Source organism: Trachypithecus francoisi, unplaced genomic scaffold (assembly GCF_009764315.1).
Source record: "Trachypithecus francoisi isolate TF-2019V2 unplaced genomic scaffold, Tfra_2.0 Lachesis_group15, whole genome shotgun sequence".
In the NCBI taxonomy this organism is placed as follows: Eukaryota; Metazoa; Chordata; class Mammalia; order Primates; family Cercopithecidae; genus Trachypithecus; species Trachypithecus francoisi.
Window position 1 is genome coordinate 4749363 of NW_022681460.1, and position 568342 is coordinate 5317704.

At 39.8% G+C, this 568342-nt stretch overlaps 2 protein-coding genes across 3 annotated transcripts; both read left to right on the forward strand.

The window, feature by feature from the left end:
* Positions 1 to 51488: 51488 nt before the first annotated feature.
* PDE10A (phosphodiesterase 10A) lies at positions 51489 to 398495 on the forward strand. 2 transcript variants are annotated; one of them, XM_033234261.1, is made up of 22 exons: positions 51489 to 51953; positions 177753 to 177881; positions 252557 to 252585; positions 278871 to 278991; positions 280388 to 280437; positions 295382 to 295522; positions 297296 to 297451; positions 298882 to 298932; positions 299987 to 300045; positions 301597 to 301648; positions 311609 to 311751; positions 314091 to 314183; positions 316660 to 316846; positions 331959 to 332101; positions 333148 to 333231; positions 335600 to 335750; positions 339902 to 340057; positions 348514 to 348686; positions 376351 to 376462; positions 386675 to 386755; positions 389711 to 389799; positions 392664 to 398495. In XM_033234261.1, the coding sequence occupies exons 1-22, from the start codon at positions 51887 to 51889 to the stop codon at positions 392764 to 392766; spliced, it is 2370 nt and encodes a 789-aa protein (XP_033090152.1). In that variant the 5' UTR covers positions 51489 to 51886; the 3' UTR covers positions 392767 to 398495. The 2 variants fall into 2 exon arrangements, with proteins under 2 accessions (XP_033090152.1, XP_033090153.1); XM_033234262.1 differs by lacking the exon at positions 51489 to 51953 and adding an exon at positions 141533 to 141742 and having other exon boundaries at positions 392664 to 398295.
* Positions 398496 to 415843: 17348 nt separating this feature from the next.
* CUNH6orf118 (chromosome unknown C6orf118 homolog) lies at positions 415844 to 443719 on the forward strand. The gene is made up of 10 exons (XM_033234264.1): positions 415844 to 415922; positions 417931 to 418616; positions 419810 to 419932; positions 421090 to 421149; positions 422470 to 422594; positions 427012 to 427070; positions 430432 to 430613; positions 441689 to 441742; positions 441847 to 441902; positions 443272 to 443719. Exons 1-10 carry the CDS (start codon positions 415898 to 415900, stop codon positions 443363 to 443365), a joined length of 1464 nt encoding a protein of 487 aa, XP_033090155.1. The 5' UTR covers positions 415844 to 415897; the 3' UTR covers positions 443366 to 443719.
* The last annotated feature ends 124623 nt before the right edge of the window (positions 443720 to 568342 follow it).

Sequence of the window (568342 nt, forward strand, 5' to 3'; positions counted from 1 at the left end):
ACATCGCTGAAATATTCCCGTTGCCCCATTGAGAACATTTTTCTGGTGACTTGCTTTTGCCTCTCAGACCATCTTTTTCCTGCACTGCAAAGCCAAGCACTCCTAGAATGTGCATTTCTGGAACCGGCTTCCCCATCAGCACTCCCTCTGCATGTTCCTGGGATGTGCTACTGTCACTGGTGCTGTGAGAGCTGCGCACTAGGAGTGTGGCCGCCCTTCTCAGAGAAAATTCACTGTGTTTTCCCCCAAGTTGTTGGACATACGTGTCACTGTCCCCACTGACTACTCACAACGGGAACTATGGCAGCTTAGAATTTGGGCAAATCCATTTTTCCTTCTCTCTTACACTTCTGTTATTATTATAAGCAATCTTAGCTCTTTTTGGAGGGGAGAGAAAGTTACATTTTGAATGCAAATTTAAAAATTCCCAATGCTTGCTTTATTTAATAGCACATGGATGATTGTAATATTTTTAAAGTCATGGTATCTTTTTTGAAAAATAGACTCATATTATGCCTTTTATCAAAATTATCTTTTATCTAATTATCATAGCCATAAAAATCAAAAGAATTATAACCAAAAGCTATGTAGTATGAATAATTTTCCAGCTGAAGCTCGATTTATCAGTTATATTTGACATAGCACAATTCTGTTACCACATATTATTTGAATGATGTTTTGAATTCGTGAAATTTGCCTTCCCACTGCAGTATTTTGTGAAGACCTGCTCTACATCAAGCACCGAGCTAGGGCTAGGTGCTATGGGGAGCTTACTGAAGTCTAAAACGCTATTGCTGACTTCGAAGGCTGTATCTTAGAAAGCTGTACAAGAACTCCTGAGCCCCACATCCCCTGGGCACTGTCTCAGAAGTCACCAGTGGGACCTTGGTATCTGGGTGGCATTTGTAGGCAGCTGGAGCACTCTGCAGGGGCATGAAGGCCACGCTGGAAGGTTGTGCTCCTTTCGGAGGGACTTAAACAATCTAGCTAGCTGTTCCAACTAAGATGATCTCCACCTGGTCTTAACCTCACCCGTCTCAGGAGTAGAGAGAACCTGGATTCAAACCCTAGAAAACGGGTTCACTGAAGCCTGCCCCCACCAGGCTTTACCTGTTCCATGTTGGTCTCCGGGTGTCCCCTGGGTGCATGTGCCGTGCTGGGGGTGGTTCCCCTGTGCGGGAACAGGGCACATGCTTTGAGACATGGCAAACAGGGACAGCAGGGTCTGCAGTGAAGAGTGGATGACCCCTGGGAGGACACCACAGGGGAAGATATGGAGGGCAGTATGGTACGAATTCTCTTGTGAATGAGGGGAGCCCTGGTAGACACTGTAATGGTCCATCATGGACTGACGATGGAGTGAGTTTGCTCTTTAAGTACGCCTTTTCTCCACCTCGATCAAAAAGCACAAAATGATCAAGTCTAAAACAGGAAAGATGGTTTTGTTTGTCTGTTTTCGTGTCTCTTCTTGTGATTATTTTAATTTCTCACTCTTCTCATACATCCACAAAAAGAGATAGTTCCTGTGCAGTGAAACCTGTTCACAAAACTTAACCAACAGATTTTATTTATTTATTGTTTGCTGTTGTTGAATCTGATGTTTCTTTTCATTTTAATGGTCAACACATTGGTGTATTTGCAAGTGTGATGAGAAGAACTGAAACATCTCTACAGAGTTTCAGTTGTGACAGATGGGATCATGTGTGTGAACTTTGCGTAAACTCTTCTTGGAAGAGATTCCATACCAAAAAAATAAAAATAAAAACAAGGCTGCAGCAATATCTAGGTCCCTATTATTCCTGCTGCGCATTTTTGTTGAAGTTATCTCAGCTGTGTATATCCTACCGTACTGGGTTGGGCACCAGTGTTGCCTGTTGGATTTGTAATTTGCATGGGTGTCCCGCGTGCTCCTCCTTCGTTTCCTTCCTGATCCCCAGGCTCCTCTCTCTTTGAAGGAGTACCAGCGGATCCCTCCAGAGCTGCTGCCATTGTGTGAGTCTGATCATCTGGCTGTGGGTATTGTTCAAGGACCGCAGCCAACAACACCCACAGTTTTTGCTGGCCCGGAGCCCGAGAACTTGAGCCAGTTCCCAAACGTATACAGAGTTTCTCTGTTAGGATACAACATACTGTTGTACGTGGCACGGCTGCAGCTGAGTTTACTCCCTCCTTGGTGAACGAGTGTGAATATGTTTGGGCGTGTGTACGGCAGCCTTGAAAAACATGTGGGAAAAGAAAATGCTAGAAGCTGCACTTTCCATGACTTGGCTACTCCGGCAGCTCATCCTTCCGTCCATTCATCTTTGTGACCTGAGAAGTTGCACCCTCTCTACTGTGGTACCAGCCCGCGGTGGAGACTCTTGAAGGATTTGAGAACAAGGGGAGGTGGCTGCTGGCCCTGGCTGTCCCATAGCTGATTACTGGGGGGACAGACAGGATGGAGGTAGGGAGATGGGGGGGACCCATGGAGGGTCAGGTCATGGCTTAGTGCTTTTGGCCTGAGGCCAAGATTTCCATAGCAAAGAGCAAGACACAGTGCAATCTTTGGAGTAAATCTGCAAATTGGACAGTTTCTGAACATTCAAATGTGTAGGTTCTTACCTGTGTTCTTAAAAGGAGGCATCAGATCACTCTCCATGTTCCTTTAGCTACACTTCTGAAACAATTTTTTGAACTCAGTTATGAGGCTTTGAGCTGATATACCGTCTCTACTGTGCATAACCTTTCTTGAGAATGAATGAAGGAGGAAAATACATTAGCAGCAAGTGTGAGTGACAAAAGGAGCCCAGTGGTGTCTTATCTCCACGTTCTTTTAATGGCTTTACTCACAAAACCCTCTTACACTTCTGAAATGTGGTGAAATTACATGCACGTTTTTTCCCACTCCCTATGTGAAAGGGACAGGCAGAATCTAAAGCTATGATTGCAGGGCCCTGCGATGGTCCTTCTCGAGAAGGAAACAGGACCACTGTCTTGGACCCCACTCCAGGTGTAGCACAGGTGACTGCAAAGTCTGAGGTACACTAATAGACAAAGTTCCCACTTTGTGTTATTAAAATAATTATTTACAAGGTTGCAAACAAACCTGAGAACCTGGCCTTTGCAACACAACACAGTCTCCACATATCCAAAGGCAGTTGGTTCTTTGAGTGAAATGTGCGTACTTTACCTCTAAGAGATGCCGAATCGTTTTTACGAAAATGGACTTCGAATTGCACAGGCAAGTGGAAGAGCAGGGGACTCCCACCACATCTGGGTCACTGGAGCTCCCTGTAGTGGGTCACTGCCCATCTGCTCCGGGGCAGTATTCAACCCTTCCCACAGCAGGTCCTGGCTCCCAGAGTCATCTCATGTGTTAGGAACATCAGAGCCTCAGGTTCACATGGTTCTAGTGCAGATTAGATCGTGAGAGAGCATCCTTGCAGTGCACCAGGGGAACCGCAGGATCTCTTCTTCAGAGGAGGTGAAGACTCCAGCTACCTGGAGGAGCAACAGATGGGCTGGAAGCCGGGCACGCGGAGTGAGTGGGGTCTTCGTCTTTTCTGTTCCTTCCTCCTCTGAATCTCCTGGTGCATCGCAGTTTAGTACATTCACATGGGCCACCCGCTGCCACTGTTCCTGGTGAATTAGTTGATCTTAATTGTACACTTCTTGTCACTCAAATAGACTTCTGAAATGCTGCTGAACCATTCCTTCTTCTTTGCGGGGCTTGGCAGCCCACATGTCCTCGGAAGGATGAGATTGTCACAGTTGAGGCTGTTCCTCCTCCAGGTTATGAGGGACGATGCCCAGCTCATGTGTGGGAGATTAGAATTAAGCCCTTAGAATCAGCTGTGAGGGCCTCTCTCAGGCGAGAAGCCCATTGATGTCAGCACCTGGGGAACAAGGTCTGGCTCCGTTGTAAGTTACAGCGGTCAGTATCAGAAGGAAATGGAGAAGAGGCAGGGCGTTTTCAGAAAATTAATGTTTTACAAATGTACTTGTTCTCTGCTTTCTGTGGTTTTCTTTTGTAGTTCTTTGCAGCTGGAGCTGGTCCTTCTTGAGGCAGACCCGCTGCCGTTCCAGGGCATGTTCTGAATTCCCCCCACGATGAGGTGGCACCACCCTTGAGAGGTTCAAACACGGCTTTGCCACTTACGGGAAAATGTAATTATAGTGTAACACAGCTGACCTAGCTCTGCCTGCCTCCTGGCCACATCTTCCTGCCCTCCCCACTTGTCCTGTAGCTCCAGGGTCCAGGACCAGACTGCGTGTTGTTCCCCAACCCATCATCTCCTCTGTATCACTAGAGTGGTCCTTTGCCTGTTGACCATCTCTTCCCTTTGCTTCAGTAGCCATCATTCTTCAAGACTCGTCTAAAGTCTATGAAGCCTTCCCTAATCCCCACTCCAGACACACTCACCACATGCACACACGCAAACATACATACACACACACACACACACGAACACACACACACAAACACATACATGCACACACGCAAACACACACCCATGCACACACGCACACACATGCAAACATACACGCACGCATGCAAACACACACACACATACACACATACACAGACATACACACACATATACACATGCACACACATGAAGAGTAGACCATCCCCCACTTTATGACACCAAGCTCTCTGGTTTTCACTTCTCTTGCTGTTCTGCAACTATTTGTCTCCTTCCTCTTCCAGACTGTGGCTTTTTTGATGGTAGAAACCATATTATTCACTTCTGTATCCTTAGCACCTAGTGCAATGTCAGAACATATTAGAAATTCAATAAAACAGTTGTTAAATCAAAGAAAATGGCCCAGTCCAAGCATGTGCTACTGAGTGGCTAGCATGTGCAGCATTCTCTTGAAAAATTATAAAGAACAGTGACAGTGGCAAATTGCGTCATTGGTTTTTTGTCCTGCACACAGTCAGAAGACAAAGGTATATGCTTATGTAATGCCTGTAGCCACCCAAGACTGTCAGATGGTTTCTATCAATTGTCGCCTGGACAGGTCAGTCTTCTGCAGGCTTTCCTATTTACCCAGGAATTTGCTGCCAGGCATCTGAAGTCAGAGTTTTGTTTTAACAAAATAACTTTTGCCTATCTATTGAACAGTCAGACACCTTACAGCTGGTCTGCTTGTTCTATATATGTCAGGCATTTAACTAAGTTACTATAACCTACTAGGCACAAGAAAGTTCAACATTATAAATAGGATCTCTGTCTTTTTCCTTTTATTGCAGCACTGATGAGATCCAGGTATCACAGGTATGCAGGTATCAGACATAGTTGAATATCCAGCAATTTCCCAACCACTGCTGCCAACCAATCTGCATCAATAAACACTTCAGATGGCTTACTTTTGCTCTTTAGTACCTATAAAATCACCAGCATGATAACTTCATCCCAGATCTGAGACAAAAAGTCACATAAATGTTAAGTATCAACTTCTTCTCTGGAGGACCGCCGAGTGATACGAAGAATCTAGTAAATTGCATAAATGCTATTCAGAAATGGAAGGTAGCCTGGTGATGCAATACTTCTGTAGCAAATCTTTAGTTCAAACGTGATTACCTCTCTCCAATCCCCAAATTACACCATGTATTGGGTGATAAATGGCATTTCAATTTTCTTTCCCCCAAACTTTCTTATTTTATGTAACGTTACCGGCAAAACGGTAAAAAGAAATACGTGCACGACATAGGTGCTACTGTCAGAAGCCTCCAAGTGACAAGATCATTTTTGGAGAAAAGATTTATTGAGATATCATTCACATACCATGTAATTCGCCTATGTGAAATGTGCAATTTAATAGTTTTGACATATTCATGGATGTATGCAACCATCACCACAGTCAATTTAGAACTGTTTCATTACTTTGAAAAGAAACCCCACACCCTTCACCTCTCATTCCGTGTATCCCTACCCTGCCCCCTGCCCCATCCCCTTCCTCTCATCCCTACACAACCATCTTCTGTCTTTATAGATTTTCCTCTTCTGAACTTTCATATGAATGGGCTCATTCAGTATGTGGTCTCTTGTGACTGGTTTCTTTCACTGAGGATAATGTTTTCAAGGTTCATCCACATTGTAGAGTGTATCAGTACTTCATTTTGTCTATCCATATTCATCAGTTGATGGACATCTGGGTTACTTCTACCTTTAGCTATTATAAATATACTGCTATAAATATTTGTGTACCAGTGTTTGGTTTCATTATTTTTTCTCTGATTTTTAATTTTCTCTATTTCATTAATTTCCACTCAAACCTATAATTTCTTCTTTTTGCTTGATTTAGGTTTTGTTTGCTCTTCTTCTTCCTGTGTCTTTTTTTTATTTATTTTTATTTTTTTAGATTATACTTTAAGTTCGAGGGTACATGTGCGTAATGTGCAGGTTTGTTACATATGTATACGTGTGCCATGTTGGTGTGCTGCACCCATCAACTCGTCAGCACCCATCAACTCGTCATTTACATCAGGCATAACTCCCAATGCAATCCCTCCCCCTCCCCGCTCCCCGTGATAGGCCCCAGTGTGTGATGTTCCCCTTCCCAAGTCCAAGTGATCTCATTGTTCAGTTCCCACCTATGAGTGAGAACATGTGGTGTTTGGTTTTCTGTTCTTGCGATAGTGTGCTGAGAATGATGGTTTCCAGCTGCATCCATGTCCCTACAAAGGACATAAACTCATCCTTTCTTATGGCTGCATAGTATTCCATGGTGTATATGTGCCACATTTTCTTAATCCAGTCTGTCACTGATAGACATTTGGGTTGATTCCAAGTCTTTGCTATTGTGAATAGTGCTGCAATAAACATATGTGTGCATGTGTCTTTATAGCAGCATGATTTGTAATCCTTTGGGTATATACCCAGTAATGGGATGGCTGGGTCATATGGAACTTCTAGTTCTAGATCCTTGAGGAATCGCCGTACTGTTTTCCATGATGGTTGAACTAGTTTACAATCCCACCAACAGTGTAAAAGTGTTCCTATTTCTCCACATCCTCTCCAGCATCTGTTGTTTCCTGTCTTTTTAATGATTGCCATTCTAACTGGTGTGAGATGGTATCTCATTGTGGTTTTAATTTGCATTTCTCTGATGGCCAGTGATGATGAGCATTTTTTCATATGTCTGTTGGCTGTACGACTGTCTTCTTTTGAGAAATGTCTGTTCATATCCTTTGCCCACTTTTTGATGGGGTTGTTTTTTTCTTGTAAATTTGTTTGAGTTCTTTGTAGGTTCTGGATATTAGCCCTTTGTCAGATGAGTAGATTGCAAACATTTTCTCCTATTCTGTAGGTTGCCTGTTCACTCTGATGGTAGTTTCTTTTGCTGTGTAGAAGCTCTTTAATTAGATCCCATTTGTCAATTTTGGCTTTTGTTGCCATTGCTTTTGGTGTTTTAGACATGAAGTCCTTGCCCATGCCTATGTCCTGAATGTTATTACCTAGGTTTACTTCTAGGGTTTTTATGGTATTAGGTCTAACATTTAAGTCTCTAATCCATCTTGAGTTAATTTTCTTATAAGGAGTAAGGAAAGGATCCAGTTTCAGCTTTCTACTTATGGCTAGCCAATTTTCCCAGCACCATTTATTAAATAGGGAATCCTTTCCCCATTTCTTGTTTTTCTCAGGTTTATCAAAGATCAGATGGCTGTAGATGTGTGGTATTATTTCTGAGGACTCTGTTCTGTTCCATTGGTCTATATCTCTGTTTTGGTACCAGTACCATGCTGTTTTGGTTACTGTAGCCTTGTAGTATAGTTTGAAGTCAGGTAGCGTGATGCCTCCAGCTTTGTTCTTTTGACTTAGGATTGTCTTGGCAATGCGGGCTCTTTTTTGATTCCATATGAACTTTAAAGCAGTTTTTTTCCAATTCTGTGAAGAAAGTCATTGGTAGCTTGATGGGGATGGCATTGAATCTATAAATAACCTTGGGCAGTATGGCCATTTTAACGATATTGATTCTTCCTATCCATGAGCATGGTGTGTTCTTCCATTTGTTTGTGTCCTCTTTGATTTCATTGAGCAGTGGTTTGTAGTTCTCCTTGAAGAGGTCCTTTACATCCCTTGTAAGTTGGATTCCTAGGTATTTGATTCTCTTTGAAGCAATTGTGAATGGAAGTTCATTCATGATTTGGCTCTCTGTTTGTCTGTTACTGGTGTATAAGAATGCTTGTGATTTTTGCACATTAATTTTGTATCCTGAGCCTTTGCTGAAGTTGCTTATCAGCTTAAGGAGATTTTGGGCTGAGACAACGGGGTTTTCTAAATATACAATCATGTCATCTGCAAACAGGGACAATTTGACTTCTTCTCTTCCTAACTGAATACCCTTGATTTCTTTCTCTTACCTGATTGTCCTAGCCAGAACTTCCAACATTATGTTGAATAGGAGTGGTGAGAGAGGACATCCCTGTCTTGTGCCAGTTTTCAAAGGGAATTTTTCCAGTTTTTGCCCATTCAGTATGATATTGGCTGTGGGTTTGTCATAAATAGCTCTTATTATTTTGAGATACGTTCCATCAATACCGAATTTATTGAGCGTTTTTAGCATGAAGGGCTGTTGAATTTTGTCAAAGGCCTTTTCTGCATCTATTGAGATAATCATGTGGTTTTTGTCTTTGGTTCTGTTTATATGCTGGATTACATTTATTGATTTGCGTGTGTTGAACCAGCCTTGCATCCCAGGGATGAAGCCCACTTGATCATGGTGGATAAGCTTTTTGATGTGCTGCTGGATCCGTTTTGCCAGTATTTTATTGAGGATTTTTGCATCGATGTTCATCAGGGATATTGGTCTAAAATTTTCTTTTTTTGTTGTGTCTCTGCCAGGCTTTGGTATCAGGATGATATTGGCCTCATAAAATGAGTTCGGGAGGATTCCCTCTTTTTCTATTGATTGGAATAGTTTCAGAAGGAATGGTACCAGCTCCTTCTTGTACCTCTGGTAGAATTCAGCTGTGAATCCAACTGGTCCTGGACTTTTTTTGGTTGGTAGGCTATTAATTATTGCCTCAATTTCAGAGCCTGCTATTGGTCTATTCAGGGATTCAGCTTCTTCCTGGTTTAGTCTTGGGAGAGTGTAAGTGTCCAGGAAATTATCCTTTTCTTCTAGATTTTCTAGTTCATTTGCATAGAGGTGTTTATAGTATTCTCTGATGGTAGTTTGTATTTCTGTGGGGTCAGTGGTAATATCCCCTTTATCATTTTTTATTGCGTCTATTTGATTCTTCTCTCTTTTCTTCTTTATTAGTCTTGCTAGCAGTCTATCAATTTTGTTGATCTTTTCAAAAAACCAACTCCTGGATTCATTGATTTTTTGGAGGGTTTTTTGTGTCTCTATCTCCTTCAGTTCTGCTCTGATCTTGGTTATTTCTTGCCTTCTGCTAGCTTTTGAATGTGTTTGCTCTTGCCTCTCTAGTTCTTTTAATTGTGATGTTAGAGTATCAATTTTAGATCTTTCCAGCTTTCTCTTGTGGGCATTTAGTGCTATAAATTTCCCCCTACACACTGCCTTAAATGTGTCCCAGAGATTCTGGTATGTTGTATCTTTGTTCTCATTGGTTTCAAAGAACATCTTTATTTCTGCCTTCATTTCGTTAAGTACCCAGTAGTCATTCAGGAGCATGTTATTCAGTTTCCATGTAGTTGAGCAATTTTGATTGAGTTTCTTAGTCCTGAGTTCTAGTTTGATTGCACTGTGGTCTGAGAGACAGTTTGTTATAATTTCTGTTCTTGTACATTTGCTGAGGAGTGCTTTACTTCCAATTATGTGGTCAATTTTGGAATAAGTTTGATGTGGTGCTGAGAAGAATGTATATTCTGTTGATTTGGGGTGGAGAGTTCTGTAGATGTCTATTAGGTCTGCTTGGTGCAGAGATGAGTTCAATTCCTGGATATCCTTGTTAACTTTCTGTCTCATTGATCTGTCTAATGTTGACAGTGGGGTGTTGAAGTCTCCCATTATTATTGTATGGAAGTCTAAGTCTCTTTGTAAGTCTCTAAGGACTCGCTTTATGAATCTGGGTGCTCCTGTATTGGGTGCATATATATTGAGGATAGTTAGCTCTTCCTGTTGAATTGATCCCTTTACCATTATAATGGCCTTCTTTGTCTCTTTTGATTTTGATGGTTTAAAGTCTGTTTTATCAGAGACTAGTATTGCAACCTCTGCTTTTTTTGTTCTTCATTTGCTTGGTAGATCTTCCTCCATCCCTTTATTTTGAGCCTATGTATGTCTCTGCATGTGAGATGGGTCTCCTGAATACAGCAGACTGATGGGTCTTGACTCTTTATCCAGTTTGCCAGTCTGTGTCTTTTAATTGGAGCATTTAGTCCATTTACATTTAAGGTTAATATTGTTATGTGTGAACTTGATCCTGCCATTATGATAGTAACTGGTTATTTTGCTCGTTAGTTAATTCAGTTTCTTCCTAGGCTCGATGGTCTTTACATTTTGGCATGTTTTTGCAATGGCTGGTACCAGTTGTTCCTTTCCATGTTTAGGGCTTCCTTCAGGGTCTCTTGTAAGGCAGGCCTGGTGGTGACAAAATCTCTAAGCATTTGCTTATCTGTAAAGGATTTTATTTCTCTTTCACTTATGAAACTTAGTTTGGCTGGATATGAAGTTCTGGGTTGAAAATTTTTTTCTTTAAGAACGTTGAATATTGGCCCCCACTCTCTTCGGGCTTGGAGAGTTTCTGAGTTTCTGCCGAGAGATCTGCTGTTAGTCTGATAGGCTTCCCTTTGTGGGTAACCCGACCTTTCTCTCTGGCAGCCATTAAGATTTTTTCCTTCATTTCAACTTTGGTGAATCTGGCAATTATGTGTCTTGGAGTTGCTCTTCTGGAGGAGTATCTTTGTGGTGTTCTCTGTATTTCCTGAATTTGAATGTTGGCCTGCCCTACTAGGTTGGGGAAGTTCTCCTGGATGATATCCTGAAGAGTGTTTTCCAACTTGGTTCCATTTTCTCCCTCACTTTCAGGCACCCCAATCAGATGTAGATTTGGTCTTTTTACATAATCCCATACTTCTTGCCGGGTTTGTTCATTTTTTTTTTCTTCTTTTTTCTTTAGACTTCTCTTCTCGCTTCATTTCATTCATTTGATCCTCAATCACTGATATTCTTTCTTCCAGTTGATCGAGTCGGTTACTGAAGCTTGTGCATTTGTCACGTATTTCTCGTGTCATGGTTTTCATCTCTGTCAGTTCGTTTATGGCCTTCTCTGCATTAATTATTCTGGTTATCAATTCTTCCACTCTTTTTTCAAGATTTTTAGTTTCTTTGCACTGGGTACATAATTCCTCCTTTAGCTCTGAGAAGTTTGATGGTCTGAAGCCTTCTTCTCTCATCTCGTCAAAGTCATTCTCCGTCCAGCTTTGATCCGTTGCTGGCAATGAGCTGCGTTCCTTTGGAGGGGGAGATGTGCTCTTATTTTTTGAATTTCCAGCTTTTCTGCCCTGCTTTTTCCCCATCTTCGTGGTTTTATCTGCCTCTGGTCGTTGATGATGGTGACGTACTGATAGGGTTTTGGTGTGGGTGTTTTTCCTGTTTGTTAGTTTTCCTTCTAATAGTCAGGACCCTCAGTTGTAGGTCTGTTGGAGATTGCTTGAGGTCCACTCCAGACCCTGTTTGCCTGTGTGTCAGCAGCAGAGGCTGCAGAAGATAGAATATTGCTGAACAGCGAGTGTACCTGTCTGATTCTTGCTTTGGAAGCTTCCTCTCAGGGGTATACTCCACCGTGTGAGGTGTGGGGTGTCGGTCTGCCCCTAGTGGAGGATGTCTCCCAGTTAGGCTACTCAGGAGTCACGGACCCACTTGAGCAGGCAGTCTGTCCGTTCTCAGATCTCAACCTCCGTGTTTGGAGATCCACTGCTCTCTTCAAAGCTGTCAGACAGAGTCGTTTGTGTCTGCAGAGGTTTCTGCTGCTTTTTGTTGTTGCTGTTGTTGTTGTTGTTGTTTAGCTGTGCCCTGTCCCCAGAGGTGGAGTCTACAGAGACTGGCAGGCCTCCTTGAGCTGCTGTGAGCTTCACCCAGTTCTGTCTTCCCAGGGCTTTGTTTACCTACTTAAGCCTCAGCAATGGCAGGCGCCCCTCCCCCAGCCTCGCTGCTGCCTTGCAGTTAGATCGCAGACTGCCGTGCTAGCAATGAGGAAGGCTCTGTGGGCGTGGGACCCTCCCGGCCAGGTGTGGGATATAATCTCCTGGTGTGCCCGTTTGCTTAAAGCGCAGTATTGTGGTGGGAGTTACCCAATTTTCCAGGTGTTGTGTGTCTCACTTCCCCTGGCTAGGAAAAGGGATTCCCTTCCCCCTTTCACTTCCCAGGTGAGGCGATGCCTCACCCTGCTTCAGCTCTGGCTGGTCAGGCTGCAACAGCTGACCAGCACCGATTGTCCAGCACTCCCTATCTCACCTCCCTAGTGAGATGACCCCAGTACCTCAGTTGAAAATGCAGAAATCACCTGTCTTCTGTGTCGCTCGCGCTGGCAGCTGGAGACTGGAGCTGTTCCTATTCGGCCATCTTGCTCCGCCTCTCCTTCCTGTGTCTTAAGGTGAAAAGTTAGGTTATTGATTTGAGATCTTTCTTATTTATGAATATAGGTATTTATAGCTGGAAATTTCCCTTTAAGCACTGTTTAACTGCAGCCCATAAATTTTGGTATGCTATGTCTTCATTTTTATTTATCTCAAAGTATTTTCTGATTTTCTTTTTGATTTTTGACCCATTGGTTGTAAAAGAATGTGTTGTTTAATTTCCACATATTTATGGATTTCCCAAATTTCTCCATTAGTAATTTCTGATTTTATTCCATTGTTGCTGGAGAAAATATTTTGTACATTTTAATCCTTTTAAATTTATTGGGATTATTTTTATGGCCCAGCGTATAGTCTATCCTGGAGAAGTTCTCGGTGCTCTTGAGGATGTATACTGTTATTAGTTGCAGTGTTCTATAGTGATCCATTAGGCCTAGTTTGTTTACAGTGTTATTCAAGTCTTCTATTTCCCTGTTGGTCTGATCTTCTGTCTCATTTTTCTACATATTATTAAAATTGGGATATTGAAGACTGCATGTTTTTGTTGAATTTTCTATTTCTCCTTTTATTTTCATTAGGTTTTGTTTCATATATTTTGGTGCTCTGTTGTTAAATGCATATCTTTATAAATGTCAAATATTCCTGCTGGATTCATGATTTTCCCCCTCTTTATCCCTACTAACTTTTTTTGTATTAAAGTTTATTTTGTCTGATATTAATCCAGCCACTTCAACTTTCCTGGGGTTAATATTTATTATGATATATCTTTTCCATTCTTTTACTTTAAATCTATTTGTATCTTTAAATCTAAAGTGTATCTCTTGTATGCAACACATAGTTAGAACATGCTTTATATTCAGTCTGACAATCTCTGCCTTTTGATGAATTGTTAACCCATTTACTTTTAATGTTATTATTAACATAGTTGAATTTATGTTTGCCATTTTACATTTTGCTTTCTGTATATCTCATGTCTCTTTTATCCTTCTACTTCTCCTTTACTACTTTCTTTAGAATTGAGTGAATATTTTATTTATTTATTTATTTATGTTTGGTTGTTTTTTTTTGTTTTTGTTTTTTTTTTGAGACAAAGTCTCACTCTGTCACCCCTGCTGGAGTGCAGTGGTGTGATCTCAGTTCACTGAAACTTCTGCCTCCTGGGTTCAAGCAATTCAGCCTCTTGAGTAGCTGGGACTACAGGCAGATGCCACCATGTCTGGCTAATTTTTGTATTTTTAGTAGAGATGGAGTTTCAATTTTGTTGGCCAGGCTGGTCTCGAACTCCTGACCTCAGGTGATCCACCCACCTCAGCCTCCCAAAGTCCTGGGATTACAGGTGTGATCCACCACACCTGGCCAAGAATTCAGTGGATAATTTCTAATGTAGCATTTTAATTTCATTAATGGTTCTTTCACTCTATTTTTTTATTTGTCTGATTTCAAACCCTTGCTGTTTCCACTACACTAGGCCACATCTCCCATTTATGATTATAAGTAGTGCTCCCTATGTAAGACTCCAGCTTGGGTTGCCTGTTCTCTTCTTATGTGTTAGCCTTTATTAGGGTTATTTATTCCAATTTTCATATTTTATAACTAGGAAAAGGATTAGAACATAAGGCTTGCCATAGTATTTCTGTAGAGACCAAGGAGATTGCTAACCTGAGTCAAGGAGGTCCTGCTTTTCCTGTAACTGCCTCAACTGAAGCAGCCTTGAGCAAATAGTATTATTACTGAATAATCTCCCTAGGGTTTATGGGAGATATTTATAGCATTTATTTGTTTTAATAATAGGAAGATGAGAAGTTGAAGAGAAAGGAGGGATTTACTTCATGGTACTGATTTCATAAATCCAAAGCCTGAGGAATAAAATAATATTCTGAGGTGCTCATTCTAGGGGTTGGCAGGAATCAGTACTCACTACTGTCAGAGGGACAGTGACTGCATAACATGAATAAACCAGGGATGCTCTTTCTTCTTTTCTCCTGTAGTTGCAATTAATATTTAAAATTGTAGTTATATATACGTAGTATAAAATTTACCATTTTACCTATATTTAACTGCACAGTTCTGTGGCGTTAAGTACTTCATATTGTTGTGCAATCATCACCGTCATCCATCTGCAGAGCTTTTTCATTTTCCCAAACTGAAGCTCACCCATTAAGTACTTCCAATCGCCCCATCCCCCTAGCCCCTGAAAACCTCCATTCTACTTTGTGTCTTAATGAATGTGTCTACTCTAGGAACCTCATATAAATGAACTTGTATAGTATTTTTCTGTTTATAACTGGCTTATTTCACTTAACACAAGGTCTTCAAGTTTCATGTACATTGTGGTCTGTGTTTGTTTGCATGAACTCAAATTGCAGTCTTGCCTTTCCTTTCAGCTTGAAAAACTTCCTTTAGTATTTCTCATAAGACAGGTCAACTAGCACCAAATGGAATGTTTTTCTTTGTCTGAAAAGGTATTTATTTTGTGTTTAGTTTTTCATTACAGCTCTGCTAGATGTTAACAGCTTTCCTTTTCTTTCAGCACTTTGAATATGTCATCCCACCTTTCTGGCCTCCATTGTTTCTTCTGGGAAGTCAGCTGTTCCTTTTCTTGATGCATCACTTTTCTCTGCTCTTTTAAAATGTTCCCTCGTCTTTAACTTTAAGCATTTTTCTATGGCGTGTCTTTTTCTGATTCTCTTTGAGTTTATTCTACTTGGGGTTCATTAAGCTTCCTGGATGGTTACCATTTTTCAGTAAATTTGGGAAGTTTCAGCCATTATTTACTTGAATACTTTTTCCCCTAATTTCTGGTACTTCCATGATATGTATTCGGGTATGTTTCATGGGACCTCTCTTTTCTCTGAGGCTCTATTTATTTTCCTTTCTTCTATTCTCTCCGTTCTTCAGCTTGTATCATCTCTATCAGTCAGGTTTGAGCATTTTTTCCTCTGCCAGTTCATATTTACTGATGAGTCCTTCTACTGAATTTTTTATTTTAGTTATTGTACTTTGTACTTGCATAATTTCCTCTTGGCTCTTTTTCATAGTTTATCTTTCTTTATTGATATTCTCTATGTGATGCAGCATTACCTTTTTTACTTCTTTAATCATGGTTTCGTTTAGTTGTGTGAACATATTTACAATAACTAGTTTGAAATATGTTAAATCTGACATTTGGTCATTCTCACATGCAATTTTCTGTTGCCATTTTGTTTTATGCCTTTTTCTCCCTAGTATATGGGTCACACTTTCCTGTTTCCTTACATATCTTGTAGTTGTTCACTTGAAACTGAACATTTCAGATAGAGTAGTTCCTCATTTATTGTGGGGGACACATTCCAAGACCCCCCATTAGATCCCTAAAACTACAGATTGTACCAAACCCTACATATACTATGTTTTGTTGTTGTTGTTTGTTTGTTTTTGAGATGGAGTTTCGCTCCGTTGCCCAGGCTGGAGTGCAGTGGCATGATCTCGGCTCACTGCAAGCTCTGCCTCTGGGGTTCACCCCATTCTCCTGCCTCAGCCTCGCTAGTAGCCTGGATTACAGGTGCCCATCACCATGCCTGGCTCATTTTTTGTATTTTTAGTAGAGACAGGGTTTCACCACATTAGCCAGGATGGTCTTGATCTCCTGACCTTGTGATCAGCCCACCTCGGCCTCCCAAAATGCTGGGATCACAGAGTGAGCCACCGCGCCCGGCCTTACTCTGTTTTCTATATCTGATAACAGAGAGAGGCTACTAAGAGACTAATGGGCAGGTAGTGTCCATCTATATGCTGGACAAAAGGGTGATTCATATCACCCCTTTGGTCAGGATGGAGCAAGATGGTTCAAGTTTTCATCACACTACTCAGAATGGTTTGAGATTTAAAATTTACAAATCATTTACTCTAGAATTTTTCATTCAGTATTTTCAGAATGAGGTTGACCATAAGTAAACGAAACTGTGAAAAGTAAAACCTGGGATAAAAAAAGGACCACTGTGCTATATTGTAGTGGCTCTAGCTACTGGTCTTCTTCTCCCCAGGGCTTATTATTTCTTTGTTTATTCACTTAGTTACTGGCTGGATTATTTTAGTGACATCCATCTCCCTTTCCCCCCACCACACACAGTGTTATGCCTTTGATGTTGCTGCTTGAGAGGCATAGCTTTGGGTGTGGCCAGTCACCCGGGGGTGACGTAGTGCTGGTGGGATTGTCTTCCTCTCTTTCCTTGACTTCACACAGAGGTTCAACCCCACCAACCGCCTTTCCTTGACCTCACACAGAGGTTCAACCCCACCAACCGCCTTTCCTTGACCTCACACAGAGGTTCAACCCCACCAACCTCCTTTCCTTGACCTCACACAGAGGTTCAACCCCACCAACCGCCTTTCCTTGACCTCACACAGAGGTTCAACCCCACCAACCGCCTTTCCTTGACCTCACACAGAGGTTCAACCCCACCGACCGCCTTTCCTTGACCTCACACAGAGGTTCAACCCCACCGACCGCCTTTCCTTGACTTCACACAGAGGTTCAACCCCACCGACCGCCTTTCCTTGACTTCACACAGAGGTTCAACCTCACCAACTGCCTTGCTGGCTGATTGCTCCGGGTGTTTTCAACAATGCCCTGGAGCATACATTGCTTTACAAACATCAAATTCTGGCTCCTTAGAAGGAATAGTTTCTAAAGTCATTGTTCAATATTTTTCCTGACCTCAGCAGGACCCCTGCCAGCTGTCTTATTCCCCGATTCTCCCTTGCAGACTAGCGAGCCTACCATCTAGGCTGTCTTTACAGTAGATGCACAAATCTCTGCCCAGTTGCCTTTCACCACAACTCCACTGTTCTTGAGAGTGCCCTCAGGTTTAACCTTCTCCAGGCTGTGTTGCACATGAAGTCAGTTCCTCTGCAAAGATACAGGAGCTATCTGTTTTACAGCCTGCATCTCTCCCCGACTCCCAACTTTTTCACCACACTCATCTGGTACTTACCCTCAGCAACAGCTGGCAGAGCATGAGGGGTCAGGGGACAAGATGAGAAGCCCTGAAGTCTGCCCCTCTCAAGGAGGAAAGTCCTCCAGCTGGGTGTGGGGAGGGCCCTGTGTTCTTGGCTACAGTCTTTGGCATGGACTCACCACCTCCCTGAGCTGGGAGGAGGGAACAGAGGTACATTCTTAGCTCAAATACCACAGACTCTCACCATTCCTACCAGATTTTGATAGATTGTCTTGAAAAGAGATTTTGTCATTTGCTGTTTGCTCCTTCTACCATTTCCAGATGATGTGTTTATTTTTTTATTTTTCTTTTTTTTGGTATTTTTCACCAGGCTCACTGGGGAGCAACTTCAAGGAGCTCCTTACACTGCCGTGCCGGAAGTTGGTCTCTAAATTACTCACTATTAATATTATGAATATTGTTTGTCTTAGGCAAAGTAAGTCTTATGTCTCCATATTGAAAATTGTTTACTTCAGGTGGAAATGTGTTAGGTAAATGTGGCTATAAAATAAATGTAATTTTCCAAAGACTTCATTTTCACGTAAGAGATTTGTTCCTGGGGTGGGGGAAAGGGGAAATTCCACAGTGGCCTGAATTGAAGGCAATGGCAGACACGTGGAAGCTGACAACTTGTTACTAGCCTGCTTTTAGGGAGTTAACACTCTTGGTGAGTTGGTTTTGTGTTTTGTTTTTGTTTCGTTTGGGAACCTGTTTTGTTCTAATTTTGCATTTTCTCTTTACCATCCACATTCCCTTCCCATCTATCCTCTGTCTTAGATAATTTAAAAATAAAACAAAAGCTACTGGGTGAATTTTTTGACACGTAGGAGCTTACAGCTGGACAGGAATTTAAGGGTGCATGGCGTGTGATCTCTGCCTTCTTTATAAACGAGGGAGCAGAGTCCACTGTGGTAAGCAGCTCAGCTCAGGTAGCAGAGAGATGGAGAGAGTCCTGGTCTCCCGACCCCGCCCGCTGCTCTCCTGCCCCACCTCTGGCTGTGATAAGACACTTTGGGACCCAGAGTTGAGGAGCAGTGAATGCTAAACGCTAGCCCTGCAGGATTCCATGCCATGTTTGTGCATCTGACCGCTGCTCTGCCCCATGCCAAATGGTTCCTCCTCGTCTCACTGTTGCTGGCTGTGCCCACGCCCCACTTCAGTTACAGCGGTGCTAATTGAGGCAGGCTGCCCTCTCTCACGGTCTGTGCCTGTGGCCACTGCAGTTAAACGTGGTGCATAATGGCCTGAGAATTGTTTAATTGTAAGGCTGAGGGTGATGTTAAACAAAATAAAAGAATTCTCTGTCTTTGATTTTGTAAATTTGTCTCTGCATCTAATTAACTTATGATGAGATATACGTGTGCACTGCCCCCAAAGAAAGGAAGCTTGGTATAGAACCAATGCCAAATTATGTTATACTTACAGTCCCTTGAATTATGTATTAGCCAACATTTTTGCGCATTTGTGTCGAGTGGTTTTGTGAGACGTTTCAACTTGTACCCATTAACAGTAAAATATTTACTTCAAAGTAGACGTGATGAAATCCAGAATAAATGTTATAAAAAGAAAATAAGTTGATTTCCTATCATTGCATATTAACTGGAAAAAAATGTCTAAAACTGTGTATGAGCATTTATGGGAACACCAGGTACTAGTTGAAGCCTGAGAACTGTTTCAGGAAGGCCCTGTGACTGAGATAGCTTTTTACCTTTTTGCCTGAAGTGAATTGGCCCCAGAAAACAAATGAACCCCAAGATGAATGTAATTGGTGCGAAGATATGGGAAGCACAGTGCTGTCCTTTCAGATTGGGGACCATCGTCCAAGCAAGTCAGGTTCTCAACACCAATTACTGAACAGCTCTTGAACAATGGTTGTAGGTTTTAAAATAATAGTATAGAAAGCATCATGATGATAACATGGAGAATTATGCTTGTCTGCTATTCATATTTTTTAAAATTCAGTGCACTTGTTTTTTTTTTGAGATGGAGTCTCCCTTTGCCACCCAAGCTGGAGTACAGTGGTGCCATCTCGGCTCACCGCAACCTCCACCTCCTGGGTTCAAGCCATTCTCCTGCCTCAGCCTCCCAAGTAGCTGGGATTACAGGCATCTGCCACTGCGCCCAACAAATTTTTGTGTTTTTAGTAAAGACAAGGTTTCGCCATGTTGGCCAGGCTGGTCTTGAACTCCTGACCTCAGGTGATCCACCCACCTAGGCCTCCCAAAATGCTGGGATTACAGGCGTGAGCCACCTCGCCCAGCCTCAGTGCACTTTTAAATGTTTCATTCAACTAATGATTTCACATCCTATTCATCTGAAACAATGCAGATGAGCATCTGATATAAACATTGTACAGCATCCGGAGTGAAACCCAAGTCACTAAATCCAGTAAATGGATTCATAGATTCGATGTTTCGAACAAATTGGAGGACATCATGATTTTTTAAAATTAAAATGTGACACTTAGCACTGATATATCTTTTAAGCTGTTAATGCTTATCTAGACTGATTCTATCCTCTCTTTGATGTTAAAAAATAAGGGAGAGACAGTGTCCTGCAAAATCTAAAAATGATGTAGGATTGTCTCTGCAGTACAGCCACTGCGGATTTAGTTTGCATTTGGAAATAAAGCACAGTATTCTGCTTCTCCTGGTTGTATTAGGCAATACTTTCCCTCTGTGTAAGAATGTTTATTCCATTAGGAAAGAAGAGAAAGGTGAATACAATATGATTTAAAATGCATAAGTAATTTCTAAATACACATTTTCTCCCTACACACAAAACCTGCTGTCTAGCATTAGCAGGGCATGTCTGTGTACAGTGTGTGTTACTGCCAAGAAAATGCTTTCTGACTGAGGGTTTGAGGAGAAACTCTTCTCCTGATATATTTAACCAGTAGGCTTTAGTCACCGGACAGGCACGAAGACCAGCAGGAGAGAGGGGGTCTGGAATTCTGTGACTGTGGGAGTAAAACGAGCCCAATGTAGACAGACAGGCTTCCTGGGCCAGAGTCTCAGAGACTGAGAGCTCAGTGCTGCCAGAGCAAGCAAGTCCCGGTAATGACCAAATGATGATGATGCTAGAGCAGGCTGGAGGGCCCGATGTGTGATGCTGAAGACGTGGGAAAGCCTGCAGCTCCTCCTGTTCACCCACCCCTCTCAGCAGATCTGCTGATCTGAACACGGTGAGGATTTAGTGTGCAGGTCCCAGCCTCAGGCTCCTTTATAATCTCACCACGGAGGATAGGACTTATCAGTGCTCCCCTTAGGGGCGGATAGAGCAGAGAGGCTGAGCGAGGTATAAGCCCACGCCTTCCCGTGGAGTCCCCACCCTCCCTGTCACGCTGCATGGCCTCCCTATACTCACTGGCCCAGGAACCAGGTCTATATTTGAGGGTGAACCCTGTGACTAATTAGGTACTTTAAAAAATCAAACCTTTTAACTTAAAATGACAAAGAGATAGGGGGCCTATTCAAGAGATGATTCATTGCGAGGACTTCAAGGGATGACATAAGCTGCCTGTTTATCAGTTCATTCACTGCACATCCAGAAAGTGTCAAGGGTCTAATACAGTTCATCAGTTCCACAAGGATGTACTCAGTGCTTGGGTTAAAAGCATAAGATGGAATGGTTAACAGGACCAGCAGTTCCACCCACTCAGAGTTTATTATCCGATGGGGACGCAGGACATGCGGCCAGGCTGCCTCAGGGCTGAGTGGTGCGTGCTGAGGTAGAAGCAGAGGCATGGCCACCTGGGAGGAACAGGCTTGGAGGCTCCAAGAAGGTCTCCTGAGGACATCTGCACTGAGGCACCAGCAGGAGTTGGCCAGTGAATTAGTCAGGACTCTCCAGAGAAAGAGAACCGATGGTGTGTGTGTGTGTGTGTGTGTGCGCGCGCATGGGCGCATGTGTAGTCACGCATCACTTAATGATGAAGACGTATTCTGAGAAATGTGTTGTCAGGAGATTTTGTCTAAGAACATCACAGAGTGTGCTTACACACAGCTAGATGGTACAGCCCACTACCCACATCGGCTCTATGGTATGGCCTATTGCTGTTAGGTTACAAACTTGTGCGGCACGTGACTTTACTGAATCTGTAGGCAACTAGGATATGGAAATATAGAGAAGGTACAGTAAAAATACGGTATTATAAACTTAAGAGATCACTGTTGTGTATGTGGCTCATCAGTGATTAAAATGTGGTTATGTGATGCATGACTCTGTGTGTGTGAGTGTGTGTGGAGAGAGAGAGAGTATTGTTGTAAGGAACTGGCTTATGTGACCATAGGTACTGATAAGTCCCAAGATCTGCAGTCAGTGAGCTGGAGAGTCAGGAAAGCTGGTGGTGTAGGTCCAGTCCAAGTCTGGAGGCTTGAGAAGCAGGAGAGCAGCGGCCCCCACCAGGGAGGCCAACCACTTGACTCAGTCTACAGAGTCAAATGTTAGTCTCTCCAGAAGCACCCACATGTGCATACCCAGAATAAAGTTCGACAAAATATCTGAGCATCCCATGGCCCAGTCAAGTCAACACATGAAATTAACCTTCAGGCCAGGTAGAAATGTGGTGTGGGCGGAATAGAAGCACCTGGTAAGAGCTTGTGTGAATGCCTTGGAAGCAAGAAGTACCAGCACATTGAAGGGACTGAGAGCATTCTGTGCACTGGGGAGTCTGCAGGTGTGGGAGGGGAGGCTGGAAGCCCCATGAACATCCTGTCACCATCCTACCAACGCATCATCAAGTTTGGACCTGCCTCCAAGAGAGAGAGGGTCATTGCAGGGTTTTGAGCAAGGGAGGGGCATGACCAGAGTTGCCATTTCCAGAGGTCAGTCTGCTTTACAAAGGAAAGGAAATTGGAGGAGAGCCAGACTGAAGGCAGGGAGACCAGATGTCAGGCAGGGCAAGTAATGGAATCCGTGAAAACATTTGCCGTAAGAATTTGAGAGAAATGTACCAGAAGAAAGGTGATGAGCAGCCCACAGCTGAAGGCTATTTCTTTTTCATTGAAAGAAAGCCATGGAGAGGATTGGAGGCCACGGAATGAGTTCAAAACTTACTGGGAAATTAATAACAGTCCCTGCAGAGTTGACTGAGTGGAGCTTGGGCTGAAACTATTTCACGCTGAAGTGGATGGAGGTGGCACATGGAAGAAGAACCATAAGCTATGGCACAAGATGGCCCTGGATTCAAATCCTACTTCTCCCTATTCTCTGTGTGACCAAAGAGAATGACAGAGCCTTACCAGATGAGACACTTGATGTTCTATAGTTAACTAGTCCAGCAAGTAAATCATAAATTGCATTAAAAATGTCTGGTTAAAAAAATGGCAAAATTAAAGTATCTTACGTATTTGGGAAAGTTATGAGTGACTCACGGATACATGCTGAGTGCTCATATTGCACTCACACCATGGCCGAACTGGACATTGCACCAGGGCATGAACGTTCTCTGAGTCTGTATCTTCATGTATTCAGTACGTACCATGCGCTGGACACTTTAGAGATTGTCTTAGTCCATTTTGTGTTGCTATGAAAGGAATACCCAAGGCTGGGTAAGAGGTTTATTTGGCTCATGGTTCTGGAGGCTGTATAAAAAGCATGGCACCAGCGTCTGCTTCTGGTGAGGCCTCAGGAAGCTTCCACTCACGGCGGAAGAGGAAGGGGAATTGGTGTGTCACATAGTGAGAGAGGGAGAAAGAGGGAAGGCGAGGAAGGTGCCAGGCTCCTTTTAACAATCAGATCTCACATGAACTAACAGAATGAGAACTCACTTATCACCACAGGGACAGCACCAAGCTGTTCATGCGGGATCTGCACCCATGACCCAAACACTTCCCATTAGGCCCCACCTTCAACACTGGGGATCACATTTCCTCATGAGATGTGGGGGAACAAGCATCCAAACTATATCAGGGACATTTCTCCATTTAACCTCATTTAACCCTGGGAACCGAATGGCTGACATATTTTGCCATCTCTAGGGGATTCATAAAAAGCACTCACACAAAAATGTTGGAAACAAAAGAACATTTAACCCTCGAAACAACACTAGGAGTTAGTGTTGTTTTATCCATTTTAAAGATACTGAAGCTGAGCTATCACTTAACCCCACAAGGGTTATGTGGCTGGACCAAAGTCACACAGCAAACAAGAGGCAAAGCCTATATTGTAACTGGACTTATACTGAGCTTCAGGAAAGCCTAGGTCTAAGACATTTTAATGCCAAGGTTGTTCTACATGAATTCCATTTATAGCCTACCTAAGCCATGCCAATGGAGGGTGGTGCTTTCCTTTTTGCTTCTGTTTTTCACTTAACGCATCACTTAAAATATTTAAAGAAAAATTTTAATTTATATGATTTGAAATACAAACAATATAACACGGCATACTTTGAGAAGACTCATTCCTACCCTGCCACCTTTCACCACAGTTCCATCTGTACACACTCACACACACACAGATACACACACTCATACCATCACACACAGTCACATACACACTCACACACTCACACACACACAGATACACACACTCATACCATCACACACAGTCACATACACACTCACACTCACACACACACATACACACACTCATACCATCACACACAGTCACATACACACTCACACACTCACACACACACAGATACACACACTCATACCATCACACACACAGTCACATACACACTCACACTCACACACACACAGATACACACACTCATACCATCACACACAGTCATACCCTCACACACCACACACCACACAGATACACACACTCATACCATCACACACACAGTCACATACACACTCACACACACACACATACAGATACACACACTCATACCATCACACACAGTCACATACACACACACACTCACACACAGATACACACACTCATACCATCACACACACAGTCACATACACACTCACACAGGGAGGAGGAGGAGAGAGGGCCACTTTTTGGATGGTTTTTTAGAGTTTCTTTAGACAATGCCTATAAATGTTGGCTATATATTGTTCTTCTCTTTGCTTACCTGAAAGGTAGCATAACATAGTCACTGCTCTTCCCCTTGCTTTCTTCCACTGATAATGTGTCCTGGAGATCTTTCTAGACCAGTACGTGTCCGTTCCACTGCCCACCACACCAACAGCTATGAATCAGAACACAATCCCTGAGCGCCATGTCACGAAGCCCCACTGGGCCGATGGAAATCGCTCTTAGCTGGAACTAACTGCTCCCACTTCAAGTACAGGGAAATCCCCTGAGTTGCCCACTACATACCCTGAGGCCTCGTCAATTATACCACAAAACCATTCCAGTACCGGTCTGATATTAGAAGGGGTGGAGATGAACCTTCAGATTTGAAATAGGTTCAAGTGAATTCCTCAGTTTGATTTTTGGTCTCTTGACTTGGTTTCAAAGGCATGTAAACCAATTCTCTTTAGATTTGTTAAAGTGCATCACTTTAACACGTTTCCACGTCTCAGGTGAGAAAACACTACATGGTCCCTCCATTTGGGGTGTGTGCATGCTGACCTCAGGTAGGGGGTCGGGGCATGAGCTGTGGAGTCACACAGTTCAGCCGACCTGGTTCACATCTAACTTTGCCACTGACCACTGTGACCAGAGCACGTCGCTAGCCTCTGTGTGCTCAAGCTTCCAGGCCCCACCTTACCAGGCTGTTTGATGATTAAATGTGTGCAAGTTTAGGAAGTACTTAAAATAATGTCTGACAAAAAGTGAACACCATGTAGCGTTTGTTTAAAAAGTAAAGGCCTCTCTAGGAGCCTCTGCATCTACGGCTGTGCACCAGGATGTGCAGCCAGTAGCAATATTCCATAGGATTGGGTGAGAGGAAGTGCATAAAAACAGCGTAGAGCAGGTAAGGTTTGACACGTTATACAAATGTTAGTTGGTCTTCGTATTGTATGCTTGTAGAAAGAATCGTTTTTCAGTTGCTCCCTTGGTAATACTAACCAAATACCGAGAGTCAGCATTGAAAGTCACCTTGCTAATGGAACTAGTGGAAGAGTCCAGTTGGGGAAACAATAGCTAAAGTCTGTCTCTCTAGATGGGGTAATAGTTCAGAGCTGAAACTTGTTTTTCTCATGGTGTTCTCAAGGCTGTGATTCTGCAGTTCTTACCCGACTGGCATACGGTGTAGTGACCCTTTACCTTCAGGTTAAGGAACGTCTGTAGCTTCCTTCCCTTTGATAACATTGATTCCCCAGTTAGGAAACCTTCCCAAGTAAAGTGGATATGAAACTTTCTCACGTGGATATGAAACTGCCAGTGCCTCTGGGCGCTGTGATGGTGACGTGGCTGGCATGACGCAGGCAGAGGGGCCCTTCCTGCCAGAGCGCAGTGGGGGTGTAGGCGGCCGCGTGGGCGGATGGAAACCAAGGCGAGGGAGATGGGAAGCAGCCATACTCTCCGTTGTTTTCCATGTGCTGAAACTTATCACACTTTACCAGGTCTCTCCCCAGCTCTTCTGCAGAGCAATCTGAACAGAACACATTTGAAAAGTAATTTAAAAGAAGTATTGTTTTAGCTAGTATAATTCATGTCACTCTCCTGAACATCAAACTATTGTACATCTTCCCAAACATTACTGAAGCATACATAATAGCATTTAATGGAGAAGGTGGCTCTGCAGCTCACACGTTTAGGTAAGAGCCAGGGTCCCAAATGAGCCGCGGAGGAGCTGGCATGTGATGCGGCTCATGCCCATGAGGACCGACCGGCTAATGAGGCGGTCACGCAGCTGCTCGTGTTTCTGCTGTCAACCAAATGGCTCATGGCTGTTGCACTCTCTGAGGGTTTTATAGAATGCACTTACCAAAAAATGTCGGAAACAAAAGAATCCATACAAACATAATTCATGATTTGATTGAGAACACTGCTATTTTTTCTTCCTACAAATGCATATGACCTTGTGGTTCTTTGTTTTAGAAAGTGTGCTCTGCTTTCCTTCTATGTGATTTTAAATATTGCCTCTGCAAGACTTCTGTGCCTACTGCAGTGTTCAAGTCAAAACCCATCAACTAGTCTCTGGGGGTTCTGTGCTCACCCCAGTGTTCAAATCAAAACCCGTAATCTAGTCTCTGGGAGTGCGGCCACAGCTCCTACCACAGCGACAGCAACAGCAACAGGATGTTACACCTGAAGGTGGAAAGTAAAAGAGACATCCAGCAACAAGCGCTGCAAAGAGGAGAACGGGGAAGCCGAAGCAGAAGGTGTGTAGGGAGAGTCTGATGCGCAGGGAAATCCAATCAGGAAAGACTTCCTGGGCACCCACAATTCCCTGGCACAAAAGACCCAAGAGTCTAAAGGTTGAGACCCTGACTGCATCACATCTCAGCACCCACACTTTGGAGTGTAGCAGGCACTGTCACGGATGCATCTCATTGCACGCTAAAGGCACAGCCCGTGTGTGTGTCTGTGTGTGTGTGTGTGTCCATGCACATTTAAGATTGGGAAGAATGGTTAAAAGGCAGCTAGCTCTGAATTCTACTGCAGTGATTTTCAACCCGTCCCCCAGTGAGCCAATATTCACATTGAAGAGTGGCCATCTCTTTCCCCATTCACAAACACAATTAGGTTCCTGGATGTCAATTCTTTATATTATTAATTTTTTTCTTAATGGCTTCTGTTACCCCTTGTCCATACAAATCTGGTATAACGCTGAATCAGTCATGTCATGTTATAAATTCTACTTTTAAATTTTGTATATCAAAATGTAAGAGTGTTCACAGAGACCATTGTGACCTTCAGTGCTTTGCCCATATAATGCATCTGAAAACAGTCCTCCCTCCGGCATCCTCCAAGGACATGGGTATATTTTGCCAGCATCTGGCTGGGCTCACCCCCAGGTCAGGCATTGTGCATGATCCTCTGTGGAGCTTCTTTTCTCATAGTGAGGAAGTGCACCTCCAGTGGTTGGGTACACAGGTAAAAGAGGAGTGTGGGCTGTGATGGTGAAGCTGCCAGGAACATACACAATACATTTCCTCCAAAGGAAAGGCAGGGATTCCTGGCTCTGAGCCAATGCAGAAGAACAGGCAGACTTTCCTTATTTAATTTCAGTCACAGTTAACAGTGTGTCCGGTTTTCTCTTGGTTTGCTTTGGAATCATCATCTGAAACATACAGAAGAAGCTGGACCACCAAACACACACACACAGAATGAAGCCCCAAGCAGAAGGATGCATTTAGTAGCCTTTGTATTTGACTCATTCATCTGCACAAGCCACCATTTTGATCTGTTTTATGGTGCTGATGAAATGGTTCTCTTTCGGTGAATTTTCCAAAGTCTATGTTAATAGGCACCCATGAGTCAGTTGCTGTAAGATTTAAACAGAAGCAGGATTGTTTACTACATTCTTACCTGTGTCGATGAGTCAGGTATTCATAAAATGAAACCCTTGGTGAAGAGGAAAATTGACTCTGCTAGAATTCACAAAGGTATCTGTGGATTCTAAAGAGTGAGATAGTTCATGTCACATAGTGATTTTTTAGTCTATTTCTTATACTAGCAGGTACATTGAATAAAAAATATTTCAGAAATGACAGATGTATTACTTGGGGCTAACAAAGGCATTCTATTTCTAGATGGCCAGACATATAACTTTAAGGAAGTCAAGCTGACATCTCACTGTCCACTTCCTGGTTTTCAGAATTATTTTATTGGTTCAGCTGATCACAGTGTTACTCAAAATCTTGAGATCATGCATGACAGAGGAGATTTTGAAAGAAGTTTAAAATTATCAAACACTATATGGAACTTGCATTGTAATTTTCATTACAAAAAATGTTCTCTTAAAAGTCAAACTGCATGCATTCATTATATGCATGTAAGCGTTGAATGTGGCCTGTGGGGAAATATCACAAAAACACAGGTTCTTGAAGTTTCTCCTTCTCACACCACTGGAAGACCGAGTACAAGTAGCACAGTAAGACGAGAGGCAGCTCAGTGCCTGGGCCACTGTGTGGTGACTCATAAATAATGGATGGTGTCGCCCATGCATCCAAGGAATTGCCAGTGCAACCCACATAGCAGTGATGGCAGCTGCCACCATGGCTCGTCAAACAGGAAAGGAGCCACCCAGGAGATGGTGGCTTCAGTGTGAGATCTGAGGCATTATTTTGGAGAAGTCAATTTGTTCACTTATTCTATGAACAAATATTTATTGATCTCCAGATGCATGGCTGGTATGGTGCCCATCCACAGTAGACGCAAACATTTTTGGGACAATTATTGATTGTGTGTCCATATGGACCAGGAAGTCCTATGTTCTGGGGTATAGCAGTGAGCAAAATACAAATATCCCTGCCCTCAGGGATGTTAGCGAGAGGAGACCCAGGAAGTAAATTACACATAAAGCATGACAGGTGCTAATAAGCATTACAGAGAAGAAGGAGGCAGGGGAGGAAATAGGAAGGATAGAGGGGAGAGAGTCTTGTACTTTTAAATAGTGTGGTCTGGGAAGGCCTTGCTCTAAACATGAATTTTGAGAAAAATCTGAAGGAGGAGAATTTGGGACTCTAGGTAGAAAGCCTTCCAGACAGAGGAAACAGCAGGTGTTCAGACCTCAAGGCTCCCATCTCAGTACCTGGCATATCTGAGGAATAGCAAGTAAGTGGTATGGCCAGAACAGAGAGGGCCAGGATGATGCCTGGGGGTTCCCAGGATACCAGTCATGGAAGTCATGGAGAGGTGTGGGAAAGAGTAAATGATAGAAACATAATAAAACGCTTGATGAGTGACATTTTCAATCAGTGACGTCCAAAGGTACCATCTTTGGTTCACTGTCCTGCACTGCCACACTCTCCAGCCCTCCTGTGTGAGGCTCAGCCTGGCAGCTCAGGGGCCTGCAGGAGACCGTGGCTTATATTGCAAGCCTACCTCACAAGGTCAGAGGGGTTTATGATATGCTTTGGAAAGCATGCTATTTAAAAAGCTGTAATAAGACGTGGCACTTAATATTCAGCTGTCTGGAACAAAAATGACCTCACCAAGATCTCAGATGCAATACATTCCAGATGAACCCCTGTCTCTCCCACACCCACAGCATATGTAGACAAACGTGACTGCAAAGCTATCCTGTTGATGTCTAGGTCGTGTGTGACTGTGTGTGTGTGCATGCACATCTGTGTATGTGTCTGCACACACACTTTTCGTTGTTGTTCAAATAAGTCCTTTCCAAGTTCTTCTTCTGGGATTCTCATTGGCTGGGCAGTTTCCTGGAAGCCCATGTCTCTGATGCCCACCTGAAGGCCTTTGCTATGTTCTGAATAGTGTTCTTTTTGCCCATACTGTTATTCAGTGCATCCTTCCACTCCTCATTGGGGAGCGCTACGCAGGCCTCTGTAAGTTAATCCCTTTCAGAGAACTCAGCTTTTGAGTTATTCTCTCCCTTTGCAGTCTTCTTTCCTTTCTGCTGTTCACATTCAACAAATAAATTTGTGAGCATGTATCATGTGCTAGGAGCTATGCTGAATGTTGAAGACTCAACAGTCTACACAGGCCTGGCCTCTGCCATACGCACTTTTACATTCCGGTGGGGCAATGACACAATGCACAGGTGATTTTAACACAAGTCGAAAGACATGATGGAGAGAGGTTGAGGTGTCTGTGGGGGCAAATGAAAGGGGTACCTAACCCAGACCTGAAGGTGCAGGTACAGTGTGCTGGAAGTGGGGATGTATGAGCCGATGACCAGTGGATTCTAGATCTTTGTTGGTGATAATCTTTCTGTTCCCTGTTGATGGTAAATATAGATGGCTCAGTCCATTCAGGCTGCTATAAAAAAGTGCCATGGAGTTGATGAGTTATAAACAACAGACATTCATTTTTCATGGTTCTGGATGCTGGGAAGCCCGAGATCAAGGGGCTGGCAGATTTGGTGTCTGGTGAGGGCTGGTTTTCTGGTTCATAGACAGCCGTCTTTTCACGGTGTCCTCACATGGCAGAGAGGCAAAGGGGGCCTTTGATGTCTCTTTATGAAGGCACTAATCCCATTCATGAGGGCTCCACCTTCACGACCTTATCACATCCCAAAAGCCCTACCTCCAAACCATCATATATAGGGTTCATATTTTAAGATATAAATTTGGGGCTGGGCACAGTGGCTCACGCTTATAATCTCAGCACTTTGGGAAGCTGAGGCGGGTGGATTGCTTGAACTCAGGAGTTTGAGACCAACCAGGGCAACATGGCAAGACCCCATTTTATATATATAAAAAATATAAAAAATTAGCTGGGTGTGGTGGTGCATGCCTGTGGTCCCAGCTACCCAGCAGGCTGAGGCAGGAGGGTCACCTGAATCCTGTGGTCGAGGCTGCAGTGAGCTGTGATCGCAGCCACTGCACTCCAGCCTGGGCGACAGAGTAAGACCGTAACTTAAAAAAAACAAGATGGCCAGGTGCGGTGGTTCATGCCTGTAATCCCAGCACTTTGGGAGGCCGAGACAGGCAGATCACGAGGTCAGGAGATTGAGACCATCCTGGCTAACACGGTGAAACTCCGTCTCTACTAAAAAACACAAAAAATTAGCCGGGCGTGGTGGCGGGTGCCTGTTGTCCCAGCTACTCAGGAGGCTGAGGCAGAAGAATGGTGTGAACCTGGGAGGTGGAGCTTGCAGTGAGCCAAGATCGTGTCACTGCACTCCAGCCTGGGTGACAGAGCAAGACTCCGCCTCAAAAAAGAAAAAAAAAAAAGATATAAATTTGGGTTTGGGGAATAAAAACCTTCAATCTATAGTAAAAGATACAGTTGGCTACTTTTATAGATTGGTGGAAATCAACATGTTAAAACCAGAACAAGGACAACTTAGAGGGAGTTCATGATACCTATACGAAATAGAGTTACAAAATTTCACCCACTGTTTTGTGAGGCATCCTACCCTCCTTTGATGATGACACATAATTTCAGAAAAATTAAACCCATGTATCATTAATACAAATGGCCCTACCATCATCAGGTTGACTTAGAATCTCAATGAGCCTCTCTAAGCTTCTCACTTCGTCTAGCAGCCAGCTCACTTACTAGAAGAACTAGTAGCAGTTTGTAAAACCGACCCATTCAGGGTACAGTGCCTGTGACCTACAGACAACAGGTATTTTGAGTAAACAGTCAGTGCATTTCAAAACACTTAATCACAAATGCAGGCTTGGTTCACAATTTGCTTTTTTTTTTAGCAAAAGGAAAAAACCATATAAAATAATTGTAGATTCCTTTTTTTTTTTTTTTTTTTTTTTTGAGGCGGAGTCTCACTCTGTCGCCCGGACTGGAGTGCAGTGGCCGGATCTCAGCTCACTGCAAGCTCCGCCTCCCGGGTTTACGCCATTCTCCTGCCTCAGCCTCCCGAGTAGCTGGGACTACAGGCGCCTGCCACCTCGCCCGGCTAGTTTTTGTATTTTTAGTAGAGACGGGGTTTCACCGTGTTCGCCAGGATGGTCTCGATCTCCTGACCTCGTGATCCGCCCGTCTCGGCCTCCCAAAGTGCTGGGATTACAGGCTTGAGCCACCGCGCCCGGCCTGTAGATTCCTTTATGGCTTCAAAGAAGTGGTAGCCTTGTGCTAGACCTGGGAGGTTGTTAGAAATACAGGTTTTCAGCACCACTCCAGATCTACTGAATCAGAAACTCGGAGGAGGGTGAGGTCTGTTTTTAAGAAGTTCTCCAGATGGTTTTGAACCATTGCTTTAAGAGAAAATGCACACAGACCCACACAGACACACACAGACACACATAAACAAAACACATTTTTTCAGACAATTATTGAGGTTAGGGCTGATGCCTAAAAAGAGTAATTTTGAAATTTTCTTTTCAGCTTGTCTGTTTTTCTATAGCCATACGAAACTAAGTATTAGGAAACTGGCTTCTTAAATTCCTTTTTGTACAGCAAGTATCTTTGTTGACCATCTGGAAAAGTGACTTAATCAGACAGATGCTGATACCTACCACACGGGCATCTTGGATGAGGTGAATTACCCCCTGCAGCACTCTGTAAACACAGGCATTGCCATCATACAGGGAGATTCAAAAGCTGGTCTATACTGTGATAAGATGGAGAGTCTCCTATACATACTTTCTAGGAGATCTTCATATGCAATTTACAAAGTAACTTGAGAGTCTTTGGAGTTATGGGCTCTTCAGCATTGTAAAGATATTAGCACATAAAAGCATTTTCTTCTAGCTGGCCACCCTAAAACATATACGGGAAGTAGATGAACGCAGGCAGAAGGTAATGAGTATTTTTTGTTTGCTTGTTTAGACGGAGTCTCACTCTGTCACCCAGGCTGGAGTGCAGTGGCACAACCTCGGCTCCCTGCAACCTTCGCCTTCAGGATTCAAGCGATAGTAGCTGGGATTACAGGCACCTGCCACCACACCTGGCTAATTTTTGTATTTTTAGTAGAGACGGGGTTTCACCATGTTGGCCAGGCTGGTCTTGAACTCTTGACCTCAAGTGATCTGCCCACCTCGGCCTCCCAAAGTGCTGGGATTACAGACATGAGCCCCCACTCCCAGCTGGTAATGAGTATTTTTAAAAGGATGCATTTTTGTGTGTATGTGTTACACAGTAGTAGAAATTGTCCAAGGTTCCTTCATCTTTACTTAAAAATTGTCTGTGGATTATGACTCAAGTTCAAGGTCAATTTATGTAAACAAGACTCCATTTCTCTTTTGTTCTCATTGCACTCGAGAGGGGCCCACCTACAGAGAAAGTACCTCCCATTGTAGCTGGAAGTTTGCCTTCGGCAGAATGGAGAACATGTCATTTCCTCCTTTGTTTCCTCCGTGGAGGTTGCTACAGCTGAATGGTGATCCTTCTTGCTTTTGTGGCAGCAACTCACTTGAATTGCAGAATGTACAACATATTGAATTCCGCCTTAAATCTCTTTTTGTGGTATTACTCCCAAAGGGAGTAATAGAGAGGAAATTTCATGGTGATTTTTTTTTTCACAACTTCCCAATTAGATGTTAAGTTCCTTAAGAGACAAACCAGAGTTCATGATCCGTGGCTGTTTTCTTTTTCCATCTCAATTGCAATGGTGTACCTAAAAATACCCAGTAGCACCCACATGGGTACCCCACAGTACCCAACAGTACCCACTACAGGTACCCAACATTTCCTACCATGGGTACCACATAGCACCCAACAGCACCTACCGTGGATGCCTCAAAATACCCAGCAACACCCGCCATAGGTACCCCAAATACTCAACAATATCCAGCATTGGAGTCCCAGAGGACTCAACAGCACCCACCCCGGGTGCCCCACAGTAGCCAGCAGCACCCACCATGGAGACCCACAGTATCCATGATGACCAGAAGATGAAGACTATTCCAGAAATGTCACTTTTCACACTTTTCTCCCCACATTCCTAAATTGGACCCAGAAGATCTTGTGGCCCTTTGTCTTAAAAGGAGAGAGAAAGACATCACAGCTATGGATGAACCGTTTCTGTAGGTAGCAAACACTTAAAAATCAGCAACTTCATAGGCCCAACTGTGTCTATTTTTCTGAAGTGTAAGAGATCAGCCTTTGACCTGAAGGGGACTGTGAAATGCTTCCCGGTGTTCCCGGTGTTCCCGTGCTGTGACAGTGTGGGGCCAGGTTCGCCTGCCCACAGCCTCTCCAGGGGGCCTGTCAGGAGGCGGGGGGTGCCACACCTCCTCAACGGCTGGAAGGTAGCGGCCGGCCGGTGAGAATCCAGACTTCCCCTTTCCAGGCAGTTTTTCCAGTCCAGAATCCTTCTCTGGGCTTGGCAGGAAGTTTGGAAGCAGGTTCTTTCCAACTTCTTGGTATCTACTTTGAGACCCTTCTGTTTTTCTGCCAGTATTTTTGGTAGCATACAGAATATGAAGGAAATGATCTGGTTATCTGGGTTTAAACCAGCATTTATCTGCTGACATTAGTTCTTAAATAGAGTGATATTTTCTCACTGTTTTCTAATCACTTTACCTGACATGCAGATGAGGCCTGTCCTACCTACCTGATGAGGTTGTCCTGAAGATAAGCTGAGATGATCCACGGGGCACCCCTTATCTTGAACACCCAATGCCACAATTACCTAAACTAACCACCTGTTGAGTACTTTAAACGTCTGTCCGGTGCGGTATGCTTTCAAAATATCCTTAGCAGAATCCAGAACCTCCACATGAATTAATTCAATGGTATGATTTTTCTAGACAACCTCCCATCTCCTTTCATCTAATAATGCATTCCTTAACATACACAAATTGGAAGAGTCTGCCTGTTTCTAGTCTCTTTCCAGAAGCAAACAGACCAGAGATCCTTGCTAGATGACAGTTGATTTGGTGCCTGTTGCTAGGATAGAATTTCCGCCACATGTTAAAAAGAATGTGCATGCTCATTTATCATTCAAAAAGTTTTTTTTTTCTTTTTTGGTAAGAGCGAATGCACAAAACCTGTTAGTACAAAGAGAGAAAGGGAGACGCTGAGTGTGGGCGGAAGCGGGTTGTGATCCAGCACGGGGAGAGGCTTGAGATGAATGCTGCCAGAGACATGGGCTGCGGACCGGGTGGCATGGGAAGTGGAAGGAGGGAAAACTGTTTCCAAGTGGCAGGCAGAATAGAAGCAGGGAGCGGGGTTAACAACTTTATTTTAAAATCCAATGAAGGGGTTATGAGGATTTGAGCCTTCACACTTCCAGTTTAAAATTTAAAAAGAAATACCAAAATGTTATCGCTTCTTAAAAGAATTTCTTTTTTCTCAAGAATACAGAAAAAAGAAGGTCTGAGTACAAAGGTGGTGGCTTCATAACAGGGGAAGAATCACAGGGGAAGTGTAGTATCCAGGGTTATCCTGAGAAACAACCAGAAGGAAAGATACACACACACACATGCACACACCTGCACATACACAGAGACATACACACATGCACAGACACACACATACACACACACATACACTCAGACACACACACATACACATACACACATACACAGACATACAGACATGCACAGACACACAGACCTACACACACATACACGGACACACACAGACATACACATACAGAGACACACACACACAGACATACACACATATACACACAGACACACATACACATACACACAGAGACACACACAGACACACAGACATACACACATGTACACAGACATCATACACACATGTACACAGACACACACAAACACACACAGACACAGGCAAACACATATACACACACGGACATATAAAAACACAGAAACACACACACAGACATACACATATACACACAGAGAGACACATACACACAGAGACACATGCAAACACACACACACGGATATACAAATACACACACATGGATATACAAATACACACACACAAAGATATACAGAGACACACACACAGGCATACACCCACTCATATACACATATGGATAATACACACACACAAAGAGAGACACACAGACACAGAAAGACACATATACACACAGAGACACACATGCATACACAGACACACATATATACACATAGAGACGCACACACGGATATACAAACACACACACAGACACACATAAACATAAACACATACACAGACACACATGGACACACACATACATACACACACAGAGACACACACATACACACATACACAAACACAAACACACCCACAGAAATACAAACACACACACAAACACATATTAACACACACACATAGATATAAAAACACACATACACAAACACACACACATATACAAACACCTACTGAAACAGCTACACATAAACACACATGAACACACACGGGTATACACACACACACACAAAACACACAGCTATACAAACACACACACGGATATACAAATATACATATACAAAAACACACATACACAAATACACACATACACACATGCATATACACTCATAAACACACACACATCACACATATATACAAACGCATGCATATACAAATATACCCAGATTTACACACACACATAAACATATTACACATATAAACACAAAGACACATATATACAGTGTCCCTCATGGGGTAGAGCTCTGTAGGACCTCTCATGGATACCAGAGTCCACCAACGTTCAAGTCCCTGATACAAAATGATGTAGTATTTGCATATAACCTATGCACATCCTCCTGTATGCTTTAAATTGTCATTATAATTACTTACAATACCTAATATGATGTAAATGCTATGTAAATACTGTGTTTTTTAGGAAATAATGACAAGACAAAGTCTTGAAGTGTTCCATACAGACATTTTATTTCTAAATATTTTAATCCAACAAGGCTGGTTGAATCCAGGGATGTGGAGTCCATGGATATGGCAGGCTGACTGTATGTGACTATATATATCTGAAGAGAGAGCTTTTAAGGAACTGGCTCACACAATTGTGCTGGCATGTGGAAAAGCTGCAGGGCAGGCAGGGCAGACTGGAGGCCCAGGGAAGAGCTGGTGTTGCAGCTTGAGTCTGAAGGCTGTTGGGAAGCAGATTTCTTCTTCCTTAGAGGACCTCAACCTTTTTCTGTTGAAGTCGTCCACTGATTGGATGAGGCCCACCCACACTGTGGAGGGTCTCTGCTTTCCTGAAAGTTGATGGATCTAACCTTAACCTCATCGACAAAATGCCTTCACAGCATCTAGACTGGCATTTGACCAAGCAACAGGCCATGTGGCCCAGCCAAGTTGACATAAAATTAACCATCACAGGAAGGAAGGAAGTGAATCATTCAAGCAAGATTTTGCACTTTTTCTTGGAAAGTCGTTATCAGTATAGTTTCATTTCTTGGGAATGAGTGAGGACCCCTGCTGCTGGAGGAGGTGGCCCTGGGGGCCCCAGCCATGCCGTGAGTCTGTGCAGTCCTTCAGTCCACGCACTCCTGGGGTTGCAAGTCCATGCTGACAGGCAGGAAGGAAGGTGCTGGCCAGTCCCATGGCACTCCGCCCTCCCAGAGCACGTCAGGGAAATAGCCGTGAAATGTGGGTGAGCTTTAAAATAAAAGTCAGATCATGTGAGCCACTGACGTTTCCCATTTTGTGAAGACTGGAAGCCAAGTCAGTAGCCTAAACAGCCCGTGAGCTGGCCGGGTCGCTCCCCACCTCCTAGTCCACTCCAGGCACACGGGCCTGGGTGCACATCCTTAGACCCCTCTCACGGCTGTCCCCTCCTCCTGGAACCTCTTCCCTCTCCACCTTCCAGCTGGGCAGGCACATCAGCTTCTCAATGAGGCTCCAGCCCATCATGCCCTTTCCAACCTGCCCAGCACCCTGACCCACCTCTTCCTCTGCAGGAGCTGTCTGTCCCGTTTCCCACATGACCGGGTTAACTGATGCATGATATTTCTCACTGTTGAAAATGTCTACTTGTATAAATTGAAGGGCTATAAGTGCGGTTACGTTACACAGAAACAGTGCTTAGTGGTGAAGTCTGGACTTGAGTGTAACCATTGCCCAAATAGTGTATATTGTACTCAATTGGCAATTTTCTCATCCCCCACCTCCCTCCCACCTTCCTACCCCTCTGTGTCTCCAGAGTCTTTGATTCCACTCTGTACCTCCATGTGTACACATTTTTTAGCTCACACTTATGAGTGAGAATATGCAGTGTTTGACTTCTTGGTTTTGAGTTGTTTCAGTTAAGATAACGACCTCCAGTTCCACCCCTACTGTTGCAAACAACATGATTTCCTTCTTTTTATGGCTGAGGAGTCTTTCCTTATCCAATCATTAGTTAACGGACACTTAGGCTGATTCCATATCTTTGCTATTGTGAATAGTCCTGCAATAAACATACAAGTTTAGGTATCTTTTTGATACAGTGATGTTCTTTGGGTGGATACCCAGTAACTAGATCAAATATTGTTCTATTTTAGTTCTTTGAGAAACCTATTACCTTTTATTTTCCATTCCACAATATCTGTTTCACAGGAGCAGGCGTTTTTGTCTTGTTTGGTTGACTTACGTATCCCAAGCAACCAGAATCCTGGTGCATAGTAGACACTAAGTATTTGTTAAATAAATGAATAATTTTCCAGTATGGCATGAGGCTTGGCATTGAGGTCACCCCTAAATCCCTCACCAACAACATTTATGTTTTCTTTCTCCAGCCCAATGTGATTTGGGAAGACCAGGGGTCCTTTTCCATTTTCAATTTTTCTCTGGAGGCCTCCACACACAAATACCATAACGGTATTTATACATCTATTTTAAATGATCTTACTTTAAATATAGAACACAAGTCTTCTATGAAAAATTTGAATTTAATATTTTAAAGGCTTTTTTCTCTTTCTCAATACTAAGAATATACTTAGAGAAAAATGTACTTCATTTTTATCAAATAAAAATAAACCCTTTTATATAGACTCATGCATGTATAAACACTGTTAGTCTTCCAGCATGCAGTCCAATGCTATTTACATTTTCCAAGGATGAAATTTTATTGTTTGGTCTTTCTGCTTAGCACATGTTCAACAAAAACAAACAAACAAAGCAGATACTTAAATCTCAGGCTGGGAAAAAGTAGATAAGATTTACCTATTTTCAGAATAACAACTTAACATTGCAAATGTAGCCAGACTTTTGGGACAGGCATAGGCATAGACAAAACTATTGATTTTCTAATATTAAATTATCTTGTTGTCTTTACCTCCTTCTCATTACTAAGATGACTTATTCTGAAAACTCAAGCTTGAAAATGTTGATGCTTTCTCCCAGAAGAAAGGGTCTTGTTTGCAGTGGGTTGGTGTGTGTTGTGGGCACCTGGATGGACCACGCAATGACTCAGAGAAAAGTGTGGAGTCTAAGAGTGAACAAGAAAGAGGCACTCTGAAAACAACAACAACAACAAAAACTTCCAGCTTGGAGAATTGGGGAAGGGATGAACCCATAAAGCAGGAAAACTTCTCTGACTGGAAGTTGATGCCGGAAGTGAGTATTACAACTTTCAGAGGCGACTATGTACACATTCTGCCTCCGTGCCCTTGTTTGGAAAAGTATACCAAATTCAGGCGTTTTGAGCTGCTAGCAGCTTCTCTTCCTCTTCTGTGATAAGCCCGTTGGCTTTCCTTTGTCCTGGCCAGTCCCTTAGGAATAGTGAGTTAGGGGAAAAGATCGATAGTTAGCCATTTTACGTTTTCTTATTTTATAGTCCTCATAAAAACAGCAGGAGCCAGTCTGTTTGTGGGCGTTTGCTCTAAGGCCAGCAGTGGTCTCACGGTTCCCACGCATGTCAATCTGAATCCCCACAACTACTTCCGCGTTCTCCCCACTGCGCATCAGCAGGAAGCTCAGAACAGAAAGTGACTTCCAAGAGCAGCTGGGATGTGGCAGATCTAGAATTTAAGGCCAGGTCTGTTCTGACTGCCAGAACCACGCCTTTTTTTTTTTTTTTTTTTTTTTTTTTTTTGAGACGGAGTCTCGCTCTGTCGCCCAGGCTGGAGTGCAGTGGCCGGATGTCAGCTCACTGCAAGCTCCGCCTCCCAGGTTTACGCCATTCTCCTGCCTCAGCCTCCTGAGTAGCTGGGACTACAGGCGCCCGCCACCTCGCCCGGCTAGTTTTTTGTATTTTTTAGTAGAGACGGGGTTTCACCGTGTTAGCCAGGATGGTCTCGATCTCCTGACCTCGTGATCCGCCCGTCTCGGCCTCCCAAAGTGCTGGGATTACAGGCTTGAGCCACCGCGCCCGGCCTTTTTTTTTTCTTTCTTTCTTTCTTTTCCTGCTGAGTACCTGCTGCACGCAAGGGACCACTGAAGGCATTTCCATACACATAATCTTAGTCATCCTCATGACAACGCTAAGAGGAGACATGGCTATTGTTTCCATGCTTCCATTTTAAAGATGGAAAATGAAGTTTGGCAAAAGTCTATATTTTGTCCAGGGGAATTGTGGAATAGGAAAGGGGTAAAGGCAAGATTTGAACCTGGGCAATGAGTCTCTAGAATAAAGGCTCTTGTCTTTGTTTCTGTGTACCTCTGACCAGCTCAGGTTTTTCTTCCCTGGGAAACATTTATAAAATAAGATCATATCTATGGACACAGTAACACTTTTTACAAATTTAAAATTGGAGATCTTTCAAGTCACATTATTCTGCTAGTTTAGTAATCTAAAACTAAACTAAATTAATAACGTGGCTGAGAATATTCTTTACTATTTGGAAATTCATAAACATGCTTCTATATAATCCATGGATCAAAGAGAATATTAAAACTGAAATTTAAAACCATTTAGAAACATATGAAAAAGGAATATTTTATTTTAAAACCTATGGAATCCCCAAAAACTCAACTCAGGAAAAAACTCTGTATTGGCAGAAATGCCTTCGCTATTAAAGAAGAAAGACTAAAAATAAAGGAGCTAAATACATATGATAAAAATTTAAAAACAAAACATGAAAGTGTGAAGAGAGAATGTATTGCTAAAACTAACATGTAAAATAAGGGAAAGTACAAATAAATATGCAGACTGATATTCTGAAACCAGAAGTGGCTGAAGAGGCCTGAATCACAGGGCTGTGAGAAGGTCACCTTGCCTGGGTACAGCGGACAGCAGCTCAGGCTCCACCCTGGAAACCCGGGTTTTAACCCTCACCTTTCCAAACCCAATAGAGAAGCTACAATAAATCCAAATCTGCTGTGATATGAAAGAAAATAATTAAAATCTTGCATGGCTATGCTTTTCTCAGTTTGGAATAGTATGCATCAGCGTGGGGCTATAGACTCCTGGAAGAACCTGTATATTGAATACCACGCTGGCTTTTGTAAATAGAATTCTATATACATGCTCTAAGGGTTAACTATTCCTGGGAATCTGTGCCATATCTAGTTCTAAAGTGCACATCCCTTTCTCCTTCTTCAATCTAGTTTATCTGTTGAAAAGTTGAAATTTTCGCTAATTTTATTTTCTTCAGCCTTATACCATACTTAGTGACTACTTTCCGGGTCAGTTCACCTAGATATGACACGTCTGAGACTTAAGTGGTTAGTTAGATTGAACTGCTAGGAGTGTTTGTGGTCCCTGCTGTTACCTTATTTAATTCATGGCAAAGGTGTGGAGGGGAGTATTCATTTACAACCAAAAAGGACTGGCAACTACAGTCAGTCACAGTGAATTGCTGGAATTACAAATGGTTCCCAACTTATGATGGTTCATCTGAAAGATTTTTTGACTTTATGATGGTGTGAAAATGATAGGTATTCAGTAGAAACCGTTCTTTAAGTACCCATCTGTATTAGTCTGTTTTCATGATGCTGATAAAGATATACCTGAGACTGGGCAATTTACAAAAGAAGAGGTTTAATGGACTCACGGTTCCACGTGGCTGGGGAGGCCTCACAATCATGGCAGAAGGTGAAAGGCACATCTCACATAGTGGCAGACAAGAGAATTGTTACAGCTAAGCAAAGGGGTTTCCCCTTATTACTACCACGAGAACAGTATGGGGGAAACTGTCTTCATGATTCAATTATCTCCCACTGGGTCGCTCCCACAACATGAGGGAATTATGGGGGCTACAATTCAAGATGAGACTTGGGTGGGGACACAGCCAAACCATATCACCATCCAACCATTGTTTTTCACTTTCAGGACACTATTCAGTAAGTTGCATGAGATATCGAACACTTTATTATAAAATAGGCTTTGCGGTTTTGCCTAACCGTAGTGTTCTGAGCACATTTAAGGCAGGCTAGGCTAAGCCCTGATGTTGGTTAGGTTAGGTGTATTAAGTGCATTTTGACTTAGGATATTTTCAGCTTATGATGTGTCTGCCCTAAATTGAGGAGCGTCTGTATTCTTAAAGGTTTTGGCCAGGCTTAAAGAGCTTAACTTATACCATTGACCAGTAAGGTATATATGAGAAACGCATGCCTTTACATAATGAATGAGTTTCTGATAAACTATGGAAATCTTTACTGTCAATGAAATCAAGTTATAAATGGAGGAATAATTTTCAGTGTTCACGGGAGTATCTTAGCAAGTCACGGATTTACCTCCATGTATTGATCTCTCTACTGAAAACTTGTTTATATGAGATTTGCCTAAATCAGATTTCAAAAACATAAGATCAGATTTCACCAGTATTTTACGGTTACTGAAGTAAAATAGTTTGACTGAAAACAGATGGGATAGAGTTTCATGGCATATATTACTAACTCCGTTATAAAATAAAGATATTTAACTTGTAAACTTGCTTTTATATGGGGAGAGCATTTTAACTGATGCCCCTACAAAATGATCTTGCTTTAAGAAATACAGAAATCTGTGAATACTGAATATAAACATCCTGCTTTAGAGAATAAAGCACACACGCTGTATATATGTATATATACACATATATATGATATAAAGCACACTATGTATATGTGTGTGTGTGTGTGACATCTAGCTGCTTTTCATCAGTTTTATAATCCATGTGTGCGAAATCTATAAAATGAGCCTAAATCCTAGCTATTAAAGCTGCCTCTGAGGGCTTCTACGAGTAGTGATGGAAGTGAATTAATTGGGTCCTTCGAGTGCAGTCACGCTGAACACAGTCATGGAGAGATATACACAGCAGTCAATGGGAAGGTGGTAGCATGGGCAGCTGGCTTCCTCTTTCTAGGTGGACCCCAATCCTAAGTGGCCATGTGAATGGGCTCATGTTCAGTTCTGGGCAGTAAATGGGCAGAGGCACCTGGGCTGAATTCGGGCTCTTCAGGGGTTTTGCTCGTTCTGTGATCACTCATGGGTCGTTGTGCTTACTATATTCCCAAAATAATAAAATTACCAAGTTTACCTGTCTCGGGGGAAGAGGGTTAGAAAAGCTTAACCAAGGTAGTTAAAAAAACAGAAGAGGGTTTCACTCCAGCCTATCACCAGATGACATTTACAGAAACAAGTGGACTTCGGGAATTTGTAGTAAGCATCGTTTGTTGTTGATTCTTAAAAAAAAAAAAAAATTAGTGAACGTTTCACCCAAAAAGGGTGATTCTAACACTGATATGTTGAAAACCTAGGAAATCAGTCTCTTCACCAGTACAATCTGATCTGAAAGATGGATCAGATAACCCTAGTCTGTAGACTTATAAAATGCCATTTGTTAGACTCCAAAAGTTAGACAGAAGGCAATGAAATGTGATCAATAGGGACATCTTACAGCTCTAAGATAATATGATCAGAACTTCCTGCACACTGTGAGACTCTACCATAGTAACCCATTTCATTCTTCATTGAAAGTATGGATAATGCTAACAGGTTGGGATATTTTAAGTCCCCAGGAATCTTAAACCCTGTTTACCACTCCTAACTTGACGAATTTCCCCATAAACAATGCCACTGCTTCTGGGTAACTCCAGAAACAAGAAAAAGATATTTAGAGGAGACAGTGATTTCAATTCAGGAGACTTGCAAGGGTTAGCTTGCATGCTGTACTCATTGGCTATAGTTGGAAACAATAAAACCCTTATCAATTACTACTTAAATGTATCTTTCACCATTAGCAAAATCATGCCGGTGCCAAGAAGCTCTGGAGCCGGGGAGGAGATCCTCCTTTGTTGACCTTGCCTTTGTTGATGATGGCAATATTAGTGCAGCATGTAAAACGCAAAGTTATTAAACCCTAGTTTCTGAGCCAAATAAAATGAATATGGCAACGAGATTGTGGAAGACATGCTGCTTTTCTGAACTTCCCCTTCCTTTAACTCCCAGGCAGAGTTATTGCCGGGGGTCTCTGGCTCACCAATCAGTCCTATAGATAACAAACACAGCTGAAAAAACAAGGTCACTCATCTTTTGGCTTCTGTGAGTTATTTTTCTCATAAGGGTTCATTCAAAAGATTTAATATACAAATTTCTACTTACATCTCCCAGTTGGCTGCTCTTGCAGATGCTAGGTAGACTGTGTGTGTGCCAGCAACCAGGCCTGACTCAGTCTAGACCAGAGCCTTCTGTAACTTACAGTCCTTGAGAAACCATGGTGCTTCTTGAAGCATCAGCAGCTGAGAAGGCCTGATCCCTGCATCAAACTTCCTGTCTCCTTTTTCCATTCTGCACTTGAATAAGAGAAGCTCAGGGCCAAAAAGCATTGTCTCCTCATTAAGAACTGTGCAAAAGTCAAGGTCTGATGTCAGAACACTTCGCTCATGTGAATGAACTCTGCCTAGCTTTGTGCCCCAAAATGCCAGTCCAATTCTGGTCTAGACCAGAACAAACTCACAGTGCTCACTTGTGCCTCAGGCCATGCCTTAGATCCTTTGCTTTTCTCCCTTCCCTTCTCCTTCTCTTCCCTTTCCTTCCTCTCCCCTCCCTTTCCTCTCCCCTCCCCTCTCCCTTCCCTTCCTCCTTCCCCCTTCCCCCTCCCCATTCCCCATTCCCTTCCCTTCCCTTCCTCCTTTTTCTCTCTCTTTCTCTTTCCTTCTTTCCTTCTTTCTCTCGTTCTCTCTTTCTTTATCTTTTCTTTCCTTTCTTTCTCTGTAAAGAGAAAGGAATCAGTTCTCCAATTCTCTGGATTAAATGAGCCATTTTAATCTTTACGTCTGAGACAAATCTGGAAGAGCCAACAACATTTCTTTCTCCTGTAACTGCATCAAACCCCTGGTATACATGTCAAGGTCTATTATAAAAATTGGGTTATCAACATTTAAAATGTTTGCAAGACAAAGATTCCAGAGTAACAGATGAAGAGCTACTTATTTCAAGCAACAGGAACAATACACAGATCAACAATCGCATAGTAATTCGTATGGGCACTGAAGTAGTATCATGGTGAGACAAACTCAGTGGCAATTTTGGCGACCCTTGAGAGACTTGTATACCCATTTGTACAAAAGCTGTCCATAGAAATCAGGGCATACCATCCTTTATAATCTCAGCCCCCAGCCAAACCTTTTTATCCCGAATGTCTCTTTATGACCACTTTCTATTTAAAAGCTTTAAACTGGACTTTAGTTCTCTTTAAGAAGTATTTTCTTTTAGGCTTATTATTCTTATTGAGATATAATTATCTCACACTGCTTTTATTTAATTCTTAAAACACAATCTCAAACACAATTTATATATTTGACTTGTAAAAGTTTGGTGAAAGCGTTGATTATTGAAGCAGAACTCATGATTGTGTCCTAACTTGTATCTGTTTTTGAGAACTGAAAACTGTTTCAGCACTCTACAAATGCCAATGGATTTCTACAGTGACTTGATATTTTTTAATGGCAACATCTTTGAAATCTACTTCTGTGTCATAACACAGCAGTGTTATATAATAGAGTTAATATTCACATGGTTATCCTAAGAACTTAGTATTGATTATATAATCTCAGCAATACTTTTTAACACTAGTATCTTCATGGCTACATACAGCCATTATGCAGAGCTTATTTTCAGGAGATAATTAACGTTTTTCTTTTGATTAGTGAAAATCTCCACTTGGGTCTTACTTTAATCACGAAACACGTTTCTCTCATTGAAAAGAAGCCTTAAAAAAAAAAAAAAAAGAAACACACACAACCTCTTTCTCCGATAGAATGGATTCTTAACACCTATTCAAAATATTGCTTTAACCATTTGCATATCATCAAAAATACTCTAATTAGAAACTAATTTTAATTAAAATTTAAAAATTAGAACTAATTCTAATTTAAAAATTAAAAACTATTCTGTTTATTAAATAATAATATAACCTATACTGGTTTTTACTTGCTTTATAATATAAAGTGATAACACAACTGCAACTTGTTTTACAATTAATTGGTTGGAATTAATACAAATAATTTAATGGAGTGAAGGATAAAAGACTACAAGTTGCTGGCCGGGCGCGGTGGCTCAAGCCTGTAATCCCAGCACTTTGGGAGGCCGAGACGGGCGGATCACAAGGTCAGGAGATCGAGACCATCCTGGCTAACACGGTGAAACCCCGTCTCTACTAAAAATATACAAAACTAGCCGGGCGAGGTGGCGGCGCCTGTAGTCCCAGCTACTTGGGAGGCTGAGGCAGGAGAATGGCGTGAACCCGGGAGGCGGAGCTTGCAGTGAGCTGAGATCCGGCCACTGCACTCCAGCCTGGGTGACAGAGCGAGACTCCGTCTCAAAAAAAAAAAAAGAAAAAAAAAGACTACAAGTTGGGTTCAGATTATACTGCTTGGGTGATGGGTGCACCAAAATCTCACAGATCACCACTATAGAACTTACTCATGTAACCCCCACCTGTTTCCCAAAATCCTATGGAAATAAAAAATAAAAAAAATAATAAAAACAATTTAATTGAAACTGAAGATCTAGGAATAGTGGTGGTAGCTAAAGGAGTTGCTTTTATCATCTTGGTCTGTTTTCAAGGCTGTCCCATATAAAGTATTGACTTTAATAATATTTTTAAAACCAGAATTATAATGGCCTTTTATTTTAGGTTTGACTATAACAACACTGTAAGAAGCTATCCCTTACTTTTGTCAAGATGTGTTAACATCAATAGTAACGGAAATTTGTAATCAGCTGGCCCTCAGGTGACAGGAAAGCCGGCAATTATTGAGTGCCTGTTGTGTGTTGGCTTTCATTAAAGGTTATGAGTAGTTGGAGAGGCAGTCTCCCTGATGTCAAGCTGTTTAAAATGGAGTAGTCAATGCAAATTACATGTGCATTAACTTTCTTAACAAGAGACTTAACCCAACATGTTGATATGTGCAGAAAAAATACATAAGTTCCAGGAGTCTAGACAACAAAGCTGTGATGAATTAGGGATGAGAAAAATTGAAGGAGGTTTCCTGGAAATACAAGCTAACAACTAGAGTGAGGGACTGAGGGGGTGGTGGGTCAGGAGGATGTGAATAAATGTCTGGAAGCTGAACTCCATTTTAATGACACCAGGTAGTAAATAAAGTATCCTATTAGAATGGAGAGAGTTTGTGTGATATGACACATCACGCCTGAATGACATTTACATTAATTTAGTAGCCATTAAATGGAAAAAGTCCAACATGTAAAACTCACATGATTTTATTGAGCTTGGGAACAACAGACACTTGCTTGTGATTTATTTTGCTATGCATTTTAAATAAGTTACAAAAATTAAAATCACGGTAAAGAGAACATGCATTTTGGAAGACATATGTGTAAGTAGATGAGTTTAACATTTAGTTTTCTTTGTTTTTATATATTCATACAGAAAGGTTATTATTTAAAAAAGGAAATAGGGTTTTCAAGAATCAATGATGTGAAATTTACAACTGTAAGCACTAACGTCCACAGTTGTAAAATAAAATCAGTTAAGACACAGACTTGCACGTTTACCAAAAAGTTCATAAAATATTAACCATGTTAGTTACAAACCTAACTCTTAGGTTATTAAAATGGGTGCATGGTTAAATTACCATGAAGAAATTTCATACTTTTTAAAGGAAAACCTCATTTAAAAATTTCTTAGGCTCTACTTAGACGCATGTTTTTAAGAACATAAAATCCAAATTAAGTAACAATCAGGCAGGTATTATTTCCTCTGTAGATAAATATTAGGCATAAATACTAAAAGTAATATAGAATTAACTTGATTTAAAAATAACAACATATACAAGAATGTTTGGAGAATTGAAATGTACTTATGGTTGTATAGCTCCACTAATTTAAAGTTTCATTAGCAATACGAAACTCTTGATCATTTTCCTTGGTAAAAGGCAGAGACAAATGTTTTATATTCTTTTAAAGTGATGGTCATCATTATTTTGGCACCTGGTGTTAACTACCCTCTTAGTATTCTTTTAGTTTTTTTTTTCTTTGCAACGTGGGCTTGGAATTTCCTCAGCTGAAAGTAAGGAAAATGGTTTATTTTACCGAGCGCACTGCAACATTGTGCATTTCTGCCATCGCTCTTCCTCTTCTCCTAATAATGACAGTATGCTTACATTGTGTTACAGTCTAATAACCTTTTGTCATGTAACTATATTGCAGCCTTTATGGGAACTGTCAGAATGCAGTGTTCCCTCAGTTATGGGCCGGTGCCTTTATTCACAAAAGGTTTGGAGTAACAAAAGTGTAGTGTCACAGCCCTCTCCTCTTTCTGATATGTCAGTAAAGAAACTCAAAGGGAAGGAAAGGAATCCGCAATCAGCGCGTTCTCCAGGCGCGCAGCACCTGAGCACGGGTGAGTGACAGAGCCTGTATGTCTGCGCCTTTGTCAGTAAAGTCTTCAACTAAGCAAAGTTCACGAAGGAAAGAAAGTGACTGAATGCCTCTGAGACTTACAGTAACAAACGTGGACACCAGTATGAAGGAGGGAGATCATGTATGAAAATCTCAGAGCGAATCAGTAAACCCCTCCTTAAGTTGTTTTCTTTTCCGTTGTTATGCTTTGTGATTTTTAATTTGTCCAGGAAAACGTCCCTTCCAGCAAGCACTTGGAGAAAAGGACGAAAGGTAAACAGGAGGTTGATTCTGGGAAAGGGTTAATGAAAATTTTAAAGGTTGCCTCCTGATTTAATAAGGAATCCCAGGACAAATACTTGGTGTTTCCCACCCTGTCTCCTGCGCCCGCAAGGGGGCTTATAGGCAAGTTAAATTTATATTTTCTTGGAACTGAAAAATAGTTTTAATAACTCCAAGATGCAAATAAAGAAACTTAAATGACAAGGAGAAACAACTTTGCGTGTAAAGAAATGAACAATAAACACTTGAGGAGAAACTCGTCTTCCCTAAACGTGTGGGCAGCCCCCAGACCCTTGCTGCCTGGGCCAGCCGCGACGGCACAAACTCCAGACTCGCAGCAAAGTAACCGGAGTGGAATCTGCACGGCCGGAGAAGCGTCAAGCCGGGAGGCTGCCGGCAGCCTGGCTCAATCATTTTACTTTTTTTCTTTGCCGAAAAAATTCAGAAACAAGGGCAGCGCCCCTAAGGTAAGAGTCACTGGAATCATTTTCTTCTTCCACAAATATAGGGATTCTGACCTAGTGAGTGCCAAGGCTGTTGCCCCTTACACGCGACGCTCAGAATGCATCCGGCAATCGCGGAGACGTCTGTGGACTTTACTGGGGGAGGGGAGCCCCAGGATGTCCCTCGCATCCCAACTGCTCAGCTTGGTGCAAATACAAAAGTGTTAGTTTCCATTGTGGGGAGTTTGGATGGGAGTCGGGGAAAGCATTGACTAGTGAGGAATCTGGATCACGCTTCAAAATAAAAATACATATGAAACTGGATAGAAAGAAGAAAACGTGGCGGGCGAGAAATGGCCCCGGGACCTGGCACACACCGGGAGCCCAGGGTCCTGGGTCAGCCCAGTTGCTGCACCGTAGCGCACGCCCGTTTGGCCCTTCGTGAAAGCTGGGCTTTGGCGCGTGTGCTCCACTCCGGGGAAGGTGACCTCGTCCAGACAGTCCGGACAGCCCGTGCCACCGTGGGACAGAAGAGCCACCGTCCCTCCTCCGATCCAGCGCGCCACGGTGGCCCCGCCGCGCGTGCCTGCCCCAACGCGGACACCTGCGCATCTGTGTGCGCTCTTGCGCTCCAACTTCCCCAAACTTCTGGCGGCTCCTAGTTCTGAGCGCCCATTGGGCGGCTCATTTCCCTTCAGTGGCAACTGCCTGGATTCATGGGTAGGGAAGGGGATGGGGGTGTCCAAGAAAGCCGCAGATGGCAAGGCTGTCTCAGGGTTTGGGACAATGATCTCTCAGTCTTGCTCATTTTGGCCACAGTTTGCCCTTTCCGTTCTCTAACCCCAACCAACGCAAACTGGGCTTGTGCACACGAAGTTGGTTTTAAAGTGAGTATCCGAAAGGGAGTCCTGGAGAAGAACCGTATTGCAAACCCTACTTTATGGGAAACACTGTGAGTTGATTTAAACTCCAAGCAAAGGTCCGAGTTGGAACTCTCTCCCGGGAGCTCTGACTAAGCACAGCTGGGTTGGAGCTGCTGACCCGCCACCAGGAGGATTCCCTGGCTCGGGCAACTGGCAGGCCGACGTGGCTCGCCCAGCAACGCACAGCTGGAGCAGCTGCAGGACTCAGGATTTAGATTCTGGAACACTGGACCCAGATGTGACAAGGCCGGGCAGAGACGCAGCGGTTACTCCATCCGCCCTCCCCGGCCCCGGGTGCAGGCGGCGCGCAGAGGCTCACTCGGGTGCGGGAGCCTGGCGCAGGGGCCGAGTCCCTCGGGGCGCGCTACGTGGGCGCGGAAGGCGGCGGCGGCAGCGGCGGCGTGGGGAGCGCCTGCTCCGCCAGTGGGCGTCTTCTGCCGCCGCCGCCACCACCGCCTCCACGGGTAGCGGCACTGCGGCGCTTTTCTCCGCTGCTTTCGAGCAGCCGCCGAGGCTCAGCCGCCGAAGCGCGCACACACCACGCCACGCCTGCAAGGAGGGTCTCCGCCGTCCCTCTCCCCGGCCCGGGAGCACGCCGATTGTGCGCGCCTGAGGGTAGCCAGGCGCCGTCGCCGGGGCCTGGCCCCCGGCCCCGGGTCCTCCCGCAGCTCAAGCCGAGCACAATGTGACGACTAGACTGGGAGGGAAGCCGAATACCAGAGAGAAGGACCAGGCAGCGGTTCGGGCGGCCGGCAAGGGTGGGCAGGTCCTGCGGGGGCGGAGCCCACCGAACCCCGGCCCGCCGCGCCCCTCCCGCCCGCGGCCTGCCCCCTCCGCGGCTCGGGGAGGAACCATGGCCAGCCCCGAGGAGCCTCTTGCTCCCCGCCCCCAGGGTCCCCCGCCAGCGGCCGGGGACGAGCCGGGCTGCGGCCCCGGCAAACTCCGCCCGGAACCCCGGCGCAGCGCGGCCGGCGGGGGGAGCGCAGCGGGCCCGGGCCTGGCCCCCGAGTGGCCTGGCCACGGCCGGGCCGAGCGCGCCGCGCCCCCGCGCCCGCCCCCCTCCTCCGCAGGCCGCGCCAGCCCAGCTGGGGGCCCCGGCGCCCTCTCTGCGCGCGGCGGCGGCTGCGGCTGGGTCGCGGCCCGCGCTCCCTTGGCGCTCGCCTTCTCCTCCCGGGTCCCCTCCTCCTCTCCATCTTCCTTTTACTTCTGGCCGCCGCCCCCCCCGCCCCCTCCCTCTTTTCTCCCCTCCTCATCTGCCTTTCACCTCCCCGTGCGTCTCCCAGGAAGGGAGGGCGCAGCGGCGGCGGCGGCGGGAGGAGGCGGCGATGCTGGCGGAGGAGGAGGAGGACGACAAGAGGCAGCTCCCTTGAGCGTCCCCACCAGCAGTAGTCACCGCGGCGGCGGTGGCAGCGGCGGCGGGCGGCGGCGGCTCTTCCTCTCGCCTGCGCTCCAGGGCTTGCTGCTCCCAGCCCGTGCAGGGCCCCGGCCGCCGCCGCCGCCCCGGCTCCCACTCGGCCAGGCCGCCTGCCGCGCGGGCTCCCCCGGCTTCCCAGGCGTCGGCCCAGGCGGCGGCGGCCGAACTCCGCGGCGTCCCCAGGGCGCCGGCTTCGCCTTCGCCGCCGCGGCCGCGCTGCTTTTCGGCTCCGACATGGAAGATGGACCTTCTAATAATGCGAGCTGCTTCCGAAGGCTGACTGAGTGCTTCCTGAGCCCCAGTAAGTGGCCTGCTCCCCGTTCCCCGTTGGTGGGGCGGCTCCTCATCCCCTAGGGGGCAGGTGGGGGGCTTGGACTACTGGGTGGGAAGCGGGTGTCGAGCGAGGTGCCCGTGCCTGGGCGTGGAGCACCCAGCGGGCTTCTCTGGAGGGGAGGAGTCGGTGCCCCTGGTGAAGCGCGGGAGCGTTCGGCCGCGCAGGGACGCCGGGGTTTCTCAGGCTCCGCGTGCGCTCGGGGAAAGGGCGGCCCAGGAGGGAGCCGGCGGGAGCTGGGCGTTTCGAGCGGGACCTGCCGCCTGCTTCTCCGCCCCTTGTGCCATTTCTGGCCACACTCGTCCGGCGCGTATTTATACTCTAAACTTTGTGACCACTTAGGTTCCTCCCTGTTGAGCCTGTGGCCACTTGGCTGGAGCAGATGCGCTTCCTTCTACTTGGGGGTCCAGCCCACCGGGTCCCTGTGGCCGCGGTGAGGGAGGCCAGGGCCTCGGAACCCCGCGCTTCCAACCGTGAAGGCACCGCCGTTCTCCGGGACTCGGAGTGGGCGCCCGGCCTCCCACTCCTCGCAGTGACCGGCAACCAGAGTGTGGACTGGCGGGGTGGAAACGGGTGCACCTCCACCCAGGGGACGCATCCCCACCCTGGGCCGCATCCTGTGGGTCCCGGGCTTCTCTGGGGTCCGGGCTGGTAGAGACAAGGGAAGAACAATAGGTCGCTAGGGTGGAAGAGAAAGGCGCCGCCGCCTCCGACTCGCGGGATGCGCCCCCGGGCCCACTGTGGCGTGGCCACTCCTCCTCGCCACCCGCGGGAGCGGGGCTGAGAGCGCCCTGGGGCAGAGGTGGTAGAAGGCGTGTCATGGGGGTGGGGGACAAGACTGAGCAGAAAAGTCAAGGTAGGGGTTCGCCAGAAGGAACCAGGCAGGCGGGAGACGGTGAGAAAAGAGGAAGCGCCCGGTGCGCAGAGGAGGGGGGCGTCGCGGTCGCGGATGGAGGGCGAGCAGGGTGAGGACGGGAAGACCGCGGCGGGGCCGGGTGGGAGCACCTCCTGCTCCAGGAGGTCGCGCCCATGGGTCTCCGGGCGACTCCGGCGCCAGTCGGGGCGGGCGCGGTTTCCCGCGGCCCAGAGCGCGGCTCCGGAGCCACCGTCCACCGCGTGCGCACCCGAGCCTTTGTCTGAGTCTCGCTTAGGAGCCGCGTTTCCGCGGCGCCTTCTCCGGGCCGACACTCTTCCAGGATTGCTGTTTTGGTTTCCCGCTCCCAGCTGCGGCTCACTCCCAGGCTTTGGCCGATCCGAGTCTCCAGGGCACCCGAGGTCGAGCCCCTCCCTGCGGCCAGAGCTAACCGCCCGCCCAGGCACCATTGGGGTACACTCCCCCGGCTGGCGAGCGCATTCGCGCCAGGATCGGCCGCTCCTTGCAATCCCGCTTCCCGGGCATGGGCCAGTCCACGGCGGCCGCGTGGTCAGCAGCCTCTCGTACACCCTTGCGGGCTCGCTGCTCTCACTTGATTGGCTGGCGGGGCGTGGGTGAGGTGCTCCCAGCTGACCCCCAAGTCCTCCCCCAGGTGTCTGCCTCCCACCCCCGTTGCAGTCTAGGTGAGGAAGGGTTGTGGAGATGGGTGTGCATGGACAGAGTATGTGGCCTTCTCTGTTGGCCAGAGATGTGGTCAGTAGAAGCACTTTTCCTTACTGAAGTGCCCCTTGGCCACCCGTTGAAGGTGGTAGAGGCTGAGGCCCCACCACCTCTCCGGGGGTTTTGGGATCAGCCTACAGGCCTGGTCTAGGACTGGGGTTCCTCCCGGTACCCTAACTGGTGGGCTTGTGAATTCTTTCTTAAAAAAAGAAACATCTACTTTTCTCAGTTGACCTTTGATTTGGGGTGGGGAGTTGAAGTCAGCTCTGCCTTGCAGTGACAAGCTGCTCTGGGGGAAAGGTGGTGCTACTGAGGCACGGGATTTTAGGCTTCTGGAAAAAGCCCCCGGGGGGTCCTGAAATGATGGGGCTTCTGTTGGTGCTGCTGGAACTGCTGTTGGCTCGTGTGTTCAGGGCCATGCTGGATGTTTTGGAGGGGAAGAGAGATCTGCAGCTCTGGATAGAGGGTGGAGTCCTCTTGGGATTCCTAGCACGCTCCCCCCCTTTAGGAAGACGATACCTGGAGAGGAGAAGCGTCTGTTCTGCAGAAGGGCCCAGCCAGGAGAAGCTGGTGCATCAGAGACACCATACTCATCAGGGAACACTCTAGAGCGGCCCCCTTGCCCCACACCCTGCCCTGAGCAGCAGCTTTGGGCTTGAACAGGAGCAAAAGGTTAGGACAGTCTTATTTGGGACATGACTAAGGTAGTAAACAAGAAGATACTTTTAAACAAAATCAATTATCAGACCCACTTCACTCAAACTTGGGAAGGGGATAGATGGATTCTTAAAGGAGAGTAGCCAGTTTCTGCTCTGACACTCTTATCTCTACTTTTTGGGTTTTTATTTCTATCTGTTGCTGCATGGCAAGCCACTGGTCTGAATTGCTAAAGTACCGATGTTTGACAGATTTTTGTGATATTTGTCGTTTTAAAAATCAGTCTTTTGAAAAAGAATTTCTAGACTCCGTAAAAATTTTAAAATGCCCAAATGCATACAAATGTGTCTAATTGTTGAGTGTTATTCCCTTTTTTTTTCTTTCAGTTTGATCTTCTGTTGGTCTGATATGCAAGTTGTCATGTAAAGGCTGTTTTGTCCAGTTACAGTTTGTATGAGTGCTGGTTTTATTTTTATTACCATCAAAAGCAAATCATGTGTAGAGGGTATGATATGCCAGCTCTGCTTCTGTCCATTTTAGCTCTGCATTTTGGCTCTTCACACTGACCAGCTGGTTCGCTCACTCATGCACCAAATAACACTTAGTAAGAGCTACTGCCAGGACCCAGGCCCCAGAGACAGAAAGAAAGAAAGAAGCCTAGTAGAAGCCACGAAGCTGCTGTGGGAGGTGTTCGCCATCCGGTAATAGAGATGGAGTACCCTAGAAGCAGGTTTGACATTAATGTCCAGAGGTCAGTGGCCACCATGCCCGGTGCCCTTACTCTGCCCTTATCAGGCCATTCCTGACTTCACCTCATCTCCTGCCATCTGCCTCTAATTGCTGACCTCTGGGCTCTTCCTCAGGCACCCAGCTTGATACTTCATTGTTAGCAAAGTTGCCATTGGGGTAGGAAATACTCTTGTGCCTGGAGAGCCCAGCGTTTGCTTGTGCAGTGGAGAGAGGAGAAGTAACATGGGACAGACCAGTGTGAGTGGCATTTGGTCTTCTAGAGAAGACAACTCAGATTGTCTGCGCTAGTGGTCAGTGTGGCTGCCCTGATGTAACACGGCTGCAGGACGTGCACAGATTAGAAACTCTGAGGCACACCTGTGGATAAGAACAGTCAGAAGCCACAAATACGCCTGCACCTCTCTCTGTTTGTGTTTCCCTGGTTAGCTACTCTGATGACATAAAGAGATATAGACAAAGGAAAACCCCGGTTGGTCAAGGAGGATACCGAGAAAGTTAGGAAAATAAAATTGTGAATGCAGACTGCAGATAGCTTCAGAGTACAATTGATTGTATATTTCCCAAATATTCAAAACAGGAGATGTGTATGTTCCCAGGAATTGTGGAGTTTAAATGTGCTCCGCACTCATCAGTAACTACTCTTACTGTTTCTTGAGACATAAGATACTGTGCGACCAACACTTGAACAAACTGAGATAAATACGATCTCTTTTAAGAGCAAATGTGTTTAACACGTACAAACTACACTAGACTTCGCCTTTAACTTCTGTTTGTGGGCTCAGGGAGATGGAGGTCGCAGAATAATGCAAGAACAACACTCAGCAGTAGAAATGGGTCTAAATCAGCCAACAGCCAACTCATAGACACTTGTTGAGTACCTACTGAGTGTAAATTGTTTGAGGGAGGTTACAATAATGATAACAGGTCCCTCAAAGGACTTGAAATATAGGTATGGACACCTACAAAGATGACTAACAAAGCAAGGTGTGACTTTTTCCTGCAGAGCCAGGATGTGGACGTGAGTGTCACAGTCCTCCGTGGAAGGGTGACCTATTTTTTGGTAGGGAAATCAGAAAGGACTTAAGGCCAAAGGGCAGAGCTGTTTAAACTGGTGGGATTCTTTAGGTTATCAATACTTACTTTCAAGAAATTGCACTTTTAATTTTGAGAAACCTACATGAGAAAATTCCAATGAGAAGCAGTAGAAACTTTAGAAGATGGTGTCATCTGCTATCCCAATCAGCATATTAGTCTTAGATAATTTCTGCACATAAAACTTTTTCCACTCCAATAGGAAAAAAAAAATTCAGTGCAATAGATAGTCAAGCAAATATTAGGATTTTGTTTACTATAAAGCAGGTTAAACATAGTGTGGTGCACATTTCACCAACGAATACATTGTTAATTTTTGTTTGTTTCAAAACAGCTGATGCAATCTGAGAGAAAAAATAATTTTCATGTAAAACGAATATTTTCCCTTAAAAGGAAAACTCTTAGTTGTAATTCAAAACATTTTAATTTCCTTTTAAAATGTAAATTAGGCTCCTCCAGCTGATCATGTCTCTAAGTCTGCCTAAAGGAAAACTCCACAGTGACAGAGGAACTCATAATCTTGCAAGGAAAGCAGAAGGTATCCAGTACTCTTGTTTTCTTTGTAGCACTCACCACTTGGCGAAATTATCTTGCTCACTTACTGGCTTATCTGTTTATTGCCTGCCTTCCCTCTCGGGAAAGGAAGCTCCGTGAGAGCCTGAGGGCAGGTGTCTTTTTTGGTTGTTTCCCTGAGACTGTTAACAGTGGCTGACACACGTAGAGAAGGTACTCAAATACTTGTGTTGGAAATTCAAAGATGAAAGCCAAAACAAATCTAAACAGAACCAAACATGTTGCCTGTCTTCAAGAAACCTAGAAATCGACGAGCACTCTTTGAAAGCTTCCTTTGTATGAGCCTCTGTTCTACGGACTCAGGATTCCAAGGTGTATGAGACAAAATCAGTTGTTTCGGGAAGCACGCAGCTTACAGGAGAGATGGACGAGAGTTCACAGACACGCTTACCCACAGACAGGCTGCAGGGCACTCTGCAGACAGTGAGAACCAGATGGCCTCTGACTGGGAGGTCCTGGAAAGGTTTCACAAGGTGGGAAGAGGCAGTGCCTTAGTTTTGCGAGAAGCCTGGGAAGGACCTTTTGAAGCCAAGGGAAAAGGATCTTCTGAGGTTGCAGGGTGGAAAACAGCCTGGACAGGTGGTAGGTTGGGGACCTGGATGATAAGACAGGACAGAGGATTATTTAGGCTAAGCTAAGGATACTTTACAATGACCCCTCAGACGACTGTATAGCAACAGCTATGGAAGACAGGTAGAAAGAATGGCCTCCGTGCCGGAGCTAGGATTCTGTGTGACTGCAGGGAGAGGGCTGATCTCGGTGGCAGAGTCCTTGGCACATGAGAAGAGGTGGGAGTTGGACCAGAGACGGGGCCATGCACATGAATGGTCAGGAGAGATACAAGCAGGAGGTAGCAGTTAATAATCAGACATCTGGGTGGCTGGTTGGATAAGGCAGGAGACATCTGACTCCTTAGTTTCTGGATTGGAAAGTTGTGTGTGTGTCTGTGTTTGTGTGTGTGTGTGTGTGTGTGTGTTGGGGTTGGAATGGGAGTAGTTACATGCCCAGAGAAAGAGATATCAGAATGGGAAGTATGAGAATTGAGCACCTGCTATGTGTTAAGCAGCCTCCTTGGTAGTAGGGATCGTCTCTGCTTGTATGGTGCCGGCACTCTGATGGTGCAGACAAGAACCAGAAACAAAAAATCCCAAGAGAGCTGCACAGCGAATGCACACTGAGAGTGGCCTGTGTGGCTGTGTGGCTTGTTGCCTTGTTCTGTGCAGGTCTCTCTTCACAGGGGCAGTAGAAATGGCCTCTGAATGACAAGGTGTCATCGGCCATTCAGTTATCAGGGGAAAAGCACCCTACGCAGAGGGGACTCACGAGGCAGAGTTGCGGGATGAGGGCCGTGCTGCTGGAGCTGAGCCCACCAGACGGTGGCACGTGAAGTGGCAAATGGGCTGGATGAAGGCTTTGCACAGAGGAAAAGACTGCAGTTTACTCTGGATGAAGGCAGAGGCTTTGGGGAGGTTTTGAGCAGGTGAGTGATCCATGGTTTATTATCTCAGAAGCTCATTCTGGCTGCAGTTTGGTGAATGAATCAAGGGAGCTGTCGTGGATACAGGGAGTCCATGGAGGCTACTGTCATAGTCAAGACAACAGCAATGGTGACTTGGATCACAGCGATGATCATAGAAGCAAAATGCCGCAGTGGTTCAGGAGGTGTTTGGAGGCGGCGTGTGTAAGACCTGCAGGTGGGTTGGATATGGGGAGTCAAGGGAGAGAGAGGAATCAAGAATCCATGCCTGGGTTTTTGACTGGAAAGATTTGGTAAATGGTGGGGCCATTCACTGGGATTGGGATGGAAAGCGTGGAGGAGGAGCACGTGGGGTGCGCAAGGAACCAGGCGTGGCGTTTGGCGGTGTTCAGTCTGAGGTGCCTATGCTAGGAAGGCAGCTGGATAAACAAAGCCTGGGAAGATTTGATCCAAAGAATCGTTCAAGACTGCAGCATAGAAACTGCAGTCACAGCATCTAAAATCATGGGATCGGATGCCCCCAAGGACAGTATATAGATGCCTCTGACATTTTGACTCTGGGGGAAATACAGACAGAGTTGGTTAATGAACCATAGCTGGGTGCAGTGTAAGTGGCTGGCTGAAGTTTGACACACGAACGGATGGCCCTCTGGAATTCCGTGTTAGGAACCGGATTAGAAAGAGAGGTTTGGACTGTGCAACACCAAGGTAGTAGTTGAAGCCACAATCGTGAATGGAGACCAGGAGTGAATAGTGGGAGTGAGCAGAAGCCAGAGGATAGGACAGAAGAAGGCAGAGCCATGGAGCACCCTGGAGAGGAGTGACCCAGGGAGATCCCGAGATGGAAGGGAGCACGTCCTGGAGTTCAGAAGCCGAGCCTCAAGAGGAAAGAAGCCAGATGCCCCAGAGAGCAGGTGAGTTCCAGCAGCAAGGAGGTCATCCGTGGCCTTGGTCGGGAGATTGCAGTGGAGTGGCATGGATAATACCTGATGCCAGTGTGGTGAGGATGGCAGACGGGGCCGTTTGAATCTCAGCCATGGACAGGTAGATGCCGGCTTTTTCTGCATGGAGAATTGACTTGGGAATGTTGATTTGCTGAAGAAAAGGAGCTTGAAGAAATAGGAAGATAGGTAGAAACAAACCTTAAAGAGAACGGGACGAGTAGAATGTGGGGGACATGAGATGGCTTTGGACACTAGAAGGAAACCTCTTCCTCAGAGAGGGAACCTTGGAAGGAACTGGTGTGGGGGCTGCTGTGGAGGTGGAAAATTCACAGTGCTTTCCCTAGCTTCTGGCCCCCATTTCTCCCAATTGCACGGGACTGTGGCCACCTGAGAATGAGCCAAGGAGAGTGGGGCCTGGGGAAGCAGGGGTGGGGTAGTGGAGAACGGGAGGCGGGCTGCCAGGGGATGGCCCAGCCTTGCTGAGACTGGAATTGCAAGGCTAGGAACAGGACAATGAGGAGGATGATGGGAGTGACTGGGAACGTTTTAGAAGGAGAGTAATGCCATTAAATTAATAGTTTAGGAAGATGTGCAGTACTGGTGTGCAGGGGGGATCGGAGTAAGGGCTGGCAGAGTAAATGTTAATACACTCTGCATTTAAAAAATATACCAAACACAAAGGTACGCACAATTTAGATATGCATCTTGATGCAAGTTGACCGGTAGAGTCCAATTGGAGTGGTGTCTTGAGGGCAGAAGAGTATTTGATATGTGGAGCTGAGTGAGGTTCCAGAGTGGCAAGGTTCCAGAGAGGAGAGAGAGCCTGGACAGAGGTGCCAGGTGCAAGATGCGCAGCCAGAAGTCAGGGCTTGTGGAGTACGACGATCTCATAGCTGGGGGGCTTTGTGCAGAGAAGGAGGGATGGATAAAGCTGACACGGTGGATCAGGTTTTCCTTACACACTGAGTCCAGCTTTGCATTGGGGGAAGGAGTGGAGAGGTGCCAGAGGGCACGGCGTGGGGAAGATACCATGACATGCAGGTATTTATCACATGTTTCCTGCTCATTGGTTTCCATCTGTATCACTGGCAATATAAACCCAAGACAGAGCTGTGCCTTGCTGTCCTGGAGTTGCTGGCTCATGAGGGATCCAGACCTGATGCGGGGTGTTCTGGAGAGCTGCTGGTAGAGACACGCATGGTGGGGAAAGCTGTGCCCCGGGATGGAGATGGAGGTCCCACTTCGCTCCTGCGGAGTTCTCAGGCCCTGCAGCTCTCTGGCCTTTCCACTGTCTCTCTCTGCTTCTGCAGTGCGATTCAGCGCATGGCTGGTGCTTCTGCCCCGTGTCATGGTGTCCTCCTGACTGCGAGTCTTTCCTCTTGGTTGCCGCCAGTGCCCTGGAACCCCTGTTCCTTGCATCTTCTCAGGCTTCGTCATGGTCCGCTCATCCGCCCTTCCGTCGTGTGCTGGTGCTTACGATGGTCTGCTTTCATGTGTGTCTCCTATTAGCCAACGTGTTCTTGCGGGTGGGAAGTGTGTTGCATTCATTTTCCTAACCTCAGTGCCTAGCACGTTGCCAAGCAAAATAAGTTGAATAAATGAGTCAATAGTGAAGGTGCTTAAGTGAGGGAATATGATTGAAATTGTCCTTTACAAGATTAATTTTCCTAAAGGGAAATAAATCATGAAATAAATAATGTGATTGTAAAGTTTTGCCGGCATGACTTGAAACTTCATCTTTGCTTCGTGTATCATATTTTCATGTGATCCAAATACACTCGTTGGCATCAGTGACCGGGGCTTCTGAGCTACTGTGAACACAGCATGTTCTTATGCCCGAGCTGCTGGGGCATGGCTTGGCATGGAGCAGCCACCCTGAGATGACAGGAAGGAGGGAGATAAGTGTTTAGAACATTCTGGATGCCTCAACTGCATTTCCTGGGGCGGTGATAAAAAGCTTTTTACTTTGATGAAAACATTTCTACATAGCAAAGCGAAAGTGTCGCATATGAAGGGCTGACGTGTTTGAATATGATGAATTATTTATAAAAATACAAGCGTATTTGGCCTTTTAAAAGTTGGTAAGTACTGTGTAAGAAGCAGTTTTGCACAAAGAGCAGTTCACTCTGTTGGAAAAACACAGACTAACAGGTAACTGCAGAGTTGCATTCTAGGGACGGGTGGAGGCTGGTGCAGAATGGGAAAAAGCAGCATGATAATATAGAATTCAAGTTGTAGTTATTTGTATAGGATGTAATTTGTGTTTCGGTGTTATATTTTAGTAGCTTCTGAAATAAACATCTAAAGTGATATCCAAACGGGCTTGAAGTCTGGGCGAGGCGGCTCTTGCCTGTAATCCTAGCACTTTGGGAGGCTGAGGTGGGAGTATTGCTCCAGGAGTTCTAGATCAGCCTGGTTAACATAGTGAGACCTTGTTTCTAAAAAGGAAAAAAAAATAGCCCGGGAGGTTGAGGCTGCAGTGAGCCATGATCACACCATTGCACTCTAGCCTGGGCAACGGAGGGAGACCTTGCCTCAAAAGACAAAAAGAAGAACGACAAAAAAGAGCTTAGTTACTATGGCTTCCTGGACGTGGTAATTACGTAGTGTATTGGTGTCTCAGGGTTATATACATTTCAGATTTTCTTAGTGTCCAGGACCAGAAGTTGTCTAATCAGTCGTCATGACTTTTTAGGACTATACTCCTCTCCTCATGATTAAATATGTCTAATTTTTAAAGACAGATTGAAGACCTACTTATAAAACCTCAGTAATGAAGAAGAGTGGTACTGGCATGTGGATAGGTAGACAAATGAATGCAACAGAACAGAAAAGGATTAAACCCAGACACATGGCGAAATCTAAAGGATGATAAAAGTGTCATTTCATACAGGAGAAGCAGAGATAGACTACTGAATAAATGATTTGGGGACACTAAGTAGTCATCTAGAAAAAAATAAAAATAGATTATTCCATGCAGTGCACCTTCAGGATAAATTCCAAATGGATATGTATATTTATGTGTATATTTAAATGTGACATTTATATATATATTTAAATGTAAAAACGGAAACCATAAAAAGAAAAAAAAATGAGGAAATTCCTTTCTAGCCTTGAAGTGGGGAGACCCTTTAAATGGGACTCAAAAAACCCAGAAGTAAAGAAAAGATTGGTAAGTTAATCCACATTCAAAAAACAAAATGAAACACCTTCGTATTGCCCCAAATCCTGTAAGCCAGGTCTTAGCATGTTCCTGTCCAGGCCCTGGTGCCGCCCCTGACTCTCCACCTATGTTTCTCCATGTCCGATAGCATGCCAGAAGCTCCAACACCATGTTAACAACTCCCTGTACTTGAATTGTGGCCCTAGAGAAAACATTTACAGTTCTTATCACAGCATAGTGGTAACCTTCTTAATATATAAAGAGTTCCTAGAAATGATTAAGAAAAGAGCTCTTAGACATGACTAAAAAGAAAGAACAGCCTGATAAAAAATAGTCAAAGGATATGAACAAGACAAATCACAGCGAAAGGGAAGTAAATGGCTCTTTAAAAACGTGAAAAGATGCTCAGCCTTATTCACGATAAGAGAAATGCAATTGAAAATAACACCTGTGAAAATGGCACCTGTAACATTTGCAAATATTCATAAACTTCATAACACACTGTTGGCAAGTCCACGAGGAGGCAGGTGCTTCTGTACTTTCCTGGTGGGAGTATCAAGTGGTGTAGCTACCGAGGAAGGCAATTTGGCAGTATCCATCAATATTAAAAATGCATGTTGGCTGGGTGCGGTGGCTCCCACCTATGATCCCAGCACTTTGGGAGGCCGAGGTGGGTGGATCACGAGGTCAAGAGATTGAGACCATCTTGGCCAACATGGTGAAAACCCCTCTTTACTAAAAATACAAAAATTAGCTGGGCACAGTGGCATGCACCTGTAGTCCCAGCTACTCAGGAGGCTGAGGCAGGAGAATCGCTTGAACCCAGGAGGCGGAGCTTGCAGTGAGCTGAGATCATGTCACTGCACTCCAACCTGGCGACAGAGAGAGACTCCATCTCAAAAAAAAAAAAAAAAAATGCATATACCCATTGAGTCAATAATTCTGCTTCTAAATATTTATCCCTCAGAGATACTCACACATAGGCAAAGTGACGTAACAAGATATGAATATGGTACAGTATTGTTTGAAATAGGACATTGGAAACCATCTGATGGCCTATCTACGAGTAGGGGCCTGGTTAAATAACATTTGCAGCAGTGAAAACCAATGTCCAGAAGATCTTCGAGATACACTGTTATGTGAAAAAAGTGAGGTGTAAGCAACATACATACACACACTCAGATACACACATTTTTGTGTTAGAAAGGACAATAAAAGCATATACTTGTATTTGTGATTGCATAAAGAAACTGGGAAGAAACCCACGAAACTGTTCATGTAACACTTGCTGGGCAGTGAAGGGAGGTGGAAGGGACAAGGGATCCTGGGGGATGGAAAACCAGAGTTGTGGGGAGACTTTTCAGTGTTACCCCGTTTTATACGTTTTGAGTTTTGAATAATATAACTTATTTCCCATTCAAAAGTTAAATTTCAGAATTAGCAAGAAGCTACCCAAGTGATATCGAATGAATGTTGAATTGCCTTACTTTGTTGTTCATGTGTTCATTAGGGGGTCATGTTTTTATGGTCTTCCTCCTGGGATCATGGTTTCATTTGTCAGCCCCTAACATTTGATTGATTTCTGTCTTCCTCTGGCCTCTCACGTATTTCTCCCACACAAGATCCCAAAATGTGAAATGATGAATATTAAAAAAACTGCACGCATCATTACCCCTTGTGGTTATCTTATCAACTCCTTTCTGACGTCATGCACAGATTTGAACATGGAAAACAACACTTCTATTTTAATATAATTTTTAACTGATGCAATTGATGGTTTCATACTTAAGATGTGAACTATTGTTTAAACCATTGGAGAGCTGCCCAGCCAGTTTCATCTGGTAGAAATCACTACTTTTTAGCAAGAAACCGGATGCCTTGTTGTAGAAACGAACGTTAGATACTAGCACTTCTCCAGTGAATGCAAATACAGCCTCAAGTGGTATTACCATTTAATGACACCATTAAATGGGGGGGCCCCAGCAGTTTATTACAAGTTATTCTATTGTGACAGTGATTTGATTATTTGACTGGACAGCTGGGGCAGTGGGCATTCCTGTACCTGTTCCTCAGCAGCTTTGCAGGGCAGAGTGGGAGCCACTCTATACCAGGGCTAGGGGTCTATGTTGACCAGAACTCTACCCTGGGAGAGCTTTCTGCCCAGGTCGAGAGGGTCAAAGCCTTCCCTCTGGCTGGGCCTTCATGGGGACACTTGAGTTATTTAGAGCCCCATGTTTGCCTTTCACCCTGGATTTCCCTGGGGTTTAGAGCTCATGCTGTTGCTGAGAGTGTCTCAGCGGGCCTCTTTGCTGTCCCCTGACTGACTCTTCCTCCTTGGGTTGGATATCATCCTGCTTATTTTCCTGTGTTCTGCTTCTAATGGTGACAGCTTTCTTTGTCTTATCACTTAATATTATTTCCTTCTAGTCCACTCCTTGGTTTTATTTTAGCTGCTACTTCCTTCCAAGTTACTGGATTTTATGAGAACCCTTTCCTGACCTTTAAACCTCTGTCTTCACTCCCCTTGCAAGCTTCTCCTTGGAGCTGCAAGCTCCTTGTGAGGTCTCTTCAGGTAACCCCTGGGGCACACCTAAGTCTCTGAAAGGCACAGGCCTGTCAGTGTGCACTCACCTAGTTCTCTTTCTGTAAGGCACTCCTTTCTCACAGGAGACTGTTCTGGGGAAACCCTGGTGGTCATTGCTCTCTTTTTCTTGGAGTGGCTCCTGGGATGGGGATGGGTGAGTAGAAGGTGGCTGCACGGTCCTTTCGCTCCGTGAAGCACTTAAATCCTTCAGAGGCTTTGCAGGCCACCTGGAATGCCTTTGTGTGAAAGGTTATTCTTTGTGAATAATATTACTGCCCTAGTTTGATTTCATTTCTCAGGCGACCTGACTGTGCGTGCAGAGCTTTGGCACTTTCTGTGTTGTGTAACTGTTCTGTTCCTTTTGTGAGGGCCATCATTAGGAAATCTGTCCATTTTTTATCCTGTGTGATTTTTGAATTTTCTTTGTTTTGTGTTGGTCCATTTTTAAATGTATTTCAGCAAAGTGTTTGTGATTCAAAATTGTTATGACTTCTTGTATCTGTGTTGCAGTCTGGTGGAAAGTACTGCATATGACTGATAGAATAAGGCATTCAGTACTAGGTTTTGGGGTGACCTAAAAGTTTTCTAAATGCCATTATTATTAGGTGGAGATCAGCTTCAGAGAGGGCTTATGTGTAGAAAGAGATGTAATTCACCCTTGCTCTTTTTTTCTTTTTTTAATTGATATCCTCCTGGCCTTTGTCAGTAGTTTTCTTGTGCTTTGTGATTTCTCAGTAAGAAACAGTGGATGGTCTGATGTGTTAAGAGATGTGTGTGCCTATCTTTGTTAAACACCATGGAGGCACCATAACCTAGAGTGCTTAATTACCGAATTCCTGCATTGCAGTTGTTTCCTTTGCTACAGTCGTTAAGATTGTGGTGAAGATTAAATGAGGTAATATATAGCAAGTGTTTGCAATAATGCCTTGAGGAGAGCAAGTGCCCAGACACTTAGCCATTGTTTCCTTGGGTTCTGAGACAGTAAAAAGGCAGCCTCTGCAAGTGACGTCCAAGGGGGTGCCGGTCGGGAAAGGAAGAGAAAGGCTGCTGAGAGCATCCATTTGGCTGGGAAAGGTGTTTCTTTGTAGTTGCAGGAAGTTCAGCTTCTGGAAACGCTGATATCAGGAAACGGCTGGAGTCCTCAAGCAATTCCACTTTCTTGGCAAGAAATTAAAGGAAAATGTGTTGCAAATAAAAGGGAAGAATTTTTAGAAAAAGAACTAAAAAAAAAAAAAAAGGATTGTCATTAGAATGCTTCTTCCATTTAGGGGAAGCTATTTTTTGAAAGGCTATTGTAGTCCCTTTCCCCATTTATGGGGCTTCTGCACCTCCAAAAGAATTCACCTCTGCCCTCTCCTCTCTCTGAGCGTTTCGCCTTCACTCGGTCCTGTCTAAAAGCGGAGTGTTGCTGTTGGATCTCCTGCTGCTGGTGTTGAGTGGGAAGGCCCTGAAGCTGGCAGCTCCGGGGGCATAGTGGCCTCAGGTGAGCCTCGAGCCTGTCCAGGATGCCGTCCCTCTCTGCCATGGACCCTGTAGCTTATATTTGCTTTGTATGGTTTGCCTCTGTAACTGGTTATTTGTTTACTCTAGACTTTTGTAGATTGTTGGTCTGTATTCTTCACTCTGTGTGTGGACTTAGTCCTATGCATGCATTACAAATTTCTTTTGTAATTTAATTTAACTTGAAGAAAGGTGAGAATGTGCCCATCACGAGCAATGATCTCCTTACAGGTAAATTGTGAGAGTGCTATGTGTGAAATGCCTTTACACAGCCTCTACGTCTTGTTCGCCTTTATCTGAAACAAAGCTATCAATACATTATCTAATTTTAATTGAAAATTCTGCAAATAATTTGAGGAATTACACTTTTATATGTTACGCTATTTCTGGAATTATTTAATACTGTCAGATGGGCATGGACTCAAAAATGACTGGTTGGCTTCTGTCTCTCAGTAGGTAATATTTCATAAACATTCAAAGACGTTCCAGGCAGGTGTCCATTGTGCAGCTGTGGCCAGGTGCTCCTTCTCCTCCCAGAACTGTGTTTGGAGCAGCAGGGTAGCAGGTGGGTGGCGATGCCGCTGTTGACTCCTGCTCGCCTGTCTTTCCTCGACGTCATTGTGCAGCTGTGGCCAGGTGCTCCTTCTCCTCCCAGAACTGTGTTTGGAGCAGCAGGGTAGCAGGTGGGTGGCGATGCCGCTGTTGACTCCTGCTCGCCTGTCTTTCCTCGACGTCATAAGCTTGAGGTTTGCTGTCCATCTCAGATGACTAGCAGTGCCCTGCAGGAATCATGAGCGTGTGCTGAATGAAGGGGTCATGAGAAGCAGTATGGGGTGCTTGGAGACGTGTATTTTGGAGCAAGAATTGGTCTCAAATCTCAGCTCTATGTAATTTCTCCGCACTCTAATTTTCTCATCTGTAAAATGGATGTTCAACAAATGTTAGTTTATTGAATAGTTTATTAAATACTTTTTCCTCCACAGAAGAAATTGCAGACTCGTTTTGGGTCATAATACTTTGGAATTTTCTTGAATTGCCCAATTTGGACATTTATAATCAGTTTTGATTTCAACTATGATAGGCTCCACCTAGTTTTTCAACATAGGAAGAGACGAGAAAATGGAAGGCCGTTTCCAGAAATCCTTCACATGTTGCTTTTGATTTTTAAAAGAGGCTGTGACTTCATGACAAGGTCTATAAATGAACGTCCTTGCGCTCCGGGGTGGGGACAGAGCTGCAGTGAGGCCTTTGCCCTCGCGTTCCTGATGCTGCCGTGCAACTGTTCCCTGGTCTGTGCCAGGCTGGCCCATTTTCCTGAGAAGGCTCAAGCATGCTCCTATTTTAGGATTTGACCTGCTGTTCATCTTGCTGGGTTATTTTGCCTCCCTTTATGCTTGTTTCCTACCTTATATAAGGGCATTGTCCTCAAGTGGAGGAATATGTGGAACTATTTGTAGTCATGTTTAGCAGTTGTTTTGGTGGATATTAGTAGTTAGCTAAAGGAAGTAAACTTTTTTTTTTTTTTGAGATTGAGTCTTGCTCTGTTGCCCAGGCTGGAGTCCAGTGGCATGATCTTAGCTCACTGCAACCTCTGCCTCCCAGGTTCAAGCAATTCTCCCGTCTCAGCCTCCCTAGTAGCTGGGATTACAGGTGCACGCCACCAAACCCAGCTAATTTTTGTATTTTTAGTAGAGATGGGGTTTCACCATATTAGTCAGGCTGGTCTCGAACTCCTCACCTCAGGTAGTCTGCCCACCTTGGCCTCCCAAAGTGCTGGGATTACAGGCATGAGACACCGCGCCCAACCAGGAAGTAAACTTTTCAGTAGATCTCAGTCAACGACTGTGTAGGTTTTGCCAGATTTAATGTGCTTGTGTGTCTGTAAACTCACCCTAAGGACCTACCTCTGATTCCGTTGGTTCTCTGAAGTACTCAAGTTCTCTGGAGTACTTCAAGTTTCCCTTGAAGAAAGATGTCTATGAATTCAAGTTTTCTATTTGGGTTTCCTTGCCCGCAGAGCCTGAGATAAGGACAGGTGGTTCATTTGAGAGGTGACTGCAGCAGGCAGGAGTGGGGAGTGAAGCAGGGGGTCGGGGCAAGAAGGGGAGAGCCAGTAAAAGTCGAGTTATTACTTGGTTCCAGCAGGTCCCTTCCCAGGAGGACAGAAGGCAGCCACACCCTCACTATGCACTCCCAGATGCTTCTTTTGGAAATCCAGTGGGCTCTCCTGGCCCTGGCAGGGGTGCTGGATGAAAGCAGCAAGGCTTGGATGTGCGCCTGAAGTAGGATCCACCACTTTAGGGGAGACTGGCCTCACTAGGCACAGGCCACCACTGTTGTGACAGAAACCAGAAGCAGGCTGAGAGGATGCGGGTACCAAGCGCCAGAGGCTTCTGCTACTAACACAATTAGGGTGACATTTATGTTCTTTATTCCACTTTCCAAGTCTGAGGTATATGATTTTTTAAAAAGCACTCATTATTTTTTAAAGTTCCCAGATTTCCTTGAGATCAACGTAAATCCAGACGATCGCACTTGCCCTGGCCTTGCTCATGACCGTCCGTGCTTCTGACCTGCAGTGGCAGAAGTGAGCAGTGTCAGGGAGACAGTAGGGCTGACGAAGTCTGAAACACATGCCATCTGGCCTTCCACAGGGGAGGCTACCCCTGTCCTAAGACAGTCATTTCATACAGGAGTTTTCATAGAATTCGCTGTTTTTAGGTGCCTATGTTTATGCAGTACACGCAGTGTGATGTTTCAGTGTACGTATATGTTGTGAGTGCCAGTTAGAAGATGGGTGATCAAGAATTGGAATTTCAAGAGATCCCACACATTTGGCATCTCCCTTCACCTTCCCTGGGTGACAGGTACTTCCACAGTGCCTGCCTTTTGTTGCCCTTACCTCTGGGCATCGTACATGTGAAGAAAGGTGCTGGTGGTTTCTCCCAGGCTGCTTCCTATGGGCACACCCACTTCCAAGAGGATGCATGGGCAAAGATGACTTTAAAGAAATCAACTTTCATATTCTCAAGCTTCACAGAGACTCTTAAAAATGAACTTTTCTGGCTGAGCGTGGTGACTCATGCCTGTAATCACAACACTTTGGGAGGCTGAGGCCAGCAGATCGCGAGGTCAGGAGATCGAGACCATCCTGGCTAACACACAGTGAAACCCCGTCTTTACTAAAAATACAAAAAAATTAGCCAGGCATGGTGGTGGGTGCCTGTAGTCCCAGCTACCTGGGAGGCTAAGGCAGGAGAATGGCATGTACCTGGGAGGTGGAGCTTGCAGTGAGCCAAAATCGCGCCACTGCACTGCAGCCTGGGGGACAGAGCGAGACTCTGTCTCAAAAAGAAAAAAAATGAATTTTTCTGAGGGTGTCTACCTGACAACAGGTCTGCCAGTTGTACTTTTCAGCTTTCCTTTAAAAATATATATTTTAATTGACCAGTAATGGCATATGTTTATGAAGTACAGTGTGATACTTTGATGTATGCATACATTGTGGAATGATTAAATCTGGTGAATTAACATATCTATCACCTAACCTACTTACTGTTTTTTGAGTGAGAACATGTAAAAATCTATTCTTCTAACAATTTCTAAATGTTTAAGATGTCATTATTAACCATGGTAACCATGCTGTGCAATAGATAGCTAAACCTCATTCCTCCTCTCTGACGGAAACTTGGTAAGCTTTGACCAAGATCTTTCTTTTCCCCATCCCTGCCTGTCCCAGCCTCTGGTGACCACCGTTCTCTTCTCTACTTCAATTAATTCTTTTAAAAGTTCCAACTATAAGCGAGGTCATTCAGTATTTGTCTTTCTGTGCCTGGCTTATTTCACTTATCTGTTTTTACAACTGACTTCCTCTCATTTCCCAAAGAAGAAAGGCATACCCCTTTCTTCTTCAGAGTCTCACTATGGCTCATTGCCCCAGCATGTAAAAGTCTCTGGGGTACTAAACGATGGGACAATCTGAGAAGGCTCCGTTCCTAGGGCAGAGTTCATGGAAAACAAAGGAAAACGAAGCAAGGAGAGTATCTGTGAATGTGGGAGACTCTGTATTTCACCAAGTCAGCAAACCCATGGCAAGGCTCCGTGTCTCCACCCATCCATCCACATACTCATCTGTCCGTCCATCCACCCACTCATTTATCCATCCATCCACCCACCCACCCACTCATCTATCCATCCATCCATCCACCCACCCACCCACCCAACTATCCATCCATCCACCCATCTATCCATCCATCCACCCACCCACCCACCCATCCATCCATCCATCTATCCATCCATCCACCCATCCACCCACCCAACTATCCATCCATCCACCCATGTGTCCATCCATCCACCCACCCACCCACCCAACTATCCATCCATCCACCCATCTGTCCATCCATCCACCCACCCACCCAACTATCCATCCATCCATCTATCCATCCATCCACCACCCACCCACCCACCCACCCAACTATCCATCCATCCACCCATCTGTCCATCCATCCACCCACCCAACTATCCATCCATCCACCCACCCACCCACCACCCACCCACCAACTATCCATCCATCCACCTACCCACCCACCCAACTATCCATCCATCCACCCACCCACCCACCCAACCATCCATCCACCCATCTATCCATCCATCCATCCATCCATCCACCCATCTATCCATCCATCATCCACCCACCCACCTATCCATCCATCCACCCACCCATCTATTCATCTGTCTCTCCACTCATCTCTCCATCCATCCATCCATCCACCCACCTATCCACCCAGCCACTCACCCACTCACCTATCTGTCCACCCACCTACCTATGCATCTACCCATACATCTACCCACCATCCATCCTTCCATCTATCTTAGAACTATAATTCAGAAATGAGAAATTGTCACAGGGATGCAAGTTCGATGATGTATTTAAATTATAAAATAACCTTTTCAGACATAAGTTAGGTCTGATTGAACTATTTGACTTGCCACTGGAGAATGGCTTTCCAGGAAGGTTGTTTGGTGGACAGAGTCCATGGACTGAGTGAACAATATATTCCTCAGCTCCAGGTTTTGACAAAAATATGTACGGGGCATATTTGCGTAAAAAATATGTGAGAACATACATCATTTGCAACATTTTAAAGTTGGGATACAAGTTTTATATGCCAGCTTAAAAACGTGTGATGGGACGCACATGCTTTGGCAGGTGTGCTGCAAGAGAGTGAGTGAATGCAAAGAGCACCTTAGAGCTGAATTAACACACTGGATGTGAGCGAATTACCTGGGCTGTGTGGTGTTCACCTACCTGAGAGTGTCTGAAAGCATAAAGGCCGGACTGGTACAGCCACCAGGCATAAGGACTACAAATGATTTTACTTGAGATTTGGCTTATAAGTCTCCTCAGCAAGATCAGAGAGGATTCCAGGGTCTAGTCTTTCAACTTCCAACCGGCTCATACCACTGTTGTAACCAGAATGATTTTGTGGGACTATATACACCTCAGGGCTTTGCAGAGCACTACCCCTCTAAAATCTCTGCAATTGATTATATGTTCTTTATTTTAATTCCACGTTAATGTGGCTGTGTCCCTCCTAAATACAGCTTGAGTCCTTTGTTGAGTGCCTCCTATGTGTCGACACGGTGGTGCACAGATGGATGTCCATGACCTTAGGGAGCCTATGCCTCGTGGCCAAGGCCGACCTGAACAAATGCATCATGCTAGACACATACGCACAGGAAGCCACATTCATCCGGGGCATCTAGGGACGTCTCCCCAAGGAAGAGACAGAGGAGAAGGAAAAGACTGTGTTAGCCCCTGTGGATGTGGGGCTGTGGGAGAGAAGGTGTTTCTGGTGGAGGGGCAGCTTGCGCAGAGACCTGAAGGGTAGGAGACATCTTTAACTCCAGGCGTGGATTTCCGGCATCATGGTGTTCCACCTTCTCAGAGTCAAAGCAGTAAGTTACACCTCCGATGAAATAAGCACATTAAACACACGCACGTTCATCATTCCACACCCTGAATGGGCGGCAAAGGAAACCAGATTCCTACCAGACACGCCTCTGCCATTCCAGCTGGCGGCCTGCAGGACAGAGGCTGTGGGGCTGCCATTGGAGGCACAGGGTGGCTGGAGAGTTGAGACGAACCACAACACTGCTTCCCAGAGACGGGACCATGTTCAGTTTCAAAGACTGCTTTCTATTCCTCATCTTCCTTGGTTGTCGTAACAGTCCAAAGAGGAATCCTAAGCAAAATTAGGCTCAGAAACATCTAGGGCATCTAGGAACAGACTTGAATCACCACATGGTGGGTGTGGCGAGGGAGGAGCCAGGCTGCTTTGCCCTAGCTGTGCTCAGGGTCTCAGTGGAGGGCCTGCCCCCAAGTCGCCCTCAGTGACATTTGCCAATATTTGCCGAGTGGCGAGCACCTGCTCTGGCTGGGGGTTATCATGGGTGAGGCACCACCTCTGCCTCTGAGAGCCAGCATTGCTGGGGAAGCATTTGCCAGATTACTGAAGTGTAACTTTTAAAGCACCTGTTTTTAGTGATTTAAGTTAGTTCAGACATCAACCTTTAAAACATGTGTGATGCCTTCTCTTCTTAGATCTAGTATTGTGCATCTGATATTTTACCTTTTATCTTTATGAGCACCAGTTATTATTGTTTTATAAGAGAGAAGTATATTTTAAAGGACTCAAGGTTTAGAGTTCTGTTTGCTGCTATAATTAGTCAACCACCTCATACTTCTAGATGTTTTTATTTATCTTTTTAAAGATAAATGAAATATTTTAAAAAATCTTTCTTAAGACTTTTAACATTTTTCCTTTTTCTTTGTTGACCTCTGGGCGTCAGTCACCCCTTACTGGCCCCCACGTGCCTGCTCAGAAAGCCTGGCCATCCTCCCCTAGTCAGTCTCTTGGGTCCATCCCTCTCCTGTGGTCAGGTGAAGCAGACAGCCACGTTGCTGTGATCAGCTTGTCTTGAAGATGGGAAGGAGCTGAAGGGCTGGCCAGGGCCGAGTGCTGAGATCACCGATTTAAGACAGCTCTTCTGACTGCATCGACAGTAGTGACATCAGACAAGTGATATTTATTTTGTGTGCAACTCTTCTGAATATTTCCTGGTAGGTGCTGGCTGAGGACAAAGTAACAGCCAATGTAAAGTTATCATACTTCTTATTAATAGATGAATTATATTATTCTTGGCCAATTATATAAATCATTTTCGTAAGTAATTTTATAAACAAATTTATAAACGACTGTTTACATAATCTGTGTTTTATTTAAATTTGTATCTTCTAGCAACAGCATAGTTTATCAGACTTCATCTTAAATCAGTTGACATCCAGATAGGAATATGTTGTGGTTTCCACATTTCTGAACCGGAAAGTTTAGAAGGGGGAAAGTATAGGAACACTACAGCAGTTATAAATGGCTAATAGTCTGTAACAGTGTGTAAGAACAGATTATTACATAAGAGCTCTTAATTTTTATTTAATTTTTATGTTCAGTTTCTTTGAGCTAAAATGTTAACTGTTTTCTTTCCCATTTTGGAGTTACCTGAGTAAGCTTATTTAAATTTCGTAATCTTGCTGACAAAGTAACATGAAGTTTTTACTTTTAAACCTTACACACCAAGAATATCTGTTTGCTGAATAAATACTGTATTGTGATAGGTGATTTGAAAATGGTAAAAAAAATTTTAATATGTATCTAATAATTAAACTGAAACAAAAAGGCAGGCAATTTTTAAATAATTTTTTAAAAACTGGTAAATAGAAACCGTTAGAATCTTTATGTTTTGAAAGCCTTTCAGCAGTTAAAAACTTCACATTAATTAAGCCTGCATTTCCTGTACCTTAATGGGAAAGAGTTACATGCATGCAACTTAAAGAACTTTAGTCAGTTCAAGGTTATATAGGTTTTTGTTGTTGTTGTTGTTGAGACGGAGTCTCGCTCTGTCGCCCAGGCTGGAGTGCAGTGGCCGGATCTCAGCTCACTGCAAGCTCCGCCTCCCGGGTTTATGCCATTCTACTGCCTGAGCCTCCCGAGTAGCTGGGACTATAGGCGCCCGCCACCTCGCCTGGCTAGTTTTTTTTTTTTTGTATTTTTAGTAGAGACTGGGTTTCACTGTGTTAGCCAGGATGGTCTCCATCTCCTGACCTCGTGATCCGCCCGTCTCGGCCTCCCAAAGTGCTGGGATTACAGGCTTGAGCCACCGCGCCCGGCCATTTTTAAAATTCTTTATAGAGCACAGAGTCTTCCTGTGTTGCCCAGACTGGTCAAGAACTCCTGGGCTCAAGCAATCCTCCCTCCTTGGCCTCCCAAAATGCTGGGATTACAGGTGTGAACCACTCCACCTGGCCATAGATTGATTTTTATGTCTCTTTTTTTTTTTTTTTTTGAGACAGAGTCTTGCTCTGTTGCCCAGGCTGGAGTGCAATGGTGCGACCTCGACTCATTGCAGCCTCTACCACCCGTGTTGAAGCAATTCTCTTGCCTCAACCTCCCAGGTAGCTGGGATTACAGGCATCTATCACCATGCCTGGCTGATTTTTTGTATTTTTAGTAGAGACGGGATTTTGCCATGTTGGCCGGCTGGTCTTGAGCTCTTGACCTCAGGTGATCCACACGCCTTAGCCTCCCAGAGTGCTAGTATTACTGACATGAACTGCCACACCCTGCCGTCTTCATTTTTTATCTTGATGAGGTTGAGAGTTATAATAGGTATGGCTTTCTTTAAAAATAAAACTAGTTGCTGAGTTTTAAATTGTGCAAATGAAGGTAAGGATGAAAAGTCATAATAGAAAGCTGAAAAACAAGGTTTCTGAGTGTAATGTAATGAATGTGAGGCTTGCAGTCAATTGACTGAAGTTTGAATATTGAATAGTTTGAATTTGGTTCCTCCATACATTGGTCGTGGACTCCTAGGCAAATTATTTAACTTTTGAATGTCTTCCCTAATCTGTAAAATGGTGGTAATTTTACTCTCACACAGCCAGCTAGCTTCCTTCCTTCCTGCACCTGTCTTCCTTCCTTCCTGCCTGCCTTTCTCTCCCTCCCTTCCTCCCTTCCTCCCTTCCTCCCTGCCTCACTCCCTCCCTCCCTGCCTCCCTTCCTTCCTCCCTCCTTCCCTTCCTTCCTTCTTCCCTCCCATTTGATCAGGATAAAGATGACATAATGAATGTGAAAGCACTTTGTAAACTATAAAGATCAGCATTGTTAGGACATCATTACGAAATCTGGAGGACACAGAATGTAAATGTTAATAAGGCTTATTGTTATATAATGTTTGAGTGGTAATTGTGTGTTCTAGGTTCTTAAAGACTCTAGTTTTCCCTTAGTATAGTAGTTAACTTTCTATTGTTGTTTGAATATTCTATTTTAGATTGCTAGGTAGGCAACTAAATACATACCTTATTATGCAATGTAGGTGTTGCGTGGGCGACTTAACCTTGGGATGACGAACTTAACTTTTACCAGTTTTGGTTAGTATATATTTTAATGATGAAGTTTAAGATTTCATAGTATATCCTTTTTTAGAATTTTATTTTCTTTGCATTTACCTGTGTAGTGATGTGGTAATATGAAATAAAAAGTTTAAATGTTCTAGCTCAAAAACCAGTGCAAATTAGATGGTCTGAAGACAGGAATGTGTATTACATGCATCCTTTCAGAACACAACACAATGGCAAGAGTTGGTGTAAGAAAATTAAATCATTTTTATTTTAAAGCTATATTTGGTTTGATATAAAATGACTCCTTCCACCCTGTCTCGCTGTCTCTTGCCTTCCCCCTCATCCTTCCTCTTTGTTAATTCCTTTTGTAGTTGGCTTTTATTTGCGTTTAGTTTTGACCCTTACTGTGCTTAAAAGTTATCTGAAGTATAAAGTGAAAATAAAAGGGACGGTGAATGTATTGTGTAGTAGAATCATCGCCAGACAGAAAGGGTTAAAATACTTTTTCTTTTCTTTTTTAGTCGGGGGAGGGTGGTGGGAAGTAATAGGCTTTCCGATGAGGCATTTCACAAAGGCATAATCTTTGAATCTGATTAGATACCATATTGAATTGGCCTCTTTCACCCAGCACAGAGAATTTCTGACCCATTTAAAAAGAGATGTTACTGACAGCATCTGCTAACGGCAGGCGAGGGCTGGCTGGAGGAAAGGAGGAGATGGGAAGTGGAATAAAAACCTGTGGGAGATGGGATTGTGGTGAATGAAGGCTACATAGCGTTTTCTCATTTCAAGAGATAAAGGCAAGGCACATTTTGAGAAATTATCTTTTGGCTCTAGGGAAAATCAAGCCAGATTTCGCCTTCTGCTTTGGCGTTCTGCCCTTATTGTAAATATCATTCCACAGAGAATTCCGTGATAGCTCTGTACAGTCTTGAGTACAAATCTGGGAGCACTTGCCCCACCTGTGCTGCGGAAACTTGGGTCCTGGGCCGATGACCCCCTGTCCTTGCCTTTCTTTTTCCGATCCTTGGATGAGAAGAAGCTTGCACTATTGACGCAAAGCCTTTTACCACTTAACATGATGCCTGGAAACTAAGGGTTTGTTTTTGTGACCCTGTTACGCTGCCCAACGCACAGGACGTTCTCCAAAATGTACGGAATGAATTTTGATGCGTGTATAGTCTTTCTCATTTACCATGCCAAATGTGAGAAATTTTCCACAGTCTTGTGTACGTTACCCATCCGCCATAAAACTGGATACCGTCATTCAGTCAGGTACAATCCTTGCACGTTAAGGACACCTAGGCAGGGCCTGGGGGGTACAGTCATTCTTACGGCAGGAAATATGTGTGGTGACAGAATCAGGGCCACCTTCTGGAAGCCACATCCTAGTATGGTATAGGTGGTGGTGGTGGTTTTGGCTGGTTTTTATTGCTTCAGCCTTGATCTGTGATTCTTTGCCATTCTACTGAGCAAGCTGGTTAAGTGCATGGGTCCTGGGGTCCCCCTAGCTAGCTTGAAATTCTGGTCCCACCTCTTACAGTCTGTGAGAAGTTTATTGCATAACTTCTTTTTGCCTCAGTTCATTTATAATATGAGATGAAAATAGCAGTACCTTGTTCATCAAGCTGTCTGTCCAAAGGGTTAAATTAATTAAATAGTAGGTATGTAGGACAGTGGACTGAATACATAGTAACTGCTTTCATTTCCATGATGATTTAATTTACAATCTGATAACTTTCACATGAATTGTCTCAGGTGTGATCATGTCAGTTTTGTTAGAGAGGCAGCCTATTGATATCCCTTTATTCTACAGATACTAAAACCGGCTTTGAGGTGTTAAGGCTTTAAGGTGTGCCCTTCCGAGGTGAGGGGTGGCTGGGTCTAGGCAGAAGATTTCTACAGCAGATAGAAAAATGCCTGCCACAAACAAACACAGGGCGTCAAAAGGAGGCTCATTTCTGCACCCCCAATTAGTATTTCACAAATGTGTTCACGCACATGCATAAACAGTCTATCTAGTTTTTGCAAAATAATAGCTTGCATGGCAAATGTCCTTTTGTGAACCGTAAGTATTACATTTAGGGTGGGAAGCTGGAGGGGAACAGACAGCAGCTGTTCTTGGGGATACAGTTGGGGCCTCAGCCTGTGGAACGTCTGGAATGTGAGGTTTCCTGTAAGGGCTGGTTTTGCCTGCATTCTTCCTTGTGAAGATTTTTTGAAAAGCCGTAAATTGTAATAAAATTAGAGTGCTTCTTTTAAATGATTGATTCTCAAAATCCTACATTAGTAGAAAGACTCTGCATTTCATAAATGTAACTTGGCAAGTCATATTTCTATCTTTCTACTTCAATTTTGCTCCTAGGAAAGTTGTTGTAACTTTTTTTTGAAGAGAGAGAGAGAGAGAGAGAGTGTGTGTGTGTGTGTGTGTGTGTGTGTATGGGGGGATTTCCTTTTCACATAGCCAGTGAACTAGCTGTGTGTTTGCTAATGGGATACAGTCTGTTGAGGTAAGTGCGTGAGGTCTACTTCCCAGAGTTTATCCTAATCCAAGAATAAGAAGTATGGGATTCCTTAGATAATATGCATCATATGTCCTAGGCAAATAAGAGGGGAACCATGTACATGTAAATGTCTGTCTACAGATAGAATTACGCATTTGAAATTGGTGTAAAAATAAAGAACAAGAGCTAAGGGATTTCCTAGAGGTCATGGGAATGGCTCCCATTACAGTAAAATGCTTACATAATGATAACACTTAGCTTGTGATATTTGCAGTTATTTTAAATGTTATTCTTTGAAACACTGCATACAGACAGCTTATTGTAATGGGGCAGTATATAATATTTTTCTATTAAGAGAATAGAATCTTCTGTTTCTATCAAATAAAATGTCTACCTCTTTATTTTTTATTAATAATTTTTCCTTAATTGTTATTAAAGATACTTTTATTCTTATATACCCCAAATGGTATATCTTACTAAAACCAAAGATTATGCTGTGTTCACGATGGTCTTTTGATTTGTATGGGCCTATTCATTTATTTCTATGTACATGAAACTGTCCTAAGTACTTATTTGAAATCTCTGAATAAATTTTATAAAATTCATAGCTAAGAAAATGTTTAGATTTGCCACAGATCTCTTTGGAATAAGTTAAAAGTAGATATACTCTAGTACCCACTTGTTTGCTTGGATAGCGTAATTCTAAACCCGCCGTGATGGTTGTGCACCCACACGCGCACACACACACACACACTCACACTCACACCCAACTTGACTTGCGCCATGAAGGCAAACCCCATCTCTGACATTTTGCTTGTGCCAAGACTAAACTGGTGCTGATATTCAGTCTTATAAAATGAAAAATAATAACAACTACCCCCACCAATGAAATAACAAGTAATATTCCTTTGGGAGGTATTAACCTTTTCTGATGACTTTTATCAATTCAATCTCTATGTTAGGCACATACCTTTAATGCTATTTTATTTTGGGATCATACTTGCTGGTTCATCTCTCAATTAGAGTGAATCCAAACATTTTCCATGGAGAATACTGCCCCAACCTAAAGGAAGCCCTTAGGCTGCCTCTCAGTCATAGTGAAGTGACTGCTACTAGGAGTGTGAGTTGTCCACTCAGTTTACTAAAGGAATATCCCCTCTACCTTCCATCTTAATGACTGATTAAGGCAGATGGATCTGTATTTCATTGGCAACCTGGAGGAGGAGTAATCCCAACCACTTGCGAGGCAAAATAGAGCAATGATTGCTATGTAAATGCTTAAAAGAAGACAGGCCAGGGATCCATGGAGCCACCTGGACCATGCCACATGGAACTAGCTAGTGTGAAGCATGGGTTCTGGGGACATCAGAATGAGATTGTGTCTACAGCAAGTTTGTTAGGAAGGACTGACAGTTGGGGCATGAACACTTCTTAGTACCAGGAGTACCATTCTGTTTTTCCAGGACAAGTGGTTACTTTCTTTCTGTGGGCACTGAGTTTTGTAAATTACCAGTTCAAATTTTCACCTTGTCAGTAAGTTAAGTTTACGGTCAAACTTACGGCTTCTCCCTAGCCTGTGTGTCACTTTTGTGGCATGTGTTTTGTGTTATCTACCTTCCTGCTTCTATTTTACTTCCCTACCTTTTGTTTGCTTTCTCCTTTTTCATTTCAGTTTAATGCATGCTATCTTTGTCTCACTGTACTTTATGTATATTTGAAAACTTTCTTAAGTGTTCTCTGGAAAAAGGCAAGGTAAGTAATCTTCATTTATTTGGTATTTAATACAATCCTGTGTGTGTTATCCTTGTTTTACATAAGAGGAACCAGTCACACAGCTAATAAAGTTGCAGGACTCAGGTTCAGCTTTAGGTTTATCCTAGAAAGCCCAAGCTCACTCTTCCAGCTGTGCCCTCTTCTCTCAAGAAACAAACACATACACTCCACACACTCCACAACAACCCATGACACTACACACACACACACACACACGCACACACACACGATCTTCAGTGGGCACTGCTGCAGACACATGCATTCCACAAATCCCTCAGCTCTGCTGATCGGAGACATTGGTTCTCAAAGCGCATGGCCTGAAGTTATACTAAAAATGCAAATTTCTGGGCCTGCCCCAGATGCACTGAAACAGAAGCTGTGAGGGAGGGGCCCGCAGTCCGTCAGTCATCGCGAGGTGATTCCGTTGCACTCTTGACTTTCGGAACTGCTCAGGAGATTACACACTTTGGAAAGAAAATTGTTTTCCTGATAGGACTTTCTTAAATAGCAGACCCTGTGAGTCTGTTTACATTTGAATTTAATTTATAAGAATTCAGGTTGTATATATCACTTCAAAAATATCTATTATGGAAAAATAGGAATTTTTTAAAAATAAAAGTGTTCTTGAGACCAGCTTGACCAACATGGTGAAACTTCATCTCTATAAAAATACAAAAATAAATAAATTAATAATTAGCCTGGTGTGGTAAGTGCATACCTATAGTCCCAGCTGCTCGGGAGGCTGAGGCACAATAATTGCTTGAACCTGGGAGGTAGAGGTGGCAGTGAGCTGAGATCGTGCCACTACATTCCAGCCTGGGTGACTGGAGTGAGACTCTGTCTCAAAAAAATAATAAAAATGTATTCTAGACTATTCCTGTTCTCTAATACTCCTCTAGATGTTTCCCTGTTTCCTTTGAAGACATAAATACTGGGTTTTGAAATGTTTGCTATTTGATTTCATTTTTTCCCTCAATTATTCCATCTTCTGTCTCTTCCAAGGGGGTTTTTCAGTTTTTTTCTAGTCTGTAATTTCTGTAGCTATAAAGAAAAGTTAATCTATAGGTAAAGATATTAGGATATCTTTACAAGAGATCAGTTAGAATGGCCACTTCTGAGAAACATTTTAGGGACACGAACTGAACAGGTGTGCCAACCTGTGCCCCTTTATTATTGATTCTTTCATCTCTCTTTGATGCCTTAAGTCTCTCCTTGAAGCTTTAAAATTGTAAAGTCTGCATAGTGTCTTAGTTTTGATGTAGAGAAGTGAGTCTATGCCTTACAGATGTCTACACCAAAGGCATTTGCTCTATTCTGCAGTTAAAATCAGACCAAGATCAAAAGCTGTTTCTTTTTTCCTTTTTTTTTTTTTTGACACAGTGACGTTTCTTTCTTCTCAGAAGTATGGTATGCTATTTCCAGGAGTTGTGAAGGAATCTCTTCCAGCATATTGATTTGCTGAAAAATACACAGGTGATGGTGATGCTTTAATCATGCCCCCTCCATTGTTATATTGTATATAACAATATGACAATTGTTATATACATACATATATGCATGTAATTTCAGCTGAATTTCAGCTAGAACTGGGATCCCATCTTGGCAAATCTGCATAATTCTTGGATATACAGCTCTAACAGGCAAAATGATCTCCCACAGATGTCAGGAGATGTCCTGTAGCTGGTGTTCCCTGAGAAATTCGTGTGCCCAAAGGAACACTTCTTCCCATACTTGTGATGAAGGGTATTGGATTCGACCGATCTGTTGTGATCTGGTTTCTCCATGGCCGCTTCACCCCACAGAGTTGTATCATTTGGGCAGAAATTCACTGACCAAGATTTACCAATTTGTGGATCAAAGTCATAGTCTCTTTTTTTGTTAGATTATTTTGAACTGCAGGGATTGCAGTAAGTCCTAGTCTCCCAGCTGCTTGTTGCCTGGTAAGATTCAGGACATAGCTCTGCTTTTTCAGGCATCTCATTCTCAAAACAGTGCATTTCACAAGGATTCCCTGAAGTTTAAGATGTTGGTAGAGTTTACAGCCTAAAGAAACTTCTTGGTGGAGAGAGAAGGTCTCACTGTTTGTCCTCAGGGGTTTTCTGTGTGGCTGTTATTTGACGTTTGCCGTCACAGTCTCATACCTGAGCTTTCTCAACAGCTTGAAGCTCAAACTACAGTTTCCTATGATTCAAGACCAAGAAGCCTTCTGCAGCTTCCTCCTGGTGAAGGGTGGTGTTCATTCCCTGTTTCCTGTAATCTCAGACTCAGTATCTTTTTTTTTTTTTTTTTTTTGAGATGGAGTCTCTCTGTCACTCAGGCTGGAGTGCAGTGGCACAATCTTGGCTCACTGCAACCTCCTCCACCTCCCGGGTTCAAGTAATTCTCTTGCCTCAGCCTCCCAAGTAGCTGATTTACAGGCATGTGCCACTATGCCCGGCTAATTTTTTGTATTTAGTAGAGACAGGGCTTCACCATGTTGGTCAGGCTGGTCTCAAACTCCTGACCTCAGGTGATCCACCCACCTTGGCCTCCCAAAGTGCTGGGATTACAGGCGTGAACCACCATGGCTGGCCTAGACTCGGTATCTTTAAAAAAATTTTTTTCAGTTATGTTGCTGTCACCTTGAGTAATAGGCACTATCTTTGGGTGGTCGTTTATATTCCATTTTTGTGTGTCTAAGAGTATTTCTGTTAAACTTAACGTTTTGTGTGAGATAGAATATCTGATGGGCATCTGTAGCATACTGCACAGGTTTGGCAGCCTGGTTTCTCTACCCTTTACGCTTGGTGATCACTGAGAGTTCTGGTTTATTTGTATAATGATGTTATTTATCCATTTATTCTGCAACAATAAATTTAATAATGTAATAAAAATGTAGAAACTCTTTAATTCAGACATACAAATAATGACACACTAATTTTACTAAATCTGTAGTAATGTAGATAACAGCATTTCATTTTTGGAGGAAATCACTGATTACCGTTTACTTTCGTCCAAATTGTCTCACTTAGAAAATGCTAAGGGCATAGATATTTTGATGCCCCCGTCTCTGCTCTCAGGATAGATGCTGAGGATGATGTGAATGTTTATTTGGACCTAGCAACTTTAGTTACTTTTCTTTAAAAGTGGTTTGTTTTGTATGCATGTAACAATTATGTATAACAATTGTTATATACATACATATATGCATGTAACAATTCTCACTGACATAGATTAAAATCAATATCATGTCATTTGCAGTTGTTATCAGTCCTGTTCTTTAAAGATTGTGGATTGAATCCTAGACCAAAGTGATAATCTTAATATATGAAATTGAATAAGATTAATCTATTTCTTTAAAATTGTTATGAACAGAGAGCGATGCAAAATGCCATATGGTTAAGTTGAAATTAGACTTCATTTTATCAAAAGAAAATAGTTAGCTGGCTTAATACACAACTGCACAGGAAAACAATAATTGTAGTTGTTTTTGGCACCTGACATTTAGTTTATTGTTAAAATAAAATTCACTACATTGGACTGATTTGCAGGAGAGCTAGGCAGAGCTTTGGCCTTCGAGCAAGTGAGCATTCCATCCAGCCGATTCTGGAGGAGCTGTCCCTTTTGTTCAGTCTCTCTAATATTTCCTTTATTCTCCACATTTCCTACTCAGAAGGCTCTGAGTAAGTCAAAAGGTCTTAGACCTTCGATCTTTTTCCGGGCTGCCATCATCATGTTTTTTTTGTGAGTTTACTTCACTTTTCCCCCATTTATATCTAAACAACAGGATGTCAAATATATGTATCTCCAAGAATTTACAGTACAAATATTTTTCTTTTCCAAATATGCCGTGTCCTACCAGCATAGGCCATGGTGGTCAGAATAAAGGTACTAAGTTAACCATGCTGAGTAACTCTGAGACGAGCCTTGTATCTACCCCAAAGACAAGTTTGCATGAATCCATCAGGTCTCTCTACTTTTAAATGGTTTGGGATTTCTAAAATCTTTTTTTGACATAATTAGTTTTTAAATACATTCAGATCAATGTTAAAATAACCATGCTTGAATTCTCTGCTTTTATATTGAAGTTATGAAGCTTTCAGAATATTTGAAGTGTGGATGATAAGTGTTTCTATTTACAATTTTTTTTGTTTGTTTAAATTGAGACAGGGTCTCTGTCACCCAGGCTGGAATGCAGTAGTGCAGTCTTGGCTCACTTCAATCTCTGTTTCCCTGGCTCAAGTGATTGTCCAGCCTGAACCTCCTGAGTAGCTGGGATTACAGGTGTATGCTACCATGCCTGGCTAATTTTTGTATTTTTTATAGAGACAGGGTTTCATCATACTATGTGGGCTGGTCAGTGCAGTTCACCCGCCTTGGCCTCCCAAAGTGCTGGGATTACAGGCGAGAACCACTGTGCCTGGCCCCCATATGATTTTTTTCTAATTGTGAATGAGATTTTTCTGTTGACAATGGTGTTTAATTGAAACCACAACAAAACTAGTACAGTAAAAATAATTTAATATATCAATTTATTCTTGTTTTTAATTGAAAGCAGTTGCTACTCCTCAGCTGATTAAAATTTTCTACTGTTCTTTAATTAAAAAAGCAAAGGTTCATAACTCAAACTAGGCTAATTTAAAGTAGTTTTTAAGGCTGCGTGTGGTGGCTCATGCTGTAATACCAGTACTTACTGGGAGGCTTGAGGCAGGCCGATCACCTGAACCCATGAGTTCAAGACCAGCCTGGGCAATATGGTGAAAACTTGTCTCTACAAAAAATACAAAAATTAGCCGGGTGTGGTGGTGTGCACTTGTAATCCTAGCTACTCGGGAGGCTGGGGTGGGAAGATGGCTTGAGCCTGGCAGGCGGCGGTTTCAGTGAGCTGAGATGGCACCATTGCACTCCTGCACTCCAGCCTGGGTGACAAAGTAAGACCCTGTTTAAAAAAAAAAAAGTTTTAAAATATTTCTTCATTCTCTACTTGGACAGTTTGTAAACTAATTTATATCTAATTAACAAAACAAAGGAGTTTACATTTGAAAATGTCATTCAAGCAGCTTATTTTCTGGCTGTATAAATGCAGTGTAAGGATATTAAAAAGCTGCAGGTTAGGTGAAACTGTTTTCTATAGAATCTTAGCTGTATACTGTTAAAGTCATACCTTGGATTGGTACACAATTTTCTGGAATTCTAATTCTGTTCCGCTGCGCTATATAAGAAGAACAAAGAATGTGTAGTGAATGTTAGTTGATTTGGTCCTATCCCTCTGAGCTCACTGTTGCTGAACTTTGTATACGGATTTTCTCCTCACACACGGCACAGCTAAACTTTTCCAACACTTAGGAACTCTTCAAAAGTTTTTCTTCAACTGTTAGTCATTATATCCTCCCACACCATCTACCCACTCGCACATCAAAAATCCTGAAATAGTGTGAAGTCATTTATCTTTGTATTTTAAAAAACCGTAAAAGTCATGATATTAAGGATTCTGACAACTGTGACAAAAATCTGAGCTTTTAAATGCATGGATCTGTTGCCTTCAGATAATTAAAGAGTCTTTTCAATATCTAAATTAAAAAAAACGGCATTTTTAATATTCAGGCATTATGATTTATTTTTTATATGAAAAAATGCTATAGCAAAATCTCAATTATCTATAAATCTGGAGGTTTACATTAGTGTATAGTGAATTTCACTTGAAGCACTACACTTTAGAAATTAACCATTTTGGGCTGAAATCTTTAAAATTTTGTTTAAGAATTATGTGTGCCTCTCTGACTTCCAAATCTGAGCAAGTTAATATCAGGTATTCTTTTTCTGATGGAAATAACAGGGCCATGTGCGGTGGCTCATACCTGTAATCCCAGCACTTTGGAGGCTGAGGCAAGAGGATCACTTGAGGTGAGCCTGGATATCGAGACCCTATCTCTACAAAAATATTAAAAAATAAAAATATTTGCTGGGTGTGGTGGCATGTGCCTGTAGTCTCAGGTACTTAGGAGGTTCAGGCTGGAGGGTATCTTGAGACCAGGAGTTTGAGGCTACAGTGAGCTGTGTGATCATGTCACTGTACTCTAACCTGGGCAGCAGAGCAAGACTACCTGTGGAAAAAAAAGAAAAGAAAAGAAAAGAAAAGAACTATCACATTAGTGCATACTCACTGTATTTTAGGCACTGTGCTAAGCCTTTTGCCTGGATTATTTTATTTAAGACTCAATACATCCCTGTAAGGTGGTAATAACTATTATCTCCATTGAATATTTAAGAAAATACATGTCAGAGAAATTAAGCAGATTGGCCTGAGCACACACTGAATTTCGAAACCCAGGCAAGCCGATCCTGGAGTGGTACTGTGCATTATTCTGTTAATTTCTGATGGTTTAAGTTTATGATATCTCTTAAATTCTGATGATTTAAGATTATTTTAGTTCACAGGCATTTTTGTCATACTTAGGTACCCTGGCATTGGTTTATATTCCAGGTAAGCCCCAAGGTATCACAGTTATATGTAAAGTAAGAGTAAATTGCTTTCAGGGGGCGGTTCCAAGACGGCCGAATAGGAACAGCTCCAGCCTCCAGCTCCCAGCGTGAGTGACACAGAAGATGGGTGATTTCTGCATTTCCAACTGAGGTACCAGGTTCATCTCACTGGGGTGTGTCGGATAGTGGGTGCAGGACAGGGAGTGCAGCTCACCAAGTGAGAGCCGAAGCAGGGCGAGGCATCACCTCACCCGGGAAGCATGAGGGGGAAGGGAATTCCCTTTCCTAGCCAAGGGAAACCGTGACACACAACACCTGGAAAATCAGGTCACTCCCACCCTAATACTGCACTTTACCAAGGGTCTTAGCAAATGGCACACCAGGAGATTATATCCCGCACCCCTGGCTCGGAGGGTCCCACGCCCACAGAGCCTCCCTCATTGCGAGCACAGCAGTCTGAGATCTAACTGCAAGGCGGCAGCGAGGCTGGGGGAGGGGTGCCCGCCATTGCTGAGGCTTAAGTAGGTAAACAAAACCTCTGGAACTGGGTGGCAGGAACTGGGAGGAGCCCACCGCAGCTCAAGGACGCCGGTTTGCCTCTGTCGACTCCTCTGGGGACACGGCATGGCCAAACAAAAGGCAGCAGAAACCTCTGCAGATTTAAATGTCCCTGTCTGACAGCTTTGAAGAGAGTAGTGGATCTCCCAGCATGGAGTCTGAGATCTGAGAATGGACAGACTGCCTGCTCAAGTGGGTCCCTGACCCCTGAGTAGTCTAACTGGGAGACATCCCCCACTAGGGGCAGACTGACACCTCACACCTCACATGGCTGGGTACCCCTCTGAGACGAAGCTTCCAGAGGAAGAATCAGGCAGAAACATTTGCTGTTCAGCAATATTCACTCTTCTGCAACCTCTGCTGCTGATACCCAGGTAAACAGCATCTGGAGTGGACTTTGAGCAAACTCCAACAGACCTGAAGCTGGGGATCCTGACTGTTAGAAGGAAAACTAACAAACAGAAAGGACATCCACATCAAAACCCCATCTGTACATCACCATCATCAAAGACCAAAGGTAGATAAAACCACACAGATGGGGAGAAAGCAGTGCAAAAAAGCTGAAAATTCTAAAAATCAGAGCGCCTCTGCCCCTCCAAAGGAACGCAGCTCCTCACCAGCAACAGAACAAAGCTGGACAGAGAATGACTGTGATGAGTTGAGAGAAGAAGGCTTCAGATGATCAAACTTCTCCGAGCTAAAGGAGGAAGTTTGAACCCATCTCAAAGAAGCTAAAAACCTTGAAAAAAGTTTTGATGAATGGCTAACTAGTATAACCAATGTAGAGAAGTCCTTAAATGACCTTATAGAGCTGAAAACCATGACACGAGGACTACGTGGCAAATGCACAAGCTTCAGTAACCTACTCGATCAACTGGAAGAAATGGTATCAGTGATTGAAGACCAAATGAATGAAACAAAGCAAGAAGAGAAGTTTAGAGAAAAAAAGAGTAAAAAGAAATGAACAAAGCCTCCAAGAAATATGGGACTATGTGAGAAGACCAAATCTATGGCTGATTGGTGTACCTGAAAGTGACGGGGAGAATGGAACCAAGTTGGAAAACACTCTGCAGGATATTATCCAGGATAATTTCCCCAACTTAGCAAGGCAGGCCAACATTCAAATTCAGGAAATACAGAGAACACCACTGAGATACTCCTTGAGAAGAGCAACTCCAAGACACTTAATTGTCAGATTCACCAAAGTTGAAATGAAGGAAAAAATGTTAAGGGCAGCCAGAGAGAAAGGTCGGGTTACCCACAAAGGGAAGCCCATCAGACCAACAACGGGTCTCTCAGCAGAAACTCTACAAGCCAGAAGAGAGTGGGGGCCAGTATTCAGCATTCTTAAAGAAAAGAATTTTCAACCCAAAATTTCATATCCAGCCAAACTAAGTTTCATAAGTGAAAGAGAAATAAAATCCTTTACAGACAAACAAATGCTGAAAGATATTGTCACCACCAGGCCTTCCCTACAAGAGCTCCTGAAGGAAGCACTAAACATGGAAAGGAACAACTGGTACCAGCCACTGCAAAAACATGCCAAAATGTAAAGACCGTTGATGCTAGGAAGAAACTGCATCAACTAATGAGCAAAATAACCAGCTAACATCATAACGACAGGATCAAGTTCACACATAATATTAATCTTAAAAGTAAATGGGTTAAATGCTCCAATTAAAAGATACAGACTTGCAAATGGGATAAAGAGTCAAGACCCATCAGTTTGCTGTATTCAGGAGACCCATCTCACGTGCAGAGACACACACAGGCTCAAAATAAAGGGATGGAGGAAGATCTACGAAGCAAATGGAAAACAAAAAAGGCAGGGGTTGCAATCCTAGTCTCTGATAAAACAGACTTGAAACCAACAAAGATCAAAACGGACAAGGCCATTACATAATGGTAAAGGGATCAATTCAACAAGAAGAGCTAACTATCCTAAATATACATGCACCCAATATGGGAGCACCCAGATTCATAAAGCAAGTCCTTAGAGACTTACAAAGAGACTTAAACTCCCACACAACAATAACGGGAGACTTTAACACCCCACTGTCAACATTAGACAGATCAATGAGACAGAAAGTTAACAAGGATATCCAGGAATTGAACTCAACTCTGCACCAAGTGGATCTAATAGACATCTACAGAACTCTCCACCTCAAAACAGAATATACATTCTTCTTAGCACCACATCGCACTTATTCCAAAGTTGACCACATAGTTGAAAGTAAAGCACTCCTCAGCAAATGTAGAAGAACAGAAATTATAACAAACTGTCTCTCAGACCACAGTGCAATCAAACTAGAACTCAGGATTAAGAAACTCACTCAAAACGGCTCAACTGCATGGAAACTGAACAACCTGCTCCTGAATGACTACTGGGTACGTAATGAAGTGAAGACAGAATAAAGATGTTCTTTGAAACCAATGAGAACAAAGATACAACATACCAGAATCTCTGGGACACATTTAAAGCAGTGTGTAGAGTGAAATTTTTAGCACGAAATGCCCACAAGAGAAAGCTGGAAAGATCTAAAATTGACACCCTAGCATCACAATTAAAAGAACTAGAGAAGCAAGAGCAAACACATTCAAAAGCTAGCAGAAGGCAAGAAATAACTAAGATCAGAGCAGAACTGAAGGAGATAGAGACACAAAAAACCCTTCAAAAAATCAATGAATCCAGGAGCTGTTTTTTTTTTGAAAAGATCAGCAAAATTGATAGACCACTAGCAAGACTAATAAAGAAGAAAAGAGAGAAGAATCAAATAGATGCAATAAAAAATGATAAAGGGGATATCACCACCGACCCCACAGAAATACAAACTAGCATCAGAGAATACTATAAACACTTCTATGCAAATAAACTAGAAAACCTAGAAGAAATGGATAAATTCCTGGACACATACACTCTCCCAAGACTAAACCAGGAAGAAGTTGAATCCCTGAATAGACCAATAGCAGGCTCTGAAATTGAGGCAATAATTAATAGCCTACCACCAAAAAAAGTCCAGGACCAGATGGATTCACAGCTGAATCCTACCAGAGGTACAAGGAGGAGCTGGTACCATTCCTTCTGAAACTATTCCAATCAATAGAAAAAGAGGGAATCCTCTCTAACTCATTTTATGAGGCCAACATCATCCTGATACCAAAGCGTGGCAGAGACACAACAAAAAAAAAAGAGAATTTTAAACCAATGTCCCTGATGAACATCAATGCAAAAATCCTCAATAAAATACTGGCAAACTGAATCCAGTAGCACATCAAAAAGCTTATCCCCCATGATCGAATGAGCTTCATCCCTGGAATGCAAGGCTGGTTCAATATATGCAGATCAATAAATGTAATCTCACATATACACAGAACCAAAGACAAAAACCACCTGGTTATCTCAATAGATGCAGAAAAGGCCTTTGACCAAATTCAACAGCCCTTCATGCTAGAAACTCTCAATAAATTCGGTATTGATGGAATGTATCTCAAAATAATAAGAGTTATTTATGACAAACTCACAGGCAGTATCATACTGAATGGGCAAAAACTGGAAGCATTCCCCTTGAAAACTGACACAAGACAGGGATGCCCTCTCTCACCACTCCTATTCAACATAGTGAAGTTCTGGCCAGGGCCATCAGGCAAGAGAATGAAATAAAGGGTATTTAATTAGGAAAAGAGGAAGTCAAATTGTCCCTGTTTGCAGATGACATGATTGTATATTTAGAAAACCCCATCATCTCAGCCCCAAATCTCCTTAAGCTGATGAGCAACTTCAGCATAGTCTCAGGATATAAAATCAATGTGCAAAAATCACAAACATTCTTACACACCAACAACAGACAGAGAGCCAAATCATGAGTGAACTCCCATTCACAATTGCTTCAAAGAGAATAAAATACCTAGGAATGCAACTTGCACAGGATGTGAAGGACCTCTTCAAGGAGAACTACAAACCACTGCCCAGTGAAATAAAGGAGGACACAAAGAAATGGAAGAACATTCCATGCTCATAGATAGGAAGAATCAATATCATGAAAATGGTGATACTGCCCAAGGTAATTTATAGATTCAGTGCCATCCCTATTAAGCTACCAATGACTTTCTTCACAGAATTGGAAAAAACTACTTTAAAGTTCATATGGAACCAAAAAGGAGCCCGCATTGCCAAGACAATCCTAATCCAAAAGAACAAAACTGGAGGCATCACGGTACCTGACTTCATACTATACTACAAGGCTACAGTAACCAAAACAGCATGGTACTTGTACCAAAACAGAGATATAGACCAATGGAATGGAACAGAGTCCTCAGAAACAATACCACACATCTACAATCATTTGATCTTTGACAACCCTGACAAAAACAAGAAATGGGGAAAGGATTCCCTATTTAATCAATGGTGCTGGGGAAACTGGCTAGCCATAAGTAAAAAGCTGAAACTGGATCCCTTCCTTACCCCTTATAGTCTCTATAAGACTTAAATGTTAGACTTAAAACCATAAAAACTCTAGAAGAAAACCTAGGCAATACCATTCAGGACATAGGCATGGGCAAGGACTTCATGTCTAAAACACCAAAAGCAATGGCAACAAAAGCCAAAATTAACAAATGGGATGTAATTAAGCTAAAGAGCTCCTGCACAGCAAAAGAAACTACCATCAGAGTGAACAGGCAACCTACAGAATGGGAGAAAATTTTTGCAATCTACTCATCTGACAAAGGGCTAATATTCAGAACCTACAAAGAACTCAGACAAATTAAAAAAAAAAAAACCATCAAAAAGTAGGCAAAGGATAAGAACAGACACTTCTCAAAAGAAGACATTTATGCAGCCAACAGACACATGAAAAAATGCTCATCATCACTTGCCATCAGAGAAATGCACATCAAAACCACAATGAGATGCCATCTCACACCAGTTAGGATGGTGATCATTAAAAAGTCAGGAAACAACAGGTGCTGGAGAGGATGTGGAGAAATAGGAATGCTTTGACACTGTTGGTGGGACTGTAAACTAGTTCAACCATTGTGGAAGACAGCGTGACGATTCCACAAGGATCTGAAACTAGAAATACCATTTCACCTCGCCATCCCATTACTGGGTATATACCCGAAGGATTAGAAACCATGCTGCTATAAAGACACATGCACACATATGTTTATTGTGGCACTGTTCACAGTAGCAAAGACTTGGAACCAACCCAGATGTCCATCAGTGACAGACTGGATTAAGAAAATGTGGCACATATACACCATGGAATACTATGCAGCCATAAAAAAGGATGAGTTCATATCCTTTGTAGGGACATGGATACAGCTGGAAACCATCATTCCTAGCAAACTATCACAAGAACAGAAAACCAAACACCGCATGTTCTCACTCATAGGTGGGAACTGAATAATGAGATCGCTTGGACACAGGAAGGGGAACATCACACACCAGGGCCTGTTGTGGGGTCGGGGGGTATGGAGCGATAGCATTAGGAGATACACCTAACGTAAATGACGCGTTAATGGGTGCAGCACACCAACATGGCACACATGTACATATGTAACAAACCTGCACGTTGTGCACATGCACCCTAGAACATAAAGTACAGTAAAATAAATAAATAAATAAATTGCTTTAAAATGCAAGACAGAGGCAACTTTGCCAGTAAATGGCTTCAGCTTTATGGGTTGGACTTGGTGATACGTAGCAAGGCTTCTCAGATTTCATTCAGGTGACTGCTGGGTTCAGAGTCTTGCCTGACAGGTACGGTTGCCTGTTGCAGAGTTCTGGAAACAGTGGGTTTGCTGGAAAATAAAGATACTTAGCGATATGCCATTTAACACCTTAAAGTACGGACAGGTCTCTGGCTAGAAAATGGAAATGAAAATCCTTGCTGTTTGTCAACTGGGTGTTGTGTGTGGTGTTTGATTACTCCGTTCTGTCAGCAGCTGGAGATGACACTCCCACTCCCCAGGCTGTCCCTCTTCCCCCAAGTCACGTGGCTTGGGTGCAGCAGGGCGTCCACAGAGCTTGGTCTCTGTGTCCTGCTCCATGTGATAGTGTGGAATTACATCTTCTGTGGTTTCTGTGATGGCCCTAGGCAGCTTTTGGATATTTAGGCCCATCTAGCATCATCTTTATTTAGTTCCCATTTGCTTTCTAAGAATTAATCATATGGCACGATGATTGTTGAACAGTATACTTAAGGGAAAATTATGTATTAATGGAAACAGAATAAAAACAAAATATATCATTAACAGAATATGCGTTTAAAATATACGAGGCATTGGTTTTCTGGTGGAAATACCAGGGCCACGTGTGGTGGCTCATGACTGTATGTTACATACAGATTATGTTACATTGTGAGACCTTCAACAAATAGTTAATGTTTTGTGTAAAAACAGTAGAGCATCCCTATAACTTGCATTTGAAATAAAGCCTCAAATAGAACTTCTTTGTGCACTTGAGGCGATTGGGTAGTTTTCGAACCGATGGGAAGTGACCTGGACTTCCAATCCTGCCTTCAGAAAGGACAGATTTAGAGATGTGACAGAGGTCAGTGAATATCATTTTCCCCTGCCTCTCAACTCTGGCTTTTCCAGGGGCAAGTCTGGGTTACCATCTGAAGTGTTGCTTCTTTTCTAAAGTTCTAGATATCTAAACTAAGCCTGTGTCGTAAATCTGCAGGTCCCGAAGGACCAGAAGGGCTACTGAGCACGTCCCTGATGCTCCAGATAGGACCCTCTGAATGACCCTTTGTGTTTGTTAACTGTCCCTGTCCATCCCACCCCCGGCTCCTTCAACACCCTCCCCACGCCCGACCCTGCTGTCCTTCCGGGCTTCGCTTTCTTTCCCCTTCTCACCACTGTGGATAGGAATGAAAGTGAGCCACACCAGGGAAGGAAATTGCAAAGGGCCTTTTACCTTCTCTCTTAATCCTTAGTGGTAAGAAAGCCTTCTTTCCTAACCCATTAATAGTTTCAGCCATGGTATTTTAGGTAAGCTATGAAAGACTGAAGAAGGGATTTCTGTTGAGAGGAAATAATTATCCCTTTCAAAAAATTGTGTATTCCAAACATCATCTCTCTTTGTTAGGTTATTGAAAGTCTGCTATTTAAATAGTTATTTCCTGTTACTTATTAACTCTAAACATTTTCTATATGGTTATATTTGGCAAGATTTATTTAAAAGTTTTCTTTAAGAGTTACCATCAATAATCTGCATGTTTTGTACAATGGAGGTGTTAATGTTGAAACGTAAGAGAATGAATGCATTCAATGAATGGAAATCTTAACATCTAATCCATAAAAGAAAGCATCTGGAATAAACACCTTCATGAAAACTTTCATTTTCGACTTTTGCATGGTTTCCTGAATGTGATTCCCTGATCTAAGAGACTGTCTTATGCGAGGAAGAGAACTAAGAATTTCCTGTCAGCAGCATGTGACGAAGCTGGCTGCACCCTCCTTCCTGGGTAACTGTGTCTTTGATCCCCAGGACCCTACTGGAGTTAGTTTTTTCCTTTGCTGCCCCGCTTTGTCCTCTCAATCTCTCAATGTTGGGAGACTGCAAGGCTCAGGCCTGCAACCTCTCTCTTCACCCACTTAGTCCCACAGCCTCGTCCATAAACTGATAACTCGCAAGTTGATCTGCAAACTTTACTTTCCCCCTGAACTCAAGGAATCATATTAAACTGTGTATTCAGTGTTTCCATGGAAAGTTAGTGTGTGAGTCCGTTTTCACACTGTTGATAAAGACATACCTGAGACTGCATAATTTATAAAGAAAAAGAGATTTACTGGATTCACAGTTCCACATGGCTGCAGAGGCCTTGTAATCATGGTGGAAGGCGAAAGGCACTTCTTACATGGCAGCAAGAGAGAATTTGTGCCAGAAAACTTCCCCTTATAAAACCATGAGATCTCATGAGACTTATTCACTATCAGGAGAACAGCACAGGAAAGACCCACCCTCATGATTCAGTTACCTCCCACCAGGTCCCTTCCACGCTACAATTCAAGATGAGATTTGGGTGGGGACACAGCCAAACCGTATCAGTCAGTTATCTCAGACCCTTCCACACTACAATTCAAGATGAGATTTGGGTGGGGACACAGCCAAACCGTATCAGTCAGTTATCTCAGACCCTTCCACACTACAATTCAAGATGAGATTTGGGTGGGGACACAGCCAAACCATATCAGTCAGTTATCTCAGACTTGTTCAAAACCAAACCTTAAGCTTCTACCCTCAGTGTGTTTCTTCCCTTATCTCTGAAAATTGCATCACTATTCTTCCATTTGCTCAGGTCCAAGTCTTTGAAGTCATTCTTGACTCTACTCTTAGTATCACACCCCACCAGACAGCAAATCTTGTGGACTCTTTTTGCCACCTGCACTGCTCTGCCCACGGCCCATGCCTGGACCAGTGAGACAGCCTCTCCTTGGCCTCCTGGCCTTGGCCTTGCTCCTTGCTGGTCTCCTTCCACACAGCAGCAGGAGTGAGCCTTGTGCAGGGCCAGTCAGCTGTTTCACTTCTGTGACCCTGTGGTCTCCTCACAGATTGGGTCAAATCCAGAGTCCTCCCCATTGCCCTGAAGAAGGCTGGCTTCCTCTGCCACTCGGCCATCTCTCCAGCACTCTCTCTCTTACTGGGTCAGGTGCATTGTTCTCTCTGCACTTTGATCTCACCGAACACACTCCGTCTTGGTGCCTTTGTACTAACTGAACGCTCTGCATAGCAAACTCTTCCTCCAGATACCTGAGGCTCGGGCCCTTCTGCCTTCAGGACTGCTGGATTATCTCCCTACCAACGGGTCTCCCCAGACTAACTCATGTGAAGTGTCATCTCCTGCCTGTGTCACCTGCTCTGTACCTTTATTTTAGTGACCTTTGTTTTTCTTCAAAGCACTTATGATCATGTGCTATTTATTATATTACTTTCTTGACTCCCTGTCTGTAAGCATGTTGAAGGCAAGAACTGGTTTGCTTTGTTCGCTGTTGTGCTTCCAGGGCCTGCAGCAGTGCCTGGTACAGAGTTGCTGCTCAGTGAAGTTTTTCCAATGGGTGAATGAAGAGTTTGCTGCATGCAGTGATTCATTTGTACAAGATTAGAACTTAAAACTCCTAACGTGGGAGTCAGCGTCAGTGACTTAGGGGCTGGAATTTTGAACTGGAATTAATTTGTATTAGAATGTTAAGTTTTAGGAGGGCTTAGGAGAAAGGAAAAAAAAAAAAAAACCAGAGAAATGCGGCAAGAGACAATCAGAGCTGACCAATTACGTTAAAAGTTTTGTCTCTTGAAATTTAAAGTCTTAAATGCCTAACATTGCTAGCATGATTGACAACTGAATGTTCAAATCAACCTAGAAAATAAAGAATGTACTGAGATAAAAGTGTTTTGAATCGGGGAATGACATGAAGCAAGAAGTGTTTTAGGAAGATTGATGTGCATAGTTTGGGTGGAGAGCGAGAGAGACCAGATGCTGGAGAGAGTGCCAGGGCCAGCCCAGGAGAGCCAGCCTGAGGCCACGAGGCCTGGGCCAGAGGAGGAACAGTTCTTGTGGGAACTCTTGTGAGAGGTGGATGGGTACAACTCAAAGCCTGATCTGATATGGTGGCAAGGAAGAAGGGGACATTAAGGAGGATCCAAGACCTTGAATCAGATTGAATGACTGACAGAAGCAGAGCTTGATGAGGAGGCCTTGGCCTTGTGGAGAAAGTAATATATTCACTTTCCCATTGTGGAGTTTGGGTTTGGGGAGGGAGCAGGAAATCCTCATAGAGATGTCTGGAGAGCAACCAGAGAAGCATGCGGCCGCTCAGGAGGAGAGCAGGCTAGCTGTGGAGTTAATGGGAACAGACAGGTATTTCAGAGGTGTTAAAAAATATAAATGAGAGAGAAAAACCTGGGGATGTATTCATGATTGGGGTCAGGAAGAGAGTGTGTTTCTAAAAGGATCGTATTGGTAAAGGGGTGAATGCTCACTCATGAGGGAGGAGGGGAGGGAAAGCCCACCATTGGATTCCACAGCTGAGAGGCCACTGGGGACCCCAGCCAATATGAAGTCCGCAGAGTCCAGGCTACAAGACCTGCTTTCCTGAAGCAAGTTTAAAATATAGGAATAATTTTGTATTATGTTTTAAGTTTATGTTTTAGATGTGCTTCCCTTGATAGCATTTTGAGAATGTTTAGGTTTCTCTGTTTTTTTTTTTTTCTCTCTCTTTCTCTCCCTCTGTCATCAGTTCATAGGTTAAAAGGCTGTATTAGGCTGTTCTTGAATTGCTATAAAGAAACACCTGAGGCTGGGTGCAGCAGCTCACGCCTGTAATCCCAGCACTCTGGGAGGCCAAGGTAGGCGGATCACTTGAGGCTGTGGGCTCAAGACTATCCTGGGTGACATGGTGAAACCCCGTCTCTATTAAAAATACAAAAATTAGCTGGGCATGGTGGTAGGTGCCTGTAATCCCAGCTACTTGGGAGGCTGAGGCAGGAGAATCACTTGAACCCAGGAGGTGGAGGTTGCAGTGAGCTGAGATCATGCCACTCCAGCCTGGGTGACCCTGTCTCAATAAATAAATAAACACCTGAGTCTGGGTGATTTATAAACAAAAGAGGTTTAATTGGCTCATGGGTCTGCCAACTATATAAGACGCATGATGCTGTCATCTGCTCAGCTTCTGGGTAGGCCTCAGGAAGTTTACAGTCATGGCAGAAGGTGAAGCCGGGGCAGGTGCATCACCTGCAAAAGCATGAGTAAGGGTCGGGGGAGGTGCCGCACACTTTTAAATGACCAGATCTCACGAGAACTCACTATCGTGAAGACAGCACAAAGTCCTGATGGATCTGCTCCCATGGTCCAAACACCTCCCACGGGGCCCCACCTCCAGCACTGGGGATTACAATTCAACATGAGATTTCCAAACTCTGTCAAAGGCAGAGCACAAGACAGTGTCCCTTGGCATCTAAATTGATTATAAAAGAAGTTTCTGTCTTTACAGGGCTTCTTTCTAGCAGAAACTTTTATATAGAACATATTTTCCAATGGCCCCACTTTGTGTGCATGTCTACACACACAGTCACCCACTGTATAAGGATGTTTTAGACCCACATATATGATGGTGGTCACATAAGATTATAATACCTTATTTTTACTGTACCTTTTCTATGTTTAGATATGTTTAGATACACAAATCCTTACCATTGTGTTACAGTTGTCTACAGTGTTCAGCACAGTACCATGCTGTACAGGTTTGTAGCCTGGAGGCAGTAGGCTATAGCATAAAGCCTATGTGTGTAGTAGGCTGGACCATATAGGTTTGTGTAAGTCCACTCTGTGATGTTCACACAACAATGAAACCAACTAGCAAGATATTTCTCGCATGTTTCCATTAAGTGACACACACATGCATACGCACACATGCACACTCACAAACACATATACAGAGACAGACAGAGAGAGGTTGCTTGACTGACGTTAAGGCACTGGCTCACGTGGCTGAGGAGGCCGGCAAGTCTGGAAACAGGCTAAGACTGTGCTGCAGCCATGAGTGTGAGTTTCTGCAGAGCAGCAGGCTGGAACCTCAGCCAGTGTTTCACTGTTTCAGTCTTGAGAATTTCTTCCTCTTGGGAAAATCTCAGTGTTTGCTCCAAAGGCCTGCAGCAGATTGGATGACACATTATGTAGGGTAATTTGCTTTACTCAGAGTCCACTGGTTTAAATGGTAATATCATTTAAAAAATACCTTTACAGCACCATCTAGACTGGTGTTTGACCAAACAACTGGGCCTCATGGTGTAGCCTAGCTGTCTCATAGAGTTAACCATCACAGTGAAAAAGCAGTGGCTGTGATACCACGTGAGGGAAAAACTTTTGTTCCAAGGATTTGGTCCTTTATGTCAATCCTTTTTTTTCTTTTTTTTTTTTTTTTTTTTTTTTGAGATAGAGTCTCACTCTGTCACCCAGGCTGGAGTTGGAGTTCAGTGGCACAATCTCGGCTCACTGCAACCTCTGCCTCCCAGGTTCAAGTGACTCTCGTGCCTCAGCCTCCCAAGTAGCTGGGACTACAGATGCACGCCACCACGCCTGGCTAATTTTTTTATTCTTGGTAGAGATGGGGTTTCACCATATTGGCCAGACTTGTCTCAAACTCCTGACCTTGTGATCCAACCACCTCAGCCTCCCAAAGTGCTGGGATTACAGGCGTGAGCCACTGCGCCTGGCCGATCCTGTGTTTCTTTACTGACAATTTCGATCATATGCAGCCTGTCAGGGATTCTATTTTGAAGGGGAAAGGGGCTTTTCAATTCCAGAAAGAGTAGGTTTGACTTTCTAAATTTTGTATCATAAGCATTATAGGCAATGCTTTAAATAGTTTAAGAAGCTTAGTTTTTTTTTTGAAAGCTTAAATTTGCTACGTGAGGATTCATTGAACATAATTCCGTTTTTTTTTTTAGTTCTATAAATGTTTTGAATGTATCTTTAAAATATACTGAACTTAATGTATCATTTTACAGTGTAATTTTCATCAGTAACAGATGAAATTTGATTAGGGTCATTTAACATTTTTTTTTCTCAAATATTCAGGACAATACATGTAGAATTAGAACTGGAGTAAAGACTAATAGTGTGAGCAGCTATCCCTTTCTCTACCCTTTTTCTTTTTCTTTTTTTTGAGACAGAGTCTCGCTCTGTTGCCAGGCTGGAGTGCAGTGGCAGGATCTCGGCTCACTGCAACCTCTGCCTCCCAGGTTCAAGCGATTCCCCTGTCTCAGCCTCCCGAGTAGCTGGGACTACAGGTGCGTGCTATCACGCCCAGGTAACTTTTGTATTTTTAGTAGAGACGGGGTTTCACCATGTTGGCCAGGATGGTCTTGATCTCTTGACCTCGTGATCCACCTGCCTTGGCCTCCCAAAGGGTTGGAATTAAGGGCATGACCCACCCGGCCTTCTCTACTCTTTTTGTCTGGAGAGACAGACACAACTTCTCTGCTGTTTTAATCTGCTCTAGAACCAAAGGTGGAGTCCAGAAGAGTTCTGGGCTCCTCCAGGATCCTTGCCACCATGTGAAGTAGGGACCTGCCTTCCTCATCCTCTGCCTTCAGCCACCCCACAGTGCACCCCCTCCATTCCCTTACTGACCCTTTTCTCTCTTCCCTTAGCCTCCAGTGGCTCTGCACAATGCTTCACCATTTCCTCGGCTGTTTCTAAAGAAGGGAACAGCTAGGTTTTCCACAGTGACCTGACTGCAGACCCCTGATATGCTTTGTAGCCTCCCTAAGTGCAAGGCTGGTGGGAAATTGCTCAACTTTGACATGTCTCAAGATGTTTTACTCAGATACTTATGAGAAGCATCTCTTTGACCATTTCTACTCCCATCATCTCTTTCTCATGTGCAGTGCAGATACTGCCCGGGCAGGGTAGGGGTGGGAGAGAGACACAAAAGAAAACAAAAAACGGCTTTATTTGATGTGATCCTCCTGTGAACATATAGACTGGTTCTAGGTATTATAAAATGTATCGTGGCCCAGAAGTGGAGTGGCTTGTCAAGTTTTTCTTTATTAGCTAAAGGACAGGAATTGACAGGGAAATAATACAATTAATGGAGGAGAGTGAAGCATATGAGTAGGGAAAGGCGGAATTGCAGTCTCAGCTTCTTGAAACACAGTCTTCCCTGTAGAAATCTAGACGACTGTAGGTTGAGACTTCTAAGTTTACTACAGAGTCTCTAAGAGTCAGTTATTAGAAGTTCACATTGACTGGGCACTTAAGTATCTCATCTCATCTAGGTGTTTATAGCTGCCCGATCATGTAGCCATTCTAAATGGCAGCGGGTCAAAGCAGCTTGTCCAAGGTGCTCTATGTGAGTGAGGGCCCAGGGTTGTCTGATTCCTGAGATGACACCCCGATCCCTCCACTACACTACGTTACACTACACTACACTACACTACACTACACTATACTAGACTAGACTACATTACACTACACTAGACTATATTACATTACACTACACTACATTACACTACACTAGACTACACTACATTACATTAGACTACACTACATTACACTAGACTAGACTACATTACACTGTACTAGACTACACTACATTACGTTAGACTACACTACATTACACTACACTAGACTACATTACACTACACTAGACTACACTACACTATATTACACTACACTAGACTACACTACATTACACTAGACTACACTGCATTACACTACATTACATTACGTTACACTGTACTATACTACATTACACTAGACTACACTAGACTACATTACAGTACTCTACACTACATTACACTAGACTACATTACACTACACTAGACCACACTACATTACACTACACTAGACTACATTATACTACACTAAACTACATTACACTATACTAGACTACATTACACTACACTACACTAGACTACACTACATTACACTACACTAGACTAGACTACACTAGACTACATTACACTACACTAGACTAGACTACACTAGACTACATTACACTAGACTAGACTACACTAGACTACATTACACTACACTAGACTACATTACACTAGACTACACTACACTATACTACATTACACTACACTACACTACATTACACTACAGTATACTACATTACACTAGACTACACTACATTATACTACACTACGCTACATTACGCTACACTAGACTACACTACATTACATTATGCTACACTACACTACATTACATTATGCTACACTACATTACACTAGACTACATTACAGTGCACTACACTACGCTACACTACACTACATTACACTACACTAGACTACACTACACGCTTCTCTCATGAACGGGAGACTAGCCCGCGGCCAGCCCATCCTCCTAGGGCTCTTTTAGTACCTGTGTAACATTCATTTAATGCTCTCTCTCAACACATTTCATAGCTCACATTTCATTGGTGAGTTCGCAGTTTTAGCTGCGACTGTCTTGTGAACAAGGTTTCTCACAGGAGGAGGGGATGCTGTACAAATCACCCCTCTCTGGACACAGGGAGGGGACAGGAGTGAGGACGAGAGACAGAGCTGACTGTGTTGCATGTCAGTACCAACTACCCTCTTGTTGGAGGCCTGAGACATTTTTTTCTGGGGGCCCTGACCCCTTTTTTGAGGCCCTGCATACAGGAAAGGGCTGTGTAAATCCTGCTCCTGGCCGGAGATCATTGTTTCCTTAATGTCGTGGTTTCTCCTGAAGGTGGGCGGGCCATGTCTGTGTGAACTGCAGCCTGGAGAAGAGGAAGGCTGATGGAGATAGTGGACACGTGGCCACCTCTGGAAATTCCCAAATGCCTCTTTCATGATTGTTGAATGTGCTGGTTTGGGGTGTGATACAGTGTCAGGCTGTTAGTCTTTAGACCTAGGAATTGTTATCAGAGAGTGAATTTTCCCCATTTCTTTATTACCCTTGTAGTCTGCAAGTTAAATTCTTGTTACATTAACACAGGGTAAAAAAAAAAAGAAAAAAAAAAAGAAAAAAATCCCATTACTACACAATAGTGTTGGATTGGGGGTTTCTTATGCATCAGTTTTTAGCAATGTGACAAATACACATTTAAACCACACACATAAAATGTATACATATATTAAATACATATAGTTTAGTGAGTTATTTTTGCTGTCAGAGAAGCAGTGTCACTAGATTCTTCTCTGCCTCTTTGATTGGACAATTTTTCTAACTTTTAGAGATGAAGTCTTGCTACGTTGCCCAGGCTGGTTTCGAACTCCTGGCCTTAAGCTGGGATTACAGGAGTGAGCCACTGTGCCCGACTTCTCTACCATTTAATTAATATGTATAATCTGCTTGGGGGAAAAGAAGCCTTATTTTTTGTGTGATCATTTCACTGTTGACACTTGACTTTACCACTGAGAGCTGTTAGAATAAATGTGTGTCCTCAAAGTTGAAGGTCAGTTGGGTTTACCCTGTTCTTATGATTGATTTTGTGTGTGATAACCTTTATCTTTGCTCAGTCCCAGTGCTTTAGTCACATCTGCGTGCTGGGACTGACCAACTGGGACTTTCCTAGTCTTGGCACCACAAGTCCCAAGTCCTGGGAAATTCTTTTTTTTTTTTTGAGAAGGAGTCTTGCTCTGTCGCCCAGGCTGGAGTGCAGTGGCACGATCTCGGCTCACTGCAAGCTCCGCCTCGCGGATTCACGCCATTCTCCTGCCTCAGCCTCCTGAGTAGCTGGGACTACAGGCGCCCGCCACCGCGCCTGGCTAATTTTTTGTATTTTTAGTAGAGACGGGGTTTCACCATGGTCTCGATCTCCTGACCTGTGATCCGCCCACCTCAGCCTCCCAAAGTGCTGGGATTACAGGCGTGAGCCACCGCGCCCAGCCCCTGGGAAATTCTTTAGTCCCGAGTGGGCAGACTGGGATCATGTTCACTCTAATAGCAGTCTTTCCAATAAGCACCTCCCCGACAAGGTCCCCATTACTCCTACCTCCCCCACTTTAACACTGATTGATAATTTCATATTCATAGCTGATCAGATGTAAAGGCATATTTTAGTTGTTTGTATTACCCAGCTACTTGAGAGGCTGAAGCAGGAGAACTGCTTGAACCTGGGAGGCGAGGTTGCTGTGAGCCGAGATTGTGCCACTGCACTCCAGCCTGGGTGACAGAGTGAGACTCCAACTCTTTTTTTTTTTTTTTTTAAAGTTCATATTGAACTTAAGGGTATGGCACTGTGATAGATGTAATGTGTAAAGCCGTCCTTCTTCCTGATTTTTAGGCATTGCTTACTTGGGTATGTGGCCTTTGCAAGGGTCACCTGCCTAATGGAGGTGATAGGAAGTAGCTCTTCCTTTACTAAGAATGAATGGACGCTTGGGCTTTTTTGTACTTACTGTTGTCCCAGAGCTTCTCCTGGCATTTCCATTTAAGGATGTTAAAGGTAACTACACGGGAGAAAGCACTGTGCATTTGAGGAGATGTCAGTCTTTTCTTTCATTATTGAGAATATCTCTAGTATTAAGATATATTTTCTCGAAGGTTTTCCCATAGCTTTGATTCTGGACATCCAATACAGAAATAGCATTGACTCATTTTGCATTAATTCAAGAGAAGTTTGCCAGTGTAATTATACAATATATATTTATTTTCAGTAAAATATACCAAGAAATTCTCTGTTCTCAAATTTTGGTGCAGAGTTTTAAATGTTTTGTGAAAACTGGTGGTGCACAGTGTCGTGTGCCTTCCTCTTTGTTGAATAGAGATCAGCTCAAATTTTCATCTATTTGAGTAGGAAATTGTAGTGCATTTTGAGATTTTGGGCTCAGGAAAAACTGATTATAATAAGTAGTCTATGAATACAATAATTCATTTGTGCTAGAAGAAGCTAGTCTTTGAAACTCAGTGGCTGTATAATAATTTGCTTGTAGGATATCAATTTTGCATCCAGGCCAAGGGCATTAACATGAACCTGACTTCTCCATGTGCATTACCTGTACATTGTTTCATCTGACTAACACAAACTTTAGAAACATTCACAAAAGATCACCCTTCCTTTAGGCTGTAGGCCTAAAGAAAACGTTTTTCTAAAGGAGTGACAACTACTTGAAGGAAAACATGGAATGTTTTTTAAAAAAGTGTTTTACTACTGCCTGTCAAGGGGCAGCTACTTCATGAAATCATGCAATGGCTGCTGAAGACTGCTCCTTGGGGACTTACACTGTTTCTTGGCTAAATATGGTTGGGGAAGTTTCCTCCCTTTCTCACACAGGGAGCTCTTATTTTCAGAATCGTTTTATCAGTTGGTTCCTGGGAGGATTCTGGGTACGAAAGGAGATACACAGGCAGCTACTGCTCACGTTTAATTCTGTGGCCTTGCACCCTGTGTCACGTGGATAGGGTCAAGTAGGAAATGGAAACACAACTGACTTGGAAAATGCCTTCTGTGAACTTGAAAAGGAAGACAGAGGAATTAGGTTGAAACAGCTTACTGGGAAGTCAATACTTGCAAACTGTAAACCGGGCATAAAACTGAAGGAAGAAAATTTTAATTTGTGGGTAAAAAATCAGGGCTTTAAAGTATCGAATGTGAATCAATAAAAATAGATTTAGCTTTATTTCCCTCCGTTCTGGTCTTCAGGGTGTGGATTCATGCATTCCCCTGCAATGCTGCAAACCCAATGAGAACATGAGGTTAGATCATAGGAACCAGAAAATGAAAGTGACCACAGGCAGGGCTGACATGGTGCAGTCTCACAGTGGATGCTGTGTGACAGCTGAGAGAAGCAGCGGGAGTGTGAAAACACATGCGAATTTCAGTAAAATAAACTGGGTAGTAACTGAGTAAAATTAATTTAAACTGACCAAATAACTTATTATTATGAATAAATTATTACTTTATGAAAAGGACTTTTAAAATAAAACTTTCTTTAAATATTTTGATATGTCATTTTTAAAAGGACTTCAGACTCACATATCTAATGATTTATCATTTAAAAAGTTTCTTCTTTTAAAAAACCCAGCAAAGTGCAAATATCCTATTGCTTTCATCATCAACTGATCATTTTGCTTTTTGCTTCTGTGTGTCACACATAGAAAAATTCAGACTTGTTTTCATCACTTTGGTGTTAGAAATATTTTTCAGTTTGTTGAGAGTATCTGAATAAAATGTGTTTCTAGAAAACTGACAGATTTAAATTGATAGGATGTACATAATTGTTATGGTTCAGTAAACTTACCAAATGTGATTTATCTAAAAATAATGAATGAAATTAAATGACTTATTTTACACATATTTCTTTTCTTCCCCCCGCCCCCCAAGATGGAGTCTTGCTCTGTCACCCAGGCTGGAGTGCAGTGGTGCAATCTCAGCTCACTGCAACGTCCGCCTTCCGGGTTCAAGCGATTCTCCTGCCTCAGCCTCCTGAGTAGCTGGAATTACAGGTGCACACCACTGCACCCGGCTAATTTTTTAGTAGAGACGGGGTTTCACCATGTTGGCCAGACTGGTCTCAAACTCCTGACCTTGTGATCTGCCTGCCTTGGCCTCCCAAAGTGTTGGGATTACAGGTGTGAGCCTCCGCACCTGGCTTATTTTACATGTATTTCTATAAATTCTGCTCAATGGGTTTAACACTGTGCTTGGATTCTTATTACTTTTTTTTTTTTTTTTTGTAGTGAATGACCCCTGCACTCAGCATTCCTTACTTCTATTTGATCAGGAGAGTCAGTGAGACTGAGGATTTTAAAATGTTTTCTCCATTTTGTGCCATTTAATCAGCCATTCAGATTTTTTTCTGAGTGTCTACTATGTGCCAAGAATTCTGCTAGATGCTGGAAATACAACAGTGAACAAAATAAAGATAGTCCTTGTGTCCTGATAGGATACAATGGGAACACTTAATGCAGGCTTGCTGTGTTGGGGAAAATCTTTGCTGGAATTAATCATATTAAAGTGAGGTTTAAATGACAAGTAAAGTTAACCAGGCTGAGATGGAGATGGTGTTGCAGGAGGGTAGATATTCTAGAAGAGGAAGGAAGTGGTGTGTGAGGGCAGATGTGAGAAGCACGCATGGCGTGTTCCTGGAGCTGGACATCAATACCTGCTTGCTTGGAGTTATCCTAGGAAGGTGGGTGGTTTGAGATGAAGCTGAAGAGGTGACTTGGGGGTCAGATTTTTGGAGGTTTTATGAGCCATATTAACAGCTTTGACTTTATCCAAAAATGATGAGGATTGACTAAAGTTTTTTAAGGATGAGAGTATGAGGAATTACATTAAATTCGCAGTTTACAAGGATTGCTTTGGCCGTTACAAACAGTGGTTTTGAGGAATAAAACTGAAGAAGGCAGAGAGTAGTCAGTAGAGTGGTGGACTAATCCAGCAAAGTGTTTAGGAGCTAGTAGCTGACAAAAGAGGTGAAAGTAAGTGGAAATGTTTGTGAGATGTCTGAGCCGCATAATCAGTACAACTTGGTGCTTAATGGTTGCACACGGCAGAAGTGGGAGCAGGGCCAGCGTCCCAGGCTGGCCTCCAGTTTTGAGTGTGGGCAGTTGGGTGGATGATGCGCAACTGTCTGTGAAAAGGGGAATGGAGGAGGAAGGAAGGGCTGGTTTGGGGCCGGAGATGTTGAGTTCAGTTTTGGGTCAAGAGATTTTGGAGTGCTTGTGGACAGATAAGAGACAGCAAGTTGGTATTAGCAGTTAGTGTTGGAGTCTGAAGCTGGAGAGGGAAATAAGGGCTGGAGGATTATTTGTTAAAGTATTACTCTATCTTTAACTTGATCTTTTACTCTATCTTCTGAATATTACTATTCAGAAGAGGAATTCAGTGCTACATCGTGACAATCACTTAGGTAATTTCACACTTAGTTTTGAAAAATAGTGTTTTATTTTATTATTATTATTTTTGAGACAGAGTCTTGCTCTGTCACCCGGGGTGGAATGCGGTGGTGCAATCTTGGCTCACTGCAGCCTCAACCTCCTGGCTCAAGCAATCCCCCTACCTTAGCTTCCCAAGTAGCTGGGACTATAGGTGTGTACCACCACACCTGGCTAATTTTTGTGTTTTTGTAGAGACGGAATTTTGCCATGTTGCCCAGGCTGGTCTCAAACTCCTGAGCTCAAGCAATCTGTCCACCTTGGCCTCCCAAAGTGCTGGGATTACAGGGTGAGCCACCACGCCTGTCTGAATAATAGTGTTTTATAACCTCTGAAATTCTGTGACTTCCTGGGTGTCCCCTAATAGGCAATTTCTTGATTATAATCAAGTATTTGGTCCATTGAATACTGGATTATGGAATGTGATACATTAAAAAAAAAAAACCGGAACACATGCAAAAAAATATAGACTTACTCTTTTAAAGGCAGTTTCTGTTGGAAAACTAACATAACCTTTTGTTATATAATACGAGGGATAGAATCAAAATAAGGGATTTGTTTTCCAGTTAAAAGTGTGCCTATGTGAAGCAAAATTGGTTAAAATAAAAAAGAAACTATCCTCTAAAGAGAAATTATGCTTTTCTGTTCATTTTAAATATTTGATGTATCAAATTTGAATGTATTTTCATCTATAAACATTGTTACAGACTGCAAATGTTAAAGGACTCACTAATAGTTCTTATGTTATTTATGAATCACATTTTTGAATTTATGCCCTATTAAAACACTAAGATTTGGTTTTTGGTGTGTTGATACTTAGATATGTTTATAGTTAAGAAAGACACGTGGTGAGGTGAGACATTCTTGCTGGAAAGATATGTCTTGCATTATTTTAGTACTGGTTCTTGAAGTATACTTTAATTTGTATTCATCTCAACATGAGACAAAAATATGTCCAGGCGCAGTGGCTGACGCCGGTGATCCCAGCACTTTGGGAGGCAGTGTGGGTGGATCACCTAAGGTCAGGCTTTTGAGAACAGCCTGACCAACATGGCGAAACCCCGTCTCTACTGAAAATACAAAAATTAGCCGGGCGTGGTGGCGGGCGCCTGTAATCCCAGTTACTCGGAGGCTGAGGCAGGAGAGCTTGAACCTGGGAGGCAGAGGTTGTGGTGAGCCAAGATCATGCCACTGCACTCCAGCCTTGGTGACAGAGTGAGATTGTGTCTCAAGAGAAAAAAAAAAATCCGTGTTTATTTCTCACATCATTTTCTAAAGTGAGGACTGTTGTAAAAGTGTGTGGGATTAAGGAGCAGAGCGTACCTGATGTTTGCTTACATTTCGTTGGGTTGGGGAAGGGGATGAAAGAAAAGGTCCTCCCCTAGGGTTACCATAGTTTAGAGTGATAGGAGAATAGCAAATGTTTTCCATCAAAAACATACTTTCTCTTATTCTCTGAGCAATATAAATCTCATTTGGTCTAGATACCATTTATGAAAGGCAGTTTAGCATGGATGGGCTTCTGTAGATATTAGTCGTTAATAATGATTGTTCACTATACCGTGATTTTTTTTAAACCCTAAGTGAAATTTGAGTTGTCTTTTGCATGTTGGTAACATATGTGTTTCATCACAAGGGAGATGAGGATGTGTGAAGTGTGTAAAAGAAGCAGGGAAAGGTGGTGTCCAATACTGGCAACCAGTGAAGTTGTTTGGAGTTATTACTGATGACAGTATACTTTTCAAATTGAATTTGGTTAATTGCTTCACTGGCTGGATAGGAGAGTTGTTTCTGAATGAAGGAGATCAAACCTAAACAGTACATTATCTTCATTATACTTATGGTTGTATACAATAAATATAACTTGTTTAATCCAAACATTGTGTCAGACTTTCTTACAGAAAATTGTATTTGTGTATATGAAGGATTTTCCTGTGTGTTTTCAAGGAAATGAAAATGTGTAATGGCTACAGCAGGGATGCTGATAGGCTAGCAGGTGATTGACTGTTCAGACGTTTAGTTGAGAGACAGAGAATTCTCTGGACAGTAGCCATTATTGCTTATTCACACTCCATTCAGCTTTCCCTGCTCCTTCCGGGCACAGCCTCAGATCTCGTGCCGCTTTGGAAGGCACATGGTGTGGGCCTGGTACATGATTGTATCCACTCATCGAGGTCTGGGATTCCACCACGGTAAGGCTCATCAGAGCCCTTCCTCAGGCCTGGCAGGAGGACACCCGGAGAAGCAGTTCTCACATTTCACTGTGGTTGGTAAGCAGGGGAGGATATGTTTTCAGTCCTGGAAAGAAGTCAGCTTATCAGTCAGGACAGGTGAGTTTCCCTTTCAGTAACAAGTGCTATGAAATTCTCAATGGCTTAGTACAACAATCATGTATTTCCTTTTCATACAGTTTGCTACAGGTCCAGGTGACTCCTTCGTGGGTCAATAAATTACCTTTTGGATTTTTGCTTGTTAGTATGAATTGGGCTTTTGTTTCTTGCAGTCAAAAGGATCTTTTGAAAAACAAACATATTGGAATTTTATTCAGTGGAAAGAAACACTATTTTGAGAGAGACAAGCAGAAGCAAGGGCTAGGAATAGCATTAGGATTTGCTTTAACGCTGACGTAGGCCCACAGCTCTCCCGATTGGAAGTCTCTTAAGGTAGACTAGTAGTGTTCCTTATTTTATAGAGAGGAGAGCTGAGGTGAGGTAATTTGCAGAGAACTTAGGCCGCTTGCTAAAGTTCACATGGGAATTTAAGGACAGGGACTTAAGCCAGAAAAAGATTTTCTGATTCCTTGTGCAATGTGATCTTTCTATTGTTTTATGGTTTCTCATAAATAGAGGTGGAACTTAGAAAAGTTTTGAAGGCCACTTTTTCTTAAGGCATTTAAAGGAGAGGAGAGGTGTCCATGAGGTTGGCCACCACGGTGGGCTCATTGCCTACAAGCTGGGCATTGTAGTAAAAAGTTCTGCAAGTTTTCATTTATGGGAGCAAAAGCAATACTCATTAAAATAACTGTTCATAGAATATTAATATGAGACCTGAGAGGGACATTATGGCATCATCTCATCATGCAGCACAGACTCATGTGGGTCATTCCCCTTCTGTGCTCTGCAAACTTAGCTGAGGACCAGAGACTTGGGTGTGATGGGGTGACACTGACGGGAATTTCAGGGCCCGCTTGAACATCAGATCTGGATTCTGGATGATAGCAGATACATAGGTGATGGAGAGCTGTGTAAAGTCGATGCAGTTAAAAGTGTGCTGCATTTCATCCTTAGAAACTGAATGAATCTCCAAAATGTTATCCAACTCATTTGGAGACACATTTCACATACAGGAAACTCTTTTCACGCTGCAGCTGCCCAGCGTCAGGCTCTGAAACTGTTGTCTTGATATTTAAATACAGTTATGTGTCGCTTAACAATGGGGATACCTTCTGAGACAGGCATCACTAGGTGACATCCTTATTGTGTATCACTGAGTGCACTTAGCAAACTTAGATGGTACAGCCCGCCACACGCCTAGGCTCTGTGTGTAGCCTAATGCTCCTAGGCTGCCATCCCTATGCAGCATGTGACTGTACTGAATACTGCAGGCACCTGTAACCCAGTGGTAAATATTCGTGTATGCCAAGTATATCTGAACATTAAAAAGATAACATGTTGTGCTATACCATTAGGAAGGCTACCGCATCATCAGTCAATAAATATTTTTAAGTTTCGTTATAATATTATGGGACCATCTCATATATCTTTGGTCCGTTGTTGACCAAAACATCATTATGCTGTGCACGGGTGTAATTGCAGCTAAAGCATTGCTATCCACATTAACTCAAGGCATTGGGTGTGTAATACACGCTCCTTGTGTAGAGGAGACCTGTGCATCATTAGCACCATCAGGCCCTGCAGTCAGTGGATTTCTGAAAGTTCAATACGTTGTTTTTTAAAGTGAAGTAAGTATTTTGAAAGCATTTTTAACAAAACTGCTTCCAAGTTGGGAAGCAAGAAACTAGATAATGACAAGGTAACAACAGAATAAGTATATTAGGATAAATGTATATATTATATTGGAATATGAAGAGCCCTAAGTTGTTGCCAGAGTGATCCTATTCAATAACAGATATTATCATGTTGATCCTCTGGGCTCCCACCCCTCTTATGATTAGTAATAGAGCAGAAAAGTCCTTAACAACCTGACTCAGCCTGTTCTTCCACCTAAGCTCCTGCACGCACTGCACGCACTCCATGGTCCAGTCACACCAAGCTGCAGGTGATTTTCCTCATACTTGACTTACCGTTTTATCTGTTGACATTTTTTACAATTTTTGTGGCTACCCGAAGCCTTTCTCCTACTTGCTGTACCTGGCACACTTCCCTACTCTTAAGAAATGTTTCTCTGTTCCCACTGTAGTCATTAGTGATGTGGTGTTTCTGGTTTCTCTCCTGGGTATGAGGTAAGATTGCAAGTTTATGATGTGAGTTGCTTTGATCAATAGCAGGTGGAAGGAAGTGAGGTGTATTAGTGACCTGTGGAAGTCTTTAATAGGCAATGCACACTTTCCTACGCTCCCATCCCCTGCTGCGGTGGTAGCCAGTGCTGTTGTTCCGTGTGGCGTTTGGTCTTGCATTCCTGAGTGAGTACAAGGTAGAGGAAGGAGACTCTTCCGAACTTCGTGGATGTGGACAGTGAGTGAAAAACCAATCCTGGGTGTTTTCAGTTACTAAGATCCTGGGATAGTTTATTACTTCAGCAACACTTAGCTCTGACGGACTGACACATGCCCCTCTAATGAGATTCTCTTTCCTTAGTGTTACTGTAATTGTTGGTAGTATTTTTGAGAACTTACTGTGCCCCAGACTGTGTGGCTGGTGCTTTATTTATGTTTTTTTTTTGCTTGTTCGTGATGTTAATAATTTGCTCAAGGTCAGACTGGGTGACTCCTAATGACTGCACTCTCCCCAGCTCCCTTGGCTGCATTACTCAACACACATCCCCACGCACCTGCTGTGTGGCCAGCTCTGTACTAGGTCTGAGGATCAAAAGATGAATCAGAAATAATCCCTGTCCATGAGAAAATAAGGATATTATAGGGAGAAGGAGAAATTCAAGCAAGTGAGTACAATGACACATTAATAAAGGTTGTACAACACAGTGGGTGCTAGAAAGATTTAGAATCAAAACCTGTCTCTTTCATTATGTGGTCTTGGACAAGTGTCTCTCTCCCCACTCTCCAACCTTTCTGTCTTCTATTCCAAAAATGGGGACATTTCTAACTTCTATAAGATGTCGACGGCCACCTACCTCAAAACAGTAGTAGCACTGCATGTGCCAAAGCATTTGAAGCCCTAGGCACTCAACAGCCTGCCACAAATGACAGTTTGTGTGTGGTTTCCATGTTGCTTCAGTGTAAGATTCACCGAGAGCACAAAGGAAGGAGCCAGAGACTTGCTTGAGGGAAAAGGAGCAGAAAAGTTATGTGGTGGAGGAGGTGGTGTTTGACTTGAGTTCTTAAACAGAAGTAATTCTACTCTGACTGGAAGACAAGGGCAATACATTCCAGGATAAGAGAAATAGCATGAACAAACTGTGAAACATTGGGAACTACAGGAAACTTTATTTTTAGAACAATGTGGAGCACTGTGGGAGAAATGATGGGAGATGTGCTGTGCAGGTGCCACAGGCAACCCCAGCCGCTTGAACGCGACTGCACAGGCCATTCAGAGTGAGTGGAAGGGCTCATTCCGAGCTGTGTGGCTTTGTTTGTTTGTTTGTTTTTTGAGATGGAGTCTCGCTCAGTCGCCCAGGCTGGAGTGCAGTGGCGCGATCTCGGCTCACTGCAAGCTCTGCCTCCCAGGCTCACGCCATTCTCCTGCCTCAGCCTCCCGAGTAGCTGGGACTACAGGCGCCCGCCACCTCTATTTTTAATAGAGACGGGGTTTCACTGTGTTTGCCAGGATGGTCTCGATCTCCTGACCTTGTGATCTGCCCGCCTTGGCCTCCCAAAGTGCTGGGATTACAGGTGTGAGCCACCGTGCCCAGCCTGTTTTGTTTTTTAATATGGGTTCCAGAAGCATGGAAACAATGTCAAGGATTGGCAGGAGTCACGGATGAAAGAAAGGAAGCCAGCTTGTGGACTGCAGTAGAGAGAGATGATGAAGGCTTAAATTCAGGCAGAGGAGATGGAAAGAGAACAGGGATGAGCAAAATGAAGCAATGAAATTTGATAAGACATATTCCCGTGGTGAAATGTAATGAATGAGGCAAAGAAGGGGGTTCAGGAGAGCTACCACACTTCTAATTTGGTGACTGGAGAGTTGTTTGTAATACAGTTTGAGAATAGAGAAAGTTTATTGTTTTGTTTTCTAACTGTCCAGCTTTCTGTGTAGGAATTATTCACTTTAAAAACTCAAACAATGTGGAAAATTTTCAAAGTAAGCTAAGAAATTCCACCACCCACATAAGACCCTGTTAATTGTTTTCCTCTACATTGAAAACCACATGTGTGTGTAATGATCATCTTAAACAGAACGGTACCCTTAGCAGCTTCCTTTTGTGTTTAGTAACATAGCGCAAGCAGCCCTCCAGCTTTCCACTGAAGCACCTAAGAGATCTGCTTTATACCTTAGTGTAAAAGGGTAAGTTGTATCCATTCCATGTAGGAGGTTTCTGGTTATTTCTTTATATCTATTTTTACAAGTAATGTTATCCAGGACGCTCTTGTGTAGCTGTCTCTGCAAGCTTTTGACAGTATAGTAACACCTTTTTTTTTTTTTGAGAGTAAATGGAGTCTTCTCAGGTAGCTTGTGGACACTTACGTGGGCATGTCAGCTAGTCAGCTGGACCAGAAGGGACTGATGTCAGCTACTCAGCTGGACCAGGAGGATGAACTGGAGCTGAGTATTTGTAAGGTATCAAAATGTGAATGGTGCTTGAAACTAGGGTCAATGATTCACTTATTGAAAGTATTTATGGCAGGGTGGGGGGTCTGCTGTTTGCCAGGTGCTGTATTATCCTTGGGGATACAATGGTCCCTAACCTCCCAGTGCTTTCCTGCAGACCCATGAAGACAATTAAATGAATAGTCATAAACAAATATACTGTTAAGAGTTTACTGATAAAATACATTTGCTGATAAAGATGACAAATGAGAAGAAATGCGTGCTAGGAGAGAACCTAAGTTTTAGACTTGGTGGCAGAGGAAGACCTCCCTATTTCTTTGTTATATATTTTTCTTGGTGAATCCTAAATATTTTCTTTATGTGTGTGTCTGATTGTTACACTTTCTATGTGTCCTAGAAAGAGCATGATTTGTAAGCATTGGGTTAAACAAGTGGAAATAGCTCCAGTTTGGATGATCAGTCCTGTGGTTTTCGTTCCTGTTTCAGCAGATTGAGGGCGAGTATTCAGTTGTTACATATACTACCTTTTATTCATCCATTCCCTAGTGGATAAATATTTAAGTTAGTGCCGATTTTTTGCTGTTGTAAAAAATACCAACTTCAGAAATAACACGTACGTCATTGAACTTGCCCCCTTTCTCTCCGTTTTCAATGCCATTAGGGATCATCGTGCCTATGACTACGGTGAAGTCGCTCTGTGCACGGGACACAGAGCATGGGCCCTCCCCAGAGGCCTCACTGGGACACTGCCCTCTCCTAGATTCTCAGCGGGGCCTTTCATCTGAGCCACTTAGGAGAGACTTAAAGGGTACCTCAGGAAATAACAATATACCTTAAGAACCAAATGCTTTCTGGAAGACTTTCCTCTATTACTCAGAAGCCTTTTATTATGGCTGTTTCCTATGTCTTCACTACATTGCCTTTCAACTACAAAATGAGTTGTTAGAAGTGTCATTTTTTGCTGTTAAATGTTATTTCTCTGATGCTATGTTTTCACTCTTTCCTGCTTACGAACATGTGTTACAGGGGCCTTGACCTTATGTCGCTAAAGGACAATGCTAAAATATGATAAAGCATCAGTGAGTTTGTAAAGAGTTGCTAGGGGATAGAACTGCAGACGTCTCCTGCAGGGGTTCCTCAACATGGCTGGATGGCAGAATCGTATGGAGGAGTTTCATGGCCCCTATTCTACACTTACTGATGCAGAGTCTTTGGACAATATAGTTTCTAAAAGATGCCCATAGCTTGTCAAAGTTGGTTCCAGATGTATTTGAAAGGGATGTGCATGCATCATTAGTAACTACTTTTCCTGTTGTTTTTAAAATAAAACATATTTTTACTTCTTATTTTCCCTCTTCTAAAATTTAACCTAATTTTGCTTTCATATTGTGGGGAAAAGAACTTCTGATGTTACATGAAGAAAATGTAATACAAACTAGGTTAGATTTTATATAGTCTGTCTAGCATAGACTAATAATTATTGCCAACAGGACAGAATGGGATGAAATGTTGCGGTGGTAGATGAGGCTCTTCAGTGATAGGACTCTTTGTTTTTAGGGACTTTGAGAGGAGGCTGTCTGCTTATAAACCCATCAAGTAGGTAGGCATGAGGGACCCTCCTGAGCCTCACACCTGTACAAGATATGGTTTAGGACCGCTGGATTTTTGTGGGGCTTGATCTTTTTATCATATGGGTGCCCTACTTATGGAAAAGAATACAGAAGTACCTTACGTTTTCAAATTTCCCAAAAACGTGATAATGTGAACTCATTGCCGAGGTCATTCCCAGGACCTTGGAAGGGGCCTGTCCACATGCTGGGCCCTGAAACTTAGCTTCCTGCCCAGAAATGCTGCTCCCACTCAGTTTCTACAGTGACTGAAATTGTACATGTGGAAGGGCACTCTGTTGCTACATTTCTTTCTCTGGAATCGAAGTTCCCCTGGGAGAGACTGAAAGGAGACATGTGGATTATTCCCCAGAGCCCACTCGCATGGGCTGGTAGCTGCCTCCTAGGACGCTTGGTTGAGAAAGAGGCATGAGAAAGATTGGGGTGGGCCAAGGCCCACCTCTGCCCGAGTTTGCAGCATGCCTTACTTGATTGATTTATGGCCCCACTTTCTGCTGTCAGTGTCCAAGCCCATGGAGAATGCTGAGGCTGGGGGGCTAGTGAAAAGAGAAATGGACTGTGGGACCGGGGAGAAAAGGGCTGAAGGAAAAGACTCTGACCCAAGGACGAACTTACTAACCTCCTTTGCTTAGTAGATCCTGATCTTAGTGTCTGTTTTAAATATATTGGTTACAAAAAGGATTTTTCCCATGGCTTTCTGTCATCTAGCATAGAACAATAATTGTTGCCAACAGGACAGGGTGGGATGAGATATTGCAGTGGTAGATGAGGCTCTTCTGTTATGGGACTCTTTATTTTTAGGGGCTTTGAGAGGAGGCTACATAATTATAAACTATAATTAATTAATTGGGTAGGCATGGGGGACCCTAATGATTCTTTAATGTACCTAAGAGCAAATAAATGAAAATTTCAGAAAGCAGAAGAGAACCTCCCTGACTAATCTATGTAAATTTTGAGAAACACTAAGTAGTTATCTGTTAGTAGGTTCTTAACATGAAAACTTTAGGGGGCTGTGGCATCTAAAGACTAGGAAATCTTGAAAATAATTACTCTTGTGAAAGGAATTTAAAGGACAGGGCAATTGGATCTTAAAAGTATGGGAGTCTACCAATTCTTTCATTTATCTACCTCATAGGGCTGGTATAAGTATTTCGTATTACAATGCCACTAAGTCACATAAAATACTGTGTAGTACACAGCAGGCACTCAATAAATGTTAGCAAATTATGTGTAATATAAAACTGTAAAAATGTAATTGTTATATTTGGGTAGCTAAAGAAAAAATACTTTAATCATATTATATTAGTCCATTTGCACACTGCTGATAAAGGCATACCCGAGACTGGGAAGAAAAAGAGGTTGAATTGGACTTTCAGTTCCATGTGGCTGGGGAGGCCTTAGAATCATGGCAGGAGGTGAAAGACACTTCTTACATGGTAGTAGCAAAAGAAAAACTGAAGAAGCAGCAAAAGTGGAAACCCCTGAAAAACCCATCAGATTTCATGAGACTTATTCTCTGTCATGAGAGTAGCATGGGAAAGACCAGCTCCCATGATTCAATTGTCTCCCCCTGGGTCCCACCCACAACACATGGGAATTCTGGGAGATACAGTTCAAGTTGAGATTTGGGTGGGAACATAGCCAAACCATATAACATATTTAAACCTTTGAGCACTGGACTTAGCTAATCTTGCTTCCAACATCAGATATGTTTAAAGAATTCGGTGCTTATTTGTGAGTCAGGAATGGAGGGAAGAGAGCAGGAGCAATTTTTGAAAATACCACTGTCTGACTTTACTTGATGCAATCATGTCAGAGTAGTTAAAAGGAGTTTAGCAGGTCCTTCAGGTCCTGCTGAGGGCAATTACCTTGTGTCCTTGATAAAGCAGTCTCAAGGCCATTATACAGCACATACTGTGGGAGTGAAAGGCTGCTGAGGACAGCTGCAGATGTAAGTCTGCCGGTGCGAAAGCTCAGTGAGACGCAGAGAGAAACATCAAGTGAGGGAGTTAATGCCGGAAAAGATGGCTGGATGCTGCTGGGGTGAAAGTGAGCGAGGAAGAGGCTTGGCTGTGCAACAGTGAAGAAGTATACGCCAGCCTGTACATGGAAGGACACATCAGAACATTGACGTGCCTGTGTGTATATGCGTGCACAGCCACACACACACAATTTGGTTTCTCGAACAGAAAGAAGCAAGCGTTCTCAAAAGACAACCTACTTTCTCATTGGGTTCAGTTGGACTCTGAGCTTCAAACCTGACTTTACAGAGAACTCATTCACTCCATTTTCCTGGACAATCGTCCTTCAGAGCCCTGCCCTGGCCGGCCACGCTGCCTCTCCCGGGTGGTGAGCGTCTTGGAAGGGCTGCAGCCTGTTTTGGCAGTGTGTCCCCAGCATGCAGCCCTGAAGAACGAGGGAGTCTTCTGTGGTTCGTGGGATCCTCGGTGGAGGAGTGAAGGTGATTATAATGTGTCAGATTCTCATTTGGGGTGGGAAGTGTTGATTTGACAGAGATGAAAGCCTTTGGCTGGGGAGGGGTGTGTGAGGTGCGGTGTGGTGAGGATTCCCGGGTCGGACTGTGATGTCAGTGGCGCCGGAGGGAACAGCTTGCACTCAGCCTTGAGCAGTTGGAATCTGTTGGGAGGGCAGTTGGCCAATCCTAGGCCTGAGAGTTGGGCAATGGGAGACCCCATCAGTGTGTCACCCTTGCCTCCAGGTAGAAAGAAAGTAATCTAAGGATGTGTGCAAGACTGCGTTCCTAGGCAAGTCTGTGTAACTGATGCCAAACCGGGGAGGAAGGCTGTGGAGGAGGCCGTGGAGGCCCGCTCACCAGCTCTGTTCTGTTGGCCAGACACGTACTCCTGCTCCTGCCTGTGACGCTGCAGTTGACGGTTAACTGGTATGGCAACATTATATGGTGAGGAGGGTACTTGCTTGCTCATGTGATAATAACAAAAATATTCATGAAGTTCTTACTGTTACCAGGTAATCTATTAACACTGTTTAAAGACCCCGAGGCTCTCTAAGAAGTTTTATAATACTAAAATGTAACTGAGGCATACCTTATATTTTCCTAATTGACATGGGTTAAGTGATGGAAACAGTGACTCTAGAGGTTCCTCTGACTTTTCATTACTCCAAGAAGTCAGAAGAGAGACTGGTGAGAAAGTGAAAACTAAAACTGAAATTTGCCAGAAGGAAGCTTCGGAAAGGGTAGTACTGAAGAAGAGAAAACTATGCAGGCACTCTGCATTTGTGCAACAGAGAAAGAGTCATCGCTATTGCAAGGGAGTGAGTTGAATTGAGCAAGGACTGTGCATAAAGATTTGTTTGCCTTGTAAAGGGGAAGGCTTACGTTTTGTGTCTGCTGCTTCTTGTTTGCTTGTTTCAGTATGCTTTTGTTTTCAGCAAAGCATTTACTGTCTGCCAGAAATGCTGGCAGTCACAGCAGTGGAGGAGTTGGCATACAATTCATTAGGATTACTTCCTTTACAATTCCTTCACAGCTGTCTTATGGCAACTCTGAAATTACCAGTGGGAGATAGATTAGAGTATACGAGAATGTCTAACTTAGAGTTAAGGCTGATCTGGAAGTACTAATAGTAGGAATGCTTCTCTCCTCTTCTGAAGGACCGGAGAGGCAGTCTGCATAGGATAGAAAAGAGAAAAGAGAGCATTCCATAGAGAAAACTGGACGTGTACAAGGAGCCAGAAGTCCTGACCCCATCCCCTCATCTTACAGAAGGCAGGTCCATAGCCAGCCTCCCAGCGGCTGGCAAGAGCGGGCCCTCTAGGTCCCAGTGCAGAGCTATTAGTTTTAAATTTTCCTAATTTATTTGAAAATGTATAAGAGTAATGGATTTTTTTCTTTGAAAATTAGTTTGTGATTCTACCTATTGTATGAGTTTAATAGAAGAATCCAAGGAACCGTTTATTAATTGCCATGTTCCAGATGGCATGTTAAGAATTTGATGTGCATTATCCTTATTAGTCTTCATGAAAATCCTTATAAGATTGATACTATTATTATCACCATTTTACAGATCTGAACCTTAGGATAAGTCCATTGCCCAAGGTCACACAGTAGGGGCCACACCATTTGTACCCTGATTACAAAGGAAGGTATGAACTTCCATTTTTCATGATATGGAACAACTTCTGTACAAGTGTTTTAAGTTTATAAAATTTTAAAGATAGTTTTGCTAAAAATGCCTTTCCTTTCTTCTCTTTTTGAAAAAATTGCTTATGTGTTGCATGTAACTCTTAAACATTCTGTTTTTAAGATCTCCTTGATATTGTTGGTGCTCCCTCTCTCTCTCTAAGATCTGTTAATAAGAAGAATAGAAATTAAATACTATTAGTAAAGTATACTTCCAAACTTTGTAATGATAAATTCCACCATTCTCAGATATACTTAAGTAACTGCTAAGATGTATGTTGATATTGTAAAACCTAATCGGCAAACGGACAGGTTTGGGGTTTTTTCCTCAACAAGAAAGCAAATGGAAAAAGACTCTCTTAAAATGAGAGTTGTGAGTGGTTTGTTGTCTTGCCTCGTGGCATTGAGTGCCTCAGGTGAGCAGAGACCAAAGTGTGACCTGTGCTAGTGGAGCTCTTGTTGGCGTAAGTGTTTTGTTCACAGGGAGACAAGTTCGACCTCAGTCTTACATGTGGGTCACACACAGCTGACCTCAGATTGCCATTTCTTTTCTTTTCCATTTTACCAGCCTCACAGTCTTTCTTCTGTTACTTTCTATTTACATTCCATTATATTTAAGTGGGACTTAAGGGCCTATGAAGGACACACAAAAACTGAGTAAACCTAGTATCATCCAGCTTTTCTCCTGTCTGTGACAGTTTGATGTTGCGGAGATCTTGTCCATAGCTATTAAGCTATCTGGAAAAGAATTAACTGGAACATGTAGTCATCCCGTTTCTAAAGTGGGTTTGTTTTTTTTCTGTCCTGTAAAATTCATATAAGTCTTTGTTTGTGTGCTACGTGTGGACATATTTGAGGGAGTATTTCCTTCTATTTATTGGTCACATTTAATATCATACATATGTCACTTTAGCAATCAACCCAGTTAGCCTAAAGGGAGACACCATTTTTGTGACCAAAACCTGAGTTTTACATAGGAAAATGCTTGGGTGCAAATACAGCCAAAGACTCATCGGCTTACTTTTCCACATACGATTTGAGAATTGAGATAACTTTGTGACTAGTTCTCCATTAAAACCTGATTTGGCTTTTAGTATTCTATATTAGAAGAAAGCGAGTATAAAAAAACTTAATCCACAGGATAATTTTCTTAATCCGTGGTCTGTGTGTGTGGGTTTATCATGTATTTATTTACGTAACAGATATCAGGTGTCTACTATGTGCCAAGAACTTTTTTTAGGAATTGGGAATACAGCAGTGAAGGAACAGATTAAAATAAAATCACTTTCCTCCAGGATACCTGCATTAAAGGAGAGGAGGGATAAGACAGAAATAAATCAGGAAAATATGTGGTGTGTCAGATTGCTGATAAGCGTTATGGAGAAAAAGCAGTGAAGGGCAGTTACCATTTTAATTAACATGGGCAGGGAAGGCTGCACCAAGAAGGTAAAATTTGAGCAAAAATTTAGAGCAGGTGAGCCAGACAGACAGCTGGTAACAAGTTTCAAGCAGAAGGAAGAAAGAGCAATTGCAAGAATTCGGCCTCAGCATATGGCTGGCATATTTGGAGGCACTGCAAGGAGGCCATGTCAGTAGAGGAGGAGAGCAAAGTTCTAGGATATTCAGGATCCCGTGAAGGATTTTGTCTGCTCTCTGAGTAAGACAGGAAGCAACTGAAGAGTTTGTTTATTTATTCACTTACACATTTTTTTGAGACAGGGTCTCACTCTGTTGCCCAGGCTGACAGCAGTGGTGCAATCATGGCTCCTTGCAGCCTCGACCTCCTGGGCTCAAGCAGTCCTCCCACCTCAGCCTCCCAAGTAGCTGGGACTATAGGTGTGTGCCACCACACCCAGCTAATTTTTAAAAATTTTTTATAGAGAAGGAGTCTTGCTATGTTGCCCAGCATGGTCTGGAACTGCTGGACTCAGGTGATCCTCTCACCTCAGCCACCAGAGGTGCTGGGATTACAGGTAAAACCGTGGCACCTGGTTCATTTTAAGGAGAGAAGTGACCTGATCTGACTTCCTAAGATCACTGTGACTACTGTGTTGAGAATTGACTGTAGGAGAAAAAGGGCAGACACAGGGAGACAAGTTAGGAGGCCAATGGCCAACCCAGGCAAGGGCTGGTGGATGCAGTAGACTGGATAAGAAATGAAAGGATTGTGCATACTTGTTCAGGGTACGGCCAACAGGATTTCCTGATGTATTAGCTGTAAGGTAGAGAGAAAGATGCCAATGATGGCTTCAGGGTTTCAGCCTTGATGGAAGAATGGAGGATCAGTTTTAGGAAGAAAATCAGGTGTTTGGTTTTGGCCATTTCTGTGGTCTGAATATTTGTCCTCCCTTAGCCCTGGATTCATATGTTGAACATCATCACCAAGATAGATGGTATTAGAATGTGGGGCCTTTGGGAGGTGGTCAGGCCATGAGGGCTTCACCCTGAGAATGGGATTAATTAATGCTCTGATAAGAGGCCCCAAAGACCTGCTTTCCCCTTCAGCCATGTGCGGACACGCAGAAGGGCTCATCCATGAAGAAGGGGCCTTCACCAGACGCTGAGTCTACTGGTGCTTTGATCTTGGACTTCCAGCCTTCAGAACTGTGAAAAATAAGTTTCTGTTGTTCTTAGATTACCCAATCTAAGGTGTTTTGTTACAACAGTCTGACAGGACCAAGACAGACATATTAGTTGGAGATAACGGAGTAGGTTTTTGGCTGTATAATGACAGAAGTCTGGGTGTAAGTTTATTAAAATAAGGACTGATTTTCATTTGAGGCCCTGATAATGGAACATGGGCAAGCATTTCATGGGTACGTCACATGTTCAATTTCATTCATTTAAATGGACTAGAACAATGAAATGATAATAATTTCATTTTGGTTGTTCTACAGGCCTGTCTTTTATTAACTTTGCAGATGTCCATCTGTGTGATAATTGAGCCAATTTTCTTAACTCTATAGTATAGCCAAAGGCTTCCAGCCATCTTTTCTGTAACAGTGATGTTGCCCAACTTTGGTGGGGAGGCAGGTTAGTTTGACTCCCAGGAGAGGACTAATCCAGAGACAAGGAGGCTAGCAAAGGACGGACTGAGGCTAGGGCAGGTGAGCTGCAGGGCTGGCCCCTAAAGTCGCTGGCTGGGGCTTAAGGGAGCCATTTCCATATGGCTGGACCTGGGCCTTAAACCCAGTGATGGCTGGGATTGCCAGGCTCCTGCAGTCCAAAGAATCTGAGTTTCAGAATCGACTCACTTTTTTCAAATTCCAGTTTTGCCAATCACTAGATAGATGAGTTTGACCAAGTTACCTCTCTGAACTTTAGTTTCTTCACCTCTAGATTGGGGATAATCATAATTCTTGATCTGGTCTTGTTTACCACACCAGACTTACCTCCTGCCAACCTTTTAAGTGTCCTTTTTAACATTATGCACGTGAGTATATGATTCTTTGGCTTGGCACAAATTACCATTGCGTTGTATGTCCTTTCTATTTTTGGTGATGCTAAATTTGCTCACTAGATTCAGATGAAGTCTGCCAGATGTCTCCACCAGAAAGGTATCATTTCTCTTTTGTGATGAGTAATCCATGGAATGATTCTTTGAGATCTTGTGAATATATATTTCTCAACACCCTGTCATTCAGTGGTTTTACTGTTCATTGATGATCTTTGCCTGAATTATTGCTTTGGGGCTTAGAAAATGATGATTTTTGAATGAATTCTGCTATTCCGTCTATATTTACAGCTTGAATTCTTCTGAGAGAAAAGAACTTCCCTCACTCTGCTCGCACTTTTTCATTCTGCTTCACTTTGGATATCGTTAAGGACTCATGGATTCCTTTTCTATTCAGTATTATAATACATTATCATGTCTATTCTTTTTTATATTTAATGTGTTATAATCTATTGCTGTATTTATTATTTCCAGTCCTCAGATTACCCAGATTTGGCCAGTATGCAGTCTTTCAAACATTTTCTTACTGTATTTCATATGTCTTTATTAGTCTCAGAAACAGTCGCTCTCTTCGCACAACACTTCCCTTATTTACTTTGTATGTTCCTATTTCAGACCTGGAATCAGCCACTTCTCCACGGAACTCTGGTTCTGTTCAGTGTGAAATGGTATTTAGTAGCTAAGATCTGAGTACTAGATGTGCTCATTGCAACTTGGATGTTATTCCTTCTAGGCCTTTACAGTGGATAAAGCTAGGAAATGTATACTTAAATGATGACTTATAATGCTATCTCCAGTTCAAATCCAGTACCATAGGGTTCTTCCTAATTTTTGTAAAACAATATTATACAAAGTAATTGGCATAGAAAGCAATTGTTGGAAAACTTATACATCACAAATTAGTATGATTAAGAATGTTGTCATATGGTGCAGGTTTTAATATTGGTTATTTAGCTCACCTACAATAGTTTATTTTGTGTGCTATGCCTGAACAAGGAATCTGAGCAAAATTTCCAGTCTTTGGAATTTTGACTGGATTTTGCATCCTTAACATACTCAGAATCACCCACATACCACATAATATTAGTAAGTGTCCTTACAAGGTGGATAGTTTAGAATATCATCATTTAAAAATATCTTAGCAAGTTATAATAAAATGTCTTTATTATAAAACATAAAGGTTTACTAGAAAGACTTTAAATAAATTGAAATATGACTAATGTAATGTCTCAATATTAGCGTAGATTTTGCTGATGGAATGGTCAATATATGCAATTTTCATTGATGGCTCCTTTTAAAGGTTTTTTTTGTAGTACCCCATATTTGTGCTGCTGTTGATCATATCAGAATACCAACTCATGCCATCAACTTTCTTAGCTAGGACATTTTGAACTTTTTTTTTTGCCCATTATACTTTAAGTTCTGGGATATATATGCAGAACATGCAAGTTTGTTATGTAGGTATACACTAACCATGGTGGTTTGCTGCACCCATCAACCCGTCATCTACATTAGGTATTTCTCCTAATGCTATCTTCCTTAACCCTCTTCCCCTCAACAGGCCCCAGTGTGTGATGTTCCCCTCCCTGTGTCCATGCATTCTCATTGTTCAATTCCCACCTATAAGTGAGAACACGCAGTGTTTGGTTTTCTGTTCCTGTGTTAGTTTGCTGAGAATGATGGTTTCCAGCTTCATCCGTATCCCTGCAAAGGACATGAACACATCCTTTTTTATGGCTGCATAGTATTCTATGGTGTGTACATGCCACATTTTCTTTATCCAGTCTATCATTGATGGGCATTTGGGTTGATTCCAAGTCTTTGCTATTGTGAACAGTGCTGCAGTAAACATATGTGTGCATGTGTCTTTATGGTAGAATGATTTATAATCCTTTGGGTATATACCCAGTAATGGGATTGCTGGGTCAAATGGTATTTCTGGTTCTAGATCCTTGAGGAATCATCACACTGTCTTCCACAATGGTTGAACTAATTTACACTCCCACCAACAGTGTAAAAGCATTCCTGTTTCTCCACATCCTCTCTAGCACCTGTTGTTTCTTGACTTTTTAATGATGGCCATTTTAACGCACGTGAGATGGTATCTCATTGTGGTTTTGATTTGCATTTCTCTAATGACGAGTGATGACGAGCTTTTTTTTCATATGTTTGTTGGCCGCATAAATGTCTTACTTGGAGAATTGTCTTTTCATATCCTTTGCCCACTTTTTGATGGTGTTGTTTTTTTCTTTTAAATTTGTTTAAATTCCATGTAGATTCTGGATATTAGCCCTTTGTCAGATGGATAGATTGCAGCAATTTTCTGCCATTCTGTAGGTCACGTCTTCACTCCAATGATAGTTTCTTTTGCTGAGCAGAAGCTCTTTAGTTTACTTAGATCCCATTTGTCAGTTTTGACTTTTGTTGCCATTGTTTTTGGCGTTTTAATCATGAAGTCTTAGCCCATGCCTATGTCCTGAATGGTATTGCCTAGGTTTTCTTCTAGGGTTTGTATGAGTTTAGGTCTTAGGATTAAGTCTCTAATCCATCTTGATTTAGTTTTTGTATAAAGTATAAGGAAGGGGTCCAGTTTCAGTTTTCCACATATGGCTAGCCAGTTTTCCCAACATCATTTATTAAATAAGGAATCCTCTCCCCATTGCTTGTTTTTTGTCAGGTTTGTCAAAGCTCAAATGGTTGTAGATGTGTGGTGTTATTTCTGAGGCCTCTGTTCTGTTCCACTGGTCTATATATATCTGTTTTGGTACCAGTACCATGCTGTTTTGGTTACTATAGCCTTGTAGTATAGTTTGAAGTCAGGTAGTGTGATGCCTCCAGCTTAGCACATTTTGAATTTTTAAGTTTATCATATATATGTAAGTATTTGAATTAAACCAATGCTGTAGGGAGTGTTTTTGGTGTGCTACTATAGCATTTTTGTCCATGTGTGTTTTAAAATGGATATTTGGTTTTCTGGGATGGACATATAATAGAGCCTTTTAAATAAAAAGCATTGATGAATGAATAGGTCAACTTTATTTCTTCTTGTAAACAGCATAAAAACCAATTCAAGGCAATGTCAGGTAGATTATATCCTTAATTTATATTGGGCTAAAATACATTCAGCAGCTAATTTAACTTAAAAAAAAAAAAAAAAAAAAAAACAACACAACAACACACATGTTTTGAAGAGTTGTTTAAGCTTCATTTTGGGTGTCCCAAGTAGGAGGTGAACTTGCCATTGTCTTTTTGCGAAGACTACAGAGCAGGGCAGGACCAGGGAGTAATGCTTGTGGAGGTTCCAATCTCTGGCGACCCATTCCATACAACTGTGGTTCTTTTTATTGGGAAACTTGGGTTTTGAAGGGGAGATGGCAGCCGGGACTGACAGATTTTACAATAGTAGAGCAGAGTACAGCAAAGCCAGCAGTCAACAAATAATTTCTTTATTGACACCAACTATACAATCATGCTAATTTTATTCCAAGTGCAAAACTTAAACCTCATTCCAGTTTCTGTTTTCGAAGAATAACAGAAGCACAATGAAAATACTTGTCAGAGAAAATGCTTAAAATTCATTTGGCCACTTTTTTTTTTTGCTGGGAAAGAAAAAGCCCCCTTTGTGCTGGCCATTAGGACTTACAGATATGGCTGCAACACAATTCACTTTTTTCCATGTTACCAAATTTAAAGTGAATTACACATGATCTTTTGATTTCCTGTCTTTCATGCCATCCTATGCTCCTCCTTTTTTCCCAATAAAAATACCTCTTCTTTTGCTTTGCTGTTCTTATAATCCAGATGACTAATACAGTACAATGAGAAAGTATCAGGGCAGAGCGACTCTGTCTAATTTTCTAATTTATTTTGATTTAAATACTTTTGTTAGCTGAGGGGAAATTACATACATATCTATGATGTCATCATGTCAACGTTGTTGTACTTGAGTTAAATGTCTAATTTTTTTGTTGTTGTTTTTGAGACGGAGTCTTGCTCTGTCTTCCAGGCTGGAGTGCAGTGGCGGGATCTAGGCTCACTGCAAGCTCCGCCTCCCAGGTTCACACCATTCTCCTGCCTCAGCCTCTGGAGTAGCTGGGACTACAGGCGCCCGCCACCACACCCGCCTAATTTTTTGTATTTTTAGTAGAGAGGGGGTTTCACCGTGTTAGCCAGGATGGTCTTGATCTCCTGACCTCGTGATCCGCCCACCTCGGCCTCCCAAAGTGCTGGGATTACAAGTGTGAGCCACCGCGCCCGGTCAACTTAAGTCATTTTTTAGTATCTACTCAAAACAGATTGTAAATTTAGCATTACGTGAAGTAAAAAAGGAGGCTACAGTTTTGCAGCTGGCACATAATAAACACTCAAAAGGTGTTTGTTGGGTCAAAATGAAAAGCACATACTCTTTATGTTTGCTATGAATTTACATTATGGTTCAACTTGATTCAGTATGTATTTCTACTCTTGTGTCTGCAAGTGGGACTCTGGAAGCAGACGCCTGGGTTTTAATTGAGCTTTGCCACAGACTAGCTGTGTGGCCAGCTATTTAACCTCTCTCTGCTTCAGTTTCATCCTCTAAAATGGAGGGAATAATACTAATTCTTACCTTATAGAATTTTTGTGAAAAACACATGTGAATACCCAGTGAGTATTAGTTCTTATGACTGCTTTCTTGTAAATCAGTATAACCTGCCCTCTATATTCTATCCCTGAACCTTTTCTAGTCTTCATAAACACTCCTGAAATGTTTTTTGCCAATAACTTTCCTCAACTTCAGGTGTGTACAACTGAAAATCCAATTTTTTCAAGTGACATTCAGAAGTATCTGCTGTCCTTTGTACTTTTTATCTCAGTTTGTCATAAAAAGTGAAATAATATAATATGCATATTTAAACTTAACAATTTGCCTTTTGAAGTATTTTTCTTAACTCTTTACATTTTTCTTTAAATGAAATTTATATTTAAAGGTAGAGTTTTAAATATATCTGCATTTTTTTTTTTTTAGTGGCTGGTTGGTTAGACTTGTTTAAAATCTGTTCCCTTGCTTTCTAACTTGTCACTTAACCTGCAGTTCATACCATATACAGATAAGTTATTTAGCCTGGAATATAGACAATTTCATTCTGTGATACTTTTTTCAAATTTATAATTTTCCCCATACATCCATTTGCCTTTCTTCCCTTACTCCAGGAAGGCCTCCTTTCCTTTCTTCTTTCCATCCATTCAGAAACAATCTCTATGCCAGGGACTGTTATGTGTCTGAAGATACATGTAATTAATTTAAAATGTGAATAAATGAATACCCATGCACTCACAAACCAGCCTGAGAAAATATTCACTTGATTTTCAAAGTTTAAAAAAAGGTTCTAGTGTTCATTTTCATTTTTGATTGTCTTTATTTTACTTAAAGCTAAATGAAAAATAAAGAAATAAAACATTTTTTGAAGTTTTAACCAATGCATTTTAAATATAAAGTAATAAACCTTTAAGAGAACAACTAAAATTGGGGAAATTTCATATTCTCTATTACACAAGCATGTGGAGGCCATGCATGCTGTGTGCTATATTGAACACAGCAGGCTGTACGGGACCTTATTCAGCTGATACTCATTGTCATTTAAAGTAATTTTACCCAATTAACTTTTCCCCTGTACCTTGCTTGTAAACAGAATCGGAAGCTATCTAAAGGCCTATAATATTTTGCATGCCCTGTATGTTTGCAGTTGATGAAATTTTATTTTTTGGACTTCAGCAGTTTGCACAGACATGTACAGGTGAGCTTGTATATGTCGGCAGTATATTAATCTGTGTTAACTGTGTTAGTTTTATGGCCGTGGCTGATTTGAAAAGAACTGGTTTCTTAATGCTTTCATTGGGTGGTAGAATATTTGGAAAATAAAGATACTTAAAGAGACTTTTATGAATATTTATTTTAAATATTTGTTGAGTACTTCCTGTGTATTAGGGCTATGCTAGAGTCTTAGCATTACTTACCTCATTTAACATTCACAAAACTGCATAGTGTAGGTGGGGAAATTGTCCAGAGAGAGGTTACATTAATAAGTGGTGGATTAGAGATTCAAGCTCACATTTGTCTGCTCCCAGAATCCGTGTCTTCTTCACTGTACTGGTATTTCAGATGTGGATTTCATGAACTGTAGCATCGTATTTTCTTAACATGGCAGACAAATATAGGTTTTCCCCTTTTTAATGGAATATATCTGAAAGTACTGACTTGATAGCAGGGGACAAAGTAAATTCATAAAGCTCACTTTAGGCTGGGAGCGGTGGCTCACGCCTGTAATCCCAGCACTTCGGGAGGCCAAGGCAGGCGGATCACCTGAGGTCGGGGGTTCAAGACCAGCCTGACCAACATGGTGAAACCCCATCTCCACTAAAAATACAAAAATTAGCCGGGCATGGTGGTGCATGACTGTAATTCCAACTACTTGGGAGGCTAAGGCAGGAGAATCGCTTGAACCCAGGAGGCAGAGGTTGCAGTGAGCCGAGATCATGCCATCGCTCTCCAGCCTGGGCAAAAAGAGAGCAAAACTCCGTCTCAAAAAACAAAAACAAAAAAAGCCTCACTTTATTTCCCTCGCTCTCCAACAGTTTACTACCACCCCCAGGATAATTTTTTTCTAATATTAAGATGGGGAAGGAAAGTATTTTCACCCAGTGTCAATTTTAAGAATAACTTAGTTTGAAAGGTATAGACATATAGTTATACATATCAATTTTTTAGAGCAATATTGACCAGCATTATAAATTACCTTAAGAACAGAAGATACATTTCTTATTGGTGATAAGGAAAATATAAAGGCTAACACTAGTTAAAACAGAATAGAGTCATCTAGTTTTATTGGAGTGGTAACAAAAACAAAATTTAAAGCAAGCATTGTAATGAATCTTGGTGTTGGTTGCTAGATCTCTGAGCCCTCCATACCAATGACAGTCATCTGTCAGCAGTGTTTTCTGAATGTTTCTGTGTGCAGGGACCTTTATGAGGTGTTTAACATCATTTAACCTCTATGGTTTGCAGCTTGAATTTTAAAAGGTCAAAAATAATGGTTGTTCTTTCCTGGAAGATATATGAAAATTGCGTGTTGCATTTTTTTTCTAACAGTAATTTCCCAAAGTCCTTATACCTTAGTTCTGCTATCCTATCAATCAGGTAAATAGGAAAAAAAAATCATATCTGACATTTAGAGAAATCTCCCAAATATTGGGTGAGTCTGGAATTTGCTAATTGCTAGGTTTCTTCTGCTTTAACTTAATGAAACATGCAATGATTAAATTTTCTATCAGTACTGCTAGTGTTAATAAGATGAAACAGGGAATTAAATGAGAAACTCCTTTGTTCAGGGAATACATGCTAAAAGTTTACAGCAAAAAATAACTTACCCCCATCTAGTACCCAAGAACCTAAGGAAATTGCTCATTTTATTTTCCATAAACTGCTGCTGTGCATGAGACACGTATTAAATTTCAATTTGAGAGCTGGGTTTTGGTACGTAACTTTCTCCTTGTATCGTTCTAATTGCCTTCTCCCCGTATATACTTTCAGAAAATTTATGTTCCTCCCGTGTTTACTTCTTTCTTTCGTTCCTCCACCCGCATCTTCTATGCATTGACCTGTTCCACGGATATTTACTGTCTTCTTTGTTCCACATGCAGGTGATATGATGAGAACAAACAGGACAAAAGCTCTGCCCTCCAGAAACTCACATTCCACGTGCCGTTCTACTCTCTGCTTTTCCACTTCCCCTGCTCTCATCCTTTAGAGTTGGTCACCCTCTGGAGATGGCTGGCGAGGTTGTATGGGAGTTCCATCCCCCAGAGCTTGAGTGGATGCCCCACAGTTGGCGAGGTGCTGATTCCAAAGGTGCTGCCACCTGAAGTTTTGCTTGCATGCTGATTCTCCACCCTCAGATTTTAAGACAAACTCCCCCAAGATTGTCTTTTGTCATTAGTTCAGCATTTTTTTTTCAAGGCAAATATAAAAGAGCTATATAAGAAAGACTGCTGTAGGTAACATTACCGAGTTCTAGATGTTGGCTTCCCATCAAATTTCAAATCAAGGAAGTGAGTTGGTATTTCAACCTCTGAAGCCAACTAATATTCTTATGAAAAGTCACTTAAAAGTATTAAGAATCATGGATTTTGGTGTCTTCTAGACCTTACTTGTGGTTTTCTTAGTAAATTACAATATGGTAATATGATTTAGAATATTATTTCTGTATAACTTCAGGGGTTTAAACTATCATTTGACCCTTGTGGATGTTATTAACATTTTAAATTAGAAGTTTGCTTTCCTTCTTTTAGGCCTTTTAATATATAGTATTATGTCTCTTCTGGGACATGACTATTTGCCCCACCCAGTCAGATCTCTGAGGAAATGGCAAAATGGGAAAGGAAATATTGAAGAGTCATAGGTTTCATGTTTTGTGGCATAGTGGGAGGGAGGACATCTTAACTATCGGTGTCTCAGTAAGAATTCAATTTTAAAAACTTGTTTTACTTGTGCAGTAGCTTAATGGAAGCATGTACTATCTCATTCTTTCTCTACAATATGAAGCCCAAAATATAATTTTAAAAAATACTTGAGCCAAGGTGAGAGGACAGCCGCCTGGAACACTCAGACCCAGGTCACCTTGGATATGAGTTCTGTTTGGCCTTTGTTAGAAGCAGGTTTTCCGAAGTAGAAAGGGGGACAGGGAGTGGGCTGATACAGCTGTTTGTCAGGAATTCCCATTGGTTAGACAAATAAGATTGATTAGCGATTGACTATACATTGGTGAAGTGTGGGATATGCGGTATGGTGTCCAGTGAGTGGCCTTGCTTGGTTAGTTGATAGCTGCTTCTGGCCGCAGCTGGTCTAGAGTCCACATAGCAAGCAGCTTCAAGAGCTGATTACTTAGCTCAAGGAGGGGAAGTGGGATGTGACTGCTGCCTCACCCTCCTGCCTCTGTGGGTCTGATGATTTATAGCAGGCTCGCATTCCTCAGATAAACTTTCTTTTCTTACTGTATTTTATTATTAAGTACCTATATTAGTTTTCTGTGGCTGCTCTAACAAATGCCACAAATTTTGTGGCTTAACACAACGGAAATACATTCTCTTATTCAGGAGAAGAGAAGTCTGGAATCAGGGTATTGGCAGGGCTGCACACCCTCCAGAGGCTCGAAGGGAGAGTCCTTGCCTGCCTATTCCAGCTTCTGGTGGCTCCAGGCATTCCTTGTCTTGTGGCAGCATCATTCTATTCTCTGCCTCTATTTTCACATCCCCTTCTCCTCTGTGCACTTCTCTCTCAAAACTTGCTCTGCCTCCCTCTTTTAAGGATACATTTGATTGCATGTAGGTCCCCCTCAGATTATCAAGGATAATCTCCTTAAAGTCAACGGACTGTGATTGCTAATCATACCTACAAAATACCTTCACAGCAACACCTTGATTAGTATTTGAATGAGTAACTGGGAATATTAGACTAGTCAAGTTCCCACATAAAACTGGCCATCACCCCTTGTAAACTTGGCACTCATATACTTCTCTTTAAACGATGACTAATCTCCAAATAAAGACACCCACAAAGTCATACTTCCACAGGACATGATGCAGCTCTCTTACTTACAACCAAAAATGTGTGAACCCTTCCCCAGAAAGGTATGCCAGAGTTCCTGGTTGGTGTTCATTGTTTTCCTTAACATCCTAGAACTTAAATACTGTGATGTAAAGTTCACTGTTATTCATGCATCTTATGTTAGATGATAAGGGATAAGAGCAAGAAGAATGCATAGATAATTGCTTAATTATTTATATACCCACATACTCATAACAAAATAAGAAATACTCATAAACATTGCAGCCCTTATTTCTGAAACTGACTGCCTGGTCCTAGTTGGTGTTTATAGCTACTTTCTTCCATTACTCATTCTGTATTCCCTTTGCCCTCTGGGAGCACCACAGCCTGTTGTTCAGGGTTCTTTGCCTGTAGGGTGACCCGGACCCTCATTCCTGAGGGGCCTGGGTCATTCCTGAGGGGCCTGGGTCATTAACAGTCCTGCCTGAAAGGGGTTGTTGGTTTTCCATTGACTTCAGTCACAGGGCATGGTGGCAGATGCCCTAAGGGGCATTCTACATTCCAGTCATGTTCTTCCTAACCTCCTTTCTGTAGCCGAAAAGCAACCAGGTGTCCAGGTGGTTCATTAGGACAAAGGGCCAAACCAAAAGGAATAACTAAGACTTTGTTCACTTGCTGGGACAGTGTAAGCAAGAGACACAGAATGGTGCTGGCTCCCCAGAGGTGCTGGCTGTCAATCTGCAGAATGGCACTGGGTGAGAGTCAGATGGATCAGCTCAGATGAGGGGTGCATTTCACTGCTGGGAAGTCTCAAACAAAAGGCTTTTGCCTCTTTATGGGCCTGTTGGCTGGGAGAAGGGCTAGGTATGGGAAAGTACCGAAACAAAGGGGAGAAAAGCACGTCCTCCAGTGCCCCAGTAAGAAGGCGGCTGAATACAGGTGCCTGGACAAGGAAGGAAGATATGTGAACAAGCATGGCTGGCCCAGGGGTCAGGGAAGCCTGAGCCCTCAACTGCAACTCCTTCCAGAAAACTGCAGTGCACTGACTGTGCACCAAGCATGTTGTATGGTGGGGTCAGTTTTTCTCCATGAGGGCTGCCAGGCACAACTTTGTAACTGCCTATGCTGGACCTGAAAGATCACACAGAGGATTTGGGCCTGGAGCCAGATTGCCCGATAGTAGCAGCTCCATTTCCTCTTGGCAGTCAGGATCCATCACCCCAGCCAGTACTTTGCCTATTGATTCAGAGGCCTGAGGAGCCCAAAGTGGCTGGGTGGCAGTCTCAACTTCCAGTTCATTGGAGCCATTGTGTCTTCTGATAGAAACATTCCTTTCTTTAAAGCTAAGGACCAGCAGAGCATAAGGTTGTGGGAACAGGAAGTGAACATTTTAGTAGTAAATCACCAGGAGTAATATTAAGGGGTGCCATTCCTATCCCTCCCTACCCTTGATCCCTGGACCCATGCATCCCGGCTATGGGAGAAACGGTATCATACATTAGACGCCAGTTTAGTACATATACAATCTCCCATAGAACATTGCCCCAGCCCTGCAAGATATCCCACCTACCTGCTGCTGAGACTTCAAATACCATTTTTCTTTTCTGTCAAACCAGCTGCTTCAGGATATGGGGACATGGTTTGAACAGTGAATTTCATGATCATGGATCCATTGTCATACCTCATTTACTATGAGGTAAATTCCTTGATTAGAAGGAATGCTGTGTGGAATACCTTGAAGTGGTATCATTTAGGGCCCACTTGGATAATACAGGGTAAACTCCTCCTCTCAGGATCTTTCACTATCATCTGCTCTTTTGCCATAAGGCAAATATTCTGTGGGTTCCAGGGATTTGATGTGGGTATCTTTTGGGAAGTGATTTTTGGCCTCCTAGAGTATCTGACTGTTTTACTTGCAAACTTTGGAGAAGCAGTAAGACTGAAGAGGTTGTAGAGAATATACGGTAAAGAGGATCTGTAGGCACACTGATTTGTTTTGAAACGTAGCTCAGGTACACATTGGCTATGTTAACTTTGGCAAGTGACCTAACTTCTTCCTCCCCTTTCGTCTTCTGTAAAATGAGGATAGTAAGAATCATTTATCTGGATTATTTTGAAGATTGAATGATTTAGTCAATGGAAAATGATTAGTATACTGCCCCACACATAGTAGGCATTCAACAAATTCCGACTAATGCTATCACAAGCAGCTGGCTCAGAAAAGCTTTGCATCCATCAAGCAGCTGTGGAGGCCGGGACTTGGTGGTTGACACATATGGATATGTTTTGTTTGTATTTATACAAATTTTGAGTTATTTGCCACATGAAGAAATACTGGTAAGACACACAGGAAAACGTACTTGTGTGTTTTCTTGGGGGAGAAATCTGGTGGAAATGAGACTTCTTAATATATATATTTTATATTGTTTTACTTTTTGAATGTGTAACAATTTGAAAAGGACCAGTAAATAAAGAACTTCGAGGGATAAAAATTCATAAATAGAGGGTCATCTATACTTGTCTTGATTAAAAAACAAGACAAGCTAATAAAAATCCCCAAAGAGTAAAACTGTTGTTTTTTTGTTCGTTCTCATGACCCTTGAATCCATGGCGTTTCTTTTGGTATATAGTTATATTTTTTCCTTTGAGTTGAGTGAAATTTTTATATATATATACATTTTTTTTTTCTTAGCGGTCTTCCACTTAAATTTCACTGGTTGTTTTCATTGTGCATTTAAACATAGGTAGATTTATTTTATTTAGACTTGACAATTAGATCATTTGATGTGAACAACTGTACCTTAGAAAAATGTACTTAATTTGAAATATAGTCCTGTTATTAGATTGACATAGAAATCATATGCTTGTAATGATTTTAAAACTATACGTCTGCATACTTAAGAAGCTCTCACGATACAGTTTTTATTTTTCCATTGGTTGTGACTTTCGATTTTTTGGGCCCTGTATTTCCACTTACCTCATTAAGCTCCATAGTGACTACTTGAAACAGCCTACATAGAGAAATGTGCTGTTATGGTGAATATCTGCCTTCAAATATTAGCACTTTACTTCTGTGGAGAGCTATGTCTTTTTGAAAAGAATTCAGTTTGTTGAAGCTTCATAAAAGTCCTGGGAAATAGGTGGGTCAGGCATCACTAATGTTATTTATCTTCATCTGTTCTATGTTGTCTACCAGCTTAAGTAAAAGGCAGGGACCATGCTTTTGTCATCCTTAGATTTCTAGTATCTAGCATGTTGTTAGTGCTCAAAAATAGTTACTGAATATACAAATAAGCATATAGTCAGATAAAGAGGTAAGAAAAATCACTAAAACCACATTTGGTGGCAAGTAAATGAAATAATCAAAACTAGGATCCTTATTGTTAGATGTCTAGTCCAAATGTTCCTCTCAGAACAACTGACTGATTCATAGTCTCTGCTTTAAATATGAGATCAGTTGAGGGCTACTTAAATCCTTTGTGCCAAAGAGAATATATTAATCCCCAGTCCGAAGAGGATTTAGCACTTTTGTCCACTAGAATAATCAAAATTCTCAAATTGTAAAAGCCTCAGAAACACATAATGAGAAATTGTTTTTTTTCTGTTTATCAGACTTTTAAACAAAATGCTTATGCTTACCTGTCTCAGTGAATTCGGGCTGCTCCAGTAAATACCACAGACTGGGTGACTTTTACGCATTTATTTCTCACAGTTCTGGGGGCTGGGAAGTCAGAGACCATGGTGCTGGCTGATGCAGTTCCTGGGGAGGGCCCTCTCTCTGCTTGGCAGATGGCTGCCTTCTTGCAACAGAAATGTTTTGAGAGACAAATCCTCTCTTTCTCATTTCTTATTATGGCACTAATCTCTCAGCTCTTATGAGGGCACTAATCCTGTCAGTGAGGGCTCTACCCCTCATGACCTAATTACTTCCCAAGGACCCCGCCTCCAGATACCACTGCACTGGGGGTCAAACCTTCAACGTACGAATTTTGGGGGGACACATTCTGTCCGTAGCACTGTTCTTCTGTCAAAGCATGGTGAGGTTCTAATTAGTATTAAATGGCCTAAAGTATTCTTTTGGAAAGGAAAGATTTAAATTAACACCTGAATATTTTTTATGAGTGGTAAGGTTAGAATGGAAACTTGACAGGTTTTCTTACCTCATATTTGCTCCATCATGTCACCATAATGGATCTAAAAAGGAAATTAATGTTTATTTCTATCACCATTTTTTTTCTAACTTAATGTGCTAAAATTATATAGTTTAACAAGTCAAAAACTGAACTTACCATCTTCTTTCTCACTACACCATATATACGTGAGTTTGAAAGCTGGTACTTATCTTTATTCTCATTTACCACTGTTTCCACATTCAGTCCATTCAATAAGTCCTGCTGGTTATATTTTTAAAATATCTCTCAACTACATCACCACTACCCTATTACTTTTCCTTGAAACTAATTGTTGTCACTAAAGTCTGATGGATGTTTCAGAAACTCACAGTAAACTTACTTGAACTGGAAAATGATCAGGACCTTCCACTAATTGACAAGAACCAGCCTTATTTCTACCTCTTTGCCTCTTATTTAAGCTCTGGCAACATCAGACTGTTTGTAGTCCCGTTTGCATCTCTACCGTCTCATGCTGTCATCTCTGGAAATTCTAGACCATTTACTTGCTCGCTTAGTTTCTTCTCATGAAGGCTCAGCTCAGGTCTCATTTCCAGAAGACATACCTGACCCGTTCCTCCCCATGACTCTCTCCTGACCCCAAGTATTGGGTTCATTTATTCAAACATTCATTAATTTAAATATGCATTGAGCACCTACTGTTGACCAGGCGCTGTTCTAAGTGCTTGTGATACATCAGTGAACAAAACAGAAGAGCCCTGTCCTTGTGAATTCATATATTCTAGTAAAAGAAATGGACAACAAATAAAGTAAATTATGTAGGATATTCGAAAACTTAGAGTGTCACAGGAAAAATGATGTAGAACAGAATGAGGAGGGTCAGTAGTTGGGGCAGTGGGGGCTGGGAGACAACAGTATTAAATACCATGTAGCTCTCATTTGAGACAGTGACATTTTGAACAATTGCTTGCAGGGATGTGATGTAGACACCTGAGGAAAGAACAGTATTCCAGGCAGAGGCACAAGCCAGGGAAAAGGCCAGGATGTGGATGTATGCCTAGTTTGTTCAAGGTGTGAGATGTCATGAGGAACAGGCCATGTAAGGACTTTGGCCTTTGCTGTGTGAGATCAGGGGAAGTTGGAGGGATTTTAGCAGAGCAGCACCATGATCTAGCTTATGTTTTGACTGGGTACTAGATTGAGACCAGACTATAGATGTATGCAGGTTAACCAGTTAGAAAGCTATTGCAGTAGCCAGATGAAGGATGATAGTGGCTTGAATTGATGGTGTTGAGTGTGGGGAAGGTGAAACATGATTAGGTTTTGGATGAATTTTGAAGTTTGCAACAACAGGACTGCTTAATGGTATGGATGTGAGGTATGAGAGACAGCAAAGAGTCAGGGAGGGCTTGAATCTTCCCTGTCATTCTCCCTAATCTTGTGCATGTAACTGGTCATCTAGTCTTGTCAGCCTGCCATTTAATTATCAGTTTTATTCTGCTACTGTTTCTTAACTGCACTGCTGCAGTGGCTGACTAATGGGCATTTCCTGGCTTCAATCAATTCTTTTGATGGGAGTAAAGAGCATTCTAAAATCCACATCTGCTTATATCATTCTCAGAGTGAAATCCTGCGTATTTCCATCCACCTACAAATAAAATTCTGAAGTCCTTAGCATGGCATACGTATCCTTAAACTGCCTTTGCTTACTCTGAGCACCTATCCTCCACCTCTTCCACATGCCTTTTATCATATGTAATTTTTGAATTTCTGAAAAGGTTGATCCTTCATGCCTTCTTGGGAGGGTATGTGCTGTTCCTTCTGCCTGGGATGCCCTTTCCATCTTGTCTGTTAGTGGATTACAAGGCTAAATTTGGGTGTCCATTTGTCTGTGAGAAGCTTCTCTGACCTTAGTATCTCACCTAGTCTGTTGCTTTTCTTCCTTTTCCTATAGACCTTACGTACAGTTATTACACTTTTTATCCCACTGATTTGTAGCTGTTTGTGGTCTGTCTTCCTTTAAGGGAAGCAAGCACTAGTTTTATTTTATCATTTTTTATCAAAGGCCCAATACATGCATGATTGACTTTTGGGCAGTTGGGACAGTAAGACAGAAATGGGTAGAAATAAATTGGAGAGACTGACTTTATATTATGCCATGTAAGAAAAAAAACAGAAAAAGAGTTTGGCGGCCAAAAAGGGCAAATGCATTTAGTAGGAAAGAGTTGAGGTATAGGTGTGGGTTTTATGGAAGTCTTGAGGACCATAGGAATGGGGAGAATAGTGGAAGCTGAAGGTTGTTTGGGGCCAGATGGTGGAGATGCTTCCATACTCTGTTTTTCTTCTTTGTTCTGAAACAGTGAGGAACTGATCAGATTTTTTAAAATAAAAATCTGAAACAGAGTGTTGTTCTTTTGGTTAAAGTGGACTTTGCACCTATCATGTTGTTTCATTACGTTGTAGCATTTGCAAAAGGTAATCTATAACAGTCAACAATACTTCTGGATTCTTTCAGGGAGGGTAGGGACTGTGGGGAGGAGTAAGTTTACCCTTACAGAATCTTGACTTAATTTGTCGGGGGGGGGGGGGGGGGGGGGGGGGGGGGATCAAACAAAAGCTCTTGACAGTGCAGCCATCCAAAGAAGAAGAAAAGCTGCTGTCTGTTGAACTAAAAGAGATGCTGGGCTTCCCTTAGGCTGAGGTTGGCAGCCCTGAGCATCTGGGCGATTCAGCCCACAATTGGGATCCCCGTATTTACCGGAAGTCGGTCCGGATTGAATAAAGCGGGAACTTCCTGCTTGTACTGAACTCAAGGTCATGGCTCATCCAGTGGGCGCTCCTGGTTCCTGTCTCTAGTCAGGGAGAGGAGAGGCCCGTGGAGATGCCACAGAGGTGACCCGGTGCAAGGAATGGCAGGGTCCATGTTTAGAGAGTTTCCCGGGTTTCTCTAGTTTTGTGTATTTTCTATTGCGCCCTCTAGCTGCTGGACTCGGGTCTTGGGCCCTCCCCAGCTGTAGGAAGTTTCCCGCCCGTCCAAGGAAGCCCAGGCCGGAAGCAGGTGGGCGGAGTTTCTGGGATGGGCATGATGTCATCAGAAGTGCCTGTGCCCAGCTGTCACGTGCCACTTTCACTGTGGCTGCTGATTGCCTGAGGGCTGCTCTAATCCAGTCTTGAAGTAGATGGCGGCAGGGAGGCCGGGACTCATAGCAGGGGGCCCACGTGTGGGGAGCTCCAAGAGTGAGGGGACCCGGGGTGGATGGGTGCCTCAGGTGGACTCCAGAACCGTGGGTGTAAAGCCCATTGGCAGCTCCTTGGCTTGGCACCCAGAGATGGGGGTTGCCTGTGCCCTTGGGGCCATGGGGCCTTTGCAGCCCATTCAGCAGCTGAGTGGTCCCAGCTTCCTGCTGTGCTGAAGCCCTAGAAGGCTTCTCAGAATTTCTTGAGCATGGAGTGTTGAGTGCTGCCCTGGAAGGTCTTGGAATGCCAGCTGGGCATGGGCTGGTCACAGACTTTTGGTTCCAAGGATCACTCCGCGTCCCCCAGGAGAGTACTTCTGAGAGTAGAGTAGTGTGAAGAAAGATTGATCAGGAGCCCTGAAACCAGAAAGGCAAGTTGAGGGAGAAGGCTGTGCACTGGCAAGGGTCTGCTCAGTTAGAGCACCTTTTGGCTGCAAGTAACAGAAACCGTGCTTCAGATTACTTAAACAATAGGGAAAATTTGCATCACAAAACATGAGCCTTTGAGGAAGGACAACTCCAGGATTGATGGATTCAGTTACTCACACCCGTGGATCTGCTTCTTTACCCTTCCCACTTTGCTAATGGACTTTGTTTTGATGGTGGCAAGATCAGCTCTTTGGCTGTAGGCCTGGTATGCACATTGGAAGAAGAGTGGACTTTTCTGTGTGGAGCTAAACTAACAACTTTCAGGGAAGGAGGGTATTACCATGACTGATTTAGCAAATCAGGATTTATTCTGAGCTGGAGATGGTGACCTTCCCTGAGAGGGAAAAATGATGGCTAACTGTCTGAACAAAGACAATGGCAGTGGGAATGAAGACGGTTTAAAGGAGGCAGAAACACTGAAGGTGCAGTTGACAGAAATCAGTGATTTGCATTTAGGGATTGAAGAAGAGGGCGGATTGGAGGATGACTGGGATATTTAGTTTAGGTGATTAAGAGGAGGATGATTTCACTTAAAGAGATGGGATATGAAAGAGGGAGGAGAAGGAGAAGAGGGAGAAGATTCTAGTAGGTTAAGGTGTAGCCATGCTGAGAATTATCTGTTAGTTATTTGATTTTTTTGTTTTGTTTTTGTTTAGAAGCTAATGGTATAGATATAGAAGTCATCCACAGAGATGTTACAGTTGAAGAGATGGGGGTAGAGAAGACTTTGAAGGAAAAGAATGTAGAATGAGGATAGAAGAGAGGAAATCCCAACATTTAACAGGTGAGTAGAGGACACTAAGCCAGCAAAAGAAATTTAGAAGGGACATTCAGATAGACAGGAAGCAAACTAGTACTCTGTAGCTCTGTTTTGATCTGCCAATTCATTAAAATTATCAACTGATGAAAACTTTGTTTTGTTCACACCTTGAGTCTTTTTGGTGCCAGCGTTCACTCAAGACCCCTACAGTATCATTGACAGGGTTTCACTGCACCAAAAAAGTTTACAGTGTTTCATTCTGGATGGGTTAGTTTTAATGGCTTTTGAGGATTTCTGTGATGTTCTAGTTGGGTGATTTTTCCCTTTATTTTTCATAGGGTGGTTACATATTTGCTTTAGGCAAATTGATTATTGGCTAAATGACCTGCTTTACTATGTTATGTGGAGAAATTTCCAAGAAACTAAGGGATTAGTTAACAATATCTGATACTACTGAGACCAAGGGAGATGAAGACTGCGATAATGATATTTAGCAATTTGGAAATTTGGTTTAACCAAAAAATGACTTTAGTGCAGTTATGGGGAATGAAATCATTGGGTGATGATTAATGCATGAATTAGAATTAAGGACATTAAAATAAGCACTGGACTACTCTTTTGACTTTGATGGTGAAAGAAAAATAGAAGGTGTGGTGGGTTTACCAGGTGTGAAGGACGTTTTGTTGTTGTTAATCATGTTTCAGGATTGGTGGAAGTATGAGTGTCATAGAAATCTTTACATTAAAAGGGGTAAGGAGAGTTTGAAGACATGAGACATAAAGGGGAAACAACTAAGTGAGTAATTAAAATAAGGAATCAAGAACCAAAAAAGAGAGCCAGCTGAGTTAGGAGAGAAGCTAGAAAGTGGGTAGAGGTTCAGAGAAACATTGCAGAGGAAAAATAAAGGATCCTCTGAGTAACAAAAGGCTAGGTCATGTGTGAGGGTGATCATGCCATCTCCAGATGCTTGGGAGTAATGCAACAGTCTTGGTCCGGCTGCTGTGGGATCAGTATAGGGATCCATCTAAGAGATGGAAAAGAATTGACACGACTGCATTTTTCTCTAACCAGTTAGAAATGCAGGTCACAAAAATCGAATGATTAGGTTTCCTTAGTGTAGGGTGGGACTAAGCAAAGAATTCTGTAGTGCTTGCTGAGGTGTTATTGCAGTAATTGGCAATGGTTTTTAAACTCAATAGTGAGGCAAAGTTAATTCATATGGGAGAGAAACTAGATGAACAGGGACCACAGTGTACAGTTGAAGGCAAATACCTGACTCAAAAGTAGTGAAAGGAAGAATGAGGTGTAAGGATAGGATGGTGTCACCAGAGAGGGGAATTTTGTCACAGGAGGGAGTAAATAATTTTTCTACTTATTCGTGGTTTATAACGGCATGACCTCTAACCCACATAGAGGAGTAGCAGGGAGCGAATGAATCGTATCCTGTTTTAACAGGTAAGCTTGAGGGAATAATAAACAGTTGTAATGTAATATCAGAAATCTATTGTTTTATTAGCTGTATAACCAGGATGACAGTTTATGAGGTGTATTAGTTTGAGATACTTGTAAATTATGGTATAAATGCATTCTCACTTTTAATAAAGAGCTTTTTAATGTACAGTCTGAGCCGAGACTAGTAAGTAAAACTCTTATTTTTGTCATTCAGAATGTGTTGATTACGTTGACCAGATTAGTTCTCAAATAGCAAGTGTGACATTTCTCTGAGTATTTTTAAGTTGTTTTAAAATGATTTTTAAGTCAAGGATAGGTTTTTTGAAAATTAATTTTGAGGTGAAATAGTTTTTATGAGACAGTTTCTGTCTTTAGCAGATTCTCTTTGGATCCCTCAATCCTGGATTCACTGGTGTGACTGAGCTCCACTCACCTAAGTGGCTGGAACTCTCTCCCCTGCCTTGTGTTTAGAGGTGTAAATATTGGCCAGCATTTGAAAGCAGTTATTCCCAATCCCCAAGCACCACTTTTTTTTTTTTTTTTTTTTTTGAGACAGAGTCTCGTTTTGTCACCCAGGCTGGAGTGCAGTAATGCGATCTCGGCTCACGGCAGGATCCATCTTCTGAGTTCATGCCATTCTCCTGCCTCAGCCTCCTGTGTAGCTGGGACTACATACAGGTGCCTGTCACCACACCTGGCTAATTTTTGTATATTTAGTAGAGACGGGGTTTCACTGCCCCAGCACCATTTTTAGTAGAGCTAATATAAAAGGAACATGTACATTTTCTAACAAATTGCTGTTTTTCTTTTTTTAATAAGGTCATGGAGTCAGTGTTCTGAAACTACAACTTTGACATTTATTTGCATAAGTGGGAGGGGAAGTGGTTCCCATATGCAGCTAGAACACCCCTTTAAAAAAACTCACTTTCTCTTAAGTTTGAATTTGAAGGCAGAGGCTTTTATTATTATTAATGCCATATGTTGGACAGTTTGTTTTGTTAATAAGTTGCTAAAACCTGCTTAGCTACTGACTTTAACCTACACTCTCACAATTACACTTTCCTTCCTCCAGGGCTCACAGTAATGGCCGAAGTGCCAGGCACTGTAAGCTGATAAGATAAGAAGCACATGGCACATTGTCATAAGCCAGGGGTCCCTACTGGGCCGGCTGACGCACACAGTCTTCCCCTGATGTCAAAGGGCTGAGAAGTAGCACCTTGGCTCTTTTCCCGAATTTTGTGCCAGAGCAGGGGAAAAGACTCTTTGTTTGAAAAAGCAGCCATTGAGATATTTTTTTTAATTGCTTTTCTTGACTGTAGGCCAGATTCCTGTCTGTTTAAATGGTTTGGTATGATTTCTGAGTTGTTTGGCAGGAAGCAAAAATACGTTTAATTCATTTATACATAATATTTTATGACCAGTCTTATAAGACTTTGAATTTGGCACTTTTTGGTGAAAAAGTAAGTGTGGCAAATTTGATGAAAGGCAGAGTTCAATATGTGTCATATATAAGCTCTTAAACTCTGACACCAGTATTTGGACAATGAACCCTGTCTTAATAAATCTATGAGGAGGGGGAAAGCTAAATGTAGACGAGGGTCATTTCAGTAACATTTAATGCCTGACAAGCTGTTTATCTCAATTACTTATTGGCATTTATACTGAAATATGAAAAATGTTAGATTCATGAGATGGAACTGTTCAACACTAGTAGTAGTCTACTAATGCATATGCCAAACACATTCTCTCTACTGATAAAAAAAAAAAAAAAATCCAGACATAGGTGAACATGCTCTATGGCCAAATTGTCATCATAGTGAAAAGTCTGCACAGTACATTATTCTATAAAATGTCGTTTCATTGTTTTATTGGCTCCTTATGAAGTCCTAAAGAATGAAGATAATTACAAACCTGTAATTTTATGGCTGCCTTGGGGAAAAGGGTAGACCAAGTGCCTATATCAGGATGAAAGACCTGAAAATCTAAATAGCCTAGCATATTATATATAAAATTTTTCATAATTAATTATGAGATTAGCTCAGATTAGTGAAATATAGCAAGTTTTGCATTGTCATTTAAACTTGAAATTTTAACATGAACGCTACTTGAACAAAGTTGGCAGTGAGAATTGTGGATTACAATTAGCACTCTACAGAATGGTGAGGCATACTGGAAGTAAAGCTGAGGATTACTGCTTTTTTGTTTGTTTGTTTGTTTGAGATAGGGTCTCATTCTGTTGCCCAGGCTGGAGTGCAGTGGCACGATCATGGCTCACTGCAGCCTCAACCTCCCTGAGCTCAGATGGTCCTCCCACCTCAGCCTCCAGTGTTTCACCTTGTTGCTCAGGCTGGTCTCAAACTCCTAAGGCTCAAACAAGCCTCCAGCCTTGACCTCCCGAAGTGCTGGAGTTACAGGAGTGAGCCACAGCACCCAGCCGAGTGACTATTTAATGTTTACATTTTTGTTACCAAAGAAGCAAAAGAAAGTATTTTAGGAATTTAGAAATGCCACTGAATTGTTAAAATGACATTTTTGAATTAAGGTATTTTACAGAAACCACTTTATAACAATGTCATATTGTATCTTTTGATGAATGTTTTGTTGACTAGGTATAAACTAATTTTTTTATACTTAGGTGGTAATAAGAGCTGACATTTTCTGAATTTTTTAAAGCAATTTTCATGTATGAGGTGTAGATATTATTATCTCCATTTTCCAAATGAGGAAATTGAGGCATAGAAATGTTAAGTGCCTTATTTCAATAATTCTGTAAATGGTAGAACTAAGAGTACCTTGGTAGTCATCATTGATAATTAGAATTTTCTGTTTTAAATTAAATGCTGCAGTGGAGACCAGAATAATAATGCCACCTTTCTTCAAGCACTAAACTTGATTTCATGAAAAGATTAAGTATTAGGGAAGGAAATTAGAGTTTTAGAGGTAATAGGTGACATACATACATGAAACTTTCAAGAAAGCGGAAGTGCCATGTTTAAATCTTTCTCTGATGTAAAGGTAAGCGGACACAATTCTTCCGTGCTTCACTGTTCTGTGCAATAAGTTCATGTTAGTAGGGTGCACAGCTTAGATGCCTGTGTTTCTACTCATAGTATTTCTTAGTCGCTAGGGACAATTTGGCTCCTAAATGTTAAGAAAGAATTAGCAGCTGTTAAAGTGGAGGAACAAGATGTTTGACAGCAGCATAGCAAGTTGGGGGCTGTGTAACGAATGATCTGAAGTGGAACAGCTATAGTGTGAACAAGTGAATAGAAACTTTTGAAGTATTTGCAGCACAGCTTCAAATAGTGTAGCATGACTGTGGATTATGAGAAAATAAATACAGTCAGGTCAACTGGTACTAAACACTTATGAATGGGGATTTCTTTTTAAAAACCAAATCGGTTTGCCTAAGAGGTGAAGTGTAATGCTTCCAAAGAATGTCACAATGTGTTAAAATGGCTAAGGTCACAAAGTAGAGAACTATCTCTCCAAGAACAAAATGTGGAGAGAACTGTCTTAGGAACTCTGGCCTGTCTCACTAAGATAGCATTATCCATAGCAGTGATAGTGACTCTCAAGCATAGGGATGTTTAGAGTATCTCACTGATGATGCCTAAGTGGTGTGTAATTTCTCATTCCAGTCTATTGGCAGGACTTGAATCCTTAGGTTTCCCGACAGAATTTCATGGTGTGTGCTTCTCCAGTATTTTCATATTTATCAGCAAAGATCTAGTAAAATAAATAATGAAATCAATTGTTTTGCAAAGTAAGCAAGGCAGAGAACAGATGTGGTTCCCAAAGACTCAGGTTGCTGTTCTGCTAGCAAACAGCTGGAAGATTCAGTGTCATATAAGTGTCTTAGATGCGATCAAAATAATGAAATTACTAGAAGTAATGAAAGCACCTCAGTAAGATAATGGTTTTATCCGTCTGTTCATTTGATTCTGAAACATATGTTGAATGCTTAGTGTGTGAAAGTATAGTTGATTCTCATTATTTTTGAATTTTGTATTTGCTCATTTGCTTACTCACTAAAATTGATTTGTAACCCCAATCCTTACAGTGCTTTCACTGTCATTTGTGGACATGTGCATGTGCAGAGTAAGGTTATGTACTGATTGGTTGATGAAAATGTCACTAAAGGCTTGTAGGAACCTAACCTTGTATTTCCACTAGGAGCAAGCATTGGTCAAGTATTTGCTGATTCAGTGTTTGTGTGGGCTTTATAGAACATAATGCTGCTAATAATAATAGACTGTAATTACTAGCGCTCAGGATAAGATGAATAAGACGTAGTTTCTACTTCAAAGACCAGAGAAAGACTTTATATCAATGCTTAAGAAATTGATGTATGTCTTATATAGCATTGATTTTCTGGCAGACCCTTTTGTGTTGAGATGCCAGCTTATCATTAAAGAAAATTGAGTTATTTCCTCTTTTAAAATTAAGTAGTATTTGAGAAGATTGGTTTTGATTTTGAAAATATCATACAGCTTATAAAAAACATGCTGTTTTCCTGACATTAACAAAGATTTCAAAAAATTCAAAATCATGTGAATTATAAAATTCAAGCATGTATGTTTTGAAAGTATATGAGAAAATATCACTGTTGGTCCGGTATTAATTCTTACTCAAGGACTGTCCATTTGTTATGATTGTTTCTCCTAGTGGCTTGAGCTAAATGTAAGCATTAGCAACACGGTAGTGCTACATTTGCTTGTTTTAGGTATCAGATCAGATGGATGGTTTTTGTTTTTGTATGCTTATTATTTTTGACACAATATTTGTCCAGTTATTAAAAGATTCATTCTGCCTTTTAAACAATTTTAAGTCTACATTTTTTTCAGAAAGGAGAGCATGAGTTTTGCTAGGACTGCCTGTAGGATAGTCGTCATATTGGATTAAGGACTCACCGTATGGACCTCATTTTACCTCATCATCTTCTTTAAGGTCCCTTCTCCACAGAGTCACATTCTGAGGTACTGGGGGTTAGGACTTCAACACATGAATTTTGGAGGAACATAATTTAGTCCGTAACAGAGAAGAATGTACATTGTGGTTTCTGTTCCAACTTTTCTTGGCTCTCCATTGGTTAGAACAGGTAAAAAATTTTTGTGTAGCTTACTTTCTAAAAGTTTTTCCTGCTTAATTTTTTCCTCTCCAGAAAACAAACACTTTTGGCACTTTCAATTTTTTTTCTTTTTCTCTTAGCAGCAAAGAACATATGTGGGTTTATGCAGCTTGATGCAGTTCTGCGTTTCCTTCAACATTTATTGATAATGCCTACACACAGGGAACAGTAAACCGGAATGAGAGTAGGGAGTAACATTTCCTGTGAAGCTTTCTTCCTTGGTTAAAAAACAAATTTTGGGAGGAGATTTAAGAAGAGGGTATGAGTTTAACAAGACAAGAGGAACATTTCCTATAAAGAGACATGAAGCAAGCAGTTTGAACGGAGGGAAGACTGTCACAGTCTGTGAAGGTAAACAGAAATAATTGTATTATACTACAAATTTGAACATAAGAGTTTTGGGAAGACAGAAACATTCAGACCCACAGCAGTCACTTAAACAATGGTGATATCAAGGTTAATTGTTAAGCACATTGGAAAGGTTGGAATATGTTCTTTGAATATTGACACAGTCTTAAAACAAACTCGTGCAAAAGAAGAAAGAATGATAAATTCATTTCTTGATGTGGAACCGAGGACAAATGATGGCAGTTATATGGGCTGTTTACACTGTGCATTTTAATAGTCTCAATTAGGGACAATTTGGATTATGTCCTTGAGTGAGGAGAAAAAAGGCCCCTACAACAATGCTGTTCAACAGAAATGTAACGTGAAACAAAGATGACAGATGTAAGTTAAAATATTCTGGTAGCCACTTTAAAAAGTAAGTGAAATTAACTTAATAATAAAATGGACTTAATTTATTCCAAAATATTATAATTTTAGCTTCTGATTATTAAATAATTAATGAAATATTTTACAGTCTTACATTTGTACTGTTGTTTATGAAATCCAGTATGTATTTTACACTCACAGCACGTCTCACTTAGGAGTAGCAACTTTTCAAGTCTCCAATAGCTACTTGTCAGTAATGGCTATTCTGTTGAACAAGCATAGCTGTATAAACTTTGTGACTTTCCAGAATAGTGTCTTTTTCATTTTCTCACCAATAACATTTTCAACAGCAAAACTAGCATAAATTTCTTTTTGCTTCTTCACAATTTCTTGGATAGATTTACTCTTACTGTAGATCTTAGCAAGCTCAGCATACCTTTGGTTTTTTGTTATTAAATCAAGAACTTGCACCCTTTAACTTAAAGGAACTACTTTATGGCTTCTCTGTGATGTATCTGAATTGCCGACATCACTACTCTTGCACTTTGGGGTTATTAGTAAGTAAAATAAGGGTGACTTGAACACAGACACTGGCATACCATGACAGCTGATCTGATAAGCAAGATGGCTACAAAGTGACTGAGGGATGGGGAGTGTCTATAGCATGGACAAGCTGGACAAAGGCAGAATTCATGTCCTGGTTGGGACTGAGCTGTACCATGTGAGATTTTATCATACTACTCAGAGCAGTGCACAATTTAAAATTATGAGTTGTTTACTTCTGGAATTTTCCATTTAATATTTTGGACTGTGGTTGACTGTGTGATTAACTGAAACTGAAGAAAGTGAAACCGTGGATAATGAATGGGGGCTACTATACTTAGTTCTTTTTTAAAAAATGCCTGTTGAGTACCTATTGTGTGCTGGGCACTTGGCTTAGGGCAGATGTTATAAAGGTAAGTAGAGACTCTTAGCTTCCAAAGAGATAAGAATTTTGAGGTCAAAGCAGACAAATAGATTATCAGCAATAAGATAAGCTGAAAGATGGAAACAATATAATATAATGGATTTGCATTCAGAATGTTTTGATTTTTATTCTAGTTTTAATGCTTTCTAGACATGTGACCTTGAATTATTTATATCTTGGAATCCCTTTATCCTTATTGGGAAAAGATCAATAAAATGCCTGATTTTAATAAGCACTCTATACCTTATATATATATATTTTAAAAAATGTATTGAGAGAGACAAAACACCTGGTTACTGAGTCTGTTAAGTATATGGGGAGAGATTGGGAATGGGTTTCATAGTAGAAGTAATAAGCAGGTGTTTACAGGGAAGTTATCAGTGAAGAAAAGGCACTATTAGCAGTGGAGTAAGTGTGCATAAAGGCACAGGACAATCAACATTGGTTGCAGAACACTTTGACAGTTTCTCCAGGTCATTTTTTGCCCATGGCTATGTATTTTTAAAAATCAGGCATAGATTTGAATGCCATTTCCACAACTTACTAGTTGTAAGTAATTTTACCTATGAATTTTGGCTTCCTTGACTGAAAACATAGAGATAATAGTGAAAGCCCCTCTTGTGTCCCCTTCCAGTTTCTAACCCCTTAAAGTAACCCTTTTCTGACTTCTTACAGATAGTGACATTTTTCCGACTTAAAATCAATAGAATCATGCAGTATTTATCTTTTGTGTCCGGTTTCTTTTGTTCAACATTATGTTTGTGTACTTCACTGCTATTATTCCATGCAGTTCTGAATAGTTTATTCTCATTATTGTATGATATTCCGTTGTGTGAATATACTAAGTGATTTATCTGTTCTAATGTTGATGGATATTTGGTAGTTTCCATGTTTTGGCTATCATAAATCGTGCTTCCTTGAATATTGTAATAATAGATATGGCTTTTGATGGACGTAAGTATACCATTTTAAGGGTGTAATTTCTGGGTCATGGAATATGCATGTGTTCAGATTTTTCAGTAGATTGCTGCCAAACAATTTTTCAATGTGATTATATCAATATAGACTCTTACCAATAGTGTATGACAGTAAGGATAGGGATTTGGACTTGCTCATTTTTTCATATTTTACTTACCAGAGTTGAGTTTGCTTTTTAAAATGTGATTATGATCATGTCACTGAGCTGCCTAAGTAAAGCCCTTTAGCAGCTGTTGGTTGCCTTTAGAACACAGCAACTCATGACTTATTAGGCACTTTGTGATTTGTCCTGGCTTTGGAGATTTTGGAGATTTCCTGTCCTGTGTTTTCTGGCATTCATTTCCAGACACTGACCCACACTGTGACCTTTTCTAGAGCTGCCAGACTATCTTCCAGAGTACCATTTCACATTCACACCAACAGTGAGTGAGATCCTATTGTTCCACATTCTTGCTGGCATTTGGTGTTGTCAGTGTTCTGGATTTTGGCCATTTAAATAGGTATGTAATGGTTTCTCATTGTTGTTTGAATTTGCATTTCCCTCATGACATATAATGTAGAGCATCTTTTCATTTGCTCATCTGTATATCTTTTTTGATGACATATCTGTTAATGTTTTGGACTGCTTTTAATAATCAGGTTGTTTTCTTATTAATGAGCTTTAGAGTTCTTTGTCTATTCTGGGTAAGTCTTTATCTCATATGTGTTTTGCACCTATTTTCTCCAAATCTGTGGCTTGTCTTTTTATTCTCTTGACAGTTTCTTTTGCAGAGCAGAAGATCTTAATTTTACTGAAGTACAGCTTATCAATTCTCTTTTTCATGGATCGTGTCTTTGTGTTGCTTCTAAAAAGTAAATGACATGCCCAAGGTCATCGGATTTTCTCCTATGTTATTTTCTAGGGATTTTATCATTTTGTGTTTTACATTTAAGTCTATGATCCGTTTTGATTTAATTTTGATTTAATTTCTGTGACTGATTTAAGGTGTTTATATTAATTTTTTGTCATGTGACTGTCCAGCTGTTCCTGTACTATTTGTTGAAAAGATTATCTTTTCTCTACTGTATTGCATTTGCTCCTTTGTCAAAGATCAGTTTCATATATTTATTTGGGTCTGTTTTAGGCTCTCTCTTTTATTCCATTGATCCATGTATCCATTATTTCCCTAATAACCACACTGTTTTGATTATTGTAGCTTTATTGTATGTCTTGAAGTCAGGTATTGTCAGTCCTCCAAATTCATTATTCTCTTACAATATTGTGTTTGCTATTGTGAGACTTTTGTCTCTCAATATAAACTTTAATCAGTTTTCCAGTAACCGCAAAATAACTTCCTGGCATTTCTATTTTGATTGCACTCAGTGTATAGATCAAGTTGGGAAGAACTGACATCTTGACAGTATTGAGTCTTCCTATCCATGAACATGGAATATATATCCACTTATTTAGTTGAATTTTTTTCATCAGAGTTTTGTAGTTTTTCTCCTATAGAGTTTATATTTATTTTGTTAGATTTATATGCAAGTATTTCATTTTCTGGGTGCTAGTGCAAATGATACTGTGCTTTTATTTTCAAAATCTGCTTGTTCATTCCTGGAATATAGGAAAGATACTGGTTTTTGTGCTTTAACCTCATATTCTGAAAATCTTGTATAATCGCTTATTAGTTCCTAGAAGCTTTTGTTGATTTTTTTAAAAAAATTCCATATACACAGTCATGTAATCTACGAACAGTTTTATTCCTTCCCTAACTGTAAACCTTTAGTTTTCTATTCTTGTCTCACTGCATTAGCTAAGACTTGTAGCTCTCTTTTGACTACTTTATGAATAGAATATCTTTCCCATCCTTCCACTTTCAGCCTATTACCTGTTTTTGTCTTTGTATCTAAATTGGGTCTTCTATAGAAACATATAGTTGAATTATTTTTAAAAAACCCATTCTGCCAATTTTTTGTTTTTTAATTGGAGATTTTAATCTATTTACATTTGAAATAATCAGTAAGTATGGAGTTACCCCTGCCATTTTGTTTTGTTTTACATGTTTCTGTTTTTTTGTTCCCCATTTCCTCCATATGCCTTCGTGTGTGTGTGTGTGTGTGTGTGTGTGTGTTTTAGCATATTGTTTTTGTTAGTTTCTCAATTCCTTTTAGGTTTTTATAAAATGAGTATTCTGGAGTTTACAATTGACCCATTAAACTTACAACAAATTATTTTGAATTAATATCGACTTAGCATTAATAGTACAGATAGTCCCTGAGTCGCAGTGGTTTTACTGATTATGTTTATTCTTTTATAGCAGTGCAAAAGTGATACACATTCAGAATGCTTCTTGACTTATGATGGGCCTATGTTTGGATAAACACATTGTAAATTGAACATTTTATAAATTGAAAACATACTTCCAATTTATGATATTTTCAACTTAAAATGTGTTTATTGGCATGTAACCCCATTATAAGTGCAGGAACATCTGTATACAGAAACTCTGTTTCTATACAACTTTGTTCCTCTTTTATTTTGTGGCTATAAATTATATTTTTACATCTGTGCTCAGTAACAGAGACTTTTAATTTTTGTTGTATGCATTTGGTTTGTAAATCACATAGGGATAAAAAGAGGAGTTACAAACAAAATACAGTAATACTGGCGTTTGTATTTGCCCATGTAGTTGTTTTTTAATCAGTGTTCTTTATTTCTTAATATTGCCTTGAGTTACTGTGGTCCTTTCTTTTCTACATGAGGGACTCACTTTAGCATTTCTTGTAGGACAGGTCAGTTGGTGACAAACTCCCTCACTGTTTGTTTATCTGTAAATTTCTTAATTTCTACCTATATTTTAAAGGGTAGTTTTGTTGTATAAAGAATTCTTGGTTGGCATTTATGTTTGCTTTGAACGCTTTAAAAAGGTCATTCTATTGCCTTTGGCCTGCATAATTTCTTCTGAGAAATCAGCTGTTAATAATAATTTCAGTGAGGCTCCATTTTATGTGGTGAGTTGCTTCTCTCTTGCTGCCTTCAAAGTTCTGTTTTTGTCTTTGTATTTCAGCAGTTTGATTATAACATGTTTTGTTGGTGATCTCTTTGCATTTATCCTCCTTGGAGCTCATCAAGCTTCCAGGATGTATAGATTAATGTCCTTTATCAAAGTTAGCACTCTTTGGCTATTATTTTTCAAATAATCTCTCTACCCCTTTATCTTTTTCCTCTCCTTCTAGGAACTCCTGTTATGCATATTTGGTATGCTTGATGGTATTCCACAGTTCTTTTGCACTAGCTAAGACATATACCTCTTTTTTGGTTATTATATGTCTGGAATATCTTTTTTCATCCTCTCAATTTCAACCTATTACCTGTTTTTGTCTTAGTATCTAAATTGGGTCTTCTATAGAAACATATAGTTGAGTTACATGCAATGGTTCTCTTAGGCCCTGTTAATTTTTCTTCATTCTTTTTTCTTTCTGCTTGTCCATCTGCATAGATTCACAGTATTTACTTTCTGCTTGTCCATCTGGATAGTTTCAGTATACTTACCTTCAAGATCAAAGGTGAAGGATATGTCACCAATGGACCTGTCTTATAAGAAATGCTGAAGTGAGTCTTCTGCCTGCACATATCTGCTGCTGAAACTATCTAGTGAGGTTTTTAGATAAATTATTGTTCTGTTCAGCACCAGAATTTCTGTTTGATTACTTTTATAATTTCTGTGTCTTTCTTGATATTCCCAAATTTTGAGACAATAATCTCTTGGTTTCCTTTAATTCCTTGTCCATGATTTCCTTTAACTCTGTGAGTATACTTAAGACAACCGATTGAAGTATTTAGTATGTTCCAAATGTGCTTCTTCCAGGACACTTTCTGTTCATTTTATGTGTGTGGGTGAATTGCTTATACCATCTTCTTTGCATGCTTCATAGATTTCTGTTGCAAACTTGACATTTTGAATATTATAGCTCTGTAAAACAAATTTTCTTTCTCTTTATTATTTTTGTTTCTTACTGTGGGTTGTAGTTGTTTAATCGTTTGGTGAGTTTTTCTAATCTATTTTTGTTGTCTGTTTTATAAACTACTTAATTGCATTCTTTGTTCTGTGTGGTATCAGAACTCTCTGTTATTTTAAATTTGTTTAGTTGATGTGTTGATAGAGATTTTATTGAATATTTAAAGCCATAAAAGGAAGGAATAAAAATAAAATCTGTCCATCTCTGCATATTGGCTCTGAGTTAGCCAAGTCTTTCAGTGCTTAGTTAAGCTTTTCACAGCTCTGCCTTAGCCTCCACTTCCTGCTCTCTCACTGAGGCTAAACATCAGCCAGAGGTAAGAATTTGAGGTTTTAGTATTTTCTCAGGTCTTCTTTGAGCATGTATCCTTCCCTGGGCATGCATTTGGCTTTCTAAATTCTCTTGTATATGCCAGAGCTTTCAATGCCTTACTTCCCCTCAAAGAATATCTCTTCCGAGCTTTTCTTTCCAGTGTTTCAGTATGTCTGTTGTTGGCTTTAGCTGTAGTCTTTTGCCCTCAGGAGAAGTGTTACCAGGTTCACTTTCTATGCAGCCACCTTTCTTTCTGAGAGAGTTCTGAGTTAGGTGAAGTAAAGTCATATACTTAATGTCAGACAGATCAAAATAGAAAACCAGATTCTTTGAGAACAAGATCTGCTCTGTTCCCTGTGAAATTAGAGACCAAGTTCCCATGCTGGGAATGTGGACTGCCATCTTCAAGACTTCTGCTGACCCAGGGGGTTGGAGTGGGGCAAAAGTAGATTAAATGCTGCAAAGGTCTTTTACTGTTTTTAAGTTGCCTGTTTCTGGATTCAATATTTGCCTGGTTGCTGTAAACATTGGACTGTTTTCTGGAGTTCCAACAAAGTTGATTTTGACAGTTTTAGCTTGGTTTTTGGTGTTTTTGTGGAAGGATAGGCCCTTTGAATTCTCTGCATTGTCGGTTTTTTTTTTTTTTTTTTTGGTTATTCTAAATGCTTTTTGAAAGTGACCTGAGTTGATTTCTACTTATTCTTTTAAGCTTGAATATATTGGAGTGAGAATTACTATAATCCCCCAATGCAAGCATTCCATAGATTATTCAAGAGGTGCAACATTTCTTTATTTAAAAAAAAATCTTTAGTTGTGTCCAAAGTATTTCCTCTGTGCAATCTTTTGTACCAGAGAGTTTATACCAACCTATCAGTGTATTGTAGCATTAGATTCAAGACATGTCTTGATCATCAATAACCCTATGGGACTCAGCATTTCATTTGAAAGCCACCAATGGACTTAAGAAGGGCCAGGAAGTTTTTTTTTTTTTTTTTTACAGACATAGTGTCACTCTGTTGCCCAGGCTGGAGTGCAGTGGCGTGATCTCGGTTCACTGCAACCTCTGCCTCCCGGGTTTAAGTGATTCTCCTGCCTCAGCCTCCTGAGTATCTGGGTTTACAGGTGCGTGGCACCACACCCAGCTAATTTTTGTATTTTTAGTAGAGATGGGGTTTCACCATGTTGGTCAGGCTGATCTCGAACCCCTGACCTCATGATCCACTCACTTCGGCCTCCCAAAGTGTTGGGATTACAGGCATGAGTCACTGTGCCTGGCTATATCTACCATTTTTGAGCCATGGTTTATTTCCTTTGCATATATTATGTTTAAATCTCATGAAAGCCATGAGTTATAGGTATAATTTTTATTTTATGTGTTAGATAAATAGGCGAGAAAGGCTGTATCACTTAAGAAACATTCAGCTTTTAGGGGCAGCACCAAGAAATGATGTCTATACTTAGTTTCTTTGTCAGTGCTAAACATGATACTTTCTTGTGCCTCTGTTTTCCATATAATTGGGAATTAGAAGCAAATAGCTTAAGTTTATCTACAATGCAATAGCATAATAACATCTTGATCTCATTACTAAATCAATCCTTCCTTCCTTCCTCCCTCCCTCCCTCCCTCCCTCTCTCTCTTCCTCTCTCTTTTTTCTTTTTCCCCCTCCCTCTCCCCTCCCCTCCCCTCCCCTCCCCTCCCCTCTTCTTTCTTTCTTTCCCTATATTTGATTGTGGGATATTTAATTTATGTGCCATACTTTTATAATACGTACTGAAATTATTCCGATTGCAGTATTTTATACAGTTTTGCTGTCTTCGTAAAGTCCACATTATATGAGCATACACTTATTGAAAACAGGGTTTCTCAACATGAGCACTGCTGATGCTTTCTGTGGATAATTATTTGCTGTAGGAGACTTTCCTGTGCACCATAGGATATTGGGCAGTCTCACTGGCTTCTACCCACTAGATGTCACTAGGTGTCAGTGGTACTGACATAAGAGGAAGGGTCCTCTTATGACAACCAAAACCCATGATGTCAGCAGACATTGCCAGATGTCTCTTGGGGGACTAAAGATTCTCCCAGCTGAGAACTTATAATTTAAACTTTACTACGTGCCAGGCCAGGTAGGATCTGACTGTGACAATTCTCCTGTCCTCAAGGATCTTTAGGTCTAGTAGATAAGAGAACCATCTCCCTGCTAACCTACTATAACATGGTCAGTACAGGGCAGTAGAGGAGCAAGCAGTGCAATGTCAAGGAAACTTGGAAAACAGAATTGTGACTCAGATTGTAGCATAGGTGAGAAGAAAGTGGTAAAACTAGGGACTGTAGATGCTAAACAAAAGAATCAAATATGTCTTGAAGAATTGTTAGTTGCTGTTTTTAATGGTTAGGACTTTCTTTTGATATTTTCTAGATTTTTTCATCTTTGTCTTAAGTTATAGTTTAAATATTCATCTGAAAATTATCTTGAGCTAATACTAGTGTCTGTGTTTTCATGTAAAATAGTTGGAAAATTGAGACCTTTTGTGTTGACTTAAGTCTAATTCATTACTTTTCTTCAGGTATGTAGATTTAATAACAGGCTGTATTCTATTTTATACATAATATGAATTATACCCTTTAAATATAAATTTGGCTTATATCTTTTGAACTATTTTAACATTATAATTGTCTTAATTATTAAAATAATACATAGATATAGTGTATCTAGTAAACTAATGATGGTCATGCTGGTCTAATCATTTAGTTCTGCTCCCAAGGAAGATGCTTTCGAGAGGTGATAGTTGCTTTTCCAGACAGTAGCTTTAAAGAGATAGATCATGTCTGTGCTTTTTATTTTATTTTATTTTTTTAAAATGCAGTTAGATTAAGAAATAGATTTTTTGGCAGTCTTTTTATCTGAATATAATTAAATTATGTTATAATATTTAAATCATTTAAATTTCTAACATTGGAATTTTGAAACACTATACAGAAGCATTGAAAAGTAGTGGAAGTGACTCTATACATGATTTGTGAAATCTAATCTTAATACTTCATAAAACTTTCTATGTTGGAGGAGGGATTTGGGGAGATTAAATATAGACTTGAAGTTAATATGGTGAATCTTCTGTGAGTTGATATTGACCTAATTTCATTCATCAGTTATCAGCATAATGTTTTAGAGGAATTAAGATCTTATTATTCATAAGTATTAAAAGCCCTTTCAACATTACAAGTCACAGACAGTTTAACCTTACTTCTCCTAAATGGACCTATCAGTTTCTCTTTCGATTTTCTACTGAGTTTACTTGCTCTGTTCCTGCAAACAGGGAAGGTACTAAAATGTATAGGCATCCTACAGAACAGAGGGACAGTTAGTCGTATGTATTTACAGACAGGCTCAAAGCTTTCAGTTATTTGGATGAAGACTTGTTGAGCAACAGAGAAGGTCAAACTTTGGAGAAAGAGGGCAAATAAATATTTTTTCAAAATTATAGTCTTGAATATACTGTTTTCATGTATGATAGGTTTTAGATTTTTAAAAATGATCCTTCTGGAAATCAAAAACAGGGCTTTTATTTTTCATTTAACTTACTGAAAGAAGAGTTGCACATAGTTTTTCCCTCCATGGTAATATGAATCCTTTTTCTCTCTGTTTTAAGAGACATTGTAAATATCAGTTTATATAGCAATGTGAATGCGCTGTTAGTATTTTTTCTCAAATACATTTCTCTAAGTGACTTGTCAAGGACTGATTTGGTTAACTTTTATTAGAACCCTTTTTTTTGCCCAGAAATATTAGTTGGTTTTTATTATTATTATTATTGTTATTATTATTGAGACAGGGTCTCACTGTGTCACCCAGGCTGGAGTGAAGTGGCATGATCATGGCTTACTGTAGCCTCGACCCCCCAGACTCAAGTGATCCTCCCACCTCAGCCTCCTGAGTAGCTGGAACCACAGGTGTACTTTCTTTTATTTTCATTTCTTGCTGTGTTGCACAGATGGATCTTGAACTCCTGTGCTCAAGTGATCCTCCTGCCTCGGCCTCCCTAAGTATTAGGATTATAGGCATTAGCTACCACACCTGGCCAACATTTATTTTCTGAAATTCAAATTTAATGATTTTAAAAAACTTTATCTTATTTCTCTACCAGAATTTGATAAATAATGGTTACAATTTGGCAACTATTAAAAAAATTGCTAAAATTTGATAGCTCTGTAGTTCTTTAGATTTTTTAAAAATATGAGGTAGTTTTTTTGAATAAACTAATAAGTGTATGTTGACAATCTGCAACAATTTTGGTTATTTCAGTTTACAGTTAAGACTTACATCTTAAAACACTCAAAACACATTAATTTGTTAGGCCAGAAAAAAATGTTGTGCAACCCTTCTATAGCAACAAATGTTATGTTTTTGTTATTATTTCCCTTTTCTCATGGTGTATTTGTGATTCTTTTGGCTTACATGATTTTAATCAAGTTTTGCATTGAACTGGATGCTTATTGTATTAGTCTGTTCCCACGCTGCTGTAAAGAACTATTTGAGACTGGGTCATTTATGAAGAAAAGAGGTTTAATTGACTCACAGTTCTGGAGCCTGCATAGGAAGCATGGCTTTCTGTGTCTTCACATGTCTTCACATGGCAGCAGGAGAAAGAGTGTAGGAGGTACTGCTACACACTTTGCTACACATTTATTTTTATTTATTTTTATTTTTATTTTTTGAGATAGAGTCTCGCCTTGTCACCCAGGCTGGAGTGCAGTGGTGTGATCTCAGCTAACTGAAACCTCCGCTGCGTGGGTTCAAGTGAGATTCTTCTGCCTCAGCCTCCTGAGTAGCTGGGACTACAGGTGTATGCCACCATGCCTGGCTAATTTTTTGTATTTTTAGTAGAGACAGGGTTTCACTGTGTTAGCCAGAATAGTCTTGATCTCCTGACCTCGTGATCCGCCTGCCTCGGCCTCCCAGAGTGCTGGGGTTACAGGCGTGAGCCAACGCGCCCAGCCGGCGCTACACACTTTTATTAAACAACCAGATCTCATGAGAACTCTATCACGGGACTGCACTAGGGGATGGTGCTAACCCGTTAGACACTACCCCTGTAATCCAGTCACCTCTCACCAGGCCCCACCTCTAACACTTGGGGCGACAATGCAACATGAGATTTACAAAAGCATAGCTATTCTCCCCTGGGTTTGTGCTTACACTAAACAAAGTATTGTTTACAACTTGACAACTGTCAGCAGTTATTGTTTTTGCTTAACTGGTTAAGGGTGACATAGTTTGGAAAATATGTTTCTTTTTACTTAACTGGATTAATAATAAAAGTAATTCAATTTGTAAAGGTTTATTAGTTTTCTGTTGTCTCATAACAAATTACCACGAATTTAGTGACTTAAAACACCACCCATTTATTGGCTCACAGTTCTGTAGATCCTGTGTAACTATTTTATTTGCTCAGAATATCACAAGACTGAAATAAAGGTGTTGGCCTTGCTTACTTCTCATCTGGAGGCTCTGGGGAAAGCTCCAGTCCCAAACTGATTCTTGTCATTGGCAGAATTTAGTTTCTTGTGGTTGTAGGACTGAAGGTCCCTTTTTCTTACTGGCTGTCAGCTTGAGGTCTCTTTAGCTTCTAGGTGTTGGCTGCATTTCTTAGCATATGGCTCTCCATCTTCAACCAAGCAATTAATCTTCAAATCTTCCTTGTGCTTTGAATCATGAACTTCTGCCACCAACAGGAGAAACCTATCTGCTCTTAAAGGACTCATTTGCTTAGGCCAGGCCCAGTTGGATAATCTTCCTATTTTAGGACCAACCTGCAGCATAACATGTCCTATTGTGGAAGCAAAATACATCCTCACAGTCCTGGAGATTATGCAGAGTGTGAATATCAGGGAAAAGTCTTGGGGACTGTATTAGTTTGTTTTCATGCTGCTGATAAAGACATACATGAGACTGGGAAGAAAAAGAGGCTTAATGGACTCACAGTTTCACATGTCTGGGGAGACCTCACAATCATAGCGGAAGGTGAAAGGTGCTTCTTACATGGTGGTGGCAAGAGAGAATGAACGAGAAGCGAAAGCAGAAATCCCTTATAAGTCCATCACATCTTGTAAGACATAGTCCCTATCACAAGAACAGTATTGGGGAAACTGGCCCCAAGATTCAGTTATCTCCCAACGGGTCCCTCCTGCAACATGTGGGAATTATGGGAGCTACAATTCAAGATGAGATTTGGGTGGGGACACAGAACCAATCCATATCGGGGACTGTCTTCGAATTCTGCCTACCACAAAAGGTTATCCTGTACGATACTATATTGGTGGTTTTGAATCTTGATTATTTGAATAAAGAAGGGATTTATTAATGGACTTACTGTATAATCTTGTTGAAAAAAATTCTCATACATGTTTCAAATTGTTCTAGAATGACTTAAAAATATTTCTAATGAGACAGTATATAATTTTCTTTTATGATTTAAACCAATAATATAGGACAAAGATGAGAATTCACTTTTTCTTTGCCACATAGGATACGATTCAGTATTCCTGGGAAATCTAATCTATTTGTAAATCTTCAGCTATTATCAAAATGGATGACTTCCACGTATATCCCTCTTAGCCCCTATTTTCTTCTTTTCAGCTGTGCATGTTTATTTCCTACTTCTTATTAGAAGTAACCATATAGCCATCCTATGGGAAGCTACATTTAAGCAGATCCCAAACCAAAACAATTTTCTTTTCCATGAATCCTTCACGCCCTCTATATTTTCAGTCATGTTCTAGCATCACTGCCTGGTCACCTACCTAAGCTAGAAACTTTGGAGTCACTTTTGACATATCCCACTGCTTCATTATCTATAATTTGTCACCAGTTTCTGTTGGCTAGGCTTAGCAGGTATTAAAGAGAATTTTAAAACTCCATAGGTTAGGCGTATTGTTTGTTATACATGGCATATCAAGATATGCCTGATTCGTAGTAGGCGCTCAGTAAACAATTACTGAGTAGAAAGAATCTCAGCACTTAGAATTAATCAAGTCAGCTATACTTCATGTTTCTGTTAATTGTACCCTTATCAACCTTGCAGCATGGTTATCCATCTAACTGTTCACCTTTATTTGTCTTCATTTTTTGAGTTCCCGTATTCATCCTCAAACACAATATAATGCCTGACTCATAGTCAGACTTCACAGTATTTTTAAATAAATTACATTGCATTGGGGAAATATAAATAGTAGTATCCTTTTATAGAGGAAGTCTAAAAAAAGCATTTTGGGTGAATTGATAATCAAACATTTTTAAGAAGGTACATTTGCTAGCAAAGAAAGAAAAAATATGACGGCTTATTTTGAGAAATCCTATATATTCTTTGATTTTTCTTTGTTTCAAATCTGTATATGAATATCATGATTTTCAAAAAACATATTTTGATAAGTGGAAAGGAATAGTTTATAGAATGCCTAACATATGACATTCACTTTTAGGGTATAATTTTTAAAGTCTTTAAATAAATGATAATGTTCATTTTAAACAGTATTTTACTAAATGGCCATAAAAAATTATGGTTGTTATTCTTCTTGCTTTCTTCAAATCCCAGTTGAAACTGTGATCATAAAGGTTATTAATTAAGAATCTGTATATAAGTCTCTTTCTTTGGTCTCTCTTTTCTCCATTTTTTGTTTCTTTCCCACAAGATTAAATTATACTACCAGAAACATATTTTCTTGTCTTTCTTCTTTAATGTATTTTAATCTCTCTTAAAACAGTGGGTACTGTAAGGTTTATTTCTGTGGGAGCATTTATCAGATATATATATATATTTTTTGACATGGAGTTTTGCTCTGTCACTCAGGCTGGAGTGCAGTGGCACGATCTCGACTCACTGCAACCTCTGACTCCTGGGTTGAAGCAATTCTCCTGTCTCAGCCTCCCAAGTAGCTGGAATGACAGGCCTGTGCCACTATGCCTGGCTAATTTTTGTATTTTTAGTAGAGAAAGGGTTTTGCCATGTTGGCCAGGCTGGTCTCGAACTCCTGACCTCAGGTGATCAACCCGCCTCAGCCTCCCAAAGTGCTGAGATTGCAGGCATGAGCCACTGCACCCGGCTCAGCATTTTTTTTTTTTTTCTGTAAGATTTATCAAGGCTTCACTGAAAATCTCAGTAGACAGTCATAGATTTTTAATTCTTATTTCAAATGTGGAAAGTGATTCTAGACTCCCAGGCAAGGTTCTACTTGACCTTTCGTAGCTGATACGTTTGTCCACAGGCTTATTGTGTGCATTGTGGCTGAGGGGCAGAATTTACTTAGCATTAGGCTTATTTGTATTTCATGGCTATTGTCCAGCACTTGAGAATTCACTTTCCCTTTCAGGTGACAGAGCTGGGTCTTCGTCATTTGGTTATGTTATCATATAATGTAATAACATGTCTGTTACCTTCAAAGTTAGTGACTGTTGTTCCCTTTAATCCAAATTAGCTAGCACATCTCAAGAACCATTTGAACTATGTCACAATACAAAGAAGGGAACTGTGTCCCTCCCAGCTGTCTTTAAGGCAGAAGCCCTGGACTTCCTTATATGACTTTCACCAAATCCTTGGCCCCTTATTCTTTTCCTGTTTATACCCCTGTTTTGATTCATTGACTGTTTCATGAATGCTCATCTCTCAAGCTTGAATATTTCCCTTAAGCTGGTCTTAGCCGCCAGCAGTCTGTGGAGTGTTGTTTTATGCAGTTGACCCTTGAACAATGCAGGGATTAGAGGTACTGACGCCTCAGCTCAGTCCTGCATACAACTTTTCACTCCCTAAAAACTTAACTACGAATGGCTGAATGTTGACAGAAAAGCCTTATCAGTAACATAAGTTTATTAACACATATCGTCTCCACATATATTTCATGCATTTATGACATACCTATTTTTTTATTAAAATTTTCAGTATTTCTAGGCTATGCAGTTTGTCTGCAAGTTTTTTCACATTGTTGAAAATCTCCAAAATTTTTTCCAGTATAATGACTGAAAAAATCGGCAGATAGGACCAGTGCAATTCAAAGCTCTGTTGTTCAAATGTCAACTGTACTTGTCTTTGACTTCACATTCCTCTGACTTGTTCCCTGTAGCAAAATGGCTGGATCCAGCCTTGGGCACCCATGTCTGTGGGTTCTGCCTGGAAGCTCTCACTTTAGGCTGTCTCGGTGTCTTTGAGGTTAGAGTTTGGGTACACATTCCAGTTAATATGATGGCTAGCTAGACAGTTTTTGGATTTGACTTTGAGGTTAGAGTTCGGGTACACATTCCAGTTAATATGATGGCTAGCTAGACAGTTTTTGGATTTGACTTTGAGTTAGAGTTCGGGTACACATTCAGTTAATATGATGGCTAGCTAGACAGTTTTTGGATTTGACTTTGAGGTTAGAGTTCGGGTACACATTCCAGTTAATATGATGGCTAGCTAGACAGTTTTTGGATTTGACTTTGAGGTTAGAGTTCGGGTACACATTCCAGTTAATATGATGGCTAGCTAGACAGTTTTTGGATTTGACTTTGAGGTTAGAGTTCGGGTACACGTTCCAGTTAATATGATGGCTAGCTAGACAGTTTTTGGATTTGACTTTGAGGTTAGAGTTCGGGTACACGTTCCAGTTAATATGATGGCTAGCTAGACAGTTTTTGGATTTGACTTTGAGGTTAGAGTTTGGGTACACATTCCAGTTAATATGATGGCTAGCTAGACAGTTTTTGGATTTGATACTTCTCAATATAAGCATCATGGATGTATCTAAACCATTAATTATTCTGAGACACACCTAGATGAAATATTCTTAAATATAGGTAAATAGAGATTTTATCATCACTGTATCTAAAACAGAGTAGCATGGTCTTTTCTAACAGGAAGGCATTTCTCTCACAATCTTAATCTCATATTTCTTGATATAACGGTGCTACTGTTTTGATGAAGATAGATGTTATTGAATTGACTGTCACCAGTCACTTAGTATGTGCTCAGATGTTTGCGTGGGTTATAACCCTATGGAGGAGGTACTGATATTGGGCCCATGTTTTGTTTATGAGGACAGTGAGGCTTACAGGGTTAAGTGACTTCCTTTTTTTAAAATTATTTTTTCTAATTTTTGGGTACATAGTAGGTGTATATAGGTATGAGGGACATGAGATATTTTGATACAGGCATCCAATGTGAAATAAGCACATCATGGAGAATGGGGTATCCATCCCTGCAAGCTTTTATCCTTTGAGTTACAAATACTCCAATTACATTCTTTATTTTAAAATGTACAGGTAAGTTATTATTGACTATAGTCACCCTATTGTGGTATCAAACAGTAGTTCTTATTCACTTGTTCATTTTTTTGGTGCCCATTAACCATCCCCGCCTCCTCCCACCCCCATACCACCCTTCCTAACCTCTCTGGTAATCATCCTTTTACTCACTATGTCCATGAGTTCAATTATTTAAATTTTTAGATCCCACAAATAAATGAGAACATGCGATGTTTGTCTTTCTGTGCCTGGCTTATTTTACTCAACATAATCATCTCCAGTTCCATCCATGTTGTTGCAAAAGACAGGATCTCCTTCCTTTTCATGGCTGAATAGTACTCCATTGTGTGTATGTGCCACATTTTCTTCATCCATTCATCTGTTGATGGATACTTACGTTGCTTCCAAACCTCAGCTATTATTGTAAACAATGCTGCAACAAACATAGGAGTTCAGATATCTCTTTGATATACTGATTTCCTTTCTTTTGGGTATATACCCAACAGTGGGATTGCTGGATGATATGGTGGCTCAATTTTTAGTTTTTTGAGAGACCTCCAAACTGTTCTCCATAGTGGTTGTACTAATTTACATTCACTCTACAGTGTACAAAGGTTCCCTTTTCTCCACATCCTCACCGGCATTTGCTATTGCTTGTCTTTTGAATATAAGTCTTTTTTTTTTTTTTTTTGAGATGGAATCTCACTCTGTCTCCCAGGCTAGAGTGCAGTGGCGTGATCTCGGCTCACTGCAACCTCCGCCTCCTGGGTGTAAGTGATTCCCCTGCCTCAGTTTCCTCCAGAGTAGCTGGGACTACAGGCGCACACCACCATGCCCTGGTAATTTTTTTGTAGTTTAGTAGAGACGGGTTTTCACCATGTTGGTCAGGCTAGTCTCAATCTCCTGACCTCGTGATCCAGCCTTCCAAAGTGCTGGAATTACAGGTGTGAGCCACCGCGCCTGGCCGAATATAAGTCATTTTAAACTGGGGTGAGATGATATTTTAGTTTTCATTTACATTTCATTGATGATCAGTAATTTTGAGCATCTTTTCATATGCCTGTTTGCCATTTGTATGTCTTCTTTTGAGAAATGTCTATTCAAATCTTTTGGCCATTGTTTGATTGGATTATTAGAGTTTTTTCCTATAGAGTTGTTTGAGCCCTTTATAAATTCTGGTTATTCATCCCTTCTCAGAGTGGTAGTTTGCAAATATTTTCTTCCATTCCATGGGTTGGCGCATCACTTTGTTGATTGTATCCTTTGCGGGGCAGAAGCTTGTTAACTTGATGTGATTCCCTTTGTCCATGTTTGCTTTGGTTGCCTATGCTTACAAGGTATTGCTCAAGACATTTAAGTGACTTTCTTAAGGAAAATAGCCTATAGTTGAGCATCTGGTGACTCAGAACCCCAGGCCCCCACTGAGTTACTGTAGATCTGGAACTATATTTATGCTGAAGGGATGGGAGCACTGAATCCTTTATATGGCCTGACCTGTGCCTGAATGTCTTGTCTTCATTTGAGACTTCACTGTGGAGACTGGTTTTCTGAGTCACAGAAAGGGTACATTTTGGTGGGTTTAAGCTTACTCCTAATAGTTCTATCACATCCGTATGTTATCACTTTGAGCAGCTCAAATTTGTAGTTGACTTTCTGAGTTCAAAGCAACTTTCATTTATGTCCTTAGGAGAGAAAGCAAGTAATTAATTTCACTTTGGTTTAGAAATACAGCAGTATGAAATGTATCTTCTGATAAATGCAAATTATGAATGTGGGAAACAATACCTTCTCTGCAGCTAAGGCACCCCTTAGGCTGTTAATTCACGTGAAATAGGTAATCAATTATGTAGGTCAGAATACTGGCAGTATATTAAACCAAGGTTCGTTAGAGAACTGCTTTCTAGGTCATAGGCCAATTCTCTTTCAGTGGAATGTACTTGGATAGAAAGAAATCATTTTAGGTGACATGTGGGGACAAGGATAATTATTATAAGGCATTTGCTTTTAGTTTGCTTCCTGTTTTTCCTTCTTGGTTAAAAATGGTATCAGTACTAGTCTATGGAATTAACCAGAAAGCAGCATCTCTTTGTTTCTATCAAAACTTTAAAGTTATTTTGATGATAGTGAAAACTGTTTACATCTGTCACCTGGATAACCTCCATTCATTCCATATAAATGACTTTGCCTTTAAAAAAAAGCTCCCCCCAACCATGCAAAAAAAAAAAAAAAGAAATTTAGAGCCTATCTATCCCTTAATCAGTAAGTGGTTAGAAAGAACTGCTATATAAATGGTTATGTTCATGAAATTTTATGTAAAGGGTGACATATTACATATTTAAATGATTTAGATGAAAAAAGGAAAGTGAAGATAGAAGTAAGAGAAAGAAAATCTCATCTAGGCTTGGGCAGGAATGGGAATTTAAGTAGGTACAGCAGGCTATGAGAGGAGGGGTCTTTTGCTCGGGCACTTGCTGTAGGTTTTGGGATTCCTGGTGGGTCTGTCTGTGATCTTGTGAACTGGGCAGTTTTCAGCAAACAAACCTATACCACTCCCTTCTTAGTCTTCTGTGAAATCATACAAGACAAAGAATTACTAATTAATTAATTCAATTGATGATAGTCTCTGTGTTTAGGGTCCTCAGAATTACCCCTCAGTTTGGTGATTTGCTGGAGGTACTCACAGGACTGGGCATGTAGTTGTACTCAAGGCTGTACTTGATGAGAGCCGAAGGTACAAAGGACAATCCACAAAAGGAAGGGGTGCACTGGGTGAAATCCAGGAGAGACCTGGCACAGCCTTCCGAGGACACCTTCATTCCTCCAGCAGTGACTTCTGACAATGTTTGTCTAGTGTTACCTACCAGGGAAGCATGTTAGAGACTCAATTCCCAGTTTTCTTGTTGGGGGTTGGTCATGTACACACCCTCTGCCTGGTGTGTTCTGAACTTCCAGACTCCCAGAAGGAACGCAGGTGTTCAGCATGAACCCATATTGTTTGCACAAACAGTCTAGGCATAGTGGCCTGGTCTTCAGTTAACTGTTGACTGGGAACACTCCCAGAGCCAAAGCCCTTGATGCCAGCCAAGGGCTGACCTTGCAAGCAGCCTTTCAAAGTAGGAGTGCTCTGTCCAGTCTGCTGTGTTAATCCTTTTTCTGCCCAGAGCCAGGCACTGTGCCATGTAGAGAATGAGACAGATCATGGGGTTTATAGTCTAGCTGAAGAGGCTGAAGTTTAATAAATTCCTACTAATAAGTAGGAGATTTCAGCTTGTGATGAATGTCTGGAAGTGGAAGAGGAGGAGGGTACAATGAGAGTATAGTACAGTGAGTGGAGAGTGTGTGGCTAGTGAAGGTGGCTCAGGTGAAACTGCCTTTAAATTGACTACATGTCTCACTGAGCCCTAAGAGAGGAGGGGATTGAGGGCAGGTAGCAGTGAAGACCGTGGATGAGGAGAGGAAAGGAAGGGCTTGGCAAGCTGGAGGAATGAAATGAGAGAAGCATGGGGCTAAGTGGCATCATTGCTACTGACTGCTCCCTTTCCATCCTCCAATTAGACTTATTTTCAGCACTGGTCTTGTGACTCCAGGGGGCTTCTGCTGCAGAGATTTCTTTCCTCCTCTTTATCAAAGCCTGAGATTAGGCCGGGCGCGGTGGCTCACACCTGTAATCTCAGCACTTTGGGAGGCTGAGGCAGGCGGATCCCGAGGTCAGGAGAGCAAGATCATCCTGTGAATGGTGAAACCCCGTCTCTACTAAAAATACAAAAAATTAGCCGGTCGTGGTGGCGGGCGCCTGTAGTCCCAGCTACTCTGGAGGCTGAGGCAGGAGAATGGTGTGAACCTGGGAGGCGGAGCTTACAGTGAGCCGAGATCGCACCACTGCACTCCAGGCTGAGCGACAGGGCAAGACTCTCAAAAACAAACAAACAAACAAACAAACACACAAACAAAAACAAAGCCTGAGATTAGCAGTCAGATTTTTCAGTTTATAATATGAGGTAAAATGTGTAAAATATAATTCCAAATTGGAGGTAGCCCTGACCAATACCACTCCTGTTAAAATGTAATAAGCTCAGACAGGAGAAAGTGTGAAGAAACAACACAATTTGGCCTTAAGAGCTGACATCCTGGGCTTGTATCTTCATTCCAACCCTAAATATTGCTTCTGTGGCCAATAGAGAACTACTACGATTATTTAACTTCTCTGTGCTTCATTTTCCTGTTTTATATTTTGGGGATTATCATTCATTTATTAAGTAAATATTTTGAACATTTTCTGTGAGTTGCGTGCTTAGTTCTCTGAGGCTTAACTGGGCTAGTATGTGTAATGTATATAACATAGTATCTTATATGCAGAGAGCATTGAAAGTAGGCCAACTGTTACTAACAAGTGCTATTAGCTATTTTATCTTTTTGGTGGGGAAGGAGGTGAAACAGTTGTAGTATAGATGCATGAGCGGTAAATACAGAGAAGGAGGTGTATAAAGTTGAATTTTGGGATTCTGAAAGCAAACTTAGCTGATTTTAAAGTTATACATCTGCTGACCTTCATTTGCTTTTGGACAAATAAAGGAAGGTTTTACGTAGATGCGTATGCATTCAACCTAGAACAATTGTATGCAGTTTGGGAGAACACGCACACAAGTTAACGAGAGCATTGCTGTTGAGCAGCGTGGTGGTACAACACTGCTTAGTATGACACAAGATACGTTTTGTTTTAACTTGGCAGATTTTGTTATTAAGTTGCTAAAATTATTTATACAGGAATATAAAGAAAATTTACTACTTCTGGTATATGTTTTGGAATTGTCTTTTGAAACTAATAAGATTTTTTAACGTAAATGTGTATGTACACTTATCTCTTGGTGCTTGGAAAATACAAAACCATCTCACGCTGAGAGTTACTGGATTTTCCTTTCATTGAACATTTCAGTTGTGGGAGGATGCACCGTCTGCTCATGTAGCCCATTCCAGTTACAGAAGCCTTGTTTCCTAAACATTCTGCCTGAAGTCAAATTGTTATCTGACTTCCTCAATTATTAATCCTAGTTTTGACCCCTGGGTTTATGGATGGAAAAAAACAAAACAAGAAATGAATAAACCAAAAAATATCTTAACCTGTTTTACTTAAATAACATTCAGATTAAACAGCAATGCCCATCAAGAATCTTGTGTTCTTCAAACTAAACATTTGTACTCATTCACCCACTCCTCATATGACATGCATTTCAGTCCCCTCACAGTTCAAGCTGTTCTTTGATAACTGGACTGTTATAGTTCAGTAATTAACAGCATGAGATGGTGATGTTTTCCCCCAAATTTATCTTACAGTTGGACTGACACTGTAAGAAGCTGAAAATGATTTTACTTATTGTTTGTATCTGGACTAAACACAGAAGAAATTACAAAATTGAGAGAATTATTACAATAAATAAAAGATTATTGGTTACGTATACCTTAGATTTTTTTTTAAGGTTTTCCCTAACCTAGCTGAGTTTAGTTACTGTGAGATAATGGAAATTTAATATATTTTCCCTTCTGTGATTGAGGAAGGACAGAGGGCTTGATATAAGATACTTAATGTGACAGGAAATAATTCTTTTAAGGTCAAGAAGACCTGTTTTAGGGCATGTAAAAGCACTGTGATATGGAATTGCAGGAACTAGAACTCAGGTGTCATGGGGGAGAGACATAGTGGGAGAGGAGGAATGACATACTGGATACTTGCCATATGCTTTTGACTGGTTTTTAAAATTAATACGGACACAAAATTGGGATCTTTCTCCACAATTAAAATGGTAGAATTAATACTGAAAAATGCTTTTGCCTAATTCTTACAAGAGATCCTTTAGTACCTATGATTACTAATTTAGCATTATTTCTTAGAATGAGTAAAGCAATAATTCTTTAACCTCTGATTTGAAAGTGACTTTTAAACTAAATAATTTTTATGGATATTAAGGTGACAAGACTTCAGAAATAATAAAGACTTTAGCCTATTATTAGTATAATATATTGTTATAAAGACACATTTAAAGATATATCAGAAATGAACCTAATTTGCATTCAGTTGGTGACATAGCCACAGAGAGATGAATATTTCAAGTGACTTTAAAACGTAATATTGTGGGCAGGTACGGTGGCTCACGTCTGTAATCCCAGCACATTGGGAGGCTGAGGCAGGCGGATCATGAGGTCAGGAGATCGAGACCATCCTGGTTAAGACGGTGAAACCCCATCTCTACTAAAAATACAAAAAATTAGCCGGGCTTGGTGACAGGCGCCTGTAGTCCCAGCTACTCGGGAGGCTGAGGCAAGAGAATGGCATGAACCTGAGAGGCAGAGCTTGCAGTGAGCTGAGATCGTGCCACTGCACTCCAGCCTGGGTGACACAGCGAGATTCTGTCTCAAACAAAAACAGAAAAAACCATAATAACATGTATATTTGTACTGGTATGTATCTCAAAGGATAAAGAAACCCACCTTATATGTTTGTTGTGTGATAGAACAATGAATGATTATGTAATCTAGTTCCATTTTCCTGAAATTGGAATACTTCTATTCACTGAAAGGAACTAGGGATCCTGAGAAAAAATTGTATGAATCTATAGCTGGGGCAGAAAATGAACAAGAGGAACCTAAGATAGCTCATACTAGCAGAGGATGGAAGCTGTTGAGATCTACTAGGTTCTTGTCAGAGTGACTGAACCTGCTTGAAGAGGCTCCTCCACCTAGCTGCAAGATGGGACAATTTCATCACCAGTTAAGGATACTAGTTACAATGTAAGGAACAGATCAAATTTATTCAAATATGTGGTTTCATAGTAATACTATTATTTTTTAGTTGTTTACCCATGGGGCTGTATCCACTCATTATTTTCAAAACTGGTGAACAGAGGGGAACAAATTAAGCATTTGTCTTGTTTGATCTCGATGAACTGTCCCACTGGACAACCACATAGTAGATGAAGCTAAGTTTTTCTTCATATTATTTCAGCTAACAAATGAAGAAGGCATGATAGAATGAGGAACATCACCATTGTCAAGCCCTACTGAATTTATCACTCAGGAGCCTCTAATGCTGCTGATATCACAAAAATCTTCTGACAGAAGTGTGCAGTAACACTGGCCAAATTGCCTGTACCCCCAAATGGAACCCACATCTCTTCAGGCCTTGAGGTCTAATGTCAATTTTCAAGAAATGCAGAGAGCGGAGGAACATGCTAAGCCCCACAGTGATAAAGTCAGAAAAATCCAGATTGAAGTAAACCATAGGACTAAAAACCTATTTTATTCAGAAATAAGTTATAATGGGGGAAAGTAAGAGATGGAGGGGAATATTATTGGACCAAAGAGACCTAAATATAATTTTAAAAATGAAATACCAAACTACTGCAACATGTTGAATTACTTGATTTACTTGTGTCCTAGTTCAGACCAACAAGCTGTTAAAAAAAAAAAAAAAGAGATTTAAAGCCTGGATATTTCTGATGGAATTAAAAATAATAATGTCTCTTTAGGTGTGATAGTAGCATTTATGGTTAGAATAGTTTTATCTTTTGGAGATACATATTGAAATGTATTAATATATTAAAATAATTTCTTGGATTTGCTTTGAAATTATATGAGAGGAGAGTAGGTGGTAGAGATGGAAAATATTGGCTATGAATTGGTAATTGTTGAAGCTGGCTGTTGAGTACATAGGGCCATTACATTTTTTGTGTGGTTTGATAAAAGTTTTAAATGTATATTTATACATATGTGTACATATGCAAAATCTTCATCTGAAAAAGAATTGAATTTGTGGCTTGTAGAAAGCAAAAACCAAAAGGGTAGCATAATAATGTGTTACATTATTAGAAGCTTGTAAGATTTCTGTGAAGACAGGAGAAAAGTAGCCTCAATGCTACTATATTTAACAACAAAGATACAAAAATGTATCATTGTTGACATTATTTTTTTACTGATATTTTGCATTACTATGCATGGAAACTCAAAGTTGCCAATCCTTTTCATCACTGCTCTGTGTCTCAATGTCAAAACGTTGAAGTAGAGATATTGATGTGATGTGTATCTATTTCTTTAAAAGAATTACTCAGCAAGAAAATAAAGTTAATTATTATCTACCCCTCAGATTGCTGGCTGTTAGCCACAGAAGCAATTATCTGTACTAAAATATTCATCAGTCTTTATTATGCCTTTTGTTACGTATCTTCAGGTCAGTGTTAAATCTAACTGCTACATGTACCACTCTGCTTTTCAGTGTGGTTTTGTTTAGATTGTAATTCTTCATGACATTTTCCATGGGCACTTGCAAACTGCATTGTGAAAATTAATGAAGTTCATCAGCTCTTCCTAACTTACCCTGATCATTCAGTCTATCAATCACCATGTGCTTCTCTTCTATCATTTATTACTTTTAACCAGCCCATCCTCATTAGTACTCCTGCCAGCTGTTGAAAAATGAAATGAAGATGAAAGTCAGTTTAATTAGTTTTATCTGTTTGCACTCTGGCAAAATGTTACGTAGATGAAAGGAGGTAGTTTATTAGTATGAATGATATATTTTAAAATATACTCGCTCAAATATACACAATTACTTCGGAATAGTTATCTGTATTAGTCTGTCTGTGCGATTTACTGGCAGCAAATTTTAAATCATTGGCTACTCCAAGCTTATGTATTTTCTGTTCTTACCCTAAATTTAGCTGTTTCTTCATGGAGTCTTGGTTCCTTTTGTTGTAGACTGGTACTAGCAACCAAGCTCTAGATGCTATATATATGCAATTATACCAGGATATTGTTGCTTCTAGGTCCTCTCCGCTAACATAGCAAAGTGAGACTTGTGTGTATTTACGAGATATACGTATCTACTAGTATACCTATATGTAACCGTTCTTATTTGTATTGTCATACATGAGTTCACTGATACCTCCAACTCTAATTCATTACCACATGGATCCTTCTGAACTCTTCCTTTTGTTTATCTGTAACATCCCATGCTACCATTGAGAAATCTTGTTCCCACCATCTGCCACTCATTTGTTTAACTGACCAGTGTTAAACTGTATCCTGTTGGTACAACAACTTTACCAACTAGAGTGTGGTGCATATGTACAGTTTATTTTGCATTTTATTCTCACAGACTCCACTTATTTTCAAAGTTATATAGGTTAGCACCTTATCCTCTGCCACCGGCTTCAGGGAGGTTGTTTTATATGTGTGTAATACATTTAGATTCTTTTGTTGCATTATGCTTTCCATCCTGAGACCCCCTGACCTTGTAAGTGAGTTTTTAAAAATTTGCATACATGGTTGTTTATTCTTTGTGCTATAAAGTTCTACAGATTTTTGGCAAATGCATAGTGTCATGTATTCATCATTATAGTGTCTTACAGAATAGTTTTGTCATCCTAAAAGATCCCTTGTACTTTACCATTCGTAATTTGCCCTTTCCCCTTGAACTCCTGGTAGTCACTGATCTTTTTACTACCTCTACAGCTTATGCCTTTTCTCCAGTGTTGTATAGTTGGAATTGTATAATGTGTATCCTTTTTAGACTGACTTTTCTTCTCATAGCAATATGTGTTTAAGACTCATCCATGTTACTTCATGGCTTGTTAGCCCGTTTCTTTTTAGTGGGAAATATCTAGTCGTATGGATGTATCACAGTTTGTTTATCCATTTGCGTATTGAAGAATGTCTTGATTGCTTCCAGATTTGGGTGATTATGAGTAAAGCTGCCAAAAACACTCACATGCAGGTTTTTGTGTGGACATCAGTCTTCATATCGATTGGGTAAATGCTTACTAGTGTGATTTTTGGGTCACACAGAAAGACTGTATTTAGCTTTGTAAGAAACTGCAAAACAGTCTTTCAAAGTCACTGTAGCATTTTGCAACCTTATCAAGATTAAATGATAATTTTTGTTGCTTTGCATCCATGCCAACAATTGGTACTGTCAGTTTTTTTTTTTTAATTTTAGCCATTCCAATAGATGTGTAATATAATCTCATTTTTGTTTTAACTTCAATTCACGATTAACAAATGAGCATCTTTTAAAATGTTTATTGCCATATCTATGTCTTCTTTACTGAAGTGGCCTTTGGCCCGTTTTTCAGTTGAGTTGATTGTTTTCTTATTGTTGAGTTTTAAGAGTGTTTTTCTTTTGTTGTTTATTTTGGATGCACATCTTTTATCTGACATGTAATTTGGCAAATGTGACTCATATGGTAATGCACTAAGATGAACTGAGATGACAAGGAGGAATTAGTTATTACTATGTTTTTCAGCCTCAGTTTCTGGGAAAATGTAGAGTAATAGTAACACAAAAAGGAAAACCAAGAGTTAAAATCTCTTTGGGAAGAAGTCAGAAGGAGATAACTCATGTAGTTTTGACTTAAGATGGAGCTTGAGGTGATGGGAAAAGAGCTAGACTGGAGATTAAAAATATGTTAAGATTCCTGATTTAGATTTTGGTGTCATCATTATGGATTGTTGAAGAGAAAGCAGAATTGAAGAGCAATTAGAAAGTTAGGATAAAAATTCTATAGCCTTGTGTCATGGGAGTGGCAGAAAGAAATTTTAAGAAGGAGTCAATACTGAATATGGAGGACCTAAGAGGAGAGCATGAAATTTGCATTATCTGTCCTCTCAAAGGTCAAGTATGCTATCAGCTTACTGTAGTAACCTGCACCTTTTATTTCTAGGGACTATAATTTGCTGTGTCAGGAGAGTACTTACTTTATTGAGTCAATTATATTTAGCATTTTATAGAATTTCTCACACTGAATTTTACACCACTGGGGCCCTTTTGCGGGTGAATATAGCCAGGGGTCTTATTTTCATTTGTCTTATACAGCTCTGTGTGTGTGTGTATGTGTGTGTGTGTGTGTGAGTGTTTAAATTGACTATTTAACTACCAATTTCATTGAAATAAGTCATTTTCCTTTTCAGTTATACCATTCTGTTGCAGAATCCCAACAGTTGTGACTTTAGTTCCCAGCAGAATTAATTAACACATATGAATTCTCTGTTTTGTCTGTTTGGGAAAACATACAGCCTACTCCCTGGAGTCATAAAGATATGCTTCCTTTCCTTCTTTTCTTTCTCAGAGTGCAGTTTTTCATTGCCTTTTTTTTAAACCTAACCATCCCTAAAAAGGGTAGTTTATTCAAATAATTCACAGAAAAGATACAGTAGTAAAAATAATTCCCCTCACGGAAGGATAATTATTCAAAGCCTGTTTGTGTTTGGGGTTGTTTAATGAAATGGCATACCAACCCAAAGCACCAGATTGAAAACATATACTTTATATGTGAGATGTGAAAGCATGTGGAAATACTTTATTTGAAAATCTTATATATAATGTATATGTAATATACATTATATAATATTTACATATACATTACATATGTATATGTAAATCTTATGTTTATCATTAGACTATGAAAACTATTTCAGTGAAACTGACTACATACACAGAATATTAATGAATAAATGTCAAGATTATTCTGAACTGAACATTAGTTATACCACTGGGTTTAATGCCTTTGAGAAAAAGAAAGGATTTGTGTTGTAAGGCAATAAAAGATAAAAATTTATTCATTTATGTATTAAATCATTTTTTAGCACCTATAATGTTTCAGTGCTAGATTTTCCTGTTTACTACTCTTGCTAGAGTTTCACTTGCTTTGACCACTAAATCTATGGTAACTATATACCGAAAAAATAAGTACTCTGTAAGCCTTAATGTACAGCATTGGCTCTTGGCATTGGTTCATATATAACTCTGAAATTTATTGTTAGAAACAACTGTGTAACATGATGTAATATCTGTAGTTTAAAATTGCTAGACTAACTACATTCTTTTTTATTGTGGTCATACACACACATACACACACACATATATGAAAAATGGTGTTTTAACCATTTTAAATGCTGTTTTAAGCATATAATTTAGTGGCATTACGTATATTCCCCATGTTGGGCAGTATTCACCTGTCTAGTTCCAAAAGTTTGCCGTCACTCCCAGTAGAAGCTCTGTGCCCATTAAGCAATAACTTCCCCTTCCTGCTCTTTCCAGCCCTCTCTCCATTAGAAGAGAGGTTGCTGGGTCTTAGCATAATGTGTTGTGATACTATACCGTATTTCATTTATATGGAGAAGTTGTATAGGTGAATTTTATTCTTTTCAATTCTTTTACAGGTTTGACAGATGAAAAAGTGAAGGCATATCTTTCTCTTCACCCCCAGGTATTAGATGAATTTGTGTCTGAAAGTGTTAGTGCAGAGACAGTAGAGAAATGGCTGAAGAGGAAGAACAACAAATCAGAAGGTAAGATCTCATTTTAAACCAACTTTTTCTATGTTACCGCAAAAGACCGAGCATTTAATATATTCTAGAGAGCGAAATATAACATAGGCAAAAATTACCATTTTAATTCTATCAGAGTTACTCCATTTAAAAAGATAAAATAAGTTAGAGAACAAATAAATGCAAAAGAAAGATCCTTGACTAATTAAAAATAAAAACTTGGCAAATGTTGAGAATTCAGTTGATTAAGATACAACCATATTGAAAAACGCAGAAGTCAATATTATACTTGATTTTATTTAAAGATGACTTTTAGTGATGAGATAAACATTATTCATAGTATATATTTCAAAGATATACTTATTATATTTTATAAAGAGAAGTGTTTTACAAAAAGAAATCGTTTACAGAAAGAAGCCAATATAAAACCAATTTTTATATTAGGAAAGCACTGTAGACTTGGCATTTCGTTCATACTCAGACTCTAGATTTGCCATCAGTAAACTTTCAGTAAAAGAACAGGGATATCTTTTTGATCTAAACTCTCATGAAATGAGAAAAGGAGTGGAAGACCACTGTTTTAACTTTTGAGATCCTGGCATTTTAAGCACATCGTGGTTTAAATTTTCTGCAAAGTAGCTTTCTACAGTAGGAGTCTCTTTGCATGTTGTTCTCTTAGTCTCTGAAACACATGTATTTTTAGGGCAGAGACTGCTTAAGAAGCAGTTATATTCACGAATAAACAACTAGAGACTCAAAGGGGATGTGAAGCAAAATACATTTTTCCTCAAATTGAATGTATATTAATATATTGGATTGTTTGATTTGAATGTTGTGGTATAATTTTTATTTTGTTTCAAATGGATTTATATCTGGCTAAACTTATTTCTGTGAATATTGTTTTTATTGTGACAATTTTATATGTGTTTTTGACTGTATAACTTTTTTTAAAATTTAAGTTCTGGGATACATGTACAGAATGTGCAGGTTTGTTGTATAACTTTTATATTAAAAACACAAAAATACTATTTGGGGGAAATTGTATTAATGTAAAAAGGTGTTATCTTATAGTTCTAAAATGTCTAATAACAATGAATAAAAATGTATCATTGTTATTAAAATGTTATGGTGTTACAAGTAAAGGTAATTTTCCTCACTAGTTCTTAAAGTTTCTGAAATTTCGTTATTCATTTTTTATAGTGGTGATTTTTTTTGATGAGGGCTTTTGTGCTGAAATATGAAGTAGTTTGAAAGTATGTGAATGCAAATGTGTTTGTATGTGTATGCCTGTAAGTGTGGACTGAGAGGGAGGGGAGAAGAGAAATAATAAGTCAGAAACAGGCATTGTCTTCTCAATCTTGACATTTAATAACCTTAAAAAAAGCTTGACAAAACATAATTTAGCTTTTATAAACCTCAAACATTTGAAAACAGTTGAAATGTTTGACACTTTGAAAAGTGTGGCTCAGCTTTGCTTAAGCAGTTGATAAATAAAGATGCAAATTTCAACTTGCTATATAATGAAGGATAATAGTATAGTGTAAGAATATATGGTCTTTGTGGGATATGAAATTGAATACAGGTCTTAGAAAATGAAAAATTCTGCCTATAGTAGTGCTGCCATGAAAACGAACTCCTGAATTTTTATAAACATGTCAATGTGTCATTTCCTACCTCCCAAATCTTTGTTTCCTATATTTATCAAATAATACTTTATTGAACACATGTGCAGAAGAGCTAAATAATTATTAAGACCAGCAGTGTGTAACTGAAACCCTACTCAGTTATTGTCCTCGTCACTTAACTTTTTTTTTCTTATAAGGAGATGTTTTTTATTTGACCTTGCAGAGGGCTAAGGATGGTGGAAAGAGGCTGAGTGAGATGTAACTTGGAGTTTACCATCTAGTTGTGGGAATAGGCAGAGAACCACCTAGCAGAGTGCATCAGCAGTAAACAGGGATACAAACAGTGGAAGTATATACAAAGAAACTTTACATTCTACTGTGCAGCCTAGTAAAATCCCTGTCAGCCTGTCTTCTGAGGGTGTTCATCAAAATAATGTATCTCATCATATACCACTTCATGTTCAGTGAAATTCTGTAGGATGGCCCTTGAGGCCTATATAAAAGCCGGGCTTCCTCCCTTCATCCTTTCCTCCCTTCTTTCGTTTCTTCCTGTTTCTTTAAAAAATGTCCTGTTCTCTGGGCGCTGTGGCTTATGACTATAATCCCAGCACTTTGGGAGGCCGAGGTGGGCAAATCCCTTGAGGTCAGGAGTTTGAGACCAGCCTGGCCAACATGGTAAAATGCTGTCTGTACTAAAAAATACAAAAATTAGCTAGGCGTGGTGGCGCATGCCTGTAATCCCAGCTACTTGGGAGACTAAGGCACAATAATCACTTGAACCTGGTAGCTGGAGGTTGCAGTGAGCAGAGATCACACCACTGCACTCCAGCCTGGGCAGCAGAGCGAGACTCTGTCTCAAACAAACAAACAAAAAACCAAACCAAAACAAAAAGAAAGTCCCGTTCTCAAGTATGCCTTATTCTCCTTCCATGTTGCTTCACTGAAAACTTTTTGAGGAAGAAAATTTTTGTGGAAAGGATTTTCAGGAAGTGTTTTTATTTCCATGAGTGGAACCAGAAACAGAAACTGTGACAGATGGAAGGTATTGGAGGCTAGCTTGTTGAAAATGAGACAAGCCTATCTAAATTATTTCATTTTTTGTCATTTAGAAAAAAGACAGTGAAGTAAAACCATGTAACACACTGTACCCCATAAATATGTACAATTATTATAAGTCAAAAATAATAATAAAAGGAAAAAACAACTGTAAGCAGTGTGAACACTGACCATGTTTGATTTGAGTATCGTAGCAGAATTTTTATTTTGTTTCAAATGGATTTATATTTGACTAAACTTGCAAAGGGAAGCAGAAGGATCACCAAGGGTCCAGCATCTGAATCTCAATAGAATCATGAGACACTTACTATGAGATCAATTTGAAGGCGTGAACTGCGTGTATCATAGTAATTTTTGTATTCCTCACATTTTTGAATGAATGAATGAATTAGGGAGGGTTAAATACTAAACCTCCAAGCGAAACAGCCTGGGGGTCGCGACATTTGATTCTCATAACTACAGGGACACAGAGCTATTTTTATGCTTCTCTCCCTCATATTCATCTAATAGCCTCTTGAGGGAAGATATTATAAAATTGATTGATTGATTGATTTTTCAGCAAAGTGTTGCTCTGTCGTCCAGGCTGGAGTGCAGTGGTGCGCTCTCAGCTCACTGCAGCCTCCGCCTCAAGGTTCAAGTGATTCCCCTGCCTCAGCCTCTGGAGTAGCTGGGATTACAGGTGCACACCACCACACCCGGCTACTATTTGTATTTTGTTTTTTTTTTTTGAGAAGGGAGTCTTGCTCTGTCACCCAGGCTGGAGTGCAGTGGGGCGATCTCGGCTCACTGCAAGCTCCGCCTCCCGGGTTCACGCCATTCTCCTGCCTCAGCCTCCCGAGTAGCTGGGACTACAGGCACCCGCCACCACGCCTGGCTAATTTTTTTGTATTTTTAGTAGAGATGGGGTTTCACCGTGTTAGCCAGGATGGTCTCGATCTCCTGACCTCGCGATTCGCCCGCCTCGGCCTCCCAGAGTGCTGGGATTACAGGCGTGAGCCACCGCCCCCGGCCTGTATTTTTTTGTTAGAGACAGGGTTTCAACATGTTGGCCAGGTTGGTCTCCAACTCCTGACCTTAAGTGATCCCCCCACCTTAGCCTCCCAGAGTGCTGAGATTACCGGCCACACTGCACTGCTCCTGGCCCATATGTATTTTAATTCCCACAGGTCCCTTGTGTTTTCATTCATTCAGCAAACTGTGTGTCAAGTTTTGTTTAGGTGCTGGGATTATTAAATTGTTAAAGCGTTCTCAGTCTACAAATAGAAGGAAGGAGTTGTAATTTACTGCTTTCTTCTAGTTAGTCTGGCAGTGGGTTTAAGCAAAGTCCAAACTTGTAGTTTCTTTGTCAGGGAAGAGTCTTACAGAGAAAGGGGAGATTACAGCGAGTTACTGTCTATTTTGTTTCAACAGATAGGGAGAAGGAGGTTTTGGGAAATGTGTAACATGACAAGTCCTCAAAGATTTAAATTTCAGAGTCTTTTTTTCCTAACTCTTCAGTTTAATTATATTGCTTTCATAGCATTTTCATTTCAGATACATAAAATTCTATCTACAGTTGAGAGGAAAATTGCCTTTTAAAAGTGGATCTCTGAACCTAAATTCCAAACCACCATTTTTTTCAGTGATATATGGAAATTAGAGACTGCATTTATTTATTTTATAACCTGTTGTACTCATTGAGGGAATATATAAAAACTTCCTTAGAAAGCATTAAGACCGATACATCCTCAGAATAAAATATAGCTTCGAAGCAGAGTTTTAAACAGGTTTCATCAAACAGCTATACATTCATTTTGAAAAAACTTGGGAAAAAAAAAGAAAATTATCTAGGCATATATTGCCCACTAAATGTTGTATTTTTAGGCAAAGTAAATTTGACAGTAAATTTTGTCCAGCTGGTACCCTTCAAGACTCAGATTACTAAATGATTTAACATTTACACATCTATATTTATACAAAGTATAAATATATTATTAAATAAACATTAAGATACAATGAAGGTACATTGTTTTGCGTTTCTTATAAGAATATTCTAAAATGGAAAACAATTTCCCGCCACTAATGCCATTCCAGGATTTCAGTTATATGTAGGAAGAATCATGAGTTACCTTGACAATCAGCAGTGTCTCCTTTTGGCCCCTAATGTAAAAAATTATGAGTTGACAGTGTTGGTGGTATTAGAAAGGGTGCATGAAGAAGTGGATGGTAGTATGACTATATTTGGCATCTTTTTGTACTAGAATAATATTTAAAATAAGTGGATTAATTTCTTAAAAACCTCAACTGTAATTATAACATTAATTTCTTAAAGGTAAGTTACTTAGTGTTCCAGAGGGTGATTAATGAACCCACAATCATTTAAGAATTGTAAGTAGAATGCCACCTTTTGTGGTCAGTAATTTTTATTACTATGATTGTGTCTGAAATATTCAACAACAGACCATATCACTATCATTGTACCTATGAATTCAGATAATTAGTAATGAAAATATTTGTGCTGCCTGATACCTTAAGTTTTTTTCAACAAATGAAGTTTTCTTCCTTTCTCAAATAATGTAGTTATTATATATGTTTTCCTTTCAATGATTCTAGAATTGGGATTTAATTTTCATACGAATAAAGCAGTTAGATATTTTATTCTTAGAATAAGTAGGATTTAAATTATGCCCCCTAAACCTACAATTTGATAGTCTAAAATTCAGATTAAATTGCATTTGTGTGGTTTAATATGTAACAGATGGTTTCTGTGCTAGTATATATAAGGAAGAAGGATATTAAATTAATGGGGCATAAATTACTTTGCCAAAACGTGCAGTGTTGGAAGGTTTAGTAAGTGGGATACTAATAAATAATATATTAACTCTTAGTATATTTTCATGATAAGAAAAAAAACCACATTTTTGAAATGGTTTGCATAGAACCTAATTTTGGACACTTTTCTCTTTTTCCTTCAATTTTTTTGTCTCAGATGTTGAAATTACATTCTTACATGGAATTTTCATATATTTTATTTGTATTTTTTGGTAATGGAAACCAGAAAATGTGTTGAATGCCTTGATCTGAATTATAAATAAAAATGAGTCCACCATCTGGTAACTAGAAAGAAGATAAAGTTGATACGAATTCATCTATAAAGAGTTATTTGGCATATTCCATTATTTTTGTTAATTGTGTGTTCACGTTATCGTAAAGATGGATCTTTGGTATTTACGTATTTTAAGTTTTAAAATTATGAATATATTATTATGAATACATAGTAATTATACATATTTATGAGGTACAGGTGATATTTGATACAAGCATACAATGTAATAATCAAATCTGTGTAATTGAGATATCCACTACTGCAAACATTTATCATTTCTTTGTGTTGAGAATATCCCAAACCTACTACTCAGGTTTAATAATTGGTCCCCCGATTGTGCTACCAAATACTAGATCTTATTCCTTCTATATAACTATAATTTTGTACCTGTTAACCAACCACTCTGAACAATTTCTTCTCACTGGTGTTCCCAGCCTCTGGTAACTACCAGCTTATTCTCTTCTTTCATGAGATCCCTTTTCTAGCCTCTCACATATGAGTAAGAACGTGCAATTTTTGTCTTTCTGCACTTGGCTTATTTCACTTAACGAACTCTAGTTCCATCCGTGTTGCTGCAAATGATAGGATTGTATTTTTCATGGCTGAATAATATTCATTATATATATGTGTGTATATATATATATATATATATATATATATATCTCACATTTTCTTTATCCATTCACCCATTAATGGGTGCTTAGGTTGATTACATATTTGGCTACTATGAATAGTGCTGCAATAAACATGGGAGGACAGATGTATCTTTGATATGCTGATTTCCTTTCTTTGAGATGCATACTCAGCAGTGCCACTGCATTTTATGGTAGTTCTGATTTTAGTTTTTTGAGGAACCTCCATACTGTTTTCCATAATGGCTGTAGTCATTTACATTCCTACCAATAGTATACGAGCATTCCCCTTTCTTCACTAGTATTTGTTGTTTCCTGTCTTTTTGACAATAGTCATTGTAACTGAGGTAAGAGGATATCTCACTGTGGTTTTGATTTGCATTTTCCTGATGAGTAGTGACATTGAGCATTTTTTCATATACCTGTTGGGTATTTGTATGTCTTTCTTCTCTTGAGAAATACCTATTCAGATCTTTTGCTAATTTTTTGCTCAGATTTTTTTTTTTTTTTTTTTTACTATTGATCTGTTTGAGTTCCTTATATATTCAGGTTATTAATTTTTTGTCAGTTGAATAGTTAGCAGATATTTTCTCCTGTTCTGTAGGTTGTCTCTTCACTTTGTTTGCTTTGCAGAAGTTTTTAAGCTTGAGGTGATCACATGTCAATTTTTGCTTTGGTTGCCTGTGCTTTTGAGGTCTTACCCAAAAATTCTTTGTCCAGACCAATGCCCTGTTGCATTTCCCCAATGTTTTTTATAGTAGTTTATTAGTTTTAGGTCTTACATTTAAGTATGTAATCCATTTTGATTTATGTATAAGGTGAGAGACAGGGGTGTAAGTTATCATCTTCTGCATATGGATATCCGGTTTTCCCAGCACAGGAAGAGGCTGTCCTTTCCTCATTGAATGTTCTTGGTGCCATTGTCAAAAATGAGTTGACTGAAAAATATGGATTTATTTCTGCAATCTGTGTTCTGTTCTCTTGGTCTATATGTCTGTTTATATGCCAGTACCATGCTGTTTTGGTTACTATAGATTTATAGTGTAATTTGAGGTCAGGTAATATGATGTCACCAGCTTTGTTCCTTTTGCTCAGAATTGCTTTGACTTTTATGGGTCTTTTGTTCTTTCTATATGCATTTTAAGATTGTTTTGTCTATTTCTGTGAACAATGTTATTTTGAGAGAGATTGCATTTAATCTGTAGATTGCTTTGGGTAGTATGGACATTTTAATAGTATGTGATTCTTCCAATCCATGAGCATAATTCCATGTTTTTTGTTTTCAGTTTGTTTCATCAGTGTTTTATAGTTTTAATTGTAGTATCTTTAACTTCTTTGCTTAAGTTTATTCCTAGGAAAATAAATCATTATATAAAAAAGATACCTGTACTTGTATGTTTATTGCAGCATTATTCACAATAGCGAAAATATGGAACCAACCTAAGTGCTTATCAACAGATTGGACAAAGAAAATGTGGTGTGTGTACACACACACACACGCACACACCCCATAGAATACTACTCAGCCATAGAAAATAATGAAATCATGTCTTTTGCAGCAATGTAGTTGGAACTAGAAGCCATTATCTTAAAATAACTCAGAAATGGAAATCACATATTTAGTACTATATTGAATAAGTTGCGAAAGCAGGCATCCTTGTCTTGTTAGATCTTCCAAGAAAGACTTCAGTTTTTCCCTGTTCAGTGTCATGCTAGCTATAGGTTCAGTCTTTCCCTGTTCAGTGTCATGCTAGCTAATATGGCCTTTATTGTTTTGAGGTATGTTTCTTCTATAGCCAGTTTGCTACGTGTTTTATCATAAAGGAATGTTGAATTTTATTGACTGCTTTTTCAGCATCTATTCAAATGATCATGTTTTCTGTCTGGTTCTATTCATGTGATATATCATGTTTATTGATTTGCATACGTTGAAACCATCTTTACATGTTTAATATGCATCTTGCTTAATTATGATGAATGGATTTTTAATGTATTATAGAATTTAGTTTTGTAGTATTTTGTTGAGGATTTTTGTATCTATGTTCATTAGTGATACTGGCCTGTAATTTTCTTTTTTCTGTTGTGTTTTTGTCTGGTTTTGGAATCAGGATAATGCTGGCCTCATAGAATGAGTTTGAAAGTATTTTCTCCTCCTCAATTTTTTGAAATACTTCAAATAGAATTGGGGTTGGTTATTTAAGTATTTTGTGAAATTCATCAACGAAACTGTCAGGTTCTAGATTTTTTTTTTTTTTTGATGGAAGACTTTTTATTATTACATCAATCTTGTTACTTGTTATTGGTCTCTTCAGGTTTTCTATTTCTTCCTGGTACAATCGTGTTGGGTTATGTGTGTCTAGGAATTTATCTGTTTCTCTTTGGCTTTCCAACTTATTAGCATATCTTTGCTCATAGCAGTTTCTAATGATCCTTTAAATTTCTGTGGTATCTGTTAAAATGTCTCCTTTGTCGTATCTGGTTTTGTTTGAGTCTTCTTTCGTTTTTCTTGGTTAGTCTATGAGCATATCACCATAAAATTGCCCATTCTCATCTGATGTATTCTTTCTGAGAGTATTTGGCCAGGTTAGGGAAATCACTTGTGCCTTTTGACCAAGGATTCATAGCAGTTCAACCACATTTATTTAGATTTTGATAATTTTATAGATTGTCATATTATCACAAATAATATTAGAGAATATGAAATGAATTCAAATAAATATAATAGCTTTGTTGCAGACTAGATTGATTTCTGAAGTGATTTTTCAAAATAAATTAAAAACCTGTGAAATATAAATGGCAACACCATTTCCAAATTAAAAAGAATCTGCTTCTTAAAAGCTTCCTGAAGATTTAACAATCATCTAAATTATTTGACCTAAGGTTGAATAATTATTTCTAGAAACATCCACTTGAGAGGGTTGCACCTCTCAAGTAAATGCCAGTACTATTCATTTTCTGGCTAGTCATTTAGTATGCCAATGAACAAGTATTACTGAGTACCCACTATAAGTGTGTAATTGGAGAACGAGGAATTTACTATAGTCCACCTCTATGATGGTGGTCCCATAAGACTGTAATGCCATCTCTTTCCTGTGCCTTTTCTATGTTTAGATATGTTTAGACACACAGATACTTACCATTGTATTGTAGCTACCTACAGTATTCAGTACAGTCACATGCTATACAGGTTTGGAGCCTGGAAGAGATAGGCTATACCACCTTATAGCCTAGGTGAAGTAGGCTCTACCATCTAGGTTTGTGCAGGTCACTCTATGATGTTCTTGTAACAGTGAAATCACAGCAATGCATTTCTCAGACTGTATCTCACCATTAAGTGACATATTACTGTATAAACTTGCTTCTCTCAAGAAGATCACTTTCATATAGGGGAAGTCAGATAACACATCATCAAAGAATAAGGTTATTTTAATATTTTGTGACTATATATTTGAAAAAATCCAGTCTAATGTTTAGCAAGTACGAACTTTAAAATAAATTAAATTTGCTTGAGATTGAAGAATCCACGTTGTTTATTTTTAGCCATTCTGACTGGGCTGAGATACTGAGTCCCCGCTCTCTGTCTGCTGTGTCCTGAGTAATTTGTGTCACCAGAGTAATATTTCTTGTGCTACTGACCTTGAGAAACTTCTCATTTTGTGGTGAAAGAATATATGAAACCTTTAGAGAGCAGTGACTCAGGTGTGTAATCAAGTGTTAAATGGAATGGTGTAGATTTATGAAGACAAGACTGTGAGACTTGAGGTCATGAAGAGGCATGAAAACTGGGAAGTATTTTCTTGGAGTTGTTGAACTAGGGCTACTGATTCTGAAAGTGTGATCCCCAGACCAGTAACATGAACATCACCTGCGAACTAGTTAGAAATGTCATGGGTCGGGTCTCACCCCAGACTTGCTAAATCAGAAACTCTGGTGGAGGAGCCTGGAAATCTGTGTTTGGATTAGCTCCCCGGGTAATTCTGATGCTGGCTAGTTTGGGAACTACTGCTGCAGACACTGGGGGCACATGAGAGAATAAAGCTAGTGCTGTCGTGGCTGGGGAGCAACATGAGCAAAGGCAGGAGAGCAGAGCTCCTGTGACTGACTTCTACCAGAGCCCCGAGATGGGAGGAGTTGGCACAAACAGTTACGATTAGAAGCCGGTTTCACCAAAACAGGTTAGTTTAAAGCCAGTTGGCTAGCATGACAGTTCAACTCAAACAACAGTTTGGATACAATGAATATGCTCATTATTCCTTTTCTTAAAAAAGTTTTTGGGTTTTTAAATTGTTGTTTATTTTCGTACCAGTAATTTTGATGTGCTATGCTATGAGGTAGTTTTGCTACAGATTATAAGTCTTGAAATTATTTTTCTTATTTTAAGAATGCAAGAAGATAGTTTAAAGTTTTTGTCTTTTAATTCCCATTTCATGTATGAGCCTGTTGGTGTTCTACATTGATTGTAATAGGAAAAGTAGAAACAGCATAAATATTCAAAACAGTTATTTAATTGATAGCTTAAAGGATGGTGAGTTGCAGAACTATATATAATTCTTTCCTGTGAGATAATAATCAACACATAAATGCTAATAAAATATGTGATTGTGGTTGTTTTGGATGTGGGATTTGTAGGTACATTTATGTTGTTCTTGTAAATACTGTTTTTTAATAGGAAAGAAATAGAAAAAATATTTTAAAGGCACCCGGTAATTATTTTTGTTGAAATTTTGCCCCAACTTCTGTTTCTGTTCAAAGGATAATGAATGTTTATTTAGTCTACATTTATGAATGCTCTATTATTGGTGATTTCCTTTTTTCCCCTCAATAATAAATTATCATTAGTCATTTAGATTGTCACATGGGAAGCTGATGGCTGAACTGGAATATAGAAAAGGACACAGCTCAGTTTTGGTCTCATTGAGTTTACACATTAATTTATTTTCCTCGATTTTACCAAATATCTAGTATGTGCTTAATGCTTGCTAAGCATTAGACACAGATTCAGCTCTAATGGAACTTTGAATCTAAATGGGGCAAAAATAGTAAGAGCTAATTAGACCATAATTATTGAAATCAGTTATACAAGTGCTAAAAGGAAAGGGCAATGTACAATGAATGCATGTAGTTAGAGTATGTGATCTCCTCTAGGGGTTTGGGAAGAGTTCCCTGAGACACTGGAATTTAAGCTGAGGCACAAAGAATGACTAGAGTTGGCTAAATAGAAGGGAGAGGAAGGAAGTGATGGAAAGGCTCGCATGTAGAGGAGGAGGATGGAGAAGTGATCGAGGACCTTTTGGGACATGTATATTTAGGATTTCATGCTGCAAGCAATGTCAAGTTATTGAAAGGTTTGAAGGAGATTTGATAATATATATTTTGAATGAAATTTCACAGTATTGTTCGGTTTGAACATATTAATGGAGTGAAGTTTCAGTCTCCTTGGTTGATTGATGCCTCTCCAAAACATCAGTACACTTGTTTGATGGTTTATCATGTCAGTATCAACCGATGACTTACACATATCTTAATGTAGTGACTCAACTTTTTGAAATTGAAGCAAAAACTTTTTATATCTATGTTTGTGGAGCATCAAAGAATAAAGTTTTGCTGGAAACTTGTTTTTAAATTTTAACTTTTATTTTAGATTCAGGGGGTACATGTGCTGGATTTTTACATGGGTATATTGCGTGATGCTGAAGTTTGTCACTTGATCCCATTACCCAGGTAGTAAGCATAGTACTCAATAGGAAGTTAGCGTAGTACTCAATATGTAGTTTTTCTGTTCATGTCACTCGCCCACTTTGTAATGTGGCTGTTTTGTGCTTGTTGATTTGTTTAAGTTCGTTATAGATTCTGGTTATTAGACCTTTTTTGGATGCATAGTTTGTGACTATTGTCTCCCATTTTCTTGGTGGTTGTTGCAGGGGTCTCTAGAGGGACAGGACTAATAGGGTGTGTGTGTGTATACACACACAGCATGCACACACACACACATATATACACATATATGTATATATAAAGGGGAGTTTACTTAAAGTATTAACTTACACAATCACAAGGTCCCACTGTAGGCAAGCTGAGAAGAAAGAAGAGCCAGTCCAAGTCCCAAAACTGAAGAACTTGGAGTCCTATATTCCAGGGCAGGAAGCATCCGGCATGGGAGAAAGATTTAGGCTGGGAGGCTAGGCCAGTCTCACCTTTTCACGTTTTTCTGCCTGCATTATATTTGCTGGAAGCTGATTAGATGGTGTCCACCAGATTAAGGGTGGGTCTGCCTTCCCCAGCCCACTGACTCAAATGTTAATCTCGTTTGGCAGCACCCTCACAGACACACCCAGGATTAATACTTCACATCCTCCAATCCAATCAAGTTGACACTCAGTATAAACCATCACAAATCCACCCCTTGTCAACTTGAACCCATACACAGCTCCTGAGATCATACACAATCTTCAAATAAAGACAATAATAAGGTCATAATTACACCTAACATAATACAGCTATCTTTTGTACAATAGGAGATGCACCAATCCCCAACCCAAATACTGTTCCATAAAGTGAACAATACTTAAATGCTGATATGAAGTCAGTAAATCCTATGTAACATGATAAAAGAAAAGGAAATAAATTAAGATATTAGTACAAGTGTGTACATGCACAACATGTTTTTAACAAAAGAAGGAGGAAATACTCATGACAGTTACAGTCCTCATTTCTGCTGCTGGCCATGTGGTCATAGCTGGTATTTTTTTTTTTTTTTTTTTTTTTTGAGATGGAGTCTCGCTCTGTCGCCCAGGCTGGAGTGCAGTGGCGCGATCTCGGCTCACTGCAAGCTCCGCCTCCTGGGTTCAGGCCATTCTCCTGCCTCAGCCTCCTGAGTAGCTGGGACTACAGGCGCCTGCCACCGCACCCGGCTAATTTTTTGTATTTTTAGTAGAGACGGGGTTTCACCGTGGTCTCGATCTCCTGACCTTGTGATCCGCCCGCCTCGGCCTCCCAAAGTGCTGGGATTACAGGCGTGAGCCACCGTGCCCAGCCCATAGCTGGTATTGATGACTGCCTTCTTCTACTACTCATTCTGTATTTCCTTGGTCTTCAGCATGCACCTCAGCAGGTCGTGGTTTTTTTCCTGGTGGAGTGACCCAAACCTTCATTCCTGAAGGGTCTGGACCATGTGTAGTCCTGCCTGGATTGGGCTATTGTAGTTTCCCATTGACTTTAATCATAAGGCATGGTAATACTAAGAGATACCCTAACGGATCTCCTGTATTCCATGCATACTCTTCCTTACCTTCGTTATGGAGTAGTAGACTGATTTCATCTTGATAGTCTGGGTCAGTCACCCCAGCCAACACTGTAACTCCATTCTTAGCGTGTTGACTTAAAGGTAGGAGGAGCCCACAGTGTCCATGTGGCAGTCTTCCAGTTTAATGGAATCGTTGTTGTGAGTCCTGGTGGTAGTGTTTCTTCCTCTGGAAGTAAGACCTCTAGGACAGCAGAATGTAATGTTGTAGGAACAGGAAGCCAGAGATTTTGCTAATGGATCTAGTGGGGTGATGGTGAGTGGTGCCACTTCCACTTCCACCCCTTGATTCCTGGATCCGTTAATCCTGAATATGGGAGAAAAAGTACCACATATTGGATGCTTATTCAGAGCATACACAGCCTTCTGGAGAAATTTGCCCCAGCCCTGCAAAGTATTGTCACCTAGTTGGTGTTGTAATTGTGACTTCAAAAGGCCATTCCACTGTTCTGTCAATCCAGCTGCTTAAGGATGGTGGGGAACATGGAAAGACCAGTGAATTCCATGAACATCAGCCCACTGCTGCACTTGTTTAGCCATATAGTGAGTGCCTTGGTCAGAGGCAATGCTGTGTGGAATACCATGATGGTGGATAAGGCATTCCAGGAATCCATGGACAGTAGTCTTGGCAGCAGCATTGCATGCAGGATAGGCAAACCTATATCCAGAGTAACTATTTATTCCATTGAGGACAAACCTCTGCCCTTTCCATGATGGAAGAGGCCGAATATAATCAACCTGCCACCAGGTAGCTAGCTGATCACCCTGAGAAATGGTGCCATATTGAGGGCTCAGTGTTGGTCTCTGCTGCTGGCAAATTGGACACTCAGTCCAATGTTGCTGGGCCCATGGGTAACCTCCATCCCTGCTACCATGGCCACTTTGTTCATGGGCCCATTGGGTGATGACGGGTGGCTGGGGAAAGAAGCTGAGTGGTGTCCACAGAACAGTTCATCCTAGCCACTTGATTACTAAACTCCTCCTCTGCTGAGGTCACCCACTGGTGAGCACTCACATGGCATACAAATATCTTCACAGTTTTTGACCACTCAAAGAGATCCATCCACATATCTCTTCCCCAAATTTCTTTGTCACCAATTTTCCAATCATGCTTCTTCCAAGTCCCTGACCATCTAGCCAAACCATTGGTTACAGTCCATGAATCCGTATATAATTGCACATCTGGCCATTTCTCCTTCCATTCAAAGTGCACAACCAGGTACACTGCTCGAAGTTTTACCCGCTGGGAAGATTACCCTTCACTGCTGTCCTTCAGGGATGACCTAGAAAAGGGCTATAGTGCTTCAGCTGTCCACTTTTGGGTGGTGCCTGCATATCGTCCAGAACCATCTGTGAAACAGGCCCTAGCCTTCTCTTCTTCTGTCGACTGATCATAGGGAACTCCTCATGAGGCCATCAGTGCAGACTGGGGAAGGGAAGGCAGGTGGCAGGAGTGGAGACCATGGGCATTTGAACCACTTCCTCATGTAACTTATTTATGCCTTCAGGACCTGTTGGAGTCTGGTCATGTATATACCACTTCCATTTGATAATAGAGTGCCTCTGTGCATGTCCCACTTTATGGCTAGATGGGTCAGAAAGCACCCAGTTCATGACAGGCATTTCAGGTCGCATGATGACTTGATGACCCGTAGTCAAAACACTCAGTTTCCACCAAAGCCCAGTACCAGGCCAATAGCTGTCTCTCAAAAGGAGAGTAGTTATCTGGTGGAGTTGGCAGGGCCTTGCTCCAAAATCCTAGAGGCCTCTGCTGTGATTCACCTATGGGGACCCGCCAAAGGCTCCAAACAGCATCCCTGTCTGCCACTGACACCTCAAGCACCATTGGATCTGCTGGGTTATATAGTCCAAGTGACAGAGCAGCTTGCATATGAGTCTGGACCTGTTGCAGAGCCTTTTCCTGTTCTGGACCCCACTCAGAACTGGCAGCCTTTCGGGTTACTCAATAAATGGGCTGTAGTAACACACCCAAATGAGAAATGTGTTGCCTCCAAAATCCAAATAGGCCCACCAGGCATTGTGCGTCCTTCTTGGTTGTAGGAGGGGCCAAATGCAGCAACTTACTCTTCACCTTAGAAGGAATATCTTGATAGGCCCCCCACTACTGGACCCCTAAAAATTTTACTGAGGAGCCCTTCCTCCACTTCATTCGAGGAGTTCTGGGTCTGTAAACTGGCTGAAGTCTGGAAATTAATTGAGGGGCTGTGATTCTCTGTTTTTATAATTTAAATTACTCTTTTGTCCATTTGACCTAGAAGTTTTCTCCTTAGAAAAATTAAGTAGGAATACAATTGACTTCCTATCAATTTCACTTCTAGGAACACCATGATTAATTAGCCAGTGCCAGAGCTCTACACGAGTAAGAATTTTCTGATTGCTGTTTTGTCTCTGCTGTCCATTATAGTATCTACACCCACCTTGCCTTTGACCGTTGAGTGCCACTACTTGGCCCCTGCCACCTCGGGATCCAATTATTTCCATTATATTTAAATGAAGGTCCCTGAATTTTAGTCGGATTTATTTCCCATCCTCTGGCATGCAAATGTCTCACCATTAAGTCTAGTGAGTTTGCTACTTCTTGCTCACTGGATCTAATGAGCATAATGTCATCAGTGTAGTAGAGCAGTGTGATAGCTTGCAGAAGCAAGAAGTGATCAGGGTCTCTCCAAATGAGATTATGACACAAAGCTGGAGAGGTGATATACTCCTGAGGTAAGACAGTAAAGGTGTATAGCTGGCTTTGCCAGCTGGAGTCAAATTGCTCCTGGTGGGCCTTATGGACAGGTATGGAGGAAAAGGCATTTGCTTAGTCAATGGTTGCATACCAGGTACCAGGAGACGCGTTAATTTGCTCAAGCAGTGAAACCATATCTGGTACAGTAGCTGCAATTGGAGTCACCACTTGGTTAAGCTTAAAATAATCCACTGTCATTCTCCAAGGTCCATCTGACTTCTGCACAGGCCAAATGGTAGAGTTGAATGGGGATGTGGTAGGAATCACCACCCCTGCATCTTTCAGGTCCTTGATGGCGGCACTAATCTCTGCAATCCCTCCAGGGATGTGATATTATTCTCAATTTACTATTTTTCTAGGTAGAGGCAGCTCTAATGGCTTCCATTTGGCCTTTCTCAGCATAATGGCCCTCACTGCCCAGTCAAGGAGCCAGTGTGGGGGTTCTGCCAGCTGCTGAGTACATCTATGCCAATTCTGCATTCTGACACTGGGGAAATGACCACAGGATGAGTCTGGTGACCCACCAGACCCACTGTAAGTTAGACCTGAGCTGAAACTCCATTAATTACCTGACCTCCATAAGCCCCTACTTTAACTGGAGAACCATATTGATTTTTGGGTCCCCTGGGATCAGTGTCAGCTCAGAGCCAGCATCCAGTAGTACCCAAAATGTCTGATCATTTCCTTTCCCCGATACAGTTACCTTGGTAAAAGGCCAGAGGTCTCCTTGGGGAAGGATGAGAGGAAGATTCACTACATAAACTGTCGGTAATATAGTGGGGTCCTTCTTCAAGGGAACCCTTCCTCCCCTTCGTTCGAGGAGTTCTGGGTCTGTAAACTGGCTGAAGTCTGGAAATTAATTGAGGGGCTGTGATTCTCTGTTTTTATAATTTGAATTACTCTTTTGTCCATTTGACCTAGAAGTTTTCTCCTTAGAAAAATTAAGTAGGAATACAATTGACTTCCTATCAATTTCACTTCTAGGAACACCATGATTAATTAGCCAATGCCAGAGCTCTACACGAGTAAGAATTTTCTGATTGCTGTTTTGTCTCTGCTGTCCATTATAGTATCTACACCCACCTTGCCTTTGACCGTTGAGTGCCACTACTTGGCCCCTGCCACCTTGGGATCCAATTATTTCCATTGTATTTAAATTTTGTATTTGAGTGACTGCGGTTCCCACTGTTAGATCTGAGGTACAGAGAAGAGCAATTACAGGGCTTTTCAAAGATGCAGGTGCTGCCCTCACAAATCTATTTTGCAAGGCATTGGTCAAGGGTATATCTTCTGGACCCTCCAAGGCTGGGATGAGTAGGTCTAAAGTGTCTAATCCACTCCACCATCCCAGTCTCCCTAAGCCTTTGGATCCCTTCCTCTACATTAACCCAAGGGAGATCAGGCATTTCCAGCTTTCTCGTAGTAGGCCGTCTTTTCATCCATATTTCAACCAAACGAATAAACTATTAGAACCTTTTCTAACTCCCCAAGCTGCAACATTAAAAACAGAGTCCCTACTTAGTGGGCCCAAACTGATAAATTCAGCCTGATCCAATTTTATGTTTCTTCCACCATTATCCCATACTCTTAATATCCATTCCCATGCCTGTTCTCCAGATTTATGTTTATATAAATGAGAGAACTCCACAGTTCAAGTGTAGTGCACCTCCTCATGGGTCACACGCTCAACTTTGCCTCTAGGGGCTCGCCAGAACTTTAGTCTATTATAGGTCGAGAAGCAAATGAGTATTGGGGGTGGCTACTGAGGAGAATAAACATCATTTTGCCTTGCAGCCTTGCAGCTGCCTCAGGGGAGGCCATCACTCTTGCCTCAGGCAGTGCAGGGTTTATCTCCTGAGACAAAGGTGGAAAGGCTGATGGCAGCATGGGCCAGGGAGGGGATGTTGCCACCACTGGGGATGGGGAAAGCTGTTCCGTCTGGCAAAAAAGATTCATCAGAGTTTACAAACTTGGTGTCCCCAGCTTCTCAGGATCCTCCCACATGTCCCCATTCCAAGCTACAGGGTCCCATTCTTTTCCAATCAATGCCCTCACTTTAACAGCAGACACCTGGCAAAGCTGTGCATGTATCTTTCATTGCAGGTCAGCCACACGCATGATTATTGGGGGAAACCAGCCCCTGATAATTCAACGTTATTTCACGTAGGTTCTTTTCTATTTCCCTAAGTGTCGGCCGGTCTGAGAAATAAAGGGAGAGTACAAAAGAGAGAAATTTTAAGGCTAGGCGTCTGCGGGAGACATCACATGTCAGCAGGTTCCATGATGCCCCTCAAGCTGCAAAACCAGAAAGTTTTTATTAGTGATTTTCAAAAGGGGAGGGAGTGTACGAACGGGGTGTGGGTCACAGAGATCACATGCTTAAGAAGGTAATAAAATATCATAAGGCAAATGCAGGCAGGGCGAGATCACAGGACCGGGGCGAAATTAAAATTGCTAATGAAGTTTCAGGCACGCATTGTCATTGATAACATCTTATCAGGAGACAGGGTTTGAGAGCAGACAACCGGTCTGACCAAAATGTATTAGGTGGGAATTTCCTTGTCCTAATAAGCCTGGGAGCGCCACAGGAGACCGGGGCTTATTTCATTCCGTATCTACAACCGTAAAAGATAGACATTCCCAAAGCAACCATTTTAGAGACCTCCCCTTGGGAATGCATTCCCTTTCTCAGGGATGTTCCTTCCTGAGAAAAAGAATTCAGTGATATTTCTCCTATTTGCTTTTGAAAGAAGAGAAACATGGCTCTGTTCCGCCCGGCTCTCAGGCAGCCAGACCTAATGGTTATCTGCCTTGTTCCCTAACATCTCTGTTTATACTGTTCTTTTTTCAAGGTGCCCAGATTTCATATTGTTTAAACAATTTGTGCAGTTAACGCAATCATCACAGGGTCCTGACGCAACATTCATCCTCAGCTTACGAAGATGATGGGATTAAGAGATTAAAGTGAAGACAGCCATGGGAAATCACAAGAGTATTGATTGGGGAAGTGATAAGTGTCCATGAAATCTTCACAATTTATGTTCAGAGATTGCAGTAAAGATAGGCATAAGAAATTATGAAAGTATTAATTTGGGGAACTAATAAATGTCCATGAAATCTTCACAATTGATGTTCTTCTGCCATGGATATTCAGCTGGTCCTTCTGTTCAGGGTCCCTGACTTCTTGCAACATCTCTCCCTTTCTTTTTATATGAAGTTCCATGATGATGAAGGCTTGTTCGTTGTCTCGATTTTGATGCAGGATTCTTTGACTGGTCCGGCACACTAAAGACAAGCCGATTAAACAGAGAACCATAATTCCAAAATTTACTACAGTCGAACCCTCAATAGACTTAATCCAAGTCGTGGGGTTTAGTCCATAAAGATTTTCTGCCACCTGATCTAACGCCTCAGCTCCAGGCACAATGGATAAGTGAGCTTGAGAGGCTTCAAAAATTAGTTTCTTTAATTTAGTTATGTCCAATGATAAATTACCTTCCCTACCCAGAAGGTGTCCTTTGACCATTTCCCATGAATGATCAGTCTTGTGATAGGAATACGGGGCGATACAGAAGTCAGAAGTTGCACTGCATTTGCATGCGATGTTCGAGACTCACTACCCGATCTCCAAGCCAAATAACAGGACTGTCTTAAATCATTAATTTCATTAGCCAAGTTTTGATCAGTGCCTTGTTGAGAATTCCACATTTGGGTGGAATTGGCTTGCCAATCATTAACAAAATGGGCCGTTTAAATAGATTGGTGTAACGCCATTCCGGCAGTGGTGGCCAGTGCAGTGACTGGAATTACGCCCATGATCACAGCGATTAAAGTGAAAACAAATCTCTTAGATCTTTTTAGAATTCGTTGTAACACTTCATTAATTAAATGTATCGAGGGGGAGGATTCCCAAGGTCTGAGCAAAGTTACCGGAATCCAGATTCCTTCTCAATCTTGAACCATTACGCTTTTCCTGGAGTCAAAATGGGAGTTAATACAAGTGTATAAATGACAATTAATGCATTGGACAGTTTGATTGTCTGTCCAAAGTTTGATATTTCCCACTAACAGCTTGTAAAGAGGCTTAACACAACTCTGTATGGAAACAGTCAGGTTGGAGGTAAGTAAAGCAGAATGTCTGGATCTATGCTGATACTGAGAGATGGGGGCAGTAGCGGGGACAACAGACAGAATAGTTTCCCCTTCCCATACTTGCAGTCCAGACATGGCAATAGCCAATTTCCAAAGTTCTGGGTGTTCTGGGCTCAGAATGGGGAGTATCATACGAGGCCTCGGGGGCGGGGATAATGCTTTTATCTTTCCATTTTAAGGGAAAGAATGAGCTGAACCTCCTATGCAGAGTAGAATGATGATTCTCGTTCTCCCAATAAGAAACAAAATAAGTAGCCTCCAGGCATTCTTTTCTACCAGAGGAGCAATTGTTTTTTAAATAGCCCTTTGGTGCCCAGTCTATTACTAAACCATATGAGTCATTTTTTAATATTACTGCATGTGAGTTAACACCGTCTTCCCATATTAAAATTTTAGATGGGTCCTCAAAATGTTTAGGGCATGGTTTTCCTGCAGGTTTATATTGAAAGTATGGGGTACCTCCCATGACTACCCCTATCATTTGTTTTAAAGGAGAAAGGGAGAGGCCAGAGACCAAATGTCCTGGTTCCTCTGTAACTGATCTCTCCGGAAGATAAGCAGCCCAGACTTGAGTTTCTAGATGGATACGACCAGGTGTATGTCCGAGGCACAGAGTGGGGTGTTTATAACCCATGGTAACGTTAAATGCAGTGCCTTCTTTTCCTGGTTGAGCAGGGCAACGGTCATCTGTAGCTCCAGGCATCCACACACTATTGTTAGTGTAGATTTCCACAGGAGCATCTATCCAGGTGAGAGGTTGAATAAGTGGAGGAAAAGGTACGTAAGACCAATAAGAATAATTTTGTGTAGCAAGTAAATCAGTGTGAGAGGAAACTGGTGAGACAGAAAGTATAAGGAGGAGAATCATTAAATAAGACCTATTGTAAGCAGGATTGAGTGCTGAAGGAGGAAGAGAGCAGGGGGATGTTATTTTCAGATTAATAGAAATGGTGAGATTTTTAGGTTTGTAAGGAGAAAAAGAAAGGTAATCAGGAGAAGTGGGATTAGTTAGGTGGGTCTCCACTGCCATCAGGGAGGATTGAATCAGACCCATTGTGATTTGGTGTGCTTGCTTCTGAGGAGTTGGCACAGATCTCTCCATGTCTGAGGGCGGTCTCTGACATGGACATCTTTTCCCTGTGGTTTTCGTTGTCAGCATTCACCTGAAGCTTGAGTCTCCCGGTGGGTACTCAGACAGGGGATTGATGATCTCCTGGTGAAACACAAGCATATCCTCTTGCCCACATCATAATTGTGCCAGGTTCCCAGGTATTGGTTTGGGAATTTTTCCATAACACTGGCTTGCCTTCATTTAGGGAGAATTTTTTGCCTGTATAATGGTGTGTGGCTGTAGTTAGATTATTATCTTTAGAAATATTTAAAAAATTTAAAGTAAACAATGCCAAATGTAATTGGGAGTAGAGGAGGGGGGGTAAATTATGTTTTTGTTGTTCAGACTGTTTGGACAATTGGATTTTTAAAGTGCAATTGGCCCATTCCACCACAGCCTGTCCCTGAAGATTGTAAGGGATTCCAGTAATATGGGAAATGCCTCACTGTTGCATAAATAAATCAAAAGCCTTACTAACATATCCAGGGGCATTGTCTGTCTTTATTTGATATGGAAGCCCCATAACTGCAAAGCAAGAATACAGATGTTTTTTAACATGGGCCGTGCCTTCCCCTGTTTGGCAAGTAGCCCAGATAAAACCTGAGAAGGTATCTACAGAAACATGCACATATGACAGTCTGCCAAAGGAGATAACATGGGTCACATCCATTTGCCATAAAGCATTAGGAGTTAGGCCTCTGGGATTAACACCAGATTCCTGATTTGGAAGTAGGAAGACCTGGCACTGAGGGCAGCTGTGAACAATAAACTTAGCCTGTTTCCAGGTAAGAGCAAATTTGTCTTTTAATCCAGCAGCATTGACATGAGTGAGATTATGGAACTCCTGAGCTTCTTGGGTTGCAAAAGAGACCAAACAGTCGACTTTATGGTTACTGGCAGACATGGTTCCTGGTAAAGTGGTATGAGATCTTATATGTGTTATATAGAAAGGGTGTCTACGTTGGCGAACCACCTGTTGTAACCTTGAAAATAAAGAAGCCAATTCAGAATCATCAATATGTTTGATAGTAGCAATTTCTATATTTTTAGTGGCATGTACAGCATAAGCAGAATCAGAGACAATATTTAAAGGTTTGGGGAAATCCTGTAACGCAGTAATCACAGCAATTAACTCTGCCTTTTGAGCAGAGGTATAAGGGGTAGAAATAAGCTTGTCTGGAGGACCTATATAACCAGCATTACCATTACTGGAGCCATCAGTGAACACGGTAATGGCCTCAGGAATGGGCTGATCTTTGGTTAATCAAGGGACCACCCAAGATGTCATTTTTATAAAATCGAATAATTTGTTCTTTGGCTAATGATTGTCAATAACGCCAATGAAATCAGTCAAGTGAATTTGCCAGAGTACGGAATATTGAAAGGCAGCTTGAACTTCGAGCCGATTTAAAGGCACTACAATTAAATTTGGATCAAATCCGGAAATATGAAATATTCTACACCGAGCCCGTCCAATTAAGATGGCTATATTTGGTCCAGATAGACAAAGTTTTTGACACAGAATGAGGAAGAAAACACTACTCTACTAAATCATTATGTTGGACTATTAGTCCGGTAAGGGAGTGTAATGAAGCGAAAACCAGAGGCTGAAAAGGTTGAAGAGGCTGTACTCTAGAAAACTGGGCAGTCTGGATTCTTTCCTCTACGAATTCCAGTTCTAATAAAGCCTGAGGGGTCAAAATCCTCAGACTGCAGAGATCGGAATCTCCCCGCAGCATAGAAAACAAGTTAGACAGCGCATAGGTTAGAATACCTAAAGTAGGTCTTAAATAATTAATGTTACCCAAAAGTTTTTATAAGTCATTTAAAGTTCTCAAAGAATCTCTCCTAATTTGAACTTTTTGAGGTTGAATACGTTGTTTATCTACCACCATTCCTAAATATTGAATGGGAGTAGTCTGTTGAATTTTATCCTGAGTGATGTATAATCCAGCCTCTGTAACACAGCGGCTCAAAATTTGGTAACAGTCAATTGATTCTTTATCAGTAGGGGCAGCAATTAAAATATCATCAATATAATGAATAATATAGGCCTGGAGAAATTGGGCTTGAACTGGTGAAAGCAAGTGTCCAACATAAAGTTGGTAGATTGCAGGACTATTCAGCATTCCCTGAGGAAGTACTTTCTCTTGATAATGTACTGCAGGCTCCTCATTGTTGAGAGATGGTACAGTAAAAGCAAATTTTTCTCAATCCTATTTATGTAAAGCAATATGAAAAAAACCAATCTTTAAGATCAATAACTATGAGAGGCCAATTTTTAGGTATTAGCATGCCGGGCTGGACAGCCCCCTTAGGTTTAATTACAGCGTTAATGGCCCTTAAATCGGTTACCATCCGCCACTTGCCTGATGGCTTTTTTACTAGAAACACAGGAGAATTCCAGGGGGAAAGAGAAGGTTCCACATTTCCAAGTTGTCGCTCCAGAAACAAATTGAGTTAAAGCCTCCAGTTTTTCTTTAGAAAGCAGCCACTGCTGAATCCAAACAGGTGTGTCAGATTTCCATTGTAAAGGGATAGGCTCAGGAGGCGTGGCAGTGGCCACCACTAAAAAGGATAATCTAAACCTGCCCTGTTTTATTTTATAGTAACTGGGAGGGGTTTAGTAATCCATTCATGTTTTGGACTGAGACTGAGCCCAGGAACAAACCCTATGTTTTCCATCATATGCTGACTGGAAGCAGTATAAGAGTTATGTGGAATATTCATTTCAGACCCCCATTGTGCCAGTAAATCTCTACCCCAAAGATTAATGGGAATTGGCATGATGTAGGGCTGAATTGTACCCTTTTCACCATCAGGGTCAGTGCAAGGCAAGATAAATGTGCTCTCATAAACTTCCTCGGCTTTTCTTTTTTTTTTTTAATATATTTATTTGGCTTCTTTTTTATTTATTTTTTATTTATTTATTTATTTTTATTATACTTTAAGTTCTAGGGTACATGTGTATAACGTACAGGTTTGTTACATGTGTATACTTGTGCCATGTTGGTGTGCTGCACCCATCAACTCGTCAGCACCCATCAATTCGTCATTTATATCAGGTATAACTCCCAATGCAATCCCTCCCCCCTCCCCCCCCATGATAGACCCTGATGTGTGATGTTCCCCTTCCCGAGTCCAAGTGATGTCATTGTTCAGTTCCCACCTATGAGTGAGAACATGCGGTGTTTGGTTTTCTGTTCTTGTGATAGTTTGCTAGGAATGATGGTTTCCAGCTGCATCCATGTACCTACAAAGGATGCAAACTCATCCTTTTTTATGGCGTCATAGTATTCCATGGTGTATATGTGCCACATTTTCTTAATCCAGTCTGTCACAGATGGACATTTGGGTTGATTCCAAGTCTTTGCTATTGTGAATAGTGCCGCAATAAACATACGTGTGCAGGTGTCTTTATAGCAGCATGATTTATTATCCTTTGGGTATATACCCAGTAGTGGGATGGCTGGGTCAAATGGTACATCTAGATCTAGATCTCTCCACCCCAAATCAACAGAATATACATTCTTCTCAGCACCACCTCGCACATATTCCAAAATTGACCACATAATTGGAAGTAAAGCACTCCTTAGCAAATGTAAAAGAACAGAAATTATAACAAACTGTCTCTCAGACCACAGTGCAATCAAACTAGAACTCAGGACTAAGAAACTCAATCAAAACCGCTCAACTACATGGAAACTGAACAACCTGCTCCTGAATGACTACTGGGTACATAACGAAATGAAGGCAGAAATTAAGATGTTCTTTGAAACCAATGAGAACAAAGATACAACATACCAGAATCTCTGGGACACTTTTAAAGCAGTGTGTACAGGGAAATTTGTAGCACTAAATGCCCACAAGAGAAAGCTGGAAAGATCTAAAATTGACACGCTAACATCACAATTAAAAGAACTGGAGAAGCAAGAGCAAACACATTCAAAAGCTAGCAGAAGGCAAGAAATAACTAAGATCAGAGCAGAACTGAAGGAGATAGAGACACAAAAAACCCTCCAAAAATCAATGAATCCAGGAGTTGGTTTTTTGAAAAAATCAACAAAATTGACAGACCACTAGCAAGACTAATAAAGAAGAAAAGAGAGAAGAATCAAATAGACACAATAAAAAATGATAAAGGGGATAACACCACCGACCCCACAGAAATACAAACTACCATCAGAGAATACTATAAACACCTCTATGCAAATCAACTAGAAAATCTAGAAGAAATGGATAATTTCCTGGACACTTACACTCTTCCAAGACTAAACCAGGAAGAAGTTGAATCCTGAATAGACCCATAGCAGGCTCTGAAATTGAGGCAATAATTAATAGCCTACCCACCAAAAAAAGTCCAGGACCAGATGGATTCACAGCTGAATTCTACCAGAGGTACAAAGAGGAGCTGGTACCATTCCTTCTGAAACTATTCCAATCAGTAGAAAAAGAGGGAATCCTCCCTAACTCATTTTATGAGGCCAATATCATCCTGATACCAAAGCCTGGCAGAGACACAACAAACAAACAGAATTTTAGACCAATATCCCTGATGAACATCGATGCAAAAATCCTCAATAAAATACTGGCAAACTGGATTCAGCAGCACATCAAAAAGCTTATCCACCATGATCAAGTGGGCTTCCTCCCTGGGATGCAAGGCTGCTTCAACATTCGCAAATCAATAAACGTAATCCAGCATATAAACAGAACCAAAGACAAGAACCACATGATTATCTCAATAGATACAGAAAAGGCTTTTGACAAAATTCAACAGCCCTTCATGCTAAAAACGCTCAATAAATTCGGTATTGATGGAACGTACCTCAAAATAATAAGAGCTATTTATGACAAACCCACAGCCAATATCATACTGAATGGGCAAAAACTGGAAAAATTCCCTTTGAAAACTGGCACAAGACAGGGATGCCCTCTCTCACCACTCCTATTCAACATAGTGTTGGAAGTTCTGGCTAGGGCAATCAGGCAAGAGAAAGAAATCAAGGGTATCCAGTTAGGAAAAGAAGAAGTCAAATTGTCCCTGTTTGCAGATGACATGATTGTATATTTAGAAAACCCCATCGTCTCAGCCCAAAATCTCCTTAAGCTGATAAGCAACTTCAGCAAAGTATCAGGATACAAAATTAATGTGCAAAAATCACAAGCATTCTTATACACCAGTAACAGACAAACAGAGAGCCAAATCAGAATGAACTTCCATTCACAATTGCTTCAAAGAGAATAAAATACCTAGGAATCCAACTTACAAGGGATGTAAAGGACCTCTTCAAGGAGAACTACAAACCACTGCTCAGTGAAATCAAAGAGGACACAAACAAATGGAAGAGCATACAATGCTCATGGATAGGAAGAATCAATATCATGAAAATGGCCGTACTGCCCAAGGTAATTTATAGATTCAATGCCATCCCCATCAAGCTACCAATGAGTTTCTTCACAGAATTGGAAAAAACTGCATTAAAATTCATATGGAACCAAAAAAGAGCCCACATTGCCAAGATACTCCCAAGTCAAAAGAACAAAGCTGGAGGCTTCACGCTACCTGACTTAAAAGTATACTACAAGGCTACAGTAACCAAAACAGCATGGTACTGGTACCAAAACAGAGATATAGACCAATGGAACAGAACAGAGTCCTCAGAAATAATACCACACATCTACAGCCATCTGATTTTTGACAAACCTGAGAGAAACAAGAAATGGGGAAAAGACTCCCTATTTAATAAATGGTGCTGGGAAAATTGGCTAGCCGTAAGTAAAAAGCTGAAACTGGATCCTTTCCTTACTCCTTATAAGAAAATTAATTCAAGATGGATTAGAGACTTAAATGTTAGACCTAATACCATAAAAACCCTAGAAGAAAATCTAGGTAGTACCATTCAGGACATAGGCATGGGCAAGGACTTCATGTCTAAAACACCAAAAGGAACGGCAACAAAAGCCAAAATTGACAAATGGGATATGATTAAACTAAAGAGCTTCTGCACAGCAAAAGAAACTACCATCAGAGTGAACAGGCAACCTACAGAATGGGAGAAAATTTTTGCAATCTACTCATCTGACAAAGGGCTAATATCCAGAACCTACAAAGAACTCAAACAAATTTACAAGAAAAAAGCAAACAACCCCATCAAAAAGTGGGCAAAGGATATGAACAGACATTTCTCAAAAGAAGACATTCATACAGCCAACAGACACATGAAAAAATGCTCATCATCACTGGCCATCAGAGAAATGCAAATCAAAACCACAATGAGATACCATCTCACACCAGTTAGAATGGCAATCATTAAAAAGTCAGGAAACAACAGGTGCTGGAGAGGATGTGGAGAAATAGGAACACTTTTACACTGTTGGTGGGATTGTAAACTAGTTCAACCATTATGGAAAACAGTATGGCGATTCCTTCCTCGGCTTTTCTAACACCTACTAGTCCCATGTTAGTGGGATGTTTAAGCCAGGAGGAAGGCCATAAACTAGAGGAAACAACGGAAACATCAGCACCAGTATCTACTAGGCCCTCAAACTTTGTCCCTTGAATGTGTATGGTGCAGGTGGGCCGTTGCTTAGAAATTACATTAATCCAATAAGTGGCCTTTTCACTGCCGGAGCCCATCCCAGGGCCTCATGTCTTATCTCCTTTGTTTAAAACTATATTAGTTAGAAGAAGCAATTGAACAATTGACTTACTGGCCAGGATGGAAACAGGAACCTTGGCAGTCACAATTAATTTAATCTCGTCAGAGGAATCAGAATTAATGAGACCAGTATGAATGGTGATTCCTTTAGCAGAGGTGGATGCCCTACCTAACACCAGGCCCACAGAACCTTGAGGTAAAGGGCCAGTGACCCCTGTGGGGACAATTAAAGGCAAATAGGTAGGTGGTAAATTTAGAGGAATAGTAAGTACTACAGAGTGCAACCGCCCCGCCCCCTACCCTGGAGGTGGACAAGCATTGTACTGAGACAAAAGGAGAGGCTGGGATGCATTTGGTTTGACTGTAGGTAAATTTGTTTGTGCTGAGGGTTGCGTTGGGACCACCTGAAGCAGAAACGCAATATTGGTCTGAGTCTGAAGCATCCCGTTTGATATTGGGGCCTGGGACCAGCCCTGCTCCCCATTTCCCTGGTGTTGTGGCAGAGGATTTACGTCTATATCATACTTAGAGCAGCAGTTACTTGCCCAGTGCTTACCTTTGCAACAATGTGGGCAAATACTAGCAGCAGCATTTGGCCGTGTTTGTTGAGCCGGCTTGGCCACTTTTAAGTTTTTAACAGTGCAATTTTTCGAGTGTGACTAAGTTGACTGCAATTATAGCAGGCTCCAAGAAAAGAATTAGTGGGACCAGTTTGGTTGGTGTCCTTCATGGCCTGTGCCCACAGAATAGCTTTGTGGGTGTCTGATCCAATGCCTTCACAAGCTTCAATATATGCAGGCAACACCTCATGATCAGGTAAATTTTGTTGCTGGACAGAACGCATGGCCATTTTACACTCATGGTTCGCATTTTCAAAAGCTAACATACGAAGGAGAATACCTTGAGCGTGCTCATCAGAGAGGTTTTTCAATAGCATCTTGTAATTTAGCTAAAAAATCAGGGTATAATTCAGAGTGACCTTGTTTAACCATGGTAAAAGAAACAGGAGCTTGGCCTGGGGCGCGTAATTTATCCCAAGCTCTCATTCACACCTTTGTCACTTGTTCCGAGGTAAGAGCATCAAAGTTTAATTGGGCATAAGTATCAGAGAACCTATCACAGGCTGTGAGCTGAGCCTGAGTAACTAGAATACCATTAGTCCGGTTTAGCTGAGCCTGCAAACGAGCCTCTTCTGAGCACCAGGTACGGAACTGTAAATGCTGAGATGGGGTCAGAACAGCTTTTGCCAAAAGGTCCCTGTCTAAAGGAAGTAAAGTGACCTCTGTACAAAAAGTTTGTAATAACATTTTAACATAAGGAGAAGTAGGACCATACTGAGTACAAGCATCCTTAAATTCTTTTAAAAAGGTAAGATTCAGAGGTACATAATGACGCATTTGTACCCCTTGGAAATTAGGTGGGTTTAGCACAACCAGATAAGTCCACATGTCTAATCCACTTGTTTCTTTGTTTTGGTGTAATAAGCATTGCATTGAAGTTTCAAGAGTAGGCATCTGAGATGGAGTCGGCATAGAAGTGACAGGAAAAGCATGTGTAGATAAGGGAAACTGAGGGTGAAGGGGTCGGACTGGAATGAGAGTGTGAGAAAGGGGCAGTGGGGGAGCAGAAGGAGCCGAAGTATACTGGTGATTACTGGCGTTCATGTGTGAAGAAGGGTACAGAGAAGCAGACTGAATGGATGGCAAAGTGACTGGCTGAGGAACCAAAATGACAGGAGGGTGAGGGGCTGAAGTGGACGGGGGAGGGCCTGAAGAATTATAGGTAAATTGTAGTTTAGTGCTGGAGCCATTAGGTGACTCCGGAGGTTTGAAAAGAGAAGAATTAGCATATATATGGTCCTGGGCTGTGTGAGTCGGGGCTGCGGGAGCTACAAGTACTGGCTCTTCGTGAAAAGAAATAAGATTATCAGGGGGGTGACTGTAATCCAGAGTCACTGGAGTTAGACATTGAATTCTTAACATCATCAGGTGGGGGAGGAGTAGCCGAAGGGAGAGGCTGATCCGATGACGAAGGCCATGTGGGAGAAGAAGGTTGAGGAAGAGGTGGAGGTTGTCAGATTCAGAAAACTGTGGTAACTAGGGGGTCATGGGATTGGTATATCATCAAGATGGCACATACCAAGGCCCAATCACCCCAAACAGTGACAGGAACATAATTCCCTGTGGAGACCAGTTCCCGAATGTTGCACCAACATGATCCCATAGTTCTACATCTAAGGTTCCTTTTTCAGGAAACCAAGGACAGTATTCTTCCACTGTCCTGAACAGAGCAACCATATTTTCCACAGGCACTCGAACACCACCCTGTTTTAACAAGAGTTTAATATAGCAGAGATAAGCATGATGTTTAGACTCCGCATGACCCATAGTTAACCCGGACCATACACAGACTACTCACCAGTCGTCAGGGAGTCGAACACACGTATCTGTGGACCAAACCGATTATGTTTCTCTGCACTTACCAAAGGGAATCAGGTTCCCACATGCACTTGGGAAAAAGGAAAAAACCACGTTGGTGTGCCAGGTATCGGGGGAAACCAGCCCCTGATAATTCAACGTTATTTCACATGGGTTCTTTTCTATTTCCCTAAATCTTGGCTGGTCTGAGAAATAAAGGGAAACAGTACAAAAGAGATAAATTTTAAAGCTGGGTGCCTGGGGGAGACATCATATGTCGGCAGGTTCTGTGATGCCACCCAAGCTGCAAAACCAGCAAGTTTTTATTAATGATTTTCAAATCACTAAAACCCGTGTACAAATGGGGTGTGGTTCACAGAGATCACATGCTTCACAAGGTAATAAAATATCACAAGGCCAATGGAAGCAGGGCGAGATCACAGGACTGGGGCGAAGTTAAAATTGCTAATTAAGTTTCGGACACGCATTGTTATTGATAACATCTTATCAGGAGACAGGGTTTGAGAGCAGACAACCAGTCTGACCAAAATGTATTAGGCGGGAATTTCCTCGTCCTATTAAGCCTCGGAGACTGGGGCTTATTTCATCCCTTATCTACAACCGTAAAAGACAGACGTTCCCAAAGTGGTCATTTTAGAGACCTCCCCTTGGTAATGCATTCCCTTTCTCAGGGATGTTCCTTCCTGAGAAAAAGAATTCAGCAATAGTTCTCCTATTTGCTTTTGAAAGAAGAGAAATATGGCTCTGTTCTGCCCGGCTCTCAGGCAGCCAGACCTAATGGTTATCTTCCTTGTTCCCTGAACATCGCTGTTATCCTGTTCTTTCAAGGTGCCCAGATTTCATATTGTTTAAACAATTTGTGCAGTTAACACAATCATCACAGGGTCCTGAGGCAACATTCATTCTCAGCTTACGAAGATGACGGGATTAAGAGATTAAAGTGAAGACAGGCATAGGAAATCACGAGAGTACTGATTGGGGAAGTGATAAGTGTCTATGAAATCTTCACAATTTATGTTCAGAGATTGCAGTAAAGACAGGCGTAAGAAATTATAGTAGTATTAATTTGGGGAACTAATAAACGTCCATGAAATCTTCACAATTTATGTTCTGCCGTGGCTTCAGCCAGTCCCTCCATTCGGGGTCCCCTGACTTCCCACAACACATGATAAGAGCTTGTGTCTGTTTTTCCACAATTTCAGCTCTTCTCTACAGGAGACAAGACTCTGACTCAGGGCAATCTTAGCAGATTTGAGGCTGAGTATCTGCTTCTGAAGCCAGGAGACGGAATCCCTGAGTTCATCATTTTCTTTCATCACTTTGTCCAGTGAACTTAGGAGCAACAAACCAGCTTCATTATGTCCTTGGTTCTCCACATATAGTCAAAGGTATTGTGCATAGAGTCACTAAACTCCTTGCCTCTTACGAGCACTGAATCAGGAGTGTCAAATGCATTTATTTTACATAATTCTCTAAACAGTTTATGCCAAGGACTATCGGTGTTCTCCATACTATTAGAAGTAGAATGCTTAGCATTTTTGGGTCTAATAATATTAAGCAGCCAACTCCAGAAACCCCAGAACCAATGAAAGAACTCCATTTTTAATATTCTGTTGCTCTAGAACTACTCTTGGTACTGAAATCTGTATTAGTCAGGGTTCTCTAGAGAGACAGAACTAATAGGAGATATATATCCACACTGGGGAGTTTATTAAGAATTAATTTACAGGATCACAAGGTCCCACAATAGGCCGTCTGCCAGCTGAGGAGCAAGGAGAGCCAGTCTGAGTCCCAAAACTGAAGAACTTGGAGTCTGATGTTCGAGGGCAGGAAACATCCAGCACGGGAGAAAGATGTAGGCTGGGAGGCTAGGCCAATCTCACCTTTTCATGTCTTTCTGCCTGCTTTATGTTCGCTGGAAGCTGATTACATGGTGCCCACTTTGTTAAGGGTGGGCCTGTCTTCCCCAACCCACTGACTCAAATGTCAATCTCCTTTGACAACACCCTCACAGACACACCCAGGATTAATCTTTTGCCCCCTTCAATCCAATCAAGTTGACACTCAGTATTAACCATCACAGTGGTCTGTTTGTTAATAGTTTATTTTTCTGTGCAGAGCTCTTTAGTTAGGTTTTTTGTCCATTTTTGTTTTTATTGCAATTGCTTTTAAAAACTTAGTCATAAATTATTTGCAAAGTCTGATGTTCAGAAGGGTATTTCCTGGGGTTCTTATATGATTTTTATAGTTTTAGGTCCTATATTTAAGTCTTTAATCTCTCTTGGGTTAATTTTTAAAATTTGGTGATAGGTGGGAGTCTAGGTTCTTTCTTATGTGTATAGCTTGCCAGTTAATACAGCCTCACTTATTGAATAGGGAGTCCTTTCCCCATTGCTTATTTTTGTCAACTTTGTTGAAGATCAGATTACTATAGGTTTGTGGCTTTATTTAAGGGTTCTCTATTCTATTCGTTATTCCATGTGTCTGATTTTGTACCAGTACTATGTTGTTTGGGTTACTGTAGCCTTGTTGCATAGTTTGAAATTGGGTAGTGTGATGCCTCCAGCCATATTCTTTTTGCTTAGGATTGTTTTGGCAATTTGGTCTTTTATGTGGTTCCATATGAATTTTAGAATAGTTTTTTTTCTAATTCTGTGAAAAATGATGTTGATAGTTTGATGGGAATAGCATTGAATCTATAGATTACTTTGGGTGATAAGGCCATTTTAATTATATTGATTCTTTCAATTCAGAAGCATATATATATTTTTTCCATTTCTTTGTGTTATGTAATCATTTCTTGCAGTGTTTCATAGTTCTCTTAGTAGATAACTTTCACTTCCTTAGATGTATTCCTATGTTTTTTTTTTTTTAATTTTTTGTGGCTATTGTAAATGGGATTGCATTCTTGATTTGGCTCTTGGTTTGAATACTGTTGGTATGTAGAAACACTATTGATTTTTGTACATTTATTTTGTATCTTGAAATTTTATTGATGCTGTTTATCAGCTCTAGGAGCCTTTGGTAGATTGTTTAGGGTTTTCTAGGTATATAATTATATCATCAGTGATGAGAGATAATTTGACTTCTTTTCCTATTTGGGTGCCTTTTATAATTCTTTCTCTTGCCCAATTGCTCTGGTTAGGTCATCCAGTACTATGCTAAGTAAGAGTGATAAGAGTGGACATTCTTGTCTTGTTTCAGTTACTAAACTAGAAGCAAAAGCATCTAGCTTTTGCCTGCTAGTATGATGTTGGCTGTGGATTTGTTATCAATGGCTGTTATTGCTTGGAGGTATGTTCTTCCAATGCCTAGTTGGTTGAAGGCTTTTATGATGAAGGAATGTTGGATTTTATTGAAACTTTTCTGTATGTTTACTCAGATGGACGTTTAAAAATACCTTTTTATGTGGTCTTTTGTGTGGATTTGTGTATATTGAGCCAACTTTGCATCCCAGGAATAAAGCCTACTTGATTGTGGCGAATTAACTTTGTGATGTGATGCTGGATTTGGGTTGCTAGTATTTTGTTGAGGATTTTTCCATTTATGTTTATCGGGGATGTTGGACTGTAGTTTTCTTTTTTTCATTGTGTCTTTCCCAGATTTTGCTATCAGGGAAATGTAGTCTTTGTAGAATGACCTACGGAGCAGTCCCTCCTCCTTGAATTTTTTGGAATTGTTTCACTAGAATTGGTACCAGCTCTTATTTGTACATCTGTTAGAATTTGGCTTTGTATTCACATACACAGGACCTTTTCTGTGGTTGGTAGGCTTTTTGTTATTACTGATTCAATTGCAGAACTCATTGTTGGTCTTTTCATGGCCAAATGTGGAAGCAACAGAAGCGTCCATGAACAGAAGAATGGATAAACAAAATGGGATCTAGTCATAGAATAAAATATTATTCAGCCTTACAAAGGAAGAAAGTTCTAACACATGCTACAACATGGTTGAACCTTGAGCAAATTATGCTCAGTGAAATAAGCTAGTTACAAATGGACAAATATTATATGATCCCACTTATATGAGGTACCCAGAGTAGTCAAATTTATAGAACCAGAAAGCACCAGGTGTAGCCACCTTTGTGAATCATCTTGGCTGGATCATCTGGATAACTTCCTGCAGCTTCTGTATCAGCACTCGCTGCTTCACATTGTGCTTTTATGTTGTGGAGATGGCGTCTTTCCTTAAACGTCATGAACTAACAACCTCTACTAGCTTCAGACTTCTCTTTTGCAACTTCCTCACGACCTCTCTTGGCCTTCATAGAACTGAAGAGAATTAGAGCCTTGTTCTGGATAGGCTTTGACGTGAGGGACCGACCACTGTGGCTGATTTAATCTTCTACCTTAGATCACTAAAGCTTTCTCCTATCAGCAATAAAGCTGTTTCTCTTCTGAATCACTCGTGTGTTCACTGGAGTAGAACTTTTAATTTCCTTGAAGAGCTTTTCCTTTGATTAACAATGTGGCCAACTGGTGCAAGAGGCCTAGCTTTAGTCCTGTCCCAGCTTTTGACATGCCTTCCTCACTAAGCTTAATTATTCCTTGCTTTTGATTTAAAGTTAGAGACATGTGACTCTTCCTTTTGCTTGAACAAACGGAAGGACATTGAGGCCGTTGCAGGGTTGTTAGTTGGTCTAATTTAAATTTTGTTGTGTCTCAGGGAATAGGGAGGCTCAAGGAGAGGGAGAGAGATGGCGGGGCGGGGGAACGGCCAGTTGGTGGAGGAGTCAAAATGCACACAATATTTATCAATTAAGTTCACCATCTCATGGTTTGTAACTCTCCAAACAATGACAATAATATCATCAAAGATCACTGATTATTGATCACTATGACAGATATAATGATGAAAAAGTATTTTGAACATTGTGAAAATTACCAAAATGTGACACACAGACACCAAGTTAGCACATGGTGTTGGAAAAATGGTGCTGACAGACTTGCTTGCTGCCAGGTTGCCATAAACCTTCAATTTGTAAAAAAAACAAAAAAAAACAAACTTATTATCTGTGAAGCACAATAAAGCAAAGCACAATGAAATGCAGTATGCCTGTCCTAGGGCTCTTCTGAGAGCCAGAAGGGGGCTCCTACAGTGGGAGGTTTTAGAGAAAGCTTCCTTTCCTCACTGGTCTTATTTCTGGGGATGTAATTGTCCAGTCCACCCAATGCACTCTGGCTCTTGGAGAACAAAGAATGTGTCATATTCCAATCTTGTTTCTTAATTCCTGGCCAACTAGTAACTCAGCTAATGTTGAACATATGAATTCAGTAATTGACCGACAGACTCACTTTAAGTGATAAAAGGGCCATTGAGGACTTCAAAGGAACATTCCTCTTATTTTACTATTTGGCCTGTAACTAGCTCCAGGCCTAGAGGTTAGGAAGTTCTTAGTGCTTGGTCTGAAAAATCTGTGGGCTCTACTCTCTTAGATGCTCTGCTCTGTCAAATCACTTAGGTGCCCAGGGTAGTAGCTGTCCTCATGCCCATCCCTCCCCTTCATCACCCTCCCCTTGGAATTTGTTTGAGCTGTCGAGCATGAAGTAGTTCCAAGTCTGCTCCTCAGATGTTATGCATATTACTAATGTCAAGAGCATTCTCTATAGTTTATAAAATGACTTATTTGGTAGGATTGAGATTATTTTTAAAAGTAGAGGTGGTACATGAAATTGCTGATGTTACTCACATCTTGGAAGTTAAAACAATTTTCAGATCACGTTGGGGCTGTTTATTAGGAATTTTATGATAGAACATGCTTCAAATGATTCTTCTTTTCCCATGAGAAACAAAAGGAACTCTATATAAGTCAAGAAGTACTTAATTACTTTCTAGAAGGAACTTAATGGTGTTATAATTTAGCATTGATATTGGTTCTGGGGATATCGTGATTGTTACTTCAAACAGAATTTTAAAACTTGAAAAGGCAGCGTGGTGCTCATATATTTTAGGTCTGGATTCAAGAGAAATAAAAGCAAAGTGAAGACCACTGAGTTCCTTTCCACTTACTTGATTGTCTGAAGTAGACTTTGGAAACTGTAGAGCCCCAATACAAAAAGTAGGTGAGCATTTTGAAAAAGGTAACCGTCAGATAGAACTTCGGTATTTCTTCCCTACCCTGTTCATCACCAGCCAGTGGTAAGAATATTAAAAAGAAAACCAGAAAAAGTCAAGCTACATAATTTTCTATACTTCAACTTAAAAATATATAAATATATTTATTAAACAGTCACATGTGTTATCATAGGCACCTCAGGAGTTTTAAGAAATCCCTTTCGTAGCTTGAAAGAAAGCTAAGGGATGAGTTTGTTCTGTTTTCTTCATATATCTGGGAATACTTTTAGCATGAAGCCAAACACGTGTTCTAGGAAGCAAGGCAAATAATAGTTAAACAAATTGAGCAGCAGGAAGTATTTGGCTACTAGCCACAGGTAGGAAGAGATGACGGCACACAGGAGGACCTCAATCTTTCCTCTGCTCAGCCTTCTCATTTTTCTTCTGACTTTTTTTTTTTTCCCTCTCCTCATCTCAGTCTCCATGAGATTTGTCAGTTATTACCCTGGATGAGATAGACATTTTGATATTGTTTGTTTAAACAAAGTAACGCCATTGGTTTTAGAAGTTGTAATTTCTGTAACTCTTCAGATTATAACTCTTTTAGATTTTTGTTTAATGATATCTGAATTTATTCAAAGCACATAGTCCATAGGTCTGTTTGTTCTTCCTCTTGGGGGTAGTCGATCAGTCGTATATCTTAAGTTTGAATTTTCAGTATTATATACTGAACACGTTCATTGAATTTGAGGCTCCAGTTTCTTCTTTCAAATGGAAAAATACTTGTTCCCTATTCTAGCTTGTTCTTAAATGCCACTGATGTCAATGTGAAAATGTTCTAAGTTTTTAAAAATCCAATTAAAATGATAGTTTCATGACAAATTACAGAAATGTACTAACATTGTCTCACCCTCATCTTTCTTTTTATTCAAAACCCATTCCAGCATGTAGGGTAGTTTCCCTGTATGCACTGATATGCATTTCATGAACCCCAGTGGATGCCTGAAACCACGGATAATACCAAACCCTGTTGCCATCATTTGGAACTGGTTTCGGTTCATGTCTTCTACCCTCACTTGTTAATGCCTTTCTCATCTTAGCGAAGCACTTATCTTGTGCTGTGATTGTAACTTGTACAGTTTGAGGTCAGACAGCAAAACAAGCACAGATTTATTTTTCCTTCTTTGCGGTTTCATGAACAGAAGATTGGTTCTTACTGCTGATCTTAGCAACCTCAGCAGACAATTGTTTTTTTTCTTTCCTTATTAAGTTGAGAACTTTCACCATTTCACTTAAAGGAAGTGCTTTACGGCCTCTTGGTGTATCTGAATTGCCAGCATCACTACTGTTGTGCGTTAGGGTCATTATTAAGTAAGGGCGACTTGAACACAAACACTGGGATACCAGGACAGTTGATCCGATTAGTCAGACAGCTACTGACTAAAGGATCAGGAGCATTTGCAGCGTGCAGATTCTGGACAAAGGGAAAATTCATGTCCTGGGCAGGATGGAGCTGTCCAGTGTGAGATTTCATCGTACTCCTCAGAATGGTGTGCAATTTAAAATTGCGAATTATTTGTTTCTGGAATTTTCCATTTAATATTGTGTTTGACTGTGGGTAACTACAATTGCAGAAAGTGAAACTGCAGATGAAGGGTTCTACTGTACAGATTTTTCTTCATTTGACCCTACCTACTCATTTTTTGTCATTTTAATTTGTGCCCTCTATTTAATGTCCTTAATTGATTTGTTCTGCTCTCGTAATTTATGGGTTTGAACGAAAGCTGTGATTTTTAGAAGTCGGTGTTTTCTAGCAACATCAGAGTGTTTAGCAAAATATTTTGTTCAGGCTTTGGAATCAGACAACTTTAAAATTGAATTTGGGATCTTCCACTTAATATTTAGCTGGATAACCTCATTTAATTACTTAACCTTAACCTCCTGGAGTTTGCTTCTCATATCTACAATGGGAATAAAACACACTTCATAGGACTGATGTCAGGATTAGCACTGAATGCATGGGAATCACTCACAAAATGATGGCTGCATATATTAAAAACCCGGCCTTAATCTATTAAAAATGATTGACTTTGTATTTTTCTCATGTATAGTTCTATGAATTTTAACACACGTGTAGATTCACGTAACCACCGCTGACCTCAGCCTGAGGAATGGCACTTTCTTATGCTAACCTTTATAATCCTGCCCTCCATTCACCCAGTCCTTGGCAATGGCTTCTGTGTTAGCAATCCCTGTAGTTTTGTCTTTTCCCAAATGTCATGTAAATGACATCATGCAGTGTCAAGCCTTTTCGAGATTCATCCGAGTTGCTGTCTGTACCAGTTGTGTGTTCCTTGTCATTGCTGAGTAGTATTTTGTTGTATGGATGTACCACAATTTATCTGATTACTTTCTTTCTTTTTTTTTTTTTTTTTTGAGGCGGAGTCTCGCTCTGTCACCCAGGCTGGAGTGCAGTGACCGGATCTCGGCTCACTGCAAGCTCCGCCTCCCGGGTTTACGCCATTCTCCTGCCTCAGCCTCCCGAGTAGCTGGGACTACAGGCGCCCGCCACCTCGCCCGGCTAGTTTTTGTATTTTTAGTAGAGATGGGGTTTCACCGTGTTAGCCAGGATGGTCTTGATCTCCTGACCTCGTGATCCGCCCGTCTCGGCCTCCCAAAGTGCTGGGATTACAGGTTTGAGCCACCGCGCCCGGCCTATCTGATTACTTTCTAAAGCCTCTTTGGGTTATTTCCAATTTGGGGGAAATTATCAATAATATGAATGCTATTTAAAATAATACTTTAGAATGAGAGATTCCTCTTCGTGGGAAATGCTGGGTCTGAATTACTTTAACTGGTGTTTGTGTTGGACTATCTTGTCTTGTGTTTTTGTCTCTGATGAAATTTGAATGATAAACTAAATCTTATTTTTCATAGAGACTGTAAGTCTTTTGAGTCCATTTAAGGCTTATAAGATGTATTCGTGAAAAATGTCATCTATTTCATATTTATTTTAATAGCTTCAATTTCATAGACATGTATTTTAATTACTGGTTTTCTAATTAAATTAAAAGGAAGAATCATTTGGTGGCATAACTTGCCAGGCATTTACTAAGCTTCTAATATCTTATACAATGTTTGACACAAGGGGTGTGTATTAAATACCCATTTAACAAATCAAGATAGAATGATTGAGTAATTCAGAAGCACTATAATGTGTTTAATGAGTTTTATTTTTGGTAATGTGATGAATATAAGGTTGTACATTTTAGCACATGTTAAAAATATAGTTCTTTATATTAATTGGATGCTGTATTCTTTAGAGTAACTATATATTGCTTGTCACAGTGAATCGTTTTTTGTATTTGAGGATACATCGTCTAAAGGTAGGTTTTATTTTACTCTAACATGGCCTTGTTTCCATTTGTAAGAACATGGTTAAAGGGAGTAATTATGTATGTAAAGGAAAACATGATATTTATGATTATTTGTTAAAAAGTTTTCCCTAGTGATTTTGTTTGGATAAATAATGAGGAAAAACAAGTGACCTATTCGTAAGCCTCAGAGGCTTTCATGTTAACCTTACTCTTCTATCCGTTTATGAAAATTACTTTTTCGAAATATGAAGGCTGCTTATAATTTGGCCTTGTATACTTAACATGTGAGGTGGTGTCAGATCATTAAGGGCTTTTGTTCTGTTAGGCAAAATACTGCTATCAAATAAGGTTTTATGTACAATGGTAGTAGGAAGTTCTTTGATGTGGGTCCATAAAAACAGGGGCAAGAGCACCTCTTTTTGATGTGTGTGTGTCTTTGAGAATACTATGACTCAAAATTAAGGAGGGGACTTAGAGAGGAAGCATATACATAATCTTTTAAGGTTTGTTTTGAAAGAGAGGAGATAGGGAATGGCATATGGAAGGTGACATTTTGTTAATTTTATTTTTAACATGGGAGTATTAAGAGACTGTATGCTTATGGGAAATGCTTCAGTAGAGAGGGGAACGTTGTTGGTGGGAGGTGGAGAAGAGATTGCTGGAGCTATGGCTTTGACCACGTAAGAGAACAAGATACAGCACTAAGTGAAGGGGCTGGCCTTAGATAGGAGGAAACTATTTGAAATATTATTTGAAAATGTTCTGTTGCCTAAGGCAGGATGAGATAAATTATTAAAGCCAAGGAAATTATATTTTAGCAGATTTTTATTTCTTATTTACAGTTTCACCTAGTTCCTTTGGAGTAGATTTCTTCGTTCCATAAATCAGAGAATTTTCTGATAGGTCACTTTTATCTTGTTCAGTATTTTTAAATATAAATAAAACATCAGTGGGTTAAGAAAATAAATTTACCAAGCTCCCCCGTTTAAAGCCAATGATCCAGTCTTAAATATAAGAAAATAGGCTAGGCACGGTGGCTCATGCCTGTAATCCCGGCACTTTGGGAAGCAGAGGCAGGTGGATCATGAGGTCAGGAGTTCGAGACCAGCCTGATCAACATGGTGAATCCTCATCTCTACTAAAAATACAAAAATTAGCCGGGCATGATGACGCACACCTGTAGTCCCAACTACTTGGGAGACTGAGGCAGGAGAATCGTTTGAACCCGGGAGAAGGAGGTTGCAGTGAGCCAAGATTATCCCACTGCACTTCACCCTGGGTGACAGAGCAAGACTGCATTTTAGGGAAAAAAGCATATATATGAGAAAATATACTATAAATTTTATGATAAAATAATTATAATATTAAACCAATAATTTTATATAAAATTATACATTTTATATTTTTATGTAGGTACAAGAAAATTTGGAATTTCACATAACTACTTATTGGATGTTAATGACATTGCAGAGATTACAATAGGTATAACTAAATATAGCAAATAAAAGCACTGTAGAAGTATTGAGAACATAGCCTCTGAAGACTAACATATTTATATCCTAAACTGTGAACTTACGACCTTAAAAACATTTTAGAGGCATTAGAATGCAAAGTATACATGTCATGGACTGTCAAAGCATTAAGTAGCTTCTGAAAAATACAGTGTTCACTCCTGAGAGAATATAAATAAGTCAGATAACATCTTAGTGTTATTATGAAAATAGTTTTGATTTGCATGCCCTCTCAAAGGGTGTCTAGGAGCCCAGAGGGCAGTGAACTACACATTGAGAATTGCTACTATGTAGTAAAAATGAATAGTTTGGATAAAAGGATTTCCAGGTAAAGCTAAAAGGAGACAACAGGAAATCTTCTCCCCAAAAGGCAATTATGAAGTGGAAAATATGGACAGAAACAGCCATGTTAGTGCTCTGGACAACATTCAAAGGCATACACAATCCAAGAATCATTCATACTTTAAAGACTGCTGACCTGCAGTAAAAACTGTAGGCCCTGTGGTGTTATGGCCTGGAGCTACTTCCAGTGTCCCCTGACTCTAGTACGTTGGTACAGAGGTCCTGACAGCTTCTCTTCTGCAGTTGCAGGGACTCACTCAACTTGGAGTTGTGAGCAATAACCTCATCCCTCATCAATGGCATTTTGGGGGCCAGCAACTAGCAGAGTGCCGGCCAGGCTCTACTAGCCTGAGATTTCATTCAAGATTGGGGTAAACCTGTTTCTGGCTGAAGATATGCACATGTGCAGTGGAAACTGGAGAAGGTCCCCATCTCTTCATAGCTCTCACTGGTCACTCCTTGGAAAGAGTCCTAGTGGAATGTAAAACCAAGCAGGTTTACATACTGAAACAGGCTTATAGTAATTAAACATCTTCCCACAACAAACACTGGCTTCCGGATCACGGTACTGGTGAATTTTGTTACCTATTGAAAAAGAATAATGCCAATCCATCGCATACTCTTTCAGAAAACAGAGAAGGAGGAAAAGCATTTCAACTTCTGTGAGTCTTATATGAACCTCATATCAAAGCCAACTAAGATGTCAGAAGAAAAGTACAGATAAATGTTGTTCATGAACATAAATGCAGTAATGCTTTTAAAAAATTAGCAAACCAATGTCAGTAATATGTAAAAAAGATGATACAGTGTGGCCAAGTGGGATTTGTATCAGAAATATAAAGTTGATTTAATATTACTAAATCAGTTAATGTAATAGAACCTACTAGTAAAAGTACAAAATAAAAATTCATGATAAAAATTCCCAGCAAAGTAGAAGGACACTTGTTAACTTGAGCAATAAGGCAAAAGAAAAAAGGACCCAGATTTGATAGGAGGAACTAAAACTGTCTTATATTTTTTACAAAGGGAAACATCCTTTATGGAGAACATACAAAACACTTCACCAAAAAGGACACATGGTCAGCAAAACTAAATGGTATTTCTACATAAAAATGAACAATCTGAAAGAAATTAAAATTCACAGTAATATCAAAAAATAAAATATGAAGACATTTAGCAGAAGTGCAAAATTTGTCAACTGAAAACTATGAAACATTGCTGAAAGAAATTAAAGAAAATCTAAATGAATGAAGACAGAGTTACTCTTTGTGAATTGTCTGGATAACAATTCTCCCCAAATTGATCTATAATTTCAGTGAAGTCCTTGTCAAAATCCCTGCAGGTCTTTTTATAGACATTGATTAATTGATTATAAAATGCATATGGAAATGCAAAGGATCTAGAAGAGTCATAATAATATGTTAAAATGAAGTTCAATATGGAGGAACTGCATCACATGATTAAAAAATTACCGTACAAACACTGTATGTTAGTTTGGTACTGCTGCAAAGATAGGCATACAAATCGATGAAACAGAATTGAGAATCCAGAAATAAATCTGTACACGGTCAACTCATTTTCAACAAAGATGCCAAAACAGTTGATTTTTGGAAAGGATAGTTGGTAGGGAACAATTATATATTCACACATTATATAAACACCAATAACTGTAAAGACTCTATACCCTTCTGTCATATCATAAGCTACATTAATTTAATATGAATCATATACTTTATTGTAAGAGCTAAATTCTCAAATTTCTCAGAAAACAGTATGGTCTTTGGTGGGGTCAAGTTCTTATGTGTGCCACCAAAAGCACAATTCATAAAATTTAAAAAAACAGTAAATTGCAGTTCACTATGAACTTGTATCCAGAATATATAAAGGATTCTTAAACAAAATAATAAGAATGCCCATTTTTAAAAAATAGTCAACAGATCTGAATATGAATGATCCCAAAGAGGATATATAAATGGCCAATAAAGGATGCTTAACTCATTAGTTATTATGGAAATGCAATGAGATACTACCCTGTACTCATTAAAATAAGTATAAGAAAACAGACAATAACTGGTGTTGGTGAGCATGTGGTGAAATGGTAACGGTTACACGTTACTTTTGGGAAAGTAAGATGGTACAAGTATTTCAGAAAACAGTGTCGGTTTCTTAAAAGGTATACTTAACATACAACTGATGAGTTTTCCTCTTGAGAATCTACCTAAGGGAGAGGAAAACATGCCTGCATCAAGAAATGTGTATGAATCTTCATAGCAGCATTATTCAGTATAGCTACAAATTGGAAACAATTCAAATGTCTGTCAACTGGTGAATAAATGATACATTGATACTATGGGATACTATTACAAGCCCCATCAGACTAACAATGGATTTCTCAGCAGAAGAGCAAGGTAACAGGCAAGGAGAGAGTAGGATGATATATTCAAAGTGCTGAATTTTTTTAAAAACCTGTCAACCAAAGTTACTATTATTTTATTACTATTAATAAATAATATTTTATTACTATTATTACTATTGTCAGCAAAATTATCTTTCCCAAGTGAAGGAGAAATAAAGTCTTTCGAAGACAAGCAAAAGCTGAGAGCATTCGTCATTCCTAGGCCAGTCCTACAATAAATGTTAAAGGAATTCCTAAACTGGAAGCACAGATGACATTTACTATTATAAAAACATATAAAAGGATAAAACTCACTGGTAAAGCAAATACAGAAATCAGAAAGAGAAAAGTCTCAAATGGAACCACTACAGAAAACCACCAAACCACAATGACAAACAATAAGAGAAAAGCAAGGAACAAAGAATATACAAACAACTAGAAAATAACAATATGACAATAACAAGTTCCCATAGCAATAATAACTTTGAATGTGAATAGATTAAATTATCTATTGAAAATATATAGACTGGCTGAATGGAAAAAAAAAAAGATACAACTGTATGCTGCCTGCAAGACATGTACTTCACCTGTAAAGACACACATAGACTGAAACTAAAGTGATGGAAAAAGATACTCAATTCAAGTAGAAACCAAAAGCTGGCAGGAGCAGCTATACTTACATCAGATAAAACAGACTTTAAGTAAAAAACCATAAAGACAAATAAGATCATATAAAGAGATCAGTTCATTGAGAGGATATAATAACTCTATTTATGCACGCAACACTGGAGTACCTTTATGAATGTTATATTCATAAAGCTAATATTACTAGATCTAAAGAGAGAGATACACTCCAATACAACAAGAGTGGGGAATTTCAGCATCCCCCTGTCAGCAGTCAGCATTAGACAGATCCTCTAGGAAGAAAATCACCAAATAATCATTGTATTTAAACTGGTTTTTAGATCAGCTGGAGCTAAAGTTGACAGAGCATTTTATCTGACAACTGCAGAATACATATTCTTCTCATCAGCACATGGAGCAGTCTTCAGGATATACCACATGTTAGGCCACAAAACAATTCTCAATAAATTTTAAAAATTTTGAAATCAAGTGTCTTCTCAGACTACAATAAAACTTGAAATCAATTAAAAAAAAAGAGAGAGAAACTTTAGAAACTATGCAAATGCATGAAAATTAAACAAGATACTCCCGAATAACCATTGGGGTCAATGAAGAAATTAATATGAAAATCAAAATATTTCTTGAAACAAATGAAAATGCAAACCCAACACACCAAAACCTGTGGTATACAGCAAAAGCAGTACTAACAGGGAAGACAATAGCAACAAACACCTAAACCAAAAGAGTAGAAAGAGTTCAAATAAACAATCTAATGATGCACGGCAAGGAACTAGAAAAGCAAGAATAAACTAAATCCAATATTAATAGAATGAAAGAAATAAATACCACCAGAGACCTAAGTGAAAGACTAAAAAACTGTAAGACTAAAAATAACTAAAAGGATCAATGAAACAAAATTTTCGTTTTTGGAGAAGTTTACAAAAAAATGATAGACCATTAGCTAGACTAAGAGAGAAGACCCAAAGAAACAAAATCATAAATGAAAATGGAGACATTACAGCTGATACCACAGAAATACAAAAGATCATCAGAAACTATTATGCACAACTATACACCAACAAACTGGAAAACCTAGAGGAAATGGATAAATTCCAGGCCACATGCATTCTACCAAGATTGAATCAGGAAGAAATAGAAAACTTGAACAGACCAATAACTATAGCAAGATTGAATCAGAAATAAAATGTCTCCCAATAAAGAAAAGCTCAAAACCCAGTGGATTCACTGTTGAATTCTGCCAAACATAATGAACTAATACCAGTCCTGCTCACACTATTCCAAGAAATTGAAGTGGAGAGAATTCTCCCCAACTCATTCTACAAGGCCAGCATTACCCTGATACCCAAGCCAGACAAGGACACAACAAAACAAGAAAACTACAGGCCAGTATCTCTATCTCTGATAAACATAGATGCAGAAATCCTCAACAAAATACTAGCAAACTAAACTTAACAGCACATCAGAAAGGTAATACACTACAATCAAGTGAAATTTATACTAGGGATGCAAGGATGGTTTAAGATATGCAAACCAATATACATGATACATCACATCAGCTGAATGAATAACAAAAACTGTATGATCATCTCCTTTAATAAAATTCAGCAAACTAGGCAGAGAAGGAACATATTTCAAAATCATAAAAAACATATATGCCAAACTCACAGCTAATATCATACTGAATGTGGGAAAGCTGAAAGCATTTCCTCTAAGATCTGGAACAAGACAAGGCTGCCCACTTTCACCACTCCTGTTCAACATACTACTGAACGTCTGAGCCAGAGAGCATCAAGCAAGAGAAAGAAAGAAAAGGCATCCACATTGGAAAAGAGAAAGTCAGGTTGTCCCTCTTTGGAGATGACATGCTCTTTATATTTAGAAAAACCAGAAGACACCATCAGAAAACTTGTAGAGCTAATAAGCAAATACGGTATAGTTGCAGGGTACAAAATCAACAACAAGTCAGCAGTGTTTTATTTATTTATTTATTTATTATTAATTAATTTATTTTTTTGAGATGGAGTCTCACTCTGTCGCCCAGGCTGGAGTGCAGTGGTGCGATCTCGGTTCACTGCAAACTCCACCTCCCTGGCTCACTGCAAGCTCCACCTCCCAGGTTCATGCCATTCTCCTGCCTCAGCCTCCCGAGTAGCTGGGACTACAGGCGCCCACCACCACGCCCAGCTAGTTTTTTGTATTTTTAGTAGAGACGAGGTTTCACTGTGTTAGCCAGGATGGTCTCGATTTCCTGACCTTGTGATCCACCTGCCTCGGCCTCCCAAAGTACTGGGATTACAGGCGTGAGCCACTGCACCCAGCCAAGTCAGCAGTGTTTTATACACCAATAATGAAATAGCTGAAGAAGAAATCAAGAAGCCAATCCCATTTAAAATAGCTATAAAAAATTAAATATAATATGTAAGAATAAATTTAACCAAGGAGGTAAAAGATCTCAATAAGGAAAACTACAAAACCCTGAAAGAAAGAAATTGAAGAGGATAGAGGATACAAACAAATGGAAAGATATTCCATGCTCATAGATCAAAAGAATTAATATAATTAAAATAAGAATGTTGTCCAAAGCATTATACGGATTCAATGCAATCCTTATCAAAGTACCAATGTCATTTTTCACAAAAATAAAAAGAAAAATCCTAAAATTTGTATGGAACCAAAAAATAGCCAAAGCAATCCTGAGCAAAATGAACAACACCAGAGGCATCACACTCCCTGCCTTTATATTTTATTACAAGGCAATTGTAATCCAGACAGCATGGTATTGGTATAAAAATAGACAAACTGTACAATGGAACAAAATAAAGAACTCAGAAATAATTTCACATATTTATAGCCAACTGATTTCCGACAAAGGTTCCAAGGACATATGTTGGGGAAAGGACAACCCTCTTTGATAAATGGTGCTGGGAAAATTGGATATCCATATGCAGAAGAATAAAGCAGCCAGAAGAAAGGACTCGAAATATTACAAACACATAGAAATGATAAATACTCATGGTTATGGATAGCCCAAGTACCCTGACTCGATCATGACACATTCTATGTGTGTAAAAAATGCTTACATGTACCTCATAAATATTGAAAATAATATGTATCAATAAAAGAAAGCAATAAAAATAGTGAAGTATGAGTATATGCTTTGACATGGATGAACCTGAGTGAATTTGTGCTAAGTGGAAGAAACCAGATGTAATTGACTATATATTATGTGATTCTGTTTATATGAAATGCCCAGAAAAAAATCAGTCTGTGAAGATGGGAAGCATGTCGATGACTGCTGAGCCCTCTGTGGGGGCAGGGGTTTAATGTAAATGGTTATGAGGGAATTTTCTTTGATGAGGATGGAAGTGTTTTAAAACTGGACTATTATGATAGCTTCACAATTGTATAAACATACTAACACTGAATTCTGTATACTTACAGTTGGTGAACTTTATGGTATGTAAATTAATCCTCGGTCAACCTGTTGATGACAAAAAGCAGTGAGGTATCACTGCATACCTCTCGCAGCGGCTAAAATTAAACACAGTTACTATCCCAAGAGTTGTCAAGGATGTGGAGGCCCTGGACTTTTCAAACATCGATTGAGGGAATGTAAAATGCTATCACCCGTTTGGAGAATAGCTTGGCAGTTTCTTCAAAGTTATGTAGACACTGAGCATATGAGCCCCATTCATTCCTCTTGGCGGTATTTACTGAAGATAAATGAAGGCCTGTGTTGTTGCGGAAAACTCATACAGGAATAAAACTGGAAACAACTCAGGTCCACCAAGAGATGAATGGATAAACTGTGGTATATTCATGCAATGGAATGCTACTCTTCAATAAAAAGAATAAATTATTGATACAGGCAACAGTGTGGATGAATCTCAAAACAGTTACACTGAGTGAAAGAGACCAGACAGAAAAGAGGACTGTACTATGCTACTCTATTTATACAACACTCTAGGCAATGCAGTGTAATGTACAGTGACAGAAAACAGATCGGTGGTTGCTTGGGATGGCAGTTGGCAGGGATTCTAATGGATCTGTGGAAACTTTTGGGGGTGATTTATGTGTTATTTCAGTTGTGGCAGTGGTTTCACATGTGTATGTGAACTTTGCAACCTTTTAACTTTAAATATGTGCATGTCACTTTGTCAAGTATACATTCATAAATTTTTTTTTTGAAAATACAAGTAATGGCCTTTTAAAATACTACTTTCCAGTTTCGGAACAGTCTGTTTCTTCTGGGCTTTGGATAGAAATATTCCTTGAAGCATATCCACATAGGTTGAAATTCAAGTGGTTTGTTTTAATTTATGTACTTTTGGTTTTTGAGGTGGTTTATTTGAAGTTAAACATCGTTTCATTTTAGGTGACATTTTGTATCACCTCAGAATTTGCTGATAAGACTTTAAAATATGTGTAGGATTTTCAAAGCCTCTTTCTAAGACACTAAAAAATTAAAATATTTGTATTACCGCGAAAGTCCCCAAAACAATAGGGCCCACCAGTAGAACCTGATAGTTCCCAAGACGTGTGTAGTTCAGTGTTTAGTTGAAAAATGAAGTGGAAAGGAAAAAGAAAAGGGGGAGCCAAAAATCATTCAGTTGTGATTATGTGATTTTTTGAGCCATTCAAGTTAGTGATAGGGATCTGGACAAATCCAGCAGGAGATAGGCTGAAACTCTGATGATCGGAGAACTTCTGGAAGAAACTTGCTGGACTTGGGCTTGGTGTAGTTGGACTCTGGGGTGTCTGTCTTCCAGGTGGAACATGACCGTGGGAGTCTCATGACGAGCGCATGCAAGGGGAAAAGGAGCATTAATTTACAAGTACTGTGTTAGCTTATTTAATCCTCACAACAGAACTAAGGGGTAGGAAGTCTGGCAAGTTGGTCCTTTGGTTTCTAAAGCGCTTCCTCCTTGTACTGTGTTACTGTATAGTCAGTCTGCTCCAAGCTGAACTCTAGCTAGCCTTGACTGCAGGAACAAAGTGAGTAGGACCTCTTCTTCTTGGGATAACTTCTACCCAAACCCAGAGCCTTGTAAGTGTTACTACCCAACATGGCTGAGCCCTACCCAAGCATGTTGGGATATAGGACAAAATTTCAACTCCAGCATGAAACAGAAGTACAAGGTAGGAAACAGAGATAAAAATCTAGTTGTAAGGCAGCAGGTTGGCAGGTAGTTTCAGCCAACCACACTCTTTCCAGGGATCACCAAATGATGCGTTTGAGATGCATAAATTCTAAACATCAATTGCTAAATGGGTGAAGACTGCTCAATGCCTCCTGAGCTGATGATTACTGATTAGAAGGAAAACAGGCTGAGCTTCTAGGACAAAGACATCAGAGAATGCAATGGAGAGTAGGGCTAAGAGATAAGTCTTTGATTATTATGGCAGTATTTCAAGTGTACTAGAATAAACCAGAGAAACCAATGTGTTATTTGTAGCTGGTGTGAGTAAAAATACTCTACAAATAAAAAGCTGTGAATACATGGAATCATTTTATAATTTTTTTGAATGACAGGTAAGGCACATGGCCTTACTTTAGCTTAAAATCCTTGAAACCAAGTGTGAAGGCAAAGCCTATCAGTACCAGAAGTTTTAGGGAGATTGCGCACCTTTCAATCAAAGATACATCCTCAAGAACAATTTTTCTTTTCACCATATCAGACATGGCACTGTTACTTGGAAATAGTATTTTGGATGTGCCCACAAATGCTTATTTAGCCAATATTACTGTTCATCTGTACTTATTTTCTATTAACACTGTGTAAAATCTCCTCTATAGAAAAGTAACCTCTGTTGGTAACTTTCTTCTTTTAGGAGAATATTCAACGTTTTTAAAGTAGGGAGAATATTGAATATATACGTGCCAAAATATTTATCACAACATTGCTTACAGAGATAGAATACTGAAATCAACCTAAATGTCCATCTAAAGGGAAATATTGAATACATTGTGATATATTTATTGTATGAAATGTTATACATATATTCAAAAAATTGAGTTGGAACTCTGTGGTCTAGAAAGGAATGTGAAATTCTAAGTGACAAAATTAATCTGCAATATAGCATTATAGTACAGTGCCATTTCAGTGGGGGGGGGAAAAAAAAACAACAAAAGTACTTATATAGTTATGTTAATATGGGAATGGAAAAAAGTGGGAAAAGACATTCCCCAACAGGAACACTGGCTGCCAGTGGCTACCATGAGTGGAGGCAGTGTAGACTTAGAAAATACAATTGAAAAATAAGAGAAGTAGTATTATTTTTTTCACTACATATTTGGTATTGTTTTATTGTTTATATTTTTATGTGTGTTACTTTTAGAATATTTGAAGAATTTTATGGTTTTTTTTCTTAGAATTCAGAATTTAAAATGCTTTGTGTACTGACCAGCTTTTCAGTGCAACCAATTTGTGACCTGATCATGGTGAAATCAAACTGGAGTTCGTGTGATCCTTCTGAGATTATATATAAGATTTTTTTTTTTTTTTTTTTTGAGACGGAGTCTCGCTCTGTCGCCCAGGCTGAAGTGCAGTGGCCGGATCTCAGCTCACTGTAAGCTCCGCCTCCTGGGTTCACGCCATTCTCCTGCCTCAGCCTCCCGAGTAGCTGAGACTACAGGCGCCCGCCACCTCGCCCGGCTAGTTTTTTGTATTTTTTAGTAGAGACGGGGTTTCACCGTGTTCGCCAGGATGGTCTCGATCTCCTGACCTCGTGATCCACCCATCTCGGCCTCCCAAAGTGCTGGGATTACAGGCTTGAGCGACCGCGCCCGGCCTATATATAAGATTTTAAAATGTATATTGTTTTCTCTGAGAGAAGGTCTATGGCTTTGCCTCAAAAGAATTTAGGCCCCCAAAATAGTTTTGGGCAGTTTTAACTATAATAAGACAACAGACGTATTTAATTATACCAAGTTTTAATATGTTGGAGACCACCGACCGATTAACTTTGTACTGTCAGTTCAACTCATTTGTATGCAGAACTCAGGCAAAGCTTATAGTGACCTAGCTGCATATTTATTTGAACTTCTTTTAAAAGTATCATGTTAGTAATATTTTGACTGTCATCATCATTTTATTTGAAAGTTGAATCAGTGTATATTTAATCACAAAATGGCACACAGTGGTTGGCTTATTGTATGTTTGGATGTTTCTTGTTATAAGAAATGTGAGTAGTTATATATTTATTGATTTAACTTTTAAAGAAGAAAATTTGTAAAAATATTTGAACCATTTTTTTTGAATTTGTGAGGCAATGTATTTTTTATTATTTGTTGGCTTTATCATGAGATGTTTCATAATTTATAACATTTAAAGTAAATTTTTAGTAGTAAAACACTTATCTTTGGGTTTGGTTATAGGTAATAGAAAACAATGGAAGGTAGAAAGAAACACATTAAGTGACTCACAAAAACCATCATTCTTAGCAAACTATCACAAGAAGAGAAAACCAAACACCGCATGTTCTCACTCATAGGTGGGAACTGAACAATGAGATCACTTGGACTCGGGAAGGGGAACATCACACACTGGGGCCTATCATGGGGAGGGGGGAGGAGGGAGGGATTGCATTGGGGAGTTATACATGATATAAACTTTATGCACATGTACCCTAGAACTTAAAGTATAATAATAAAAAAAAATCATTAGAAGGACTCGAGGGGTCGTCTCTAGGCAGAGCGACGAAGAGAAGCTTTCAGGCCCCAGAATTTCACATCATTGGCTGTGACTGCGGAAGTTGCTCCTTGTCTGTAGGAAGCCCAGGAATCTGGTGGCTGTGGATTGATACTCCTCAGGAAAGTGGGAACCGCAGGCCCTGCTTTCTTCCCACTTAACTCAGTTCTGAATTCAGTCTCACCTTAGTAATAGTACCTGATAAGATGCTAGGAAATCTGAAAATGTAGTTTTTAGCTTTCCAGCCTAAGCGGAACAAAAGGGAGCTCCCAGAGGAGGTTGGAATGTATGTTAAGCCAATTATGATATCTGCCACCGTATTTCTTTTAATCTATTTAATATATGAGGTTTCCACGTAAAGTCTTACTTGGAAATAAAAGCTAGTCCTATTGAGAAACATTTGAAAAATCAGTTGCAAGATTTAAATCACAGTGTTCAGTACCAAAAGCTTTAGATTTTCTGATAGTAAATGAATGACTATCTCTAAGCACATTGACTTGAACCCCAAGAAGCTGTTGTTGTGGCTACAGCTGTGCTGGAGAACCGTAGTGAGTCTTAGAGACCTCAGCATATTGGGCTGGGATCATGCTAGAGATGAAGAATGTTCAGTCATTTATCTAAGTTAATGATGCTGGAATTTATTTTTAAACAATTCTGAATATTTAATGCTATCATGGTTTTTTTATAGTTTTAATAAATCTATACTATATTTTATATCATATAGATTTATTATATACATTAAATACACATATATGTATTTAATATAGGTATTTAATAAATCTATAATATAGTTTAAATAAATCATCATAATACTAAACTCTAATGCATTTTACTTTAACCACATGACCTCTTTTCTCTCTTTAGTGGTTATCTTCTCAAATTTTCCAAAATGATATTCTAAAAAAGTTATTCCTCCTTAGGCTATAATTGTTTATATATATAAACAATTTTATATATAAATTTTATATGTATAATTTTATACGTATAAAATTTTATACGTATATATAAAATTTTATACGTATAAAAAACAATTTTATATATATAAAAAAGACATATGAAGGTTATATGTCTACTTGGTAGGATTCTAGAATTATTCCCTGTCATCAGTTTTATAGATTTTTAGAGAGCCACAAGTAGCAGTGCTTTTGAATTATATAGCCTTTTCCGCAAATAAATGCTTAATTCACTTTTGTAATTGATTATAATTAACAAATGCTAAAAAAAGAATTTTATGACAATAATTTTGGCTTTCTTTGTGGAAATACAGTAGCAAGATTGACTTGGATATGCAAAATAACATAATTTTATTACCTAATCTTATTCTGCTTTTGGGTTATATTTCCCACTGTTAGTGGAAAACCATTTTATTCATAAAGATCTTTCAGTTACTTGTTTTTTTTTTGCATTAAGTTCATTTCTTTTGGATACTTGGTCTTTTAGATACTTAGTCTTGGGTAAATATCTAAAAGTAGGATTTCAGAAAGTACCAAACTATTTTCCAGAGTTGGTTGGTCTGAGAGTTCCTGTCTTAACGGCTTCTTTCTAACTTTTCTTTGTTCCAGTGAACAGATGGATAGATTGGGAAACTTAGGGAGCATCATAGTAGTGAAGAAAAGGAGGCTTTGGCTTTTCAAGGTTGAGTCTCTGGGTTCTTATTGAATCTAGTGCCAAGTTTCCCAGGCCTGTTATTTCTTGATGGGCAGAGACCTGTGGCTGTCCTTGCCCAACAGGCCTCTGCATGAACTCTTGTTCTTCCTGCTGGCCCCTTAAGTTTTGCTGAAAACTCCTTATTGCCAGAACAACTCCATCGTTCCCTGTGCAGACTGCATTGGTTTGCTTGCCATCCAGCCCCCCGCCTTCTTCCATGTGGATGTTGATGCTGTGCAGAATAATTCGAGGTGGTTTTAAGGGGAAGGAATAATATTCGTCACGTTGAAAAGTTCTTAGTAAATGTGGAGAAATAACCTTGAGGTTGTTTGTGGCTGTGAAAAGAATTTTAGGGCATGAAGGACACGTGAACATCTCTCCTGCTGCTGCCCTCAGCTGGTGTTGAAGCGTGGGTCCAGGAGCACACCCTAGGCAAGATGGGATCTTGAATGGAAACCCAAGCCAAGAGTGGAAGAAAGAAATCATGGGGCTTGCTTCCCATCGAGTTCAAGCCTAAGGAGAAGACATACTTTTCTTGTTTCTTTGTTTAATCAGCTTTATAGAGGTATAATTTACACACAATAAATCTGATCAAGTGTGTAGTTTAATGAGTTTTGATGCATGTATACTATCCTGTAACCACCATCCCAATCAACGTTTCTGTCATCTCAGAAAGTCCCTATACACCTCTCTGCAGGTAATGTTCCCTCCTACACCCTACACCCTCCTTTAGTTCCTGGCAACCTCTGATCTGCCTTTTGTCATTATAATTTGTAGAATTTCCTGTAAAGACACTCATGTAGTGTGAAGCCATTTGCGTCTGCTTTCTCTCACTTAGCATGATGGTTGTGGGATTTGCAGAGGTGGTTGTGTGTATTGGTACATTCTTCATTTTCGTGGCTCCGTAGTATCCCATTGTTCAGATACGCCGCATGTTTAACAATGTACTGTAAAATCCCATTGCTTCACATTCTTTTAATTTTCTTTATTCTAACGGGTACTTGGTAATATCTCTTTTTATTATAATTTGGATTTTCCTAATAACTAAAAATATTAAACATTTTAATGAGTTTTTCATTCCTATATCTTCATTTGTGAAGAATCTATTCAAATCTTTTGCTGCTTTGTAAATTTGGGTCTTCATCCTCTTAGTATTGAGTTGTAAGAAAACTTTATGTATTTTAATTATAGGTCTTTTGCCAGATACATATTTTGAAAATACTTTCTCCCAGTCTGTGGCTTTTATTTTCTTAACAGTGTCTCTTGAAGAGCCAAAGTTTTTAAATTTGATAAAGTCTGTTTTATCAATTTTTTCTTTGATGATTTGTGTATTTTGTGTCTACTGTAGGAAATCATTGCCTAACTCAATATATTCTCCTGTTTTCTTATATACATTTTACAGTTTTCACCCTTATATGTTCATCTATTTATTTTACGTTAATCTTTATATATCATGTGAGGTAAGGGTTAAGGTTAATTTGTTTATGAATATCCATGTCTTCCAGCACCATTTGTTGAAAAAGCTTATCCTGTTTTCATTGAATCACTTTGGTATCTTTGCCTAAATTCACATATATGCATATGTCTATTTCTACATTCTGTTTCGGTTCATTGATTTGCATGTCTCTCGTTTTGTCAGTACCACACTGTTTTGATTAATGTAGCTGTGTAGGAAGTCTTGGAATGTAGCATAACTTCTGCAACTTATTTATTTTCAAAAAGTGAATTGCTCATCTGGGTCATTTACATTACCATATACATTTTACAGATCCCTTGTCAAGTTTGGCAGAAAGCCTGTTGAGATTTTGAAATGCCTGTATTTACTCTACAGATCAAGTTGGGGAAAATTGATAACAATTCTGATCCTTGAACAGGATATACTTAACTATTTATTTAGGATTTGAAGTTCTCTTACCATGCATTTTGTGACCTTACTAAACTCACATATTCATTCTAGTAGTTTTTTGTAGATTCCTCAGGACTTTTTTTTTTTTTTTTTGTATTTTTAGTAGAGAGAGGGTTTCACCATGTTAGCCAGGATGGTCTCAATCTCCTGACCTCGTGATCCGCCCACCTTGGCCTCCCAAAGTGCTGGGATTACAGGCGTGAGCCACCACACCTCGCCTCTTCAGGACTTTTTACCTAGGTGATCATGCCATCTCTGAATAGTTGTTGTTTTTTTTTTTCCTTTTTGATCTATGTTGGATACATAATACCTATTATATATAATGTTAAATATATGTAATTTGTATGTATGTGTGTGTGTATGTATATACAGTTTTTTAAATTTTACTGAAAAGGATAGTGGTGAGAATATTGAATAATGTTGAATATAATTTGCATATTCAGCATGGTAGAAATACAGTTGTATGTTGTCGAATAGGAGCGTGGAGAGCAGATTCTCTTGCCTTGTTCTCCATCTTGGTAGGAAAGCATTTAATCTTACACCGTTAGGTGTGATGCTACCTGTAGATTTTCTATAGATTCCTTTACCATGTAAAGGAAATCCCCTTAAATTTTAGTTTGCTATGAGCTTTTGTCCTAAGTGAACATTGACTTTTTTTTCCTATGTGTTTAAATCACTAGGATCACTGTCTTGCATTGCCTTGTGTTCAGTGTCTAAAAACTTTCATTTCACGTATTTTCTTCTGATTTTCTAAAGTTGTTTATTACTAGAAGGCAATTTCTGTAGCAGTTAATCCTTCATAAGCAAAAGTGGAACATTGTTTTTAATACTATAGTTAGTTTTCTTTCAGCGTATGGATAAAATTGCCTTTTATAAAAGTATAAAGTTTTGTCACTTATTTCAAACTATAGACAAAGGGAAATGAACCTTCATTGATCATTGCTATAAGCTGCTAATAGTTTTAAATTAGGTAAAATGTCTTAATACAGAATTGTCTATGAGCTATAATTGCCTAACTGATACAAAAGAAATATTGAAGAAGTTGGATTGTGTGTTAACACACAATTCAGCCACATTGCTGAACATCGTAGACTATTCATTTTTTTTTCTATTTCTAGTCTTTATTAGCTAATATCTGTCTCAAGGGCTCTAAGCATTTGCCTGGCTTCTTATTTCTTTGAGTGGTATTGATAATAAATAAAACATATGTCCAGTGTACATGTGTGTATTTTGTAGTATTTTGTAGTGAGGCTGCATTCCTTCTGGAGATGTAAGTGTACTTGAGGCAGGATCGTGCTTCACTGCCATGGAGTAAACAACATCCTCCTCTGCTGCTTGTCCCTTGGCTGCAGTTGACCTGATCAGACTCTTCCCCTTGGCTTTTTTTCGTATGTCTGCTTTGTCAGATGGTCTGAAGCAGAGAGAGAACCACTCATTATCTTCACCTATCTGCGGACATTAAGAATTTTTTTTTTTTTTTTTAATGAAAAGTACTCTGGTCTCGTAATTTTCAGTGTTCACAGAAACCAAGAAGAGACTTAATATTATAAATTTATTCTATCTAGTGCACATTTGATCTAATGTCAAATAAGTGGAATGAATGTGAAACTACTACCTGCAGATATAATAGAGCTGCTATTTTAATTTTTCCTTTGAACAGTTTTAGAAGAGGAGTTCTAAGATGCACAAATGAAGTTAGTAGTCATTAGAGTAATCATGGACTCTGATAATAACAAAAGCATTTTCAAAAGTAAGTTAACTGATTTTCAGACAGCTAGGAACTTTTACAGCACATGACCCAGCTTATTATTCAAAATGAGAAAATTTAGTCAACAACTTTAAACCTCATTCTGAGTTCTTAATGTTTATATTCCTTTTAGTGCCACGATCTTATACTGTGAACACTTTCCAGTTAGGATCTCTGCTGATAGAGTAATATGTGATAGCCAAATTTCATGGAATCTTGTACACCTCAGAGAATTGCTAGAATCTGGAGGTGAACAATACATTCCGGGATTTTTTTTCCAACCTCAGAAAAGTACCAGGTCACACTTTGATGCTAAACCCTTACTGTTACTGATTTTTTTTTTTTTTTTGAGACAGGGTCTTACTCTGTCACCCAGTCTGGAGTACAGTGACAGGATCGTGACTCCCTGCAGCCTTGAACTCCTAGGCTCAAGTGATCCTGCAGCCTTGAGCTCCTAGGCTCAAGTGATCCTCCTGCCGTAGCCTACTGCCTCAGCCACTTGAGTAGCCAGGACTACAGGCACATGCCACTGTGCCTGGCTATTTTTTAATTTTTGTAGACACGGGGTCTCATTATGTTGCTGCACCTGGTTTCGAACTCCTGATATCAAGCTATCCTCCTACCCTAGTTCCCAAAGTGCTAGGATTACAGGTGTGATCCACCGTGCCTGGCCTAAATTGTTATAAATACAGTAAGAAGGCTTTGGACTTCTCATTTCCCCACATCCTCAATACTAAAGCAACATAATAAAAATGCTTCTAAAGAGGCACAAAACATTGTAAGAGTTTTAGGAAGGCTTAGTAAATTTTCATTCATAATTCTAAAGTCTCTTAGCTGTTTATAAATAGCCATTTGACACTATGAATTTTGAGGTATTATTGAATATCCAAGTTAAGGCAGTGAATAATCCCTCAAATGTCATGATCATAGATATGTTTATATATTTCAGCAGCTCTTAATGTATCGGCAGATATATTCAGATAACTATAAGAAAAAATTTCGTGTCTTGGCCTCTCTGGGGTAGATTTTGCTGAGGTTTCTGATGGTGAAACCTTAAGGTTGGTTGCATTTGCTCTTGGTCCTGGTAGCATCTAGGTTCAAGTTACAGAATCAACACAGTTCTAGATCATTTAGAGATAACTAAGTTCTATGAAGTGAACTGTGGAAAAGAAGAGTAACATATATATTACATGACTGTATTATGAGGACTTTCTTGAACTTCGCTTTTATGTCCTTGATAAGTGAAATCCAATTTACACATGATCTTTTCTTTTAGATATGAGAGAAAACTATATCATCTTATGTAAATAGTAGTTATGCTAGTATATATATAGATATTTCTCATGTCTCTAAAATGAAATAAAAGGAAGGTACTTTGCAAGTTGTTACATTTTCTATAGGAGAAGAACACCTGTGGTTCACACTGTGGCTTCACTTTCCATTTATGGAATTGGAAAGCTTCATGTTAATGTCACTGATGCTGATGGTGATGGGATGGTGTCATTCTGTTTATATATAATTAAGTACAAAAGATTATACTACAACATTGTATGTCAGAAAATGTGATTACAACAAGTTATTAAAAATCATTACAATCTCTCAGAGAAGAAAATGATTGCTTCTCCTTTTTTTTTTTTTGATATGGCTTGTGAACTTATATGTGACCCCCATTTTTTATTTCTGACAAAAAAAATCACAAGTATGTAGTTCTTTATATCTTCCAACCATACAGTGATTTGTAGTTTATTTCACGTGTTGTCATCAGTAACTCTGCAAAGTAGCAGGTTTATTAGCGCAGATCAGTTAACATGGTACTCCGGTTCTTGGTTACATGACTCATGTTCTTCCACAAATGCCTAGCTTTTGATGCTTAAAACATATGTAGTAAGAATGAAGATAAAACAAACTGATTTTGGAAACCATATTTAATAGTTTGACAAAGAGATTTTAAACCTCTGGTCAAAGTAGCAATTTCTAGCATTTTAGCACTCTTTTCGTGACCAAATAAAAATGTTCTGTATGCAGAAACATTATTATCAGTGTCTTAATCATCACAGAATCATTTTGGAATGATTTTATTTTTCAGTAATATAAAAGAAATATTAGATGTGGTCTCTTATTGTCAAGAAATTTATATTTAATTAAGAAGTTAAGTCCTTCACGTGTGTCCAGCTATCAGTGGAAGGCAGAAGAGAGTTAAGTTGAATGGACAGGAACAAAACAATTTATTGAGCATTCTCTCTGTGTCAGAATTATCCATATCTCATTTAATCCTAACATCATCCTAAATCATCTCATTTTAAAAACAAGGTAGGCAAATTTGGAAAGGTAAAGAAACCCATGTATGGTTGGGAAGTGAAGCTAAGATTTGAAAACAGATCTATTAACTCCAAACCTGTCTTCCTTATTTCTGTCATATTCTGCTTTCCTAACAGGAAAAGAACATAGAAAAGTTCTGAGAGAAAGGAGATCAGTGGGCTTATTGCTCTTGAGAGTCCCTCTCAGACTAGAAGTTGAGCTGAGTCTTGAAGGACTTAGTATTTGGAAATAACGGGGTCATCTTCTGTGGCAGGAGTATGGCAGGCACACTTGCGTCTCAACGTCTTTGTGCAGGCTGAGCCCTCTGCTTGGAGTTTTTTCCTGGGTGGCTGCTTTGTTTATTTTAGCTCACCTTGTCCAGGAGACTGCTGCAACCACACTTTTTTATACCGCATCCTGCTCCCTATCCTCTTCCCTTATTGCCTCCTGATTCCCCTTATCCTGGTCTGCATTCTCCCAACCAAACGTTTCCAACTTGCTGTATGATGTAGTTATTTATCAAGTGTATTGACAGTCACCTGCGTTTAGAATGCAACTTCCTGAAGACAAGGATTATTGTCTCTTTTTTATTCTCCAAGATATTGTAAACATAAAGAACTGTGACAGGCACTTAGTAGGTACTCAGTAAATATTTGTTGGAAGATAAAAGGACTTTGAGTTAATAGTGAGTAAAACATATTTGAGAGTGTAGTGAAACCAGCCTTATTGGAGTGAAAAGAGCCTTATGTGTTGTGTATTCCAGTTGGATCAATAGAGCCAAACCAGACTAGAGCAAAGGAATTTATTATTTTGTAAGAATGAGAGTTTTCTACAAGATTTTATTTTAAGTAACAATGTATTAATTTAATGATGTAAAAGTAATATCCTCATAACATTTTGTTGCATTTTAAAAAATGCTCTTTTGAGTGTTTTTAATTTTACCTGGTAAAATTGACTTCATAGGGAAATTAGCTATCTTGCATATTTAAAAAGTCCCTAAGTAAGGCAGGCTTCAAGGTTGGCTGATTAATTTGGCTGGAAATGTCTCTGAAGACTCAATTTCTCGTGTCTTTCCCCTCCCTCTTTTTCTCCTTCCCATCCCTTTCTCTCTCCCTTTCCCCTCCACCCCCTCTCCCTCTCTTCCCCCTTCCCCTCCTGTCTCCCCTCTGTCTTCCTTGCTGTGGTGGTGTTGCTTTCAGATTGATACCCTCGTGATTATCACATGGCTGCCACCCCTGGCTAGGTCTGAAAAGCTTTCTTGTTTGTGGTTCTCTCAAAACCATGAAATTTAAGTCATTTTCTTCAGTCTGATTGGGCCAATGGAGACACTTATTCAGTGTCTGGCATGAAGTAGAACTTTTGGTAAAGACTTGTGGATGAATTGTTAAGACGGCATAATTGTTAGAGATGCTAGAAATGGGTGCGGGAGGTTGAATGTGCTGCTTCAACTCCTAAAATACAGATGTATATAAAAAATGAATGTTCATGGAAATACTTATCTCCCATAAAGAGAAGATAGGTGTGCTTCACTTAGAAATATTAAAATAACTGGCCGGGCGCGGTAGCTCACGCCTGTAATCCCAGCACTTTGGGAGGCCGAGGCGGGCGGATCACAAGGTCAGGAGATGGAGACCATCCTGGCTAATAATAACTACAGTCTGAAAGACAGGTTGAGATGGATGGTGTTGGAGGATAGAGGTGCAGTGAAGTCAGTCACAAAGGTCTCCATAGTACCACTGTGTGACGTAGATTTCTTTCCTCATCCAATGGAATGAGCGCAGAAAGCAGGCTACTTATTCATGGAAGATTTAGTAAAAATGACCCTATGTTAAACCTCAAAGAGATGATCAATTAGAGTAGAAATTGTTCAAAACCCATTCTCAGGAACTTTGTACCTAGTTCATATGAAAATCACAATTTAGAATTTGGAATGCAAAATGTGGTTTTCAATATTAATTTCTAATACAGGCATTAAATGATCAGTTTTCTTTATTCTGGATTTCTTCTTTGTTAATTATATGTGTGTGTGTGTGTATATATATATATATATATATATATACGCACACACCATGGAATACTACGTTTGTTGTGTGTATTACACACATACACACATGCACACACCCCATATTTTCTTTATCCACTCATTGATTGCTGAACATTTGGGCTGGTTCGATACTTTTGCAACTGTAAATTGTGCTGCTGTAAACATGCATGTACAAGTATCTTTTTTCTATAATGATTTCTTTTCCTCTGGGTAAATACCCAGGAATGGGATTGGTAGATCAAATGGTAGATCTACTTATTTCTTTCATGAATCCCCACACGGTTTTCCATAGAGGTCGTACTAGTTTCAATTCCCATCAACAGTGTAAGAGCATTCCGTTTTCACCACATCCACTCCAACATCAATGATTTTTTTATTTGTTTATGGCCATTCTTGCAGCAGTAAGGTGGCATCTCATTGTGGTTTTGATTTGTAGTTCCCTGGTGATTAGTGATGTTGAGTATTTTTTCATAGGTTTTTTGGCCATTTGTGTATCTTCTTTTGAGAATTGTCTATTCATGTCCTTAGCCCACTTTTTGATGGGATTGCTTTTTTTCTTGCTGATTTGAGTTTCCTTGTAGATTCTGAATATTAGTCCTTTCTCAGATGTACAGATTGCAAAGATTTTCTCTCACTCCATGTGTTGTCTTTTTACTCTGCTGATTATTTCTTTTGTGATGCAGAAGCAAGGAAGTCCCATCTATCTTTGCTTTTGTGGCATTTTTGCTTTTGGGTTTTTGGTCATGAAGTCTGCCTAAGCCAGTGTGTCTAGAAGGGTTTTTCTGATGTTATCTTCTAGAATTTTTATGATTTCAGGTCTTAGATTTAAGTCTTTGATTCCATCTTGAGTTGATTTTTGTATAACGTGAGAGATGAGGATCCAGTTTCATTCTTCTACGATTATCCCAGCACCATTGGTTGAATAGGGTGTTCTTTCCCCACTTTATGTTTTTGTTTGCTTTGTCAAAAATCAGTTGACAGTATATGGCCTTATTTATTGGTTCTCTGTTCTGTTTGCATTGGTCTATATGCCTATTTTTATACCAGTACCATGCTGTTTTGATGACTTTGGCCTTATAGTATAGTTTGAAGTTGGGTAATGTGATGCCTCTAGATTTGTTCTTTTTGCTTAGCCTTTCTTTGGCTATGTGGGCTCTTTTTTGGTTCCATATGAATTTTAGGATTTTTTTTTTTCTAGTTCTGTGAAGGATGATGGTGGTATTTTGATGGGAAGTGCATTGAATTTGTAGATTACTTTTGGCAGTCTGGTTGTTTTCACAGTTTTGATTCTACCCATCCATGAGCATGGGATGTGTTTATATTGTCTATGATTTATTTCAGCAGTGCTTTGTACTTTTCCATGTAGCAGTCTTTCACCTCCATGGTTAAGTATATTCCTAAGTATTTTACTTTTTTGCAGCTATTGTAAAAGGGGCTGAGTTCTTGATTTGATTTTCAGCTTGGTCGCTGTTGGTGTATAGCAGGGCTACTGATTTGTGTATATTATTTTTATATCCTGAAACTTTGCTGAATTCATTTACCAGTTTTAGGAGCTTTTTGGATGAGTCTTTAGGGTTTTCTAGGTATGTGATCATGTCATCATCAAACAGTGACAGTTTGACTTCTTCTTTACCAGTTTAGATGCCCTTTCTTTCTCTTGTTTGATTGCTCTGGCTAGGACTTCCAGTACTATGTTGAATAGAACTGGTGAAAGTGGGCATCCTTGTCTTGTTCCAGTTCTCAGAGGGAATGCTTTCAGTTATTCACATTCAATATAATGTTGGCTGTGGGTTTGTCATAGATGGCTTTTATTACCTTAAGTTATGTCCCTTCTATGTCAGTTTTGCTGAGGGTTTTAATCATAATGGGATGCTGTTTTGTCAAATAGTTTCTCTGCATCTATTGAGTTGATCGTGTGATTTTTGTTTTTGATTCTGTTTATGTGGTGTGTCACATTTATTGACTTGTGAATGCTAAACCATCCCTGCATCCCTGGTATGAAACCCACTTGATCATGGAGGATTATCTTTTTAACATGCTGTTGGATTTGGTTAGCTAGGACTTTTGCATCTATGTTCACCAGGGATATTTGTCTATAGTTTTATTTTTTTTGGTTGTTAAGTTTTTTCCTGGGTTTGGTGTCAGGGTGATACTGGCTTCATAGAATGATTTAGGGAGGATTCCCTCTTTCTCTATCTTGTGGAATAGTGTCAACAGGATTGGTACCAATTCTTCTTTGAATGTCTGATAGAATTCAGCTGTGAATCCATTTGGTCCTGGACTTTTTTGTTGGTAACTTTTTAATTACCATTTCAGTCTTGCTGCTTGTTATTAATCTGTTCAGAATTTCTATTTCTTCCTGGTTTAATCATGGAAGGTTATATATTTCCAGGAATTTATCCATCTCCTCTAGGTTTTCTAGTTTATGCACATAAAGATGTTCACAGTAGCCCTGAATAATCTTTTGTATTTGTGTGGTAGTGTTTGTAATAGCTCACATTTTGTTTCTTATTGAGCTTATTTGGATCTTCTCTCTTCTTTTCTTGGTTAATCTCGCTAATGGTCTCTCAATCCTATTTATCTTTTCAAATAACCACCTTTTTGTTTCATTTATCTTTGTATTTTTGTTTGTTTGTTTCAGTTCATTTAGTTCTGCTCTGATCTTGCTTATTTCTTTTCTTCTGCTGGGCTTGGGTTTGTTTTGTTCTTGTTTCTCTAGCTCCTTGAGGTGTGACCTTAGACTGCCTACCTGTGCTCTTTCAGACTTCTTGATGTAGGCACTTAATGCTGTACACTTGTCTCTTAGTACCGTTTTTTCTGTATCCTAGAGGTTTTGATAGATTGTGTCACTATTATAGTGTAGTTCAAACCCAATGATCATTCATTCACAGTTATTTAACTTCTGTGTATTTGTCTGATTTTGAGGATTCCTTTTGAAGTTGATTTCCAATTTTATTCCACTGCGGTCTGAGAGAGTCCTTGCTATAATTTTGATTTTCTTAAATTTGCTGAGATTTGTTTGGTGGCCTATCTTACAGTCTGTCTTGGAGAATGTTCCACGTGCCGATGAACAGAGTGTATATTCTGCAGTTGTTGGGTAGGATGTTCTGTAAATATCTGTTAAGTCCATTTGTTGTAGGGTATGAGGTAAGTCCATTGTTTCTTTGTTGACTTTCTGTCTTGATGACCTGTTGAGTGCTGTCAGTGGAGTATTGAAGTCCGCCACTATTATTGTGTTGCTATCTATCTCCTTTCTTAGGTCTTTTATAAATTTGGGCGCTCCAGTGTTAGGTGCATCTATATTTAGGATTGTGATATTTTTCTGTTGGACTAGTTCTTTTATCATTATATAATGTCCCTCTTTGTCTTTCTTAACTGCTATTGCTTTAAAGTTTGTCTTGTCTGATGTAAGAATATCTACTCCTGCCACTCGCTTTCAGTGTCCATTTGCACGTAATATCTTTTTCCACCCCTTTACTTTAAGTTTATGTGAGTTCTTATGAGTCAGGTGAGTCTCTTGAAAACATTAGATATTTGGTTGGTGAATGTATTTTCAAATTTTTTGGAGACTGGGTCTTGCTCTGTCCCCCAGGATGGAGTTCAGTGGTGTGATCTTGGCTCACTGCAGCCTCTACTTCCCGGGTTTAAGGAATTCTTATGCCTCGGCCTCTTGAGTAGCTGAGATTAGAGATATATGCCACCACACCCAGCTAATTTTTGTATTTTTAGTAGACATGGGGTTTCCCCATGTTGGCCAGGCTGGTCTTGAACTCCCGTCCTCAAATGATCCACCTGCCTCAGAGTCCCAGAGTAGCATGAACCACCATGTGTGGCCTTGGTTGGTGAATTCTTACCCATTCTGCCACTCTGTATCTTTTTAAGTGGAACATTTAGGCCATTTACATTCAATGTTAGTATTGAGATATGAGGTACTATTGTATTCGCCCTGCTATTTATTGAATACCTTGGGTATTTTTCATTGTGTTGTTGTTTTATAGGTCCTGTGAGGATTAGGCTTTAGAGAGGTTCTATTTTGGTGTGTTTTGAGGATTTGTTTCAAGATTTAGAGTTTCTTTTATTAACAGCAGTTCTCATAGTGCTGGCTTGGTAGTGGCGAATTCTCTTGGCATTTGTTTGTCTGGAAAAGTCGTTATCTTTCCTTCGTTTTTGAAGCTTAATTTCACTAGATACAAAATTCTTGGCTGATAATTGTTTTGATTGTTTAAGGAGGCTAAAGATAGAATCCCATGCCTTATGGCCTGTAGGGTTTCTGCTGAGAAATCTGCTGTTAGTCTGACAACTTTTTCTTTATAGGTTACCTGCTGCTTTTGCCTCACAACTCTTGTGATTGTTTCCTTCATCTTGACTCTAGATAATCTGAGGACTATGTGCCTCGGCAATGATCTTTTTGCAGTGAATGTCTCAGGTGTTCTTTGACCTTCTTGTATTTGGATGTCTAGATCTCTGGCAAGGCTGGGGAAGTTTTCTTCAATTGTTCCCTCAAATATGTTTTCCAAACTTTTAGATTTATTTTCTTCCTCAGGAACACCAGTTATTCTTAGATGTGGTTGTTTAACATAATTTTAAATTTCTTGGAAGCTTTGTTCTTTTTTTAAGTTCTTTTTTTCTTTGCCTTTGTTAGATTGGGTTAATTTGAAAGTCTTGTGTTTGAGTTCTGAAGTTCTTCTATTTGTTTGATTCTATTGCTGTGATTCTCCAGTGCATTTTGCAGTTTTCTAAGTGTCTCCTTCATTTCCAGAAGTTGTGATTTTTTTTTTTTTTTTTTTTTAGTTATGCTCTCTATTTCACTGGAGATTTTTCCTTTGATATCCTATGTCATTTTTTTAATTTCTTTAAGTTGGATTTCACCTTTCTCTGGTGCCTCCTTAATTAGCTTAATAGTCGACCTGAATTCTTTTTCTGGCAATTCAGAGATTATATCTTGCTTTAAGCTCCATTGCTGTTGAGCTGGTGTGATCTTTTTGGGGGTGTCAAAGAACCTTGTTTTGTCATATTACCAGAATTGTTTCTCTAGTTCCTTCTCATTTGGGTAGACTATGTCAGAGGGAAGGTCTGGGACTCAAGGGCTGCTGTTCAGATTATTTTGTCCCATGGGGTGCCCCCTTGATGTGATTTTCTTCCCCTTCCCCTAGGAATGGGGCCGCCTGACAGCTGAACTGCAACAATTGTTATTTCTCTTCTGGATCTAGCCACACAGCAGAACTACTGGGCTCCAGCTTGTCACTGGGGAGTGTCTGCAGAGAGTCCTGTGATGTGATCTGTCTTTAGGTCTTTCAGCCGTGGATACCAGCACCTGCTCCAGTGGAGGTAGCAGGGAGTGAAATGGACTCTGAGGGTCCTCGATTGTGTTTTTGTTTAGTGTGCTGGTTTTGTGTTGGTTCTTCTCCAGCCAGGAGGTGGCACTGTCAATAGTGCATCAGCTGAGGTTGTAGAGGGAGAAGACAAGCTTGCCCTAGGGTCACCTTTGGGTAAATATTCTTGTTTCTCCAGTGGTGGGCAGGGTGGGCTTTGACTTTGGCCACCAGGGCAGGTAGAGAAAAACCATCAGGTGGAGGCAGGGTTAGGCATGTCTGATCTCAGACTCTCCTTGGTCAGGGCTTGCTGTGACTGCTGTAGGGGACAGGGGTGTGGTTCCTAGACCAATGGAGTTATGTTCCCAGGGGACCTCTGCTATCACATATAGGTCACCAGAAAAGTGGGTAAAGCCGGCAGCCACAGGCCTCACCCAGCTCCCATGTGGCCCGCAGCCCAAAAGGCTGGTCTCACACGCACCATGCCCCCAACACACTGAGTTTATTTCCAGACAGCTAGTGAGCAGGGCTGAGAACTTACCCCAGGGTACAAGCCTCCATCTGAGAAAGCAAGTGAACCCACAGTTCCTCAGCTGTCCCACGGAGCCTGCAGCTGCAATCCACCTCCTACAAAGGGTCTGTGGATTCTCTAGGCTTGCCTGGGGTGTTCCTGTGGTAGTTCTTGGAGCAAAAGTTCACAATGTAGGTTTACACAGGCTGCTCTGTCCACCCGAATGGGAGCGGCAAGTTAGGCCTGCCTCCTATTCACCATTTTCCCAGATTTTGATTTAAAAATATTTAAAATTAGCTTCTTACCATGAAAGCTACACTATTAAGTTCTTGCTGTGAATGGTGTGCTTACTATGAAATCCCCTTAGCGCCTTTTTTTCCTGTAGACTGTTCTTGCTAAGGCTTTTAAAAAATATTAAAATGAGGTTTGGATCAAAGATGCTTTATCTTTCTCTAAAAATTAAATTTCTCTTTAACAAGCATAGATATTTATTTTCTGAAATTATTTCATCTCTTCATTTCCTAATTTATTCATCCCACTGGAATGCAAGCTTATCGAGATCAGAGATACGTTCCTGGCACGCAGTGGTCCCTCAGTAAATATTCGTTGAACAAACACCTGTTTACAAAAACCCTATGCTGCATGAAAATTAGTCTCCTCTGGACCTTCTTTCTTTTTCTTTCTTTCTTTCTTTCTTTTTTTTTGCCAATTTTTTCCTCATCAGTACCTCAAAATTTGGTATTCATGGCAATATTTTTCTTTCCCATGTTCCTCTAACCTTTTATTTCAAAGAGAGCTTCATTGCTGATCTGAGTGAAGTGCTGTTCTGGCACTTCAACTGTGAGTGTGTGCTGGAAGTGTACAGGGAAAAGGGAACATTCTACCCCGTGGGTTCTTAACCTGAAATTCCTGTACGATCTGCAAGGAGTCATGAACTGCACGAGTGGGAAGGGGCCGTATTCCCTCTCTCTTACCTTGAAATGGTCTTTGGGCTGGGGGAGGATGATCTTTTTCAGTAACAATTTATTTTGTTAACTTATTTCACTTTGAACTTGTAAGGTGGCAGAAGTTAGGTACCTTGTCCAAAGTAATGTCACTAGTGACTGCAGGTCTGGGCTTCATACCTTAGTCCATGCTCTAAACCAGCGTTTCCCAAACTTTTGGCACCAGGGACCAGTTTTGCGGAAGACAGTTGTTCCACAGACTGGTCGGAGGGGGTGGTTTCAGGATGATTCAAGCATGTTACATTTGTTGTGCGTTTTATTTATATTATTATTACGTTGTATTATGTAATGAAATAATGATACAACTCACCATGATGTAGAATTAGTGGAAGCCCTGAGCTTGTTTTCCTTCAACTAGACAGTCCCATCTGGGGGTGACAGGAGACAGTGACACCTGAAGTGTGTCACTTATGTCCAGGCTACTCTGTAATCTCTTTGTGGTTGCTGTCACTACAGAAAACCCTGCTTCACAAAGACAGGTTGTTGGACATGGAAGCAGACTCTTCAGTGCTTTTGTGGCAACCTCAGGATATTCCACCTGGACCTTCATCCAGAACATATGGAGATTTGAAGTTGTCTCAAACATATTTTTAAAGCCACTGTCATTTGCCATCTCAAGCAGCTGATCCTCTCCTAGCACAGACAGTCGATTCACCAGGCTTATTCACAAGTGGGTTGCGGATTCATTCCTTCCCAGTTCGGGGTTCTTTTGTGGTTGGGAAGTATCGCTCAAGCTCTCCTGAAAGCTGAGGTGGTGATCCTGCGTCAGCTGGAGGAAAGAAGGCCCTGGCTCTGTCTCTTTCACAGTCTCTGCTAATGTTTGAAACATGTCAGAAATCCCAGTATTCCCTCGTCACGCCTGTAATTCCAGTTTGGTTTTGAATGCAGCCGCTTTATTTGCCGACTTGAACACAGCTGTCATTCTCCCCTGAAGTGACAGATTGAGTTCGTTGAACAGGTTAAATAGGTCACACAAGTAAGCAAGTTTTGCAGCCCATTTTATGTCACTGAAATGTGCTGCCAATGGTGACTTTTTTTCTAAAAGAAATCTCTGGAGTGGTTTCAAAAACTCTGGCCAGAAATCTACCTTTAGAAAGCATTTCACTTCCGTGTATGAGAAGGTGTGTGTGTTCTGCGTCCATCTCCTCACAGAGCTGTGCGAACAGACGTGAGTTAAGGGCATGTACTTTAATGTGGTTGATAATTTTAATCACATTCTGCTAAACATTGTTAAGTCCACGTGACATTTTTCAGCTAGCCAGCATTTCCCTATGGATGACACAATGCGTAGACTAACATTCAGAAGCAACCTAAGGAACTCCAGTGGCACAGTCGGTTAGTGCGTGGTACTTATATACGGAAGTGACCTGTTTGACCTGAGTAGTGAAACCAGAAAGCCGTCCAGTCATGGCAGCTGCTCTGTCCATGTGTACACCAACACAAAATGACCAATTTAGTTTTTCTGATATGTAATCATTCACAGACTAGAATAGTTCTGCAGCTGTGGTGTTGGCTGGCAACAAAAGTGCACATAACATATCTTCATGCACATCCCCCTGAAAAATATATCACACATTAACAAGCATGGTTGCCTTGCTGTCAACATTGGTAGACTCGTCAACCTGGATTGTGTGCCACGGTGATTCATTAATCTCCTTTTACAGTTGTGTCTCAGTATCCTCTGCTATCTCACTAATTCATCTAGTTATGGTGCTAGCCGAAAGAGGAACACCTGCTACCTTTTGAACTGCAGCCTCTCTTAAAAGTTCCCAGGAGATGTCCTTAGTAGCAGGCAGGATCAACTCTTCACCAACAATAAAGGGTAATCTCTTAGCTTCAGCAACGCGGTTAGCCACTAAGAATGATGTTCTTGGCCGGGTGCAGTAGCTCATGCCTGTAATCCCTGCACTTTGGGAGGCCAAGGCGGGTGGATCATCTGAGGTCAGGAGTTCGAGACCAGCCTGGCCAACATGATGAAACCCCGTCTCTACTAAAAATACAAAACATTGGTCAGACATGGTGGTGGGCACCTGCAGTCCCAGCTACTCAGGAGGCTGAGGCAGGAGAATTGCTTGAACCTGGGAGGCAGAGGTTGCAGTGAGCTGAGATTGCATCATTGCACTCCAGCCTGGGCAACAAGAGTGAAACTCTAGCTCAAAAAGAAAAAAGCTCTCAGTGTAGACGCATTTGATGAAGTTGGTCGCCTTTAATAATTGCCTGTGTTCTTGGTGTCCACATTTAAAAATTTTTTTTTGAAAACTCCAAAGGCTTGTCTTTTTTTTTTTTTTTTTTGAGACGGAGTCTCGCTCTGTTGTCCAGGCTGGAGTGCAGTGGCGCCACCTCGGCTCACTGCAACCTCCGCCTCCTGGGTTCAAGTGATTCTCCTCCCTCAGCCTCCCAAGTAGCTGGGATTACAGGTGTGTGCCACCATGCCCAGCTAATTTTTTTATTTCTAGTGGAGATGGGGTTTCACCGTGTCAGCCAGGATGGTCTTGATCTGACCTCGTGATCTGCCCACCTTGGCCTCCCAAAGTGCTGGGATTACAGGCATGAGCCACTGCACCCAGCCAGGCTTGTCTTTTAATGCAGGGTACTTGGTCTCCATGTGGCAATGCAGTTTTGAAGGTTTCGTGGCTTCCTTGGATAGCTGGTCACCACATATACAAAGTGGACTTGGAGAATGTGCATCACCTGTTGCAGTGAACCCATAATTTAAATAGGACTTGGTATTTTCTTTTAAATACAGCTTTCTTTTCGTTGGCAGTCTTAGAGTCTTCTGTTTTCTCATGATTAGGTCTTCCCCCTTTTCAAAGAAGCTCTACAGTGTTGTCTGTCTTTTACTCATTTCAGCTAGGATTGACTTTGGGCTTACCAAAACTGTGACTGAGACAAGTGCATAGTGTGGGAAAGAGGTGCAGATGGAAGTGGTAAATAAAATAATAGGCAGGTCACACGTCGACTGAATAAGTGTCAGATTCTAGGTTAAAGCTGCCACGAGATGCAGCTGTGCAATTTGAAGCACATCAGCTCACTTGCCACTGTAAAGCCTGCCACCAACCAGATGCAGCTTGTCACTTGCCTCTCACTGATAGAGTTTTGATATGTGTCTGCCAGCAGTTAATTTTCTGTGATCTCTGTGTAGTCAGACCTCCCTGCTAATGTTAATCTGTATTTGCAGCCAGTCCCCAGCGCTAGCATCACCACCTCAGCTCCACCTCAGATCATCAGGCATTGGATCCTCATAAGGAGGGCACAGCCTAGATCCTTAGCAAGTGCAGTTCGTGATAGGGTTTGCGCTCCATGAAAATCAAATGCCACTGCTGACCTGACAGGAGGCGGCGCTCAGGCAGTAATGCCAGTGATGGAGAGCGGTTGTCAATACGGACGAAGCTTCGCTCACTTGCCACCGCCCACCTCCAGCTGTGTGGCCCGGTTCCGAACCCCTGCTCTAAACCACTGTCCATCATATGTATTCCCACAGTGCAACTCTACTGTAGAAGAGAAAGTAAAGTTTCTGTCTTCAACATGCTTAAATTTTTCTTGGGCAAGAGAATTCAACTAAATGAAAATTCCAATTATCAGAAATAGGAAGCAATGTTCCCTTACACAAGAAATCCCACTGTGTTCATTAATTTTCTCAGCTAAGTAAAATACTATAGTTTTTAAATATACTAGACTTAACATTGATTTAACTAAAATTGAGTGTTAAGTTGGAGAAAATGATTTTCTAAATCAGCTCCTAAGGTGAAAAGCCAGAAATCGGCTATAGGTAAACTTTTTTCTTTCAAATACTTTAAATTGCCCATAAAGCAAAACTTGTTGATTTTGTAAACACATGTCATAGGCTATCTTATGCACACTCAAATTTGAGAAGTACTAACTAAGCAAGACTAAGAGAAAAAGCCAAAGGAACATTTATTTACAGATGTCTGGACATTCACACTGTCCTTGAACTAATTTTCAGATCTGTAGTGGTGACTAGCAGAGGGTAGAAAATTCCACAATGTCATAGCTAGGTGACTGCATGCAGTCTTGGTGTTAAACCTGTTCACACATTGCTCCTTTTCATTATATACTTTTTAATTGTTTGACTTTTTCAAACATTCTCATTAAATGTTTTAGATCAAAACTTTAAAAAAATTAAAAGCACATATGTCTCTGTAACTTTAGAATCTGTTAATAAATTTGTTGTAATGATTAAATAGTCTCATCTTCAGAGAGGATTAGGAGTTGAAGAGTAAATGAAATATTTCTGTGGTGCCACTTCAATGTAGAAGACAAGACATTTTTCCTATGACATCATTACATGTGTTACATTCTTAGGGAAGTCAGAGGCCATACTCTAACCATTATGCAACAATGGTAAGAAAATATATGAGCAATTGTGTATTAATACAGTAATACAAAAACTAGGTACTGTCGATCTGAATACCTACTGTCCTAAAGCATTGAGCTACATTCCAGTTTTGGTACATTAAGTTCGTTCTGATGGTGACAGACAACAGGATTTGATTGCTCAAGAAGACACAGGAACCAAAATGGCAGTCCTTGCAGATCTCAAGTTTATTACAGGAAAAAGACAGCAAGGAGCCTGTCGATGCCAGACTGAGCTCCAGGAGCCTCTCCTCTTAGGGACACACACTTTCTCACAGGCCAGAATCAATGACCTGTGTGTGCAACACTCAGAACCATGGACTGAGAGTGGGTGTCTGCCAGCTTGTTCTACACCCTGTTGGTCACACAGGCATTTTCTTGCCTGTAGCCAGCCCCAGTGGGAGAGCCTTCCAGGGATTCTCACCTAGACCCTGTGCAAACCACCCCAGTCTCACTTTACCAATCAGCAATGCTGACAAGCTGGTATAAACAACCCCCGAACTCCTCAGACACATGGAACAAAGCAGCACTGTTATTAGTGGGTATGTTTCACGCCTTGACCAGAGTTCCATGCAGGTACATTTCTTATTTCAGCAGAACAGCTCACACCAGCTCCAGGTCTGCTGTAACCTTCAAAGCACGAGTGTGAAAGGTCATTTGGGATATTCATGTGGGTTGTATTGTATAGAATACTGAAGTGTTATCAACCCCATTTTCGGTATGTGTGGTTGAATATACCACAGTGTAGCTATTCTTACAGGCATATCATGTCCATTTTAGAACCTCTAGAAAGGTAATGCAGTGGTGGTATTTCAGTTTCCCTGTGAAATTAATGTATACTTCTTAAGTCATAATTTGTTATGTTCAACTTTTACAGTTTTAAAAAATCAAATTTGTAGATTTCATAAGAGGAAGCATTGCAAGAAACCATTCAAGTTTATTGAAAGCAAATAACATATTTTGTATTTTAAAACCTACTCAGTCTCTGATTGTGTTTTTCCCTCTTCCTTCTCTGTCCCCAGATGAATCGGCTCCTAAGGAAGTCAGCAGGGTAAGTAACGTGAATATTATTTTTACGACTACAATATAGGAAATGAATGTTTTATTTTTCAGTACCCTAACACATTAAGTGTTAGAAAGATAATGGCAAAAACTGAATTCCCTCTCCAAAGTATCACTCGTTAATATGGAATAAAGTCGGTAGAGAGGGTGCAAATTGGAGGCCTCAATTCTGAATACGGCACACAGATGCATTTTGTTCGGCTACACGTGCCTGTGGGATTTTCTGAATCAGTTGCCAACATGTAGAAATTGAGACACTGTAGTAAAGGTTGGATTTCTGGCTTCTCTGGAACCAGAAGGTAACGTCACTCTCACAGGGCAGCAGTCTTCCCAGGGTGGGAAGCGGAAGCTGCCTTCAGATGCACGATGTTCTCGAGTCAGCCTCAGTCCTCCATGTAGCCGGCTTTACTCATGTCTGCTACCCGCCCAGCCTCTGCCTTTGAGTTCATGCACTTTCTTTTTGGGAGAACAAAAGACAACTCATGTGTTGAAAACATAATATTGCTTAGAAATTTTATAAATATTAAAGGTACTCTTTTCATGGCCCGGTTAACTTTAAGAGCCTTAGCAAGCTTAAAAACTATGGCAGGTGAGTACTGAAAGCATTTAGCATACTGTTTATGCTATAAAATTATAAGTGATTACATTTGGAAAAAAGTGTCTTAGTTTTTCCTGTATTACACAAAGATCTTAAGTGTAGATGAAATATTGCAAATAATCAGTTTGAATGGAACTGAATGCAACCTTAGAGATCAGTTTTTATTGTAATATATACATTGAAAAACTGTTAATAGAATCACATATGCAGATATATTCCTCTATTTTTGATCATCTGAAGAAAGAAATCTCTAAAATGACCTGGGCCAGTGCTGGGGGCTGGGGGTTTGGAGATAGGCGAGGGCAGAATTCCTTCTGTCCATAGCAATGTAGGAGACTCTTGAGGTTTCTGTGAGTCTCAGGGTTTCACTGGGTGCCTTTGTTATTAATTTCACGTTTGTGGAACTCACAGCTGAAGAGTTGCTTGGTCTGGATGCTCAGAAGCTACCAGGAAGTGAGAGAGGGGTGAACCTAGAATTTTGGCAGCTGCTAGGAGTAGCAGAAAATGCTAAAAAGTGATGCTTGAGGGTAAGATGGGGACTCTGAAAAGTGAACTTTGGCAGAGTCATAAAATATTAGTGTTGATATTGGCACAGCTGCCATGTGTTCAGACAGTGTCATTGACAATACCACATACTGTCTTATAAGGCCATTAGAAAAAATGATGAAACTGTATGTAGTGACTTTTCTTTGCTATTATTTATAAGATTCTCTGATATTATGCCAAATTTGGAGAAAAGTGCATCTCTAATTGAGAAATACTAAAGGTGTGAGCTGATAACCTAGAAATGGTATCAGTTGCCAAGATCTCTGTAATGTTTTCTTTAAAAAATGTAACCCGTATCTTGATCAATGCTTATTTGACTAATACTCAGAGTTTCCTTTATGAAATAGTATGCCACTATTTTCAGTAAAGATTCAGATTTAGAAATTCCTCGGGCAACCTTTCGGTAGATGGTGACTGGCCACAGGGCTTCTGTTCTAACACATCCCTGATAGAAAGCATGCTCTCTAGTTCCACTGAGGATGATGGTTATACTCTCCGGCAGTTCTGTTGTGTTTTTGTTTTCTTTTTTCTTTCCCCTTTCTCTTTCTCATATACTTTTTTTTTTTTTTTTTTTTTTTATTGCGGCAAAGCCTCACTTCATCACCAAGGCTGAAATGCAGTGGGACAGTCTCAGCTCACTTCAGCCTTGACTGCCTGAGTCCAGATGAGCCTCCCACCTCAGCCTTCTAAATAGCTGGGACTATAGGCCTGTGCCACCATGCCTGGCTAATTTTTTTCTTTTTATAGAGATGGGGTGTCTCCATGTTGCCCAAGCTAGTGTCGAACTCCTAGGCTCAAGTGATCTTCCCACCTCAGCCTCCCAAAGTGCTGGGATTACAGGTTTGAGCCACTGAGCCCAGCCTAGGCAGTTCTAATTATTATGAAGTACTTTCTCATTTAGAACCAAGCAGCCTCCCAAAATGGCCATTTTCCAGTATTTGTTTTGACTTTTATTTCATATGCAAACTCTTTGAGTATACGGATTATGTTAGTTCTTTTCTAGTAAAAGATCCTAGTTTCTAAACTTTATTTTCCATATGCCTCCTTAAGATGTGGGTTGACATTCTTTGGACAAACTATATATTATTAATATATCTTTAAAACATTGTAACCTTAACACTACAGACTAATTTTGTCTTGAGGCTGGTAAAAGGAGGTGGGACAGATACCTGTCTTAGTTTGAAACCTATGTATCTGTCAATACGGTTTTAATGGAGAATTCGTTTTTTTAAGAAACTGCATTGCGTTTCTTGTTATTGAGCTTTGAGTAAACTGTCACTATTTTTTCATGAAGTCAGACCTGTAGGTCTTATGTCTCTTCCCCTTCCCTTTTTTCTATTTTTCTTTCCTCTCTTTGTCTCCCTGTCTTCTAACCTATCATTCAATGACCATTATTTTTTGAGCATTTGTGTTTCAGGCATTGTTCTAAGGTAGTGTAGATACAATGGTGAGCAAAATTGACAGGATTCAAGTTCTCATAATATAGAGGGGAGTTGTGGAAACAGTTCAGAAAATTCGTATGATGTGTATATTGTTTGTGTGTGTGTACATCTATCAGGCAGTGATAAATACTGTGATAAAGACATGGAAGAATAAAGCAGAATAAGGGGCTTGAGAGTGATGGTGGGTTCAGAGGGTGCTTATTGGCTTATTGCACATATGCAGTGGTCAAGAGAGGTTAATTTCCTAAGTGAAATTTGAGAGGAATCTGAAGGGAATGAGAGCATCAGCAGAAGGAGGAGACAGCAACTGCAGAGGCCCTGAGGTAGGCCATTGTGATGAGCAGAGTGAGTCATGCGGAGACCAGTGAGAAATGAGGTTGGAATGGAATTGGGGGTATTTAGGCCTTCTTCTAGCTGCCGAATTGAGAGTATACACAGTAAGAGTGGAAACAGGTAGACCCGGTGGTAGTCTAGGAGTGTAGGCAGGGGAGGATGATGTCTAGGGTTAGGGTTGTAATGGTGAACTAGGATCAGAGGTTGGGTGTAGAAGAAGAAAGAGCAAACAGGTTTTGCTTATGGGAGCATAAACCAAAAAGTATCGGAGACGTGTCACAGTCAACTTAGAAGCTGATTTTGACAAGGTTAAGGACATGCCTATGACATGACCTTAGGAGCTTCTGAGATGTGTCCACAGTAGTTGGGCCACAGCTAGGGAGACGTAAGATGTCATTCAGTACATGTCCCTTGGTTTGGTCTGGAAAGGTGGGACAGCTGGAAGCATGGGGGCCAGGTAGTGTCCAGGTCACAGTTGGAGTCAACAATTTTCTGATGGGCAATTGGTTGAATGGTTGAAAGAGTTATTATCAAAGACCTGGAATCAATAGAAAGGGATGTCTGGCTTATGGTCAGGGTTTTAGAGACCAAGCATTTATCATGCAAATGAAGCCTCCAAGTAGCAGGTTTCAGAGCTCTTATCAGACCTGAAAAGCTACCAGACTCTTAGACTCTCCTGGTTCAGAGAAAAGACCCGGAAAAGGAAGGGGTTTCTCTACAGAATGTAGATTTTCCCCACAGGAGACAGCTTTGCAGGGCCGTTTCAAAATGTGTCAGAGAAATATATTTGGGTTAAAACACTTCAATTTCTTTCAGCACCTGCTGTCACGTGATGCTGCTGTACTAGAATCAGGCTGGAGTTTGATGTCTTACAGCCACCAAAAGTCTGTTTCATCAGTCTTAAAACCTGTTTTAGTGTCAATGCTGGTCAGCTGTGCCTGAATGTCAAAGGGAGGAGGTTATAATGAGGCATGTCCAACCCCCTGCCCCCCAGTCACTGCCCGAACTAGATTTTCAGGTCTACTTTGGAATGCGCTTGGCTGAGAAGAGGGTCTTTCAGTCAGTTGGGAAACTTACTGTTGTATTGTTGGCTTGTAGTTGTATATGGTGAGTGAGAAGAGAGGACTCAGTAACGACTCCCAACTTTTTTGGTCTGAGCACTTGAAAGAATAAAATTTCTCTTTACTGTTATGGAGAAGACTGGAGGAGGAACGGGGTTGATTGAGACTGGGAAATTAGTAAGTTTAAGGAATTAGATACGGAATTGGAGATTTTTAGAAAACAAGTGCATATATGGTCAAATTAAAAGAAAAGTTCCTAGGTAGAGATATGCATTTGGGAGTTTGTGGTGTATAAATGATGTTTAAGGCTGTGGGAGTAGGTGACACTTCTTAGAGAGCTTGTCTGTGGAGAAGAGAGTCAAGACACAAGCACTAAACTGGACACTCCACTTGCTGAGTGGTGGAGAAGATGTGTAAAAGTCAGCAGAGGAGAGGAAGAAGGAGAAATCAGTGAAGTCAGAGGAGATCAAAAAGTTTCTTTGTCAGCAGATTTTGTTTTAGAATTTTAACTGCAGGACTGTACATTTATTTCACCTTCATTCCATCTTGTTTTGATCCATCTCAACCTGTTGAGATGAGTCTCAGTCTTATTTCTGTTATCTAACATATTATTTATTTCTCTGTGTTTTGAAGCCTCAAATTTGAGTTTTTTTTCCAAGTTGTTTTCCTGTGCCCCCTTTACAATAATTATCATCTAGGAAACGCCGAGTGTGGAAATATCACCTATGAGAATAATGTGAAATTGTGTCAAATGCGTTATAGAAACCAGGGTATCTTAACCTACCATATTTTTCTAAGCAGTCATTGTCATTTAATCAACAAATATTAGGTGAGTCCCAGTTCATCTAGGCTCTTGAGATACATCAAAGATAAACTAGATAGAAATCCCTGCACTCATGGCATTTCCATAGTGTGGGGTAGAGTCCATAAACAATAAATAAGACATGCACTGTGCTCAGTGGTAATGAGTGCTGTGGAGACAGAAAAGGGAGAGGCAGGGTAGATGATGTGGGGCCAGGCAAGGCTCACTGGGAACACATTTGAGGAAAAACTTAAGGGAAGTGAAGGAGTGAGCCATGCTGAGAACTGAGTAGGAGCTTTCTAGGCAGGTGGTACAGGAAGTGCAAAGGCTCCGAGACAGGAGTATGCTTGGCACATTGCTGGAGGCATAGCAAGGCGGCCATCTTGACTAGATCTGAGTGAGCCAAGGAAGGAGCCTTGGTCAGAGATGATGCGGCTGGGGGAGATTTGAGGGATACTCTATCAGTCATATCTCTATTGGTCGTTTGTTCCCATCTAATCCACAGTATTAATCCTTTATGTTATGATTACTGTTACTCTTTTTAAGTGGTTGCAGCTCCTAAGTCAAAAAGATTTCTGACAAGAACAGGGAGATAAAATCATCAGATTAAGAAGAGTATTTGGATGCTGAGTTGCTAGAAAATGCCCAGCTCCAGCCAGGTCTAGAATTCTTGGGTATAGACTTAACCCCCAAGATGCTGTAGTATTTTTCATCACACTCTTGTATTTAATGTTTTCAAGAAGAAATCTGAGACCATTCTGATTCTTTTTCTTAGTAAATGTTGCCTTTTTCATTGCTGAATGTATTTGTAAGTGTCTCATTTGCTCTTTGAATTTGTTATTCTTACCAGGTCATGTAGATGCTTTAATTTTGAGTAATTTAACCTAGTATGTGGTGAGCTTTCTCAATCCGTTTCAAAGTCCTTTTTAGTTCAGGGTATTATGCCACTTGTTTCTTGGTGCATCGGTTCTTTCTCATTTATTTCGTTCTCTTTAAGATCATCAGACATACCCATGTCTTTCTCCTCTCCTGGTTCTTTTACTACACATTCTAGAACCTCTCAGATTTATTCTCTTTGTCATTGACTTGAACTTCTCTACTGTTTCTCATTCTGCTTAAATTCGTAATGACTCTTTTAAAATTAAAGGTTACTTCTGTATTTTGGGTGTTTCTTCTTCATTTCAATCTGTCTTATTATACTATTTGATAATCTCTCATTGTTAATTCTTTAATTATCTTGAGAGTGTAAAACAGATGCTTTCCTTAATATTTTGCATATCTTCCTTCTCACACGACATCCCAAATTCACTTCTATCCTCTGTATTAGTATAATACTAAGGCTTTGGATATTTTTGTGGTTTTTTTTCTTCTTTTTGTCTTATGTGTTGAGGAGTCATTTGCTGATTTTTTTTTACAAAAATATATTTATCCTTGAGTGATGTTAGATCTGCTCTTCATTAATAGATTATCCTTATCTCTGTTTACTATTCATGTAAATGTCCTTAGCATCTTCCTGTTTAGTGGGTTGGAGGCTAGATAATGAGCATCAGTGGCACCAGTTCAGTCTGGAGTGACTGAGGGGAACCCCGAGGAAACTGGAGTTGCGGACATTCTCCTGGGGGAGCTGATCACAGTGATTTTTCTCTAGGTTGATTGAAACAAATTGCTGTACTGGAATTCAGATTTCATTATCTTGTCTTCCTTTTAACCTGGCATAGTGAACAGTATGACTGTATCTATTTTATTTAGTGTTTCTGTATGCCAAGTTTTAAAAGAAATGCGTAATTCAGTTAGTGAATCATTAAGTTTCTCTGGATTTCTATTCCGTGTGTTTCTAAATACAGGACCCTGTTGCAGACACGAGCATGAACTCATATCCAACTCTCAGCATATTAAATGGGATCTTGTGTCATTACTTTCCCCAGAATATTTTTTATGGACTTGATGCAACAGTGTAATTTTCTTGGGAAGGAGACATTCTCATTAAGTTCTTAGTGAATGTTTTAAAGTTGGCTTCATTGGTACGTCTAGCCAAATTGTCTTGAATTTTGTGGCATGTAGCAGCCATAGTTGCCTAATTTCATCACTAATTCAGCTTTCCCCTTTTCACTTTTGTTTATTTCATATGAGAAGGGGAAGATTTTCATAGGATGTCAACTTGAAAATATTTATTTTTCCTGGTGTAGCCAGTCGGGATTTCTTCATATTTATAAAATTTCTGTTACTGCATTTAAGAAATTTCTGAAGTATCTATTAATACTTATGCCCATATATTCTACAGATTAATTTTATATTATGCTATAATCAGTTTTGTTATAGGAAACAGTATTATTAGGAGGGCAGGAAGGTTTCGGTTAGGGCAAAATTGTGAAAAATGGTTTCTTTCAGAGGAGTTTGAGAATAGAAGGGGTTTGCACATGCTAGTGAGTTCCAGGGCACAGTGGAAGGAAATGGTCAGCAGCGGGGGAGTGGACAGGTAGGCCGGCCTGGCAGATGTGTGGAGTAGCAGAGGATGAAGCCCAGGGATGCGGGTGCATGTGTAGGGCTTAATTTTCCTATTGTTTGATGGAAGCTCGAAAAAGCAGTAGCCCAAAGACACTTAGAAACTCACTCGCTCTGTTTCTCTCTCTTTTGCTTTTTTCTCTTTTTCTCAATATCAGGCATTTATTTAAAATTTTTCCTTACAGAGTCTAGTTTTATTTGGTTGAAGCCGTACTTCTCTGTAATAGTAATGTCATTAAAAATTTAGGATGTTAGATGTATGTCTGAATACTTACAAATACTAATAGTAGAATTAGAACCTCATTTAGCCTAATAAGAAGTTGCACAAAATGTTTTTTTTTTTTTTCTTGTTTCTGACTTTTATTTTAGGATTGAGGATACATGTGCAGGTTTGTTACATGGGTAAATTGCGTGTCACAGTTTACCCAAGTAAATGGTGGGGGTCATTGTACAGATTACTTCATCACCCAGTAATAAGCATAATACTCGATGGTAGTTTTTCAGATTTTTCCTTCAAAATGTTTTTACTGCAAATTTGAACTGGAAGAGCCATGCTAAGTTTACATAGAAGGGGAAAAGTTTTTATGAAGGTGAACATTACTTCTTTTTTTTTTTTTTTTTTTTGACGGAGTCTCGCTCTGTCGCCCAGGCTGGAGTGCAGTGGCCGGATCTCAGCTCACTGCAAGCTCTGCCTCCCGGGTGTACACCATTCCCCTGCCTCAGCCTCCCGAGTAGCTGGGACTACAGGCGCCCGCCACCTCGCCTGGCTAGTTTTTTGTATTTTTTAGTAGAGACGGGGTTTCTCCGTGTTAGCCAGGATGGTCTCGATCTCCTGACCTCGTGGTTCGCCCGTCTGGGCCTCCCAAAGTGCTGGGATTACAGGCTTGAGCCACCGCGCCCGGCCGAACATTACTTCTTTAAGGAATGTTTTGGTGATTTCACACAGGAATATGTCCCTGCTATTCAGATCTCTTATTATTTTGTATCTTGTATGTTATTTCTTATTTGCAGTTTAACTGTTCTTTTTGTTGTTTGTTTTGCTTAAAACATTTTACAGTGTTGAGCCATGAGGGAATGCATGGTAGAAGTTCCTTAACTGGCATGTGTTCTTACAGTACTGCTTGAGAACCTCCTGGCTGCAGAAGACCTAGGGTGGGATGCTTTGTTGCCTCAGCTCTTTCAAATGTATCACTTCTCAGAAAGTAAGAGGAACTCTATAAAAGACGTTCCCCCAAACAGGAGTATTAACGTAATCAACTGTACCCTGTGATTTCAAATGAAACTTTGGTAACATCTGACTAGTTGTGATCACAATTATGCTCTACAACTAATCAGTCACTGAATATAGAATTTAGAATTTTCGGAGTTTCTGTATGAATCTGTTCATTACCTTAACTGAGTGAATGACTTGAAAAGTAAGAGTACCTGAGCCTTGTGGAAATCATTAAACCACTGACCAGATAATTATTATGCAAGCATATATTATTCCGTGAATAGAATTTTCTTAAAGTCGATTGCAGTAATGTTAGAGAAGACACTCCCAGTACATAGTTGTGAAAGCCATCATTTCTTTAGTGATTATTTATGTTATTTTATTTTTTCTATTAAATATGAGCTTTCTTGGCTGATTGGCTACAGCGTTTTCCTTTGCTTCAAAATACAGGCTTGATGAGATTTCTTTACATGGCAGGTGTTCTAGATTTTTTTCTCTCCACTTAATTGTCAGCTCTAACCTTGTCTCCATCATTCTTAATTATAGTGGCCTCTATATTTTTGAGAAGACTGAGGTTATGTGATACGAGACCTTGTTGTTTTGTTATTCTGTATATCAAAATGTCTTTCCATCGACTCTCTTCTTATTTCTGTATTTGGGGTTGAGCATCACACTGGAATTTACCTTTTGAAGACTACTTCCAATACCTGCTCTTGGATCCTGTTCCTATGAGCTTTGTCTAAAGCTACTTTTATTCAGTTGAAATCATTTCTGCTTGCATTTTCAAGAGATCAGGACTATGCCTCTGAGATATATTGAAATCATTCTAATCCAGTCAATTATATCAGTTGGGAATGTTTATTTCTAGTGTCTTCTTCACATGCATATATTTACTTGGTAATAATTACAATACACATATTATTTTGATTTCTGGTTTTTACTGTGCTATAAGCATTTCATGATTTTATGCAGTCTAAAATTATCTTTAGTGACTAAAAATGCCCATTGAGTTTCTGTGTGATGATTTTTTACTTTTTCATTCTATTGGTAGACCTTTAGATTGTTTTTAATTTTTCGTAGACTGGTTATATTTATGTATATAGCAGTTTTATTCTTGTGAAATATTTCCTAAAGAACAATGCTAGGATCCAGTGTTACTAGGTCAAAGGACATGACTAATTTATGACATTTAACACACACTGTTAAGTTGGTTTAACTAAATTACTGTTACAGTTGAAGGTTTCATTGCAGTCCCATTAAAATAACAATTACATATCTTTTCACATGTAAATGGTGTGACACTGTTTTAATGTTTTTATTTAAAGCAAATACACATACTTCTGTATGTTAACTAGTCGTATTCCTTTTACGAGAATGCATCTCTATTTCTTCTGTGTGTTATACATTCAAAAGAACTTCTCTGGTATAATGTAAATGACACTTAGATTTGAATTCTTACTTTGCCATTCTAATCTGAAAGACCTTTTGAAAAATGGCTTTTTAAACCCAAATGTAAAATGGGGATAAAGTCTACCAAACCTGAGAGACAGAGCCAGAATAAGATTAAAATTTATGTCCTTACAGTTATTTATTAGAAAACCCAAAACAAATTTAAAAAACACAGGGGATGAATTAATGAAATATGAGAAGAAATTAATGGAGCAAAATTTAAAATATAGACTTGATTAATAATGCAAAAGATAGTTCTTTAAATATATCACTTCTATAAAATAGATTGACTTTGGCGATCTATTTAAGAAAAAAGAAAACAGAGGCATTAAGAATGAGAAAGGGAATATAAATATGGACACCAGGGATGTTATCAATAGTTAAATAGAGAATAGCAAATATTATATACTAATATTGTTATGCCCAGACCGTTTGTTCCCCGAAGAAGACCACCAGAGTCCAGAGTCAAAGCCAAGCGGCAAGGATCTTTAATGCAAGTTCGAACTTGGTCCCTCCGTTCCACAACATACAAGAGGGCCCCAGACAATGCGTGCGCTTGCTATTTATAGCTCGAGGTAAACAGGAGTTGTCAGGTTACAGAGGAACAAGGCATTTCTCTAGGCTACAGCATTACAATGGGTTTACATGTTAATGTGAAGTTATGCTTTTAGCAGCCTTCTTATCGGTTCCTGCGCTTTTACAAACGGTTGTAACCTTATTGCAGCTTCCCCAGGTGTTGTTTTTCTTCATGTGTTTGTGTCGGGCAGGCATATGGGGCTCAGGAAGTTGGGACAAAATAGAGGATTGTTTGTACTGGGCCCAGGACTAAGATATGTGGCAGACACTGGTAATTAGAGCAGGACAGAGACTTTCACAACGTTTGTCCTTACAATGTCTGGAGTCTATAGATAACCTTAATCGGTTAGGTCCGGGGTCGATCTTTAACTAGGCTCAGGGCGCCGCCCGGGCTGTTTGCCTGTGGACTTCATTTCTGCCTCTTAGTCTCTTCATTTGATCTCTTTCAATATAATTGCAAATTTATATGAAATGGCCAATTTTGAGGAAATTACAAACTATCAAAATTGAAGAAGAGTTAAGAAACCTGAATATATTGAAAAAATTAGGAAAAGACCACCTAAAATGACCCGAGGCCCAAAAGCTTTTGCTGAATAATTCCACCAAACATTAAAGCGGAGAAATTTCTACATTATATGAATTGTGCACTTTGAAAGCTAGGAAAATAGCTTATCTCAAAAGGGAATATTATTTTTGACACAAAAGTTAGAGCATTAAACAAAAGAGAAAAAACATTAAATTAAGAGACTGTTAACCAGTTTTATTAGCACAAACAAAAGTTCAGAAATCCTAAGTAAATGAATTCAACAGCACTTTCAAAGAATAATTTTTCATTGCCAAGGGTGATTGGCAAATAGAAAGCTAGTGTAGTAAGTCTAATAAAGAGATTGGAGCAGGCTGGTGGTAATGGAGGTAGGGGAAAATGCTTGGGTTTGGTAGAATTCTGTGTTTATTTTGAAGGGAGGGCTAGCAAGAATTATTGATTAATCCAGACGTGTGCTATTAAAAAAGAAGGAAGAAAGGAGGCATCAGGGTTTTGCCTGAGCCGTTGGAAGGCTGGGAGGCCCTCCGTGGGAGGGCCTGCAGGACGGACAGGTCAGGGTGTGTGTTCAGGGGGCGGTTCCTGTCAGACAGTCAGTTTTGAATGTGCTAAGTTGGAGATGCCCAATAGATTTCCAGATGGGAGTTGTTAAGTAGTAAGTTGTATATATGAGACTGGAGTTCCGGTAAATGTTCTGAGTTAGAGATATAAATTTGAGATCATTAGTAATATGATGATTTAAGAACCATCCGCATACAGATAGTAGCTAAAGTCATGAACCCAGGTGAGATCACTTGACCAGTGAGTATGGCTCAACCCTGGAACATGACATTTAGAAGTCTGAGACTTCTAAGGGAGGAAGAACTAGAAAGGAAGACTGAAAACAATTGTCCAAGAGGTGGGAAGAGAATCAGGGGCATATGTTTCTTTTAAATAAATATTATTTAAAATAAAATAAAGCAATCAACTATGTCAAATGGTGCTGGAGTTTTAAGGGAAAGGAAGATTGAGAGCTGGTCTTTGGGTTTGGCAGTGTGGGGTCACTGGTGACTCAGTGAAAGCTGTTTTCTTGGAGCAACTGGAGTTTGTGAGAGAAGAGAAATTGTAGGCAGCAACAGATACAATTGTTTTATGGAGTTTTACCTGAAAAGAGAGGAGAGAAATGGGTGGTAAATATATAGGAGAGTCATGAAGAGGCAACAAAAAGCCCTGGTTTTGTTTTAGTATTTTTCTCTTAAAATATGGGATAAATGACAGCATGTTTATGTGTTTGTGGAAATGATTCAGTAGACAGAGAAAGTTTGATGATGCTGTGGGACAGAGAGAGGAGGATGGCCCAAAGAGAGTCTTTAAGGGCTTCGAGAGGCACTGTCAGCCTCCCAAATCCTCCCTATTGCAGCTCGACCTGTTCCTTCACAACTAATTACCATTTACTCACTTTCCATTGCTTTTCTTACTATACCGTTTAAAAAGAGGTTTTCTAATTGATTACCAGATAAAGAAGCATAACCAAATACAACAGAGGAAGAACTAGAAAGAAAACAATTTGTAAGAGGTAATACTTTTCTATGAATGAGTGGCAAATCTGGCTTTTAATGTTTAATCAGGTGAAGTGTAAACCAAAATTGATTTCCTTATCCCCTAAGGGAAGGATACCGATCAGTCTTTTTCAGGACAAGGTTTTTAATCTTGGATTTTATGAAAATGCAAATAAGTTTACATTTCTGATTTACAGCAATTTTCAGTAAGTTTCAAAGGCATAGTATTACGATGTGGTTCAGTGTTCAAAGTGCGGTTGACCATACAGAAGGCTGGATTAGAGTAGACATAAGTTAGAATTACCTGGAGTCAGTTCTTGTTACCTATTGCTATGGTTTTGTGTATGGTTTGTTTTGGCCCTAACAAGTCTGCTGTTGAAACTCCACTCCCTCTCTTGCTTCCTCTCTGGTCATGTGATATCTGCACATACTGGTTGCCCTTTGCTTCCTCCAGGAGTGGAAGCAGCCGGAAGCCCTCACCAGCAGATCGGTGAGCCAAATAAACCTTTTGTATTTATAAATGACCTAGCCTCAGGTATTCCTTTGTAGCAGCAAACATGGACTAAACACCAGTGCCCTCACTCACTCCAGCTGACAACCACAGGGCTAACGTGATGTGACCCAAGGGTAGAAGTGAAAGCATGTGGAGGAGTGGATAGAAAGCGTGTCTCTTTCCAGCTCCCCAAATAGAAGTTTCTTAAAATCAGGCTTTGGCTAAGTGGTGGGCTTTGAATGGTCCAAAATGATAGTTATAAACAAATACCTGGAGTGCAGGCAGGTATCCTATCTTGTTGATTATCAACACAGGATGTAGAAGCCAGAGGAACCAGTTGACAGATACAGTGTTCCAGTAAGGTAAAGTGAAATTCTGACATTTTGAATTTTGAAAATCAAAGAGCCCAGTAATAATTTCTCACCCAGATGGAAAATCACTCATTCTTCATGAAGAAGAACCCCACAGGAAGACTACAAGAAAAGTCCATATTCACCTTATTACACAAGCTGAAATATCTTCAGGCATGCATATTCGTGTTCTGTGAAAACTGGAGAGAAAAACTCTTAGCATAAATTATGGATGGGTTGTTTTAGGCTAAATTTCTTTTCAGGAGCTTTGCTGCTCCTTATGAACTACAGCCGTAGCAACCTCAGAAACCCGTGTGGAGCATCACTCGTAAGCACGTTGGCTTCCTGAGCGTATTAGTGTAAAACACTTCTCTACCGAGTTGAATACAATATCCTGCTGTATGGAAATAGTTCATATTGACCCCTTAAATACTAGGGAATGCTTGCTAAAGACAGTGATCTGTTTGTACTTAAGGCAAAACCCGTAATCTTAACAGTAGATTACAGACGTGAACCGTTTGTCTTGTAAAGTCCGTTCCCAATTCAATGATAATTAAGTGATGCTGATGATACATAGAAGATGCATATCTTATTACTCACTATGCTAGTAGGCAAGGAATCATTTTGTCTAAAAAATGATATCAAACGATTATGATAAAAATGTTAAAAGTGGGAACTAAACACATTCCTCTGTCACAAGACTTTAAATTGCCACCTGTTTTGCCACACCATTCTTGGCAGCCGCAAGTCTATGCTAGACTAGGGATTTTGAAATCTGGTATAACAGAGGAGCTGCTTTAGGCCCATAAAGATGGGTGGTCCTAGTCCATAAATTCAAGGGCTGTTTAAAGGTTATTTGGGGAGCATTTCCTCATTGTGTAAAAAAGAATACAGTAGTTTTCCAGTAATGGAGTAGATATGCACAAAATCCAATCACACCTAGATTGTGGTTTGTTAAAGGTGGCAGCAAAGCCATCAGATACTTTTTTGGTCATAGGCATTTTCACAAGTTGATAATTACTTGTTCATCTGTTCCCCTCCCCCAATAGGATTTAAACTCCATGAGAATAGTAGCCTTACCTGATAATGCTTGACACATTGCTAAATAAATATTTGTTAAAAACCTTACATATAGTCATATCTAGAAGGTATTGTGGGTTCAGTTTCAGACTGCTCCAATAAAGCAAATATCACAATAAAGTGAGTCACAATAATTTTTTGGTTTCTCAGTGCATGTAAAGTTATGTTTATACTCTACCGTAGCCTATAAAGTATGTAATAATATTATGTCTAAAAATGCAATGTGCATTCACTAATTAAAAATAATGCCTGGGTGCAGTGGCTCATGCCTATAATCCCAGTGCTTTGGGAGGCCGAGGCAGGAGGATCACGAGGTCAGGAGTTCAAGACCAGCCTGGCCAACATGGTGAAACCCCATCTCTACTAAAAAAAAAAAAAAAAAAATTAGCCCAGCATGGTGGCAGGCACCTGTAATCCCAATTACTTGGGAGGCTGAGGCAGGGCAGGAGAACTGCTTGATCTCTGTGCCTCTGCACTCCAGCTTGGGCAACAGAGTGAGATCCTGTCTCAAAAAACAAAAAAAAAAAATGAATAAACTTATGTGTGGCTTTATTGCTAAAAAATGCTAATGATTATCTGAGTCATCGGCAAGTTGTAATCTTTTTGCTGGGGGAGATTCTTGCCTAGATGTAAATGGCTTCTGATGTATCAGCATTGTCGTTGCTGAAGGTTGGGGTGGCTGTGGCAACTTTTAAAAATAAGGCAAAAATAAAGTTTGCCACCTCAGCAGACTCTTCTTTTCATAGACGATTTCTCTGCAGCATGCAATGCTGTTTGAAAGCATTTTGCCCACAGTAGAACATTGGGGTTCATCCTTTCAAGCCCTGTCTCTGCCTTATCAACTAAGTTTATAGAATATTCTAAATCCTTTGTCATCATGTCAACAAATGTTCATAGCATCTTCACCAGGCATAGAAAGTGGGATTGCAGGCATGAGCCACCATGCCAAGTACTAATATTTTGAAAGGAATATTTTTTGGGGGCAGTACATTTCAACAGTGGGCTTAAATGTTCAGTAAACTATGCCGAAAACAGATGTGATGTGCTTGCGGCTTTGTTGTTGTATTTCTAGAACACAGGCAGAGTTCATTGAATTGTAATAATCCCCATGTGTCAAGGACATGACCAGATGGAGATAATTGAATCATGGGGGCGATTTCCCCCTGTTCTCATGATAGTGAGTGAGTTCTCACAAGATTTGATGGTTTTGTAAGGGGCTTCCCCCCTTTGCTCAGCACTCATTATCTCTCCTGCCGCTCTGTGACGTGGTACCTTCCACTATGATTGTAAGTTTCCTGAGGCCTCCCCAGTCATGTGGAACTGTAAGTCAACTAAACCTCTTTTCTTTATAAATTACCCAGTCTTGGGTATGTCTTCTTAGCAGCATGAGAAGGAACTAATACAGTGCCTTACTTACTCTCCTGTAATCCTTTGAAACAGCTCTGTGTAGCATTTCTTCTGTGCTCAGTTACACTGTAGAACAAGTGAAGGTGGCTGCTTTTTCTTTTTTCCCCCTGGGGCTAGGATAGGCTCAGGATGAATATCTACTGGTCCTTTATATGCTGTTTAGGATTTTAAAGGTTTTTAAAGGAAGCATTTGCAAAGAATCAGTGACCTCCTCTGTGTTACCTCCAAGCTTTTCCACACATGCCTGTGTAGCTCACAGATTTCCTTCTCTGGTCATTATCATCGCTCATTACAGAATAGTTAGGATTTTTAGCCTGTGCTGTTTGTGTGATATAGATCACCTTTATTTTTTAACTTCTTTTCCTTTAAAATGCCTAAATCATTTGGATAACTCTATTCTTAAGAATATAAAGCATGGAAAAAAAGGAGGGCACCTTCTTGTAAAGTTAAACATAGATTTATCTTGCAACCCAGGAATTTTACTCTGATATTTGCCAAACGTAATTGAAAACCTGTGTTCACAAAAAAGACTTCTGTAAGAATGTTCATAGCAGGCTTTATTCGTAATAGCTCAAAACTGGAAACAAACATTCCAAATGTCCAGCAACAGTGCGACAGATAAACAAGTTGTAGTACATGAATACAACGGAACGCTGCCAGTAATGGAAAGGAACACACTGTCGAAGCACACAGCACCATGGCTGAATTGCCCCAGCATTTCTGTTGAGCCAATGTAGCAGGTTCAAAAGAGTACATACTGTATGATTCCATTTACAAATAATTCCAAAAGCTGGCAACACTCATCTATGGTGGACAAAAGTCAAAAAGACTGGCTGCCTTGAGAACAGGGGTTGATTAGAAAGGACTATGGGAGGGACTTTATGAAGAGATGAAGTGTTCTCTTTGGTAGGATGTATGTTACAAGGATTTATTCACTTGTACCTTTAAGATTTGTATATTTCAGGGTCTGTAAATTTTACCTAAAAAACTAAAAAATATTAACATATAATTAATACTTTTACTATTTGAAGTGGTATGGCTTAGCACTTCTAAAACTACCTCTGTGTATTCTAGACTGGAGAAAATATATAAGTATATTAAGGATATTGGCAGCCAGATTTCACATGTTGGGTGAGGTAATTACAAATACAGAAATAAGGAATAGTGGAATATACATTGTAGTGTTTGGTTGGAACCGGAGGTATCAGAGTAGTCATGGTTTTTCATCTCTCTTAATATATGTATATTTAAGTAGACAAATACATACAGAATGGCAGTTATCAGCTTATACATACCTATGTGTGTGTTTGTGTGTGTGTTGTGTGTGTGTGTGTGTATTGAGGTCCTTTCATATCTATCTATATCTATATCTATATCTATATCTATATATAATGCATTAGAAGCATTGACAGCAGTGTGATATAGCTCCAACTCTTGGATTTTAAATACCATTTTCTACTAAAGGGAACTGGGATTTCTTTGAATTAGAAATGGCTGATTCAAGGGCTGGCAAAGTATGTGACGAAAAGGTAAGGAAGTGTTGAAGGAATCGTTAGGATGTGTCAAAAGGATACAGGCACTGTCTTGAAGGAGTTTCTGCTCGCCAAATCTGGGCCAATTTCAGCATCAAATTAAATGACAATAATCGTGGATCATGCCCTTTTGTGTAAGATACGCTTTTGATTCCATGTTCATATGAGGGAAGTCAGGGAGGCAGCCAGGCAGGCTCACTCTTCTTCAGATTATGGCTTTCTAGCTTCATCACTTCATTGTTTCGCTGAAAAAAATTCAGAACCTCAATCTCATCTTGAGAAAACATCAGACAAACAAAATTGGCCTGTATTCTTCAAAAGTATCAAGTTCAGGAAACACAAAGACAGGCTGAGGAACTGTTCTACGTTGAAAGATGCTAAAGAAAGGTGATGCCTAAGTAGCATATGTGATCTGGAATTTGAACTTAGACGGGTGAGGGATAATGATCCTTTATGGGACATTTTTGGGACAACAGGTGAACAGTGAATGTGTGTTTTTATTTAGCTAATATTGTTGTAGAAATGTGAAATTTTCTGATCATGGTAACTGTATTTAACTTGTAAGGGAATGTTCTTTTACTTGAGAAATGCACACTGAAGTGTTTCGGAGTAAAGGGGCACACCAACTTGCTCTTCAATATTAAAACATATTTATAAAACGTGTGAGTGTGGGTGGGTGTGTGTGTGTGTGTGTGGACAGAAAGATGGATAGATACAATTTACTGATAGAATGCTGAGGCAAATTAGACAAATCAAATTATTGGTTAATCTTAGTGTCCTAGTTTAGCTGCTGTCACAAAGTCCCATAGACTGGGTGGCTTAATAAACTTCAGAAATTTACAATTCTGGAAGCTGTGAAGTTCAAGATCAGTCAAGGTGACGGCAGATCCAGGGTCTGCTGAGGACCTCTTCCTGATAATAGGCAGCTGTCTTCTTGCAGTGTCCTCACAGGGTGGAAGTGTCCAGTCCCTAATCCCATGCATGAGGGCTCTGTTCTCCTGACCTAATCCCTCCCCTGAAGCTCCCACCTCCTGATTGCATCACAGTGGAGGTTAAGATTTCAGCACAGGAATTTTAAGGGGGAGACAGAGATACAGTCTACAGTTCTGGGTAAAAGATGTACAAGGTGTTTCTTGTATTATTCTTGCAGTTTTCTGTAAGATCGAAATGATGTCAAAATAAAACATTATAAACAATATAAAAAGAAACAAAGGGATAGTATAAAGAATGATGAGAAGAAGATATTTTTCCAGCATTGAAGTTTATATTGGAAACTGAAGGGCTCCTTTTTATGCTGTTAAATATTAATCCAATTTAACGTTTGTCTCATTATGACTTCTTGTTTATTGTTGGCCTTCAAGATATGTTGTTGCCACCTCATAGAATCACAGACCCTCGGGACTAACAGGGGTCACAGTTTCCATGTGATTACTGAATTGCCTCCAAACTTTTTTGGCTAAGTGGCTGTCTAACATATGTTTACATAGCTAATTCATTTTAGCAGGCATGGGAACATTTGTCCTCCTGGTTAAACCAGCTTTTACTTTCTTTCTGAACCAATGATTAACACTGATTTGTTCATTACCATTTTATTCTGTAAAATATTGTTTCCCCCTAGACAAGAGAGTGGCTTTCCCCTGGTTCCCAAACTGTGTTCCAAATACCCCGAGGCACCACAGCAAATATGCAAGGATAACATTCAGGATATATTAAAATGTCATGGGAAACACAGTGGCATATGTTGGACAGAACCTGATGTAGTTCATTTTCAATGATAGCTTGACATAGTTCAGTTTTAATATTAGATCACTACAGTTCTTTCCTTAAGGTCTTATCTTTGTGAAACTGTGTTTTTGGTGGTTGCTCAAATAAAACACAAGTACTGCATGAGATCAGCATGAAACAGAATATGAAGATGGTGGTGTCCAATTTGATTCGGAAATTGTGTAGCTCCCAACTTACTCTACTTTGGAATTTTGACTCGTCTCGCATTATGAATGCTGCAGTGATGCCCAGTATAAACTTGTTGTAGGGTCTCTTAGGAAAGGCATGAAAGGACTTTATGAAGTTAAAAATGCTGTAAAAATACAAGTTCTTAACATCTTTATTAGTATGCTTATTGTGATTGTTATTAGTCAAGCCATAGAATTCATGTTTACTCAATCTAATAGAGATTGATTCCTTTATCATGGGGTTTCCATAGAAGTGTCTTAGAAGTATGTGATTTGACGTTGACGTAATTTGTCTCCTCAGCTTTGCCTTTCCTAACAGTCCTGATAAATAATAGAATGACCACAAGGTGAACAGCCAAATAACAATTTTGCTTATTCTTGTACATTTGCATGTAATTTTATATTTTACAGTATATTATGGTTTGAGTGATTTGTTAACTATGTAGATAGACCTTTAATATCTGAGTTAATATGTCAATATAAAATAGTAATTACAGTAAAAACATTTTGCTGTTATGTTTGCAGTTATAATGAGAAACAAAAGGAAACAGGATGTGCTAACATACTCTATTAGATTAAATATTAGAATTTGAAGCTTAATATAAACAAGAAAAAAATTTAAAACCTAGGTCATAGCTTATCTTAGAAAGTTAGTGTTGGAAAGGGAAAGTATTTTACAGACAGTATAATTCAGCCTTCTCATTAGACAAATGAGAAAACTAAAGCCCAGAGATGTGAAATGAAATCTCATGATAAACTGTCCAATTCCCAGAATGTCTTCTTATTCTCACTTGTTTGTAACAACCCATTTCCTGCCCAAAAGAATTGGAGAACAGCTGGTTATTGATCTCAGCCCTGCACATAGGTCATTATTAAAGAGCCTGTTCTCAGAATTCTATGCTAAGAGGAAGGAGTCAGCCGTGTATCATTTATGTAGGTACTGAATGACTAAAAACTCCCCTTAAGCTGGCTAATGCTCCTTTCTTCCACGTGAAAAATGAAGAATTCAGAGAATGTATTGGTTTACTTAAAAGAAATATCTAGTGATTTTTAAACATGAAGCTTTTGCGTGGCTGGATCTAGGTGTTCAAAGTCTATCATTATAACTTAGGTCTCTCACTATCGTTTGGCTCAGCTTTCTTTTAGGCTAGTTTCATTCTCATAGAAGCTCCTTTTAAAGACTATGGGATAAAGAAAATACAGAACTAGTGGTTGGAATAAGTGGAATAAGTAAGGAAGAGAGGGTGTGATAGAGTAGAATATTTTATCTGGAATTATTCAGCACTTGAAATAGCTCGAATAGGATCTGCTTACAGATGATAAAGAAAATAACGTAAGTTTTGGTGACCTCAAACAACGTTGTCATATTTTAGAGTCATTAGAATTTCAGGTGTTCCTGATTTTTATGTAAATTCTATAATTATGTAAATACCTATCAACAGGTACCTGGGTAAGAGCAAGACTTGGACAAAAATTTGGAGCTAGAAAATAACTGAGAAGTGTTGGCTGTTAAGATTACACTTTAGCAACAAAAAGTCACAAAACTGAGTTGGAGACCAATGACTTACCATAGTCAAGTGTGCAGCGAAGCAAGTAGGACCCACAAGGCTAAAGGAAGGGGGAACCAGCCCTCAGAAATGTTAGGCACCGCCCAGGAAGGCAGCAGATGTGAGAAGGGAATACACAGACCTGAGAGAGCCTCTTCCGCAGCCAAGGCTCTCAATGCTTGGGAAGAGAACAGGGAGTGGCTACCACAGGTAAAAGCCTAATAGTAGCAGTTAGTAGTTTTTGGAGTTTGAAATGCAGCTTAAGAATTGCTTGGCAGGTTTCTATTTTGCCGCTTTGGGTCATAGTAATTAATTGATTTATCCTGTTCTCTTTACTTGGGAAGCTCTTCCCTCAGATTTCTGCAAGTGTCACTTCTTCAGTCCCTTGCTGCATGGGGGATCCTTCCGTGTGGAGTTCTGTCTCCTGCTGAGTATGTCTGTTCCAGAAGTGTATTCCCAAACTGCAGTCACCAGAGGGTGTGTTCGAGAACCCATTGTGGCTCATTTTTGAGATAAACCTTGAGCTAAAACTTCACTGATTACTTGATCTCCATGAGCCCCTTTTGATTGGTACACCTCAGTGGAGTTTGGGTCTCTTAATAATTAGTACTGCATTGCATTCCAGCCTGGGCAACAGAGCTAGACCCTGTCTCAAAATAATAATAATCATAAAGAATCAATGTCAGGGTAGAGCTGATGTCCAGTGGTTCCCCAAGTCTAGTAATTCTGCGTGCCCCCATAATATTCAGTCACCCAGGTAAATGGCTGCAGACCTCTTTGGGAAAGGTAGGCGGAAGATCTATGCTATACATTTTTGGCAGCATAGTAGGATTCTTCTTCAAGGGGAACTTGCTTTCTCTTTCCTTATTTAAGGAGTTCTGGGCCTGCAAATTGGCTCATGTCCGGGAATTCAGTGAAGTATTCTGACTTTCTCTGTGGTCATCAAGTCAGATTTTTGTTCATTTAAGCCATAACATTTCTGTTTAAACAAATGAAAAAATATGTATCAATAGGCTGCCCTATTCAGTTCCAGGGACACTGTTGTCTTTGTTTTGTGTTGCTATACCAGAATACTACAGACTAGGAAATTTATAAATAAAATAAATTTATTTCTTACAGTTCTGGAGACAGAGAAGCCCAAGGTCAAGGTGCCTGCATCTGGCAAGGACCTTCCTGCTGCATCATCCCATGGCAGAAGGTGGAAGGGCAAGAGATCACGCTTTAGAGAGAGAGGAAGGTGGCCAAACTCATCCTTTTGTTCAGAAACCCACTGCTGAGATAACTAACTCACTCCCCCAGTCATGGTATTAATCTGTTTATGAAGACAGGGCCATCATGTCCTAATCACCTCTTAAGGTTCCACCTCTCCATACTGTTGCCTTGGGGATTATTTAACACAAACTTTGGGAGATACATTTAAACCATAGCACTCCACCCCTGGCCACCAAAATTCATGTCCTTTTAACATGTAGTATGCATTCATTACATCCCAATGGCCTCAGAGTTCTTAACTTGTACAGCATCAGTCCAGAGTCTCGTCTAAATCCGGTATGAGTGAGACTCAAGGAACAATTCGTCCTGAAACAAACCTTCTCCAGCTTTGAGCCTGTGAAATCAAAACAAGTCATCTACTTCCAAATTCAATGGTCGAATAGGCATAGGATTGATACTCCCGTTCCAAAAAGGAGAAGTAGACAAGAAGAGGGGTAACGGGTCCCAAAAGTCCAAAACTCAACAGAGAAAACAACATTAAGTTTTAAAGCTGCAGAATAATAATCTTCTTTGACTCCATTCCTCCCATTCTGGGCACACTGGAGTGGGGATTAGGCTCCGCAAGGCCTTGAGTATCCTTGCCCCTATGCCTTTGCTGGGGCCAGCCCACACTTCAGCTCTCACAGGTTGACGTCTCTCATGCCTGAGCTGCTTCAGAATCGTGGAGTTGCATTGAGAGCTCTACATTTTGGAATCTCTGAGATGGCCTCGCTCTCAGGGCTCCGCTAGCCATTGGCCTACTGGGGGCTCTCTGTGGGGCTCCACTGCTGCAACAAGTTTGTCCGTGGGCCCCAGGCTGTCTGCTACATCCTGTGAAATCTAGGTAGAGGCTGCTGTGGCACCACAGCTCATGCAGCCGGCAAGTTCGCAGTTAGTGCTATGTGGATACCACGGTGACTTCCTGTTTGTGCCCTCTGGAGGTGTGGCAGGAGCTGCACTTGAACTCACTTGAGCCGTGGCCGGGGCTCACACTATAAAGGAATGCAGGGAGTAGAGTTCTAGGTTGCCTGGGCAGCAAAAGCTGAGGTTCCATGGACACCTTTCTGGAAACTTTGCCCCCAAGGCCCTGCTCTGAGCCTGTGATGGGAGGGATGACCTCCAAGATCTCTGAAGCAGCTTTACGGCCTTTCTCCCGTTGTCTTGATGAATGGCACTCAGATACTTGAGTTCATTGCCCTTAAGTTCTGCTTTCTATATAGCCCTGGGACATGGCTACAGATCAGTCAAGTTCTTTGTGACTTCGTTAGGATGGCTTTTACTCCAGTTGCCAGCATCTTGTTCATTTCCATCCAGTACCTCATCAGAATAGCCTTTGTTGTCCATGTTTCTGTCAGCTTTCTGATTGTGACCACTTAAGTAATTCCTAAGAAAGTTAAAGCCCTCCCTGCAGCTGTTGTTTTTTTTCTAAGCCCTCACCAGAATTTCCCTTAATGCTTCCTTTATTGCAGTCTAGGCTCTTTACAGCCATTTCCTCCAAGTTCTTCTGGCCTCTACTCATTTCCCAGTTCCAAAGCTGCTTCCACATTGTTAGATATTTGTTGTTGCCACAGCCCCACTTGTTGGTGCCAGTTTTCTGTTTTAGTCCATTTTGTGCTGCTGTAATAGAGTATCTGAGACTAGGTAACTCATACAGAACAGAAATTTATTTCTTACAGTTTGGGAGGCTGGGAAGTCCTGGGTTGAGGGGCCTTCATTTGGTGAGGGCCTTACTGCTGTGTCATCTCATGGCAGAAAGGACAAGAGCAAGAGAGAGTGTACAAGAGAGAGAAGGGAAGAGGACCAGAGTTACCTTTTATCAGGATCCTGCTCCCATGATAACTCATTCACTGTCCCAATCACATCATGATTCCATTCACAAACATCATGATTCCATTCACAAACACCATGATTCCATTCACAAACACCATGATTCCATTCACAAACACCATGATCCCATTCACAAACACCATGATTCCATTCACAAATACCATGATTCCATTCACAAATATCATGATTCCATTCACAAGGCTGTGCCTTTTAAAGGGCCCGCCACTCAACACTGTTGCGTTGAGGATGAAGTTCCCAAAACGTGAACTTTGGAGGAAATGTTCAAACTGTAGCACCTGGGATCCAGCAGCTGTGCTGAATATTTCTGTGACCAAATTCCTCCGCAGCTTTGCTTCTGTTGATGCTGACAATACCCACCTTGTCTCTGGATGTGAAGTGCTCCCACTTGTCCTCTGCCACATCAGTATCCCATCTTCTGGGTGAATTCAAGGAACATAGCCATATGGCAGCAGTTCTCACATTAATTCCTGGCCCACACCAGAGCCAGGTGTATATTCACTTATTCCAGGGCTCCCCCTGTAAACGTATTTCTCATGGCCTTGGTGAAGGGGGGCATCCCTAGGACATAGCCAGGGGATTGCCAAACTGGTCTCCTATCATCAGGCAAATCCAGCATTCCAGTCTTGCTAAGCCTTTGAATACATACCAGGGAAGTTCTGAGGTTTCAACTTCGTGGAGCATCGGCCACTTTTGGGAACAGATTTCAGCCAACCTAGCGCTAGCACACTGAACCCAAGCTGGTGCTCGCATATAAAATCCTGCCATATTTACGTATTGATTCCCTTCCAACTAGAATGTGAGCTTATTGAAGACGATAGATGTAATTGTTTCACTGTTGTAGGGTCTCTGATAACTAGAAGAGAGCCTGCTCTAGTGCATTGTCTGGGTGTTCAGTGGTATTTGTCCAGTCATTGACTGGTTGGTTACTTATTTGTTCATTCAACAGGTATTTATTGAGTATAGTGCTCCAGAAAAACAGCAAGTCATAGACCTTTAGAAGTGGAAGTTATCTGAATGATCAAGAAGCAGAAAGATGGCCAGGTTGGGACAGTGAGGGGAGAGGGAATGGGGTGTGAAATGAAGTTCTGAGCTGGATAGTAACCATGCTTTGCAGCATGTGGCGTGTTTCCATGTGAGGCGTTTTTGTCTATTATTCCAAGTGCAGTAGGAAGCCCCAGGAGTGTTTTAAGCCAGGGAGAGACAGAATTTTATATTTCAAGTTTACAGTACCTGTTGTCTTGAGACTAGGTTTAGTAAGACAAGTTTGGGAGCAGGGAGATTCGTTGGAGGACTTTTTTATTCCTCTAGAGAATACACAGCGTAGCTTGAACTAGAGCAGGGTGGGGGTTGATATCTCCCTGTCCACCTGCTGTTGTCACTGGTGCCATGATGAAGCCTTGTGCTGTGGACATGCTGTGGGGCTGCTGCTGTGGGGACAGTGGCTGCAGTGCAAGCGTCTAACTCTTGCTATGGTGGCAGGGATGAGAGCAGACCAAGGTGGAGCCGTATAGATGGAAAGGAATGGAAAATTAGAGTGGCACGCGGGACACTTGTTTCACCCAGTGCAGCAACTGCAGCAGACTTTTCTAACATCTTACAGAGGTGCACTCAGCAAGCTCTTCTATGATATTATTTTTACTAATCCAGTTGCCTCATATATATAAAACTTCAGAAACAAAGTTAAACTTTGTAACAGCGCTGTTTTAATACAAATAGGCTGCATAGATGCAGTCTATGGATAATTCTAAATATCCAGGCGCAGTGACTTATGCCTGTACATCCCAGCACTTTGAGAGGCTGAGGCAGAGGGATCACTTGATCTCAGGAGTACGAGACTAGGCTGGGTAACATGGTGAAAGCCTGTATCTGCAAAAAATACAAAAATTAGCCAGGCATGGTGTGGTGGTGTGTGCCTGTATTCCCAGCTGCTTGGGAGGTGGAGGTTGCAGTGAGCTGAGATAGTGCCACTGCATTCCAGCCTGGGTAACAGAGATAGACCCTGTCTCAAAATAAATAAATAGTCATAGCAATTTTAATTTTCAATCTACTTTTTTTAATAAAATAGATTATAATATTTAAATCGTGCTATAAAAACACAATGAATAGCTTAGTGTATTAAGTCACATATATTAATAGTATGTTTTACAGACTAAGGAATTTTTATTATATTTAATTTAAACTCTGTTTTTATTTTTGTTATTTTTAATCCAAAGTACCAAGATACGAATATGCAGGGAGTTGTATATGAACTAAACAGCTATATAGAACAACGGTTGGACACAGGAGGAGACAACCAGCTACTCCTCTATGAACTGAGCAGCATCATCAAAATAGGTAAGAAGCATTTTGTGTTCCTCTTAGGAAAATTGGGCAAAGATTCTTTTACAAAAAGCAGTAAAAAAATTTTGCTTACTAAGAGGCAGATGAAAGTCATTTATATTTACTTCTATTTCTGGACTAAATTTGAAGTGAAAATATTTTATTATGAAACTACCAGAGTGAGTCAAACCTAAAACTTTCTAAATTATCTAATCCCAAATAAGTATCTGCCTGATACATACATGTAATATACTATGCCTTCTAAGTCACACCTAGTTTCCTTTGGAAAGCATGGTTTCATTGAATTAAATCACATCTTTATAAAATGTATTAATTTTAAAGAGAGAATAAGCATTTTAAATATATTTGGGTAAATGACAATTTTATATACCATTTAAGAAATGGGTTATGTTGTGAATAGAATGGGGAAAGTTATGTCAGAAAAGTACTATTTTAGAAGGATGCACTTGTTTTTAGGACACGTTTTTCAGAAGGATACCCACTATGACAATTGGATCTTTCATTTTTCTTTTGTTTTTTAATTTGAAAATAAAAATATTAATGAGACCAACTATAGTGATCACATTTATTATATATTTAAGTATATGCTAGGCACCTGTCTATGCGTATTGTATGCATTAACTGACTTATTTTTATTATGGTCTCGTGAGGTTGTTTTTATTATTACCACTATTTTGCTGATGAGGAAGCTTTTATTATTACCACTATTTTAAGATGTTTAACAGAGAGGTTAAACATCTTACCCAAAGTGACACAGGTACAAAGGAGTTATTTTACTGATGAGGAAGCTATAGAACAGAGAGGTTAAACATCTTACCCAAAGTCATACAGGTAAAAAGGAGTTAAGTAGGGGTTTAAATTGAGGCAGTCCCTCCACGACTTACACTGTTAACTGCTATAGTTGCCTTCAGATGGCCCTGAAACAATTTTAGGTAAGTTAAATTATGTTTGCTTCAGTGACAATTGTAGATGAATACATCGGCTTTTTAGGTTGATACTTAATTAATTTTGGTTAATTAATATTATAAATGTCACTTGTGGTATTTTAGAAACTTTAAAATTTAAGCACAGTTCTCAAATTTAAAAAATATTAAATGATTCTGAATACTTACAGTTCAACAAATATGTTACTATGTAGTACATTGACTGCTATATGCATTTGAGGATATCGTATCTTAAATTTTATACTCACTGATGAAAAATGTAGAGGATATTTTCATTATGCTATTGAGTAAGGCCATAAATGATTTTGTTCCATGTACTGCATGACCATTGATTCTGTTAACAAGTCAGTTTGAAAGACTCACATCTGCCGCTCACCGTAGAGAATGCATACATGTTCGATTCTCCCACTGAGCTCAGTTTCTTCCTTTTCTTATTACTTTGGCAGCCACAAAAGCTGATGGATTTGCATTATATTTCCTTGGAGAGTGCAATAATGTAAGTATCTAAATTTAGATTTTGGTGTTCTAGATAAGAAAATATCATAAGCTCCTTTAAAAAAGTTATAAACAACAGATATTTCATGATTAAGTATTTTTCATTTAAATTCATTTTGGTTTTAGTTTCTATATTTGGTTGTTACCAGCAAGAATTTTATTGACATGGCAACATTTAGGCATAAAATCTTGTGTGTGTGTGTGTGTGTGTTTCCTTTGGTTTGTGGTACCCTCGGTTATAAATGGTGTTTCTAGATTTAGTGTTTTGTATAAAAGTTATTTGGCACTGTGAGCTTGGATGTTGTAGGGGAATTCCTGTACCCTCTTTACACACGATCTACAGAAAGTTGAACATTTTCTTGGTGATTTGTAAAGTTTTTGCACATGACTCTAAAACTCCTAGGGTGTAGTCCTAGGGCTCTGAGTCTAGATCCCTAAGCTGCCTTACTGTAGTAGGCTCAGGCCAGTCAAGGAATGGGGATTCTCAGCTCTGGCTGTTCCAGTCTTCTGTCGGCAGCGCGGATCCTGCGTTTCTGGTCTAACTAACCTGGAGCACAGCCCACCGTAAAATGCAACATACATAGGCACTTCCAAAACTATTTCAAGATGTTCAATTACTGGCATTTGATTTTTGGTACAGTATTAAAAAGTATATGTATTTTAGCATAATTTGAGCCAATAATACGAATATTCGTAACTTTAATGTATAAATTCCCTCATAAATTTCTTTGACACATTTTTGCTTCACATTTCTTATGTGTTAGGCATTGCTGTCTGAGATTTGGAATGTATTTTTGCAATATGCTACATGTATTCTTGAGTAATCAAAAGATGTATAAAATTATTTACATTATATACAGTGTTACTAGGAATAGAGACAAAAGCATTCTGAGATTTTTAGTAGGACTCTTAAATATAACAGTTTTGCAGAGTGTGAAAATAGTTGCACAGAAATATTTATTGGCTGATTTAATTAACTTACAGCTTATCTTATGCGTTTCCATGGCCGTTGTTTTCCCTTGTATTGTAATAAATTACGCTTGTTACAAAGGCTTATTTAGGGCAAAGATATTTTCTTGTTCATTCTTGTATTTCCCAAGCCCCTCTCCTTGTGCCTTTCATAGAAACAGATAAGAATGTTTATTAATTTGCATTATTCAGATACTACTACCACTTCTAAATAAACTATATTTCAGACACTGGTAGTATTCTAAAATGGCTAAGCTACTAAAAGAACAAATGGATATTACTTTTTTTCTGTGCATTAAAAATTATTTTTAAAATGTCCAAGTTTTTATTAAAAGTTAGTAATTTCTTTTAGAAAAATATTTTGCAGTTTGCCATTATTTTTTAACTGGCTGGTATGTGTGGAATGCAGTCTATTGTGGTCCACGTTGCATTACTCCTTCTGAGCCGCCTCCAGCAGTCCCCCGTGTGGCCACACAGCCGTGCTCACATCCAGCCCCTTACCCTCGGGTGTCTAGTTCAGATCTGGGTGGACATGTGGCCCATGAGGGCCCCGGCAGATTCTTTGCTAAAACCTGTATCTTGGACTCAGCAATTCTAGCCGTTAACCTGAACGAAAGTGGTAACAACCCTGAAGTTGAGGCTGCCTCTACAGGATGCTCTCTTGCCCTGTGGAAAGAGAACAGAGACAGCTGTGGGCAGAGACTGAGAGGTGCAGGCAGCAGGCACCCTGTGGCTGCAGTGGATGGGAGCCCAAAATGCTGACTTTGCAGGGCTTGGATTTAGGTTACAAAACCCATATTCTTAATCACTTGGCTTAAAAAAAATAGTTTTTTTTTGCTTTATTTGCAGACTTCTCTATACATTGGTCTCAATGAAGTAGTTTCCTCTTATGATTCAGCAAAAAGGTTTTCTATCTACAATATCTAAATTGTAATTTTATGTATCAATTTGAATTATTTCATCTTTACTTATCTTTTACTTTAGTAACTTAAAGGACTGGTACAATATCCTCTCAGTTTTATTCTGGCTCCTTATTCTAAACTCCTAAGGCCAGTCCATTCACTGGGCATGCTTCTCTCTAGGGGCACTGATTCCCTGTTCCTTCTTTCTTTCCTGCATCTCAGGGACTGAGTCTCTTCTTCAACTTAAGATCCCTGTGAACAGCAGGGTACATAGTGAAATTGCAGCTGTCTCTCAGCTTCCCAAGTCGGATCCCACTGTACACTGTTTTTGCTTTCTCAGTGTTATGTATGTCTTCTTCATAGAACATAGCTGAGTCTGTGATTACATGTTTATCTGTGATTTGAGTGGTTGTTTGTTTATCTGGCTTTCTTGCTAGAATATCAGCTTTATGAAGACAGGTACCTTATCTGCCTGGGAGGATCATTCTTGGGGATAATTACTGTGTTTTGCTCACTCTGTTTTGCCCTTTATGCATTCCACCTAGATAGCTAAGCCCTTGTTATTTCCTTAACCCAGGGATTTCTGTGGGTAGGAAGAAGACATGGGCTGAGAAATCTTAAGTTCACTCAAGTGTTTCTTTAGATGTATCTACATGATTACCACTGTCTTTGTTCTTCATTTCTTCTTGTATCTCGAGTCGTCCCATTTGGGATCACTTTTCTTCCATCTGAAATACTTCCTCTAGAGTTTCCCTCAGCGAGAGTTTGCTGATGCAAAGCACTCTCAGTTTGTGTTTGTGTGAATTTGTCTTTATTTCACCCACTTTCCTGGAATATATCTTTGGTAGATAGAGTTCAGGTTGATAAATTATCTCTCTGAATATTGACTAAAATAAAGATACTGTTTTTCAATTTATTTTGGTTTTCATTATAGTTTTTATTTCCTGTACATATTTTCAAACTTGTCTCTTATTTCTTGAAATACATTAATTATACTTCTTCTATGTTCTTTTGAATTTGCAGTTTCTTGGGTTTGTTTCGTCCAACTCTGACAGATGGTGACTTTTTTGCTTATGTGTTTTATGGTTTTCTTTTTATTTTTCCTTTCTCTCTTTCCCTCTCTCTCTCTCTCTGTAACTGTGAATTCTATTCTTTCATGGGGCTCTTAAATGGATACTCTCAAGGCTTGTTAGAGGTGCCTTTCCAGTTCCTTTCTTGGAGATAGACAGGCATTTGTTTCTGCTAGTCACTTAAGGTATTACCAGTCCAAAACCATTTTAAGCTAAATTATCTGGCTGAGATGAATTTTCAGACTACAAAGTAGTATGGCTTCAAGAGTCAAATCCACATGATGCACAGTTGTGACTTCTCAGAGGAGATTGTTATTTTCCCTCCAGTACTAATTTCAAAATAATCTGGTTTCCTTGCAGCCTCTTTGCTGGGGTAAGTGTATTTGTCCTTCAACCGAAGATGAATGTGTGGCCTGTTGCCTGTCCTGACCCTCTCAAGGGGTCTTGACTTAGACTTCCCTCACAGAAAGGCCTCAGCTTTTCTCTCCTGTCTTCCACTCTCCATGTGGCTTTCCTGGGAGAAGATCAGTCTATTCAGTCATTAGTTAATTCTCTGAAGAGAAAGCCAGCTTTGGGATCTGGTCAACTCCCACAGTTCCTTTATTTACTTCCTTTTAGATTTCTGTGGATTCCTTCCATTCTTCTCACCCAACAAAGCAATATAAAAGATGAGTAAAATATATTTTATGCAGCCTTTAAATAAATTTGAAATTGTTTTTTCAAAAGTGTCAGCCAAATGATCTAATCTGCTGTATTGCTGGCAATAGAAGATATACTTCTGAAATATAACTAACCATATTAAATTAAATAAAACATCTTTTGCCTAGGTAAGCAGATACATGTATATATTTTTGTATTTCGTCTTTTGCACCTGAAAGGTACAAAAGGTACATCACTTGCCAACTCTACAGATGATTATGACACTTACCAAATAAGTACTGAAATTTATCATCATGTTTCTGAAATAAACATACTGTATTACGGGCGGGTACGGTGGCTCACACCTGTAATCCCAGCACTTTGGGAGGCTGAGGTGGGTGGATCCACGAGGTCAGGAGATCGAGACCATCCTGGCTAACACGGCGAAACCCCGTCTCCACTAAAAATACAAAAAATTAGCCAGGTGTGGTGGCTAATATTGATAAAGATAATTATCAATCTTTAAAGAATTGTCTCGATTTGGAATCATAGCAAGAAAGTATTTCTTAAATAACTCAATTTCACAGCAAAAATTATATACTTTAGTGACAAAATTATAATAAAACCCAAATAGACCGAGAAAATTTTCTGTCCATATCAACAAATACTAAGGGTTAAAAAAAAGAAAGAATTATACAGTTTTTACACTTATTAAAGTATTTTCTTCTCAGTCAGTAGAAATAAATTTCTGAAAGTGATGTAATGAGAAATATAACTTAAATAACATTTAAATATGTCAGAAGTTCTAATAGAATTTAAAAATGCACATTCATATAAGCAAGGAGGAAAAAACATTCTGTGTTTTTTTTCACATAGAACATTTAGCAGAAAAAAACAAAACTTAAATACTAAAAAGCACTAAAATTAAAACATAAAATACTGTTATGGAAATCATTATGTGATTATAACAAAATTACTTATAAAGAAGATCCAACTGTTAAAAGAGAAAAAATTGGATCAGGTTAAAAAACAAAACTGTCTTTTATTCTGGTGCGTTGAAGTTTCTGAAGCAAAATGGAGAAAATGGACAGAAAAGCAGTAGTATTTTTAGTTATTGAGATATCAAGAAAACAAGTTAGAAGACGTTATCAATACCATTATTATTTATCCAACTAATACACATATTAAACTCAGTATATTAGGTTAGGATTTACCAACTTGGGGTTCCTTTTCTTTCCTGGGCTAGACCCTAACTTTAATGTATTTAATTTCTGTCTAAGAATTCTTCATAGGACTCCTATAATGGCTAAAAGCAAAGGAAATTGGAGGGCTCAGAAGAAGACAGGAAGATGAGGGAAAGTTTGAAACTTCCCAGAGACTTGTTGAATGGTTGTGAGCAAAATGCTGACAGTGATGTGGATAGTGAAGTCCAGGCTGAGGTGGTCTCAGATGGAGATGAGGCCTGGCTGCTCCTAGCCATGCATAGTCATATGTGTTCACAAAGAGAGGGTTTTGTGTTTAAAAGGGAAGCAGAACATAAAGTTTAGAATATTTGTAGCCTGACCATGTTGTAGAAAGGAAAAAACTCATTTTCTGTGGAGAAATTCAAGCCACTGGCTGCAGAAATTTGCATAAGAGGAGCCAAATATTAATCACCAAGACAATGGAGAAAATGTCTCCAGGACATTTCAGAGATCTTCACAGCAGCACCCCCATCACAGGTCCAGAGGCCTAGGAAAAATGGTTTCATGGACCAAGCCCAAGGACCGGCTACTCCAAACATGGCAGCCTGTGCCCATTCACTTCAGCTCTAGCTGTGGTACATAGAAGGCAAGAGTTTGGGAGCCTCCACCCAGATTTCAGAGGATGATAGAAATGCCTGGATATCCAGGCAGAATTCTGCTGCAGGGGCAGAGCCCTCATGGAGAACCTCTCCTAGTGTAGTGCAGAGGAGAAATGTGGGATTGAGTTCCCCACACAGGGTCCCCTCTGGGGTAATGTCTAGTGGAGCTGTGAGAAGAGGGCCACTGTCCTCCAGATCTTAGAACAGTAGATCCACCAACAGCTTCTACCATGTGCCTGGATTAGCAGCAGGCACTGAATGCCAGCCCATGAAAGCAGCCGCAGGGGCCATACCCTGCAGAACCACAGGGACAAAGCTGTGGTTGTGGACTTGGGAGCCCACCCCTTACATCAGCATGCACTGGATGTGAGACGTGGAGTCAAAGGAGATTATTTTGGGGCCTTAATATTTAATGACTGTCTTACTGGGTTCTGGACTTGTACGGTGTCTGTACCGCCTTTGTTTGGGCAAGTTTCTTCCTTTTGGAATGGGAGCATTTATCCAATACCTGTACCCCCGTTGTATCTTGGAAGTAACTAACTCGTTTGTGATTTTACGGGCTCACAGGTGGAAGGGCCTTGCATCGTCTCAGATGAGACTTTAGACATGGACATTTATTTTTGTTTTTTGTTTTTGAGACAGAGCCTTGCTCTGTCACCCAGGCTGGAGCGCAGTGGTATGGTCTCGGCTCACTGCAACCTCTACCTCCTGGGTTTAAGCGATTCTCCTGTCTCAGCCTCCTGAGTAGCTGAGACTACACGTACATATCACCGTGTTCGACTAGTTATTTTTCTGTATTTTTAGTAGAGATGGGGTATTGCCATGTTGGCCAGGCTGATCTCAAACCCCTGACCTCAGGTGACCTCAGGTGATCCACCCGCCTCAGCCTCCCCATTACAAGCGTGAGCCACCATGCCTGGCCTACACTTGGACTTTCAGGTTAATGCTGGAGTGAATTAGGACTTTGAAGGACTATGGGAAAGACCTGATTGGTCTTGAAATGTGAGAAGGACATGATATTTGGGAGGGGCCAGAGGTAGAATTATATGGTTTGACTCTGTTTCCCCACCAAAATCTCATGTCAAATTGTAGTTGCCACATTGGATCATGAGGGCGGATTTCTCCTTGCTTTTCTCATGGTAGTGAATGTGTTCTCACGAGGTCTGATGGTTTAAAAAGTGTGTGGCGGGCGGGGTGTGGTGGCTCACGCCTATAATCCCAGCACTTTGGGAGGCTGAGGCGGGTGGATCACAAGGTCAGGAGATTGAGACCATCCTGGCTAACATGGTGAAACCCCATCTCTACTAAAAATAGAAAAATTAGCTGGGCCTGGTGGCGGATACCTGTAGTCCCATCTACTCCAGAGGCTGAGTAGGGAGAATGGCGTGAACCCGGGAGGCAGAGCTTACAGTGAGCCGAGATCTCGCCACTGCACTCCAGCCTGAGCGACAGAGTCAGACTCCATCTCAAAAAAAAAAAAGAGTGTGTGGCACTTCCCCACTTGCACTCCATGTGAAGTGCACCTTCCTGCCACCATGTGAAGAAGTTCCTTGTTTCCCTTTTCCCTTCCACCATGATTGTAAGTTTCCTGAGGCCTCACAGTCATGCTTCCTGTTAAGCCTGTGGAACTGTGAGTCAATAAACCTCTTTCATACATTACCCAGTCTCAGGTACTTCTTTTCTAGCAGTGTGAGAACAGACTAAAACACAAACCATTTACTAAACTGACAAAAAAAAAGAGAAACATAATTATGTATGTTCAATAATTTAAAAACAAGTAAAACAATAGATATAATGAAAATGAGACATTATGAGGGATTATTTTTACTAACAAATGTGAAAACCTAGATTAGAAAGAACAGTTTTCAAGGAAAATATAAATTATCCTATTTAATACAAATGATAATCGAAAATGTATTAGTCCAGTAGCCAAGGAGGAAATTGAAGACACTGTTGAAATATTACCTTTCTACAAACCAGTAGGGCATTGATTCAAGTGACTGTTTTTGAGCACCAGTCATCACCAGGCACCACGTTAAACCCGGGGAGACAGTGATAAGCCCAGCCTGGGCTCCTGTACCTACATTGTTCATTTGCTACTGGGGCAGCCCTTTAAGAAGGAGAATTCCTGTGCTCCTTATACCTTTTCAGAACTTGAGGGAAAAAGGAAAATTTCCCAGTAAGTAGTTTAGCATTGAAATAATTTTGATTCTGGAGTTAGATTGTGTGAGTTCTGTTTCACCACTTAATAATTGTGTAATTAATAATTGTGTGACTTGGCAAGATTTAAAAAAAAATTTTTTTATTATCATTTTTTAAAATTATACTTTAAGTTCTAGGGTACATGTGCACAACGTGCAGGTTTGTTACATATGTGTACATGTGCCATGTTGGTGTGCTGTACCCATCAACTCGTCATTTACATTAGGTATGTCTCCTAATGCTATCCCCACCCCCACCCCCACCCCACAATAGGACCCGGTGTGTGATGCTCCCCTTCCTGTGTCCAAGTGATCTCATTGTTCATTTCCCACCTATGAGTGAGAACATGCGGTATTTGGTTTTCTGTTCTTGCGATAGTTTGCTGAGAATGATGGTTTCCAGCTGCATCCATGTCCCTACAAAGGACACAAAGCCATCCTTTTTTATGGCTACATAGTATTCCATGGTGTATATGTGCCACATTTTCTTAATCCAGTCTGTCACTGATGGACATTTGGGTTGATTCCAAGTCTTTGCTATTGTGAATAGTGCCGCAATAAACATACGTGTGCATGTGTCTTTATAGCAGCATGACTTATAATCCTTTGGGTATATCCCCAGTAATGGGATGGCTGGGTCAAATGGTATTTCTAGTTCTAGATCCTTGAGGAATCGCCACACTATTTTCTACAATGGTTGAATTAGTGTGCAGTCCCACCAACAGTGTAAAAGTGTTCCTATTTCTCCACATCCTCTCCAGCACCTGTTGTTTCCTGACGTTTTAATGATTACCATTCTAACTGGTATGAGATGGTATCTCATTGTGGTTTTGATTTGCATTTCTCTGATGGCCAGTGATGATGAGCATTTTTTCATGTGTCTGTTGGCTGTATAAACGTCTTCTTTTGAGAAGTGTCTGTTCATATCCTTTGCCCACTTTTTAATGGGGTTGTTTGTTTTTTTCTTGTAAATTTGATTGAGTTCTTTATAGGTTCTAGATATTAGCCCTTTGTCAGATGAGTAGATTGCAAAAATGTTCTCCCATTCTGTAGGTTGCCTGTTCACTCTGATGGTAGTTTCTTTTGCTGTGCAGAAGCTCTTTAGTTTAATTAGATCCCATTTGTCAATTTTGGCTTTTGTTGCCATTGCTTTTGGTGTTTTAGACATGAAGTCCTTGCCAATGGTTTAGAAAGATTCTTAAACTTTCTAAACCTTTATTTACCATTTACCCTCCATTAGTTAAATGTTACACCATAAATGCTGTTTGTTTAACAAACCGTTTAAAACATCTGCTACGTACCAAAAAACTGTGCTACATTGCTGAGCAAAGAAAAGCAAAAATTATTTCTGACATCAAAGAATGTACAAGCAGTAGGGGAGATAGAAAAATCAACAGCTAGTTACAGCACATGATTTTTATGTGCTAACAGAGGAGCTCAAGGGCTATGTGATGGGGCTGCAGCACATAAAAACAGGTTGGATGCTGAGGAGACAATATTTGAGTGAGGATTTGAGACCTCTCACTTAGTAGATGAGAGGGAAAATAAAGGATGTCTTTTGGGCAGAAGAAGGAATTTCTGAGAAATCTGGAGTTAACAAAGAAAGCAGGGTATGTTGTATCCTGACACATAGCAATGTCTGCTATAGACAAAGTGCTCTTGAGATTTTTTTTTGGGAAAAAAATAATTTTTTCATGACTGAATTTTGCTTAATTCAACTTTTATTGTTTGTATGGCTATGCTTAGTTACATGTATAACATACCTGATAATATTATCTTCATAGTTTTTCCACTATTATCTATCAGAGTTGTTTGTGAAAGCTGAAAACCTTATGTACTTTATACCTTAAAATTTTTAATTCAAAAGTAAATTTATTGATAGTTTTATATATATATATATGTTATTTTAAAAATAATCTTTCCACAATTTACAGGTTTGAGAAGTTAAGCAGTTGTTTGTTATTTTTATTTATAAACATGAGCAACTAAATGAATCTAGTAGTCTTAGATTCATAGAATGCTAAAGCTAAAAGAGACACTTCCAAATTTTTTAATTTAATCTTTTCATTTTAGGGATGAGGTGGCCAAGGTCTCTTTTGTGGGTAATGATTGTCCGAGTTCACACAGCTAGTCAAAAACTAAAGGCTAGGCTCCCATTCCAAAGTTACTGTGCTTTCTACCAAGAGAAGCTATGCTCTTTCCACCCTAACACAATACTTCTTTTAAGAACATAGCTTCCGCCTGCCCTTTTGTCACTTGATTTTTATTACCCACATACTGGGAAGAACACATTTCAGTTTTGTACTTGGGATACAATTGAGAAAAATGGAAGAGCAGAAGAATCTTAAGTTTTAGCTTCAGTATGTATGCATTAACATTCACCGGAAATATTGCATTCTTCATATTCAGAGCTGGTAGTTTATAGTAATTGTTTGCCTTTTTCAAGCGCACAGTGAACTTCAGCAGATTTATTTTTAAGAATTATGCAAACAAAGTTAGTCATCCATATATCAAGGTCCAGGTAAATGTGGGAGCTATTTACTTAACGGCCATCTACATAGATCTAAATTTGTTTACTATCCAGTGCCATCTAGTGTCTAAAAGGATAATAGCGTATTGGTAAACCTAAATACCTTGTTTCTAAAATTTAACTGGTTGTGAGTTGAAGTCTTAACATTGAATTGAAGTCTTATGAATAAAGTGATGTTTGAATTGTACACGGAAAGAAAGATGAAGGCAAGTGTTAACCAAGTGAAGTAAACATCTATTTGGCTGATATCAATGAATTGGATTTTTCTATTTCATTAAAAGATGGTGTTTTTATAAATTGTATTAGTCTATTCTCTTGTTCATTTTCCACCAAATCAATTTATTTCCCCAAATTTACATTTTTATAATTTGAATATTTTTAATTCCTTTATTGAACCAACCTATTGATTAGGACTTGTGCACCCAATCTTTTCTAGTTTAAATTGTCTCTTTAGAAATAGATACAGAAATTTGCTGTTACCACAAAATATTAGCTACCTTATAATGAGTTTCTTAGAAAAATTTAAAAGCTGATTCCTCCCCTAGGACTTCCTGGACTCTGATAGGATTGATTTTCTACTCTTTGGGCAATCTCATTGATGCTAGTTGAGAAGGGGAGGGACTAGTGGTCACCTTCACCTCTAGAACTCTCAAATGCTAAAGAACTGTAGCAGCCTTTGGTCAAGTAGATATCCTGAAGGAAGTTACTTTCTTCTCTGGAAATGATAGAGGTGGCTAATGTTTGAAACTTTAAAGTTTTTCCTTATTTTTTAGTTGTGGTTTTTATCTCTGGCCTCTAAAAGATGCTTGTTCTAATTACAGTTTTCATATATTTATACAGTAGTAGAGCAGGAGTTAATCTTAGAAACTCAGTTCAACTCTGGATATTATAGATAAATTTGATATTGTTAATATATGGATAAGAGGCTTAATACTTCTTAAAATAATGTCTGGTGTTTTTATTCATCCTTCTATGAAAATAGTGAGCATAAGGTTTTTTATGTTATTAATCTGAATATCCCAGTTAAATCTTTAAGTCAGCAATTATATTGATTTTGAAAAATGAAGTCCCTATTTCCTGTGTAAATGTCTTTAGAACTTATTTACATTAATCTTTTATTAATGATTAATGCATTCATATAGATACTTCACCAATGAGAAATGCAAAATATATATTTGTTTGTTTGTTTGTTTGTTTGTTTTTAAGCAGGATCTCACTCTGTCACCCAGGCTGGAGTACAGTAGCACAATCTTAGCTCACTGTAACCTCAAACTTCTGGCTTCAAGTGATACTCCCACCTCGGCCTCCTGAGTAGCTAGTGCTACAGGCATGCACCACCTCACCCAGCTAATTTTTTTATTTTTTGTAGAGGTGGGGTCTCACTATGTTGCCCAGGCTGATCTTGAACTCCTGGTCTCAAACCATCCTCCTACCACAGCCTCCAAAAGCCCTGGGATTATAAGGATGAGTCACTGTGCCCAGGCCAAAGTGTATAGCTTATAAAATAAATCATGATTATTTTGAAATACTAAGAACTAAGTCAGGATTTGCCTCGCCAAATCACAAAATGTACTGTAAACTTTTTATAGTAATTAAAACTGTGATCTACAAGTAAACCCAATGATACAGAATTGGGAATTCAGAAACAGACCCAAGTATATTTAAGGATAGGTGGGGCACAGTGGCTCACGCCTGTAATCCCAGCACTTTGGGAGGCTAATGTGGGGTAGATTACCTGAGGTCGGGAGTCTGAGACCAGCCTGACCAACATGGAGGAATCCCATCTCTACTAAAAATACATAATTAGCCGGGCGTGGTGGCACATGCCTGTAATCCCAGCTACTCGGGAGGCTGAGGCAGGAGAATCGCTTGAACCCAGGAGGCAGAGGTTGCAGTGAGCCAAGATTGCGCCATTGCACTCCAGCCTGGGCAACAAAAGCAAAACTCTGTCTCAAAAAAATTAAAAATTAAAAATTAAAGTATATTTGAGGATGAAATGTATGATGAAGGTGGCAGTTCAATCAGTGGGAAAATGATGACTCAGTCCATGACCTCCTACTTGACGGTATCTGTGGAATAAAGGGAGTTTGAATTAACTTTTCCCTAGCCCTGAATATGTGTAAAATTCAACCTCTATTTCAGAGGTTCATTATTGACTTTTTATATTTGTAACAGGTAGCTACCTATCAATGCGTTCAACTACAAAAATCAGTTAAAAAAATACTTCTGGAAAACATGTGATTCCAAACAGTGACTGATCCTCAATTAGAAATGAATGTTAAAAAGGGAACTTCTGCAGGTAAATTGTTTGGAGGCAAACAAAACAAAAACCACAGAGTAGGGAACCACTAATATAAAGGAGGGAAAGTGGAGCCATGAAAACATGTCAGAAACAAGTGTGTGTTGTGAGGTTAAGCTTCCTTTTCCCTTCTGCTGAAGTTTTTGGCCTTCATGTTGCAGTTGTTAGCATTTATCATCAGCTCTCATTGGAAACATTTCTGTTTGATTAATGTGAACAAAAATCGTGAGCTAATTAGGAAAACAAGTATGAAGCTTCCACTATAAAGTACTAGTCGATTTTTGATAATTATTTTTTAACTACATAGAGAAGTTTTTCATATTCTAGCAAGTAGTTAAAAGACTTCTAAACCTTTTATTTTCAGCAAACTTAATAGATAGAAGAGCTTTCCGTACACTCTCGGGTACAGTATTTGCTTATCTGTTACTTGTGTATCATATGAAACCTCCACAGAAGCAATACATATTTTATAATACTGAATATATGATCATCTAATAATGTAAGAATGTATACGATAGTCTGTTATTATTGGATTATGAAGCTACATATAACTTGAACATGCGATTAAATTCAGCCTTAAAGGGCCTATGGCTAAGTCATAAAAAAAAATGTGTATTTTACCTTTTCAAACAAACAAATGCAGCCAAAAACTATGACTCCCTCCACACCCCCCACAAAAATTCAGAGCTACTGTTGGAAGCTTGCTCCAGAGTTCACCTTCTATTTTCATTATGACATGTTCTTCTTTAAGAGTTATCTAAACCACTCAGTTCAATTTGTGTTCACTTCCTGCAGTTCTGTCTTTGGTACAGAAAAGGGACAGTTGCTCCCTTATAGTTTGAGAAAATCATTGTCAATTCTAATTTTTCTTCATTCTAAATATGCCACTTTTTAAATTTTTTTTCTTGCGTTTATCTCCTTTTTGTTCTTGAATTACCTTTCTACTCTTTCTGTCTTAAGAAAGGGTGACAAACTGAATTGTGTTTGGACAATGATAGATATTGAATCTAATGAGAGTCTTACTGTATGCCATGTGTATATTGCTGCCTAATGTAGTTACAGTAACTAGAAAATGGTTTTTCTAGCTTTTTAAAGAATAAGTTGCAACTGTCATTCATCATATATGAAAATTTTAATCCATAAGTATATACTTTCTATTTGAACATATTAAATAGCTTCATTCTTTTCAAAATAATTACTTAAAATAAATTTTTCACATGCATTGTACTTAACAGCAAATACGACTTAAGCACAACTCTATGTAGATATACTTGGAAATGCAGGTATTTTGAACTTAACTTCTAATCATTTATACTTGTTATTAATTTAAAGCACCCAGGGTGAAAGCAAAGCCTTACTTTCCTCTCCCTTCCTCCTTGTTCATTAAACCAAGTTTATGGGATTTCTTAAATCAAGTTAATGGGGTTCATTCTCTTTTGATTTTAACATGTTGAAAGAAAGAGTTCTATAATTTTACAAAGCTTAAAAACCACTTACCTGATAAGTTAATAAATGTATCTGTCTCATCCTTAGAGCTACCTTCATAATAACAAGTATGGTAGAAAGGTGCTTAGGTTCAGAGGGCTGTCTGATACTTACTGCTTCAGATTGTCTTCGTTCTTAGGTAGAGTAATCCAACATAAGATAAAAATAAAGTGAAGTCTGTGGGAAATTTACTTCAACCTTAGTATTTTCAAATTTGGTAGATAATCGTAATACAATTATGTCAAAACATTGCCCCCAATTTCTACGTGATTTAAGTAGCAATTCTTATTTAGTAGAAAGTAGTTTTAACATATGTTTGGATTTCATCAAAATAACTGATTCTATTTTTAAAAAATGATTTATTTTAAAATAGTTTCAGGACATTACCTTCCCACCCAGTCATTTGAAAGGGGAAGGATCACTCAGATTTTGTCAAGATTTTTGCTCAGAGAAGAGCAAATTTTTCATCTAGAGTATTCTGAATCTGCAGTCTTATAAGCTAGCCATCAAAGCAATGTGAGTGAGTCTTATAAAGAGAAGGTTCTGAGAAGGGAAGATTTCTAATGAAAATAAAGAATGGAACCAAATCACTTGACTTGCAGCTACTGATTCTATCTTCAGGTAACATGTATCAAGTCTGTAGGGAGGCTGGACCCTGTGTGTGTTTGTGGTCTGATAGAATCTTGATCCCAATGACGGGAGGCATTTTTTCTGATTTGATTTTTTTCTATGTATCAAAATAGGAGGCTATTTGACGAGTGTTTCTGTGCCTGTACATTCATTTAAGTTTTAAATTTGAGTTTGCACTTTTTTGTGAATTGGAAATGTGAGATAGTTTCACTTTAGATAATCTGATTTGATCATGGCAAAGCACCTTTCCTCACTTTATGACTGTTCTTTTAATTGACTCACAGATTTATTATGACTATTGAGTAAGATTCACGTGTGTCTTTTTGTACTATGCATATGTACAGGAAAGTCTGTAAAACATCTTTTCTTCTCCCTAGAGCCTGTGCATATTCACACCACCTGGGATAAAGGAAGGAAAACCCCGCCTCATCCCTGCTGGGCCCATCACTCAGGGCACCACCATCTCTGCTTATGTGGCCAAGTCCAGGAAAACGTTGCTAGTAGAAGACATCCTTGGAGTAAGTGGCTTTTCGACTCTTTGTGATCTTTTTAACCTAAAGTATTTAATTAAGAAAGATGGCATATCATTTTGATGTTATAATTTAAACTGTTTCATTTTAAAAAGCATTAAAGCTAGTTACAGATCAGTATATTGATGTGTAAGTTAATTTTTTGTACTCAGAAAATTCCCTTTACCAGCTAAGAGCTAAATTTGCACAGTTCTTATTTCAACATATGCCAGTACAGTTAAACACAAAAATACCGTGTATATTTATATGAATGTAAACTAAATGATTACTGTTTTATGTTTCATATTTTGCTAGGACACATATGAATGAGTTAGCTATTGCTGTATGACAAACTACCTCAAATTTTAGTGGTATCCTACAGTAGCCACATGTTATTTCTTATGAATCTAAGGACTGGGTTATTCTGCTGATCTGGACTGCTGTCAGTTGGGCTTGCCTATGTGTCTGAGGTCAGCTGGCCATCAGTTAGGTGCTGGCTGGCCTCTTATGCCCTCCGCTGTCCCTGTGCCTCTCATCCCCTTCCAGTAAGGCTATCCTGGCTTGTTTTTGTGGTGGTAGCAGGAGTCTGAAAGAAGTAGTGGGAAAGATACAAGTGAGTTTTCAAGTCTCTGCTTACATCAAATTTACTACCCTCCCATTAACCAGAGCAAATCACATGGACAGGCCCAGACTCGGTATTGATCCCTAACAAAGGACATAGGTGCAGAGAAACTAGACAAGGTGGAGCCCTCAGTCTAGTCTTCCACAGTACATGTGGACATTTTAATAAAATTTTATGACATGGAATATAGACTTTAAAGGTAACAAGTATACAGTTGTAAAAAAAATTGCTCTAAGTGCTAATAGGAGCCGTGAATCCTCGGTTTTAATTTTGTTTTTTCCACCATTGTTTGTATGACCTTGAATAAATTGGGTAGCTAGAGGAAGGAAGGAAGAGACGGGAGGAGAGGAGGGAAAGAACGGAGGGAAGGAGAGAAGGAGAGAGGAGGGCCCGTGCTATATAACTTCTCATTTGAAAATGTTCTATTGTGTATGTACGTTTTCAAAAGATCTGTAAATTACAAGTACAGAGTTATACTATTTCATGAAGCTCTAATTCATCCTGATAACTTCTTACAGACAGTAGAATTTGAATAAATAGAATTGGTGCTTTTGCTATTAATTCATTCAATTTCCCTGTACTTCCTTTGAGTAACTTGACTAAGCTAGAAAATTATTAAAAATCGAAGAACCAATTTCATTTCTTATGGTAAATAATTGATCATTATTAGATGATTTGAATATTTAATATAGGCCTTTGAGATTCAATTAGAATGACTGTTGTTAACATACACTTTTGTGTTACTCTAGGCTTAAAAGTAGAAAAAAGTTTATATATAATTTTCTTCACATGGTGTTTACATTTGGAGTAATTTTCTCTGCGGCATTGTACCTGTAAACACGCTGAGACTGTTCTGGCACATAGAAGATGATGTCAGCATTTATGATTATTTTTATTATATGAAATTAACTTTCATCATTCATTCAATGTATACTGCATGAGGATAAAGAAATGTTAAAGCAATATTTGGGTATAAGTTCCATGAAAAAGTAAGCATTTCCTTACATAAGATTTATGGTGGCTATCATCATTTAGTTTTCCTTTGAAAAGTACTGCTTATTATTGATTACAAGTATCATGGCAATTTCTGATGGAAATAAGAATCATAACTTAATGATCATTTCACTGAATTTATGTCTTTTTCTCTTTTTGTTTTTCAGGATGAACGATTTCCAAGAGGTACTGGACTGGAATCAGGGACTCGTATCCAGTCTGTTCTTTGCTTACCGATTGTCACTGCAATTGGTGACTTGATTGGTATTCTTGAGCTGTATCGGCACTGGGGCAAAGAAGCCTTCTGTCTTAGTCACCAGGAGGTGAGCTCTTTAAATGCTCGCTGCATGTTAGAATTTTTAGTTGTACCTAGCTCACTGAAAGTGCTTGTTAGTATTGCTAAGTAATACTAAACTGAAAATACATGAATGAATATTTAAAATCACAATTTGCTTAACAGTGTTTTGATACTAATAATGATGATTTTAAAGCCTGTTTCTGTTTAGAGAGGAAACTGGTTACATAAGAAATATGGTCCTTTTGTTAAGTAAAATCCAGTATAACGATAAAAGGTATGCCATATTCTGAGTCATAGAAAGTAGTAAAATGACCTTCGAGATTTTTCACACTCCGGTTGTCTTTGTGTTTTCTTTAAAATGTCTTTTTCTTAGCTTGTGTCCTGAATAAAAGGCTCTAGTGTCGAATACATTTGCATTCCATTCACTATTCACTGAATTGGCTCATTAATACTAAAAGCAAGTATTAACATGATATTTATCACATCCAGTATGAACGAGTTCCCTTCAGTGGCCTAACTCCTGTCCACTTGCCTGAATGAACCCATCTCCTGCTACCCCACCTGTCCCTCACTCACTCCAGCCATGCTGGATCCTCAGGCAAGGCTGACAGGCTACTACTCAGGCCTTTGCATTTTTTCCTTCTCTCTAGTTATCCCCCTCACAGCCACATCCTTTGGAATTTCCTCAAATGTTGCCTTCTCTATAAAGCCCTCCCTGAAAACTTCATGTACATTTGAATGGCTCCTATCCAGTATTTCTTTCCCGCTACCTTTTACTCTGTACCACCTGTCACCATCTAATATATTATATGCTATACTTATTTCCTTTCTTGTCCTTCTCCCTCAAGTACACTGAAAGCTACTCCATTTCTGTGATTTCTGTTATTTACTACAGTATCTCCAGCATCTAGAATAGTGCCTGGTACATAATAGACACTCATGAATATTTGTTGAATGAGTGAATAATAAAAGTAGAATAGCTAGTAATTTTGAGGAACTTGTTAGCTGGTTTATATATATATGTGTGTGTGTATATATATAATATATATATTTGATTTTTACGTTTTAGAAATATTTCATTATTTAAAGTGGTCATTAGATTACTTTTCAATAGCATTTTTGTTAAACTGAAAAATAATAATTTTGTTAAAATCATTGGGCTACAACTCTCTTAACAATCAGTTTGTTTTCCATTTTATTCAAAATTAAGAAGAACAAGAGAACATTACAGTCAATTAAATAGAAGGGGAAAAATATAAAAGAAAAACCTTGTAAATATTTGGTGCTTTGTGTTTGGAAAATGTTCAAAAGCTCAGTGATCTCAGAAAATTCTTCATATACCTGTATGCCCCAGTCCTTTGTTGAGATGACTACATGTGACTAATAAAAACGTGTTATATACATATATAAAATACATATTATTACTTACAGGTATGTATTTCTAATTTTTTTTAGGTTGCAACAGCAAATCTTGCCTGGGCTTCAGTAGCAATACATCAGGTGCAGGTGAGTCTTTGGGGTGTTTTTACAGGGGCTTCCTAAGGGAGAAGAGTGTTTTTAGAGCACAGCATTGAAGACTGGAGTAGAGGTTAGGTCACCTAATGCCTTATTTTGGGATATTACAATATTCTGTTATTTCTAGAAATTTTAATTTAATCAGTTATATTTACTTACTCCCTGCCTTAAATATTCTGCAGTTATATGTGCGTGCATTCACATATGTATATGTATAATGCATATATATGTATTCATGCAATAAATGGCGTATGTCCTGCTGAAAATCTAGGAATAATCTTCTACTGGAGTTGCATTGATGTTTTATGATTCCATTTCTTAAGTTAAATTTTCCTCTAGGTGGGCTATGAAACATTCTCACTTTAAGATATCTGGTTCTCTTGAAGATATTATCTAATTTAAAACTGACAGACTACTTAAGAGTTTTACTGGTGGTTAGACTTTAAAGTTCAAGAACATGGTAGCAATATAGCATTCTTTGTATCTTCTCCCTCTCTGTCTTCATTTTTTTGGTGGTGGTTTTATTTTTCTACTTCTGTTTCAGCAAATTGAGGTTGGTGAGGGAGGAACTGTATGCTAGGAAGAAAAATCGAGCTGTAGTATAATAGCACGAGTAGAAAGGACTCTTGAATTATCAAGTGTAGGTGGAACATGTGCTCAACTACACTTTTTAGAAGTACAGTGTAAAGTAGTTCGAAAGAGGGACTTGGGTAGACTACCCGGACCTGAATGCTGCTTCTATCACTTATTAATTCTGAAGCCTCAGTAAGGTTTTTAACATCTTTATAACTCTATTATGAAATGTAACTTCCAAACCTAAAATGTTTTGTGGTGCTTGAAACAATAAATATAAAGTGCTTACAACAATGCTTAGCACATTTAAGTATTCGGTAAATATTAATGGTTATTGATATTATTATTACATTACAATCCAAGTGATTGTGTTAGGCCTTCTTTCAATAAATAAGGTAATTAGTATTCTGGAAGTTTTATTTTTAAATAAGCAGAAATCTCTTATAATTGTAGCTATTATTTTATATGGTAGGTATGCAGAGGCCTTGCCAAACAGACTGAATTGAATGACTTTCTACTCGACGTATCAAAGTAAGTGTTCGTTTCTAGGGATGTAGTAGCTCTCATTAATCAACGGTTTAAATTAAGGGCAGCCTGTGGCAGAAATAGACTATCGTCTATTGCAGCTGATAACTGAAGATCCATCTTCACGAGTAGTCTGGGAAGAACGGTTAATCATATTGTGGACTGTAGAGTTATATTCTCATTCACGTTCACTCTAAAGTGAAGGATTGCAGATATATATGTGATTATCTTAATTTTCAATTTTGATGTATATTTTTTAAATAGACTCAGAATATGTTAAAGACACTAAATATCTCTGTTTTTGCAGGAGAATACTGGCTCCAGTGGGAGGGAAAATGTTCTGGTATATTTTTTTTACAAAAAGTCCTAATTGGTTTTTCTAACAATGTCAGGAAGTTAAACATTATTATTATTATTATTGTTTAAATTTTCCCAGGTATAGTATCTCAGTTATCATTTCCGAGAAAATGTTCTATTTCCATGGTTTGGCCTAGAAAAACTCCCTTTGACTGGCAGTGGAAGCAATTATATAATAGATATTTATTAAATCACATATTTTTATTGCTTTTATTTACTACAGGGGACATTGTCTATATATCTGACCCATATAATTAATCATTGAAATCTAAAATGGGTCATGTCCTCCTACAAGTTTACTAAAGTAATAATGTAGTTTTTCCTCTGGCCTCCAGCAGCAATGATGACATGTTATGTCTCACATGTCACTGTAAATGCACCTAACAATTTACCCGTCAGTAATTATTATTGATCCTCATTAATTAGTTTGAAGTTACTAGTTTATGTTACAGTTAGTTTTTGAAATAATAAAATTAAAGAAGTATGGGACTGAAAAAGCTCTCTTTGGATACCTAAGCCAACTAGGCAAGCACTACCTAGCCAGTGGAGTCTATCTTAAGAGTCCCTCTTTACATTTTCCATATATTACATGCATATTGATTTACATTTTCTCAGGTTTACATTTTAGTATATGCACTCTTTGCCTCTGAAACATTTACTTGCTGTTCATAACAATGAATATAGACTCTCTATATAAAGTCCTTAGATCCTTAGCATTACTTGTATGCTGACATTTCTTCTCAAGTGAATTACGTTACTTTCTCAGTACACTTTAAGTACTAACTTTCTCCAGTTGTCAGTGATAATGTATATTTAACTGTTGATGAGATTTAGCACATTTAAATATTTTTATTTTAGATCAGCATTATTAATGAAAATATTAAATATGGTAGATGCAATTTTATTTCTGCATACTTTGTTAAATGCAACACACTTTCTACGCTGATACTTGTCAATAAAATAAATACTGATTGCATTCTCTGGAATTATAGAGTCCTCACTCTAAGGTCAATGATAAAGTTTCATTTATCTCTTTAAAATAATATTACAGTACTGATTTTTTTTTTACCAAAGCACAAAAATCAAATGATATTTATGTTTTTTATTTAAATGTAGACAAAACCAAGAAATGTATTCAAAGTGTAATATGTACTGTGATCTAATAAAATTATTTACAGGACTTTTGTTTCTTTTTTTCAGAACATATTTTGATAACATAGTTGCAATAGATTCTCTACTTGAACACATAATGGTAGGTTGTTTTTGTTCTGAGTATGATTTTATTTAACCCTTAGACCCATGGTGCTAATATATGGCATAACATTTACACTTTTTTATCCACAGGCACTTTTAATATTATGAAAATGTGGTGCTTAGGAATTCACCTTGATCTGTTTATCACTTCTTTTAGTTTTGGGGGAGTAAGTTTGAATAACGTTTTTCAAAAGCTCAGAGCTTTTCTTTATTAATGGAGAGCCATACTTAGAAAAGACATTTGGTTTCTTTTTATATTCTTCAAAACACCTCTTATATATGGGATATGTTAGGAATTCTCAATTGATTTTTTCCTGATCTTCAAGTTCATTCTGCTTAGTTCTAGTCTTAATTATTCCTCTCTCTTAGATGGCTATCAGGCACTTTTGAGCCGAAAGCTGTATGACGTAGAGTTATAGGCATATTTCCCTATGCTGCTGAGTACCTTTAGGTCTCTAGTGAGGCTTCTTTCAGAAGTGGCTTCTAGTTCTCAGAATGTGTGGGTGTATACCATGGATGCCCAGGCTTTCTTGGTACCATATGTGCCCTGTTACGTGCTTTAATAAATGCTCTTTCTCCTCCTCATTTTTCTGGTCCATCTCAAAATACAGTACCCTTCTGCAATAAAGAGTTTTCTCATCTAGAGATTTTATGTTGCATATTGATAAGATTTTTTTTTTTTTATTTGACAGTAAAAGACAAGTATGAAGTGTGCTTTGTGCAACGTCTTGTAGAGACAGGAAGTTTACTAAGGGTAATTAGAGAATAACACAGGTTATTAACTTCGGCACGTTCTTTCTGTGATAAGTTATTTCTATATATAGTTTTATCTAGACAAAAATAAAATAATTTTACATTAAAATAACTTCTCTTGTTATGAAACAAATGAAGGAATTTGTAAATCAGTGAATACCTTTAAGAAAAATATAAAGTTATAATGTAGACTGACATCGAGCTTATACTAGGGGTACAAGAAGCACTTATTGCTTGTTCTTTGTATTATTAATATTTTCTTTTAAAAACAGCTTTATTGAAGTGTAATTTACATACTATATAGCTCATCCATTTAAAGTGTTTGATTCAGTGGTTTTTAGTATAATCATGGATATGTGCAACTATCATCAATCAATTTTAGAACATTTTCGTTACCTCATAAAGCAACTTGGATACCCTTCTAGCTGTTATCTCCTTAGCTTATCACTTCCTTATACCCCTATTTCCCCTTGCCTCACCAGCCCTAAGCAACCATTGTCTACTCTCTTTCTCTGTGGGTTTACCAATTCTGGGCATTCTATCTGAAAAGAATCACATAATATGTAGCCTTTTGTGCCTGGCGTCTTTCACCTAGCATACTGTTTTCAAAATTACATACTGTGCATGTATCAGTCCCTCATTCATTTTTATGACCAAATAATATTCCATTTTAGTGATATACGTACCACATTTTAAAAATCCATTCATCAGTTGATAAAGACATTTGGGTTGTTTCCACATCTTAGCTCTTGTACATAGTGCTACTGTGAGCATTCTTCTACAGGTTTTGGTTTGAATGCCTGTTTTCCATGGTTTGGGGTATATATCTCGGAGTGGAATTGCTGGGTCATACAAGAGTTCTGTGTTTCACGTTTTGAAGAACTGTCAAACTTTCTATGGCAGTTGCACCACTTTTCATTCCCAACAGCTGTGCACAAGGGTTCTGATTTCTCCACATCCTCACCAACACTTGTTATGATCTGACGTCTTCATTATAATGGGTGTAAACTGCTATCTCAGTGTGGTTTTGATTAGTATTTCTCTAGTGACTAATGGTGTTGAATATCTTTTCTTGTGTTTATTGGCCGCATGTATGTTGTCCTAGGAGACAATGTCTATTCAGAGCCATTGACCACTTTTTATCATCGTCTGATTAGGAGTTCTTCGTATATTCCAGCTATAACTCCCTTGTCTCGTAATTGCTTTGCTAATGTTTTCTCCCATTTTGGTAGGTTGCCTTTTCACTTTCTTGATAGTGTCTTTTGAGGCACAAAGATTTTGATGAAATCCAGTTTAGCTATTTTTTTCTTTTGCTGTTTATGCTTTTAGTTTTATATCTAAGCCAATTCAGAGATCATGCAAATTTACTTAGATATTTTCTTCTAAGAGTTGTAGGGTTTTTAACTCTTGTATTTAGGTCTTTGATCTGTTTTGAGTTAGTTTTATATATGATGTTTGGTAAAGGTCCAGTTTCATTCACTTCTATGTAGCTATCAAGTTTTCCCCAGCACATCAGTTGAACATAAAATGTGGTTTTATTTCTGGACTCCTGATGCTATTCTGTTGCCCTATATTTCTGTGGTAATGCTAGTACACTTTCTTGATTACTGTGGTTTTGTAGTAACTTTTGAAATTAGGAAGTGTGAGTTCCCCAACTTTTCAAGATTCTTTTAGCTCTTCTGGGTACCTAAGAAATACATTTAAATTTTAAAAGTAGCAGGTCAGTTTCTACAAAGAGATCAGGTGGAATGCTAATAGGAATTATGTTGAATCTGTAGAACAATTTGAAGTATTGCCATCTTAACAACTGGAAGACAATTAAGTCTTCTAATACATGAACGTGAGGTATTTTTCCATTTATCTAGATCTTAATTTTTTTCAACAGTGTTTTGTGGTTTTGGAGAATAAGTATTGCTTTTATTTTGGCCAGTTTATTCCTAACTATTTTATTTTTAATGCTATTATACATGGAATTGTTTTCTTAATTTTATTTTTTGATTTTATACTGCAAATATATAGAAACAACATTGGTTTTTATATATTGATATGTATCCTGCAAGCTTGATGAACTCATATATTAGTTCCTATAGTTTCTTGGTGGATATATATATACAGTTGGGGACAGTTTTACTCCTTACTTTCTATTCCAGGTTGTTTTATTTCTTTTTCTGGCATGATTGCCCTGGCTAGAACCTATAGCACAATGCTGAAAAGAAGTGGCAAGTGTGGACCTTCTTATCTCATTCCTGATCTCAAGGGAGAAGCATTTAGTTTTTTGCCATCAAATATGATGTTATTTGTGGCTTTTTCATAGATGGCCTTTGTCGGGTTGATGAAATTCCCTTTTATTCCTAGTTTATTGAGTGTTTTTTCATGCAAGTATGTTACATTTTGTCAAATAATTTTTGTGCATCAGTGTAGATGATCATATGGTTTTTATTTTTAATTCTATTGATAGTGTATATTACATCAATTGATTGTTGTATGTTAAAGTAACCTTATACTCCTGTGATGAATCTCAGTTCATTATTTTGTGTAATTTATATAGGAATTGCCTTCAATTTATAGAAAACTTGATATCTTCAGCATGTGGAGTCTTCCTAGCCAAAGACATTTTCTTATTTTCAGTTTTTTAAAAAAAATACTTCTTGAGTGAATGTATTGATTATGGTCCCCCATAGTTAACTTATTTTTCCAATTACTAGTTTTTAGTTTTCAAGATAGACAGTGATTTATAATGCACAATGGTAGAGGTTCTAGTGGTTCTTCTTTTCCAGTTTGTACAGTACTTATTTCTTTGTGTCTGTTAATGTATTACCTGCAACCTAATGAACACTGTTGAATGGAAGCAATAGAAATCAACAAGGGGATATATTGATTTTTCTTGACATGTGTACCTCCCACATTTCATTGGAAGCAACAGAAATCAGCAAGGGGATATATTGATTTTTCTTGATGTGTGTACCTCTCACATTTCATTGCTATGTATATTTGCTGTGGGTCCACAGCAGATATAATTTATCAATTTTAAAACATTTTCTTCTATTCCTAATTTTCCGTGAGTTTGCATCTGATTTGGTGTTGGGTATTATCAAATTTTGATAAGCTATTTAAAAATGATTGGAGTAGACACCTGTATTACTACTCAAAGTTGAACCACTCTTACATTCCTGGCATAAAGGCTATTCAATTGTAAAGTTTTCTTTATTCCTGGATTGGGTGTTAATATTTATTTCCAAGTTTTGCATCTATATTCATTCATCAGATTGCTCAATGTTTCTTTTTTTCTATCCTTGGATTGTATCAATATTGGGTTATGCTACGCTTATAAAATGAGCTAAGAAATGTTCTGTTATTTTCTGTGCACTAAAGTGGTTTAAGTATACATATTATTTGTTCCCTTAATGTTTGATACCAATATTTGTTTCCTTATTGTTCCCTTAATGTTTGATACAAATCAGCCAATAAGACCCCAACAAGATAATAAATGAAGCACATTTATTTCCTTATTTTTTACTCTTCTTATCCACTACCCTTACATAGTTTTAGATATATAAATATTTTTATATACTTCATGTTTCTTAAATTAATTTTTCATGATGCGTATAATTTCTTGGACCCCCATTGGGGTCTTATTAGGGGTAGATCTCTGATTCTCTTTTCAGTTTCTTCTATGATATTGGATCCTTCAAGTTTTCATTCACCCTTTTCTGCTATAATGTTTCTTGGGAATCTGTTATATTCCTGTAATACATAGTAACTGGAGTTATCAAATGGTGAGCAAAACCCCTCACAGCCTCTGGCCTCATTGATCTTTTAGTCTGTGGGGACACAGACATGAGCCAAATATCAACATAACTGTGAAACTACAGTCAGAGTCAGGCCTATAAAGGAGCATAACAGTGCTCTGAAAGCTCATGATGGGATCTAGTGTAGCTGGGGAGGCTGTGGCAAGCTTTCCTGATACTGTGACTTTGGTCTGGTGGTTGTGTGGAAGTTACACAGGCAAAGAGGAAAGAGGATTCTACTTTAGGGGATGGGGGAACAGTGTGCTCCTGTGTAGAAAGGCCCTGGAAGGGCCAAGTCACTCAGGCCTGGGAGGGAGTTTTGAATTAAGGCTTGTAAGCTAGAAGTGTAAAGCAGATTTGTGTTTTGAAAAGATAACCCTGGAATAGAGGAAACAAGTGGTGAATGAGGTTAGACTTTTTTGAGGAACTTTTTGATAATATAAAAGATTTATCATTTTCAGAAAAGCAAATCTGGGTAATTTTTTTTTTTTTTTTCCTGAGACATACTCTTGCTCTGTCACTAGGGTGGAATGCAGTGGCACGATCTCAGCTCACTGCTACCTCTGTCTCCCAGGTTAAAGCAATTCTCCTGCCTCAGTCTCCCGAGTAGCTGGTACTACAGGCGTGCGCCACCACGCCTGCCTACTTTTTGTATTTTCAGTAGAGATGGGGTTTCACCATGTTGACCAGGATGGTCCTAATCTCTTGACCTCGTGATCCACCCACCTTGGCCTCCCAAAGTGCTGGGATTACAGGTGTGAGCCACCGCGCCTGACCAAATCTGGGTAATTCTTAAATTCCTAGGTGATCAGTTCATCTAGGTCAGTGCTTCTCAATGGGGCAATGCTGATTTGGGCAGAGCAGTTCCCTCTGGCACAGTGTCATCCTGGGCACTGCAGACCTGCAGCATCTTTAGCTTGTGAGAATTCGTAACCAACAAACGTACCTGCACTTATTTCCAGATGCCCCGCAGCCAGGCAGCTCAGCTGCTAGTTGGGAATCAATGAATTAGATCTTCAAATCAATTTTTATAAATTTGTAGGTACTTTATATTTCCTTTTTTATCTGAAAACGTCAACTACTTAAATTAGTGTAGGTAATAAAAGAGAGGGTTTACTGGCTCAGACTGCTGAAAAGCCATTGAACATTCAGGCTTACATAATTAGTGGACATGGGGGCTCAAATCATCTTTTCAGGAATATGTCTTTCTCTGTTTCTCAGTTCAACTTACTTCTGTGTAGTTCTTATTCTCAGGCAGTTTCTCTTTGCATGATGGCAGCAGTAGCCCTGACAGCTGTCATCTTACATTTAAAATGAAGTTTTATATCAAAATCAATAAATAATCAGTGTTTATGTCGTACCACTCACTTCACCAACAAGATAATAAATGAAGCACATTTGTTTCCTTATTTTTTACTCTTCTTATCCACTACCCTTACATAGTTTTAGATGTATAAATATTTTTATGTATTTCATGTTTCTTAAATTAATTTTTCATGATGCCTATAATTTCTTAGGTATCATTTACTAACAAGTGTTACAGTTTCAGTATAGTTTTAATGATTTCTTTGCTCCTCGCTTTTTCTTGGACCCCGAGGCTTCCCATGTGTCCTTGAATTTATTTTTCTATTTCTTCATTTTCGCTTGAGCCCATCTCCTTTTCTAAAATAGTTCAAAGATAGTACATTTCTGAGTACTGTACCCTTCTTAAATATCTTCATATTGCCTTTATGCTAGTTTGACTTGGTAAAGAGGTTTAGACTTAAAGTAAGTTTTCCTTAGAAATTTGAAGACTAAGTTAATTTAAAATCTGAATTTAAAATCTACTGTTGCCCTAAAGAGACTTGTTCCACTTACAGGTAAACGTGTGCGTATGTGTGTATGCGTGTGCAGATGTGTGTGTGCGTGTGCGGATGTGTGTATGCGTGTGTGTAGCGGGGCAGCAGAGGTGGCTTTTAGATTGACCTTCTGATGCTTGCAGTTTATAAATATTGCCAAAACATGTCTAGATATTTTTAACTCCTTTTCAGCATCTGAGGGTCATTTCAATGTTAAACCTTAATACTTGGGGAGAGTGAAAAGGTAAACATATGTTTAGAAATGCTCATCTTAAAACAGAAGCTTCTTTTTCTTTTTTTAGACAGGGTCTGTCTCTGTCACCCTGGCTGGAGTGCAGTGGCACGGTCTCTGCTCTCTGCAACCTCCGCCTCCCCGGCTCAAGCCATCCTCCTACCTCAGCCTTCCAAAAGTAGCTGGGACAACAGACGCATGCCACCAAGCGCAGCTAATTTTTTATATTTTTAGTAGAGACAGGGTTTTGCCATGTTGCCCAGGCTGGTCTCAAACTCCTGAGCTCAAGCAGCCCAAGGGCCTTGGCCTCCCGAAGTGCTGGGATTACAGCGTGAGCCTCTGCGCCCGGCCACAGAAGCCTTCTTAATGCCTATAATTGTTTGTCTGTTGATTTTTTTGACATATGAAATAACATTATCCTTAAACAATAAAAACTTTTATCTCTTCAAATATGTATACCTCACATCTTTTTCTTGCCTACTAGCATGCTAATGATTGTGATAACATACCTTTGTCTTATTCTTAACTTTCGTATCTTAAGGCAGCGATTCTGTTATTTTACCATTTGGTATAATAAGGACTGTTGTTTTGAGGAAAGCATTATTACATTTTCTATATATTCTTTTATTGCATTTTACTAAAGTTTTTATCATTAATGATTTTGCTGAATGACCTCACATGCTTTCGTTTTCGCGATGGGGTCTTGCTCTGTCACTCAGGCTGGAGTACAGTGGCACAGTCACAGCTCACTGCAGCCTCTGCCTCCTGGGCTTGTGAAATCCTCCTACCTCAGCCTCCTGAGTAGCTAGGACTTACAGATGCATGCTGCCATGCCTGATTAATTTTTATATTTTTTGTAAAGACGAGGTCTCGCCATGTTGCCCAGGCTGGTCTCAAACTCCTGGGCTCAACAGATCTGCCCACCTCAGTCTCCCAAAGTACTGGGATTACAAGCATGAGCCACCGCATGAAGGCTCATCACACGCTTTTTGACTACCAGGAAGATAATCTTGCAGATTTTGCTCCTTGGTCTTACTGCTATTATGAATTATAATAGACTTTATGCTACTGGAGAGTTCAGAATAAACTATGTTTTCAATATTGTCATATTTGTTTAATTATTGCTAGATTTGATTTGGTTGCATTTTTATTTATAACTTTTCTTCTGTTTCAAAAGTAAATCTGTCCATGATTTTCTTTTTTATAGTTTCTTTGTCAGTTTTCAGTATCAGTGACACAGCGTACATTGTAAAAACAACTGGAAAAAATTGTTCTTTTCTGAATGTAGATCAGTATAAATTGTATGGGAATTTGTTGACGATTTTTAAAGAACTCGTATTTGAAGCCATTTGAGGCTGGTGTCTTTTTTGGTAATATTTTTTGATAGTTTTTGAATTATCTTTATGATTCTGGTTTGATTTATATTTTTCAACACCTTCTAAGCTTATTTTATTTTCTGAAACATTGTCCATTTGATCCAGATTTTCAACAAATATTAACATATTTATGCCAAAATATTTATTAAGCAACTGACATTACCCCAGACACTACAGATACAAATTTCACTGAGCATAATTTAATCTTTAATAATGCAGGGTCATTCTTGTTACTTAATAATTTAAAATCGCAAGGATGTGTGAATTAGATGAGTGATTCTTCTGTATTTGCCAACGACTCAGCTCCATCACTCTTGTCCTGCCTTTGTGTGATTAATTTTTCCTGAAATGTGTATTGAGAGTTTTGGGTTATAGAGATCTTATATGTTCTAAGCCAGGGGTTGGTTGGCAAACTTTTTTTGTAAAGGGCCAGATAGTAAGTTGTTATGCTTTGTGGGCCATACTGTCTTGCGGTCACTCAGCTCTGCTGTTGTAGCAGCCATAAAAAGTACAGAAATTAATGAATGGGGCTATGTCCCCATAAAAATGTTATTTACATTAACAGGCAGGGGGCTGGTTTGGACCACAAAATTTAGTTGGCCCTAACTCAGCCTTCTTCTGGGCATTTGGAATACTGTGGGAAAAGAGAAGTGGTTTCTGCTGTTTATATAGTTCACAGGCTAAGGGAGGTGAGAAGTAACCTGGAGGTCCTGATACTGGGCAGTATACTCAGTCCCTGCAGAGTGGGCACAGCCAGTATTTGCTGGCTGTATAAATACAGTTCTATAGTAGCAGTGAACACAAAGATGTAATAGTGTAATTGTAGGATGAAGACAGGTTCCTAACTTAGACTTATTTTTATTAAATTGATACTTTTTATATGAGATGCTGTATTTTCCCCTGACTGCAAGGTTCCTCTTGCAAAGACTTTGTGGTGGCTGTTTTATGCTAAGGATGAATTCTTTTTCTCCGAGGAATAATTTCATGGCTATGATCTGGACAGTTGAAGTGATCAGAATTCTTAGTATAGGTAAATACTGTATTAATGACACAGCTGTAGCCCCAACCCACTCAGGACAGTAGGATATGTTAGGCATTGAAGAAATATTTGTTGAAGGAAATGGAAGCACAAATGAGTGATGAAATGAATACATGGTTTCCATTTAGAAATGGAAAAGCATATTTGTTATAAAAGCATGGGCCATGGGAACAGCTAGTATCAGTTCAAATACTACTACCATTTACTATTCATGTAATAATGGGGCAAGTTACTTCTTAGTGCCTCAATTTTCCTAATATGTAAAATGGGGGAAAAAATTTTCCTGAGTTAATATTGTTATTGTGAGGAGCAGGCAAATCAATTTATATAAATTATATAAATGTGGCTGGCACATAGTAAACACTTAATACTCTCTACAAATTTTCATTAGACAGTACATCAAATAAAAGTCAGCTAATGCAAATATGAAAGCTATGTATCTCCTTAGAGGTTTTATTTCATAGTTTTTACAACTGCTGCATCACAGGCACCAACTAATCAGAATGAATGCTGGTTGTAGTGCTGACAGAGGCTCAGATCCAGGCACCAGGGAAGGCCTGAGAGATTCTGGAAGAGGGCCTGGGATGGCAGAAGGGCACTTGGGAAGTTAGGCCAGCAGCTGCTTACCAACTGAAAGAGAAGTGTCAGTTGGTATCCGAATACATGACTGATATGCTTCCCTCCAGCACAGCAGTATGGATGCGTATCAGCTGTGTATTCTGTTGGGCTCTGTTAGTATTAGCATGGAACAATGACTTTTAGATCATATATATGTAATATTTATATACTTGTATATTGATTTACCTATAATGCTAATACCAACCAATTAGAGTGTAGAACAGCTGAAATTAATACCTACTTTATGATAAAGTTTACCTGCAAGTTCTTTGAATTTCTCATTGCCTTACTCTTATTTTGTCATTTGTCTTTAGATATATGCAAAAAACCTGGTGAATGCCGACCGTTGTGCACTTTTCCAGGTAGACCATAAGAACAAGGAGTTATATTCAGACCTTTTTGATATTGGAGAGGAAAAGGAAGGAAAACCTGTCTTCAAGAAGACCAAAGAGATAAGGTACAGCTAGAAGTAGAATGTCCTATCCTCTTATGATAGATGTGCAGGTGTTCTGTTACCCATTTTTCTATGCCTATTCACAGGTATGCTGACAATACTTGTCATACTGTGATATCATTCCCACCAGGACCCGCCTCCTGAAGGTAGTACTTCTGGGAATGACATTGCAGTCAGTGCCAGAGAAACCGCGCCTAGGAAGCTTTAGCGTCACTCCTGGAAATGCCGTCTTCCGGAGGCGGTCCTTTTGGAAATCATGTTGGAAAAACTTTCTAGTGCTCCCAGGTAGGTAAAGGTACACTCCATGTGGAATCTGCAGGTTTTCCCATGTCCAAGAGGAAAGGTGTGCTTATCCAATTCGGCCTCTACCTCTTCCCAACCTATGGCCTGTCTCAAAGTCCAGACAGTAGTAGAAATTGATCTGGTATATTTGATGACTTAACTACGCTCTGTGACTGATCAGTTGTTTTAATCAATCCTATAGCACACTTGTGTTGCATCTTGAAACTAAAGTCTTTGTTTTTTTAAGTGGCAACCATTGTCGCTTAAATGAACAGAATGGAGTTTGTTTTGTTGATGGAGGCATGGGGGCTTGCCCATATCGCACCTGGAAACCTACAGAAGGAGCACTCTGACAAAATGTTTAAGAATCAAGCTGAACATTCAGAAGCTGAGAAAATAATTTTAGACATTTGCATTTCTTTTGCTTTATGTGTCTTATGTAACTCATTTTCTGTATAACGCCATGAAGTTCTCTGGTAATAACAACATTCTAGTAAAGCACTGTGTCTTCTTAATTAAGGACTGCTGTTTATTTGGGCAGTCTATCCTAAAAGGAAACTAGTATCAAGGAAACTCAAAGTGTGCCCCAGCATGGGGCCCCACCACCGTCTGCCTCTCAGCACTTCCTGTATATTCCATATTCCTGTAACTCTCATTTATAGGCACTATATTAGTACTTGGGTTTTGCAATTGTCTGTTTGTTGTTGGTTTTTTTTATTGTTGCTAGATCTCAATATAGCAATCTGGATATAGTCATTTAGATAAGTCATTTCTCTTGCTGGAGATTTGAGTGTTTCTTAACACTACTGGTATTGATTTAATTTTGAAAATAATGACTTTAAAGCCTGTGTTTATAAGCATAAGAAAAACAGAGTATGATTTACTGTAACTCTCAGATGACTGGTTAATGGCAGCCATTTATGTAAGGGCTGCTTCTTAATTGTGGCTTCCACTGACCATAGATAGCAAACCACAGGGAGCAGGAACAAAAGTTCAGACTGCTCTCAGACCAACGCAAACAAGCATAAATCATCAAATGGATTCTGATACCCTTTGCTCATGGCAATCTAATTCATTATGTTTATGTTATTCAAAGCACAAGAAAACCAGGAAAAAGACAACCCTGAGTTGTGTGCAGTGTTTGGTTCACTCCTAGGGGTTTTAAGTAGATTCTCTTTTGTGTGAACTGTCTTTCGAGTTTTTCTGATAGTGCTCTAGCTTTATTTCAACAATGGTGATTTCCTATAATGTTGACAATGTAATAATACGGAAATTATTTTTGAACTCTGTAAAAAGTAGATATTGTGACTTGTAGACATCTTTCTTAAGGAAATTTTGAAATGAGTGCATATGTGATGATAGTCTAGTAATAAGAAACATATAAGTATGAAAATATTTTTACAAAGGAAAAATACTGATATTAGATGTAAAAAATAGACAATCCTTGTATTTTGATTATTTTGAAATTTAACAAATTAGGTAAAAATACTAGAAGTTGTACATTGTGTTATTTCTGTATAGTACTTGCATTGCAAACACCGTAAAATTCAGTTCTGTATAATATCTCAAGCTCACGCATAACTTGTGAGTTTGGTTATATGTGTGGTAGAAAGCACAATGGTAGAAACCAGCATTCTAGTTTTCCTTGTGCCACTGATATTTTATGAATGTTGGCAAATTGCTGAACCTATATAGGCCTTCGTTCACACCTCATTGAGAATCCACTAAAAAAATGTATGTTGAAGCGTCTTGTGAATTATAAAGTACTTTGCAAATAGAAGAGATTATTATTGTTCAGAGCAGGAGGATGCTAGTTGATTGTTTGATCTCAATTTGTGAATTAATATTTTAAGGTTCTCAGGCGGTTACTGTGTAATGTTTTTCTGCTTTATTTTTACATATTTTATAAGGTGATTTTCAGAATATGTAAATATAAAATTAATACATGCATTTAAGTAAAATCGTGCTTTTAATTCAATATTGTTAACAATGGAATATTTTTGAATTATTCTACAGCATCCGTATTTTAATTAGCGTGTCCTTCTCTTTTACATATGCAGATTTTCAATTGAGAAAGGAATTGCTGGCCAGGTAGCAAGAACAGGAGAAGTCCTGAACATTCCGGATGCCTATGCAGACCCGCGCTTTAACAGGTAAGAAATAGCTGATCTTGACACTCCATTGATTTCTTCTGTGATGGCCCACTCAGCGGAAACCTATTCCGTGGAGCCTGAGTTCTCCGTGTCCCAATTTAGTTCTTTCTTCCTTAGTTTTCTTCTTTGAACCAACTCTGCTATCAATAGTCGGTATATTCAGATATTTATAAAATGATGGATTCTAATCCACTAATGTATAATGATATCTAGATAGAGGAGTTTAGAATGTTATACAAATAACTGATAGGCGGAAGTTCTAATTTATAGAGCTACTGTGGGACTCTTTTTTCATTATAGTGTCATGATTTTGTAACGAACGTATTCTCCATCAAATCATATGCGCAAAGGCTGCAACACATAGTAAGAAATTTGCATACTTTTGAGATGAGTAGGTCTAGCTTTGAAGCACTGTTCTGTCATTTATTAGCTCTCAGTTGACCTAGCATAAGTTACTTAATCTCTCTGAGCCTCAGTTTCCTCATCTTTAAGATGAGTATGATAATGCCAATTTTGTTGCTGTTGTTTTAAGATCACAGATAATATTCATAAAAGATCTGGAAAATTTACCCGACCCAAAGTAACTAAGTTGCGTCTTTTATTGGATATTATTGAAGATGGATATTAGGATGGCTTATAAAGATTTTTTGTTTTGTTTTGACTTTCTTTGGAGAGTTACAAACCCAGTTATGTAACTTGATTTTAATAAACCTCTAGAAATGGAAAGTCTCAGGATTGATGCTATGACTGTTAGAGAGTAATATTTACGTAGTTTGACAGCAGTGTTTAGTTAATCCCAACACGTGGTTTACTTTAAGAGACAAGTAACATAAGCAATAGGAAGTTTATGCAGGTATTTGATCAATTGATGTCAAATATACACAACTCATATAAAAACACAGCAATATTCTAGTAATATATACTGTCAGTAAATTAAAGGTACACTGAAAGTTTAATTTTTTCCAAAAGTCCAAGCTCATCATTTAGTACTTAAAAATTAAATATATTTGCATATCCTTATGTCAAATCTTTATGTAAAAATGTATGAGTCAGACTGTTAAGAAAATGAAAATGCAAGCACCAGATTAGGAGAAAATGTTTGTAAAACATATCTGACAAAATCCTTATATATAAAAACTCTTCCAACATAACAATGAGAAGATAACCCAATTTAATACAAAGGGCAGATGATTGTAACAGACAATCCACAAAAGGAGATATACAACTGATCACTAAATACATGAAAAATGCTTGAAGTGAGGGCAATATAAATATAATTGACATGAGACCTCGCTGTACACCAGCTCGAATGGCTGTGACTTTAAAACATTGGCGTTAGCAAAGATTGGCCAGGATGTGGAGAAACGAGTACCCTCGTACATTGTTGGTGGGAATATATGATGGTACATCCACTTGGAAAAACAGGTTTGCACTTTCTTGGAAAGTTAAATATACACTTACTGTACAGTCCACTAATCACCTCCACTTCTGTTTACTACAAGAAAAATGAAAATATGGTGCTACAGGGAGTTGTATGCAAATCTTCAAAGCAGCATTATTTATATTTGCCAAAACTGGCTATTAAAAGAATATTGTCCAATAATTGGTGAATGAATGAACAAAATACGATATGTCCGTTCAATAGAGATATAACTCAGCAATGTAAAGGAATTAACCACTAAGACATGCAACAACATGGATGAATCTCAAAAACCATTATGCTAAATGAGAGAAGCCAGGCACTGAAGACTCCCATGTAACTACCAACAGTTAGCTATATCACTGTTTCTATGCAACTTAGTCCCGTGTTCTGAAAACATTTCCTCACAATAGGAGTCAGCAGACCTTCTCTGTTAAGGATCAGATGGTGAGTATGTTTGCGTTTATAGGCACTGATGTCCTTGTCACAAATCAACAACTCAGCCTTGTGGGGTGATGGCAGAATCAGACAATCTATGAATGAATGGTGTGACTGTGTTCCAATACAACTTTACTTATAAAGGGGAGAGGGCAGATTTGGCCCCTGGGTGCAGTTTGCTGACCACTGCTCTAGTTTTTAAAGTGGAAACTCTGTAAGTTGGTTTAGCAAGTTACCTTTCTCATAAACATGATCAACTTCAAAGGATCATGTTATTTTATCAACTTTAATTGAATTTCTCCTCTGAATCCACATTTTTTTCCTGTTTACTTAGTAACGCTGGATACTTCAAATGATAGGCTGAAATTCTCTTAGAGACTATCCTAGAAAACTCGCTTGGAGACAAAAGAACCAATGGTTAGAATATTGTGGGGCAGGTTTTAATAAAACTCTGTGGAATGTTACCATCCCTGAATGCAGAAGCTAAAAGTGCCATTACCATCATATGGAATGGAAGCATATGTAAATTGCAAAGACTGAGTGGAGAGTTATGATTGACTGTGTCCTTTATTTCTTCTGCCTTTTTTTGTTGTTATTTTCGGTTGTGTCACCCCACAGAGAAGTAGACTTGTACACAGGCTACACCACGCGGAACATCCTGTGCATGCCCATCGTCAGCCGAGGCAGCGTGATAGGTGTGGTGCAGATGGTCAACAAAATCAGTGGCAGTGCCTTCTCTAAAACCGATGAAAATAACTTCAAAATGTTTGCCGTCTTTTGTGCTTTAGCCTTACACTGTGCTAATGTAAGTACTATTTATTAAATACCATTTTTTACTACTCCATATTAATTTGAAAACTTTTTCATGAAGCAGCTTAAGGGGCTTTTTGTTTTTTCATTTATATTTCCTTTACAAACCAGGAAAAGTGAGTGATTCCTGATTGTGCATGTTTTAGAAAATGTCATAAAATTCCTTGCAAGGAAAAGAACAGTCCCCTAACAGTTTGCATTGATTTCAAGGTGGGAATTTGTTAAGAAGAAAAGCGAAGTGACTGTCAAGGTAAAATGTCTAAGCATCAGGCTTATATTTAATGGTATCTACATAAATGAAGAAAGAAAATGCTACCTAAATCTTGATTGTTTGTCAAATGCATTCATTTGAGAGCCTTACACGAAAGTATAGTCATAGCTCATGTTTTGACACCCACCAGGAAAGTTCTGTTTGTGACAACACCAGGTCGCCCATGTCAGAAGCATTCTAGGTGTTAACTCATGAGTCCTCCTGAAAGTTATACCGTGTTCACTGAAGGGTAACGTGAAGCTCGATGTGGATTCTCAAGTCTCACTTTAAAAATAGTAGAATTTATTGTCTTTCTTTACATTGTTATATTTTAAATGAATTGAACATTTAGTATTCTGTAAATTGTAGTAATCCTTTAATGATACTACTAGAATTCTGAGGTTAGGGAAAATTTTAGTATGATGACCTTTTCATAGAGCTAAATCAACATAAATTGGAGTTGTCCCCTTAATCAATTAGTAACTGCTTTTTTGGGAGTAGGACTGTATTCCGTAGGAGTAACCATGTAACTCATAGGAACAGCGGAGACATACCTAGGGACAAAGATTGGTGAAACTTACCTTCTGGTGACTGAGGGTAAATGTTTTTAATTCAGTTTGTTCTGTTTAGTAAGAGAATACCCGTCCTCTCTCCTTATGCATTCCTGGTGCCCTTTTGGGGGACAGTTACTCTTACATAGCTCCTCAGAAATAAACTAGGAATGCTGTCAAACTCTTTTGCTTCAAATTTATTTTTAGTATCTATGTGTCTCTCATAAATAATGTTGACAGCTTATGCTTGTCTTACTTAGTTTAAAAGTCACAAAGATCGTAATTTCTAGTTTATTCTGAATATTTACTGTTACCATTTTTAAATGTAGTCAATGGAATTTAAGTACTATATAGAAGCTTGATACATATTATATTAAAAAACACAATAGCAAGATCTTAGGATGGGAAAATTTAGTGTTATGTTTACTCTCTGAATATGTATTGGTTATCCAACAAAAGTTGAATATATTTTATGTTTTATTTTATTAATTACCCTAAGATAATTTCTGTTTATAAGATAATACATGGGTATGTCTAAACCATGTATAATAAGTGTTAAAATTCATTTTGGATTGTGGTGGTATTATGTATTATTAGTATATATGTGATCAAAACAACTATTATAACATTTTGATAAACATCAAAAAATAAAAAACAAAAATATTGAAAACTTTTTTCTTAGATACTTATGGCTTAAAACAATAATAGTTAATATACCTGTTCATGAATTTTTCTTGTTGTTAAATGAAACTAGATTTAGCATAATTTTTTATACTTTTTATTTTGAAATAATTTCAGACAAAAGCAAAAGTTGCAAAAGTAATACAAAGAGATCCCTTATACTTTTATCCATATTTCCCAAGTGTTAATATATATGCCATTTTTGCTTCGATATACTTTCTTTGTCTCTCTCTTTCTCTCTTACATAGATACTGTCTTTCTCTGATGTCTATGAGAGTACGTTTCAGATACAGTGTCTCATAACTCCTGAATGGTTCAGTTTGTATTTTCTAAACACAAGGACATTATCTTATTTTTCCACTGCCTAATTTAAAAATCAAGAAATTAACATTGGTACTGTATTAGCTTGCTAGGGCTACGGTAATAAATGTCACAGACCAGGTGGCTTAAACAACAGGAAATTATTTTCTCACAGTTTTGGAGGCTGGAAGTCTAAGATCAAGGTGTGTTTCTCCTGAAGCCTCTTTCCTTGGTTTGCAGATGGCTGCCTTCTCACTGTGCCTTCACGTGGTTGCCGCTGTCTCCGTGTACATGCCTCTGTCCTAGACTCTTCTTATGAAGAGACTAGTATTAGATTAGGACCCACACTTTAAATCTCCTCTTGTCTTAGTTACCTCTTTAAAGGCCCCATTTCTAAATACAGCTCCATGCTAAGGTACCAGGGGTTAGGCTTTAATACATGAATTTTAGGGGGGCCACGATCTAACCCATCGCAAGTACTGTACTGTTATCTCATCTGCAGAGCTCTTTAGTCTCCTTTCATCTGGAACGATTCCTTAGTGTTGTCTCTCATGACCTAGGTATTTTTAAAGCGTATACACCTATTGTTTTTTAGGATATTCTTTACTTTGGATTTGTCTGGTGTTTCCTCATGATTATATAAGGTCATATTTGTGAGACTGAGTTCACGTACGGATGTCAGTGCATCCGTTAGCAGGCGTGTGCTTCATCACTCAGCCTGTTGACCTTCTGCTCTTTGAAGGTCATGTCTGCAGGTTTCTGCAGGGGACTCTCCCGCCACTTTCTCACTGACTTCTTTAGAAACAAGTTTATACATAAATCTCTATGTCCATTCATTCTCTCTGTCTCTTTCTCTCTCTATGATACCTACTGATACCCCCAGTCTAATACCACAGAATGCCCTCTAGCCATTTTATTTTAATCTTAGGAACTTTGTGACAGTGAGAAATTTGGCTCTCAGATTCAGCATCAATCTTATTCCAACTTGTCCCTCTTATTTTTTAAGGAAGCTGTAAGAATTGCTTCCATTAATAAAGTTTTATTATCACAATTTCTCTTAATTCTACCTGAGCTAATATACCAAAAACTACTGATGATTCTGACACCAAAAATTATTTTAATGAGCTATCAGTTGAGAATTTACTGAAATTCACCTTTAATGTTTTAGGAAAGTTTCAGAAAACTTTATTAGCCCTCATTAATACCAATATTTTATATTTTCCCCTTTGTATTATAGCAATTTGATAACAGGTCAGTTTCAAAATGGGATGTGGGAAAAAGTCATTTTTAGTAAGAATATGTGTGAAAGTTAAGAATATGGAAATTGATCATCTTAAAATTTGTTCATTTGTCCATGTATCTCTTGAAATATTGTTGTGTACTTTCAAGAATACATAAATTAAGAACTAGACTAGCAGATTCAAATGCTTTTCTAAGTCACTAATTGTGGTATCATAATACCTGGATTTAATTCATGATTAAACCGCACAGAAAAAAACAAAAACTTCTGAAAAGTTGTGAGTAAGTTAATAGTCATTCCGTTTTTACACTGATTATTTAAATTATGTAGGGTAAAATTTTGATAAAATGACTGGTATGAGTTGATATTGGAAATGATTATAATTTTTCTAAACACTTTGAACCGCATCACAGCAATGCTTTTCTCCGACAGTGACAAGTAACATATGCAGCAGCAGTTCCGCCAAGTAGTCACCCTCACTGGACCAAAGCTGGTTACCTTTTCTTTATGAGACGGAGTTTCACTTTTGGTCACCCAGGCTAGAGTGCAGTTGCGTGATCTTAGCTCACTGTAACCCCCACCTCCCGGGCTTAAGCAATTCTCCTGCCTCAGGCTCCTGAGTAGCTGGGATTACAGGCACGCGTTACCATGCCCAGCTAATTTTTGTATTGTTAGTAGAGACGGGGTTTCACCACATTGGCCAGGCTCTTCTCAAACTCCTGACCTCAGGTGATCCACCTGCCTCTGTCTCCCAAAGTGCTGGGATGACAGGCGTGAGCCACCTCGCCCAGCCAAAGCTGGTTACCTTTAAGGTATACATTGAAAATATATGCAGTGTAGCTGCAAGCTCTCTGTGGAATTTATTACCATGTTTTAACTGCAGTATATTTTTCTCCTTACTAAAGCTTATAAAAATTATGTTATTTTTGAAGTTTTTCCAACTTAGAAAGAGTAAGAGATTTGAGTCCACAGCTTCATGATGATTCCTTCTTCCTTCTTCTCCCTGGCCTTCCAGTCTGATGAAGACTGGTGGCTGGGTTTATTTCAAAACTTTGTTCCAGTTCGGAAAGACCAGTTCACATGTCTTCTTTAAATTGATATTTTTTGCCTGTTGAAGAAAGCATCCATCTAAATAAAAAAATAAAAGAAAATAGCTCCCAATTTATGCTAGTTTCAATAAGATAGCATCTGTTTGCTTTATAGTGGGATCCCTAGAACCTTACCCACTTGAAAAGGTTTATGCCACGAACTACTACTAACGACCAAGACCCAAATTCTGGTCATCACTCTGGCACTGAGATGCCTGTGGTTGTTCTTTAGCAATTTTGCTTGGCTGTTTTGAGCTTTTTTTTTTCCCCAAGCATCATATGAAAATTAAGAAAAGCATCTTGTTTTATGTGTTGTCCCAAACACTCAATCACAGCTGCAGGTTCCCCACCTTTTCCTGAATGTTCTACTTTCTAGAGAACATACATTAGTAATTATCAAGATCATAAATATGGAGAATCTTTGTGCAGCATGAAGTTCTTTTTAATCGTTGACCATTATTGTCATTTTAATTGTGTTGATCTTGGGGAATTCAAAGTATTTCTGCTCTTGAACAGATTATTATGTCCCTAACAGAAGCATGTTTTGTACATGAAAATTCTTGTTTCTAATACTGAACATGATAATGTAATGGCATATTTTATTGTGGTCTTGTTTGATTAAGAGCGTATCTAAGAAGCAGGACACGTAGGCCATATTAACGCTTATTATGTCTTTATTTTTCTTTATTTCATCTTTAGAAATATTTGAATTCATTCCTTTTATTGAATAAAGGGGAATGTCTCTAATTGGCAACATCTCTTTTTCATTTATTGAGCTAACATGTACTTGGAAGTACTATCAACAGAAAACATCTTTTAAATCCGAGTCAATTAGTTTACTCATTTATACTATGATTTTAAAGAAACCGTTTAATATGCCTCATAAAAGCTAACAGAACAGTAATATCAGTTACATCTTTTGCCTAGAAAAATAAATATTTTAAAACAGATTAGCTCTGCGCATTTTGGATAGAAAGACATTTGAACATGAAAGGGGCATGAATTTTGCTATTAAATTTGCTATTAAAATGAAATTAGTTGGTTAGGGTCAAATTTAATAAGTGGGTGAACCTTTATTCATTCCAGAATTCGACTACCAAGTTTGCATATCTTTCTTATACCAGATGGTGGATATAAAGATGACTATGATAAGAACAACTCTTATTTGATATAAGGCTTTATTGTGTGACAGGCATTGTTCTAGACACTTTACATACGAAATCTCTTGTCATATGTTCTCACAACAATCCCATGAGTGCAGTTATTATTATCTCCATGTTTTTTAAGAAAAAAAAGTGGATATATAGAGTATAAATAATTTCCCCAAGGGCACATATCTAGTATGTGCTAGAGCCAGGGTATGAATGATTGCAGACAGGTCCCCGTGCTCGCTACATGTACTGCCTTCTCTCTGACATTGTTCTTCCCTAAGGTCCTAAGGTTGCTTACAGGGAAGACAGTTATTAAGAAGTGTTTTTACATTTTATGTATAAAATATGGACTGGGGTGCATTAGGGTTCTCCAGAGAAACAGAACCAACAGGATACATATATACATGAATAGATACATGAGAGAGGACTTAGGAGGGAAATTGGTTCATATGATTATGGAAGCTAAAAAGTCCCCCAATAGGCCATCTTCAAGCTGGAGAACCAGGAACACCAGTTGCACAGCTCAGTCCAAGTCTGAAAGCCTCACAACCAGGGAAGCCGATGGTGAAACCCTGAGTCAGAGGCCAAAGGCTTGAGAAGCTGGGGTGCACCTGGTACAAGTTAAACTCCAAAGAGCAGAGATCCTGGAGATCTGATGTTCCGGAACAGGGTAGGTGTCCCAGCTTTAGAACAGAAAGAGACTTTGCCTGCCCTTTACCTTTCTGTTCTGTCAGGGTCCTCAGCCAGTTGCCTGGTGCCCTACCGCATTGGGTAAGGGCAGATCTTCCCTACTCAGTGCCCTGATTCCAGTGCCAGTCTCCCAGAAACACCCAGAAATCATGACCTACCTGCTGTCCGAGCATCCTCTAACCCAGTCAAGTTGATGCTTAGAATTAACCATCACAGAAGGTAAGGTTAATTTTGTTAGAAATGAGGGGGAAGAGTTAAGAAAAAAAAAATTCATAAAGTAATATAGATGGTAGAGCAAAGATATGGTTAATAAAAGAGTTTGGAATCGATTAACAGAAAGTTTGGCACTTGGGACATACTTTAAAGGAGAATTATGTAAATTAAATTTGCAATTATAGATGATGAACTGAAGGTTGCCTTAAGAGTATTGTATATTCCCAACAATAGTTTTCTAAGGAAAATCAAAAATACATCTTATACCAATGCATCAAGTCACAAAGTTATCTCCTAAAATGCAACTATCTCCTGTTAGTAGTGTCATGATCACACACAGAAACAAACACACACACACACGTATCCTTTTCCCTCATCTTGAATTTGAATACACTTAGATACTATTGAATAACAATTCTTAAACTGAATTTTTGGGGTTACATGAAAAGAAAAGTTTAGTGCTTCTCCAAGTCTACAAGTTTAGATAACTAATTTCAGCTGAGTTCAATCTTTTTTTTTTTCTTCTTTTGGTTGTAAGGCTATAAAATTCATTAAAATTTGATTTGCTTCATTTACTTACCGGAAAATAGCAAGGAAGACCTTTAGTGTCTGCCCAGAGATGGAACTTGTCAACTTACAGAGGAGAGAAGTCAGCATTCCTGCATTAGGACACCAGTTGGTTTCCATATACTGGGGTGCATTTGGGGCACACAGCTGGAGAGTCATTTTTCCAATGCCCCTACTTTCTCCTGAATTCAACTGTCTCTTATTTCACAGGAACATAACACACACAAATGTTTTTTTTTTTTAATTTGTTCCCAGTGGTTTCAAATGCACTGAAACACATTAGAGAAAAGCCATTGTCACCTTTGCAATCCTCAGCATGAAAGAACTCTCTCTGGTGCCGCAGACAGCAGGTGTTTGGGCCTGTCTTTTAGAAAGTGTTTCAAATACTTCCACCCACGATTAGGTCAAAGATAAAACTCTACTGAGAAAGAAACAGAAAGAAATCTTTGTGGTTTTTGTTTTGTTTTGTTTTGTTTTTGCATTTTGGTACCGTGGTTTCCATAAACTAGAATAGTTGTACAACCGTAGTAAGTCACATACCAAATGCCGTATTTTTGCAACACTGTATTTTAAATCTCTCATTAAGTGCTTTTCATTAGCTCAGTTCCTAGAGGGTACTAATATCTGTTGATCTTTCCATTCTTAGATTTTTTTTCATGTCATCATTTACTTGTTTACCTACTCAAATTTCTCTCAGATTATCTCCCTTGTGGGAGACCCTCATGCTCAGATATATGTAATGTTTTCCATGTGCCCCAGGCTTTCAGCGATCTGAGTCCCGGTATTTGTTTCTGTTAAGTTTTTAGCTTGAAATTCCTGCAATATGTTAGTATAAATTCGGAAACTACAACTACATATGGTTCAGGCTTGATTTCCATATTCTCAATGGATGGAGACTATTTCTTTTCTACCCATAGCCCCAAGTAGAGACAAGGCTTCTTTTTTTCTTATGGAATTCTCAGTTCAGCTCCTCTCCTCTTGCAGCCACAGGCAAGTCTCGTCCTGCGTGGACCTTCCCTTCACACCCCGGAGCCTCAAACCACACCCTCTGATGGGTCTGTTATTTCTTTAGTCTGCTGCAGCACTGCCCTGTGCTATAAAATAACCAGCACAGCATTTCCTTTTTATTGATTTATAATAGTTGTACATATTTTGGGAGTAAGTAGAATAATTTGATACCTGTGACTGCGTTAATCGTATCAACATGACTGAAGTATCTGTCACCTCAGATATTTATATTTTCTTTGTTTTGGAACCGTTATGAATCCTCTAGCGATTTTGAAATACACAATAAATTATTATTAACTGTAATTTTCCTAGTGTACTATCAAACAGTAGAACTTATTCCTTTTATCCAACCGTGTTTTTGTACCCCTTAACCAACATTATGCACAATGGAACATTATTCAGCCATAAAAAGGAATGAAATCGTGTAGCTTGCAGCAGCATGCATGAAACTGAAGGTCATTAGGTTAAATAAAATTATCCAGGCACAAAAAGGCAAATATCACATGTCTGACTCACTTGTGGGAGCTAAAAAAGTGGATCTCATAGCAGTGTAGAGTAGAAGGGTGGTTACAGGTTATCTTATTCAGTGTTCCCCATATGTATGTGGAGTATGTGTTTGATTTTAGGACTTGCTTTGAGAGTCAATTTAATTTGACTAATGATATCATTTAATGCTATTGACAAATATATAGAAAATAGTTTAATAAGTATTTTGTCAATTTGATTTTAAATGTAAATTAAATAGGGGAAAAGAGTACACAATTTATAATAGTAACACAATTATTATATCTCAAACGTTCCCAAAGTTAAACTACTTGTATCTTAAAGAATACCAGGTGGTGTGCAGTAAATGTTTAACAACAACCTCTCTAAAAACAGAATGGTCCTGATTTGTGTGTCTCCCAGTTTCTGTGCTGTTGTACATTCCCCCAATATGGACAATTTCAAGCTACCAATGGGCCATAATGAATGCAGAGTTGGGAAGAAATGTGCATAATTGGCGCTTGCAAGCCAGTTCAGTGCGCCACCGCCCCATAGAAAAGTAGACTCTCTTCTTGATTATCACCAAAATCAAACAAAAGAGCCAAATTGTGTGGCAACACAGTGCTGATATCCATCTAAGATAAGGTTGCTGACAGCACTGAGAGCTTCACAGTCACTGGCCAGTGCTTGTTCTTAGCGTTTCCCCGTGTTATTCCATTGAACCTTACATTCTTGGCTAAGTACTATAGTGTCCTTACTCTACAGATGAGATCCCGGGGAACAGAGAATTAAGTGATTTGCCTAAATGTATACAATTAGTAAATGATGGACAAGAGATTTGTTCCAAGTAGATGATTCCAGAGTTTAGATTTCTAAGAGTCGCCTGACCCTAAAGTGACTCTAGGTTTACTATGAACATTAATTAAATATTAGGGTGCCTCATAGACACAGTCATTTCTAAGTGTAATGAGGGTTATTGTGTAAATAGGCCCCAAGAAAAACCTTCTAAATAATCACTAATTAAATATTTTTGTGTGCCAGTGGAGTAGGAATGCCATTTTATAAAATGTGATTGGGTGTATTTTTAACGTATGGTAGACATGCTCTTACAGTCCTGTTTCCAGGTTGTCTTTATCGTTTTGTTTTTTGAGCACATATACCTTTTCAATATCCTCGTGCCTAAGACTGATAGGCCACCAAAATATATTTCAGTTTTAGACAAATAGCAGTTCTTTCTGCTAGAATTCTCTTCTACTTGGACAGTGACTGCAAGATTATTTACGCAGTATTATAGGCAAATAATTTATACAAAATGCACTGAAAAAGGCAACATAGTTTCCTACCTTCATCAGTAACTTGCATGAATATGATAAAATCATCTACTAATAATCCCAGATTATATTATTTTCTACTATTCATATTGAAGGTCATTTAGCAAATAGGAAGTAAATATAAAATTTTCTAAAACTAATTATTTCATGCTGTGATTTTAATTAATTTTATCTTGTAATTAGTGTTATTTACCTACACTGATTACAAATATAAAAAATAAAAGACTAAAAATTTAAATTTTTATGTATTTTCAATATATTGATATCAAAAACTAAGAATAATAGAAATACAATTTATTCTAATTTTAGGTCATAAACATACAAAATGGCGATAAAAGGAATAACTATCTTATAGGAGTTTTGTGAGACCTACATGAAATAATGCGTATAAAACACTTAGCATACTGCCTGCGTAAATGCTCAATAGGATTAATGACTATAGTAGCAGTTACTTTACTGCCTAGTATAGTTACTCTTACTAACAGCTTTACCATAGAATTGCACTGAATTACAGGTAGTACCAATTTACAGTAAATACTGAGTAAATCCTGTGGATTGTTCACTTTCCTACCAGAATCTCTAAATCTGTATCTAATATCTCTAAAGTGGAAAGCAAGTGACATTCCATTAAGGTATATGAGGAAAATGTGAAAACTTGGGTCTTGATATGTTTTTGGGTAAATGATATTAAAGAATTTTTTATTGATTATTAATACATGGACGGAGCTTTCAGAAAGTTCATGCACTAGAAGGTCATGGCTTGTCCAGGAAGCAGAGTCTCCTCTCACAGAGTAGAGTGGGCCTTGTGCAGCTAGGAAAAGGTGACAGCAGTGTCCAGCCTATACTTCTAAACCTATCTATGCTCTTTCTCAACTTTACTAAGGAGGATTATTTTATCAATTGGAAAAAAAAAATCACAGTTATGAAGATGATTTCAAAATGTTCATGCATTTTCGTTTGTGCTACCCACAGATTTGCTGTTTGCAGCAAAATACTTGGTACAGTTGTTCAGTTAATAAATTAGGTACACATGCTTCTTTCACAAAAAGACAGAGACTCCAAATTTGCTAACTTCTTCTAATGACAAATGAAAGTATTTAGAAGATATATTCAGAGAAATAACACTTAATCTGAACCTCAAGTTGCCAGTGACATTAACACTGCATGAGAAAATAATTGCTTTCCAAAGAAATCCTTGCTATGAAGAGAGCACTTTGAAAATAGATCTTTGCCAGTATTTTCACTATCATGTGACTTTGTTGCTGAAATTTATATGTCGTGTATACAAATTGTGACATCTATACCCTTAAAAAGAGCAGGAACTTTTAAAACAGTTTCACTGAGGGTTTTTGATACACAGTAATGTGCAAATGTTTAAAGTGTACAACTTAATATACACACACACCCATGAAACCATCAACATAGTCAAGATGATAAATATAGCCTTGACTTACAGAAGTTTTTGTGGGCCCCTTCCTTTTGACCCTCCCAATCTTCAGGTGACCATTGTTTTGCTTTCTGTCACTATAAATTCCTTTGCATTTTCTAGAATTATTTTGTATAAAGGGAATTATATAATCTGTATTATTTGACTTTTTTCCCTTGACATAATTTTGTGATTCATCGGTGGTGTTGTGTACGTAAATAGTTAATTACTTTTTATTACTTAGTAGCTTATTGTATGGACATACCACAACTAATTTATTTACTTGTTGATAGATACTTGAATGATTTCCAGTTTTCGGCTATTACACTAAAGCTGCAGGAAACAGTTGGTCTGTGTACAAGCCTTTAAGTGACCACAGATTTCGTTTCTCTTGGGTAAAGATTTATGTGTGCAGTGGTGGGTAACATGGGAGGGGTCTGTAACTGTTTAAGAGACTTACTTCCAAACTGTTCGTGAAAGTGATTGTACTCTTTCACATTCCCCAAATCATAGTATGTGTTCCAGTTCTTTCACATTTGTCATCTGTACGCCATCTTTGGTGAAGTGTCTTCTCAAATCTTTTGTCCATCTTTTGTTTGTGGTTGTTTGTTTTCTGACTGATATTTAGTAGCTCTTTATATATTCTGGATACAAGTCATTTTCATTTATCAGATAGATTATTTGTAAATATTTGCTCCCAGTCTTTGGCTTGTCTTTTCATTCTCTTAACAGTTTCTTTCTAAGAGCAAAAGTTTTAAACTCTGAAGAAGTCCAGTTGATAATTCAGCCTTTCATTATGATGTTTAACATTGTATTGAGGAAATACTTGCCTAACTTAAGGTCATTAAGACATTTCTCCTCTGTTTTTTTTTCCTAGAAGTTTTATAGTTTTAGGTTCTATAGTTAAGTCTATATTCATTTGGAGTAAATATTTGTCTATTGTATAAGGTAAGGGTCAAAGTTTTTTTTATTTATTTATTGCTTTTGGATATTTGGTTGTTGCAGAACCACTTGCTGAATCAACCAACTATCCTTTCCTTGTGGCCTCGCCTTTGCAGCCTTGCTGAAAATCACCTGGCCGTGTGTGTGGTCCTATTTCTGTGTTTAGTTCCACTGGTCTGTTTGTGCCCCTTGATGCCAGAACCGCACTGCTTTAGTTACTATAACTTTATAATAAGTACTGGATTTAGGCAGTATAATTTCCTCACCTTCATTGTTTGTTTTCAGAGTTATTTTGGCTAATCTAGGTCCTTTGAATTTCCATATGAATTATAGAATCCGCTTTTAATTTCCTATAGAATAGCCTACTGGGATTTTGATTGGATTGATATATGAGTAGTTCAGTTCAAAGGGTGGTGTGAAATCTCTAGCTCTGATTGTGGATTTATCTATTTGTCTATTTTATTTGCAGTTCTGTCATTGTTTGCTTCGTATATACCAAAACTATCTTATTAGGTGTGTCGTACTTAGAGTTGTTACGTCCTTGTGATGACCTAACCCTTTTGTTATTTAAAATGATTTTCTTTATTCCTAGTAATAGTCTTTGTTCTGAACTCTGCCTTGCCTGTTATTATTAATAAAGTCATTGTAACTTTCTTTTGACTGGTATTAAATAGTGTATCTTTTCCATCATTTTAATTTTACTCTATGTCTTTATAGTTCAAGTAAAATTCTTGTAAGCAGTATATAGTTGGCCCATACTTTTTTATTCAATCTGACAGTCTTTGATTTCTAATCATGATGTGTAGACCATTCAGATTTTATGTTTGGTGTAAATCCACCATCTTGCTATTTGTTTTCTATGTGTTTAATCTGTTCTTTATTCCCCCTTTTTTTCTCTCTACCTTTAGAGTTGAATTTTTAATGATTTTGTTTTATGAAACAGGTTTTAACTGATACAAATCTCCACAAAGAGTTTTCATTGATTTTGAATGCTTTTTGATAAAATATAAAAATGTAGCTGATTAGTTTGCAGGGTCAACTGATTGACATCAAGAAAAATGGAAATGCGTTTGAATGTTAACCAAACATATTAGTAGTTAGGAAACAAAAATATATGTGTAATGTTTAAGAATAGCCAATACAACCTTTTTTTTTTTTTTTTTTGGAGAGAGAGAATATCGCTCTATCGTCCAGGCTGAAGTGCAGTAGTGCAATCTCAGCTCACTGCAACCTCCGCCTCTTGCCTTCCTGGTTCAAATGATTCTCGTTCCTCAACCTCCCAAGTAGCTAGGATTATAGGTGTGTGTCACCGTACCTGGCTAATTTTTTTGTGTTTTTAGTAGAGACAGCGTTTCACCATGCTGGCCGGGCCGGTCTTGCTGCCTGCCTCTGCCTCCCAAAGTGCTGGGATTACAGGCATTAGCCACAGCCAGTACAGCCTTTATTCCATTTGGATCAACATACTTCTTAAGGAATACCTTTCTTAAATAGTATAACTGAAAATCTAAATACTGAAATAAATTAAACTGAACCATCCCTTAAATCATTATCTCCAGAAGTATTACAGAAAGCATTTGATGATTAATAACATTTAAATATAGTACTTTCATTTAAAAAACCTAATTTTTTAGTAAGAACAAAGACTTACTTAGTAGGTAAAATATTTAAAAATATAGCCACTTAATTTTAATGTTTTTAGTTTCTATTTATCATATAAATAATACATGAGTACAGTTTGTGTGCATGTAATTACTGTGTATTCATTCATTGGGTTTGCATTGCCACCATTTGTTTACTGATAGGGTTTTCACAATCAAACATTTTAGTAACCTCTAGACCGAGAGGACTTTGAGATCGCCAAGAAGGAAGCTAAATATTTTTAAATGATGAAATAAAGAAAATATCTTCACTCTTGACCCATTTAGCTTCTTTTTTTTTTTTTTTTTGAGACAGAGTTTCACTGTTGTTTCCCAGGCAAGAGTGCAGTGGCGCCATCTTGGCTCACTGCAGTCTTCACCTCCCAGGTTCAAGCGATTCTCCTGTCTCAGCCTCCCAAATAGCTGAGATACAGGCGTGCACCCAGCTGATTTTTGTATTTTTAGTAGAGACAGGGTTTTGCCATGTTGGCCAGGCTGGTCTTGAACTCCTGACCTCAGATGATTCACCCACCTGGGCCTCCAAAAGTGCTGGGATTACAGGGGTGAGTGACCTTGCCCAGAGTTCTTTTGTATTTTTATGTAGACTGGATAGTCTGACCTACAGATGGTGAGCTATCCTGTAGAAAATGTTACTTTAAAAATGCAAAATGTTACAAAAGCTACTCTAGCTTCCCACCACGTTTTCGTGTTACTTTGCTTCAGACAGTTCCTAATTAATCTCATCTAGTTAATCATTCACAAGTATAAATATTGACCCATTCCTTTGGCTCCACAGCATGTTTTTATTTTATCTCACATATTAATTTATAATTATTTGTAAAACATTTGCAGACAGATACAGATACACAAGATTTCAACTTAATAGGATGGCAAAATATACTTATCCATTGTCAGTCAATGTAATTACCAATTTATATACCTACTCTATGGACGCAGTCTATGACGGATGAATGCAAACCTGTGTTACTCATGTGAGTTCGTTGCTGAAATACCAATAACACCCCAAATTCTGTTAAGAATAGTAAAAGTCCTGTTAAGACTAAAAACCAGAGAAGGAAATGATGTGATAAAACCCTCCCCAGGAAGTTGAATTTGATGCGCAGGTGAAATGTAGTAATTAAAGTTTTTGTTGTAATAGATTGAGAAGTACCTTAGATCTTATTGTGATCTTTAAAAATATTAATATTCATTTTCTGATAATAAAATGGATGTGTTTGATTTTTATTATTTAAAAATACAGAAATGCAGAGCATTTTAAAGAAGACAAATGCCAAGTAACCTCATTACCAAGAGATGTCTGATGAAAACTTTTAAAGCAGAAATACCATCTTTTTAAAAAAAATAATTTCTTTTGAATCTGCAAAGTCATGTGTGCACATCCCTGTGCATATGGAAATATGGATAATAATAAATCTACTTTGGTTTTAATTCTAGTTCTGATTCTTTAATACCAATTCTGAACTTCAGTGACAAAACAATTTAAATATTATTTTAATTTTGGGTTTTTTTTTTTGGATTTGCCTTCTAGATGTATCATAGAATTCGCCACTCAGAGTGCATTTACCGGGTAACGATGGAAAAGCTGTCCTACCATAGCATTTGTACTGCAGAAGAGTGGCAAGACCTCATGCGATTCACCCTTCCTGTGCGTCTCTGCAAAGAAATTGAATTGTAAGTATGTTGCTTTGTCAGTTTCTTCAGGAACGATTTTTAATTGAATTGAACTTAAAGTGAGACAGGTTATAGAATTAGAGTCACAATTATTATACACGTATTACATGTGGAGTGTTGCCATTTTCTCCTTCCAAAGTGATTCCAGATATTATGAGAGGATTTGGAAATAAAGGCCAGATCTCATTACCTTAAAAAAGAAAATCTGAACTCAATTTTGAAATGAGTTAACCGAAATGTTAGCATTTCTCATTAGTCTGTTGCATACTTTATACCATTTAATATTTCACACTCAAAATGGCATTTAACACAAGATATCAAAAAGTTCTCATTTCCATATAAATTTAAACTTCCAAATTAAATTCAAGAATTTTGTCATAGTTTGACTTTCATACTTTATTTTTTAATCCTGTGTTAAGATACTTAAGTTACTAGAGGGTAGGGCCGTTTGTATGTTCATTGTAAGTGTAAGCCAACAGTATCTACATAGGAAACCTTCAGAAGTGACTTAGAGCTACTATTTGCCTTACAATTGAAATTATAGTATATATTATAACATACTGTTAATTCAAGTCTAATGTTGGTAACTAAATTAGCAAATGAAAAATAGGTAATAACTTCGGTGTTTATATTAGTGAAATTGTTATTGCAGTTAAAATAGGAGATAAAACAATTTCAACTCCAAAAATACTTCTGAAAAGGCTTTTCCCCCCTTTTCTATGATTGTATATGTATCTAATATTTGTAATATACCTTTTTGTTCTTTTAATTTCTCTGATAACAAATGAAGCATCATTTTAAACAGATTAATAGAAAATGAATCAATAACTTGGATATTGGACTAGATTTCTAAGGGAATAAATATGTGGAATTTATTCCTGAAAATCTTTCAGTACCAGAGAGATGTGGCTGAGAAGGCAGGAAAAGGGATGGCTGAGCTCCCAGTGTCTTTTTAGCTCCTTGGTACAAAACAATTAAATGATTTCTTTACTTATTTTGTTTATTCTAATTACGTTTAGTGATAAACTGCCCTTTTAAAATTTCAGATTCCACTTTGACATTGGTCCTTTTGAAAACATGTGGCCTGGAATTTTTGTCTACATGGTTCATCGGTCCTGTGGGACATCCTGGTATGAATGACTTTAAAATTTACTGTTTGAAATACTGGGTGACATAACCTCTTCCTCCTTCTACATATATGCCTCACCACCATCTTTGTTTGAAATTATTTTAAAATATTGCATTTATAAATTACTTTTTTTCTAAATATTCAAATAAAAAAGGGCTGAGATTATTTTACAAATACTCAGCCTTTCCAGATTTTCTGCAGGGGCTCTAGCAACATGGTTGTAGCCTGGTTAAAAAACAAATCCAAAAAGCTTTCATAAAAACAGAGGCTAGAATTTCATTTGGCGGTGTAACTGAAAGAGACAGGGGTTACTACTGACCAGAATGTTGATGCAGCCAGCAAACATATGAAAAAAAGCTCATCGTCACTGGTCATTAGAGAAACGCAAATCAAAACCACAATGAGATACCATCTTATGACAGTTAGAGTGGCGATCATTAAAAAGTCATGAAACAACAGATGCTGGAGAGGATGTGGAGAAGTGGGAATACTTTTATGCTGTCGGTGGGAGTGTAAATTAGTTCAACCATTGTGGAAGACAGTATAGTGATTCCTCAAGGATCTAGAACTAGAAATACCATTTGACCCAGCAATCCCATTACTGGGTTTATGCCCGAAGGATAATAAATCATTCTACTGTAAAGACACATGCACATGTATGTTTATTGCGGCACTGTTCACAATAGCAAAGACTTGGAACCAATCCAAATGCTCATCAATGATAGACTGGATTAAGAAAATGTGACACATATACACCATGGAATACTATGCAACCATAAAAGGATGAGTTCATGTCCTTTCATGGATGAAGCTGGAAACCATCATTCTCAGCAAACTAACACAGGAACAGAAAAACAAACACTGCATGTTCTCACTCATAAGTGGGAGTTGAACAATGAGAGCACATGGACACAGGGAAGGGAACATCACATACCAGGGCCTGTCGGGGGTCAGGGGCTAGGGGAGGGAGAGCATTAGGAGAAATAGCTAATGTGGATGAAGGCTTGATGGGTGCAGCAAGCCATCATGGCACATGTATGCCTATGTAACAAACCTGCAGGTTCTGCACGTGTACCCTGGAACTTAAAGTATAATAATAATAAAAAACATGTTTAGAATACCACGTGTAAATTTAGCCTCAACTTTCAACCTGCCATCATGTATCTATTAGAATAGATCAAAAAGTAACATGTCTTCTTATTCAGAGTGTGGTACTTTGTCAGTAATTTAATTACGCACCATTTCATTGCAAATCTTTTCCCCACCCAATTTGGCTGTCCTAGAGGTCTTTCCTGACTTTGTATCTGATCCTTTACAGTGGAAACATGCAGTGTTAAAATGCAAGGAACAGTTTTCTTTTGCTCTTTTTTACTCATTTAGGAATTAAATGTCTTATAGAACCTCTTCGTTTCTCTAAAACTTAAATGCCATTCCTCTTGAAGTCTGTGTCTTTCCTATCTGTAACTTTTTGTAAATTAGTGTTTCAAAAGGATGCACATAGGATACCTAACTCCAGTTAATTCTCAGAATGCAGTTGAGAGTTTGACCAGTTGGAATTCTTAAAATGCCATACCCTATACTTCAAATACATTTGAAAATTTTCAGTGGAGAAAAACACAGGTTACACATTTTTTGAAGGTTTTATGAATTCTCGACCTCCTTGGTATTTCAGAAAGCCTTGTATTATGTATGCTTTTGTTTTACACTGTCTCAAGTCTATTTTGAGAGTTTAGAGAGTCTTAAATACGTATAAGTACATAATAATATAGAAACATAGTGCAACAATATATGTAATAAAACATACACTATATTATTTTATATACTATGTAAGTATTTGGATATGTTCATTTGGGACTTAACAATTTTAGTATATAATAAAACTTAATACTTTGGAATTGCTTTGAAAAGTCTCATGATACACGTATTTGCAGTTTGTAAGTCTGAATATTCTTTTTGGAAAATGTAGCTCAAAATACCTGTTAGCAAGATGGTGCTGTGTTGTTGTCTTCTGAGCACTGGGAGGTTTAGGAAATGAACATATAACTAAAGAAAATCATGAGGGCTGGTGACAGGTGACTGTGTATGAATACTGATATTTTCTCGCCAGTGGGACAGTTACTATATCACAACAGATACCGTATCACAACAGATACCATAAAAGAGTCTTTATTCTCTTACTTCTTTTTGGCTAGAGAACTGAAAAGGAACTGGTGAATGAGTTTCCAGTGCTTATGGATTCAGTCAGGGTGGAAATCTTTAGAGTTGCAAGTGTGTAAGGTGCAGACATATGTGTACCTAAAATAGGGGGTTCTCCTGCAACCTAGTGATTCTCTACTGGTTTCAGTCATAACAGTTTCTTTTCCATGCAGCTTTGAGCTCGAAAAGTTGTGTCGTTTTATTATGTCTGTGAAGAAGAACTATCGGCGGGTTCCTTATCACAACTGGAAGCATGCGGTCACTGTAGCACACTGCATGTATGCCATACTTCAGAACAATCACGCGCTTTTCACAGACCTTGAGGTGGGTATGCACTCTTTACCGCTGTTTCTCGTAACCTCAGTGGATTTAATACTGTGTGTCAGGAGCACATTAATGACATGGATTTGTGACATGTTATTCCAAGACAAATTTTGGCTTAATAAATCAAGGGCATCCCATTTTTAGATTCCTATACCCGAGCATTTAGCATATTATTTTGTATAAGAAATGTAGATAAAAGAAATTTTAGCTTCATCAAAATATCCCCCAAGGAATCACTCATTTTGTAGCCTTCTCTATTAAAGCCTTCTCTATTAAAGCTTAAATGTTCTGAAGGGATATAAACAGTGAATTTTATTCATTGCTTATATGCCCTGGATAATGTAGATGTATCCTACCTATTTGAGAACCTGGAGCATTCAATACTGTGAAGACAGAAATGATTTTGACCTCCTCTAGCATGAGGACACAAAGGATCTGAAATGTTTAATTAATTTGCCCAACTTTAAATACCCAGAGTGAGTGACATATCCAAAGCTTTCAGAATCTCAGAGTTAGAATTGGAGATGGCCACTTGCATTCGTCAATCACAGTCCAAGTCCCTTACTTGAAAGCCAGGCTTAGCGCTTAGTGACTCGTGGCCACAAAGGATGCTGATTCTACATCTGGACAATCCCGACTTTGAAGGATATCCCTCCCTCTGACCACACTGATCCTGGGAGTGTCTGCTCACACCTTAGATGGAGTCCTCCTTTCTCTCCTCTGTAAAACTGGTATCGTCTTTTAGGGGACCTATGACTGTCCAGAGAAAGGAGCTGTTATCTTTGTGATACATAAATTGTGCTTTTCTCAAATTCACATTTAAACTAGAATCCAGTGCATGTGAAGGTCCATCCTATCCTTTTCCATCCTATTGGACCAAATTCACAATCTGAGTGGAAAACTCGAAAGATGCATTCTAGGGGGGAAAAAAAAAAACAAACTAGTAGCATTTTAAAGAAAGAATAAAAAATTATCCTCTAGTTTTTGTTGCTTTTTCAGAACAATCGTTAGTTCAAGTGGAGTTTAACCTCATCAGTAATTTATTATTTATTACCTCCGCCCAAAAGATCTAGATGAAATTGGTCCTTTTTTCCTGTTTGTCGTAACAAAGTCCTTTTCTATTGAACCCCATATTGTTGAGACTTTCAGCGTTTTCTCCATTCTATTCCTTTTAAGAAAGCAATTTCATTGTCTTGTTTTGCCATGTTTCCACACCTTGTGAGTTTAAGAACTATAGAAATTATACTTTCAAATTGCATTGCAATTTATATTCAAAAAGTTGAAAATTTAACGGTAAGTGAGAAAAACTTTGTTGATACATGTTGACTCATTTAAGTTCCTAATTCATTTCTGGAATTATATTTTCCCAAAACATCAGATCGTTTTGGCTGAAAAATAATCCCCAAATGACATATGTAAATATTTAAAACATTTTATAAAGAAGAAATGTAACCTCTAAGAGAACTATTAGAAGTTATCGTTTGATGTTCTTAAAGGGAAATGCTTAAGAAGGGTGATTCTTTATACATTATTTTCAGATGTATGATTCTGGCACACCTTTAATAAAACTACTGAAGGTCACATCAATTTTAAAAGTGAGTTTAAAAACTGGAAAGATGATAACTTTTACGTATTGTGCAAGATTGTAAAACTCTTGAGATTTCTTATCAGGTACATCATGATGACACAGCAGCATAAAACATGGAAACCACCCCAAAACAAAATGATATTAACAACATAATTAATTCAGTTATCTTAAGAATGCCAGGCAAGTATGATTGTTAACATGATACCTCGTGGGGTTAGGGGTTGCTGGTGAGATTTCCCTTCCAATTACGTTGCAGGAAAAACCAGTCCTGCATTATCAGGATAAAGAAGCAGGCATATCGCTAAAAATGCGCCTGTGAGAACTTCTGCCGACTCCCATCCCAGCACCCCCATCTGTCCGCATCTGCCCTCAGCAGGCTCTGCCTTGCACACTTCTCTTAAACCTTCACAATCCTCTCCAGAGCTGGCCCTTCTGCTTTGCCATATCTGTCGCCACCACCTCTTTGAGAGCACTGCCTACCAGTGCTTCCCTCTCTTCTCTCTCCTCCATTACGCTCTCACCCCTCTTTTCTGGATCACTGCCGTCTGCATGTACGCCTGCAGTTTTTACTTCCATCTTAGAATATGCTGTCATCTGCCGCTCTCCTCAGCTCCCTCCCTGTTATTTCGCTCTTCATTGCAGTAAACCCCATGCAAGTGTTACCCTACTGGCTCTTTCAAAATCCTCTCCTCGCATTCTTTCTGAAAACAACTCTGATCAAGCTTCTGAATTTAACACCCCAGAAAATGCCCAGGTCACCAGTGACCTGCACCCGGCGAGATCCGAGGGTCAGCCCTCAGTGTCTTCACTTGAACCCCGGGACATTCGGCACTCTTGGTTTTCCTGCTATTGCACCAGCTGTTCCTTCCTTGGGGTTTTTTGTTTGTTTGTTTTTGTTTTGTTGTTGTTGTTGTTGTTTTCTTAATCCTTCTCTTTCCTCAGACTTAGACTATGCAGTCTGTTCCCCCTTTACAGGTATAATTTGTCTTTCAAAATAAAATTCTGATTGTGATTGTTATTAACACATTGAGTCTCTTCATATACTTTAAACACTTCAGTCTTTTCAAGCAGTGTTGGGCATAACCTAAATTCCACTCAGAATCCCTTCAGGAGAGAATAGAAACTGTCATATGAAATTGGTTATAATAGGATTTAACCTATAGAGTTCTGATTCTTTCTTCCCTTCCATTTTTATCAAGTATTTAATTGCCCGCTGGATGATTTGTTTTAGAATTGGGAGTACTTGAGAGCTTAGACCTTGACCCTCCTCCGACCTCAAACTACAACCTTGGTGAGCTCAGCCAATCATGTGACCTTAAATGCCACATGGGCACTTTCTCTAGCAAAGGCCTATCTCCAGGCCTTCAGGCTTCAGTAGCTGCTACCTGTCAAAACAAAATCTCCGCCTGTCAAATCTCCTCTTGACTGTCAAGTAGACTCCTCGCCTCAGTCTACATGTGAACTCCTGACCTCTCTCCTCAAACCCATTCCACCTGTACTTCTCTCATATCAGTTGATGCTAATCATTACAGCTTCTAAGACCAAAACATATATCACCTCCTTTCTTTTCACAGTCTGACAGTCAAAAAATCCTGTTGGTTCTGCCTGCAAAACGCATCCAGACTTTAATCACCCCTTAGAAGCTTTCATTGTTGTTATCCTGGTCTAAAGCTCTATTCTGTTTTACCTCAATTACTTTAGAAACCTCCTCACTGATCTCTCATCCTTCTGGAGTCTGTTTTCAACACAGTTGCCAGAATAATCTTGTAAACATAGAACCAAAATGATAACACTGCTCTGCTAAAAAACCCTCTGTTAATAGTTCCCCCGATCACTGAGAATATAAGCCTTTTATGTTGAGTGCCTCCCCTGCCCTTGACCCCACCGGCCACCTTCCTGATCCTCCAAGTCTCAGGGTACACTCACCTCCAAGTTTATGTTGTCACTGCTCCCCTGCCCTGTGTGCTCCTCTCCCACACTGCACTTGCCTCTCTCCTTCCCCTCTTTCAGGTCTCTGCTCACACCTGGCCTTTTTATGAGGCGTGCCTGCCTAGTTTATTTTTTACTCAGCCTGGCTTTCTTTAATTTCCGTTAGTCTGCTCTGCCTTCTTTTTCTATATATTTGCCATTTTTACATGCGATATGATTTACCTGTTATATTTATTGTTTATAATAGCGATAGTATTGTTAGATAACATCGAATAGATTTTGCTGAAACTGGCCTTTCTTTCCTTGTGCAGATTTGCTTTATCTGTAATTTTTTGGAACATTTGCTTTATACCTTTAAGTTGATGCCTCCTGCACCTTTGAGAGAGAAACTCAAAAATAATTTGACTATCGTTCATAAGCAGAGAAACAAAGAAAGGGGTACAAATGAGTTAGATTATCCGGAATTTCAAAGATTCCTAAGGATTTGCTATATTTGTGTAGGATTCTTTATGCCAGAGTGCCATGTTTGTGCTATGTTAATGCCAGAAAGTAATGTGACATGAGTGTAAGCGGTAAGTCTGCTCATGTGTGTTTCTGTGTTTTGAACATCTCTGCATCATGTTGTTTTTTAAAGCGCAAAGGACTGCTGATTGCGTGTCTGTGTCATGACCTAGACCACAGGGGCTTTAGTAACACCTACCTGCAGAAGTTCGACCACCCTCTAGCAGCTCTCTACTCCACTTCCACCATGGAACAGCACCACTTCTCCCAGACCGTGTCCATCCTCCAGGTGAGTCACCGCACACCGTCTCCCGCTTAGTCTCAAGGGCTGTCTGGGAGACAGTGGTACGTCATAGGTGGAAAAGGAAGATCATTATGGCTCCCTTAAAAGCAACAGCTATATTTTATTGTAGAACCTTATATTTATAGTTATCATGAAATAATAGTGTTTTTTGCATAAAGAATCCTTTACAAAGAATTTGAATACATGTATTTTGCACTCACATTTGTTTTTTAAATATTATATCAATAAGTACATGTAACCCTAAAGCATTACTTATTTTATGTAATATAAATCAATTAATTCTATAGATTATCATATTCTTGAACCAGAACATATTGAACAGTAAATCTTAAAAGTTAGGTAAATATAAGGTTTTAAGTGCATTGTAGCTTTTTTTTTACATTGTGTGTTTTGTTTATTTTATTACCTTTAAGATGTTCTTGGTAATTGATGTAGACAATCACAGATACCACTTCAACATGGGATATATGCGCTCCTTCTTTCTTAAATGATTTTTCTCAAACTCACCTTACCAAGGTAGCCATTACATCATAATGATTTGATTCCTATCACAAACAATTTATAACAATATAATCTGTGTTCAGCTTAAGTATAGTGGGCCGTATATTTTCCCCTCACTGTCAGCACCTCTAAGTAGGAAGAGAAATCCTTGTTACGTCTTCCAATCGTGAGTCTAAGGGAAAGGATTTTGAGTTTTGAAGATGTCATAGCAAAATGCCAACAGTGACTCTGCCAGTAACTGGCCATAGGCAAGTTGCGAAGCAGAAAAGCTTTTGCCACTTGGTGCAGTTTTTCTCTGTTGAATAGGCCAGGCCTCCTCTCAATGCCAGGATTTTGTTTTCTCCCCTCAGTTTCCCAAAAGCTTCTCTTAGTGCCTCCTCGTTTGACTTAACTGTCCATGTGATTGGTAGTGCTGCATGCTCAGTCCTTTCTAAAACCCAGCAAAACTGACTTTCCAGGCCTCATGTCCTCAGTCCCACGAAGGTCAGTGGTCACCTTACTCGATTCTGGGTGCTCTTCGAATTACCTGCTGGGTAGAAGTGAAGAGTATTTCAGATATGGAGCTATTTTAGTCATTTTCAAGCCGTCCCCAGTAGGCAGCTGATGTTGAACTTGCTCATGGGCCAGTTGACTCCTGAAAGCAACGTGTAGTCATCATTCCTATCATTTGCTTGACACCAGCTCTTTCCTTTTTAAATGACATATGTTTACATAGATATGTCCATGCATAAAACAAGGATACATAGACATGTAAGCAGGATAAAAGGCATGTGTATATGTGTATGTGTACATATATGTATACATATATGTAAAACATGCTTTCTGTAAATCGATGAACACTGTAAAACTTCATGACAGCTGATGTCTACTTTGACCTCACTCATCAATGGAGACTATTTGTCTAAGATGAATAAACGCCAGAAACAACATCAGGGTGACTTCACTTAGAAATAATTAGGAGTCACTGAATTAGCATCCCATGTCCTAAATGAATTCATGCATTTGACAGCGCAACATTGCTACCAGTTCAGTCACAGCTAAATTTCAATAGCCAGTATAGAGTTTCTTTAGAAAGCCTGCATTAAATACAATAGGATTCGTTTTGAAGGAGGCCAGAATTGCGAAGTTTATTGCCACTGAGTAGAATAAAAAATAAACCTTGTAATATAACAGTCACATCAAGGTGGGTGGGATAGGGAGGCTCCAGGTCCACCTAAGTCCTAGGAAGACTTGGCCCAGTTGCCGCCATCAAAAAATGGATGTTTAGGGTGGTTTGCCTCCAGTTTGTCAAACCCTCAGAGATGTAGGGATTGCAGATTACTTAAGGCAGTGTTCCTAAAAAAGATGAGAACTACTAACAGGAACTCATGGCAGTAAGTTAAGTTCAGACAGGTAAGCTGTTGGCATTCAAAAAGGTGTGGGAGAATAGATTCAGATACTAGAGCTGGAATTTCAGTCACTGGTGAAGTAATAATAACGGCAAATTTGTTCTCCTAGTTAGAGAAGAGAAGGTACTAGATACACCGCAAAAACAGAAGCTGGGAATAAGAACTCGGGATTGCTGCGAATTAAGATGAAAGGCACTACCAGTTTGAAAACAAATTTATATATTCGATTGACCAAATCCCTTCAATTTGAGCTAGGCCCAGAGAGAAATGATATTGGAGCCATAAACAGACAGCCCAATCTACATGGGCAGGAATATTCAGGAAAGAGTGTCTTCCTCTTCTGAAAATTTCTGTACTCTTGGCTGATTTTGCAGTAATCCTCATGATACTTCTCTGAGTGTTTTTTTCAGATTCATCTAACTTGTCCCTGAAATTCAATTTAATAACAGATTTATTGAGCACCTTCTATTTGCCAACACATGTTTTAGGCACTAGGGATATAGTGATAAATAGAACAACCACAAATCCCTGTCCTCTGGAACTCACAGTCTAGGATGAGGAAGGCCTGAGTCCCCTGACTTCAGCCCTCATGTTGTTCTTCTCATTGGCCCACCACCTGGCACACCCGTGACTCTAACTGACAGTGGTATCCTGAGGACTCTCAGACCCATGTGATTCTGCCTAGTGCTCAGTAGGACTTCTGCCCAAGCACCTGAACCCTGTATTCCGTATGGCCCAAATTGTGCTTGGTGTTACACTTATTTAGTTGCCTTTTGTATTTTATATCTCTGTGGTGGCAACCTTATTGACCCAGGAATGCAGGCTGATGACCTTAGAGTCACCATTTTTCCTTTCTTTAGCCTTATCTTCCCATCCCTCCATCCTGTTACCACCAAGTGCTGCTGATTTTATGTTTCATCAAAAGACACCTACAAGCTTGACTAATTAAGATGCTATCCTTGGGTAACAGTTAAAAATTCCAACTTCCAGTCATTCAAATAGAACAATATATAGTTTCATGATATGAATACCTGTGATACTTCTGGTTATCCACGAAAGACTTTTCCCATTGCTCTCTGATCTGCATTGCCACACAGATGATTGTGAGCATGGCACTGCCCATCTTCTGGTCACACAGACGGATACCACATAAGCAATTTTGTGTATGATGGTCGGAAATAGTTCCCCACCAGGCATCTTCACAGGTGTGTGTTGCGTATGTGGCTGCTTATTGTAGTTTTGCCAACCTGAGTGCCAGCTTTCAGTATGGCTGCCAGTGGTGTCTACTGGATAAGCAGGGCATTCAGGAGAGTACTGCTAGCTAACACAGTGACAACAGCAAGCAAGGAGAATATTACAATAGATTTGAAAAGCTATCCTTCAATCGCTCTGTCTCTCTCTCTCTCCCTCCCTCTCTGTCCCTCTCCCCCCCCACACACACACACACTGACTTGCACATACACACACACGTTACTCATGGTAGAGAGAAAAGCAGGAAGTGTGTATTTGCTCACAGCTTGCCTTGACCTTGGTTGCAGTGATAGGGATGCAGTAGATAATCCCATGTTGAGTGGGCAGTGGGAAGAGATTAAGTCATGAAGTAAGGGTAAATACAAGAGATCTGCAGAGAAGGTCAATCTGCATCCCTGAGCTTCCCATTGTGTCTTAATGCTGGCCATCAGGATTGTTTCCGTGGTGTTTGGGGCCCGTTGCTGTGTAGAGGTCATGGTGGACATTTAGCAGAGAGGAAACTCACTTGAGTCTCTAGTAAATAATAATCTGGCCCCTCTGACCACTACAGCGCCCAAGTGGCAAGCACCGTCTCTACTTGACATCCCAGTTTCAGCCTTCCTTGTATTTTGTCTGTTTTTCCACTTTTCCCCCTTATCCATCACTGTTTCCCCGAGTGTTTGTGTCTCAAATCCATCCTCCAAGTGTATGTCTGAATATGTTTTTCTCCTGTTTACAAGTCATTAGTGGCTGTCTGGGGCCTCTGGAATAATTTCCTGTTTTCTCAGTTGATATACAAGTCTTTTATGAGTGGCCCCTGTCTGTTCCAGGACGACAGTATCTGCTCTGCTTCTGTAGTTTCAGACTGTATCTTAACTCTGTGCCATTGGCCGGGTTCCCTCTACGTGTAATTACCCCACACCCTTTCTGTGGTCCCCAACTCAGGCATGACCTCATCCAGTAAAATTCTTTGACTACATCCCCACATCACTGGGGTACAGCACTGCCCCCTTTTGAGCGCCTGAGCCCCTCAAGCATGCATACGTCTTAGTGGTTTGTGTTTGTTTGTTTTCAACATTGTATTGAAATTTTCTGTTTGTGAGTTCAGCTTCCCACCTCTTCTGAATTAGAAGCTGATGAGGAGAGTCACTGCCCCTTCTTTACCTCTGGACTCACAGGCCCACCTCTGGGGCTGTTGATATGGGCACGAGTGGAAGTGTGAAGGTGTAGAGCATGGGGAGGGGAAGATGCAGAGTGGGCAGAGCCAGCACTCAGAGACTGAAACTGAAGCTTTATGTAAGGAAAGTGAGTAGCTGTGTCCGGTGGGGCAGAGAGCTGAGATGCTGAGCAGGGGAAGCAGGCAAGCAGAATGCCTTCATGTGAGGAGACTGTTTTGTGTGGACAGTTACATCCAAGAACGTAGGTGGGCTTTGTTTTCTTGCCTAAAACTTACTAGCTTACAATTAGTCATGGTGATTGAACCATTATTGCTGGAATATTAAATCAATTTATTCTGTTTACTCATGAGATATTGATTATTTTGAACATTGAAACTATACTTTTTTTCTTTCTTTTGCCTTCTTTGAATACCCCATTTTGACTTTGAAAATAGTCAAAATTTTAGAAAACAGACCAATTAGGAATGATTATTCTCATTATTAAGAACATTTCCTTAATATTCCACGAATCTTAAATTATCTGTTGCTTTTAAAATGTGGTCATATTTCAGAAAATTATCTATTTATACCAACATTTTGGGATCCCGTAGCTTCTTACTACTCTTTATAGCAGCACTATTTCTGTGACTCAGCTAGAGAGTTCTTCCAATTTGTCTACACTAGGTACAATTTGCTGTTGTGTATAACAATTATACTTAAATTATCGTACTTATATTCAACACTACCTGTACTGGTAATCTAAAATATATGACACAGTGGCTAGTTTAAATCTGTCCTTTTCTACAGCTGTGTTCTGAATAGAAAAGGTATTTGGCTATCAAATTCATTTTTAGGCATATATTTGTTTGTTTCTTCATCTCTCTTTCCTTTAACTCTGACTGTGGAACTTTTAGTGGTAGATTTTATCATCATCATCATCATCAATCATCACTATTATAATAGTAATCATTTTATCATGTATTGGGTACTTACAGTGCACCAGAAACTTAAATATTTTGTACATATTTTAATACAGTTTATTTAAGTGAGATAGGTATTATTATTTATTTTCATTTTACAGATGAGAATAATATGCATCAAAGAGGTTAAGTATTCTATTTGTCACATCACTAATCAATGGCAGAATGACATTAAAAACTAGAATTATTTGGCCCCAAAATCTGAGCTCTTAATTACAGTACTGTAATGCTTCTAATATGTGGTTTGATGTACGAGGTAATTAAATTTCAAAATCAGTATTATAGATATGTTAAAGGCATTGCCATCATGAATGTTTGATGCATTTAGTTGCATCATTGACATTTTTTCCCAAAAGTAGTGGTTCCCTAATCCTCTAGCAGTGGACAGAATACTAAGAGCCTTTAGGATCCTCATGATTAAGGGCTGGAAGGAGTATTGACCATCATCTATTCAAGGCAGTCCCTGGGTCATCTTTCAGCATCAGCACCAATTTCAACATTGTTTCCATTCTCTGATACCAGATCTCAGCCCCAGCGTTGACATACAACCAGAGCCTACCTGTGGGCTTCCATAGAGTTAAGAATTACATGCTGTTCACCCACGTAAAGTTTTAGAAACATTCCTAGGTATAAAAAGTCTACTATTTCCTGCTTGATTGATGCAAAATGGAATCAACTAGCTTGAATTAACGTAGACTTCAAACTACGTAACTAGAGTAAAATTATCAATTGGTGTATAAAAGTATTATAATGCATTATAAGGATTTATTATGTGTTAACGAATGTGAGGTTGGAGGTTTAAAGAAGATACTGTTTATCTGCTATGCTTCCTTGCTTGTATCTCCCTTCCATATTTTCTTTAGTTTGAGTAGCAGCAAAATGCTAGATTCTCTTAAAGGGAGACATGGCGGGGATCAGTGGCTCATGCCTGTAATCCCAGAACTTGGGAGGCCGAGGCAGGTGGATCAAGAGGTCAGGAGATCAAGAGCATCCTGGCCAACATAGTGAAACCCCATCTCTACTAAAAATACAAAAAAAAAATTAGCCAGATGGGGTGGTACATGCTTGTAATCCCAGCTACTTGGGAGGCTGAGGCAGGAGAATCGCTTGAACCTGGGAAACAGAGGTTGTGATGAGCAGAGATCCACTCCAGCCTGGCGACAGAGTGAGACTCGGTCTCAAAGAAAGAAAGGGGAGACATTTATTTTTTGATAATTCATTCATTCCCTTTACTCTTGTAAATTATTGAAGGGGACAGTAAATGAGTTAGACCTTTTCATTATAAAAGCCCTCTATGGAGCTTTTTCGCCTCGTTTCCTTTCATACTGAAGAGTAATGACTGAAGTAGTCAGTAGAATATATAAATTCTTTAAAATAAATCTTAATTTATTTTGGGCCAGTCGATACTTTTGGGACTCTGATAAAAACGTGAGCTGACAGATGACATACTCAGTGTGTTGAATTGCAGTGAGCTTATAACTCTTTTGTCCCCCTACAGAATTTGTAGAGCCTAGGCCAGATTTAGAGATATTTATTTTTAAATGTCAACAGCAGACTAGAATATTTTATATACTCTAATTTAACAAGTTAGGGTGATAATTATTGGTGATAAAGAGAGTAAAGCATACAAATACAAAACATAAAATTGTAGCAGCTGTGATTCCCTTCACATGACCTCCTGAAAGCAGATGCATGCATGAGCACCAGCCAGACATGCTGAAACATGTTCATGAATTGGGAAATAGAGGTCACAGGCATTCAGTGTTGAAGCAGAGGCTACCTGCTTCACTTGAGTTGTGGTCACATCAAAGGAAAGCAGATACCACAGCATGAATCAGAGTAAATATTTCCTTCTTATAACTTTCTACAACAAAATTGAAGAGAGTTGAGGTTGGATGATAACTGAATTCAGCCACCAGCCCAAAGCTCGAGTCCCCTCCCGTTGTCCCCATCAGTCATTAACCAGCCTGTGCTCAAACGGCTCATCTCATAGCATCTCATGCATAATTCATGTGGGAACTCTGAACTAATATAAGTTTTATAATTTGAAAGTGAAGTCATGTATTTGAAACTGCTTTTGTAAGCTGTAGAACTTTCTACAAATGTAAGGCCTTACTACTGTTATTGTCAGGAAAATAAATAACTAGACCTGAGTCCACTTGCTGCATTTGTCATACAGTAATTCAAATACTTCTGAGACTTTAACAGCAAATAATATGGGGCTATTCTGATAATTGAAAACAAATGGTGCATGTACAGTTTCATTTAAGAATATGAAGAGACAGTATTTTAGTGAGATGTCTAATTTTGTAAAGAAATATACTTCAATCATTGTAAGTTTTTACTGTATTTTAACTCAATAAATGTATGTTAAAAAGTGAAATTACTTGAAAATCAACTTAGAATAGCACTATATTGACTAATAATGAAAAATATCAAAATAATTGATGAATCGAAATTATTATAAAGTTTTTAAAAGATTAATACACGAAGGATATTCTGAGTGAATAGAATCCAGATTACCAATGTTCTGGTCTTGTTTAGGGTGATGATCTGCCATTTCCACCTCCCTTGAGAATAGAAGATGATTCTAGAATCACCTTCAGTGATTTGTGTTGTAGGGAAAGGTATTCTTGCCCTTAGAATTTTTAATGTGTTTGAATAAACATTTTATTGAGGTTATAGGACATTTTCTTCTAGGATACAGAGAAATATATTACTACCCATTAAGCATGTTTTGATATGTTACAACCTGAAGTGGACAAGGATATAGATGCCTTTTTAAGGCCATTAAGGTTCTAGTATAATACGAAAATTACTAAAGTTTTTAATTTGCTTAAGAGGAAAAGTCTTTAACTTAAATATTTTACATTTTCAAGTTTTTTAACTATTAGAAATAGCCAAGAACTAGATATATTTAAATCACTGAGGTTTTATGGTAGTAAATAATGTTATTGTAGTTACAATAGTTTATTTAAGTGGTAGTTTCATTGTTTCTGTAGCTTAAAGAGAAACCAAAATGCAATTTTCATTAGTCATTTCTAACTATTCTTTTGTTTCCCCAAAACCTTTCTTGAGTGTGCCAAATGCCGTTGACTGATTATATTGTTTCAAAGAACAGAAAATGTCATAAGATTAGAGCTTGTGCTTGTTATTGGTGGTTTTTATTTGTATTTTTTCCATAGTTGGAAGGGCACAATATCTTCTCCACTCTGAGCTCCAGTGAATACGAGCAGGTGCTTGAGATCATCCGCAAAGCCATCATTGCCACAGACCTTGCTTTATACTTTGGAAACAGGAAACAGTTGGAAGAGATGTACCAGACCGGATCGCTAAACCTTAATAATCAATCACATAGGTAAAAAATAATTTTCAAAAGCTTAGAAGCCCAGGAAGTATTATCTGGAATAAGTTGATACTTAAGAAATGTAATGTGGCATAAGTTTATATTTGAAAGAAAGAATGTAAAAAACTTGCGTGTTTTTCATTTTATGTACATCTTGTTTATATTTACTTTAGACATTTTATTGTCTGACAAGATTGCTGACAATGTCCAGTGAGGATAATTAAAGTACAGATTGGAAGTTACACTAGTCACACAGGAATTGGCACTTTTCAAAGGGAAGGCTGGCCTGATGTTTCCCCAAGAGGTCCCTTCTTGCATTGATCACCATTCAGGGTGTGGCCATTGGCCTCAGAAACTCAAGAGCAAATGAAAATGGATTCCATTTTCAGAATCCAGTCCTATTAAGCAAGCTGATGTGATTGATATAGAAACTGGACTCCCTTTTATTGATCTGTAATTGTATTAGGCAGTCACAAGGGTCAGAATATTGGCATCCCATGGGGTAGAAAGCCAAGTAGCGATAAAAAGTTTATTTGGTGAACATGGAATTACCACAAGGAGGATTAGATAAATTAGATATCCTAATGGAATCAGGCTAAATTAGTCTGATGCCCTTTTGTTTTGAGGAGGGGTGTGTCTTGCCTAGTAGATTCAGAAATAGGTCAGGTATGTTCATTATGAACCTGTTCACCCATCTGTATAGTAGATCTAAAGTTCATTGGCTAACTTGCCATCTCCCCTTGACAGTTTGTAGTGGTGACACTAGCTTTTATTGCTGTGGCTTCGTGTTTGCATGTCTGACCAACTTCATCTTAAATGAGGACATCTTTATCCCTCGGCTGGTGAGCACTTACTTACTGCTTCTATGCCAGTCTTGCTGAATTTGGATTTATACTTTTTTTCAGGTGTTCTGTATATCTCCTCTGTGGTTCATTAAGTACTGATCCTACATTTTGTTCTTTGGGACAAACTGTTTTAAAGTTCTTAGAAACAATTCACTGTTCACTCAGGTACATCAAATACAAAATGTTGGTTTTACAAATGACTGTAGATACCTAATAAAGTTTGCCTCTTCAAGAATAAATGCCATTTGTATAATGATATTGATGCCTTTGGATAAGCAGCAGTTATTTGTGATTCAACTTACCTTCAAACTGGACAGATCCAGATTTTGTAGAGCTTGAAGCTGATACAATTTAGGGAACCTTATTTAAGAAAAACAATGCAAAGATATCTTGTTTTCACATATGACAAGTTTGAAGACATTGCCAGGGCCTCTTCCAGGACCATGCAGAGTGTTGGTGTCCGGGAAAAGCCCCTAAACATCAGTTAGGGTGTTCTAGCATGTCTTTCTTTTCCTTCAGCCCAGATGAGATGTGTAGTCTACAGTCTTTATGTCTCCAACAGGTGGTGTGTAGTCCTTGTTCCAAGACCTGTAGAAACAGGTGTTTGTTCAGTATTTTTTTATGGCAATCAGAAGATCAGGGAAATAGAGCCTTCATGAAATATCCCTTGGTTTCCTGAAATCCATGCACTTTCTTTTTTTGTGTTTTGGAGTTGTAAATAAGAATCATGTAAGTAGTATCTAGTTTCTTGAATATAATCTTTTCAGCAGAATGATTACAATAATTATTATAAAACAGGAAATTTAAATATTTACTTGAAAATACCATCACTTTTGGCACTCATGTACATATGTGTTAGTGGTACATGTTTAAATAATTTTTGACACATAACTTGAAAAGCAATTAAAACAAACATGTATTGAAACACACATTGAAAGGCAATGCATGTTTGTTTTAATAATTCAAATAATGTAGAGGTATAAAAAAAGAATAATATTCTATTTTTCTGCATTCCAGTATCAACTATCTATTTGATGTAATGTCACCTTATGCATTTTTCTGTGATTCTTCGAAGGTAGGGGTGTGTGTGTGTGCATGTGTGCATACAGTATGTTAAGACATAACTCAGATGTATCGTAAAATAAATTTCATAATAAAGCAAGTCACACAAATTTTTTGGTTTCCCAGCGCATGTAAAAGTTGTATTTATACCACATAGTCTACTAAGTATGCAATAACATTATGCCTAAAAAATGCATACCTTAATTTAAAAATGCTTTATTGCTTAAAAATGCTAATGATCATCTAAGACTTCAGCAAATCATAATCTTTTTACTGGTGGAGGGTCTTGCCTAAACATTGGTGGGTTCTGACCTGGGGGTGGTTGTAAATCATAGGACGGTAGGGATGCATGTGGCAATTTATTTTCTTCTTTTTTAAAGATGGGTCTTGTTCAGCCTGTCAATGTGAAGTGGCATGATCATAGCTCACTGCAGCCTCAAACTCCTGGGCACCAGGGATCCTCCCATCTCAGCCTCCTGAGTAGCTGGGACTACAGACACACACCACCATGCACAGCTAATATTTTTCATTTCTTATTTTAGAGATAGGGTAGTGCTGTGTTGCCCAGGCTGGTCTCAAACTCCTGGCCTCAAGCAGTCCTCCCACCTCAGCCTCCTGAGTAACTGGGATTACAGGCAAGAGCCACTGTGCCCAACTTGGAGGTGGCAGTTTCCTAAAATATGACATGAGTGAAGTTTGTCACATCAATGGACTCTTCCTTTCACAGAAAAATTCTCTGCAGCTTATGATGCTGTTTGATAGCATTTCACCTGGAGTAGAACTTCCTTCAACATTAGAGTCGGTCTTCTCAAACCCTGCTCCTGCTTTGTCAACCAAGTTTGTGGAATATTCTAAATCCTTTGCTGTCAATTCAACAATGTTCACAGCATGTTCACCAGAAGTAGATTTCATCTCAAGAAACTTTCCTGGCTCATCCATAAGAAGCACCTCATCCATTCAAGTTTGATGATGATTGCATCAGTCATCATTTTCGGGCTCCACTAGTTTCTACCTACCACATCTGCAGTTTCTTCCTCCACTGAAGTCTTGAAGCTTTGCCTACCTCCTATGAATCATGAATGCTCTCAATGGCATCTAGAATGGTGAATCTTTTCCAAAAGGTTTTCAATTCACCTTTCCCACATTCATTAGAGGAATCACTATCTATAACAGCTATGTTCTTGCAAGACGTATTTCTTAGATAATAGGACTTGAAAGACAGAATTACACCTTGATCCATTAGCTACAGAATACATGTTGTATGAACAGGCTTGGAAACACATTAATCTTGTGCATGTCCATCAGAGCTCTTGAGTGACTTGGTTCATTTTCAGTGAGCAGTAACATTTTGAAACTAACCTTTCTTTATGAGCAGTAGGTTTTGATAGTAGGCTTAAAATATTCAGTATATCGTGCTCTGAACACGTGCTGTCATTGAGGCTTTTTTTCCATTTATAGAGCACAGACAGAATCCACTTAGCGTAATTCTTAAGGAGCCTAAAATTTTTGAAATGGTAAATGATCATTGGCTTTACCCTGATATCACCAACTACATTCGCCCCTGACAGGAGTCAGCTCATCCTTTGAAGCTTTGGAGCTAGACATTGACTTCTTCTCTCTAGGTATCAAAGTCCTAGAGGCCTCTAATAGATGTTTTGTCTATACTGAAAATCCATTATTTGGTTGAGCCACCTTCATCCATTATCTTAGCTAGATCTTCTGAATAACCTGCTGCAACTTTTACATCAGCATTTGCTGCTTCAGCTTGCACTTGTTACCTTGCTTTAAACCTCTCAAACCGATCTCTGCTACTTTCAGGATTTCCTTCTGCAGCCTTTTCACATCTCTCAGGCGTCATAGAATTAGACAGAGTTAAGACCTTGCTTTGGATTAGCTTTTGGCTTAAGGGAATGTTTGATCTTCTATCCACATTACTAAAACTTTCTTCATATCATCAAGAACACTTAAGTTCTCGTGGGTTCACTGGAGTAGCACTTTTAATTTCCGTGAAGAATTTTTTCTTTGCATTCACAACTTGGCTGTTTGGCCCAGGAGTCCTTGCTTTCAGCCTATCTCAGCTTTAGATATGCCTTCCTAAGTTTAGTCACTTCCAGCTTTTGATTTAAAGTGAAAGACATATGACTTTTTTTCACTTGAACAGTTGGAGGTCATTGTAGAGTTATTAATTGGCCTAATTTCAATATCATGGCTTTTAGGGAACAAGGATGTTCAAGGACAGGGAGGGAGTTGGGGGAGCAGCCAGTTGGTGGAGCAGTCTGAGTACACGCAACATTTATCAATTAAGTTCACCATTGTATGTGGGTGTGATTCATGGCACCCACAAATAATTGCAATGGTAACATCAAAGATCACTGGTCATAGATCACCATGACTGATACAATAAAGTAATGGAATATTTGAAATATTTTGAAAAATTACCAAAATGTAACACAGAGAATCAAAGTAAGCACTTGCTGTTGGAAAAATGGCGCTGATACTGCTGTGCACAAGGTTGCCACAAAACTTTCCAATTTGTAAAAAAAAAAAAACCAAAAACACCGTATTTGTGAAGCACAATCAGGCAAAATGTAATAAAACAATGTATGCCTGGAACATATATTGCCATCAATTTATACATATATTAAATTCTCAGAAAAGGCTGTAGAAATTCACACACCTTAAGATAAAGGTGAAAACCTCTTCTCAGTAAATATGCCATTCTCTGACCACTCACTATATTGAAGATGTTTTTAAGTTTGTTTATTACTTACTATTCTTACCTCTGTGTATTTATTCATAAATTTGCTTATTTTTTGTTGAATTGTTTATTTTTTATGTATCAGTTTTAGTATATTTTTGTTAAGGATATTAAAATTTTCTGTTATATATTACAGATATTTCTTTATGTGATTTTCATAAAACGTGTTCAGATTTTCTTTTAAAAACAAATTTAGTTTCAGGAGGACAAATTTTTGATCTTTTAAAGAAATCAAGTCTCATAGTAACAAATAATTAAAGTTTTCTTTACGTATTTTTATAGATTTAATTTTTATATTTAGATCTTAATTCTTCTAGAGATGATATTTTTATGAACATAACTTTATTTCTGATGGAATGAATGGATACCATTAATGAATAATCAGTTTTTTTCTGAATTGAATTTATTACATTTTCTCATAAACTTGGATAATTCTTTAGACCCTGTAAACCATTTATTACTAATTATCTAATCCTCCACTACAGTCATACAGCTTTGATTCTATAAATATGTTGAGATGTATCATACATACCTGCTCAAATAATCTTTACTTTCAATTCATGGAAATTGTCACTTTGTAAAAAATGTTTTTTTTTTTTTTTTTGTTTGTTTGTTTTTTTGAGACAGAGTCTTGCTCTGTCGCCCAGGCTGGAGTGCAGTGGCCGGATCTCAGCTCACTGCAAGCTCCGCCTCCCGGGTTCACGCCATTCTCCTGCCTCAGCCTCCCGAGTAGCTGGGACTACAGGCACCCGCCACCTCGCCAGGCTAGTTTTTTGTACTTTTTTTTTTAGTAGAGACGGGGTTTCACCGTGTTAGCCAGGATGGTCTTGATCTCCTGACCTCGTGATCCGCCCGTCTCGACCTCCCAAAGTGCTGGGATTACAGGCTTGAGCCACCGCGCCCGGCCGTAAAAAATGTTTTAAGAAAAATTTCAAACTTACATTAAAGTAGAAATAATCAAATGTACAGTCATACCTAGATTCAAGAATTGGCAACAGTTTACCATGTTTTCTTTGCTGCTTTTTGGGGAGTGGGGAGTGTGCCATTTCAACGTAAATTATAGAGCTTATGACCCTTTGCTTTTTTCAACATTAATATTTAAAAATAAAAAGAATATTCTCCTTCAGACTTTATTTTTCAGTCAGAAATATCTACGTTGACATTTTAATTGCAGTTTTATGACACTTATTTACTCACTTTAAAATGAAAGTGTGTTGTCTCTTCTAAGAACATGGCATGATTCTGTAGTCATGAATAAAATTGTACAGTTTGTTTACATCCTTCCTATAGCTTTCTTGATAAAATTATATGGATTATTTTACAGATTTCTTCACTTGTGAATGTAATTTTTCTGATTTCTAACTGGAAATACAGTTTCCAATATATTTAAAATTATGAATTACATAGATACGTTATTTTTGCTTCATATGTTTTGAAACTTATTTGGTGCTTACACATTTAGATTTATTATGGCTTCTCGGTAATTTACCCTCTCATCAGTATGAAATAAATTCTTTTTTTCTGCTGATGCTTCTTAAAATTTTCTGTGTCTAAAATAGCCACACAAGCTTTCTCATGTTTACTGTTGACATATCATATTCTTTCATAATTCTTTACTGTCTCAACATCTGTCTTTGCATTGAAAGTGTGCCTTGTTAACAGCAATAGTTGAGACTTGCAATCACTGCTTTTTAATGTACTGTTTAGTCTTTTTGCATTTATAAGTTGTCTAATTATCCATTTTCTATTTGGAGCTGTTTGTGTTGGGGGAGTGATATTTCATTCTATATTTGCTTTTGGTTTTTCTTGTTATACCCTTTTTAAATTTTCAAGTGGTTGTTCTTGAGTTTACAGTATGCATTTTTATTAGTCTGCTTTGAATTAATATTTTTTCAATTTTATTCAATGTAAAAAACTTAAAAATAATTCAATTTATACCTCTTTTTGTCTTTTCTGCTATTGTTGTATATGTAGATATTATTGCTACATATGTTATACACCCCACCTAGGGTGCCAGTATTTAAAAGAAATGGGCTAGGCATGGTGGCTCACACCTGCAATCCCAGCACTTTGGGATGCCAAGCCAGGCTGATCACTTGAGGCCAGGAGTTCAAGACCAGCCTTGCCAACATGATGAAACACCATCTCTAATAAAATACAAAAGTTAGCCAGGTATGGTGGTGCATGCCTGTTATCCCAGCTACTCAGGAGGCTGAGGCAGGAAAATTGCTTGAACCTGGGAGGTAGAGGTAGCAGTGAGCCAAGATCGTGCCACTGCTCTCCAGTCTGGGCAACAGAGCAAGACTTCATCTCAAAAAAACAAGAAAAGAATTTAGGAAAAATAGTTTTTTTTTTTTTTTTTTTTTTTTTTTGAGACAGAGTCTTGCTATCGCCCAGGCTGGAGTGCAGTGGCACAGTCTCAGCTCACTGCAAGCTCCGCCTCCCGGGTTCACACCGTTTTCCTGCCTCAGCCTCCCGAGTAGCTGGGACTATAGGTGCCCGCCACCACGCCCGGCTTTTTCTTGTATTTTTAGTAGAGATGGGGTTTCACCGTGTTAGCCAGGATGGTCTCGATCTCCTGAACTCGTGATCCGCCTGCCTCGGCCTCCCAAAGTACTGGGATTACGGGCGTGGGCCACTGCGCCCGACTAGGAAAAATAGTTTTTTATATTTTCCCATGTATACCATTTTCTCTGCTTTTAATTCATTCATGTAGGTCCAAATTTCCAACTTCTGTCATTTCATTGGAGCCCAAAGAACTTCCTCTGACATCTCTCAGTGTGTTGGCAGCAGGTTGTTTGAGGTGTGTGTATTTTTTTTTTTTTTTTAATGTAAGAATGGCTTTATTGTGGCTTCACTTTTTAAAGTTATTTTCATGGACTTAGAATTCTTAGTAGACAGATTATTTTTTCAGCATTTCACTAAAGTCAGTAAATGGTCTTCTAGCCTCCGCCTGTTTTTTTTTTTTTTTTCCTCCGGAGAAGTCAGCAGTTGTTGCTGCCCTGTGTATACTGTGATTTTTACCCCGACTGTTTTTACAGTCGTTCTTTTTGGTGTCCTCTGAGGTTTCTGGGTCTGTGGGCTGCTGATTTCAGTGAAGTTTGGAGAAGTTTCAAGCATTATATTTCTTCAGATATTTTTTCTGCCCCAGTGGTCTAACAGAAGTGTCAGAGTCTCTTCCATTAGACCCCTTTATACTGTTATAGGTTATTAAGGCTGTATGATTTTTCACTGGTAATGGTTTGTGTAATTTGTTGTGATCTGTCTAATCTCATTGTTTTTTCCCTAATATTCTGTCCAATCTGTAGTTAACCTCATGTAGTGATTTTTTAAAAATACACACAGATGCGCACACACATACACACACACCCACACACATATGCATATATATGCATATATATATATATATATAATCAAGTTCTAGGATTTCCTTTTGGTTCATTTTTATAGCTGCTATGTTTCTCCTGAAATTCCCCATCTCTTCACCTATCTTTTGTAAATATATATTTTCCTGAAGATTCTTTAGCGTATCTGTACATTATTTAGAAATCGTTGTCTGAATATTCACTATTTGGGTTTTCTATGAGTTTTGTCTTGTTGATTGATTTTACTCTAGACCATGTAATACATTTTTCAGTTTCTTTACATGGCTAGTAATTTTTTTTAATATTTGTATGCTACATTATGGATAACAAGCTCCGTTATCTTTCTGGATGCTGTTGTCTTTCTCTGAAGGTAATTAACTTTTATCCTAGTGGCCAGTTACATTTCTCATGGATCATTCCTTTAAGCTTTAGTTGGGTGGTTCTGTTTTTGTTTTGGCCTTGTATGCCCTCTGTCAAGGATTTGAAAGGAATATGAATTCAAATTTGGGGACTTCTGCTTCTGTGGTTCTCTCTGCTTTCTAGGATTTCCCTCCTCACCTTGTGTGTGTTCTGACATGCCCGGTCTCTCCCTTCTCACTGGGCCCTGACTTTCTTTTGGGCTGTATTTATGTATGCCCTTAGAAGAAAAGCTGTCTAAATAAGGATCTCACCCAGCGTGGTCTTGCCTTACAACGTTTAAATCTTCTCCCGTTTACAATGTTTAAATCTTCTCCCACTTAAATCTTTAAATTAGTTTTAAATCTAATTTAAATCTTTAAATCTTCAAATTAGTTTTAAATCTAATTTAAATCTTTAAATCTTCTCCCACTTATGCCAGTTTTTAGGTAGTAGACAGCATCTTCAAGATTTGTTTTTAGTTCTATCTAGAGTTTATTATTATTGTTCTCTTATTACCAGAATCTTAAAACTTTGTTTAGTATCTAGCCATTTCATTATATACTCTTTATCAGCTGAAAAGTTTTATTTTAGTCTCTTGGCTTTTTAAGGCATATAGTAATGTCATCTACAAATGAATAAAATTTGTTCTACTTTTCTGATGTTTGTATGTATTTTGCTTTCTGGTCTGACTGCATAGCTAGAATTTACAACACAACATTAGATTATTGTGAAGAAAGCAAGCACATTAATATGTGCATGACTTTAATAGACATGAGTTTAGAGTTTTAATTTTTAAGGTAGTATTTGATGTATCTTGATAAATCATGTTTATCATGTATAAGGTTTATCGGTATCCATGTTCCATGGATAGGTTTTCCTCTAATTTCTTGGTGTTACTGATTTCTTATTTGATGAATACGTTTTTAAATTTTCTAATTTTGTGCCACTCCTTAATTTCTTGAACTCTACTTTTCCATGGAATTAGTTCTTTAATATGCTAAGGAAATAAAACTTTTCTTTTTTAGCATATTTGCATGTAATCTATTAATTTTGATGTATAGTTGTCTTTTTTGTATGCTGTAATTTGCTATAAACTATTGATCTTTCTTTCTGATCTGGAAAACTTTAAATAACTGATGTTAACCATTTTGGGAAGGTTCATTTAACCATTTGGGGAAGTATTCATTTGTGAAACTATCTAGTCACCTTTTAAATTTAAATTTAATTTAATTTACTTTTTTGAGACTGGGTTTTGCTCTGTCCTTGAGGCTGGAGTACAGTGGCACAACCACAGCTCACTGCAGCCTCGACCTCCCAGGCTCAAGTGGTATTCCTACCTCAGTCTTTCAAGTACTTGAATAGCTGGGACCATAGGCAAACACCATCGTGTCTGGCTACATTGTTTTATTATTTGTAGAGACAGAGTCTTGCTGTGTTGCCAGTGCTGGTCTAGAACTCCAGGGCTCAAGTGATCCTCCCACCCCAGCCTCCCAAAGTTCTGGCATTACAGGCATGAGCCATCGTTTCCAGCCTGTCACCTTTTTAAATGAAAAATCTTTAACAAACTTTCAGTGTCTTTTATGGTTTGGGGATTTGTTTTGTTTTTGCCACTTTATTCCATCTCTTGGGCAATGTATTATACTACAAAATTACCTTTTGCCTTGAGATTTAAAACTTCATAAAAATATATGCACAGATTATTTTCACTTAAAATTTAATTGACATTACTAAATTTGTATTTATATCTAATTTTTAGTGTTTTATATTTTTATTTCTTCCTTTCTTACATAATCTGACTTGCATGGGAATTTTTAATTACTCCTTTTTAATAAAACTAACTTTTATAAAATTTTTCATTTATTTACTGTCTGTTCTTTCATGAATTTTAGCTTTTATTTTTATGCTCTCATTATACTTTTGGGTTTTTTCCTTGTTTCTCTGATCGAATAGTAATGAAACAATCATATTATGTGTATTATAATCTGGGTGTTGACTGAACTATAACTTGCAAGTTTTGATGAAGTATTTTTCCTTAGATTTTAGATTATTTATTTCTGCTTTTGTTTTCTTGTTGATGTAGAGGTTATTTCAAAGTAATTTTCTAATTTCTAAATACTTTGGATATTTGCTTGTTTTTGTGTTTTTTTTTTTTTTTTGTTCCTATAGACTTCTTTGTATTGTTGTAAACAGAATATAACTATTAAATTAAAATTTTATAGTTGATCAATATTTTCTTTCTGGCCAAGACACAAAAGAAGATTGTTAAAGCAACTTTGTTGAGGTATAATTACACTAATTTTAAGTTTTGACAAATGCAACTATTACCAGAGTCATGGTAAAGGTATAAAAAAGTCTGCCACCACTTTACCCTTTTCCAATCAAATTTCCCTACACCAGGCATAGAAATCAATGTGTTCTTTCTTTATAGATTATATTTGTGCCTTAGTCCCTTCAGGCTATTATAACAAAATACCATAGACTGGGTAGCTTATAAATGGTTACTTCTCACATTTCTGGGGTATGAGTGTTCCAGAATCAAGCTACTGGCAGTTTGAGTGTCTCAGTTTGAGGGAGGGCCTGTTTTGGGGTTCCTAGAGGGCCATCTTATAGCTGCCACCTCACCTGATGGGAGGAGGGAGGGAGCTCTCTGAGGTTTCTTTTATGTAGGAATTAATCCCATTCATGGGGGCTCTACCCTCATGACATAATCACTTTCCTAAAGTCCCACCTCCAAATACTAACACGTTGGGCATTAGGATTTAACGTATTAATTTTAGGGGAAAGAAACATTCAGTCTGTAGCAACTCGTATTATCTAGAGTTACAAATATCTAGAATAACAGTAACTGCTTTTCTGTTTCTGATCCCTCCTTCATCTCTTCTTTTCCGATACTGTTTTCACTATTCTGGGTCTCTAGCAATTCCATGTGAATTTTAGAATCACCTTGTCAATTTCTACAGACAAGCTAGCTAGGATTCTGATGCAGATAATGTTGAATCTGTAAATCAATTTTGGAAGTATTGCCATCTTCACAATATCAAGTCTGTGAATATGGGATGCTTTTCCATTTAATTATTGTTCTTTAGTATTTTTCAACAATGTTTTCTAGTTTTCAAGCCCACATTTTGTACTTCTGTTGTTAAATTTATTACTAAGGATTTTATTGTTTTGATAATATTGTAAATGAAATTTTGTTAATTTTATTTCCACATTGTTTATTGTAAGTATCTAGAAATAATTGATTTTTGTACTACCGATTGTATATCTTGACACCTTAATTAACTAATTTCTTCTAATAATTTTTTGGCGGATTGCTTAGGTTTCTCCATATGCACACAAGGGCATTTGGTCTTCAAATAGAGATAGTTGTACAATCAATTGTATTTGGAATCTGTCATTTCTTTCTTTTCTTTTCTGTTTTTTTTTTTTTTTTTTTTTTTTTGGAGACAGAGTCTCACTCAGTCACCCAGGCTTGGAGTGCAGTGGCACAATCTTGGCTCACTGTCCCCTCCTTCCCCTGGGTTCAAGCGATTCTCCTGCCTCAGCCTCCCGAGTAGCTGGGATTACAGGCACCTGCCACCACGCCTGGCTAATTTTTGTATTTTTAGTAGAGATGGGGTTTCACCATCTTAACCAGGCTGGTCTTGAACTCCTGATCTAATGATCCACCTTCCTTGGCCTCCCAAAGTGCTAGGATTACAGACGTGAGCCATGGCGCCTTGCCCATTTCTTTCTTTTTATTTAATCATTGGTTTGGCTTATGCTGAATATCAGTGACAAGAGAAGACATCCTTTTCTTGTTTCTGAGTTTAGGGGGAAAGCATCTAGTCTTTCAACATTAAGTATTATATTAGATATGGGTATTTTATAGATGAACTTTATCAGGTTGAGGAAGTTTCCTTCTAATTTTCGTGGGATTTTGTCATATGCTTTATCTGCATCTATTGAGATTATCAAGCAGTTTTTGTTATTTATTCTATTATTAAGGTGCATTAGATTAATTGATATTTAGATGTTAAACCAACCTTGCATTCCTGTAATAGATATCAAGTAATAATGGTGTATAGTTGTTCTATATATTGCTGGATTTGGCTTGATAGTATTTTGTTGAGGACATTAGTGCCTGTATTCATAAATTGTACTGCTCTATACTTTTCTTTTTTTGTGGTATTTGTCTTATTTTGGTGTCAGAGTAACACTGGTCTCATGGAATTAGCTGGTAAGTATTCCCTCCTCTACTGTTTTTTGAAAGAGTTTATGAAGAATTTCTATTAATTCATCTTCAAATGTTTGATAGAATTTACCAGTGAAGTCATGTGGGTATAGATGTTTCTTTGTGGTTATTATTTTCCCTTTGACTACTAATGCAGTCTTTTTACTTGTTATACATCTATTCACATTGACTATTTCTTCTTATGTTATATTTAGTCACTCATATCTTTCTAGAAATGTGTCCATTTTCAACTAAGTTGTCTACTTTATTGGCATACAGTTGTTCATTGTAGTTCTTTATGTTCCTTTTTATTTCTGTAAGATTGGTAGTAAAGTTCCCTTTTTCATTTCTGTTCTTTATTAAGTTGAATCTTCTTTCTTTTTCTCCCTCTCCCTCTCTGTCTTTTCTTGGTCAGTCTAGCTTAAAAGTTTACCAGTTTTGTTGATCTTTTCAAATAACCAGCTTTTGGTATCATTGATTTTTTTCTAATGTTTTTCTTGTCCAAATTGCATTTATTTCTTTTGTAATTTTTATTTGCTTCCTTCTGTTTGCTTTAGTTTTAGTTAGCTCCTCCTTTTCTAGTGTTTTAAGGCAGATTAGGTTATTCATTTGAATTATTTCTTCTTTCTTAATATAGACGTTCATAGCTCTAAATTTTCCTCTAAATACTGTTTAACTGCATCCCATGAGCTTTGATATATTGTGTCTTTATTTTCATACATCTCAAAGGATTTTCACATTTCCCTTTTAATTTATTCTTTGATACATTTATTATTGTATTCATATTCTAGGACTGCTGTAACAAAATATACCACAAACCAGATGGCTTAAAACAACAGAAATTTATTTTCTCACAATTCTTAAGGCCAGAAGTCTGAAATCAAGGTACCAGCAACGTTGGTTCCTTCTGGAGGGTTCAGAAGGACCATAAGTTCAATGCTTCTCTCCTAGCTTTTAACAGATGCTGGCAACTGTAGGCATTTGTAGTCTGTGAGTGTATCACTCCAATCTCTGCCTCCATCATCACATGCCAGTGGTGAGATCCCTGTGTGTCTCTGTGTATTCACCTGGCATCCTTCCTTCTTTGTATCGCTTTCCTCTTCCTATAAGGACACCAATCATATTGCATTAAGGGCCCACACTTTTCCAATATTTCCTCATCTTAATGAATTATGTCTGCAAGAACACTATTTCTATATAACGTCACACTCTGAGGAACTGTCAGGACTTCAACATATCTCTTTTGGGGACACAATTTAGCACATAATAGTCATATAAGAATTTGTTTTTAAATTTCCATACATTTTTGAAGATTCCAAGTTTCTTTTTCTTATTGATTTCATTGTGGTCAGATAACATATTTTATATTATTTTTATTCTTTTAAATCTAATGAGACTTGTTTTATTTCCTAACAATTTAGCCTGGGGGATGTTCCATGTGTACTAAAGAAGAATATATATTTTGTTGTTGAGTGGAGCTGTACCTGTGTTTTAGGCCTGTTTATTGATTTTTGTACTGCTGATCTTGTATCTTGAAATCTTGATGAATGTGTTTATTACTTCTAATGCTTAGGCATCTCCGTACACACATAAGATTATGTCATTTCAAATAGAGATAATTATACAATTCTCTTTTAATCTGTTTGCCTTTTCTTTCTATTTGATTATTGTCTGGCTTGTGCTGAATACAAGTGACAAGAGCAGACATTATTCTTGTTCCTGTTCTTAGGGGGAAAGCATATTGTCTTTTACCCTTAAATAATGAGCCCCCCAATATTAATCCTTTGATGTTGATCTTCAAACATAATGCAAGAAAATATTCTCAGTATTTATGTTTAATAAAGGTCTTATAACTTTGTAAAGTCGATAATAAGACAACCCAAGAAAAAATTATATGAAAGATTTTTACAGAATTTAAAGCCAATAAACACATGGCATTTTCTCAACATCTCCAATCATAAGGTAAAACCAGGGTGGTGTACCATTATGCACCCACTAGAATGGCGAGAATTACAAAGACCAACAGTATCAATTGTTGGCAAGTGGTATCGTTTGGCTATGTCTCCACCCAAATCTCATCTCAGATTGTAATCTCCATGTGTCAAGGGAAGGGCTTGGTGGGAGGTGATTGAATCATGGGGGCAGATTTCCCCTTTGCCATTCTCATGATAGTGAATGAATTCTCACCCAGATCTGGTTGTTTGTAAGTGTGTGGCACCTCCCACTTTTCTCTCTCTCTTTGTTTCTATCTGTCTGTCTCTCTCTCTCTCTCTGTCTCCATCCCCCCGCCCTGTGGCCATATAAGATAATACTTGCTTCCCTTTCACCTTCACCATGATTGTAAGTTTTCCAAGGCCTCCCCCCAGCCATGTGGAACTGTGAGTCAATTAACCCTCTTTTCTTTATAAATTGCCCAATCTCAGGTAGTTCTTTATAGCAGTGTGAAAATGGACTAATACAGCAAGGATGTCAAGCAGCTGAAATACTCATATATTGCTGGTAGGCGTGTGGAATTTGTACAGCTACTTTAGAAGACACTGTAGTTGCTTTGTTCTTGTTTTGTTTTGTTTTAATAAAGCTGAACATGTTCTTACATAGTGTTCTAGCAGTTCACTCTCAAGTATTTTTATTTCAAGAGGAATGAAAGTGTACTTTCACACACAGACTAGGACACATGTTCATAGCAACATTACTCTTAGTATATCCCACCTGGAGGCAACCTAAATGCCCAGCAACGGGCTAGATACACAACTTTAGACATTTAAACAATGGGATACTGTACTCTTCAGCAGTTTTTAAAATTATGAACTCTGAATCATGAAACAACATGGTTGAATCACACAAATGTTAGTTTGAGCAAAAATGGTTACATACTACTATATGATACCATTTTAATGCAGTTCTACAACAGGCAAAACAATAATGTTAGTGATCGTGCTGGAATTTAAACTGGCAGTTGCTGGGGTTAGATGAGAGCCCATTGACTAGAAAATGAGAGGTTTCTGGGTGATAAAAACCTTTCTTGTCATCACTGGTGTGGTCGTTACAGACTGCATATATTTTCATACTCACTGTCCAATATCCTTCAGATTTATGCATTTCATTCTATATAACAGAACCTAAAATATAAAAAATAACATGATCTAGAAATCTGCTGTGATAAAATACAAAGCATTTTGTTTGAAGTATTTTGTTCTTAAGATGTCAATTACCTCAGTATCACTTTAAATGAAATAATTAAAAGATTAATATAGAATGTTCCTTAATTCACTAAGTGAGATCTTATCTCGCTGTGAGGTGATTAGGAATTGAGAAGCTCGTAGAAGCGGTCCACAGAATTCTGCTTTATAATGAGTAAAGTTATAATGTACTTAAGAATTAATAACGAGTCCAAAATTCACACATTTACATTGCTGTGATGGCTAATTATGTAAGGAATTGCCCAACACAAGCCATTTTTTGCTGTCGTAGGAGATGGACTACGTAGAATTTGGTCACTGGAAGGCTTTTACCACCAGCGTGGAAATGCCCTCATGGCTATTAGAAACCCTTCTCTTCTCCTCACCATTTTCTAGAGCTCCTTATAACACTCCAGTTAACACAGACATCATTTCCCCTGTTACGAGGATGTGGACTCCTCCACCTGTCCTTTTCAAAGGTTTGGGATTGCTTCCCATGTTCCCTAGGTGGCACCATCTGTATCTTTACAGTTGTTTCTCCCATCTGAAGTCTGCAGATGGATGCTTTACCTCAGTTGTAGAAATAACTCAATTGGAATTCAGTCACTCAGTTGAGCAACTGATTTGAGTTATTCAAATAACTCAGTTCTCTTCTGTGCAGATGTGCAGATACCATCTCCAGCTCGAAGTGGCTTTTATATCTTACTCTTTATTTTCTTGTTTGGACAATTCATGTTCAAAAGAAACAAGATTAAGTGTGCTCTTAGCTGATGTCGTTGGCCTTAGGACTGATGTGGTTATCCAATGGGCACTTGCCTCCACTGCTGGTTATTCTTTCTTCAGGATGGCTCATGAGTTTTCTCCATATTATTCAAAAAGGATACTTCTCCAAAATTATTTTTTCTCTGTTAAGGTATGGTCTTAAGCCAGAAATACATTTCCAGACTGGTTTTCTTTATTATACAGTTTACCTTTGCTTATCAGTGTGGTGTCATGCCTTTACTAACAATTCATCTTTTCTTTTGGAACTTAGTTCCAGCTGTTATTTCTGATGTGGGCATTTATCTTAGCCTATCAATTTTCCATCTTATTTGAAACTATAATTCTTTTTTGAATTAACCAACTTTATTTCTTAAAGCAATTTTAGATTCACAGAAAGATTGGATAGAAAGTACAGAGTTCCTCTGTATCCTGGTCCCCACACACGGACAACTTCCCCCACTGTTGGTATCCTGCACCAGAATCGTACATTTATTACAATTAATGAACCAACATTGAATCATCATTATCACCTAAAGTCTGTAGTTGACATTAGGATGCAGGCTTTATGATGTACATTCGATGGGTTTGGACAAGTGTATCCACCATTTTAGTATCACACGGGAGAATTCCACTGCCCTAGTAATCCCTCGTGCTCTGCCTATTCATTCCTCACTCTCCACAACCCCTGGCAATCCCTGATCCTTTTACAGTCCTCATACCATTGCCTTTTCCAGAATGTCATATAGTTGGAATCATAGAATAGTTGACTTTCAAATTGGCTTTTTCCACAAAGTAATATGCATTTAAGTTTCTTCCATGTCTTTTCATGGCTTGATAGCTCATTTCTTTTTAGCATCGAATAATATTGCATTGTGTGGATGTAACAACATTCATTTACCCATTCATCTACGGAAGGACACCATTGTTATTTCCCAGTTTTGACAGTTATTCATAAAGCTGTCTATACATCCATGTGCAGGTGTTTTTGTAAGCATAAGTTTCCAACTCCTCTGGGTAAATACTAAGGAGCATGATTACTGGGCCATATTATCAGAGTATGTCTAATTCTGTATGAAATATACCAGCCTGTTTTCCACAATGGCTGGACCTTTTTGCAGTCCCACCAGCAATGAATGAGAATTCCTCTTACTCCATATCCAGCATTGGGCATTGTTAGTTTTCTGGATCTTCGCCATTCTAATAGATGTGTAGTGTTATCTCATTGTCTTAATCCACATATTTTTGATGACATATGATGTGGACTATCTTTTCACATGCTTATTTGCCATCTTTATATATATTTTTAGTGGGGTGTCAGTTCATGTCTTTAGCCCTGTTTTATATTTGGGTATTGTTTCTTTATTGTTGAATTTTAAGGGTTCTCTGTATATTTGTGGTAACGGTCTTTGATCAGGTATGCCTTTTGCCAATGTTTTCTCTCAGTCTGTGGCTTGCCTTTTTACTCTTGACAGTGTCTTTTGCAGGGCATATATTTTTTAATTTTTAATGAAGTCTAGCTTACTCTTTCATGAATCATGCCTTTGTGTTGTATTTAAAAGTAATCATCAAATTCTGGATGAACTAGATTTTTCTTCTATGTTATATATATGTTACAGTTTTGTGTGTTGTATTTAAGGTTATCATCCATTTTGAATTAAGTTTGAATTAAAGGTTGTAAGGTCTCTGTCTAGATGCATTGTTTGTTTTTTGTTTTTGTTTTTATTTTTGTTTTTGCATGCAGATGTCCAGTTGTTCTGGCACCATTTGTTAAAAATAGAACTAATTTTTTAAATGCTTGTTGTTTATTAGTTTGATAAATATCTAACTTAGTTTCATTTGTTTTATACTTTTAGTGAATCAATTTATCTGATATTGTTTGAAACTTTGTAGCTAATATATGATAATATTTCTTAGGTGATCTTTTTTGGAAATGTCAATTATAATTACTATCTTGGGTAGTTGCTAGATGACAGTCAGTGGCCTCTTCCTTTCTATCCAGAATTAATACTAAAACACAGGAGGAGTGTCTGTTTCATCTGAAGAAATAAATGGCAGACTTGGCTTGAGAGCTCAAGTTGCCTAATGTATAGAGCCAGGCATCCTTATTTGTATTAAGAATCAGTATATTTCTGTACCATAACTAGACAGAGAGAAAGGTGCAACTTATAAATGCATTTTCATTTAGTAGAAAAATGAATACTTAAAGTTAATATTTTTAGAATAATTCTCAAATCGTCTGGGTGCAGTGGCTCACACCTGTAATCCCAGCACTTTGGGAGGCCAAGGTGGGCAGATGACTTGAGGTCAGGAGTTTGAGACCAGCCTGGCTAACATGGTGAAACCCCATCTCTACTAAAAATACAAAAATCAACTGGGCATGGTGGCAGGCACCTACAATCCCAGCTACTTAGGAGGCTGAGGCAGGAGAATCACTTGAACCTGGGAGGCAGAGGTTGCAGTAAGCTGAGATTGCATCACTGCACTCCAGTCTGGACAACAGAGTGAGACTCAGTCTCAAAAAACAATTGTCAAATTTTATATTTTCATTGTTTATTTCATGGATATTTTGTGTTAAAATTAGAGTGACCATACTCCACAGTTTGCCTGGATCAATCTCAGCTAACACCTGTTGAGCTAAAATAATTCGTAGCAGTGCTGGCTTTTGCTCTCAAAACTGTATTGGCTTGAACATAAATGATTTGGTATACCATCCTTGTTGCAATGGTGGAATGTCATGTAATGGAAAGCATCACATTCTGGGTTTTTGTGTAGTGGTAAGGCCCAGACGTATGGATGACTGTGACAGTGTCTACCACATAGTAGGTGTTCAGCAAATATTTCTTAGATAAACGAATAATCCAAAATAGCAAGTAATTCAAAGTATAGGCTGTATAATGTGATCATATACTCATGTATATCTTTGATTGTTGGCAATTTTTGTCCTGGTAATTTTTTTTTTTAATTTCATTCTTTGTTTCATTCATTCTGGAGTTACATTCTCTTGACTTTGACTTTTGCTGGAAGTGTTCATCTTTTTTTTTTTTTTTTGAAACGGAGTCTCACTCTGTCACCCAGGCTGGAGTGCAGTGGCACTATCTGAGCTCACTGTAAGCTCCGCCTCCTGGATTCACGCCATTCTCCTGCCTCAGCCTCCTGAGTAGCTGGGACTACAGGCGCCCGCCAACACGCCTGGCTAATTTTTTGTATTTTTAGTAGAGACGGGGTTTCACTCTGTTAGCCAGGATGGTCTCAATCTCCTGACCTTGTAATCCGCCCGCCTTAGCCTCCCAAAGTGCTGGGATTACAGGCGTGAGCCACCACGCCCAACCGGAAGTCCTAATCTTCTAACACTTGCTTCCCACCTTTTGTCCTTACCATCTGCCCCTCACATTTACTATGATGTCGTTAGCTATTATGTCATTTACTCATACTGACATTGTGACCACAACTGTGATTAAAGACACTGGGTATATTTTATTATATTTTATTTTAAAAATGAAACAACCAAAGCCCAATTGTGTATGAAAGTCATTGTTGTGTGTGTTTCAAATGCAGATGAATAATTTGTTTACGTAGGACATACAGTGCAGACTTCACAAATACCTTACACTTAATAATAAATATTTTTTAAACTTTATAAATAGCAAAGACTGACAAGTGAATTTAGGATCCTAGAAATCAATTATTAGACAGTATATTAGTCTGTTCTCATGCTGCTAATAAAAACGTAGCCGAGACTGAGTAATTTATAAAGAAAAGAGGTTTAATTTACTCATAGTTTAGCATGGCTAGGGAGGCCTCAGAAAACTTATAATCATGATGGAAGGGGAAGAAAACACGTCCTTCTTCACATGGCAGTAGGAGGGAGAAGAATGTGTGTGCCAAGTGAAGAGGAAAACCCCTTAAAAAACCATCAGCTTTTGTGAGAACTAACTCACTATCATGAGAACGGGATGGGGAAACTACTCCCACGTTTCACTTATCTCCACCTGGTCCCTCCCATGACAAGTGAGGATTAGGGGGACTACAATTCAAGATGGGATTTGGATGGGGACACAGCCAAACCATATCATTCTGCCCCGGCCCCTTCCAGATCTCTTGTCCTCACAGTTCCAAACACAATCCTATACTTCCAACGGTCCCTTAAATTCTTAACTAATTCCAGTGTTAACTCAAAAGTTCAAGTCCAAAGTCTCATCTGACACAAGTCCCTTCCACCCATGAGCCTATAAAATCAGAAGCAAGTTAGTTACTTCCTAAATTCAGTGGAGATACAGGCATTGGGTAAATATAGCCATTCCAAATGGGAGAAATTGGCCAAAACAAAGGGGTTACATGCCCCATACAAATCCAAACTCCAGTAGGGCAGGCATTAAACCTTAAAGTTCCAAAATGATCTACTTCACCTCCATGTCTCACATTCAGGTCATGCTGATGCAGGAGGTGGGCTCCCACGGCCTTCGGAAGCTCTGCTCCTGTGGCTCTGTGGGATACAGTGACCCTCCCGACTGCTTGCATGGGCTGCCACTGAGTGTCTACAGCTTTTCCAGGTGCATCGTGCAAGCTGTAGGTGGATCTGCCATCCTGGGATCTGGAGGATAGTGGCCCTCTTCTCACAGCTCCACAAGGCACTGCCCCAGTGGGAACTCTGTGTGGGTGCTCTGACTTCACATTTCTCTTTCACACTACCCTAGCAGAGGTTCTCCATGAGGGCTCTGGCCCCGCAGCAAACTTCTGCTGGGACCTCTAGGTTTTTCCACACATCCTCTGAAACCTCAATTCTTGACTTCTCTGACCCTGCAGGCCTGACACCACATGTAAGCCACCAAGGCTTGGGGCTTGCATCCACTGAAACAACAACCTGAGCTGTACATTGGCCCCTTTTAGTCACCACTGGAGTTGAAGCAGCTGGTAAACAGGGCACCATGTCACATGTACACAGGCACCCCTACATAGCGCAGGGGGAGGCCCATGAAACCATTTTTCCCCCCTAGGCCTCTGGGCCTGTGATGGGAGGAGCTGCCATGAAGGTCGTTTACATGCCCTCGAGACATTTTTGCCATTGTCTTGGTGATTAACACTCCGTTCTTCCTTACTTAAGTAAGTTTCTGCAGCGGCTTGAATTTCTCCCCAGAAAATTTGTTCTTTTCTACCACATCATCAGGCTGCACATTTTTCAAGCTTTTATGCTCTGCTTTCCCCTGAATGCTTTGCCACTTAGAAATTTCTTCCACCAGATACCCTAAGTCGTCTCTCTCAAGTTCAAAGTTCCACAGTTCCCTAGGGCAGGGGCAAAATGCCACCAGTCTCTTTGCATAGCAAGAGTGACCTTTATTCCAGTTCCCAACAACTTCCTCATCTACATCTGAGACCACCTGGACCAGCCTGGACTTTATTGTCCTTATCACTATCAGCATTTTTGTCAAAGCCATTCAACAAGTCTCCAGGAAGTTTCAAACCTTCCCACATCTTCCTGTCTTCTGAGTTCCCCAAGTCTCTAGGAAGTTCCAAATTTTCCCACATTTTCCTGCCTTCTGAGCCATCCAAACTGTTCTTACCTCTGCCTATTACCCAGTTCCAAAGTCACTTCCACAGTTTCTTGTATCTTTATAGCAGCACCCAACTCTCTGCAGTACGAATTTACTGTATTAGTCTATTTTTCTCATGCTGCTATGAAGAAATACCCAAAACTGGGTAATTTATAAAGGAAAGAGGTTTAATTAACTCACAGTTCAGCATGTCTGGGTGAAGCCTCAGGAGACTTACAGTTATGGCAGAAGGGGAAGGTAACACATCCTTCTTCACGTGGCAGCAGGAGAGAGAAAAACGAGTGTCCAACAAAGGGGAAACCCCTTATAAAACCATCAGCTCTTGTGAAAACTAACTCCCATCACAAAGCAGGAAGGGAGAAACTGCCCCCATGATTCAGTTATCTCCACCTCATCCCTCCCACAACATCTGGAGATAATGGGAACTACAATTTAAGATGAGATTTGGGTGGGGGACAACTATATCAGACAACTTAAATCTAGCTTATGAAAGGGGATTTGCTAGTAACAGAAAAGACAGAGGAAACGTAATGCAGGGCCACTAATCATCTGTGAACTGCTTGATTTCTGCACTGAAATTTCCCTTCAAAGAGCTTTTCCTGACTACAACTAAAAGCAAATGTCATATCTGGAAACCAGCTCTGAACTCAAGCCAAGCGTAGGCAAAAGTAGAGTTATTGTTTTTTGTTGAAATTAGCAAGCATGGTCTCGTTATGGCTAAATAGAACCAAGTATAGTCTTGCCTAAGGACCATTTCAGCAAATTCAGAAAAGACCATAGTGCGTTTTAGGCTATGATATCAGGTAAAAGTATCCTTTTAAGTATTAAGATGACAAATATGGAAGTTGTTGGTAGTTTTATAATTTTTACTTTCGTGTATTTCATGCAGGAACTGCCTTTCTTAAACACAAATTGTAAAGATAAACTAATTTCATAATTTGAAATTGTGGCTTAAAAATCGTAATTTCTTTTATTTTTGTTACCTTTTTAAAATGAAGATGTTTATTCTCTTAGTCCCAGATAATATTTGTACCCTTCAAAAGCAATCCCTTTGCCCCACTTCCCTTGAAGTCTTTTCTTAATTTAGAGGTACATGCACGTCAAAGAAAGGCTACAGTATTAAACACAAACAATTATTTGTTAATTCTTCAAATAATTCAGAAATAAAACTTGAAAAGTTCTATATTTTTACATAGCTATTGCTGTGTGCTTTGAAGAACAAATGTGTCTATGTGATGTGTGATCTGTTTTATATATATACTGTAATGTGATTTCTTTAGCATTTCCCCAACGCGGCAGCAGCCTCCAGCCTTTACCTGCTATAGGACTGTAAGTGCATAAAGGACTCCCTCTGTCAGGAATGTTTGATATTTCAACTGAAGAACCTGAAATGTGGGGAAGCAAAGTTCTAAAGCGAGATCACTGATGTTCCCATTTGATTTAAAGTTACGTATGGTACTCTGTGAGACCAGGTAAAGGTTGTTAACTCTAGGAGTCATACAAGAATTCTGGTATTAACTTTAATAACAGCAGTTTCCTCTGTGGCAGTCATTTACCTAAGATTCATTTTCCATTCGTTTATAATTTCTTTCTCTCTCTGGAATGGAGAAAAATGTATTTTTAAAAGAAGCAACATATTTAGGGTTTTATTAAGATTTTAGAACTTAAATTTAAAGTATATTTTAGTGAGATAATTACTATATCATGTTTATACTTATATGAAAGTTATTTATGCCATTGGGAACAGTAAGATTCTAAAATATTTTCTATGATTTTGAGTATGCAGCTGTTCAAATAATACTTTTAGAAAAACTATATTATCCTTAGGCTAGCTTAATGTTTAATAAATTAGTCAAAATAGGTCACATTTTGATGAAAGTATGGTGGTTATTACAGATGTGATTTAAATTACTCAACCCAATGATTTAAAACCCCTTGAAAATGAGTTTAAAAGCAAGATAAAAAAAGCTTTAAGATGATCATTTAGAGAAAAAAAGAATTGAACCTAGTTTCTTTTCAAATTCTATGCATGACTTTATTTTAAAGTAAAATAATTAAAATGAGGCTAGATGGCAGCTTCTAAACAAAACATCCACTGTACATCCTCCACGTTTGCTGTCTAGTTAACCACTTGATAACACTTAACCACTCTTAACGGTTATAATTAAAACTACTTCATAACAGAAATCTGGTCTTTACTTACACATCCGTATACTTTTGAATACAGAAATTCAAAAGAAATTTCAAATAATCATTATAAAATTAGAGAATGTGTGTTTCTTCTTCTTTTCCAGCAAAATAGTATATCCTTGGCTGGCCAGGTTTACAGAGTGTGTGGCATGGGATTGGGGGCAGTGTGGGAGGGCTGGGCTTCCTTCTTGCCTATCTGTAACTCATCTGAAGTACTGCAGGCTATGTGGTCTATTTTGCCTTCCTTTGGTAAAGTTCTGTGATTCCATGATCTTCTGATGTGGGAAGAAAATCTTGAAATAGGATGATACTGAGAAGGCAAACCTGCACGCTGGGGAGAGGTGCCCACCTCTTTCAGGTTGGAATATCTGCACACCTGTGATAGAGCCTATGCTCTTTATCTACTCCACTTGATCTGGAATAATTAATATATGAGAGTCGGGGATAAAGGGGGGAAAAGGAAAGGAAGATGGGAGAGAGAGATGCCTTGTCTTTATAACTCTTACAGGTGTTAATAATTTGCATTTGGCTCTGCCTCTAATGTCTGGATTCCTCCTACTCCCCCATCCCACTACTCTCACCATAATTCAAGCTGCCCTCACCTCTCATCTGAACTACTGTAGTGTTCTCCTGAGTGATCACTCCGAACCTGCCCTTGCCCCTTCACAGGTCTGTAAGTCATCTCCACCCAGCAGACCTGAGTGATCCTCTTTAATACCTGTATCAGGCCACTCCTCTGGGAAAAGCCACCAAGATTTTACCGTCAAACTTGGAATAAAAATTAAACTCCTATCTTGTCTCCAGCCCGTTTCTCCAAACTTAACTACATTCCGTGGTTCACTTCACTCAGTGTGTCGCAACCAGAATGGCATTTCTTTTTGTTCTTCAAACCGGCCTTGCTTGTTTCCACATTAGGACTTCACATGCACTTCTCTCTGCTGGACCTTCCAGATCTTCACCATGGTAGCCTCCCTTTATGTATTTATGTATTTGTTTATCTTTTTAATTTATTTATTTTTTTTATTTTTTACCCAGCACTTGCTTCATGAAAGTTTTGACCTGTTGATTGTCTGCCTTGCCCTGCTAGAACATTATTACTCTGAGAACAGGGTCTATTTGGTTATATTGTTGTGTTCCAGAGACCGTGTAATTGGTTTGATGATGACGGCCTGTGACCTTTGTTCTGTGACAACATTCAAAACGTTTGTGGATAAATGAATGTAGTTAAACCTTGTGATAGTATGTGACTAAGAATCGTTTTATAGGAGTTGTGTTGGGCTCTTCTTCACTGTTTTTAGTGACTAGGTTATATGAACTCACACCAAGAGTAGGCTTAGCATGGACATGATCCCTTTCACAAATGGTTATTAAAGCACATTTGGAGTTAAGGATCTATCCCAGTTAGCAGTCAGTTCTACATTCCATTCATGGATAGAAGTAAAATGTTGATCCCAATGGTATTTCTGTACAGCCATGGCCATCTAACTGGTTTGGAATTGGGAGTAAAAAATGAGTAATTATATTTATTAAAGACGTTTGACGCTAAATTTCTAATCTGTTTTATTTTTTGCGCTTTGTCTAAGTAATTTTGACAGTGCAATCTAAATAACTATTTTACAATCCTTTCAATCCTTATATTGGCAACCTTATGTTGGGAATAAGTTCTAGCAAGAAAATTGCTTTCGTGTATTTTATCGTGCCCAGTTCTATTGACGTTTCTTTTGTTTTACAGATTTATGAAAGTGTTTTTGAAATAAACCTCATTAACCTTCTTAGATTATTTACCATGATAAACTGATTTTTTTGGCAAATATAAATTAATGAGATTGAATTATTTTAAACATATGAAATATTTGTCAATGGTAGTTTTTCACATTCGATTTGTGTTTAAATGAATTTACCTGTTGAAAAAAAAGATCATATATTCATTACTTTAGAAGTCCAAATCCAAAAATATTCTTCAAGCCGCAAAGTTCTTGGAAACTACCTCATTAAGAAAATCTTACAGTTCCCTGATCACTGTAAGGGCTTGGAATCTTCACGTGGCATCTGTTTGGGGTTACAGGAAGGGTATGCATAAATCTATCCAATGTTTGTAAAGTGATTTAGTCTAACCTGTAAGAGACCTGATACCCTCTTGAAATGTGCCCTTACAAAGAGTAAGGTGGTAAAGCTGATGATTACTTAAATGGGTTAAAGGAAGCGAGCTGATGGAAAATAAAGAACTCTGTGATATATGGTGTCATAAGAATCAGGGTATTTCAGGTGTCCAAACATCTTAGCTTGAGCTAATGTGCTGTCTGCCCGGGTCAAGACAGGCTCGGGAGCTAGGGCAGGAATGTGCCTACAGATGGAGAATGTGGACCTGGAAGAGGTAAGGCAGTGGTTAACAGCAGGGGATTGCTTATACTCATTAGAATTGAGATAGGAGCTAGAAATAAGAGCATCATCTCACTCATTACACACTTTTATATCCTTGTTGATCATTTGTCTTTTAAAATTATGTAATTTGCTTTATAAAAGCTAAAGTTGTACATTACACTTTCTTAATGACTACACTTAATCATTCTGTTAAGTATAGACTTCACTTAGGGTAGCCACATATCACTAGACCAAATCTATTCAAATTATAGGGGATATGTCTTTGATTTTTTTAAAGTGATTATTGTTCTTCAAGAGGAAAGATTAAACCAAGCCATAATTAGAAAATAAAGTTAGACATGGAGTACATAGTTATAAATGCAAGCAGCTGAAAAGGGAAAAGTCATTTTGGTTGAAAGACTGGTGTTGAAAAGCAATATCTGCTAATGAGAAACACAGTGTTTGGAGGCTGCACCCAGCTCACACACTCGCACGGGGAGAGCGAGGAACAAAGTTACACAGCTACCTCCTCCTCTGGCCTTGCCACAAATTCCTGTCCCTTTGGAAAAGTCATTTCATTTCTGTGCACCCTAGACTTTGCTAATATAAAAGGAAAGGATTGGGATAGATTTTCTCTTAAGACATCTTCCCACTCTAAATTTCCAGAATTCAATGAGAATGAAAGCCTGGTCCATAGCCATAAAAGTGGGGATTTAGATGGCAGCCTAGCCAAAGCCTACACTGTATTTGATTTCTTCAGTAGCATTGAGGCAACAGGAACATATGGGACTTGTGATAGAAATGACTTCCGTTCTTATGATTAAAATGACACTAATTTTTCATTCCATTTTACTGTCCTGGCTGTCACTTCTATGTGCTGTTTAATGAAGTAATACGTACTTAAACTTCATTCCTGAAATACAGAAGTCTTTCCCGTCCTTATTATAAATGTGCACATGCTATGCTGACCAGTCTTATGTTGTTGTGTTCCAGAGACCGTGTAATTGGTTTGATGATGACGGCCTGTGACCTTTGTTCTGTGACAAAACTGTGGCCCGTTACAAAATTGACGGCAAATGATATATATGCAGAATTCTGGGCTGAGGTATGTTCTTGATTTTTATATTGACATAGAGAGTGAGGATAAATTAAATGCGTAGATAAATTGCTAAGAATACGTCCAGTCTCCAACTCCCAGCGCGAGCGACACAGAAGACCGGTGATTTCTGCATTTTCAACTGAGGTACTGGGGTCATCTCTCTAGCGAGTGCTGGACAATTAGTGCTGGTCAGCTGCTACAGCCTGACCAGCGAGAGCTGAAGCAGGGCGAGGCATCGCCTCACCTGGAGGCGCAAGGGGGAAGGAAATCCGTTTTCCTAGCCAGGGGAACTGAGACACACAACACCTGGAAAATCGGGTAACTCCCACCCCAATACTGCGCTTTAAGGAAACAGGCACACCAGGAGAATATATCCCACACCTGGCCGGGAGGGTCCCATGCCCACGGAGCCTCCCTCACTGCTAACACAGCAGTCTGCGGCGATCTATCCGCAAGGCAGCAGCGAGGCTGGGGGAGGGGCGCCCGCCATTGCTGAGGCTTAAGTAGGTAAACAAAGCCGCTGGGAAGCTCGAACTGGGTGGAGCTCACAGCAGCTCAAGGAAGCCTGCCTGTCTCTGTAGACTCCACCTCTGCGGACAGCACACAGCTGCAGTCCAACAGGGGAAAGAGCGGGGGCCGGTGCAGACGCGAACGACTCTGTCTGACAGCTTTGGGGAGAGCCCTGGATCTCCTAACGCGGAGGTTGAGATCTGAGAACGGACAGACTGCCTGCTCAGGTGGGTCCCTGACCCCTGAGTAGCCTAGCTGGGAGACATCCCCCACTAGGGGCAGTCTGACACCCCACACCTCACAGGGTGGAGTCACCCCTGAGAGAAAACTTCCAAAGAAAGAATCAGACAGGTACACTCGCTGTTCAGCAATATTCTATCTTCGGCAACCTCTGCTGCTGATACCCAGGCAAACAGGGTCTGGAGTGGACCTCAAGCAATCTCCAACAGACCAACAGACAGCCCTTCTGACTGTCAGACGGAAAACTATCAAACAGGAAGGACACCTATACCAAAACCCCATCAGTACGTCACCATCAACAAAGACCAGAGACAGATAAAACCACAAAGATGGGGAAGAAGCAGGCAGAAAAGCTGGAAATTCAAAAAATAAGAGCGCATCTCCCCCTGCAAAGGAGCACAGCCCATCGCCAGCAACGGATCAAAGCTGGTCAGAGAATGACTTTGACGAGATGAGAGAAGAAGGCTTCAGTCCATCAAACTTCTCAGAGCTAAAGGAGGAATTACGTACCCAGCGCAAAGAAACTAAAAATCTTGAAAAAAAAGTGGAAGAACTGACAGCTAGACTAATTAATGCAGAGAAGATCATAAACGAAATGACAGAGATGAAAACCATGACACGAGAAATACGTGACAAATGCACAAGCTTCAGTAACCGACTCGATCAACTGGAAGAAAGAGTATCAGCGATTGAGGATCAAATGAATGAAATGAAGCGAGAAGAGAAACCAAAAGAAAAAAGAAGAAAAAGAAATGAACAAAGCCTGCAAGAAGTATGGGATTATGTAAAAAGACCAAATCTACGTCTGATTGGGGTGCCTGAAAGTGAGGGGGAAAATGGAACCAAGTTGGAAAACACTCTTCAGGATATCATCCAGGAGAACTTCCCCAACCTAGTAGGGCAGGCCAACATTCAAATTCAGGAAATACAGAGAACGCCACAAAGATACTCCTCCAGAAGAGCAACTCCAAGACACATAATTGCCAGATTCACCAAAGTTGAAATGAAGGAAAAAATCTTAAGGGCAGCCAGAGAGAAAGGTCGGGTTACCCACAAAGGGAAGCCCATCAGAATAACAGCAGACCTCTCGGCAGAAACTCTACAAGCCAGAAGAGAGTGGGGGCCAATATTCAACGTTCTTAAAGAAAAGAATTTTAAACCCAGAATTTCATATCCAGCCAAACTAAGCTTCATCAGTGAAAGAGAAATAAAATCCTTTACAGATAAGCAAATGCTTAGAGATTTTGTCACCACCAGGCCTGCCTTACAAGAGACCCTGAAGGAAGCCCTAAACATGGAAAGGAACAAGCGGTACCAGCCATTGCAAAAACATGCCAAAATGTAAAGACCATCGAGGCTAGGAAGAAACTGCATCAACTAACGAGCAAAATAACCAGTTAATATCATAATGACAGGATCAAGTTCACACATAACAATATTAACCTTAAGTGTAAATGGACTAAATGCTCCAATTAAAAGACACAGACTGGCAAACTGGATAAAGAGTCAAGACCCATCAGTCTGCTGTATTCAGGAGACCCATCTCACATGCAGAGACATACATAGGCTCAAAATAAGGGATGGAGGAAGATCTACCAAGCAAATGGAGAACAAAAAAAAGCAGGGGTTGCAATCCTAGTCTCTGATAAAACAGACTTTAAACCATCAAAGATCAAAAGAGACAAAGAAGGCCATTACATAATGGTAAAGGGATCAATTCAACAGGAAGAGCTAACTCTCCTAAATATATATGCACCCAATACAGGAGCACCCAGATTCATAAAGCAAGTCCTTAGAGACCTACAAAGAGACTTAGACTCCCATACAATAATAATGGGAGACTTCAACACTCCACTGTCAACATTAGACAGATCAACGAGACAGAAAGTTAACAAGGATATCCAGGAATTGAACTCATCTCTGCACCAAGCAGACCTAATAGACATCTATAGAACTCTCCACCCCAAATCAACAGAATATACATTCTTCTCAGCACCACATCGCACTTATTCCAAAATTGACCACATAATTGGAAGTAAAGCACTCCTCAGCAAATGTACAAGAACAGAAATTATAACAAACTGTCTCTCAGACCACAGTGCAATCAAACTAGAACTCAGGACTAAGAAACTCAATCAAAACCGCTCAATACATGGAAACTGAACAACCTGCTCCTGAATGACTACTGGGTACATAACGAAATGAAAGCAGAAATAAAGATGTTCTTTGAAACCAATGAGAACAAAGATACAACATACCAGAATCTCTGGGACACATTTAAAGCAGTGTGTAGAGGGAAATTAATAGCACTAAATGCCCACAAGAGAAAGCAGGAAAGATCTAAAATTGACACTCTAACATCACAATTAAAAGAACTAGAGAGGCAAGAGCAAACACATTCAAAAGCTAGCAGAAGGCAAGAAATAACTAAGATCAGAGGAGAACTGAAGGAGATAGAGACACAAAAAACCCTCCAAAAAATCAATGAATCCAGGAGTTGGTTTTTTGAAAAGATCAACAAAATTGACAGACCGCTAGCTAGACTAATAAAGAAGAAAAGAGAGAGAATCAAATAGACGCAATAAAAAATGATAAAGGGGATATCACCACCAACCCCACAGAAATACAAACAACCATCAGAGAATACTATAAATGCCTCTACGCAAATCAACTAGAAAATCTAGAAGAAATGGATAATTTCCTGGACACTTACACTCTCCCAAGACTAAACCAGGAAGAAGTTGAATCCCTGAATAGACCAATAGCAGGCTCTGAAATCGAGGCAACAATTAATAGCCTACCCACCAAAAAAAGTCCAGGACCAGATGGATTCCAGCTGAATTCTACCAGAGGTACAAGGAGGAGCTGGTACCATTCCTTCTGAAACTATTCCAATCAATAGAAAAAGAGGGAATCCTCCCTAACTCTTTTTATGAGGCCAACATCATCCTGATACCAAAGCCTGGCAGAGACACAACAAAAAAAGAGAATTTTAGACCAATATCCCTGATGAACATCGATGCAAAAATTCTCAATAAAATACTGGCAAACCGGATTCAGCAGCACATCAAAAAGCTTATCCACCATGATCAAGTGGGCTTCATCCCTGGGATGCAAGGCTGGTTCAACATTCGCAAATCAATAAATGTAATCCAGCATATAAACAGAACCAAAGACAAGAACCACATGATTATCTCAATAGATGCAGAAAAGGCTTTTGACAAAATTCAACAGCCTTTATGCTAAAAACGCTCAATAAATTCGGTATTGATGGAACGTACCTCAAAATAATAAGAGCTATTTATGACAACCCACAGCTAATATCATACTGAATGGGCAAAAACTGGAAAAATTCCCTTTGAAAACTGGCACAAGACAGGGATGCCCTCTCTCACCACTCCTATTCAACATAGTGTTGGAAGTTCTGGCTAGGGCAATCAGGCAAGAGAAAGAAATCAAGGGTATCCAGTTAGGAAAAGAAGAAGTCAAATTGTCCCTGTTTGCAGATGACATGATTGTATATTTAGAAAACCCCATTGTCTCAGCCCAAAATCTCCTTAAGCTGATAAGCAACTTCAGCAAAGTCTCAGGATACAAAATTAATGTGCAAAAATCACAAGCATTCTTATACTCCAGTAACAGACAAGCAGAGAGCCAAATCAGGAATGAACTTCCATTCACAATTGCTTCAAAGAGAATAAAATACCTAGGAATCCAGCTTACAAGGGATGTAAAGGACCTCTTCAAGGAGAACTACAAACCACTGCTCAGTGAAATCAAAGAGGACACAAACAAATGGAAGAACATACCATGCTCATGGATAGGAAGAATCAATATCGTGAAAATGGCCATACTGCCCAAGGTTATTTATAGATTCAATGCCATCCCCATCAAGCTACCAATGACTTTCTTCACAGAATTGGAAAAAACGGCTTTAAAGTTCATATGAAACCAAAAAGAGCCCGCATTGCCAAGACAATCCTAAGTCAAAAGGACAAAGCTGGAGGCGTCACGCTACCTGACTTCAAACTATACTACAAGGCTACAGTAACCAAAACAGCATGGTACTGGTACCACAACAGAGATATAGACCAATGGAACAGAACAGAGTCCTCAGAAATAATACCACACATCTACAGCCATCTGATCTTTGACAAACCTGAGAGAAACAAGAAATGGGGAAAGGATTCCCTATTTAATAAATGGTGCTGGGAAAATTGGCTAGCCATAAGTAGAAAGCTGAAACTGGATCCTTTCCTTACCCCTTATACGAAAATTAATTCAAGATGGATCAGAGACTTAAATGTTAGACCTAATACCATAAAAACCCTAGAAGAAAATCTAGGTAGTACCATTCAGGACATAGGCATGGGCAAGGACTTCATGTCTAAAACACCAAAAGCAACGGCAGCAAAAGCAAAAATTGACACATGGGATCTCATTAAACTAAAGAGCTTCTGCACAGCTAAAGAAACTACCATCAGAGTGAACAGGCAACCTACAGAATGGGAGAAAATTTTTGCAACCTACTCATCTGACAAAGGGCTAATATCCAGAATCTACAAAGAACTCAAACAAATATACAAGAAAAAAACAAACAACCCCATCAAAAAGTGGGGAAAGGATATGAACAGACATTTCTCAAAAGAAGACATCCATACAGCCAACAGACACATGAAAAAATGCTCATCATCACTTGCCATCAGAGAGATGCAAATCAAAACCACAATGAGATACCATCTCACACCAGTTAGAATGGCAATCATTAAGAAGTCAGGAAACAACAGGTGTTGGAGAGGATGTGGAGAAATAGGAACACTTTTACACTGTTGGTGGGATTGTAAACTAGTTCAACCATTATGGAAAACAGTATGGCGATTCCTCAAGGATCTAGAACTAGATGTACCATATGACCCAGCCATCCCACTACTGGGTATATACCCAAAGGATTATAAATTACTCTACTACAAAGACACATGCACACGTATGTTTATTGCGGCACTATTCACAATAGCAAAGACTTGGAATCAACCCAAATGTCCATCTGTGACAGACTGGATTAAGAAAATGTGGCACATATACACCATGGAATACTATGCAGCCATCAAAAAGGATGAGTTTGCGTCCTTTGTAGGGACATGGATGCAGCTGGAAACCATCATTCTTAGCAAACTATCACAAGAACAGAAAACCAAACACCGCATGTTCTCACTCATAGGTGGGAACTGAACAATGAGATCACTTGGACTCGGGAAGGGAAACATCACACACTGGGGCCTATCAGGGGGAGGGGGGAGGAGGGAGGGATTGCATTGGGGAGTTATACATGATATAAACGTCATGCACATGTACCCTAGAACTTAAAGTATAATAAAATAAATAGATAAATAAATAATAAATAAATTTTTAAAAAAATTGCTAAGAATACTTCAGTTGTTCATGTTGATGTTATTTCAGAAAGCTCTGGTGAATCAGTTACTGAAGGATTTAGCAGATACAAAGAGAGAATGATTGTTCTTTTACATATTACTTGCGTATGTGTCTAATTCTCTGAGCTCAACTGAAAGAGTTTAGGAACTTATTCACTGAACAGTGTTATAGTATAACAGTATTATATAAGTAGTATTCTTAACAGTAAAATACTTAACAGCTGATCTTTCCTTTATTCATTCAGTAACCATTACTGGCCATCTACTTTGGACAAAGTACTCAGAGGGTCCCATAATACGGGATATATCCGCCTGCAGCTAAAAATTCAGGAGAATAATTGTTTTGCACCATAGACATTGAGAATATGTAAATATAATCAATAGCTCAGCTGCAAATTATGTGTTCTGCAGAATGTGTGGAATGTTCACTCATAATACTCCTGAAACAACACAAAAATGACTTTTATTAGCACCTTTTCTTGATTTATCTAATTTATCACTAATGTGCATTGTACTGCTCAATTTGCTCATGGAATTGTATGTAAGTAAGTAGAATATAATTCTCTGATCCAAATGAGTCACGAATACCTAGGCCTTTGCATATTCAAAAATTACTTTATGAAGAAAGCTATAAATCTTTGAAGTACCTCTTCTGGTTTGAAGAAATAAAAGTAAATTTGGAGGACAAAGCAGCTGATAATTCCATCGTCTATCTCATTCATACCGAAGCATGTATGTAAAACATAAACAGCAAATCATTCAGCCACGAGTTTAGTGGGAAGAGTTTATCATGTTGAATTATTTCATAATAATAAAGCCAAAGTGTGTTTACTGTACGAGGATCACAGACCTTGAGTTGAGTATACTCCTGGCATGATTTCTCCAGAATGCCTTACACATCGCGTATGCGTGGTCTCGCGTGAGCTTTTTCTTTATTTTATTGTGTATGTGTCAGAACCTAGTTACCATCAGACTAAAGTAGGAAGATTGATTGTGATGCGCAGTTGACCCTTGAACAACATGGGTTTGAACTGTGTGGATCCACTTATGTGTAGATATCCACTTATATGTAAATATATTGGAAGATGTTTTGGAGATTTATGACAAAAATACAGAACAACCTACCCTAGAAATATTTTAAAAAATTTAATTTAGGTATGCCATAAGTGCATAAGATATATGTAGATACTAGTCAATTTTATCATTTGCTACCATAAAATACACAAAAGTGTATGATAAGTTAAAATTTATCAAAACTTATATACACACTTAGAGACTGTGGAGAGAAATGTAAACAGATGCCGTGTTAAATCATAACTGTATAAAGTTAACTGTAGTGCATACACACGGCAGTACTGTAATAATTTTGCAGCACCCTCCTTTTGCTATTATGGTGAGCTCAAGTGTTACGAGTATCCACTTAAAATGCCATGTTTAAAACACTCTGATGCTAATCATCTCTGAGGAGTTCGTCTGTCCAGTAAATTGTGTATCACAGTAAAAAGTGATCTCTGGTGGTTCTTGCATGTTTTTCTTTTTTTCTTTTTTTTTTTCCTTTTTGAAATGGAGTCTTGCTCAGTCGCCCAGGCTGCAGTACAGTGGTGCGATCTCGGCTCACTGCAAGCTCCGCCTCCTGGGTTCATGCCATTCTCCTGCCTCAGCCTCCCAAGTAGCTGGGACTACAGGCGACCGCCACCACGCCTGGCTAATTTTTTGTATTTTTAGTAGAGACGGGGTACATGTTTTTCATTGTGTTTAGTGCAATACCGTAAGTCCTCCATAACACCATAGCACCTATACAGAGTTACACTAGGATGCTGGAAGTGTTCCCAAGAAGCAGAGAAAAGTCATGACATGACAAGAAAAAGTTGAGTTGCTTGATAGGTTCCCTAGATTGAAGTCTGCAGCTGTGGTTGCTGACATTTTAACATAAATGAATCCTATGTAAGGATCACTGCAAAAAAAGAAAAATTCATGAAGCCATCACTGCAACTATGCCCGCAGGAGCGAAAACCTTGCACTGTTTGTGGAGTATCTTTTTATCTCATACTAAAAATGCACGTTTTGTGTAGGTACAGGATTGCTATGAGAAAGGCATAACCATAGACTGTAATGTGATTTCTGTATTCTAGATGAACGTAGAAAACGTGCAGTCATTAAATGACAACTTAACGCAAAAGGAAGGTGCAGGATTAAAAGCTGGAGAATTTAATGCCAAAATGTGACCAATTTGTAATGGAGATGTTTTTCCTTTCTGTTATTCCCTGGTTATTCAGTCCACAGATAATGATTCAGCTCTCTGCGTGCTCTTAGGTGCATGCAGGTTGAAGCCTTTCACCAACCTCACTAGTCCACAGGAAGAAGCAGGAATACATTCACCAAGTCCTGACAGTTGATCTCAGTATCTATAAAGTCCTGTCTCTTCTCTCCATCCTCACGATCATTCCCCTGTTCAGATCATCACCAACTCATGCCTTGAGTACTGCAACTTTCTAACTGAATTCCTTGCCATTACCTTTTAGAATTTGTGCAGGAATAATTAATAATGTGGTCTTTGGTGCCAGGTTGCTTGAGATTAAAATTCTGCTTTGGCACTTGGTATTTAACCTCAGGCCAGTTTATGAGATAGGGATGATGATAATTCGGATTCCATCCATACCGTGCTTCTGATCCCCTTGTTGCAATACAGACCAAAATCATGACCTCCGTGTGGAGAGCCCCACGTGGCTGGCCCCCTGCCCACTGCTGTGCAGGCATATTCCCTGTCTCAGCCCCTGGCTGCCATTTAGGTCTTTGTTCCCTGCAGTCTCTGCCTGGGGCACGCTCCTGCCTTCTGCATTCTGTGAAAGCCTCAGATTGGCTCCGTTACAGGCATGGTCGGTAGCACTGGATTATTTCCGTTTGTAGCATTTTTGTTTTGAGGACACATTCCAATCATTGTTTGTTTAAAAAGCTGTTTCCTTGTTGGACTTGTCAAGTCTTTGAGAGCAAGGGACTTAGTATGTCTCACTCACTTTGAATAGAGAAGCAAAAAGTTTGAGACCACTGATTTTAAATTTAAAGTGATAACAGTGAAACTACAGCTATGCTTGCGGTGGCTTTGCTTTGTCAGGACAAGTGCTTTGGTCCTGTACATAAAAATACTCAATTATGGTTATAGTAATTTGTTTGGAAACCCTATTTTAACAAGTCTGGGAAGTTTCTAGGCTGTACTTCTGATTTCTAAAAACATGACTAACGTTACTGAAATAATAAAGAATATGAGGGAAGAGTGGGAAGTTAGGAAAAATATTAGGAAATCTTCAGGAAGAAGATTGTAACAAGTGTTAACTTTAACAAATAAGTAAAAAGCAAGATAATTTCTAAAATCTTTAAAATGGGAACAATGTATCCTAGGGTACTTCATGAGGATTAAATGAAGTAATATTTATAAATTACTTAGCTCAGTGCCTGCATCATAGTGAATCTTTAGTAACTATTACGTATAACTGTAAGTGAATCTTTAGTAACTAACATAGTGAATCTTTAGTAACTATTCTATAATTGTAAATTAAATGATATGTGTAGTCTGTTGTACTGCGTCTTCACTAGCACATTTTAGCAGACTGTTGTTGTTTATTCTTCCTCTGTAAATATTCCTCTGGAAAGCCAAATGTCACTGAGTTCCATGCACTTGGAAGATCATTTGAAAGAGAGAAGGGCCTGGAGGTTATTCCATATCTTGTTACTGTTGTTTCTCCTCACTGTTTACTGTATCTCCTCTTATTATAACATTTATTTACTAACTTCTGCAAAATGAAACCAGTAATGATGGCTGGGGTTCTTTCTGGTAAATCAGTAGTGGAGAAAATCAAGATGAAGTACAAAATAATGATACATTAAGTTTTTCATTATTTTGATTGTTTTTTCTTGAGTTAACAACAACAAACATTATTTGTTTTGAAGAAAATTAATGAATAAAGGGAATATTTCAATAATATCAAAATTGTATAACGATTTGAAATTTGAGAAAGCATGATTTTCCCCCCATTCATCTTAGGGTGATGAAATGAAGAAATTGGGAATACAGCCTATTCCTATGATGGACAGAGACAAGAAGGATGAAGTCCCCCAAGGCCAGGTATGAATTATTAAAGTAAATTGTAATTGCTGAAGTCAAATAGTTTAAGATGGGCATAAAATCATACATGAATGGAAAGCATCGTATAATATGTTAAGGGAATGGGTTATTGCAGGCAGATCTGGTGATTAATATGCAAACTTTAGAAATTTATCTTACAGGATTGAGAACTAGAAAAAGAACAGCTGTTTACACTGAATAATCACCTACTCAAATGAGCCTTCACTTCCTAAGACACTCAGGAAAGTAGATGCTAAAAGAGTTTATACTCTTATTCTGGGTTTGATGGCCAACTCCAACCACTGATTTTGGGCACAAGGCTAAAAGCCACAGTGAGGAATCCTGAGGGCCTGGCTGCCTTGTGGACCGAAAAGACTTAGTGCTCGGGGGACAGAAGCCAGGACCACTTGAAACCTTCTCCATTTAGATGGAGTTTGGGGCCAGTAAGACCAAGGTTAGGAAATCTCTGTGGATTGAAAGAATTCATACTACCTTTGTCATGACTCCTTTCTTCGTTGCCGTTGCAGTAAATAGGCTTTCTTTTCTGACTTGAAATAGAGGGAGTGGAAGATTTTGAATTGTTTTATTTTTAACAAGCAGAAAATATTTTGTCATTGGCTAAACAAAGATATTTTTGGAGAGTTACATTATAGATTTTGATTCAGGTTCATTTTCTCTGACAAATAATGCTTAGTACTTGAGTGCATTTTGTGTTTTGTTTCAACATAAATTGACAGGAATTATCCTCTTTTCAGGTCATACTACATAATTTATGTTTGTTTTCCAATGTTTTGAGAGGTCTATGCCTTGCTAGTTTTGCATGCATGTACGTGTAGTGTAATGTATTTCTGAGAGTATGGTTTTTGTTAAGTAATCTTCTAATGGCATAACAAGGAAGTTAGTTGTGGGCAAATAATTATGATACACATAAGTTTAGAAAATGTTTCAAAAAATCCACAGGATGGTGGTTTTTGATAAGTTCTCAAATTTCCCTACTTTATTTAAAATTGATTTATACACAATTGAGGCAAGTCCACCGCTCACAGGGGGCACCAGCACGACAAAGAGGCCGAATGAATGGCCGTCATCAGAATGAATGGTCTGAATGAATGGGCACAAGGCTAAAAGCCACAGTGAGGAATCCTGAGGGCCTGGCTGCCTTGTGGACTGAAAAGACTTAGTGCTCGGGGGACAGAAGCCAGGACCACTTGAAACCTTCTCCATTTAGATGGAGTTTGGGGACAGTAAGACCAAGGTTAGGAAATCTCTGTGGAGATTTCCTCCTCCACTCATGAGGGGCCTCCACTCATGCCCTTGGCTAGGTTTTCTGATGGCGTGGTCACTTTTCCCTCTGGATCTGAAAAGGATCCTGAATACCTATTGTGTTTGCTGCGGGTGTATTTTGCAGCTTTTGTCGCATTTTGCCACCGTTTATGGAATTTTCCCATATATGGAGTCACAGCTGTCAGTCATTCCTGTTCGGTGTCTGCTTTTCATAACGTATTTGAGAAGTTCTTTTCCACCTTGAGAGTAAATCTATTTGCCTGTATTTTCTTTAGTTTCTTCTTTATTACTTTGCATTTGATTGATTAACTTGTTTGGAATGTGTCTTGTTGTATCATTTAAGATAGGGATCTAAAGGTTTTTCCTTCCCAGTAGTTAACTGTCATCCCAACAGAAGGCATGGCCTAGCTGGAAATTTCTCATTCATGCTGTCAGCATATGGGTTTTCCTCTCGTGTTTTTAATTAAGATAATAGTTTGTTTTAGAATAGTTTGATTTTCATTTACAGCCTAATAAAGGTTTAAAGAAAAAGTTCTATGATCAGTTAATATTCTACCAACCATATCGCTTCTAAATAGTTGATGACTGTGAAATTATTATTTGCCATAATAATGAAATACTCTAATTTCTGGTAATTAGTATCTTTTCTGGGACCTTCTGCCCCATGACATCTGCTAAATATTAGAATAAGAAAGTCTCAGCATGAGCCATAAAGTTAAAAATGGAAATAACGCAGACGCTATTCTAGTAAGAGTGCTATGACGATAGACTCTGTAACAGGAGAAAGCAAAAAGGAACCACATAAATTTGATCCTCCTGTGTGCTTCAGTGCATATCACTGAAGTTCGGTACTTGAGAGAAATTGGTAAGCTGTGATTTGGGGTCACCTCATCTAGAGAGCGATTTATCCTGTACATGATGCAGCCACTTGGCCAGTGACTTCTGTCTGACAAGCTGTGTTATCTGGCTAGTAGTCACGTATCTTTTACATCTGGCCTTTAGTAGGCCAGTCTTACTCGCACAGTGACTCAGAATTCCTAATAAAATATTCTTTGTGTATTGTTTAAAGTACGACAGATTTTTTAACTTTGAAATGTGATCTATTGAAAGAACAGTAAATGGGAAGAGCTATGATAAAACCAATGACATTTATTTTAGTTCAAATAAGAGGGCTGGGAGGATGAGGAAAATATTGGGACACCACACAGGGCACCAAAGCCAAGAGTAGCAGCCAAGCAGAAAGCACTGCTGCAAACCTGAGCACGAGGGCGGGAAGAGCCGTAAGTGCGGAAGAATCACAGCCTTTATGTTCAAGTGTCCGCAGGAAAGCGCTAAAGGTGACTGGAGAGAACACCGCACTTGAATGATCAACTGACTGATCTATTAGCAGAATATCATTTAATGTACTTGGGTCTTAGATTTCAGTAGGTATTAACCTTTGTAATATGTTTTGAATCTTCCTGTGTTTTATTTCTAGAGTCCATTTTAATGCATTTTAAAATAGAGTCCATAATAGTAGTCATGGAACCCAAATATCACATACAGCAAAACTAGAACATGTAATTTTATAATGAGGCCTCAGAAACAGAACATTCACTGAAGAAATATAAGTATCACTAGAATTGCTAATATGCACTTTTGTTTCTTGTCCGTGGTTTCGCACGGAGGCAGCTTGGGTTCTACAATGCCGTAGCCATTCCCTGCTACACAACCCTTACCCAGATCCTCCCTCCCACGGAGCCTCTCCTTAAAGCATGCAGGTATGTACTATGGTTCCAGCTGTAACAATATTGTTTCTAAAAACACTGAGATCTGTGCAGGATTGTCTTACTCGGCTCGTGTGTTGTGGTCTGTGCATCTGTCTAGGTATCGAGTCGTTGTGCTCAGGGGCTCGGGGCCTACTTGCCTGGCTTCCCCAGGGGCGCGACTTCTCCCCTTTGGTTCAATTCTCCTGAAAGACGAGCCTCAGGCACCTTGGGTGCTCGGGCAGCTTCTTCTGGCCGCACTCTGAAGAGAGGGACAGTGGGAACAGGCTCGGGGCTGGGGCCAGACACAGTCAGGGCCCAGATGACCCAGTGACTGGGAGAGTCTCTGTCTCGGTGTGGGAGACCCTTCCTGCTTTCTTACGCCCACGTTCAGTCTGGGTGGGGTACCGGGTGTTTCTTTCAGAACGGGCGTGTGTGTGGTTCTTGCAGGACCAGCTTGGTTTCAAGCCTTATGAGAGCTGCATCTGTGCTGAGGGGACCTTGTCCCTGGGGGTCCTCGGGCCTGGGATAGAAAGCCCTTTACCAGGCTGCCTCATTCTGCTAAGTGACACGTGGAGTCGGTCCTGCAAGAGGGGCCCCTGGCTCTCATGACTCGTACAGCCACAATATGTCCCTAAGTAGTACGCTATGTATATGTGAAGAGTGTCTATTCATATCAAGTCCTTCATACACCAAAAAGGAGGAAGAAGTTTTTATTATTATTGTTATTTTGCAGAGGACCCGCCCAATGCTGTTTTTAAAAAAGACAAGGCAGTGATGTCTATTGAGGATGCCTGAGCAGGAAGAGACTGATGAGATCACACAGTTTGTTGTTTAAATGGAAGAAGGGGACCTTAAATTTTGGATAACCGCTTCGTCTTTAAGTCTTTTTCTCCTTCCAACAAGACATTTAAGCATCATTATCTCTTCTAGATTCGTATTTCTCCCTATTCCTTTCTTATCCTTTTTAAAGAGTGAACTCAGTTAAGAACCTTGGGTATTTTTAAAGATTTTCATTTTACTTTATAAATTCCCTCTGAGGAAGTCAAAGGGTTCTAGCCAGCAGCTGTGCATGTGAGTCTTTTCATGGCTCTGGGCCATGTTTTAACTACTTAGCCATAGCTGTGCCTGGGGTGGGTTGGAGTGGACGCCCTGTGGGAGGACGGAGGACAGACACCGGCCAGAGAGTTTTACACAAAACCAGAAACTTAATATACTCTTATCTTCTGCTGTTCAAATTTTTTTTCTACTTTTTTCAAGGAAAACAAGACCAATAGGCAATATTTAAAAATTTGTATATATAGTATTTAAGAAATGGTTTCTCCTTCCTCCCTGCTCCTGTGGAGACAAACGTAGCATCCCACCTTGTTTTGCTGAGCCTTAATTGACCTTACTCCCTGGTTAGTTTATTAAAATCTTACCTTATTACAAAAGCCTGAGTCATAATGGGCACTATGGAGTGTGAGGCCAGATCATTCTTGAGGGAATTAGGTTATAAAAATTTGTGCAAAATTAAAGAGAAAGTGGAATATCAATGTAAATTCAAAGATGTTGTTTAAATAAATACTAAGCAATCTTCAAAAGTCCTTTCCTGTCCAGAAATCCTGTGTGTTTTATGCCAGGTACTTGGAAGCCAGGGCATGAGTGCTGACTGCGTGTGCCCAGCCTTGCAGGGAGCTGTGGAGGTGCCTTCCTTGTGGAACTCTGAGAACACAGTGTCCACTGTGTGGGCAGCTCTGCCTCATTCATGCTTCAGTATACTTGGCTGGACCACATAACCTCTTAAAGGCCATTTTAATCTTATTAACGCTTAAAGAGTTTATGATGTATCCTCAGTGTTCAAGGAAACATACCAAAATTCGTGTATGGCTTTTTCCAATATATCGGAAGTCTCTAGGGTCTGGAAAAATAATACCTCATGATATGTTACAAAAGTTAAAAGGGCCACACTTTTCAGTTGCATTTTAGGGTTTTGTCTGTCTGAATGTGTCTTAGAATGTTTGCTAAAAGAAATTGGAGAGAATCATAAAACTGTGTCTTGTAGGAGTTTTGTATTTCCCAATGCCAAGATTGCCGTGTGACTTTACACAGGAATGTGGCCAAGAGTTCTTCCGGGGTAGCCGTGTAGAGGAAGATGGTTTTGCAGCAGTTTGGCTAAGAGCTCTGCCAGGGTAACTGTGGGGAGTAAGATGATGGTTTTGCAGTGGTTGTGATCACACAGTTAGAGAAGATTACGATGCCTGTGACACTTGAATTACAGACACTGAGAGAGAAAGATTAGAGGACTCGAGAAATGAGACTGCCTTAGGTGAGGACTTACCAGAGCACTAACACGGTTTTACTATAACAAGAAAATTTCAGAAGTTTGTGCCAGGTATAACTTAGGATGATTTTGTACATGTGACACACTGCTCAGAACAAGAGCAAGTGCAAGATGGTGAGGTTTAGGCCTCCTGGGAGACGCTCTGTCGACACTTCTCAGTAGGAAGATCCCTGTTGTCACCGAGTGTTCCTACTGCTCTGGGACCTCCTCCTTTCCGTGATCCTGCGTATTCCTCAGTCGTAAAACCTAGAGCTCTTTCCCTGTTCAAGTTAATCCTTTCTAAGAAAGGACGTATGCTGAGCCCTAGCATTTCTGCTGCGTTCGCGGTCCAGAGCGGGTGGACCAAGGTGCCCCGACCCTCTGGCGCCTCTGAATCTCTTTCCTGAGCAGCCATCACAGGAGCCCGCCTGGCCACGTCATGCTGGTAACCATGTCGGAGGGCCCCACACAATGCTGTTGTGCAGAGCTATGCCACAGGACTGTTTGGTTAGTTTTCAAGAAAAAGTCCAGAAATCCTTTATTCAGCTTCCCCTGAAACTGCATCTTTTATCCCTAGGGATAATCTCAATCAGTGGGAGAAGGTGATTCGAGGAGAGGAGACTGCAACCTGGATTTCATCCGCATCCGTGGCTCAGAAGGCAGCTGCCTCTGAAGACTGAGCACTGGTCACCCCGACACGCTGTCCCACCTACAGATCCTCATCTTGCTGCTTTGACATTTTTTTCCTTTTTTGGGGGGTGGGGGCGAGGGGAATCTATACCTGGTAACTGGGGTGCAAACCTCTTCAGGAAGGTCACATCAAGTAAGTAAGTCAAGCAGAGGACTTCCTGCCAGTCTCTTCTGTGAGGCATCGTAGACACTGAGTAACCAGGACCACCCCCGTGTTCAGAAATCAGCTGGCCAAGTGACTCCATTTGACTTGCAAACCAGCCTTTTCTAATAGGCTAATATTGCTGAGGCCTTAAAGGAAGTGGACAAAAATTCTTCAGAAGGGGTACTTTTCCATTGTATCTTTCTAATGAGGGTTTAACATGGTACTATTATGGTATTGTACTTGGGCTTTAACATCAATGTTGCTTTGATGTTGTTGGTTATAAATAGGAATTTTTACACATTACTATTGTGAATGGTGAATGTTCATGTACGACCTACTTGTAATTAACTTGAGTTGTAGTCCACAGCCTCAGGACAAATGTCATTGAGGCTACGGAGTAAGAAATGATGGCAAAAAGTCAGACTCTTATTTCAGAGCTTCATGAATTTAGTTAGACTAAACATAATTCTTTAAGTTAAAACTAAAGGGCTGAGATGAATAAATTTAACACTGAAGCAAGTAGACTTCCTGTCCTTTTGAGAAGAGATGAGGTATACCTTACAATAAATCTCAGAACTTCAAGTAGCAATTCAAAAGATGTCAGTTTTTGAAATTGTTTTTGTTGTTGCCTTGGCAGTTTTACTGAACCCTTTGCGTAAAGAACAAAATAAAAGCAAGGCATCATGATTTTTTGAATGGACAAGTCTTATGGACATAAAGGGTGCATTTTTCATAATGATTCCTTTATAGTGTCACTTTGTGTCATTGCAGAATTTTAGACTCTCATTCACAATGAGAGATTTATTCTAAACATTGTTTAATTAAAGTACCATACATTTCTCTTTTAAACATCAAACCATAAAATGTGTCCTTTGTAATTTTACTCTGACCTGCTGCAGTCACCTCTCATTCATCTCTTTCCGCATGCTGCACGGTCATATTTCATGAGCTTTCTGTCCATAGCACAGAAACAGAAGCAGAAAGTAGTGCCATGATGCCGGACCTTCTTTCTGCTCTCTTTACTCGCCTCACAGATCAAATCACTCCATGGAAGCCTGTGGGTTTCAATGGTTTCTTCTATACAGCTTTTTGGTTGACTAGTATTACTATACAATGTAAGTGTTTTCAAAAATACAAAAGTAATACTCTGCACCTCTTCCTACAAAGATTGTAAAGCAGTCACTTCTGGTGCACATGAATACTTTAAAGATTTTCAGCACAATGGCACAGTAATCTCCCAACCTGAATTAGACAGAGACTCACTCAGGAAGTGACAGGCCAATCATAACAACATATTCACTTTTCATGTGGCAGGAAACTGGAATATCAATTTGAATAAAATGGAAAAATATGCTTCTACATATTTACTACCATAGGCATTTTGTTCATATGAGCCTGGTTTGTGCAAAATTAAATCAGAGGCTTCTACAACATGGTTTATTTATGTTGTGGCAGAGTTGGCTCTACATAAGCACTGTTCTTATTTTAAAATTAACACTATGTGTTCAGTTTTCTTGTGGGCTTCTGAAAGTTGCCATCTTCCCTACGTGGAGCTCCATTTGCTATTTTCATTATACACTATGAGGTAAAATGTAATAACGAAAGAGATAGAAATACCACTGTGGCTAGATATATACACACACACATATATATATGGATGGATGTAATATATGTAGAACACACACATAGATGTATATAGGATGCACACTCATGTATGTAAACATACATATACATATGTGTATATATGATACATACACACGCACGAGAGACAGAAGGAAAGAGGAAGAGAGAAGCAAACATGTAGGAAAAAATATAAATCAACCCCATTCTCCCATTCTTTAAGAACAATGATTTTTCTTGACAGAAAATGCATATTACTTGACAGTTGACCAGAAAGTGTCATTTTTGTGTTAGTGTATTCATATAACTGCATTTGAACAAGATACATATTTTTCTGCATACAAATTTATGAAGCTGGATTCTACCAAATGCAACTTTAGTCACAAAAGTTAATTTAGTTATCTAATTTAACTTGGAGACTGAATTTCAGGAAGGGATATATTATTTAAGATTATTGTTTAATTACAAGAATTTTTTTTAAATGTATGAATTCTGTTTTTTAATATAGAAAATAATTATGGCGGTAGGAATCTCATGGCTACATTTACATTTTTAGGTTATTACAGAAAATTCTCTTAATTTATTATGGTCAAGTGTATTATGTAATCTCTGTTTAGAACAGTTTCCGAAAGGAAGGTGATTGGATTTACTGGTTGGTTGATTTCTTGTGAAATATTGTCATGATAGAAGCACGGCATGAACAAAAGGCTGTATTCTGATATAAACTGTCAATACTGCTTTTACCGTGTGTCAGATTTACTTAGTAATCACAGATTTACCTAAAATAAAAGGACTCGGGATGCAGTGATATTTAGTTAATAGTTTGTTTTGGAAAACATGCAGTTAGGAGTATTTTTGTATTTTGTCAGATGTTTTAGGAGACAGACTTTGGGGTTCTGTTTCTTGTCTTTTTCCCAGACCTTTTCTTAAAAGAACAATGTGACACCAGAAGCCAAGAGATGGTTTTTACTAACGGCAGCTTTGATGAGTTCCTATTAAGGTCATATTGTGTATTGTGCCAAATTTTCCATCCAGTATAAATTTAGTAACCAGCTATGAGCATATGTAGGATATTCAATTTGCAGACACTTATATTGGTTATGTTGGTTTATAATAGACAAGTTTTATGGTCATATGCAATTATTCCATTATCTTTTTGGACACAGTGAATGTGTTTTTTAGCTAAAAGTGTCCTTGGCAACATAAATGCCTGCCAGTACCATGAAATATTGAATTCAGGCAATGTGAATTAATTAATTAGAAAAGGGTCAAAGGAAATACAATGGATGTGGAAACGAATTCTAAAAAATTGCCCTATTAATAGGGCAGAGACTCTGGTCCATTTCCCAGCTGTACTTCTCTCTAAGAGGTGTATGAAAAACCCATCTTGCAAAAAAGACCAAAATATTAGACACAATCGTTCCCATCCTGATTCTTCAATGGAAAAGGAAGGTACAGATGTTTCTAGTGGTGCCCCAGGTGACTCGTTCTCACCACAACAAAAACAACTAATTGGAAACTACATTTGTTCAATATAGGTTTTCCTCTTTCTTGGCATGCTTTTTAGATTTTTTTCATTTTGTAAAATCTCAGTTAATTTTTCTTTATTGGTATGTTTGTGTGTACGAGACATGTTTGTACAGGATATAAATAGATGCATAAATCCTTAGATACCTGGGTTTTTTAATAGGTTTAGGTTTGGGTATTGTGTTTCTTGTCTTTTAACTCAAAATTAAGGTTTGAGCTTTAATAGGACTAAATTATTCACCTGCCTTGGCCTGTGCCTTTATTTTAAATACTGCAACTTTACTTCTTCATTCATGTATTTATTATTTTGCTTTTCTTGCTTAACTATAATTGAAAATATTTACAGGAACTCACAGTTCATTTTATCAAGTTGAATGAATAGAATCATCCTCTCCTCATCAGATTTCTGTCCTTTATTTGACTTCATTGACATATACCCTGGTGACTATAACCAGCGAACTGTTCAGATTCAGTCTTTTCGGCAAGAACTTCAGAGAACTGTGACATTGGTTATGATATGTTTTTTTGGGGTTTCAGGTACCTAAGCATGATTTTTAAAATCACTTCTGTCTTTACATATTTCAAACATATGTTTGCTTTTGACACTTTGCAGATTTTATTTAGGATTTAATTCTTTAAAGACTCTATTCATTTAGTCACTATAGTGATCTCTTCTATTGCAAGTATTGAGCTGATTTTTAAATGATGTAAAATGTAGATCAGCCAAGTATGTCATCCGTTACAGTTTCCCCATGCTTTCGGCGCATGGCCGTGAGATCTTGACATGTGCATAAGTGTTTAGCCAATACACACTTTGCTGGCTTCTTTAACCATTTATATTGTTTAAATTAGTAATATCCAACGCAGTGCACACTTTTTTGTCTTTTTTCCAACGGAATATTTTGGTTGTCTGAAGCATTGGATGCATTTTATATGATAAAAATAACAAGAAAAATTTAAAACGTGTCAGCGGTGTGCTGGTTCTAAATTAAGAAGATAGAACAAAGAGAAAGACATTAATGTTACCCAAGAAATACATTTAACATCCAAAGAAGCAATGCTGTCCTCACTTGATGTTTCTCTTCTCAACCCAGCAATGGAGAGCAGGGCTTGCGAAGCCGTACAGAGCCCACCTGCCCTTTCCTGCAAGTGGGAGAAAACGAATCAATGGCACGCAGAGCCAGGTGTGGCCCTGTGAGGCAAAGGATAATGTCACCTCAGGACCAAGGTGGAAACTTACAGCTGAATCCAGGGCTTACTAAGTAGGGAAGTCAGTTTACACATTTCCATTTTCCTCTGATGTCTTTGAGGTACTGTGTATTTGCAGAAGTTTAAGTAGAAGGGTTTTGTTTCGATTGTAAGTTAAGCTCTAAAAGTGTATTATCTAATACTCTAGCCCAACTGAAATATTATATCATGGGTGTTACAGCCTTTGTCTTTTTCTTTATTCACCTTAATACCCAGTCCTATGCTGTATCTCCAATAGCCTATATAAATGATATATAGGAATATTATTTTCCATATGAGCTGTCGTATGGTGTATATGCTATGTGTTCATTTCGTGTGCAAGTTGAGAGTGTAATAGATTTACCCAGAGAAGTTGTTTCTATACGATGCCCCTACCTATTTGAAATTACATGCTTGCCCAACACACTGTGAAATAGTTACCAACATTTGTACAAATGCAGCATCTTCATTCTTCCTGAGAAGACAAGATGGCTTTCTTTACATGAACACATGAACAAAAGAGATCCTAGATCCATATGTAGCTAAGGCATCTGAGAGTTTGCTGTTGATAATCTTGCTGACCAAAAACTACTGGAGAGTAATACAGGTTATATGCTGTCAAAATTACAATGCTCATAAAGAACTGACTTGTAGAGTCAATGAACCTGTGTCCAGAATTTTAATAGGCTCTCTATTGGAAGGAGAAAGAATTTCAAGTTAATGGTATCTAACTTTATCATAGTTGATAAGTTAGTAAATTTTAAAAAATGATTTTATATGTATGACAAAAATCTTTGTAAAATGCGCAAGTGCAATAATTTAAAGAGGTCTTAACTTTGCATTTATAAATTATAAATATTGTACATGTGTGTAATTTTTTCATGTATTCATTTGCAGTCTTTGTATTTAAAAAACACTGTTATGTTTGTATAATAGAACAGTAATCATTTATTATAATCTAGGCAAGTTGTAAATAAATTCATAATTCAAACAGCCAGTATATATGCATATATGAGTGTTATATTGCAAAATCTTTGTTTTACTTACATGGTTAAAGCAGCAAGAATTCTTTTGTTGATATGTAATTATACACATAAAATATATATATATGTATGATACATGAAATATATTTAGAAATGTTCATAATTTTAATGGATATCATTTGGTGTGAATAATTGAATACAGAGTTTTTAAAATATCTTTCACGTATATCACTTGCTCTCATTTGTGGGGAAGATAATAGACATTTCACAAAAGGTCATTTGAAAACACTCGGCCTTGTTTGCCTAGAAAACACCAAGTTTACATTGAATTAACGTGTGTTGTTTGCTTCACCCATTTTCCATCAGACAGCACAAAACAATATAAAATGTTAAGTGTTATGATTTACTAACTCGGAGTCCATTCTGTAATTTTAAAGTTTCAGATAGTGTGTAGGGAGCCCGTGGTGCTACAGTGATGGCTTCAGGTTACTGAGCCAGCAGCCCTGAGTGCCAACCCGCAGGCTCCCCCGGGAGCTTCCCTGGCCCTCGGAGTCTTTACGTCAACAATGCAAATGCACGCTCACTAAATGCACACCCTCCTGAAAAGAGAAGTGCTGGACAAAACACAGTGGTGCATGTGCGTTTGTGTGTATGTGTTGGGATTCTTTCTGCTATAGGAAAACACATTCAAGGCTAAAACCTCACATACTGGGTACACAGTGATAAGTATACTCATGATCTTTAAAACTCTGGGTAAAGAAATTATGTTTTTATTTTGACTGTCTCTGCTTGCCATCAAATGAGTAGGCAAATGATAAATATGTAAGACCAAAAAGTTAAATTTTATCCCCTGATCCTCCCTAACCTTAAACATTAGAGCTAAATGTGAGAGGCTTAAACATATGAGTGTCCATAGCCTTGTGAATTAGAAAGAAAAGGAATTCTTCTCCAACACCAAACTCTTACTAATGGAATGCCCTACGGATGCAGAGCACTATACATATAGTAGACAGGATTTTTGTTAAATATTCATTTCCCGTGAAACAAAATGCTGCGCTAAAAACAAATTTCATGAGCTAATATATCCATAAAGTTATTTAGTAATTCAAGTTGCAGACTGGCACTCTGTAAAGCTGATCTGAAGTTGAATCCTCATCTTAACTGTGCATACCTTTGATCATCAACTGTAATGCAACAGTGTTGAGGAGAGTAAAATTTCTCCATCACATGTATTTCCTAATGCAAGAAGAATCCTCAAAAGCAACACTTATCAAACAAATATTTATTCAACAAGCATTTGATTAGGCGCTTAGTTTGTGGAAGGAAAGAATGGAAGGAGAAGAGATTAGAAGCAGAGGACAGGATGTCATGTTTCTGTAGGGTTGGCCCTCACACCTTCATCTTGCCAAAGACAAAGTCACTTAGCCATGGATTCCTGTGCACTTGTGCCTTTCTGTAAGGACTGTTTTCATGATCGTAGTTACTGCAGTCTGGAAGGGAAAGCACGCATTTAAAGACCTGAAGATCTCAGATATTTAATTACAATTTTTAATTTCAAAAACCCGCAATTGATTCAATTATCGTAAGAGGAAACTGAGCTTAATGAGACAGAAACCAAACAGAAGCATGCCCCTGCATGTCTACAGCTTTTTCCTCTCCCACACCCTTCGCCCACTATCAGAAATTTTAAAAAACGCCTTCCACGGCAGATCTAGACGTTTCCTCGACAATGAAGAGCAAAGGATAGTGACTAGAAGAATCAAATCAGGAATTTATTTGAAATATCAACTTCAAAATTCTTAGCTAGTAGTTGTATATATTCAGATAATGTCCAGCTTTTTTGATGTCTATGTCACTAATTAGAACTCCTGCTCAAAAGGATGACCTTAGAGCATGGTAAGTAGTCATTAAAAAGAAAACAGATTCAAACATTTTAACATACAGAATGACTAAGGTATGCAAACATATTCATATGCATTAAGAAAACGTTTACTTGCTTTACTTTGCATCACCTAAAAAAGCAAAGTATCAGACCACCCTGTTTCCTAAGTCTCCTGCATAACAGGATTATGCCTGTGAAATCAGGAATGTTAGGGATTGGACTGAGAGGTCATGGGTACAATCTCCCATCAGCCAGTGCAAAATCCCTAACTTGCCATTTCTGATAGATACTCATTCAACAAACCACTCCTGAGTTGGAAAACATTCTACCATGAGGCAAAACAGACCACTGGTTGACAGCTGTAGTTGCCAGGAAGTTCTATCCAAAGTTGGACTGAATCCTGTTGCTTTATGATTTTTGTTCCAACATGCTAGTTCTGAGCTTGCAGCCACACAAGAAGTCCACTTCCTTTGTACCTGACAATCTTCCAGTTAATTGAAGAAGGCTATCATGCCTCCTCATGCTGAACCTCATCTTTTTTAATTGCTTTAAAATAGAAGTTGGCTAAGGTGCCTGCAATATTCTTGACATTCTCCCTTCAGAAAAGTGCCAGCAGCCTGCTACTGGGCCCTTCCTTACTACAGAATAGCACATTGCTGAAGTGCCTCAGCTGGCACTCAGGTGACCTCCTACCTGCCATGGCCTGTGGCTCAGTCCTGGGGAAGTCACACCATTCCTTGAGCATCCCATGTCCTTTAGAGAATGTCACATACAATTCTCTCTACTGGGGTGACTTTACTCTGATTTCTGTTGGTTTAATTCATTCTGAAAACATAAATTTGAGAATCTCCTCGAGAGCCTGTTTCTGCCAGTCAGTGATGATGTGTCCCCAGGATGTACTCCCTTGATCCCCCTGCATGATGAAATGGGGCTGTGATGTGCACCCTGCCCAGGTGGAAATAATAGAGGTTAACATCTATTCAGCACTTCCTATTTGCAGGCATTCTTGTGTCCTACTCATCCGAACTCAATCTCACAACAATTCTATGAATTACGTGTAAGAGGGCCCCTCTTTTAAAAATCTGAAAAATGAAATGCAGAGCGGTTCAGTAGCTGGTAAATGAGGATGTAGGGGTACGTACCTGAGCCCACCGAGGCTCTGAGACTCCATCTGTAAGCTCCATGATGTCCTGAAATGCTCCTTGCTTCAGTACCTGTTGGTAAAGGTTGCATCTTGACTAAAGTAAGGCACATAAAACATTCAAGTTATCAGTCAAGATCCTTGTCCCAAAGCATTGAGTTCTTCATGAGCAATGCTCCTTCCTCTTCACTCCTTGCCTGGATGGGTGCAAGAGTAGGAAGTCTAAGAGAAAGAAACAAACAGCATTCCACTTTTCTTTCTCAAAATACAATTTGGAAATTCACAGTAGATGAAGTATTGGGAGAAGTTTTCGTATTTACAAGCTAACAATCTGGCTTAAACAAGATGGGTTTTCTGGAGCCCCCAGCAATGAGGGTTGCCTGAACTGAGGAAGGAAGGAATGTGAGAAAGAAGGTAATTCACAACAGGCTGCCTCCAAAAAGAGGCCCAGCCCTGCTTTCCCCCAAGGTGGGAACTGTGGGAATAGAAAGGGCAGAAAACCCCCAGAGCAGGTGCACAGACTCTAACTCAGAGGGTCCTTGTGCCTGATTTTGTTGTAGAGCTCAGAGCCTGTGGTACATCCCAAAGTTCCATGAACAGTCTTACATGGCAGGGGACAGAAATGACCAAGAGCAGAGGTGACCAGGTGCACCAAGTCTGACAGTCAGCTCTGTGCAGGCAGTGGCCCCAAAGGGAATCAACTCATGGTTATGACATGGGGTCCAGTTCTTCATGGCCACAATGCCATGGGTTTGAGGTCCAATGGGGTCACACTGCCTCAGTGAACACTGGCCCAGATAAGCATAGGCTGACACAGAGTACATCAGTGAGGACAGGTGGCAGAGGCCAGAGCCAGCAAGGGCCTTGCAATGGCAGTCGTGTGGGCAACACAGCAAGGCAAAGGCCCTTAACTTACTCCTGTTCCAGAGTCCACATTCAACCTCCAACTTCCCCAAACTCACACCTAAAACTCAGGCGGGAGAAGAATGTGGGAAAAGGCTTTTAAATGATTTAAAAACCTAAATGAATTCAAGAAGCAGTGAGTTTAGAGAATTTTCCTGAACATGATGACTGTATTAAGTTTCTTGCATTAGATAAATTAGGAATTCAAATCAAATTAAATAGAGAAATTAGGAATTCAAGGCAAATTAAATAGTTCTAGAAGAGTAGTTTTTCTTTTTTTTTTTTTTTACATTTGCATTTGAGACCAGTGAATGCTATATTTGCTATACAGGTGTAGCCAATTCTGCCTCTCCCATTCTTGGTTCTAGTAGCTTAGAGATTTCTTTAACTTGAAGCTGGTGACTGGTGACTGCAATGGAAATGACACAGAATTTACTGTAGAGTTCATATGTAAGTACATGCATTACAGTATTGAGTCACAGCAAGATGCTATTATTCATATATTATCAGTGGCTAATTTTTCCACAGTAAAGGAATTGCTAATTTTTTTTGTAAGAGTTGCTTTTCCTTCAGAAGAAAAGTGCTACACCTACCCAATGATTCAACAGCCTAGTAACTTTGCGTTAGTTTGTTTTCACACTGCTAATAAAGCCATACCCGAGACTGAGCAATTTATAAAGGAAGAAGGTTTAATGGATTCACAGTTCCACATGCCTGAGGAAGCCTCATAATCATGGCAGAAGGCAAGGAGGAGCAAGTCATGTCTTACATGGATGGTAACAGGCAAAGAGAGAGCTTGTCCAGGGGACTCCCGTTTTTAAAACCATCAGATCTTGTGAGACTCATTCACTATCACTAGAACAGTGCAGGAAACACCCACCCTTGTAATGCAATCACCTCCCACTGGGTTCCTCCCATGACACATGGGAATTGTGGGAATTACAATTCAAGATGAGATTTGTGTGGGGACACAGCCAAACAGTATCAACCTTCATGGTCCATTTGAATCTAACCAGGTGTATTAGCTTTCTCTTACCCTCTCTCTCTCTCTATACACACACACACACACACACAGATATGTATGTACATACATATCTGTGTGTGTGTGTGTGTGTGTGTATATAAATATATATATATAGTCTGGGATCTCTGGAGAGGGAGAGAGAGAGAGAAAGAGAGTGAGATGTATTATAAAGAATTGGCTCACACAATCACAGAGGCTGAGGAGTCTCATGATCTGCCATCCATGAACTGGAGCCCCAGGAAAGCTGCTGGGAGAAGTTCTAATCTGAGTCCAAAGGCCTGAGAGTCAGAGAACCAACAGTGTGATTTCCAGTCCAAAAGCCAGAAAGGAGTGATGTCTGAGCTGCAGCAGAGAGCAGATTGTCTCCCGTTCCTCCTTTTGTTCTATTAAGGGCTACCAACAGACTGACTGGGGCCAGCACAGGGGATGGCAACCTGCTTTACTCGTTCTACCTGTTAGGGTCTGAGTGTTTGTGACCCCTCTGAAAAAGATTCATGTGCTGAACTATCATCCCCAATGCAATAGTATTTGGAGGAGAAGCATTAGGATGGTAATTATGTCATGATAATAGAGCTCATAAGACCAGGCCAGAGAGCTAGCTCACTCTATGTCTGTCATGTGAGGATACAGGGAGAGGTCAGATGTCTGCAGTCCAGAAGTGGACCCTCCCTGGCACTGGACCATGATGGTGGTATCCTGACCTCTGGCTTCCAGCCCATGGAGCCGTGAGAAATGTATTTCTGTAACTGATGAGCCACACTGTTTATGGTATTTTTGTTACAGCAGTCCGAGCTGATAAAGACATTACTCATTCAAACATTAATCTCATCAAGAGGCACCCTCACAGGCACACCCAGAATAATATTTAACCAAATATCTGGGCACCCTGTAGTCCAGTCAAGTTGATGTGTGAAATTTACCACCACACCAGGGATGCTGCTCTCTTCTGCCAGGATACTTACTGTTATCTGTAAAATAATTTTCAATTCACAAAGTCTTCCTTGGACACATGGTCTTTAATAATGATGTCTGTTTTGTCTTTGGGTTTTTTTTTTTTTTTTTTTATTGCTTCTTTTGCATTCCTCCAATGTGTTTAGCAGAAACCCAGCTGCCCAATTTCCTTGCTTCATAGGATGTGGCATTTTGTGCTGCAGCTCTGCTGGTGGGCCAGTTGCCTTGTCTTTTGTCTGCCTATAATTTCCTCAGCTGTAGGGAATACATAACAAGCCTCACTCTATTCCAGACACCAGGCATCCAGCCATGCACAACAGGAATTAAAACTCTGCTGTCAAAGAGTGTGTGTTCCTGAGTAGAATGACAGATGATGAACATGCAATAATTATGTAAAGTATCAGGTGATGGCAACAGCAATGAAAAAAATAGGGCAAGGGAAGGGACAGAGGCTGATGGACAGTGGTAGACACCTCTGATGGATGAGATGGCATTTTAGCAGAAACCTGGCCCAAGTGACCATGGGGTCTGCAACTACTTCTTAGCTATGACAACAATGCTACAAGCAACAAAAGAATAAATAAGACAGAGTTCACTAAAATTAAAATCCTTTGTGAGTTAAAGGAACCCATCAAAAAGTAAAAAGCCAACTCATAGACAGGGATGAAATATCTGCAAATCCTATATGTGATAAAGGACTCATATTCAAAATATATACAGAGCTCTCACGGACATATAACCCCATTAAAAAAAATCGACAAAGGATTTGAATAGACCTTTCTCCAGAGAAGATACATAAATGGCCAGTAAATTCATGAAAAGGTGTTCAACATCATTAGTTATTGGAAAAATGCAAATCAAAACCACAGTGACATACCACTTCACACCCACTGGGATGGGTAAAATAAACAAGATAGACAATAACAAATGTTGGTGAGGAAGTGAAGTAATTACAACCCTTATACATCATGGGGTTGCAAAATGATGCAGTCACTTTGGAAAACAGTTTTTAAGCTTTCCATAAAATGTTAAAAATTGAGTTTCCACATAACCCAGCTATTCCACTCCTGGGAATATACAAAGATAAATAAAAACATATGTTCACACATCCACACCAAAACATTACTCATGTAAAAAATGGAAAGAATCTAAGTGACCATCAGCTGAGTAAATGGACACTCAAAAGTGGCCTAGCCATACAGTGGAATACGATTTATTAAAAACTGAATAATGAATACATGCCACAATATGGATGATTGTTGAAAACATTCTGTTCAGTGAAAGATGCCAGTCACGAAAGGCCACATTTATGTAAAATGTCCAGAATAGGCAAATTCATAGAGACACACAAGTAGATGAATGGTTCCCAGGGCTGGGGCTGGGGGTGATTGCTCATGTGGAGGGGTATTTTCTGGGGTGATGAGAATGTCCTAAAATTAGATAGTGGTGATGGCTACAAATCTCTGTGAATGAATCAGAAACCACAAATTATACATTTTTAAAAGGGTGAATTTTATGATATGTTGAATACATTCTCAAAAAACCTATGAAGAAGAAGGAGTGTGTTTATATTACATTAAAAAAAGAAAATGCATGTCTATCACAATGTTCAAAATGAAAAGAAGGAATAAATTCATTAAGTGGTTTTAGAGGTGACTACTACACCAATTCCTTACTTCAAAAGCGGTAATTATAGAATAAAATATTCCCCAATTTAGGAGATTACATACCAGATTGATGAGGAAAAGCTGTTTTTCAGAATGACATTATGACATCTCAACAATAGGGAAGAAATGATAGCCATCAATGTGGAAGAAATGGACATTTACAAACTCCCTTGACTTAAGGATTCAGGCAAGGAGCATGAACACAGGTGGCAGGTGCTCAGGGATCTGGGGAGTTGCATGAGTCATGTATCACCCTGCAGCATCCCTGCTAATTGCAAAGGGGAAAGCTTACTGTACCTGTAACAGGATGTGGTGGCCACCTACCCCCTCAGGGGTGAGCGGATTTAATTTTGCATCACTGAAAATATTACCAGTGCCGAGTGTCCAGGTTCTTGCCTTCTTGAACAAAGAATGGATCAAAACGCACAAACAGCGCAAGGAAAGAATGAGGCAACAAAAGTAGAGATTTATTGAAAATGATAGGACTCTCCACTGGGATTGGGCCTGAGCACAGGGGCTCAGGAGCCCCGTTACAGAATTGTTTGGGGTTTACTTTCTAGACGTTTCCATTGGTTACCTGGTATACACCTTATGTAAATGAAGAGGATGAAGTAAAGTTACAAAGTCATTTGTTTGGTGTACCCCCTGTGGAGAGGGTATTTTCCGTCACAGTTAACAGGGTGAACTGGCCTTGTGTTCCCTGCCTCCAGACCCCATTCTCCTGCCTCAACAGTGGGAATCACAGATATCACCCGTGAAGTGTTAGCAAACTATTCAACTTAATTATAACCAATTAAACCTCAGACCAAACTTCCACTTTATTGATTTAGAATCAACCAATATAATTTCAACCACAGCACAGAATGAAATAATCAGACAAATCCCAAAAGTAGACAGGGTATAAGATGACCAGCCTGGTCTTTTAAAAATGTCAATATAATTTTTTTTTAAGAGTGACCATTTTAGGTGAAAAGAGCAGGACTCTGTGACTATCGTGAAGACCAGTGCATTATGCAATGTAGATGGCTGGATTGTATTATATAAAGAAAGTTGTTAAAAAGGGAATAGACTGGATAAAGAAAATGTGGCGCATATACTTTGTGGAATACTACACAGCCATGAAAAAGAATGAAGTCATGTCCTTTGCAGGGACATGGTTGAAGCTGGAAACTATTGTTCTCAGCAAACTAACACAGGAACAGAAAACCAAACATTGCATGTTCCTGCTCATAAGTGGGAGCTGAACAATGAGAACACATGGACACAGGAAGGGGAACATCACACACTGGGGCCTGTTGGGGGTTGGGGGAAAGGGGAGGGAGAGACTTAGGACAAATACCTAATGCATGTGGGGCTTAAAGCCTGGATGACAGGTTGATGGGTGCAGCCAACCATCATGGCACATGTATATCTATGTAACAAACCTGCATGTTCTGCACATGTATCCCAGAACTTAAAGTAAAATCTTAAAAAATAAATAAATAAATAAATAAAAGGGGGTAATAACCAAATATATGGATTCTTATTTGAAAACACAGCTCTAGAAGAAATTTTGTGGAAAATGGGGAAATGTGAATAATTGCTAGGTGTCTGCAGACAGGAAGTCATGACTTGATTTTCTTAAGTAACCATGGCCTATGGTTTTAAAAGAGAATGTCTTTATTTTAGTAGACATGCTGAATGCTGAATTATTTAGGGGAAAAGACTCATAACTTTACTACCGACTCAAAGACATCAGCACAAAATGTGGTCGGAGGGACAGATAAGGAAGTCAGAGTACTAATTTTGTCACCTAGGTGGCAGGCATACGGTCACTCACTCTACCGCTCTTATTTGGAAGAATAGTACATGGGTGTGTAGTGGGCATCTGCAACACTCTACAGTCCAGGTGGAAGAAAAATGTCCAATTCATTTTCAGATCTCAAGTCTGATGACTCCCTTTTTGCTAGGTGGAGGGAATTTTTATCCCACTCATCTCCAGGGACGTCCTTCAGTTCCTGGGAGACTCTCAGATTTGTTCCAAGCGTTCAAGGAAGGCCTCTCTGCATTCCTGAGAAGCTGCTCCTGGCCTGGGTCCTGATGACAGACCCCCCATGGAGGGCAGGCCAGGGCAGCACCATCGTGGGGGCAGGGGTCCCCGTCCACCGTCCACGCTGGTGTCCTCTTTCCAGGCTGGACTCCCCTTCCCTCCTCCCCTTATCGAAGGCCACCGTCTCTCCTTTGCCCTCAGCATAAATCCTTCAATACAGTCAATGACATTCGGTTTCCAAAACAAACACAAAGAATGAGAAAGGAGAATCATTCCAAACGCCTGCTTTCTGCCTGTGTCATAAACCCCTCTGGGATTCGGGAATGACAAGGGAAGCCCAGAGTGGACAAAGCAAAAATTACAATGGCTTTAAATTATCCTGTGCCGCCCTCTCCCCAAAAAACACCCAATGCCGGTGCCATTGTATTTAGGGGAAAAGAGGGTGGAGAGAATAAAAGCGAGTGTCTCCAGGCATGCTGCCAACCAGTTCTGTGCCTCTGAGGGGGTGGGCTGGGGAGGAGGCTTGTGATTAGGTAAGTGTGGGGAATGCTAGAAGGAATGAATTGACCGAACCCTCCAGGTGTTGAGTGCACTCTCCTCAGCACGGTGGGGGCGGCCAATGGAGGCTACTCTGGGTTGTGGTGCTGCTTTGAGAAGGGAGCAAAGGGCACAGAGAGATCAAGGAAATGCCCAAAGCCTCCCAGCAGCCACCCCTCCCCAGCCAGCCCTGAGGGTGGCCAGTAACCAGGACTTCAGGTCTCTGCCCTGACAGCTCACATTTCCTAACCTTAAGAATTTAAAAAGTCAATCATGTTTGTTCTCATTTGGACAACTTCTGGCTTTATTTTTTATTCAAGTAGCCATGTTCCCCCACCCCGGGTTCTACACACAGAAAATCCTTGTCTGCCGTATTGCTGGGAAAACACCTAGGGGAACGACAGGCCATGGCCACCCATCTGCCCTGGAAGGGGAAGGTCTCGCTCTCAAGGGTGGGAACAACCCTCAGCCTCACTGGAAACGCTTGTGGAAGTGGGAAGGAGGCTCCAGTCATTCCTTTCTAGCCCTTGTATTCAGGAACCAATAGGCCTCCCATTATTTCATTTTCAGAAATGCGAGCAAACGCTTGTTACCAATGAAAATATCAGCAACATGAAACAAGGACCAGAAACAGTAAATAATCAGCAACTCCAAATATTTGGAAAAACAGTTGGTAGGAATCATGTCTTGTTTCTCCATAGATGCGGGTTTGATTGGAAAATTGCACAGACTCTGCAGCCAGACCATGCTGGGGTTCCTGCGTTTGCGCTGCAAGCTGGCAGACGTCGCCCTGTGTTTGCACTCGGCCAACTCCACTCCCTGGGGAAATCCAAAGGGCATAATATTAGGGCCTCTGGTTTCTGCAAAGCCAGGCTGGAGAGGGCCGCGTGCCCCACGTGCAGCGCCTCGACCTCATCCCCCGGGAGCCACATAGGTGTGCTTTCCTAAGAACTACATTAATATCGGGATGACTGCAAAACAGAACTGGATTACCCCACTTCTAGTTTGCTTTTCCCATCTCCAGCAACAGTGAATTTCTTTCCCCCTTGTCTAGGGCAAGATTCCCTTGGAGCAGGTCACACATACCTTTTATTTATTTCTTTAGTTTTACATTTACTTATGTATGTATGTATGTATTGAGACAGGGTCTTGCTCTGTCACCCAGGCTGGAGTGAAGTGGTGTTATCTCAGCTCACTGCAACCTCCACCTCCTGGGCTCAAGCAATCTTCCTGCCTCAGCCTCCCAAGTAGTTGGGAACCACAGGCACACACCACCACACCTGGCTAATTTTTTTGTATTTTTGGTAGGGGCTTTGCCATGTTGCCCAGACTGGTTTTGAACTCCCGAGTTCAAGTGATCCGCCTGCCTTGGCCCCCCAAAATGCTGGGATTACAGGCATGAGCCAAAGCACCCAGCCCAGACACACCTTTTAGGCATGTACCAAGTCATGAAATCAAATGTCCCGTTTCCCAGACTTTCAACATTTTTCACTCCACTGGCCCCATTCCCTCAACATGGGATCCCTCAAAACTCTCTAATCATAAACAAACCAGACCAATGAAATGCAAACAACAAAAAACAAACAGCGATTTGAACCATCTCCCCGATCCCTAGCCAATGCTGTACCTCCAGTGTCAGGCCACACACGAGTTTTGGAAAAGGGAGGTCAGGTCTGCACCGCACTCTCTAGCTTGATGCCAAGAATTCTCTTCCTCTGGCTCTTCGTTACCTCGTCTGAAGTCAAAGAGAACCACACTCTAATCCCCAGAACTGCTGAAGATGTGAGGTCACTGAGCAGAGAAGATACGGAGCTGCAGAGGGGATCAGGGCTGCTGAACAGCTGGGCTTAAAATAGGAAGACGAGCCTGCGCTACCTGGGCCAGTGCAGTGTCATCACAGGGCTCCTTTTACAGAGAACAGGCCAGGTGCAGTAGCTCATGCCTGTAATCCCAGCAGTTTGGGAGGCTGAGGCGGGCGGATCCCCCATGGTCAGGAGTTTGAGACTAGCCTGGCCAACATGGCGAAAACCTGACTCCATTAAAAATATAAAAATTAGCCAGGCATGCTCGTGGGTGCCTGTAATCCCAGCTACTTGGAAGCCTGAGGCAGGAGAACTGTTTGAACCTGGAAGGCAGAGGTTGCAGCAAGCCAAGATCATGCCGCTGTACTCCAGCCTGGGTGACAGAGTGAGACTCCATCTCAAAAGAAAAGGAGAGCACAGAGAGGCAGGAGGGTGTCTGGGATGTGAGAAAGACTCTCCTAGCCTCATCGGCTTTGCAGATGGAGGAAGGGCCCAGGAACCAGGAACCAGGTGGCCTCTAGATACTGAAAAAGGCAAGGAAGGGGACTCTCCCCAGTAGCCTCCAGGAGGACGCAGCCCTGCCCACTGCCCACACCTGGATTTTAGCTAGTGAGAGTCATTTTAGACTTCAGACTTCCAGGAATGTGAGAAAATAAATTGATGTTTCTTTCAAGCTGCTAAGTCTATGGTTATTGATAATGGCAGCCACAAAAAACAAATAGAGGCCTTCCCTGGTCATCTTATGTGAAATAGTTTAAGACTCACCACTGCAGTTACAACGTATTTTTATAACACCTTAGGGTTTTTTTTTTTCCTTCACAGTTTCATTGTAGATTTTCCTTCTTTCTTGACATCTGGTCGGCAACCTTGTATTGGCAAAGATCAGATGGTGTGGTGACATCGTGCTTGAAAATGCCACCTGGTAATGAAGAGGTAGAGAAGCAGGCGCTCTCATTACTGCTGGGATTGAGAAAATTGTAATAACTGTTCCGAGAACAATGTGATGCTCTTTCTCAATATCCCATGGGCACAAACTCGGCAACTCCACCCCAGGTGCTCAAGTTCTGTGTTTACCTACAGATTCGCACGCACAGGAAGTGACTGGAGAACCAGCAGTGGGATTTAATGGCAGAAGAATGGAAACAGCATATGTGTCCATCGCTGGTCTGTGGACTGGAATAAATCACAGTAGACCCATACAATGGGACACTGCCCAGCCATGTAAAAAGTCAGGTGTTCTTTATGCACTAGTAGGGAATGATTTCCAAGAGAAAAAAGCCAGGTGGAGGAAGTGGGAGTGGCCTGCTGTCATCATGGAAGAGAGAGGACGGAGAGATGGTGTGAGTGAATTTTCTTGTCTACACGGGCTGTCTGTGGGAAGTCGTATAAGCATCTGGTCAGATGGGTGGTCTCTGAAGAGAGTCACCAGAGGGTATGGGATGTGCTGGGGGCATTTTGACAACCGACCCATGTACCTCTCACTTAATGGGGGAATCATGGTGTCTCCTGTCCTGACCCTAGATGCCCAAATCATTTTCACAGTTGAACAGATAATGGCGTTTTTGGAAACAGGTGTAGATGAGTGATAAACAACAGTTTGAAAATAAAGAAATGCAGCTTTTACGTACCAATGTCATTGAATGAAGGTTTGTTTTACTTTCCAAAGGAGGAAAGGGACTTGCTGGGGAGATGGGGGTGGGGGAGGGATGTTAGGGAGCCCTTCAAGAGGTGTGTTCTGTCTGCACGATTTCTTCATCAACTTTTCAAACTTCCAGAGTCTTATAGTTATTTTGCCTTCAAATACCACTCAAAAATGAAGCTATATTGCAGAAAATTACCTTTAGGGCAAAATCCAGGCTCCACGGGAGAAGCTTTGGGATACGTGGAAATAGCCCACCTGTGCCACAGATAACAGTGCTGTAGGAGACTCCCTCACAGAGAACGCAGGTGGAGTGATAGCTTTGCATTTCCTCCTCCTTGGCAGGCTGGCCAAGAGCTTCCTTGTGACAGACTCTGACCTGGATCTGTTGTGTGGAATACCTGCCTTAGAGAGGTGTAGAGTCAATGCAAAGGTCTTGTTTATATGTGCTTTTAGATGAGAAAAATGAGCATGTTAGTTTTCTGATAGAAATGTTCCTATAGAAAAGCAAAGATGAATGATGCAAGAGGGGGACAGCGAGAGAGGAGAGGAGAGGAGGGGAAGGGAAGAGAGGGGAGGGGAGGGGAGGGGAGAACAGAGGAAAAGGGAGACAGATGGAAAAACAGACCAGTGAACTGGGGCCCCTGAAAAAGCAAGAGGGCAAGAGAGCCCAGGAGCCAAGCACTTTGGCCTTGGATGGGTGAGAGGCCTTTCCCTGACACATCAAGAGGAGGGTAGAGAACCTGGAGTGTCACTGCCAGCCACCATTGCTTACATGACTAGAGCTGAAGATGTCATTCTTGGCTCTTAGCACCGTTCCCTTCACTCTCTATGAAGTGTACCAACAGTCATCTCTCTAGAATAGAAAGTGATGATACTCTGCTCTGTAAAACATTTTTCAGTGACTCCTGATCACTCTTCAGCCGTCTTCAAGACCAAACTGAAACTCCCTCCTGACTCTGCCCCTGCCCCATCTCAGCATTCTCATCCCACTCCCAACCCCACATCCTCCTGCCAGGCCAGCATTTGCTTTGCAGTCTATCTAAACTTTCTTAAAAGCATCATTCAGTTTCTCCAGAGCTTAGGAAGCACAAAGATGTTTTAAAAGTTATTGCAAGTCAGTTCGTTTTTGCACAGCAGATTCTAATAGCTGAAAAGCAGTAACTGGAATCACTTATGTGTGACTTCTTCCCTTTTGGAACCCATCAGTTCTTCTGACCGATGCTCCCCTCCTCTCCCCCATGATTGACAAGGAACTCCCGCTCGCCCATCCTGCACACCTGGAACAAGGGGTCTTCCTGGAAGCCTCCACAGCCCATGAGATGAGAATCCTTCACTCTTTCCTCTGCCGGTCCATGCCCATCTCCGCTGCTGCTCGCATGCGTTTCACTCCCCAGTGGTCTCCTCTCCACCGAGCATTTTTAAAGTAGGGAATTAATTGTGCATTTCTGCAGTGCTAGCAAAGAAACAATAGTAGACAATGCTTTTTTATTTTTTATGGAATGAGGGGTAGGATGAAAGGATGGGTGGATGCTTGGATTAGCTGGGATGGTAGAATGGTCTCACCATCGGGTTGCATTCAGTGTCCACGTGTTTTAGGATGTGCTCAAGCACTAACTATTGTGGATAAGCAAAACAGCAGCCACAGTCACTGAAATACGTGCAGGTGCAATTTGCCTGCTGAGCAGTTCTTGGCCATTTCTACGTAGAAGTCTGGCCTCAAGGAAGATCCAGTGTGTGTCTGGCACATCAGTCATAATGTCGTGATTAAACGTGTTTCTGCCTCAAATGCTTTGATGAAATATTTAGCAACAGGAGAGCCACAAGTGGGCTTTTAAGGCCTGATATTGACTTGATCATTGACTTTCTGATCTTGATAGCATATAAATAAGGGGTGGATGAGTTAATTTGACTGCACTTGTGTTCTGCCATAAGGGATGACTTGGGAGAAACTGAGGCCCTAAAAACAAATTATTTTCTTCTGATCAAAACCAATACTCAGAAGTTCTACGTAAAGTGAGTCAAATTTATGGCCGTGCCAAGGAGCAGGAGTGAGGGTAGCACAGGCTGAACCCCAGAGGTGAGGAGCTCTCGCAGTGGGACGCACCCCTCATCACTGTCCTTCCCAAGGTCTGCAGAGGGACCCTTTGTCCCTCCTGCCCATCTGTGAAAGAAAAGTGGAAAACACCTGTTGCCACCTCTCTGCCTGACTGCGCAGTGTGGAAGCGATGGGCTGTTTTAGAACTTATGACATTGACTAGTTTACTAAGGGATTCTAAGCATAGAGGCTCATTTCTTCATCTTTAATTGTTGGTTATCTAAAAACCTGGGCTGCTGCCCATGTCAGCCTATTTCATAATGAGCTGCAGGTGAGGGGCACACAACGCTTACTCGCTGCTGCCCATGTCAGCCTATTTCATAATGAGCTGCAGGTGAGGGGCACACAACGCTTACTCGCTGCTGCCCATGTCAGCCTATTTCATAATGAGCTGCAGGTGAGGGGCACACAGCACTTTCTTGCCAGTGCCCATATCTAGACATCCTTATGCAGCTCAGGCATCTTCATGTCGACCTTTCTGTCATGATTAAGATGCCTAACTACCATGCACATTCCAGAGAGACAAGCAGTAAGCACTCCGATGACCTTTTCACAGGTGGAATTCCAACGCACCTGGTGATGAAGCCACCCGAGCAGGTGAGGGTCCTGGCATCCTCTTGGTTTCCAGAATGTTCATGTTTCAAGTATCTGTCCAGTGTTAGGTTTGGAAGGGAAGGTGAGGGTAAAAAAAAGAGAGAGAATTGGCAGCTCTCCAGCGATTCAGGTTCTATGTCCAGCCTAAGACCTGCAGAGATGGGGGACCAGGTTAATGGCAGTGCTGACCTCGGCTTACAGGCTGGGGTAATTATAGGCCTGGGCGGGAGGGGCCTGGTGGGTATGACCTGCTTCCCAGGAAGATGTTGGTAAGATGTTCCATGGCAAGGTGGTGTGGCCCTGTTTTTGGGGGGATGTGATAGAATGTTCCTTGGATCTTTGCTCAGCAGGATCTGATGAGGATGATCCTTCAGCTGGGGGCTTTGCCGGGCAGGGCTTTGCCCAGCAGGGGGTGACAAGAAAGTCAGGTGGTTGGGCAGGATGTATCTCGTGGCCCGACGCCCGTGGGATATTTCAGTTTGATCAGGGACTGCAAAGTGGAGCGGGGCTCACAAAATGGTGCAGTTTGAGCTAATAGGCAGCATCAACAGAAACAAAGAAACAAAAAACACTGTGTGCCCCGCCTCCTTCACAGCACCATGTAATTCCATCCGCACAACCAGTAACGTCTACATCGCTGTCTTTCCCATTGCAGAGCGGTAAGCAGTGAGGGTTGGTGTCAAAGTTACTTCTAAGATCCAGTGGAATCGCCCTTCCAGTACTCTCTTTCTGGCTGCAAGACATATAAACGGAATTACAGTTTTCAAAGACAGAAGTTTTAGCTTTTCCCTCCCTTGACACATGGGATAGCCTGAGGAGAGAGGATGGACTTTGCAGTCACACAGATGTGCACTTACACATCTGTAAATTCCATTCTCTGCTAACTCACTTTGGGCAAATTACCCCACAGGACCTCAATTCCCCACTAGCAAATACATAGATAATAATAAAAAGCGACTAAATGATCACTAAGTGACTGGCTCCTGCTGTGTGCTGGATCTCCAGGTACAGTTGGGTGGGTTACGCACTGTCCAATCGCACATTTCTATAGCAGATGCCTGAAGACCAGTTATCTTTTGCCCCCTGGGCTTTGGAGAGGAATTAGGGAATGCGAGAATACTTTGATATTTTTCAGATCACGAAAAGTGTTTCACTTTAAAAAGTAAGCAAGCAAACACCAGTACTCCCTGTTCCAGAAACTCGCAGGCACAGAAGAGGGGAGGGGTTGGAGGGAGGTTCCGCAGCAGAGGCTGTGCCTGGTTGCTTAGCAGTGAGGGAAACTAGGGAGGGCTTAGAATGTTTGTGGTTTCCATGGCAACAGCCCAGCCCAGGCGGCTGAAGGGAAGGAAGTCATGGTGGAGGAGCTGGAGCCTGAATGTAAGTGGCCTGGAGCGGCTCTTGCTGGCTTGTGAGATTTGCTTGATGTTCATTTGTGGAGGGATGGGCTTCTGAAGCGATTTTGGTGCCTCAGCCTCCGAGTAGCTGCGATTACAGGCACCGCCACCATGCCTGATTTTTGTATTTTTAGTAGAGACAAGGTTTCGCGAGGTTGGCCAGGCTGGTCTCGAACTCCTGATTTCAAGTGATTCACCCGCCTCGGCCTCCCAAAGTGCTGGGATTACAGGCGTGAGTCACCGCACCCAGCCTGATTTGTAATAATTTTGACATTAAAGACCTATTGTCCTGTTCTGGGGTCAGTGGCAGGCGGAGGGAAGGATACATTTCCAAAGAAACAAACAAATAAAAAACCTCTGTTTAAAAATGTTTAATACTACATTTTGGCAATATGTATTAATCCAAATGTAGTCTAAAGACCTATTACTATTCAACCTATTACTATTCAAACCTCTGTTTAAAAATGTTTAATACTACATTTTGGCAATGTGTATTAATCTAAATGTAGTCTAAAGACCTATCCTATTCAATACACATTCAAAAGTTGGTTTGGTTTTACTGACAGCAAATTTGTTTTCAGGTCATTTGTAAAAGAGTCATATTTTCCAATAAATACTTAAAACTTTCATTTATTGTTTGTTTTCTCTCTCAGGCAGAGATGGCAGGATACACACACACACACACACACACACACACAATGTTTTCAGATAGGAAAATAAAATATTTATTGCCACGATGGGGATTCGTGGCATACATTACAAGCACATGGCAGACAGAAGTTTCCACTTATTACAATCTTATTGTAGGTCTTACTACAATCAAAAGGAAAAGCATTTGAAGTGGGAAAATGATTGTGTCGATTGACTTGCTGGTGGCTTCAAATCCTTCTTGGAAGTAAAATAAACGAAGGATAACACAACAGCAATGAAGTTGCCTCCTTCTTCCATCTTCCATAGAGCTGGGACAAGGCGCCTTTTAGAGCTTTAACTGTTCATGCCTTTGATGAATTGCAATGATCACTGTCTTGGAGAATTTGTTCTGTTCATCATTTAAGTGGTTGCTCTGAAGGACTAAGCTGATCAACAGGGGCGATTCTCTAGCAGCCCCCTCTGCTGAAAGTATTGGCTCCAGTATTCAGCCGCCTCGGATTTCTCTGAGGAGGATATGGATGGGCCTGCTGCCCTTTGGGCATCGCAGTACACAGTGTCCCAGAAAGAAATTCTTCTTCTTAGGTTAGAAAACAGCAAATAAAGGGGCAAATCTGGGCTCCTCCTGTTCTATCTGTAGTGTTCAGTAGCGTGTTGCCTACACTCTAGACCTGCAGCCAAAATGGGTAGAATTTACGGAGTATCTCTTCTAGGCCATGTGCCTCTTTGCCAAAAGTAATTCCATTTGCGTGTCAATCACCATTTTGTTTGAGATGATGATTCTAATGTTGCAGAGGAGGCAACTGCGGTTCAACAGCCCTAGGGGTTGGCTCTGTGGGGATGGTGCAGGAAGGGGTAAGCGAGCTACTGGTCACTGAGGGGTTTAGTCAGGGACTCCTGAGACATTTTAGCATTAACTGAGGATTTTAACCAACACCCTTTCTGTGTTCCCCTGCATGTGAAATACATTAAAGAAGACATCTTTAAGCATCGTCATTAAGAATTATAATTAAGATGTACACTTTTCTTTCAGAGCCTTTGCTAATATTGTAAGAAATACTCTGCCAAATTAAGATAGTCTGTCTTTTACTGATTGGCTTTGAGGGCCCGGAGCTCTGGGGCTGGCTTGCACATCCTGGGGGCCTGCCTGCTTCTCATCTGCAGCAACACACTAGATCCGCCAGGGGTGTCTCTGACTTTTAAGGGCCGGGTCATGTGTTCTGTTCGTCTGTTTCTCTGTATACCCTCTTTTGGTCAGGGGCTACGCCTCTCAGCCAGAGCATCAGCTGACTTCCTGTGGAACTAAGAGCATCCCTAAGAGTCTCCTTTTCTTTTCTGACCAGTGTACCTGAAGTGGAAGCACTGCGAGACGCCAGGCGTGAAGACCCTGTGTAATCTGAAGACACTTCTGAACAGGCTTCAGAAAGACCACCGGGAGGACGTCAACCTCTACATCTCTGGACACCTGAACCCCAACAAGCTCTACCGGCCTCCTGAGACAGTCTTAGAGCACTGGCCCAATGCCCACCGGCCCAAGGGGGAGCATTCCTCTGAGGTGGGAGAGCTGCCCACAGGGAAGGTGGTGAGGATGAAGGAGGCCCTGGCCCACTTCACCATCCATACGGCGCTGGTCCCCAGTGAGGCCCAGGACACCCCGCTGTTCAGGTACCTGAACCCCCAGGCCTCTCTTTCCCACACTTCAGAGGAGGATCTCTTTCCAGTGGAGGCTCTCCGAGAGGGGAAGGAAGAAAAGAAAGGAGGCCCTCCCGGACGGGGCCCTCCTGGATGGCGCAGGAGGGAAGAACTCCAGCTGCCCGACGTGAAGGTGCTGCAGTACCAGGAAGCCGAGCCCAGAGGCGCCAGGGACCGGCACCACTATGTCAGCTCCTACCTGGCGGGGGCCACCAACGCAGACAGGTACAGGATGTTCCTGCGTTTCCAGAAAGAAGTGCTCGCCAAGCAAGATCTCCTGAAGAATGACTTCGCTGGGAGCAAGGTGGCCGCGGGCCACGAAAGAAAGCTGCAGCGGGTGAGGAGGGCGGCCCTGCGGTGCTCTCAGGAAAGAGCTCTCAGGGCACAGCTCTGGGGGCAAAGCTCTCGGGGCAGCGTTCCCAGTGCAGACCTCGCGGTGCAGCGCTCTTGGCTCAGTGCTCTCTGTGCGGTGCTCTCGGGTCAGTGCTCTTGGTGCAGTGCTCTGGGTGCAGTGCTCTCCGCGCAGTGCTCTCGGGTCAGTGCTCTCCGTGCAGTGCTCTTGGCTCAGTGCTCTCCGTGCGATGCTCTCGGGTCAGTGCACTTGGTGCAGTGCTCTGGGTGCAGTGCTCTCCGCACAGTGCTCTTGGGTCAGTGCTCTCCGTGCAGTGCTCTTGGCTCAGTGCTCTCCGTGCGGTGCTCTCGGGTCAGTGCTCTTGGTGCAGTGCTCTGGGTGCAGTGCTCTGGGTCAGAGACAGCCACGACTGTGAATTGAGGTTCGTCCTCTGAGGCCTCCCTGATACGTCCAGGCAGAATGCAGTACTGTACCAGCTGTGAGAGCATTCGCACTTTCAGTGGGGACAGTTTGGGTGAAATGAAGGAGGGTGCCTTCTGGGAACTGGTCAGCTAGGGGAGGCCCATCGCAGACACATTGGAGGCCATGTGGCTGCAACAGTAAATCAGATGTTTGTAGGTCAGCAGAGGGGTCTGAGAGAGGGCTTGCCTGCTTGACGGTGGAAGAATGGTGACGGCAGAGGGAGAGCTGATGGGCACTGTCACGCCCTGAGGTATGCCCAGGCAGCACGTGTGTACAGAAAGTGCTGGTGTGAGGGGAAGATCTACGGTGGGCTGCCGACTCAGAGGAGAACAGCTGACTGGAGGCATCATCTCCAAATGGGGACGATGCACGAAAGAGAACAAAATAGCAGGCCCCCAGGAGGCAGCCAGGCCTTGGGGTTGGAAGAGAGAAAGGGCCTTGGGGGACTGTGGAGGCGGAGAGTGAATGCTTGAGTACCGGGAGCAAGGGAGTCAATAAAGAAGAAAATATTATTTTAAAAATCCCGAATCTTGTGTGACCACGGAGACAAAGAAACTCAGCAAATGGTGGGAGGGATCAGAACCCCCGGGACCGGCCCCCTGTGCTGCCCGCCCACTCACCAGGGTGATGACAGCTGTGTCCTCCCTGGCTCCTGAGAAATTCGGTTCTGGAAAATGAAGCCACCCTGAAAGGGGCTGACTCTGTTTTTCCTCCAGGAGCTCCAGAAAATTTGCACCTGCAGCCCTCAGCAGTTCAACAGACTGCACGTCTTTGGAAAAGTCTTTGAAGATATTTGTAACAGTTCTTTGATATTTGGTGATCTCTTGAAAAAAGTTAAGGTAAGAAACATCCATCTTCAGCATAACAGTTGAGAAGCTTGCATGAGGTTCTGTGTACGTGAATGATCTCAAGCCTCACTGAAATTCTGCCAGGGTTCACAGGCCCCCTTCTACAGACAGGGACCATCACTCACAGAGACTGGAGGTTATCTGCCTGCAGGGACGTAAATTATAAAGGGGCCATGTGGAATCAACACCCAGTCAGTTCATTCCTTAAGCCCATATTGTCCCACTAAAGCTTCCTAATTATACATAACCTTTTATAAATTGTACATAACTTAATTATTATAATTCAAATAAATGAAGAATTAATTTAACATTACGTGTGTAATTTTATATGAATCCTTATGGAATTATAGATTTGTTGTAATTTCATGATGAAAGTGATTTTTGGATGCTGTGGCTTATGCCTGTAATCCCAGCACTTTCAGAGACTGATGCAGGCAGATCACATGAGGTCAGGAGTTCAAGACCAGCCTGGCCAACATGGTGAAACCCCATCTTTACTAAAAATACAAAAATTAGCTGGGCATGGTGGCACGTGCCTGTAATCCCAGCTACTCAGAGGCTGAGGTGGGAGAATCGCTTGAACTCGGAGGCAGAGGTTGCAAAAAAAAAATTAGACAATGTCCTTCATATGGAACCTGAGTTGAGATTATGTTGCTTAAAGACCATGCAATTCTTTAAATTCCTACTGACAAGGAATGCCTAACAGTGGAGACCTGATGGCCTGTTTTCCAGCGATGCCTCATCACTGGGAAGCTCATCCGGGCAGGCCAGTAGGACCTGAATCCACAGAGCTTGAGCATGGCAGGAGATAATTTGTTGTATTTGTGTCAAGATGTTTTATGACATTCTGAAGTGATCAATATTTTATATTTTATCCCATGGCATTTTATGATATTCTGAGGTAATCAATACTTAATGCTCAAATATGCTTCAAAGATGGTGTGATTTTATCAATGTCAGCATGTATACTGTTTAACACATTGTAGGAACATTTTATGTTTTTCTGAAATGATCTAAATGAACATTCTTGACTTCCGTGTTATTTATACACATGAAACACCTGTCCTGTGGCCTCCTCATGCATGGCCAGTGGACTTTGTGTTTGTTTCTGTGCACGGCCAGTGGACTTTGTGTTTGTTTCTGTACAGGATGAATATGAACTCTACATGGCGACGCTCCTGGAGTCCCAGCCCGCAGCACAGTATGAGGTGATGATCGATCGCGAAGAGCCTGAATAGAGCCTGCCTATTCCTAGCTTCGTATTTCATGAGCAGTGGAAAACTTTCTGAATCCAAGAAGCCCCATGTGTGCCCCATAATTTAGAATAGCTGATATTTTTAGATAAGCTTTATACTGCCTTAATAACATTATTGATAAAGAAATTTCCTTTAGATTGGCATAACATTATTTATACTGCCAAACAAGCAACATAACTATGTATACATTGGAAATATAAATGGTTCTCTGCCAGTAGTTTCCAAAAACCATTGTCGAGTCATTATCCTGGTGAAAACACTGAGAATGTGTTGTGATGGCTAGCGTGCTGTAAGCTGACTCAAACCCCATGATCTCTTTGTTTAACGGGTGACGGTGTGCCAGGTGTTCCCTCTAGGGTTGGGTTAAACGTGTGATTGGTCAAATAAGAAAATATACTGCTGGAATAACTTAATCACCTATAAAACCTAAGAACATCTAACACTGTAGCCAAGATAACTTTGGTATTTTGAATTCAATACACTTTAAAGATTAATTTTACTTCATAAATTAGGAAAGATAGTTGCTTCTTTTGTATATGAGCAAACAATCACAGCATTGCAAGAAGATCAGTTCTAGTTTGCTTCTTCAGTTAAAATAAGATGTGAGCACCATTTTCTTTGTGCTGAGCCTTTTCATAACGCAGAAGCAGCCTTTGTCTTTGTAAGAATGAGCAAAGGCTCCAGTGGGGAATCTACCTTGTTCCTTACGTTTTGAGATTGAGTCAAAAAGTGGCATCCGTCCCTATCTCGGTCAAACGTGAGCATGAAGAAATTCCCAGGCCAGCAGGGCCCTGGATGCCGCTTTCTGTGTCTGTAACCCTGACAGTGCTTCCCATAAGAGGCAGAGATCTCTGTTGCTCCTCATTTGAGCACAGCACAGCTTTACATCTGCGGATGGCAAGCGCATTCACATGACTTCTCATTCATGTAGAAGAAATGATTGCAGTGCTACTAACAATGTGCCTCCAGGGCTTTATCCAGCATGTCCTTCCCCCCACACAGGCCAACAGGGAAATTCCCTACCATCTTTCCATTTCTTAGAAAAATAAACTCTTAACATACTGAAAAAAGTATTTTAACGGAAACTTCACTGATTGGCCATTCCTCCCCCAACAGCCCTCCCTCCCTTAAATCCTCCCAGTTTACCTGTTTTAACTAGAATGTATATGTTAACCCAGGGCACCTTGAAAACGCATTAATGACAAATAAAAAAGGGAGTCCTCCCACCCTCCTTGTGTGCTTGTCTCACCTCTTGTGCCTGGTCCTGCCTAGGCTCTTCTGGCTCAACTCAAGGCGCTGGGGCAGAGGCCAGTGAAGACGGCAGACATGGATCTTGCCAGGGAAGAGCTGAGGACACTTGTGAGAGCCACAAAAGCAGCCCTGGAGCAGAATGATAGGTGAGGCGTGAGTGACTGATATGATCTGTGTTTAGATTCTCCTGTAACAAGATCTGAAACCGATGTGACAAGCCTACAGTTACATTGATTTCTGCTTTGCTGAAAACATGCTACTTTTGCTAATACCATGCCTGTCATCTGGCCACTTCTACAGGCCATCACCTATGTGACTAAGACATTCTGCTAAGTATGGTGTGTCCATGGGGGGAGTTTGGGCAGGTTTCTGAAGGAATCTCCTGTCTTTTTTGGTGGTCCCCTGAAGACTGACTGATAGGCGAGAGGGCTGCAGATCTAAGACACCTTATATGAATGCCCTTATTGTTTTTTAACTTACAAAACTCTTCTAATATAACCTCTCTGTGTCATTTTCCAGAGTCAAATCACAACTGGATAGGGCACACTGTTTGTATGATTTGAAAAAGATTAAAGGAAACTCACAACATCCAAAATATCTTCAAGAGCACAAAACAAGAAACAAAACCAAAAAACAAAATTTGCCTTATAGTGTAACTAGAAGACAGAGAACTGTTGTATTTGTTGCTCCAATTTATTTTTTTTTTAATGGAGCCTTGCTCTGTTGCCCAGGCTGGAATGCAGTGGGGTGATCTCAGTTCATTGCAACTTCCATCTCCCGGTTCAAGCCTCCCAAGTAGCTGGGATTAAAGGTGTGTACCACCACATCTGGCTAATTTTTGTATTTTTAGTTGAGTCAGGGTTTCACCATGTTGGCCAGTCTGGTCTTGAACTCCTGACCTCAAGTGATCCACCCATCTCGGCCTCCCAAAGGGCTGGGATTACAGGCATGAGCTACCACACCTGGCCTCCAGTTTGGTCTTGCGGTCTCTCTCACAAGGGTGGCTATGAACTCTAGCCCTCCCCTGATGGGGCTTTGGGGGCTGGTGGAGGATGTTCTCAGGGTCCTCTTCATGGGATGTATCTTCATCCTAGCCTTCAGGCTTAATGCCCAAGTGTCTGACCTGTGACCAGATATTCCTCTCACAAGAAACCCAACTACACTGGCAGAAGCCCTCATGGCCATTGTCTGGTGTGTATCCAGGTTATTCCTACCAACATAACCAGTCTTTAGGAGATCCCTGGCTGGTAAAAGGTGACATTCAAGTGTGTCCATCACGTGAGGCACAGAGAAGGCCACAGAACAAAGCACATTAAATAGCAGATTTGTTACTTACAGATCCCAGAGAAAAGAGGGCAGCATGCCTCTCAGGGGTGGTAGGAAGTAGGGAGCTGCCTGCAACACACTCGCTCCATCAGCAGGTAGGGGAGCAAGAGAGAGAGTGAGGACCGACGGACCAAGGCTTTTGTTCGGGTCTAGAGTGTGACCCTAGCAGGTTTTCCATGGGGAATTCTGATCAGTGGGTTTAGGGCAAAAAGGCACGAGGTCTGTGGGGTCACACACACTATGATGGAGAGTGGTTTCTGGGTCACTGCAGCATATTCTCATGGCCCCTGCAGGGCGTGGGGGTCAGTGGGTTGAGGAAAGTAGGTTGTATTTAGCTGTCCCATAGTGGGTGATCACTGGGAGGTGGTTGTTTAAGGCAGATATCTGGAATGACCATTTTGAGGCACTGGAAGGAGGAGAAGCAAAAAAACTGTGTCAAGCAATGGTGACTGAGCCCTGCTTCTGGAGTGAGAAAATTAAACTTCTGTTCAAAGTGAATGCCAAGGCAAAAAAAAAAAAAACTGAATTCATTGCAAATGCATCCAAAGTTTAAAAATGACTGAAAATAGAAAAGAAAACATTCAGTGATTCAGTGGCAGTGAACCAGTTTCCATGTTTCTGCTGCAAAGCTTTGTTTGTGAGAGCAAGTAAGGTTTTGTGAAAAGTTCATGGAAGAGAGAACAGTGGAGCTAGAAGGAGGTCTCAGATTGTTCCAAAACCACTTCCAGGGAGAGAATCCATGTAAGTGAGAAAACCACACAGGTGTACTGCTGGGCTGATGGCAGCGTTGACTACGATGGCAGGGGTGTGGTGGGGTGGGGTGGGGTTACTTGGAAGAGGGTAGAAGTGAGAATACAACTTTGAAATGGTAATAATACATGTGAGAAGGGAGTTCAAGGAAAGGGAGCAGCATCCTTTAGGAATGTCCAATGAAGGCAAAAGGGAGCAAGAGAGGAAAATGTAAAAACCCATAAAAAGAGGAAAAAAAATCAAGGTGCACACAACCCTTCCACATACTGTCCTTTTCCCCTCTAAACAAGCGAGGTATCCAGGACTATCAAAGGAAATCAAAACAACACCAAAACAACAACAAAACAAAAACCAACAACAACAACGAAATCAATAATAAAATAGCATAACTTGCTACACTGACGGAAAAGTATCCATTTGAATTAGCAATCTCACTACTCCAAACCACTAGTCCAGCCTGCAGAAATGCAGAGGTGTAAACAGTCTTCGTCTATACAAACTACTATGAGAAAAGAACAGAAAATGAGAATCCAAATGATTGACCTGATGAAAGTCCCTGCCTTACCAAGGAATGATCATCATAAAGTTGAATGAGAAGAAAACTGTAGCACAGCACTCCAAGCTAAATTAGAGGTTCCCAAAAGAGCATTTCAGCATATGAAAACAATCTTGAGTCATACATTTAAAAACTAAGGAGAGAAATCAACAACAGTAAAGAAGAAATGAAACAAGATAAAAACTAAGTGAAAAATAGTTGAAAAAGTCAGAATTGTATCATAGGTCAAGACTAAATTCTGAAATACCCAAGGAAGAGTAGTTTTGAATGAAAATATAATAACGGGCATTGGGAAAAAGTGGAAAAATATTTAAAAGAATGTAAATGAGATACAGAAATAAAAAGAGTCAGAAAAAGTAGACGAAATAGACATAAGCAAAGAATTCCAATTCATGTATAATTAACGTCCCTGAAGAAGAAAAACAAAGCAATAGAACACAAACCTAAGTGATAGTTAAAACTATAATATGTAAAAATTTTCTGGAAATGAAGCTTTCTTACTATACATATTGAAAAGACTTTCATCATTATTATTAATCCATTGAATCCCCAGTTTTTAAATTTTTTTCTTTGCAACAGGGTCTTGCGCTGTTGCCCAGGCTGGAGTGTAGTGGCATGATCATGGTTCACCACAGCTCCAACCTCTCAGGCTCAAGGGATCCTCCCACTTCAGCCTCCCAAGTAGCTAGGACCAAAGGCACCACACCTGACTAATTTTGTATTTTTTTTTAAGTAGAGATGGAGTTTCACCATGTTGCCCAAGCTGGTCTCCAATTCCTAGACTCAAGTGATCCACCTGCTTTGGCCCTTCAAAGTACTGGGATTACAGGCATGAGTCACTATTCCTGGCTCCAGTTTCTTAAAATTGAGGGTCATAATAACCACCCTATTCCTCTCTTAATCTGTGATGAAATGGACTAATATGTGTAAAAATCTTAAACTGTTAGGCCCTTTGTAGACATTTGACATTAAATTATTTGCATGTTGATGTTTTAAATTGAATCACAGTGTTGTCCTCAATATATGTAATACCTGCTAGACTCCTTTTTGTTTTCTCTTTGAATCTATAAAACATAAGATAGTTGATGTAGGTCACTCTGAACCAAGCAGAGGAAACAAAGAGGTTTTTCCCCTTTTCTTTTTTTTTTTTTTTGAGATGGAGTCTCGCTCTGTCACCCAGGCTGGAGTGCAGTGGTACAATCTCGGCTCACTGCAACCTCCACCTCCCGAGTTCACACCATTCTCCTGCCTCAGCCTCCCAAGCAGCTGGGACTACAGGCTCTCGCTACCACACCCAGCTAATTTTTTGTACTTTTTGTGGAGACGGGGTTCACCATGTTAGCCAGGATAGTCTCAATCTCCCGACCTCGTGATCTGCCTGCCTGGCTTCCCAAACTGTTGGGATTACAGGCATGGGTCACCATGCCCAGCCTCTTGTATTTTATTTTTAATTCAAACATAGTGAAATTTGTAAATTGTATCTTTTGCACAGAATAAAAATACACAGGAAATATGCAGTGTATTTCAGCATCAGGAAGGTCTTTCCATAGCCCTTGACATGTTGTTTGACTTTGAGTGTAAAATGCTACTTTTTTTTTTTTTTTTAGTTTTTTAAATTGTTTTTTTGCGTTCTTCCTTCTTGGCAATTCCATTAACAAAAAATATCAATAAACTCTATAGGAAATCATTTATTTTAAATTAACTAACTCTTTAAAGGCTTATGCAATCTTGGTAAGAAAGTATTATTTTGTTTGTTTAACTTGACTGATTTAGGCTGTCATTTAATAAATATCTTCAGAGTACCTGTTGTGTTAGAAAGTAAGCAGGTCTATTTTAATTTCTCAACTATAAGAGACTTGTGTAACATAGACAAAAGAAAAAAGATGTAATGAGGATCTAATATTTCCCTATTGTTTATCCACACATTGTAGACTCAGAAGTGAACTGGAGATGGAGCTGGCATTGCTGCAGTCTGCGAAGGAACGATCAGGCAGGTGTCTGTGTGATGTCCTCTTGATGGGTGCTTTGCTGTGACCTCCATTATTTCAGCTGCTGCAGCCTTGGCTGCCTGTCTGTCAACACGGGAGATGCTGATGCTCCCTCTAAGTTTTGCTGTGAGAATGCAACGTGTTCACCCACATCGCCCAAGATCACAGGGCCTGGCACGTGGTGGTCACTGCCTGTTTGTTCTTCATCTTTTTATCATTACTTGTGAGGAAGAATATGCATTTCATGGGAAATTAATTACATTTTATGAATATTTTATGAAATAGATATTAACATTTTATGAAATAGATAATAAAATTATTTTGAATGTATACAATTTAGAATGCAATTAAATGATAAAAATAAGTTTAAGTATCTTGCTCATTAACCTTGACTGTTTCCCAATTGTTAAATGAAATGCCATTTTCCCCCTGACTTTGTTAAACACTCACTCATACTCTGTTTTTAGATACTTTTTCTCAGCGTCTGGTAGGATATGCTCACAGGCCTATCCTGTTTTAAGTTCTTAGTAGAGCTTGGCCTCAAAGATCCTTGTCAGAGTGCTTCTACCACCTTTTTCCCCCTTCTGCCTGTTTCCTCTTTTCTACCTATGAGTAGCACGGGTGCTGTTAACCCTGCTGGATGTCTTTGCACAGGTTTCTGTCACCTGATTTACATCCCCTTGTCCTGCCTGTTCTCTGTCCCAAGCTGACTCTGCTTCGCCTTCCGTCCCTTCTCAGGGCTCAGAGGTCACCTGCTTCCCTCCTTCTTCCACCATGTTGTTTATTCTTTGTAGGGTTCCTCTCACAGATGTGAAATAGGACCCAGGCTTGGTGTTTTCTGTTTCCTTGCTTTCTCTTAAAACAGGCCCATGATTTAAAAACAAAACAAAAAAACAAAAAGGCAGAAACTTAAGGGCTTTACTGCTAGCCATTAATAATAAAAAAAATGGCAAAGATTAATAAAAATAAGATGGAGTGACTAACTTTCTAGAACTCTAGTAACCTTTCTTCATGTTTGATCCTAGTCCACTGTTCCCATCACTCTTTCATTGCGATGGAACAAACCCGGTGCCCCTGGTTCTTCCTGCTTTATTCTTTTCCCAAAGTGTTCTATCGCAGGAGCCTGTTCCTCCAATCACACACATTTGCTGTGGAATGTCCCCATTTGCATACCTCAGTCTTTCCCTATAATTATGTTTTGAGGGTAGAAAAGAGGTGAGGACGGAGGTCACTCCCTTGACTTGACACTCCTTTTTGCCTCTTTGAATTCAGCTGATGGTTTTGGGCTGAAACCTTCAGCTTAGGTGAAGGTGGAGAACACATACTTTATTTTGTAGTTTCTTTCAGTTTGTGTAGAAGCTTAACTATGACCATTTCTATCCCCTCAGCTAGCTCATCATGTGTCTACTTAATTTTCCCAAATTTCAAAATTTAATGTCAAAGTTTCTCCTTCTTCCATATTTCGCAAAGTAGAATGATGGCAGTGGCTTCCTTCTTGTTTACTGTCTACAAGGAAGGGTTATTAATATTTCTAACTGTTTTGTTCCCATTGAAAAGTAGTAATTGTTTTTGTCTCAAAAAATGAAGTCTCACCACTCTAATTAGTATATAACTGTGCTGATTGGCGACAAATTGGCCTTAGCAGTGGATCACTTGATGTCTCCATTTCCTTTCTGTACTCCTTAAGTGTTGATATTCTTTGGAGTCCAGCATCTCTTTGGAAGAGTTTTCTTTTAAATTCCAAATCTATTTTACCTGGTAAAAACCTTTCTTTTTTTGCTTGAGATCTGTATATCCAAGTGCCTAGTAGACACGGCCTCTTGAGTGTCCCATAGGTATTTCAACATGTCTGAGATTAAACTCATCATCTCCTTCTCTGAATGGGCATCTCCCTGACTATTTCAATCGATGGTATCAACAAACACATGGAGATGAAAGTCATAAAACATGTGCTAGGCAACTTTCACTCTCCTACCCCTCAACCTCTTCCAACATAGCTTGAAATAAGTGGCCAAGTTGGGATTGAAACCAAGTTATTTCTTTCCTCCATGCTTCATTGAACTCATTGTTTTCTTTCTAGCTACAACTGAGCAAAAACCTAGGGCTTGTTTTTGACATTGCCTTCTCTACATTGCCAGATCTAGTCAATTACTAAGGTCTATTTTCTTTTTCTATTTCCTAAATAGTTTGTTTGTTTGTTTATTTATTTATTTATTTATTTATTTCACTTCTCTTCATGTTGGGAGTGCTATTCTGATATGCTTTGGCTCTGTGTCCCCACCCAAATCTCATCTTGAATTGTAGCTCCCATAATTCCTATGTGTTGTGGGAGGGACCTGGTGGGAGATAATTGAATCATGGGGACAGTTTCCTCCATACTGTTCTCATGCTAGTGAATAAGTTTCATGAGAGCTGATGGTTTTATTAGGGGTTTCCCCTTTTGCATCTTCCTCATTCTGTCTTCGCCTGCTGCCATCCGTGTAAGAGGGAACTTCCTCCTCCTTGCCTTCTGCATGATTGTGAGGCTTCCCCAGCCACGTGGAACTGTAAGTCCAATTAAACCTCTTTTGTTTGTACATTGCCCAGTCTCCCGTATGTCTTTATCAGCGGCGTGAAACAGACTAATACATATCCTGACCTGATCAACCTGTGTGAATGATTGCCATAGCTTCCCAACAGGTCTCTCTGAGTCTAGTCTTGTGCTGTCTAATCCACTTTCAGGACACAATTTCACTGGAGACAGTGATCATTATCTGATTGTGTCTCTCTCCATATTAAAAGCTCTCAACAGCTTTGACTGATTTCTTAACATAGGTCACAAGTCTTCTCAGAGCTGTCCCCCATTTCCCTCCTACCATCGTCCCTCAATGTCTAAATTCTGTCTTCTGCTCCCTGCCAAAACCCTTCTGTTTGTCCAACTTCTCTTTATCCTTTGTATTTCAACCTAATCACACTTCTCTGGCAAAGTCATCCTTGAGCCTTCCTCATGCTGTGTCTGATGTTCTTACCTTTGTCTTACCGTAATTGCACCTTCTACTCTGCCACCGACACTCTTGTTGTTTCTTGTTGGTCTGCACTGCTTAATCACACACTCTGGAAAAGGCTAATTCACCATTGAACCTTTCTACTTAATCCAGTGTCTGCACAAAAATGTGTTCAACAAATATGTACTGATTAGAGGAATGAATTAAAGGAGGAATACCCTCATTCTTGGGTCAGATTAGTTTTATTGACATGCTTTGAGTTTAAATTATATTTTATAGTTATATATATAGCGCATACATAATATTGTTAATAATACATAATGCTATTAATAATGAGATATTAAACACATTAATACTTTGTTTTTAAAAATATTTCCAGAATCATCTGAGAAACATATAATTGATGAGAACCAACTTACTCTTACTGAGAAGGTTGAAAAGAAGAGGTGTGAAATACTCAGTAAGTGGGACGAGATACAAGCTCTGGAAAAAGAAATTAAAACAACTTTGGTTCATACTGGAATTTCAGATATCACTGAGAATAGGATTAAAAGCATAGAGGTATGCAACTTATCTATTTAAATATTTACATTATTCTTTTGCCTAAAAACCTCGGCAAACACTTGAAGTAATGTGATTTGGTCATAGGGTAACAAAATCATAAAATTTGGTCCAAATATACTTTTTATTTCAAAATGTTTATAGCAAATAATCATAATAATTAAGAGATCTATCTAAAATAAGAAAAAGGGAAAGTGATAAAAATTCTATTGATTTCTGTTAATAGCCAAAACCTAATTTTTTGAGTAACATGGACATATAGAGTGGAATAATAGCCATTGAAGACTCCAGAATGTGGGAGTGTGGAAGGGGGATGAGGGATGAAATACTACCTACTGGGTACACTGTACTCTATTTGGGTGGTGGTACACTAAAGCCCCCCATTACATATATATCCGTGTAATACAACTGCACTCATACCCCTAAATCCATAAAAGTTAAAAAATTTAAAAACATGATTTTAAATTGTGCAGAATATAACTCAATGTAACCTCCAGTTATAGAGTATGTAAGAAATACATGATTTTTTTTATTGTGGTTCTATAGGTAAGCATATTTTTCCAGCACTACTTTTATTCTTTTTAGCAGAATTATAGAGCATATAATAGGTGTTGGTGGTCCAACCTATTTTTATGAAAAAATTATCTCTTTCTGTTTTACAATGATATGTTCAGATGTTCTTTTTTCTTTTTCTCTTTTTTTTTTTTTTGGAGGGGGGACATGGCTGTGTGCCAACAAAACTTTATTTACAGAAACAGGTGCAGACTGGATTAGTTTGTTGACCTCTGTTTTAGAAGAAATTATTTAAATATAGAGGAAATGCTATGGTTCACTGTTAGAAGAATGAAATATTAATGGATGAAATAATTGTACTGATTCTAGCCTTATTTTAACAGGTGAAGTTTTTACATTTATTTATTTTTTATTTTTTTCTATTTTAAGTAACAAGGTACATGTGCAGATGTGCAGATTTGTTACATAGGTAAATGTATGCCATGGTGATTTGTTGCACCTGTCATCCCATCACCTAGGGATTAAGCCCAACATGCATTAGCTATTTTTCCTGATGTTTTACATCCCTTCACCCCCCTGGCAGCCCCCAGTGTGTGATGTTCCCCTCCCTGTGTCCATGTGTTCTCATTGTTCAGCTCCCACTTATAAGTGAGAACATGTGGTGTTTGGTTTTCTGTTCCTGCATTAGTTAGCTGAGGATAATGGCTTCCAGTTCCATCCATGTCCCTGCAAAGGATATGCTCTCATTCCTTTTTATGGCTGCATAGCATTCCGTGGTGTATATGTACCACATTTTAAAAATCTAGTTTATCGTTGGTGGGCATTTGGGTTCATTCCATGTCTTTGCTATTGTGAATCATTCTGCAATGAACATATATGTGCATGCATCTTTATAATAGAATGATTTATATTCCTTTGGCTATATACAAAAGGGATTTGGGTTTGCTGGGTCAAATGGTATTTTGAGTTCTAAATATTTGAGGAATTGCCACACTGTCTTCCACAATCATTGAATTAATTGACATTCCTACCAACAGCGTAAAAGCATTCCTGTTTCTCCACAACTTTGCCAGCATCTGTTGTTTCTTGACTTTTTAATAATTGCCATTCTGACTGGGGTGAGATGGTATCTTATTGTGGTTTTGATTTGCATTTCTCTGATGATCAGTGATGTTGAGCTTTTTTCATATGCTTGTTTGCCACATGTATGTCTTCTTTTGAGAAGTGTCTGTTTGTGTCCTTTGCCCACTTTTTAATGGGGTTGTTTGTTTTTTCTTGTAAATTTGTTTAAGTTCCTTGTAGATTGTGAATATTAGACATTTGCCAGATAAATATGGCAAAAATTTTCTCCCATTCTGTGGGTTGTCTGTTTGCTCTGATGATAGTTTCTTTTGTTGTGCAGAACTCTTTAGTTTAATTAGATCCCATCATCAATTTTTGCTTTTGTTGCAATTGCTTTTGATGTTTTCATTATGAAATCTTTGCCCATGCCTGTATCCTGAATGGTATTGCTTAGATTTTCTTCTAGGGTTTTATAGTTTTGGGTTTTATATTTAAGTATTTAACCTATCTTGAGTTATTTTTTGTATAGGTGTAAGGGAGGGGTCCAGTTTCAATTTTCTGCATATGGCTAGCCAGTTCTCCCAGCACCATTTATTAAATAGGGAATCCTTTCCCCATTGCTTGTTTTTGTCAGGTTTGTCAAAGATCAGATGGTTGTAGGTGTGCAGTCTTATTTCTGAGTTCTCTATTCTCTTCCATTGGTCTATATGTCTGTTTTTTGTACCAGTACCATCCTGCTTAGATCACTGTAGCCTTGTAGTATAGTTTGAAGTCAGGCAGCATGATGCCTCCAGCTTTCCTCTTGTTGCTTAGTGTTGTGTTGGCTATAGGGGATCTTTTTGTTTCCATATGAAATTTAAAATAGTTTTTTTCTAATAATGTGAAGAATGTCAATGATAGTTTAATGGGAATAGCATTGAATGTATAAACTACTTTGAGAAGTATTGCCGTTTTCATGATAGTCATTCTTCCTATCCATTAGCATGGAGTGTTTTTCCATTTGTTTGTGTCCTCTCTGATTTCCTTGAGTAGTGGTTTGTAGTTCTCCTTAAAGAGGGACTTCACTTCTCTTGTTGGCTATATTCCTAGATATTTTGTTCTCCTTATGGCAATTGTGAATGGGAGTTCATACAAAATTGGACTCTCTGCTTGTCTGTTGTTGGTTTACAGGAATGCTTGCAATTTTTGCATATTGATTTTGTATCCTGAGACTTTGCTGAAGTTGCTTATCAGCGTAAGAAGCATTGGGGCTGAGATGATGGGATTTCCTAGATAGAGAATCATGTCATCTGCAGAGACAATTCAACTTCCTCTCTTCCTATTTCAATGCCCTTTATTTCTTTGTCTTGCCTGATTGCCCTGGCTAGAACTCCCAATAGCATGTTGAATAGGAGTGGTGAGTGAGGGCATTCTTATCTTGTGTATGCCGGTTTTAAAGGGGAATGCTTCCAGCTTTTGCCCAGTCAGTATGATATTGGATGTGGGTTTGTCATGAATGGCTCTTACTATTTTGAGATGTGTTCATCAATACCTAGTTTTTTGAGAGTTTTAAACATGCAGGGATGTTGAATTTTATAGAAGGGCTTTTCTGTGTCTATTCAGATAATCATGTGGTTTTTGTCTTTAGTTCTATTTATGTGATAAATTTTACTGATTTGTGTATGTTGAACCAGCCTTGCATCCTGGGGGTGAAGCCAACTTGATGGTGGTGAATAAGGTTTTAGATGTGCTGCTGGATTTGGTTTGCCAGTATTTTCTCAAGGATTTTTGCACTGATGTTCATCAGGGATATTGGCTGAAGTTTTCCCTTTTTGTTGTATCTTTACCAGTTTTGGTATCAGGATGATGCGGGCCTCATAAAATGAGTTAACGAGGAGTCCCTTCTTTTCAATTATTTGGAAGTGTTTCAGAATAAATGGTGCCAGTTCCTCTTTGCACCTCTGGTAGAATTCAGCTGTAAATCCATTTGGTCCTGGGCTTTTTTTTTTAATTAATTTTTTTTATTATTATTATACTTTAAGTTCTAGGGTACATGTGGATAATGTGCAGGTTTGTTACATATGTATACTTGTGCCATGTTGGTGTGCTGCACCCATCAACTCGTCAGCACCCATCAACTCGTCATTTACATCAGGTATAACTCCCAATGCAATCCCGCCCCCGTCCCCCCTCTCCATGATAGGCCCCAGTGTGTGGTGTTCCCCTTCCCAAGTCCAAGTGATCTTATTGTTCAGTTCCCACCTATGAGTGAGAACATGCGGTGTTTGGTTTTCTGTTCTTGCGATAGTTTGCTGAGCATGATGGTTTCCAGCTGCATCCATGTCCCTACAAAGGACACAAACTCATCGTTTCTTACGGCTGCATAGTATTCCATGGTGTATATGTGCCACATTTTCTTAATCCAGTCTGTCACTGATGGAAATTTGGGTTGATTCCAAGTCTTTGCTATTGTGAATAGTGCCGCAATAAACATACGTGTGCATGTGTCTTTATAGCAGCATGATTTATAATCCTTTGGGTATATACCCAGTAATGGGATGGCTGGGTCATACGGTACTTCTAGTTCTAGATTCTTGAGGAATCGCCATACTGTTTTGCATAATGGTTGAACTAGTTTACAATCCCACCAACAGTGTAAAAGTGTTCCTATTTCCCCACATCCTCTCCAGCACCTATTGTTTCCTGATTTTTTAATGATTGCCACTCTAACTGGTGTGAGATGGTATCTCATTGTGGTTTTGATTTGCATTTCTCTGATGGCCAGTGATGATGAGCATTTTTTCATGTGTCTGTTGGCTGTATGGATGTCTTCTTTTGAGAAATGTCTGTCCATATCCTTTGCCCACTTTTTGATGGGGTTGTTTGTTTTTTTCTTGTAAGTTTGTTTGAGTTCTTTGTAGGTTCTGGATATTAGCCCTTTGTCAGATGAGTAGATTGCAAAAATTTTCTCCCATTCTGTAGTTTGCCTGTTCACTCTGATGGTAGTTTCTTTTGCCATGCAGAAGCTCTTTAGCTTAATTACATCCCATTTGTCAATTTTGGCTTTTGTTGCCATTGCTTTTGGTGTTTTAGACATGAAGTCCTTGCCCATGCCTATGTCCTGAATGGTACTACCTAGATTTTCTTCTAGGGTTTTTATGGTATTAGGTCTAACATTTAAGTCTCTAATCCATCTTGAATTAATTTTTCATATAAGGGGTAAGGAAGGGATCCAGTTTCAGCTTTCTACTTACGGCTAGCCAATTTTCCCAGCACCATTTATTAAATATGGAATCCTTTCCACATTTCTTGTTTTTGTCTGGTTTGTCAAAGATCAGATGGCTGTAGATGTGTGGTATTATTTCTGAGGACTCTGTTCTGTTCCATTGGTCTATATCTCTGTTTTGGTACCAGTACCATGCTGTTTTGGTTACTGTAGCCTTGTAGTATAGTTTGAAGTCAGGTAGCATGATGCCTCCAGCTTTGTTCTTTTGACTTAGGATTGTCTTGGCAATGCGGGCTCTTTTTAGATTCCATATGAACTTTAAAGCAGTTTTTTCCAATTCTGTGAAGAAACTCATTGGTAGCTTGATAGGGATGGCATTGAATCTATAAATTACCTTGGGCAGTATGGCCATTTTCAAGATATTGATTCTTCCTATCCATGAGCATGGTATGTTCTTCCATTTGTTTGTGTCCTCTTTGATTTCACTGAGCAGTGGTTTGTAGTTCTCCTTGAAGAGGTCCTTTACATCCCTTGTAAGTTGGATTCCTAGGTATTTTATTCTCTTTGAAGCAATTGTGAATGGAAGTTCATTCCTGATTTGGCTCTCTGTTTGTCTGTTACTGGTGTATAAGAATCCTTGTGATTTTTGCACATTAATTTTGTATCCTGAGACTTTGCTGAAGTTGCTTATCAGCTTAAGGAGATTTTGGGCTGAGACGATGGGGTTTTCTAAATATACAATCATGTCATCTGCAAACAGGGACAATTTGACTTCTTCTTTTCCTAACTGAATACCCTTGATTTCTTTCTCTTGCCTGATTGCCCCAGCCAGAACTTCTAACACTATGTTGAATAGGAGTGGTGAGAGAGGGCATCCCTGTCTTGTGCCAGTTTTCAAAGGGAATTTTTCCAGTTTTTGCCCATTCAGTATGATATTGGCTGTGGGTTTGTCATAAATAGCTCTTATTATTTTGAGACATGTTCCATCAATACCAAACTTATTGAGCATTTTTAGCATGAAGGGCTGTTGAATTTTGTCAAAGGCCTTTTCTGCATCTATTGGGATAATCATGTGGTTTTTGTCTTTGGTTCTGTTTATATGCTGGATTACATTTCTTGACTTACGTATGTTGAACCAGCCTTGCATCCCGAGGATGAAGCCCACTTGATCATGGTGGATAAGCTTTTTGATGTGCTGCTGGATCTGGTATGCCAGTATTTTATTGAGGATTTTTGCATCGATGTTCATCAGGGAAAATGGTCTAAAATTGTCTTTTTTTTGTTGTGTCTCTGCCAGGCTTTGGTATCAAGATGATGTTGGCCTCATAAAATGAGTTAGGGAGGATTCCCTCTTTTTCTATTGATTGGAATAGTTTCAGGAGGAATGGTACCATCTCCTCCTTGTGAATCCATCTGGTCCTGGACTTTTGTTGGTTGGTAGGCTATTAATTATTGCCTTAATTTCAGAGCCTGCTATTGGTCTATTCAGGGATTCAGCTTCTTCCTGGTTTAGTCTTGGGAGAGTGTAAGTGTCCAGGAAATTATCCATTTCTTCTAGATTTTCTAGTTTATTTGCGTAGAGGTGTTTATAGTATTCTCTGATGGTAGTTTGTATTTCTGTGGGGTTGGTGGTGATATCCCCTTTATCATTTTTTATTGCGTCTATTTGATTCTTCTCTCTTTTCTTCTTTATTAGTCTTGCTAGTGGTCGATCAATTTTGTTGATCTTTTCAAAAAACCAACTCCTGGATTCATTGATTTTTTGGAGGGTTTTTTGTGTCTCTATCTCCTTCAGTTCTGCTCTGATCTTAGTTATTTCTTGCCTTCTGCTAGCTTTTGAATGTGTTTGCTCTTGCTTCTCTAGTTCTTTTAATTGTGATGTTAGAGTGTCCATTTTAGATCTTTCCAGCTTTCTCTTGTGGGCATTTAGTGCTAAAAATTTCCCTCTACACACTGCTTTAAATGTGTCCCAGAGATTCTGGTATGTTGTATCTTTGTTCTCATTGGTTTCAAAGAACATCTTTATTTCTGCCTTCATTTCGTTATGTACCCAGTAGTCATTCAGGAGCAGGTTATTCAGTTTCCATGTAGTTGAGCGGTTTTGATTGAGTTTCTTAGTCCTGAGTTCTAGTTTGATTGCACTGTGGTCTGAGAGACAGTTTGTTATAAATTCTGTTCTTGTACATTTGCTGAGGAGTGCTTTACTTCCAATTATGTGGTCAATTTTGGAATAAGTGTGATGTGGTGCTGAGAAGAATGTATATTCTGTTGATTTGGGGTGGAGAGTTCTGTAGATGTCTGTTAGATCCGCTTGCTGCAGAGATGAGTTCAATTCCTAGATATCCTTGTTAACTTTCTGTCTCGTTGATCTGTCTAATGTTGACAGTGAGGTATGGAAGTCTCCCATTATTATTGTATGGGAGTCTGAGTCCCTTTGTAAGTCTCTAAGGACTTGCTTTATGAATCTGGGTACTCCTGTATTGGGTGCATATATATTGAGGATAGTTAGCTCTTCCTGTTGAATTGATCCCTTTACCATTATGTAATGGCCTTCTTTGTCTCTTTTGATCTTTGATGGTTTAAAGTCTGTTTTATCAGAGACTAGGATTGCAACCCCTGCTTTTTTTTGTTTTCCATTTGCTTGGTAGATCTTCCTCCATCCCTTTATTTTGAGCCTATGTATGTCTCTGCCTGTGAGATGGGTCTCCTGAATACAGCAGACTGATGGGTCTTGACTCTTTATCCAGTTTGCCAGTCTGTGTCTTTTAATTGGAGCATTTAATCCATTTACATTTAAGGTTAATATTGTTATGTGTGAACTTGATCCTGCCATTATGATATTAACTGGTTATTTTGCTCGTTATTTGATGCAGTTTCTTCCTAGCCTCGACGGTCTTTACATTTTGGCATGTTTTTGCAATGGCTGGTACCAGTTGTTCCTTTCCATGTTTAGGGCTTCCTTCAGGTCTCTTGTAAGGCAGGCCTGGTGGTGACAAAATCTCTAAGCATTTGCTTATCTGTAAAGGATTTTATTTCTCCTTCACTGATGAAACTTAGTTTGGCTGGATATGAAATTCTGGGTTGAAAATTCTTTTCTTTAAGAATGTTGAATATTGGCCCCCACTCTTTTCTGGCTTTTAGAGTTTCTGCTGAGAGATCTGCTGTTAGTCTGATGGGCTTCCCTTTGTGGGTAACCCGACCTTTCTCTCTGGCTGCCCTTAAGATTTTTTCCTTCATTTCAACTTTGGTGAATCTGGCAATTATGTGTCTTGGAGTTGCTCTTCTTGAGGAGTATCTTTGTGGCGTTCTCTGTATTTCCTGAATTTGAATGTTGGCCTGCCCTACTAGGTTGGGGAAATTCTCCTGGATGATATCCTGAAGAGTGTTTTCCAACTTGGTTCCATTTTCTCCTTCACTTTCAGGCACCCCAATCAGACGTAGATTTGGTCTTTTTACATAATCGCATACTTCTTGCAGGGTTTGTTCTTTTTCTTCTTTTTTCTTTAGACTTCTTTTCTCGCTCCATTTCATTCATTTGATCCTCAATCGCTGATACTCTTTCTTCCAGTTGATTGAGTCGGTTATTGAAGCTTGTGCATTTGTCACGTATTTCTCGTGTCATGATTTTCATCCCTGTCAGTTCGTTTATGGCCTTCTCTGCATTAATTATTCTGGTTATCAATTCTTCCACTCTTTTTTCAAGATTTTTAGTTTCTTCGCGCTGGGTACGTAATTCCTCCTTTAGCTCTGAGAAGTTTGATGGTCTGAAGCCTTGTTCTCTCATCTCGTCAAAGTCATTCTCTGTCCAGCTTTGATCCGTTGCTGGCAATTAGCTGCGTTCCTTTGCAGGGGGAGATGCGCTCTTATTCTTTGAATTTCCAGCTTTTCTGCCCTGCTTTTTCCCCATCTTTGTGGTATTATCTGCCTCTCGTCGTTGATGATGGTGACGTACTGATGGGGTTTTGGTGTGGGTGTCCTTCCTGTTTGTTAGTTTTCCTTCTAACAGTCAGGCCCCTCAGCTGTAGGTCTGTTGGAGATTGCTTGAGGTCCACTCCAGATGCTGTTTGCCTGGGTATCAGCAGCAGAGGCTGCAGAAGATAGAATACTGCTGAACAGCGAGTGTACCTGTCTGATTCTTGCTTTGGAAGCTTCCTCTCAGGGGTGTACTCCACCGTGTGAGGTGTGGGGTGTCAGTCTGCCCCTAGTGGGGGATGTCTCCCAGTTAGGCTACTCAGGAGTCAGGGACCCACTTGAGCAGGCAGTCTGTCTGTTGTCAGATCTCAGCCTCCATGTTGGGAGATCCACTGCTCTCTTCAAAGCTGTCAGACAGAGTCATTTGTGTCTGCAGAGGTTTCTGCTGCTTTTTGTTGTTGTTGTGTTGTTGTTGTTGTTTAGCTGTGCCCTGTCCCCAGAGGTGGAGTCTACAGAGACAGGCAGGCCTCCTTGTGCTGCTATGAGCTCCACCCAGTTTGAGCTTCCCAGCCGCTTTGTTTACCTACTGAAGCCTCAGCAATGGCAGGCGCCCCTCCCCCAGCCTGGGTGCTGCCTTGCCGTTAGATCGCAGACTGCTGTGCTAGCAATGAGGGAGGTTCCGTGAGCATGGGACCCTCCTGGCCAGGTGTGGGATATAATCTCCTGGTGTGCCCACTTGCTAAGACCCTTGGTAAAGTGCAGTATTGGGGCAGGAGTTACCCGATTTTCCAGGTGTTGTATGTCTCAGTTCCCTTGGCTAGGAAAAGGGATTCCCTTCCCCCTTTCGCTTCCCAGGTGAGGCGATGCCTTGCCCTGCTTCAGCTCTGGCTGGTCAGGCTGCAGCAGCTGACCAGCACCGATAGTCTGGCACTCCCTAGTGAGATGACCCCAGTACCTCAGTTGAAAATGCAGAAATCACCTGTCTTCTGTGTCGCTTGTGCTGAGAGCTGGAGACTGGCGCTGTTCCTATTCAGCCATCTTGCTCCGCCCTCCTCCTATATTTCTTTCAGAAATAAATGTTCTCAGAACAAGCATCAATTTATAATTGCGTTTTTAAACAGTAATGGGTTCTAAATTTAAATATTGAAGCATGATATGTCAGAATTCTGTAAACTATTCTTTCATAATTAAAACCTCTTTAGATAAATCAAATCTAAGAAATAGAAAACTCCCTATGAAGATTCCATATCACTAATTTATATTACTTTAATTACTTCTTATTTATATTTGGCTGCTTAATTCAAATACTGGAAAATACAATAGAGTTGCTATTGTTATTCTCTCATGTAATTGGTATCTGGTTCCACATTTGAAATAGACCATTTCCAACCAGGTAAAAAAAAAGGGCTGAATGTATTGAGCACTTACAATGTATCAGACACTTTTATGAACATTAAAAAATATAGTTTCATTTAATGTGCAGCAACCCTAACAGGTGGCTGCTATTATTAACCCTCTTTTTGAAGTACAGAAATGAGGCACAAATATGCTAAGTAACTTGATTGAGGTCACAGTTAGCAAGCAGTATACTTAGTATTAAAACTCAGCCTTGGTTCTTAATGATGCCCCATTCAGCCTAGCTGTTACACTTGCTAATACTTTTCAACATATCTAATACCTGAAAGAGCAAGTCTTTATACCCTCTGCCCATCGTTATTTTGTTCACAATTATCCTGAATATTCTCATTAACATTATTGACTAATTTTTGAAGTTCTGATAATAATACTTTTGGTATTTTGATTGTGCTTACAATGAATTTATAAATGCATTTGGATATTTATATTGACAGTGACAGCTTTACAATATTAATACTCTTATTTTGGATTATTTTATACTTATTTAATTTATTTTTATAACAGTGCAAGATAATTATGTTATTTTGTTCTTATGAGTTTATGGGAGGTATTACTATTATAACTGATAATTTTAAAAATTCCCCTTACAGTTTATAATCAGTTATTGCTGATATGTGTGTGATTTATTGATATTTGTATTTTTATATTTTTCCAGCCCCCTTAACAAATTCTATCATTAGTTCTGAAAAGTGAAGAGCTCTTCACTTCTGGAATTTCTCTAACATTTTCTGATATTTTGAAACACCAATTTCCTCCTCTCCTAGTTTGTTGTCCAGAGGACCAGGATCTTTCCTTCTCATTAATTGTCCTTCATTTTATGCTTTGTTTCTTAATCTGTTTTTAAGTAGTGTGCTATTGAGTACTCTTGAAATTATAACATCATTCACATAATCTTGTTAAATAGAGAAAAATAGTTAACAAATATTTTTAACCAAGTATATTACATTTAAAACAACCTGTCTTCCAGCATGAAGCTATACAATTGGAAACAGAAAATATGATTTTAAAGAAGAAAATAAAAGTAAGTTTTTTTGTGTGAATCAATGTTTATCAGTAAAAATATTTACTCTAGTGCCTGCTTGTCCTGTGTAATAAGCATGACCAACTGATCGTAATTCTTTGTAGGTTACTGAAAACCATGTGAAGCAGATCATAGGAAAGATCAGTGAAGAGGGGCAGGAGTAAGTATTGACATCGTGATAAAACAACTAGAGCAGTATCATGCTGTTCTCATGATCAGTTATTCAAAACTAGATTAGACTAGACAGACCTTTGAAGGGTTTACACTCATGAATGCTTACATTAAATACACGTTACATCCTTTTCTGTGCTTTGGAATGCTCAGTCTAAGATTTAGACCTCAATCTGTACACTTTATTTAGGCATATATAAATGAATGTATTGGATAAAGCTGGAGGTGAGGGTTAATTCACCTGGGCAGGAATCAGGAACGTGGGAAGACATGGCTTTATTTTCTCCAATTGTATGGTTTTTAGTGATGTTAAATCTTTGAAAACGCCTATGCAAATATTGCTCTGAAAATTCTAGTTTAAAAAGTAAGTGGCTGATTTATATCATTTGTTTATAACTAAATGTATAATATTGGTAAAAATTTATTATTATTTACATTATAAGCTTATACTTCACACAGTTACTTTTCTTTGTGTTGGTACTATAGTTTGAATCTCAGAATTTGGTATTATTAAGAGCAATGGAAAACCATCTGATGATTTAAATAGGGAAAGACTTATTTGTATCAACAGGAAAAAAGACTTTCAGATGTAGGTCGCTTGGGCTTAATGACATAATTAAAGAACTAGGGCTCCTCACCTTTCTTCCCTGCTTTCCTTTGAGTGTGGCTGCCGCCTCTTCAGAGTCTCAATATGGCTGTCTTCAGGCATTAACTGGGTCTGCTTTCCATGGATTAAGAAAGGGAAAGGTGAATGACAGATGGCAAAGAGCTTCTCATTTTGAGGCTTTCCATTTTATTCAGGAAGGACAGTTCTTTACAGATGCTTCCACCCACATCTCATTGGCCAGCACCATGGGCCAAGGCCAGTCTCTGCTGTAAGAGAGGCCAGAACATAGAGCACCCCACTCTCCAGCTTATAGGGCAGAAAAAGCCATGGAAGAAAGGGATTGGATAGAGTGCTAAGCGAGCCATACAGATGGATCTAGATTCTGTGTTTCCTTATATCATGTTGGGTGTTCTTAAAAAGAGGGAATAGAGTTCCAAATACAAAACTGGGGAAGCACGTCCCATGGCCTTGCAATGAGAGTGAATGGACTAAAGTGTATCATTATGTTCATGGTACAACTACTTCCCATGCCACACTCTATGCGACAGGGGAAAACATCTATTTAGAGAATCTGTTACATTCAAGGCCAAAACTCCCTCAGAATATGTTTTTAAAAAGGAAATTATTACAAAGTCTCATCTTATCTGTTTTTGTGTAAATGTGTCTAGAGTAGATGCTTACTTTGAAATTTTCTTTCATGCTTAATGTATTTTTCCCTCACCTATGCTATTCATTTCTTGTGTATTTTAAGGGGCCTTTGGAAATTTATCAAGGAATTTGTAAAATCAGAGGACACAGAAGATAACACTCAAGCAACCGAACAAATGGCCAATGAAAATTCTTAACTTCCATGTATATAGCATGGATATTTGCAGATGTATATACATTTGTAAAGATACATTTCGTTTCATCAGCTTTAATCTCTGGTAAAATTAATGTGGTATATGTATCTTACTCAGGATACTGAAATACACACAAACATACACATGATTAGTTTCTACTGTTACATATATATTTACAGCAATACTAGTTCTTAACGTATGTTTTACTTTCATTTAATAATGTTCTACTGTGGAAAATACTTTTGATTATTTGGTAAGAATGAGGAATTCAGCACTGCTTGAATACAACTCAAATTTGTTTATTTGCCAACTCAAGTTTATATGTATGCATTTAATAAAATTGGATAGTGATTTAATTAATATCCCTTTAATTAAATAATCTTTACTGATTGGAAATGATATAATGCTCCAGAAACGTTATACTAGCATTGTGTTTTGTACTGCATCTATCTTGGCTGATGGTGATCCTGATGACAACGTTGTGACTTGAGATTTTTATTTATTCCCACTTTGCCTATGAACTAGTCTAAAAATCTAGAGTAAACGCAAGCTTGAATTCTTTGGACAATCATATATAGTGTGATTTTTTGTTTCTTTGAGACAGTCTTACTCTGTCACCCAGGCTGGGGTGCAATGGCACGATCTCGGCTCATTGCAACCTCTACTTCCTTGGTTCAAGCAGTCCTCCTGCCTCACTCAGCCTCCTGAGTAGCTGGGATCACAGGTGTGCGCCACCACACTCGGATAATTTTTGTATATTTAGTAGAGACAGGGTTTCACCATGTTGGCCAGGCTGGTCTTGAACTCCTGACCTCAAGTGACCCTCCCACCTTAGCCTCCCAAAGTGCTGGGATTATAGGGGTAAGCCACCACACCCTGCCTATAGGGCGATTTTGAAGATCAAATGTAAGTGGTAAAGTACACATATGAGGGATTTGATTCTAATTTGGAATAGTAGAGCTTGAGGTGAGAGAGATGAGAAAGAGAGAGAGAGAGAAATAAGAGAGAGAGAGATTGGCTTTCTACAGATCAGGAAGTCACTGTCAGGGAGGTGTGCTCCTCAGATTCTCTTTAAGATCCATTAGTTCTTTCTCCCCTCACTCTGCTTTTAGAAGTAAAATTGTGGCAGCTACTGAAAATGTTTCCCATATATGGAAATCAACTGGACTTTATTAGCATACATTGAGTTCTCTGTGTTCTAGTTGCTTTCTTTTGGTTATTCATGTCCACTGGGTACCATGTCTCTCATTACACAGGGGAGAGAACTGAAATATGAAGTGCTGAATTGATTTGCTTCAACTACCTTGTAAATGATGGAGCTGGGATCTGAATCCAAGTTTGGCTGACCCAGTTACTAAACTCTTATCACCAAATCATGCTGCATCATTTACATATATGACCAGGAGAGATATAGGAAAATGAATGTATGCATTGCCAAACAGTGGCATAAAGACCACTGGAACTAAAATCAAACAAACAGTACTGAATTTATTAGCTTGACAAACAGGAGAGAACCGTATACCCAAGAGGTTCACGGAGTCTGCAGTTTGAAAGAAAAGAGCAGGATATAGGGGCAAAAGGGGTGCCTTATTCCATATGAACAGGACTTTAGGCAAAAGGGGTGCATTATTCCATATGAACAGGACTTTAGGCAAAGGGAGTACATTATTCCATATTAACAGGACTTTGGGCAAAAGGGGTGCATTATTCCATATTAATGGAACTTTAGGCATTAAATTTGGAATGGATTCGTAGTGGAGGTGAGGGGGCTGGAAATTACTCTTTTGGATTGGCTATTATTCTGGCTAAAGTCACAAAAGCACAGTTTTCCAAGAGATCTGAGGAAGGTTATAGTAAAGCTTCGTCAAGATCAAAGTCTTGTGGCAGGTGCTTTGATATATGCATTCTGGGAACTCATAAAATTTTCCTCTAAAAACAGATGTGAAATCCTACCATTTATTTATATACATTCATTATATCAACATTCAAGTATATTTCAGATTGCCAGTAGTTGGATGTATAGAAATTAAGAAGACATGGTTCTAATCCTTAGGGAGCTTAAAGTTTGTTGCACAGACCTGTGAGAAAAACAACAGCAAAAAAGAAAGTCTGATAAAGCCAAATGCATGAAGAAGGTAGATAGGCAAACTCTTACCTACTGCTGGAAGAAGTGTGAATGGATAAGGACACTGAGCAAAGTAATTTGACAACAAGCTGCGTGGATCACTGAGTATGTGTGTGGGTTCCCAATATAGCCCAGCCCTTCTTGCACTTAAGCAGGATGATGTAGCTTGTTTGGGTCAATATGGGTTCGTTGTGATAATGCATTATAAGAAAGATGGTCAGCTTATACAGACAGATCAGTTTATTTGTAAAATGAAATAAAAAATAGAGTCAGAAATTTGGATCTCTCAGTGTGAAAAAAACTGACTACTTTTAGCCCACAGATTTAAGGGCTGAGATTTTTAAATACCTGTGATCTGATTAAATGTCTGAAAGAGTAGATTACACGTGGGGCCTTTCCATCAAAGCTCTTCAGCCTAGGGAGGGTATCTTTGACTTAAAAATGAGAGGCGAGGGCCCGGTGCAGTGGCTCATGCCTGTAATCCCAGCACTTTGGGAGACCAAAGCAGATGGATCACAAGGTCAGGAGTTTTGAGACCAGCCTGGCCAACATGGTGAAACCCCATCTCCACTAAAAATACAAAAACAAAAAAATTTGGTTAAGTGTGGTGGCAGGTGCCTGTAATCCCAGCTACTTAAGGGGCTAAGGCAAGGGGAATCACTTGAACCTGGGAGGTGGAGGTTGCAGTGAGCCGAGATCGCACCACTGCACTCCAGCCCAGGAGACACTGTGAGACTCTGTCTCAAACAAACAAACAAAAAAGAGTGAGAGATGAGAAATAAGAATGGGAAAGCAAAGAAAAAGATCTGAGAGCTTCACTAAAGGAGCTGTGGACACACGGAACTAACGGCTCGCAAACAGACTGGAAGGCTACCGAGTTTTCAAAGGAGTTCTACTGCCAAGGAAATCAAGGTAAGAAAAGCCCATTACTATTCACAACCTAAAACAATCCTTGGTCCCCGACCTTCCATGAGGACCAGGAGGAAGGAAGTTGAGGAATCTGTATGTCTCCCGGGCGGGGAGGGGGCGCATTCCCCAAGGCCCATTTCCATTTCAGATGTGTCTGGGGGAGACAAAAGAAGCCCAGCCCAGGGACAAGGACAGTGGAGAGAGGGCTTCGTCCAGAGCCACATCAGGGCTTAATAACCAAGGAGCACTGACTGCTTCTTGGTAGGGGACCCCAACAGTGTCTTTTCAACAGGACTTTAGAAATTTTACAGGCCAAGAACTGCTGTGTGGTGGGGGTGGGGGTAGTGGTGGTGGAGATAGAGGTTATGGTGATGGTGCTGGTGTGTGTGTGTGTGTGTGGGTGTGTGTGTGTCTTATGGTGCTGGTGGAGATTACAGGTAGGGAGAGTAGGAGTTGAAGGTAGAGATCAGGTGGAGAAGAGAAGGAGCTGGTGGTACTGATTGTAATTGGAGAGGAACAGAAATGAAAGAGATAGAAGCTGGAAGGGTTCTGGGCGTGGTGGCTCATGCCTGTAATCCCAGCACTTTTGGAGGCTGAGGTGGGCAGATCACTTGAGCCCAGGAGTTTGAGACCAGCCTGGCTAATATGGTGAAACCCTGTCTTTACTAAAAATACAAAAATTAGCTGGGCGTGGTGGTGAACAGCTGTCATCCCAGCTACTTGGGAGGCTGAGCCAGGAGAATCGCTTGAACCTGAGTGGCAGAGATTGCAGTGAGCCAAGATCGCACCATTACACGCCAGCCTGGATAACAGAGTAAGACTCTGTCTCAAAAAAAAAAAAAAAAAAAAAAAAAAAGAATCTGCAAGAGAGAAGTTGATGAGTGAGATAGTAGTTGTGGGGAGCAGGAGTTGAAGGTGGAGAAGAAGTGGAAGGCAGAGTGAGCCAGACTCACTGCTGGCTAGGGTCTGAAGTGTGAGTGAGAGCATAAAATCAAGGGTGCCTGGGGGCTTTGTGTCTGAACACTGAATTGGAGCTGACTTTGGGAGGTGCTGATTTTAGGAGATGCTGGAGAGCATGGAGTGGGAGGGAATCATGAGCTTTTAGTTAATTTGTAGAGACCTTTAATAGTGCTTTAAAATGAAATTTTGTCTCACCATTTTAATTCAATATCTTTGCTTATTACCGATACTGATTGTCTTAAAATATGAGGCCAAGCCCAATGAACTCAAATCACACTTTAAATGTAAATGTACTCTACCAGGGAAATAATCCATAACTCACTTAAAAATGACATATTAGTAATGTTAACACTCGCGTTTAGGGTTGATCTCTTTGACGTTCATACTTTAAAATAATGTTCTGCCTGTTTATGTGCAATGGGACTCAGCATCTAATGCCATTTATATTCTCATAAAAGGATCAGTTTGTTAAAACTACAGATGAACTTCTCTCAAACTACTAAAAGTGTTTCAGTGTCATAGAAATGCAAATACTGTGTTCAATGGATTTAAATTTTTCTTCAAAACTGAGCAACTTAAAATATGTTAGCTATTTTTTCTTTCTTCGATGAATTTTCTGGCACATAGCAGATACAGTGCTCAATAACTGTTGTTAATTGACTGACTGCCCATATGTGTCATAACATTTGTTTTATGGGTATTTTGTTTTAATTCTATGTAGCTTGGCACATTTATACTGTGTAGCATTCAGCAAATACACATAATTGAATTCTATGTGGAATAAGAGCAATTTAAACAATTGGATTTATGTTCCTTAAGTCATCATAAATCTGCTTGCCTGTGAGTAATATTTCAGATGTGCAGTATTAGTTGCTATTTTATTTCTTTAAAACAACAAGAAAGATGACGTTTGTTCTGTTTATGATTTTAAAAGAAAGCTCAATTTTTTTTTCTGAGGTGCATGCCTGCTTAGTGGGGCTGTGATGTATTTATGGATACGAGGGTTTTCACTCTACTGGATCAGTCTAATTGCCCAGCTTAGCTGACTGGAGTACAACTGATGATATGTGTAATTCTGACCAGCCAGCTGGTGAGTGGGCGGCAGCACTCATCAGGAGGAATAGGAGAGCTGTAATATGTTCCTAGGTCTCAGAACTATTAGAACCTCTTGGATGCATCTGGCTGGCCTTTCGCTCAGAAGAATCATGTCCTCATTTTACGGAGGAGAAGGTTTTGGCCCAGCCATGGGGGGCTGAAGCCCCAGGGATCAAAGGTGGCCCAGCAAGGTTGACCCAAGTCCTTACTACTACTGGACATAAATCACGTTTCCCCCGTGAGGGTCACGGGTGAAGAGGGTCATGGACAAAGGATGTCAGCGGAGGCCAGTGATGCAAACGAGAGGTCTTTTCACGTGTCCTTCGCTGTAGGGACACCTCCGTGGTCACACCTCAACCCTGCAGCCTCACTCTCCCCTACCGACCTTGATGGTTACTTTGCGGAAGGCAGTACTGAGGCCGTCTGAGAAGAGGGTTCTTCTTTTTGTGCCTTCTCTTCCACTCTCAATAATCCGTCCCCATATTCACAGGGCCCCCTGCCTTGCACTTTCCAAGTAACATGATCATAATCGCGCAGTGCCATGTTCACCGCTCTAAAGACACTGACAAGGTGCTATTATTATTCCAATTCCACACACAAGGAAAGCGAGGCCCAGGGCGGTGAAGAACTTGCCTCAGGTTGTGGAACTTGGAGAGGCTGAGGCCAGTGCTCTGGTTCCAGGCAGCTGCTCTTAAGGACATCCTGTGTGGCCTCTGGAGCCCTCAGCCTCCTACCAAGGCAAATCTCTTCCCTAAATTCCTCATCCTATTGTCTTCTGTTCAGAGTCCTCCGCTTGGCAGTATTTCCCTAAATCATGAGATTCTGCTTTTTCATTCATTCCTTCCCATTAGGGTAACGATATCTAAATTTCTCCTATTCAAAATAAAAAGAGGCACAGAACATCTTTACCGTATCTTGACCTCTAGGGACAGATCTTCCTTGCAGAGCTAACCTTCTTTCGTGAGTCTTCGCTTTGGCAGTCTGTCAACAGAGAGCCGCGCACTGCAGACTGGGACTGAGCAGACTGGGACTGAGCGGAGACCGCAGGCACCGTGGGGGACGGAACAGTGTGGGGTCCTCGGCTGGAGCTCATGCAGCTCAACAGTCTACTGAGGATGAGAAGCATGAAAAATGTCGTTAGTATTATTTGCTCCACAAAACACAAGAAATGCCACGTTGCTCTGTTTTTAAGTCAAATTAAATTGGGTTCTGAGCCCCACTCATATCCGTCTGGTGGAAGGATATCTCAGTTATTACTAGAGCTCCTCTCATAGATATACAAATCTTGAAAGTGACTTTTTTGTTTCTAGAGATTGGCAAAATAATTTTAAAATTCATTTGGAAAGGTAAAAAAACAAGAATCAAGTATACACCATACCCAACTTCAAAATGTACCATAAAGTTAAGCAATAGAGTGTGTTATCGGCAAAAATGATAGATTCTCGAAACAGTAGAAAGTCCAGAAACAGATTCATTCACATGTGACTAACCATTTTTTGAAAACACTGATAAAGAATTTCATAGGGAAAGAAAAATATTTTCTTCAACAAATGGTCCAATAACTGCTACATATAGGTAGGAAAAGAGCCCCGCTTCAAGCCCTCCCCTTGTTCTCCCTCCTCCCCTGACACTTCGGTCCTTCTCTGTGTTCTTCCTTTCCTCTCTCCTTCCCAGTTTTAATACCTGTTTGTGCAAAGCATGCTCTTGGCTTTCCTCCTATTATTTTTATTTGTGTCTTTTCCTAGTCTTCTCCTTTCTGAAAGAGAGAGAGGAGAGAAAGAAACACAGAGAAATGAGAGACAGAGAGAGCGATGAGAGAAAAAGAGAGGGAACACCCTTATTTGCACCCTTGAGGCCATAATCCATGAACCATGGACTCTTTCTCCAAGAAGTCCAGCATCCAGCAGTGAGGAACAGATGCATATGGAAATTAGCAGAGTGGGCGTGGCAAGTGGAGTAAGTAAGAGAGTGCAGCATCGTTGGGAGGGTTTAGCTCTACTGGACGGGACAAGAGAGGCTCCCAGAGAGACTGAAGCTCCTTCTGATGCCTTCTCCACCACCTTCATAGATCCTCAAGAATATTCTCCAGGCTTCTCCTCTGTCTCCATATGATTCCTTGCACTAAAACCAATGATTTAAAATCTCCACAGTCAGGGATAGTTTATATTTGTAAATACAGTTATTTACTTTTAAAAGTAAACGATTTTTTTTAGAGGAGTTTTGGGTTCACAGAGAAATTTACTGGAAAGTACAGAGAATTCTCATATATTCTCTACCCCCACGTAAGCACAGCCTTCCTGTCTATGTCCCCCAGCAGAGCGGTACATTTCTTTTTTTTTTTTTTTTTTTTTTTATATTTTAAGTTCTAGGGTACATGTGCATAACGTGCAGGTTTGTTACATATGTATACTTGTGCCATGTTGGTGTGCTGCACCCATCAACTCGTCAGCACCCATCAATTCATCATTTATATCATGTATAACTCCCAATGCAATCCCTCCCCCCTCCCCCCTCCCCATGATAGGCCCCAGTGTGTGATGTTCCCCTTCCCGAGTCCAAGTGATCTCATTGTTCAGTTCCCACCTATGAGTGAGAACATGCGGTGCTTGGTTTTCTGTTCTTGTGATAGTTTGCTAAGAATGATGGTTTCCAGCTGCATCCATGTCCCTACAAAGGATGCAAACTCATCCTTTTTTATGGCTGCATAGTATTCCATGGTGTATATGTGCCACATTTTCTTAATCCGGTCTGTCACAGATGGACATTTGGGTTGATTCCAAGTCTTTGCTATTGTGAATAGTGCCGCAATAAACATACGTGTGCCTGTGTCTTTGTAGTAGAATAATTTATAATCCTTTGGGTATATACCCAGTAGTGGGATGGCTGGGTCATATGGTACATCTAGTTCTAGATCCTTGAGGAATTGTTACAACTGATTAACCTACCAACATTGACACATTATCATCAACCAAACTCCATAGTTTACATTGAGGTTCACTCTTGGTGTTGTACATTCTGTGGGTTTGAACAAATGTATAATGTTGTGTATCCTTCATGTTAGCATCAAACAGAAGAGTTTCATTGCCCTGGTAATCCTCTGTGCCACACCTACTCACCCCTTCCTTTCTGTTCACCGCTAGTAACCACTGCTCTTTTCGTTGTTTTACCTCTTCAAGAATGCCATAGTTGGAATCATACAATATGTGGCCTTTTCAGATTGGCTTTTTTTCACTTAACTGCATGCACTTACTTTTCCTCCATGTGTTTTTATAGTATAATAGCTCATTTCTTTTTTACTGCTGAATAATATTCCATCATCTGGATGTGCCACAGTTAATTTATCCATCCATCCAAATACTGAAGGACATCTTGGCTGATTCCAAGGTTTGACAATAATGAATAAAGTTGGTGTAAACATTTTATGCAGGTTTTTGTGTGAACACAAGCTAGTACTTTGGGTAAATGTCAAGAACTATGCTTGCTGAATCATATGGTAAGAGTGTGTTTGTAAGAAACTGCCAGTCTTCCAAAGTGGCTGTGCCATTTCTCATTACCATTAATAATGAATGAGTGTTCCTGTTGCCTCACCTCCTCATCAGCATTTGATGTTGTCTGTTTTCTTTTTCTTTTTCTTTTCTTTTTTACATTTTGGTCATTCTAATAGGTGTGTGGTGGTATTGCATTGTTCTTTTAATTTGTAAATCCCTAAGAATATATAATGTTGAGCATCATTTCATATGCTTATTTGCTCTCTGTGTCTTCTTTGGTGAGACATCTGTTCAGATAATTGACCATTTTAAAATTGGGTTTTTCATTTCCTTATTGTTGAATTTTAAGGGTTCTTTGTATATTTTGGATTACAGTCTTTTATCAGATACATCTTTTGCCGATATTTTCTCTCCATCTGTGGCTTAGCTCCTCATCCTCTCAATAGTCATTCACTTGTAACATAAAATTAAGCCATTTGAAAAATCTTTGAAAATGGATTAAGCAACTAACACAGTTTCCACCTAGTCCCACACTGCTCTAGTTTAGAAACAAGGAAGTTGAGTTTTCCTGGAGGGAGAAAGGTAAAACTTCAGAATATATACGTTGTTTTCTGAGACTGTGTGTTTTAACACTATAAAAGTAACACCAGCTCTTCTGAGAAATTTTGGAAAACACTTGACGATGTAAAAGAGTAGAAAAATGTCCATAATTCTGTCTACCCAGAGGCTGTCTGTATTCATATTTTGGTATGCTTACTTATTCCTGCCTATCTTTTCCTTTATAGAACATTAATGCATTATTTTAGAAAAATTATCTAGCCTTATTATCTAACCACATTAAATAATAGTTTAATATGTCAACTTTTCTCAATAATAAGCAATTGCTTAGCAACACTTCTTGGGTGCTCCTTTCATCAGAATGAAAATATAGCTACTTGCAACATTATGTATATATTTGTTACATTTTAGAGTGTATGCATACATTATATATGTTTAATGCATATATATTTGTGTTTATAGAAAAATGTGTTTGATCAGACCACATTTTAAACTTCTCTTCCAATTCTATATGTTTGTGAATTCTAAATCAAAGCCCTAATTTTACAGATTAAGAACAGAAAAACAATTAGATTAAAGGATTTGTCCAAGGCTCTATAGCAAGTCAAGGGAATAATTAGAAATGAAATTGAGATGGTCTAATATTTCAGACCTTCTGTTTAGCACATTTCCTGTCTCTAAGAAAAAGTAGCATCCGATATTAACTCATTTACTTTCCTTCCTTCCTTCCTTTCTTCCTTCCTTCCTCTTTCCCTCCCTCCCTTCCTTCCTTCTTTCCTTCTTTCCTCTTTCCCTCCCTCCCTTCCTCCCTTCCTTCTCTCCTCCTTCTCCTTCTCCTTCTCCATCTCCTTCTTGAGACAGGATCTCACTCCATTGCCCAGGCTAGAGTGCAATGACACCATCATAGCTTACTGCAGCCTCAAACTCCTGTGCTCAAGTGACTCTGCCACCTCAATAAGTCCTTCTCTTTCAGAGCATCTACTGGGATGTGTGCAGAGATAGACACAGGGAAACCTTGACCCGAATACTCTAGGTCCCTCTCCTGCCACTGTGTTATGGGAAACAGAATAAGAACAAAAGAAATGAGCACATGGAGTTTGGTAAATGTTCATACTATCACACTGGTCTTTAAGTAGATAAAAAAAAGACAAAATGTTCAAGCATAAAGCATTAATAGCAAAATTGAAGCATAATAACACCAAAAGGTTTTAGTTGATGTTTAAAATCGCATAGAATCTAAAACTATTCCTGAGCATTTAATATTTCATCTCAAAGAATATTTTATGAAGTCAAACATACCAAATATGTATTTCTTTCAGAGAATTGGGAATACAATATATAAAGATACTCTCATTCGAAATGGTAATAAAAAACATAAAATCGTCAGAAGGAGTGAAATAACGATAACTTTAATCAAACGCCATGATCTTTTTTTGTGAAATATTTTTGTAAACCCAATTTGAACTTAGAGTTAGTGAGAATAAGTTAAACTTACTTTCAAGTATGACTTTATGTTTCGTATCCTAAATAAATACAATCTTAACTTGGATTTGGTCCCATAATCTAATTGGTTCTTGGGTCCACTTACAAATGTACACCTAAATTGTAAGGAAGAGAAATTATTTTTTGAGAGTAAGCTGTAAAACCTCACGGTCTCCATGGCGTGAGCCCAGGAGGCGGAGGTTGCAGTGAGCCGAGATCGCGCCACTGCACTCCAGCCTGGGCGACAGAGCGAGACTCCGTCTCAAAAAGAAAACAAACAAACAAACAAACAAAAAAAACACCTCACAGTCTCCATTTATTATTGTTGTAGAGACCTGACCCAAAATTAATACATTATCATCAAAGTTTGCTCAGCTGTGGCTCTCAGTTCAGCCTTTTCATTGTTATGTTCAAATAAATAACGTTTTATATTCAAATGTGTATAAATCTCTTGCATCTGATTCATTCAAAGTGTATATTATTCAAAGGTGTGTTCATGGGTGCAACCTCAAGAACCATTTGATTTGGTCTATGGACATGCCATTTAACCCGGATTTTCTTCTTGCAAAGTTTAACAGAACTTTAGTTCCAAGGTCTTTTCCAGATGGTGCTGCTAGTGTGTGTTGTAGATTAGTGCTTGCATCTTTCTTTTTCTTTTTTTTTTTCTTTTTTTTTTTTTTGAGACAAAGTCTCGCTCTGTCGCCCAGGCTGGAGTGCAGTGGCCGGATCTCAGCTCACTGCAAGCTCCGCCTCCCGGGTTTACTCCATTCTCCTGCCTCAGCCTCCCGAGTAGCTGGGACTACAGGCGCCCGCCACCTCGCCCGGCTAGTTTTTTGTATTTTTTAGTAGAGACGGGGTTTCACCGTGTTAGCCAGGATGGTCTCGATCTCCTGACCTCGTGATCCACCCGTCTCGGCCTCCCAAAGTGCTGGGATTACAGGCTTGAGCCACCGCGCCCGGTCGCTTGCATCTTCCTTACCAGGAATAGCGAGAGGCAGGCCGCCCTCAATAGCTTTCCCATGTTCTTAGGATGCAGGACTGTGCGCGGCTAGGAAGAACCATCCGGTGGAAGAGCACTACCCACAGAGGGGAAGAATGACAACCCTTGCTGTTAGAGAAACGCTGGTAGATCTGCTCTCAAAGGCCCACCACCGAAAAATCTGCCTGATGCCTTCCTGTTGCTAAGCAGCAGCTGCTCCCTGATCTCAGAGTCTATCCCTTATCTGCAAGGGACTCAAACACACATTAGTCAGGCTTCTAAGCCCATTTACATTGATGCGAATTCCACATCTCCCTTGCCCCAGTGATTGTACTCTATCCTTTCCCTCCTTCTCCCCAAGGTCTTTTCCCTTAAGTGATTAAGTTACAGGCATGCCCAAGTTTTCATCGTACAAACAGAGGAAGGAAAACCACAAGCTTCCCTGGCTTTATCCTTCTAGAATACTGGCTGCCTGCTACTCACTTCTGCCTGCCTAAAGGAATCTGTGTTGTTAACTTATTTTATACTTATTTGTTTTAGCAAATACCCACCTGTCCTGTATCACAGCCTCATAACATAACAGACCTGACCTTCCCCCTAGCTTTAAGAGTAGAACCCACATTAGCCCTATTCAGTGGTTCTCTATTTTACTTCCACGTTAGACTGACATGGGGGAAAATTTCTAAAAAGCATGGATGCCTGGGCCTGAACTCAGACCAATTAAATCAGGAGTTTGGTGGAGCCTGGATACTAGCAATTTTTTTTTTTTTTTGAGATGAAGTCTCACTCTGTTGCCCAGGCTGGAGCGCAGTGGTGCGATCTCAGCTCACTGCAACCTCTGTCTCCCGGGTTCAAGCAATTCTCCTGCCTCAGCCTCCCAAGCAGCTGGGACCATAGGTGCCCCCACCATGTCTGGCTCATTTTTTTGTACTTTTAATGGAGATGGGGTTTCACCACATTAGCCAGGCTGGTCTCGAACTCCTGACCTCAAGTGATCTGCCCACCTCAGCCTCCCAAAGTGCTGGAAATACAGGTGTGAGCCACTGTGCCCGGCCAATACTAGTAATTTTTACAAGTTTCCCTAGTTATTCTTTTTTTTTTTTTTTTTTTTTTGAGATGGAGTTCCTTTATATAGGTTCACTGCCACCTCCACTTCCTGGGTTCAAGTGATTCTCCTGCCTCAGCCTCCAAAGTAGATGGGATTACAGGCACCCGCCACCATGCCCAACTAATTTTTGTATTTTTAGTAGAGATGGGGTTTCACCATGTTGGCCGGGCTGGTCTGGAACTCCTGACCTCAGGTGATCTGCCCACCTCGGTCTTCCTAAGTGCTGGGATCACAGGTGTGAGCCATGACGCCTGGCCAAGTTTCCCTAGTTATTCTAATGTACTAAGCTGGCTGTGTTGACCTTGTCCTTCTCATCATTTGGTCAGGATCACAGGTTTAAGCTGGGCATGGGTATTCCCCCAGCACCTCTTATTGGTCTAGGAATGAGAATAGAAACTAAATTGGCCAAATCAGACGAAGAGAAGGCTTTCATTGCACAGCTGGGAGTGGGGTGTTCTAGAATGACAGGGAGTCTTCCAGGTGACAGGGAGGCAGGCTGCTCTAGTGGCTGTTCACCACTATCAGGCAACTGATATGAGGAAGGATGTCTAGAAGCTGATGTAGACCTGCCTAGCTGGGCACAACGAGGGACTAGTTCATAGACTGAGACAAGACCCTTGTCATGCTCTCCTCAAGCCACCTATCTCTGGTCTTCTACTATGCGAGATGTTTTCTCATCCCTTAAACTCTTTTGAGTTGGGCCATCCACTGCCTGGAGCCTAAAGTATTCTGAAGCACCTTCTTCCCCTCACTGCTTCCTCTTCACTAGCAAACTTCTCCTAAGGAGTGTTTGGTGTCATTGTCATTCCCCTTCCTCACTTCCAACCATGGGTGCTGTCATTGGCCTCGTCTGTAGCACTGGACTGAGCCACTCTTGGTAAAAGTATTCATCATTTCCTTTTAGTTCCCCTGTGCATCCTGTCTCAATCTTTTTGTCACAGCACCCAGCATCCTGGCTGTATAGACAACCACAGGTTCTGTCATTGACCTGACAGGGGAAGGTTTTTCAGCCTGCAAACACCCTTCCCTTCTCCCTTGTTTCTTGCTACATTAAATAAGCTTTGTCTTTAAGAGTCATCTCAGATGTCCACATCCTCTGGGAAGCTCCTTTATCCTCCCAGAGCGGCCATGGAGCTCCTCCTGTGTATACAGCATCACAGATGGCATATATATTTGTGATTTATATATATGTGTGTGTCTATGTAAGCATGCATGTGTTTATATATATATGTGTGTGTGTGTATATATATATAATTTCTGTGTCACTGACTTCTGGATGGACAAGAGGGGAACCACTTGAGGAAGAGGCCACAGCAGTTGTGTCTGTACCTTTAGCATCATCACAAAGCTTGATGCATTGGTGACTGTTATGGTTTGAATTGTGTCCCTTCAAAAGATGAAGTCTTAACTTCCAGTACTTTAGAAGATGACTTCTTTTTTGAAATAGGGTCTTTGCAGGTGATAGGTTAAGATGAACTCATTAGGGTGACCCTAATCCAATATGACTGGTGTCCTCATAAAAAAGGACACAGATGCCATGTGATGATGGGAGTGACACTGCCATGCTAGAGCTACCCGAAGCTAGGAGCCTGATCCCTTCCCAGCACCCTCAGCAGGAGTGCGGCCCCTCCTGCACCTTAATTTTGGACTCCTGGCCTCCAGAACTGTAAGGGCATAAATTTCTAAGTCACTCAGTCTGTGTTACGTGATGAATTCATCACCATTGTTACGGTGATGAATCCACGTGTCTGTGCTGGATGACTGAGTGGAGGAAAGAAAGGGGAACCTAGTCTTAACCACAGGAATGCCACTCTAACCCCAGCTCCAGTTACAGCCACAGGGTGGGGCAAGCACATTTAGGGCTGGGCTGTTGTATTAGTTAGGGTTCTCTAGAGAAGGAGAGCTAATAAGAAATGATTCCATATACGTCTCTAGAGGTGTCTATCTATATATCTATTTAGAAAGAGATTTATTACAAGGAATTGGATCACACAATAATGGACACTGAGAACTTCCATGATCTGTCACACGTAAACTGGAGACCCGGGAAAGCCGGGGTGTAGTTCAAAGGCCTGGGAGCCAGAGAGCCCATGGTGTAAATTCTGAGGCCTGATATCCAGGAGCACTGAGTGCTGGAGAAAACAGATGTCTCAGCTCAAGTTCCCAGGCGGAGAGGAATTGCCCTTTCAGTGCTATTTTGTCCTGTTCAGGCCAGAGGTGCATTGTGAAGGCCCACCCACAATTGGAAGCCATCTGCTTTCCTCAGTCCACCAACTCAGTGTCAGTCTCTCCTGGGGAAACACCCTTCCACACACACCTGGAAAGATTAAGCCAGGGATGTATCTGGGCACACTGCCGCCCACTTAAGTGGACACACAAAATTAACCATGACTGGCATGCTCTGAGATTTCCATCTAGCCCATCCTTCCTCAGAAATAAATGTTGGATGTGACTTTTTACACAAGACTTCAGATACTTCATTTTTACTTAAGTATTACTGAATTTAGAGTTACTTAAAACTATCTCTGAATCCAGCCATTAAGGAGAGGGGAATTCATTCTGAGAAATGTGTCATTAGGCGATTTCCTGGGTGTGTAAACATCGTGGCACGTACTTATACACACCTACGTGGTAGAGCCTACCATACAACTAGGCTGGATGGTGTAGCCTGTTTCTCCTAAGCTACAAACCTGTGCAGTATGTGACTGTACTGAATACTGTAGGCCATTGTAATGCCATGATAGGTATTTGTGTTTCTAAACATATCTCAACATAGAAAAGGTAGAGTAGAAATAGAGCATTATAACCTTATGGGACCATTGTCGAATATGTGGTCTGTCACTGACCAAGGTGTCATTATTGCAGTGCATGACTGTATACATTTTATTTGGATTTCTTATTAGCTTCTCTTTTAACAAATCCTGGACTTTTCTGAAATGCTTGCACCCTTATAAGCAATTGCATATTTAAAATATATTTCAAGGTAATTATTTGTTTCACTGTCTTTTCCATTGCAAATCCTCTTGGTTCACTGAAGGTAATTCAGGTTTTCCCTCTGCTCCTGACAGTGCTTTGCTACACATTTTCCTGTGCTTTTAACACAAACTGACCATAGCATTTTTGGCAGAAATGATAAAATTGTGGTAAAAGTTTCTTTCAGTAGCAAAATAAAACTGATCTCTTATTGATTTCTTCCAATATCAAGGATTTTGCACACATATAAAATTGGTTTACACACTTATAAAATGGATGAACATTTATCATCGAATTGCTTCGGAAATGTAAATATTAGCTATTCTTTCTTAGAACGCCACTATTCACATTTCTAATAAGCCGGTTTGACCCTTGTATTTCCTTTATTGATGTGCAAGACTATAAAGGACTTTTTCTCTTGTCACTGTTTCACTCACGTAGTTTCAAGTGTCTTTGGCACGTGAATCACCATGACCTTTGGAGCTAAGGTGACTCTCACTGGCACAGTATCCAGAGTACAAGGAAGAGCCCCAGGTATTGGATGGAAACTTCCCATCAGTGAAGCAAAACTGGATACACGTGACCTTCTGGCGCCAGCTCGGTGCCTGGCAGGACTGTGGGTCGCAGGAGGAAACTCAGCTGGGTGGGACTTCGCCTCTGTTCTGGTGCCTCAAGTCTTCCAGTTTCCCTCTTTGAACACTGGAAATGATGGTAACAACAACTCAAGATAACGAATTGAAGATCAAGTCTGACGAGACAGTTCTTTTGAAGACACAATAACTGCAGCGATCCCCTGGAGCACCTCGAGAGACTCTGTAAGACATCCCTGAATGACCACATCATGCAGAGCAGAAGTCGAGGCGATGATCCACCAGCGCCTGTCTTCCACTGGCTGGGGAGTTAAGGAAGTGCTCCTGGGGGTGCAACATCACTCCCATCCCCCTGCATGAGCCGGCAAGCCTCTGTGACTGGGAAAGCTCTCAGGCAGAGAGGCACAGGACAGGGGGAGAGTGTGGAAACTGCCCACCAAGATGCAGATGGCATCCCGGGTCAGGGGAGGGACCTGGGTAGGTGCTGGCCATATCTGCACCCACAGTGAAGAGGGAGAGCCCATCAGAAGCAGGAAAGGAAGGGATGGACATGCCATGTGGCCTCTGAGTGGTGGAAGTTGGTTCTTGACCCCACCAGGCTGAGTTCACATGGCCCGACCCTGCCTTGGGTGTCTGAGTTCTGGCCAGCAGAGCCTTCCTTTGCTTGCTCAGGCCAGTTCAGACGGATTTCCATGCCTCACACCCAGGAGTCTGATCCGAAAGAACACTCTTAATATTTCATCCACTCAAGCATTTATTCATAAAACTTGACTGAGTGCTGACTGTGTGCAGGCCAGTGCTGGGGAAACAAAGATTGATAAAACACAGGAATTGTCTGGAGTTGCCTACACTGTGTGGAGCTGTTTAAACTCAAGACTGTTATTATTCCTACAAAAAAGGATGAGATTTTAAAATACGAAGAAATTATTTGACATATGTTTGAAACTCAGATTTACATATTGCCTTCCTTGAAAAGGGGCACACCTAGAACAGAGTGTATTTATTACTCAACAGAGAGCACAGTGACACTGACTCCTGCCTCGTTCAGCTTGGCCACTGGCCGCAGGCTCTGTGCTGCCTTCTGCCACCCTATATGGAAGGTTCTCAGAAGCTTGTTCCTGCCTGTTATCAAGCTTGACTTTCTGCATCTGTGTGGATCGGTCCTGCAATTAACCAAGAGGAATATTCTGATTTTGGTATTTTTATCCTTTCTTCCACCACACCCTCAGACATTCTTAAATTTCACCAAGAAAGGTGATATTTCTTTTGGATGTATGTTCACCTCTCTCTAGAAACATTGTTCTAAATATCTAACCTACAGCATGTTTGCTGCAGTTTAAATACATTTTAATTTTTTATACATTTTTAGTTTTTTTCTTTGAGATGGATCTCACCCTATCCCCCAGGCTGGAGTGCAGTGGCACAGTCATGGCTCACTGCAGCCTCGACCTCCCAGGCTCAAGTTTTCCTCCTACCTCAGCCTTCTGAGTAGGTGGGACTACAGTTTACACCACCATGCCCAACTGATTTTTTTTATTTTTGTAGAGACAGAGTCTGTCTATGTTGCCCAGGATGAGTTTCGGTTTTTATCTTTCTGGATGGGGATCCCTGAGAAGTAGCAATTCTGAAAGGATTCCCACCCTGGAGCCCCTCCCATCTTTACACATTTCACTGAAATCAAAGCCCAGAACTGGAAACAAAATGATATCTGCTTGACTAAGGATGCAGTAATACAAATCCCACACTGCTTTCTGGGTGGATTGCTTCAGTGAGAGGTGCATTGTTGGTTGGGATTTAGAGAATTCTGTTCCAGACTCAGGCTGGGTGCCACAGCTGCTCTCCAGCCTGCCCAGTCACAGTTGGGTGTTTGCCTTATTGACTTATTGTATGTTCCCAGGTCTCTCTACTATGAGAAAATGTTAATACTTTGCAAACTATATGAAATATGTTAATTAAACTTTTAGTGAATGTATTTTCCCATATGCATAGGTAATGTTGTGGAGCATAGACCTACAGGTCATTTACCTCTGCAGAATTCAAGAATGAGCATCCATGTCAGCAAAATGCCTTATGGCTATGGTCAGAAGTAGCCTGGTTGCTAACTCTCTCTGCCCACCACTTCTGTTCATCTTCTGTGATAGGAATTCATCAAGATAGCTCTGATAGATACTAATGTTACCTTCCTCTGCTAAACATAGCTCCATTTGCTTTATCTTCAGCGAAGTTTCAGAACTTCACTGCCATTAATGGCACTACTGCAGGCTGAGCCATCAGTGTATTTTGCCTGGAGTATAGGCCACCTCCTTCAGTCCCCTGCTTCTTTCCTTTGTTCCCCCAAGTTCAACACCCTGTGTGTCTTTCTAGAACTTGAGGCCACCCCATGACATCCACTGCCTCAGAGACCGTCTATATTAGTCCGTGTTCATGCTGCTATAAAGAACTGCCTGAAACTGGATGATTTATAAAGGAAAGAGACTTAATCGACTCACAGTTCTGCAGGGCTGGGGAGACCTCAGGAAACTTACAATTGTGGCAGAAGGGGAAGCAAATGTGTCCTTCACATGGCGGCAGGAGAAAGAAGTGTGTAGAGCAAAGGGGGGAAAAGTCCCTATAAAACCATCAGATCTTGTGAGAACTCACTCACTATCATGAGAACAGCATGGGGGAACTGGCCCCATGATCTAATCACTTCCTGTGAGGACCCTCCCCCAACACGTGGGGATTACAATTCCAATTCCAATTCAAGATAAGAGTTTGATGGGAATACAGACCCAGATGATATCACCATCCAAATTTCTTACAGTGCCTCCAGGCTCCCCAGGGCTCCTGCCCTGAAGGCTCTGTGGTCCTTCCTCCTGCCACTGTCCCCTTATTGATTTCACTCCAAGGAAAGTAGCCTCTCTAAGGTGCCCAGACATCCTGCCTCAGGACACTGCCCTGCCCCCTCCCTAGAATCTGCAGGCCCTCTATTGAGAACTGAGCTGAGTGTTGGCTCAGAGGTGCCTTCCATGACTACCTTATTCAAAATCACAACCCCACTTCTACTATCCAACATGCATGCTTAATTCTTCTCCAAAGCCATATCTATTATATAATATTCTATATATTTTACTTATTTAGTTTATTGCCTGCTTCCCCTTGTTTGAATGTCAGCTCCAAGAGTTCCAGGATTTAACCCTGTTTTGTCCACTCTGTCCACCATGCCTGAAACAGTGATGGGCACCATGAACTTGGGAACATCTATTCTGATGCTCTAAGTGCCTCATGTAAGTTAATCTGCTTAATCCTCATACCTCCCACAAGAGTAGGTACCATTGTCATTCTCATCTCACAGAAAGAACACTAGAGCAAGCATTATGAGGCCAACAACATGGCTGAATTCATAGTGTTCATTAGCATGAGATGGGTCTGGCTCCATATTCTGTGTTCTTCAACATTGCATGATGACGAGAGCCAGGAGACACACTGTTGGCACAACCATTATGGAGAACAGCGTGGAGGTTTCTCAAAAAACCGTAAATAGAACTACCATATGATCCAGCAATTCACTCCTGGGTATATCCCAAGGAAATGAAATCAGTGTCTTCAAGAGTTATCTGTATTTCCATGCTCATTGCAGCACTAATCACAATAGTCAAGATATGGAATCATCCCAAGTATCTATCAAGAGATGAATGAATAAAGAAAATGTGGTTTGTATAAATGATGAAATACCATTCAGCTTTGGAAAATAATGAAATCCAGTCATTTATGATAACACAGATGAACATGAAAGACATTATGTTGGATAAAATAAGTCCAACACAGAAACACAAATGTCACATGATATCACTTACATATGGAATCTAAAAAAGTCAAACTCATAAGTGCAAAAGGTGAAATATGGTTGCCAGAGGATGGGGTGGGAGATGGGGAGGTGTTAATAAAAGGGTACAAAGTTTTAGGTAGACAGGAGGACTATGTTCTGGAAGTCTATTTTTCAGCATGGTGTCCATTGTTGATAATGTATTGTATACTTAAAAATTGCCAAGAAGGCAGATCTTAAATGTTCTTACCACAAAAAAGATAAATATATGAGGCGATGGATATATTAAAGCTTAATTTAATCAATTTACAATGTATACACATATATCAAGACATCACATTATACACTGTAAATGCAGTTATGCATTGCTTAGCAATAGTGTTACATTCTAAGAAATGCATTGTTAGGCAATTTTGTCATTGTGCAATCATCATAGATTGTACTGACACAAACCTAAATGTCATAGACTACTACATACCTAGGCTCTATGGTATAGCCTATTGCTCTTAGGCTACAAACCTGTACAGCATGTTACTGTACTGAATACTGTAGGCAGTTGTAACACAAAGTATTTGTGTATATAGACATATCCAAACACAGAACAGGTAGTATGTTGCACTAAAATCTTAGTACAGTACTAGAGGCTAGAAAATTTTCACTTGTATTATAATCTTATGGTCTGTCTTTGACTGAAGCATCCTTATGGGATGCATGACTGTGAATACAATTTTGTCTATTGTACACTTTAATAAAGCTGGAGTAAAAGAACTAGTAGGTACACTTCATTCTTCCTATGATAAGAACCACTAGCTTCTGCACTGAGGCCTTGGCCTTGGCTCAGTTCATTGGTGCAGGTTTCTTTACCACATTGGTGGACATGAGCCAGTGGGTTTGCTCCAGACAGACAAATGTTCACAGATATTTATAATAAGACAATTTTGTATGGTCTTTTTTTTTTTTTTTTTTTTTTTACATATTTCTTAACTTCTTTTGATATGGTTTGGGTCTGTGTCCCTGCCCAAATTGCCTATCAAATTGTAATCCCTGATGTTGGAGGTGGTGGCTGGTGTGAAGTGATTGGCTAATGGTGGCAGATTTCCCCTTTGGTGCTGTTCTTGTGATAGTGGGTAAGTTATCATGAGATCTGTTTTTTTTAAAAAGTGTGTAGCACCTTTCTGTTTTCCTCCTGCTCTGGCAATGTAAGACGTACCTGATTCCCCTTTGTCTTCTGCCATGATTGCATAATAAGTTTTCTTAGGCCTTCCTAGCATGTGTTGTGTAGAGCCTGCAGAACCATCAGCCAATTTGACCTCTTTTTTACAGACCCATCAGCCAATTAAACCTCTTTTTTTTAGAATAAATTACCCATTGTCAGGTATTTCTTCATAGAATTACCTTAAACCTCTTTATAGCAGTGCAAGTATGGACTATTATGGAAAATTGGTACCAGGAGAGGGGTATTGCTGTAAAGATGCCTGAAAATGTGGAAGCATCTATGGAACAGGATAATGGGCAGAGGTAGGAAGAGTGTGGAGAGCTCAGAAGAAGATAGGAAGATAAGAAGATGAGGGAAAGTTTGGAACTTTCTAGAGACTTGTTAAATTGTTGGGACCAAAATGCTAATAGTAATTTGGACAATGAAGTTCAAGATTAGGTGGTCTCAGATGGGGATGAGGATCTTATTGGGAACTGGAACAAAAGTAACTTTTGTTATGCAATAGCAGGGAGGTTGGAGGCATTGTGTCCCTGCCCAAGGAATCTGTGAGACTTTGAACTAGAGGGTGATGATTAAGGGTATCTGGTTGAAGAAATGTCTAAGCAGCAAAGTGGTCAAGATTGGGCCTGGCTGCTTCTAGCAGCTATGCTCATATTTGTGAGCAAAGAAATAACATAAAACAAACTTACATTTAAAAGGGAAGTAGAGTGTAAAAGTTTGGAAAATTTGTAGCCTGGCCACTTGGTAGAAAAGGAAAACCCATTTTCAGGGGAGGACGTCAAGTAGGCTGCAGAAATCTGCATAACTGAAAGGAAGGCAGCTACTAATAGTCAAGACAATGGGAAAAAGGCCTGAAGGCATTTCAGAGACCTTTATGGAAAAGTCTGGAAGCCTAGGGGGGAAGAGTGGTTTCACAGGCACGACCCAGGGCCCCACTCCCCTGTGCAGCCTTGGGTTGCTTCTTGGGTTATTCTGTTTATCTCAGTCACTCCAGCTCAGCCATAGCTCAAAGAAGCCCAGGTACTAGGGTTGCTCAGAGGATGCAAGCTGCAAGCCTTGGCAGCTTCCACATGGTGTGAAGCCTGTGGGTACACAGAATGTGAGACTTGAGGCTTGGAATTCTCTGCCTAGATTTTAGAAGATATATGGAAAAGCCTAGATGTCCAGGCAGAAGCTTGCTGCAGAGGCAGAGCCCTCATAAAGAGCCTCTACTAGAGCAGTGCAGAGGAGAAATGTGAGGTTGGAGCCCCCACACAGAATTCCCATGGGGCCACTGCCTAGTGGAGCTGTGAGAGGAGGGCCACCTTCTTCCAGACCGCAGAATAGTAGATACACTGACAGCTTGCACCCTGTGCCTGAAAAAGCCACAGGCACTCAATACCAGCCCTTGAGAGCAGCTGTGGGAGCTGAGCCCTGCAAAGTCACAGGGGTGGGGCTGCCCAAGGCATTGGGAGTCCACCCCTTGCATCAGTGTGGTCTGGATATGAGACATGGAATCATGGGAGATTATTTGTGAGCTTTAAGATTGTCTGTCCTGCTGGGCTTCAGACTTGCATGGGGCCTGTAGCCCCTTTCTTTTGACTGATTTATCCATTTTGGAGAGGGGGTATTTACCCAATACTTATAACCTATATCCCTATTGTGTCTTGGAAGTAACTAACTTGTTTTTGACTTTACAGGCTCATAGATGGAAGAGATTGCCTTGTCTCAGATAAGACGTTGGGCTTTGAACTTTTCAGTTAATGCTGGAATAAGTTAAGACCTTCAGGGACTGTTGGGAAGGCATGATTGTATTTTGCAATGTTAGAAAAACATGAGATTTGCAAGGGGTCAGGGGTGGAACAAAATGGTTTAGGTTTGTGTTGCCATCCAAATTTCGTGTTACATTGTAATCCCTAATGTTGGAGGTGGTGCCTGGTGGGAGATGATTGGATTGTGTAGGGAGATTTCCCCTTTGATGCTGTTCTCATGATAGTGAGTGAGTTACCGTGAGGTCTGGTTGTCTGAAAGTGTGTAGCACCTCTCCAGCTCTGTCTTCCTTGTGCTCCAGCCATGTAAGACTTCTCTGCTTCCCCTTTGCCTTCTGCCATGATTGAAAGTTTCCTGAGGCCGTCTTGCTTCCTGTGTAGCCTGCAGAACCATGAGACAATTAAATCTCTTTTCTTTATAAGAGATTTATAAAGAAAAGAGATTCCAGTCTCAGTTATTTCTTTATAGCAGTGTGAGAATGGACTAATACACCTTCCTTCTCAACAGAGTAAGAGGTCTTGTCATATGACTTCTTAACCTCATTTCCTCCTCCTAAATCTTTATTGTGAAAACCTTGACGGCTGTTGTGCCATCTGCTTTATGTTCCATCTCTACACTCAATCCTCAGGTTTCTCTTTTCTAATTACCTTCAGGAGGAGACAATGGAATTCCATACATACTTGAGTGAAATTCTTGTCACTGTTGTGAAGATATTCATAAATACATTTTTGCATACTAGAATTTTGCATAACAACAAATATGTGGTTGTAGATTTCAGTTGAATATAAAAATTGAAGTGTAAAATAAACATAAATTCTGAATATGGTTAATTCAGAAAAGATCAAAGAGATACAGTAGTCACATTTTAACAAATTTCTAAATTTGCATTATTTAATTTAAACTGTTGATTGTTTTTCTCCAACAAATTCCATACTGCTCTGCTCTATTCTCCCATTTTCATTCTGCTATGTAACCTTTCTCTTCTCACTCACTTTCTCTTGCTTTACTTTCTTCCCCCAGAGTATTTATCATCTCCCAACACACTATATAATTTACCTACTTATTTTCTACTTTCTTTCTGCTAGAATGTAAGCTTCTTGAGAACATGCTATTTGTTTGTTTGTTTGTTTTACTTATTGATGTATTTCAAATGCCTTGGTGTGTGCCTGGTATGTGGTGATGTGGTATTTAATAAACATTTGATAAATGAATGAATTAGTTGTCAAAGTGTGCATGTTCATTGTTTACAGCAACACTTTCTAAGTTGAAATAATCTTGTAACCTTGATCAAACCAAATCAACAAATATTCTGTAACTTATCAACAGTTAGTCCTCTAACACACGAACTTAAGAGGGTGCCAAAATGCAGAAGCTTCAGATAAAATTTTCTGAAAGGGTTAGATTTTTTTCTAGTATAATTTCATTACAAACTCTTCATGCAAAACACTATAATTGAATAAAATATATTGAAATGTTCAACTTATTTTTTTCCTAGTAAAAAGGTAAACCTCAGCAAATTTGATTGATTAAAAAATTGTAGAATATTTTCTAATTTAAAGAAACATGTTGCAGAACTTCTTAGATGACTTCAGTAATCTAAGTGAAAATGAATATACATGGAATATGATTAAATACTACAAAAAGATTAAATAAGGAAGGAAAAATATTAGCATGAAATAACAGTCAATCAATATAAGACAAGAACAATTTCAAGTAAACTCCAGACACATTTACTGATGTCTACTATGTGAAAAGCACTGTATTAGTGCCTGTGGAGAATATACATGTGGAGAATATGAGGCAGAATGAAATAGTCTGTTCTTTAGATGTCTTGAAACGTAAAAGTTGAAATGGCATAGACATTTTAGGTGAAAGGGCCAGCAGAGAAAAATTCTCAATGTTCAATGCATTAAGAAATTTATAGATATTTGGGAGACAATCTGAGAGCAAGAACAACAATGATAAATAATTGAAATGAGGATAATATGGCAAAAAAGACATTATATTCTATTATGCATAGTTTCTGATAAGAAATCTTTCATTATTCTTAATGTTGTTCTTCTGTGCATCATCAGTCCTTTTTTCTGGTAGCCTTTAAGATTTATTTCTGATTTTCAGCAGTTTGAAGATGATATGTTAAAGTCTGCATGTGTGTCTTATCATTTTTGATTAAATGCTGAACATCATTTGTAGACCACTAAAGACTGAGGTCAATGGTATTGATGCTTGTAAATGGTCCATCCTTCTCATCTAAAAGGCTTTTAGTGTGGGTCATGGAGTCAATCTAGCCAGTGGCTGAGCTGGATTTAGGTTTTGTTGTGGTTCTGGTTACATTCACTGCACCGCTGGCTTCAACTTCTTCTGTTGTTACCTTGTGTTTATGGTGGTGGTTGGTATGCTGAAGGGCTTTTCTCAGTGTTTCTTCCCCATCATCAGCCTTCAGTCTTTCCTTTGTACTTATGTCTTATATGTGGTAGGGGGAAGGGTGTTACTAGCTTCGCATGGCTAGTGTAAAAAATTACCACAAAGTGGTGGCTTACAACAACAGAAATTTATTATCTCCCAGTTCTGGAGACTAGATACTTGAAGTCAAGGTGTCAGCACAGCCATATTTTTTCCACAGCTTCAGGGAAGACCCCTCTATTCCTCTTCTAGCTTCTTATAGCCACAGGTTTTCCTTGGCCGGTGGCAGCATTGTTCCAGTCTCTGTCTCCACCTTCATGTGGCTGTCTTCTATGTCTTTGTGTCCTCAGAAGATGCGCTTCACTCTGTGTCTGCATCCAAATTTTCCTCATCTTAGACAGACACCAGTCATTAGATTAGAGACCATTTGAATGCAGTAACCTCAACTTGATCACATCTCCAAAGATCCTATTTCTGAGTGAGGTCACATTCAAATGCACTGGGGTTAGGGCTTAAATATATCTTTTTGGAATATACAAATGTCTCTCTCCATGCTCTTGTCCCTGTTTCAGTGATAGACTGTGTCATTTGTTTCTCAGGGCTTGCTAGCCTGGGGATAGAGATAGGAGAGGGGCATCCCCTTATTGTCCTAGATTAGCCTCAGCCTTAGGCAGGCCCTGTGTCTTGGAGGTCTTTCTCAGTGACTGTGGAAGGTCTTATAAGAAATGAGTTTTCTTTTTCTCTCCTCCAATGATAGTAGACATCTGTCGTATTGGTGTAGGGTATTGGACCCAGGAGTTTTTTCTTCACTTTTCCCATAATAGAGGACTATTTTCTTTTACACTTTCCTCAACTGCAATGGATCATGATAAATGTGACTCGTTTTTCTCCTCTGCTAATGGCATAAAGCCTTTTTTTCATAGGCAAGAAAAGTCCAGGAGCTACTTTGTGCCTTTCTTGCAATAGTAAAGCAACCCCTCCTCAAGGCTGCACCACTGCAGAGGGCCTTCTTTGGCAACCAACCCTACCTGAAGCCTTTCTGTGAGCACCTAGTGAAAATATATAAAGAAAAGTGTTTGAGTCAGTGTTACCTCCTCCTGTGTCCATGGCTTCTAGAGGCTCTGTGATCTCATGCCTGCCCACACACGACTGTTAGGAATTTTTACAATGTTCTTGCGGAATTTTTCCTGTCTGCTAGTGTGGTTTCCAGCATCACTTCTTCCTGCGCTCTGCTACAGGCACGTCAGTGCTCTATCTTATCTGTCCTTGGAAAGCCATGTGGTTCCTTTGATTTTAGGCTATGTACTTGCTCTGTGAACCTAGCTCTCTGATGGGTTAACAAAAAAGTTACACTTGGAAGTTATCTAGCTTTATCTCTCAGCTAGGATGGCAGGAACACTTTCCAGGTTTCTGCATCTTAGGTAGAAGAGGACCTCCTTCCTTATGTCGTATAGCCAATGGTAGATCTGCACTAATGGCTTCTGATATACTTTGTCAAAAGAGTAAGTAATTTATACAAAGACAATCTTGAGGTGTTGGAAAATCTTGACAAGCCATTTGTATCATGCAAAAGTCTAAATATTATCTAGCATTGATTTGGAATTGTTTACTTACAGATTTCTGATTTGTTGAGAATTGGTTGTATTTTTGATGAATATGAAGCCTCCAGAACCTCTTCTCAGGCTTTTGTAACAGCCCTTAGGAATTCAGGGGGACACATCAATGAAAAGCTCAGGCAAAGGTGTCCCTTGGGATCTACGGGTTGGGTTGATCTGCTCCTGCAAATCATCACTGCTGAGAACTGTAGGTTGTAGCTGCTTCCGTAGCGACTCTTTTGGGCTTACTCTTCTGTGCCATTCCCACATACACCCCCCTTGCTGCCTACCCCCTGCTTCCAGCTTGATGTTTTTATTCTCATATCCAGTCATTTAAAAATAGCTAAAAGTATTTTCCATTTTGCATTCCATTTACACTTACTATTTTTCACTCAAGACTTTCTATGGAGACACTTCACCTGACAAAAAGAAATCTTTATAGTGAAAGGATGAAATATTCATCTTAGATGAATATTTCTGTTCAATTTGCCTTTGATACATTTGTGGTGACCTACTGAAGTGACACAAATGGAGATAATGGATAATAAAAGTAACTGCATGGGGTGGAACAGAACAGAGGATTTAAGAGAAACTTAGTATCCATAGATGATATTGAGATGTCTGTAAACTACATGACAGTTTTCATAAAAGTTTTGCCATAAGTTACTGTTTACTTTTGACAAATCAATGTATTTTTATTTAAATTGGCTTAAGTCTCATGTGTAAATGAAATGCAGTATATAGATATGTAAGTGAATTGGTGTATTTATTGCTATTAATTTTGTCAGGTTAGGAGTTTAGAGAATTCAGCAGAAATATTAAATTTCACCCAGCAACTTATTTTAATATTCATGGATTCTTTATATCATTTATTCTGTAATAATAATAATGAAGCAGTTTTATTAAAAGCTAAGTCTTTCTATTCCAGAAAAACATGTCTATCCCAATAGTGTTGTTCAAATATTTAAGACTCTTCTATATGCTATACACTGTGATGAATAAGGCTTAGTCCACATTACCTTCTTTAGATTCAAATGTAAATGACAAGATTTCAAACCCAATTTTTGTATAATTTTCATTTTCTTCAATGGATAAAAGAAATATTTCTTACATCACTCTGCACATTCACCTTTTAATGTTAGTTTTCTTGTGTTTTTATAATATTTAACCTGTTCAAATAGAAACTTTAGTATTCACTGGGGTTTTTCCTTTAACCACAGATATGGTTAGGTTTTGTGTCCCCACCTAAATCTCATCTTGATTTTTAATCCCCGTAATCCCCATGTGTCCAGGGGAACCAAGTGGAGGTAATTGAATCATGGAGGGTGGTTTCCCCCATGCTGTTCTCATGATAGTGAGTGAGTTCTCACAAGATCTGATGGTTTTATAAGCAACTGGCATTTCCTCTGCTTGTATTCATTCTCCCTCTTGCCACCCTGTGAAGAGGCATCTTCTGCCACGATTGTAACTTTCCTGAGGCCTCCCCAACCACGCAGAACTGTGAGTCAATTAAACCTCTTTTCTATATAAATTACCTGGTCTGAGGTATTTCTTCATAGCAGTGTGAGAACAGACTAATACAACAAGTTTGACTTTTAAAAATTCATTTAGATTGATTAAATTGACTGATTTGGCTCTAAGAACACACAGGCAAAAATCATTTTCCAGCTGCTCCTTGGATCAAAATGTCAGTCATTTAAACTTTCACATAGATATTATATTTTAACCATTTTATTTTATTTTTATTTTATTTATTTTTTTAAAGTTTATAATGTAGTTGATTAGAAATAGGACATCATAAGTATCCAAATTGTACTTTACAATATATTTTTACAGGCATCAATATATTGCATGCTAATTGCTTTTTAAATTTCAATCTTGAATTATATATTTGCCTATAAAATACCTATCAAAATTAACTTACCTCTTTTTTAATATTTTATTTTATTTTATTATTATTATTATACTTTAAGTTCTAGGGTACATGTGCATAACGTGCAGGTTTGTTACATATGTATACTTGTGCCATGTTGGTGTGCTGCACCCATCAACTTGTCAGCACCCATCAACTCGTCATTTATATCAGGTATAACTCCCAGTGCAATCCCTCCCCCTCCCCCCATGATAGGTCCTGGTGTGTGATGTTACCCTTCTTGAGTCCAAGTGATCTCATTGTTCAGTTCCCACCTATGAGTGAGAACATGCGGTGTTTGGTTTTCTGTTCTTGCGATAGTTTGCTGAGAATGATGGTTTCCAGCTGCATCCATGTTCCTACAAAGGACACAAACTCATCCTTTCTTATGGCTGCATAGTATTCCATGGTGTATAAGTGCCACATTTTCTGAATCCAGTCTGTCACTGATGGACATTTGGGTTGATTCCAAGTCTTTGCTATTGTGAATAGTGCCACAATAAAATACGCATGTATGTGTCTTTATAGCAGCATGATTTATAATCCTTTGGGTATATAACCAGTAATGGGATGGCTGGGTCATATGGTACTTCTAGTTCTAGATCCTTGAGGAATCACCATACTGTTTTGCATAATGGTTGAACTAGTTTACAATCCCACCAACAGTGTAAAAGTGTCCCTATTTCTCCATATCCTCTCCAGCACCTGTTGTTTCCTGACTTTTTAATGATTGCCATTCTAACTGGTGTGAGATGGTATCTCATTGTGGTTTTGATTTGCATTTCTCTGATGGCCAGTGATGATGAGCATTTTTTCATGTGTCTGTTGGCTGTATGAATGTCTTCTTTTGAGAAATGTCTGTTCATATCCTTTGCCCACTTTTTGATGGGGTTGTTTGTTTTTTTCTTGTAAATTTGTTTGAGTTCTTTGTAGGTTCTGGATATTAGCCCTTTGTCAGATGAGTAGATTGCAAAAATTTTCTCCCATTCTGTAGGTTGCCTGTTCACTCTGATGATAGTTTCTTTTGCCATGCAGAAGCTCTTTAGTTTAATTAGATCCCATTTGTCAATTTTGGCTTTTGTTACTGTTGCTTTTGGTGTTTTAGACATGAAGTCCTTGCCCATGCCTATGTCCTGAATGGTACTACCTAGGTTTTCTTCTAGGGTTTTTATGGTATTAGGTCTAACATTTAAGTCTCTAATCCATCTTGAATTAATTTTCGTATAAGGAGTAAGGAAAGGATCCAGTTTCAGCTTTCTACTTATGGCTAGCCAATTTTCCCAGTACCATTTATTAAATATGGAATCCTTTCCACATTTCTTGTTTTTGTCAGGTTTGTCAAAGATCACATGGCTGTAGATGTGTGGTATTATTTCTGAGGACTCTGTTCTGTTCCATTGGTCTATATCTCTGTTTTGGTATCAGTACCATGCTGTTTTGGTTACTGTAGCCTTGTAGTATACTTTTAAGTCAGGTAGCGTGAAGCCTCCAGCTTTGTTCTTTTGACTTGGGAGTATCTTGGCAATGTGGGCTCTTTTTTGGTTCCATATGAACTTTAAAGCAGTTTTTTCCAATTCTGTGAAGAAACTCATTGGTAGCTTGATGGGGATGGCATTGAATCTATAAATTACCTTGGGCAGTATGGCCATTTTCATGATATTGATTCTTCCTATCCATGAGCATTGTATGCTCTTCCATTTGTTTGTGTCCTCTTTGATTTCACTGAGCAGTGGTTTGTAGTTCTCCTTGAAGAGGTCCTTTACATCCCTTGTAAGTTGGATTCCTAGGTATTTTATTCTCTTTGAAGCAATTGTGAATGGAAGTTCATTCCTGATTTGGCTCTCTGTTTGTCTGTTACTGGTGTATAAGAATGCTTGTGATTTTTGCACATTAATTTTGTATCCTGATACTTTGCTGAAGTTGCTTATCAGCTTAAGGAGATTTTGGGCTGAGATGATGGGGTTTTCTAAATATACAATCATGTCATCTGCAAACAGGGACAATTTGACTTCTTCTTTTCCTAACTGAATATCCTTGATTTCTTTCTCTTGCCTGATTGCCCTAGCCAGAACTTCCAACACTATGTTGAATAGGAGTGGTGAGAGAGAGCATCCCTGTCTTGTGCCAGTTTTCAAAGGGAATTTTTCCAGTTTTTGCCCATTCAGTATGATATTGGCTGTGGGTTTGTCATAAATAGCTCTTATTATTTTGAGATATGTTCCATCAATACCAAATTTATTGAGCGTTTTTAGCATGAAGGGCTGTTGAATTTTGTCAAAGGCCTTTTCTGCATCTATTGAGATAATCATGTGGTTTTTGTCTTTGGTTCTGTTTATATGCTGGATTACATTTCTTGACTTGCGTATGTTGAACCAGCCTTGCATCCCCGGGATGAAGTCCACTTGATCATGGTGGATAAGCTTTTTGATGTGCTGCTGGATCCGGTTTGCCTGTATTTTATTGAGGATTTTTGCATTGATGTTCATCAGGGATGTTGGTCTAAAATTGTCTTTTTTTGTTGTGTCTCTGTCAGGCTTTGGTATCAAGATGTTGTTGGCTTCATAAAATGAGTTAGGGAGGATTCCCTCTTTTTCTACTGATTGGAATAGTTTCAGAAGGAATGGTACCAGCTCCTCTTTGTACCTCTGGTAGAATTCAGCTGTGAATCCATCTGGTCCTGGACTTTTTTTGGTGGGTAGGCTATTAATTATTGCCTCAATTTCAGAGCCTGCTATTGGTCTACTCAGGGATTCAGCTTCTTCCTGGTTTAGTCTTGGGAGAGTGTAAGTGTCCAGGAAATTATCCATTTCTTCTAGATTTTCTAGTTTATTTGCGTAGAGGTGTTTATAGTATTCCCTGATGGTAGTTTGTATTTCTGTGGGGTTGGTGGTGATATCCCCTTTATCATTTTTTATTGTGGCTATTTGATTCTTCTCTCTTTTCTTCTTTATTAGTCTTGCTAGTGGTCTATCAATTTTGTTGATCTTTTCAAAAAACCAACTCCTGGATTCATTGATTTTTTGGAGGGTTTTTTGTGTCTCTGTCTCCTTCAATTCTGCTCTGATCTTAGTTATTTCTTGCCTTCTGCTAGCTTTTGAATGTGTTTGCTCTTGCTTCTCTAGTTCTTTTAATTGTGATGTTAGAGTGTCCATTTTAGATCTTTCCAGCTTTCTCTTGTGGGCATTTAGTGCTATAAATTTCCCTCTACACACTGCTTTAAATGTGTCCCAGAGATTCTGGTATGTTGTATCTTTGTTCTCATTGGTTTCAAAGAACATCTTTATTTCTGCCTTCATTTCGTTATGTACCCAGTAGTCATTCAGGAGCAGGTTATTCAGTTTCCATGTAGTTGAGTGGTTTTGATTGCGTTTCTTAGTCCTGAGTTCTAGTTTGATTGCACTGTGGTCTGAGAGACAGTTTGTTATAATTTCTGTTCTTGTACATTTGCTGAGGAGTGCTTTACTTCCAATTATGTGGTCAATTTTGGAATAAGTGTGATGTGGTACTGAGATGAATGTATATTCTGTTGATTTGGGGTGGAGAGTTCTGTAGATGTCTATTAGATCTGCTTGCTGCAGAGATGAGTTCAATTCCTGGATATCCTTGTTAACTTTCTGTCTCATTGATCTGTCTAATGTTGTCAGTGGGGTGTTGAAGTCTCCCATTATTATTGTATGGGAGTCTAAGTCTCTTTGTAAGTCCCTAAGGACTTGCTTTATAAATCTGGGTGCTCCTGTATTGGGTGCATATATATTTAGGATAGTTAGCTCTTCTTGTTGAATTGATCCCTTTACCATTATGTAATGGCCTTCTTTGTCTCTTTTGATCTTTGATGGTTTAAAGTCTGTTTTATCAGAGACTAGGATTGCAACCCCTGCTTTTTTTGTTCTCCATTTGCTTGGTAGATCTTCCTCCATCCCTTTATTTTGAGCCTATGTATGTCTCTGCCTGTGAGATGGGTCTCCTGAATACAGCAAACTGATGGGTCCTGACTCTTTATCCAGTTTGCCAATCTGTGTCTTTTAATTGGACCATTTAGTCCATTTACATTTAAGGTTAATATTGTTATGTGTGAACTTGATCCTGCCATTATGATAGTAACTGGTTATTTTGCTGGTTAATTGATGCAGTTTCTTCCTAGCCTCGACGGTCTTTACATTTTGGCTTGTTTTTGCAATGGCTGGTACCGATTGTTCCTTTCCATGTTTAGGGCTTCCTTCAGGGTCTCTTGTAAGGCAGGCCTGGTGGTGACAAAATCTCTAAGCATTTGCTTATCTGTAAAGGATTTTATTTCTCCTTCACTGATGAAACTTAGTTTGGCTGGATATGAAATTCTGGGTTGAAAATTCTTTTCTTTAAGAATGTTGAATATTGGCCTCCACTCTCTTCTGGCTTTTAGAGTTTCTGCTGAGAGATCTGCTGTTAGTCTGATGGGCTACCCTTTGTGGGTAATCCGACCTTTCTCTCTGGCTGCCCTTAAGATTTTTTCCTTCATTTCAACTTTGGTGAATCTGGCAATTATGTGTCTTGGAGTTGCTCTTCTTGAGGAGTATCTTTGTGGCGTTCTTTGTATTTCCTGAATGTGAATGTTGGCCTGCCCTACTAGGTTGGGGAAGTTCTCCTGGATGATGTCCTGAAGAGTGTTTTCCAACTTAGTTCCATTTCCCCCTCACTTTCAGGCACCCCAATCAGGCGTAGATTTGGTCTTTTTACATAATCCCATACTTCTTGCAGGCTTTGTTCATTTCTTTTTCTTCTTTTTTCTTTAGATTTCTCTTCTCACTTCATTTCATTCATTTGATCCTCAATCACTGATAGTCTTTCTTCCAGTTGATCGAGTCAGTTACTGAAGCTTGTGGATTTGTCACGTATTTCTGGTATTATGGTTTTCATCTCTGTCAGTTCGTTTATGGCCTTCTCTGCATTAATTATTCTCGTTATCAATTCTTCCACTCTTTTTTCAAGATTTTTAATTTCTTTGTGCTGGGTACATAATTTCTCCTTTAGCTCTGAAAAGTTTGATGGACTGAAGCCTTCTTCTCTCATCTCGTCAAAGTCATTCTCTGTCCAGCTTTGATCCATTGCTGGCGATGAGCTGCGTTCCTTTGCGGGGGAGATGTGCTCTTATTTTTTGAATTTCCAGCTCTTCTGCCCTGCTTTTTCCCCATCTTTGTGGTATTATTTGCCTCTGGTCATTGATGATGGTGACGTACTGATGGGGTTTTGGTGTGGGTGTCCTTCCTGTTTGTTAGTTTTCCTTCTAACAGTCAGGCCCCTCAGCTGTAGGTCTGTTGGAGATTGCTTGAGGTCCACTCCAGACGCTGTTTGCCTGGGTATCAGCAGCAGAGGCTGCAGAAGATAGAATATTGCTGAAGAGCGAGTGTACCTGTCTGATTCTTGCTTTGGAAGCTTCCTCTCAGGGGTATACTCCACCATGTGAAGTATAGGGTGTTCATCTGCCCCTAGTGGGGGATGTCTCCCAGTTAGGCTACTCAGGGGTCAGGGACCCACTTGAGCAGACAGTCTGTCCATTCTCAGATCTGAACCTCCATGTTGGGAGATCCACTGCTCTCTTCAAAGCTGTCAGACAGAGTCGTTTGCGTCTGCAGAGGTTTCTGCTGCTTTGTTGTTGTTGTTGTTGATTAGCTGTGCCCTGTCCCCAGAGGTGGAGTCTACAGAGACAGGCAGGGCTCCTTGAGTTACTGTGAGCTCCACCCGGTTCGAGCTTCCTAGGGGCTTTGTTTACCTACTTAAGCCTCAGCAATGGCAGGCGCCCCTCCCCCAGCCTTGCTGCTGCCTTGCAGTTAGATCGCAGACTGCTGTGCTAGCAATGAGGGAGGCTCCGTGGGTGGGTGTGGGACCCTCCCGGCCAGGTGTGGGATATAATCTCCTGGTGTGCTGAAACCCTTGGTACAGCGCAGTATTGGGGTGGGAGTTACCCAATTTTCCAGGTGATGTGTGTCTCAGTTCCCCTGGCTAGGAAAAGGGATTCCCGTCCCCCTTGCGCTTCCCAGGTGAGGTGATGGCTCACCCTGCTTCAGCTCTCGCTGCTCGGGCTGCAGCAGCTGACCAGCACCAGTTATCCCACACTCCCTAGTGAGATGAACCGAGTCCCTCAGTTGAAAATGCAGAAATCACCTGTCTTCTGTGTGGCTCGCGCTGGGAGCTGGAGGCTGGAGCTGTTCCTATTTGGCCATCTTGCTCCGCCCATATATTTTAACCATTTTAAACATCATCGCATACCACTTTTTCTCCCCCTCCCCACCCTTGTTTTCTATTGTTCTATGGAATGCAAAAAAAAAAAAAAAGATTTCAAGGACAAGGTAGTAAATTAAGAACATTTTATTTATCTCCTCTTGTACTGCAAATTTTAAAATCTTCTATTTTTCTGATGCTTCAACATCACCACAAGTGAGCTATAAGCAGCGGGCCCAGGAGACCAGGAGCACCAGTGGGACAAGGCTGGTCACTGTCACAGTCTTCCCTTCTTGTCCTCCCCTGGCTGTGACCTAGTGACACTCAAACACACCAGTAAAATCCCTTCAAGCCTTTTGCTTGTGTACTCCACCCTGCCCCCCATTAAATACCCTTATCCACTGATCCATACTCTCTCAGTTTCCTACCTGCTTGGTCAAGCTTGCTCCCTGGAGTTCTTCCCATATGGGCCCCTAGGTATTGTGCCCTGCCTCTGTCTCTTGGACTACGAGTCTAGTAAGTTCTTAAATTTCATGTCTCTCTAGAGTTGATTTCCACAGCTGCAATGCAATGATTCTTAAAGACCTCCCAAGAGGATAACTCCCACATTGACAACTTTCCTCCAGGAGACTAACTCCCACATTGACAACTTCCCTTTTTTTTTTTTTTTTTTTTTATGGAGTCTCGCTCTGTCACCCAGGCTGGAGTGCAATGGTGGCATCCTGGCTCACTGCAAGCCCCGTCTCCCGGGTTCACGCCATTCTCCTGCCTCAGTCTCCTGAGTAGCTGGGACTATAGGCACCCGCCACCACGCCTGGCTAATTTTTTATATTTTTAATAGAGATGGGGTTTCACCGGGTTAGCCAGGATGGTCTACATCTCTTGACCTAGTGATCTGCCCACCTCAGCCTCCCAAAGTGCTGGAATTACAGGTGTGAGCCACCGCGCCTGTCCCCAACTTTCTTCTCTTTAAAGCCATTAGAATATCTCAACATATGCCCTGTGAAGTCCCTGACCAGAATAAGTGTTGGGGATGACTTTATAGTTGTCGTCAGTAGGGAACCTAGGAGTGTGTTGATATTTCAGAGAGCTTCATCAGCCTAAAGATGGCAATTTTCACGAAGAAAGTGCTCACAAGCTTGTATCTAGAGTTTCCTCACTTCTTGGTGAGTTTATAGGTACAAAAGACCCTCAAACATGAGCCAATGACTTCCCATTTGATCAGCTTGCTGGGGAGTCAAGCTTTAGAGAAGGTGGGGTCCATCTCTTTAGGAATTCAAGCAAAAACGCTAGTGATAATGTTGCCAGAGAGGCTAGAATTAAGTATTATAAAGAATATTTTATCATTTCCTGCTCTTGGAGTCGACAAAATGTAGCAAAATCTAGAATAATTGGTACTGAACTTGCGGGTTAATCAAGCTCTTTACTTGGAGGCTGTTTCATGTTCCTTTGGTTTGTGGACTTGGTTGCTTACCTCGTTTGCTGACCAGGTGAGAGCTCCTTGAATGCTCTTTCTCAGTGTGATTCACTGGCTACTTGCATCAGGATCTTCTCTGGATTTTGGAAAATTCAGATTCTCCCATCTTAGTCCAAAGTTACTGAATCAGAGTTTCTGATGATATGGTCTGAGAACCTGTGCATTTCATCTGCTTTCCAAACAAGAATGTCTGCTTCATATTTTTGGGCTTCAATATTCATATTTTTAAATAAGGAGATTAGACTGGAATCTAAGTGGAAAGTTCTGTTTTTCAGAACTTCCCCCATATGATGCAGGCACAAGCCAAGGAAGCCCAATATACCCCAGAAGCTTGAAGGGGAAAATAAGAGAATCCCTCTCGAAGCTTCTGCAGGGTATATAGCCTTGCCAGCTCCTTTGTGTCCGACTCTGGCTTCCAGAACCAGTAGGTAGTAAATTTCCGTTGTTTTAAACCAAGATTGTGGAAATTTGTTGCAGTGCCATAGGGATCTAATACACAATGATTTTCACTAAATATTAAAAGATGACTCCTGGGGGAAATTCTACTTTTATCGATTGATGGATAATCTGGAGTTAGATTTACCTCTCTGCTATAAAAAATTGGACAAAATTATGAAATAACTGCTTTCAGATATTCAACAACAGTATGGTATGATGTTCCCTGAGAGAAAGAAACTAGCGAGGTGATCCTTAGAACAGAGAGGGTGGTCACGAGTCCATAACCTCACAGAGCCAAAGACTGGCAGGTAGGGAGACAAAAGTTGCTAAAATTTGCAGGATATAATACAGAATTGCTGGGAGTTATGCAGAGAACCAGCTCCAGGAACATACCTCAGGGGTTCTTTGAGCCTGTGCTGAATACCAATCTGCCCACATGGGTAGTGTAGGACTCTATGGAGCCACCAAAAGAGCAACAGCTGGGGAGCTGCAAGTCAAGTGGTTCTCATATCCCACACAGGGCTGGTGCCAGGAGACAGCTAAACCTCAAAACAGCTGGAGTAAAAACACTTTTGAATCCTTTGGCAACCACTTGATATAGCAGTGCCACCCTAGAAGTAGGGCTGCATTGCCCTAAAGTAAAGACTACTCTAGAGCTGACTTTCCTGAATCATAAAACTTCAGAGGCTCAACTGGATTTATAATTGTCTGTTAAAACAAAACCAAATGGAACAAAATATAACAACAAACGAGGAAACGAAACACATCCAAAAGGGAGAAAACAGAATCCAAACACATAATAATGTAACATTCACAATGTCCAGCATCCTACAGAAAGTTATCAACATGTAAAGAAACAGCAAACAGTGACCTGAAAGAGAAAAACCAGTTAACACAGGTCCAGAAATGACAAGGACCTTAAAATAGGTATTATGAATATTACAAACATGTTCATAAAATTAAAGCAAAACATTGAGGAGAGAAATAAAAAGCATAAAAGGAACCGAATGTTATTTATAAAGATGAAAAAGATTATGCCAGTGGATGAAATGACAGCATAGTAAACAAAATGAAACACTGGTAAACTTGACGACAAGCAATAGAAAATATTGAAATAGAAGCAGACACAGAAATAGACTAAAACAAGAAACCTTAACATAACCTCAGTGTGGGACAATTGTAGCGAGCAGTCTAACATCCACAAAATTGAAGGACCAGAGGAAATGAGGGGAGGAAAGATAGTCAAAGAAATAATGGCAGCCGAGTGTGGTGGCTCACGTCCGTAATCCCAGCACTTTGGGAAGCAGAGGTGGGCGAATCACCTGAGGTTAGGAGTTCGAGACCAGCCTGGCCAACATGGTGAAACCCCATCTCTACTCAAAATACAAAAATTAGCCTAGTGTGGTGGTGCATGTCTGTAATCCCAGCTACTCGGGAGATGGAGGCAGGAGAATCGCTTGAACCTGAAAAGCGGAGGTTTCAGTGAGCCAAGATTGTGCCACTATACTCCAGCCTGGGTGACAGAGCAAGACATCAGCTCAATAAACAAATAAATAAATAAGATAATAATAATGGTAAAAATTTGTTAAAATATGAGGAAAACTGTAAATTCACAGATTTATGAAGCTAAAAACATTGCCTGACATAAATGAGGAAGAAAAAGTCTTATGAGGAGCTGGAGGAAAAAAGACATAGAAGACCAAATATATGAACCATGACAGACTTAGCGATAGAAAATATGCAAGCCGGAGACAGTTAGCATCTTAAAAATTCTGATAATGCTAGGGAAAAACATAACCCTGTCAATCTAGTATTCTATAAAAAGTAAAAGTATTTTCAAAAACACAAAAACAAAAGTACTCATTATTGCTCAGCTGCACCACATGAAATGTAGAAGGAAGTTCTTTGGGTCAAGAAAGTGACACTAGATGGAAATTGCTTCCATATAAAGGAACAAAGAACACTGGAAATGGTGACGGTTTGGCTGAGTAAAAACATTTCACTTTCTCTTGTATTTTCCTCTTTAAAAGATAACTGACTGTTTAAAGCAAAAATAGTAGCAATATATTGTGGAGTTCATCACATTTGCAGAAGTTCAAAAGCACAAGAGCTCAAAGAATAGGAGGGATGTGGAAGCACATCGCGTTCAGGGCTTTTACACTGTAAGCGAAGTGGCCTCATGTTATCTGAAGGTAGAGTGTGATTATATAAAGGTGTATATTATATTCCATAGAGACACCACTAAAAATGTAAAACATAGAGGTAAAAAATATAAATCCCATAAAGGCACAGAAAATAGCAAAACAGTGACAAAGAACATATGGGACAGTTACAAAGCCAATAGTAAGATGGTAGATGTAAACCTGACTACATTGAAAAAGAAAATACAATAAATGTATAGGACCCAAACATTAAAATTGAAAGACACAAAATAGAGCAAGACTCAACCAATGTCATCTACCGGTGACCCCCTTTAAATGCACAGGCGTGGGAAGACGACATCCCATGCAAACATTTTAAAAAGAAAGCTAGGATTTGATTTGCATTTCTCTGATGACCAGTGATGATGAGCATTTTTTCATGTGTCTGTTGGTTGCGTAAATGTCTTTTGAGAAGTGTCTGTTCATATCCTTTGCCCACTTTTTGATTTTTTTTTTTTTCTTGTAGATTTGTTTGAGTTCTTTGTAGATTCTGGATATTAGCCCTTTGTCAGATGGGTAGATTGCAAAAATTTTCTCCTATTCTGTAGGTTGCCTGTTCAGTCTGATGGTAGTTTCTTTTCCCATACAGAAGTTCTTTAGTTTAATTAGATCCCATTTGCCTATTTTCGCTTTTGTTGCCATTGCTTTTGGTGTTTTAGTCATGAAGTCCTTGCCCATGCCTATGTGCTGAATTGTATTGCCTAAACTACAATGAAATACCATCTCACGCCAGTTAGAATGGCAATCATTAAAAAGTCAGGAAACAACAGATGCTGGAGAGGATGTGGAGAAATAGGAATGCTTTTACACTGTTGGTGGGAGTGTAAATTAGTTCAACCATTGTGGAACACAGTGTGGAGAGTGCTCAAGGATCTAGAACTAGAATTACCATTTGACCCAGCAATCCCATTACTGGGTATATACCCAAAGGATTATAAATCATGCTACTATAAAGACACATGCACACATATGTTTATTGTGGCACTATTCGCAATAGCAAAGACTTGGAACAAACCCAAATGTCCATCAATGATAGCCTGGATTAAGAAAATGTGGCACATATACACCATGGAATACTATGCAGCCATAAAAAAGAATGGGTTCATGTCCTTTGCAGGGACATGGATGAAGCTGGAAACCATCATTCTCAGCAAACTATTACAAGGACAGAAAACCAAACACCGCATGTTCTCACTCAGAGATAGGAACTGAACAATGAGATCACATGGACACAGGGCGGGGGATTTCACACACCAGGGCCTGTTGGGGGGTGGGGAACCGGAGGAGGGATAGCATTAGGAGAAATACCTAATGTAAATGATGAGTTAATGGGTGCAGCAAACCAACATGGCACATGTATACCTATGTATCAAACCTGCACATTGTGCACATGTACCCTAGAACTTAAGATACAATATTAAAAAAAAGAAAGCTGGGAGTGCCCATGTTAATATGAGATAAAATTGACTTTTAAATAAGGATTGTTGCTGGAGTTAAGCATTTCCTAACAACGAAGGAGTCAGTTCGTAAAGATGACATAACAATCCTAAATGTTTAAAATAAAATGACTATAGACTGGGAGAAGAAGACTGTCAACACAGATGTCTCACAAAGGACTAATATTCAGAATATGTAAACAAGTCCAAGAAATCAATAATAACAAGAAAATTTAGCAAATTAAATAATGGGCAAAGGATTTGAACAAACCTCATAAAAGGTAATACAGCAGGTACATGCATGTATAAATTTAATATATATTATATATACATATAGCTAATGCACAGATGAAATGGTGCTTCTCATTATTAACCAGGGCAATGCAAATTAAGCTAAGAGTGAGACATTAGAGCACACGTACTTATCAGTTAAAATGATATAGACTGATATTACCAAGAGTTGCCATGGATTAAGGTGCAGCAGGAATAGTTGTACATTGCTGGGGGAATATAAAATGATATAACCACTTTGAAAAAATATGTGGCGGCTTCATAAAAGGTTATCATACATGTATATGTTCTGATGGCCATGTGAATTTCCTCATAGGTATTTACCAACAGAAATGAAGAAAAATAAATGTCCTTACAAAGACTCATATGCAAATATTCAGAATGATTTTCTCATATTTGCCCCAAATTGTTAACAACCCAAATGTCCTCAGCTGATGAGGATTGATTGTGATGTATCTACACAAGGAAATATTTGGCAGTAAAACATTTAAGGTTTTACTTAAACATTTAAGGTTTTACTTAAACGTTAAAATACAACAACATGGATAAATCTTACAGTCATGGTGAGTAAAGGGAGTAGGGAAGCAAAGAGAAAATATTGTATGATTCAACTTACAGAAAATTCTAGAGCAGTCATACAGGAAACAAAATGTTTAGTATTTAGGGGTGTTGTCACGGGAGTGGTGAGAGTTTATGGCCAAAGGTATGAGGGGAAGTTTTGAGGTGAAGGAAATTGTTATTTGTAGTAGTGGTCACATTTTTGTTTGCATTTGTCAAAACCTGTTGAACTATGTACACTGGAAATATGTGAATCAATAAATCTGATGAACAGAATGTGTCTCATGAATTTTTCTGCGAGTTCCAGGTCTGATGAGCACCATGGGGGTGGTTGAATTGGGCCAGGTGGAAGGCCTCTGCCACTCTCTTCTGATTTTTGGGAACATTTCATTTGAAATATGGACACTCAAACTATAAAGATCAGGTTTGTATCCATTTTGAACAGAAAATTCTTCTCTGTGTTAGCCACAAGATGGCAGGGCAGCCTACTTTATACCACTTAAAAATGTTCCATCCTAGATCCTAACAATATTAGAATATTGTTATGATCCTAACAGCCTTTGACGTTGGGGCTGGCAAACTTCACTGTGTTCTGGCATCTGAAGGAGTAGGTCTTGCATTCGACCTGGGCTCCCGGCCATGCCTTGTTCATTAGAAGATCTTTGCACAGAGAGCTTCTGTGAGACTCCTATTTTTTTCACCTCAGACACCAAGCAGTTCCCCGGGAAACATCTGTGGAGAAACAGGCAGGCCTCAGCAGACACTATTGTTTGTTTGTAGAGTGAGAATGTTTGAGATACACGCAGTCATAACTTTATTCAATAGACACGGAGCTTCTGTTGTCCCTAGGACTTCAGTGTCTGCGTCAGGAGGCTGCATTCTAATGGAAACTCTGTTTTGGAATGCGTGGATCTTTGGTCTGCTGTTCCCAAAGTTCTTTCCCTCACACCTGCTGCCACCCCCAAGGAGAGGGGAGGGCAGCGGAAGGGAAGGGACGGAAGATAGTAGGGCCTTATTCCTCCTGCTGGCTCTGGAACAGAGAGCAACTGCAGCCCAGCTCCTCTCTGCCAGCCAATGCTGTCCCCACTCCAGAAACTACTGCATGGTAATAGGTTATTTATCTCCAGCCCATATGCAAAAGGGAAGGGAATGTTGAAAGAGTAAACAACAACACACAACAAAGACAAACAAAAAATAAAGCGATGAGCTACAATTTTTAACTTCAGCTCCTGCAGCCAGGAAGTGGGTATCTGATAGCACGTGGCTTTAATAAACACCCGGTGAGAAAAACTGCTATTCAACTAAGAAGTTATTATTCGTGTCACCGCAAGTCAGACAGGTTACAGACAAAAGACACCACTTCTTAGAACAGAACCACAGTGATTCGTAGAAGGAATTCTTCAGGGTGTGTTTTCTCTGGAGATCTTTACAGACCTTCTAATGAGGCTATATTTTACAAATTTGGGAGCAACAAATAAGTGAATTATCTAAAACAATAGATAATAAAAGCAACTACATTTGCATCTGAAAGACTAAATTTTAACCATGCTAATGTAGTGGGACGCCTGACCTAAGGAACACCCTCGCGAAGGTTAAATTTGTACTTTTCTTATATTGACAGAGAGAACGCCAGATCCTTGACATATAGCCTGGACTGAAACTCCCTATTAGGGATGAGAGTAGATTTTTCTTAGAAGGGAAGAGAAAGACAAGTAGTTTCAATTGACTGTGAACAGGTGTGCAGCCCAATACTTTAGTTTTTGAGGATTTAAAAGAAAAGACGTTCTACTTCTTGGAGTATGGTCACTAGAGAGGAAAGAGAAGCCAGCATTACCTCTGTGGGGTGAGGGCTTGACGTCTGATGCTGGACTGTCCTTCCAGGGCTCACTTTTGCTCTGAGAAATGCTCCGCATGGAACCAGAAGGAGCTCCTGCCAGCACCAGGAAATTGGGCTTAACCGTTGAGACCTCAGGGCGACAGTCTCAAGAGATGGGGCTTTCCTCCCTGGAGAGGCCTCATGGACCAGTAGGATCATCCTGGCCTGACAAGCGTGTGGATAACATCAGACCCAACTTCAACAGCAGGAAGCAGTGGCATTAGCAGCACAAATACAGTCTGGTACTGTGCTAGCCTTTGCAAAAAAAAACCCTCCCCTCCACGCCCTCCCTATTTCATGACCTCTTTGGACAGAAGCAGTTCGCGGAGTTCTAGGACAATGGAGAGAGGTGTGACTGATGCTGAAGCTTCCAAACTTTTTGCAAAAGAAAGCTAGAGTCTTGAGGAATTCAGTGAAAAAGCTGAGAGAGATGTTTCTGTGTAGATACTCAAGGTTGCAGAGCGGCTGGTGCCCATGGCACAAAGATCACGTGCTTTCTAGAGCTATATTCCCACCGACATAAGAAAGTGACCCATCTTGGACTGACGTGAACCAGCTAGCAGCACGTCTGGCATGCAGAACCTCAAGGGATTCACAGCTGATGAGAAGCCAAAGGACAGTGTAGAACCAGAAACATCTGCTACAGAGAGGACCTGGGCCATAATCTCTAAGCCCTAGGAGTTGTGTGGTTTTTTTATTTTTTATTTTATTTTTATTTTTTTTCCTATTTTTACAAGAAAGAACTGCTAGTTAATGCCAGGGTATTCATTACGGATGCCTCATAATTGGGTTAATCATACTCGCATGTGTATAAGCACTTACAAATATGTTGGATGCACTTAGTGTGATACACGTAGTGCAGTCATATGCCTATTATACCTATACGTGTGTCTGTCTTGTCTGTCTCAACCAGGAGATGTACCTCAGGCCGGAAGACATAAACAACCCTTACAGTCAGTTCCAGTGAGGGCAGATCGGATAGAGAGCAGTCCTACAGAGGATCGTTCTTAAGTCAGACAAGCGACAGCTTAGGCACTTACTGTATTCACATCTCCCAGACCCACGCAAGCAGGGGCTAAACATTACGGAACTGGTAATTAGTTATTATTTCTAGGAGTTCTTGGAATCCTTTCCTAAAACATAAATACATCAGGCCATTCATCCTAGATAATATCTAACGTGAACTGGTAGAGCTAATTTCTATCTAAAAGGTCAAGTACCGGTAGTGATAGTAACTGAGTCAGGGGAAATGTTGTCAGCTAAACAAACGGATCTGGGTATGGAGCACCAGTCAAGGATGCCAGGTGTGAACGGGCAGTGCAGTGAAAAACCTGAAATCCCACGAAGGTCTGGGTTTTCAGGTGAAGGAGAAGAGTTCTCTTGGGAGGAGCTTATTCAGCCAGCAGGTGAACACAGCTTGATTCATGCTGCATCAACTCACAGCTTCGTCTCTGAATGGAGTGGGAGCAATTCATGTGAGAAGTACTGAGGACTCATATACCAGGGATGGTGAATAGTTTCATCCTAGCACCAACTCACACTGATTGGGAGTGGCTGTCTAGAGAATCAATCATCTTGGGAAGGGTTTGGAAGGTGAGCTCAATTTCAACAGCAGATGATTTTGTTTGTGCTTGATTAGAAATCTCTCCTTCTGTGAAGAGTGGGGCGGCATGTGCAATGCATTTGCCATTCCAAGTGTAGGTGTAACTATATTTAGTTTGGAGCTATAGCAGCAATAAGTATATAAGATATCTTATTAAGCAAACTAGCAAGGTGTTAAAAAGAGCATGCTCAAATGTTGCTGGTGACCATGTAAGTTAGTACACATTTTCTGAAGAGCAATTTGCAATATATATTCAAACATGCACAGCTTTGACTGTAAATTCAATTGCAGGAATTTCTTTTATGACAACGATTAGAGATGGGCATACTCTCATTGCAAGGATGGTGTTGAAATGCAACAAAACATTTTTAAGGTGTGTATTAAATAAATTCTATTTTTAATATAATAAAATGTTGAGAAGCAACTATAAATCATGGTTTTAAAAATATGTAATGATTGGAAAGTAAGACTCTCATCTCTGAGTTAACGGCTTATAAATGAATTTTTTCCCCCTTAATTTTCTATATTTTCCAAATTTGCTGCAATTTAAAAAAAAAGACTCTGACAAAAATGTAAGCCAGAATTAGACACAAATTTTATCTGTAATGTACGTGAACAATAAACCAGGGCTTAAGTTTTCTATATTTCTCAGTTGAATTCAAAAGACAAAAACTTAATGACATTAAAGAGATGGCAAAGAAAATGAGTTTCAGCTATTTAAAAATAAATGCTTACAGACAATGATAGATTTACCTCCCTCATGATCTCCATATTCTATTAGGGTTTTAGGGAATTTTGTATTTGTTCTATAAAACCATAAATTATGTCTTTTAATTATTTAACCTGGTGGCAGACCAGGCATAATTGCCTACAAAGCAATTTAGTAAGTTTGATAATGCATACTAATATCACCCGAAGCTTTTATTCTAATATTTTCATGTTTCATTTACACCTAATTGATATTTAATTTTGGCGTATTCTCTGTGTATTTTATTTTCTTCTGTTTTGGGGAACTGTCTTGCTTTGGGGAACTGTCACATGCTTTTGGTAATTTCTAGAGAAGAAATCTTTATCATCAGATGCCCCAGAAGAATTTGGCTCTGTGAAGACCAATCACAGAGCGAGAACTGGCTTTCAGTAGCCCTGCATGAAAAATGATGTTAAATAGGCTGTGGGCAAGGATTGCCCTCTAACTGAAGAGCTGAGTGAGGGAAATTCCCTTTAGTAGTCAGTGTGCCTAATTTTCTAAATATACTTGGACAGTTTTATTCATAAGACTCTCCTCCCACAGGTGTGTTTCCACCTCATTGACCTCTCTTCACTTCCCTTCACCTTATTTGCCTTTCATCATGTTCTCTGACTCTCCTTTCACGCAACCCCTGTTCTATCATAGCCTCAAGGCTTTGCTGTGAAAACTTCTTTATTTTTAAATTTGTGAACAATTCATTTCTCTAGTTTGCCAGAAAATGTTGCATTGCTATAATGAAAGTATTTAGTCATTGAAAACGCACATCTTACACCGATCTCAATACACACCTTTTAAAGTAGCATGTTCGCATGAGAGAAATGACAGCTGATTGGTTGATAATTAGTCAAAGGCATATTGCAGAAACGTGATTATTTGTGGCTTGTTAAATTATTGGTATAATTGGAACGTCTTACAACTAGGAATGTCTGTTTGACTTTATGTATGGCTGGGAAAAACATATTTATTTTTATGATGTAATGTAGTGATAGAAAATTCCAAATCTGTAAAGTTGCATTTACTGGATTTACACATTTGTAATCGTATTTATTGTAAAAGAAAATATAACTTGTTTTGTCTTTCTTTTTCTCTCACATGCCCACATACACATATAGATTATATACATATATATTCACATGTTTATCCAATGGTATTTGCTTATTTATCCTTTTTACATTCTGATAAAATTGGCCATTGAAAACACTGCCGTTAATAAGAATAATAAGAATGCAGCACTTAAACACTGTAAAAATGCCCACTTTGGTGAGATAAAGCATAAATATTGGCAGAAAAGTATTTTTTAAAAATCTGTATTAGAGATTCCTCCAAGAGACTCCTAAACTTGATAAATGACTTCAGTAAAGTTTCGTGATGTAAAATTAGTGTACAAAAGTCAGTTGCAGTTTTATACATCAATAATGTTCAAGCTTGTTCAAGCTGAGAACCAAATTAAGGATTCTATCCCTTTATGATAGCCACACACATATACAAATACCTAGGAATGCATTTAACCAAGGAGAACTACAAAACACTGATTAAAAAAACCAAGATGACACAAACAAATGGAAAAACATCCCATGCTCATGGATTGCAAGAATTAATGTTGTTAAAATGACCACACTGCCCTAAACAATCTACAGATTCAATGCCATTCCTATTAGATTACCAATGTAATTTTTTACAGAATTAGAAAAAACAATTAGAAAATTAATATGGAAACAAAAAAGAGCCCAAATAGCCAAAGCAATCATAAGCAAAAAGAACAAAGCCAGAGGCATCACATTACTTGGTTTCAAAGTATACTACAAGGCTACAGTAATCAAAAGAGAATGGTACTGGTACAAAAATGGACTCATAGATCAATGAAACAGAATAGAGAACCCAGAAATAAAGCAATATACCTAAAACCAAGTGATCTTTGACAAAGTCAACAAAAATAAGCAATGTGGAAAAGACTCTCTAGTCAATAAATGGTACTAGGATAACTGGATAACAGAAGAATAACTTAAATGTAGACCTGAAGCTATAAAAATCTTAGAATAAAAGCTAGGAAAACCTCTTCTGGACATCAACCTAGACAAATAATTTATGACTAAGACCTCAAAAGCAAATTCAACAAAAACGAAAATAGACGAATGATACTTCGTTAAATTAAAGAGCTTCTGCACAGCACAAGAAACAGACAGCCTACAGAATAGAAAAATATTTGCAAACTATGTATTCCACAAAGGATTAATATCTAGAATCCATAAGGAACTTGAATCAATAAGAAAAAAATAAGTAACCCTGTTAAAGAGTGTATAAAGAACATGAACAGAAATTTCTCGAAAGAAGACATACAAGTGGCCAACAAACATATGAAAAAATGCTTAACATTACTAATCATCAGGGAAATGCAAATTAAAACCACAGTGAGATGCCATCTTACCAAAGTTAGAATGGCTATTATTAAAAAGTCAAAAAATAGCAGATGCTGGTGAGCATGTGTAGAAAAAGGAATGCTTACACACTGTCAATGAGAATGTAAATTAGTACGTCTCCTATGGATTGAAAAGCAATATGGAAAACAGTATGGAGATTTCTCAAAGAACTAAAAATAGAATTAGCATTTGATCCACCAATTCCACTACTGGGTATCTACCCAAAGGAAAAAAATTGTTATATCAAAAACACCTGCAGTTGTAGGCTAACTGCAGTACTATTCACAATAGGAAAGTCATGGAATCAATGTAGGTGTCCATCAATAATTCCATCAATGGAATCAACATAAGTGTCCATAAAGAAAATATGGTATATGTACACCATTGAATACTATTTATCCATAAAAATATAAAATCATGTCCTTTGTGCAGCATGGATGGAGCTAGAGGCCATTATCTTAAGTGTAATAACTCAGAAACAGAAAACCAAATACCACATGTTCTCATAAGTGTTAACTAAACAATGGGTACACATAGATATACAGAAGAGATCACAGACAGTGGAGACTCCCAAAGGGGAAAGAGTTGGGGGGAAGTGAGGACTGAAATATTATCTATTAGGTACAATGGTCACTATTTGGATGATAGGTTCCCTTAAAGCCCAAACCTCACTGCTACACAATATATCCATGTAACAAACTTGTACATGTACCCCCTGAATCTAAAATAAAATAAAAATAAATAAAATTTATATTAAAAACTTTTTAACATCTTTGAGATTATATTTATGAAAGTAAATTTTAAAGTTAGGTGTAGTATAGAAGTCGCTCAACTTTTCTACCAAATAATTTTAAAGTAATGGTTATCAAATTAAATTGACTTTTATAAAAAATGGATTTCTCAAATGAAAGCACTTCTTTTTTGCAGATAAATTAATTGATGTGTGGAAAGTTTTTCTCTCAAATGGATTTGGATATAGAACTCTAAAAATTTATTTGGGTTAATTTTTACCCGGAAGGATTGTCTTACAATTGATTTATTATTAATAATTTGCTGTGTGCTCCATGCATAAATAATTGAGATTGGGAGAAAATCATGCCTTGGGCATATATTGGTCCATTTTCATGCTGCTGATAAAGACATACCTAAGACTGGACAATATACAAAAGAAAGAGGATTATTGGACTTACAGTTCCACGTGGCTGGGGAGATCTCACAATGATGGTGGAAGGTGAAAGGCACATCTCATATGGCAGCAGACAAGAGAAGAGAGCTTGGGCAGGGCAACTCCTTCTTATGTAATCATCAGATCTTGTGAGACTTATGCACTATCATGAGAACAGCACAGGAAGGACTTGCCCCCATAATTTAATTATCTCTCACTGGGTCCCTCACACAACGCATGAAAATTCAAGATGAGATTTGGATGGGGACACAGCCAAACCATATCATTCCTCCCTTTGCCTCTCCCAAATCTCATGTTCTTACATTTCAAAACCACTCATTCCTTCCCAACAGTTCCCCAAAGTCTTAACTCATTTCAGCATTAACACAAAAGTCCACAATCCAAAGTCTCATCTGAGACAAGGCAAGTCCCTTCTGTCTATGAACCAGTGAAATCAAAAGTAAGTTAGTTACTTCCTAGATATGATGGGGGCACAGACATTGGGTAAATACAGCCATTCCAAATGGGAGAAATTGCCCAAAACAAAGAGGTTACAGGCCCCATGCAAGTCTGAAATCCAACGGGGCACTCAAATCTTAAAGCTCCAGAATGATCTCCTTTGACTTCATGTCTCATATCCAGATCACACTGATGCAAGAGGTGGTGTCCCATGGTTTAGGGCAGCTCCACCCTGTGACTTTGCAGGGTACAGCTCCTCTCCCAGCTGCTTTCATGGGCTGGCATTGTCTGTGGCTTTTCCAGATGCACAGTGCAAGCTGTCAGTGGATCTACCATTCTGGGGTCTGGTAGATGACAGCCCTCCTTTCACAACTCTACTAGGCAGTGCCCCAGTAGGGGCTCTGTGTGGGGACTCCAACCCCATGTTTCCCTTCTGCACTGCTCTAATAGAGGTTCTCCATGAGCATCTTACTCCTGCAGCAAACTTCTGCCTGGGCATCCAGCCATTCCATAGATCCTCTGAAATCTAGATGGAAGTTCCCAAACCTCAATTCTTGACTTCTGTGCACCTGCAGGCTCAGCATCACATGGAAGCTGCCAAGGCTTGGGACTTCCACCTCTGAAGCAAAAGTCTGAGCTGTACCTTGGCCTCTTTTAGCCATGGCTGAGGGGGCTGTAATGTAGGGTACGAAGTCCCTAGACTGCACACAGGAGAGGGACCCTGGGCCCAGCCCACGAAACCACTGTTTCCTCCTAGGCCTCTGGGCCTGTGGTGGAAGGAGTTGCTGTGACATGCCCTGGAGACATTTTCTCCATTGTCTTGGGGATTAAAATTCAACTCCTTGTTACATATGCAAATTTATTCAGCTGGCTTAAATTTTTCCTTAGAAAATGGGATTTTCTTTTTCTATCACATTGTCAGGCTGCAAATTTTCCAAACTCTTTGTTCTGCTTCCCTTATAAAACAATGCCTTTAACAGCACCCAAGTCACCCCTTGAAATGCTTTGCTGCTTAGAAATTTATTCTGCCAGATACCTTAAATCATCTCTCTCAAGTTCAGAGTTACACAGATCCCTAGGCCAGGGACAAAATGCCAGCAGTCTCTTTGCTAAAACATAACAAGAGTCAACTTAGCTCCAGTTCCCAAAAAAGTTACTCATTTCCATCTGAGACCACCTCAGCTTAGATTTCATTGTCCATATCATTATCAGCATTTTGTCAGAACCATTCAACAAGTCTCAAGGATGTTCCAAACTTTCCCACATTTTTCTATCTTCTAAGCTCTCCAAACTGTTCCCACCTCTGTCTGTTACCCAGTTCCAAAGTCGCTTCCATAATTTTGGGTATGTTTTTAGCAGTGCCCCACTCTACTGACGAATTTACCATATTAGTCTATTTTCACACTGCTGATACAGACATACCCAAGACTAGGTAATTTATACAGGGAAAAGTGTTTAATGGACTTACAGTTCCACATGACTGGGGAAGCCCCCCAATCATGGCAGAAGGCAAGGAGAAGCAAGTCACATTTTACATGGATGGCAGCAGGCAGAAAGAGAGACAGCTTGTGCAGGGAAACTCCTCTTTTTAAAACCATCAGATCTTGTGAGACTTATTCACTATCATGAGAACAACACAGAAAAGACCAATTCCCCATGATTCAGTGACCTCTCACCAGGTCCCTCCCACAACACGTGGGAATTCAAGATGAGATTTGGGTGGGAACACAGCCAAACTGTTTCAGATGAATATGCAAATAAATGACAAACTGTGATAGCAAAACTAGAAGTGTTACTAATGTGTGATTATGACATTGATCACTGAGAAAAGTCAATGAAACCCTGGCAAATAAACACACAAAAAGATGTTCAACACTGCTAGACTTTGAGAAAACACAGATTAAAACCACAGTAGAACACACTATTAGAAAGTCTAACATGAAAAGGAATAGCTGCGCCAACTTTGATCAGGTCGTGGAGACCTGAACACTCACATCCTCCTGGTGTGACTGTAAAATGGCACAGTCATTTTGGTAAAGAGTTTGGCAGTTCCTCAAAAACTTTAACGTATACTTTCCATATGAGCCAGAAACTCTACACCTAGGTATTTACTCAAGAGAACCAGAGGCACCCATCCATATAAAGATTATACACAAATGGCCACAGCAGCTTTATTTGCAGTCGTCCCAAACTGGGAAAATAAGCCAAATATCCATTAATACATGAGTGGATAAACAAAACGTGATATATCCATGCAATGGAATACTACACAGCAAGAGAAAGGAATAAACTAGTGATGCGTCCACAGAACGGATGAATCTTAACTATGCAGAGTGAAAGGAGCTGAACAGAAAAGGTATATATACTGCATGGTTTCATTTATATCAAATTCTAGAAAATGCAAAGTTATTTATAATGATTGAAAGCAGCTTTCCACTTGGCTTGGGATGGGATGAAGTGGAAGGGATGGGAAGGAAGGATTTCAAAGAGGCAGAAGGAAACTTTGTATATGGCAGTATAAAAACTTGTCAAAATTATCAGTGTCCATTTTAAAGACATGCAGTCTTCTGTATGTTAAATATACCTCAACAAAGCTGTTAAAAAGTACAAATAAAAAATAAAAATAGTAAAAACGGAAATATACTAGAGAATATTGGCTACCTAACCCCAAATGGAAAATAATGATTTAGAGATTTTATGCGATAATGCCCCATTTTATCAACCTAGAGTGACTTGGTTTCATAGGGTGAGACCCGCGGTCTGTTCTGTCCTATGCACGGCCTGCTCCGTGCCTATGCACTGAGTTTATCTTGCTTGGTTTCCCCGAGCACAGACTGCTCTTAGCCAGTGGCCCTTGTGTCCTGGATAACTGCATGGATTACAGTGTTCCCAGAACCAAGTCAGGAATTCTGAAATCTTTGCTCCTTTCTGTTTGTACCAGAGACTCTCATTGTTCTTAAAAAAAAAAAAAAGCCAATATGCACAACTAATTTTTTTTACACCCAATTTTAGGGTTTATTTTCTCAAGGCATTTAAGCAAGGCTGGCCATGTGGGGTGAAGCCCTTTCCCTGCCACGCTGGGGCCTAGTGATGCCCGCAGAGGGCAGACCGAGCAGAGGGATGCTGGCGGAGTTTCTCGCTGGAGCTAAACACATCGCTTTAGATTTTGGTCCCACAGGACCACAGCCCCATGAGCCCATTAGGCAGCATCTGGTGCCCGAATGGGGCAATAGTGACTGAAGAGTGTTGGCACCACACTCTGTCCTGGCCAGGAGGGAAGCAGAGGCAGGAAGGTGTCCCGTCAGGGGCCGGCTCCCTGCAGTACACTTGCCAGTCCTGGATCAGCCATTGAGACTGCCCCCGGGGAGTCCGAGTGTTCTCTCAGGAGCCCTGGGACAGGCCTGTGGGTGGCATCTCTCTGTCCCTGGACTCGCCTCCATCCCTCTTGTGGCTGGTGGTGCCTGCAGGGCTGTGTGTCCTTGCGGTCTTGGATCACCTGCTGCCTTGCTCTCCCTGCAGATGCCCAGGCCAACCCTGAGAAGCCTGCCTGGGGGCGTTGCTGTGGCTGCCTGTAGGGTCAGGATGAAATGGTGGGGAGGAGCGTCTGCGACCCCTGCGGCTGGGCAGGTCCATGGGAGGCAGAGCCAGGGAGCAATCGAAGCCCACAGGGGCTCCTTCCACAGTGCTGGCTTCCAGAAATCTGGGGGAAGTGGACAAATTTATTCAATGTTTATGTTACAAACTAAAAAAGAAACAAGCAGATTAAGTTATACTTGCCGAGTTTTAATTCGAATTCTTTATTCAGAAGATAAGATTTCTTTGCCTCTATCATCAGTCCCCACCCGAGGCTTCTCTATGGTGGTCCCTTTGAGCAGGTGCAGGCTGGGCAGATTTGAGGCCTCTTTGGCACCCTAGACTCCCAGGAAGGATGTACTGAGGTGGGGAGGCCAGAATCTGAGTCTCACCCCAAAGCTCCCTGCCCTAGCTGCAGCCCCTGGCTGGGAAACAGTGGGCCCCCTTCCTGTGCCCTGTGTCTGGTGCCCTGTCTGTGGTGCACGTTTCTCTAACATTGGAAGAGTTTTGCTAGCAGTCCTTGGGATTAGAAACAGAAACAATCCCAATTTTCATCTCAGGAGTGGATGTACTTTGTGTTTTCCAAAACATCCCCCATCTCCACTGGGTTAGGTCTGTTCCAGGTGCTCAGGGGAGACTAGGGTGTGTCTAACTGTGCTCTAAAGCATCAGATGTCACACTCACTTCTGTCGAAGGCAGGACACGGCGCCAAGGGGATCCTTATTCTCATCCAGCATTAAATACAGACACATGTCTGCTTTGCCACCCTCTGAGAAGAGCTTGCTCTCGGTCATCCTGAAGCCATCAGGTTGGGTAGGTATTCAGTCGTTGCGGGTCACTATTACTGAAGCTGTGACCCTTCCCGTTTCAGCATGAAGTTGACATCTGTTTTTCGGCATTCTTTGTTTTACTCACAAAGGACTAAGACTCAGCCTTTGATAATTTCTCATTTGCAGAAGGGATGTAAAAAGAAAAAAAAAAAGAAAAAAGCATTTGAGTCCTTATAAGAAATATACCAGTTGTACCCTGACTCTTCCCGGTGGTGTGATCGTTTTGAAGTTTGCAGAGTAACACACAGACACACACCACACACACCTCCAAGCATAAAAAGAACTTGAATTAAGTCAGGCACCGTGTGAAGGGACAGGATGGAGAAGAGAGGCTCGGAGCACGCTGACAAGCCTCTTCTTTATTCTCCAGAGCTAACTGCGTCACTTGATACACAGGCACTGAGAAGAATGAAATTCTGACAGCCTAATTTGAGCTTGCAGTTCCAATGAGATGTACATAAGGCACTTGTTATATTTAGTGACAATCAGTGTCATTTTCTGTTTAAAAGCAATCCATTGACTTGGTTGCCTGTGAGTGCAGTAGCACTTTGAGGTGAATGACAAGCCTTCGTTCGGGCTCTGGTTATGGTTGGGATAGTCTGGAGACTGAGATGAGAGAGGGGAGGCCCTGGCTGTCAAGCTGGTTCGGGGGATGTGTGGGGCAGGGCCTGGGAACACTGCAAATAGACGTGACAATCCTGCATTTGACAGTAAAAATGAAGTTCGCGCCTGGCCTTGATGATTTCACCCCGAAGTGGCAAGATTTTGATTTGCAGAGATTCAAGTGGTGATGCTTTTGGACTCTAAGTCCAGCGTGTGTAGTTTTAAAGTCGATAGAGAAAATCTAAATCTTTATGGATTTAGAGGAAATGCTGAGTGTTAGAACTGAAAAAAACAAATAAATAAAGCAAGAAGGCGAACAGGACCGATTTCGCCAGTAGGTGGCAACATCAAACCATGCCAGAACCACTTCCTGGCACTGTTCTAATGAGGAGGTTACAGCTGTATAAAATTTCCTGTTGGCATAGAAGGTGAAGTCAAGGGTTGTAATAAAGACCACTTTGAGTCTTTGAAAATGCCGCATGTCAGCAGCAATGAAGACTGACCCTTAAAAAAAAAAAAAAAAAACCCTCAGGAACGAGGACGCCAAAGAGGGTATGAATCAGTGTCCTAGTTGAAATAGTAACTGATGTCATGGGTGAAAATGAGCACACAGATCTCATCTGTTTATCCCGGCCATAAAGTGGTCACATTCATTAAGTGACTGGAAATTTCATTTAATTATAAAAGAGAGGACCATATTAGGAAAAGATGTATGCAGCTTATTTCTCAAAAAGACGTAGAATGTATCCTAAATAATAGACTTTCTAAACTTTGATCTATTTTTTTTTTCTTCCCCTCTCCAAAGGAATCTTGGTACTTGGAACAGCAAGGACTGTTCAGGTCAAGGTAGGATGTAATTACACTGCCAGATGGGAGACTATTTCTGCCAACCATGATTCTAATTTAGTCTTTTCCTTTATCCAGTACTAAATTGACTCTACTTAATAGAGCCGCATACCGCCAAAACCACCACACTGCCTGTGTAGCATTTTGATTTGGAGCTCTCTTGTAACATTTCAGAGGAGCCACAATTTTAGATTGAATGAAGAAAAAATAGCAATATTATAAGAATGACTAAGTTCAAAAGAGACTGCAAAAGATTTAAACAAAGTGTAGATTAGGCTGAAATGGGACTCTGACCCTGAAAACCCTCGCTGGGAGGACGTGAGGAGACTTTCACTTGGTGGCTTGTGCCTCTAAGCCGAGATTTCCTTAATGTCAAGCCCCAACTATCCCAGCAAGATTTTTTTTTTTTTTTGGCTCAAAAATCTTAATGGAACCCATTTATTTCCCCCTCACTGAGAGTGCCGTTCAGCTAAGGCCTCAATAAAAGCCCTTCTCCCCCAAATCACTGTATTTTCAGGTCAATGAAATGTAATTGAGTCATAGATGTGCTATTTTTCTACTGCAGCCATCCAGCAGGGAGGGCTTTGGGACCTGGCTTCTCTCCAGAGGGGGTGTACCAGCTCTCGTTTCTTAGGGAATAGTAAAGTTGGGGATAGAAATGTAAGAGAAGAGGGCTTAGAGAACTGGGGTGAGAGAGAACTCAGAAGAACCTGAGTACGGGTGAAGACAGAGCTTGTGCTGGGAGCATGGTTCTGGGAACCCCTAGTTGCTTTGTCTTATTTTCTACCTTGCCAGAGTAACCTAGCTGTGACCCTGGTCAGAGCCTATGGAGGCAATTATGTTGATTTTTCAAAGAAATTTAGGATTGGTCCATTTCATAAATTTTGGTAGCTAAATTCTCCTTTTACTCATATAAACTCTGAAACTAACACCATTTGCAAGTCCCTGAATTCACTTATCCCCGCTGACTACAACGACTGCCCAAGGCATGAACTCTTCCTGCTGTCTCCTTGTGGAAAGAGTCTGGCCTTGAATCAGCCACTCTGTTTGCATCTCAGGTCTACCCTTTGTAGTTCTGGCTCCTCTCCTAATCCAAACCCTAATCCAAATCCAAATCCAAATCTCCTCATCCAAATCCTAATCCAGGCCATGCTGCTATCACGCTTTGGAGACTCCTTCCTGCAGGGCGTCTCCTTTTCACATTTTTAGGCACATGGAGAAGAGAGGTCCTCAAGCTCTTGGCTCTCCTCTGGTTCCAGAAAGTGATTCCATCACTATTCCTTAACAGTCCTTCTCATTTCAGTCCTCCGTGTCTGATTCTATTACCTTCTGAAAATTATTGATGGCCTTGGCCTGTTGGCCTTTAGCATATTCTGACAGCACAGGTACCTGCCCCTCGTCGCAGGCCAGCAATGCTGGGTAAAAAATGGATAAAAGTCCTGCAGCACGAAAGTCATGAAACTTTGTGCCTGGGTATACCACAAACTCACAGATTCTTTCCTTGGCCAGACAATATCTGTCTTCCTTTCCCAGCCTCTCAAAGCAGGAAGCATCCTCCTTTCAAAGGCTGACCCTTCCAGTTGGCATCTCTGTCTTCTTTAAGATCTTACCTCTTGTTTTGTCTTTTGTCTCTCTTTTACCTGAAAATTCTCCCTCACCACTTGATCTTTCTCTGCATCTACAGATACAGTCAGATACATCACTTGAGAAAAATAAAAGGGTTTTTCTTATGCTGAAATGTTGTCAAGAATTACTTCTGACATCAAAATGATGGCCTTTTGTCTGGAAACCACCTCAAAAAAGTCCACATCTGTCCTCCGAATTTTGGCACTAGTCACATGATTGGTTTCTTGACTTCCATTTGTGCCGCTCCATTCTATTCCTCACTTATCAATATGAATGATCTCTTTAAAACATGCATTTATTATGTCACTTTCTGACTTACAGTAGTCCAATGTGTTCCAACTAGTCTTGGAATAAAAACACGTGTGAGTCCCTTTCTGGCAGGGGGTGGGGCTGTGCCTCTACTCTGTGCTTCTCAAATCCTCCTCCAGGGTGCTGGGTGTCCTGGATCACCCCTGTAATCCCAGCACTTTGGGAGGCCAAGGAGGGAAGATACTTTGAGTCCAGCAGTATGAGACCAGCCTGAGCAACATGTGGATGCTGTAGTCCCAGTTACTCAGGAGGCTGAGGCAGAAGGCTCACTTGAGCCCAGGAGGCTAGACTGCAACAAGTCATGATTGTGTCACTGCATTCCAGCCTGGGTGACAGAGCAAGAGAAACGAAAGAAAGAAAGAGAAAGAGAGAAAGGGAGAAAGGGAGAAATGGAGAGAAAGAAAGAAAACAAAAATCTCCTTTATGCAAGCCACACCAGTCTACTGTGATTATCCCGATACAGAGAGTTCTTTGCTCCCCCAGAGACTTCACATTTGCTGTTCCCTGTCCAAGAGTGCTGTTCCCAGCACTCCTCTTGGAGTGTGCCCCCATCTGCCACCCTCCAATTTTATAGAACGTGCTTCATCCCTTTCTAGCACTTACTTAACACAAGATATAACTTATTAACTAGCAAAGTGGTCTAGCTTCTGTCTCTTCTCCTAAAATATCAGCTCCATGAGGGCAGTAATTATTTCTTTCTGGTTCACAGTTGTGTTTCTTGTACCCAATTAACATGTTATCTATTGTATTAAACACACTCAGTACAACATTTATTGGACTAATAGGTTAATTAATGAATGAACTGATGAACCCTCTGACCTCAAGCAGCCGTATGCTGTGTGTCAAATGCCCACTGATCCCTGCTACCTAACTCTGCAGTTGTTCTCTGAATGCTCACTCTCCTCCACTCTATCAGTTCAATTCGAGCTGATTTTTAGGTCACAGACCCCCCTCCCATCTATTCTCTTTGTCCTTGTCCTGGTCACTTTAGACTAAGGTCATCTTCCCTTTTCTCTGAGTCATGGTATATTAGCTTGTACTACTTACGAGAAGGTAGCTTTTTATGAAAATATGCTTTATTCTCTTAGCTCGGTATAAGCTTGAAGACAGAAGCCATGTTTAATATCTTTTTAATTTCCTAGAGCTCTTTGGCACTGTGATGGTACACTGATAGATTTGAAAAGGAAGACTAAAATAGTTCACTTCCATGCAGATGAAATACGTTGCATGACATGAGTACCTGTGACTTTCCTAATCTGCATATATTTTTTCTTTGAGATTTCTTTGTACTGTGATAGAAAAGGGGGATACTTTAACATAGCAGATGATATGCAACGTCCTTTGCAAGTGTGGGAAATATGGGCTGACATGGTGTGTAAACATGAGGTGTCAGCAATCCTGAGGGTTCTGTCTTCAGAGGAGAAATCATCTCTAGTTTCTTTCTAATATCACAAGTGGAGTTGAAAGCTACTTACCCAAGAAAATCAGTGACGGGCAGTCAGGTAGGGAAGCAGCGTGTCTCCAGGTTTGAATCGGAAGAGGTTCTTGAATGGGGGCCCAGGACATCACAGTGCAGCATAGTCTACACACAGGGCTGCAATGCTTCTTTCTGTGGGCATGGCAATGGTGCTGCAGAATGAGTTTGTTCAGGATATTGCAATCATGTAATGATGTGGTCAGGGTGAGGATATGCTCATAATCAGTTCAGTGCCACTCAGTGTTGGAGAAAGAAGTTCTGAAATGAGTCCAAATGGCTTTGTGGCTTAGCTGTGATTCAACTAGGATGAATGGCAGAAACCCCTTGTTACCACTCAAGTGCTCATGAAGCTGCGTGAAGTCGAATCAAGTCTCAAGTCGTACTTGAACAAGGTATGAAAGGCCAGTGCTGAGAATTGAGGATTAAAATGGAACATAAAACAGAGACATTTTGGATGAGTTAGAAATTGGGTATAAGGTCAGAGACCATAATTTTTAAAAGGCAACATACTTGCATCCAATATGAACCAGTAGCAAATAGATCCTCAGGAGACAGCTGGGCTAAAGCCAATCAAACTGGAGTTGGAAGCAAATGTTAAGGTAGAAGTTAGGAGAAGGGACAAGGCAAACAAGAGCGTAAGAGAAGAAATTCCTTGGCCTTCTTGCTTCTCTCTAAGAGAAGAGAGACTGAATGAATTGGTCTGTTACTTTACTCTCCGGCAAAAACGTTTACCTATTGAAAAAACTCCAGTTCATTCATTTGATCAACACTTTATTGAGAAGCAGTTATGGTCCTGGCACGTACTTGTCATGTGAGATTCATCAGCTAAGAGAATAGAGAGAGAATGCTGTCCTCCAGGAATTTATGTGCTAATAGAGGTGGTAATGACTTAAAGACACAAAACAATGAAAACATAATATATTTAGATTATAGTTTTTGTTTTGTTTTGTTTTGTTTTTTTGAGATGGAGTCTTGCTCTGTCTCCCAGGCTGGAGTGCATTGGCACAATCTCAGCTCACTGCAACCTCCGCCTCCCTGGTTCAAGCTATTCTCCTGCCTCAGCCTCCCGAGTAGCTGGGACTACAGGTGCCCGCCACCACGCCCAGCTAATTTTTTGGTATTTTTAGTAGAGACACGGTTTCACTGTGTTAGCTAGGATGGTCTCAATCTCCCGACCTCGTGATCTGCTGGCCTCAGACTCCCAAAGTGCTAGGATTACAGGTGTGAGCCACCGCGCCCAGCCTAGATTTTAGTATGTTAAAAGACAACGAGTACTATGAAAACACACAAAAAGTAGGGAAGGATTGTTTGGATGTGGGAATGAGAGAGAGGAGTGAAGGGTGGCTGGGGACTTGCAATGAATAACTCATTGAAATGTGTACGTGAACCTATTCTCTTTTTCTCATTATTTTCCCTTTTCAGGGTGTCAGCTACTTTGGGATAGAACATGGGCTAACATAACACTGTCAAGATTGTCAGTCTTCATCTAACACGGGCCAGCTTGTTTCTCACAGAGGAAAATGTCTATAACCCAAATGCGTAATATGACACTATGAGTGGATCAAAAAAAAGTGCAAAAAGTGTGGCTTAGGTGGCAAAGCCATCTTCAGTGGCATTAATAACATGTCACATACACTATTGGTTTTCAGGGTTCCCTTCCCTCGTGAGAACACTGGTGATGTTGACCTGGTGGTTATTGGTCCCAGTGGACTTGGGTGTGGAGGAGGAATATCTGTGACTGTCAACCTTATTTTTATGACCTGAAGGGTCATTTACTTTGAGTTATGCTTATTGTCAGCTGTCGTTAATCACTTGAAGGATTATTTCCAAATGGATAGTTAAACAAACTGAGTCTGTGTTTTATCAGTGGAACCAGAGCATTGTGAGACAAGAACTCCCATGGGCATGGTGGGAACAAGACCATGGTTTGGAACAGGTGGGTAGAAAAGAGATCTGGTTAACCCCAGAGCTAAGGACCATGGCCACGCATACACATGCTCACATCATGACCACATGAAATTGGAAATGCGGATGTGGAATAGACCCTAAAGGGTAGCCCATGACTCTCTCTGACTTACTCTGGATGGTATATTTCCAGATGCCTGTATCTTTGGGATATTGTCCATGTCATAGCTATTGCCTGATATATTACCTGAGTAGAAGCATTGGTTTCTGTGAAATAAGTCTTATATTACAGGCAGGTGAAGAGGCTCATGAAATTACAATAATATACTGACAGGCAGTCACCGCAATATTTGGGATGGAACAGTAAGTCAGGAATGGAGGCTGGACGGCCCCTGAGCAGGATCTTTGTCCTGACATAGTCCTGCCTTGGACCTGCACAGGGTTTCGGTCTAACGGGACTGTTGTAACAGAACACCACCGACTGGGTGGCTGTAAACATCAGATGTTTATCTGGAGCCTGGGAAGTCTAAGATCAAGGTGCTGGAAGATTTGGACTTTGGCCAAGCTCACTGCCTGGTTCATAGATGTTCCTCTTTTGGCTGTGTCCTCACATGGTGGAAAGGAGCGAGGAAGCTCCCTAGGGTCTCTGAGGGTACTAACTCCATTCATGAGGACTCCACTCTCACCACCTAATCACCACCCAAAGGTCTCATGTCCTATATCATAAAACTTGGGGGTTAGAATTTCAACACAGGAATTTCGGGCAGCCGTAAACCATTGGTCCATTGCAAAGGTGAGGCTCTGAGCAGGTGGTACCCGCGGCTGAATAAGGGAGGCATCTCTCTAGGAAAGACAACTCCTGGGCTTGTTTCCCTTCCAGTTTGCTCCTTTTCTCCCATAATACCTGTCATAGTTAATTTTATGTCAACTTGACTGAGCCACAAGGTGGCTTGACATTTGGTCAGGTATTATTCTGGATAGGTTTGTCAAGGGGCTTTTGGATGAGATGAACATTTGAATCCATGGGCTGAGTGAAGCAGATGGCCCTTCCCAATGGTAGTGGTCTCATTCATTAAAGCCCTGAATGGATCAAAAAAGCTCACCTCCCGTGAGAAACAGGGAATTCTTCCTCCTGCCTGCCTTGAGCTGGAACATTGGCTTTTCCCGCCTTCGGGTTGTAACTGAAGTGAGAGTCCTGGGTCCCCAGCTTGCCAACTGCAGATAGAGGGACTTGTCAGCTTCCCTAAGTGTGGAGCTGATTCCTTACAATAACCCTCTTTCCAGTATCCTAGGGGCTCTATTTCCCTGGAGAGCCCTGGCAAATATAACATCCCTATTATTTCATTTTCTCTAACCTATTTAAATTGTAGGTTTGCTATTGCATGAAGAAATATATGGATAAAATTTTGTGTAACTGGGGGATTATAATAACCTGGTCAGCTTTCAGTCCATAGTGTTCACTAGGAGGAAAAAAAGAGAAATACTCAGGTGGGCTGGTGGTACCAGCTTGATCGTGGATTAGGAGGGGATGCCTGTAAAGAGGAAAGGCATGGCAGCAGGGCAAGGTGGGAACGGCAAATGTGAGGAAAATAGCCCAGAAAGTTTCTGAATAAAGTTGTTCAAAGCCACCATAGAACTTAGTTAAGAAAATGACTCATGCATTTGGACAGATACTGTTTGTGTTGCACTGCTGCAGAGACAGCTGGAGAAGGGGAGAATTAGAATTGCAGACTCAGCCTCTCAGAGTGAAGCTGGGCCCCCTTAAAGACAAGTCCTGTGTGAGCAGTGGTCTGCTGGGACCCCATCATCTCGCCACAGCCAGAGCCACAGCAGTGCTTGCAGCTCCTGCAGCCTCTGTTCCTCCCCTTTTGACCATGTTAGTAGCCTCTCCAGGGTCAGGACCTTTGCACTCTGTATTCCACTCACAATCTCCTGAACTACTCATTATTCCTCTCTGCAGAATTATTCCTATCAGATGCAAACATGTTCTAACATCTATCTCAAGTGCCCTTCCAGCTAAAGCTCTAATTGTTCTCCGTCACAGCAAATCACTTCTAAAGAACTGCATATGTTTTTATCTTCAATTCTTCACCTCTTGCTCACTCTGCAACCCAATCTGATCCAGTTGCCTTTCTCAATGTGCCACTGAAACAGCTTCTGTGGGGACACGATGGCCATATGGCCAGAGCCTGTGGTCACTGCTTTTATCACTGCACAGTTGATTGTTCAGTTGGGTCTGATGCAGTTGGCAACTTCTTTCATCGAGAGCAGTGGTTTTCGAATGAGAATAATTTTGCTCTCCAGGAGTGCCTTGGCCGTGTCTAAAGACATTTTTTTCTGTTGTCCCTCAAGGTGAAGGGAGTACTCTTGCATCTGGCGTGTAGAGGCCAGGGAGTCTTCACAAAAAAGTGCTCTCTGGCTCATTGTGTCAGTGATACCCATAAATTTTATGGGATGAGGGCCGTGCTCTCCTTCACCTGGTTTGAATTAGGAGGAATACAGCCTTAGCCTGGGTGGGGGCAGAAGACATGCTGTACTCTTAAAAACATTCTCCATGAAATCTTTCACTATCAGTGTTTGTTCCTCCCTTCTTTTTTTATTTTTTTATTTTTTTTGAGATGGAGTCTCGCTGTGTCGCCCAGGCTGGAGTGCAGTGGCGCGATCTCAGCTCACTGCAAGCTCCGCCTCCCGGGTTTACGCCATTCTCCTGCCTCAGCCTCCCGAGTAGCTGGGACTACAGGCGCCCACCACCTCGCCCGGCTAGTTTTTTGTATTTTTAGTAGAGATGGCGTTTCACCGTGTTAGTCAGGATGGTCTCGATCTCCTGACCTCGTGATCCACCCTCCTCAGCCTCCCAAAGTGCTGGGATTACAGGCACGAGCCACCGCGCCGGGCCTTTCCTCCCTTCTTGATCAGTCTCCTGAGCACGGGCTGAGAAGAGCTCAAGATTTTTCGTCTTGTCCCTGCCCTGTTTGCTGTGGCTTGTGTTCCTCTTTAGAACATAGAAGGGGCGCTTGAAACCCATTGTCCTATTAGAAATTCTGACTGGGAAGACCGGATTAACATGTTTAATATCACAGTGTCTTAAAAGGCAGCTTAGATCTGATCACTGAGCAAACTCTTGTTAGAAGAGGGTAAGAGAGTTGCCTAGACATGTCAGAGTTAGCCAGGGTGCCATCGCAGGAACAAGGAGGCTCTCAGGATGTGGGAAGGACCATGCTGTCTGCTGGAGGGTGCAAGACAAAGAACATCCATAGCAGAGCACCAAACAAATGCCTGGAATAAATCCAATGAGTCTAATCTTCATGACAGTGATCTACGATATTGTTACTCTTATTTAATAGATGAAACAGAGGCTTACACTATTTATGTTATTTTTACTCTTTTCTAGGTAAAAGAGAGGACACATATTTCACTTGATAACATTGATCAAAATATTATCACCCAGTAAATGTGCATTTTATTTTCTGTATTCAATTTGATAAATAATTTTAATGATTGTTTTGTTCATTATATGCACTCTAATGGGTAGAATGATAATTAATTTTAACATCCCATATGTTACTTAGTTTAACTTTCATGATTCATTTCACACTGAAATCTCATCTACCTGGTGATGGATAAACTGCATCAGTGTTGAAAGAAATTGATTGTTCTATTTAATGCCCATCCTAATATATTCAAAAGTGTTCCCAGTCTGGGCCATTAAAAGTAATTCATGAGAACATCCACAAAATGTGCTCCCTGGTTTTCCCAATCCTCTCTCTAAATCCTTCTAAAGGACCTCACTCTTGTTGACTCCCCACCTTTTACACAAATGTATTTCCATGTGTTTATCTGTGGTATTTTGGCTTTCTGAGCAAATATTCACTCAGAATGAGGCAAAAACACTTGGTGTAAGATTCCAAGGGAAACCAATCATGCACTCTTTATCTGACTGCACAGAGAGAATGTAGGAACAGTTGTCAAGTGCTTTTTAGTCTATGTAGAGATAAGAGATTTCCCCCTCACCTTCCAATTTCTCATCGCCCATTGGAATTGTTCTCCAGTGTCAGGAAAACAACCCCAGACATTCATTTTCTACTTTAATAACCTGACAGTTACAGGTGGCCAAATGGCTTTTGTTTTTTCAGATAGCCTCATTGTCATTATTTTAACTGTCTATTGATTAGATATTACTTGAGGTAACAGCCTGGACTGGGTTCTTAAAATATATGACATGACACAATCAGGGTTGAAGCTTTAGATTATTTAGGCTGAATGGTGTTGGATTCTACCTTGCTCTATCAGACTGTGCTTTTTCCTGGTGGCAGAAACGTGCATACATTACAGTCACAAGATCAGCCTTTCATATCAGAACTAATGGGATGCAGAGTTTAAACAAAAAATCATCCCAGCAACGCTGTCAGCATTCATATCAGAGTAGCAGCTGGGCGAACATGCTGCCTGCCTTCTCTCTCCAAACCTGTCTACATGTAAGATGTCAAAGGGTCACAGTTGCTTACAGCTGCGACTCCCTGAGATCTTTCATCAGGATAAGCAGCTTCGAGGTGATGCCATCTGTCTTCATTTATCTCTGCAAAATGTCCAGTTTAGAAAAATGAAATGTCTGTCTGAGTTAAGATTTTTGGATAGTCAAAGCCAAGCTGAAATCTTTATCGTTTAATTCCCCCCGCCATGCTATAGTATAAACTACTTTAATATAGGAACAGCAAATGTCTACAAACAGTGAAAACACAGAAAATGCTTTGCTTTAGAAGTAAGACAGAAATAAATTCTTCTGGTGGCAATTATTCATATTTCCTATGTGTATGCCTTGCAAAAAAAAAAAGCAGCCCCTGTGTCTTGATGAACTGCTCGTCGTCTGAGCCCTGCAGTTATGAAGATCAGCCTGCAGCGTCAACGGTACAGCACAGCTGTCTGCTAGGAGTTTTCCTGAAGGTGAAGAAGCCAACGGTACATTCTAAAATTGAAATGGCATCAGGAATATTAGGTCCACAAAATATAATTACTTGAACTGAAAACTGACCTGGTCACAAGAACAAATGCACCATGGGATATAACAGCATTTTAGGAGGTCTTGAAAAGAATTTGCTATCCTATGTGCTTACTCAGGCAGCTGCAATATTCACCAGCTACACAGCCCTCCTCACCCTGAGCTGCTTTTATTGTAGATAATAATTCTGACTCAATTTCTTGATATCTACTGTTTGAGACACATATTAAAAAGTTTCTTATAGCCAACACCAATATGAAGCAAATACAAAACCTTAGAAAAGAATTTGACCATTGCATGGGTCAAAGAATGTTTAAAGAAGCCTGTATCAGACAATCGTTTTAGGAGTGTTTTTCTCCACCTTTTTCTTCTCCTAGATTTTTTCCTCTTGCCACTGGACCAGCTCCAAAGGAAGCAGAATAAATGTGATTTATGATAGCAGGAGACTGCACTGTTGCTGTGATTGCAAGCATTGCAGCTATTTAATGTAATGCTATATTATATAATGTATTAACATATTATAACATATGAGCCATTATTCTCAAAAGATATCTGAGCACAAAGCAGAAGCTAGTCATCATTTTGGAAGGCAAAGCAATCCTAGAAGGTCCCTAAAGGGTGAGACAGCAGATGGGTAAGCAGTGAAAAGAAGGATGAGGTTCACAAGATTTCATGCTTATGGAAGGAGGCCAGACTTGAAGAGGACAGGCTTAGTGAGTGATTGCTCCAGTGCAGGTACCATAAGAAGGGAACAGGAAACCCCAGCTCCCTGTGTTCAAGTACAGTCTTCCTATTTCTCAGTTTTTACTGAGGACAACCCTAGATAAAGACAACATATTCTAAAATAAACAAATGATGTATTTAGAGAAGATTAGGTTAAACTAAAAAGTGTTTGTCTTTCTTATGCTACATTTTTTTTTACTGTCTAGATATATGATCATAAACACCCTAAAAAACACTATACAAAAGTATTTAGTTTTTAGGATCTGTAAATTGTCTTCTTTTCCAAAATAATTTTTAATGTTTGTCTTATTTCCAGCTAGATCATCACCACCAATTGTCATGATACTTTAAACAATAAAAACAAAGCTTGTTATAGGGCAGCAATAATAAGTATCTGCTCTGTTTTTGATCTGAGATCATCTATTTAATTCACAAGGAAAAATTCATATTTTATCAAAGGGTATTTCATTAACAATATGTGGATCTTCCTCTGCAAGCAGAGGTCATCTGACCATCTGGAATTTAATGTTTTTGTCATTTTCGTGGGGTACTGAGATAATGATTAAGTAGTATTTCAGTTGAAAAACATTTGTTATGTACCTCCTATAGGTCAGACACTGTATCAGATACTGAGAATATAAAGACAATGGATGATAGATTCCTACTTTCAAGAGATAATCAATGAATGTTCATTACTGATGATAATATTTATCCAGCTCATGTCAAACTAGTAGGAATAGCAATATAAAATCTGTCATTGTTTTACTCTCCACTCTAGAGTGATGATGTGGTTTGGCTGTGTCCCCACCCAAATCTCATCTTGAATTCCCACATGTTGTGGGAGGCATTCAGTGGAAGGTAATGGAATCATTGGTGCATGTCTTTCCCGGGCTCTTCTCATGATAGTGAATAAATCTCACAAGATCTGATGCTTATATAAAAACAGGGGTGTCCCCGCACAAGCTCTCTTCTCTTATCTGCCTGCCACCATGTGAGATGTGACTTTCACCTTCCTCCATGATTGTGAGGCCTGCCCAGCCACGTGGAACTGTAAGTCCAATAAACCTGTTTCTTTTGTAAATTGCCCAGTCTTGGATATGTCTTTATCAGCAGAGTGAAAATGGACTAATACCAGGGGTTATTTTATTTTGACCATTTGAAGATTACATAGTCTTTCCATACATCCATTTATTCATTCACACATTCATTCAGCAACCATTTGATACTTTGGGGCCCCATATATTTGGGCGATGTGGATATAAATATGAATAAGAACAAGGACATCTTCAGGTGTCTCCCATCATCTGGTTTTCAAAGGAAGAGGGAGGCTACATTTCAAAATAAATGGGTAATAAACAAAATTTTCAAGGGAAAATCTAAATATGGGGTCATAAATGGGGATGCTCCACAGAGGAATGATAAGAAATAAAATCCCCTTCTCATTTTTGTCCCTTTTTCTCAAATCTTCCCTTTTCCTTTTGTGATAGTTGGTCATGGAGAGATTTTAGATCAAGAGAAATGTTTAAGGCTTTTTCTATTTCTTTACATTGCCTCCTCTATGTTGTTAACATTGCCCCCCCACTTTTTACTAAATTTGTGTAATGTTTGTTTTCTTTTTGGCCAGTGCTTTTCACATGTGCATTTTTATCGGGGAGTCAGCAGGTGTGCTGGGGTCTGCATGACAGGGGGGAGCTCACACATAGTTTATGAGGAACAAAGGCCAAAATCTGGATAGTAAAGAATGAGCAAAATTCTTTACATTTTATCTCTATATCTGCGTGTAAATATCTGCATTGAACTATGTGCCTACACCTCTGTCTATCCATTTCTCTGTCTCTGTTTCTGTCTCTCAATCTCTCTGGAGGAACAATCAGAACAGCATATAGCACGAGGGTGGTCAGAGAGTAGAAGGCCCCTTTTATTATTCATAATCTAAATTTTGGAAAGTATAAAAATAAGCATGACATATAACTCTTTCTATAGTTATAATGAGATATAATCCATATACCATGCAACTCTCATTTAAAGTATATAATAGAATATTTTAGTGTATTCACCATTTAAAGTATATAATAGAATATTTTAGTGTATTCGTGAATTATGCAACTATCACTACAATCTAATTTTAGAGCATTATCATTGCCCCCCACCCAAACCCTATGCTCATTAGCAGCCACTCCCATGAACCCACCCCTAGCCTTTGGTACACTTTTCTCTCTCTGTGGATCTACCTACTCTTTATATTTCATATAAATGGAATCATCTGGTATGTGGTCTTTTGCGACGGGCTTCTTGCAGTTAGCATAATGTGCTCAGGGTCCATCCAGGTTGTAGCATGTATCAGTGCTTTATGCCTTTTATTGCCAAATAATATTCCATTGCATACATGTTACCACTTAAAATTATTTCCACTTTTTGGATATTATAATTAATCCAGTATTTTGCTGGATTTCTGAGGTCTAGGAATGTGTTTTAGAATATCTAGGAGAGAGTGGTTGTCCCACATGGCTTTCAGTTCACTCTGTTTGCTAGAAATTAGTAAGAAAAGCCACTTGTTTGAGAATCAGGAGACCTTCCTTGTGGCTTTACAAACTCTGCTACTGACTTAATAATTATTAGGTGAAAAGCACCTCGGCAACTCACCCTTCCTCTTCTCTAAGACTCTGTTTCCCAGACCTGCAGATTAACACACTAACCAGGTAGCTTGTCTTGTGTTGTGCCCTAAAGATTCTGGGCCAATTGTCTGGTGAGCAACCTTTGAATCTGGATGTCATGCAGATTCATGAAGCAAGATGTTTTCCACTTAAGAACCCATAATTCTCTGAACTTTCCAACTGACAGATGTTAGTTTCTATTACACCTTTTTTTTTTTTTTTTTTGAGACAGGGTCTCACTCTGTCACCCAGGCTAGAGTTCAGCAGTGCGATCTTGACTCACTGCAACCTCTGCCTCCTAGGTTCATGCAATTCTCCTGCCTCTGCTTTCCAAGTAGCTGGGACTACTGGCATGCGCCAACATGTCTAGCTAATCTTTGTATTTTTAGTAGAGATAGGATATTGCCTGATGGCCAGGCTGGTCTCAAACTCCTGAACTCAGGTGATCTACCTGCCTCAGCCTCCCAAAGTGCTGGGATTACAGGCATGAGCCACTGTGCCCGGCCCATTTCATCTTTGTATGTCACCCACCACAACATTCCCAACATCATCTTCATATGTATTTTTTTTATGCAAAAGACTTTATTGAATTGCGTGGTGATGGTACATCTGTAGAGGTTGGACACTGCAGAGCATGGCCTCATGTTCTCATCGTCACCCTTCATTTGAGGACTCCAGATGATGCACAGCCAAGAGGCCCATCCAGTTTGCTTTGTGCTAGGAGTGACATGCAACCCATGGTTTTAGCAGCTGGTTGACAGATCCAGGTTGTGGCGAACATGACCCCACTTGGTTCGCTTTAGATCACTCATTACTCCTCTGTGTGTGGTGCTCCATAAAAATACAAAAGCTGCCTACCTTGAGGAGCCTGAGGCATCTCAATGGAGCTTTGACAATGCACCTTATCAGCCGACTGCTCCTGGACACAAATAAGGAAACTGTTAGACAAAGTGTCTTGTCAATCTGCAGTTTGCAAATTTGCATAGATAGGATTTTTGATGCAATGTCATGGAGCAGCCCCACAAATGCTTTGTCAATGTGCTGTGCTAATCGGAGGAGAGTCTATTTTAGTATTAATAATGTCACGGTGGGCCGAGCTTCGTTCTGGGCCAGCGAGGTAGATCTTTATGGAAATGGCAGGGCATGAAGTAGGGAGCACTAAAATGTGGGAGAAAAGTGGATTCACTGCTGCTTTTCTTCCATAAAAAGACCAGAGATAGATTATCCATCATTTGTCAGCTCGCAGACCTGTCTGTAGAAACCATTGCACATGTTTTAGAGAGCACACTGACTGACAGCACTGCAACAATGGGGAAGATGGTTTTCAGTGATGTGAAGTGGGTTTTCTAAGACAACAAAGGTCGTTGATAGTAGGTCCAAAAATCCATATCATTTACCTTGGGAAAACAGGAAGTACATACAGTAAGACCTCGTTTAATGCTGTCAATAGGTTCTTGGAACTGCAACTATAAGCAAAGCCACATAGAACAAACCAATTTATCATAGGCTGATTTTTACCAACAAGAATTAAGTTTTTACAGCATATTCCTGGTTACAAAACTTCACCAAACTTCTAAGTAAAACTCCCAACACTTCTAATATTAGACATTAACATACCTGTAACCTATGCATACGTTTAAGAGAAATTAATAAAAATAAGCAAGATACTTAGCACTTCCATTTTCTGTGAAGCAGTGAGTGACAGCAGTCACAGTGGTGGTGGGTTAAATCAAAGAATAAATGTTTGTAAATCAAAATTCATAAGAAATACCCACCACCACACAGTTCAAACGCTGACAATCACAAACATGTCAGGATCACCACATGATCATTTATTACCATGCGTTTGTTGGATTATCATATACTTTCTACGCATTTTCATTGACAATAGTTTGTCTTCATTCATCCATTCATTTTTCAGCCTGCCTATTCCAATTCAGGGTCATAGGTGGCCAGAACTTATCTCAGCAGCATAGGGCCACCCACATACACCCTCCCTGTGCCCGACAGGGACCACGTAGATTTGCGAATTCACCTCATGGGCACCCCTTTGGGATGTGGAAGGAAACCAGAGTACCTGGAGGAAATCCCACACAGACCTGGGGAGAATGTGTTCACTCCATACAGTGGCCCCAGCCAAGAATCGATTTCTTTTATCATCAATGTTATAACAAAAGGATGTTGAAGAAATAACATTATTTAAGGACCTACTGTGTATGATTTTTCCTGTCAGTTTCCAGCTTTCTCTGTGAAGGTATTATTTTTTCATTGCTCAGCTATCATGCACGAAGTATCTAATATCTGATGGTTTCCTAATTCACACATGACATGCATTACCATCTTCATTTCCCCACCAGCTCACCAAAGCTGCTAATCATGCCACTGACTCAGTGAGTTTCTGAAATGAAGCAGAGATGAGGGGCATGAGCCTGGCAAAATTTGGTTGACGTGAAGCCACAGGGGCTCAAAGACATGGAAAGTCCTAAGACATGAAGTAGTCCACAATTCATTCAATGGTTGCATTTCTGAAAAGATACTGGGATTATCCGATTTTAAATAAGGAACATTAGAATAGAACAACTATGTGAGGTACAGACTGAGATTGCTTTGTAGAGCAAACAGCACAGTGGCCACAGAGCCAGCAACTCACACGTTTATTTTAGTAGCTTTAAAATACAGCCAACACTTGAACAACAGAAGTTTGAATTGCACGGGCGCAATTATATTCAGAGTGTCTTCTGCCCCTGCCACTCCTGACACGGCAAGACCAACTCCTCCTCTTCAGCCTGCTCAACGTGAGGATGACAATGATAAAGACCTTTATGATGATACACCTTCACTTCATGAATAGCAAATACTTTTATCTTCCTTATGACTTTTAAAACCTGTTCTTTACTCCAGTGTGCTTTATGGTAAGAATATAGTATAAAATACATGTAACATATAAAATATGTATTAATTTACTGTTTATGTTAAAGGCAAAGCTTCCAGTCAACAGTAGGCTATTAATAGTTAACTTTTAGGGGAATCAAAACTTACATGCGAATTTTTGACGGCATGTGGGAGGTTGGCATCCCTCACTCCACATCGCTCAAGGGCCAACTGTAGTGAGTATGTGCTGAGGTTCTGAAGTAATATTGACCCTACAAATGATAGGCACTTTCTGAAGATGAAATTGTTAGTCACCATAGAAAACAGAGGGGCCTAGAAAAACACGTTCTTGCTGTTATTTTTTTTTTTTTCTCTTAAGGAGGATATGATGCTGGTGATTCTAATATAACCCATCACACTTTGAGGAGAAAACTCTATCATCTGCATACAAAATAACTTTTGTTTCTAGTCCAGACATACAAATGAAAAATTCTTAAAAATCATGTGGTCATTATAGTCATTCCATAAAAGTACTGTCTTTGCCCCACCTTTTGCTATCTTAGATTTTATGTATTTATGATGTTAAAAACTGGTAAAATTTTGTGTCTGTAAACATCAGTATTGAGTTTAAAAGCCTCCAAAAATGTTATAGTTTTGTGAAAAATAAGACTTGTCAAATTAGTCTGATCTCTTTTCTGTGACAGAATGAACATGCTGGCCACCCAGAAAGACAAGGGTTTTAATGCGTGCTGACCTACATAGATTTTATAATTAGAACATTCACATGGCTTCATCTAGGAGCAGCAGTGAAAGAGAAGCAGCCACACAGACCCTGGCTGAGAGACACAGCCCCACATGACCACATTGAGGCCATTCTAGTTGCGGCAGGCCAGCACTGCCATGTCTTACGGCACAGGGTTAATTTTAAACATTTTGGCTATATTTTATTTTGCTTTATATTCTTAAGAGGGAGAAGGAGAGTTAGCTCTTGACTGAAGAGTTAATTCTGGTTTTAGTTTATCCTCAATTCTCAGACCTTGGCTTATCCTTTTAGTTTTCGTAGCAGAGAATATCAAAAGTAGGAATAAGCTTAACTTCATAACTTGAGTGAGACGCAACCCTCTGGGGGAAGGCTTGTAACTAGTATTTTCTACGCCAGAGGAATAAGCTACAGTACTAGCAGTTCTCCTTAAGTCTTAAGGCTAGCTCCATATCATCATCAATCTAGGAATTACTGTTTCTGGAATTATATTTAGGCGGCAGAATTTCAGTCTTTTTGATTCTGTTCTGTTGCGCTTAACTAAAACCTGTTCAAATGCTGGGTTGTTTTGAAAAGCAAGGTATCCTATTTATAGAAACATATAAATTGGAAAGAAAAAGTGAATATGGCAATTCCATACATTTTGCCAGGTAATCTTAGGTGTCTGGAGAATACCAACTGTTAATGTTTCTTAATGCTTTGGCCCCCAGAACTCTTGGATTTGGGCAGGGAACAATGAATGAAGGAGATCAAAGTGGCAAAGTTAATTGGGCAAATACTGCATGACATGGAGTGTATGATGGCTTGCTTCTACTCCCCGTAAGCCTGGTGTATGAGGTGTCTGTTGCTACCTCATTGCTCTAAAACCTAGCAGGGGAAGACAATGTCCATGAATTATCTCTCACATTTTGTGAGGGTGGGGTTCTTTGTACAGCTGGGCGCTTCTGGCTCAGTTGCTCGTGAACAGGCAAGCTGTTGGCTGAGACTTCAGGCACCCGAAGACCTGAGGGGGCTGGAAGATCCCGGGGCTATTGGCAGGAGCCAGAGTTCCTTACTCTGTGGGGCCGTCCATGCGGGTGGGGTTGCTCATCACCTGGCTTCTGGCTTCCCCTAGAATGTGTGATCTGAGAAAAGATGTGTGTGTGTGTGTGTGTGTGTGCATGTGTGTGTCTGTGTGAAACAGACAGAAAGAGAGAAGATGGAATCATAATGTCTTCTATAACCTAATTTCCAAAGTGACACAGGATTACTTCTGCCACAGTGCGGCGATGGTGGGTGGGGTCATCGGGCCCGCCTTGAGGCTCCCATGACTGCAAGGTGACTGAGTAGAGTTGAGGCTCTTTCTAGTCCTCTGACTGTTTGATGTAGAAATGTATTAGAAAAATGAGGCCCATTCTGCTTTCCTTTTTGACCTCATTAAATAAAAGTAAGGAATGTTCTAACGAGATTCTCTTTTGGAATAAAGTGAATGCCAGAAATACCTTGATATTCATAAGGATGGAAAATACTTTTGTAAACTTGTATCTCTTTGTCTATGGCCCTCATAGTCTACAGAATGGGAGGTGCTGGGGCTTGGTAAATTGTGGATACGTTCCTCTAAGCTGGAGGCCTGGACTGGAACACCGGTACACATTTGGTGCAGGAGACCAGAATTCTAGTCATGCCTCGGCCCAAGCTCCCCATATGGCATCAAAGCCACTGAATCCTGAGGACACAGGTGGTGGATCACAGCAGGTCAAGATGTCCAGGAAGGTGTAGACAGAAAGAGTCTCTGAAGATATCCAGAGTATTTACAAGTCAGTCAAGGGGAAAATGGGTCCAAATCTTACTCCTCAGTAAATAATCCTGGCCTGTGTGACTGAGTCTGGGAGAGAATTCTAGGAGTGGTTCTATATGTTGTTCTCCCAAAGCATCTTTCCACCAGCTCACACAATTCAGGCTCTGGCTGGCATATGCACACAGAGCAAGTGCCTGCCTTCTGCCAGGCCACCAATACAGGGCAGTTGCATCTAATGAGATGGAGGCCCATTGTAGGATAAGATTAGTGATTACATAAGATTATATTCTGTCCTCAGGCTGTAAGAGGCTTACACAGCAGCGGAGATTTGTGTAAATGTTATTAAGTTCAGCTAATTAGGACTTCTCTAAACCCGAGAAATCTGGATTCCAGAAGCAGAGATGAGAACACTTGGACAAGTTTGCTGAGTTACAAAGCAGCTTACCTTTGCCTGTGGCTGGTGCTTGTTTAAATCTTTGAGTAGTAAAGGTTTTGGCTGGGGATATTCAACCTAGCCTGAATAGAGCAACTGTCTATAAAAACTTGGACTTATCTAGCAGAGACACTACAATTTTGACCTTTTGACTGTAATTATACAGGCAGAGTCTATCCAGTCCAGACCATTTAAAAAAATGTGAGGAGGCCTGATTTCTCCTGAAGAAAAGATAGCACTTTTGAACATGATACAACCTGTTTTCTGGATTAAGAATGACACAGGTGTCTCTTTACAGGTGTTAGATATGCTTGAGTGCACCTGCTCCTAATAATAATGCATGAGTCGGCCAGGCGCGGTGGCTCAAGCCTGTAATCCCAGCACTTTGGGAGGCCGAGACGGGCGGATCACGAGGTCAGGAGATCGAGACCATCCTGGCTAATACGGTGAAACCCCGTCTCTACTAAAAAAATACAAAAAACTAGCCGGGCGCGTTGGCGGGCGCCTGTAGTCCCAGCTACTTGGGAGGCTGAGGCAGGAGAATGGCGGGAACCCGGGAGGCGGAGCTTGCAGTGAGCTGAGATCCGGCCACTGCACTCCAGCCTGGGCGACAGAGCGAGACTCTGTCTCGAAAAAAAAAAAAAAAAAAAAGAAAGAAAATAATGCATGAGTCGTTGCTTTTCCTCAGTTTCTGCCTGACTGATGCAGGAAAATCATCCTTCTGGTCCAGTTAAGTCTCTTTCGTGTTCCCCTGATCTTTCCCTATGCCATCCCACACTTGCTCAATGCACTGAAGTTCCAGGGCCCTTACAGACTTGGAGAACACCTCTAGCCTTTGCCTAGGTGCATATTCAAAATCCCTTAGATATGCCGTTTTAGTAGCTGTTTTCTGTCAAGGTGTTTGTGTTCTAATTGATATGGTTTGGCTCTGTGTCCCCATCCAAATCTCATCTCAAATTGTAATCCCCACATGTGGATGGAGGGACCTGTAATCCCCATGTGTTGAGGCAGGGAGGTGATGGTTCTATAAGGGACCACCAGATCTCATGAAAACTCACTCACTATCATGAAAACAGCATGGGGGAAACCACACCCATGATTCAATCCAACCCACGATCCGTGATGATTCCCCCTTGGCTTTCTCTTCTGTCTCTCCTGCTGCCTTGTGAAGAAGGTGTCTTCTTTGCCTTCCGCCATGACTGTAAGTTTCCTGAGGCCACCGCAGCCATGCGGAACTGTGAGTCGATTAAACTGCTTTCCTTTAGAAATTACCCAGTCTCAGGGAAGTTCTTTATAGTGGTGTGAGAACGGATTAATACACTAATATGTGCTGAAAGGTCTGGGCACACAGCAGTCACCCTAAAGCAGCTCTCCTAGACGGTGTGGGGGGGGGCTTCAGGTCCACTCTCAGTGCTGAGTCCCCTGAAAGGCGCTGATTTACTCTCTATATTCTCTGTCACGTGGTACTCAGCAGAGTGTGTGATGTAGGGTTATGTCCTGATGGGGAACGTTGACTTAAAACTTGTCTTTGCTTTGAATCACTATCTACTGCCTGTTGAACAATTCAATCATTTCATCTAGAAATCTTGCTCCTCCCATGAACAGCACAAGCAAGTGGGGGTACGACAGATGCGGGGTCTCTGTTGTTAATTACCTCATGCTAACTTTGCATGTCCCAGGCTACTATTAGCTAATTTGCTTGGAAGTCTAGAGTAATGGCTAAGAACTCCAGCTCTGGAGATACATTCTCTAAATCCTACCTTTGCTCACAGACCATGAGCAAGTTTCTTATCTTCTCAGACATCAATTTTCTTGTCTAAAAATAAGTATCTATCTGTCTATCTATCTATCTATCTATCAATCATCTAGTCATACCCCATATATTGTTGTAAGGATTAAACACATAATTCCTGCGGTGTTAGAACAGTTCCAGGCATGTAGTAAGCATTTAATAAATGTTAGCTTTTAAAATAATCTAGCAGCCTCCTTAAAACCACCCATCTCTTTTTTATTTCTCCAATTTTTATTTTAGTTTCAGGGTGATACATGTGCAGGTTTGTTACATGGGTAGATTGTCTGTCTCTGGGGTTTGGTGTATAAATGATTTTATCACCTGGGCAGTGAGCATAGTACCTGGTAGGTAGTTTTTTTGCACCTGCCCCGCCCCCACTCCAGCCCCAAATAGGCCCTGATGTGTGTCATTCCTCTCCTAGTGTCCATTTGTTCTCAATGTTTAGCTGTCACTTATAAGTGAGAACATGTGGTATTTGGTTTTCTGTTCCTGCTTTAATTTGCTTAAGATAATGGCCTCCAGCTGCATTCATGTTGCTGCAAAGGACATAATTTCATTCTTTTTTATGGCTGTATAGTATTCCATTGTGCATGTATACCACATTCTCTTTATCCAGTCCACTGTTGGTGGGCATCTTAGTTGATTCCATATCTTTGTTATTGTGAATAGGGTTTCAGTGAACATACAAGTGCGTGTCTTTATGCTTTATGGTAGAACAATTTCTATTCCTTTGGGTACATACCCAGTAATGGGGTTACTGGGTTGAATGACAGTCCTGTTTTAAGTTCTTTGAGAAATCCCAAAACTGTTTTCCACAGTGGCTGAACTAATTTACACTCCCACCGGCAGTATATAAGTGTTCCCTTTTCTTTGCAACCTTGCTGACTAACATCTGTTATTTTTGGGTTTTTAACAATAGCCATTCTGACTGGTGTAAGATAGTGCTTCATTGTGGTTTTGATTTGCGTTTCTCTAGTGATTAGTGATGTTGGGCAGGTTTTCATATGCTTATTGGCTGCATATATGCCTTCTTTTGAGAGGTCAATTTATGTTTTTGCCCATTTTTAAAAATGGGATTGTTTAATTTTTGTTTGTTGATTTAAGTTCCTTACAGATTCATTTGTTGGATGTATAGTTTGTGAACATTTAATCCTTGTTCTGTAGGTTGTCTCTTTACTCTGTTGATAGTTTCTTCTGTTGTGCAGAAGCTCTTTAGTTTAATTAGGTCTCACTTGTAAATTTTTGTTTCTGTTGCAGTTGCTTTTGGGTACTTAGTCATAAAATCATTGCCTATGGTTTTATGTCTAGAATGGTATTTCCTAGATTTTCTTCCAGGTTTTTATAGTATTAGGTTTTACATTTACGTCTTTAATCCATCTTGAGTTGAATTTTGTATGTGGTAAAAGGAAGGGGTCCAGTTTCCATCTTCTGCATATGGCCAGCCAGTTCTCCCAGCACCATTTCTTAAATTGGGAGTCATTTTCCCATTGTTTGTTTTTGTCCACCTTGTTGAAGATCAACTGGTTGTAGGTGTATGGCTTTATCTCTGGTTTCTTGAATGTGTCATATTGGTCTACCTGTTTGTTTCTGTACCAGTAGCATGCTGTTTTAGTTACTGTAGCCATGTAGTATAGTTGGAAATCAGGCAGTGTGATGGCTCTGGTTTTGTTCTTTTTGCTTAGTGTTGCTTTAGCTATTCGGGCTCTTTTTTTTTTGATTCCATGTCACTTTTAGAATAGTTGTTTCTTGTTCTGTGAAAAATGATATTGGTAGTTGGATAGGAATAGCACTGAATCTGGAAAGTGCTTTGGGCATTACAGCCATTTTTACAATATTGATTCTTCCTATCCATGAGTATGGAATGCTTTTCCATTGGTTTGTATTGTCTCTGATTTCTTTCAACAGTGTTTTATAATTATTACTGTAGAGACCTTTTTTTACTTACCTTTCTGGTTGGTTGTATTTTGAGGTATTTTATTCTTCTTCTGGTTATTGTTAATGGTATTGCATTCTTGATTTGTTTCTCAGCTTGGATGTTATTGGTGTACAGAAATGCGACTATTTTTTTACATTGATTTTGTATCCTGAAAATTTACTGAAGTTGTTTATTAGTCCCAGGAGCTTTTGGACAGAGACTCAGGGGTTTTCTACATATAGAATCTTATTATCTGTGAAGAGAGGTGGTTTGACTTCATCTCTTCCTATTTGGGTGCCTTCTATTTCTTTCTCTTGCCTGATTGCTCTGGTTAGGACTTTCAGTACTGTGTTCCCTGGGAGTGGCAACAGAGGGTATCCTTGTCTTGTTCCAGTTCTCAAGGGGAATGCTTCCAGCTTTTGCCCATTCAGTATGATGTTGTCTGTGGGTTTTAGATGGCTCTTCTTATTTTGAGGTATGTTCTTTCAGTGTCTAGTTTGTTGAAGGTTTTTAACATGAAGAGATGTTGAATTTTATTGAAAGCCTTTTCTCCATCTATTGAGATATCATGTGGTTTTTGGTTTTAGTTCCATTTGTGTGATGAATCACATTTATTGGTTTTCATATGTTGAACCAGCCTTGCATTCCAGGAATAAAGCCTACTTGATCATGGTGGGTTAGCTTTTTGATGTGCTGCTGGGTTTAGTCTGCTAGTATTTTGTTGAGGATTTTTACATCTGTATCCATTAGGGATATTGGCCTGAAGTTCACTTTTTTTCGTCATGCCTCTGCCAGGTTTTGGTAACAGAATGAGGCTGGCCTTATAAAATGAGTTAGGAAAGCGTCCCTCCTCCTTGATTTTTTGTAATACTTTCAGTAGGATTGGTAACAGCTCTTTGTATGTCTGGGAGAATTTGGCCATGAGTCTTTCTGGTCCAGGTCTTTCTTTGTTGGTAGGTTTTTAAATTACTGATTCGACTTTGAAAATCATTATTAGTCTATTTAGGATTTCAATTTCTCTGAAAATTTCCAGTCTTTGTAACTGCCAGCATTTCCCGCTCCATATTCTTACTTGTATGCATGCCCTGTTGCATTGCTTTTCTTGTTCATGCTTGTGTATGTGCTTATTCTCCTTTGAACAGAAAGGCATGCAAGGAGGGGAGAAATGTAAACTTGTTGGTTCTGACTCAATAATTTTATCTATATATTTAGCAAAATTCCAAACAATATCTTAATGCTTTTCCTTTCAGAATTCGACCAGTCTGTTTCTGAAGTACATCATGTGGAAGTGCATGTGAAGAAAGTTGTTTGTTGTAAATTAATAATGGGGCCACAACCTTATAAAACATTGCATGGGGTACTCAGGGTAGGATAATTGAAAGGACTCACAAACTCCAGAGGGAGCACTCACACACATAATGATAAAGAATGCAACAAACAGCCAGGGGCAGTGACTCACGCCTGTAATCTGAGCACTTTGGGAGGCTGAGGCGGGCAGATCACGAGGTCAGGAGATCAAAACCATGCTGGCTAATATGGTGAAACCCCCGTCTCCAGTAAAAATACAAAAAATTAGCCAGGTGTGGTGGTGGGCGCCTGTAGTCCCAGCTACTTGGGAGGCAGGAGAATGGCATGAACCCGGGAGGCACAGCTTGCAATGAGCTGAGATTGCACCACTGCACTCCAGCCTGGGCAACAGAGTGAGACTCTGTCTCAGAAAAAAAAAAAAAGAATGCAACAAATAGGAGGAAGGACAGGTAATCATAATCATAAAGTGGTTCAAACTTGTTCAGGTGCAGCTATCACCCAAGCCTCCATCCTTTCTCACTTTCACAGGATTTGCTTCACAAACTGCTGAGAAATAGAACCCAGTGCAATATCTATAGTCTAGAAGTAGACATCAGGAAGTTCAGGAAGAAGTATCTTGAGACATCTTTCGTATCCTGCTGGACATGCAGCTAATGCTAAAATGTGTCACCAATTAAAGTAGGTGAAAATCACCTATCAGTTTATTCCTAAATGAGGTAAAGAAGCCAACACTGCACATCTCCAGGAAATTTTCAGATGTTGAACAGCACATTGTAACTCATTGCCCCTCCCGTCTCATCCTTATTTTGGCCAAGGATCAGGAACAGATGTCTAGGCAGCCCCAGGAGTACTCATAAGGCTGCCCCAGTGCAGCTGTAAGATAGCCTTGTTCCTACACAGTTCTGAAGATGCACTAGGAAGATACATATGCAAAACACTATGGGTTCGTGAAGATTTAGACATATAAGGAGTGAAATATATATTCAAATGGTGCTTCAAATCAGTGAGGCAAAGATATGTTATTCAATAAGCTGTATTTCAGTATGTTCTAGGCATTTGTGTTTTTTCCAGAGTAATAATTTCATTTAATCATATAAATGACTTTTGATTTGACTTCTTGGTTGCTCACAGACTTTTCTGATGGTCATATGTCAGTAAGATACTAAGAATACTCAAATTTAAGGAAAACGTATTGTTGTAGTTCTGTGTCAAACTTTTCAAAATACAATGTCCTATATGGCTTTGGTGACAGAGATGTTGGAAAAATAGGAAAGATAAAGAGAAAAATACTGTATTTTTTTTTGCTTTAGGTTAACCTTTACTGAGATTCCTACAATTTACTAAGAAACTTCTTTTTATTTGATTTTCAGATATTTTCTTTTTAATGAAGCTATTTTTTTTACAACAGTCTGCTGTTGACATTTCAGTGTGTCCAATCAAGAACTTTAACACCCGTATATCTTACAGTTTCTCTTTTTATATGGCAATGTTTTTATGAGCGTGTTTAAAAATGCCCTTTAAAAATATACATTTATGTTTATTTATTATCTTCAAAAACACAATGTTTGTTAATTATCATTTGTGTGTATTGAGTAATATGCTCAATTCTGCCTCTTGTCTGTTTCAGAGTCATAGAGTTCCTTAGAGATAAAATATAGGTATGCTGGTCATTTAAAAATTGTCTGTTTTATTGTCATTATAAACTAGTATATTGACATTCTGTGCTAGAGTCGGCTGGCCTGGCTTGTGGAAGACAGGATTAGTTTAAATCGTTTCCCTAGAGCTTTTGTTAAATACCCTTCATCCTCCAGAATTGAGAATAAGAGAAACATTTTATAGCAGAAGTCAGAGACAAGATCCTGCTACAAAATGAATTAGGCATAGTGCATATGAAGGTCAAACAAAACAGCATTTTGGGACTATTCCTGATCAGAAAAATCTAACATTCCAAGCAACTTTGGTTACAATCTTATAATTACATTACAATATTGTAGCATTTTGCTGTCTATGTGTCCTGGTTTTATACTAATGACTAATTCTTAACTAAATATGCATGCATACTTTAATAGTTAAGACATATATTTAAACAGAAATCTGTCGTCTATCGATAACAGCAAATGAGCACTAAAAAAGATTTCATCAGTACAAATGCACTCTTTTCTTCTCCTGTTCTTTATGAATTAGAAAGCTTAGTCAGTGATTGCTTTAAATTATAGGCTTCTAATATTACACCTAACAGTCATAAAATTACCAGGTTCTTATCTATTTCCCATGAATTTTCTATTTGTGAAGTATCCATTCTGGAATGAGAAGAGAACTGCACAAGAGATTCTAAACCAGGAAAAGGAATAATAGTAAAAATTGGAAATGTTCTGGCCAACAAGAACAGAGCTATTCTCATTTCACGTCCTTGGCTCCTCCACATTCTAGCTTGAAGATTCTAGCAGAATCTGTGCTATTTTCAAAATAATGCTGCTGTTTCAAAGTAAAGTAGGATATTGATAGCAACAGTGAGTTTGACTCAATAAAATAAAAAAGAAATATATTCCATCTTAAATGTAATGGAGATCTGCTGGCTTTCCTTTTTTGTTAAATTTATATAGGCAGCTCTTGCAAATGAGGATGAATACTTCCTAATTTGGCATATATTTATTTGGGGACCAACTAAGCATTTATAGATCTTTCCTACATGAATTTCATAAAGCAAATCAGGATAACAGAAGAATTAAACCCATTTGATATTTAAAATATAACACGTGGAAAACCACTTTGAAACACTAGGTTTTTGTGCATTTTTTTTTTTTTTTCTCGAGACAGAGTCTCACTCTGTTGCTCAGGCTGGAGTGCAGTGGTGGGATCTTGGATCACTGCAACCCCCACCTCTTGAGTTCAAGTGATTCTCCTGCATCAGCTTCCTCAGTAGCTGGGATTACAGGTGTGCACCACCATGCCCAGGTCATTTTTGTATTTTTAATAGAGACAGGGTTTCACTATGTTGGCCAGAGTGGTCTCTAACTCCTGACCTCAAGCAATCCACCCACCTTGGCCTCCCAGAGTGCTGGGATTACAGGTGTGAGCCACTGTGCCCAGCCTGAAACACTAGGTTTTTAAGGTGAGTACCTATTCTGGGTTGGTGTGGGGTTTCTACCAGCTGCTAAGTATGTCTATGCCAATTATGCATTCTGGCACTGGGGAAATGACCACATGGACCCACTGTAAGTCGGACCTGAGCTAAAACTCCATTAATTACCTGACTTCCATAAGCCATTACTTCAGCTGGAGGACCACAATGATCCTTAATTTGGGTCCTTAGGAATCAATGTCAGCTCAGGCCATTGTCTAGTTGTCCCCAAAGTGTCTGATCATTTCTCTTTCCCCAGCACACAGTTATCCTAGTAAAAGACCAGAGGTCTCCTTAGGGAAGGATGAGAGAAAGATTAACAGCATAAAGTGTCAGTAGTGTAGTAGGTCCATCCTCAAGGAGATCCAGCTCCCTTTCATTCAAGGGGTTCTGGGTATATAAACTGGCTCAAGTCTGGAAACTGATTGAGGGGCCATGATTCTCCGTTTTTATAATTCAAATTAGTCTTTTGTCCATTCAACCTGGAAGTTTTCTGATTACATAAATTAAGTAGGAATACAGTAGACTTCCTATCAATTTCAGTTCTGGGAATACCATCATTAATTAGCCAATGTCAGAGCTCTACATGAGTCAGACTATTCTGATTGCTGATTTGCCTCTGCTGTCCATTAAGGTAGCTATGCCCACCTTACCTTTGATGGTTGAGTGCTGCCACTTGCTCCCTGCCAACGCGGGAACCAATATTTCCATTGTATTTAAATGTTGTAGTTGAGTGACTGTGGTTCTCCCTGTTAGATCTGACATACAGAGAAAAGCAATTACAGGGCTCTTCAAAGATGCAGGTGCTGTCTTCACAAATCTATTTTGTAAGACATTGGCCAAGCATATACCTTCTGGACCCTTCCAGCTGGGATGAGTGGACTAATCTACTCCACCATCCCAATCTCCCTAACCTTTGAATCTCTTCGTCTACATTAAACCAAGGGAGATCAGACATTTCTAGCCTGTTCACGGTGGGTCATTTTTTCATCCATATTTCAGCTAACCAAACAAATAAACTATTAGAGCCTTTTTAAACTCTCCAAACTACAACATTAAATACAGAATCCCTACTTAATGGGCCCAAATCAATAAATTCAGCCTGATCCAACTCTATGTTACTTCCACCATTATCCTACATCCTTAATATCCATTCCCATGCCCATTCTCCAGGTTTCTGTTTATGTAAATTAGAGAACTCAAGCAGTTTTTTTCAAGTGTAGCACACCCCTTCATGGGCACACTCTCAACCTCACCTCTAGGTGCCTGCCAGGACTTTAGTCTAGTGTTAGGTTTGGAAGCAAACGGGGTGTTGAGGGTGGCTCCTGAGGACAGTCAACATTATCTTGCCTGGCAACTCTCTCAGGGGAGGACGGCACTGTTGCCTCAGGCAATGCAGGGTTTATCTTCCCCAACAAAGGTGGAAAGGCTGATGGCAGCATGGGTCGGAGAGGGGATGTTGCCACTCCTGGGGATGGGGAAGCTGTTCCTTCTGGCAAAAAAGATAAATCAGAGTTCACAAACTCAGTGTCCCCAGCTTCATCATGATCCTCCCACACATCCCCATTCCAAGTTGCAGGGTCCCATTCTTTTCCAATCAATGCCCTCACTTTAACAGTAGACACCTGGCGAGGCTGTGCATGCACCTTTCATTGCAGGTCAGCCACACGCATGATAAGAGTTTATGTCTCTTTTGCCACAATTTCAGCTCTTTCTCTACAGGAAATAAAACTCTCACTCAGGGCAATCTTAGCAGATTTGAAGTTCAGTATCTGTTTTTGAAGCCGAGAATTAGAATCCCTGGGTTCTTCATTTTCTTTCAACACATTGTCCAGTGAACTGAGTAGCAACCAACCAGCTTCATTATGTTCCTTGGTTCTCCCCATATAGTCAAAGGTATTATGTATAGAGTCACTAAACTCCTTGCTTCTCATAAGCATTGAATCAGGAATGTCAAATGCACTCATTTTGCATAACTATAAACAGTTCACAACAAGGACTATCAGTGTTCTCCATACTATTGGAAGTAGAGTCCTTAGCATTTTGGGGTCTAATCATATTAAGCGGCCAAATCCAGAAACCCAAAAGCAATGAAAGAACTCCATCCTTAATATTCTGTTCCTCTAGAACCACTCCTGGTACCAAAATCTGTGTTAGTCAGGGTTCTCTAGAGAGACAGAACTAATAGGATATATATATATACACACGTATACATATATATGTATATATATATACATATATACACATGTATGTATACATATATATATATACATACACAGACATATATATATACACATATACACACACACACACATATATATATGAGAATTTATTAAGGAGTATTAACTCACACGATCATAAGGTCTTACAATAGGCCATCTGCAAGCTGAGGAGCAAGGAAGCCAGTCCGAATCCCAAAGCTGAAGAAGTTGAAGTCTGATGTTCGAGGGCAGGAATCATTCAGCATGGGAGAAAGATTTAAGCTGGAAGGTTAAGCCAGTCTAGTCTCTTCACGTTTTTCTGCCTGCTTTCTTGCCACACTGGCAGCTGATTAGACAGTGCCCACCCAGATTAAGGGTAGGTCTGCCTTTCCCAGCCCACTGACTCAAATGTTAACCTCCTTTGGCAACACCCTCAACAGACATACCTAGGATCAATATTTTGTATCCTTCAATCCAATCAAGTTGAGACACAGTATTAACCATCACAGCCAGCATGGTTGGGGCAGTGTAGGGTAGTGGAAAAAATGCCAAGGAAGGAACTCAGGAAACCTGGGCTTGTCACTGCTTTTTTTTTTTCTTCCTGCCACTAACTGTTTCATTTTCTTCATTTGTGAAATGACTGTGTTGCAGTCAATGGTGTTAAAATTCTGAGAGTTCTAACATTGCCAATGTTTGCATATCCCAGTGTCATCAGTACAGTGTAGGGATTTTAAAAGTTTGATGAATTGAAGATAATAAAAGACTCACACAGGGCAATTATTTAATTTTTTCAGATGCAGTACTTCAAATTCAAAAATATTTTGTTTCAGGCACTGTGTCAGGCACTTATAATATTCATTCTATTGAAATAATTGTCCTCACTTAGGAATTAGAGAAACCAAAGAAAATAATTAATTGAATGTGTTAAGGCTGTATAAATAGGAAATGGCAGGGTAAGGAGAAAACATAAGATCTGCTGTCTCCAATCCAAAACAATTTCCCTAAATCTCTGACTTTGCATGATATTGTCATTTGGATTATGAACAGTATTAATGGATGTTTTGCCAAGTTATTTTATGGGTAGCTATAGAAGGCAATGTTCAGTACCATCTGAAAAAATGCTGATGCAGTGTCTGCCACTAACACTTGAAATTATTTTATATAAAATGATTCTTTTGGAAATAAGTGACCCTTTAATCTTCCTGCATTATGAATTCCTCATAATAAATTAGCGTAACTGCTGACAGAAATGTAATGGTTTTCCATGGTTCTGCATTACTGGCATGACCATGGTCCCAAGTGTAAAAAAAAGAAACTGAAATTTTATTACTAGCAAGAAAAAGAAAAGACATTTGGATTGAAATTGAAGTTCCAACATATATCAAATAAGGTACAGAAAGAGATAATAAAGTAATGCAGAAGTAATATTTAAAAATACGATGACTAATATTTTTCTAGGATTTTTTGAAAAAAAGGCACGAATCTTCAGTTTGAAAAAGCACAGAAAGTTTCAATCATAACAAATAATAACAAATTTTCTCATAGGCACATTATCAAAAAACTGCAACTACCGAATAGAAAAGGCAGACTGTCTACAAAGGAATTGCAATGGGAATGTCTACTCCTCAGAAGTAACTGTTGTAAGGTGGTGGAGTGGATGAGTGGATTGTTTTCAGTGGATAATGACAATGACCTGCATTGGAATTTTGTCAAAAACCTTCCCAGGAAACTACATCACCGTCACAAAAGAGTCTAAGTCCCACATGGCCCCACCATCGTCATTGCTCCGGGTAGAGAATACAAAACATTTCAATTACCTAAAAGCAAAGAAGTAAAATACCAAATTTCAAAGGAGTGTCCATCACCATTGCAAGCCATTAGCTTTGAAGAACAGGATAGGTGAGACTTCAGAGATTCCAGGAAAAATAAAGAGGAGAGTAAGAAACTAAAATGAAGTGTAGAGCAATTATTCTAACAAAACTCCAGCGCTGAGTCTAATCTGCTAAATGTTGGGCTGTGGTAGCCACAGGGTAGCAATTTAAAAGTGGATTTTGTAGCTTCCAGGAAACACTGCTTCTTGGAAAGATTCATATTGACAAGGAGTTTTACCTGTTAGAGATGTGTCAGGCAGAGAAAGAAGGTATAGGAAGAAGTGCCTAATTTTCAGACACAAAAAACACACCAACCTCTTCCCTTTAAACTGTGGTTTACTAAACTGATGGAGAAGAGGTTTTTGAACTAGGAATCCTGTCCACAAATACCTATGAGTGGGAAAAAATCAAAGCAACTTCATATAAAGCTTCTCTAAAAACTGCAAATTATAACATTTCCACTGATGAAAATTCTTTCACCTCCTAAGGAATCATGAAACAAAAGAAAACTAACAGAATAAACACTCTGAACATAATTATATGTATATCATCTAAATATATACAAATATACCCTGAATAGACATTGTCTGAATATATATTAAAACTAAATGCATATATAAAATCTGTATGTGTATATATATGTATATATAATCTGAATATATATAATTTTCATATATAATGTACATACACACAGGCATATATATATAACATATATAAATACATATATTTACCAAAGTTAATAGAAATCAAGAAAAATATGGAAGCAAAAGATGAAAACGATCTCCAAAGTGAAGAGAAAAATTATTAGGGGCCTTAGGGTAAATAATTAAAATGAAAATTTAATAAAGAACATTGTAGAAAGACAGATAAGAATGAAGAAGATTAAAATAAAATAAACAAAAGTAAAGTTGGTCAGAAGGAAACTGGTTGAAACAGAAGACAGGAAAAAATGGTCCAAAATAGATATAAATGGAGCCCTCCAATTCTTCAAGGATCTAGAACTAGAAATACCATTTGACCCAGCCATCCCATTACTGGGTATATATACCCAAAGGATTATAAATCATGCTGCTATAAAGACACATGTACACGTATGTTTATTGCAGCACTATTCACAATAGCAAAGACTTGGAACCAACCGAAATATCCATCAATGACAGACTGGATTAAGAAAATGTGGCACATATATACCATGGAATACTATGCAGCCATAAAAAAGGATGAGTTCATGTCCTTTGTAGGGACTTGGATGCAGCAGGAAGCCATCATTCTCAGCAAACTATTGCAATAACAGAAAACCAAACACTGCATGTTCTCACTCATAGGTGGGAACTGAACAATGAGAACACTTGGACACAGGAAGGGGAACATCACACACCAGGGCCTGTTGTGGAGTTGGGGGAGTGGGGAGGGATAGCATTAGGAGATATACCTAATGTAAATGATGAGTTAATGGGTGCAGCACACCAACATGGCACATGTATACATATGTAACAAACCTGTACGTTGTGCACATGTACCCTAGAACTTGAAGTATAATAAAAAAAGAAAAAAAATTTAATATATATATATAAAAAAATGGAGCCCTTGAAGAAGTAACACAAAATAAAGAAAAACTACCAAAATTTAAAATAGTAATCCAAGTAAAATTTCTAGAAAAAATAAAAACACTTCAACTGATAAATTGAAAGATACTGTTTCTCTGGGAAGATTGAACAGAAATTACTAATTTTGAAACATGGTCTAATAAAAGTACTCATTGGAACCTTCAGAAAAAAGTAACAAATGACTTATATGGTTACATGAATTATGAATGCTTAAAACCAAGCTGTTTCCCAAGTGTCAAGGCTTTACAAGAACAACAATAAATGTGCCCAAGAGCGCAGGGAACTCAGTGCCTCAGGGCCCTCCTCAGACAGCTGCCAGAAGACGTGCATTGTCCAACTGAGAGGGAGATAACTGGGGAATCGGCAGTACAGAACTAATGGTAATAACTTGATATTTTTAATTGTTGTGCTACATTAAAATAAGAATGTATGCATTCAGACAAATAAGATGGAAACAAACAATGGCAAGTAAAGGAAGAGACGAAAAGGACAGTACAATGAGATCATTAATCAATACATAGAAAATAGATGTAAATCGAAGGATGTTATTTAAATTCACAGACAGGATAGTGGATGGTTAAGCAAGAATAAAGTAGAGAACTCTGGTATCACAAAAGGTGTAAGTATACGTTAACAACTAGAACAAAATTATGAGCTTTCCAAAAATACCTAAAGAATTTTAAAAATAATTACAATGTGTCATCATATAAAGAAAGAAACCATAAATATGACATAATGAAACCAGTTATTATCACAAAATTATATGACAGTTTTGAGACTAATATCAAAAAAGGTGAATAGGGTTAACTCATATATTAAATGAAAATTATTTTCAAAGTGACAAATAAAGTAAACCCAAAGCCATACTGTAAACAAAAACAGACGTGAAACATACTGATTTTAAAAAGACTAAAAATAAGGGGATGAGCAAAGTATATACTAGGCAAATGGAAACAATGAGAACAAAAATTGGTGTTACAGTTCTGATTTTAGACACAACAGAATTTGGGCAAAAACAAGAAGAATTTATAATGCTGAAGCTGACAATGAGGCTTTAACAGTTATGACTATGCATCAAATAACAACAAACCACATAAAACAGAAGCTGTAGGTGCAAGGAGAAATAGATATAGACAAACTAATAATAGAAAACTTTAACATACTGCTCTTGGTAAAAGATTGGTCAAGTACACATATAAATATGAATATAAGGAATGTAAAATAACCTCTAGAGTAAAGTTCATGTGTGTATATGTATCTTTATATCTGCTGTATCATACTAGACCCTTAAAATAGGAAATATACTTTTCAAACAATTGCACAGAGACAATTCCAAAAAATATATGTTGATTATGTATTTTATCATCAAGAGAGCATTGATCAATTCTATATAGTAAATATGTTACAAACAAAACTCTTTGATAAAAATACATACAAAACCACACAATTTTAAAAGGGATTATTAAAACAAAACTTCCAAAATTATTTCAATGGAAAATTAAGACCTTTTATTAAACAACTCTTGAAGAGAGGGGAAATATAACTTGAAATTTCAGAATTTCTGGAAAAAAAATAATAACCTATATGAGAATCAATGGGATAGATTCAAAGCAGTGACTAGAGGAAAATTCATAGCCTTAAATGGCTCTCTATCAGTGAAAACAAAAGAGTGAGAATAAACGAGTTAAATTTCCAGCTTAAGAAGTTATTCAAAGAACAACAAAGTGAACAAAATGAACACACAATAAGAAAATAATAAAGGTAAAGGAAAAAATAGTGAGGTATAGAACAGAAAAATATTAGATTCAACTAATAGTTCAAAAATTTGGTTCTTTGAAGATACAAAAAAATCTATGGCCAAGTTTGTGAAGAAAAATGAGATGAAACATAAATATATAGAATATAGATTCAGAGAGAATTTAAAAGAATATAAGACATTGTTATACCTTTATGCAAGTAATTTTTAGAAGAATAAAATTTGTCAAAAAAACTTACATTAATTCCCATAGAAGAAGAAAAATGTTGTCCAGGCATTACCTTACACAAATGTATCAGGCACAGATGCTATCAGAGAGGAATTCTACCAAAATATTAAACAAACAGATACTCCCAAAGTTAAAAAAAGCAATTTCAGGGCATAGAAAATGAGTCCAAACTTCTACATTCATTTTACAAGTCAAGATTAACTTTGACCAATTAATAAAAGAAAAGGAAAATATACATCAATGTGGCTTATGAATTTTGATACAAAAATCTTAATGATAATAATTTAGTACACAGGTTGGAGAACCACATTAACCAAAAATTACATCATGACTAAATGGAATTTATAGCATTTATGATCTAATGTAACATCAGAGAATCTATTAATATCATGTCCCACATTAATGGGTCTAAAAAGAATAATCATGTGAGGATCTCCAAATGTATTTAAAAATTTGCCAAAATTCAACACACATTCTATTTAAAACTTTCAGAAAATGCTATGGATGACTGTTTCCTTAATATTTTAACATACAAACGTCTCATTTTTAAAACCACACTCTTAATGGAGAGACTAGAGGCATTCCCATCATGATCAGGAGCAAGGCAAGGATGCCTGCAGTCTTTATTACTATTAATCATGTTATGGAAAACCAATGAAACTGAGCAAAAGAGAACAATCAGAAGCAAAAGAATAAGAAGTAAAACCATGATTAATAGTTGAAATAATAGCATATTTAAAAAGCTCTAGAGAACAATAATAAAACTAACTCAAACAATGAAATCATTAATCAGGGTAATAGGACATAAACTTTACACACAAAAATCAATAGCTTTCGTATGCAGAAAAAACAACCAGTTAGAATATAATGGAACAGAATACCTTGTTCATAGCAGTAACAAAAGAGATAACATACTTAGGAATAAATTTAATAATTTATACTAATTAAATGATCTATAAAATTCATCTATTAAAAGGCAAATATTTTCAGATTGCATTTTAAAAGTCCGGCGGTATGTTGTTTACGAGAGTGTTTACCTAAAACACAGAGACACAGAAGATAGAAAATATAGTGAAGGCAAAAGAAGAAACCACAAAGATGTTATCTTACAGAAAGCTCAATGAGGTATATGAAAAAAAGTTATGGTGAAAAGCATTAAGAAGGATAAGGAAGGACATTTCTTAGGGATAAAAACAATCAAGGAGATATTAATATCATGTCCCTTATTTATGTAAGGCCATGGCCTCAAAATATTTAAAGCAACAGGAAAAGAAGGGTGGATTATAAAAATCCTTTACAAATCTACTTTCACAGGAGAGATTTTAATAGGCTACTAGAAGAAATGGAGAGATCACTGCCCATTGCATGGATTGCCTCATTTAGTCCTCACATTAATCTTGTGGTAGATATCACTATCATCCCCAAGGAAACACACAGTGGTTGAGTAAATTTCCCAAGAGCACACAGCTAGGAAGTGGTAGACTCAGGAATGAAAGCTGTGCTCAGGCTCTGTATACAGAAGGAAAGACCTAGGGTTAGGATTAGCTGTGACTTTAGGTTACCTTAAAGTAATCTATGGTACTTAGGTTCTCTGCTTCCGGTTTGTATAAGGTAAGTGAGGCGTGGGACACCCCAGCCCAGTGCCTGGCACATGGTGGTCTCAATAATGGGGAATTAGCCGCCTCGGCACCCAGCATTCATCATTCCAGACCCCAGCCCTGCTCTCGCAGTTAGAACCTGGATGCCTGGACTCACCCTCCTCACCTTCTCCGTTAGGAGCGGACTTGAAAATGGAGGGGGCCGGGCGCGGTGGCTCACGCCTGTCATCCCAGCACTTTGGGAGGCCGAGACGGGCGGATCACGAGGTCAGGAGATCAAGACCATCCTGGCTAACAGGGTGAAACCCCGTCTCTACCAAAAAAAAGTAAAAAAAACTAGCCGGGCGAGGTGGCGGCGCCTGTAGTCCCAGCTACTCGGGGAGGCTGAGGCAGGAGAATGGTGTAAACCCGGGAGGCGGAGCTTGCAGTGAGCCGAGATCGCGCCACTGCACTCCAGCCTGGGCGCAGAGCGAGACTCCATCTCAAAAAAAAAAAAAAAAAAAAAAAAAGGAAAATGGAGGGGAGCTGGGAGATGAGGGGAAATATGGAAGGGGAAGAGAAAGAGGTAGAGGAGAAGGAGGTGAAACAAAACAAAACAAAACCCCAGACCAACCCTGGTTTATAGAATTATGCATCTCTCACCAGCAAACATACTGAAAATCTCAGAGGCCATTTGTTTGTTCCTAGTTCTATTCCGCGAAGCTGGGCCTGGCTGTAGCAGCCGTTCTTCCATTGCTTGAGACATTAGACTGTATTTATTTATTCACTACTATTTATTTATATAGAATATAAAGCATATATTTTAGAAAATCATTAGCTTAATTCATAACCCAGTAGCTTAGATTTCAGATTTCCAAACGAGCTTTAAGTTTCTTTATCAAGTCAATAGAAAAGCAAGAAAACAAGTCAGTGGTTATCTTGGGGATGGAGATTGCTGGGGATGTCCAGTGCGTTTACCCTCATGAGTCTCAAGGACTTGTGGTTCCCCTGAAAATCTACTGCACCGTTGATTTACACACAGTGTTTCTACAAACGAGAGTCACATAGTTCTTCAGAATGACCTTGATTTCCATGTGTGCTAAGTACATTTATCGCTGGGCTTACAGCACATATGAATTTCTCTTGGGAGATCTTGAATATACATTTCCGAAAATACTGAGAAATTCATTGACTTTCTTAAGATCTGTGCCCTCCAGGTGCCCATCAGGTTTTAATTCTAAGCATTAAAGGCCAGCACTTAGAATGTCTTGCACTGTTCTTCATCTGTATGTGGGCTTGTGCCTCATGGACTTATCAGGGTGGTCCATTCTTTTCTGTTAGGTACATTTTTATTTTACTGTAGTAGTTACTCTAATGCTGATTTAACGTTGCTAAGTGTATTTACTAAGCATCTTTTCATGACATTTGAGCTCTCCGGTACCTCTCTATGTGGTGTATTTTCTTTATTTGCAATACTGTTCTCTGTGCTTTTTGTTAAGAAGAAAAATATTCTTCATATTGTTTTTTAAGAGGAAGAAAGAAAATCTCCCAGAACAAGATAGCCCTCTCTCAACATGTTTGGGGCAGGGAGATAGCGTTTCCTTTAACAGATGCTCACTCCCTGCTCCCTGTACAAACAGCCACCATCACACAGGTATAAGGGAGGAAATACCACACCTTAGCAGAAATGCCAGTGCATTTTCCTTCATTCATGGTCAATCTTTTGGAGTTGTCATTGATAACAATTAGCTGTCCTGCCGCAAAGAATGTCTACATTGTTTTCATACAGAATAAGATCTTTGAGACTGTGTATTTTAGAAAAGCACAGAGTTAAGGGACTTCTTATATTTTCCTTGAAGTCTTCCATTGACTGCAAAGTCTGCCAGTAGCCGGGAAGCTCTCAGAGTGTGGCAAAGGGAGCTGCCACTACGCCACCCTGCAGCAACTCCAACCCAGGGCACTGGAGGCTAGTGGCCGGGGCACCCTGCCTGGTAGTCCCCCTCCACCCCAGCTCCTGGCACCTCTGACCAAGACCACAGGGCAGCTCTGCTCCTTGATTCTATCTCACTCCCAGCTGAGGGCTCCAGATGTGCCACTCATCGAGGGGGCAAGGGTCTGTGCAGCCATTTGTTGAGGGTGCATGGGTCTATGCAGTGATTCCAGCCTCTTCCAGGGCCGGGGTGCCAGTGAAGAAAGGGTCAGATGTCCCGCCCTTAGGGAGCTTCCTATTGTAGAGAGACTAAAGCTCCCAGTGTGTGGGCAACCTGGAGAGACAAGCCTGGGTGGGAGTCAGGGGAGGGCCAGGTGCTGGGTGTGAGGGTCCCAGATGTTCCAGATGGGGGTGTCAGGCACCAGGGGAGGCCACAGTCACCTTGCCAGCCATACCCTGTTAACCCCTTTGCCGGGACCACTGTGACTCAGGTGACCCCACAGGCCGGGGCCACACATCAGGTGTGAGCAGGTGACCACATGCTTACCCATGGCAGCATCAGTCGTCCTCATGGGCCCCTCATTTTCTGTACTGCAAATTCTTGAAGATTTTATTTTTCATTGTTCCTTAGAGTGAGTTTCTACTTTATGAACTCTGGCCTGCAAAAAAGACAGTGAGTTAATGAGTTGATAAATTTCTTATAGCATCGGGAAATACAAAGTTGAGAATATAACGTTGCAGTGCACAGGCAGTTAAGTAAGTTGCACATGTGAGCTTCCCTAATTCGTAGTTCAAATTCAGTCCTATGGCTTCTGGCTCTGGTGAAAAAAAATATATATTTTTTTCTGCAAAAATGTAACAGGGAAAATGAATAAAACATCTCTGTCCCTGCTCTGGGCTAGTGCCTGATATACATTCAGGTTGTCTGGTCCAAGATGTTCTCCTTGGATGAAGGAAAGACTGCATCTTACTCTGTGAGACGTGGGACCTCTTACAAAAGGGGGACCTGAGAGAGACCCAGTGAAACACATCCCTTTCTGAAATCCCCCAAACATCCTCTACCAATGATTATTTTTAGAAGAAAAGTGACCAGATTAAATCAGATCAAGCCCCTGTTTAATCGTTTTGAGTTTCTTTGGAGAAACATTGGTTTTTGTGAAAATTTAGAATCAGTATCTTCCTCTGATTATAAGACAGTAAGCTGGTTTCTCTCTCTCTCACCATTGAATTGACTGCTGACATTTTAAACTCAGGAGGTGGTCATTCACAACCCTTAAAATGAAAAGGATAGGAAAATACACACGAACTGCATTTTCATAGTAAAAAGTGCATCTAATTAAATATTTCTTTTTTAATTCACATAATTTTAGAACATAAAATAGCTCAGTAGTAATTTATTCTACATACATTCGAGAAGTATTTTTCAAACTCTCACAATGTGCAGGGTCTCCTCTGTCACGCCCTAGAGTCACCAAGATGACCAACAATCTGTCCTTTTTTCTCTAGAATCTCAACAGATTATCAGGGATCCAGGTACCTGTGTTAAGAATTTCATTCTGATGTAGATATACAATAAGTAAGGCAGGATCTAGTACTGAGAATGAAGGAAGGGAGAGGCCAGTTTCATCTGTGGAGACCTGGAATAACTTCTTGAAGAAAATGGAACTGGAGGGATAGTTTTAAAGATGCAGGAATTAAGAAGGACAAGTCATGCAGAAGAAACATGTTGAATAAAGAAAGGCAATGGGCTGATCGTGTGAGGAAAAACAGAGCTTCATCAGATTGTGGGGCTTTTACAGACCAGTACAAAAAGTCGGAAATAGGAAGCTATTGAGTATTTTATAATAAAGAAGCACTCGATATCTGTGCAAACACTCCCAGGGGTGGGGACTGTCAGTAGCACAGGTTTGGAAGAGGCAGATGCTGAAGGAGGGGCCTCCGGTTCTGGTTTTGAATGTGGGCAGTGACAGCAATGGGATAGGAGTGGCACAAAGAAAAGGATTTTGTAATTGATGGCGCGGGGGTTGAGAGAGGCATTCATGATGTATGTGAGTGGGTGTGTCTGTGGGCATTAGATGGTAAATTCTGTTTAGAAAGTGTCTCTAGGGTTTGGAAAATTTTGCATCAAGGTTTTAATCAGGACAATCAAAACGTGGTTTTGGAACTCAGAAGGCCGTTCAAAGTGACGGTTTGTTTGTTATTTCATCAGCTCAGTAGTGCAAGTTGGAACTACAGGAATAGGCCGCATGGCCAAAGGGGAATTGTGGGGCGAAAGGAGGAGGGAATGCATAGTGTAGGTAGGAAAACAGCTTAACAGTCACAATGACAGCAGCAACAGTAGAAGCCCAAAGGTCACGGCTGTTGTCCTGAGCCTGTAGGATGGCCCCAAATGACAGCTACTGGCGTTCTGGTCTGTGTGGGGTTGAGTAGTGTCCCTCCAAAATTCATGTCCACCTGGAACCTCAGTGTCTTTATCTGGAAAGTGGGTTTATGCAGATGTAGTCAAGTTAAGATGAGGTACTATTGGATTTGTCCAATAGTACATCATCTCTAAATTCAGTAACTGGTTTTCTACAAAGAGAAGGAGATTTGGAGACAGACACAGAGAGGAACAGACCATGTGAAGATAGAGGCAGAGATGGGAGGTCAAGGGTGGTCCAGGACCGCCGGCAACCACACATACTAGGAGAAAGGCATGGAAGAGGTTGTCCTGCGGTGCCCCCAGAATGAACCAACCCTATGACACTTGGTTTTGCACCCCTGCCTCCAGAGCTGTGATAGAATGTGGTTTTAAGCCACCCAACCTGTGGTCTTCTGTTTCAGCAGCCCTAATGCAAGTGTTTTGTGTAGTCCTCTCTCACATGGGGCAGGGCCGGCCTGGGCAAACGGTAGCATATTGTGGAATGACAGCATGTGACTTCTACCCTGATCCCTCCTGGATCACCCTCTATAGAGGAGAATGGCTGCTGTGTCATGGGGGTGCATGAGCAGCCCGGTGGAGAGGTGCACTTGGTGAGAAACCTGTGGCTCTGCCAACCACCTGCGTTAACCTGCTGGGCCTGAGACTGAGCCACTTTGGAAGCTGATCTTGGAGCACTAAGTTCAAGCCTTCAGCTGACTGCAGCCCAGGCAACAACAAGGCTGCAACTCCTGGGGGATCCTGAGCCAGAATCCCCTGGCTAGATTGATCCTTCATTCTTAACCCACCGAAATTGTGTGAGGTAATAAATGTCCGTTTTTAAAGTTGCTATGTTTGGGGGATACTTTGTTTTATCTGAGTATCGAATACATTTGCATTTGAGAGGTATTTTTTTTTCTTTTCCTTTTCCATGGCTACACTGAAGTGGGCTGTGGGGAGTGGGCTCTCCCTGTAGCTAAATCCCTTTCTGCCTGCTTCCTGCTTGGTACATGTGAGCTCCTGAAGGTTGTTTCAAGGCTCACCTCACAGTGGCAGGGCTTTTATAGACCAGGCTCATATTTTCTTGGGCAACACCCTTTGCTCAGAAACAGATGGGTTTCTGACCTGTTTATTTCCAGTCCAGTCAGTTCTGTGGGGGAAGAGCCATGCCCAAGCTCCTTCCTGCACATGCCTTTTATGTTTGCTTGCTCCTAACGTGCTTCTTTCTCTCAGTTTACTGGTGGCTATTTTAAAGCTATCTTAAATAACAGACTTGACAGTGAGGCTTGGTATGTAATGCAGGTCCAAGTCATTTTCTTCAACTGAGAAGTCTTGTAAGCCTTTGTTGCTCTAGGCTCTCATTGGTTTTATTTCCTTCTGTTTGGAGCCAGAAGCACTTGGATTTTCTAACCCCAAAAGTCCCTTATTTTCAGATGTTCTATATTTACTTTAATTTCTGTTTCCAACCATTACATTTTGTCTAAGCTTATTTCATACCAGCCTAAAGTCACCAAATGCAGCAAAGCTCTAACTCTTTCCACCGGATGCCCCAAAGCTACAGGCTTGCCTGGAAGGTGTTCTGCCTACCACATTAATGTGGAAGGCAGTTTTCCAAGTATTTTGCCACAGAATAACCAGGCTTTCCAGTTTTCCAGCCTGAATCAGTTTTCCTTGCCACCTACTTCCTGCCAGCTAAAACAATGCCACATATGTGAGAGTTTCATTAGGGCAGTACCCACTTCAAGATACTAATTTCTATATTGGCTAATATGGGCTAATGATTGTAAAACGACAAATGCCCAATTTTCATTAGTTTCACAAAGAGGTAACTTATTTCTTGCTCATCTAACCAAATCTTATGGGTCTGTCAGGTTCTAACTGAGGCCTGAGGGAGAGTGGCGGGTAGCTAGAAAAACATTCAAGGAGTCATAAACAGTTTTGACATGACTTTACTCTCTCTGGGCATGAGTAAGCCATAGGTACAGCGTTAGCAGGGTAATGATACCTTTTACAGACAACAGTGGCTCTGAGCCAAGCACGAGCTCATGTGGGTGATCAGCTAATGTTCCTCACATGGCATGGTTACATAACGTGTGGGATTGTGCACCTGTGCTCCAAACCCGCTGAGTCATGCTGTGCAGGAAGGCTGCCTCAGCCTACTCCTGACTAAAGCGCAGCTATTTCCCTTACAGGGTCCAATTCAGAGGGGGCAGAAACAGGGAGTTTTGTGTCTTGCATTTTACCCAGGGGCCCAGGCTGCCAAAGCATGACCACTTTCAGATTCACTCCAAGTCACCATGCTTGCCCACAGCTCTGTAAAGAGCATGGAGGATCATGCGTAGAACGTGATTATGGGTCTGACCTGACTAGATGAGTCATCTCCACTGGCTGGACATAAAGTTGGGAAAAGTTGCCTGACTGTGCCCTAAAATATGAGAAAATAGGGTTGATGGTCAGCTAGCAGTCTCAGATACAGATATTGAATCTTGAGAAACACTATGATTTAGGGAATAATTGTCAGAATTAGGAGAAGATAAGATGGAGAAGAAGCTACCAGAGTGGGATGTGAACCAGCAGAATTCAGTCAAAAGAGAAGGGATGGTTTCAAGGACAGAGGGTCAACTTTTGTGTTTTAATGCTGTACACACACTCCTGCCACCAAATCTCAAAGAAGTATAACACACAGTACTTACATGTGGGTACATGTGTACTTTAGAGAGGGATTGGATTTAAATGCTGGGTTTATGCAGTAGATTCATGAGCAGATCACATCTAATTACAGATACCTAGAGCATCCTTGATCTTAAAACTCATACTAAAAACCTGGAATGAGGTAAAGCATAGCACACTACAATGATGTCTACCCTGATTTTAAAACAATATGATTTAGTTAAATCAATAAGTTCACCAGGCAGTGTTGCCGAGGTGTGAAGAATCAAAGTTCTGTGCTTAGACAAATTTGGGTGAGAATTCCAGCTCTGTCTCTTCCAGCTGTGAGGCCCTGTTGGAACCTCAGTACCCTCATCTTACACATGGGGGTGAGAACTAATAGCACGTGGTGTGTCGAGGCTTTGATAGGATTAATTGAAATAACAATGTAAGTTATTAAGTATAATACCTTGAGCATAACAAAATATACAATCATAGCTGTTTTACTCATTTTAGAAGAAAGACTCCAAGTAGTCAGTGAATGTAACTAGAACAGTAGCCTCTAATGGGAGTTATGAGTTGCCCATTCTTCACTGGTAAGAAGAGTCAGGTCAAGGAATCTGGAAAACACCTGGTCCTACTATCAGTAAATGGTGCTTTTGGTTGGAAAAGACCAGTGATTAGAATACATATTTTCCATGTCCCTGTTAACTTTCTTTATTATCTAGAACCTCATATTTTATTGTATTCCATTTCCATGGGGTTGCTGATGAAATGTGGGCCAGGATTTCCTTTAGCCAAGGAGAAAATACACCTCCCATCCATCTTTTTACTAACTCTGAGTTACAAAGCCAAGCAATATCAACCCAGTGGATCCAGGAGACAGTAAGAAAGAAATAAACCACCCAATCTCACTTTTTTGTCTGAGTTTTAAACTAGGGAAAAATCAAGATTTCTTGGTCTGGCCCACATTACCACATTGGCAGGGATTAGAGAGGTTTGAGGCTGAATTTCTAGTAATCAATAAGGTATTCATTTTTTTTAGAACACCTTTTGAAAATGCGTGCCCATAGATGATGAGCAGAAAGTGAATTTTCAGGAATTTTGATTCCTGGTTCTCTTTCTAGAAGAGATAGAATAATAGTGATACATCAACAAATCAAATAACTAAGTAAGATGTTCACCTTGAATGGTTTTTTGTTCTGTCGGTAGTTTTACTGCTTTATATCTTTATATATGTATCTCTATTCCTTAACTATGTATCTATCTGTCTATCTATCTATCTATCATCTATCTACCTATCTACCTACCTACCTACCTATCTATCCATCCATCCATCTATCTATTTATCTGTGACATTTTTACCTTAGTAAATGTTGGAAATCATTAATCATTTCTAGTCCATACATTGGAGACCCCTTGATAAAGTATATCTTTATACTGACATAGTATTTCAGTACTATAAATGGTTCCAGAGTGGCTTCTGAGTTTATTCATATCACACAGAGTACAGTTTCCTTTGAGCTGCTTCTAAGCATGATTCACCAGTGGAGTCAATCAACTGTTTTCCCTCTTTTTCTATCATTATGTTAGCATGGTTATGTCTCATTCTGTGCTATGGACTCAGTAATGTTTTCAGGTCCCAGTAACAATTGGAAGCAAGCAAAAAAAGAAAACCAAAGAATTTTGTATCAACATATTAACCCATTATTTTTCCTAAAAGTAATAAATATATTTTTACAATGTTACTCATTTCTGTTCCAAATTTAAAAGAAATAAAAATGTCATAGCCTAGTCCATCAGAAATAGAAAAAAGTAAGAAAAAGTTTATAAATTATAACGAAAACAATCATTAATATTCCATATTTCTAATAATTTGTCTATGCAAAGATGCATATCTAAACATATTTATATGGTAAAAAATTTATCTACATAAAAATATATGTGTAGAACAAAACTGGATAATCCTATGCATGATATAGGGTGTATAACAGAGTTATGAATCTTTTTTAGATTAACATGATATAACAAACATTCTTAAATATTAAAAATTTTTTAAAAACTACTGAAAAGAACTGCATCAAATTTCATTTTAACCATTTTCCTGTTATTGGTGCCTTAGTTTTTTGATAAGTAATGTTGTGAATCACATTTTATTATTATAGTTTCTTTACAATAGATTCCTGGAAGTAGAATTACTGATTTAGAGGATGTAAGAATTTTAAAAACCCTTCACCAATTTGCACTCTCACTAACAATGTGAATTCACACAATCACTATTTTCACTTTAAAATATTTGCTAATATCATTGACAAATATAATGTACCCATGTTTTAAGGTGCATTTCTCTGGTTACTGCTAAGATTGAGTTTCCCACATATTACTATCAGCCATTTGTGTTTCTTCCACAAATTGTTGTTGCTTGGCCTTTGTTTACTATATACCATCAGTCTTAGAGAAACTAGATCAATAGCACCAAGACTAGGGGATCATTTCTATTATTTTCAGGTGCTGGATTGATACAATTAAAGTGCCTTTTCCTCTTCCTTGCTATGTTTTTACCTCTTTCATCTGCTTTGAAAAATCACACTTGTAGACAATAACAAGGCATAAAGCAGGTGGGGTGGAGGGAAGAATGTTGACTTCACAGGCAAAGGACTGTAAAGAATGGATAAATCAGGAGGAACCCTAATAGCAGTGCATACTGGAATCTGAGGTTGGTTTTGTGCTTTGTTGGGTGAAACTCTTAGGAGATCCAGCCATAGCCCAACAAAGCCCAAATGTATGAATGTCTATGAACACTGGGAAATAGGACAAAATTATGCACATCAACCTGAGTATATCTAAGGAGGAATTCTAATTACACCAAAGGGATTGTGGCATGCCTCAGAAGGAATCTCCATATATTGACTGTTGGGAAACAATGATTCTGGTTAGAACTTGCTTTTCTTTTTTTTTTTTTTTTTTTAACAAACAAACACTTTCTATGAAATACTAAAAGGGCAAGTGTATTAACCAGGGCTTTCCAGAGAAACAGAGCCAATAGGCTATCTATCTATCTATTTATCTAATCAAGACATTTATTATAGGATATTGGCTCATGTGGTAATGGAGAGTGACTGAGAAGTCCCACAATATGCTGTGTGCAAGCTGGAGACCCACAAAGGCCAACTATGCAATTTGAAGGCCAGATAGCTGGAAAGTCAGTGGTGTAGATGGCAGTCTGGGTCGGAAGGCCTGGGAAACAGGAGTACTGAGAGCAGGAAAGGATTGGTATCTTGGCTCAAGCAGGCAGGCAGAGGGAGGACAAATCCATTCTCCTTCCTCTGCCTTTTTCTTCTATTCAGGCCCCCAGTGGATTGGATGATGCCCAGTAACATTGGGAAGGGCCATATGCTTTACTCAGTCCACCAACTCAAATGCTGAGCTCTTCTGGAAACATCTCACAGACACACCCAGAAGTAACGTTTAACCAGATATCTGGACATGTTGTCTCCCAATCAAGCTGACACATAACATTAATCATCACAGCAAGTGAATAACACCTTGAGTCACGGCGGAAAGCTAACAAACTTTGCAATTGTTATATTATATAAATAGGAAGAAAATGTGGAAAAATGCTTAACCTCCCCTATAGATTGTAGGATAAAATGAAGTCTAAGAAACAAGGGTGGTAACACATAAGAAGAGAAGAGAGAAGCTGGAAATCTCAATAGGGTAATACAGAGATGCATGAATTAAAGAGTTGCAGTGAAATTTTAAACATGTAAGAGTACAATTAAGGCAATGTGAAGGAGTCAGCTCCAAATGATAACTGGATTTTGGGGTTAAAAGTGGAAAAAGATTCACTCTTAAATCCTTGCAGATATTTTTTCTTCATTCTTTTCTTTTTTGAGACAGGGTCTTCTCTGTCACCCAGGCTGGAGTGGAGTGGCACAATCATGGCTCACTGTAGCCTCAACTTCCCGAGCTTAAGTGATCCTCCCACCTCAGCCTCTGAAGTAGTTGGGACCATAAGCATGTGCCAAAATGCCCAGCTAATTTCCTTTTTATATTTTGTAGATACAGAGTTTCACTGTGTTGCTCAGGCTGGTCGCAAACTCCTGGCATCAAGCAATCTTCCCATCTCAGCCACCCAAAGTGCTATGATTACAGACATGATCCACCACCCCCAGTTTCCTCTTTCTTTTTAAATGGACTTTACTTTTTATAGTAGTATTAGGTTCACAGGAAAGTTGGGCAGAAAGTATGGAGAATTTTTATATTCCCACTGCCCAACACATGCACACAGCCTCTCCCACTGTGGTATTTTTCTTTTTAGTTAAAAGAATTTAGAAAGATTCCGTAGGTATTCAAGAAGACTGACTATTTTACATTCACAGGTATGAAAACTTAAGTTGGCCTCCATCTTTTCCTCTGCACCTAGTTTCAGAAGACAATCAAGACATAGTCAACATTTTTGTGCATGTGTGGTAAATGGCTGTTATTCAAAAGCTGTATGCTCAGAGAAATTGTCTTCTTAAGCAGAGAAACATTGAAGACATTTTTAGATGTGCAACATCTCAAAAACATACCATGAAGTTGCTACTCCTAGGATTAAAAAAAAAAACAACTTGGAAACACACCAAAATGTATTGAAACTATGACTTTAAGAGCAGAATATTCATTGTTTAAACAGATTTGCAAGTCTTCCTTTCCTTGCTTTTACCATCTATTCTGGAATCCAGTTGAGCTGCGTGTTTTCCAATAGTTTTGGCAGGTGAAGCCAAGCTTGGTTTTCCTCAGTGTTTACGCCCCTAGCTGCTCTTCGGTCATAAGAATCCCTTTTTCAAGTCATATTCTTTCCATACGTGGAAGCAGAATCTGTTTCTTAATTACACGTTCATGTAATATGATAGCTATTTTTCTCTTTCAATACTTGTTAATTTAATTTGAAGTCCTCTTCAAACAAAATTGTGAAAAGCAACAAAACATCCACGTATAAAATAATTTAATGACTTTTTCTACAGAGCTCATTTGGAATGACTTACGCCATCTCATGTTTTACAATGAGTGAATATAAACTACTTATTGATAGATGTCATTTGTTTGCAAGTTATAATTTAGTTCTTCTCCATCTATAACCTGTGAATACAACAATACTATCATTATAATTATGTTTATGCCAAACATCTCCAGCAAAAACTGCTAAAAAGAATCCTTTTTCTAATTTGTTCATCTTCTGTCTAGTTTTTCTAGCTGTTATTAAAAGTGGGATAGACGTCTTCAACTATTATCTCTGAATTGTCTGTTGCACCTTTCAATTCTGTTAGTTTTTGCCTCATGTATTTTGGGACTCTATTCTCAAGTACAAATATGTTTATAATTGTTATTTCTCTCTGATGCATTAATCTTGTTATTATAGAATTTCCTTTTTTCCTATAGTAAAACCACTCCGACTCTCATTACCCTATACATGGTATATATGTTTCCATACATTTACTTCTAACCTACTTGTGTCTTTAAATCTAAAGTATTCCTCTTGACATGTTGTTGGATCATCTTCTTTCAATCCATTCTACCAATATCTGTCCTAGAAATGAAGTATTTAATCCCATTACTTTTAATGCAATTACTAATGTAATGTAAAATCAATTGTTGTAATTACTATTTGTTTTCTGTATAGTTTATGTCTTTTGTGTTTTTTTCTATTTCTCCATTAATGTCTTTTTTGGTGTTATTTAAATATTTTATAGTGTATCAGTTTAATTCCCCTGTTGCTGTTACTATATTTCTTGAATTAATTCCTGTAGGTTCCCCTGGGAGCTACAATTAACATCTTAATTTATAAGACTTTAGTTTTTATTAATATAAATTTAAATGTAGCAGTATGCAAAAATTTTGCTCCTATGGATTTTACTCTCTGCTGTAATATTGTTGTAATACCAATTTTAATGTCATGTAGTACAAACTAATCAACATATTTTTATTATTTTGTGCAGTTGTTTTTTGAATTAGATAAGAGGATAAAATAGTTGTAAGAAAAAAGTTCATTTATGCTGTCTTTTGTATTTACCTACATAATTGCCTTTACCATATATATTTATGTGGATTTAAGTTACTGTCTAGGTGTCTTTTCACACTAAAGAATTCCCTTCAATATTTCCTTAAAAGATGCATGCTAACAACAAACTCAGTTTTATCTGGAAATGTATTAATTTCTTCTTCATTTTGAAAAATAGTTTTGCTGAATTAGGAATTCTTGGTTCACATTCTTTTTCTTTCAGCACTCTGAGTATATTATTCCATCATCTTCTGATCTCCATGAGATATCAGCTGCTGGTATTTTTGAGGTGATCTTGTACATGGCAATTTGCTTCTTTCTTGCTGCTTTAGGTTTCTCTCTTTGTCTCTGACAGGTTGATTATGATGTGTATTTGTCAAGAGTTTATTGAACTCCAAATTCAGATGTTCAGATTTTTTTAAATCAAATTTGTGACTTTTTTGGACATTATTTCTTTAAATATTCTGTCTGTCTGTCCTTTTTTTTCTTGCCTCTTTTCCTAGTATTATCATTAAGTGCATTTGGTACACTTGATGGTGTCCCACAGATACCTCTGAGTTCTGTTCATTTTTTCCCATACTTTCTTACTTTTATACCTCAGAATGGACAATATTAATAGACTTACCTTAAAGTTCCCTGATTTTTCTTCTGCCACCTCAAATCTAATGTTGAGCCTCTAACAAACTTCTCAGTTAAGTTATTGTATGTAACTCTAGAATTTCTATTTGGTGCATTTTTCTACTTCCTATCTTAAAAAGATAATTTCTATTTAGTGAAACATTGCTTTCATACTTTAGTTTTTTAGACATGGTTGCCTGTAGATTTTGAACATATTCAAAACAGATGATTTAATGTCCTTTTTTAGTAAGCCCGAACTTTGGTCTTCCTCAGGGATAGTTTCTACTCATTAGCTTTTCCTGTGCATGTGTCATAATATACTATTTCTTTGCATGTTTTGTATTTTTTTGTTGTTGAAAATGGAAATTTTAAATAATATAATGTGGCAACTCAGGAAATCAGATTTCTCCTCCCCATCTAGAGTGTGTTAACGTTGCTGAGTTCTTAGAATGTTGATTTGCCATTTTTTCTGGTGTTCTCATTGCTTTCATGAAGAAGCCATATTTTTAGTGGTTCTTATTCCACCATTCTGAATGTTGCCTCCCTTTCCCTGTTTTTCTTACCTGGAATAAGAAAGACATGTGTAGAGGTGGACTAGAACTTTGCTGCCAAAGGAACCACAGTCCCACAGTAAGATATCAGAGCAGGAGGATAAAAGGAGCTAACCCCTTTATATTGTTGAATCACTGTGTCAACCTGCACTGAGTATTCCTATTTGTGGGAGATAAATAAATCTTTTATTTTTAAAATCAATGTTTGATTATCTTATTGTTATTGTTACTTGTGACTGAAAGCAAGTGTATGGCACAGAACATTTGCTTAGTGAATCGTCTTTCAGGGGCATTAACTGATAATCTCTATTATATATGACTGAATATAGGTTCACTAGCAAATGATTCCTTTATGACAATTTCTGTTAATTTGTTAAGTAGACTCATTAGAGATAAGACTATTGAAGATTAATCCTGAAAAAATTCCATGGGCAGAGCAGAAGTGGAGGTAGAAATCATTGAGAGTAGCGCATGAGGAGCAACTCCGTGGCAGAGAAAATAGGACACAAAAGGGGATGTTGAGGAAATGGTGACACAGTGGGAGTTGAGCTGAGAAAGTTATGCAGAAGTCAGACATCCGAGGTCCTTCAGTGGTGTGTTAAGAAGTTTGGTCCTGCTATCATTTGCAAATAGGTGGTGGAGTCTATCTTTTCCCAGGAGTTAAGATACTTTTGGTCTTTGCTTTAAAAGAGGGAGAGCTACACACCACAATTTTTTCCAGCTTGCCAGCTCTCAGCTGGCGTGGAGAGATAGGACCCATCCAATTTCAATTTCACTATCTCTTCTACAGACACATTAGAGCATGACCAGCAATAAAAATGGAAAACACACCCAACGGCTTGATAAATAACTCTTGAGAAATGTCAGTCTTCCCAGCGGCAGCTTCATCTCATAAATGATGGGAGGACTTGTAAGAAGGGCCACTTGTTCCCTGTGACTCCACAAATTTGAAAGCATAGGAAGTAAAATGAATAAAATATTTAATTTAAAAAATTCCCAATAACATACTATTGTTTCACAGAATTTCTCCACAATAATAATCTTATATGTCTCTTTAAAGCAGAATAACTGCGTTATAACTGTTGAACAATTTTTAGAAAAAGCTCCAACATTCGGAAATGAAAAATATCTGAATAGTCAGTCTTCACATCATGATAAATTTAGAAAACAGATAATATAAGAGGGCAAGACATTAACATGCAAATCATCACTGCACATAAAGTTTAGTTGAGAAATGCATAGTAGAAACTATTAGAAGCCCCAAAGGGAAGGATTATTACGAACTGGAGCCTGCTTTTATGTTTAATCCAAGGACAGTCCATATGAGATATGTTATTTCCATATAATTAGCATTCCTATCCATGAACTCATTGAATTGAGAGTCAGTAAACACACATTTCTCTGGTAGGAGCATGTCATACTTCTTAGGCACATAGTTTAAAAAGAAAGAGAGATAAACGGAAAGGAATCGACCTTTTGCCTATGGAGAATTTCTACTAAGAAGACAATGGAGCCTGATGCTTGAGGGGATTGGAAGCATCCAGCCAAACCTGTGCTTCCTTCTGCCTTCACGTCTCCCTGCCTATTCACTCTGCTCAAAACTCCACAGACCCTCATCTCAGGGCTGTAGTCAGACTGCATGGCAGAACTGGTTTCTTCCCATGACTACCTGCCTGTGTCCTAACCAGGAACCTCTGAAGCAATCACTCTTCTCTCTAAAGATATGAAATGTGGAGAGATTTAAGTTCCCACCTCCTAGCCCCCACTTATGCTAGCTCTGCATACTTCTGTTTCTATTCTATTTGGTATAGGCCTGGACAAAATGGAGAATTAACCTCTTTTTCCATTTGGATCTGGAAAAAAGTGTGCTTTCCTTGAGAGTCATTTTAGATTCATGGCATCCAATTAGACCTTTCTGCAGTGGTTATTGAACTCTTGACATGTGCGGGGCATGACTGAGGACCTTTGACTTCTTTTTATTGTTAATTAATTTAAATTTAAATAGACTCCAAGGTACTGGTGGCTGCTATACTGGGCAATGAAATTCTAGATACACTCGGAGTACAGATTAACTCATAATTATTCCTAACATGCTGAAAAACATTATTTAAGGTATGTTTGAATGCATACTTCTTTTTGGGCTTCAAGTAAAGATCTTCAGTAAAAATGGGTACATTTCTTTCAAATCATGGATTTGGATTTGTGTGTGTGTGTTTCGTTGTGTTTTGTTTTTATAAATTAAGCTTTAGTGAGGTGTAACTTACAGAAGTTACAGAATTTATGAATATAATAAGAATCAGAAATTTTTAGTTACAATTCAGTGAGTTTTTGTAGCTATTTATGATCCTATAACTACCACTATAATCATGATATAGAACATTTTTACCAATCCAAACGTTCCCTTCTGTGCCTTTCAGTTATACATGTCCCTCACCCCTGGCAACTACTGATGCCTTTTCTATGATTATGACTTTGCTGTTCTATTTTTTCTGATGGTATCTTATTGTAATGTTTTTGAGATTTTTCCATGTTGTTTTCTATTTAGTAGGTTTTTATGTTTTATTATTGAATAATATTCCACTGTATGGGTTTACCACATTTTGTTTGTCCCTTTGCCTGTTGATGGGCTGGTGAGTCATTTACTTTTTTGGGACTATGAATAGTCTTCGTGTAAAAATAAGTTGAAAGTATAGTAAATGAATGCTTAGCACTACAGGAAAATGTCGAACTCTTTTCCAAAGTGGTTGTGGTTGTACTGCTGAGTATAACTACAAGCAATGTATGAGAGTTCTAGTTGCTCCATATCTTTGCCAACATATAGTACAGGGACTCTTTTTATTTTCATCCATCCTAGTGTACATGTAGTTGTGTACCACTGCAATTGTAGTTTGCATTTACCTAATATCTACTGGTGTGGAGCAGCTTGTGCTTATTAGGAAGTGGTATATTTTCTTTGAAAAAAGGTCTTAATCTTTTGCCCATTTTTTTCAGTGTGGTTGTTTGTCATTGAGTTGTAAGAGTTCTCTATATAATATATTTTGGATATAAGGTATTTATTGGAAATAATATTTATATTTAAATATTTATCTTTAAAATATTTGCTTCTGTACGGAGATTGTCTTTTTCATTTTTAAATGCTTTTGAAAAAGAAAAATATTTAAATTTGTGGAAATCAAATCTTCAACCATCTGTGTTGTGCTCTTTGCTTATTGTCTTTGAAATTTATTCTTAGCCCATGATCATAAATTATTTTTGTCTTTTTTTCTGAAAATGTTACAGATTTAGGTCTGACATTTAGTTCTATGATCCATTTTAACTTTAGATTGCAATGTAAGGCAAAAGTTGAGATTTCCTTTCTTCTCTTCCGTCCTTTCTTCCCTTCCTCCCTTCATCCTCCTTCTCCTCCTCCTCCCCCCCCTCCTTCTCCTCCTCCTCCTCCTTTTCCTCCTCCTTTTCTCTCTCTTTTTTACCTGTCTCCAGCTATTTCAGCAGCATCTGTTAAGAAGGTTTTCTTTTACACATTCAGTTATCTTGGCAACATTTTCAAAACTTTGTCAATTATACATTTCTGAGTTTATTTTTTAACTCTATTCTGAACTCTCTATTTTGTGTTCATCTCTATGCCCACTTTCATATCTTTAAAACATTTCTGTTAAAAGCATATGGATTTGATTATGTTGTGTGCAACTACGAATAATGACTGGGATATGCTTTCCATTTAACTCAATTATGAAATTTCTACTCTGAAAAATTATTTATTTAGGCTTTTTAGAAGTCCATCTGGGGATATATAGGATAATTCTATACTTTCCTCTCAATTTTGTTGTGAAACCAACTGTTCTAAAAACTTAAAGTCTTTAAAAAGTCCATACGAAAGTGTGTACTGAAAATGTTAGAGATGCTTAGTGGTAAAGCCAGTATTATGAGAGAATTGTTTTCCACATCAAGACTACGTTCTTTAGTGTTTCTTATTAAACAACAAGCCAGTCTTTAGATTGTCGTTAGTATTGTGGCCTCTACTTCCCTAATGAGTGACTGTTGTGTGAGACCTTCTTCCGTTCTTCCACATACAAGAGGTGAGATATCCCTGTGAATCTGAAGAGCTCTAGTATCTGCCCTTTGAAGTGCAGCTTGAAATGATTAAGCAAGTTTAAATCCACAGAAACAGTTAGAAATAGAAGACAGACTTTTTCACTTTTTTTTTTTTTTTTTTTTTTTTTGAGGCAGGGTCTCACTTCTGTTGCTCAGGCTGGAGTATAATGGTGAGATTATGACTCACTGCAGTCTTGACTTCCCAGGCTCAGGTGATTCTCCCACCTCACACTCCAGAGTAGCTGGGTCTACAGGCATGTGCCACTGTGCCAGGCTAATTTTTTTGTATTTTTAGTAGAGATGGGATTTCGCCATGTTGTCCGGACTGGTTTCCAACTCCTGGGATCAAAGGATCTGTCTGCCTTGGCCTCCCAAAGTGCTGGGATTACAGGCATGAGCCACTGAACCCAGTCTTCACATCTTCACATTGTTAATCTCATTGTTTATCTTAGAAAAAAAGTTAACTCTTTTGGGAGAGATGAAATGTTAGGCTACTATTAATTTGCTTAAAACAGGCAGGGCATTACAAAGATTTTTGCAAAGAACATATACTTCAGAGAACTCCTAAAGTTTTCTTTGTTTCCAGAAAACACTTAGGAAGCACTTCTCTTGATATCTCTAACCATTAGATTATTCCATATGTTCCATCTTAAACAATTCACATCTATATCTTTTATCCTCACTATACCATTTCATAGCACCTAGCCATACTGGTCTTAGGGCTAGGTAGAATCTACTATCTGGAGTTGACTTTATCTATTGACAATGATTTATTTAGGGATTTAAAATATTCATTTATCCACTATATGCATCCTGTTAATGTTCAGATATTTATGAATGAAAAGGGCTTTGAGAACAGGCTTGGTAGTTGAAACTCACATAGGAATGAAGGTACACACAGAGACATATTTGTCTTTCTTCTTGTGCTCATCTTACAAACATAGTGATATGGTTTGGTTTGGGTCTGTGTCCCCACCCAAATCTCATGTCAAATTGTAATCCCCAATGTTGAAAGTAGAGCCTAGTGGGAAATGATTGGCTCATGGGGGGTTTCCTCTTTGGTGCTGTTCGTCTGCTAGTGATTGTGTTATCACAAGATCTGGTTGTTTAAAAGTGTGTGGCACCTCTTCCCTGCTTCTCTTCCTCTTCAACCGGCTATGTGAAGATGTGCCTGCTTCCCTTTCCCCTTCCCCTTCTGCCATGATTAAAAGTCAGGAAACAACAGGTGCTGGAGAGGATGTGGAGAAATAGGGACACTTTTACACTGTTGGTGGGATTGTAAACTAGTTCAACCATTATGGAAAACAGTATGGCGATTCCTCAAGGATCTAGAACTAGATGTACCATACGACCCAGCCATCCCATTACTGGGTATATACCCAAAGGATTACAAATTATGCTGCTATAAAGACACATGCACACGTATGTTTATTGCGGCACTATTCACAATAGCAAAGACTTGGAATCAACCCAAATGTCCATCAGTGACAGACTGGATTAAGAAAATGTGGCACATATACACCATGGAATACTATGCAACCATAAAAAAGGATGAGTTTGAGTCCTTTGTAGGGACATGGATGCAGCTGGAAACCACCATTCTCAGCAAACTATCGCAAGAACGGAAAACCAAACACCGCATGTTCTCACTCATAGGTGGGAACTGAACAATGAGATCACTTGGACTCGGGAAGGGGAACATCACACACTGGGGCCTATCACGGGGAGGGGGGAGGGAGGAGGGATTGCATTGGGAGTTATACCTGATGTAAATGACGAGTTGATGGGTGCTGACGAGTTGATGGGTGCAGCATACCAACATGGCACAAGTATATATATGTAACAAACCTGCACGTTATCCACATGTACCCTAGAACTTAAAGTATAATAAATAAATAAATAAATAAATAAATAAATAAATAAAAGTTTCCTCAGGACTCCCCAGTCATGCTTCCTGTACAGCCTGTGGAACAGTGAGTCAATTAAATCTCTTATCATTGTAAATTACCCAGTCACAGGTATGTCGTTATAGCAGTGCAAGAACAGACTAATACACATAGCTATCTTTCTAATGAACGGATTGGAACTGTTCAAAAGGCAACATCTGTTTCTTAGGTGTTTTTTTTTCTTTCTTTCTTTTTTTGAGGCAGAGTTTTACTCTTGTTGCCCTGGAGTGCAATCTCAGCTCGCTGCAACCTCCACCTCCCAGGTTCAAGAGATCTTCCTGCCTCAGTCTCCTGAGTAGCTGGGATTACAGGCATGTGCCACCACGCCTGGCTAGTTTTGTATTTTTAGTAGAGACTGCGTTTCTCCATGTTGGTCAGGCTGGTGTCTAACTCCCGACCTCAAGTGATCTACCTGCCTTGGCCTCCCAAAGTGTTAGAATTACAGGCGTGAGCCACCATGCCTGCCCTCTTAGGTTTTGTTTCTCTTTTTTTCTATTTTAGCACAGTTTTGAGCATTCAGTTACTACTGAGGAAGTAACTGTTGATTTAGTGATGTCTGCAGGACATTGAAGATTTTCATAGCCTTTTACATAGAGTGGCAGGCTCATGTTCAGAGAGGGTGAAGGGAATAGATGTGATGTGTTGGAATGGGAAGAAGACCAAGGCAGTAAGGATCTGTGAACCAATCAATGGCAGGATGAGCAGCGCCTCCACTGGCAAGTTTGGTGGGAAGGACAACCCAGCACTGAGAGGCTGAGGTAATTTTTGTTATAATGAGAATGGACTGGAGGTTGGTGAAGTGGCTGATGGAAATATGGTGAGATGCAATTTAGAGGAACCCAAGATCATAAGGTCAAATATTTGGCTAGACCTTCATGCTCGTAATCACTTATCTCCCCTTGGAAGCAGCACAGGTTTTGAAGGCATGAGCCACATATGCTCATCATATTAGACCAACAGATAACTTGTTCTCTCTACCCCTTGGTATCCTCTTAGTGCTTCAGTTCCATCTGAAAAGCAGGCTAATGCTTATAGTCCTGCTGACACATGGCTGTTGAGGGGACTTAAGGGGCAGTCCATGGCACAGCCCTGGCATGGGGTTATGTGCTCGCTGTGTGACAGCAATGCTGTACTTCAGAGATGGTATCTAAGCTGCTTGCAGTACTCCCTTCTCTTCTCCCTGCCTCTGAGCAGCCTTGATCTAATTACTCTCTGTTCTAAGAACTTTGATATTATCTTATGACATGATAAAATAAATGATCTTACCCGGATTTCCTTTGCTGTCTTTCACAGTCTGGCCTCGGCTGTTTCATTCCTTATTAAAACCTTCATTCATGGTCCCTAGTTTCTAAACACATTCAGAAAGCGAAATACTTCATGACAAAAAAAAATAGAGAATGGATAAACTTAAAAAAGCCTGTAATACTGCAACCTTTTTCATTCCCTAAACATGATCTATAATTTTGCTCTTTCTGCCTTTTTATCCACAATATCCTTTCCTCCAATCCTGTCTGAGCTTGAAGAACTCGCTCCATGAAAAATCTTTCTGGAAACCCTCCTTAATCCCCTTATCACAGTGAATCTGCCTATATTAAGCTTCATAGAATGCCTTTGATAGCACTCTCTCTGCATTTATATTCTTAGTATTTTGTACATATTTCCACTGTATCACATATTGCATTTGCCTTGCATTATTACAATCTGTAAAAGTCTTCTTGAGGGAAGGGACCTAATTTTCATATGGATTTCCCTCAAAGTGCTTAATAAAGTAAAGCATATAGTAGGACCTTATCAAATCTTTGATGAATAAGCTTAAGCTAGAAAAAGCATCAGGAATTCAGAATAGAGTGACGAAACCAGGAGCAATAAAATCATGTGAATTTTTCTGCTCCTTTGCTCAATCACCCACCCAGTACAGATGTTTCACAGAGGTTCATTTCCTAATGCAAATTGTTTGTTTACACAACAGGTGTTGTGTTAGTTTTCTTCATTAGCATCTGCTAGTACGTATAATTTATTATATATGCATTTTATACACATTGGATTTCCTAATAAGTGTGAGATCCAACTACTGCTTGAATGTCTTATGCCTCTCATTAGGAAATTAAATCCTAAGAAAATTCACCTTGAGATAAACCCACATACTATAAACTTACTCATCTAAATCAAGAATTTATTAATAGCTCTTTCCTACATCAATATTTGATCATTATCTATAACAGAAATCCGATTGTGTACATATATATTTTTGTACATTTGGAGTACTGTTGTCTCGTAAGTACACATACACACGTGCATACACACATGTACACATACACATAGTCAACCCACCCATGTCTACTAACTTGTGTCTTTCAATTGTGTGTCATCACTTTAATTTTAGAATATTAAAGTCTTGGTTTTTGTCTTTTAAACTTTAGCTGGGGTCAGTTTCCTAAGGCTTTCCTCCTGTTATATGACGTTGCTGGACGTTGATCCAGGATTGAACTTCATTGTCAGTCTTCTAGTTTTAGTTAAGAAATCTAAAGATTATGTTGACTTCTGGCCCATAAACACATTGAGAGTTGTGAGTTACTGATAGTTAAAAGAAAGAGGGAGACTAATAGTGCTAAGTAGAGCTGTAACTAAGAAATAACTTATTACAACTTAATTTGACAAATTATGTATTTTTTCACAAAAATGAACCAATTTAAGTGTGAATAAACTTTAAACATGTGATCAAAAATAAAGTTTGTTAAGGAAAATAAATCTATATCTTGAAATGGCAGATGGTTACGTCCACAGTGCTAAGCTGGTGGTGGTGAGATGGGGTGGGGAATGAGGAGGTTTGGGTAGCATTATGTTGAGAAAGATCATTAGAAGAAAGAATTAGTTGTAACCAACAAATAAAGGGTTCATCAAATACTGAAGCAAAGGATAGGTGACCACTGGGAGACAGACTCTTTGGCATTTTAATAAATAATGTGGTCTTGACCGTGAAGTTACAAGGAGTTGGCACTGGGGGCATATCTGCTATGAGAGTGGGGCATTCGTCCACAGGTTTACACCTTTAATTTTTCTTTATGGATATTTTCTATTAATAATAATATTTACAAATTTTATCCCTTTGCAGAGCCAATGGAATAATGATTTGCATTTTACAAGGTCCAGAACTAATTTCGTATACTTTCATATTTTATGTTCTGTCATGTTTTTAAAATACACATTTATTTTTCTTATACATTGTGATTCTAAGTTGTTATACTGCAAAGTTGGGTGTAGGGAATAATACTGGGACCTCCCTGTAACCTCTGTAGTAAGCCCCATGTGTAATTAGGACCGTGGACCACATACTGTCATGGTAGTTCCTTTCTAAGTTTTCTCTCAACACTGAGTTTTATAATTATATTTCCTTCTCTTTCACAGAGAGGTGGTCCTTAATACATTGAACACTATGAATATTTTTGTACAAATTGTAAAGAAAATATTAGAAGTAGTACATGGTCAACAAAGAATTTGATTAAGGACAATATTTTATCACATATCAACTGTAAATAGAAGCCTATGTTTTCCATCCTGTTACTTTAGTTTATGTCATTGCATCTCTTGCACCTTTTATTATTTAATTCTTGAAATTGATTTGCCATGGATACATAGAGTTTTAAATATTTGATGAAGGATTTATAAGGGATAGATTTCTGGGTTTTCCAATTCAATTATGCTTTTAAGTTTATGTAGGTATTGGAAGTTATTTGATATGATACTGATACAGGAGATAGAAAAAAAAATTTATGCAGATAGTAAGGGTAAAAGAGTCCTTAGCAGAATTTCCCTTTTAGCAAAAAGCAAGCTCCCAATTATTTCTTTTTTAACAAAGAGCAGCCTGAAAAATCATGCTGCAGATATAGATAAGCAAGCTGGAAGCTTGCAAGCGTGAATTCTGGCAGCTGTGCCAATAGAAAAGGGATACATGAGGGCCAGGTGTGTTCAACATGGAGGCTCCATCTTCCCTTTTCTTTGTCACGATGTGCACAGTAAAGGAATAGGCAAAATGGCACTGGCCAGGTAAAGAACCCGTCTGCGAAATAAAAGATTAGGGTGTGGGTGGCACAATTGTGAAAAACCAATTTTTCACAATTTATGCAAATGGCACAGCTGGACTGACCAATCTTTCATACTCTATGTAAATCAGACACTGCTTCCTCAAGCTCATCTAAAAAACCCCTTGCATTTTGCCATACACTGGAAAACTCACTCAGGACCCCTTTCTGTAGGAGAGAGCTTTTCTCTTTCTTTTGACTATTAAACCTCTGTTCCTAACCTCACTCCTTGTGTGTCTGTGTCCTTGATTTCCTTGGTGTGAGACAACGATCCTTGAGTATTACTCCAGACAATGATGCTACTTCAATACTGATATGGTTTGGCTGTGTATCCACCCAAATCTCATCTTGAATTGAGATTCCCGGGATCACCACATAGGAGGAACCTGATAGGTGGTAATTGAAACATGTGGGTGATTAACTTCATGCTCTTCTCATGGTAGTCAGTGAGTTCTTATGAGATCTGATGGTTTTATAAGGGCCTTTCCCCCCTTTTGCTCAACATTACTCCTTCCTGCTGCCATGTGAAAAATGACGTGTTTGCTTCTCCTTCTGCCATGATTGTAAGTTTCCTGAGGCCTCCCCAGCTCTGTGGAGCTGTGAGTCAATTAAATCTCTTTTCTTTATAAATTACCCAGTTTCTGGTGTCTCTTCATAGCAATTTGAGAATGGGCTAGTATAGTAAATTGGTACAGCACAGAGTGGGGTGCTGCTGTAAAGATACCCAAAACTATGGAAATAACCTTGGAACTGAGTAACAAGCAGAAGTTGGAACAGTTTAGAGGACTCAGAAAAAGATAGGAAAATGTGGGAAAGTTGGGAATTCTGCATTTGGAAAATGTGGGAAAGTTTGGGACTTCAACTTCCTTGAATGGCTTTGACCAAAATGCTGATAGTGATATGGACAATGAAGTCCGGACTGAGGTGGTCCCAGATGGAGACGAGGAACTTTGGGACTGTAGTACAGGTCACTCTTGCTATGCAAAGAGACTGGTGGCATTTTGCCTCTGCCCTATATCTCTGTGGAACCTTGAACATGAAAGAGATTATTTAGGGTATCTCACAGGAGAAATTTCTAAGTGACAAAGCATTCAAGAGGATGCAGATAATAAAAGTTCAGGAAATTTGCAGCCTGAAAATGTGATAGAAAAGAAAAACCCTTTTTCTGGGAAGAAATTAAAGCCTGATGCAGAAATTTGCATAAGTAACAAGGAGCAGAGTGTTAATCACCAAAACTATGGGGAAAATGTCTCCAGGGCATGTCAGAGAGCTTCATGGCAGCCCCACTGATCACAGGCCTAGAGGCCTAGAAGGGAAAAATGATTCAATATGCTGGGCCCAGGGGCCCCCTGCTCTATGCAGCCTTAGGGCATGATGGCCTCTGCCCCAGCTGCTTCACCTCCTGCTGTGGTTGAAAGTGGCCAATATACAATTCCAACCATTGCTTCAGATGATGTGAGCCCCAAGCCTTGGCAGCTTGCATGTGGTGTTGACTTTGTGGGTGCACAGAAGTCAAGAATTGAGATTTTAGGAACCTCGCTCTAGATTTCAGAGAATGTACGGAAACGTCTGAATGTCCGGGCAGAAGTTTGCTGCAGGGGCAGAGCCCTCATGGAGAACCTCTGCTAGGGCAGTGTGGAAGGGAAACGTGGGGTCAGAGCCCTGACACAGGGTCCCCACTGGGGCACTGCCTAGTGGAACTGTGAAAAGAGGGCCATCGTTCTCCAAACCACAGAATGGTAGATCCAAAGCCACAGACACTCAATGCTAGCCCATGAAAGCAGCCAGGATGGAGGCTGTACCCTGCAAAGCCACAGGGGCAGAGCTGCCCAAGGTCATGGGAGCCCCTCTTCCATCATCATGCCCTGGATATGAGACATGGAGTCAAATGAGATCATTTTGGAACTTTAAAGTTTAATGACTGCCTTATTGGATTTTGGACTTGTATGGTGCCTACAGTACCTTTGTTTTGGCCAATTTCTCCCACTTGGAACAGTTATATTTACCCAATGCCTGTATCTGCATTGTGTCTAGGAACTAGTGAACTTGCTTTTGATTTTACAGGCTTATAGGTGGAAGGGGCTTGCCTTGTCTCAGTTGAGACTTTGCTCTTGGACTTTTGGGTTAATGCTGGAATGAGCTAAGACTTTGGAGGCCTGTTGAAGGGCATGATTGTGTTTTAAAATATGAGGACATGAGATTTGGGAGGGGCCCAGGACAGAATGATGTGGTTTGGCTGTGTCACCATCCAGATCTCATCTTAAATTGTAGTTCCCATAATCCCCACGTGTTGTGGGAAGGACCCAGTGGGAGGTAATTTAATCATGGTGACAGTTACCCTCATGCTGTTCTTATGACAGTGAGTGAGTTCTCATGAGATCTGATGGTTTTATAGGGGGCTTTTCCCCCTCTTGCTTGGCATTTCTCCTTGCTGTTACCATGTGAAGAAGGATGTGTTTGCTTCCCCTTCTGCATTAACATGCAAAATTTTTTTTAAAAAATAACTAATTTTGTCTGAGTTTATTGTACTTACACTCCCATCCAAATTCAGAGTAGCCTTAAATCCAGATTGAAGATGCAAAATACCATTTTCCACTGAAAGAGATGAGGGCTCCTTAGAGCAATGGCTGATTCTAGGTCTGTGGGCAGCATAAGCTTTGACAACTTTTTTGTGCCAGAAAGCCTGGAAACCATCAAAGACCACTAGTGTAGCCTCCCTTGAGGTTTTTCTGTTGTTAAACTTAGGTTCTCTACTTGGTTTTTATCTCTGTTTACCTCTGGCTGCAGGAGTGAGCATCTATTTAAATACTGTCAAGGAAGTTTACTGACCTATACATTATGCTGTCAATTGTGATTAATAATCCGACCCTGTGGCTTACTCTTTTTAAGTAATACACAGCTCTTAGCAATATCCACTCAAACCCTCACTCCTCATAATTTCATTTCCCCACATATTTTTTTTTTAACACAAGAGAAACTCCAAGAGCTGGTGTATGAATATTTCCTGATAAACACCTTCTGTGTGGATTGGCCTCCAGATGACCATAGGTGAAAACTGAACAATTCAGGGGTGCTTGCTAGGTGCTGTCCATGCTCCAGCTACTGCCAGGCACAGACACGTCCTCACCTCCAGGTCAGTCCAGAATCTGAGTCTAAAATCGCAGCCTGGGAGTCTTGTCTTAGGACTCTGACTGTCACCAGCTGCCTTAGAGTTCAGTTCCTAATAAAGTACGCAGTGCATGTGCCTTGTTGAGAGGCTGCTCTTCAGGAAAATGTTGAGGTTGTGAAGCCATATAGGGCAGGGGCAAGAGCTAAGTAAGCCACTCTCAACCACAGTTGCACCTTGGCTGAATCCACGGTGCTCTGGGGACTGGATCACACCAGAGACTTGCCTTCACTCCACCCGTGGGTCAAATGGGTCAGTGTTTTATGCCCCCATGTCAGGCAGTCATTGACTTTAGGGCAACAGATGTGAAGTGGGTTCTTCTACAGGCCCTGGGTGGTTCTCCAGAAAAGGGGACAACCACGAGTCTTTGTCAACCATTACGCATGGCAGCTGGGGTGATCACTGCACTTGGAGGTCACTTCAGCATCTTCCACAATCAGTTAGCAGAAAATACAGGGCACAGAGAAACATGTCACATCCAGAATGTAGGGGTATTCATGTGCCAGGGCTGCCATAACAAAATACCACAGGATGGATAACTTTAAAACACAGAAATTTAGTGTCTTACATTCCAGAAGCTGGAAGTCCAAGATCAAGGTGCCAGCAGGGTTGGTTTCTCCTGAGATTCCTCTCCAGGGATTGCAGGTGACTGCCTTCTCTGTGTGTCCTTACATGGCCTTTTATCTGGGCATCCCTGGAGTATCTCCATTTTCTTATAAGGACATCAGTCATGTTAGTTTAAGGCCCCATCCTTATCATCTGTCTATTAAAACTTAATTACCCACTAGAGCCTTATCTCCAAATGCAGTCACATTCTAAGGTACTGGGGGTTAGGGCATCCATATATGAATTTTGTGGGTACACAGTTCAGTTCATAACAGTGGGAAAGGCAACAGGAAAAACAACCCAATGCCATCACACATTTCAAACAGTTAAAATGACATGTCTGAATTTGCTTTAAAAGAGTCTGCATTTTCTCCCTTTCCAAAACCATGGTAAACAGTGTATTGGTGAAAGAATCGAGATAAGAGTCTTAGACATTTAAAAACTTGGGATACAGATTCATTTTACCATTTTCTCTAGTTTTGTTCAAATGGCCATAAAAATGTTAATTAAAAATAAATTAGAATTTAGAAAAATAAAGATTCAACTTGTTACATGAAATGAACCTATTCTTTGCATTTTAAAGGAAGGATAGTAAGGGTTTCTATTACATGCTAAATACAATCTCCATTCATCTATCCTATCAGGAAATTCCTTTTGAGTAGCAGTGATAAATTCTTAGGTTTCCTTTCTTTTTGTGTCACTGGACCCTATAACATGCCTGACTATAGCCTTTGAAGTCCCAGCTTAAAGTGTTATTCAGAATCGGTTTTCCAATTATAATTCACCATACACTCATCATACTCCTTGATCTTACTACATTCTACCATGTTTTAGAGTTGTGAATGCCTTTTCTTTATCTTTCCTGCTAAAATGTGAATTCCTTGAAGGCAGGAAGCAAGTTTTACTTACCTTTTATGTCTAGTACATTTTTCACAGGGTCTTGCACAAAGTAAATGCTCAATACATATGTGAATTAGCTACTGATTAGAATGACTGACTCATATATATAATATGTACACATTTAGTTCTTTATAAATATTATGCATTTCAAAAACTGTTCGAATGTATTAGTTTCTATTAAATAAACTTGGATAATTTTCCAAGGATGTTTTCCTGAATAATTTTGACTGGTGAATTTTTTGTATCATAGCCGCAAACATAGACACGAGCTAGGATAGGTTCAGATAACAGCTATCAGATACAATTTGATAAACAAAGGACAAAAGATCGCTGAGTAACTATTGATATTTCTTCTGAATATGTGAAATAAGTATATTTCACAGAGTTGAGATCACCCATATATGAAGTACTCAGGAAAATGAAATATATGTATTAAATTAATATCTATTAAGGAATGATGCTTTTTAAAAGTGCCTTCCCCAGTTGATTTCATATAAGGTATATTCAAAGCTTTAAATTTCCTGTATACTAAATGCCAGTGAGATGCTTGAAGGGTCTGTCTCTGTCTCTGTCTCTCTCTCTCTCTCTCTCTCTGTCTTTGTCTCTCTCTCTCTCTCTCAGCTTAGGTGTACACACAGAAGCTTGAAAGCTAAGGAGCAGATGGGCAAGATAATTGCTGAGGCACTGGCATATTGGCCTGGCTTTCAAATCTGACATGTTCTTTCCATCCCATCATCTACCAGATGACAGTGAGCAGCCTCTTGCCTGCTAGTGCCTGGCACATGTAGTTTTCTTGGTAAGAAGGACACAGTTGCTACCCACTGAGGTCAACCATGCCTAATTTCATCTGTAAGGAAAAATGCATGGTCTTGTTTCTCAAACACAAAAGAGAACAACAAACTCAGAGGCTAAAATGCCTTGATAGGGTTTAAGACTTCATTTTGGAACTTGAGATTATTCCCACGCAGACTTTGGTTTCTTTCTGCTTTCAGAAGATCTCTGTTGGCAGCCTGGATATCACTGGGATTGTTGATAAAAATTCAGATTGCAAAGCTAAGTCCCAGCTGGAAAACAGGTGCTGTAACTTTTGGATATTCTCTATTGTGATGCACAGATTTTCTTCTTTTCACAGTTTCTGTGTTTACCCTGTTCTGACCCTTGTTTGATTTCTTTAGTGGCAGCCTGAAAAATCTGACATGGCTGAAAAGTGTCATGTTCAGAAAGATTGATGGCTAGACTTTTACATTTTAAAAATCTTGAGTAAATAAAGACTCCTGTCCTAGGGAATCTTTCTGAATTTCCAACTGAAGGACCTGGATTTTAAATCGATGTTAACTTATTGTTATTTCAACTCTTTTTGTGTCTTTTTACTAAACAGACAGGTAAAAACCTAACAATAACATCAGCTTTGGAAAAGGGCTAACAACTGTCTCATGACACAGAGTGAACCCCCAATTACCTTTGACTTGCATTTCCTTTTTTATCTCTATTTTCTATTTGGATTCAATTGTGCTAAAGCAGCAGCAACAAAAACAGAAATAAAACAAAAGAAGCCTCATTATTTCCTACACACGTGAACCTCACAGGCCCCACACTACAGTTCTGGTATGAAATCTGTGGCACTTTTTTCACTTTTTATCTCCAGAAGTTCAGGCAGATGGAAAAGTCATTTCATGTGGGAGGAAAACTCTTTTTCAAAGTGCAAATAGCTGAAATAATAACTAAAGAAATTCAGCAAAGAGGTAAACTTCCAGGTCCAATTACTTTTCCTTTTTCTTCTTCAACTTTACCAAGTATGAAAAGTCACAGAGTTAAAGACATGGCAGAGGAAAAAAACAAAAAATTTAAAGTTTCTGTTTAAAGTGGTGGGTTAACAGTTTCAGCTCAGACACTATAGAAATCACAGTGATCCCAGTGTCTCCCTTAAAAAATGCTACAAGAAATATCGTACAATTTTTTCTACCTCTTTGATTCCAGTGATAGAACAAAGTGTGAAGAATATTCAAAGAAAATATTGTTTATTTTTTACTAATTAGAAGAGGAGAAATTCCTTTCCTTATTTCTCTCTAAAATAGAAATAAAATGCACACAAACACACACATCATAAGTGCTGGTTGTGACAGCTCTCCAATGGCATTAATGGATCGTATCAGATGGCACAATGCAGGAACAATTCTGCCAAGGAGTGATTTGTCAGTTTTCTTGCTATTCCAGGAAGTTGAAACCCTACCAAAAGGATGCAATTCGTTTTTATAAGGGAAACACGTAGTTCTTTTGTGGGGTTACTGAAGTATGATGAAACTCTCTATACTGTATTAGTAGTGGGCTGTTTAGTGGAAATATCTTTTTATTTTTTTTAATCTGTTGTTCTGATAGACCAGAAATACCTCAATTTGTTAAAAAAAAAAAAAAAAAAAAGACTCCATTTTGTAAGCAAGAGGGAAGTTGTATAGCAAGAGGGAATGAGAAAGACTGGGAAGGTGGGAAAGTGTGTGGAAAACACAGTTCTTTCCAGGTTTCACTGGAATATATTTCAAAATGCCACAAATGAAATTTAAGGCAACGTTTTCCAGAGAAATCATAATTCAAAAAACACTCAAGTCTTTGGATTTTATATGAGGTCTACTCTGAACTATTAATGTTAGAAAAAATATCGTTTTGATCTAATTCACTGCTAATGTCTCATGCTGTGATCTGTTATTGCAGCTTACACCAGGACAGAGTATGTATGAGCTTATGGTTTAGCCTTTTTCCTATTGCATTTTTTATTTTGCTCTTCTTATTTTTTAACCCTGGCATAGATAAGAATAAGAGTAGCCATATCACCTACAATTAAAATGCAAGCATCTATTTTTATGGAATATTTTTCATCTAAGAGAAATTTTCCCTTGACAGTGGTGGCACATTATATATGTTGAAAATAAATACGAAGTAATGCCTGGTATTACAGAGAAGATGTCATAAAAAGGTCTGTGATCCCTGGGGACCAAAAGAGATAAAACAGGAAACTGCAATTAGCAGCTAATGTGAGCCCCAGAGAGGCATGAAGAATGAAGAGAGGTAGACACATTTTTCTTTTGGAAGGATTTTAAGAGAACTAAAGCAAAGAAGGACATTAAAGTGGTGAGATAATGGTTTCTTTTATATGTCTACCAGGATAACTGTGTCCATTGTTATCTGTGTTAAAAACATTCATTAAACATCTAATGACACACTGAAGGATAATAATACTAATTCAATATTTTAGCCCAGAAATCATTTATGAAAGTTGTCAGCACCATAAAATTCGTCCTGCAAATTTAAAATGGGTTCGATCACCATTTGACAGAATAAGCCAGTTCATTCTTTTAAAGCAGTGCCTGCCACTATTTTAGGGGATGCAGAGTTAAAATTCTCTGTGGGAACAAAATAAAAGAATGAATTATTGTGGA

Excerpts from the sequence above, each read along its gene's own strand:
- PDE10A (XM_033234261.1), top strand. The coding sequence starts at position 51,887 with ATGGAAGATGGACCTTCTAATAATGCGAGCTGCTTCCGAAGGCTGACT. Across the intron at positions 300,046-301,596 it reads TTTCTACTCGACGTATCAAA|AACATATTTTGATAACATAG; the intron begins GTAAGTGTTCGT and ends TCTTTTTTTCAG. Across the intron at positions 316,847-331,958 it reads TAGCCTTACACTGTGCTAAT|ATGTATCATAGAATTCGCCA; the intron begins GTAAGTACTATT and ends TTTGCCTTCTAG.
- CUNH6orf118 (XM_033234264.1), top strand. The coding sequence starts at position 415,898 with ATGGTGGAGGAGCTGGAGCCTGAAT. Across the intron at positions 422,595-427,011 it reads GCCCTGGAGCAGAATGATAG|ACTCAGAAGTGAACTGGAGA; the intron begins GTGAGGCGTGAG and ends CACACATTGTAG. Across the intron at positions 441,903-443,271 it reads ATCAGTGAAGAGGGGCAGGA|GGGCCTTTGGAAATTTATCA; the intron begins GTAAGTATTGAC and ends GTGTATTTTAAG.